The 506768-nt window shown below is 44.6% G+C and overlaps 2 protein-coding genes across 5 annotated transcripts; one reads left to right on the top strand and one right to left on the bottom strand.

Annotated features, from left to right (window-relative positions):
- Positions 1-30936: 30936 nt before the first annotated feature.
- EIF5B (eukaryotic translation initiation factor 5B) lies at positions 30937-403466 on the bottom strand. Of its 2 annotated transcripts, none has more exons than XM_033950652.1 (24): positions 403273-403466; positions 337437-337562; positions 337267-337345; positions 292098-292773; positions 290688-290902; positions 289206-289356; positions 258997-259089; positions 255507-255596; positions 235200-235268; positions 225421-225695; positions 201654-201761; positions 188268-188378; positions 171885-171952; positions 155756-155897; positions 140172-140303; positions 108164-108346; positions 107883-108044; positions 101499-101630; positions 89418-89549; positions 89242-89318; positions 88985-89149; positions 61943-62081; positions 40566-40727; positions 30937-31680 (listed from the first exon to the last, which is right to left on the bottom strand). In XM_033950652.1, exons 1-24 carry the CDS (start codon positions 403305-403307, stop codon positions 31573-31575), a joined length of 3630 nt encoding a protein of 1209 aa, XP_033806543.1. In that variant the 5' UTR covers positions 403308-403466; the 3' UTR covers positions 30937-31572. The 2 variants fall into 2 exon arrangements, with proteins under 2 accessions (XP_033806543.1, XP_033806544.1); XM_033950653.1 differs by lacking the exon at positions 403273-403466 and adding an exon at positions 403218-403243.
- A 62-nt stretch (positions 403467-403528) lies between these two features.
- On the top strand, positions 403529-470667 carry TXNDC9 (thioredoxin domain containing 9). Of its 3 annotated transcripts, none has more exons than XM_033950656.1 (5): positions 403529-403661; positions 407517-407724; positions 456486-456604; positions 460842-461096; positions 470483-470667. In XM_033950656.1, the coding sequence occupies exons 2-5, from the start codon at positions 407536-407538 to the stop codon at positions 470604-470606; spliced, it is 687 nt and encodes a 228-aa protein (XP_033806547.1). In that variant the 5' UTR covers positions 403529-403661; positions 407517-407535; the 3' UTR covers positions 470607-470667. The 3 variants fall into 3 exon arrangements, with proteins under 3 accessions (XP_033806547.1, XP_033806546.1, XP_033806548.1); XM_033950655.1 differs by having other exon boundaries at positions 403530-403675; XM_033950657.1 differs by lacking the exon at positions 403529-403661 and adding an exon at positions 407113-407271.
- Positions 470668-506768: the final 36101 nt, after the last annotated feature.

The raw sequence follows: 506768 nt of genomic DNA, 5'->3' as shown, positions 1-506768 counted from the left end.
GTACTTCTCAAAAAGTGTTAAATGCATAGAAAGTAATGGAGTGGAAGAGTAGCCTAATGGTTAGTGCAGTGGCCTGAGAACCCAGGGGAACTAGGCTCAGTTCCTACTGCAGTTTCTTGCAGTTCTGGGCAGATCACTTAACCTTCTATTGTCCAAAGTACAAAATAAGTACCTGTACATATGTTTAAAAAAAACCCCAACAAACTAGTTGTACAAGCAAGGAGCGCACCAGACACACCAAGCAATGTGCAAACCAGACTGTTTTATTGAAGAACTAGTGTTTAAGCCCGTTAGATTAACGGGTGCTAGAATAGATGTGCAATTTTAATATTTTATTAAATTTACTGAAAACTTAGCGTGAGAGCTTTAAAATGCTCTCCCTTCCCCAAGCAACAATGCATACAAACATGTAGAGCAAAGTTTCAACTATCTAAAAACTCCATCAACTGAACATAACAGACATACTTCCCAGACAACATAATAAACCCTAGTCTTTAAGGCCGTTACATTAACGGGTGCTAGAATAGATGTGTGTGTCTGTCTTTCTCTCTCTCCCCTTGGCCGCTGTCTGTCTGTCTATGTTTATTTGGTTTTCTCTCCTTGGACAATGGTTGTCTCTCCTTGGACGCTGCCTGAATGTCTTCCTTTCTGTCTGTCTCACTGGCCCCCTGTGTGTCATTCTTTGTGTCTGTGTCATTCCCCCCCCCCCCCCCCAGAGCAAAGCTTTCTGCCCCCAGCATACCCCTTCCCCCAAAGCAGCCCCCTTTTCCTCTCCCTGACTGTCTCTCCATGGCCCCCTTCTGTCTTCCCCCCCCTCCGAGCAAAGCTGTCTGCCCCCCAGCAAACCTCTTCAACAAAAGCATCCCCCTGTACCTGCAGCACCAGCACGAAACCCTTCAGCCAATCATGAGTGCTCAGAGCGCGAGAGGGAGCGGGGCCTGCAGCTTCTTCGGCGTCGGTGAGGAAGGAGAGGTTGGGCCAACTCTCCGCAGGGGCTTTGTGGACAGTCTTCTGCGGCTCGAAGCCCTCCTCCCAGCAGCCACTTCCAGCATCATTCCGTACTGCCTTCCTCCCGCCGCCCAGGGTAGATGTCTGTATGTCTGTTTTTTTTTATTTGTCTCTCTCCTTGGACACTGTCTATCTGTCATTCTTTATGTCTGTGTCTCTTCCTGGCCCCCTGTCTGTCCGTCTTTCTGTCTGTCTCCCTGGCCCCCCTGCTTGCCAAAGTAGCCCTCTTTCCCTCTCCCCTGTTCTGCAATGCCTACCTGCTCCATGGCCCCCTTCTGTTCCTCCCCCACCTGATTGCTGTCTGCCCCCAGCACACCCCTCCCCCCAAAGCAGACCCCTTTTTTTCTCCCCCTATTCTGCAATGCCTATCTGCTCCATGCTGTCTGCACTCAGAACAACCCTCCCACCAAAACAGCCCCCTTTCCTGCCTGCTCCATGGCCCTTCTTTTTCCTCTTCCCCTCCCTCCATCCATGGTTCCTGCCACCGCTGCCACTCCTATTTAAAGCGGCCTGCTGAGGTTCGCGGCCACCTGTAGCGAACCTCGCAGGCCGCTGTCCACCTCAATACCATGTTCCCTCTGACGCGATCGCGTCAGAGGGAACGTGCTACCATGTGGAGAGCGGCCTGCGAGGTTCGCTACAGCCGGCCACGAAACTCAGCAGGCCGCTTTGAACATGAGCGGTAGCGGTTGTTGCAGGAGGGGGGGGGGGGGGGGGTGGAGTCGGCGACGTGCAGGCTGCTGTGAATAGGAGCGGCAGCAGCGGCAGGACCATGAGCCGGGAATGAGCTGTTCAGCTTCCCCTATCTGGGGAAACCGCCGTGCCGAAAATGGCAGTGCCGTGTCGAGGAGAGCAGGGAATGAGTTTTCCCCTATCTGGGGAAACTGCCGTGTCGAGGAAAGCAGGTAGTGAGTTTTTCCCTATTTGGGGAAACCGCCGTGTCGAAAATGGCATTGCAGGAGAGTAGGGAGTGCCGCCTTGTAAAATTTGTCAGCTGCGCGTGGGACCGTAGTAAGCGCGGGACATGCTGCACTCTTGGCGGCCACGGACCTACGGATCATGGAAGCACGTCGATAAGAGTGCGCATGCGCCGCCTACGGTTTTATTATATTAGATAGTTAATTGAAATGTGCCCGACGAGGCCATGTTTCACCTAGAATTGGGCTAACAACTATAAATAAAAAAAACATATCTCTAAAACATTCTTGTACAATAACCTCTGGAAGCTTCACCATAGAGTTATTTATCTCTTTCAGCCTTGAGCTGCAGGGACTCAAAATCAAATTCTAGCCCCTCCCTCTGGTATCATATCCCTGGATTCACCTCTGGAATTCCAGTCCAGTTCTTTCAGCTTTGCTGCAGGGTCTTGTCTCTTCTGCATGTGATTAATCTTCAATTTGTTTTTGATGGGGATCTTGCCCTAGTGCTGTGGATTCACCCTGCGGGGACATCCTTCGGCAGGAGATCACAGACTTTTATGCCATTTATTGTTTGCAAGCTTTATTACACATGCCAAGTGACCATCTTGGTCTCAGGTCCTTGAGAAATGGGTGGAGAGCCTTGATGCAGCATTTATGAGGAAATCACTTGATTACTAATCAATTGTCTATATGTTCACCATTTTGGCCAGGTCTCGATAAGAATTGCTGCTGCTAGGTCAGACCAGAGGTCCATCATGCCCAACAGTCCGCTCACGCGGTGGCCCCTAGGTCAAAGACCAGTGCCCTAACTAAGACTAGTCTTACCTGCGCACGTTCCGGTTTAGCAGGAACTTGTCTAACTTTGTCTTGAATCCCTGGAGGGTGTTTTCCCATATAAAAGCCTCAGGAAGAGCATTCCAGCTGTCCACCCGCTCTGGGTGAAGAACTTCCTTATGTTTGTACGGAATCTATCCCCTTTTAACTTTAGAGAGTGTCCTCGCATTCTCTCTACCTTGGATAGCGTGAACAACCTGTCTTTATCTACTAAGTCTATTCCCTTCATTATCTTGAATGTTTCGATCATGTCCCCTCTCAGTCTCCTCTTTTCAAGGGAGAAGAGGCCCAGTTTCTCTAATCTCTCACTGTACAACAGCTCCTCCAGCCCCTTAACCATTTTAGTCACTCTTCTCTGGACCCTTTTCAGTAGTACCATGTTCTTCTTCATATACGGGGACCAGTGCTGGACGCAGTATTCCAGGTGAGGGCGTACCATGGCCTGGTACAGTGGCATGATAACCTTCTCCGATCTGTTTGTGATCCCCTTCTTAATCATTCCTAGCATTCTATTCACCCTTTTCGCCGCCGCCACACATTCTCTTTCCTGGGAGGTCTCTCCAAGTACTGCACTGGACATCCTGTAGGTGTGTATAAGATTTTTCTTACTGACATGCATCACCTTACACTTATCCACGTTATACCTCATTTGCCATGTTGCAGCCCATTTCTCGAGTGTTTATGTCATGTTGCAGGTCTGCGCAATCCTCCTACGTCTTCACTACTCTGAATAACTTTGTATCATCTGCAAATTTAATCATCTCACTCATTGTACCAATTTCCACGTCATTCATAAATATGTTGAAAAGCATGGGTCCAAGCACCGAACCCTGTGGCACTCCACTCGTCATGTTTTTCCAGTCCGAGTATTGTCCATTCACCCTCACTCTCTGTTTCCTACCCGCCAGCCAGCCAGTTTGTAATCCACATAAGTATTTCACCCTCGATTCCATGGCTCGCAATTTTTGGAAGTAGTCATTCATGCGGAATCTTGTCGAACACCTTCTGAAAATCCAAATATACAATGTTGACCGGGTCACCCTTGTCTATCTGCCTGTTTACTCCCTCGAAGAAGTGCAGCAAGTTCGTCAAGCAAGATCTTCCCTTGCTGAAGCCATGCTGGCTGGTCCTCATCAGATCGTGTCTTCCGGAATCCTTCCTTAGTTGAAGCAGTGCAACTATAGCCCCTTTCAGTTCCTTGATTACCCTCGGATGGATGCCATCTGGTCCTGGGGATTTATCATTTTTAAGCCTATCAATCTCCATCAACCCAGTCAGTTTTCCATTTTCGTTTCCTGCGTATAGCCTGTCAGCTTTCGGTATGTTGTGTATATCCTCTTCAGTAAATACAGCCGCAAAAAATGTGTTCAGTTTGTTGGTGATGGCTTTGTCTTCCTTTAGCACTCCCTTTATTCCATGGACATCCAACGGCCCCATCGCTTCCTTCGCGGGTCGTTTCCCCTTGATATATCGAAAGAACAGCTTTTAGTTTGTCACCTCCTTGGCTATTTTTTCCTCATAGTCTCTTTTGGCCCCTTTTACCACCTTATGGCACCTGCTTTAATGCTATTTGTGCTTTTTCCAGTTTTTGTCTGTTTTTTACCTTTTCCATTCCTTAAACAAAGTCTTCTTGTCTCTGATCGCTTCCTTCACCACTACAGTGAGCCATGCCGGTTCCTTGTTCTTTTTCTTCTTGGATCCCTTGTCGATACGCGGTATATATAAATTATGCGCCTCGGTGACTGTGTCCTTAAAAAGGGGACCATGCTTGCTCTAGGGTTTTTCCCCACCATGAGTCTCATCCCTTTGTAATTCCCTTTTCGAAGTTTTGGATCGATGTTTTGCTCCCGTGTCCAGGTTGAAGCGGATCATACTGTGATCACTGCTTCCCAGCATCCCTTCTACTTCTACTCCTTGCGCCAGTCCTCATAGTCTATTTAGAATTAAGTCCAGAATCGCATTTCCTCTCATATTTTCCTTGACAAGTTGTTCCAAGAAGCAATCGCCTACAGCATCCAGGAGGTGCCTACCGCAGCTGGAGGTGCCTAGGTTCCTGTTTATCACCGGATAATTGAAGTCACCTACGATAACTGCGTTGACTCCCTTGCAGTTGTGTTTAATCTCTCCATCAGTTTCTTCAGACTGCCCTGAGGGTCGGTAGTAGATACCGATCTTCGTTTCTGTTCCATTCGTTCCTGGAATTTTGAACCATAGACTCTACCTTATTTTTCATTTCCAGCGTGTTCTCTCTGGTAGACTCAATTCCCTCTTTCATGTATAGGGCAATACCCCTACCTTTTTGACCCACTCTGTCTCTGCGGTATAGCTTGTATCCCGGTAGCACAGTGTCCCAGATGTTTTGATTGTTCCACCATGTTTCCGTGATGACAATGATGTCGAAGTTATCTTTTTGTGCCATAACTTCCAATTCCCCCATCTTATTCCTTAGGCTGCTTGCGTTCGTGTATATACACTTGAGTTTGCGGCCTGTTACTTTCTTGCATTTCCTTCCCTCTTGTGTCCTTGTCGGTCCATCAGGATTTCTGTCTTGCCTATGATCCCGTGAGTCTTCCCCGCTGTTTTCCTGCACGGTATCCCCTGGGATTACCGGTTCCCGAACCATTGACTCTCGGTCGGCTTTCCCCTTCTTCCTAGTTTAAAAACTTCTCAATTTCTCTCTTGATGTTGCTTGCAAGTAGCCTCGTTCCGTCTCCGCTGAGGTAGAGTCCATCCTTCCTGAATAGCTTTCTCTTTCCCCAGAAGTCGTCCAGTTGCGCACGAATTGGAATCTTTCTTCCTCATACCAGCGCCTCATCCATGCGTTGACTGCTTGCAGCTCCATCTGCCTCTTCTCATCAGCCCTGGGTACTGGCAGGATCTCCAAGAATGCTAACCTCGGCATTCTGGTCTTCAGTTTCCCTCCTAGCATCTGGAACTGGTCCTTCAGTCCTTCCCTGCTGTAGTTCCTGTTGCTCACGTTGTTTGTTCCCACATAGATTACCACTGCCGTATCTTCCTCTTCCACGCTGTCGATGATCCTGTCGATGTGGCTCACTATGTCTTCTATCTTGGCTCCAGGTAGGCAGGTCACTAGCCGATCCTGTCTTCTTCCCACTATATGGCTGTCGACTTGTCTGATGATGGAGTCCCCCACGACAATCGCTGTCTTCTCATGCCTCTACAGCTGCAGGTCAGTGTCCCTGGTATATGTCCATCTCTCCAGTTGTAGGTCTGTGTGCTCCGTGTACTTCCATCTTCCCTCAACCTAGTGGTGGCTTGCACCGGACTTGTCTTCCTGTGGACTCCCTTCGCTGTTTCCTGTTGTCGTTGCTGTGTCACCCATTTTTTCCTTGTGGTTGTCCTCAGGGTGGTCCTCACTCACTGTGGGTGTGTCTCGGCAGTTCCACTGTTGCTGAAAATTTTCCATGGCCTCTCTGTATGCCTCCTCGATGAACTTCTCTAACTCCCGGACTTCTTCCTCAATGGTTTCCTCTGTCTTAAAGTTTTCTGCCTCTCTTTTCTCCTCCACTGCTGGAAGTGCCTCTAGTTCCAGTATTCTGCCTTCCAGGAGTCTAACTTCAGTGTTCTCCCCAGAAATTTTTTCCAGCCGGCTGGCATGAAAAAGTAGCTAGGTGGGGCGGGATGGGGAAATTTGGTGGTGGAGAAAATTAACCCCCTCTTTTACTAAGGTGCGCTAGCGTTTTTAGCACGCGCAAACCCCGCACTACTCAGGAAAACTAACTCCAGTTCAATGCTGGCATTAGCGTCTAGTGCGTACGGCAATTCTGCACGCGCTAAGCGCATGCTAAAACCGCTATCGCAGCTTAGTAAAAAGAGCCCTAAATGTGTACTATTTTTATTAGTTAATTATTATTATTTTCCAATGCTCAAAATGACTTCCTTTTTTAAGGTTGGACCCTTGTGCCAGAATATTTTTACTAAATTTAAGAAGTATCCATTTCTAGAAGGGAATAATTAAATATTTGCCCTCTTTCAAATGGTATAGAGGTTTAAAAAAGGGAAATGCGTTAATGAAGTCATTAGGTTCAATCTAGGCATTTATTTCTGCATGAATTTAAACAACTAAAAAAAAAAAAAGATAAATATAGCTCATCCAGTCATACAAGAAATGGCTTTACAGCACCTCTAATAATGTTTTGATCACTAGGTTCCTTCTTGAGGTCTCACTGAAGATATGAAATAGATGCGATCCCTACTTCCAGACCTCTTCCACATAATTTATGGAGAGGTGTTACTTAGCCTTGAAGGAGACCTGTGTGATTGATCTTTATCTGCTACTGTACACTTTCCCCTCCGTATTCGCAGGGGTTAGGGGCAGAGCCGGCCTGCGAATATTAAAAAAATCGTGAATAATATTCGGACCGGTTCTGCCCCCCCCTTAAGCCTTACCTGGTGGTCTAGTGGGTTTTCAGGCAGGAGTGATCTTACCACGCTCCTGCACCGTCCAGATCGCTCACAGGAAATGGCTGTCTTGAGCTCCTGTAGTCTCTCAAGCCATTTCCTGTGAGCAATCTGCACGGAGCAGGAGCGTGGGAAGATTGTTCCTGCCCCAAAAACCCGCTAGACCACCAGGTAAGGATTAAGGGGGCGCTTACAGGGCTTAAAATAGCCTGAAAATGAAAATGCATTTTTTGGTTTACAACCGCAAATAAGCAAATCCGTAGATATGGAATTCGCGAATACAAAGGGGGAAGTGTAGTGCAAAGTGAGAGCTAGGGCAAAACAGTTTAAGTAAAGAAGCAGGTAATAATTAGCAATGTATTAAATATATTTTATTTTTATTTGCTTATAATGTCATTTGAAAGCTGCTTGATGTTAATACAACTTTAATTTAATTCTTTATAGTGTGTGTGTGGGGGGGGGACAACACCTACATCAATAGTAAAGTTAGAATAGGGTCATTAAATCCAGTGATGTACCTGGTATATATGACAGCCAGTGCTGATCATTTTTTAACAACCCCCTCCTCTATATAAAAAAGATATTTTTAGTAATAATCCATGAGTCACACAACAAAGGTGCACCTAGGAAAAGGCAGCATCTTAAACACTGCTGTGACCACTAGAACTGGTATACATGTAATGTAAAACTAAATAAGCCAGATCCTGCACAGTCAATTGATCCTGTACAGTCTCTGCTAACAGAAAGCCATGTCCTTTTCATACACACAGACATATATCCTCGCCCAATATGGAATAATCGCAATCCAAAAATAGAATTATGTAGAAAAAAGTTAAACTGAACCAAGAAACCAGACTCTGCATACAAAGCAACACCACAGAAACAGTGACACATCCTCTAATACTGTACAAAATATAAAGACAGTAGATGTAAATTTGAAAAAAAAACTGCTACATAACAATCACCACTTTACAAATTAACAAACAGAAATAAAACAAATAATGAGAAATAAGAAAATACAATTTTTTGGACTAATCAATTTTTCAATTGGCTTTCAGAGGCCAAATCTTTCTTCAAGACAGAACAGCAGGGGTGCCCACACTTTTTTAGCTTGCAAGCTACTTTTTAAATGACCAAGTCAAAATGATCTACCAACAATAAAATTTTTAAAAACACAAAGCACATTGTATGCAGAGAAAATGTTAATTATCATTTGTATTTGGGGTTTTTTTCAGAGGTCAAGGCAGATGACTTTAAAATATGCAATGTCACCTCAGTAATAACTATACAAAAATAGACAAATATACCCCTCTCCCCTTTTACTAAACCGCGATAGCGGTTTTTAGCGCAGAGAGCTGCGCTGAATGCCCTCACACTGCTCTCGACACTCAGGCTCCCTGTCCTAAAAACCACTATCGCGGTTTAGTAAAAGTGGGCCATAGTGTAAAATATAGACGGCAGATATAAATTCTCAAAAAGGACAAATTTGATAACTAAATTGAAAATAATAATTTTTCCTACCTTTTTGTCTGGTAATTTCATGAGTCTCTGGTTGCACTTCCTTCTTCTGACTGTAAATCCAATATTTCTTTCTTTCTGCCCCTCCCCTTTTCTTTCTGTCTTTCTTTCTCTCTCCCCCCTGCCTGTCTTTCTTTCTCCCTGCCCCCTCTTTATTTCTACCTTTCTTTCTCTCTCTCTCCCCCTGCCCTCCCCCAAGCCATCGTGCCGATTTCTCCACTTCCCCATTCTTTCCCTACCCCACAAGCCACCACGATGATTTTTCCATGCTGCTTCCCCGAGCCAGGCCAGGCACGTACAAGCACCGGACTCACAAAACTTCACTTCCGACGTCAAGTCTGATGTCGGAGAGGAAGTTCCAGGCCAGCCAGGCAGCGATTGGCTGGCCCAGAACTTACTCTCCGACATCAGAATTGATGTCGGAGGTGAAGTCTTGTGAGTCCGGCGCTTGTACGCACTCTGGCCTGGCTCAGGAAGGCAGGAAGAAAAAGATTGCAAAGGCAATGCAATCGACTCACATTGCCTTTGCGATCGACCATTTGGGCACCCCTGCAGTACAGTATACTGCTGTTATGGTATCCTGTCCTGAGCTGAGGAAAGGGGTTTAATCCCCCCAAAATTGCCTTATTTCCATTTCCTATTTATAAACTTTAATCAATACAGTTACAATACTACTTGATTCTACGTAAAGCAACAAACAAATTTTTTTCTACCTTTTGTCGTTTCTGCTTTAATCATCTTCTCTTTGCTCTCTTCTTTGTATTCAGCGTTTGTCCTTGCTACCTTCCATGCAACATCTGTCCTTTCTCTTTGCCCCTTCCACCCAGCTTCTGCTCTCTCTCTCTCTACCCCTTCCATCTACTGTCCACCCTCTCTCTGCCCTTTCCATCCAGTGTTCGCCCTCTCTCTGTTCCATATGGCATCTTTCCTCTTTCTATGTCCCTTCAATAAACTGTATATCCTGTGCTCTTTCTCTCCTTTGTACATGATTCATTTCAGCTTCACCCCCTCCTCTATGCTCTGGAATTTCTCTCTTCTCCTTTCCTTCCTTCCTTACCACTTCACCCCATGGTATGGCATCTCTATCTCCTTCCCTTCTCTCCCCCATGCCCTGGCATCTCCCTCCTTTTTCTCCCTCTCCCTCCTTCTCTGGCACCGCCTCTCCTTACTTTCCCTCTGGTCTGGCATTTTGTCTCCTTTAGTTTCCCTTCCTTAACCCAATGCCCTGGCATTTCTCTCCTCTCCTCCTCCTCCCACTCCATTATCTGGCATCTCTTCTCCTTACTTTCTCTCCTTCCTTCCACCTGGTCTGGCATCTGCCTTCTTCCCCCCTCCCCCCATATGCCCCGGCATCTCTTCCCCCCCTTCATGGTCTGGTAGCTCCTTTCCTTTCCCTCCCTCCCATGGTCTTGGCATCTCTTTCCTCTCCTCTCCCTTCCCTGGTCTTCCTTCTTCCCTCTCTCTCCCCAATTGGGTGCTGCTGCAGCAGCAGTTCTCTTCCCCTCCCCCCTCAATTGGGTGCAGCAGCACTTCTCTTCCCGTTCCCCCAAAATGGATGCAGCAGCAACATTTCTCTTCCCCCTACCTCCATCCCAAAAATGGGTGCAGCAGCAGAACATTTCTCTTTCCTCCTCCCCTGCCCCATTCGGTGGTGCAGCAGCATTTCTCTTTCTATCCCTCCCAGCTCACACACCTAGCAGAGTCGCTAGGCAAGTTGTAAGCTTCCCTCTATCTCTGACCTATCTTCCATAGGTCAGCAATGGAGGGAAGCTTACAACTTGCTGCTCTTTTTTCAGGCCTTCCTCGTTGCCAGGTCCTGCCTTCGCGGAAACACAAAGTAGGCAGGACCCGGCAGCGAGGAAGACCTGAAGCAAGTTGTAAGCTTCCATCCGTTGTTGACCTGTCTCCTGCCTTAGCCCATAGTGAACTCATGGTTCGGTGCTCTAAGGTGTGCGTGCCGGCTTCCCTTCTCTTCTCCCCCCGGACGTAACTTCCGGTTTTGGAGGGAAGAGAAGGGAAGCCGGCATGCACACCTTAGAGCCCTGAAGCATGAGTTTGCGTCTCCAAGCTGGTGAGAGGTGTTTTTTTTTTTTGGGGGGGGGGGTTATGTTGAGTGGCGGTTGCAGCAGCAGCGAGATTCACGTTAGATGACAGCTGGGCGGTCATCTAAATTAGCTAGGCGCAGCGCCCGGCTAAAAGGCCCTGGGCAGAACACTAAACTTGTTTCTTCAGGTGCTCCAGTTCCCCACATCGAGTGCATATATAAGACTGCCTCCCAGAGGGGAGGTAGTCATACATATGGCAAACGGTGCAGAAAACTGGGTAGCTCAACATCCTGCTTCTGCCTGCTGCTTCCATTGCTGTCCGCTTGCTGGTCTGTCTGAAATGGCTTCTCCCTGCTTGCTTGTGTGGCTGCTGTGGTCTCCCCCTGTTCTGCTTGCTTGTGTGGCTGCTATGGTCTCCTGTTCTGCTTGCTTGTGTGCCTGCTATGGTTACCGTTTGCTTTGCAGAGACTCGTCCCTTCTTAAGGCCCTCTCACTAAGGCTAGCGCCTTTAACGCGCGCCGAACAGCTGAGTGCCGTTGGTACCTCCCCTTTTAAGGGGGAGCTCCAGATTAGAGCGTTGACATCAGAGGGGTGGGCGTAGCTACCTCTCACCGCTGCCCCTCTCGCCTGCCTTCTCCTGCCCTTCCCCTTCTTGATCAGATTCCTTCTTTTTCACTGGTTTTCTTCTCTCTCCTCCAGCCTCCCGACTTCTCTTGGCTCCCTGCTTCTCTGGGCTGCTGCCCTTTCACAGATTAAGGGAATCTTTAGGTTGGCGGTGGAGGGATACTTTTGCTTATTGCCAAGTTAAACACTATTTGAGATCCCTGCTGGTAAAGCAACTTCAACAACACATGGACTGCAAACCTAGAGCAGTCCATATTTTAACACACCTGTATCAGCTCTTCATAAGGCTTTTTATCAACTAGAGAGACAAAGATTTGGAGTCTGTAAAAGTGGGATGGGAAAGAGACTTTAGTCTAAATTTGAGTCAATGGGACAATAAGTGGAATCCCTCAGTTGGGTTAAAACTGTGGAGTAATATAAAGAACTAAAAAGGGACCTGAACAAACTGAGTGAGTGGGCAGACAAGTGGCAGATGAGCTTCAATGTGGAGAAATGTAAAGTCTTGCACATAGGGCAAGGAAACCCGATGTATAACTACATGATGGGGGGATGGTACTGGGAGAAGGCAAACTGGAAAAGGACTTGGGGGTTTTAGTGGATAAAACAATGAAGCCGGCGGCACAATGTGCAGCAGCCACAAAGGAAGTGAATAGAATGTTGGGCATTATCAAAAAAGGTATCACTACCAGAATGAAGGAAGTTATCCTGCCACTGTATCGGGCGATGGTGCCCCTGCATCTGGAGTACTGCATCCAGTACTGGTCGCTGTACCTTAAGAAGGATATGGTGATACTCAAAAGGGTCCAGAGAAGAGCAACAAGGATGATAAAAGCATGGAAAATCTTTCATATGCTGAAAGGCTGGAGAAGCTGGGGCTCTTTTCCCTGGAAAAGCGGAGACTTAGAGGGGACATGATAGAAACTTACAAGATCATGAAGGGTATGGAGAAGGTAGAGAGGGACAGATTCTTCAGACTAGCAGGGGCAACAAGAACAAGAGGGCATTCGCAAAAATTGAAAGGAGACAAATTCAAAACAAATGCTAGGAAGTTCTTCTTCACCTGGAATGCGCTACCAGAAGAGGTGGTAGGGCAGAATACAATTTTGGGCTTTAAAATGGGATTAGATGACTTCCTGAAGGAAAAGGGGATTGAAGGGTATAGTCAGAGGGTTACCATACAGGATATTAAATGATTAGGGAATAGAATGTTTGAGGTATAAGATCACTTAAAGGTCATGGACCTGGGGGGGGCCGCTGCGTGAGCAGACTGCTGGGCACGATGGACCCATGGTCTGACTTGGCAGAGGCAATGCTTATGTTCTTATGAGTGTTATTTTCAGATACTCCACCGAGCATATCTTACTCAGATGCAGCTACACATAATGGGAGGCATCGATTCTCCACTATGCTTTAAATGTCATAGGGAGCTCAAAGCTATTTATTCTTTTTGGTGGTGTATACAAAAATTCTGGTCTGACAAAATACCCTACCTGAATGTCTTGTTTGGGGTGGGGGGTAACAGGAACAGCGACACAGTTGGTGCCAGAGGCGTTAAAGAGGGTAGCTTAGATCCTAATGTACCATAAGGTGTTTCCTAGCACACCTTAAGGATAAGAGTATTCTGTAGTGTTGAACTTCTTCAGCTATCTCATTATATTGCCACTGGAGAAACCAAATCCATATGGGAAGCATGGGCAGTAGAAGGCTATCCAAAAAAGTGAGAAAGTTTATTTATGTATTTGGGAAGTCTATTTGAATTCCTTACACCCACAAGGCTATAATTTAATTGTAAGCACCTTGTAGCCAGGATATGGGGCTTACTTTTGACCTTTTTTTTTCCATGTCCCATATGAAAGAGAATGTGAGGTGGGCAGGTACAGGCCATTCTTAAAGGTAGCATAAGAGTCTAGTGCCCCTGAGAAGTTGTAGATGCCAAGGTATAAGGCTTTGGTTCCAATTTTAAATGGGACCAATGGGGTTTAGGTATTCAAATTATACAATTTCTTCAAAGGAACAATAGCTGGCAGAAAGTTCAGAAATGCAGCCTTCAGGCAGCAGACATTCCAGGCAGGTGCATCTACAATGATGGGCAGGAGGATTAGCATATTATCTCTATCTACTGGGAACGAAATTAACAAGGTAAAAACCTAATCTTTCCAGTGCAATAGGGATGGTATGCTGAACCAAGGGATGTAAGCAGTCCCCAATATCCCAAATAAGCCTACCCACAAAACAGAGGCTCCAAATGAGGAGTCCTTCTGTGCCACCACACCCACCCTATAAAATTTGATGAAAGTGAAGAGATGACCAAGTCACCGCTCTATAAATCTCATCTGGCAAGATTGTTCTGGATTCAGCCCAAGAGGCGGCAACCCCTCTAGTCAAATGTGCTTGAAGAGACATATGAGGACAAAATAGCTGACCTAATCTATCTTAAAATAGTAGCCTTGGAAACCGACCTCCCATTCTTCGCTGGATTCATCAAAACAAAAAGATGGTCCGAGAGATGAAAATCATTTGTAACTTCCAGGAATCACAAGATAGCCCTCTGGACATCCAGCAACTTCAAGAATTTGTCCTTTTTTCTAGAACCAGAAGCTGGAAAGCCAGAAGCCTAACTTATTGGTTAATATGAAATGCCAAAACCACCTTTGGCAAGAAAGAAAGGACAGTGTACAAGGAGACCCTCGCATCCATGATATGGAGGTAAGGATCCCTGCAGGACAAGGCCTGCAACTTCAAGACATGTCTAGCAGAAGTAATGGATACCAGAAAGACCGTCTTGACAGTCAGGTCCATGAGTGTGGCCTCTTATAAGGGCTCAAATAGGCCACCCTTCAGCATGGTATTAAGGTTCCCGGAAGTACAATGCTGGTGAACCGGAGGCCTAAGCCTTAGGGCACCCTTGAAGAATCTGATATATGGGTGCAAAGAGAGAGAAAACCTGGCACCCTTAGCTCTGAAACATGAAACTTCAGCCACTTGAACCTTCAGAGAAGAAACCAGCTCCATGTCCAAGCCTTCTTGAAAAAAGGATTGCACTAACGATACTGAAGCCAAGGCAGAGTCCTGCTTTTCCTTGTGACACAAACATTGGAATCCCATGCCTTGGTGTATTGCCATGAATGTGGCAGACTTCTTGGCCCTCAGAAGCATAGACACCACCATATACGAAAAGCCCTTCCGGCTCAAAGCTGAGCGCTAAAAAGCCATGCTGTAAGACCAAAGCACTCCAGATCTTGCAGCATGATCAAGCCCTGAGAGGTTCCTTGAACAGCTAAAGCCTCAGAGGATCACCCCAAAGATGTACTAGATCTGTGTACCATGGATGCTGGGGCCGGTCTGGGGCTACCAGGACATGTCCAGGGAGCCTGGCTACTCTTCTCAGGACTCTGCCTACCATGGGCCAGGAAGGGAATATGTACAGGAACTCGACTGCTGGCCAAGGCTGTATCAGGGCGTCAATCTTTGCGCTTTCAGGCTTGTATCTGCAGCTGAAGAAGCAGACTGCTTTCTTATTCTTCGCCATCACCAAGAGGTCAAACGCAGGTCTACCTAGTGATTGACAATAGTCTGAAATGCCTGAGGAGAGACCGACCACTCTCCCGGGTCCAGCATTTGCCTCCTGAGGAAGTCCGCCTGTACATTTTGCACTCCGGTGATGTGGGCCGCTGAAGCGGCCAGAAGATGAGTTTACGCTCAACAGAAGAGAGCTTTCACCTCCTTCTGGAGCCCAACACTCCTGGTGTTTCCTTGTCTGTTGACATAAGCCACCACTGTGGCACTATCCAACAACACTCTGCCTTGTTTGCTAACCAGGGCTTAAACTGCTTCAGTGCTAGTTGGATGACTCAGCTCCAGCCTATTGATGGACCAGCCTGTTGAGATGGGAGACCACCACCCCTTGTTATGCGCTCCCTAGCCGAAGAAACTGGCATCCATTAACAACATGGTCCAAGAGTTGATCCAAAGAGGCATCCCTCAGGTTGACTGTGGACATAGCCACCAGGCCATGCTGCAGCAGGCAGCTGTCATCCAGGGCAACAGAGCATACAGAGAGTCCAGCCGAGGGGACTAGCAAGACAGAAAGGAGGGCTGTAGGGGACGCTTATGAGCTCTCACCCAAAACACCACTTCTGTCATGGCAGCCATCGAATCCAGAACCTCTTGTGCAAGAAGAGCCAAAATTTGGCCCCAAAGCTTATGGTTGTGTGCCTCTGGAAGAAACACTTGGCCTTTATCCATGTCAAATTGGACACCCAACTGTTGTTCAGTTGTCCTCGGAATTTCGTTATCTTGGCGTTGTTTTGGATTCACATCTAACATTTAGGCAGCATGGGTCAAGTTTAATCAAAAGGGTGTACTACAAAATGCACTTAGTAAGCTGTACCATTATATGTCGCACGGGGATTTCAAAAGTATACCCCAGGCTCTAATGTTGTCTGAGTTTGATTACTGTAATATGGTACTGTTAGGTGTTCCGAAGGTGGTGCTGTTGAAAGCTTTACAGATAGCACAAAACTCCGTTATCAGCTCCAGAAAAAGAACATGTAACAGATTATTATATCAAGCTTTATTGGCTGAAAAATGAGTTCAGAATTAAGTATAAACTATTTCTACTGGTTTACCTGAATATATCTGATGGACAGTGTTGTTGGAACTTCGGTTGTTGGAAAAATAATGGAAGTGTTGCTGAAAGAAAAGATAGTGTATTTCCATGAATCGAATGGGTTACAGGATCCCAGGCAACATGGCTTTACAAAAGGTAAATCGTGCCAAACGAACCTGATTGAATTTTTTGATTGGGTGACCAGAGAGCTGGATCGAGGACATATGCTAGATGTAATTTACTTAGATTTCAGCAAAGCCTTTGATACAGTTCCTCATAGGAGGCTCTTGAACAAACTTGAAGGGCTGAAGTTAGGACCCAAAGTGGTGAATTGGGTTAGAAACTGGCTGTTGGAGAGGCGCCAGAGGGTGGTGGTTAATGGAAGTCGCTCAGAGGAAGGAAAGGTGAGTAGTGGAGTCCCTCAGGGTTTCGGTGCTGGGGCCGATCCTGTTCAATTTGTTTGTGAGTGACACTGCTGAAGGGTTAGAAGGAAAAGTGTGCCTTTTTGCAGATGATACCAAGATTTGTAACAGAGTAAACACCAAAGAGGGAGTGGAAAATATGAAAAAGGATCTGCAAAAGTTAGAGGAATGGTCTAATGTCTGGCAACTAAACTTCAATGCAAAGAAATGCAGAGTAATGCATTTGGGGATTAACAATCAGAAGGAACCGTATATGCTGGGAGGTGAGAGGCTGATATGCACGGACGGGGAGACGGACCTTGGGGTGATAGTGTCCGAAAATCTAAAGGCGAAAAAATAGTGTGACAAGGTGGTGGCTGCTGCTAGAAGGATGCTGTGCTGTATAAAGAGAGGCATAGCCAGTAGAAGGAAGAAGGTGTTGATGCCCCTGTACAGGTTGTTGAGGCCCCCACTTGGAGTATTGTGTTCAGTTTTGGAGACCGTATCTGGCAAAGGACGTAAGAAGACTTGAAGCGGTCCAGAGGAGGGTGACGAAAATGATAGGTGGTTTGTGCCAGAAGATGTATGAGGAGAGACTGGAAGCCCTGAATATGTATACCATAGAGGAAAGGAGGAACAGGAGAGATATGATTCAGACATTCAAATACTTGTATTAATGTAGAACAAAATCTTTTCCAGAGAAAGAAAAATGGTAAAACCAGAGGACATAATTTGAGGTTCAGGGGTGGTAGATTCAAGAGCAATGTTAGGAAATTCTACTTTACGGAGAGGGTGGTGGATGCCTGGAATGCGCTCCCGAGAGAGGTGGTGGAGAGGAAAACGGTGACGGAGTTCAAAGAAGCATGGGATGAACACAGAGGATCTAGAATCAGGAAATAATAGTGAATATTGAACTAAGGTCAGTACTGGGCAGACTTGCACGGTATGTGTCTGTATATGGCCTTTTGGTTGAGGATGGGCTGAGGAGGGCTTCAATGGCTGGAGTGAGATTTGACAGACTTCAGAAGTTGGAACCCAAGCATAGTACCGAGTAGAGCTTTGGATTCTTGCCCAGAAATAGCTAAGAAGAAAAAATTTAAATTTAAAAAATTTTAATTGAATCAGGTTGGGCAGACTGGATGGACCATACAAGTCTTTATCGGCCGTCATCTACTATGTTACTATGGGATGAGGATTCAGAGAATAGGCACAAATGTGAGTCTCGAAAGGACCCATGGGTTTGCCCTTTTTCAGCCTGAGGCCTGCTGTCTGAAAGTGATTTTGGATGGTGATCCTGGATGCTAGCCATGAGATCATCCAACCCCTGGCCAAACAGCACATTGCCCCTGAAAGGAAGCCTGCTGAGAGTGGCTTTGGATGTGGAGTTCCCAGCCCAGTGCCAAAATTGGGCAGGTGGACACAAACTAAGAGACCTTGCCCACTACCCTAAGCAGGTCATACAGAGCATCAACCATAGTCCACTCCCACCAGCAACAGCTGGGATGGTGGTTCTAAAGTCAATCTTCCTGGGTTATGCAATTTAAAGTGGCATTCTCAGGCAACAAAGTCATGGCCTCAAACTGCCTTTAGATCAACTGCCTTTAGATTCCTGTTGATCCTTGAGCACGCCTCCTTCGCTGGGTAAGGACATGCGCTTTGTCACCTGAGCCACCCAAGAGTCCACTCTAGGCATAGGAAACATCTGCTGGAACTCCTGGTCCATAGGATATAACTTGGACTTTGCTTTTGCCACCTAACGGGAACCGTCAGTGTTCTCCCAGTACTCAGAAATTAGGACTTTCATATCTGCATGCCACGGAAAGGCTGAGAGCATATCTCGCTGAGCAGAGAACATTGGATAGTAGGTGGAGGAGGATCAATTTTGAGCTCCTTCAGAGACTAGTAAGAAGGTAAATCAGGGAAGCAGACTTAACACTCTGCGAACAAAGAGGTCCTTGCTCTGGTCCGCAGCAACACTTAGTCCCTGATCCACTTCACATAGCACATTGTCCTTGCTGGAGGCTTCACTTTGAGAAAGAGGAAAAGCATCCAGATCATCATCCTCAGTGACCCCTTCTGACCAAGTCCAGGATTTCACACAAAACTCGGGCACTCAAAAATATAAGCAATCTATCAAAAACTGTATCTTAATTAGCTATATCATGCCACAATAAAAGTCTTTGTAAACCAAACATGGGGAGTCTCATATTACCACCAGTCTGATACAGTGCTGCGTGGAATCACTCTTCACTGGCTCACCCACCTTGTACTTATTAGATTTCTGTCTTTGTTTTTTCTTTTAACTTTATCATTTTTTTATGTCTCTTATAAATCTATATTCCTCACTGGTAATCTAATCTTCTGTCAATAATTTAATAAGAGTAAAATCTCTTACTTCACATTATTTCATTTCCATTCATTCATTCATTTATGTATTCTTCATTGTTATTCCTTATTTTTCTCTATTTCATTGGCAATCCATAATCATATCCAAATAGCTACTTAGCTTAGTTTAGTTCATGTTGCTGATACACTACACCCCACCAACGCGTTTTGGGTCTTCTTCAGGACGGGGAAAGTGCCAGTGCTATGAATTAAAAAGAGCAATACATATAATTAGCTCAAAAACATTACTATTACAACTAAAGCAATCATATTCATCTCTTACCAGCTACATTACTTCCATGCTTTTCTATCTTAGAAACACCCAGCCAACAGTCTAAAGATGGCCGCGGCGTTACTCAGCTGCCTGATAAAGTCCCCATGATGTCATCCAAAGGTTACCCAATCGCGGCATCACACCTTTAAACTTAAACAGCGCTGTTTAACAACAAACTAGCCCCCTATTGAAGTACACAAACCGGCTAAGTCAAACCACATTATTCAGCTACGGTAAGCCAGTCACTTGTCTCGTTCAGCCCCTCCGGTTGCATGTTTTGCAATTCATACATCCACCTTAATTCCTTTCAAATAAGAACATAAGAATTGCCGCTGCTGGGTCAGACCAGTGGCCCTTCGTGCCCAGCAGTCCGCTCCCGTGGCGGCCCCTAGGTCAGAGACCTCTGCCCTAACTGAGACCAGCACTATCTGTGTTCGCTCCGGTTCAGCAGGAACTTGTCTAACTTTGTCTTGAATCCCTGGAGGGTGTTTTCCCCTATAACAGCCTCCGGAAGAGCATTCCAGTTTTTCACCACTCTCTGGGTGAAGAACTTAGAAACATAGAAAAAAAGCGGCAGAAAAGGGCTATAGCCCACCAAGTCTGCCCATTCCAAGTATCCCTCCCCCCTGAGTTTACTCCCTTAAAGATCCCACGTGAGTATCCCATTTTCTCTTAAAATCCGTCACGCTGCTGGCCTTTATCACCTGGAGTGGGAGTCTGTTCCAATGATCCACCACTCTCTCGGTGAAGAAGTACTTCCTGGAGTCGCCATGAAACTTCCCTCCCCTGACTTTCAGCGGATGCCCTCTGGTGGTTGAGGGTCCCATGAGCCAGAAGATATCATCTTCTGACTCGATGTGTCCCGTGATGTACTTATACGTTTCAATCATATCTCACCGTTCTCTTCTTTCCTCAAGTGAGTACAGCCGCAATTTCTTTAGTCTTTCTTCATACGTGAGATCCTTGAGCCCCAAGACCATCCTGGTGGCCGTTCGCTGTACCGACTCGATCCTCAGCACGTCCTTTCGGTAGTGTGGTCTCCAAAACTGAACACAGTACTCTAAGTGAGGCCTCACCATGGCTCTGTACAACGGCATCATGACTTCAGGTCTCCTGCTGACGAAACTTCTGCGGATACATCCCATCATTTGTCTTGCCCTGGAGGTAGCCTTCTCCACTTGATTGGCAACCTTCATGTCCTCGCTAATGATCACTCCTAGATCGCGTTCCGCCATGGTCCTAACCAAGGTCTCACCATTTAGTAAATAAGTTCTACGCGGGTTTCTCTTACCCAGGTGCATTATCTTGCATTTTTAGCATTGAAGCCTAGCTGCCAAGTAGTCGACCATTGTTCCTTATGTTTGTACGGATTCTATCTCCTTTTAACTTTAGAGAATGTCCTCTCGTTCTCCCTACCTCGGAGAGGGTGAACAACCTGCCTTTATCTACTAAGTCTATTCCCTTCAGTATCTTGAATGTTTCTACCATGTCCCCTCTCAGTCTCTTCTTTTCAAGGGAGAAGAGGCCCAGTTTCTCTAATCTCACGCTGTACCACAACTCCTCTAGCCCCTTAACCATTTTAGTCACTCTTCTCTGGATCCTTTCAAACAGTACCGTGTCCTTCTTCATGTATGGCGATCAGTGCTGGACGCAGTATTCCAGGTGAGGGCGTACCATGGCCCAGTACAGCGGCATGATAACCTTCTCTGATCTGTTCGTGATCCCCTTCTTAATCATTCCTAGCATTCTGTTTGCCCTTTTTGCCGCCGCTGCTGCACATTGCGCAGAAGGCTTCATCTCTTTCCTGGGGGATCTCTCCAAGTACCGCCCCGGACATCCTGTGTATAAGATTTTTGTTACCAACATGCAGCACTTTACACTTATCCACGTTGAACCTCATTTGCCATGTCGCGGCCAATTTCTTGAGTGTGTTTATATCACGTTGCAGATCTTCTCAATCTTCCCGCGTCTTCACTACTCTGAATAACTTCATATCATCCGCAAATTGCTCGTCGTACCAATTTCCAGATCATTTATAAATATGAGACTCGACTCATGCACATTTATATTATGTAGGTATTTAAATGTCTCTATCATATATCTCCCCTCTCCCACCTTTACTCCAAAGTATACACCATTTTAGCAGCCTTCCTCTGAACCGACTCCATCCTTTTTATATATTTTTGAAGGTGCGGCCTCCAGAATATTCTAAATGAGGTTTCACCAGAGTCTTATACAGAGGCATCAATACCTCCTTTTTTCTACTGGCCATACATCTGCCTATGCAACCTAGAATCCATCTAGCTTTCGCCGTCTCCTTTTCAACCTGTTTGGCCACCTTAAGATCATCATGTTTCATGTTTATTAAAATTTGATGCAAACGTTTATAACATTAATTTCAATGAAATACATATATTAAAAGTCAGGGGTAACAAAAAACACAATTATACGCACATACAATCACACCCAAGTCCCACTCAAATGTCGGTAACATAGTAGATGTCGGTAGATAAAGACCCGAATGGTCCTTCTAGTCTGCACAACCTGATTCACCCCCAAACTGTACCGTTTCCTCGGGTTTATGCATGATATTGGAGCCTGAGGACTTCATCCCTGGTAGTTAGAATCAAAAATGAGACTTTTTAAGGAAGTTTGAGAACTTAGAATTCAAATCAGGAAAAATCAAAGATAGCTACCACCAGGATTTCACGCTGAAAAAACAGCTGCAACTCCAATGGAGGACAGCCAAATCCAGCAATTTTAGGAATTTTGGGGTGAGGGAACAAGGCTACATTGCATTAAATAAAACGTTCATACCTTCCTGAACTGCCCTGTGAGCTGTGATAGCCCTAATCACAGACCAGACACTGGAAAGAATTGCTGTAGCCTGCCTCAGCTCCTCTAAGGGTAGCTGGAAGCCGGAGAGGACCTATGTCACCACGAAAGCTGCTTCTGAATCTTCAGCTGCCAGTTGGGCCATTGCCAGTCTGGGCCTACCCCCAGGACCAGGATCCAAACCCGCAAGGAGGGGGGAGGAAAACGCAGCAGATGCCATGTATACTCTGAAGAAATGCAATTGGTGTCCACACAGCCTGTGCTAGCATTCCTGATCAAGTCAAGGAGTGAGCAAACAGTAGGGGAAAACCTTGAGCTCCACAGTTCATGCAGGCTGGCTGAGCAGGTTCCAGCAGCAGGGCCAGATTAAGGGGTAGGCCCAGTAGGCACATCTGGGGGGCCCACCAGCATTAGGGAAAGGCAAACAGGGCAGCTGTCTGGGCATCGCTTCCCCTTCCCCAAAGCTCTCTCTTAGAAGGGCCCTCACTAGTTGCATGCGCGCGGCTGCTGTAAAGCTTCTCCTCTGATGTGATCTTGCAGAAACCGGATGTTGCGTTAGAGGAATAGTTTCAGGGGAGCCTTGTGCATGCAACTTGTGACAACAGCTTCCCAGTCAGGACCCGTCTGAGAGAACTTCGCTTTTAGAAAGTGTCTGCGAAGGTGAGGGGAAGGGAAGGAGATGGCCCAATAACAGGAAGAAGTTGAGTGGTGCTTTAGGAGGACAGACGCTGAATGGAAGTGGGGGGAGGTTAGAGAGGGGGATAGACACTAAATGGAAGTGGGGGGAGGTTAGAGAGGGGGATAGACACTGAATGGAAGTGGGGGGGGGAGGTGAATGAGGGGAGACAGATGCTGAAAGTGGAAGAATTGAGAGAGGGGGACAGACACTGAATGTAAATGGAAGGAGGTGAGAGAGGGAGACAGACACTGAATGGAAGTGGAGGGGGTGACTGAGGACAGACGCTGAATGGAAGTGGAGGGGTGAGAGGAGGACAGACGTTGAATGGAAGTGTGGGGATGAGAGAGGGGCACAGACGCTGAATGGAAGTGTGGGGGGACAGATATTGAATGAAAGGGGGATAAGAGGGGAACAGGCGCTGGAAGGAAGTGGGGAGGAGAAAGAAAAAAGGCACATGCTGGATTGGGGGAAGAGGATAGAGTTAGATACTGGAAGGGGTGAGGAAGAGAGGTGGCAAGCTGTAGGTAGACACAATGAAAGAGGGAAATTGAGGACTGAATAGTAAGAAAGAATTTAGACAGAGGCAGAAAATAAATTGAAAGAAGAAAAGGAGGAAGGGAGAGGAGAGAGAGAGATGCTAAAATCTGCTGGGAGGGAGGGAGAGATTGAAAGGAAGAAGACAGATGCTACACCATTGGGGAAGTGGAGAGAAGTAGATGGATACCAGACCAATGAGGGGGGAGGGAGAGATGGAAAGGAGCCACAGAAAGAAAGAAGATGCATGTGGAAGAGGCAGAGAGAGCAGACAGTGAATGGAAGGAAGAGAATGATGAGATGAGGAAAGCAGAAATCAGACAAAGGTTGAAAAAAAATTGTATTTGTTTTATTTATTTCTTTTTGCTTTAAAGATAAAGTATTATTGTAGCTGTGTTGATAATTGTTTATTAATAGAAAATGGAAATAAGGTGATCCTTTTTATTGGACTAAATTTAATACTTCAGATAACCTTCCCCCAAATTACCCACCTTAACACCTTCCAATTAAACAAATACCATAAATAAATTGTAACCTACCCTCTCTAACTGCATTCCATATGTATTTTTCATACAGTTCTTCACTGTCAGTTTAATTTCCATCCTATAAGTTCACATAGAATTCTTTTTTCAACCATCTTTATTTTCTCTTCTTTATTAATTTCCAGGTACTTTAGTTAGATTGTGAGCCTTCGGGACAGTAAGGGAATTTTTTAAGTACCTTCTTACTTCTCATTTATAATCTTAATGTATATTTTCTTCAAACCGCTTAGAACCTAACGGATGTAGCGGTATATAAGAAATAAATTACATTACATTACTTTTTCTTTTCTTTTTTTTTTACTAATTCAGAGACCAAAACTTTATTCCTCAGGTCAGAACAGGGATACTGTAACAGCAGTATAGTTTACTGACATGAAGAAAGAGGTTTTAACCTCTGAAAGCTAATTGAGAAATGTATTAGTCCAATAAAATGGCGGGCACAAAATTTTCTTCCCGTCATGCCTCCTACCCAAATGCAAAATATAAATTTATGGGCTTCCCAAAGCCCTGCCAGCTGAATATATCTTCCTCTAGGAAGGGGGATTTGATCAGAGATGGAAGACCCTTGGTTCAGCATACCATCCCTAATGCACTGGAAAGAGAGAATAAGACCCAAATCAGAATCCTGAAGTATACTGATTGATAGTGGGATAGTGATGGGAAATGGATCCACCAAAGAATACAATAAAAGTTTGATGGAAGAGATAAGAAAATTTAAAAAGCTAAGGCTTAACAGAGTTCTAAAATCCAAGTGAGGACAGTGTATCAAAAAGTGGAAAGTAATCACTAATGTCAAGAGGACAGGTGAAGGTTGGGGGACTGGCCCTTGGGTGCTACAACAGCTCACTGGAGATTTTGGTAAGGGCACATTCAGCACAGTTACTTACCGTAACAGGTGTTATCCAGGGACAGCAGGCAGATATTCTTGACTGATGGGTGACGGCACCGACGGAGCCCCGGTACGGACAATTTTAGAGTGATTGCACTCTAAGAACTTGGAAAGTTCTAGTAGGCCGCACCGCGCACGCGCGAGTGCCTTCCCGCCCGATAGAGGCGCGCGGTCCCCAGTTAGGATAAGCCAGCTAAGAAGCCAACCCGGGGAGGTGGGTGGGACGCAAGAATATCTGCCTGCTGTCCCTGGATAACACCTGTTACGGTAAGCAACTGTGCTTTATCCCAGGACAAGCAAGCAGCATATTCTTGACTGATGGGTGACCTCCAAGCTAACAAAAAGAGGGATGGAGGGGTTGGCCATTAGGAAAACAAATTTTGCAAAACAGATTGGCCGAAGTGTCCATCCCGTCTGGAGAATGCATCCAGACAATAGTGAGATGTAAAAGTATGAACTGAGGACCAAGTAGCAGCTTTGCAGATTTCCTCAATAGGAGTGGAACGGAGGAAAGCCACAGATGCTGTCATAGCTCGAACTCTATGGGCCGTGACAGAACCTTCCAGTGTCAGTCTGGACTGAGCATAACAGAATGAAATGCACGCTGCAAGCCAATTTGACAACGTACGTTTAGAAACGGGACGTCCCAATTTATTCGGATCAAAGGACAGAAAGAGTTGGGGAGATGATCTGTGGGGCTTAGTACACTCTAAATAGTAAGCTAAAGCCCGCTTACAGTCCAAAGTATGCAGAGCCTGTTCTCCAGAATGAGAGTGAGGTTTCGGAAAGAAGACAGGCAGAACAATGGATTGGTTGAGATGGAATTCAGAGACAACCTTAGGGAGAAACTTTGGATGTGTACGCAGAACCACCTTGATGAAAAACTGTAAAAGGTGGATCGGCAACTAGTGCATGCAACTCACTGACCCTCCTGGCAGAGGTGAGGGCAATAAGACCACTTTCCAAGTGAGAAACTTGAAAGGAGTTGTAGCCAAAAGTTCAAATGGAGGCTTCATTAAGGCGGAAAGAACCACATTGAGATCCCAGACTATAGGGGGAGCTTTAAGAGGTGGTTTCACATTGAAAAGACCCCGCATGAATCTAGAAACCAAAGGATGAGCTGAAAGGAGTTTTCCATGAACTGGCTCATGAAAAGCAGCAATAGCACTGAGGTGGACTCTGATGGAAGTAGACTTGAGACCAGAGTCAGACAAAGAAAGAAGGTAATCCAACAAGGTCTCCACTGCAAGGGACGTAGGATCATGATGATGAAGAAGACACCAGGAAGAAAATCTTGTCCACTTCTGATGGTAACATTGCAGAGTGGCCGGTTTCCTGGAGGCATCCAAAATAGAACGAACGGGCTGAGATAAAAGAGTATCATTCGAAGTCAGCCCGAGAGATACCAAGCTGTCAGGTGCAGAGACTGGAGGTTGGGATGTAGAAGGGTCTGCTGATGTTGTGTAAGCAGAGAAAGAAACAGTGGAAGAAGCATAGGCTCCCTGGAACTGAGTTGAAGTAGAAAGGAGAACCAATGTTGCCTGGGCCATCGTGGAGCGATGAGAATCATGGTGGCCTGTTCCCTCTTGAGCTTGAACAAGGTTCGTAACATGAGAGGTAGCGGAGGGAAAGCATACAGGAACAGATTGGACCAATCGAGGAGAAATGCATCCGCTGCCAGACGGTGAGGAGAGTAGAGTCTGGAGCAGAAGAGGGGCAGCTGGTGATTGTGAGGAGCTGCAAAGAGGTCTATCTGAGTGCCCCACTGAGCGAAGATGGACTGTAGAGTTAAAGGATCGAGAGTCCACTCGTGAGGCTGGAGAATTCTGCTGAGTTTGTCCGCTAAGGAATTCTGTTCTCCCTGAATGTAGATAGCTTTCAGGAATAATTGGTGATCTGTGGCCCAAGCCCAAATCTTCTGGGCTTCCTGGCACAAGAGGCGAGAGCCTGTCCCACCCTGCTTGTTGATGTAGTACATCGCAACTTGATTGTCTGTGCACAGTAGTAGGACTTGAGGAAAGAGAAGATGTTGGAAGGCCTTGAGGGCATAAAACATCGCTCTGAGTTCCAGGAAATTGATGTGATGCTTCATTTCCTGGGCTGTCCAAAGTCCTTGAATTTGGAACTCGTTCAAATGAGTCCCCCAGGCATAAGGGGAGGCGTCGGTGGTGATGACAAGTTGATGAGGAGGTAGATGGAACAGATTTGAGGACATCAACCACCATTGTAGAGACTGACGAAGAGATGATGTCACAAATATGTGTCGTGAGCAAGGATCCGTCGCTTGGGACCACTGGGTAGCTAGGGTCCATTGAGGAGTGCGCAGGTGAAGACGTGCGAAGGGTGTGACATGAACTGTCGAGGCCATGTGACCCAAAAGTATCATTTGCTTGGCAGGGATGGAACGATGTTGAAGCACCTGCTGACATAGAGATTGAAGAGTTTGAAGACGGTTGGACGGCAGGAATGCTCTCATGAGGACTGTGTCCAGCACCGCTCCAATGAATTGAAGTCGTTGAGTGGGGATGAGATGAGATTTGGGTAGATTGATCTCCAACCCTAGAAGTTGTAGAACAGGATGGTTTGGTTGGTGGCCAGGAGCACTGTCTGAGAAGAAGTGGCCTTGATTAACCAGTCGTCCAGGTAAGGAAAGACCTGAAGGTGGTGAGAGCGTAGAAAGGCAGCCACCACAATCAGACATTTGGTGAACACTCTTGGAGAGGAGGCAAGACCGAAGGGCAGCACCTTGTATTGGTAATGACAATGATTGATCATGAAGCGGAGGTACTGTCTGGAGGCCAGATTGACCGGTATGTGAGTATATGCCTCTTTGAGATCGAGGGAGCATAGCCAGTCGCCTTGATTGAGAAGAGGGTAAAGAGTGGCCAGAGAAAGCATCCTGAATTTCTCTTTGACCAAGCATTTGTTGAGATCGCAAAGATCTAGGATGAGATCTCCTGTTTTTTTGGGAACCAGAAAATAACGGGAGTAGAATCCCTGCCCCTTTTGATCTAGAGGAACCTCCTCTATGGCGTTCAGAAGGAGGAGGGATTGAACCTCTTGAAGAAGGAGGGAAGACTGAGGAGTGTTTGAAGCAGACTCTCTTAGCAGACTTTGGGTAGGAAGAGTCTGAAAGTTGAGAGAGTAGCCGTGGCGGATGATGTTGAGGACCCACTGATCCGAGGTGATGATTTCCCAATGGCTGATGTAAAAAGCAAGATGTCCTCCTATGGGTCGTGGAAGATGGGCAGATGGTAGAACACTGGCTATGCCCTGGAGAACCAAGTCAAAAGGGTTGGGTAGACTTTTGTGGTGGAGGAGGCATGACCTGTTGTTGCTGTGCTGGCCTAGGAGTTTGCCGTTGTGGCGCTGACGTCTAGGCTGTTGAGGAGCCGGTGGTAAAGGACGAGCCACATAGCGGTGTTGGTAGGCCGATTGCTGCCTAAAAGGCCTGGTAGGTGGGGTCTTCTTTTTAGTTTTAAGGAGAGTATCCCACCGAGTCTCATGAGCAGAGAGTTTTTGTGTAGTGGAGTCCATGGATTCTCCAAAGAGCTCATCGCCTAAGCAAGGCGCATTGGCAAGTCGATCTTGATGGTTGACATCAAGTTCTGAGACTCTGAGCCATGCCAGACGACGCATGGCAACCGACATGGCTGTGGCTCAAGAGGTCAGTTCAAATGTGTCGTATATCGACCGGACCATGAACTTGTGAAGCTGTAGGAGAGATGAAGAAGTTTGGCGAAACGCAGATCTCTTGCGGTCAGGGAGGTACTTTTCAAAAGCAGTCAGATTTTGAATGAGATGCTTTAGATAAAATGAAAAATGAAAAGCATAATTCCCTGACCTGTTAGCCAACATCGCATTCTGATACAACCTCTTGCCAAATTTATCCATGGCCTTACCTTCTCTGCCAGGAGGGACTGAGGCGTACACACTAGCTCCCGTGGATTTTTTAAATGTGGATTCCACCAAGAGAGACTCATGTGGAAGTTGTGGTTTGTCAAAACCAGGAATGGGGATGACTTTATATAAGGAGTCCAGTTTACGAGGGGCTCCTGGGATGGTTAAAGGCGTCTCCAGATTCTTGTAAAAGTCTCTCTCAAGATATCATGGAGAGGCAATTTTAGAAATTCCCTTGGAGGCTGGTCAAAATCCAGTGCATCAAGGAATGCTTTGGATTTTTTGCACTCAGCCTCCAAGGGAATAGAGAGAGATTCACACATCTTTCAGAAATGAGGTGAAAGAGGTTGCATCTGGTTTAGAGGATGGATCTAAAGCAGAAGGATCCTCGTCACCAGATGAACATTCCCCCTCAGAGAGAAGAGGCTCTTTGGAGTCACCCCACAGATCAGGATCCCTAACTTGGAAGCTGCGGTCCCGGGACTCCGGTGTGGAGGGTTCCAGGTGTCGGGTTTTGTGTGTCGACTTACCCGACCTCTGAGAAACGGTACCGGGAGATGTTAAGGGCTGTATAGATGCCGAAGTTTGCACAGCCTGATGGAGAGATCTCGGTTCCGGTGCCAGGATCGGCATGGAGACCGAGGAAGCAGAATGTACCGGTACCGACAAAGTGGACGCGGACAATAGAGGCTGCTCCACTGTCGGTACCGGTGGCTCAGACCGGACCGGGACTGGAAGGCTCGGTGTCAATAAGGCAGGAAGGAGCTGTTTTAACTGCTCCTTAAGTTGTACCTGCAGGACGGCAGCAATCCGCTCGTCCAGCGAAGGCACCGGTACCGCTTTTTTCTTTTGCGGTACCTGCGGTGCCGCTCTACGCCCCGAGGATGAGGAACCTGAGGTCGAGGTGCTCACCTCAATCGGGGCGGAGCGCTTCCGCGGGCGCCTCGAGGTCGGCAGGACTGGGCTCGCTGCTACTGAGACCGGAGGATGCTCCAGCGGGGAAGGCTTCTTAGCCGGCTTACCTGAGGGGTGCGATGCCGGCGCGGTGTCGACGAGGTGGGTGCCGACTGAGACGGAGCCGATGTCGGTGCCTCAGACCGGACCGGGACTGGAAGGCTCGGTGTCAATAAGGCAGGAAGGAGCTGTTGTAACTGCTCCTTAAGATGTACCTGCAGGACAGCAGCAATCCGCTCGTCCAGCGAAGGCACCGGTACCGCTTTTTTCTTCTGCGGTGCCACTCTACGCCCCGAGGATGAGGAACCTGAGGTCGAGGGGCTCACCTCAATCGGGGCGGAGCGCTTCCGCGGGCGCCTCGAGGTCGGCAGGACTGGGCTCGCTGCTACTGAGACCGGAGGATGCTCCAGCGGGGAAGGCTTCTTAGCCGGCTTACCTGAGGGGTGCGACGCCGGCGCGGTATCGACAAGGTGGGTGCCGACAGAGCCGGTGCCGTAGAATCAGACATATCGGCACCAAATAGTAACCGTTGTTGGATTTGACGGTTTTTTCAAAGTTCTCTTTTTTAAAGTGGCACAGCGGGTGCAGGTGGACGCCCGATGGTCTGGACCCAGACACTGTAAGCACCAGTTGTGCGGGTCGGTGAGAGAAATGGGCCGTGCACACCGCTGGCATTTCTTAAACCCGAGTTGGGGGGGCATGAACGTGAAGACGGCTTCTGCCAAATCGAAGGCCGAGGCCTCGATGGTGGCAACAGGCCCCGCCGGGGCGAACCCGAAACAAACAAAAAAAAAATGTTTTGTTTTTTTTTTAAAAAAAAGGAAAAGAAAATGAAGGAAATATTATTCCCTCAGAGGTTTACGCGAGCGGGAAGGCGATACCAGAAAAACCTTTCAACAGCCGTTGAAAGAGACGCGTCTTCTTAGCTCCGCGGAAACTAAGAAACTGGGGACCGCGCGCCTCTGTCGGGCGGGAAGGCACTCACGCGTGCGCGGTGCAGCCTACTAGAACTTTCCAAGTTCTTAGAGTGCAATCACTCTAAAATTGTCCGTACCGGGGCTCCGTCGGTGCCGTCACCCATCAGTCAACAATATGCTGCCTGCTTGTCCTGGGATAATGTAGGATACAAAGGGTAAAAAAAACAAACTGAAATGTATCAAGAACAGGTGAACAGTGTTTGAAAGAAGTAGGAAGTGTTGCAGTGAAAGGTAATAGACTGAGATGGAAGGGATGACAGCAAGAGAAATGGCAAAGGGGATCAGAGGAACAATGAGGTTAGAGGAGAGGAGATGTGCAGTTTCTTTCCCCGATTTTGGAAAAGGAAGAAAGGATGGGAAGGAGTCTAAGAAACCTTGTAGGAATGAAATACTTTGTTTATATCTCTTCATCAGGGTGTGTAGTCAACTTAGAACTGTTCAGACTTTTTAAAAATTTATAAAGTAAATCCCAACAAAAATAAATAGCTAGCTATACCGCATATATAAAGTCATAAGGAAGTAGCTTATGGCAGCAAACGTTGAAGCACACTGATTTGGGAGAAACAAAAGACAAGGTAAAAGGACATATTGTTCATTTCCTTTATTTCTGGCTCTGTGTAATGATTACAGTTTAACCTGACTTTATGAACTGTACAAGCAATTAAAGGCAGCCAAATACATTTTACATCATTGTTTCACACAAAGGAAATACTGAAATATCCTAGTCACCTAATTTTCTATATAAAAAAAAATCCTATAGGCAAAAAGCGGAATGCTGGAAAAAGTCACCAAGATAAGGTATGCATAAATAAAGTATTTCTTACATCAAAAAAGTTCAAGAATTACTATCTGCAGAAGCTTTAAAGTTCATTAAATACTGCAGTACTGATCTTATCAGTATAAAATTCAAAGAGCTTTCATTAAGTAATAAAATTCTGGGCCAAAATGTTTAAAACAGCAGCCAGCAAAAGGGAAAGGGAACAGGATAAGGGAAGAAGGAGAAGTGAACAGGCACATTGGAACAGTGGGGACATGTAAAATTGACCACTGTCAAACCAGTGTAAATTACTTGGTTTCTCATGGAAAACATTTTAACCACATCTTTTCTTCTCAACCACAGGTTCATTAGTCTCTCCTATCTCTTTTCCCTCATGTTTCCTTCTTATTAAATAAGAATATTGTCTATGCTTCAGCCTGTGACCATTGATGAAAAAATTCCATGTTAGATAATTTCAAACACTTTCTTCAGTTCAACAATTAGCTGCCAGTCTGTCTTCTGCATTTCATCTCTGAACCAGTCCTTCAATGCATCAATTGACTGACGAGTGATCTATAAATGAAAGAATAAGCACTGTGTTAGGATGCATAACTATAAAGATGGCTATAAATCAGCAGTTCTTAACCTTGTTTTCTTCCCACATGCCATTAACTCATCAATGAAACTCTTGCACACCCCTTCCTAAACCACACATACACTAGTGACTAGAGTGACATAGTAGCTGTTGCTGTGGGAATTCCCACGGTAACAGGGAAATGTTGCCAATTCTGCCTGGTGTTACTGCAACAAAGGTTGACCATTCAATGGTAGCGCCACAGGAATGGGAACTGCTGCCACAGTAATACTGTGGCAAATGGGGACCAAGGGCACCCTCACCAAACCTACCTTTTAATGTCCCCAGTGGTCTAGTAGCTTCTTCAGGAGCAGGAAAGAGCCCAACTCTTTCCTGCCCCTGCCACTACTAGAGTCAACTGCCACTGCCAGTCCAAATATTCTCAAAATGGCTGCTGAGATTTCATGGGGCAGCCTCACAAGACTTTGCTCCCTTCAGCTCTTACTAGAACAGAATATTCTTTAATGTCTTATTCAAGATCAACCTCCCTTCCCCCAAAGCATGGTTGATCGAACCACTTCAAAGCATGATTGAACCGTTTATTATCTCTGAGGGGATGACCACCTAAATCCATCAACCTATTCAAAAAGTAACCTATCCTTGAGTAAGGATCATGGAGGTGAATTAAAGTAAAATACTTCCTTTTTCTGCTCCTCATCCTCCAAAGTCTATTAAATTCAAGTCAAACATAAATCTTTTGCATATTTGCTTTTGCTTAGATCCCTCTTGCTCCCTCCCTCTAGGATTATCTAGTCTCATCTCTGACACTGAATTCCCTCCTATAATTGCATGTACCCCATACCTTCATTAAGTTTATTTATTTATTTTTATAGCCCATCCTCCTGAGGAGCCCAGATACATACACAAAGTTTTCAGGAACAGAGATACATACATTACAGAGTCAATAACATGCTACAGGATCAAAACACAAAGCTATAGAATCAATAACTTACAACTTATAGAGAGTGACTAAGAACACATGCTTTGCAGAATCTAAGAAAATAAATCATAGAGTCACAAATGAGTATTAACATAACTGCAGTGAATGGTAGAAGAACTGGATAGCAGGCACAGGTGTTCAGAGGTAAGGTACATTGAAGCAAGGTCTGACAAAGTTTGAGGCCAGAATTGATCCGGTCCATGAAAAGAAGCGTCTTTACTGCTTTCCGGAATGTCAGTAGGTTATCAATTGCCCTAATGGCAGGAGGGAGTTGGTATGCTATAGGAATATGATCGTTTTCGGGCTGTTTCCCAGTGGAAGCTGTTTGCTGGAGGGTTGGAAAGTCTGAGTTCCTGTTGCAAACGGAGGGACCACTGAGAATGGTATTTTGGGAGTTTTTTTCACTACATAGTCAGGTGTCATGTCATGGAAGCATTTAAACACTAATACTAGTTGTTTGAAGATTTTGCGTTGTTGTATTGGGAGCCAGTGGACCTGGATCAGTGCTGGGGAGTTATGGTTGAAAGAGCCAAGATTTTTTAGGAGTTGCACTGCAGCATTTTGGACTCTTTGTAAGACTTTGGCCGATAGATCGGTGTAAAGACCATTGCAACAGTCCAGGTGGGATAGAACAAAAGGCAGGTTTGTAGGGTCTCTAGTTTTGAGGACTGCACCTTGCCCAGAGGGGTGTAGAGTTGTATATCATCAGCGAAGGAGGGCTGGTCTGATGTAGATGTTGAATAGAAGTGGGGATAATAGCAAACCTTGGGGTACTCTGTATTTTGCGGTTTAGAGAATACCAAGTTCGTTAGGACGCATAGTTGTCTTTGGTTCAAGAAGGATGAGAACCAGGGAAGTGCTATATTCTTGATCCCAATCTCAAATAATCTGGATAGTAGGATCTCATGGCCAAGCATTTCAAAGGCTGCACTCAAGTCCAGTTGCATAAGAAGTACATCCTGACCTTTGTCCATGTAGCTCTAGCAGTCATCTATTAAATCTAGGAGTACTGTTTCGGTGCTGTGATAGATCCTAAATCCAGATTGGTGAGTGGAGAGACCATTCTGGTTCTTGATGAATGTAACCTCAATATTATATAATCCACTCAAATGGAGGGGGTCTAAAATCAATATTCCTCTAACTGTTGATATAATTAATTTAATTAGTCCAGGAAAAGGCCTGAGTTTAGGAGCACTATGCTATGTCGTATCATCGACTCACACTATCAGCGTAGTTAAAGTCCACATTGATACTTCACAATTCATTCATTGGCCAAAAACCTGTTTTTATGTATTTTTTATATTCTTTTTTTAAATGTCTTTAAATATCTTTTTGTAATTTATAGCTTATTGTCAATTAATAAAAATATTCATATCCTCTGCAGCAAATGCTTGATAATGGACCACCCCAAAGGTTTGAAAAGTGCCAACAGAAGATTACTTATCTTTAGTGCTTTTGTATTCTATTTTCTCTCTTATTTTCTATCTGTGCCGTATCAAACTACCAGAACCAGGACTGGAACCATCCAAACTACCGGAACCCGGACCAGAGCCGATGTGGCCAGCGTTCGCGGACCGTTAGTTTGTCGACTGCTTCGGGGCCAACTGCAAGGCACAGTGGTTTAGCCAAACATTATTCTGTCAGTAGTTTTCAAGCAGCGGACAAACTAACGGTCCGCGAAACACTGGCCGCATCAGCTCTGATCCTGGTTCCGGTAGTTTGATACGGCACAGATAGAAAATAAGAGAGAAAACAGAATACAAAAGCACTACAGATAAGTAATCTTCTGTTGCACTTTTCAAACCTTTGTGGTGGTCCATTATCAAGCATTTGCTGCAGAGGATATGAATATTTTTATTAATTGACTATGCGCTATAAATTATAAAAAGATATTTAAAGACATTTTAAAAAAAGAAGATTTAAAAAAAGAATATTAAAAATACATAAAAACAGGTTTTTGGCCAATGATTGACTTATAGAGTGTGGACTTTAACTATGCTGATAGTGTGAGTCGATGATACGACATAACGTAGTGCTCCTAAACTCTGAGGCCTTTTCCTGAACTAATTAAATTAATTATATCAACAGTTAGAGGAATATTGATTCTAGACCCCTCCCATTTGAGTGGATTATATAATATTGAGGTTATATTGGTTATTTGCACCACTCAGTTAGTTATACTTTAAGATTTTGCGCTATCTTGATGAATGGAGTTATTTGGCAGAGCACTGTTTTTTCAAGGAGCTTTGGCATATAGTCTTAATGTCCCGTATCCCTTTTGTAGCACATAAAGACTTGCTCTCAATTCCTTTGAGCCCTTTACCAATCTTAACATCTTAATATACCTCCCCTCCTGACTCTTTAGCACCTCTCCACCTTCAAATCAAAGGATTTGCTAAAATTTCTACCACAACTAAGCCTCTTTGCTCAGAAGCTAGAAAAACCTTAAGTATTTTACATTTAAAAAATATTCACCTTTAACTGCCTGCACCTTAATGTTGTTAAGTTGTTTAGTCTTAGTGGACATGCCAATTTTCTAGGGTCTCTGACAGCTGGACACTAATTAACATAATAACATAGTAAATCCAGCCTCAAAATGATTGCTGCAATTCAGGATGGCTTTCCAAAATGAAAAAGGGTGTTTTAACATACCAAAATGTTTCTATCACTCTATTGGCAGGCATGTTGTACTTTTTATCTTTTGATAAAGACAACCCTTAACTAAGAAGTCCTAGTTGTGTAATGCATTGATTCATCTGGCCTTCAGAGAAGTTGCTTAACATACTTCAAATATTCTCAAATTGGGAAATCACCAATTTGAGATTATTATACTTTCTTTTTCAATAACATATGATCTGGAATGGTCAATTTGCCCTTCCCCATCCTCCATAATTACAAAGCCCCTCGCTGCACTTGCTTATCAGGAATAATGGCAACGATAAATAAACCACAGACACTTTATTGGTGGTAATAATCAGGCCATAGCTTTGTTTATTGGGACAACCAAAAGCAATGAACAATTGCTTCACCACCTAAGGTACAAACATTGAAATTTGACAAAAACTCAAAATTGTATTCCCCTGACCCTGCCATATCAGCAAGAGCCTAGGGGGGTGGCATGGACTTCCATGCCACTATTCCTTGCCACATGCTTCAAGGCATATTCACTCACTTGAGCTCATTTCCCCTTAACTGCTCATCCGCTGATGAGCCGGGTTGGGGGGAAGGTATGGACCTCCATGCCCCCCTTTCAGGGTTACTGACCCGCAGTATCTCCACTCAACTGAGCTGACTGCCCAAATACCCGCTCATCTTCCAATGAGCCAAAACCTTGTAGCTCGGGTTACTGCTGCTGCAACAACCCTAAACCCCCATATCACCTGAGCGAACCCTATATCCAAGGGGAGAGTGAGAGGGAAAGTTGCCTCCGAGAGACAGGGAAGCGCACTGTTCCTCGGAGGCATGAAACCTATAACCCCCACCCATCAAGCCCTACTTCCCCTCTTGCAGCCAATCCATTCCCAGCCACTTGGGAGCAGAATCCTTCCTTATCTATCTCCGACAGACCCAACTACCACCCCCCCCCCCCCCGTACTTAAGAACAAAAGAATTGCCACTGCTGAGTCAGACCAGTGGTCCAGCAGTCCGCTCACGCTACGGCCCTCTGGTCCAAGACCAGCACCCTAACTGAGACTAGCCCCACCAGCGCACGTTCCTGTTCAGCAGAAACTTGTCTAACTTTGTCTTGAATCCTTGGAGGGTGTTTTCCCCTATAACAGCCTCTGGAAGAGGCATTGTTATAGTCGCCCAGCGAGACTAGCTCTTGGGCTCTTTCTTAGGCTTACTACGTAGTAGAGAATGACATGAGGAAAAAATTTGGCCCCGTCACCGCCCGATCCCCGCAGCATCCATACAAGCCTCAGTACTGCAATATTTAACTTATTCCTTCCTTGAAATATGATTTTACCTAACACAGGCATAGCCCAGAGACAGAAACATAAGCTGATAACTACAAGGTGCCAGTTTTCTTTATTTTAATAATTACGCTTAGAGCACGTTCTGTCTTTCAGGACTGCAAACAGGTAAAGTAGAGAATGACACGGGGAAAAAATCTGTCCCCACCACCGCCACGTCCCCGGCCCGCCATCTTCTGCACCGCCCCGTCACCGCCGTTCCCTTCACCGCCCCATCACCGTCACTACCATCCCATTCACCGCCCCGTCACCGTCCCCGCTGCATCCATATAAGCCTTAGTACTGTAATATTTAGCTTATTCCTTTCTTATAAATCAAAGTTTCTGCTACTGAATTAGAGAAAGAGATGTTCAGCTGGCAGGGCTTTGTTTATAAATTTTTATCAACACAACTAATATACTACTTTATCCTAAAGCAAAAAATAAATAAATATAATTTTTTTTCTACCTTTGTTGTCTGGTTTCTGCTTTCCACATCTTCTCATTTAATTCCTTCCATCCACTGTGTGTCTTCTCTCTGCGTCTTCCATTTGCTGTTACTGTGCCTCTCCCTTCACCCCCCCCCCAATTGGTCTAGCACCCATCTTCTTCCCTCCGCTCCCCCATAGTCTGGCATCTGTCTTCTTCCCATTCTGTCTTCCACATTTCCCTTCGGGGTCTGTTCCTCTCCACCCTCCTTCAATGTCTGTCCTATTCATTTCCACCACCACCCTTCCCTCCCTCCTTTACCATCTGTTCCTTTCTACCACCCTTCAGCTCCTCTCGCGTGGCCTATCTATCTACCTTCCTCCCTCTTATTTTCATGGCACGTTACAATGTAATTTGTGCAAGCCACTGGAGCCTGCGAGCTCGGTCCCTGTCCCATCCCCACAAACCATCTCGCTTCTGTGCTCCTATTTTCCCCATTTCTAATATCTCCCTTATGTATCTGCCATTGCCCCCCCCCTGTGTCCATATACCATCCCCATGGCATGTCCCCTTTAAGTCTCTGTCCCTATGCCCCATGCACATAATTTCCCCTCTTTCTGTTACCTTCCTGTGTCCAGATTTCCCCTATCTTCCTCTTCCATACCAGTGTGTCTCTTCTTTTCAACCCCATCTAGCTTTTTTCCCTCTTTCTCCCCCCCCCCCGGCTTCTAGCATCTGGCTCACCTGCCTGTCCTTCCCTTTCTTTCCTGTTGTGGGTTTTTCTTTCCGTTTTCATCCCCTTGGCCCAGAATCCTTTTCCCTTTCACTCCCTCCTTCCAGTTTGAGCCGAGAACACGGGCGATCGCACGGTCCTTGCAGCCCCCACCCGCCTGCCCAATCGATCGTAGTGATTAGCCAGCTCTCTCCCTTCTCCTCACCTTAGTTTGCAGGCTTTCTTTTTCGGCGACCTGCACGCTTTCCCAAAGAGCCCCCACCCGCCTGCCCAATCGATCGTAGTGATTAGCCAGCTCTCTCCCTTCTCGTCACCTTAGTTTGCAGGCTTTCTTTTTCGGCGACCTGCACCCTTTCCCAAAGAGCCGTGCATGCGCAGCTGCTCAGTGTTCAATCTTCTGCTCTGCTGCAACTTCCTGTTTCCGGTTGTGTCAGAGCAGAAGATCGAAACTGAGCAGCAGCGGGTGCGCGGCTCTTTGATAGCGTGCGGGTCGCCGAAAAAGAAAACCTACAAACTAAGGTGAGGAGAAGGGAGAGAGCTGGCTAATCACTAGGATTGATTGGGCAGGCGGGTGTGGGCTGCGGGGACCGCGCGATCCTTCATGCCTCACTGCTGGGACAAGACCATTCACCGCTCCACGGGGCGGTGAATGGCCTTGTCCCCGTCCCCGCAGCGACTGCTAGTTTTCGTTCCCCGTTTTGGCAGGTTACCCGCGGCTAAATGTGGTGGCTGCTGGTAAACCGCCACCGTGTCATTCTCTAAGGTAAAGCTTTTAGGGTATCCGTAATGAATATACAGGAGAAAGAACTGCATACTCGACCGGGTTCTTTGCTCCAGAGTCCAGTTGAGCTGATCGAAAGGAAGCCACACACAGCTGAGCCTGAAGCTTTGTGGAGTCTTTCCGGCTCAGCTGATCATGGATTTCCTTGCGATCAGCTCAACTGGACTCCGGAGCAAAGAAAGAAAGACACCCCACCCCCGTGTCATTCTCTACATCTGATCCCATCCTTACAAGCCTCGAATAGTTTTATACTGAACTTATTTTCTTAAAGTATAAAAAGATACAATACTGGACTGCTAGACAAGACTAAACTTTGATATATTGCCGGATCTGTGGTCCACTGACTTACGCTGCACTGTTAAAGCTCTTCACCTATTTAAAGCATTGAAGAAGTCATTGAAACTTACCTTCGACATCACTTATTGGGAACTTCAACAAAAATTCTTACTGTGACTTTATGTATCTCCTACTCGAAAATTTAGGATGCAGATTAGTCCCACACACTGTTGTCTGAAATGCACATCAACATACGCTTCTTTGGTACACCAGTTTTGACATTGTCCGTTGGTGTCTGTCGTTTGGAGATCCTTGGGTAGCTATGTCTCTCTCATCTGGAGCCAGAGTTGGATTCCTACTCCACAGATGCTATTTGGTTGCTATCGGCTATCATTTGTGGATCGAGCGATTTTGATGAGCAAGAAGACTATACTTTTGGCCTGGATGACCTCGGATGGGCCTTCATTAGCCCAATGGCGATCTCTATTGATTACACAAGCATCGTTGGAACGTCTTAGACAGCAGGACCTGGAATCTGCAAAAGGGCACAGATTTTGTGCTATTTGGGAACCGTTTTGGTCTGATCTTACACCTCATGCTCGCAGTAGAATTTTGAACTCCTGAGTCGCTGGTTTTGGAGCTATCTTTTTGTATAACAGGATTGATGATGTTTATTGGGGGGTAGGGGTGGGGATTTTATTTGTTTGCTGTTTGCTTTGCATTGTACTGTTGATATGGCAGTGATTTTGTTTTTGAAAAATTTAATAAAAATCAGTTAAACATAAAAAGAAACAATATTCTGTACAATTGTCATTTTATAAATCAAAGTTCTGGTTGCTGAACTAGAGAAAGAGATGTTCAGCTGAAAGGGCTTTGTTTATAAATTTTTATTAACACAACTAATATACTACTTTATCCTAAAACAAAATAAATAAATAGAAGTTTTTTTTCCTACCTTTGTTGTCTGGTTTCTGCTTTCCTCATCTTCTCCTCATTCAATTCCTTCCATCCACTGTCTGCCTTCTCTCTGCCTCTTCCATTTTCTCTGTTACTGGGTCTCTCCCTTCCATCTCTCCTTCCACCTCCCCTCCCCAATTTGTCTGGCACCCATCTGTCAGCATAGTTATCGCTATCATTCAGCATTTTTAGTTGGCATTACTTATGTCAGCGAAGGCCTATGGGAAATTATATCAATCTGACTCTGGCATGTGAATGCAGATAGACCCTGAGGGCAGGAAGACTGTTTTAAGTAGCCCTGATTGAATCATGACTAGCTAAAAGGTGTTAATGTCTGATTAAGAGGGTGCTTAGGACAATGGGTCCAGGTGCACAGATCAAGAAGATAGGCTGCTTGAATGGTTGCGTCAGAGGAGAAGCTTCTGTCCACAGACGCACGTGACTTCAGGCAGGCCCAGGAAGCTTGAACAAATTACACTGTAAAGTAAAACGCACCACGAAGGTAAGGGGGAAGGAGGTAGATGCGGCTGGTAGGTAGGAAGGAGGGAAGGAGGAGACCGCACACGTTCCCTCCCTTCACTACGGAGAAAATGCCATTCATCACTCCACGGGACTGAGGCGTGCTACTCCATTGTGACTAGTGATTCCTCTATGTTCAGAGAAGGCTTACTACAGATAAACAACTTTCCCTTATTTACAAGTGTGTTTTTTAAATGCATTTTTTAAAATAAGAAACAAATTTTTAAAAAATCTTACCTTACTGACAAGAAAATCTGTAGATTCAAAGTGTCTTCCATACATTTTAGGAGATTCACCAGGGATAGGTTCTATTTTAATACAAACTTCCTGGCCTTTTTTTGCCACATCTACCTGTTTGTGGTTTATTTCAATACTTGTAACTATTCCAATATCAACAAACTGTAAGAAAAAGAAAAAATAAAATTATTTTGAGGTATTCTTTGGGATGCTTCCTGCTTACCTTGCATCCCAGTTCTCTCTTAACGGTTCTAACAAGAGTACCCGCAGAACAAACCTATTTAATTACCCCTCCCTGAAATCTTGCCAATACAAAAAGTTTCTAGATAGAATGTTATCTTTCCAGGCAGCTAAACTGAACACATGGCTTGGAAAACCCATACTTGAGGCCACTACATATGCTGATTTTAGAAAATCCCTGAAGACTCGATTATTTGACAAATTCTAAACTCCCAATCCACCTCATCCACTCTAGCGGTCCTCATCATAATCTCGCCACCGTCCCAACTCAAGTTCTCTGACGATCTTATTTTCTTTTAACCGTAATTGAATTCTAGATCGAATTCTAGATTGAATGCCAGATAATGTTCTTTCAGATCGAATGTTCTTCACCTGTATCCTAAGCACTGACTGTATATTCCTGCACCTTGTATCTCAAGCACTGACCACAAGACTCTCTCCTTGCATCTCATGTAATGACTAAATGTATCCTTATTGTAAACTGCTTTGAACTTCATAGTATAGCAGTATATAAGAAATAAATTATTATTATTACTACTCAGCCAAGATCGTTATTCATGGAATATTTCTACTCTTTGGATTTTTGCCAGGTACTAGTGACCAAATGGTACCGTGAGGACAGGCTACTGGGTTAGATAGACCACTGGTCTGACCCAGTAAGACTATTCTTATATTCTTAAGATTCTATTCAGTTTTTCCAACATCTGCTCAAAGGATTTATGTTCTGTGGCTAGTAAATGTAAATTATATGTTTACATGATGATTTAGTATGCACATTATTGGAAGATTAGGTTTATATCTTCGATAATCTTTCTGTTAGTCCCTGTAGGATTCCATACACTAGATGTTCAATTCCAACCCACAATCTGGGAGTTGCAGAAATCCACAAACATTTCTGAACACATGCTCCACCCCCTTAGCCTGAGAACTAGTAAACATAACCTGTTAAGTCCCAAAGCCAAACAACATACCTGAACAAATCCATGACAAGGGGGTACAGGGGAGGATCCCCAGCAACATAAGTAATTGAACTGGTTTGCTCTGCATAATTTTAACAAGTGAGAAACAGCCATAAAGGTAACTCAGAAAAACATTGAGAACAATGTAGAACTAACCTGCTGTGTGCAACAAGCGCCCAAGAAAAAGCCTTTGGTAATGCGCATGCTCACAGAAACTCTCCACAGGATTTGGCAACTGGCTGGAAAATCTTCAAGCCTGCAAGAAGAGTAACCGAGGCAGAAAGAAGAAGGCTACTCCAAATAACTGAGTGTGTACAGAGAGGGCGGATAGTATGGAATCCTACAGGGACTAGCAGAAAGAATATTATCGAAGGTATAAACCTAATTTTCCATTTTGTTACGTCCCTTCCAGATTCCTTACGCTAGGTGAAGTACCAAAGCAACGATAGTTAGGGAGGGACAGAAGAGCCTGCCCTCAAAACCGAGGTCCCGAAAGCAGCATCAGAACGTGCCGCCACATCCACTCAGTAAAACTGGGTAAAAGTATGAAGAGAGGACCAAGTAGCCACCCTGCAAATTTCATCAGGATGAATTGTGCAAGATTCTGCCCATGAAGTAGCCACACTTCTCATCGAGTGTGCTTTAAGCTAAATCGGAGGCTGCTTGCCGAGGGTGATGTAAGTCGTGGAAATGATCATTCAAATCCATTGAGCGATCAAGGACTTGGATGCTGGCCTACTACGGAGAGGTGCAGCAGTTAGTACAAAATGGTGATCAGACAACCTCCTCTCCAAATAGTGGAGCAAGACTCTCCACACATCCAATTTGCGTAAGATCTGATGGCAACTGAACCTCTTGTATGACATGAAAGACATGAAAGAGCCTGAAGCTCCGAAATACACCATGCTGAAACAATGGCGACCAGAAAGACAGTCTTGATCATTAGATCCAGAAGATAAGCAACCTTCAGCGGTTCAAAAGGGGCCTCGCCAAGACCCTGCAAAATGATGTTAAGATTCCACAAAGGGAAAGGAAGACACAAGGGAGGACGCAGACGAAGCACCTCCCCCTCATAAACCTGGTCACATCTGGATGAGCAGTAGATGAACTAGCGCTTCTGCGCGCTCGAAAACACAAAAGGCCAGCAACCTGAACTTTCAGGGAGGCAACTGCCAATCTTTCTCTAAACCCTCCTGAAGGAAAGCCAGGACAGCCCAAATGGGAGCCTTCTCAGGCTCCATCTGATCCCTAGCACACCACTGTTGGAAAGCCTTCAAGGCTTTGACTTAAGAAGCCATTACAGAGGGTTTCTTCGAGCGCAAAAGAGTCAATATAACTACAGTGGTACCTTGGTTTACGAGCATAATCCATTCCAGGAGCATGTTCGTAATCCAAAGTGCTCATATATATAAAGCAACTTTCCCCATAGCAAGTAATGGAAACTCAGACAATTCGTTCCATATCCCCAAAACAGGCCTATGTTGGAAATAAAAGCTCACCCTCCCCTGCAAACTTTCAGTATCTAATGCAGTATTCCCCACCCCAATACTCGGATTTCTGCATCTAATCTAATTTCTGCATCAGCCGCTAGCCCCCAAACAGCTTTCCCTCCTTCATCTGTGCATTATTGCTCAAGAAGCCTTCCTCTACCTCCAGTCCGCCTCTTTCTTTCCTATCTCTAAGCACAAACCAGCCCCTCGCTGCCAACCTACCTCCCTGGCTCTGATGCCAAGCTGTCCCACAACTCTGGAAAGAATGTCAGCTGCACACGTACCCCCGGCAGCTGCCTGAGCTCGTGTGGTGGGCGGATGGTTTCTCCCTCCACATTTAAGCACTTTTATCATCAGGCTATCATCACTGTGCTGCCAACATTCAACCTGGCGCACAAAATTACCAGGGCAACGTCAGGAGAAGCGCTCCAATCTGGCAGCGGGAGAAGTTGTATTGGGCAGGGGAAGCTCCCGTGCTTCTCTCCAACGTCCAGCTAATGCGTTGTGCGGAGAAGCCAGCCCGACGCACCAAGCCATGTCCGTGACGTGGACCAATGGGAGAGAGCCCGGAAGAGGTGATTGTAAACAGTCGCAGTGTGATGGGAGGGGAGCTCGGAATCGCAGCTGGCATGCTGCAGCTAAAGGACTCGGACAGCAGCCCCGTGGCCCTGCTGCCAACTGAGACCGATAGCATGGAGGTGCCCTTTACTCCCCCAGCTCCACCCTATGGCCCTTAAACATTCGCGACCGGACCCTGCAGGAGTACTTCCTGTTCCGGGTGCGTACTGCTCTCTACCACCAGCCTCCTGCTTCTCTCATCCGGTGCCGGTGGACTGCAAGGGAAGAGAAACCGGTTTTTGGAGTGGGCTCACTCGCTAATCGAGTCAATGCTTGTTTTGTGAGTTAAAGTTTGCTTGAGTGTTTTGCTCATCTTACAAAACACTCGCAAACCGCGTTACTCGCAAACCGAGGTTTGACTTAGAGAGTTGCGCAGGGACAGAAATCCCACCCGTTCCCAGCGAGGAATCCCTTCCGTCCCCGCCCGTCCCTATAAACTTCAGAAATAGTTATTTCATTTAATTATGCTACTGAATAAAAGGCTCTGGTAGAAACCCATTTACAAATAAGCAAAAAGACTTTATTCATTTGGAAATATTAATTGGGAAGAATACATATTTTGTAAACGGGTTTCTACCAGAGCCTCTAATGTTTATAAATTTTTATCAACACAACTAATATACTACTTTATCCTGAAGCAAAAAAAAAAAAAGAAATAGAATTTTTTTCCTACCTTTGTTGCCTGGTTTCTGCTTTCCTCATGTTCTCATTCAATTCCTTCCATCCACTATCTCTCTTCTCTCTGCGTCTTCCATTTGCTCTGTTACTGTGCCTCTCCCTTTCTCCCCCCTTCCAAATTGGTCTGGCACCCATCTTCTTCCCTCCGCTCCCCCCATAGTCTGGTATCTCTGTCTTGTTCCCTGCCAGCATCTTCTCCCCACTCTTTCTTCCCTATTTCCTTTCAGCGTCCTTCTCCCCCCCATTTTCCCCATGTCCTGTCAGCATCCTTCTCCCCCCTCTGTCTTCCACATGTGCTTTCAGTGTCCTTCTCCCCCCTCTGTCTTCCCCATGTCCTTTCAGCGTCCTTCTCCCCCCATCTTCCCCATGTCCTTTCAGCGTCCTTCTCCCCCTCTGTCTTCCCCATGTCCTTTCAGCATCCTTCTCCTCCTGTCTTCCCCATGTCTTTTCAGCGTCCTTCTCCCCCCCCCGTCTTTCCCATGTGCTTTCAGCGTCCTTCTCCCCCCTCCCCTCCCGTCTTCCTCAGTGCTTTCAGCGTCCTTCTCCCCCCTCAGTTTTACCCATTTCCCTTAAGCGTCTTTTCCTCTCCACTCCACCTTTCCTCCCTTTCTCTCTCCCTGCCCCTTACCTTTGTGGCGCTTCCCCGCCCGCCCGACAACAGAACAGGCCCGGTCCGACAAACCTCCCTGCCCTGTAGCTGCGAATCTAAATTACCTTCTTACAGCAGCTGGAGTATTGAAGCTGCTGTAAGAAGGTAATTTAGATTCGCGGCTACAGGGCAGGGAGGTTTGTTGGACCGGGTCTGTTGTCGGTCGGTCGGGGGAAGCGCCACAAAGGTAAGGGGACCTGGCCGGCCGTGCACCCGGGGGGGACCGCCCTCCCCGCCCCCTTGATATGCCACTGCCTTTCCCTACTTGCCCTACCGCAGCACACAGCCAACCGGAAGTCTTCCCGATGTCAGCGCTGACGTCGGAGGAAGGGAGGGCTTTGCTTAAGCCCTCCCTCCGACGTCAGCACTGACATCGTGGAAGACTTCCGATCGGCTGTGTGCTGCGGCAGGGCAGGTAGGGAGAAGACGAGCCTCGTGAGTACAACCAACCCCACAGGATCCGTGACCCGAAGGGGGAACCTGCGGGATCCCCTTGGGTCCCGCGGGATTCTCATCGTCCCCGTTCCTGTGCAGCTCTCTAGTTTGACTGTACCTCCAAATAACCATGCTTCAACACGGCTGAGTGATCAAGAGCCCTGCCGTAAGACCAAATTGCCATGGGATCTCCTTAGGCATCAGGCCCTGACTGAGAAGATATCAATGAATCACACAAAATGTTTACAGATAGTAAGGTACAAACCACTTATTCACGAGGAAGAGACCTTAAAGAAATATTAAGTCCTGATCTACAACAACCCAGATATAAACAACCATCCAACATCATTGGACACTTTAAATGTGCAGTAACCTCACAAACCACTTTAAATGTGCAGTAACCTCACAAACAAGCGTGTTTGTCAATCCTGTGGACAATAGAAGTTACACATTAAAACAATTTCAGCAACTGTAACAGCAATTTTGCAGTGTACATGTATATTGTCATGTGTCCATGCCAGAAGGTTTACGTCAGAAAATCGATTAGACCCTTTGACATTGAATGAGCACCGTTCTATTAAGAGAAACAAAATGGAAGCACCTCTGGTGACACATTGTATCAACATGAAACATAGTTTTGGAGAGCTATAATGTTTCATGATCAATTGAGTAGACAGCCACAGAAGAGGTAGCAACCTTGGAAACTGCTGCTTCAAAGGGAACCTCCCTCAAAGTTCCTATAGGAAATAATGGAGGTGCACTCACAGTTCAGCAGTGCCTTGCCTGTCAGTGATTTTAAAAGCAGCTGAGTGCACTTATCTATTGAGACCCCAGCTTTTTGCTATTTCTCTGGACTCTGATCTCTATCAAAGGAGTCTTTTTCACTTGCCCTGTTTACCCTCCTGGTGCTGACATGTTGGGTGGGGGGTCTATGCATGGCTCATAGCTGTTTGGCTCGCCCGCTGCACAGGACTTGGAGGTGTATATTGCGGTTTTGGGGCCGTTCATCTTCTAGCTCAGTTCTACTGCCCATAGTGGGTAACGCGGCCTTTTGTCCAGGTCAGGATAATATTGTTTTTAAATGATGGGCGCAAAAGGGGCTATGTAATCTGGGGCATTTCCTTCAGGTGGATGGGAGTCCTTCTCCTTTTCCGGCTCTCCAGACATCCTGGTCACTGAGTGTTCTGGATCATTTTGCGTACTGGCAGCTCTCTCATTACGTTGCTACTCTGCCCAGGGAGTCCCTACAGCATGCTTTTTTGGTCACATTGCAGGATTTCTTTTTTGATGATAATTGGGATTGGCTCTCGGTGTCTCAATACCATCACCGGCTGGTGGCTCTGCAGCTTATGGCTCTGTGGATTTGAGACTTGGGCTACTGCCCTCGGGTACCATCCTTGTCTCCTCTGGTGAAGCAAATCCCTCGGGTGGTGCAGAGTGCTGAGCTTCAGGAATGTCAATTTCGGGTCCTTCATCGGGGATATATTTCTCAGAAGCAGGCTTTTCATTTTGGGTGTGCCTCTACCTCTACATGTTTGAAATGTCACCATTTTGATAATTCTCTAGTACATGGTCTTTGGTCTTGTACAGTTATTGTTATCTTTTGGTTGGAGGTCCATTTTTACTTACAGACCCTGGTGGGCTATGCCCTTCCTTCTTAGGTTGAGGGGATCCTCTTTTTAGTTAAAGGGTTTTCTGGGTGGGCTCTCTGCTGGTGATTCTTTACTTATCCGCAAAGGCTATATAAGTAGGTAAGAAATGTATTCTAAATCATTGGCTTTAGGACTCTCCACTCACCATTTGGTATTGGCGCAACAAATTCCATCTTTTAATGGTCTGAGAATCCTTGTCAGCTCGGTTTTCTCAGCATCTTAGTAAGCTTTTCTTGTCCGTTTGGGCATCTTATTTGGTTACTTTACCCCCTCTGATTAAAAGTCAAGTATTGAACCGGCTGCGGAAGCCAGTAGTACCCGTGCTGCCAGTGGGTTAAAGGTGGGACGGGGGTGGGAGGGGGGAGATTTTATGGTAGGATGGGGCTTGGCTGAGTCCGGATATAAGAACCCAACCCGGATTCCGACTGTCACTGCCTTTTCTGATGGTTTGCTGTTTTGTGCACTGTATTCTGAAAATGAGGTATCAGCTGCTTTCTTGGTTTGTACTTTGTCATTCAATAAACTGCTTCAGAAACAAAAGCAGCTGAGTGGAAAGGACTTTCTGCCTCTGAAACAGCACCACATGCTCAGAGTTGAAGATCTTCAGACTGCCAGTTGGCCAGACACCGACTATGACCTCTGCCCCCATGGGAAAGGCAGCCTGTGCCTTGAAACCTGGGTAGGTTTGAACTTGGGAGAAAGGAAAGGAGGGAAAGAGATGCTGAGGTGGGGGAGGGAATGGGTTTTTGGACACAGAAGGCATGAACTTGGGAGAGAGGAAGGGAGGGAAAGAGATGCTGAGGTGGGGGATGGAATTTGGTTTTGGACACAGAAAGCATGAACTTGGGAGAGAGGAAAGGAGGGAAAGAGATGCTGAGGTGGGGGAGGGAATGGGTTTTTGCACACAGAAGGCATGGACTTGGGAGAGAGGAAGGGAGGGAAAGAGATGCTGAGGTGGGGGAGGGAATGGGTTTTTGCACACAGAAGGCATGAACTTGGGAGAGAGGAAGGGAGGGAAAGAGATGCTGAGGTGGGGGATGGAATGAGTTTTTGGACACAAAGCATGAACTTGGGAGAGAGGAAAGGAGGGAAAGAGATGCTGAGGTGGGGGAAGGAATGGGTTTTTGCACACAGAAGGCATGGACTTGGGAGAGAGGAAGGGAGGGAAAGAGATGCTGAGGTGGGGGAGGGAATGGGTTTTTGAACACAGAAGGCATGGACTTGGGAGAGAGGAAAGGAGGGAAAGAGATGCTGAGGTGGGGGAGGGAATGGGTTTTTGCACACAGAAGGCATGGACTTGAGAGAGAGGAAGGGAGGGAAAGAGATGCTGAGGTGGGGGAGGGAATGGGTTTTTGGACACAGAAGGCATGGACTTGGGAGAGAGGAAAGGAGGGAAAGAGATGCTGAGGTGGGGGAGGGAATGGGTTTTTGCACACAGAAGGCATGGACTTGGGAGAGAGGAAGGGAGGGAAAGAGATGCTGAGGTGGGGGAGGGAATGGGTTTTTGGACACAGAAGGCATGGACTTGGGAGAGAGGAAGGGAGGGAAATAGATGCTGAGGTGGGGAAGGGAATGGGTTTTTGGATACAAGGCATGAACTTGGGAGGGAAAGAGATGCTGAGGTGGGGGAGGGAATGGGTTTTTGGACACAGAAGGCAAGGACTTGGGAGAGAGGAAGGGAGGGAAAGAGATGGTTGTGTACACGGGGAATAGAAGAAAGGAGAATTTTTGGTCATAGGGAGGGAGTGAGGTACAGACAGTGGCATACCAAGGTGGGGGTGGGGGCGGTCTGCCCCGGTTTTACGCCCCAAGGGGGTGCTAAGCTGGCCACCCTCCAGTGTTCTCCCTAGGCTAGCAAACTGCGTCTCTTTAGCCACTTGAGTGCCACCGCCGCCATTGGGAACAGGCCGGTGCCAAGTTCTCCCTGCTTTTCCCTGTGGGGCCGACCAACTCTCACCACCCGCGTCAATTCTGATGTCGGAGAGGACGTTCTGGGCCAGCCAATCACTGCCTGGCTGGCCCAGAACGTCCTCTCCGATGTTAGAATTGACGTCGACTGGCGAGAGTTGGTCGGCCCCGTGGGGAAGAGAAGCAGGGCGAACTCGGCGCCGGCCTGTTCCCGATAGCGGCAGTGGCAGCCTATTCCCCAGTGGCGGTGGCAGCATTTTCCCAATGGTGGTTGCATAGGGGAGGGCAAGGAGAAAGAAAGAAAGGGGGGGACAGGGAGCCAAAAAAAAAAAAAGAAAGAGGGCTGGGTGAAACAAAGAAAAATGGGGCACGGAGAGAGAGAGAAAGACAGACATACAGAATGAAAGGGGGTATGGAGAGAGAGAAAAAGAAAGAAGGGGGCAGGGTGAAACAAAGAAAAAGTTTGGGGAGGGAATGAGGTCTGGAGGAGAGAAAGCATACAGGAGGCTGAAAAAAGGGAAGAAATATTGGATGCACAGTCAGAAGAATAAAGTGCTACCAGAGACTGATGAAATTACCAAAGGTAGGAAAATGATTTTATTTTCAATTTAGTGATGAAAATGTGTCCGTTTTGAGAATTTATATATGCTGCACTATGGCCCCTTTTACTAAACCGCAATAGCGTTTTTTAGCGCAGGGAGCCTATGAGCTTCAAGATCAGCGTGGGGCATTCAGCGCAGGTCCCTGGACTAAAAACTGCTATCGCGGTTTAGTAAAAAGGGAGGGGGAATATTTGTCTATTTTTGTATAGTTGTTACTGAGTTGTATAGTTGTATAGTTGTTATTTTTGTATAGTTGTTATTGCATAAAGTCATCTGCCTTGACCTCTTTGAAAACCCACGGAATATAAATGATAATTAACATTTTCTCTGCGTACAGCGTGCTTTGTGTTTTTAAAATTTTATTGTTGGCAGATCATTTTGACTTGGCCACAAAGGTAAGGGGGAGGGAGGGGAACTGCTGAAAGAGTCTACCTTGACGTGGTTGCAGACTTACAAATCTTTTGGTCAAAGAGTGCGGCGACAGAGAAAAGTATGTGTGTATTCGGCCCATGAATGAAATCATTAAAACATTATAAATTGCCAATAAATTGAAATGAAAACCAAAGGATTGTGAATCAAATTGATTCTCTGACAATACAAAGATTCCAACCTTTAAAAATGATGTTACATAATTCAGGCAACTTTATAAAGAGTTTTTAGATACTAAAATCTTGTTATTAAGGTTTAATTGACGTGCTGGCACTTTGAGGAAATTCTTTGGTTTTGTGCGGCAGTTTGGGCACTCGGGCTCAAAAAGGTTAGCCATCACTGACCTAGCATATGGAATCTAGAAGGGACATAATAGAATAGCAATCTGAGATACGCAGATGATACTACCCTGCTGGCAGAGTGAAAAGGACCTCAAGAAGTTGATCCTGATGCTGAAAGAAGAAAGTGAGAAGATAGGACTTTACCTGAACATCAAGACCACCAAAATCATGACTACCACCACCAAGAAAGTCCACATAAAGATCAACAATGAAGAAATAGAAGTGGCTGACACAGCAGTGGTTCCACAGCAGAGATCAAGCGTCGATTAGCACTGGGGTGTGCAGCCATGGTAAGCATAGACCAAATATAGAAGTGCAAGGACCATCAAACAAAAGACTGATCACAAAAGCAGACAGAAGAAAAAACAGCCACCTTTGAACTGTGCTGCTGAAGAAGACTTCTACAAATCCTACAGACAGCTATGATAAGCAACAAAGATGTCCTTGATCATATAAATCCAGAGTTGTCCCTGGAAGGCAAGATTACCAGACCGAAACTGACCTATTTTGGACATATGATGAGGGTGAATTCAGTAGAAAAGGAGATGCTACTTGGAATGGTCAGTGGTAAAAGAAAGCAAGGAGACCAAAGGCCTGTTAGTTGGATACCATCAAGAATGACACAGAAATGAACATCAAGCAACTGAAAGAAGCCGTGGAAAACAGGGAAGCATGGCAAGGACTGGCCTACAGAGTATCCAAGAGTCAGACATGATTGAATGGATCGTAATACAGTATAATCTCGTTATAACGGACTAATTTATAATGGAACCTTACCTACAGTGGACTAGGTCTGCTGGTCCCGGCCGTGCGCCATTATAAACATACAGAAAATCATCGCATATAGCGGACTCGCATATAATGGACTTTCAGATATAACGGTCAGCCAATTTGATCCCCAGAGCCGCTTTTAGCTGTAGTTTTATTCGGCTATAACGGACATGCAGGCTCCGCCTACAAGGCACGTGGCATGCCGGTGATATAGTATCAAAATGCAGCCCAGAAAAAAAATGTCAAGAGTATTTTTCTTTCTAGTACAGTGCTCTGGTTTGCAATCATTTCGTGCCATATCAATGTTTTGTTGATTTTGGTATTGATGTTGCTGATATGCTTGTGCAGTGACTGTTGTTCATCGATTTACGTTGTTTAAAGTTGCCCTAAATAAAGTTTTTAAAAAATGAAACTCTGGATATAACGGACTCTGGATATAACGGACCGTTTTTCCAGGTCCCTTGAAGTCTGTTATAACGAGATTATACTGTAGTAGTATTTGTTTATTGCATTGAACATAGTTTTGTTTTTTTAATTGGAAGCAGATAAACTTTCTTAGATAAAATAGATTCTAGTTTAGTAGGAACATCAGTCTTGAACCAATAGGTTTATGCACCTTCACCTGCATGGTGTTTGTATAGACTCATTTGCATTTTTACACTATCCCTCCCTTCTCCCTGGGCTGTCCTGTACTCTTCAGTTATTCTCTCTACACACAAGGTGGTATGAGCCTCTGTTCTGCTTGTGTTTATTTCTTTCTTTTCGAGGTTTTATCATCCGATTGAGAGACTTTTTAGTGTTGAAGAGACTCCCGGTCTTGGAACATTCCTGGCTGAAGAACACAAACTTTCAGGTCCTAAGTCTGTAGTCAAGGGGATGCCTGCATTGCAGGGCACCCACTTGACCACCTTGCACTAATAGTTCAGGAGCTTGGAGACCAGTCCCCTTGGGAACAAGGCTCGCCCCTGGGCTTGAGTGCAGGCCGAACAGCTCCATGGTGGTTCTCCAGGATCAGGGCTGACTGCATTTTCTTCCCCTAGCATGTGCAAGGGGCTGAGGTCTCAATCTTGCTAGAGAAACTGAGGGGCAGTCCAAAAACTAAGCAGTCCAGTTTCCAGGCTTGCCTGAGGCAGAGGTCAGCCTAGGTGACATAGTAACATAGTAGATGACGGCAGATAAAGACCCGAATGGTCCATCCAGTCTGCCCAACCTGATTCAATTAAAATTTTTTTTTTTTTTTTTTTTTAATTTTTTCTTCTTAGCTATTTCTGGGCAAGAATCCAAAGCTTTACCCGGTACTGTGCTTGGGTTCCAACTGCCGAAATCTCTGTTAAGACTTACTCCAGCCCATCTACACCCTCCCAGCCATTGAAGCCCTCCCCTGCCCATCCTCCACCAAACGGCCATACACAGACACAGACCGTGCAAGTCTGCCAGTAACTGGTCTAGTTCAATATTTAATATTATTTTCTGATTCTAAATCTTCTGTGTTCATCCCACGCTTCTTTGAACTCAGTCACAGTTTTACTCTCCACCACCTCTCTCAGGAGCGCATTCCAGGCATCCACTACCCTCTCCGTAAAGTAGAATTTCCTAACATTGCCCCTGAATCTACCACCCCTCAACCTCAAATTATGTCCAAGTTTCCAAGTTTAATATATATTTGATTGATCGCTTTATCAATTTCAAAGCGATTAACATAAGTTTAAAATTACAATATATAAAATTTACAAAAAACAAACAAGCACGACAGAACAATTTCATTACAGGACAAATCGGAAACATGTCCTCTGGTTTTACCATTTTCCTTTCTCTGGAAAAGATTTTGTTCTACGTTAATACCCTTCAAGTATTTGAACGTCTGAATCATATCTCCCCTGTCTCTCCTTTCCTCTAGGGTATACATATTCAGGGCTTCCAGTCTCTCCTCATACGTCTTCTGGCACAAGCCTCCTATCATTTTCGTCGCCCTCCTCTGGACCGCCTCAAGTCTTCTTACGTCTTTCGCCAGATACAGTCTCCAAAACTGAACACAATACTCCAAGTGGGGCCTCACCAATGACCTGTACATGGGCATCAACACCTTCTTCCTTCTACTGACTAAGCCTCTCTTTATACAGCCCAGCATCCTTCTGGCAGCAGCCACTGCCTTGTCACACTGTTTTTTCGCCTTTAGATCTTCGGACACTATAACCCCAAGCACTATAACATCCAGCACAAGCACTGCACCGTGAGTCAGCCCACAGAACAAAATTGTTTGGGTTTTTTTTAGGAGGGTTCTGGGGCATAAGCCAGGGATACCCACCCCTAAAATCCTAAAATTGCTGGTTTTTGACCCTCAGTATAATTCCCCCATGCTGTTTTTAGTGCCAAAATTGCTGCTGCCGCACCCATCTTAGACTTCCCAATTTTTCAATAAAAGCCTCTATCTGCCTCAAAATAGCTCGATTTTGCTCAAAAGATTAGATGGACTCCTCAGGCCATGATACTCTGGATTCATTCCAGATTTATGGTGGCTAGCTGGTCAGGGACCATCCACGTTCCATGTGAAACATATCATATTGGGGGGGGGGGGGGGCAGGAGCCATGGGTATAACCTCCCCTAGTCTCGCTGATGGTTTGGGTTCCTAGTCAGTCTGAGTTCCAGGTCAGAAATCATGGTCAGAGCTGGAAAATGCCGACTGTGTGATCCTAGTGAAGAAAAGTCGTACCATTACTGGGAAAACCCAGGAGAAGACACAGGAGCTCCACAGGGGCTCTCAGGGTGTTTATTTAGGTCAGAAGTTTGCTCAGGAATTTATCAGCATGATGTACGAAGTGTACTTGAATTCTGTGTTAACGTTAGCCCCTCTGGGGTCTTGGCAGCTGCAGCACTGGAGTTTTCTACCACTAAAGTGTGCCTGTGCCCTGCAGCAAAGCCATGCTCAAGTAATGGGGGTCCAGTCTGGCGATTCGGCCTCACGCTTGGGAGACAGCGACCCTGGATCTGGGAGAGGATCTGACAGCTATTAGAGGTAATCACCGAGTCTCTCTCAGAATTAAAGATTCAACAGCCCCATAAAATGCTGTAGATTAAATAAGATTCTGCCTTTAAAGCAACTCTGAGCAAATTGCCTCTCAAGGGTCAATTGCTCTTTGATAAAGCGCTGGACGATCTGATGGCTAGTGTGCAGGATCGCAAACCCTAGTCTCTACCAGAAAGCAGACCAAAGGTCCCTAGGAAGTCTGCTTGAGATAATTTTCATGGCTCTAGGTACTTTCATCAGTATTCAGCAGATTCTTTGGCCCAGATATCCTTCCAGAGCCCAAGGCAGAGATTTAGGGGAGCTAAATGTCCCCAGTATGCCAGAATCTGAATCACAGGGGCCCCCGAAAAGCAGTTATGATGCCAAGATGGTAGCTGTAACCCCCAAAATAGGAGGGAGGTTAACAGCTTATTGGAAAGACTGGACTCCATCCTTTTTATATCTTTTTGAAGGTGCGGCCTCCAGAACTATACACAATATTCTAAATGAAGTCTCACCAGAGTCTTATACAGAGACATCGATACCTCCTTTTTCCTACTGGCCATACCTCTCCCTATGCAACCTAGCATCCTGATTTTGAACCATTTATGTCTGGTGAGTCTCATCTTATAACACAGTCATAATTAAACAACCTGGTCAGGGACTTAGGTTTCTCAAAAGCAGAATTATTGGGTTCAAGACTGCAGGGATGGTGTTTGCTCTCGCCAGGTACGAAATGTTATGTCTTTTGAAGCCACCAAGACAATTTAACAAATTTCTTTGCACAGTTTGAAAACCTCTGTATCTGCAAAGGGTTGTTCCCAGCTTTGGGTTGGACGCATGACCCACAGGAGTGGCATCTTTATTGATTCATCACTGTTAAGCCTCAAGGCTGTTTTGTTACACAATAGCAATGTCTATCCGTTGATACCTATTGGCTATGCTGCACACATGAAAGAAACACATGAAAACATGGAAATGCTGTTAAAGCATATCCAGTACACAAAGTACAACGAACATTTGCAGTGATCTCAAAGTAGTAGCTCTGCTACTTAGAATGCAGCTTGGATATACTAAAAGTACTGTTTTATTTATGAATGGGTCAGCCATGCTAAGGAGTTGCATTATATTCAAAACAACTGGCTACTCCATAAGAATTTGGTTCCAGGACAGAAAAATGTGGAACATGAATCACTTGTTGACCCAACAAAGATATTTTTGCCTCCTCTTCACATAAAGCTTGGACTGATGAAAAATTTCATAAAAATTGATGCCAAGATTAAAGAAGGCATTTTTGTCAGTCCACAGATCAGACACGTTATCAATGACGAGAGATTTGAGATCTGTTAGTCAGGCTAGAGAAAATCACTTGGAAAGCATTCAAGGAAGTCGCTGAGAATTTTCTTGGCAATTACAGAGCAGCAAACTATTTTCAACTGACAAATTTCTTAGAGCATACAAAACCATGAAGTGCAACCTGTTACTGAAGATGCACTTCATACATTCACACTTGGGACTTCTTCCCTGTAAATCTTGGTGCAGTCAGCGACAAACATGGTGAGTGTCTTCACCAGGATATTGCCATTATGGAAAAAAGATATCAGAGCAACTGGAATCCATCAATGCTGGCTGACTACTGTTGGGCGCTGCAATGAGATGCACCAGACACTGAGTACAAACGAAAATCAGCAAGAAAACACTTTTAGCCACAGCAAAGTATCACAGCATATCAGAAACTTTGTGCATTAAAATATGTTATAGTTAATTAAAGATATCATTGTGTTTCTCAAAATTCCTACTTGATACAGTCAGTGGGAAATTATATTTGTGTTTATTTTGAAGGGGTCTATCATAATCATCAGTTTGTTTTAAGGAAGCAAAACGTTTGGAAAAATTTGTTGTCCAGTGTAACATTGTACTTTAGTACTGTATTTGAACGCTTATTGTTGAAGATCCATGCAATGCCATTTTTCCTATGTTTCATGACCAGACTAGCAGATTCTATGCACATGTGATTGAAAATGACCCTATCCTGTCCATTTGAGTTCACTGATCCCTATCAAATCAATTTTGTTTTTTTCTATTTGATTTTTAACAATTTCCAATTTTCCTTGGTTCATGCTTCGTACGTTTCAAATATCTTTATAGCTTCTCATCTCCTTTTTCTGTCCAGTAAAATCAGCGTCAGGACATCCTGGCAGTTTTGATCCATCAGTTTCATAAACACTGGGCATACTCTGGGTGATTATCAGTTCTTCCCTAGAAGCATGGTGAATACCTTCCGACCAAGAGTACATCTTTCAACACTATACATTAATTCTTCATGTATCATCATCATCATCAAGCTTTCTTGGCAAAATACAGACATAGATTGCTGGGCCTTTCTTCTGCACAGTATTATAAATTTGATGTTGTCACATCAAACGCAATTCTCCACCACCAACACTGCCTATCTGCTGCTGCCCAGATGGGTGGTACATCATTAGTCTGGCATCTCCATTGATATCTGTCCGCTTCTTAGATGCATGAAAGCCTCCGTGGCATGACAAGCCCATGTCATGGTACATGGTCTTGTCGTTCCACTTGCATTTTACTTTGCTAAAAAAGTCTTCAACCCAATATTCAAAAGCACTTCTCTGGTATGTGTAAAGCATCCATGTCTGAAAAACTCCCTACCCCCCCACTTGTCCTGTTTATCTATTTGTTTAGATTGTAAGCTCTACTGAGTAGGGACTGTCTTCTTGAATATTTTAATGTACAGCATTGCATATGTCTAGCAGCGCTATAGAAATAAATAGTAGTTATTTATTTATATTTATTTAGGCTTGTATACCTCCCTTTACTCAAATGTTCATAGCACTTTATGCTTAAGTTTATTGGTTCTTAGTATACTGCCTTTCAGGAACAAAACACTACAAAGTAATAAAATATATACAAATTAGAATAAAACAAAAAATATCTTAGGGCTCCTTTTATGAAGGTGAGTTAGGGCCTTAACGCGGGGAATAGAGTGTGCAAAAATGCCACCCGCGCTAGCTGCTACCGCCTCCTCTTGAGCAGGCGGTAGTTTTTCAGCTAGCGCACATTATAGCGCACGCTAATCCGGTGCATGCGCTAAAAACGCTAGCGCGCCTTCGTAAAAGGAGCCCTTAATGTCAACTATTGACAAAGCATAGTCAGAAATCAATCATCATTAGGACTGAAATGAATGGACTAACAAAGGAAATATCTACCTTCAATGTCATCTCCACAGACCAAATGCCCACTAATTGAAGATGGCTTCAAAAATTCTTTAAATCCTTCTTAAAATTTCTTGCAAAATGTTTTGGCTCTTGAGAGAAGGGAACTTATTCTAAAGTGATGCAGTGAAGTAAAACTAAAACTGAATGCCTGGTTGTTCAGGGCATATCATGGAATATCAAAGGGATTAGTAGAAAGCAAACATTTTGGGATTGAAGACTACATATAATATAGGGAATGAGAAGTACTGTGGTATGTCACAATAATAGGCATTGTACACAGAATATAATGTTAAATTTTACTCTGTAAGAAAAAGGAAGCCAGACCTAGTCAATCAACAGAGGTGTGACCTGATTATATTTCTTTGTAAGACAAGTTTTAACAGCTGGATTTTGAAAGTTTTGTTGATCTGTGGCTAATCCATAAGGAATAGTTTTCCTAGATAGGAGCAAGACAATGTGAAAAGTGGGGTTACAAATAACAAAGATAAAGGCTTTGGAGAAGCATCTTTCATTTTTGGAAAGATTTGTGTATTGTGCAGTGTTTCCCAACACATGGTACATATATAACGTGACCATTTATTTTTTTTCATCAAAACGGGACATCTATTAATATTCAGACCCGTCCCCAATCCCGCCCTAGCCCCACCCCCAATCCCACACTAGCCCCGCCCCAATTTCTTCCATTCATTTTTCATGTACACACAATATCTTATTAATTCATAATGGTAAACATAAAATAAAAAAAACACAAAGCACACTGTACGCAGAGAAAATGTTAATTATTTACGAGTCGGATTTTTTTCAAAGATGTCAAGGCAAATGACTTTAAAATATGCAATGTCACCTCAATAACTATAGAAAAATAGACAAAAAATAGTGCAAAATATAGACAGCAGATATAAATTCTCAAAACGGACACATTTTGATCACTAAATTGAAAATAAAATCATTTTTCCTACCTTTATTGTCTGGTGATTTCATGAGTCTCTGGTTGCACTTCCTTCTGACTGTGCATCCAATCTTTCTTTCTTTCGCATCCAACATTTCTTTCACAATCCAGCCCCATCCCCTTTGGGTCCAGGTCTCTCTCTCTTTTCCCTCTTACCCTCCCCAGATCCAGTGTCAGTTCTCATTTGTACCTTTGTTCCAGGTCTCCCTCTCTCTCCCTCCTCTGTTATGATCTTAAATCTCCCTGTTCTTCCCCAAGGTCTCTCCCCCTCTGTCTGAACTTCCCATAGTCCTGCATCTGCTTCCTGTCTTTCCCCTGTGGTCCAGGCCTTTCTCTCTCTAGTCTTTCTAATCTGCTTACAACCCCCCCTCCCCTTCCCCCCTGCTCAGGCATCTCTCTCTCTGCTCCCTTCCTCCTGTTCTTCCTTCTCAATTTATTTTCTGCCTCTGTCTAAATTCTTTCTTACTATTCAGTCCTCAATTTCCCTCTTTCATTGTGTCTACCTATAGCTTGCCACCTCTTTCCCTCACCCCTTCCAGTATCTAACTCTATCCTCTTCCTTCAATCCAGCATGTCCCTTTTTTCTTTCTCCTCCCCACTTCCTTCCAGTATCTGCTCCCCCTCTCCCCCACTTCCATTCAGTCTGCCCCCCTCAACCCCACACTTCCATTCAGTGTTTGTCCCGCCTCTCCCCACACTTCCATTCAGCATCTGTCCCTCCTCTCCCCCACACTTCCATTCAGCGTCTGTCCCTCCTCTCCCCTACACTTCCATTCAGCGTCTGTCCCTCCTTTCTTCCACACTTCCATTCAGTGTCTGTCCCCCTCTCTCTACCCCTTCCATCTACTGTTCACCCTCTGTCTTGCCCCTTCCATTCTCTGCCCTCTCTCGAGAGCGGCAGAACTTAGAGTGATGCAGGCAAGTGGAAAAGTCCTGCGGCGTCTCTCTTTGCTTTTACCGTCCAGTTTAGCATTACCGGCGCAGCTGAAGGCAGGGCTGATGGCAGCTAAGTGAGCTGCCTGGATCACGGGGCCCCCTTGCCATCCCCTAATGCTGGCCCTGAGAATAGGGAGGGTGATTCTGGACCTGGCGGGCCCCCCTTGACCATTTCAGCGCTGTAGGGAGGAAAGGAGGGAGGCAGGCTTTAGCGCAGGAGGGGAAGCGATCGCCGGTCCCTTGTTCCTGCACACAGCTTCGGGACGCTGTCCCTGAAAACGGGACATTTTGGCGTCCCAAAGCGTTGGGTCGGGACAACAAGACGGTCGGTCCCATAATGGGACTGTCCCGTTGAAAACAGGACGTATGGTCAACTTATACATATACCCAAAGGAGTATGTTTGACACCCACAGGGGGAATTGCAGCAACTGACAAGAAAGAAAATTGATCCTTCTTACTCTCTCTCCCTCTTGTGTGTCCCCTTCAACAATGGTGACTGAATTTGGAGCAGGCATAGAAGCTACATGGGGCACATGCAGAATTCTCTGTAGTGTTATTCTTAGGGAGTATGCAACAGGAAGAGAACTGATCTCTCTTGCTCCCTCCCCCTTTTGCACAATCTTTCAGTGGTGGCATTTGAATTTAGAGCAGGCACAGAAACTCCATGGAAAACAAAGAAATACTGCAGGAGCGATATCCTGAATGACCAGTCTGTATTAAGATCAATAAGCATTGTGTAGATGTGGTTCCAACTATAAGATGAGCTGATCCCGATCCGGTCAGTACATCACTTCTGCAGTATTTCTTTGTTTTCCTGTTTGTCGAAGTCTACTGCAGTTAGAAACATAGAAACATAGAAAATGACGGCAGAAATGGGCCCGGCCCAACAAGTCTGCCCACTCTACTAACCCACCCCCTAATTTCTTCCTTGAAGCGATCCCACATGCCTATCCCATTTTCTCTTAAAATCCAGCATGCTGCTGGCCTCAATTACCTGAATTGGAAGGCTATTCTAATTGTCGACCACCCTTTCGGTGAAGCAATACTTCCTGGTGTCAGTATGAAATCTCCCACCCCTGAGTTTCGGGCCGGCAGCACGCTAAACAGGCTTCACGAGACTACAATAGGAACTCATGTTGTAGTCTCGTGAGACCATAGGAACTCACAGCACGGTTCTGCACAGGGCAGGAGTGTAGGAAGATCGCTCCACAGAAACTCCATGGAGCACATATAGAGGAGCTCTATTGGCATAATGTGCAGCATGTCTTTGCAACTTCTGTGCAATGCTCTAATTCTGACCCTCCACTGCCGGAAAGCCACACCTTTTTTTTCTTGCCTCTTCTGAACCTGAGGACTGGGATCTTAACAAGTATTTATTGGTGTTAATTGGATTTCATTAGTATGTAAATTTTGGCATAGAATCCACACCTAAATTTTACATGCGAGTTCAAAAAGGGGCACAGAAATTGTTCCTTAGAGTTCCAAGTGTAGTTAGAGTAAACCGCTTCGAACGGTATATAAGAAATAAATTATTATTATTATCATAAGGTAGGATCTGCACTTAATTTTGCCATGAGGATTTGCACCATGTGGCTACACCTAAAGTTTGAGCACTGTTTATAGAGTAGTGCTCAATTTGATCATGTCTCTCCTCTTCTTAAAAAAGCACATTGGCTTCCAGTTGCACACCGAATCTTATTTAAAATATGTCTGCTTACATTCAAATCATTACTATTTAAAACCCCTGCATTTATTTTTAGAGTTTTAATTCCCTATCGTACTTCAAGACTGTTAAGATCACAGGATCAACACTTATTGGCAATGCCCTCTCTGAAAGTTATCAATACAAGGCGTCACACCATTTTTTCAATAACAGCTCCCCAATCTTGGAATGACCTCCCACTATTTCTTAGAGAGGAAAAGAACTTAGATAAATTTAAATCCAAACTCAAGAGTTTCCTTTTTAACGATGCTTTTAATGAATAAATTTCAAAGACTTGCTTACTTTCCACTTTTACTTTGTATATTAATACAAATTTTATCTGTTGCCCTTCCTATTGTTCTTTCCTTAAATGTTATTACATTAATATTGATTGTAACCCTTTAATGATTTTTCCCTCGCTTTGAAATTATATGTATAAGTTAAACTATGTATAGCAAAGTTTGTATTTATTAGTTTTAATTCATTTTGAATATTGTTTGTTAGATTTGTCACCCCTATTTAATTACTTATGAAATTGTACATCGCCTAGAAAATGTGATAGGCGATTAATCAAATTTTTATAATAAACCTGGAATAAACTTGGAAACTTGGAGGGGAGCAGTGCCGATTTTTTTATGTACCATATATAGAATCTAGTCCAATATGTACTGTACAGTATATGTTGAGAAAAATATCCAAAGCAAGATTATATCAAGAATAGGATTTTTTTTTAAAGATTTCACACTTAAAAATATACCATATTTACTTACATTTTTGCTAGGTACACAAATTGGAGTTCCTTGCTTCACCTGGCCTGCTTCTACAATTACTCCAACAACAATCGGGTCCCGAGAATTAAATACAAACTGAGGGAGTATTCTCATCTTACAAGGAAATACTGCTATATGCCTACAAAAAAGGGGAGGGGGGATGAAAATACATTTTTAAAATGAAGTGTTTTACTTTTATTTCAATTTTCAATATTTTTTTCTTAAATTTACATATTCTATAAAGGAACAGAAAATATTGTTCCATATCTAAAAATAATAGAAAAAGTAAAATATAAGAAAGCAAGTGAATTTTTATATAGCTCACAAAGTACAAAACAGGAATAAACTGACTGGAGTTGTGCTAATAAGGAATGTAACTGTACCACATCCAAATACAAATGTCAAAATTCAGATATTTCTTGCATCACTTGATTTAAGAACTTCTCCAACTGAGTGGGCTCAAAGAAAAAAAAAAAACAGAGATTCCCAAAATAACAATCAAACATTTACAAACAATAGATAAGTGTCCCCCAATTCAAATGGCCAAGCTTGCAATTGGAATAAGGCCTTGAGCCTTAATTGGGTTATTGACACATCTGAAAACTGAATCTTCTGCCAACAAAAAGAAATATCCTTCAATTTTAAGTAAGATTTAGAAATCATTTTACTCTTTCAGAAAAAAAATGGAGTGTGGTCCTCTAAAATACAGTATCTTTTGAAGATTCAAGAAAAGCAGAATAAACCTTATGACTTCTCTAACAAATGAAGGCCTCCCTGTTTCATAAGAACATTTCCAGAAGACAATATAATTTAGAGATGCCAATTTCCTTCAAATTGGGAAATTTTAGTACCTCAGAAAAATATTTTCTCAGTAAAATCTCTAAAGGATTATCTAGTCTCAATATAGGAAAATTCAAAAGTCTCATGTTTAGACCTAGCTGCATTCTCCAAAGCTTCCATTCTACAGTGTGCAACTAAACCAGTGGTCTCAAACTCAAACCCTTTGCAGGGCCACATTTGGGGTTTGTAGGTACTTGGAGGGCCTCAGAAAAATAGTTAATATCTTATTAAATAAATAGTTAATGTCTTATTAAAGAAATTTAGCATGAGGTAAAACTCTTTGTTGTTTATAAATCTTTCCTTTTGGCTAAGGGCTCCTTTTATCAAGGTGCGGTAGGGGTTTAACGCACAGAATACTGTGCATTAAACCGCCTGCCGTGTTAGCCGCAAACGAGGCTCCATTGACGAGGCGTTAGTTTTTTTGGCTTGCCGCGGGGGTTAGCGCGTGATGAAATGTCCGACGCGCTAACCCCCGTAGCGCGCCTTGATAAAAGGAGCCCTCAGTCTTAATAATATTATAATTTATAGCTAAAGAGAAATATGATCAAGAAACTGTTTTTTGTTTTTTTTACTTTTGTGATTATGATAAACATACCCAGGGCCTCAAAATAGTACCTGGTGGGCTGCATGTAGCTCCCGGGCCGCAAGTTTGAGAAAACTGAACTAAACTGTCCTTCATAGTAGAAAATCCAGTGGAGATTTAACTCGTCACTGCTTTCAGAAGATGGATTTAAGGAGCATGTGGAAAAAGCTATCACTGAATTTTTTCTTTTTAATATTCCTGAAGATACCAGTTGGGGTGTCACAGGGGACTCCTTTAAAGCGTACATTAGAGGAGTGATTATGTTGTTCAGCTCGATGGTTAAAAAAAACACTACAGCAGAACTTCGAAAGCTTGAATCTATGATCAAAATAAAAGAATTAGTGCACCACTATGATATCAACAACCCTCTTCTTATAGGGGGAGTTGCAGAGATGCAGATTTCAATACAACAGATGATGTACAAGATGCAGGCGTTGTTTAATAATAGAAAAATGCATTAACATATACAATTTTATAGCCAACCAAGGGACCCGACACGGTCCGTGTTCCGGATAAATGCCTTCCTCAGGGGTCCATGGTGGTTAAGGTATAAAACAAACCGCATAAAAGATATCAAATGGACGCCAATTTTGAACGAATACGATCAAGCAAATCCTGCGCAAGGCGTGTTATCCGGAACACGGACCGTGTCGGGTCCCTTGGTTGGCTATAAGGTTGTGCATATGTTACTGCATTTTTCTATTATTAAACAACGCCTGCATCTTGTACATCATCTGCAGTTTGTTGTTTTCTGCCTGCTGTTTGTTTCACTGCAGACCGCGTTGGATTTTTCTTGTTTTGTGGATTTCCATACAACTCCTTACTGAGGAAAACTGCTGCTCATTCTGTATTTCTACAAGCTGCCCACTATTATGCGGACAATAACAAGTTGGGTTATCTATTAGCCTCATACTTAAAGCATAAAAGTGAACGTAAATCCATATCCTGCCTGACCCGGGTGGATGGCACAGATACTTCCACTACAACTGAGATATTACAGGAATTTAAAAACTTTTATGAAGTCTTGTACACAACTGAATCGCATCATAACGATGATCCACATGTATTTCTTGAACAAGTCTCTTTGCCCCTTTTGCCTGATACGGATCATCATAAATTGACATCCCCTATGTCGGCTGCTGAAATCATTGACACCATCAACGAGATGGCAACAAATAAAGCACCAGGACCAGATGGGCTTTACTGTCGAATTTTACCAAGCTTTTAAGACGACATTGGCCCCAAATTTGCTACAGTTTTTTGAACACTTAGCATCGCAGGGGAAAGCAGATGGGATTTTTACTGAGGCGACTATAATTGTGATTCCCAAACAGGGCAAAGATCCTAAACTTGTTAGTAATTATAGACCACTCCTGATGATAAACGTTGATGCTAAAATTTATGCTAAACTACTAGCTTCCTGAATACAGAAAGTTTTATCTTTGCTGATTACTGAGGACCAAACGGGTTTTATGTATGGTCGCCACTCCTCCAACAACACGCGTACCCTATCCAATATTATATCTGTATGTCAGTCGAAGTCCCACAAACCAGTCGAAGTCCCACAATTTCTCCAGTCTCACAGTTCTATCATCAGACTCCAAATTTATACACTGCAATTTTAGAAAAGGTATATAGCTAACAGCATTCCTCTAAAAACAAATCTTCAGTTCTAAAAAAATATTAAAAACGTTCAACATGTAAATTTATCCTGAGAGCCCTACTATTGGTTTTGACAAATTAGTATCCAAAGGAAAAGATGAGACCACAGTTAAAGGATATACAGTCCAAACCAGTGGATGAAACAGCTTGTGCAACAGGTGATCTATCAAGCTATTTGCAGATCCCCATTAGACTCCACCCTGATAGGACTGTCATTGGGATCATGGGTTTAGATGCATGAATCTACCTCCAGGACAGAGGAAGGGGCGTAGCTCAAAGGACAGATCTACTACTCCCCACACAACTAATAATTTAGGTATTGGTCCAATGGACAGGCATATAAGAAAGAAGGTTTGGGAATTATGTAATTTGGCTTTCTGCTTCCCCATATTAGAAAAGCCTAGCAACTTACAGTATTTTGTACAGAGAGAAATTAATACCACCTCCACATTTTTTTCTTGGGTTCTACATAAGAACATAAGCAATGCCTCTGCTGGGTCAGACCTGAGGTCCATCGTGCCCAGCAGTCCGCTCATGCAGCGGCCCAACAGGTCCAGGACCTGTGCAGTAATCCTCTATCTATACCCCTCTATCCCCTTTTCCAGCAGGAAATTGTCCAATCCTTTCTTGAACCCCAGTACCGTACTCTGCCCTATTACGCTCTCTGGAAGCGCATTCCAGGTGTCCACCACACGTTGGGTAAAGAAGAACTTCCTAACATTCGTTTTGAATCTGTCCCCTTTCAACTTTTCTGAATGCCCTCTTGTTCTTTTATTATTCGAAAGTTTGAAGAATCTGTCCCTCTCTACTCTCTCTATGCCCTTCATGATCTTATAAGTCTCAATCATATCCCCTCTAAGTCTCCTCTTCTCCAGGGAAAATAGACCCAGTTTCTCCAATCTCTCAGCGTATGAAAGGTTTTCCATCCCCTTTATCAGATGCGTCGTTCTCCTCTGAACCCTCTCGAGTAACGCCATGTCCTTCTTAAGGTACGGCGACCAATATTGGACGCAGTACTCCAGATGCAGACGCACCATCGCCCGATACAACGGCAGGATAACTTCTTTCGTTCTGGTTGCGATACCCTTCTTGATTATGCCTAGCATTCTGTTTGCCTTCTTAGCGGCCGCTGCGCACTGTGCCGTCGGCTTCATTGTCAAGTCCACCATTACTCCCAAGTCCCTTTCTTGGGTACTCTCATTTAATAATATTCCTCCCATCGTATAGTTGTACCTCGGGTTTCTGTTTCCCACATGTAATACTTTACATTTCTCAACGTTGAACTTCATCTGCTATCTCGTCGCCCATTCCCCTAGTTTGTTCAAGTCCCTTTGCAATTCTTCGAAGTCCTCTTTAGTCCAAGCTCCACTAAATAGTTTGGTGTCGTCTGCAAATTTTATTATTTCGCACTTCGCCCCTGTTTCTAGATCATTTATGAATATATTAAATAGCAGCAGCCCGAGCACCGAGCCCTGCGGGACCCCACTCGTGACCCTCCTCCAGTCCGAGTAGTGGCCCTTCACTCCTACCCGTCAACCAGTTTCTGATCCATCTATGTACATCTCCTTCCACCCCATGGTTCTTCAGTTTCCGGAGTAGGCGTTTATGGGGCACCTTGTCAAAGGCTTTTTGGAAATCTAGATATATGATGTCTATGGGGTCTCCTTTGTCCATCCATTTGTCAATTCCTTCGAAGAAGTGCAATAAGTTTGTTAGGCACGATCTCCCCTTGCAGAAACCATGTTGGCTGGTTATCAGAAGTTCGTTTCTTTCAAAATGTTCATCGATGTTTTCTTTTATCAGTGCTTCCGCCATTTTCCCCGGAACTGAGGTCAGACTCACCGGTCTGCAGTTTCCCGGGTCACCTCTTGATCCCTTTTTAAAGATGGGCGTAACATTGGCTATCTTCCAGTCCTCCGGGATCATGCCTGTTTTCAGGGATAGATTGCAAATTTACTGCAGTAGTTCTGCTATCGCCTCCTTTAATTTCTTCAGAACCCTTGGATGGATTCTGTCCGGACCCGGGGATTTGTCAATTTTTAGGTTTTCTATCTGCCTGCGTACATCTTCCAAGGCTCACTTCCATGGATGTTAATTTTTCTGCTTGATTTCCATTGAAGAATTGCTCAGGTTCCGGTATGTTGGATGTGTCCTCGTTTATGAATACAGATGAAAAGAACATGTTAAATCTTTCTGCCACTTCTTTCTCCTCCTTCACCACTCCCTTCCTGTCTCCGTCGTCCAGCGGTCCCACCTCCTCCCTAGCCGGTTGCTTCCCTTTAACATATCTAAAGAACGGTTTGAAATTTTGTGCTTCCCTGGCTAGCCTCTCTTCATACTCTCTTTTGGCTTTTCAAACCACTCGGTGACATTCTTTTTGATACTTCCTGTGCTCTTTCCAGTTTCCCTCAGTTTTGTCCTTTTTCCATTTCCTGAATGAATTTTTCTTATTACCAATCGCTTCCATCACTATTTTAGTTATCAACGTCAGGTCTTTTGTTCGACTCTTTTTGCACCCCTTTCTGAATCTGGGGATATACAGATTTTGCGCCTCGCTCACCGTGTTCTTGAGAAAAGACCAGGCATGTTCTACCATTTGCCATTTTTTGGAAGTGTTCTTAAGTTTCTTCCTTACCATTTCCCTCATTGCTTCGTAGTTTCCTTTCCTGAAGTTGAAAGTTGTCGCTATGGTTCTCTTTCCTTTCGGTATTCCTACCTCAACCTTGAACTTGATCATGTTATGATCGCTGTTTCCCAACAGTCCCACTACCTCTACTTCCTTTGCAGGTCCCCTTAACCCATTTAGGATTAGATTCAGAGTGGCATTTCCTCTCGTTGGTTCTCTAACAAGCTGCTCCATGAAACAATCTTATATAGCCTCCAGAAATTCTATCTCCCTAGCGCATTTTGAGCTTCCAAGACTCCAATCTATCCCGGGGTAGTTGAACTCTCCCATAATAACCGTGTTACCGCTTTTGCATTCTCGCTTCATCTCAGCTTCCATTTCTTCATCAATATCTACTGTTTGTCCGGGTGGACGATAGTATAGGCCCATCTTTATTTCAGGCCCTTTCCATCCCAGTATTTTAACCCATAGCGATTCCAGCTTGTTGGTCATCTCTGCTGTGTCCATTTTTGTCTATTGTATGCTTTCTTTTATGTATAGGGCTATTCCACCTCCTTTCTGTCCTGACCTGTCCTGGCGACAGAGCTTGTACCCTGGCAGTGCTGTATCCCATTTGTTTTCTTCATTTCACCACATTTCAGAGACTCCAATGATGTCTATGTCCTCTGCATTGGCCATGGCTTCTAATTCCCCCATTTTGTTTCTTAGGCTTCTTGTATTAGTATATATGTGCTCTTTTGAGTACACTCCTTTGGGCATGTCCCAGTGGCCATACACAATAGCCACTTCAAATTTTATACAAGGCAACCATCTGCATTGGAAGTCAGTCAGATGGTCTTCGAAAGCTTTATTTAGTAAATAAATAATGTTACCAGCCAGTGGTAAAAGGCGTGACCAAAAGAAAGGACTATTAAACTAAAGATTGTAGAGAAAAAGCCTCAACACTGGAAATTTTGGCAGCAATCAAAACTGATTATAAGTTAGTCAATCTTTATTTCTCATCAGCATAAAAAACTCCACAAGTTAATGAAAGTTACTCTCAAATCGGGCAACAGCCCACCACTGTGCACAGGGCAAAAAAGGGGAAGTACTTCTACTTAGCTGTACGATGTGGAATTATGCTTGCATCATTGACTTCTTTTCGTATAGCTTTGATATTCCATGCACGTCGGTCCGCTGTAATCCTACAAGAGACTTGTATCGCCATGACTGGCTGCCTTAGGGATGTCAACAGAAGCTCTCCATACAGCCATGCACTAAAGGCATAAGATGAAACCCACATATATAGCAGGAAACAGGAACCAACTTCCGGTGATCAGAGAAATCACACGATGCGGAAGTCTGAAGGGAACCAATCAAAATTAACAAATACTTTCAAAAAACTTTCAAAAAGACACACAAAAAATCATCCAAAATACGCATACCATTCAATCCGCTGATTAGGACCATAAGGTCATAAGGTGTTTAAAAAGAAAATCCTGCATTGTTCATGCTAATATAGGGTGCAAGCATAATTCCACATCGTACAGCTAAGTAGAAGTACTTCCCCTTTTTTGCCCTGTGCATAGTGGTGGACTGTTGCTCGATTTGAGAGTAACTTTAATTAACTTGTGGAGCTTTTTATGCCGATGAGAAATAAAGGTTGGCCAGCTTATAATCAGTTTTGATTGCTGTCAAAATTTCTAGTGTTGAGGCTTTTTCTTCACAATCTTTAGTTTAATAGTTCTCTATTTTGGTCAACCTTTTACCACTGGCTGGTAACATTATTTATACTTATTTAATTGTAATCTCTTACCATATATTATTATTGAAGCTCTATTTAGTGCATTCAGATCTCTCTCCTTATAGCTTCCTCATAGTGGCTTAATATTTTATTCAAACAGGACATCCCTCACTAAAGTCAACAGTCAGAAGGTTTTGGAAAGCTGTAACTGTATACTAGCCAGATATCAATGCATTTTCCTTCTCAATTTCAACCAAAGTCAGGCCATAAGACCAAAGCAGGAGGGATCCTCCATTTGGATGGGGCCCTGACAGAGAATTTTTTGACTCAGGAGGTGAAATGGTTGTTGACCAGAAGTCGAATCAAATCTGAATACTATGGCCTACTGGGTCAATCAGAATGACCAACCCTTGATAATGAAGGTCAATGTGAAGAACCCTTTCAATTAGAGATCACGGCAGGAACACAAAGAAAGGCCTTCTGAATCTTCTTCTGAAGAAATTGGACACCTTGGTATTGTGATGTGTTGCCGTCAAATCTGTCATAGGAGTTCCCCACCTCTGAAACACCAGTTAGAAAGTGTCAAGCAACAACTCCCATTCTGTTGGGTTCAGAGAGTTCCTGCTGAAAAAGTCTACTTGAACATAGAGTTCCCACTTTGTCGGCAGCTGAAAGCTACTACAAATGCTTCTTTGCCCACTGAAAGAAAAGATGTACTTCCGTTGCTAGAGGAAGACTAAGTGCCGCCCTGCCTGCTGAAGTAAGCCACTGCCATGTTGTCTGAGAGAACCCAAACAGGTTTGTCCTTCAGAATATCTTGTGTTAAAAGAAAGTCAGAAACTTTATCAGCAGCAGATCCAGAAATCAGCCCACCATGCTAAATATTTTTTTCCAAGAGCTTTTTTACCCTAAAAGTGATTTGCAATATATAGTTTGTAGAATGTACTCATACAACCGAGACTGTCATGAATCACATACAAGCCTATAAGGTAGAGCCTGTTCAGGATTATAATCACAGCACAATCAAACTTTTTCTTAAATTAGTATCTCCATGTTTTGCTCAAGCTGCTTTAGGAAACCCATTAGGACTTAATACAGTAACAACAATGGGTACAAGAGTGATCCAAGATGGTGTTGAGGACAGACGTGGGATGTGGAGCTGTCCCTTAACGTCGGCCTGTCTGCCCATTTCCCCTTACCAGAAAATTTTTGATCAGGAGGCGTTCCTTTGGCGAGTGGTTATAAATTCTGTGTTGAGATAGAGAAAAAGAAGGGAGCTGCCTGGTCAATTCCTCCGGTGCCTAAAAGCTCCAAAAATCTAATCCAGACGACAATAGATGGGAAGACCCCATGTTAAGTGAAGGGAGCACTTCTGTCTACGGAATTCATTGGCGAGCCTTAGTTCAGATTGGATTTCCCTTAGCCCAATCCAAGGGCAAGCTTCTCTCCAACCTGGAAGAGAGAACCCTTTGGAGAGTAAGGCAGTGCAGTATGCCCAAGGAGACCGGCAACTGGTAAGCTCTAGAGGAGCAGAGGGTGAAGAGTTGGAAAGAGAAGATCCCATTGGAGCCCTGACCAGCCCTTACCATTGAACCAAGAGAGGTTTCATCTTCCAATGGTAGAAGTAAACAGTTTAGAGAGTTGATTAAGCCTACTCCTACTGTGGTCAATATGGATGAACTGTGGAGAGCTATTGAAGTCATGGACTCCAACTCAGAAAGGCAGTGTCTATGGTAAGAACTGATTGCACTTCTATCAGCTCCCAGGAGCCCCATGGAGAAATGTCACAAAAACTAAGTGAGAGTTTAAAAGACAAACAACAAATTAATCAAATTAAAATCTTAGAAGTGGATATTGTTAAAGAAAGAGCTTATATCCAGAAAAAGTTGGAATATAGGGAGAATAAACAGAGAATTTTAAACTTGCATAAATATCCAATAATATCAGCAGTTGAAATGGTCCAGAGATACTCTTTGGGGAGGAAACAAGAGAGTTCTACTCCCACTGGAACAGTGGAATAGAAGGTGGTGAAATGAATTTACTAATTTTCTGGAGAATTCATTGGAAGTAAAAGGAGATTATGTACTTACCCAGGCTCCGTGATAGGCTCACATTGCCTTCGCGATCTAACAGGCCGATCAGCCTTCCTCTCCCCGATATCAATTCTGCCATCGGAGAGGAAGTTCCAGGCCAGCCAATCGCTGCCTGGCTGGACCAGAACTTCCTCTCCGATGGCAGAATTGACATCTGGGGAGAAGAATGCTGGTCAGCCCTACGCTTCTAATCTGCAGGGAAAGGTTGAGGCAGCGGTGGCTTGGAGGCCTGTTCCTGTTGGCAGCGGCAGTGGCTTGGGGAAGGGCAAGGAGAAAGAAAGGGGGCAGGCAGAGAGACAGAAGGAAAGAAGGGAAACAAAATGAAAGAAACGGGGGGACAGAGAGACAGAAAGAAAGGGGAGGGGGCAGGGAGAGAGGAAGAAAAAGTTGGGGGAGGGAATGAGGTCTGGACGAGAGGAAGCATACAGGAGGCTGAAAGAAGGGAAGAAATATTGGATGCACAGTCAGAAGAAGAAAGTGCAACCAGAGACTCATCAAAGATAGGAAAAATGATTTTATTTTCAATTTAGTGATCAAAATGTGTCCGTTTTGAGAATTTATATCTGCTGTCTATATTTTGCACTATGGCTCCCTTTTATTAAACCGCAATAGCGGTTTTTAGCGCAGGGAGCCTATGAGCGTCGAGAGCAGCACGGGGCATTCAGTGCAGCTCCCTGCGCTAAAAACTGCTATCGCGGTTTAGTAAAAAGGGAGGTCTATTTTTGTATGGTACTGAGGTGACATTGCATAGAGTCATCTGCCTTGACCTCTTTGAAAAAACCCCGGAATATAAATGATAATTAACATTTTCTCTACGTAGTGTGCTTTGTGTTTTGTTTTGTTTTTAATTTTATCATTGGTAGATCATTTTGACTTGGTCATTTTAAAAGTAGCTTGTAAGCCCAAAAAGTGCGGGCACCCCTGTTCTAGACCATAGGGTTATTTCCCTATACCTGCAGGGGCTGCAGAATAGATCCACTCAAGTTTTCCACTCCACCTCTAGTGTATTTCACAGGCTAGCTCAGCTCCTCCCATCAGTCAGTACCCAAGCATATAAAGGCACTAGCATCTGTGAAGTAGAGGCACCTGTAACGACAGGCTAAACTATTGTCTTGCTCAAAAACAACTAAACAGTACCGTTAACAGCCAACATAAGCTTCAAAGGAGCTCAGGAACTACTCCATAACATGTGAACCAAATTTACAAACTCTTCCTAGCCCCAAAGGGCTGACCGGTCTCCCTGAAACAGAATGGAGAAGCATAAGGAGACTCAAATGTGGCACCGAACTCTGAAATCTGAAAGCAGGCACAGCAAGGACAGGGAGGGTCTAGAATGTCTCACTGCATCTTCTTGACTGGCTCCTGCAAATTCTGATGAGAGTCAGTCAAGAAGCCACTCAGCACCGAGCAGCAGCGGCTGACCGACCGGGTTAGCAGCGGGGCAGAAGTGCGGAAAGCTCGCTCCTGCCTGTTGTACCTCTGGACCACCAGGGATCGGCAGAGGAGGTACGAGGACAGGGAAGGGAGGGAGGACAGGGTGCAGAGTCTGACAGGAGAGGGAGGGAGGGGGGCTGTGTGCAGAACATGACAGGGGAGGGAAGGAAGGGGGCTGGGTGCAGAGCCTGACAGGGAAGGGGGCTGGGTGCAGAGCCTGGCAGGGGAGGGAGGGAAGGGAGCAGGGTGCAGTGCCTGGCAGGGAGGGGTTTTAGGTGCAGAGCCTGACAGGGAGGGGGCTGGGTGCAAAGCCAGGCAGGGCACTTGAATATTAAGCTGCCCGATTTATATTCGAGTCAACCATTTTTCCTACTTTTGGGGGGTAAAATGGGAGTCTCGACATATTTGGATTGACTTAGATTCAAGTATATACTGTAGCTCTACGGATCCACCTGGAGTTTGTGACCTTGGAAGCGGGAGTACCTCGCTTCAAGAAATGAATCAGTACAAACAAATGATCAGAAAGGCAAAACTTGTTAGTGACCTCCAGATAATGCAGAAGCACCCTGCGTAAATCCAACTTCTTTAGGAGCTGATCCTGATGTTTGGAACCTGTTAGCTGAAAAACAGGCATGCACATTTCCTGATCGACATGGAAAGCTAAAACCACTTTTGACAAAAAAGGAAGGAACTGTCCGTATCGAAACCCCAGTCTCTGAAATTCTGAGAAAGGGGTCTTGACAAGACAACACCTGCAGTTCAGAAACCCTAAGGGCTGAAGTGATGGCAACCTTGAAAAACAGCCTTGAGCGTTAAATCTAGGAGAGAAGCATCCCGAAGAGGCTCAAAAGGAGTTCCAGCAAGGCTCAACAGCACTTCATTAAGGTCCCAAGCCAGAAACGGATTCTTACGTGGCGGCTGGACCCAAAGAGCCCCTTTGAACAAACGAGCAACATCTGGATGCAAAGTTAACGAGAACTCACTGTTCTGAAATCGAAAACTGGACAGACCAGCCACTTGGACTCGTAGAGAAGCCACCGAGAGGCTCTTATCTAGAAAAAGTCAAAGACCCACAACACAGGAGTTGAATAAGGTCCACCTGATCCTGTGCACACCACTGTTGAAAGGTTTTCCACACCTTAGTGGAAGCAGACACCATGGAGGACTTCTTAGATCTGAGAAGTGTATCAATCACAACTCCGAATAGCCCTTATGTTCTAAGGCTGCGCGCTCAAGAGTCAAGCTATAAGAGCAAAGCGACCTGGATCGTCCATGGCAAACGGGCCCTGAGAAGGTCCGGGTAGACACTCAGGTGTAGACAGCGCCCTATCCGCAGCCGCATCAGGTCCGTGTACCATGGTCTTCGAGGCTAATATGCAGCCACTAACACTACATGGCCCGGATGATTTGAAATCCTAGAGGCCACGGCTGTACAAGCGCATCAAGCTCCTTGCTTCCAGGCTCTGATCTGTGGCTGAAGAAGCGTGATGCTTTCTTATTCCATGACGTGGCATTTCGATGTTGCGCCCAGCGAGAGAGCAAGGCCTGTTGAAGAGGATGCATGTGCACCCTTGCCCAAGGGACTACTTCCAGTGTGGTCACCATGGAGCTCAGAACCTGCAGGTAGTCCCACGCCGAAGGCGCCGCCTTTTCAATGGCTCTAAAATCTGTGCACACAGCTTCTGTCTGAATGTCTCGAGTAGATAAACACGGTCCACTACCATATTGAACAGAACTCCCAAGTACTCCAGAGACTGCGTGGGCATGAAATGATATTCTTGAAGTTGACAATCCAGCCCAGGTCTTCCAGCACCCTGAGTACTATTTCCACGTGGCGCGCCCCTCTTCCAGCGAGGGCGCTCTGATCAACTAATCTTCCAGATACGGGTGAACTTGCAACCCCATCTTCCTCAGGTGAGCCGCCACGACCACCATCACCTTGGTGAATGTCTGGGGTGCCGTCACCAGACCAAATAGCAGAGCAGAAAACTGATAATGCTGATCCAGCACATGAAATCTCAGGAAACTGCGGTGTCCTGGAAAAATGGGAATGTGTAAATATGCCTCCGTAAGTTCAAGGGAGGCCAGAAACTCCCCCAGAAACACTGCTGCAATGACCGACCTCATGCTCTCCATCCAGAACCGAGGAATCTTAAGAGCTGCATTCATGTGTTGCAGATCCAGAATAGGTCTTCAATCGTCTGATCTTTTCTTTGGTACGATAAAAGTAAACAGAGTATCTGCCTGATCCCGAAAGGTCGCCTGGCACCAGCTCTATTGCTCGAATAGCCAACAAGCGCTGAACCATAGCCCGGACTCTGCTCACTTTGGCTGGTCTCCTGGCCGGAGAAGACACAAACCAGTCTGTTAGTGGCCAGGTAAATTCTAGCTGGTAGCCGGATCAAAGAATTTAAAAGACCCACTGGCTTGCCGTAATGCACATCCAGGCCAGCAGAAGCTCTGAGAGCCGACCCCTTATCTGCAGAGGGGCCTTTGGCTCCCTAGCATCATTGTGACTTTCGGGGAGGTTGGGTATGATGGGTGGAGGCAGGCTGAGAGCGCCTGTAGCCTGCAAAGCGACCCCTGGTACCTTGAAAGGACCTTTGCGATGAGGAAGAAGAATATGTCCTTTAGTCCCGTAAAGTACATCGGATCCTCGATAAGGAGGACACGCAGAACCCTTAGGTCTCGCTCTACTGTCAGGCAGAGTCTTTGGACGCCGATCCATTACCGAATCCATGAGGTCATCCAGCCCTTTACCAAACAGTAACTGCCCTTTGAAAGGCAGCCAGGCCAGCATCACTTTGGAGGTGGTATCCCTAGCCCACTGCCGAACCCAAAGCATTCGACGGGGCAAAATTGAATATGCTGAAACTTTAGCCAGCACTTTCAAAAGGTCATATAAACCATCTGCCATATACTCCATTCCAGCCATCAGAAGCTGAGGAGGCATTTCCACCACATCAGTCTCCAGTGTACGCAGCTGAGCTAGGCAGGTGCACGCCACAAAGGACATCACCATAGCAGTTTTTAACTCCTAAGTTAACCGTTTCAAAAACTTTCCGGAGAACCACATCCACCTGGCGATCCAAGTGCACCGGGTCATCTGAGCGACCAGAGAATCCACCTTTGGTTGCCCCAACAGCTGCTGACATTCCTGTGCTAGAGGGTACAAGCGTGACATAGCTCTAGCATTCCTTAAAGTGGCTTCCGGAGAGTCAAACTGCTCCGTAATTTTGAAACTCATATCCGGATGCCATGGAAAGGTCACTGACTGCGAGCGCATGCTGCAAAGCCAGGGAGAAGAAGATGAAGAAGTAGAAGGAGTAGGCTTGGCATTTAAGTTTAATTTCCGCAAGGACTCAGCAATCAGATCAGGTAGCACCGCAAATTTAAACAAGCGCACCACAGTCTTATCTCCCAGATCCGGACCCCTAAGGGATCCACGAATCAAGCATCCATAACCGGATCCTTCAACCCAGGCACCGCAGCACCGTCAAATAAATGATCAGCGAGGTCCATATCCGTCGCTGGAGCCCACTGCACTGGCTATGAAGAAGAGCCAGACAGAATGGGCACAGATGCAGAAATCTCCGAGACGATATTGACTGCCTATGACAGTGCAGGGAGGGCAGAACATCCAGCAGCCGAACCCCTGGATTGAAACTCAGACCACAAAAATCTCATGAACTGTGAGAACATATCCGGACCCTGGGGCATAAAATCACCCTTAGATGACTTAGACTTGCATTTCTTAGGCTGCGGAGGGTCTGTCTTGCGGCAGGTGGCCACTGCCTCAGAAATGAGCCCCGAAAGCAAAGCTGGCTGCCCCAAAGGCTAGTCGAGCATGTTAGCACCTGCTTCGTCGAAGGAGGGGTTGATCCAGAAGTTACTGCCGCCCCTCCCTACCACCACCAACTGTGCTGCACGGCACATAGTGCAAGGACACTCTAAATGCAGCAAATTTGCACACATTTGGCATGAATCCACATCAGGAGGCCCTGAGGACTCAATTCCAGCAGTTTTTACAACAAAAATTCAAAGTTTGAAAGAGCATGGAGAAGTTGAAAAAAGAAAAAAAAATGCTAAAAAATCCAAGATGACCGCCTGACCCGAATTCGCACTAAAAACGTAACTTCTCAAACTCCAAAAATAGTATATTTCAGGTGGGAGAGCAGAGAGGATCAAGAGAAACCCCAGAAAACCCCTCGAAATTGAAGTTAGAAAATTGTTGTTGGAGCCTATCAGTTCCTCTTACGCACAAACGCCGGATACAGAAGCTGCCCCAATTAAGAGCCAGATTCAGAAGAGCAATGTTACTTACCGTAACAGTTGTTATCCAGGGACAGCAGGCAGCTATTCTCACTAGTGGGTGACGTCATCCAACGGAGTCCCGATGTGGACATCTCACAAGCATACTTGCTTGTAGAAACTTTTAGAAGTTTCGAGCTTCCAAAACATCCCGCACAGCTGGTGAAAACTGAAGGGGAGTTACGCTGAGATGAACCAAGCTGTCAGGTGTAGCGACTGTAGGTTGGGATGAAGCAGAGATCCCAGATGCTGCGTATGCAGAGATGGAAACACTGGCAGAAGGAAGGGCTCCCTGCTGCTGAGTTGCAGAAGGAGGGAGTACCAAGGTTGTCTGGGCCACCGAGGAGCAATCAGGATCAAGGTGGCCCGGTCAGACTTGAGCTTGACCAGACTTTTGAATGAGAGGAAACGGAGGAAACGCATACAGAAAGAGATTCCCCCAGTTCAGAAGAAAAGCATCTGCCTCGAGACGATGAGGAGTGTAGATCCTGGAGCAGAACTGAGGCAGTTTGAAGTTGTGGGGAGCTGCAAAGAGGTTTATCTGAAGATTTGATGAAGGGGCGTGGAATGGAGAGTCCACTCGTGAGGCTGTAGGAGACGACTCAAGTTGTCCGCCAAGGCATTGTCCGCCCCCTGAATGTAGACAGCTTTGAGGAAGGCGTTGTGGCGAATCGCCCAATCTCAAACTTTCAGAGCTTCCTGGCAGAGGGAGGCCAATCCCGTGCCTCCCTGCTTGTTGACATAATACATGACGACCTGATTGTCCATACGAATGAGGACCACCATGTCGTGAAGTAGATGCTGAAAAGCAGTGAGAGTATTGAAAATCGCCCTGAGTTCCAGGAGATTGATATGGCACAGACGATCCGCACTCGTCCAATAGCCCTGGGTGCGGAGACCGTCCAGATGAGCCCCCCAAGCATAGGTCGAGGAGTCGGTCGTGAGGACCTTCTGATGGGTAGGCATGTGAAACAGCACACCTCTGGAAAGATTGGAAGAGAGCATCCACCAGCGAAGCGATTGCAGAAGAGCAGGAGTGACCTGAATTTGACGAGTCAGAGGGTCAGAGATCTGTGACCATTGAGAAGCCAGGGTCCACTGAGGAATCCGCAGGTGAAGTCTGGCAAAAGGCGTCACGTGAACTGTAGAGGCCATGTGGCCTAGGAGCACCATCATGTGTCTCGCCGAGATGGACGGACGAGAAGAGACCGAGTGACAAAGATGAAGAAGAGCCGCCAGGCGCTGAGGTGGAAGGAATGCTCTGAGTTGAATAGTATCCAGAACAGCTCCGATGAAAGGGAGAGACTGTGAAGGTTGAAGATGAGATTTGGGAAAGTTGATCTCGAATCCCAGACTCTGCAGAAACCAAATTGTCCTCTGAGTGGCCCGGGCGGCCCCCTGAGACGTGGAATCCTTGATGAGCCAGTCGTCGAGGTAGGGAAACACCTGCAGGCCATGGTTCCTGAGTGCTGCGGCCACCACAACCAGGCATTTGGTGAAGACTCTGGGAGACGAAGCGAGGCCGAAAGGGAGCATACTGTACTGAAGATGAAGGTGTCCCACCCGAAATCTGAGGTATTGATGGGAGGCCGGATGGATTGGAATGTGAGTGTAGGCCTCCTTGAGATCCAGGGAGCATAACCAGTCATTCTGCTCGAGAAGGGGATAGAGTGAAGCCAGGGTCAACATGCGAAACTTCTCTCTGACCAGGAACTTGTTGAGCACCCTGAGGTCCAAACTAGGACGCAGGTCGCCCGTCTTCTTCGGAACAAGGAAGTACCGGGAGTAAAAATCCCTGTTCTGTTGGTCCACAGGGCTTGATGGCTAGAAGCTGGAGCAAAGCCTGAGCTTCCTGAAGAAGAAGGGCGGTCTGGGTTAAGTTGGAAGGATACTCTCTTGGAGGATGTTCCGGAGGAACATGATGGAACTGAAGATAATATCCCTCTCTTACGATGGAAAGGACCAGAGGTCAGTGGTAATAGTCATCCATCGATGGTAAAAATGATGGAGATGACCTCCGATGGGAAAAAGCGGGGAGGGCAGAACGATGGAAGTTATGCTCCCTAGGAGACAGTCAAAAAGGCTGGGGAGCCTTAGGGACAGCAGAAGGCTGAGGTTTTTGCTGGGGCTTCTGCTGATGCTGCCTTTTCACCGGCGGCCGAATGGCGGGGGCTTGCTTCGGTGGGTAGCGCCTCTGATAAATCATAGGTGGACGAGACGGACGAGAGATAGCAGGCTTGGGCTTCTGGCGGAGAATAGATTGAAAAGATTTTTCATGTTTGGACAGCTTCTCCATCGCCGCTTCAATGGACTCGTCAAAAAGGTCTGCTCCTGCACAGGGAACGTTCGCCAGCCTGTCCTGGAGATTTGGGTCCATATCAATGGTGTGAAGCCACGCCAAGCATCTCATGGCCACCGAACAAGCAGCCGCTCTGGCCGAGAGTTCAAAAGCGTCGTAAGATGATTGTATCATCTGCAGGCGGAGTTGGGACAATGACGCTAGTACCTCCGAGTACTCGAAGCGAGTCTGAGAGTCCATATAGGGCAAAAACTTTTGAAGAATGGATAGAAAAAACTCAAAATAGGTCGCAAAATGAAAGCTGTAATTCAGGACTCGAGAAGCCATCATCGAGTTCTGGTAGATGCGCCTGCCAAATCTGTCCATGGTTTTGCTCTCCCGGGAGGGATGAAACCGCTTCAGAGAGGATTCAACCAAGAGGGACTGGTGAGAGAGCTGTGCCCCGTCGAAGCCCTTATGGTGCGGTATCTAGCATCCAACTTCCCTGGGACCGCAGGGATGGAATATGGGGTTTCGAAGCATCTCATGAAAGTCTGGTCCAGAAGCTTATGTAGAAGCAGATGGAGAGACTCGGCAGGAGGTTGAGGAAGATGCATCGTCTCCAGATACTCCTTAGAGAACTTGGAACCTGAATCCAGGGTGATATCCAGATCCACCGCCATCTGCCTCAGGAAGGACAAGAGTGACAACTGGTCCGCCAAGGCTGGGCCTCAAGACGGGCTCGAAGATGAGGCGGCCTTGTCCGCCGAGGCCCGGCACGGAGAGAACGAACCCCCGCAGTCCTCGAATTCCGGCATAGGAGGAGGAGGTGAGTACTCCAGGGAAAACCCCCGGAAAGGTTGCTTCCGACGAGGCGAGGCGTGTCTCGATGAGTGCCTCGATCGACGACCGGAGCTGTGTCGAGAAGCAGGCCTCGAGCGACGAGGCGAGCGAAGCCCAGACGAGGCAGCCACCGAGTAGATGGGACTGGAGGCTGTGGATCGAAGCAGCAGAGGCTGAGATGAGGCCCCCCGAGGCGCTCCCCAAGGCTCGAGGCTCGGCATCGCGGAGGAAGTTTCCGGGCCAGGCAAGCCATGCATAGAGGGTATCGGTTCCAAAGATGGCATGGGCAAAGACTCTGCTCCTTGCGAGACATGCCCCGAAGCCAGACCAGACACTCGCCGAGACTCTGCTCCCAGCAGCGAGAGTGTGCGCCGAGGAGGCACCGGAGGCGGCTCGACCTCGCGGGAGGCTTCCGCTTGCCCAGGCTGGATCTGGGAGAGAAGCGTCAGCCCAATTTTGGTAAAGAGCTCAACAAATCACCTCTCCATCATGGCGTGGAACGACACCGGCAAAGAGGGATCCGCATCAGCAATGGGACCTCCCGCACGGACATCGGTAACTCGGCCGCCAGGGGGCTTGGACTTAGAGACCTTGGGCACCTTAAGCACCACTGGAGGGATGGGAGGCTGCGTACCTGACCTGAGGAGACATCGGAAGGCACCGCAGCAGGCATCGGAGTCGAAGCCGGCACGAACGAGGCAGGCTTGAGCAGACTCGAGGCCGAAGATGTTGAATCGGAAGTCGAAGGCATGGCGCTCTGTGAAAAGGGTAGCACCGGGGACGCCTCCATGCTAAACAGCGACTCCCACAAAATACAGCAACGCTTAAAAGCACGTGCTGTAAGTGTGGAGCAAGGCCGGCACGATTTCGGAAGATGTTGAGGCCCGAGACACTGAAGACGGCGTCGATGAGGATCCGTCAACGAAATCGCGCGCTGGCACTTGACACACGTTTTAAAACCGGTAACAGGCCGGGACATAGGCCGAAAAAGCTCCGCCGCAAGGTCGAAGCCGCAGGGCCACGGCCACACGGCCTGCCCGGTCGAACGATCGAAAGAAATTTTATTTTATTTTTTTTCAAACAATAAAACGCAACGTGAGCCAACGATAATGAGCCCAAAAAACTCAAAACCGCGGGCACAGAAGGCACAATGAAGGAACTTCGCGCAAAGAGTTTCGAAGGCAAACTTCTCAGCTCCGCGGAAGAGATAGAACTGAGGAGACATGCCCGGTGCATCGGGCGGGAAGGCACTCGCGCATGCGCAACTCAAAACTTCTAAAAGTTTCTACAAGCAAGTATGCTTGTGAGATGTCCGCATCGGGGCTCCGTTGGATGACGTCACCCACTAGTGAGAATACCTGCCTGCTTGTCCTGGGATAATCACTGTTACACTGCTGGAAATGCTGTCTCCAAGCAGGTTTTCGGGCTGCCAGTCAGACTCCACTTTCTGACCATGCCTCCACCCGTGTGGGCCACCGACTGCACACCAGGACGAGCAGAGGCGCAAAAACGCAGCCTGCACGCTGCAGAACACCGCTGAGCCCCCTAAGTATGCTAAACAGTCTGTGCTCCACCCCACCCCCCTGCTTAACCAAGTCAGGAACAGCCCTGAGCTCCAAAAAAACACTAGCAGACTGGCTAACAGGTTCCCCGAAGGGATCAGGGATCGGCCTGTCAGCTACTGACCGAAGTCTGTGAATTCTTAAGCAGGCAGCTCTTCAAATTTGATGGAAAAATGAAATAACCGCGAAAGGGGACGAAACTATATCAAATTAAAAATAATAAATGTGAGAGAACAGAACCAAAACACCATGCAGTCACATGCAGAAGAGAAAGACTGATGGGAGGAGCTGAGCTAGCCTGTGAAGTGCACTAGTGGCAGAGTGGAAAACTTGGAATGGATCTCTTCTGCAGCCCATGCGGATATAGGGAAATAGCCTTATGGTCTAGAATATCTCACCTATTGCACTGAAATAACTGAAAGATCTACTCTCTTAGTGACATTTGCCTTGGAGTTTGATAAGAGATTTAATACTTCAAACCTACTTTATCATATGAATGATAAATTTTTCAGTTCGACAATTCAAGTGTTCCCTGATTTATCTCAAGTGACACAAAAGAGAAGAAAAGATTTCCCGATATATAAACCAAGGGATATATAGACTAGAGAATGACACGGGGGAAAAATTTGTCCCCGTCACCGCCCCGTCAATCCTCTGCACCGCCCCGTCACCGCCACCGCCATCCCTTTCACCGCCCCGTCACCGCCACTGCCATCCCATTCACCGCCCCGTCATCGTCACATGCATAAAAGCCTCAAACAGGTATGATTTTATATACTTATCTTTATTAACGTATAAAGGAAACATTCTTTACAACTTAGTTAACTATACAAAAACAAAACACAACCTGTACTTTTAATTGTCCTTATTTTTTAACCCGTAGATGAACAACAAATCATCCACAATCTCTGGATTCAGTCTAGTTCTCCTTTCTTCCACAGTCCTTCCTGCAATAGAGAATGCCCTCTCTGAAGATGTGCTGGTAGCTGGAATGCATAGTATCCCTCGTGCAACTTTTGCTAATTTTGGCCAGCATTCTTGTTTATTTCTCCAAAATCTTAAAACATCAGCATCACTACTGTATATAATATTAATTCATTATGGTAACCACAAAATTAAAAGAAACACAAAGCACACTGTATGCAGAGAAAATATTAATTAATATTTGTTTCAAAGAGGTCAAGACAGATGACTAAAATATGCAATGTCACTTCAGAAACAACTATAGAAAAATAGACAAATATAATGCAAAATATAGATAACTGATATAAATTCTCAAAACTGACACATTTTGATCACTAAACTGAAAATAGTCATTTTTCATACAATTTTTCTATCACTAATCTTCCCCCACCCCATATATATTCCGCAGGTTTTCAAAGAGATCAAGGCAGATGATTTTATGCAATGTCACATCAGGAACAACTATATAAAAATAGACAAATATACCCCCCCTCCCCTTTTACTAAATCGCAATAGCGGTTTTTAGCGCAGGGAGATGCGCTGAATGCCCTGCACTGCTTTCAATGCTCATAGGCTCCCTGTGCTAAAAACCGCTATTGCGATTTAGTAAAAGGGGGCCATAGTGCAAAATATAGACAGCAGATATAAATTCTCAAAACAGACACATTTTGATCACTAAACTGAAAATAAAATAATTTCTCCCACAAGTGGACATGCTCTATGGCTGCTTTAACTGTAAGGCGCCTGAATCTAAGGCTATATGCTACCATTCTGTAATGGAACCTGGGAGCCCATTCACTGCTATAGAATAGGCGTTCCCTGTTCAGTCTCAGGGTGCCTACGAGGAAGAACCCACTTGGAAAATTGCCCCTTATTTTTTAAGGATTATAAAAATAGAAGCAATAATATGAAAAACAAAACCCAGCCTTAAAACAGGCTGAATTAATTTGTGAACCATTATTTAAAGGATACTCAGAAAAAATATTGTTTTCCCTTAACTTAAATGAAATAAACATATTCCTATCCATCATTTGACTATAGCTAAGGGCAAAAGAACCTCATAGAGCTGCAGTGAAATAGAAAAGTGATTTTATTTTACTGTAATCTCTGCATTAAGTAGATTTGCACACCCCAAGCTCCTTAAATCTTGATGCACTTCTAGCTTTTCCTGTATCAGACTTTGCAAGATTAATAAATGGAGCATTCTTCTGCCTGCCAGTTAAAGGATGAAAAAAAAAAAAGCCTATAAAGTTCAAATCACAGCTTGACTAAACTCGAACTTTTTTGATTTCATTCTTCCTGGCTGACCACAATAAACACCAAGGTTGGGGAAGTGGTAAAACGCGGACCTGACGGACCTCGCGGATCTAAACCTGTACCGCCTTAAAAATCTGAGGTCCGTGTTGGTCCATGTCCGTGGCGAGAGCAAGTAGAATCAGGTCCGACGTCCGTGCGTTTTTTTTCCCCTCAAATGGTATACCACTACACTTGCTGCTTTTACTTGCTTCGGGCCTTCTTCGTTGCCGGGACCTGCCTTACTTTCTGTTTCCGCGAAGGCAGGACCCTGCAGCGAGGAAGGCCCGAAGCAAGTAAAAGCAGCAAGTTGTAAGCTTCCCTCCGGGGCTCTATTGTGTGCGTTCTGGCTTCCCTTCTCTTCCCTCCGAAACCAGAAGTAGCGTCCCGGGGGGGGAGGGGGGGAAGAGAAGGGAAGCCGGCACGCACACGATAGAGCCCCGGCCCGGAGGGAAGCTTACAACTTGCTGCTTTTACTTGCTTCGGGTCTTCCTCGCTGCCGGGTCCTGCCTTCGCGGAAACAGAAAGTAGGCAGGATCCGGCAACGAGGAAGGCCCAAAGCAAGTAAAAGCATGCTGGCAAAAAAAGGCAGGCATCAAACAAAATTTTTGGCGGCGAGTTAGCCCGGGAAGGAGCATCGGCGGCAGCAGCAGGATTAGCTGGGTGGTCATCTAAATCAGCCGGGGAGAACACTTACTTGTACCTGACGAAGTGAAACGAGTGAATCCAAGCGAGGCAGCGACTGCAAACAAAATTCAAATCCTGGGCTCGGCTCCGAAATCCAATCGCTACTGCTGCACTACAACCCATTAAATATCAGGTGTGGCAGTAGCGATTGGTCCTCTTCTTTGAGCAAAAAGAACTGACCAATAATAGCCTGTATATTAGGGGGCGGAGTCAATGCGGCAACGTGCAAGTCGGGTTGAGGAGACAGACCACGCGGAGACAAATATGGCCGCCGGAAAAAATCTGACACCCGGTCCCGAACCAAAGACTCACGGTGAAGACAAGATAAATAGCGGTACATAGAAGGGGGTACATTTGCCTGCGGGGACAAATCTTTTCACTGTTTTTGCGGGCGGTGAAAACTTTTGTCCCCGTGTCTGCTGCGATTTGGCTATGGAGTCTCCATAGCCCGCAGCCAAACCGCAGCCACGCCGCGGCTCCCTGTGGGGATCGCTCCCCGTGTCATTCTCTAATATAGACCAAGCCGTGGGAGCATCTTTTGTTTTGAAATTTCCTGCGAAATGTTGTATTTCATTAGAGGGGAAAAATTATCTTTTTTTAAACTGAAACAACTATTTAGAATCTATTGTGGCTAAAGAGGGAGGGGGGAGTGACTAGTGGTCAAATAACATCGCCCAATTAAAGCTGATTTGCAGGTGTAATGTTTTGGAAATTCTTCTAGAGATGAGCGAGAGCAGCACTTAAAAGGCTCTGCAGCCAATGGAGAGAAAAAGAAAATGAAACCACGATGAAACCCAAACAGGGATTAAAATTTTAAGAGAGCACTCATCATTAATCTTTCAGTACAGAGTACTGATTTACTTCTCTAGAATAGGTTATATTGGCGGCAGCAGCAGAGGCAAAGTCTTCCAATGTCCAGTTAGCCACAGATGAAGCCAAAGCTTCTCTAAGTGCCTCTGTCTCCTCCCCATTCCCACCCTTCTTTTTTCTTTTTAAATCTGTGAGGAAGGAGGGAGGAGAAAGTGGATAGATAGAGGTAGGGGGAAGGTTCTACTGAACCAGTAAACCCAGAACAGGAACCACAGCAGAGATGGGACCAGGAGCATGTGACAAGATTGTCCACTCCCTGATAAAGTTTTACTGGTTTTGCAATCATTCCTGTTCCCCGACCCAATTCACTAAACTGTTGTCCTAAGAATCTCCTATCCGATCCGATCTATCCATGCAAAATAGCCAAGCGATTGATTCACTAACAACTGCTTGGCTATTTTGCATCAGGCAAAACAATGGCCAATCAGGGACTTCCTTAGGCTACTCCGTAAGGAAGTCCATGATCGGCTCAGACATCTCAGGCCCCTCCCAAGGGAGAAGCCCGAGGTGCCCGAGTCAATCAGGGCCTTAGGCCCCTCCCCGTGCATCACATGATGCACCAGGTCCTAAGGCCCGCAGTTCGTCGTCATTGGAGTCCAGAGGAGCAGGAGGGACTGAGCACCCCTCCTGCTCCCAACCTAAAGTACAGGGAGGTGGCAGGGGACGTCGGTGGCTGCTGTCCAGTGGCAGGAGGGAGTGGGGGGAAGAAGAAGGACCAATGTTTGGAGGGGACAATGGCAGGAGGGAGTGGGAATCCCTTCTGCCATTCGTTTGTGGCAGCAGCAGTAGCGGGTATCGGTGGGTGGTAGGCATTTTTTTTTTATCCAGGGAGGGATGGGAGAGGGAGCTTAAAAAAAAAAAAAAAAAAAATCGGGCAGATATTTTGCGTGTGTAATTAAAAAAAAAAAATGGCAGAAGCCCTGACAGCTGAGTCGGGGAATTTGCATGCAAATCATTTGCATGCAAAAAAGATAGTGAATCAAGCACTGTTTCAAAATCGGCCAGAGAATCGGCCAACAGCGATTGAATATCTTTAGTGAATCTGGGCCTATATGTTAAAATTTAGCAAAAAGAGTTGACCTGGTCTACTGCTTCAAAAGATGTCATTGTTCTGGAACCATATGGATTAGGATTGTGCCCACACAAAAAAGAGATTATTGAATACTACTTTATGTAATAGCATTGAAAAAGGTCATCCCCATGCTATCATGAGGAATATATGCAAAGATGTTGGTTGCCTCTTTTTGCTGTTTTCGTTATCTTTAATCATGAAACATATTTTAGGAACAATATTTTAAAAATAGTGCTTTTTAATTAATATGTAGTGGCTCTCACCAATAATAGCTTCTAATTAGGACACCACTACAGTATTAAGGGGGCCCTGTATTTAAAGTTTACCTACAGGCACCACACAAAGGAAAACACTTTCAAATCCTACAGGGGATGGATATATTGGTCCAGAGCATGCTATCTGGCATTTTAAAAAAAATTTATTTATAGATTTCAAATTATTTATCAAGCATACAAACTTGTACAGAAAGGAACTGAACTTAGATCATATTCAAAAAGAAAAGACAAATGGCTACAAGTCAACAAATATAAAGCAATTAACATTAAGGTTCAATTTTACTCAAGTCCACTTTTTGATCCAAGATTTACTATCGGCGAGAAGTAAAGATAATATCCTAGAAAACAAGAACTTGAAACTGAAAGCAAAATGTAATACATAATTCTTCTAATGAGCTTAAGATTTTTCTTTGCCCAGTCGGGTGAGTGACAAGAAAGAAGTTAATTGAAATGGTTCAAAGAAAACATACTTATTCGTTTGGTAATGCACAATGCACTTACAGGTATGACGCAAATAAAAGGTATCCCCCCAAGCTAAGACTCCTGATTTAAGTAGAAGAAATTCACGCCTACGCTTCTGCGTCTCGCGTGATAAATCTGGATACATCTGTATCTTATAACCCAGGAATTGTTTCTGTTTATTTTTAAAGAGTAATCTCAAAATCCACAACTTATCTGGTTGGAGAGCTACAGTTATTATCAAAGTCGCTGGAGTAGCAATTTCTTTATCTGACATCTCCAAAAGAGCTGAGACATCCATAGCTTCTAGGTTTGTTTGTCCTTGGTTTTGGGGTTAATCTCTTGAAGGTAGGTAATAAACCTGAGAAAGTGGCAGTAAAAGTTCCTCAGATATGACCAAAACCTCTTGAAAATATATTTTAATCATTTCTCTTGGGGGCCACCATTGTGACCCTAGGAAAGTTTATCAACCTTAAATTATTACTCCGTGACTTATTCTCTAAAATTTCAATTTTTCTTTTAAGATTTGTTATCTTTAATTAAAGTCTCTTGTATCTGTTTAGAGGAAATTAGGTCTTGTTTAATTTTCTGAATATTGGATTTGGAGTCACTCAATTCTACCTTAACCTCTTCCAATTCCTTTGTATGCTCAATTAATTTCCCTTCTATATAGTGAAAATGGGGATTTATGGCTTTCCCAAAATTAGCCACATGATCCCACAGAGCATCAAGAGCCACCTCTGAGGGTTTGATAGGAAAAGTTTGCACCTGACCAGTGAAAAAGTGCTTACCACTTGCAGATTCCTCTTGTTTTTCCTCCATCTGGGTAATCCCCGCACCCACTGGTGGAACTGCCTCCGGTTTCCTGGAGGGGCTCTCTCGTTGAAGTACCCCCCTTCTAAGCTCTCCAACGATATCTGACTTGCCTCGGGTGGTGGAAACAGCCCTTCCTTCGGGGTTTCCTCATCTCTCAGGGAGCTTGTTATCCGGGGCTGCGGGGGCGGTGCTCGGATGTCAGGGCTGAGAGTTGTGTCCGGCCCAGGGAGGACTGCTGCAGACCCACCCATAAGCAACATCTCCTGTGGGCTGCTCATCGACGTTCCAGGTACATTTTGCATATGCCTCAGGATTTCTTCAATAGTGCCAACAGGGACTCCTCCAATTCGCCACGAGGCAGCAGCGGCGCTCCACCCGTGTCGCTTTAGCATTGCAGGTAGGAGAGATAAAAATTCCTCACTACCCGTAGAAATTCTTCAATTAATCGGACAAACTCCTAAGGAGTCTGTTCAACCAAACAAGCTCGTGGCCATCTTGGATCTGGCATTTTTTTAATACTTGGAGATAAGTAAGGATTACAACCAGGTTTCCCTGCAACAAGGTCCAATTGAGTCAAAATTTTAGGTTAAATCAATCTTATACAAACAATTTAGCCATATAGCATTTGCATATCGGAAAGCACCCCACTTACTTGAACTCCTCTTGCTTCTGTTTCTTATAATCTTGCCTGTACTTAGTAAAGGCATCAAACAAATGGTAAATTATTTCGGCACTGAAAATTCGAACTCCTAAACCATCAGCCATTTCCTGGGACTCTCTTTCGATCCTTACATCAAATGCCAAAATGACTGAATATCTGCAAGAAAAAAAAAATATATGAAAGAGTAAAACATGGAATGAGCTTATTTTGATTAATGTGGCAAATTTTAAAAATACACTACGGCTTACTGAGGATCATGTTCCAACATAACTGATGCCTTCATAACATCTCTTTTATGAACAGGACCTATGTTAATTCCAGCATACTGTGAAAAAAGCAAAAAGATTAATACAAACTTTCTGGTTGTAAAAAAAATACTGGCATAAAAAAGCAGACTAGCAGGAAAATGAGATCAGACACATACTGGCACTTCTGATGATTTCAGGAATTCTAGTAATGCTTCCAATGAGCCCAAAGTAGATGCCTGTACATAAACTCCTTTTTCTTCTAGTTTGATAGCATTCAGTGTTTGCTTCAGCTCATGAATTAGCTCATCCTTTAGAAAAGGAGGAAAGTAAATATTATTTAAAATGGTCAGATCTACATATAAATATTCATTTTTCAAAGCTACTTGGTTAAAATGGTAGTCAAAGCCCTCCCAATTTCACGGTGGTGTTCTGCCTTCTTTGTAAAATCAAGCCCTGGTTCTAGTTTAAATTTATTTTAATTATATGTATACTTCTATTTAATTTATTGGGATTTATTTCATACCTTTTCTATAGTAGCTCAAGTAAGTTACATTCAGGTATAGATGGTACGAGGGGTATTTAATAATTTATCTACCTCAGTAGGAAAGAAGAGTTTTCAAAAAAATTTTTTGTATTTTTCAATAGTTCCCTGATAGCTCCATACACTTCATTCACTTTCCTTTAATGACTTTTAAACCCTTTGGATAGAATGCTTCTGTTTGACTTTCAAACCAGGATGTCACAGTTTCCTTGAAAACTGCTGTCCATGGAGAGATTTCTTGAAAACCTGGAACAGGAAATAATCCGAGGGAGTCAGGTCAGGACTGTAGGGTGGATTCTTGGATAGCATTCTTGGATGGCACCTAGTGATTGTTGTGAAGCAGCATGCCTGCAGCATTTTCCTTGATTGACTCCCGCAAAGCAATCGTGTTGGTGTAAATCTCCCTGGTTATGGTTGCCTTGTGTGGCATGAATTCCAGAAGCAAAATCCTTCATCATCCAGAATACAGTTGCCATGACTTTGCCTACAGATTTTTCCATCTTGAACTTTTTTGGGCTAGGGATGACTTGTGCTTCCACTGCATTGACTCCATTTTGGACTCAAGATCTCTATAATAGGATCCAAGCCTTATTTACAGTCATCAATGAAGAAAATTCACTTGGTCTCCATGGAGCATCTAAGTTCTCCTGACAGCACTGGAACCTTGTGGCATCAGTATTCTTGGAACCCATCTTGCACTAATCTAATCTAATCCTTAGGTTTGTATACCGCATCATCTCCACGTTCGTAGAGCTGGACGCGGTTTACAGTAGGAGAAATAGGAAGGAACTACAACAGAGGGTTAGAGGTAGAAGTGGGAAGAAAATTTACAGAACATAAGAACATAAGAAGTTGCCTCTGCTGAGTCAGACCAGAGGTCCATCGCGCCCAGCAGTCCGCACCCGCGGCGGCCCATCAGGCCCATGACCTGTACGGTGATCATCTGAACCCTTAAATCCCCTTGGTCTCTATCTAAACTCTCTCTATATCCCATCTCTACCTCTATCTGTATCCCTCAATACCCCTATCTTTCAGGAATTTATCTAATCCTTCTTTAAAACCCTGGAGTGTACTCTGTCCTATCACAGCCTCTGGCAGTGTGTTCCATGTGTCCACCACCCTCTGAGTGAAAAAGAACTTCCTAGCATTGGTTCTAAACCTGTCCCCTTTTAGCTTCTCCGAGTGCCCCCTTGTACTTGTGGGCCCCATTAGTCTGAAGAATCTATTTCTGTCTACCTTCTCGATACCTCTCATGATCTTGAAAGTCACTATCATGTCTCCTCTGAGTCTCCGCTTTTCCAGGGAGAAGAGCCCCAGCCTTTCTAACCTGTCTGCATATGAAAGGTTTTCCATGCCTTTTATCATTTTCGTCGCTCTTCTCTGGACCCTCTCAAGCATCGCCATGTCCTTCTTGAGGTACGGCGACCAATACTGGACACAGTACTCCAGGTGCGGGCGCACCATCACTCGATACAGTGGCATGATGACTTCCTTTGTCCTGGTTGTGATACCCTTCTTAATAATACCCAACATTCTATTTGCTTTCTTTGAGGCCGCTGCACATTGTGCCGTTGATTTCATTGTTGTATCCACTAGCACACCCAAGTCCTTCTCAAGGTTGCTTTCCCCTAGCACTGATCCCCCCATTTTGTAACTGAACATCGGGTTCTTTTTTCCTATATGCATGACCTTGCATTTCTCTGTATTAAATCTCATTTGCCATTTGTTTGCCCACTCTTCCAGTTTGTTTAGGTCCCTTTGTAGGTCTTCGCATTCCTCCGCGGTCCTAACCCTGCTGCAGAGTTTGGAGTCATCTGCAAATTTTATGACCTCACACTTCGTCCCCGTTTCCAGGTCGTTTATAAACACATTGAACAGCAGCGGTCCGAGCACAGACCCCTGTGGAACACCGCTCGTGACACTCCGCCAGCCTGAGTATTGTCCCTTCACCCCAACCCTTTGTTTTCTGCCTGCCAACCAGTGTTTAATCCATCTGTATATATCCCCTTCCACCCCGTGGTTTTGCAGTTTCCTAAGTAGTCGCTCATGGGGCACCTTGTCAAAGGCTTTCTGGAAGTCGAGGTAAATGATGTCTATGGGTTCCCCTTTGTCCAACTCTCTGTTTATACCTTCAAAGAAGTGCAGTAAGTTTGTTTGGCACGACCTTCCCCTGCAAAAGCCATGTTGGCTCTCTTTCAGTTGTCCGTTTGTTTCCATGTGCTCACAGATGCTGTCCTTTATCAGTGCTTCCATCATCTTGCCTGGAACTGAAGTCAAGCTCACCGGCCTGTAGTTTCCGGGGTCACCCCTTGATCCCTTTTTAAAAATAGGTGTGACGTTAGCTATTTTCCAGTCCTCTGGGATCTGCCCCGTTTTCAAGGATAGGTCAAAAATTTGTCGGAGTGTTTCCGCTATTTCGTTTCTTAGCTCTTTTAGAACCCTTGGGTGGATTCCATCCGGGCCCGGCGATTTGTCGCTTTTCAGTCTATCTATCTGCTGGAGGACATCCTCATGGCTTATCTCTATTTGCGCCAGTTTTTCTTCTTCTCGATCTCCACTTATGGTCTCTTCGGGTTCTGGTATATAGGATGTGTCCTCGCTTGTGAAGACCGACGAGAAGAATTTGTTCAACCTGTCAGCTACCTCTTTTTCCTCCTTTACCACTCCCTTTCTGTCTCCATCATCCAACGGTCCTACTTCCTCCCTCGCCGGTTGCCTCCCTTTAACGTATCTGAAGAACGTTTTGAAGTTTTTTGCTTCCCCAGCCAGCCTCTCTTCGTATTCTCTTTTTGCTTTCCTAATCACTCGGTGACAGTTTTTCTGGTATGTTTTATGTTCCTTCCTGTTTTCCTCGGTTTGGTCCTTTTTCCATTTTCGGAGAGATTTCTTCTTGTCACCTATCGCCTTCTTCACTTCATTTGTTATCCATACCGGGTCCTTTGTTCGATTTTTTTTGCATCCTTTCCTAAACCTGGGGATGTACAGGTTTTGTGCTTCTTGCACCGTGTCTTTGAATAGGGACCAAGCTTTCTCTACGGTCTCCATTCATATTGAGCCTTTTTTTTTTTGTTTCTTTCTCACTATTGCTCTCATAGCATCGTAGTTCCCTTTCTTGAAATTTAACGCCGTTGCTGTGGTTCTCATCCTTTGGATGTTCCTACCTCTAATTTGTACCGGATCATGTCGTGGTCGCTGTTTCCCAGTGGTCCTCCTACCACCACTTCCTTTGCAGGTCCCCCTAGCCCATTTAGGATTAGGTCAAGAGTGGCATCCCCTCGCGTTGATTCCTTGACAAGCTGTTCCATGAAGCAGTCTCTCACAGCCTCCAGGAATTCTGTTTCCCTAGCGCAGTTTGAGTTTCCAAGGCTCCAGTCTATCCCGGGATAGTTGAAATCTCCCATCACTATCACCCTTCCGCTTTTGCATTCCCGCCTCAACTCTGCTTCCAGCTCTTTGTCGTTCACTTCCGTTTGTCCAGGAGGGCGATAGTACAGTCCCAATTTTATGTCAGCTCCATTTCCTCTTGGTAATTTAACCCATAATGATTCCAGTCCTTCCGCCCTTGCTGCCGTATCCATTCTGGTCGACTGAATGGTGTCCTTTATGTACAGTGCTATTCCTCCACCCTTCTTGTAAGTCCTGTCTCTCCTGTAGAGTTTGTACCCTGGCAGTACTACGTCCCATTTGTTGTCCTCAGTCCACCATGTTTCAGTGATTCCAATAATGTCTAGGTCCTCGTTTTTGGCCATGACTTCCAGTTCTCCCATTTTGGTCCTTAGGCTCCTTGCGTTTGCGTATAAGCAGTTTAAGTTCTGATTTTTTTTCTTCCCTGCTGTTCTTCCTTGTGAATTGGGATGGCAAGATATAAGAGTTTCCTTGATTCCTAAGTTGGAGGGAGACTTACATTTTTTGAGAAAAGCCAGGTTTTCAGATGTTTGCGGAAAACTTGGAGAGAGCTCAAGTTCCGAAGAGGGGAGGTAAGGTTGTTCCAGAGCTCAGTGATTTTGAAGTGGAGGGAGGTCCCTAGCTTTCCTGTGTGGGAAATGCCTTTTAGCGAGGGGAAGGATAGTTTTAATTTCTGGGAGGATCTGGTGGTATTAGGGTTTGAGGAATTCCAAGAAAGAGGGATAAAGGGAGGGAGGATACCATATAGGATTTTGAAAGTTAAACAGGCGCATTTATAGTGGACCCTGGCGATTATCGGAAGCCAGTGGAGCTTGGCCAGGAGTGGGGAGACATGGTCAAATTTACTTTTAGCGAAGATGAGCTTGGCCGCGGCATTCTGAATCCGTTGGAGTCTGTGGAGGTTTTTCTTAGTTAGGCTTAAGTAGATAGAGTTGCAATAGTCCAATCTGGAGAGGATGATGGATTGGACAAGGAGGGTAAAATGTTTTTGATGGAAGCAGGATCTAACTTTCCTCAGCATGTGAAGGCTGAAAAAGCATTTTTTTACCAAGGATTGGAGGTGGTCATTGAAGGACAATGTGGAATCAATGATGATGCCCAAGACCTTGCTCGAGAACTCAAGCTGCAGAGAGGAGCCAGAGGGTAGTGGGATGGAGGTGGATAGGTGATCTAGTTTTGGACATGCCCAAATTTTCATGAATTATTTTCCAAACTGTACCTGCTGGTCTTTGACCCAGCAGCAGTAATTCTTATGTTCTTAGTTCCCCATTCAGAAAAAATGGGATGGAGAGCTGCAGCATTGAGCGTCCACTCGTGAGATTGAAGAATTCTGCTGAGTTTGTCTGCTAAGAAATTCTGATCTCCTTAAATGTAAACAGCTTTGAAAAAGATGTTGCAAGCAATTGCCCACATCCAGATCTTCCGTGTCTCCTGACAGAGGAGAGAATCTGTGCCTTCTTGCATGGTGAGATAGTGCATGGCTACTTGACTGTCTGTTTGAAGCAGAAGTACATGGCTGATCATCAAATGCTGGAAAGCTTTGAGAGCATAATAAATTGCACTGGGTTCCAGAAGACTGATGCAAAATTATTGCTTTTTGGATGACCAATGGACCCTGTTTGAAGGCCATCCAGAAGAGCCTCCCAAGCATAAGTTGACGTATCCGTGGTCAGAACTTTCTGATAAAGAGGCATGTGGAAAAGAAGATCTCTAGACAGGTCGGACAAGTTCATCCACCACTGAAGCGACTATCGAAGAGAGATGACAAAAATATGCTGTGAGAGAGGATTGATTGCTTGAGACTAGAGAAGCTAGAGCCCATGAAGCATCCTGAGATGGTCTCGCAAAAGGAGTCACGTGGACTGTGGAGGCCATATGGCCCAGAAGAACCATCATTCGCCTGGCCAATGATAACTGGAGCTGGGCCCTTTGATGACAAACTGTGTCTTGAGGTTCTTGAGGAAGAAACACCCTGTAGAGGACCCTAATATGCTTTGCTGAAAGCGATTAAAACTCAACACCCAGAGGACCAAGTTTGATAAGGGTATCCTGAGACTGCTGAGGGAGACACGCCCTGTGTCGAGCAGAGATCCTATAAATTGAAGGTTTGGAGAGGATTGAAGCTGTGATTTTGGGAACATTAATCTCAAACCCCAAATACTGAAGAAACAAAATGGTGTGATATGATGCTAAGAACACACCCTATGAGCAAGGATCCTTGAAGAATCAAGATTCCAGAGGAGAAACTTGAAGGCCCTGAGACCTCAAGGTCATACTATTAGCACCAGGCCCCTGGTGAAAAACCTCTGGAGAGGGCGCCCAGCTGAAAGCTCGAACCTTGTATTGATAGTGGTGGATGCCACTTGAAATGTGAGGAACTTCAACTAGGCCCTTAATACCCTGAAAAGGGAAGACAAGACAAGCAATATAAAAGGGTAATGATGATGGTCCAGTGCAAATAAGAGGAATGTTCTATATTGTGACCAGTCAGACCCGGGGCCTGCCATGGTCCCAGTTAAGCCAGGGAAAAATGTAAGAATAAAAACACGGAAGGGAAATTCCCAGATCTCCCAGGGTTATGTTTCGGGAGATAATGCCATTGACCACCAGAGGGAGCTGGATTCATCTGAGGAGGAAGTAGGTGAGCTTTATTCGAGTCACCACCGGGGGAGCTCAAGAGGCCCCTGGACTTCTGCTGACTCTCTCAGATCAGGCCACACCCCTAGGGTATGTAAGCCAGCAGTGGCATTCAAACCAGCAGGCCGGTTAGGGAGGAAGTTCAGGCCTTGCCTCCCTAAAGATCCACCTGGGCCAAACAGGAGCAACAACCCTATGCCTATGGAGCTGACAGAGGCTGGACAAGATGAAGACTTGCCACTTTTGAATGGAGAGCCTATGGAATGTCAAGAAGCTTGTGCAGGTTGTGAAGCTAATTATCCTGAGCCTATGCAGGTGGACTGGGCTTCAAGCTACAAACAGTGAGTTTGGATTTTTTGGGAACTGTTTGTTTGCTGTGTGTTTTTTTTTTATGTTGGTTTTGGGAAAGCTAGGAGTATGTGTGTGGAGAGGTTTTGTTTTCACTCTGGGTGGGATTTTGAAAGCCATTTCGGTGGCTGTATTTTGACAAAACCTGTACACTCTCCTTTCCTGGCAGTCATAAATGTTGCCAGAGGCTTTCCTCATTTTCATTAAGGACTGAGAATTGGGGAAACTATTATCCTGAACTGCAATTTTGACTTTGCTGAAGTACCTGCTTTGGAGCAGGCAGTGCTAGCTCTGTGGAGAGCTGTGGTCTCAAGAGCCATTGGGACTTTATCAAGAGTAAAAGAAAGTTTTGGACTTTATTTTGGACTGTTTTATTTTCTTGCTTTTTTTTGACAGTATTTCTTTAATGCTGTGTGCAATCCTGACTAATGTTGCAAAAGTCTAATGAATTACTTACCTGCATGAAGGATTGAGTAAAAAGAACTATTTCTATAATCCACTACAATTGTTGGGACTTTATTTTATTTGGCTTTAATTTTGATTATTGCTGGGAATCCAGTCCTGCAGGGTGACTCCATGCCGGGTCACACGCTGGTGCACTGTTTATGTTAGCCACTAGGATTGCTATAGAGCCCAGCCCTGGGCTATAGTGGTGGTGACAATATGCAGGGTGCAACAGAAATCAAAGAGAAAATCTCTGGCCGATTGAGCAAGCATATGCTGCAATCAACAAGTATGGAGTAAAAAAAGGGGAAAAAAAATCCTAAAAAGGATGTAGTGGCCTAATCCTTCTCCCCTATAGCCACTCCCAAACTTCCGGCATGAAGAGAACAGGAGCGTAGGGGAAAAGAACTTGAGGACAACGGATGCCCACTGGAAGGTACTGGCTAACATTGATGGTACAGTGGAAGGCATATTTGAAGAAAAAACACCCGGGTTGATCCTGCACTGCAGTAAAACCCAAGGAAGGATTCTGAAGTAGCGGGAAAACTAACTTACAGACTCTACACCCCTGTTAGTTACCGCCATAGAATGCCAAAATGGTAAGAAGGAAACAGGAAAAAAGAGCCACCTTACAGGCTTGATACCCTATGGTGGAATCCTAAGGTCATCAACGAAAGGAAACATGAACATCCAGAAGGTAACATGCCAATCAACCCAAGGGCACAGACATAGAAGAAGCTCTGGACATCAACTGTAAAACACCAAAAGCAGACAAAACTATTGTCAGATGTGTGCTGAAAATTTGTAGTTGAAGAAGATATAGAAGAATCTAACTTACAGACTCTACCCCCAATTAAATGTGAATAAAACTGAACTTATGATAGTAGAGAGGAAAGATGAAGTCGATGGGAGAGAGAATGCTCATATTTTGGGAGAAGAGATAAAGGTGAAAAAGCACATTACAGTCTTGGGTGTTTGCTTAGACTCAGCTTTGACTATGGGGAAGCAAATTATGTGTATTATTCAGAAAGGCTATGCTCAACTTAGCATGTTGTACAGGCAAAAACCATTTCTGAATAAATATGATTTTCGAACTGTGGCTCAGTCTTTACTTTTGACAAGACTGGACTACTGTAATTCCTTGTTCTTGGGTCTTTCAAAAACAAAATTGAAGGTTTTGCAGGTGTATATGAACTCTGTACCTAGGGTCCATCAGTGGGGTGATAAGGACAGCCCATATAACCCCAATATTGAAGAATCTGCACTGGCTACCGATTGAGCAAAGAATCCAATTTAAAGTGTTATCACTGGTACATCAAGTAGTATATCATACTGCATACCACTTTGTTTTCATTCTCTTTGGGAGATTTATAAACCTCTGAGGGAACTGCGCTCTGAGGGGAAAATGAAATTGGTAGAACTGACAGCTGATAATTTAAGATATGTGGCAACTCAACTTCAAATGTTTTCCACTCATGGAATATCATATTGGAACAAGCTTATTGGGCAACTAAGATTATGTGCAGACAATTCCAGCTTTAAGAAATTGTTGAAAACCAAGTTGTTTGTAGACGCATACTTTTGAGATGTCTTTCCTAACATTGGGTATTTTTGAAACTTTTTAATATGTTACTGAAGTTCTTAGGTTTTGTTTTCATATGTGCTGTATTAATTTGAAGAATGATTTGTATTGTTTATGTTTTTGACCTATGTGTGTTTATTTGGAAATCGCTGCGACTCTAGGGGGTATAGTAAGTTTTTAAATAAATGTTAGATTCCCCATCGTAGATCTTGAGAAGCAGAAGTAGTGAGACGTCTGCTATGCAAGGTAGTTTGTTAAAAGAGGTAGAGGAATCTACACCCATGTTAGATTCCCCACCACAGTTCAGTCCATTCCAATAGGAAATTTGGCAAAAGGCAGTCCAAATGGTGATAGTGCTGCTGCAATGACACTGTTCACCAATAGCAGAAACTAACAGAGGGTGAATCCGTCCATGGCATGGCCCTCTGCTCTGTCAGCATTGAAGCATAGACCTTAGGTGAAGAATATAAGGGCTGATTGATAAGAAGGGTCTCCCACTGGAAGAAACAGCAGGAACCAACTGTTTTTTGTAGAGGGTTTCTCTTAAGATGCCATGCAAAGGCAGTTTAAGAAGCTCCTTAAGAGGATGACCATAGCCCAAAGTTTCTAAAAAGTCTGTATTTAGAATCTGCCTCCAACTTCACTGAAAGAATTTTCCCCAGCGGGTGAATGAAAACTTCTCTGTAGGAGAGGATGCCCTTCTTGGGAGACTTGGAAGCAGGAGAATCCTCCTCAGTAACAAAGAGAAGGTTCTGGATTGGAATCGTCTTGTAGGTCAAAATCCACTAAAAGTGAAGGAGAGCGATTCTTTGACCGGTACCGGTCTGGTGTTGAAGGTTCTTTGGAATGTTTACATTTTCGAAAAACTTTCGATGTGGAACCATGATGTAGATGATCCTACTAGACTGTCTTGAAGATGAAGACAAGGAGGTAGAGCAATGACTAGATGAGTAATGCTTCGATGCAGGTCTGGATGGATGTGATGACTGGTGTTGAGAATCCTATCAGTGCATCGACGGTACTAGAAGACCTTGCAGTGTCAGTCTCTGACTGGGCTGGTACTAGAGGAGTTGATGTCGGGTTAAAAAGATTAATAAACAATTTTAATAAACAATAAATGAGTAAAAAAAAGATTAAACTTATCCCCATACTCCTCATGGAATAGAGCATCGAGTTTCTGTTGGAAAGTTAGTATCGGTACCTTTGGCTTGCTCACCGGTACCACTGGTGCTGCAATACATTCCAGAGAGGATGACTCAGAAGTTATATCACCCCTTGATGGTGGAACTAGTCCCTTAAGGGGTTTTCGCTTAGCCGGTATGAATGGACTCGATGCCTTAGTGGCCTGTGACCCTGTCTGGGAAGCTGTTGGCTTTTTAGCTGGCTTACCAGATGGAGCAATAACTTGAGATACCGGAGTCGATGATAGTACATTGGGAGGCATCAGTGACTTGGTCATCGGTGCCTTCAATGTTGACAGTATCGATGATGTCTCTCCCTCCATGCTGACACCGAACAACTTTTCCTGTTGAAGGATATGGCCTTTTATGGTGTGCTTTTGAACAGTGGAACACCACACACAGTTCTGTATCTGGTGCTCCGGACCCAGGCACTGAAGGCACCAGCTGTGAGGGTCCATAACGGAAATAGTGCGAGAACACCGGCCACACTTTTTATAAAACTGGTCAGCGGGCATGACATGGAAGGGAAGACCGCCTAAGCTAAATTTAATTTGATGCCTGAGGTGATATGCAGGGCCCCACCGGTAAACCCGCTGGATGGCTGAAGAAAAAAAGAAAACTCTTCTTTAAAAAAAAAACAAAAAATTTAATAAACAAAATCAAAGAAGAAAAGAAAGAAATGATCGCAAGAGCGGGAAGGAAAGGAAAAATTTCAATGAATGTTGAAAAATGCGACTTCTTAGCTCTGTGGAAAACTAAGAACTGAGGAGCCACAAGCCTATGTCAGGCGGGAAGGCACTTGCACATGCGGGCTATCGCGAATGTTCTAAGTTTCTTAAAGTGTCCATGCAGGGGCTCTGTGGATGTCATCACCCACATGTGCTGCCTGCTTGTCCTGGGATAAATTGCAGTAATGTGTTCATGGTGCAATACTGTCTGGTAAAAAAATTATGTCACAAACAATCCTCTTACTTTTAGAACTGCAATAATGTGTTCATGATTCTCTTTTGGCTTTTTCCCTTCTTTTGTGAGAAATGTTATCACTGAACCGTGCTCCAAATCTAGCAGTTTCTTATTTGATTCGCATGAAGACACTTCTGACATCCTGTCTCTTAGAATGTTAGACTCACACTGAACTGCAACTGTGCATGAGTAACCTTGAGATACGTCTCAACATGCATAGACTTGTTTCAACACGCTTGATGCTTTCTTTCATACTCAAGCAGATAAATAATTGAACTCCCCTCATATTTCCCTGCCTCTTGAGGGCCTTTAATACAAGTATGTATCTGAGGCAATGCAGTATTAAGTGACTTGTCCAAGGTCATAAGAAGCATCAGTGGGATTTGAACTATGGCTTTCCTGGTCCTCAGCCTACTTTTCTAAAAACTAGTTTACTCCTTCAACCTACTTTCAAAATGTCAGGTGCAGTGGCATCTGATGAAATTACCACTTGATTTACTTCTTTCACATATAGGGAAAGGGAATGGATTTACGTATACTGCCTTTTCTGTGGTTACAATCAAAGCAGTTTACATTATATACAAGTACTTATTTTGTACCTGGGGCTATGGAGGGTTATGTGACTTGGCCAGAGTCACAAGGAGCTGCAGTGGGATTCAAACCCTGTTTCCCAGCTTACTACATTAAATATTAGGTTACTCCTCCATTAAATATATGCTGCTACAGACTAGATCAGGGGTAGGCAATTCTGATCCTTGAGGGCCACAGGCAGGTCAGGTATTCAGGATATCCACAATAAATATGTATGAGATAGATTTGCATCTCAAGGAGGCAGTGCATGCAAATCCATCTTATATATATTTATTGTGGATATCCTGAAAACCTGATCTGCCCGTGCCTCTGAAGGACCAGAATTACCTACCCCTGGACTAGACAAACCCCAATTAAAAACAAAACAAACGAGGAAACTATTGGGTAACAACAGACCTAGAATTTTAAACCAGTAGACTATTTCACTAAATATTTTTGGTCCCAAATAATATGTCTTAGATATTTCAGTAAAAGTTTCTCTTTATACTAGCATTCTACTGCAATATCAATTGTAAACAATGAAATACTGTCTGGTAAAAAATTATATCAAATACAATCCTCTTACTTTTAGAACTGGTATTTCATCCTCTCTGTGAGCCACTAACAGTGGTAACCCTGCCAGTGTTTTTTCCAAGTCTTTCCCAAGAATCTTTACACCCTGGGCTGCCAAAACTTCTTTGTGTTTCTCATATTGATTCTGAAAGAGGGTGATATTAAACATGTTTCAGAGATAATGCAAAATTTACTTGGCAATATATAGCTTTCCTTCAGATATTGTCAAACAGTCATTCTTGTCTACTAGTGTCCTTAGTTTGTCATATTACTGTTGAAGAAATATAGATCAACGTTCACAATATTTTGCATATATTGTCTCATGAAGAGCTAGTAAAAGGCTATGAAGGTAAGCACACAAGCATCCCTGAGGAGTGTGTTCTCATCTGCTTTTACTTCCTGACAGTTGATTCAATTGCCATTGAATGGGGAGGCAGCTCAAATCTGAACATGCATGATATTAAAATTAGATCTAACCTCAATAATCTTCTTTCTAGTAGAAGAGCATACGAGTCTTGAACCAGAGGGTTATTCTCCTTTATTTGTGAGTTTGTAGAAGACGTCATCTACCTTATTCTCTTGGCTCCACCTCCTGCATCGCTGGGCTGTGCCTCAACTCCTCAGTTTGTATCAAAACAGTTGACAATTCCTATAAGAGGAGAGATGAGGTAGGAAACGAAGTATTCTCTGACCAGTCAATTCTATTCTGATCTGCAACAAATCAATGCCAATACAATTATAACTGAAAACAAGGTGGAAATGAATAAGTCACTTACCTGACACCAGAAACCAGCACTAACACTTATGTAGATCTCAAGACTCTCGCTCTTCTCATTGGAAGAGAGATATCAAGAAGTACTCTTCGGATCTGTCTGACAACAAACACCAACATCTGGAAATACATACATGTCTAAGAGAGCAAGCAGGCTAACTGATATCTGACAGGGTGGGCCTTCAAGACTCATATGCCTTTCTACTAGAAAGAAGATTACCAAGGTAAAGAACCTAATCTTCTCTTATAGTACAAAAGGCACATGAGTTTTGAACCAGAGGGATATACCAAAGCAGTCCCCTGAATCTAGGGTGGGACAGATGAGCCTGCTGTGAGCACCACAGACTCAAAATGGCATCCTTTCATTTATATTTATCTAAGATTACATGAAGTACGGGGCAGAATTTATTTAGACGCTGTTCTAAGTGCTTGTTCACTCATGAATACCTGCCCAGGGACGTTGGTCATTCGGAGGGAAATCTAAGCCCGTACTGAAACCTTTTAGTTAATTCTTTTTTTTTTTTTAATTTGGAACATCCTTCCGGATTTTTTTCAAAGTGCCATGTGCCTCCAATGGTGATTTATCCAGGATAATTCTTACCAACTATTCTCCATATTTCATATTGTTTGTTGGTAAATTCTTTTTTTGAGGCCTATCCTTTCGTTCTGCCATATCCACTCTGAAAAATTTTCTGAAAGTATGAAGGGTGAACCATGTAGCCGCCCTACAAATTTCCTTGGGCAACATTGCCCGGGACTCTGTCCCTGAAGAAGCCACACTCCTCATAAAGTGTGCTCTCCCGATATAAGCGGAAGCAATAGCTATGCAAATCCATCTGAAAATAGAATATTTAGAGGCTGAATTACCTGAGTGACTAGAGCTTGTTAGCACAAGATGATCTGAGAAATAAAATTCATTTGTCACCTCAAGATAACGTAGAAAAATTATCCTAACATTCAGCAACACCAAAATATGGGGGGGGTTTTAACCCATGGGATGAAAAGCAGGCTTCCTGATCTATTTGGAAGGCAGAGACCATTATTGGCAGAAAGGAAAAGGCTGTGCAGAGGGTGACCCCTGCCTCTGCAAACCTGAGGAAAGGCTCTCTGCATGACAGAGCTTGTAGCTCTGAAACCCTTCTTGCTAAAATGATTGCTACTAGAAAATCATCTTAACGAAAAGATCCATCAGAGGCTCCTCTCGTAAAGGCTCTTATGGAGCCTTACTAAGGGCTGTCACAGAGGCTAATGCAGTCGCAATGCTCCTTTCCAAAATCTGTTGACATCTGGATGAGAGATCAAAGAAAACTTTTCTGTTCGAGCCCTAAAATACAAGAGTCCAGCCACTTGTACTTTGCAGGAGCCAGTGGCCAACCCTTCGAGACCATCCTGGAGAAATGCTAGCGTCACAGACATCAGAGCCTTCATTGGCTCCACATTCTTTTTAGTACACCAGTGCTGAAACATTTTCCAAGCCTTAGCATAGGCTGCAACAGCTGCTGATTTCTTAGATCTGAGGAGGGTAGCTATAACCCCATCCAAGAAGCCCTTTTGCGCTAAGGCTGTTGCATGCTCAAGAGCCATGCCATTATTTATTTATTTATTCAATTTTCTATACCGTTCTCCCAGGGGAGCTCAGAACAGTTTACATACATTTATTCAGGTACTCAAGCAGTTTTCCCTGTCTGCCCCGGCAGGCTCACAATCTATCTAATGTACCTGGGGCAATGGGGAGATTAAGTGACTTGCCCAGGGTCACAAGGAGCAGCATGGGTTTGAACCCACAACCTCAGGATGCTGAGGCTGTAGCTTTAACCACTGCGCCACACTCTCCCAAAGCATTCCAGATCCTCCAGGGAAACTGGACTCTGTGAGAGCAGAGTTGGATGCAGTGGCAGTTTGAGAAATTTGTCCCTCTATAGACAAATCAGATCTATGTACCATGGTCAACAGCCAATCTGGGGCAACCAGGATTACTAACCCTGGATGATTTGCTATTCTTCAAATGACCTGGCTCACCATGAGCCACATGGGCAAAATGTACAACAGCCTGTTCTCTGGCCGTTATTGTACTAGAGCAGGGATCTCAAAGTCCCTCCTTGAGGGCCACAATCCAGTCGGGTTTTCAGGATTTCCCCAATGAATATGCATTGAAAGCAATGCATGCACATAGATCTCGTGCATATTTATTGGGGAAATCCTGAAAACCCGACTGGATTGCGGCCCTCAAGGAGGGACTTTGAGACCCCTGTACTAGAGCATCCAAGCTGGGCTTGAATCTTCAGCTGAAGAATTAAGAGACTTTTGTAGTTGTTCATGTCCAATGCCATCACACTGAATGTCAGATGCCCCCCCCATCAACGCACAATACTGTCAAAGGCTCTCTGAGCTAGGGACCACTCCCTCTGGTCTAGGGTCTGCCAGCTGAGATAGCCGTCCTGCCCATGGTTAACTCCATATATACATGCATTGCTGATACAGTTTGCAGGTGGGCTACTGCCCAGCAAAACAATAACTGTGCCTCCAGTTTCAGATCTGTAATTGAAATTCAGCTAGCACGTCAGGCTTCTGAGATACACGTTACAGATTTTTTAAGACAGTTTGCCATATCGGCATAATATTTTGAGTATGAACTGTGTACCACCAAACTTGTGTTAAGGAGTTTACTCTGAAAACAAACACAAAAACAATAAGGAGACATGTTACAGCATGTATTTACACCTCTCTTAACTCACACAAAAATGATGTCAGCATGTTCAGAAATGTTTGAAACACTTGCTTTTACGCTTCTACTGTACATTTGTCTCTGTTTGCAAGAACCAACAATAGTCTTCCATCATACTGGGAATGAACTTTCCCTGGTATCTGCTTTCCATCACCTTGATATCTTGATGAAATCTTTTCCCATGCTCATCGTTGACATTACCAAGATTGGGTGTGAAGAAGCCGAGGTGAGAATGTAAGAAGTGTATTTTAAGTGACATTCTGGCACCCATTAGCTGATATGCTGTCAGCATGTTCTCCACAAGCTCAGCATAATTCTCTGATATGTGATTACCAAGAAAATTCTGAACAACTCGCACAAATGCTGTTAATCCAGAATAAAAGACAGTGCAGCACACATGGGGTGCCCATGCTTTATCCTGGTCACCAACTTTACAGCCAAAATAATGCTTGTATGCACTTTGAAGTCTGTTGGACAGATTATTTCTCTGATCTTGTGCAGTAAATTGTCCACAGACATAACAGGAATCATCAGGATGGTTAACACAACCTCATCTGTTCATAATAATTATAATATCTTAGACAAAAACAAAATATAAAAATTCACAGATAGAAAAAGCAGAACAATCACTTTTTAGTATAAACTTTCAAATTATTGTTATATGTGATTGATGAGCTGTCCTAAAATGCAATATTGTGTTACAGAAACAGTAAAATACCTATGCTTCAAGGTAGCGTTATTGACAAAAATAATATAAACACAAACTGACGCATAACTTAAAAACAGGATGTGATAGACAAACTGTTTGCAGATTTAGAGTCAGCATGGGCCCTTGTTAAGGTACAGGTGACAGAACTCCAGTAGCAAAATGCTTGTTAACCAATGTAATCTGGGTTCTGTTAAGATACACAGGAGTACATACTACCCTCCTTGGGCGGACTTTGTGCGATTCTTTGGGCATTGCTGGTGTCCATCTTGGGACCTCTTCTGTACCTAAGATTAAGAAAAGATGTGTTTCAGGTACTGGAGGTTTCCCTTTCTCTTTCCTCTTCGCAGGGTCCAATAGCCCCTGCTTCTTACCCTTAGCAGATTGGCTCTTAGTTACTCATGGGCTCCTTGCACATCTTGCTGGACTTAAGCTCGGGTCCCATGGACCCTCAGGGCTTGCATATGACTCCCTATCCAGACTTTCATATCTTGTAGCCCTTTGGAAGTTAAAGTCTTCTAGGTTTTCCAAAGTAACTTGACAAAACCGGATGAGGTGACATGTTTGTCTGCAGCAGTAGCAGACAATTGGCCTCCATCTTCCCTCTTTTTCACAGTTTTCCTGGAAACATCATTTTCTCTCTTGCTGTTGGCAGGGTTCCACTCGATTCCACTCTTGAAATTTAGTTGAGGTATTATAATGATTTCTTCTTCTGTTTGATTTGGGGAATTTCTGACCATATCTTGGCCGTTCTGACTCTGTCCCCATCTAACTCTGTAATTTGATCTCTTTCTCATACCAGTATTCTTCCATTCTCAAAAGTGGAAAGACTATCCCTCAGAAAGATTAAATGTTACCTAGGGAAAATTTTAGTTAACCACAATGCAATTCATAAGCAGGTCAAAACATCACAAAGTAAACACACCATATTTTTGGCAAATTGGCCCATTGGTCCTATCTCACAATAATGAAATTTTTCAAAATTTTTGAACTCAAAAAGCCCCCAAATCTAGACTTAATTGGTTATTAATTGTTGTTCTATTTTCTAGGTTTCAGAGCAGAGCAGAATGTTTATTGTTAGGGAAGTTCCCCATTGTTCTCCTTCTCTCTTCTTATGCTTCAGTGGAATTAAATTGCTTTGGTCCCAACTGAGGTTGCTCTGCTCCAATGCAGAAGGGAAGGAGTTTCAAATTCTTAAAGTGGAAATCGGAATCAACAGCTCAAGTATGGACTCCTGTGTATCTTAACAGAATCCAGATTATCGAGGTAAGAACCTAATCTGTTGCTCATGATAGACAAGCAAAGAATTTGCAGGATCTGGAGGCTATATGCCAAGAAGAATGGGAAGCTTTACCATAAGCGAAAACAAAAGGCCTCATTCACAACTATCAGGAAAGGCTGTAAGTTGTCACTGATGCAAAAGGAGAAAATGGCAATGCACAATATTAAGAACTAAAGGCATGCAAACATTTGAACAGGACCTTTTTATTATTTCCTTTATTTCTATGGTTTAATGATTGTGCTATTCTGTGATGCATAATGGTTAAATTTGAAAGACATAAAAAATTTAAAAATGTGTTTTGTTTTGTCTAATTACTCATATTTTCCACAAATGGAACACGTCCTACAAATTCTGTCAGGGATATGTAAACTATGATCACAACTGTATTTATTTTCTACACTGTGGGAGCTTATATTAAACAATGTGACTTCTCTCGCATGATTACATACAAAAACTTGGTAGTCTAAAAGTAAGGAGCCTTAAGACTTATGAGTCATTATGTTCACCTATGCAATAGTGATATTCACTCATTATTCCTTAGATTGACCTGGCTCCACCTGTCTAGGAATTTAACATGTTCCTGCTACAGTTCATGCTTTGATTGCAAATTATTATTGAATACTTAAGTGCTTCTCTTGTATTGTTTGTTTACTTCTGTGATGAGATGGAGGTGTGGATAAGAGTCCACCATAGAGAAAATTCAATAGTACAAGTCTACTTGTTGTCTTAAGTTTGTTATATCCAGTTGTGATACATAATGGTATTTGATCACTGTGTTAATGCTTCTTTGAGAAGTTCCTAATAAGGATGATAAAACACTGTACATAGTGATTTCATAATTTAAAGATGTCTTTAGCTTCTAAGAAATAAACTGTTATATATCCTTCTCTAAATGTCAGATATAACCCATACCTTTACTCGTAATTCTTTCATAGGTGGAGGTAGAAGCAGACCTCTGATTTGGGTAACTATGGGTCCTTCCACACCTGGGACAATAATTGTATCTCCTTCCTTCAGACGACCATTGATCAAAATGACATCAATAGTGGTACCCATCCCTGGAAGTGCTTTAACCTGAAGAACAAAAAAAAAATTTTTTTTAAATCAGAAACATACTCATTTCCCCTCTTGAGTGTCTTCACCTACCCAATTTTGTATTAAAAAATAAAAATCAGTATGTAAATGAAAATTACCTCCATAACCTGAGCTCTCAACTCTTCAGAATGTGCTAGTCGTTTATTCAACATGGTCTGAGTTAACTCGACAAGAAGGGCTATCAGATTTCCCATTCCATCTCCACTGTGAGCGGAGGTGGGCACCAAAGAAACAAAAGTACGTGCATCTTTATTCTCATGAAATAAAGCAGCATTCAGGCCCTAAAACAAGAAATAAATATTTGTACAGCATGCATAACAACATCTTTTCTCACATCAAGCAGCATATGGGGTAAAGGCCTGGAACAACTGCTCGTGCCTACTACTTGGAGGGAATTCAGGAAACACCTAAAAACACATCTGTTCCTGAAGTACTTAGGTAACTGACCTATACAATCTTTGTCCTCAACAAATGATCTTTAGAACTGTTATTCACTAACTCTGAACTTTGTTTATTCCACTCAATCTGTAATACTTTTTAATCATTGTAAACCACATAGAACTTCACGGTCCTGCGGTATATAAACTGTTATTATTATTATTATTATCCCTAGACTAAAAGAAAAGGATACATATGTGAGAAGTTTGGGGGATAGAGTAGGAAGGGATCTCAATGCTTCCCCAAATACTTCAGGCCAACACTGAAAAACGGAGACTTAAACAACTCACAGCTCATCTGAATTTTAAATATCCCCCCCAAGCTGTCTATGCTTTGTCCTTTTAAGGTTCCACTAGCCCCTCCTCCTCCTGCCACACAGTCTACACAGGGGTGCGCACACTTTTTGTGCTTGCAAGCTACTTTTAAAACAGGGATCTCAAAGTCCCTCCTTGAGGGCCGCAATCCAGTGGGGTTTTCAGGATTTCCCCAATAATATGCATTGAAAGCAGTGCATGCACATAGATCTCATGCATATTTATTGGGGAAATCTTGAAAACCCCACTGGATTGCGGCCCTCAAGGAGGGACTTTGAGACCCCTGTTTTAAAATGACCAAGTCAAAATGATCTACCAACAATAAAATTTTTTTAAAAACACAAAGCACACTGAAAGGCAGAGAAAATGTTAATTATCATTCATTTTCCGGGTTTTTTTCAAAGAGTTCAAGGGAGATGACTCTATGCAATGTCACCTCAGTAACAACCATACAAAAATAGACAAATATACCCCCTCTCTTTTTACTACACCACAATAGCAGTTTTTAGCGCAGGGAGCTGCATTTGACGCTCATAGGCTCCCTGCACTAAAAACCGCTATTGCGGTTTAGTAAAAGGGAGCCATAGTGCAAAATATAGACAGCAGATATAAATTCTCAAAATGGACACATTTTGATCACTAAATTGAAAATAAAATCATTTTTCCTACCTTTGTTGTTTGGTGATTTCAGGAGTCTCTGGTTGCAATTTCTTCTGACTGTGCATCCAATATTTCTTTCAGCCTCCTGTATGCTTCCTCTCCTCCAGACCTCATTCTCTCCCCCAACTTTTTCTTTCTGTCTCCCTGCCTCCCTTTCTTTCTTTCTCTCTCCATGCCCCTTTTCTTTCTGTTTCCCTTCTTTCTTTGTCTCCCTACCTGCCTCCTTTCTTTCTCCCTGCCCTCCCCCAAGCCACTAGGTTTGCACCGGCGGTGAACAGGCCCCCAAGCTACCGCCACCCCAAAATATCCCTACAGAAGCGTTGCGCTGACCAGCATTCCGCTCCCTGATATCAATTCTGACATCAGAGAGGAAATTCCGGGCCAGCAAGGCACTGATTGGCTGGCCCAGAACTTTCTCTCCAATATCAGAATTGATGTCTGAGAGAGGAATACTGGTCTGTCCCACGCTTCTGCAGGGAGAGCTTGGGGCGGCGGTAGGGGACGTCGGGGAGAGGAAGGTTGATCAGCCCGGTAGATCGGGACGGCAACACGAGTCTATCATGGAGCCCGGGATGGGCTCTGCGATCGACTCGCATTGCCTTCTCGATCTACTTGTCGATCACGATCAACATATTGGGCACCCCTGGTGTAGTCTCTACCTTTCAAAACTCCCTTCCTGCCAGGGAAGCAACAGCAACTTTAGAAACAGCTGAAAGGAGCGATAAAAATGGCTACGGACCATTATGTGAAGAAAATCAATAAAAACAAGAGAAAAAGGTAGCCGATATGGTTTTCCAAACTAGTGGCGGAGAAAATAAAGGCGAAAGAGTTGGTGTTCGTGAAATATAAAAAAACCCAAGAAGAGGAGTACAGAAAGGACTACAGGGTGAAACTGAAAGAAGCCAAGAGAGGGATACGTCTGGCGAAAGCACAGGCGGAAGAACAAATGGCTAAAAATGTAAACAAGGGAGACAAAAATTTTTTCAGATATATTAGTGAAAGGAGGAAGATGAAAAATGGAATTGCTAAACTAAAAGATGCTGGGAACAGATATGTGGAGAGTGATGAGGAAAAAGCAAATGTGCTAAACAAATACTTCTGTGTTCACAGAAGAAAATCCTGGAGAAGGACCGAGATTGTCTGGCAAAGTTACATGAGAAAATGGAGTAGATTCTGCGCCGTTCAAGGAGGAGAGTGTTTATGAGCAACTTGAAAAACTGAAGGTGGACAAAGCGATGGGACCAAACGGGATCCATCCCAGGTTACTAAGGGAGCTCAGAGAGGTTCTGGTGAGTCCTATTAAAGACTTGTTCAACAAATCTCTGGAGACGGGAGTGATTCCTGGGGATTGGAGGAGAGCGGATGTGGTCCCTATTCATAAAAATGGTCACAGGGATGAAGCAGGAAACCACAGGCCAGTGAGCCTCACTTCAATTATTGGAAAAATAATGGAAGTGTGCTGAAAGAAAGGATACTGTACTTCCTTGAATCTAATGGGTTACAGGATCCGAGGCAACATGGCTTTACTAAAGGTAAATCGTGCCAAACGAACCTGATTGAATTTTTTGATTGGGTGACCAGAGAGCTGGATCGAGGACATATGCTAGATGTAATTTACTTAGATTTCAGCAAAGCCTCTGATATAGTTCCTCATAGGAGGCTCTTGAACAAACTTGAAGGGCTGAAGTTAGGACCCAAAGTGGTGAACTGGTTTAGAAACTGGTTTAGACGCCAGATGGTGGTGGTTAATGGAAGTCGCTCGGAGGAAGGAAAGGTGAGTAGTGGAGTCCCTCAGGGTTCGGTGCTGGGGCCAATCCTGTTCAATATGTTTGTGAGTGACATTGCTGAAGGATTAGAAGGAAAAGTGTGCCTTTTTGCAGATGATACCAAGATTTGTAACGGAGTAGACACCAAAGAGGGAGTGGAAAATATGAAAAAAGATCTGCAAAAGTTAGAGGAATGGTCTAATGCCTGGCAACTAAAATTCAATGCAAAGAAATGCAGAGTAATGCATTTGGGGATTAATAATCAGAAGGAACCGTATATGCTAGGAGGAGAGAAGCTGATATGCACGGACGGGGAGAGGGATCTTGAGGTGATAGTGTCCGAAGATCTAAAGGCGAAAAAACAGTGTGACAAGGCAGTGGCTGCTGCCAGAAGGATGCTGGGCTGTATAAAGAGAGGCGTAGCCAGTAGAAGGAAGAAGGTGTTGATGCCCATGTACAGGTCATTGGAGTATTGTGTTCAGTTTTGGAGACCGTATCTTGCGAAGGACGTAAGAAGACTTGAAATGGTCCAGAGGAGGGCGACAAAAATGATAGGAGGCTTGCGCCAGAAGACGTATGAGGAGAGACTGGAAGCCCTGAATATGTATACCCTAGAGCAGGGGTGTCCAATGTCGGTCCTCGAGGGCCGCAGTCCAGTCGGATTTTCAGGATTTCCCCAATGAATATACATGAGGTCTATTTGCATGCACTGCTTTCATTGTATGCTAATAGATCTCATGCACATTCATTGGGGAAATCCTGAAAACCCGACTGGACTGCGGCCCTCGAGGACCGACATTGGACACCCCTACCCTAGAGGAAAGGAGAGACAGGGGAGATGTGATTCAGACATTCAAATATTTGAAGGGTATTAACGTAGAACATAATCTTTTCCAGAGAAAGGAAAATGGTAAAATCAGAGTACATAATTTGAGGTTAAGGGGTGGTAGATTCAAAGGCAATGTTAGGAAATTCTACTTTACGGAGAGGGTGATGGATGCCTGGAATGCGCTCCCGAGAGAGGTGGTGGAGAGTAAAACTGTGACTGAGTTCAAAGAAGCGTGGGATGAACACAGAGGATCTAGAATCAGAAAATAATATTAAAAACTTGAACTAAGGCCAGTACTGGGCAGACTTGCATGGTCTGTGTCTATATATAGCCATTTGGTGGAGGATGGGTTGGGGAGGGCTTCAATGGCTGGGAGGGTGTAGATGGGCTGGAGTAGGTTTTAACGGAGATTTCGGCAGTAGGAACCCAAGCACAGTACCGGGTAGAGCTTTGGATTCTTGCCCAGAAATAGCTAAGAAGAAAAAATTTAAAAATTTAAATTAAATCAGGTTGGGCAGACTGGATGGACCATTCGGGTCTTTATCTGCCGTCATCTACTATGTTATGTTACTATGTTAACAAGCACTGCAGAGGCTTTACAATTATGTGCTGCTAAAGGCTCTGCCAGATCACACTCTTTCTGACGTGCACTTCCTGTAGCTGTATGGAGGAGGGATGTAAGAGTCTTCAGCAATGCAGAAGCATAGCTTGTTACTGCTTTTAAAACCAAAGCAGGCAATTTGGCTATCCTTCTTAAAATATTGTTAGAACTATGATTTATTAACTTTTTACAATTATTTACATCCTTAAATACTATTTAAAAGAAAGGGAAAAGGGGAACGGAATTTCAATACCGCCATTTTTGTGGTTACACATTCAAAGCGGGTTACATATATATTGAAATTGAAAAAGGTTAAACATTTAAACAAATCTGAAAGGTGGGGTTGGTTGTTGTCAAGTTGTAAAAGTTGATTGTCTTTGTAAAAGCACATGTATCTGTTTGCTGTTGAATTTTGAACCTTTAATAAAAAAAGATTTAAACATAAACAAATCTGAAAATAGCTTTAACAAAACCTTGCTCCTCTAACAAAAATGTACAAACATATATGCATGCTGGTAAGAGTGGCCCAGTTTGCTACAATATGTGAGTGGACATGGGAGCTATGCAGCAATCAAGAGGAAATGCTGAAGTTAGCTGAGGAAGCTGTGCTAGGACTCAGTTCCTCAGCTACAGACTAACAAGGATTAGGTACTTACCTCAATAATCTTCTTTCTGGAAAAGGGACATATGATTCCTGACAGTAGGTGCTATTCCTTTACTCGCAAGTTGATCGCAGAAGGATTGCATTTACATTCTTCAGCTTTGTCTCCTTCTCCAGTGTTGTTGCACCCCCTTCAGTTTGTACTAAAGCAGTCAAACAGCACTAAAACAGAGAAATAAGGAGGGGGAACAGGGGAGACACCCTGCTAAAACATTTTTGTTCTGCTCGGTAAAAGATAATTAACAAGGTTAAACAACACAAATTAAACATCAAAATTTGCACCTTCTTCTATGAGCACACTACCTGGACCCTTGTCCAAGTTCTCGTAACCTCACGCTTAGATTACTGCAATCTACTCCTAACTGGTATCCCGCCATGTCACCTCTCCCACTTGCAATCTGTGCAAAACTCTGTTGTACGACTTAACTTCTACCAACCTCGCTACGCTCATTTCACCCCTCTCCTTAAGTCACTTCACTGGCTCCCTATCTGCCATCGCATACAGTTCAAGATCTTATTGCTGACCTACAAGTGTGTTCATTCTGCTGCCCCTCAATATCTCTCCTCGCTTCTCTCTCCTTATACACCTCCCAGAGAACTCCATTCCTCAGTTAAGTCATTCTTAGCGTTACCCTTCTCCTCCACTGCCAATTCTAGACTTTGTCCCTTTCATCTAGCTGCCCCCTATGCCTGGAATAAATTACCCGAGTTTGTCCGTCAAGCCCCTTCCCTTGTTTAAAAGCAGACTGAAAACCCACCTTTTTGATATAGCTTTCAATCCTTAACCCTAGTCCACTGCCCTCCAACCCAGCCAGCTGATTAACCATTCCCCTTAACTGTATCCATGACATCCTGTTTGTCTATCTTGCCTGTTTAGATTGTAAGCTCTTTCGAGCAGGGACTGTTTTCTTATTCTTTGTGACTCTATGCAGCGCTGCTTGTGTCTAGTAGTGCTATAGAAATAATTAATAGTAGTAATAGTAGTAGTAAACATAGATGGAACAGCAACCATCCGTCAAACTGCAACCAGCATTAAACTTATGGAGTTCATAGTCTCACTTACTGCTTTATGCTTTTCTCTTGTTCTTTCTTTCTTTTTTTTTTTTTTTTTTTGCATATATCTTACTGACAGGAGAAAATCTCCAGGCCTGGAAATACGAGTTTGTCTGAAAAGTAGGCAAGTGAACTCCAGACTGATAGGGCAAGGTGTCAGAACTTCATGTCCATTTTCCAGAAAGATTATTGAGTTAAGTACCTAATCTTCCCTTCTGATGCAAAGGACATATGAATCCTGACAGGTGATGTACTAAAGCAGAAGCAGTCTCCTGATTCTAGTGAGGATCAGATGAGCCTGCCCTTAACCCCGAGGACCCAAAAGCAGTATCCTTTCTCGCTGCTAAATCCACCCTATAAAACTTGTGAAAGTAAATCAGAACTCAGACTTCTTGACGATGCCAGCATCTATGGTGTGGCACTATCTCCAGATACTAGGTTCCATGACAGCAACCATAGACGTGGTCCCTTGGGCAAGGGCATATATGTGTCCTCTCCAGCATGCTCTGTAAATATATCCTCTCCAACTGCTCTACAAATCTCTTCAGGAGGAGTTACCTTGGTCTCTGCTCATGAAGATGCCAAACTTCTAGTGGAGTGTGCTCTCAAGGCAAATAGTGCCTGTTTTCCACAGACAATGTACGCTGATGAGATAGCCATCTGGATCCATATAGAGATGGTCGCCTTAAGATGCTGGCTTGCCTAGCCTCACAGCATTGGTTAAGACAAAAAGATGATCTGAAAGATGAAACTCATTGGTTGCTTCCAGGTATCAAAGAAGATTTCTCTGTACATCTAGCAAGTTCAACACTTTGTCCCTCTCCTCTTGAAACCCATGGTTTAGAAGGCAGGTAGCCTGAATTCTTGATTGACATGGAAGATGACACCACTTTCTGAAAAATGAAGGGACCGTATACAGAGAGAATCTCTCCACTTCTGTAAACCTGAGGAACACTTCCCTGCATGAAAGTGTCTGTATCTCTGAGACTTTCCTTGCTGAGGCTATGGCTACCAGAAACACTGTCTTCACTGTTAAATTCAGAAGGGATGACACCTGCAAAGTCTCAAAAACTACCTTCCTTATCAAAGGTCTCAACCTTAGCACTCCCTTCAAAAATCTGACTATATCCTGCTGTGAGGCCAAGGAATCCTTTTCCACTCGGACTCAAACACGAGAGACCTGCAATTTGCACTTTCAGGGATCCTACTACCAGCCCCTTTTCTAGACCGGTATGTAGAAGAGATAAAACCAATCTCAATGGAGCTCTCCAAAGATCTGCCTGACTATTCATGCACCAGGTGTTAACATAAGCTGTGACTGTTGCTGGTTTCTTTGCTCTAAGGAGGGTAGTAATAATCACCTCTGACTAGCCTTTCCACACTAGGGCTGTGCGCACAAAAGCCATACCGTAAGACCAAAGTGTTCTGGATTCTCTAATGGAACCGGACCCTGAGACAAAGAGATCCATGTGCACCGGTAGCCTGAGACCTTTGTCTCTTTGCAGACACACCAAGTCCCCATACCATGGCCAACATAGCCAATCCAGAGCCACTAAGATCATTCATCCAGGATGGTTCACTATCCTATGGATGACTTGGCCTATCATGTATCATGGAAGAAACACATACAGCAGACCTTGTGTTGCTCCCCCGGGTCTAAGGTCCTCCTGCTGAGATAGTCAGCTTGCACATGGTCTACCCCATGTGCACTGCTATCGCTTGCAAATGAATCTCTGCCCAACTGAATAGCAGCTTAGCCTCCAGGTTCAGTTGAATCACTCTGGTGCCTCCCTGTCAATTGACATAAGCCACCTCCATGACACTGTCTGAGAGCGCCCTGACCACTTTGCCTTCCCCCAGAGTTTGCAAGGTGAGCCAAATAGCCCGAGTCTCCAGACGGTTTATGATCCACTTCTTCTGTGAGAGAGTCCATCAGCTTTGGACTACATGCCAGTGACAATGTCCTCCCCAACTGTAGAGACTGAAATCGGTTGTCAAGATCACCCAAGAGGAGATGCAGAGTGGTACGCCAACTGCCAGAGACTCTGATCTTAGCCACCAACGTAAGCTCCGCCGAGCCTCTACCATCCATTCCAGTGGTTCCTGGAGCGAATCTGTCTGTGGGGACCAGCAAAACAGAGCATGCTGTAGAGGAAGCATAAGAGTCCCCTGTCTATCTTTCTTTCTCTCTCCCTGCCCCCCCCCAAAGCCACCGCCGCCGATTTCTCCCTGCTTCTCCGACGCCAAGCCAGATGCATACAAGTGCCGGGCCCACAAGCCTTCCTTCCCTCCCTCCTTCCCGAAGTCAATTCTGACATCGGACAGGAAGTTCTGGGCCAGCGTCAGGGGAAAGGCTGTGGACCCGGCGCTTGTACACGCCTGGCCTGGCGTCGGAGAAGCAAGGAGAAGAGAATGCAAAGGCAACGTGACTATCATGGAGCCCAGGATGGGCTCCGCAATCGACTTGTGTTGCCTTTGCGATCGATCTTTTGGGCACCCCTGTTCTACTCTGTATAAACAGTATAAACTGAACAGTCTTAGAGAAGAACTCTAGCAACAGTTAAACTGTACAGGAACTGGCTGACACTTACTGCATGGCATAACGATGCTCGGTGCCAGGTACTGTACAACTCACAAGGCATCCTCCGGGGACAACATAGCAGCTCCCTTCAAGGTTTTGGCAGAGTATGTAGAAAGGAGCTAGTTGTTGCCACATCCTCAAAGAAATGCACCACTCCTCAAAGAAAGGTTTTCAGCCAAGCAAGATACATTAAGTTTTCTTTACCCAACGGGTAATGGACACCTGGAACGCGCTTCCAGAGGAAGTGATAGGACAGAGTACGGTATTGGAATTCAAGAAGGGATTGGACAATTTTCTGAAGGAAAAGGGGATAGAAGGGTATAGATAGAGCGCTAGTATACAGGTCCTGGACCTGATGGGCCGCCGCGTGAGCGGACTGCTGGGCATGAAGAGCCTCAGGTCTGACCCAGCAGAGGCACAGCTTATGTTCTTTATCCCGGAACATCTGAGAGCAGGCTCTTCTGGCCTGTTGTACTTTAGCTAAATAGTCCTGGAAACCCAATACTGTCCAGTTTTTATATTGTAACGAGTTCAGAAATCACAGGTTTGTTAGCTTGTGTGCATAGTTGAAGACTTTAAAGATCACAATACGAGGCATCACACAGTTGGCCCAACCTATGAGCTCTCTCTATATGGAATGGATCTGATAGAGAAGTCATCTGAAGAGTGTCAACAAGTCAATGTCCAAAAAGGCATGCAAGCTCTGGGCTAAGATGGACTCCGAGAGGCCCACTAACCTTAAATTGTTCCAGCTGAACCAGTTTTTTAGGTCCTCGACCTTGGCCTCCAGCTCGAGCAGACGGGTTGCAGCATTTTGAGAATCCATTGTCAGTACATGCACGGAGTCCTCCACCGAGCTGACGCAGTGCTGCATGTCCTGTAAGTCTTTAGTAATGGCTGTGAACTGTTGGTCCATGGTGTCCAATTTGTCCAGTATCAGCTGAAGTTGCTTGCCCACCATATATTCAAGGGCCACTTGCACTTCCATGGTGACTTTGGCTATCCATACTTAGCTGGGTGAGTTTGGGGAAGGGGAAGCTGGTGCGGTGTTGTCTACCATCTTAGTTTCGTATTGCTTCCCCTTCTCCCAGTCCTTATAAGTCAGTTTTGTAGCCATCTGACAGCGTTGACTTGAGCCTGAATAAGCTGCTCACTTCCTGGAGACTTAACTAGCTGTGGCCGAAGCGTTTTAATTAGAGTAGGTTCTCACTGCGGGGTCCTCTAGAGCTGCTGCTACACACGTATTGTTTATTTTGTAATTGCTAATGAATGTATTTTAAATTGTTCATAGCTTTGAAATCTGACTAAGCAATCAATCAAGAGATATATTAAACTTGAAACTTAAACTTGAAACTCTATAGCTCCACCGGAAGTCTAACTCTCTATCTTAATATTTTACATCTTTACTGGCATTCTCCTGTATCTCACCTGTATGATACAATGCTAATAAAATCTATATTGTACAAAGAAAAGCAACACCAAGGCCAACAAATAAATTGCACAATAATTTGCTTAGATGCATCTCCATGTGTAAACATCAGCACTAACATGTGGGTCATTCCATGTTAAGTGGACCAATACTGAAAACCGTCCACACTCGACCACCTTGAAATCCAACAAAATTTTACAGGGGTGTTGTCTAGGGCCTCAAATGAAACTCTGCAAAAAAAATTTTGGATCTATCTCAATTTGGTCAGGAGCTAGGGGTGGTTGAACAAAAGCAATCGATCCACTCCCATGCCTCGTGTGACCTAAAACGCCAACTTTGCTTAAGCACTACGGCAGAAGGAAGCTACCTAGGAGTCTGAAATTTTTCAGTTTGATTCAACACCTTGGGGCAAGTTTCTGTGCTAATTTTTAAATCTTTTGCAAAAAAAATTCACAAACAAAAATTTTTGGCAAGGTTTTGCTCCATACTACTGCTGGTAGGTAAGTCAGCTGAGGGTACAACTTTACCATCAGACATGTACCATGAGGTACTTCCAAGATTTGCAAAATGAGCTTTTACAGTCAAGTGAAGCTGAAGATATGACCATCCCAAAAAATGGCTTTATGCATTTATGCAAATTTTCACTGTTTTTCAGATTCAAATATAACTAATGTGTAGTTTTGTTTTGTTTCTGTATATCATTTGAAAGAGCATGTTTTTTGCTACAGAAGCTATCTTGTTTCATCTTGGACCCGATCTTTCTTTGATGAGAATTGATGGTTTAAAAATAAGCATTACTTGCTTGCATAAACATGTTATGTTGAAGGGTCATTGGCACTTCATTGTGAAGGTGCAGTGGAACTATATTGATCTGAAAACCAAGCTTTGCCAGCCACAAGTACTCGTCTCGTACTATGCTCAGCGTTTGACAAACTTACTGTGCACTTTTTCAAGATGAGTCAAAACATGCATTGGCTTGCATAAACTACTTACTGCCTGCAAGCCCAAACACATAATCATATGATTCACAAGAATGTACGCATAGCTGTAGTAGTATATCTGATACATGCAGATTTTCTGAACATATTCTGACTTGCAACTATCACAGCACAGTGGCTTTATGAACAAGTCTGGCTTTAAGGTTCATCATTACCTTATAAAACCATACGACTTCATTATCTGACAAAGCTTGCCTATGGCATGTTGCATTCCGTCTATTCTTTCTGTGCAGCATCTGGTTCTTTCCCTAGTTAACAAGGCTATGCCGTGTGGATTTTGGAAACTTACTCTGCACTTGCTGACATGTACAACTTGCTTTACTCTATTTTCATTGTGTTCTCACACTGATATTTTTCACCTTACTTTTATTCTGTGTTTTTAGGTAACTTATCTTATGGAGACTAATAATAAGCTAGAGCCCTGCAGTATTGGAGTCTATGATAGTTCTGAATGCCAGAAACCATCTACCTTCTATTCTGGAGAAAGCTGTTTGAAGCTTATTTCTGATTTCTCTTTGCCTGACCAAGAATTAATTAAAAGACGCTCTGGACCTTCTACTTTGTCCATGGAATCTAAGATCTATATTCATCATGAAGCCTTGATTCTGATAAAGTTTGAATTTCTACAGAAAAACTACTCTAATCTGTTTAGAAAACAGAATCACAGCAATATCAAAGGTCTACGCTCAATTGATATTCCTGCAGCTGATCATTTAAAAGCTATCACAAAGCATGAGTTTAAACCAGGCCAAAAGCTTTGCCCAAGATGCAGGCAAGACTTACGTGTCAAACTGCAAGATCTAAGTAGCCCTAAATATGATTCTGACAGTGATGACACAACTAATGCATCTGAAAAACTCAATGCCAGCTTTTCACCACTAGGAATCTCTCCTCTAAAGATTCAACGGATTAGCAAGAAAAATTCCTTAACTTATGCTAAACGCAAACTCTCTGAAGTCCATAATGCAATTGCAGACCAAATTGCAGTTATTGGTGACTTAACTCCAGCTTATATAAAAGCAGAACCAGAAAGTGGTCAATGTAAAAGGTGTTCTGAATATGACCTTCTATTGACTGAACTGAAGCAGAAGTTGGAACTATCTAGTAATAGGGTGAAAATACAAATTCTCATTCTTGCTCCACACAGCTGGACTATTGAGAAAATTGCTTTGGAATTTGGCGTTTCAACAAGAATAGTTAAAAAGGCCAGGAAGCTGAAACAGCAGGGTGGCATTCTTGCTGTTCCAGCAACAAAGAGAGGAAAAGTGCTTGCTCAGCAGATTACACAGAAAGTCCAAGCTGATGGAATGCCCTTCCAAAGGAACTAAAACTAGAAAAAGATACTGGAAAGTTCAATAAAGCAACAGAGGAGACAGTTGGCTAGCCCCCCCTCCCCAAATCAGGAAATCAATAGGAAGAACATAATAGGATATAAATAGACCAAGGGCTGAAGCCCAGAAAACTAGACTGAGGAAGACAATACTTCAAAGATAAAATAAAACACAATACAGATACATGTATATAGACTATATTTAGTTGACTAGGCCAAACTCCTTAGGAGGTGTGTAAATATTGTATTACTTAGCTGCAATAGTAAACCTAATATTAGATGTGAAGATAGGTTGGATGATTGATTTGGTATCAACATATACATATAAGTAGGACATTCGATGTGCCAGTAACATAAGTAGGATGATTGATTGATTATGCCATAATTATGCTGGTATCAGTAACTCTGTATTGTAACACCACTACAGAAGCCCCTGTAACTCTGTATAGAGCCCATGTATTGTAACACCTCGTAGCTCTTTGTAACTCTGTATTATAACACCTTCATAGAATCTCAAGTATTGTTAACACCTTTTACAGAAGTTCATGCAAACCACTCAGATTTGAAATCCCAGTCATTAGTAGCAGTAAGCAAACAAACGACCTGGCCAGCAATAATAGACTTGCAGCACAGAAAGTTTTTCGAGAGCTTGGGGAGGGTATAAAACCTTTTGTTAAGACTGTAGCCTTTTCAGAAGTACTGCCTACTTATGGAAAGGGAGAGGAAAGAGTACAAAATATTGAGAACTTCAATAGGTAGCTCAAAGCCTAGTGTCATCAAGAAGGCTTTAGGTACATAGGAGGATGGGGAAATACAAGGAAAAATAAGAGACTGTATTGTAATAATGGCCTGCACTTTACCATGGCAGGAAAAAGAATCGTAGCTGAGAAACTAGAAGGTGGGGGTGGTGTATGTATGGAGGTTACCTTCTGGTGGCCACCCCCAGCAAAAGGCAAGATTTGATGATAATAAAGATAGCAATGAAAACAACAATATTAGCAATTCACTTCCTAGTGATGCAATAGAAAATGAACTGAAATGGAAAACTATACAAAAAATGAAAAAGTTGAGGAATAGTAGCTGGAAAGCAATGACCACAAAAGCCCACAGTCTAAGCAACAAAAATCAGGATCTGCAAGTCCTGATATTAGAGACAGACTTGGATATTGTTGCTATCACTGAGACATGGTTCAGTGATTCCCATGGATGGGATGCCAACTTAGCGAGCTCTAATCTCTTCAGGAAGGACAGAGATGGTAGAAAAGGTGGAAGAGTAGCTCTCTATGTAAAGATGGATATCCAAGTGACAAATGCAGGGTGCCTGGGGAAAGGAAGAAGAAATATGGATTGTTTGGAAAAGAGAAGATGAAACTTCTATCCACTTGGGTGTTGTCTACAGACCTCCGACTCAATTGCAGCAAATTGACAAAGATCTGATTACGGATATACAAAAGTTGGGAAAGAAAGGAGAGGTGCTGTTGTTGGGTGATTTCAAGCTGCTGGATGGAGACTGGAAACTTCCATCTGCGGAATCAGACAGAAGTAGGGAGATCGTGGATGCCTTTCAAAGGGCTTTGCTCAAATGGTAATGGAACCCATGAGGAAAAAGCGATACTGGGTCTGGTGCTAACAAATGGTGAAAGTGTCTCTAATGTCTGAGTGGGGTACCACCTGGGAAGTAGTGATCATCATACGTTTGGTTCGATGTAGTGGCCAAAGTGGAGGGTGGCCACACAAAACTCAAAGTCCTGGATTTCAAAAATATGGACTTAATTAGCATGGGAGAGTACCTGAAGAAAAAGCTGAATGGATGGAAAGACATAAGAAAAGTAGAAAACAGTGGTCCAAGTTGAAAGGTGCTACTGACCTTTATGTGAAGAAAATAAATAAAAATAAGAGAAAAAGGAAACCGATATGGTTCTCCAAACTAGTGGTGAAAAAAATAAAGGCAAAATAATTGGCGTTCATGAAATATAAAAAGAAGAGGAGTACAGAAAGGAATATCGGATGAAACTGAAAAAAGTCAAGAGAGAGATACGTCTGGCAAAAGCACAAGTAGAAGGTGAAAGACAAAAATGGAATTATGAGACTGAAAGAAGGTATGAACCGCTATGTGGAGAGTGATTAGGGCAAAGCAAATGTGCTAAACAAATATTTTTGTTTGGTTTTCACAGAAGAAAAACATGGAGAAGGACCGCGATTTGATAGCAAAGTTACACCTGAGAATGGAGTCGATACTGCACCGTTCATGGAAGAAAGTGTTTACGAGCAACATGAAAAACTGAAGGTGGTCAAAGCTATGGGACCGGACAGGCTCCATCCCAGGATATTGAGGGAGCTCAGAGAGATTCTGGCGGGTCCTCTTAAAGATTTGTTCAATAAATCTTTAGAGATGAGAGAGGTACCGCGGGAATGGAGAAGAGCGGATGTGGTCCCTCTTCACAAAGTGGTTGCAGAGATGAAGCAGGAAATTACAGGCTGGTAAGCCTCACTTTGGTTATTGGAAAAAATAATGGAAATATTGCTAAAGGAAAGGATAGTGGAATTCTTAGAATCTAATGGATTACAAGATCTGAGGCAACATGGATTTACTAAAGGTAAATCGTGCCAAACAAATCTGATTGAATTCTTTGATTGGGTGACCAGAGAATTGGATCAAGGATGTGCGCTAGATGTAATTTGATTTCAGCAAAGCCTTTGACATGGTTACGCATAGGAGGCTCTTAAATAAACTCCAAGGGCTGAAGATAGGGCCCAAAGTGGTGAACTGGATTAGAAGCTGGTTGACAGAGGGCGATAGTTAATGGAATTCGCTTGGAGCGGACAGGAGCACAGGTACTATTCTCTTCTATTCTTCCTGTTAGGGGTAAGGGAAGGGATAGAGACAAACGTATCCTGAAGACAAACGAATGGCTGCAACGATGGTGCCGGTAATTGAACTTCGGATTCCTGAATCATGGAGAGGCACTACAGGGACTCCAGGGACCAGACGGACTTCACCTGACCAGCAGAGGTAAGAACGTCTTCGGACACCGATTAGCCCGCCTGCTTCGAAGGGCTTTAAACTAGGTAAGTTGGGGGAGGGTACCCACTTATATACCAGTGCAGTAAGTAACAATCCTGATGTGGTGATCCCAAACTCCGCTTCTAAGTCCAAGGTAAGTACCCTCACTGCAGAAGGTTCGTTAGGAAACACTTTGTCTCAGATAGGGGACTCTCTACAGGGGTTTAACAAGCACAAAGAGTGGAGAGCTATGTATGTTAACGCACATAGTTTAGGGAACAAAATTCTAGAACTGGAAACAGAAATAGTGAATGCCGACCTAGACGTGGTGGCAATATCCGAAACATGGTTCACAGACTCTCATGGGTGGGATATAAATATACCAGGGTACAACCTACTTCGTCAAGATAGGAAGGGTAAGTTAGGAGGAGGGGTGGCACTTTACATCAAAGAGAACATCAAAACAGCCAGGATCACAGATGTCAAGTACACCGGGGAATCCATCTGGGTAAACCTGGCCAGAGGTGGAGAAAAATGCCTGTACCTTGGTGTGGTATACAGACCTCCAAGACAAACGGAGGACAAGAACACAGAATTAATTGAAGACATTGAGAATATCACTCTACGGGGGGACGCTGTTCTGCTAGGGGACTTCAACATGCCTGATGTTGACTGGAACACACTCTCAGCGACATCTTGTGGTAGCGGGAGGATATTAACGGCCATGAAGGGAGTACGGCTCAAACAAATGGTACTAGAGCCCACTAGGGCCAAGACCATCCTAGACCTCGTACTCACAAATGGGGAGAGTGTCTCGGAGGTCTCGGTGGGAGAAACGCTAGCCACAAGTGACCATAACATGATATGGTTCAACCATAGGAAAGGCTTTCCTAAATCACAAATAAAACGAGGGTACTCAATTTCCGGAGCACTGACTTCGCACGCATGGGAGATTTCGTCCATCAGACGCTGCAGGATCAAGAAGCAACTGTTAATGTGGAGGCAATGTGGTCAACCATGAAATTGACCCTACACGAGGCGACTAACTACTACATAAAATCGGTAAATAAACAACAAAGGAACAAAAAACCCCAATGGTTCACTGATGAGGTTTCGCACCTCGTCAAGGAAAAAAAAAGAGCATTTCTTTCATACAAACATACGGGGAAAGGAGAAGCTAACATTGAATACAGGACTAGGTCAGCAGCAGTCAAAACAGCAGTCAGAGAGGCCAAACTTGCAGTGGAAGAAACTCTAGCAAAGAACATTAAGAAAGGGGACAAATCCTTCTTCAGGTATATTAGTGACAGGAAAAAAAGCACAAACGGGATAGTACGCCTTAGAACACCGGACGGGAACTACGTGGAAACTGATTCCGATAAAGCCAAACTAATGAACAAATACTTCTGCTCGGTCTTTACCTACGAGGCACCAGGGCACGGACCACATCTGGAAGCAATGTCAAGCACGGAAGACCCATTTCAGAATTTTGAGTTCACATCAGCTGACGTCTACAGCGAACTGTCAAGGCTCAAGGTGTGCAAAGCCATGGGTCCAGACGAATTGCACCCGAGAGTGCTCAGAGAGCTGTGCAATGTCCTGGCGGAACCACTAGCCATGCTCTTCAATCTTTCCCTAAATACGGGGAGAGTCCCCCTGGACTGGAAAAAAGCTAACGTCGTTCCTCTGCACAAAAAGGGTTGCAGAGCAGAGGCTGCGAACTACAGACCAGTGAGTCTCACTTCGATAGTGTGTAAAATCATGGAAACACTAATTAAACGTAAATTAGACACGATCTTGGATGAAGGGAATCTAAGGGATCCTAATCAGCATGGATTCACTGAGGGTAGGTCATGCCAATCCAATCTCATCAGCTTCTTTGATTGGGTAACAGGGAAGCTAGTCTCGGGAGAGTCTCTGGACATAGTATACTTGGATTTCAGCAAGGCTTTTGACAGCGTCCCACAACGCAGGCTTCTAAACAAGATGAAATTGATGGGGTTGGGCGAAACAATAACTGCATGGGTCAATGATTGGCTTAGTGATAGACATCAGAGGGTGGTGGTCAACGGCACCCTCTCTGAAACATCGAAAGTAACCAGCGGAGTGCCGCAGGGCTCAGTCCTAGGTCCACTCCTTTTTAACATATTCATAAGGGACTTGACACGAGGGCTGCAGGGTAAGGTAACATTATTCGCCGATGACGCCAAACTATGCAACATAGTAAGTGAAGGCTGTTTGCAGGATAATATGACACAGGACCTTCTTGTGTTGGAAAACTGGTCCTCAACATGGCAGCTGGGATTCAATGCTAAGAAATGTAAGGTCATGCACCTCGGTAGCGGAAATCCATGCAGAACTTACACCTTAAATGGAGAAACATTGGCTAAGACCTCAGCAGAACGAGATTTGGGAGTAATCATCAGTGCAGACATGAAGGCTGCCAAACAAGTAGAAAAGGCCTCATCCAAGGCAAGACAAATGATGGGATGTATCAATAGAAGTTTCGTCAGCCGGAAACCAGAAGTCATAATGCCACTGTACAGGACCATGGTGAGACCTCATCTGGAGTACTGTGTGCAATTCTGGAGGCCACATTACCGTAAAGATGTGCTTAGAGTCGAGTCGGTTCAGCGGATGGCCACTAGGATGATCTCGGGGCTCAAGGGTCTCTCGTACGAAGAGAGACTGAACAGATTGCAGCTCTACACTCTAGAAGAACGCAGGGAGAGGGGGGACATGATTGAGACATTTAAATACATCACAGGACGTGTCGAGGTGGAAGATGACATCCTTTTTCTCAAAGGACCCTCGGCCACAAGAGGGCATCCACTTAAACTTAGAGGGGGGAAATTTAGTAGTGACACCAGGAAGTATTTCTTCACGGAAAGAGTGGTGGATCACTGGAACAAGCTTCCGGTGCAGGTGGTCGAGGCCACCAGCGTGCTTGACTTCAAGAATAAATGGGACATCTACGTGGGATCCCTACGAAGTCGAGTTAAGGAACTGGGTCATTAGCATTCAGACTTATTGGGGTGGGTCAGTAGAGTGGGCAGACTTGATGGGCTATAGCCCTTTTCTGCCGTCATCTTTCTATGTTTCTAATATGTTTGTGAGCGACATTGCTGAAGCATTAGAAGGTAAGGTTAGTTTTTTGCAGATGATATCAAGATTTGTAACACAGTAGACACCCTGGAGGGTGTGGAAAAAATGAAAAAGGATCTTCAAAAGTTAGAAGAATGGTCTAATGTCTGGCACCTAAAATTCAATGCGAAGAACTTCAGAGTGATGCATTTGGGGGGTAGAAATCCAAGAGAATCATATGTGCTGGGAAGTGAGAGGTTGATAAGCACTGATAGAGAGAGGGACCTTGGGGTGATTGTGTCTGGGGATCTAAAGGCATCTAAACAGTGTGATAAGGCGGTGGCTGTAGCCAGAAGAATGCTAGGTTGTATAGAAAGAGGAATAACCAGCAGAAGAAGAGAGGTATTGATGCCCCTGTATAGGTTGTTGGTGAGGCCACACTTGGGAGTATTGTGTTAAGTTTTGGATGCCATATATGGTGAAGGATATAAAAAGACTTCAAGTGGTCCAGAGAAAGGCAACGAAAATGGTAAGGGGTTTGAACCAAAAGAAGTATGAGAAGAAACTGGAAAACCTAAATATGTATACTCTGGAGGAGAGGAGGGACAGGGGAGATATGTTACAGACATTTAAATACTTGAAAAGTATTAATATAGAACCAAATATTTTCCAGAGAAGAGAAAATGGTAAAACTAGAGGGCATAATTTGAGGGTGCAGGAAGGAAGACTAAGGAGCAATGTTAGAAAATACTTTTTCACGGAGAAGGTGGTAGATACATGAAAATGAAATACCAGTGGATATGTTTTGGAACTCCTTTCAGGATCTAGAATGGAATAACTTCATAAAACTTTATAACAAATATACTAAATCACACTGCATTCTAGATCCCTGTCCCCCCAATATTATGAAAACAGCCCCATTAGACTTTAAACTAACACTGTGGAGTTATATGACCAATAAGTTCAAAAGCGGAAAATTCCTAACGAACAACGGTCACATTATAATCACCCCAATTCCAAAAAATCGTAAACAATCCCTAACATCAGCAACCAACTATAGACCGGTAGCATCCATTCCATTCTTCGTAAAAATAATGGAAGGTTTAGTACATACCCAATTGATGGACTACCTTGATCAGTTCTCTCTACTACATGAAACTCAGTCTGGCTTCAGACCTCTGTTTAGCACTGAGACGGTGATTGCAGCGACCCTAGAATACTTACGCAACTTATTCAGCAAGGGCCATAATGCCTTAATCATGCAATTTGATATGAGCTCGGCCTTCGACTTGGTGGATCACAAAAAATCGCTACAATGCTTAGACGCAATCGGCATCGGAGGTGAGGTACTTGACTGGTTCCGAGGATTCCTTACGACCTGCACCTATCAAGTACGCTTCAACTGCAACCTCTCTAAAACATGGAGAAACCCATCAGGCGTTCCACAGGGATCCCCACTATCCCCACTACTCTTCAATGTCTATATATCATCACTAGGCATGCGGCTGGCCCAGCGGGGTGTAAAAGTATTCAGTTATGCGGATGACTTTACAATCATTATCCCGTTTAATACGTCTCCCTCGGAAACCACCCCCACAGCAACAGAAGCGCTAAACCTGATGGAACAATGGACCACAGAATTCAAACTGAAGCTCAATTCAGATAAAACTAAATTCTTTATAGCCTCGCCACACCCACATATCACGACAAAATCAATACGCATTAACAATCTTAACTACCCTATTCAACCAAAAATAAAGATTCTGGGGGTAATACTGGACCAAGGTCTAACTATGAAAGACCATGTGGACTCCCTAGTCAGAAAAGGGTTTTTTACTCTCTGGAAACTTAGGTCCATTAGAGCATACTTCGACGCTTCAGCATTCAGAACTCTGGTACAATCCCTTATACTAAGTCACCTTGATTATTGCAACATTACCCATCTGGCAATCTCCCGGAAGCAAATGCAGAGACTACAACTGATACAAAATGCGGCAGTCAGGTTGATCTTCGGGTTGAAGAAAACCGATCACATAACCCCTTCCTACCGACTCCTGCACTGGCTGCCTATGGAGGCACGTACGAAGTTCAAGCTGGGATGTCTCTGCTTCAAGGTATTATCTGGTCTAGCCCCTAAATATATAACAGACCTCTTCTCATTCCCAACCAACAGACATGAGAGAAGAACACACCTGAAATTCGTTTCCCCACCGGCTAGAGGATGCAAATATAAGAGACACCATCAACAACTTCTATCGTATCAAGCAGCCTTATGGGGCAAAGACTTAGAAAAACTAATTACACACACAAACAACTATGGTGAATTTAGGAAACACCTAAAAACATACCTGTTTTTGAAATACCTAGGTAACGAATCAGGACAATAGCCCCCTTCATAATCCCACCCCAAATCTGATCCTGTAAACTGTTATCCTCTAATCTCTAACTATGAATGTGCCAATCAATTTATGGAATTTTTCGAATTCATTGTAAACCGCATGGAACTTCACGGTCCTGCAGAATATAAACTGTTGTTATTATTACTATTGTTGTTACTTTCAGATGTTCACTGTTATACTCTATAACTCGCTGTCTGTACAGTTTCTCTTCATTGTAAACCGCCTAGAAGTCGCAAGATTGTTGGCGGTATATAAAAATAAAGTTATTATTATTATTATAGATGCCTGGAATGCCCTCCCAAGGGAAGTGGTGGAGAGGAAAACGATGATGGAATAAAAAAAAGCGTGGGATAAACATATAGGATCTCTACTTAGAAAACGAAGTATGTAAATTAAAGAACTAAGGCTGATACTGGACAGACTTGCACAGTCTGTGTCCCATGTGGTGGTTTGGTGTAGAAAGGACTGGGGAAGGCATCAATGGAAACTCTACTAACTTGAAACATGAGGACGTTACTGGCCAGATATATGGCAGATATCCTGCAAACAGGATGGTTGGATAGGCTGGAGAGAGTTTGAACGGCTTGAGTACCTGAATAAATTAATATAAACTGTTCTGAACTCCCTTGGGAGAATGGTATAGAAAATTGAATGAATAAATAAATAAATAAATAAATAAACTTCAGCATTTAAAACTAGAACAATACCAGAGGGACTTTACAGTCTATTTTCCAGACATATCAAAGAAGAGACAAGTTGATTTAATCATTAGTTTTTAATGTATATAACTAATGGGCAGACTGGATGGACCGTTCAAGCCTTTATCTGCCATCATTTACTATGTTACTATGGGAAAGAGAGCGAAAGATGTTATGAAATCCTGAAGATGTTGTACAGGAATATATTTAATAATAATTTAATAATAATAATAATTTATTTCTTATATACTGCCAAAGCCGTAGAAGTTTGAGGCGGTTTACAATAAAGAAGGGCTGGACAATCGGCGAATGGGTACAGTCAGAGAAAGGGTACAATCAGCAAATACAATCGGTGAATTGGAAACAATCTGAAAAATAGATACAATTAATAGATGTAAGTAGGGGAGCAGGTACAATATAAGGGGTTAAGAGGAAGGGAGGGAGGAGAAAAGAGATCTAGGGGGCAAGGGTAGGGTAGGGGTCTTGGGCTACAAATCGGTTAAATAGATTTGTTTTTAATAATTTTCTGCAGTTTAGGTAGGATGAGGAACACGAGAAAATATTGCACAGCCAGTCATTTAGATGACCTGCTTGGAAGGCTAGAGTTCTATTCAGATGTCTTAAGAACATAAGAAGTTGCCTCCGCTGAGGCAGACCAGAGGTCCTTCTCACCCAGCGGTCTGCTCCCGCGGCGGCCCATCAGGGCCATTGCCTGAGCAGTGGTCCCTGACTATTTCTATAAAACCTACCTCTACTCCTATCCCTATAACCTACCTCTACTCCTATCTATATCCCTCAATCCCTTTGTCCTCTAGGAACCTGTCCAAACCTTCTTTGAAGCCCTGCAACGTGCTCCTGCTTACCACAGCTTCCGGAAGCGCATTCCATGTAACCACCACCCTCTGGGTGAAAAAGAACTTCCTAGCGTTTGTTCTAAACCTATCCCCTTTCAATTTCTCCGAGTGCCCCCTTGTACTTGTGGTTCCCCATAATTTGAAAAATCTGTCCCTGTCTACTTTTTCTATGCCCTTCAGGATCTTGAAGGTTTCTATCATGTCTCCTCTAAGTCTCCGCTTCTCCAGGGAGAACAGCCCTAGCTGTTTCAATCTGTCAGTATATGAGAGATTTTCCATACCCTTTATCAGCTTAGTTGCTCTTCTCTGGACTCCCTCAAGCACTGCCATGTCCTTCTTGAGGAGCGGCGACCAGCACTGGACACAGTACTCCAGATGCGGGCGCACCATACAGTGGCAAGATGACCTCCTTCGTCCTGGTCGGGATACCCTTTTTAATGATACTCAACATTTTGTTTGCTTTCCTTGAGGTTGTGGCGCACTGTGCCGACGCCTTCAATGTTGTGTCTACCATAACTCCCAGGTCTCTTTCAAGGTTACTAACCCCTAGTAATGATCCCCCCATTTTGTAAGTGAACATTGGGTTCTTTTTCCCTACATGCATGACCTTGCATTTCCCTATGTTGAAGCTCATTTGCCACTTTTTGGCCCACTCCTCCAGTATCGTTAGGTCCTTTTGGAGATCTTTCGCAGTCTTCCGTGGTTTTAACCCTGCTGTATAGTTTGGTGTCATCCGCAAATTTAATGACCTCACAATTTGTTCCCGCCTCCAGGTCATTAATGAATATATTGAACAGGAGCTGTACCAGCACCGAGCCCTGCGGAACTCCGCTCGTGACCCATTGCCAGTCTGAGTAATGACCCTTTACTCCAACCCTCTGTTTCCTGTCTGCCAGCCAGTTTTTGATCCATCTGTGGACCTCCCCTTGCACCCCATGGTTCCATAGCTTCTTAAGCAGTCTTTCGTGTGGTACCTTGTCGAAGGCTTTTTGGAAGTCAAGGTAAATGATGTCTATGGATTCCCCTTTATCCACCTGGCTGTTTACCCCCTCAAAGAAGTACAATAAGTTTGTGAGGCATGACCTTCCCTTGCAGAAGCCATGCTGACTCGGCTTTACCTGTCCATTTTTTTCGATGTATTCCCAGATGTTGTCCTTAATCAGTGCTTCCATCATCTTTTCCGGGACCGAGGTCTAGCTCACCGGCCTGTAGTTTCCTGGGTCACCCCTTGAACCCTTCTTGAAGATGGGCGTGACATTTGCTATTTTCCAGTCCTCCGGGATCTTTCCAGTTTTTAAGGATAGGTTGTATATTTGTCGAAGTGGCTCTGCTATTTCGTTCCTTAGTTCCTTGAGTACCCTTGGGTGAATGCCGTCTGGACCTGGCGATTTATCGCTCTTTAGCCTGTCTATCTGCCTGAGGACATTCTCTTGGCTCACCTCTAGTTGGACCAGCTTATCTTCTTGATCTCCATATACGATCTCTTCGGGCTCCGGAATGTTGGTTGTGTCTTCCCTCGTGAAGACTGATGTGAAGAACTCATTTAACTTGTCAGCTATCTCTTTTTCCTCTTTTACCACTCCCTTTCTGCCTCCATCATCCAAGGGTCCCACTTCCTCCCTTGCTGGTTGCTTCCCCTTAACGTACCTGAAGAATGATTTGAAGTTTGTTGCTTCCCCCGCCAGTCTCTCTTCGTATTCTCTTTTTGCTTTCCTAACCACTCGGTGACACTCCCTTTGGTGTTCTTTGTGCTCCATTTGGTTGTCCTTTGTTTGGTCCTTTTTCCATTTTTTGAACGATGCTTTCTTGTCACTTATCGCCTTTTTCACTGCATTTGTTATCCACACTGGGGTTTTTGTTCTATTTTTTTTGCACCCTTTCCTGAACTTGGGGATGCACAGGTTCTGTGCTTCGTGCACAGTGCCCTTGAGTAGGGTCCAGGCTTTTTCTACGGACTCCATCTTCCTTGTGTTGCCGTTGAGTTTCTTTCCCACTATTTTCCTCATGGCATCGTAATTCCCTTTTTTGTAGTTGAGTGTCTTTTGTAACGGCAGGCTTTTAGAGTTGGATGGCTGAAGAGATGAGCTTTGCGAGTGGGTCTGGATGGATGATCCATGGTAAAGTGGGGGACCATGTATAGGGGGGCCAAACCATGGATGGATTTGTAGCAGAGGCAGGCAAACTTGAACAGCACTCTTGCTTCCAGGGGTAGCCAGTGGAGTTTTTGGTAGTAGGGAGTAATGTGTTCCCATTTTTTCAGTCCAAAGATCAGTCGAATTGCTGAATTTTGGATGATACGTAGTCTTTGAATAGTTTTTTTGAAGGAACCCAGGTAGATAATGTTGCAGTAGTCGAGTAAGCTCAGGATGGAGGATTGGATCAGTAAGCGGAATGAGGGAGCATCGAAGTATTTTCTGATGGTTCTTAATTTCCATAGGGAAGAGAAGCATTTTCTGACTAGTAGGTCAGTGTGAGTTTCAAAGGTGAGGTTGCAGTCTAGAGTCACTCCTAGAATTTTTATGGAGTCTGTGATGGGAAAGATTTGACCGTTTAGGGAGATTGAAGAGTCTTTGATTTTGTCGTTTGAACTGGCCAGGAAGAATTTGGTTTTATCTGAGTTGAGTTTCAATTTGAAGTCGGACATCCATAATTCGATTTGCTTGAGGATGGATGCCAGATGGCTTTTCGTCTCTGGAGTTACGCTGGTTAGGGGAAAGATTATGGAAATGTCGTCAGCGTAAATGTAAAATTTAATTTTCAGGTCTTGCAAAAGGTTCCCTAGTGCAGCCAGGTAGATGTTGAAGAGAATGGGTGAGAGGAGATAGCCCTGCAGGACCCCACATGCATTTACCCAGCTGGAGGAATGTGTGTTGTCGCTGTAAACTTGGTATGACCTTTTTGTAAGGAACCCCTGGAACCATTTTAGAACATTGCCTGAGAGACCAATTTACACTAAGCAGTCTAAGAGGATGGAATGGTCGACTAAGTCGAAGGCACTACTTAAGTCAAACAGGAGGACTAGCGCACTTGTGCCCTGGCTGAACAGGGAGTGGAGGGAATCTAGTAGGGAGGCAATAATGGTTTCAGTGCTGTGACCGGGTCGGAATCCTGACTGGTTGTCATTTAGAATGTTGAATTTGTCTAGATAGTTTACTAGGTCTTGATTGACAAGACCTTCCATTAGTTTTGTGAAGAAGGGGATGTTCGCTATGGGTCTGCAATTTGATGTCAGGTTAATAGGTTCCTTGGGGTTTTTTACAATCGGGGTAATTAGGATTTGTCTTAGGTCCTCAGGGAAAGTTCCCGATAGTAAAAGGAAAGAGAGCCAGGTGTGTAACTTGGCTTTGAAGGTGACCGGAGCAACTTTCATTACGTTGGGTGGGCACTCGTCTAGTTTGCAGTGGGAGTTGGCATATTTTGAGTAGAGTGTAGAGAATTGTTGCCAGGTTGGGATTGTGAAGTTTTCCAGAGAAGGTCGGCTCTAGGTTCGTCAGAAGGCTGAGCAACTGGGTAGTTCAGATGGTTGGCAGTGGCACCCGAAAGGGAGGATCTCAAATTGGAGATTTTGCTGTTGAAGAACTCAGCTAGGGCTTTGGCTAGAGGAGGGGATTCAGAGGTGGGACGGGTTAGGGTTTGAATGTCAAAGAGGTTGTTGACTATTTTGAAAAGATTTTTGATATTGGGGTAAGGGGAGCCGATTTTTAGAGCGTAGAAGTTGGTGCGTTTGGATGTTATAAGATTTTTATAGTCTTTTAATTTTGTTCTCCAATTTGTTCTGTCTTTACTGTCACCGGATTTCAGCCATAGTCTTTCGAGTTTCTGAAGTTCTCGTTTCATTGATCCTAGTTCCGCGTCGAACCAACCGTCAGTGGTTTTGTCTCTCATTTTCCTATTTTTAATAGGAGCCATGGTGTTTAGTATATATGTGCTTGTGCTGGACCAAGAATCGGCTGTGAATGAGTCAGGATCTGGGTTGGAGGAGAGGTCATAGTGTGACCAGAATTCAGTTGGGTTGATAAAGCCTCTGGTGGATATCGTTTCCTTGGTTCTTTTTTTCCAGTTTGGGGTAAGATGTGTGGCGCTTTGCTTGCCAGTTAAGTTGAAGGTTGCATAGTCGATGGTCTGACCATAGGGTGTCTGTCCAAGTGGGTAGTTCCCAGAGAATCTTAGGGTACAGTAAGTCTTTGGAGGAGAAGGTTGCTAGATCAAGTTAGTGACCTTTATGGTGTGTTCTTTCAAGGGATGGCACGGAGAAGTCTAGAGAGGTGGTGAGGGAGAGTAACTCTTTCGTGTCATTCCTATCGACCTTGTCTAGGTGGATGTTTAGATCGCCGACCAGTAGGTTGTAGGGACCCTTAATAGAGTTAGTGAGGAGGAATTCTAAGAAGCTGTCTTTGGTGGTGGGCCATTTCTTGGGAGGAATGTAAAATAGGGTAATGATTAAGCTATCTTCTAGCTGTTCCGATTGAAGTTTACAGGAAAGAATTTCGAGGTCCGTTGAGGATTTCAAGGTTAGAATGGTGGGTTCGAAAGCATCTCTTATTATGATCGCTAGGCCTCCCCCTCTTCCCCAGGTTCTGGGTAGGGAGGTAATTTTACCCCAGGTGGAAGGCAGTCACGAATTATGATGTCGTTGTTGGAGATCAGCCATGTTTTGGAAAAGAGGACAAAGTCAGAGCTTTGTTCCTGATAGAACGGAGGTTTAAGTAGAAATCCAGGGCCTTTTAGTAGTGAGAGGTGTCCTCTGGGGCAGAGTGGGTGATTTTCCTTAATGATCGGTGAATATTTATGTGAGATTTCTTTGGTTTGCAAGAGGGAGGAACAACTGGGATTTGGAAGGGGCCCCATTCAGAGCAGTCAAGAATGAGGCGTTGGGCTGGCCTCTGGAGTTCTGGGTTGGTAAGACGAGGCCTTATGAGGATAGGGATCGGGGAGGAGAGTAGAGCTTTGGTTAACCAATTATTGTAAAGAGCCCAGAAAAACATGAGAAATAAGGTCAGGTAGTTTTGTAAGGGGGCCATCATGCAAAGAAAGATGGTGCAGGTATTAGGAAATCTTGGTCAGGGATAGATGGAGTAGTAGTCATGCAAGGTACTTATCAGAGTTGGCCAGAGGTACTGGCAGGCTGGAAGAATCTCTGGGTTGGTGTTATCGCTGCAGGTGGTCGGCACTGGGAGGTGATGCGTTGTTGACCCTGGTGCGGGATGTTGGAGTCCTCGTGAGGGTTCTCGCGGAAATTGTGGTTGCTCTTGGATGGAAGTTGGATCGGTAGTAGTCGCTTCACGAAGGCGCGCACTAAGGCGCATGCGTTTTTGTCGTGCACCTTCGTTGGCGTGCCAAACGGCTGCGTGCCATTGGGTCTTGGCTTTTTGTAGCAGCAGGCTCCCCTGCTGGTTTCGGGGGAGGAGCGGAGCGGTGCTCTCACGCTCCTAAGTCGAGTCCCGAAGAAAAGAAATGAAATGCCCGCAGGTTTCGGTGCGGGGCTCGGGTGATGGGTCTTGGCTTTTTGTAGCAGCAGGCTCCCCTGCTGGTTTCGGGGGAGGGGGGAGCGGTGCTCTCACGCTCCTAAGTCAAGCCCCGAAGAAAAGAAATGCCCGCAGGTTTCGGCAAAAGTAGGCAATTTTCATACCAGATGCTTAAGATAACAGGACATATAGAACTTGTAATTAAGGACACTGTTCACCAACATAGAATTTTGGTAAAGGCGATGTCCAAATTTATCCATAATCCAGCCTTCTCTAACTGGTGGCGCTGACGCATTGGCTCTCGAAGCAAAAGATTTTTTCTACATTGATTCCACAAGTAATGACTGATGCTGAAGCTGTGGTTTATCAAACCCCAGAGAAGAACTGATTCTGTAAATGGAATCAAGTTTTCTTGGAGCTACTGTGACAGTCAGAGGCATTTCCCAATTCTTGGAGAGTATCCTTGAGAATGCCATGCAGCGGTAATTTGAGGGGGTACGTGGAGCGGTAAATGGCCTTGTCCCCGCAGTAAAGTATCTGCCGCACGCTGCCTCCCTTCCCACCCCTCTAGGTCAGCAGACTTCCTCACGATCACGTGATCCAGCAGCCCACTCCCTTTTCCCTCCTGATCACCACGGTCCAGGCATTTCTTCCCCTCATCGGGCCATCTCCCTCCCTTCCCTTCACCTTTGCGTGCGCTTTTCAGAATCGAGGCCCGGAATGTCCTCTCGAACGTCAGAATTGACGTCGAGAAGAAGGCTTCTGGGCGGCAATTAGCAGCAGCGGCGGTGGGTCTGAATCGGCGCTGGAAGAAGGTAAGGAGAGAGGCTTTTTTTTTTTTTTTTTTACACGGCAGGGAGGGAAGGAGGTAGGCAAACAGGCTTTGGGGGAGAAGATGGGACAAAGGCTGGAAGGCAGTAAGGGGGGACATAGGAAGGAGGCACTGAGGGCACTAAGGACATGGGAAGGAGGCACTGAGGGTACTAAGGACATAAGAAGGAGGCACTGGGGACACTAAGGACATAGGAAGGAGGCACTGGGGACACTAAGGACATAGGAAGGAGGCACTGGGGACACTAAGGACATAGGAAGGAGGCACTGGGGGCACTAAGGACACAGGAAGGGGCACTAAGGACATGGGAAGGAGGCACTGGGGGCACTAAGGACATAGGAAGGAGGCACTGGGGACACTAAGGACATAGGAAGGGGCACTGGGGCACTAAGGACATAGGAAGGAGGCACTGGGGACACTAAGGACATAGGAAGGGGCACTAAGGACATGGGAAGGAGGCACTGGGGGCACTAAGGACATAGGAAGGAGGCAGGACACGGGAAGGAGGCACTGGGGGCACTAACGACATTGGAGGGGCACTAAGGATTAGAGAATGACACAGTGGCAGTTACCCGCGGCTAGCTGCGTTTAGCCGCGGGTAACCCGCCGAATCGGGGAAAGAAAAATAGCAGTCGCTGCGGGGACGGGGACAAGGCCATTCACCGCCCCGTGGAGCGGTGAATGGTCTTGTCTCCGTAGTGAGGCATCAAGGATCGCGCGGTCCCCGCAGCCCCCACCCACCTGCCCAATCGATCCTAGTGTTTAGCCAGCTCTCTCCCTTCTCCTCACCTTAGTTTGTAGGCTTTCTTTTTCGGCGACCCGCATGCTATCAAAGAGCCGCGCACCCGCGGCTAATCAGTGTTCAATCTTCTGCTCTGACGCAACAGGAAACAGGAAGTTGCAGCAGAGCAGAAGATTGAACACAGAGCAGCCGCGCGTGCAGGTCGCCGAAAAAGAAAGCCTGCAAACTAAGGTGAGGAGATTGGAGAGAGCTGGCTAAACACTAGCATCGATTGGGAAGGCGGGTGGGGCTGCGGGGACCGCGCGATTGCGCATGTTCCCGGCTCAAACTGGAAGGAGGGAGTGAAAGGGAAAAAGATTCTGGGCCAAGGGGATGAAAACGGAAAGAAAAACCCACAGCAGGAAAGAAAGGGAAGGACAGGCAGGTGAGCCAGATGCTAGAAGCGGGGGGGGGGGGGGGAATAAAGAGGGAAAAAAGCTAGATGGGGTTGAAAAGAAGAGACACACTGGTATGGAAGAGGAAGATAGGGGAAATCTGGACACAGGAAGGTAACAGAAAAAGGGGAAATTATGTGCATGGGGCATAGGGACAGAGACATAAAGGGGACATGCCATGGGGATGGTATATGGACACAGGGGGGGGGGGCAATGGCAGATATATAGGGGAGATATTAGAAATGGGGAAAATAGGAGCACAGAAGCGAGATGGTTTGTGGGGATGGGACAGGGACCGAGCTCGCAGGCTCCAGTGGCTTGCACAAATTACATTGTAACGTGCCACGAAAATAAGAGGGAGGAAGGTAGATAGATAGGCCACGCGAGAGGAGCTGAAGAGTGGTAGAAAGGAACAGATGGTAAAGGAGGGAGGGAAGGGTGGTAGTGGAAAGGAATAGAACAGACATTGAAGGAGGGTGGAGAGGAACAGACCCTGAAGGGAAATATGGAAGACAGAGTGGGAAGAAGACAGATGCCAGACTATGAGGGAGCGGAAGGAAGAAGATGGGTGCTAGACCAATTGGGGGGGGGGGTGAAGGGAGAGGCACAGTAACAGCAAATGGAAGACGCAGAGAGAAGACACACAGTGGATGGAAGGAATTGAATGAGAAGATGTGGAAAGCAGAAACCAGACAACAAAGGTAGAAAAAAAAAATTCTATTTATTTATTTATTTTTTGCTTTAGGATAAAGTAGTATATTAGTTGTGTTGATAAAAATTTATAAACAAAGCCCTGCCAGCTGAACATCTCTTTCTCTAGTTCAGCAGCAGGAACTTTGATTTATAAGAAAGGAATAAGCTAAATATTACAGTACTAAGGCTTATATGGATGCAGCGGGGACGGTGACGGGGCGGTGAATGGGATGGCAGTGGCGGTGACAGGGCGTTGAAAGGGATGGCGGGGACGGTGACAGAGCGGTGAAGGGAACGGCGGTGACGGGGAAGTGCAGAGGATGGTGGGCCGGGGACGGGGCGGTGACGGGGACAGATTTTTTCCCCGTGTCATTCTCTACTAAGGATATAGGAAGGAGGCACTGGGGGCACTAAGGACACGGGAAGAGGCACTAAGGACATAGGAAGGAAGGAGGGAGGGAATAGAAAGGGACAATTGTTGGGCCTGAGTGTAGAAAGAAAGGATGCACAGTCAGAAGGAAACGCAACCAGACTTATGAAATCACCAGACAGCAAAGGTAGGAAAAATTATTTTATTTTCAATTTAGTGATCAAAATGTGTCAGTTGAGAATTTATACCTACTGTCTATATTTTGCACTATATTTGTCTATTTTTCTATAGTTACTGAGGTGACATTGCATATTTTAAAGTCTTCTGCCCTGACATCTTTGAAAAATAAATGATAATTAACATTTTCTCTGCGAATAGTGTGCTTTGTGGGTTTTTAAAATTATGGTTACCATTATGAATTAATAAGATATTATTTGTACATGAAAAATGAATGGAAGAAATTGGGACTGGATTGGGGGCGGGATTGGGGCGGGACTGACAATTAATAGATGTCCCGTTTTTATGAAAAACAAAAAATGGTCACGTTATCTAATGAGAATGCTATACATGAGTCTGAGAGCTCATGGCCACATGAAGGTATATCTAGTAAAAAACTATAATCAAGAACTTCGGAGCACTCAATATTTTGTACAGTTTCTACTGCGGCTGCTACTACTACTACAGTACTACTAAGTATTTCTATATTGTCCTTAAGTCTGTGAAGGGACAATTTTTAAAAATATACCATTATCTCTTGGAATTTGATACTTTCACCAATAGTTGGATTTTTTAGTCAGGATGCCAGTAATGTCTTCATTTCTGTCACACTTCCACTCCCAATATTAGAAGAATCATCGATAAAATTACCTACCTGCTGTGCAAATTCTACTATAATTGCTTTTGTGCGCTCTTCAAATTCATCCTTTGTGTTCTTCTTTTGCTTCTTCAAGGTAGCAACAATATCTGTATCTGGACTCTTCTTCCAATCATATAACCGATCAATCTTTAAAAAAAAAAAAATACCCAAAACACACAAATACTTTTTCAGTACAGAGGAAGATCCTATTCACAGCACACAATACACATACTCTTGCTCATCTTCAGGGTGCAGTATCTTATGCTAATACAAGGAAGCAATAAATCAACTGGTCTGCTCAATTTATTTTCCTGATGCACCTTAAACTCCTAAATGACCACTATTTATCTCTGTTTCTCTCCATATAAATGGATCGTGTTTATCATAGGTTTTCTAAAATGCCCAATACTGCTTTTGCTTCCACAACTCGCACCCATTTATTTAAGAAAAGGCCTTGTTAAAGATCTATTGATAAGCAATGCATTCTATTAGTTCACATAATCTATACGAGGGGGTGCTGAAAAATTCACAGCCCAACCAAATTCCTAAATCAACAGATTAGGGTTCTTACCTCAGTAATCTGGGTTCTGTTAGGTTACACAGGAGTCCATACTTGAGTTGTTGATTCCCCCTTCCCTTGAAGTACAAAAGGTTATCTCTAAAAACTTGAGGACTCCTCCCCTTCTGTGGTGGAGCACAGCACCCCCACCCCTCTTCAGTTGGTACAAAAGCAACAGAATGCCAATGAAACATAAGAAAAGAGGCACGGGAAACTTCCCTTGGCAAGAAACACATTCTGTTCTGCTTTGAATCTCAGAAAATAGAACAATGATTAATAAACATTCAACAATTAAACAGAAAACAATAAACACTCTCATGAGTAACTCAGAACCAACTTGCTAAGGGTATGAACAAGCAGGAACTATGGAACCCCCCCCCCCCAGGAGGAGAGAGAAAGAGAAAGTCCTCCAATACCTGAAACACATCTGTTCTTTATCTTAGGTAAAATAGCAGAGGTTTCAAGACTAACACTGGCAATGTCAGAGGCAGAAATCAGGTGAATCAAAACAAGTCCACACAGGAGGGCAGTAAGGACTCCTGTATTTGTTTGGCACAAAGGAGTCCAAACATGCTATGAAAGTCTGGCATAGGCAAAGATAACCAAATCAACCACACATCAGCCTCAGCACCCAGATAGCCCTCTTCTCCAGGGCAAGTGGTCCATCAATCGTCTGTAACTGAGAGCCATTGGATTAGCCTTATGAGAGTTGCTGTTTTTCCTGACAGGGAAAGCAGACAGGGTGTTTTCAGACAGTGCTACTGTGGTGGCTTATGTAAACAGACCTTCAGCTTGGCGTCTCGAATGCTGTTCAAGTGGTCCATGTGGCAGGAATAGAGAAAGTCCAAGCCGATTTTCTCAACCGGCAGACCTTGGTCTCCGAAGAGTGGTCTCTGTCTCAAAGACATTTTTCCTTAGGCTCCTCCTCCTTGTATCTGGGATACAGAGGAAGGAGCCTAAGGAAGTCCTTGATTGACTCAGATACCTCCGGCCCCTCCCCTTCCTAAGGGGCCTGAGGCATCTGAATCAATCAAGGCCTTAGGCCACTCCCCGTGCATCAAATGATGCACCAGAGAGGGGAAGGCCTGGCATTGTAGACTTAGAGAAGGAGGGACTGAGCACCCCTCCTGCTCCCAACTTAAAAGGTATGAGGGGGGCATGAGGGGGAGGCCTCCGGTAGCAAGAGGGAGTGGGCATCCCTCCTGCCTTTTTTTCAGAGGGGGGAGGGTAGGGGTGATTGGAAGGGGGCAATTGACTTGGGATGTCCTTTGTGACAGGAGGGAAGTGGGCATTTCTCCTGTCATTTTTGGGGGGTTTGAGGGGGGACGGTGCCTTGGGGGTGCCTGGTGCAGGAGAGGGTCTTTTTTCTTTTTTTAAATGGGACAGATTGTGCATGTGCAATACACACACAACATCTGTGCCATGCAAACTTGATAGTGCATTGATCGCTGCTGGAGAATCGGTCAGAGAATCGGCCAAATGTGATCAAGTCAGTATCTTTAGTGAATCTAGCTCTAAGTCTGCTGGCACCGATAACCATCAAATCTCTGTCTGGACCCCCTGAAAGGGCATCTGAGAGGAGTAGTCAGAGGAAAATTGGCGAGCTCTGCTGAAGACATGAAAATAGCTTCTATTGCCTCTGGCAAGTTGATGGCTCCTACTATCTAGAAGGAATTTGGGGTGGCGATCCACCAAACTGTCCATGAAGTTATCTAGTCCTTTAGCAAACATGATCTACCCTTTAAAGGGTAATCTGCTGAGGGTGGCCTTGGAAGCTGAGTTGCCCACTCACTATCTAATCTAGAGCATCTGGCGGGCCAAAATGGAATAAGCTGAAACACTACCCAGGATTCTAATAATGTCCTAAAGAGCACTGGTTGATGTAGTATATCTAGAATTTCAGAAAGCTTTTCATAAAGTTACTCATGAGAGGCTCCTGCGAAAATTAGTAATAGGATAGGTGGCAAAATTCAGTTGTGGATTAATAATTAGTTATCAAATAGAAAAGAGAGAAGGTAGGGTTAAATGGTCTTTTTTTCTCAATGGAGGAGAGTAAAACAGTGGAGTGCTGAAGGAATCTGTACAGGGAATGGTGCTATTTAACTTATTTATAAATGATCTGGAAATTGGGACGACAAGTGAAGTAATTAGATTTGCAGATAACACTAAACTGTTCAAAGTTGTTATGTTTAAATGTATTTTATTAAATTTTCCATATAGTGCTAGAACAAACCGTCAGTTGTTAAAACGCAGGCAGACCTTAGGAAATTAGAAAAATTGCAGGCAGACCTTAGGAAATTGGAAGATTAGATGTCCAAATGGCAGATGAAATTTAATGTGGACAAATGCAGAGTGATGCACATTGGGAAGAATAACCCAAATCACAGTTACCGGATACTAGGGTCCAACTTGGGGGTTAGTGCCCAAGAAAAGGATCTGGGTGTCATTGTAGACAATAAGATGAACCTTTCCACACAACGTGCATTGGTGGCTAAAAAAACAAACAAGATGCTAAGAATTATTTTTAAAAAGGGATGGTTAACAAGACTAAAAATATTATAATGCCTTTGTATCATTCCGTGGTGCAACCTCACCTAGAGTATTGCGTTCAATTCTGGTCTATCTCAAGAATGATATAGCGGCACTAGAAAAGGTTCAAAGAAGAGCAACCAAGATGATAAAGGGGATGGAACTCCTCTCCTATAAGGAAAGTCTAAAAAAGTTAGGGATCTTCAGCTTAGAAAAGAGACAGCTGACGAGAGATATGATAGAAGTCTACAAAATACAGAGTGGAGTAGAATGGGATCAATTTTTTATTCTGTCAAAAATTACAAAGACTAGGGGACACTTGAAGTTACAGGGAAATACTTTTAAAACCAATAGGAGGAAATATTTTTTCACTCTGAAAATAGTTAAGCTCTAGAATGCATTGCCAGAGGATGTAGTAAGAGCAGATAGTGTAGCTGGTTTTAAGGAAGGTTTGGACAATTTCCTGGAGGAAAAGTCCATAGTCTGTTATTGAGAAAGACATGAGGAAAGCCACTACTTGCCCTAGATCAGTAGCATGGAATGTTGCTACTCTTTGGGGTTTTGTCACTAACCTGGATTGGCCACCGTGAGGATAGGCTACTGGGCTTGATAGACCATTGGTCTGACCCAGTAAGGCTATTTTTATTTTCTTATGAGACAGCCTGGCAGGTGAAGGCTGGTGCAAGAATGAGAGAGACAGGAAGCCTGGGGCGGGGAAGGCTGGCGAGGGGGAGACAGGTGGTACAGAAGTACAGCACAGTTACTTACCGTAACAGGTGTTATCCAGGGACAGCAGGCAGATATTCTTAACTGATGGGTGACGGCACCAACGGAGCTCTGGTACAGACAATTTTAGAGTGATTGCACTCTAAGAACTTAGAAAGTTCTAGTTAGGCCACACCGCACATGTGCGAGTGCCTTCCCGCCCGACGGAGGCGCGCGGTCCCCAGTTAAGATAAGCCAGCTAAGAAGCCAACCCGGGGAGGAGGGTGGGACGTAAGAATATCTGCCTGCTGTCCCTGGATACCACCTGTTACGGTAAGTAACTGTGCTTTATCCCAGGACAAGCAGGCAGCATATTCTTAACTGATGGGTGACCTCCAAGCTAACAAAAAGAGGGATGGAGGGAAGGTTGGTCATTAGGAAAATAAATTTTGCAAAACAAATTGGCTGAAGTGACCATCCCGTCTGGAGAATGCATCCAAACAATAATGAGACGTGAAAGTATGAACTGAGGACCAAGTAGCAGCCTTGCAGATTTCCTCAATAGGACTTGATCTGAGGAAAGCCACAGATGCTGCCATAGCTCTTACTCTATGGGCCGTGACAGAACCTTCCAGTGTCAGTCCGGTCTGAGCATAACAGAACGAGATGCAAGCAGCAAGCCAATTGGATAGCGTACGTTTAGAAACAGGACGACCCAATTTATTGGGATCAAAAGATAGAAAAAGTTGAGGAGAGGAGCGGTGAGGTTTAATGCGCTCCAAATAGTAAGCCAAAGCACGCTTACAGTCCAAAGTATGCAAAGCCTGTTCCTCAGGATGAGAATAAGGTTTCGGGAAGAATACAAGTAAGACAATGGACTGGTTAAGGTGAAAGTCAGTGACAACCTTAGGATGTGTACATAGAACCACTTTGTCATGGTGAAAGACAGTAAAAGGTGGGGGCAACTAGTGCATGCAACTCACTGACCCTCCTGGCAGAGGTGAGAGCAAAAAGGAAGATGACTTTCCAAGTGAGAAATTTGAGATGAGCTTTGGCCAATGGTTCAAAAGGAGGCTTCATTAAGGCGGAAAGAACCACATTAAGATCCCAGACAGACAGGGGGCTTGAGAGGTGGTTTCACATAGAAAAGCCTCCGCATGAATCGGGAAACCAAAGGATGAGCTGTGAGAGGTTTTCCGTGAACCGGCTCATGAAAAGCAGTAATGGCACTGAGGTGTACTCTGATAGAAGTAGATTTGAGACCAGAGTTAGACAAAGAAAGAAGATAATCCAATACAAGCTCTACTGCTAGTGAAGTAGGATCATGATGATGCCGAAAGCACCAGGAAGAAAACCTGGTCCACTTCTGTCAGTAACATTGAAGAGTGGCCGGCTTCCTGGAAGCAGCAAGAATAGAACGGACAGGCTGAGAAAGAAGAGAGTGAGATGAGCTCAGCCCGAGAGATACCAAGCTGTCAGGTGCAGAGACTGTAGGTTGGGATGTAGAAGGGACTGCTGATGCTGAGTAAGCAGAGAAGGAAAAACTGGAAGAAGTATGGGCTCCCTGGAACTGACTTGAAGAAGAAGGGAGAACCAATGTTGCCTGGGCCACCGTGGAGCAATGAGAATCAGGGTGGCTTTTTCCCTCTTGAGCTTGAATAAAGTTCGTAACATGAGAGGCAGAGGGGGAAAGGCATAAAGAAATAGATTGGTCCAATCCAGGAGAAATGCATCTGCCGCCAGACGATGAGGGGAGTAGAGTCTGGAGCAAAATCGGAGCAGTTGATGATTATGAGGAGCCGCAAATAGGTCCATCTGAGGAGTGCCCCATTGAGCGAAAATGGTCTGAAGAGTCAAGGGATCGAGAATCCATTCGTGAGGTTGGAGAATTCTGCTGAGCTTGTCTGCTAAGGAATTCTGCTCTCCCTGAATGTAGACAGCTCTCAGGAATAACTGGCGAGCTGTCGCCCAAGACCAAATCTTTTGAGCCTCCTGACATAAGAGGTGAGATCCCGTGCCACCCTGTTTGTTGATGTAGTACATTGCAACTTGATTGTCTGTGCAAAGCAGTAGTACTTGAGGAGGAGATGCTGAAAAGCCTTGAGGGCATAAAACATTGCTCTGAGTTCCAGGAAATTGATATGGTGTTTCTTTTCCTGGGCAGTCCAAAGACCCTGAGTTTGAAGATCGTTCAAATGAGCTCCCCAGGCATATGGGGATGCGTCTGTGGTGATGACCAGATGATGAGGAGGCAGATGGAACAGAAGACCTCTGGAGAGATTGGACGATTTCAATCACCATTGCAGAGACTGTCGAAGAGACGATGTCACAGATATGTGTCGCGAAGGAGGATCCATCACCTGGGACCACTGGGTAGCTAGGGTCCATTGAGGTGTACGCAGGTGAAGACGAGCGAAGGGGGGTGACATGAACTGTCGAGGCCGTGTGACCCACGAGAATCATCATTTGCTTCGCAGAGATAGAGAGCTGTGGGAGCACCTGCTGACAGAGATGAAGAAGGGTCTGAAGGCGGTTGGGTGGAAGAAACGCCTTCATGAGAACAGTGTCCAGGATCACTCCGATGAATTGGAGTCGTTGAGTGGGGATGAGATGAGACTTGGGCAGGTTGATTTTGAACCCCAGAATTTGGAGAAATAGGATGATCTAGTTGGTAGCCAGAGTCACTGCCTGAGCCGAATGAGCCTTGATTAACCAGTCGACCAGGTAAGGGAAGACCTGGAGAAGGTGAGACCGTAGAAAAGCGGCCACCACAATGAGACATTTTGTGAATACCCTGGGAGAGGAAGCGAGACCGAAGGGTAACACTTTGTACTGGTAATGGCAGTGATTGATCATTAACCGGAGGTACGGTCTGGATGTGAGAGTGATCGGTATGCGAGTGTAGCTTCTTTTAGATCGAGGGAGCAAAGCCAGTCGTCCTGAGAGAGAAGAGGATACAGTGTGGCGAGAGAGAGCATTTTGAACTTCTCTTTGACCAAACATTTGTTGAGATCCCTGAGATCTAAGATGGGTCTGAGGTCTCCGGTTTTTTGGGGGACAAGAAAATAACGGGAGTAAAATCCCTGCCCCTTCTGATCTAGAGGAACTTCTTCTATAGCGTTGAGAAGAAGAAGGGATTGAACCTCCCGAAGAAGTAGAGATGACTGAGAGGTGTTCAAAGCAGACTCTTTTGGAGGACTGTAGGGGGGGGGGGGGAGTTTGAAAATTGAGAGAATAGCCATGGCGAATGATGTTCAGAACCCACTGATCTGAAGTGATGAGTTCCCAACGGCTGAGGAAAAAGGAGAGACGTCCTCCGATAGGTTGGGGCAGAAGAGAGGACTGAGGAAGACTGGCGATGTCCTGAAGAAGAAAGTCAAAAGGGTTGAGTGGGCTTAGATGGTGCAGGTGGTTTCACTGATTGCTGCTGCTGAGCCCGAGGTTGTTGGCGTTGCTGTTGACGTTGACGCCGAGGTTGCTGCTGAGAAGGAGGAAGAGGACGAGCAGAGTAGCGACATTGGTAGGATGACTGCTGGCGAAAAGGACGAGGAGATGGAGGCTTCTTTTTATTTTTCAGCAATGTATCCCACCTAGTCTCATGCGCAGACAGCTTTTGAGTAGTAGAATCCATAGATTCACCATACAACTCGTCACCTAAGCAGGGGGCATTGGCAAGGCGATCCTGGTGGTTGACATCGAGTTCTGAGACTCGAACCCAAGCCAGACGTCTCATAGCAACAGCCATTGCTGTAGCCCTGGATGTAAGTTCGAAGGTGCCATAGATGGAACGCACCATGAACTTGCGAAGCTGCAATAAACTAGACGTGTATTGATGGAATAAGGGAAGCTTCCAATCAGGGAGATATTTTTCAAAAGAAGAAAGCTGTTGGATAAGATGCTTCAGGTAAAATGAAAAATGAAAGGAATAATTACCTGAGAGGTTGGCTAGCATCGCATTTTGGTAGAGCCGCTTGCCAAACTTATCCATAGCTTTGCCCTCTCTGCCAGGAGGGACAGAAGCATAGACACTAGAGCCCGCAGTCTTTTTCAAAGTGGATTCCACAAGCAAGGATTCATGCGGGAGTTGAGGCTTGTCAAAGCCTGGAATGGGAATAACTCTGTATAAAGTGTCTAATTTTCGAGGAGCATCGGGGATGGTTAAGGGTGTCTCCAAGTTTTTTTTAGAAAGTCTCACGTAAAATATCATGGAGGGGTAATTTTAGAAATTCCTTGGGCGGTTGATCAAAGTCCAAAGCCTCAAGAAAAGCTTTAGACTTCTTAGATTCAGCCTCCAAAGGAATAGAAAGAGACTCACACATTTCCTTTAAAAAAGATGTAAAGGAGGATGGATCAGGCTTGGCAGAAGGGTCCCGTACAGAAGGGTCTTCCTCAGGTGTAAGATAGCCTCTCATCAGACAATAGAGGCTCTTCTGAGTCATCCCAAAGATCAGGATCGGTGTTGTGCGGCGTCGAAGTGGGTGCCGGCTTAGAAGGCACCGACGTCGGTGTGGAGGCCGAGGGCTCAGTCATCGCAGCACCGAACAGAAGTTTCTGCTGAATTTGTCGATTTTTTAAGGGGCGCTTTTTAAGAGTAGCACAACGGGTGCAGGTGGAAGCCCTATGATCCGGATCCAGGCACTGGAGACACCAATTGTGCGGGTCGGTCAAAGAGATGGGGCGCGCACACCATTGGCACTTCTTAAATCCTGGCTGAGGGGGCATGAAGGTGAAAACGGCCTCCGCTAAATCGAAGGCTGAAGCTTCGATGATGGCAACAGGCCCCGCCGGGGCGAGCCGTAAAAGGGAAAAAAAGAACGAATTTTTTTTTTTTTAAAGAAATAAGAAGAAAGAAACAAAGGAAGAAAGCTTCCAAGACAAAAACCGTGCGAGCGGGAAAGGCAAGCGAAAAGTCTTTCAATGGCCATTGAAAGAAAAACGCGTCTTCTTAGCTCCACGGAAACTAAGAAACTGGGGACCACGTGCCTCCGTCGGGCGGGAAGGCACTACGCGCATGCACGGTGCGGCCTAACTAGAACTTTTCTAAGTTCTCTTAGAGTGCAATCACTCTAAATTGTCCGTACCGAGGCTCTGTCGGTGCCGTCACCCATCAGTTAAGAATATGCTGCCTGCTTGTCCTGGGATAACTTGAAGAACTGATTTATTACATTTTATTTGCCCACAGGCAAACAAATAGGAAAAAAATCTTAGTCAATCTCTAAAGGAGCTGCTTCTATTCCACCCCCCCCCCACCCCACCCATTCCAACAAAAAAGCACTGGGAACATTGTAGGAAGTGTGAGAAAGGAGACGCGAGAAGGATCTTAGGTGCTGACTCTTAGGTTTTTGGACTAGATCCTAGATTTAATTAAAATTTGTCAAGGCCTGGTATATATACATTAAACAGTAAAGCTAAGAGTACTGATTCTTGAAGGACACAACTAGGTAGGGAAACCACACTAACACACTGTAACAATTATGCCCTTTTCTATCCCTTAGTGCTTCTCCCCCATTTTCACTACTGGAAGAGTAGGTTTGATAAATCTTCTTTCTGTTAGTCCATGTAGGAGTCCATAAGCTAGGTGTTCATATCCCACCCACAATTCCGGGAGCTGCAGAAATCCACAAACTTTTCTGAGCTCATGCTCCACCCCCACTTAGCCCGAGAGCTAGCAAATATATCCAGTTACATGCCAAAGACAAGCAACAGACAAATCTATGACCATGATAAGGGGGTACGGGGAGAATCCCCTGCAACATATGTAATTCCTGAACTGGTTTTGCTCTGCAAAATATTAAGCGATAAACAGACACAAAGACAACTCAGAAACATTGAGGAACAATGTAGAACTAACCTGCTGTGTGCAATGAGCACCCCAAAAAAGGTAATGCAAACTCACAGAAAACTCCCCACAGGATCTGTCAACTGGCTGGAAAGCGCAGAAGCCTGTAAGGAGAATCATCAAGGCAAAAAGAAGCAGGCTATTCCAAACAACTGAGTGTACACAGAGAGGGCGAGTTGTATGGAATCCTACAGGGCCTAACAGAAAGAAGATTATTGAAGGTATAAACCTAATCTTCCATTCTGTCATGTCCCTTCTGGATTCCATACACTAGATGACGTACCAAACCAATGGTAACATCTAGGGAGGATACAGAAGAGCCTGCTCTCAACACCGAGGTCACAAAAAAAGGCATCAAACAAGCAGCCACATCCACTCGGAAAAAAAACCAGGTAAAAGTATGAAGAGATGACCACGTAGCTGCCCTGCAAAGTTCATCAGGATGAATCGCTTAAGACTCCGCCCACAATGCTGCCACACTTCCAGTCAAGTGGTTATTAAGCAAAATTGGTGACTGCTTGTCGCGGGCAATGGAAGTCATGGAAATGACCAGTCGAATCCATCGTGTGATTGAAGCCTTGGCTGGCCAACCACAGCAAGGCGCAGCAATCAGGACAAATAGGTGATCAGACAGCCGGAAAATATTAGTCTTCTCTAAACAGTGGAGCAAGACTCCCCTGACAGCCAACTTGCACAGATCCGATCCTTTTGCTCTGAGCCTGTGAAAAGAAAGCAGACAAACGAACTTCCTGTTTAACATGGAAGGCAGAAACCACTTTCGATAGAAAGGAAGGAAGGTACAGTATGGAGAACACTCCTACATCCGAAAAACAGATAAAGGACGCTCTGTACGAAAGAGCCTGAAGCCACCCAAAAAACGCTGTGGCAACAAAAAGGACAGTCTTGACCGTCAGATCCAGAAGAGAATATCTCTCAATGACTCCAAACGGGCCTCTTCAAAGCCCTGCAGAATGATGTTAAGATTCCACAAGGGAACAGAAACGCAAGGGAAGTCCACAAACAAAGTGCTTTTCCCAGAAACCTGAACACAGCAGGATGAGCAGTAAGCGAACTAGTGCCTCAGCACGCTCTAAAACATGAAAGGCCTGCAACTGAACTGAAGGAAGGCCACTGCTAAACCTGTTTCTAGACCCGTCTGAAAAAAACCCCAGGATCATCAAAAAGGAACCCTCTCAGACTCCACGTGATTCTTAGCACCACCATTGTTGAAAGCCTTCCAGGCTTTGGCATAAGACGCTATAGTAGAGGGTTTCGACGAGCACAAAAAAATCTAGATAACTACATCTGATAAACCACGCTTCCTCCAAGCTAAATGCTCAAGAAACATTCTGTAAGACCAAAGCACCGTTGGATCTCCATGGGCACTGGCCCCTGACTGAGAAGATATTGATTAAGAGGGGCTCAGAGTCTGAAGCTACTAGAATCACCAGGCCGGGATGCACTGCTATCCGGCAGAGGACCCAACCAACCAGAGATCATGGAGGGATCATCATACAGGAGGAGCTTGTGAGCCAGCCAGCCAGGGCCAAACCAAGACATTCGGTCCTAGCTTCCTCACTGTTCGTCGATTCAAAAGCACCCTGGCCTTCGAATTCTCTGCCGAAGCCAACAAGTCCATCTGGGGCTGACCCCAGCTCTCTACGATCCTGCGAGAGGGATCATGCTCCTGGGTCCAAAAATTTTTGGTCGAGGAAGTCTGTCTGAACATTGTCAACTCCGGCCACATGGGCCACCAAGAAAGACAGAAGGAACGCAAACAATCTTTCTGGCCGAAGAGAGCACTAGAGATCCCTCATGATGTAAGTACGCCACCTCTGTGGTGTCGTCGGAGAAATTTGCACCGCTGGTCCTTTCAGAAAGAGCTGGAGAGTAATTGCCCGACGCTCCAGACAATTAGTCAATCAACGTTTCAGACCAGGAGTCCACTGCCCCTGAATGAAGCGGGCCCCACAGTAAGCCTGCAACCCAATAGACTTGTATCCATCCTAAGAGTCATCCACCTGGAAATCCAAAGAAGCCAGACAGCCTCCCCCTAAAGCCACCAGCTCAAGCTGCTGCTAGCTGGCACCGACCAGAGAAGCGGCATCTGAAGAGGAAAACTCTGTGGATATCAACAAGATAGGAGGGACCAATGTAAAGAGTGCATGGGTACTCTGGCCCAGGGGATTGCCTCCAAGGAGGCTGCCCGAGACCCCAGAACCTGAAGATAAAACCAGGCCGAGGGAGCCGGACGGTTCAGAAGAATTCTGATCTATTGTCAAAGGTTCTGTTGACATGCCTTGAAAAGAAATATATGACGAAGAGAAGCCCCAGAAACTCCAGGGACTGGGAGCACACCAAGCGTCTCTTCCTGAACTTGCCAATGTCTGCAGCAGAGACGCTACCGTCTACACTGCACTTTTGTACACCTGAGAAATGAAAGGCAGAGAATCCAAATGGGGCTCTTTCAGAACATCATCTAGAATGATCTCGCAGAGACTATAAGAACTGAAGCCAACCATGCCCTATTCCGGAAGAAACTGAACCTTCAACAACTAATTATTCTAAGATTGTCATACTCACCTGTCCTTTTACTTAATACATCTAGGATCCTTGTTCCCTATCCCCCTTCCTCTCCATCCTCCCCCCTTACCCTTGCTTCCCTTTCCTTCCTCAAGTCACCTAGAGCCTGCTTAGGTGTGCGCGACACACAAATATTAGATTAGATTAATAAAGAGGTTTAAAAATCTACGATGAAGGGTCAACACCTGAAACCAGACAAAGGCAAATCCGGACGCTCAGGGCGGCCGAGACCAGCCTCAGCAAAGGCAGCAGTCAGATCCAAAATAAAGACAGTGGCAGGAGAAAGAAAAATTAGAATACCTGCACGGCAACTAGCAATCAATGTCTGATACAGCCAGATGAGAGGACTCCTGAACAGGAAGCTTTGCCACAGGCATAACAGACCGAAAAAGCCCTGATGCGTTCGTCAGATGTGTCAAATAAGTGGGTGAGGAATACGCCTTTCAGAGGAGCCAAATAAAATCCAGTGAAAAGAACCACTCCACAACCATGGCACTGAGGTACGTGCACTACGCCAAGAGTGTCCCCAGACTCAGAATGCAGGCCTTCCCCTTCTCTGTGTATCATGGTATGCACCGGGGAGGGGGGTCTAAGGCCCTGATTTGCCCAGGCACCTAAGGCCCCTCTTACATGGGAGTGGCCTTAGGTATTTGGCCAATTTGAGTCTTAAGCTACTCACAGTTCATCCCAGAATGTATTGGGAAGGAGACTTAAGATTCCGGTTGGCCCAGGTGTCTAAGGCCCCTTCTATGAAGAGGTGGGCCTTTCGGCTGGAGGGAACAGACATCCCTCTGGCCGCCTTACCACATAAAGGTATGGGGGGGAGTGCTGGGGTGGGAGGTTGGGGTCTGGGGGAGTTCAGGGATATTCACGTTTGGAGGGGTCATGGGTTTGGGGGTCCTGCTGGCAGGAGGGAGTAAGCATCCCTCCTGCCTATCATGGTTGGGGGGAGGTTGTTTCGGGGGGGGGGTTCCGGCAGGGTATGCCTCCTGCTGCTGACAGTCTGGGGTGGGGTTCGTGGGTGGCGGTAGGAGAGATTGGGCATCCCTCCTGCCACGGAGTCTTGGGGGTTTCGGGGTGCTGGCAGGAGGGAGTGGGAATCTCTGTTGCCACAGACATTCTCAGGGGAGGACTGCCACTGCTGCTCAGCTGATTGGTGATTCTCAGCCGACACTTAGGTGGCTGCTGAGTCCGGCATCCAATACAGAATCTGCCCCTTATACCATTGGTCAATTCCACCTTCTTTGGACCTCTTTGATCTTGTTGGTACATCTGTTGGTGTTGTAGAGATTTTTTACTCCTGTTTCTCTGCTTTACTTAGAAGTAGAGGACTAGCCTAGTGGTTATAGCTGCAGCCTCAGCACCCCGAAGTTGTAGGTTCAAGCCCAGTGCTGCTCCTTTTGACACTGGCTAAGTCACTTAACAATCCACTACCCCAGGTACATTAGTCAGATTGTTAACCCATCGGAACAGATAGGAAGAAATACTTGAGTACCTGAATGTAAACCACTGAGGCTGTGATATAAATATTAATAAATAAGTAACCTAGCTCATTTCCCATGAATTCAATAAACATTCACTTTAAAAAAAAAAAAAACACCATCACCACCCCAACAACAAAGTAGTAAATCTAATTGTTTGCCTTGCCAGCCTTTTCACTTACTAGGTAATGGCCCACCACTATCATTTAATTTTGCTAAAATATTTTGATACCCACCAGACAGAACTTAAGACCTTGGCTTTCTTTCACATTACAGATTTGTCACCTCCTCATCACCCATCCATATCTCTCTGTCTCTTAACCACCCAATATCCTCTGTTTCTCATCTCTCCCTCTTCCTATGAAACTGTCACTGGAATGTTTTCATGTTTTACATATACTGATATTCATCAACATTTGCTTATTTCTGATTTGAAGAACATAAGAATTGTAATACTGGGACAGACCAAAGGTCCATCAAGCCCAGTATCCTGTTTCGAGCAGTGGCCAACCCAGGTCACAATTATCTTGCAAGATTCTAAGTAGTAAAACAGATCTTATGCTGCTTATGCTAGCAGTAAGCTGTGGATTTCCCCAAGCCTTCTCAATAATGGTCTATGGATTTCTCTTTTAGGAAATTATCCAAGCCATTTCACCACATTCTCCAGCAACAAATTCTAGAGTTTAAGTACACATTGTATGAAGAAATATTTTCTCTGGTTTATTTTAAATCTACTACTTAGTAGCTTCATTGCATGCCCCCTAGTCCTAGTATTTTTGGAAAGAGTAAACAAACAATTCACATCTACCCTTTCTATTCCACTCAGTATTTTATAGACCTCTTATCATATCATCCCTGAGCCATCTCTTCTTTAAGCTGAAGAGTCCTAGCCACTTTAGCCTTTCATCATAGGGAAGTCGTCCCATCCCTTTCATCATTTCTGTCGCCCTTCTATATACCTTTTCTAATTTTGCTATATCTTTTTTGAGATACAGTGACCAGAATTTCACACAGTATTCGAGGTGCGGACATACTATAGAGCAAGGCTGCCCAAGTCCGGTCCTCGAGATCTACTGACAGGCCAGGTTTTCAGGATATCCACAATGAATATGCATGAGAGAGATTTGCCTGCACTGCCTTCTTGGTATACAAATATCTCTCTCATGCATATTCATTGTGGATATCTTGAAAACCTGGCCTGCCAGTAGATCTTGAGGACCGGACTTGGGCAGCCCTGCTATGGAGTGATACAAGGGCATTATAACCTTTTCATTTTTGTTCTCCATTCCTTTCCTGATAATTTCTAACATTCTATTTGCTTTCTTAGCTGCCGCACATTGAGCTAAGAGTTTCAACATATCCTCAACTATGACACCTAGATCCTGGGCAGGGACTGCTAATGCGGAACTCTGCATCAAGTAGCTATAGTTCTCATTCCCACATGCATCACTTTGCATGTGGGAAATGCATTAAGTTAGTCCAATAAAAAGATACACCTTATGTTTTTTAATGTTTTTGTTTTATTTTTATATTAAAAAAAAAAAAGTGGACTAACATTGTTACCACACCATTTTGCTACAGCTTTACAAAGCAAAAAGGAGGGTATTGTCCAATGTTACATTTAATGAACTTCACCTACCTTGCAGGCATAAATTTGTAAGAAATATTACCTATGAAGCAATAGTAGTAGACATAACATATATACTTATTTCAAAATACATTAATAAAAAATTAAATATATAAATGAATTTCAAGTCTGAAGAAAATCCATGAGTAAGTCCTAAAAAAGAGTGACATTAAATTGATAACGAAGATTTAACTTGAAAAATAGAAAATGGTTTGGTAGGTATATAAATCTTGGCAATGAACTACGGTATATATAGCCGCTACAAAGTTAACATACCTTATTCAGAGCTACTATAAAAGGGCACTTTTTAGTCTTTAGCAGATTTATAGATTCAATTGTCTGTGGTTCCAAACCATGCATGATGTCAACCACAAGAATGGCAATGTCACAGAGAGAGCTTCCACGATTTCTCAAATTACTAAGGAATAGAGAAAAGGGAGGTAAAAATAATCAAGATGTAAAAAAGTAGTCAAAATCATGCATATTCATCAATTTTAGCACTTTCTGTTTTAACAAAATGCTAGAATTTAGAGATATTGGTATCATGCTTTTAGATAAAACCCATATTACATGAGGGCAACTGACAAGGTTCTGTTTAATTTCAATTTGGCAAATTTGAAGACCCTAGTCTACTTTAATCTAATCTAAACTACCGTATTTTTTTGCTCCATAAGACACACCCACCTGTAGAGGAAAAACAAAGAAAAAAAAAATTCTGAACCAAATGGTGTGCACTGTACCCTGTCCCCACCCCCCCTCTGGTGGTCTAGTAGTAGGCTGGGACAGGGTACAGGGCACATCTAGTGGTGGGCACGTCTAATGGTAGGCACATCTAGTGGCAGGCAGCCAGCCAGCTCCCAGCCAGCCAACCCATCCCCAAGCCAGCCAGCCAGCCAGCCAGCCAGTCCCAAGCCTGCCAGCCCCAAGCCAGCCATCCCCCAGTCAACCAGGCCAGCCAGCCCCAAGCCAGCCACAAGGCAACCAGCCAACCCACCCCAAGCCAGTCAGCCAGCCCCAAGGCAACCAGCCAACCCACCCCAAGCCAGCCAGCCATCCCAAGCCAGCTACCCAGCCCAAAGACAAAGGCAGGCAGGCAGCCCCCCCCCCCGCCCCCCGGAACCTGTTTTTTGCATCCCGGTGGTCCAGCGCATTTTCTGCACTCCTGCCTCTGTTCCCTTGCTCTCTTCCAGCAACATCAGTGGTGCACAAGGGGGGGTGCAAGCTTTTTGCGTGCCTGCTTGGTCCCTTCCTGCACTCCAAATGGCTGCCTGTCAGTTCTTGTCCCACGAGAACTGACAGGCAGCCATTCAAAGTGCAGGAAGGGACCAGGCAGGCATGCAAAAAGCATGTGCCTATGCTGCCGGAAGAGAGCAGGGAAAAAGAGACAGGAGCTCGGAAAGCGCACTGGACCGCCGGGATGCCAAAAAGTGGTACAGGGTGATTTTTGGGTTTGTTTGTTGTTGTTTTTTTATATTCGCTCCTTAAGACGCACCCTTATTTCCACTCCCTTTTTGGGGTGGAAAAAGTGCGTCTTATAGAGCAAAAAATACGGTAAGTTGTTATTTCTGATCTGCTTAATCCTTATACAAGTCCAAAGTATCTTACAAATACTAGAATTGCACTAATACATAAAGTCTCTAACATAAAATTAGTTTAAAATTATAACCTTTAAACACCATTAGTTTTCCAAGTTTACAAATTTATCAAATAAAGTTTTCAGACCCTTCCAGAACATATAAGGTTGGTGTATTAAGACAGATGGGTAAAGCATTCTTTTTTTTAATTTATTTAAATTTCAATTGCTTCACAAGAATCCTCTTGTTCAAGAAAAACAGAAAGAAAACGTATAAAAGAAATTATATCACTAACGTTAATTAAAAATATTAATTAACAAACAAAATATATTCAATCTTTCTCAGACCACAACTTGGAGGAGGAGAATTCCATAGAGTAGAGAGACTCAAAAGGTAAAACAAAACAATAATCTGGAAATATAACACCATATTATAACTACTGTTCTATAGTTTCTGATATTCCCCCTTTCGCCAGTCTTCAGATCCAAAAAGGATAAAGCATTCTAAATTTGAACATATTTTTGAGAAAAGGAATTTACTAGATGCCTTTTAAATCTTTAACAAAAGGTTACTGCACCACCGAGCAGACAAAACTTACAAGTATTTTTCACACAAGGTAAAAAATACTAAGAAATCTTTTCTCATCACCACCATAAAGTCCTAATTTCAGTTTGTAAAACTAATGACCCAACTCCCCCTAACTAGGAAACTGAATTCATCTGGCAGGTTGTAATATTATTGTTCAGCTATAAAGCACAGTTACTTATCGTAACAGGTGTTATCCAGGGCTAGCAGGCAGGTAATCTCACATGTGGGTGACGTCATCCACGGAGCCCGGATGCAGACAGCCTCGCAAGCAGACTTGCTTGTAGAAAACTTCAGAAGTTTTGAGTCTGCCGCACCGGGCATGTGCGAGTCCCTTCCCGCCCAGCACATGGCGCGTCTCCTCAGTTCAGATAGCTAGCAGAGAAGCCAACCAGGGGAGGTGGGTGGGTTGTGAGAATAGCTGCCTGCTGTCCCTGGATAACACCTGTTACGGTACGTAAATGTGCTTTATCCCAGGACAAGCAGGCAGCCTAGTCTCACAAGTGGGTGACCTCTAAGCTAACTAGAATGGGATGGTGGGAGTGTTGGCAACTTAGGAGAATAAATTTTGTAATACTCTCTGGCCAAAATAGCCATCCCGTCTGGAGAAAACATCCAGACAACAATGAGAAGTGAAAGTATGAACCGAAGGCCAGGTGGCAGCTTTGCAAATTTTTTCAATAGGAGTGGATCTGAGGAAAGCTACTGAAGCCACCATGGCTCTGACTTTGTGGGCTGTGACTCGACTCTGTAGATGCAGTCAAGCCTGGGCATAGCAGAAAGAGATACAAGCAGCCATCCAGTTGGAGATGGCACGCTTAGAAATTGGATGTCCCAACTTGTTTGGATCAAAGGAGACAAAAAGTTGAGGAGCAGATCTGTGTGGTTTGCTGCGTTCTAAGTAGAAGGCCAAAGCACGCTTATAGTCCAGAGTATGAGGAGCTGATTCTCCAGGATGAGAATGAAGCCTTGGAAAATACACTGGAAGTACAAAGGATTGATTGAGATGAGATTCTGAAACCACTTTAGGTAAGAATTTAGGATGAGTACAGAGGACTACCTTGTCATGATTGAAAACTGTGAAAGGTGGATCAGCAATTAAAGCTTGCAGCTCACTGACTCTTCGAGCAGATGTGAGAGCAATGAGAAACACCACTTTCCAAGTGAGATATTTCAGATGAGCCGTAGACATTGGCTCAAAAGGAGGCTTCATCAGTTGAGAAAGAACAACATTGAGATCCCAAACCACTGGAGGCGGTTTGAGAGGAGGTTTGACATTGAAAAGTCCATTCATAAATTTGGAAACAACTGGATGAACAGAAAGGGGTTTCCCTTCGACAGGCTTATGGAAAGCCGCAATTGCACTGAGATGGACTCGAATGGATGTAGACTTCAGGCCAGAGGTATATAAGTGCAAAAGATAATCCAAGACGGAAGACAAGGCTCCTTGTTATGAGAGATGCACCACGTAGAAAATCTAGTCAATTTTTGATGGTGGCATGGTCTAATGGCAGGCTTTCTGGAAGTCTCTAAAATGTCTCGAACAAGTTGAGAAAACTGAAGAGGAGTTATTTTGAGAGGTACCAAGCTGTCAGGTGTAGAGACTGCAGATTGGGATGAAGTAGAGATCCTTGACTCTGTGTAAGCAGAGACAGAAAAACTGGTAAAAGATATGGCTCCCTGCTGCTGAGTTGAAGTAGAAGAAAGTACCAAGGTTGTCTGGGCCATCGAGGTGCTATCAGAATCATGGTGGCATGATCATTCTTGAGCTTGACAAGAGTCTTGAGAATGAAGATTTCCCACCCGAAATCTGAGGAATGGACGGGAGGCCGGATGGATGGGAATATGTGTGTAGGCCTCCTTGAGATCCAGAGAGCATAACCAGTCGTTCTGCTCGAGGAGGGGATACAGGGATGCTAGGGTCAACATGCGAAACTTTTCTCTGACCAGAAATTTGTTGAGCATCCTGAGATCCAAAATAGGACGCAGATCGCCCGTCTTCTTTGGAACAAGGAATACCGGGAGTAAAAACCCTTGTTCTGTTGAGCCAAAGGAACTGGCTCGATAGCTCGGAGCTGAAGCAAAGCTTGAGCTTCCTGAAGAAGGGCGGTCTGGGTCGAGTTGGAAGGATACTCTCTTGGAGGATGTTCCGGAGGAACTTGATGGAACTGAAGAGAGTATCCCTCCCTGACAATGGAAAGGACCCAGAGGTCAGTGGTAATAGTTGTCCATCGGTGGTAAAAATGATGGAGACGACCTCCGATAGGCGGAAAAAGGCAGAACAACTGAGGTTATGCTTTGGATCAGACAGTCAAAAAGGCTGAGGAGCCTTGGGTACAGCAGATGTCTGAGGCTTCTGCTGCTTCTGAGGATGTTGCCTCTTGACAGGCTGACGGATGGCAGGAGCCTGTTTTGGTGGAAAACGCCGCTGGTAAATCAGAGGAGGGCATGAAGGGTGAGGAGCAGCTGACTTCGGCTTTGGACGAAGAATGGATTGAAAAGACTTCTCGTGGTCCGAAAGCTTCTTGGTGGCTGCCTCAATGGACTCAAAGAGGTCATTGCCAACACAGGGGACATTAGCCAGCTGGTCCTGCAGGTTAGGGTCCATGTCGATGGTACGGAGCCATGCCAGACGCTGCATGGCCACCGAGCAAGCAGTAGCTCGAGCAGACAGCTCAAAAGCATCACAGGAGGACTGAAGAAGCTGCAGCCGAAGTTGAGACAAGGATGCAAGAACTTGGTACTCAAACTGCGCACAAGAATCCAAATAAGGCATGAACTTCTGAAGGATGGGGAGAAAAAACTCAAAATAGGTGATGAAATGAAAATTATAATTGAGGACTCTGGAGGTCATCATAAAGTTTTGGAAGATGCGACGACCAAATCTGTCCATCGTCTTGCCCTCCCTGCCCGGAGGAACAGTGGCATAGACCTGAGAAGGGTGAGATCTTTTTAAAGACGATTCAACCAGAAGGGATTGGTGAGATAACTGAGCAATGTCAAACCCCTTGTGATGAACAGTTCTGTATCTGAAATCCAATTTGCCTGGAACCGCCGGAATGGAATAAGGAGTTTCCAGACAGCGGATAAAGGTTTGATCCAAAAGCTTGTGAAGAGGAAGGTTGAGGGAGATGCATGGTCTCGGGATACTCCTTGGAAAATTTAGATCCAGTGTCAAGTTGAATATCCAAATCAGCAGCCATCTGACGTAGGAAAGATGAAAAAGACAGCTGATCTGCTAAAGCTTGGCCTTGAGAGGGACTCGAGGATGTCAAGGCAGCATGCTCCACTGAAGAAGGAGACCTGGATGGAGAAAAAGAACCCACCGGGTCTTTGAGGTCCGGAAGCGGAAGGGTCGAAGCAGATGGTGGGGAATATTGAAGAAAAGGCAGCTTCCGATGAGGTGAGGCATGTCTGGAGGAATGCTTCGAAGAATGCCTTGATCAATGATGCAAGCTGTGCCTCGAAGCAGGCCTTGATAACCAAGGCGAGCGGGTCCCCGCCGAAGCCCCCAGAGAATGGATAGGGCTGGAGGTTGTGGAATGAAGCAGAGTAGGCTGAGTGGAAGAACCTCGAGGCACTCACAAAGACTCTGCTCCTTGCATCGAGTGTACGGGTTCCAATGGAGGCATGGGCAAAGACTCTGCTCCTTGCGATACATGACGAGATGCCAGACCAGACACTCGCAGAGACTCTGCTCCCTGTAGAGAGTGTGCGTACGACTGAGGCACAGGAGGCGGCTCGACCTCGCGGGAGACCTCCGCATGCCCAGGCTGGATTTGTGAAAGAAGCTTCAGCCCCATGATAGTAAAGAGCTGGATGAATTGCTTCTCTAACAAGGTCTGGAACGAAGCCAGCAAGGATGGATCCGCATCTCCAATGGGACTACCTGCACGGGCTTTGATCTCCCTCAAGGCAGTGTGAGAGTGCTTGGACTTAGAAGCCTTGGGCACTTTAAGCACCACCGGGGGAATGGGCTGCTGTGCTACCTGACCTGAAGAGACAGAGGAAGGCACTGCAGCAGGCGTCGAAGACATAACCGGTACAAACGAAGCAGGTTTGATGAAGCTTGGAGCAGAAGATGTGGAAGCCTGGGGAGCCTCGGGCGATGTCGAGGACGAAGCACCCTTCGAGGACGAAAGATCCATTGAGGACTCCATGCTGAAAAGCTGCTCCAACAGGATACAACGACGCTTGAAAGCCCGGGACTTAAGTGTTGAGCAAAGCCGGCACGATTTCGGTAGATGTTGAGGCCCGAGACACCAAAAACAGCATCGATGAGGGTCCGTCAAGGAAATCACGCGCTGGCACTTGGAACACTTTTTAAAACCGGTTGCAGGCCGGTACATAGGCTGAAAAAGCTCCACCGCAAGATCGAAGCCGCGGGGCTGTGGCCACGTGGCCTGCCCGGTCGAACGGACGGAAGAATTTTTTTTTTTTTTAAACACGATGAAAATCAGCGATTCTGAGAAAAAGAACCCAAAACCGCGGACTAAAGAAGGCACAAGTGAAAACCACTTCACGCAGAGAGTTGAAGACGGACTTCTCGGCTCCGTGGAAACGTAAGAACTGAGGAGACGCGCCCTGTGCTGGGCGGGAAGGCACTCATGCATGTGCGGTGCGGGCGACTCAAAACTTCGAGTTTCTTCAAGCAAGTCTGCTTGTGAGGCGTCCGTATCGGGGCTCCGTTGGATCACGTCACCCATTAGTGAGAATACCTGCCTGCTTGTCCTGGGATAAATCAAAATTCTGCTTAAGAATGGTCTCCAACCTATGCTCCTCAGAGTCCCGTAAGTCCTCTACTGGCACTGTATGCTGCTTAGCAATAGCTAAGACCACCGCGTCCACCACTGGCAACTTCAAGGTAGCCATATCCCCTTCCAGGATGGGATACAAATGAGCCATGGAGCACGCAAACTGAAACGGCGCCTCCGGCGTATTCCACTACACAAGGACAATATCCCGAATATCCTGATGCATAGGAAAAGAGGACACAGAGTGGATTCCCTTAAAAAGAGGGTCCCCCACACACGGGTTCTCAGGTGGTGCCTCCTCAAAACGTAACACTGAATCAGATCTGGGAGCTCATCCCTCTGAAAAATGCACACTACGGACGCCTCCTCACTGGTAGCCGGAAAAACTGAGGCCCCTCCACCAGCGGCCATTCCCTCGAGAAGATACTGGAGGTCTCCCTAAAGGTCCAGGTCCTCATCTAGATCTATACAGTTCTCAGACCACAAGTCTTCATCCCTGGTCACCCGTAGGCGCTTGGCCGAGAGAGAAGGGGGCGCTAAAGGAGCAAGTGGGCAGAGCCACAGGGAGTGCAGACTTTTGTGGGTAGGGGGGCGGGGAGAGACAGGGAAGCTGCTCTGGACCCCACAGCTCTAGAGGGCCTCGTGGTCCAGACAGCGCATTCAGCTGCCATCAGCTAAGTCATCTACTGTCCCATCTCCTTACAACTACTTTTTATTCTTTCTTTTATTTTGTCTTTTTTAATTTTTTATTACTGATCTCTAGTTTTTGCTTTTATCTTTGATCTTAGTTTCTTTTTTTCTGACTTTCTTTTCCTTTATTAAATATTTATTTTTCAAAATATTCACTGTTTTTGTGGTTGACCGTTGGTTCCATCTCGGCAGTTGGAAGGCCCTTTACTTGTGGTTCATTGGACTTTGTGGTGCCGGCTGGGAAGGATCGATCTGAAACCTTGTTTTTGGTTGGAGTTGTGATGGACACGACCTGGATCCTTTACTCCAGTTTACCGGAGGCTGCGTGCTGCAGTTTGCCCCTGTTTGGGTGCAGGGGGAGAGATGACAGATCTCAGGCAAGCGGCCGGAGGCAGCATTTAAGCCAGACTCCTAAGGCGAAAGTTATGCAGATGCGGTGCTGCGGTCGATGGCCTACAGAAGGGGGTGCTGAGAGGAGCCTCTCACGAAGCCCACTATCCGGATGTGCTTGGCTGATCTTGCTAAATCGGGTAACTCACCGGCCTCGGCGCCCCGTGGTCGTTGCAGTCCTCATCGCCGCATCCGCCTATTTCCTGCGCTCATGGCATCGGCAACAGAGACCTGTTCGGCGCTTGCTCATCCTGAGTCTGAGGACTACTGCACTAATATCACAACATCTATCGACCCAGCTTTTTCTTCAGAGTTTCACACCGGGGCCGCACAGTCCGAGTGCTTTGGGGATCACAACAGCAGCAATGCAGAAGTTCCCTGTTTGCCATAGATCTTGCAGCACCAAAATTGGTACCGGGTGGTTTTTGTGCAGAAGAGGAACACTGACAGTCAACGCATGCCTCGTCTATGGCAGTCATCTTGGAGCAGTCGTTCGGGGTAGCAACTGGAGTAAGGGCAGTGAGTCGTAAAGATTTTATAAAGAAAACCATCACAGAGAAGGAGACTTGAAATTGAAGCTGAATCTTTAGACTGAAGTCAATGTTTCTTATTTTTTATTTTTTCTAGTTTATTTAATTATTTTTAATCTTATTCATTGTTTTTGCCAGTTGTTTTTTTGTCTTGTTCTACTTCTACTATTTAAATCTCTCCAAAATTCCTTGTTCAACAGTTCCTCCATATGCATCTATATCTTTCTCTTCTCTCTTCTGCATTCCAAAATACTTAATTCAATACAATCTTGTTAGAAAGTTTAATTTAATTTAATCTGTACTTTGTACTTCTCTATTACTCTTTAGGTACTTTAGTTAGATTGTGAGCCTTCGGGACAGTGAGGGAATTTTTCTAAGTACCTTCCTTACTTATAATTTAATGTATATTTTCTGTAACCGCTTAGAACCTAACGGATGTAGCGGTATATAAGAAATAAATTACATTACATTACATTACATCAGCCCTGCCTTCGGCTCTAGTCCCACTAAACTGGATGACAATAACTAAGACAGAAGCCACACCCCTGTGGCCCCGTGAAGTATTTTGTGTGGCCCTGGTCGAGGGCGATGCAGTGTTTTTCTCTGCTCCCCCAGGTGTTTACCGTCTTACCGGCTCCCTCCTCTGTCTTGCTGCAGCATTTGCGTGGGCCCAGAAACATTTTTTTTGACCATTGCGGCCCAAGGAAGCCAAAAGGTTGGCCACCCCTGCCATAGGGCCTTCCATCTTGCCCACATCACTATAGGCTCTGCCAGTCTTGATTCTGCCCTCTTTGAAGTAACTTCCTGTTTTGGAGGGGCGGGATTGAGGCCAGCAGGAAATAGCAATGCAAGCAACAGGGAAGTTCTAGTGGCTTCTTTGTTATTGATGCCCAGTTTAGCAGGACCAGGGCCGAAGGCAGGACTGATGGCAACCAGGAAGAGTGGATCAGGGCCTGCTAGCCAAAGGGATATGGATCAGGGTCAGCCAGCCAAACAGTTTTAGAGAGGACAGTTATTATAACTAGGTGAGAGTGGGAAGAATAGGGACACAAAGACAGAGGCTGAACCTTGCAGGGAGCAGAGTAACATGGAAAATGCTGGATACACAAGAGTGGAGTATGAAGACAGAGGGGATATGCTGGAAATGGTGAAGGGGGAGTAGGCAGACAAGGGGAAGAAGCTGAATGGAGGGGGATATGAGATGCTGAATAAGGGATAGAAAGAAAGGGAATATGCCTGCTTGGAGGTGGAAGGATCATGAATGGAGTAGAGTGATAGAAGGGAGATACTGGTTTAAGATAGGGAAAGAGGGAGGAAGTACTGGAATGGGATGGGGGAAGATGGTGGGCTGTCTGGTTTAGCAAAGGGGAGAAAGGAGATGCTAGATCAGATAAGGAAGAAAAAAGGAACATGGGAGGATGCTGGACATGGAGTTTGTAAGGTGAAGGAAAAATCGGACATGGAGTGAATAGGAAGACAGATGGGAGATGCTGGACATGGGGTGAAGACAGTAAGACGACAAAGGGGGTTCTGGACACTGGAGAAATAGGCAGATGGGGGACACGCTGACACAGAAGGAGGGAGAGAGGAATACAGAAGGATGCTGCATATGATAGAGGAGTAAGGTGATGGGAAGAGATCTTGGGATTGTGGTGGACAGAGAGTTGAAGTGTTGGAGGAGAGAGGAGAAGCTATGTTGGATGGAGGGGACAAGAGAGGAGAAACTAGTCAGAAGAGTGAAAAGAGAGAGAAAGAAATGCAGGATACGGTACTACTCGAAAGGGTCCAGAGAAGGGCGACTAAAATGGTTAAGGGCCTGGAGGAGTTGCCGTACAGCAAGAGATTAGAGAAACTGGGCCTCTTCTCCCTTGAAAAGAGGAGACTGCGAGGGGACATGATTGAAACATTCAAAATACTGAAGGGAATAGACTTAGTAGATAAAGACAGACTGTTCACCCTCTCCAAGGTAGGGAGAACGAGAGGACACTCTCTAAAGTTGAAAGGGGATAGATTCCGTACAAACGTAAGGAAATTCTTCTTCACCCAGAGAGTGGTAGAAAATTGGAACGCTCTTCCGGAGTCTGTTACAGGGGAAAATATCCTCCTGGGTTTCAAGACAAAGTTGGACAAGTTCATGCTAAACTGGTGAGACTGGAGTCATTTGGAGCACTGGTCTTGACCTTGGGGCCGCCACATGAGCGGACTGCTGGGCAGGATGGACCATTGGTCTGACCCAGCAGCGGCAAATCTTATGTTCTTAGGAGGGGGGAGGGGAAACAGGAAAAAACTAGAGAATAATAGCTTGAGAGAGATGGAAAACTATAAAGAGAAGCAGACAGAGATGCAGGAAAATAAATGGAGAAAAACCGATAAGAAAACTGTAACGGCAGAGATTTATGTGTAGGAGGGGAAATGAAGAAGACAGGAAAGGAGAGAGAAGTGGCAGATAGACTGAAGACCTGGAAAGAAAATTTTAAAAAAGACAGAAGAAAGCAGAAACTGGAAACTGGGAATAAACATGAATAAAATGGCCAGACAACAAAGGTAGAAAAAAAACATATTTGTATTTCATTTCATGAACAGAAAATTCAGTTTTACAGTAAATTTACACTGCTTTCTTTTTGTTTTACTAAGTGTGAAGCACTGTTTCTATTTCTCTTTCTCTAGTGTTGCACTGAAAGCTGTTAGGTGTAGAGACTGCAGGTTGGGATGAAGCAGAGACCTTTGACTCTGTGTAAGCAGAGAGGGAAATACTGGTAGAAGCAGAGGCTCCCTAGTGCTGAGTTGAAGTAGAAGGGAGTACCAAGGTTGCCTGGGCCACTGAGGAGCTATCAGAATCATGGTGGCATGCTCCTGTTTGAGTTTGACAAGAATCTTGAGAATCAGAGGGAATGGAGGGAACGCATAGAGAAATATTGTCCATTCCAGAAAGAAAGCATCTGCCTCGAGGTAGTGAGGAGAGTATATCCTGGAGCAAAACTGAGGCAGTTTGTTGTTGTGGGGAGATGCAAAGAGATCTATCTAAGGAGTTCCCCACTGAGAAAAAATGTGATGGAGAGGTGAGGAATTGAGTGTCCATTCGTGAGGCTGCAGAAGATGACTCAATTTGTCCACCAGTTTTTCTCTCCTTGAATGTAGACAGCTTTCAGGAAGGTGTTGTGAAGGATTGCCCAATTCCAAACCTTCAGAGCTTCCTGGCAAAGAGGGAGAGATCCAGTTCCTCCCTGTTTGTTGACATAATACATGACGACTTAGTTGTCTGTTCGAATAAGGACTACCCAGTCGTGAAGAAGATGCTGACAAGCTTTGAGAGCATTGATGATCACTCCGAGTTCCAACAGATTGATGCGACACTGATGATTCATACTGGACCAAAGGCCTTGAGTACGGAGACCATCGAGATGAGCCCTCAAGCGTAGGTCGAGGCATCTGTCGTGAGGACCTTCTGATGAGGGGGTGTTTGAAACGGTAAACCCCTGAAGAGATTGGAAGAGAGCATCCACCAGCGGAGAGACTGTCTCAACGGAGTCACTTTGATGTGTTGAGAGAGTGGGTTGCAAGCCTGCGCCCACTGGGATGCCAGAGTCCACTGAGGAAATCTGAGGTGAAGTCTGGCAAAAGGTATCACGTGAACAGTAGATGCCATATGACCTAGTAGAACCATCAATGTGTCTTGCTGAAATTGTCGGCAGTGAAGACATTTTGTGACAGAGACGAAGGAGAGCATCCTGACGTTGCTGAGGAAGGAATGCTCTGAGTTGGATAGTGTCCAGGACAGCTCCAATGAACTGCAACGTTTGAGAGGGTTGTAGCTGGGACTTGGAGAAGTTGACCTCGAACCCCAAATTTTGAAGGACCCAAATAGTCTGTTGGTTCCCTACAATAACCCCCTGAGATGATGAAGCTTTGATAAGCCAGTCATCCAGACACCGGAACATCTGTAGACCATGGCTCCGCAGAACTGCTGCTACTGCCACCAGGCACTTGGTGAATACTCTTGAGGAGGAAGCCAGGCCGAAGGGTAGCACTCTGTATTGGAAATGCAGATTTCCCACCTGAAATCTGAGGAACTGACAAGAGGCTGGATGAATGGGAATGTGAGTGTAAGCCTCTTTGAGATCTAGAGTACATAACCAATCGTTCTGATCTAGAAGGGGATATAAGGATGCCAGAGACAACATGCAGAATTTTTCTTTCACTAAAAATTTTTTGAGTGCTCTGAGATCCAAGATGGGGCGAGATCGCCCGTCTTCTTCGGAACCAAGAAGTATCGGGAGTAAAACTCCCTGCTCTACTGTTCCAAGGGAACTTCCTCGATTGCATGGAGACGAAGCAGCGCTTGAGCTTCCTGAAGAAGCAGGGTGATCTGGGATGGATTGAAAGGATATTCTCTTGGAGGAAGATCTGGTGGAATCTGGAGGAAATGAAGAGAGTATCCTTCCTTGAGAATAGACAGCACCCAGAGGTCTGATGTAATCATCTCCCAGCAATGGTAGAAATGATGGAGATGACCTCCAATGGGAAGGGGAGAGGACAGAGGCAGAACGATGAAGGTTATGCTCTGTACTAGATGATCAAAAAGGTTGAGAGGCCTTGGGAGCAGCAGGAGTCTGAGGTTTCTGCTGCCTCTGTTGTTGATGCTGTGGTTGTTTCTTAGGAAGTGCTCTGGTATAAGGGGCTGCCCTCTGTGGGAAACGCCGCTGGTAAGATGGTAGAGGCCTGAAGCCCTTAGAGGTGGAAGGCAAAGGTTTAGGTTTAGGACGGATGATGGAAGCAAATGACTTCTCATGTTCAGATAACTTCTTAGTGGCCTCCTTGATGGAGTCAAACAAGTCATTGCCTTGACAAGGAATGTTGGTGAGGCAATCCTGAAGATTAGGGGCGGGAAACTGCGTGGTGACACCAGGAAATTCTTTTTCACCGAAAGGGTGGTTGATCGCTGGAATGGTCTTCCACTTCAGGTGATTGAGGCCAGCAGCGTGCCTGATTTTAAGGCCAAATGGGATCGACACTTGGGATCTATTCGCAAAGTAAAGGTGGGGAGGGTCATTAGGGTGGGCAGACTGGAAGGGCCGTGGCCCTTATCTGCTGTCAATTTCTATGTTTCTATGTTTATGTCAACAGTGCAAAGCCAGGCAAGCCAGCGCATGGCCACTGAGAAGGCAGTGACCCTCGAAGAAAGGTCAAATGCATCATAGGAAGATTGAAGGAGATGCATGCGGAATTGATTCTGAGTGGTAACAGTATTCTGAAAACCTGCAAGACTGTGTTGAGGAACATATTTGAAATATGCAGGCAGTATGTCAACCAAATGCTTGAAATAAGAAATGAAGATAAAATTGTAATTCAAATCTACTTGCCATCAGAGAATTCTGATACAAACGGCAACCAAACTTGTCCATGGTCCTGCTCTCTCTTCCAGTGGGGACAGTGGCATAAACCTTGGAAAAGTTGTTCCTTTTCAGAGAGGACTCCACGAGAAGGGATTGATGGGATAACAGATTTCTCGAAGCCCTTGCAGTGGACCATTCTGTAAAAGGCTTCTAGCTTGCTTGGTAAAGCAGGAATGGAATAAGGTGTTTCAAGGTTCCTCTTGAAAGTTTGAGAAAGAAGTCTATTAATGGGCATTTTAAAAGACTCCGCAGAAGGTCAAGGCATACCCATTTCTTCTAAATATTCAGTAGTGTATTTGGAATCAGCGTCCAAATTAATATTGAGTTCCTTACTCATTTGATGTAGGAAAGAAGAAAAGGATATCTGTTCCAAGGTAGGCTGACCTCAAGGGGAAGGTGACCTCGAAGCGCCTCGAAGAGCAGAGAATGAGGGTGAAGCTTCCCTGGAGTACTCACACCTGAGACCTGAATATGCAGGTATAGATGACTCACTGGGAGAAGAATCCCTCGCATGAGAAGCAGATGGAGGTAGTGTCCTCAACCTCAGAGTAGAAAACCTTGAATAGCCTCTAGGTGTAGAGAGCCGAGGCATGTCTCAAGAAGAGGATCTGTGCCTCGATGGATGCCTCGAATGATGTGGAGATCTGTGCCTTGAACCAGGCAGGTCTCGCTGAGAAGAAAGTCGAGGAGTCTTTGCCCTATGCCTCAGGAAGGGCAATGCCTTATGCGAGGAACGAGGGCTGGAGATCGAGATCCCACAGAGATTGAGCTCCTGATGTCGAGGCATCTCGAGGCACCAACAAGGACCCACTTCTTGAATAGCATGCTTATGCTCCAGACGAGATGCTCGCAAAGAATTGACTCCTTGCATATAAATGTGGAATCCTCTCGAAGCTCTCCCAAGGACTCGACTCCTTGTATAGAGTGAGGAGATTCAGCTCGAGGCCCAGCCAAGGACTCGACTCCAGGTGTTACTGCTGAGTGCTTAGGCTAGACTGCAGGAAGCAGAGTCGAGGCAGGAGTATGTTTGGCAAGGATATTGCCCAACTGACAATCCAAAATGGTCTGGATCAGAGCCTCCAAACGTGACTCCAAGACAGCAACAGTCTCCGAGGAAGAAGAGGAAGAACGACTCTTCGACTTGGAGACATGCTTCTTAGGCAGCTTGATAACCACTGCTGGCACCTGACCTGAGGAAGGCAACGAGGCAAGCGTCTCGTCAGGAGACTTAGCATATTTACTCGAGGACGAGGTCCCGTCGAACGAGGCAGGCTTGATCAAAAAAGAGGCTGAGGTGGAGGCAGAAGGCGGAACACCCGTAAGCTTGACTGGATGCGAGGTCGAGTTCGAGACCGGGCCAAGGGGATCCATACCGCCAAAGAGTTTCTCCACCTGAACTCGATGACGCTTGCGGGCTCAAGATTGAAGGGTAGCACAGTGAGTACACGAGTCTAGATGATGGTCAGGTCCCAAACACTGAATACAGTACTCCCCCGCGAATTCGCAGTCCCGGTCATTCGCGGTATTTTCCGACCGCGAAGGGGAGGCAGGAGAGGGCAACTGGAGAGGCAGGAGAGGGCAGCCGGAGAGCCGGCAAGTGAAGGAAATCACTCGTATGCTCCGACTGCCTCTTCCTGTACTAAAGTCAGGCCTTATCAATCAGGAGCTGTCTGATCTCCTTGCTATGCCAGCCTGTAATCTAAGTCCGTGGTCCTATAAGTAGCAGTGAAAATTGCTAGACATCCTAACATCCTCTGCAGAATAGAAGTGATTGGGGTCATGACTGCAGACCCAAAAGGTAAGCTGCATGGATTGCTAGAATATCAGTAATGTGAAAAGCAGTTCATGGATAATGCTGTCAGGCACAAACATTGTAGTAGTAACCACAGTTCAGTGTTGTGTGCATCTAATGACTTGGTCTATATGCCATGCATGCAGAGTCATGTTTCAGGCTTCATGCTGAAAACTGCAGTGCTTTAACAATGCAATCCTCTGTGAAGAGGTGTTGCGCCAAGGGTCAGTGAAGCTGACTATCTTCTAAGGCTGACTTGTTTGCATTAGAGCATGCCTGCTACTAAATGGAAGTCTGCTGTCCATGTCATCGTAGATGCTGTTTGTGCTGCTGTCAACAGCTGTGTTACTAGAGCAGGTAATTAGGATCAATAGGAATTTCCTGCATTTCTTAATGTGTGTGGCCTAGATGCTCTACAGTTGTGATTGCTCATGGCATTTATAAGTCATGACATGAGCTTACAAGCAGATGGAGGAAGTGTCCTCGACATGAACTTACAAGGACACCAATTATGCTGATTGAGTCTCAATACTTGGGAGTACCCCTAACTTCCCAATGAACAAATCACCAGAAGACCTCTTATTCCTGGTCATAAAGCATATATGCACAAATATATCCATGAAAATTATAGCACTATATTACATTACAGAACACTGTTCATATCTAATTTCTAAGGTTTACAAGAAAAATTACTTACCTGAATGACTCGTGGCCAGGAGTATCAATAATCAGCATTCCAGGAATCTTTGTATTTTCTTTGCTGATCTAAAACAAATATAAAAAATTAAGATTAGTCTTCCATAATAGCTGTATAAGAGTCCATTAGTCATTCTGACCTTCATTTTATGTAAAAAAAAATATAACCAGTAAGGAAAAACGATGTGAAAAGCATTTAAAAAACTTACTTTACAATAATTTCTAAAGCATCATATAATATAACATGTTTCTCAATTTAGTCATATTTTAAGTGTACATCCCTATAGCAAAAAAAGAATTCCCATTTTTTATGGTGTTTTGATGCTAATTAAGTGACACATAGCAACAGCAGGAACTCTCAATAAAATGTGCTAAGTGTTCAAGCAAATATAAAGCACAGTTACTTACCGTAACAGGTGTTATCCAGGGACAGCAGGCAGATATTCTCACATATGGGTGACGTCATCCACGGACAGCTGCTAAAGTGCTCTTGCACTTTAAGAACTTTAGAAAGTTTGCGACTGACTGCACCGCGCATGCGCCATCCTGCCTGACGTAGGCACATGCGTTCCTCAGTTCAGATAGCCAGCTAAGAAGCCAATCAGCGGAGGTGGGTGGGTTGTGAGACTATCTGCCTGCTGTTCCTGGATAACATCTGTAACAGTAAGTAACTGTGCTTTATCCCAGGACAAGCAGGCAGCATATTCTCACATGTGGGTGACCTCTAAGGTAACCAAAAAAGGGATGGTGGGAGAGTTGGCCATTAAGAAAATAAATTTTGTAATACTGCTTGGCAGAAATGGCCATCCCATCTGGAATAGGATTTCAGACAATAATGAGAAGTGAAGGTATGAACCGTGGACCAAGTAGCAGCTTTGCATATTTCATCCATAGGAGTAGAACATAGAAAAGCTACTGAAGCTGCCATAGCTCGAACCTTATGGCCTGTGACTCGACCTCCAGTTGCAGCCCATCCTGAGCATAACAAAACGAGTTGCAAGCAGCCAACCAGTTGGAAATTGTCCTCTTGGAAATCAGATGCCCCAACTTGTTTGGATTAAAGGAGACAAAAAGCTGTGGAGAAGATCTATGCGATTTAGTCCTTTGCAAATAGTAGGCCAATGCTCATTTGCAGTCAAGGATATGAAGAGCTGTTTCTCCAGGATCAAAATGAGGCTTGGGAAAAAAATACTGGATGAACAATTGATTGATTGAAATTAAATTCCTTAACAACTTTGGGTAAAAACTTTGGATGGGTGTGCAATATCACTTTATCATGATGGAATATTGTAAATGGTGGATCCGCTACCAAGGCCTGAAGCTCACTGACTCTGCGAGCAAAGGTGAGAGAAATGAGGAAAACTACTTTCCAAGTGAGGTACTTAAGATGAGCCATAGACATTGATTGACATGGAGGCTTTATCAGTTGTGCAAGTACAACATTAAGATCCCAGACTACTGGAGATGGTTTGAGATTGAATAGTCCTTTCATAAATTTGGAAACCACAGGGTGAGCAGAGAGAGGTTTTCCATCTAATGGATGATGAAAAGCGGCAATTGCACTGAGATGGATTCTAATATTTTACATAAGAACATAAGAATTGCCGCTGTTGGGTCAGACCAGTGGTCCATCGTGCCCAGCAGTCCACTCACGCGGCGGTCCTTGGTCAAAAAACAGTGCCCTGAGAATAGCCCTACCTGCGTACGTTCTAGTTCAGCAGGAACTTGTCTAACTTTGTCTTGAATCCCTGGAGGGTGTTTTCCCCTACGACAGACTCCAGAAGAGCGTTCCAGTTTTCTACCACTCTCTGAGTGAAGAACTTCCTTACATTCATACAGAATCTATCCCCTTTCAATTTTAGAGAGTGCCCTCTCATTCTCCCTACCTTGGAGAGGGTGAACAACCTGTCCTTATCTACTAAGTATATTTTAGAGGTGGATTTGAGGCCAGACTGGGATAAATGGAAAAGATAATCCAAAATCAAAGACAAGGAGGTAGATTGTGGCTTCTAATGATGAAGATTGCACCAAGTAGAAAACCAAGTCCAATTTTGAATATAACATTGTCTTGTGCTGGTTTTCTGGAAGCATTCAAAATGTTCCTGACAGGTTGAGAAAAGTAAAAATCAGATGAAGTCACCCCGAAAGATACCAAACTGTCAGGTTGACCGCAGGTGGGATGAAGAAGAGAACCTTGACTCTGTGTAAGAAGAGATGGAAATATTGGCAGAAGAAATGGCTCCCTGATGTTGAGTTGAAGTAGAAGGGCAACCAAGGAGCTATCAGAATCATAGTGGCAGATTGCTGATTGAGTTTGACAAGCATCCTGTGAATAAGTGGAAATGGAGAGAATGCATAGAGGAACTTGTTTGTCCAGTCCAGGAGAAAAGCATCTGCCTCCAGACGATGAGGAGAGTACAATCTGGAACAGAACTAGGGCAGCTTGTTGTGGGGAAACGCAAAAAAGTCCCCACTGAGAAAAAATCTGATGGAGAGCTGCTGAGTTCAACGTCCATTCGTGAGGCTGAAGGATGCAGCTTAGTTTGTCCACCAGTGTATTTTTCTCCCCTTGAATGTAAACAGCTTTTAGAAAAATGTTGTGAAGAATTGCTCAATTCCAAATTTTTTGAGCTTCTTGGCAAAGGAGAAGAGATCCTGTTCCTCCCTGCTTGTTCACGTAGTACATAGCCACTTGATTGTATGAATGAGAATGACCTGATTCAATTTTTGTAATACAATAACACCTTGAGATAAAGGATCTTTGATAAACCAATCGTCCAGATAGGGGAAGAAGGCCATGAGATCGCAAAGCTGCTGCCACCATCACTCTGGGGGATGAAGCGAGACTGAAAGGTAGAACCTTGTATTGGTAATAATGATCTCCCAATCAAAATCTGAGACACTTGCGAGAGGCTGGGTGAATGGGAATGTGAGTGTAAGCCTCCTTGAGATCCAGAGAGCATAACCAATCGTTGTGTTCCAGCAGAGAATACAACGATGCTTGAGATAGCATCCAAAACTTTTCCTTGACAAAAAATTTGTTGAGAGCTCTGAGATTCAATATCGGATGAAGACCTCCCGTCTTCTTCGGGATGAGGAAATATCGAGAATAAAACCCCATGTTCTGTTGGTCTCAAGGAACCTTCTCGATGGCATTGAGAATGAGCAGAGATTCAGCTTCCTGGAGAAGAAGAGAGGACTGAAGATTGTTAGAAGGAAATTCTCTTGGAGGGTGAACTGGAGGAATGTCAAGAAAACAACCTTCTCGAATGATATTGAGAACCCAGAGATCGGAGGTGATTAGCTGCCAACGATGATGGTAATGTTGAAGACGACCTCCAATGTGAAGAGGAAGAGGCTGAGTCACATGGATTGCAGATATGCTCTCTAATAAATGGTCAAAAAAGGCTAATTTGACTTAGGAGTAGCAGAGGTCTGAGGCTTTTGAGGACACTGTGGACGCTGTTTCTTCTGCTGCGGCCTGGAAAGAGTAGACATTGGTACATAATGTCTCTGATATAAAGATGGTTTAAAAGATTTGGAGACAAAGGATTTAGGTTTAGGTCTCAGTAGTGAATTGAAAGACTTTCATGCTCTGAAAGATTTTTAGTTGCATTTTCAAAAGTGTCTCCAAAAAGTTCATCTCCAAGGTAGGGAATATTTGCTAAGTGATCCTGGAAGTTAGCATTCATATCCGCTATCTTTAGCAATGCAAGCCTCCTCATGTCCACAGACATTGCAGAAACTCAAGAAGATAGCTGAAAAGCATCGTATGATGATTGCACCATATGCTGTCTGATTAAGAGTATTGAACATGTGCTGGAACTCTGACTTCCTATGAGAGGGAAGATACTTGTAATAGTTTGGCATTTGTTTTACCCAGTATTCGAGATAACAGGTAAAATAAAAAATTGTAATTGATGACTATTAGCCAGCAATGGAATACTAGTAGAGACATCTCCCAAATCTGTCCATCGTCTGACCAAAGCGTCAGGTGCTCAGGCTACTTTAAACTGCTACCAGGATATCCAAGGGCATAGTTAGAGCAGAGATGCAAAAGTAATGCTTTCGCAGGGAGACGACTCCTTTCAATGGCTTGATGAGACTGTAGGGATTTTAGTAACTATGGCCTGCGCTTGAAAGAGTAGGAAATTTCACTACTGGCAGATTTTGATTCAAAGCAAAACTTTGAACCACAGAATCATTAATAAGATTCTCATTTTCATAGTGTTCAGTTTGCAAGAAAGGGTTGTTACAGTTTCCTTTGCTGAAGTCCTTCCTGCAGCATAGAGATGCATATACAGTATCAATGTTGGCTGCTTCTAAGAGCTAGTGTAGAAAAGCCAGGCTGTGACGTTTAATTCCATTGTGAATATTGTCACAATCCTATCCCTAAAACGCAGCTTTTGCCAGGGCAGGTCTTAGTGAAACCTGGCCCTTGGATACAGAGGGCAAACCACGGGGATAGGATTGTGACCAAGCCTAAGGAAAAACCTAGTCTTCCCGTAGATACTGAGGTGATTGATTTCCAGGGAGGAGAGGAGGAGCTTCAGAATAGCACACAACAGCCACTGAGGAACCTCTCTCCCTCTGGTGGGTATCAGCTGCAGGGAATGATTAGGCTCCCAAAGTCAGCTAGGAAAAGTAAGCAGAAAACTCCTCCCCCTCAAAGGGCAGGGCAGTTTCCCTTGAGTACTTTTGAGGCTGCTTTGAGAGGGAGAAGGGCAGTCTGTCCTGAACCAGCTCAGGGAAGGATCTCCCCTCCTGAAGGCACCCCAGAGGCTGGGGACTGGGAAATGCAGGAGCCTGACACAGACCCTTTGGACAACCAGCTACCCGGGGTAGAACCTATGGAGTTCAGTGAAAGTTCCAGTCTGCCTGAAGAAGTCCTTATGGAAATCAGCTAAGTGGCAGGGCTGGAGAATGTGAGGCTTATTTCCCTACTGGGGCTGGGGTTTGTACTGCTTTGGAGGACAGGGGGTTTGTTAAGGGAAAACCCTTTGAAGGACTTGTGCTGACAGTGCCTGCACTGCTTGAATTAAGCAGAGAAAAAAAAAAAACGTTTTTTTTTTCTTGTTGCAAGTTTGATTGGTCAGCTGGGATTTATGCTGACTGGATGTGTCAGGGTATGGGTGAGAACCTGAGGGAAGTAAAGTGGGGGAAGAATTCACTAAACAACCGGTTGGGTTAGTGGGGGCCATTAGTGGCATGTCTGTTATTCAGATTATTTAATTGGTGAATTCACTTGCTCCCCTCCCCCCTTTCCAACTCTTGTGGAGCTGGCTAGGGAAGAAGCCAGAACAGCAGAAGGCTTGTGCACCTGAACTGATTCAGCAGTGCTGTGGAATTGAACTTTGTGTGTCAGTGAGAAGAACTGTTCATGCTCTTTTGTTTTTCCTTTGAGAATGGATTTTTGATTACTTACCTGACTAAAGGTCTGAGTTGGTCCCTTTTACTTTTGGTGACCGCTTTTTCTGGAGTTCCTGATTTAAAGTGTTTGCTTTATGACTGTGTATTGTGGAACAAACTATTGAACAAAGCTTATCACTCTTTCCACCGAATAAAGTGGATTACCCAAGACTAATGAATAATTGACTTCTTTTTTGTCTTTTTGGCTTTACTGTTAAGTCAGAGCATAGTTTCCAGCAGGACCTTCCTCCGTTAGGAAGGCACGTCGGAGCAGCGTAACTGTGAGCGCGGGCCGGACCTCCTTGATCCACAGGTACCGGCTCCGCTACAATATTTGAATATCCACACCCATTTTCTGACCTCATGACATCTTCCCTGGATTGACAGCTCTACTATCCAATCAAAACAGATCATTCCTATCCAATTTTAAGTGTTGAAAATCAGCACCAGGACTAAGAGTTCCTAATAGAACATTAACAATGCCTTTTTTTTTTAATTAACTGTCTCCAACTGAACTTATATATCCTTAACTTGTATAATCATATGAACTGTAAAATCACAGAAAAATAAAGGTTATTACCCTCTCACTTGTAAGTTACTCCTCACCAGACCAGCAACATGACCAAATAATGTTCAGTCACATACATTTATGACATCTCTCCTGTACATTGATCAATGTATTCCTGTAATTTCCCTGGTTCCTCATAATTAACAGTCTTATTAAGGTGAATGACTCATCACTGCTGGATAAAAGAGCCTATACTTTGCTTCTTTCTGCCAGAATTTTGGGCGGAGCATTAAAAACTGCTTTCTTACACTCGCCGTTACAGGTGCAAAATCAGGTAGGAAAAGAATCCTTGAATCCTGCCACTTAATATTTTGTTTTTCTTTTGTCATCTTCAGTATTTCCATTACCTGTGAAAAACGTAGCAACTTAAAAATTACCGGTCTGGGACCTTTAAAGCTGTTATTCCTCCTTACTGGGATTCTGTGAGCTCTTTCGAATTCTAACGGCTGTGGAAATTTTAATGAGAAGGTTTTCAGTTTATAAGATCTGAACTAGAGAATGACACGGTGAAAAAATTGGTCCCCGTCACCGCCCCGTCCCCGTCTCACCATCCCCGTCACCGCCCCGTCCCCGTCTCACCATCCTCTTCACCGCCCCGTCACCGCCACTGCCACCCCATTCACCGCCCCGTCACCGCCACTGCAATCCCATTCACTTTTCTTTATTTACGTATAAAGGAAACATTCTTTAAAACTTTAAAACTTAGTTAAATATTAGTTAATAACTATACAAAAACAAAACACGCAGAGAAAAAATTAATTAATATAAATTCTCAAAACTGACACATTTTGATCACTAAATTTAAAATAGTTATTTTTCATACAGTTTTTCAATCACTAATCTTCCACCACCCCTGGGGCTAGCAATGCAAAAAACAAACACGACATGTACTTTAAATGCTTACAAAGTCCCACCTCTTTACTAGAGATCTTACTGAGCTCCTTCAAACCCCCAAGCTCCCATCCCATACACCTCATTTGGGCCAAAAGGGTTTCCGAAAGTACTTTAGCCCAAAGAATGTAGGGCCTCCCTTTAGGTACAATTATTCCAAGGAACCCCAATGGCCAAAATTAGAACCCATGAAGGGACACAGAGCTTGGTCTAGGCACCTAGAGCCACTCCCGCTATAGGAGGGGCCTTAGGTGCTTGGGCCAATCAGGCCCTAGGATCCTGTGGGTTAGGCAGGGGAGGGGAGGGGCGGGCCCGCCTCATTTGGACGGAGGCAGGCCTGCTGGCCAGACGAGCGAGGAGCTGTCCGGTCCAACTTGGAAAGTAAGACTAAGGGGGTTCCGGGGTGGGAGGGTTCGTTGGGGGGGGGGTCCAGCAGGAGGGGTTGGGTACCCTCCTGCCGGCGATCTTAGGGGAGGCCATTGGGAGGACCGGCAGGAGGGGTTGGGTATCCTTCTGCTGCGATTGTCGGGAGGGCCGTTGGGGGGGGTCTACAGGAGGGGTTGGGTGCCCTCCTGCCGTGATCGCTGCCTAACCCACAGGATCCTAGGGCCTGATTGGCCCAAGCACCTAAGGCCCCTCCTATAGCAGGAGTGGCTTTAGGTGCCTAGACCAATCAGGCCCTAGGATCCTGTGGGTTGGGCAGGGTAGGGGCGGGCCCCCCTCATTTGGACGGAGGCAGGCCTGCTGGCCAGACGAGCGAGGAGCTGTCCGGTCCAACTTGGAAAGTAAGACTAAGGGGGTTCCGGGGTGGGAGGGTTCGTTGGCGGGGGGTCCAGCAGGAGGGGTTGGGTACCCTCCTGCCGGCGATCTTAGGGGAGGCCATTGGGAGGACCGGCAGGAGGGGTTGGGTACCCTTCTGCTGCGATTGTCGGGAGGGGTTGATCTGACAAATGAGGAGCACGGTGAAACACAGGTAAATAGCGGTTCCTAGAAGGGGGTACATTGGCCCGCGGGGACAAACCTGTTCACCGTTTCCGCGGTCGGTGAATGGCCTTGTCCCCGTCACCGCAGCGACTGCTAGTTTTCTTCCCCGTTTTCGGCGGTGACCCGCGGCTTAAATGCGGTGGCCGCGGGTAAACCGTCACCGTGTCATTCTCTGATCTGAACCTTCTGCATTCTCCGGGATCCCAATCACTCGTACATTATTTCTTCGTTTTCTGTTGCTCAAATCTTCCAGATCCTTCTTCAAGCGTAAGACAGCCTTGTGGTCAGACTGAGACTGGAACAATTTGATCTCACAAGCCTCTATCCGATGCTCACAGCTTTCAAACTTGTCATTTGAAATTTGTACTTGCTTGGTTAAGTTTCCCATTTCTTCTTGCAGTGATGCCAGCTTAGCTGAATTATCATGAAGTAACACTTGTACACTATTCAAGCTCTCCATCATTTGTTCTAATAACTCTCTGGAGTCTTTGGGTAAAGGCACTTGTGAAGGAGGAATGAGATCAGCCTTCAAACGTTTACTTGATCCTTTAGCAGTAAAAGCTTCCTCCAATCTTGTTTGTTTTCCTGAAGCCATTATAAAAAAAAATATCTTCCTTCAGAGAGGAAAAGCTGTATTTCCACATTGATAAATGAAACTGTTCATTTACAAAAGTTGGATAATTCAAAATATAATAGATGCTGGCACTGTCAACTTGAAATAGGGACATTGGACCATCTGCTATTTTATTGTCCATTGATACTTAATTTTTGGAAGTCAATTTGGGCCAAGATTAACATGGTATTAAGTGTCTCTATTCCATTGTCTTATGACGTGGTTTTATTTGGGACATTGCTGAAACCTAAGTCTCCTAGCTGCTACTATCTCCTTTTAAGCAGGCGGTAATTTTTCAGCTAGCGCACGCTACAGCGTGCGCTCATCTGGTGCGTGCACTAAAAATGCTAGCGCACCTTTGTAAAAGGAGCCCTAAGTGTCCAATTGATACACATAAAAATAGACGACTTATGACAGGGGTGGCCATGCAGTTAATAACTAGAAATTGGAAGAATTTGGATAGGTTGAACTTTTCTTTTTGGTGGGAAACACTTTGTCTGTATTATAGATATGAAAGAATGATAGTGGAAATAATAAAAGGTTCAAAGAGATTTGGAGTCCATTGGAGAAATTTGTCAAAAAGCAGAATGATTGAATCCTCAATTCCTAGATTTTCTTAGATTTCTACACACATTCAGGTAGGGGGGAAGGAAAAGGGGAGAGGGAATAGAGTAATTTGTTTCATTGTTTGTAAGAAAACAAGTGCTGTTATTCGATATATCTGAATGTATATTTGTTTGCATTTTTTAATAAGTTTTGAAAATCAATACAGAAGTTTTAAAAAATAAAAAAATTGAACAGATTGAAAATTTTAGACAAAGGTTAAATCTAAGAATCTAGAATTTTCTGAAAATGACACTGATGACTCCGATAGATTTATTTAAAAAATACCTAGTAGAAAGTTTGAACTTTTCAGCAGTGAATTTTCCACCTTTAAAGTTTTCTACTTACCATATTCCTCTAAAAAGAAAATATCAGATTCTTCTCAGGAAGTTGGGAACCAAGTTCAGTCCCAAGGAAATCGTGATGTAATTCAAGATTTGTCAGCTATTTTGGAAGAGTCCTTTACAGAAATATCTGAAAGATCTACACTTTTGGTTTGTGTTTGAAAATAATTTGAATTTGGTCTTGAAACAATTTTTTCATAAATCGCAGTCCCCATTCTATGGACAAAAAATCTGGATATATCCAGATGTTATAAAAACTACGCAAGATAAAAGGAAGTTGTTTCTAGTCATGAGGGAGGAGACCAGATCCCTGGGAGCTACCTTTTTGCTGGTATACCCCTGCAAATGTGTGGTGAAGTATCTTGAGTTAAAATATATATTCTTTGAACCCCCAACAGCTGAAGCCCTTCAAAGATATGAAAAAGATCATGAGGGGAATAGAGTCAACTAAGGAATGATTAGACATTGGCTCAATTGTTCTCTATCATTAGCCTTTCTTTTAAAGTTTTTCCTTTTGTCTTCTCCTTTTGAGATAATAATTATATGACCCCTTTGATAAAATAGTAGTCTAAGGAGGATTATACATATTTTCTAATTCCTTTCTTATTGATGAAAGTGTGAAAATTTTTCTGTGAATTTTTGTTTCTTCCACATTGCTGTATCAAGAGTTAATCTTGTAAATTTATATTTAAAATGATAAATAAATAATTAAAAAAAAGAATTTTAAATGGAACTTTGTCCAGATGGATTGATGAGGAGTTTAGTGAATTTATTATTTGCTCCACTATTGTGGCAGTGACTGAAAGTGGTCCCATTTATTACTGCATTTCAGGCTATGTTCATGATCAATGTTGAGTCTCGATTCCATTGGGTTGAAGTCTGATGCAGTTTTAGGGAGTACACGGAACAGATTAATCACCTTGTTATTGAAGTAGGTAGCGAAACCTGCAGCGGTCAAGGATTCATACTATAATTTATGGCTTGGGACCTTGATCATATTGTAGACAATTTTGAATAGGTGGTGTGAGTTGGTACCTACTTCTTCAAGTTTTGTATAGATACATTTGCTTTTACAGTTCAAGATTTCGCCATAATACAATTTGCTAAGTAGTCTGCATTTTTTATGTAAGTTATCCATTAGGTTTTTCTTCCATTTGTGTCCAGAGGCTTATGGGGGTGGATCAATTGGGGAGTGGCCTTAGGTGCCCGAGCCAATCAGTGCTTTAGGCCCCTCCCAGTACATCCCAGGATGCACAGGGAAGGAAAAGGCCCATCATTCTGAAAAGGTGGGTCTGCCGGTCTTCAATTTTAAGGTACAAGGAAGGGGAGAGGTTGGAGGGATGGCCCAAAGACAAGCAGGTTTTCAATTTTAAGGTGGGGGAGCTATTGGCATGGGGAGACTCCCAGCATGGGGGAAACCTGACCCCCCTCCCCAAGCAGGAGGGAGTGGGCATCCCTCCTGCTGATTATTTTTTATTTTCTTTTTTACAGTAAGGTGGTCGGGAAAGCAGGTCCTGGTACAGAGTCCCTTGACACTTTTTATTTTTATGAGCATAGATGTTGTACTTGTGTAACACGTGCACAACAGTTGTGCCCATTTAAAAATAAAAAAGCAGCCCCTAGTGTCTTTACCTACTGGTTCAGCTGCTCGGGGCAGGGGAATCCATGATCAGCTGAGCTGGCAGCTGCCCCTGGCTGCTGACCCGGCAGGCAGGAAGATCAGGGGCTGCTTTTGTTTTTGACAAGGCAGGCAGGTGAAGCTGTGCTAGCGATTGGTCTTCTGAGCAAGTGTCAGGCACACTACACTCCCCCTTTTTTTTACTGGCAATTCTCTGTACAAATAGCATGCATATAATTTGCATGCTATTGTGCTAAGCATCACTAGTAAAAGAAAAATCACTCCCACCATGGTATTTTTTATCTTGGTGTCAGAACTTTTCGCATCTGGTCCTTAATGTTTTAAGTGGGATCTGAGTTTAAAGGAAAATATAAAGGTATCAGATAACTGGCACTGGAATTTCTGAACTTAATCTGTAGTTTTGAGGATAACTATACCTCCATTCTTATTGGCTGGTTTTATAATAGTATCTGTACTTCCTTCAAACTTCTCAAAGCTCAATTTTCTTCTTTGGTTAAATTATAGAATATTCTTTTGTTTTTCTTATTCTCTAACTTTTTAACATCTCTGATGACACACTGGTGAAAAGCTGAAATAAGAGGGTCATGGGGCCAGGAAAGATCCATTTTTATTTCCTTTTAACTAATGACCTATCACAATTTACAGTATTTTGTCCTTGAAAAATACTGTGCCTTTTTAATTTTCATTCAAACCAGAAAACATCAATTCTGCTTTATAATGGATCAAACCTGGTCACAGGGGCAAATTTAAGTACTTTTCCTAACACTCTTGTCTGTATATCTGTTAAAGTAAAATTGGATAAATTTATAATTGAGACGTCGAAAGGCTGTATTGTCGACGTTGATTGTAATTCTTTCTCCAAATATCCTCTGCCCCACCCTTTCCCTCTGAACTCCATCCTGGGATGACGACCAAATTCTCTGCAATGAAATCTCTTCTTAATATTCTGATTCCATATTTTGTTTTATATTTAAGTATTTTTATTGATTTCAAGTAAACTTGTACAGAAAGCAAATTTAACCACAGCATATTACAATCATATAAATCCATGCTTAACAATGTTAAGCAGATTACAAAAGAAACTATTATGGTAAAATTAGCTCAAGTCCTCTTTGGATCCAAGAATTAATTGTGAGAAAACATTAAGAAAACAATCAAAGAAGTAATGCTATTCCTATAAATCGGGAAGGAAGTTACTATTTTCTTTAGAGCTTAACCTTGAGTTTTTTCTTTGTCCAGACGGGATATCACCAGAAAATTAGTCAAATGTTGAAGTTCAAAGAATACATATTTAATTGAATGATAACGGACAATGCACTTACAGGGATGTCTCAAATAAAATGTAGTCCCTAATGAGATGACCCCTGGTTTCAAAAGAAGGAAATCACGTCTACGTTTTTGCATTTCCCTTGTAACATCAGGGAATATTTGAATTTTACAACCAAGAAATTCCTTTTGTTTATTCTTTAGAAATAGTCTCAATAACCAAGATTTATCAACAGAGAGAGCCAAAGTAGCTACTAATGTTGCAGGTGTTACCACTTCCTTATCTGACTTCTCCAAAATCTCAGTAATATTCAATACCTGTCCTTCAGTAGGCTCAGGTTGCTGTTGATGTGGAGTTTTACTGGGGAGATAATAAACTTGAGCAAATGGTGGCAGATTACCTTCCGGTATTTCCAAAATTTCTAATAAATATCTCTTAAGCATATCTCTAGGAGTTACCATGGTTATCCTTGGAAAGTTTATCAATCTCACATTGTTACTACATGCCTGATTCTCTAAGGACTCCACTTTTCTTCTAAGGTTCAAATTGTCTTTAATTATAGTTTCCTGGAGTTGTTTTATTGAAACCATATCCTGCTGAGTCTTTTGAAGTAAATTATTAGAAGAAGTCATATCCAACATTAATTTTCCCAGTTCTTCTGAATGGTGGATAAGTTTATTTTCAATCTGTTGGAAATTGGGACTAATTACCCTTGCAAAATTTGCTACCAGTTCCCATAGGGCTTCTAAGGTCACCTCAGCAGGTCTATCCCAAAAAGTAGCTTGTATTGTAGTACAGAGTCTCTCACCTTCCTTTGGATGTTCTGGTTTCTGTTCCCTCTGGTTCAATCCTCCTCCAGGTGTTATGGGCCCCACAGCGTCTTCTTTGGAGATTACCTGAACCGGGATCTCCATTTCCAAGCTTCCCAAAGTTAGATTGTCTGCCTCTAGGGAAAGTAATACCCCTTCCTCCGGGGTTTCCTGACCCCTGGGTGAGCTGGCCAACTGTGGTGGAGGAGGCGGTGCTCTGACATCCGGGCTAAGAGTGGTGTCTAGCCCAGGAGGAGTCCCGTCGGTCTCACCAACACCGGGGACCCTCAGCGGGCTTATAGAAACCGGATCCCCTGGAGCAGCTCCCTGCATCCTCCAAAGATGTTCTTGAATGTTGCCGAGGGACGGCATCTCGGAGCGCCACGAGGCGCCAGCAGCGCTCCTGCCTCTCCTCTTCAGCACTACAGGTACGTCCAGGCCGGAAACAAGTTTTCAGCCGAAAATCGTTCAAAAAGAAGCGCTTCAATCGGGGGCTTGTTCCCAACCTCCTAGGCTACGGCCATCTTGGATCCTCGCAAAAATGCTTTCCTATTTTGTTTAAAAAATCATCATATATATGGTTATCACCCAGGGCCATTATGGAATCATGTTGTCTGTGAATGTCTCCTGGAACTAAAGTAGATTCATCCCTGGAGTAGATCAAGGGGAAATGTCTGTGATAAAATGTCTGTTTACTATTATTCTGTACCTTTGGCACCACTCAAGGATAAATGTTTCCTTTCTTATAATCATTCTCTTTGTGTCTAAATTTTTCATAATTATTTTCTATGTCCATCCTGAAATCATCGAACTTAGGGCTCCTTTTATCAAGCAGCAGTAGAGCCTTTTACTGTGGGCTGGTGAGGTAAAGGATCCAACACTCATTCAATTCCTATGAATGACGGAGCATTTACCTCACTGGCCTGCGGTAAAAAGCTCTACCGCTGCTTGATAAAAGGAGCCCTTAGAGTTTAAAGATGTCATATGTACTTCAAATTTAGGATTAACATTTTGAGATGTTCAGTTTTCTCTATTATGACTCTTGATTCCCTCTAATTTTTCTTTGGAGGTCTCTATTAGAAGAATCATTAATCAATCATAACATAACATCATGCTTATAAACTGCAAACACTTACTTAACATTGCACACCACTTGTCCCAAAAAACTTTTTTGTCCTTACATAATTGGTGTTCTTAAATTCTAAGACCCTGAGGAATTTGTTGTACTCTTCAATAGTGTATCAAAGTAGAATAATGAAGTTCATATCTGATAAAATTTTCTCTTCCCAATTAAATCTTGCCATTTGTCTACTAGAGTTTCTTTGTCCGACTCTTTGAAAGATATGGGTTTCTGAAAAAGTTGAAGATGATCCCAGGAAAACTAAGAATATTATCCAATTTCTGGAAGACCATCCCTTAAGCATGCAGAGATATATGAAGAAGAGGGCCAAAGTACATCAACATGAAGTATACAGCACATAACACCAAGGATCATCCAGACTAGGGACAATCAAATACCTTTTATTGCTGGACACAACATGGAGCATGTTTTGGCAAAAAACGTCTCAGGGGTCAATACAAAAAAAATACATAGAAATTAGGGATGCAGATATAATGTGCTAAATCTTTAACGCAAATTAATAAAATTAATCATGATTAATATGATTATCTTCTCTGGGGGGTGCTAAGACCCCTTCTTCAAGCTGCCATCTATAATATTCGGGTTGCTGGCAGCATCAGTCAACTGAATATGCTGGCTTCAGCGGCCCCAGACATTTCCCTCTGCAGGACATGAAGCTGAAGCCGAGGGAAAGCTTCTGGAGCTGCCGAAGGCTGCATGTTCAGCTGACTGATGCTGCAGGCAGCCTGAAGGAGAAAAGAGACAGAGAGGTATACCATCCCCCGGGGGGAGAAATAATGCACCCAATTGGGGAAAGGGCAGATTATAAATGGAAAGGAAGGGCAGAGAGAGGACAGATGCTAGATGGAGGAAGAGAGCTGGTACATTGAGGAGGGCAAGGAGAGAGAAATATTCTGGACACGGTGCAAGGGGAGAGAGAGAATATGCATGAGGGGGGAAGGAGAGGAAAGAAGAACTGGACTCAGGGCAAGAAGGGAGCAAGGTACTCCATCGAGGGGAGGACGTGCAAGGAAGGAGAGAGGTAATGCTTGGGGGTCATTGAGGAAGAAAGAAGCACTAGACTAGAGGGGGAGGTGCTGCATAAGGGAAAGAAAGGATAGAGATGCTGCATTGGGGGTAAGGAGGGAAAGAGAAGCTGAACTTGGGGAGGGAAGAGAGAGATCCACTGAGGGGACTAAGGACAAGAAGAGGGAACCGGATTTAAAGAGGTAGGGAGAACAATACTAGGTATGAGGGGTGAGTGGGGAGAAGTAAAGATGAAACATACTGGCCTGAAGGGAAGAGAAAGGAGAGACCAGGATAGAGCTGAGAGGGTGAGTACAGAGAAAGGAAACAGGAACTAGGTAGTAGATCAAGTTTCAGATAAACAAGTAGTTTATGCTTAATTTCAGGAATTTTTTTGTTTGTTGCATTTTATTTAAAAATAACTTACATATTAATCATGATTAATTGCTAAAACACAACATAATTAATCACAATTAAAAATTTTTACTCTTCCTGCAGCCCTAATATAAATTAACTAATTTTACACATAAACAAACATTACATGATGTGCCTACCTTCGTGTGATGTACTGTGGCCCTATTCTACATTTATATTTGTGATTTTGTAAACAATTTTAAATGACATTTTAGTCAGGAAAATGATTTATAAATGTGACTAAATAAACAAATAAAATAAATTGCTGTCATGGTATGTATAAAACAAAACTAATTTGGAGAGACTGCACCAGCATGAACTACCAACCAGAAACCATAATATTTTTATTATATACATAGAAACATAAAGTATGATGGCAGAAAAGGGCCGTCGGCCCAACACGTCTGCCCACTCCCTCTAAGCAATTCCCCTAAGTGAACCCACATGTTTTCCCCATCATTTCTTGAAGTCGGGCACATTGCTGGCCTCAACTACCTGACGTGGAAGGCCATTCCAACGATCAACCACCCTTTCGGTGAAGGGCCTACTAATTATTAAATTTAGGCATACTTTACTAATCATTCCATTATCGCCATTTTAAGCAAAAGATGAGACATTAGAAATAATGTGTGAAAACAAGACAAACCAATGGACTCAATTAAATACAAATTTAGAATCAGTCAAAAGTCTTACTTACACTCTTCACCATCTTAGTCTGCTCATTAATGGCCTCCAAAGGTACATTAGTGGCCCCGATTTGCTGAGTGATACCACCAGCTTCACTATCTTGTACATGAGTGTGTCTCAGCTATGGAAAAGGAAAATACAAAAAATGCCCAGATTCAGAATGTAGAGGAGGCCCAAGGGGTTTAAAACCAAACACTTAAATGTTTAAAAAACTAAGTAAATGAACTGTGAATTTATGACATGACAGTTTGAGAACCGACTACACACTAAGACTGAAAAAGCACAGTTACTTACCTGTAACAGGTGTTATCCAGGGACAGCAGGCAGATAGTCTCACAAGTGGATGACGTCATCCATGGAAGCTGGCATGGACCATCTAAAGTAAACTGTCACTTTAAGAGATTAAAAGACTGCCCATACATTCAAAAATAAGAATTGCCATACTGGGACAGACCAAAGGTCTGATTTCATCCTGATTCCAAAATTGGCCAACCCAGAACCCAAATACCTAGCTAGATCCCAAGTAGTAAAACAATTGATTTTATGCTGCATATCCTAGGAATAAGCAGTGGATTTCCCCAGGCCATCTCAATAATGACCTATAGACTTCTTTTTTTAGGAAATTTCCAAACCTTTTATAAACCCTGCTAAGCTAACTGATTTCACCACATTCTTCGGCAACACATTTCACAATTTAATTAAATGTTGCAAGTGTGGGTGCCTTTCTGCCCACTGCCAGCTTGCAGGACCATCAGTTCAGTAACAAAGCTAAGAGGCCAAGAAGGGGAGGTGGGCGGGTTGTGAGAAAAGCTGCCTGATGTCCCTGGATAACATTTGTTACAGGTAACCATGCTTTATCCCAGAACAAGCAGGCAGCATATTTGCACAAGTGAGGACTCTACAGCTAACAAAGAGGGCTGGAGGGCAATTGGCTTCTAGTTGGAGATTAAATTTTGGAGAACTTTGTAGCCAAACTGACTATCCTGTCTGGACAGATTTTCCAAGCAGTAATGGGTCGTGAATGTATGAACTGATGACTACCGGTAGGTGTCTGCTTTACAGATGTCTTCAGTAGGAGTGAAGCTTAGATGGGCTATGGAAGTTGCCATTGCTCAGACCCTATGTGCAGTAACAGGACCCTTTTGTGTCAGACCAGTCCGAGTATAGCAGAACGAGATACAGTCCCCAATCCATGTGGAGATTGTTTTCTTGATTACAGGGGGTTCCCATCTTGTTTGGATCAAATGACAGGAACAGCTGAGAACGAAAGATTAGGTTTCTTACCTCTGCTAATCTTTCTTGTAAATATCCTCTGAAGTCTACACATTAGGGATAATTTCTTCCAGCCTTAAACTGTAGGGAACTTAAAACCAAATTCTAGTCCCTCCTCCAATGGTCATCTCCTGTTACCCCCTGAAATTTCAGGTAGTACACAAGCCAGGTAGATCTATATCAAAAAACAGAAAACAAAAGAAAAGACAGAGGGGATGCAGGAACTTCCCGCAACATAACAATTCTGCTCAAGATAAACAATTCTAATACCAATTAGAGGCCTATGGCCAAACTTTGCATAAACATCAAATTTGAAAAAGAAACAAATTGCAAACAGCATAAATTTGGATAACGGAGACACAGCCTAAGGGTTAAGGGAACAATCACCCGGGAACCCCTAAAACCTTAGATAAAGGAATGAGAATGGAATTCTTAGTGAGGCTGGTCAAAAACAGAAATCCAACTTACCAGTTACTGGTCAGGCAACCTCAGAATAGGACAGACAAATCTGGGAAGGTGTATAGACTCCAAAGGATATTTCCAAGAAAGAAGATTAGCAGAGGTAAGAAACCTAACCTTTTGTTCTTGTACAATTCCTCTGGAGTCTACACATTAGGGACATATCAAAGCAATCCCAGCACATCAGGGGGAGCCCAATGAGCCCACCACCAGGACTGAAACCCCAAAAACTGCATCTTGCTTTGCCACCACATCAAGTCGGAAGAACTTTATAAAGCTATGTAGAGAGGCCCAAGTGGTCACCCTGCAAATCTCCTCAGGAGAAACAGCTGTGCATTCTGCCCAAGAGGAAGCCATTCCTCTGGTAGAGTGAGCCTACACCCCAAGGGGAGGCTTCTTCCCCACTGACACATAGGCAAGCAGGCAAACACCGCAAGGATCCATCCTTAGAAGCAGGCCTGCCCCGCCGGGCAGGACCCACCAGCAAAAACAGATGGACTGAAAGATGGAAGTCAGTCGTGGCCTCCAGGTATCTCAGAAGGAGACGCTGCATTTCCAGAAACTGCAAAACACGGTCTTTCGACTTGGGGCTCGACGGAACAAAAGTGGGCAGCCTATCTTCCTGATTGACATGGAACACGGAGACCACTTTCGGAAGAAAAGAAGGTACTGTCCTGAAAAGGACCGCAGAATCCGTGATGTGGAGAAAAGGATCTGTGCACGAAACAGCTTGGAGCTCCAAAACTCTATATGCAGAAGTGACCACTACAAGGAAAACAGTCTTGATGGTGAGATCCTTCAGAGAGATCTGATCCAGGGGCTCGTAGGACGGACAAGCCAGCTAGTGGAGAACCAGGTTCAAATTCCACAGTGGACTAGGCAACCACAAAGGAGGCCGCAGCCTCTCCAACCTCCACAAGAAGTGGGAAATGTCCGGGTGAGATGCCAGTGAACCTGAGAGTAGTGAGACCCAAGCAATAGTCCCGCAATCTGTACATGGAGTGAAGAAACTGCAAGTCCTTTCCTGATGCCAGCTTCCAGGAAGTTCAGGACCTGTGATACTGAAGGGGCCGAAGGATCCACCTGAATCCTCTCACACCAAGCCTGAAAGTACTTCCATGCTTTTGCATAGGCTGACGAAGTGGATTTCTGCTTACTCTGTAGGAGCGTAGTAATGACCGCAGACAAATAGCCCCTAGCCGTCAATGTTGCGCGCTCAAAAGCCAAGCCGTAAGACCAAAGCGGTCCGGATCTGGGAGCACTATGGGCCCCTGCGTGAGCAGCCGTGGATGGCAAGGAAGTCGCAGACTCCTCACTAAGCTCAACCGCACCAGGTCTGCATACCATGGCCTTCTAGGCCAGTTCGAGGCCACAAGAATCACCTGGCCCAAGTGAGAGGCCACTCGGTGCAGAACACGCTCTATCATGGGCCACGGGGGAAAGACATAGAGGAGCTTTCCCTGGGGCCAAGGCTGTACCAGGGAGTCCAACATTTCGCCGTCGACCTCTTGGCAGCGGCTGAAGAATTTGACTGCCTTACGGTTCCTGTCTGATGCCATCAGATCGAAGGATGGACGGCCCCACCACCAGACTATGGACTCGAACACTATCCTGGATAGAGACCATTCCCCCGGATCCAGAATCTGCTGACTTAGAAAGTCTGCCTGAACGTTGTCGACGCCCACCATGTGGGCCCAGGAAAAGAGCATCTGAGCTTCCAGGCTCAGTAGAGGGCTCTTTGTGCCTCCCTGGTGGTTGACATAGGCTACCACAGTTGCATTTTCTGAGAACACTCGAACAGCTTGCCGATGGAGACACTTCTGAAATCGCAACAAGACCAGCTGGATCGCTCGCAACTCGAGGCAATTGATCGACCATCTGCTCTCCAAAGCAGACCACCAGCCTGGCGCTGGGATATATCTGCAAACTGCACCCCAAGTCCCAGACGGACAGATTCGCATTCGTGGTCAGAGTCACCCAGTCCAAGACTTCCAGAGAAAGCCTTCTGTCCAGAGTCAGTGGATTCAACCACTACAGCATGCTGCTGAAGGCTGCCGCCGTCCAAGGAGGCGGCATACCCAGCGAATCCTGCTGGGGATTCCACCGAGACAAGAGAGACTGCTGAAGAGGCTGGAGCCGCGCTCTGGCCCACAGAATCACATCTATGGTCACCACCATGAGACCCAGGACCTGCAGACCTGCCAGGCCAACGGAGCCGGAACTGCCAATGTTTGGTCCACAAAGAGAGAAAAATCTGTTACCGTGTGGTTTTTTTCAAATGCAGGGCATGCAGCATCTGTGAGATTACTATATCATTGAAAGTTTTCAGTAACCCGATAGATGGGAAGCAATATGCTATTAAGCATTTTTTGACTTGTATATCGGATCATTTATGTGATATCATGCCCATGCAACAAATGGTACATGGACATGTCAACCCGTCCTTTTAGAACTAGGAAGGAACATAAATCTAGTCTCAAACGTGGAAAACAAAATGCACCCCTAGTCGACCATTGCATACAGTTAAAACATAAATTTTCAGATCTTAGGTGTTTCTGCATAGACAAAGAAGTTTCAAATAGTCGAGGGGGAGTCCGACAAAAAAAGTTACATCAGCGTGAATCACGTTGGATTTTCAGACTGGGTACTCTGAAGCCAGGAGGGTTGAATGCGTCAGTGGATTGATGTTCATTTTTCTAGTATAGAATGATGAATGATTATAAACAGTTTAATAATTATAATGATCAATGCGCATGTGTCTGAATAATGATGACATCACTAGGATTTACTTTAATAGCACATGCATTGCATCCAACAATTGCCGCGCCACTTTTTGCTTATGAATGGAAGCAAAGCTGTTCAGTGAATAACCTCTTATATAGTAGGTCAGTTGCCTCTTATATGTTTAAATGTAGACCCCTGAAGAAGCCAATAAATTGGCGAAACGGGTCCCGTTGGGCCATGAACAAGACTACAAATGTTTATGACAGAAGAACCAGCTGACAGACTTTAAGATAAGTGCTGGTCTCTGTCATCGATAATGCCAATGCTATCAAGCATTTTTTGAAAATTATATATAAGAATTATATTTTAAAATTATTTAAAAAATAGAATGCATTAAGCTCAATGAAAGACACCATTTACCTACTAAAAGCTGATTTAAACCTCTGTGAGCAATCAGCGCAACCGTCTGAGAACTTTTTTGCGTGGTGAATCATATACATATTGGAGACAATTGTGTTTACAAGTCCTATATTTTGTTGGTTGCGAGGCGGGGAGGAATTTTTCTATTGTTTGTGTATTAGTCTTCTTTATGTTGATCACCTAGCCAAGACACTCCAGCAATTGCACCACCCGATGAACTGCCCTGCAACCCTCCGCTAGCAAGGGGGCTCTGATCAGCCAGTCATCCAGGTATGGATGGACTAGGGCACCCTGCGAGCGCAGGTGAGCAGCCACTACCACCATGATCTTGGTGAAAGTTCTGGGTGCCGAGGCAAGGCCAAAGGGCAGAGCTGCAAACTGGAAGTGCTGCCCCAGCACATGGAAATGCAGGAGCCTCCTGTGTTCCTGAAAAATTGATATGTGGAGATACGCCTCCGTGAAATCCAAGGAAGCCAAGAACTCTCCGGGCGCCACTGCCGCTATAACTGAACGCACCATTTTCATCCAGAAACGCTGAACTCACAGGTATGCATTCACTGCCTTTAGATCCAGAATAGGTCTCCAATCTGTGGAGCCTTTCTTTGGCGCGATGAAGTATATCAAGCATCTCCCTGAGCCCAAATCATCCTCTGGAACTGGCTCTATTGCTGCCGGATCTAGCAGCCTGTGAACAGTGGCCTGCATGCACCGGGATCTCTCTGGATATTTCGTGTGCGAAGCCAGGAAGAAGTCCGACGGAGGTCGGTAAAATCCCAGTCTGAAACCCTCTCTGAGAACTTCGAGGACCCACCGGTCTGAAGCTATCCTCTGCCACTCTAGTAGGTAGGCTGAAAGCCGCCCCTGTGAGGGAGAGGCGCCAGAGGCCTGGCATCAGAACTGCTTCTTAGAGGGAGCAGGAGGACATTTGTTGGGACTACTGACAGCCTGGACCTCCAAAGCGAGGTTTGGATGAGGCTCCGAAATGTTGGCCCACCACCGAGGGTCCGGCGTACTGGTGAGGGCACCGGTAGGGATGAAAATTCGGCCGTCCCGAACCCCGGCTCGGTGAGGTTTAGACCCAGGCAGTACCTTTGGCTTATGGTCCTGAACACTGGCCAGGAGGTCATCTAGACCCTGGCCAAACAAGAGCAAACCTTTAAAAGGCAATCTGTTCAGCATGGCTTTGGAAGAAGAATCACCAGACCACTGACGAATCCAGAGCATTCGCCGGGCTGACATTGAATAAACTCTAAGCTTAGCAAAGACCTTCATGTCATCGAGGGCATCTGACAAATAATTCACCCCGGAGACCAGGAAATCTAGGTCTCGAAGAATTACATCCTCGGGATCATGGCATAGTTTGGAGTGACAAGCATGGGAGACAAAAGAGGTGGCCACTGTAGCTCTCAATCCCACTGTCACAGAATCGAAAAGGCGCTTGAGGACAAAATCTACTCGCCTGTCTTGAACATCTTTGAAGACTACCCTTCCATCAGAGGGCAAGGATGTACGCTTAGTAATCTGCACTACAGCCAAAACCACTTTCTGTGGAGCCAGGCGTTTGGTGAACTCCAGGACATAGGATTCAAACTTGCCATGGCCCTAGCTCATTTAAGGGGACCCTCCGGGGACTCCCAGACCTCTGAGAGAATCCTAGCCAAGTCCGGTTTGTCCAGAAAGGAAGCGGACAGGGGACGTTGATCACTCATGACGGAACATTCTGCCTGTTCCTGATGGTCTGAATTCAGGTTCAGCTCCCCAAGGGACTCAAAAATAATATCAGTCAGTTGGCTATTCTTTAAATAGCTGGCGCATTGCTGGATAATCTCCAAGAACTTGGGACCCACTGTCATGATGATCACTAAGACCCACAAGATTAGCCAATCAGATAATGTCGCCAAGGAAACCTGTGACAGCAAAGGGACAGAGATTGAAGCAGGAGCTATAGCGGAAACCGCCCACCTGCTCTCTGGTGTCCCTGAAATAGAACCAAGATATGCTGGAATCCAGAGGAGGGACAGACTCCATCTACTGCAGTGGATTCTGAGTGGAAGAAACAGGCATAGCCTTTTTAACCAGAAAAGCCTGATACATCATGTTCACAAATTCTGGGGGAAAGAAATCACCAGTGGCAAGGATCCCTCTGTCTTAGAGTGCTTAGATGGTTTATGATACTTTTCCCCGGAGCAGCGCTTGCATTTTGCCGAAGCGCTCTCCACACCCTTTTTAGGTGCACCGGACTCTCCATTCGCTTCTCTGAGTGAAGTGGAGGTAAGCAGGGCCTCTCCAGAGGAGGGGAGCGTGGAATCTGTGCACGCTTTACCCCCTAGGGGGCCGCTGCACACATTACATTACATTAGGGATTTCTATTCCGCCATTACCTTGCAGTTCAAGGCAGATTACAAAAGAATTATCAAGGAAGTATTACAACAAGAACTTACCATAATACACAGCTGTGAATCCGGCAGCAATCCACAACAATTATGGCAAGAATCCATGCCATTCTGTCTTGAGGAGGCAATCTGTGAAGTTTGGATCAAAAACGAAGCTCCTAAGGTTAAAAAAAAAAAAAATCCAAGATGGCCACCATGGGTGCTGATTTTGCCCTAAAAAGGCCTGGGAAAATCAGCAATTTTGCGATTTTACAGGTGGGGGGAGGGCTAAGACATGCAGGGAAACCACTCAAAAAACACTTTTGAAGACCCCTCCACAAAATCACCAAACCAGAATGCACAGAGATACTTACAGTGGCATGTGCTGCAATAAAAATCAATGGCAAGCAAGCTAAACACTGAGCATACAAGGAGATCAATATCTCAGGAGCTGAGAAAACTGGATTTCAGGTCTTCTGACCGTATCACCTTCCCTGTCACCTCAGACAGTGACTACCATAACCTCTCAGGGCAATTAGACAAGACATGCAGTCCGGTCCTGATTGCGCCTTCACGGAACCGCGCAGCCTGCACTCTATCCCTTAGTGGACGAACCCAGGGTGAGATGGCTCCCGATCCCCGAGACCCGATCTGACCTGCAGGCTGTCCAGGGGGTTTACTGCAGTGGCAGGGAACCCCCCGAATGCAGACCATTTTAAATTTTAAAAAGTCTGCGATCTCCCGTCAAAGGATGTCCCTGCAGGGTGAATCCGCAGCACTAGAGCAATACCCGTGCCAAATATTAATTAACTAGAACTCAGAAAAAAAAAAAAAAACAAGCCCCTACAGAGAGGGGTAACAGGAGATGACCACTGGAGGAGGAGGTAAAATTTGGTTTTAAATTCACTACAGTTTAAAGCTGAAAGAGATTAACAACCCTAATGTGTAGACTCCAGAGGAATTGTACAAGAAGTTCTGTGAGGCTTGGTTCTATCCAAGTAGCAAGCTAGAACATGTCTACAGTCCAGTGTGTGAAGCTCTCTCACCAGGGTGTTTATGTGGTTTTGGAAAAAATACCGGAAGACTGATGGACTGGTTAAGATGAAAATCCAAAACAACTTTTGGAAGGAATTTTGGATAAGTTTAAAAGTTTCAAGTTTCAAGTTTTATTTCACATTTGATGAATCGCCTATTTCAAAATTCTAGGCGATGTACATAATATAATAAAGAAACTTTAACCTAATTACAATAAAATCAATTGTGACTCACATGAGAGATAGGGAAGGAGGGTAAAGTTACAATGGGGGAGAGGAAAAAAAACAAAAAAACCAGGGAAGAACGAAAGGTAGGGTAAAAATTTATTCAAAGCATTTCTTGCATATTTGTTTGAGCCAAATCAACAATTTAGAGGAATAAAAATTAGTTAAAGACGTCCATAAGTTAAGTTATAGATCAAAGGCGTCCTTAAATAAATGAGATTTTAAAAGCTTTTTGAATATTAAGATATCACTTGTCAAGATAAAATGTAGTTTAAAGTGGATCTGCCACTAGTGCCACTGACACAGCATGATGCTGGGAGAGCAATGAAGATGACCACTTTCCAAGTGAGATGTTTGAGAGATGAAGTGAACAGCGGTTCAAATGGAGGCTTCATTAAGGTCCCAAGCTGCTGAAAGAGGTTTCAGAGGCAACTTCGTATTGTAAAGATCTTTCATAAATCTAAGGGCTTGTTGTCTAGTAGTGTGTGGAAAACATGTATAGCACTAAGATGAACTCTCACTGAATTAGTCTTTAGTCCAGAATTAGAAAGATGGTGGAGATAATCCAGTATGGATGGAAGAGGATAGGTCATGGGATCCAGAGAATTAACACTATACCACAATGAAAAGCGAGTCCACTTGAAGTGATAGCTGAATCTGGTGCAGGCAGCAAAAAAGTATCTGATTGGGAAAGAGGTAAAGAACAGATTGGGATGCAGTAGAGAACCCTCATTTTGTGTCAGCAGTGTTGGAAAGATTTGCAGCGTGATTGGTTCCTGTTTGCTTATTTGCAGGAGAGAGAAAACAGGGTTGATATGGCCACCAGGGTGCTATGAGTATCATGGTGGCTGGTTCCTGGCGAAGCTTGAGTAGTATTTTCCTGATTGGAGGAATGGGAGGAAATGCATAGAAGAACCTGCCTTGCCAGTCAAGCAGAAAAACATTAGTTTCCAGGCGAGTGGGAGTGTGAAGCCTGGAGAAGAAAAGAGGGAGCCTGTGATTGTAGGGGGAAGCAAACAGGTCCACTTCTAGGGACTCAAGTCACAAAGATCTATTGCAAGACTGAGGTACTGAACAACCACTTGTGCAGTTGTAGAATTCTGCTCAATTTGTCAGCCAATACATTCTGTTTTCCTGCTAGATATACTACTTTCAGGAAAATGTGAGCAAAGCCCAGGACCAGATTTGGATGGCCTCTTGAGAGTGGTGGTGAGATCCTGTTCCACCCTACTTCTTCATATAGTACATGGCTACTTGGTTGTCTGTTCGAACCAGTACCACTCGATTGAGGAGATGGTCTTGGAACATGACAGGGCATTGAGAATTGCTTGGAGCTCCAGAAGACTGATGTGAAGACATGTCCCTATAGGACTCAAGAGCCCTGGGTATGGAGGCCATCTAAGTGAGCTCCCCAGCCTAGCATGGAAGCATGTCAAAATCTTCTGATGAGGTGGTACTTGAAACAGGAGCCCTCTGGAGTGATTGGTTAGAGACACCCATCACAGCTTTAGTATTGCAAGGTCATTGATAAATGCTAGGCCAGAAGACCAGTTGCTTGAAACCACTGGGAGGATAATGCCCACTGAGGATGCCTTACGTGAAGATGGGCAAATGAGATCACATATTTTGTGGAGCCATGTGGCCAAGGAGTCATAGCATGTGACGTACCATCAGTTGGTGACGAGAAGAGAATTTCTGGCAGAGCTGAAGTAGTGTGGTGAGTCTCTGCTGAGGGAGGAAAGCACGTGTCTGGTATGTGTCCAAAATAGCTTTTATAAACTCTAAAGTCTGGGTGGGATCTAGGTGGGATTTGAGATAACTAACTATAAATTCCAGGAGTTTGAGAAGTTGAATGGTTGCATTCAAAGCCTGCTGAGCCTGTTGGGGTGTGGAGGTTTTGATCAACCAGTTGTCCACGTAAAGAAAAATGTGGAAACTGTATGAACGAAGTATTGCTGCCACAACCATCAAGCATCTGGTGAACATTCTGGGTGCTGATGCCAGTCTAAATAGGAGCTCCTTGTACTAGAAGTGGTGTGTTCCCAAACAAAAGCAAAGATATTTTCTGTGGGCAGGGAAAATAGAAAAGTGTGTACGCGTCTTTCAGATCTAGAGAGCAGAGCCAGTCGTTCTTTTCTAAAAGTGACGGGTTCCCAGAAAGAGCAACTGAAACTTCACCTTCATCAGATACTTGCTGACCACTCAGAGGTCTAGAATCAGGTGAATTCCTCCGGTTTTCTTCGGGAGAAGGAGGTACCTTGAATAAGAACTCCCACCCCTCTTTTGCAGCATATCTTTTTCTGCTGCATTGAGCTGGAGGAGGGCTGAGAGTTCCTGGCGAAGGAGGGCTCTCTGACAGGAGTTGAAACAAGACTCTCTTGAAGGGTGGTTTGGTGGTTTCATAGACCCACTGATCTGATGTTATGAGGGTTCAGCTCTATTGGTACTGTATAAGCCTGCTTCCTTTCAGGACAGTCTGAGGTGAGGGCTGAGATACATCGGCTAAGCTGTCTAGGAGGGAGTCAAAACGATTGCTGCTCCTTAGGTTGAGAAAGTGCAGAAGTCTTCTGTTGCCTCATGTGTCTTTGGGTAGATATTCGCATAGATGCAGGAGGCCAATGGTATTTATTTCTGGAATACTATGAGGAATGCCTGTAAGAATTTGAAAATCGCTTAGATTGAGATAGTTGAGCTTTCGAGGAGGACAATATGGTCATACAGCCAGTATGTCTTTTGATCTTTTGAGTCACCTCCTCTATACAAACTACAAACAGGTCATCAATAGTACAGGGTATGTTAAAAATATGGCTTTGAACCTCCTCTATACAAACTACAAACAGGTCATCAACAGTACAGGGTATGTTAGAAATATGACTTTGACCTGTTGGGCTGCCGCGTGAGCGGACTGCTGGGCACGATGGACCTCAGGTCTGACCCAGCTGAGGCATTGCTTATGTTCTTATGGCATCCAGATCTGAGATTCTGAGCCAAGTCTCTACACATAGCGATGGACACCACTGAGGTGCTACATCGAAGGCATCATATATAGAGCGAGGAGAAGGGTCTGATGGGATGCCTTAAGATTCTTCAGCAGACAGTTCTGGATGGTCAGAAGAGCACTGAGACAGGTCAGAGTCATATTGCTCACTGCTGTGCCTCAGAGATGGTGGGATGATTTCCCATTTTGAAAATTACATTTTTGATAATTGTGGAATTTTTTTGCCTATGATACAGAATTTGAATGGCTAAAAAACTCATTGGGTTGGCATCTGCATATTAAACAAGGTTGAGGTTTTTCTCCACTTTAAGTAAATGTTTTTTCAGTGGGCATTCCCACCACTTGGCTAACAACATTTTTTCTATGTTTTGAATTTAAACATCTCTATCATATCTTGCCTTTCCTCCAAAGAATACATTTTGAGATCTTTAAGAATATCCCCATAAGCCTTATGACAAAGACCACGCACCATTTTAGTAGCCTTCCTCTGGACTGACTTCATCCTTTTTATATCTTTTTGAAGGTGCAGTCTCCAGAATTGTGCACAATATTCTAAATTAGGTCTCACCAGAGTCTTATACTGGGGCATCAATACCTCCTTTTTCATGTTTCATGTTTATTAAAATTCGATACAAATGCTTATAACATAATTTCAAAGCGAATTACAAATGCAATAAAATTAGGTGCCAAAAACATTTAGTTTTCCTACTGGTCATACATCTTCATTGTAAACCGCCTCAACTACTATGGCTTTGGCGGTATATAAGAAATAAATTATTATTATTATTCCTATGCACCCTAGCATCTCCTCGCTCTCAACTTTCTTTCAGAGTACATACACTTCCCCCTCCCCATTCGCGGTTTCGGCAATCGCGATTTCACATATTCGTGACTTTTTGGGGAGGGGGGAAAAAAGAAAAAAAAATCACAGTTTAGCCTTCCCCCCGGCGTCCCGGCTTTAACTGGTGGTCTAGCGGGCTTTCGGGGCAGGAGCGATCTTCCTACACTCCTGTCCCGTGTAGATCGCCAATAGGAAATGGCTGTGGGGAGTTCCCGTCGTAGTCTCGAGACTACGGGAACTCACGGCAGCTATTTCCTATTGGCGATCTGCACAGGGCAGGAGCGTAGGAAGATCGCTCCTGCCCCGAAAGCCCGCTAGACCACCAGGTAAGGCCGGGATGCCGAGAGGAAGGCAGGAGGGAGGCGGGGGTGGGTCAGAGCCGGACCAGAAGATATTTGCGGTATTTCACCATTCGCGGTCCGGCTCTGCCCCTATCCCCTGCGATTCCGGAGGGAGAAGTGTATACTGATATCTTAATTCTATCCTCATATGCTTTATGACAAAGACCACCATCCATTTTAGGGCTCCTTTTACAAAGGTGTGCTAGCGTTTCTAGCGCACGCACCGGTTTAAAAACTACCACCTGCTCAAGAGGAGGCGGTAGTGGTTATTGCGCGCGCTATTCCACGCATTAAGGCCCTAACGCACCTTTGTAAAAGGTGCCCTTAGTAGCTACCCTATGGACAGACTTCATTCTATTTATATCTTATTGAAGGTGAAGTCTCCAGAACTGGACACAGTATGTCACATGAGTTCTCAATGATATATACAGAACCATTATCACTTCCTTTTTTCCTGATGGCCACTCCTCTCCCAATATGCACAAGCATCCTTCTGGCTTTTGCCGCTGTCTTTTCTACTTGAAAATCAGATAGATTAACCCGTGCCTTCCATTCATTTATACCCCTTCTGTTTGCTAATTCCCTTTTTACCCCTTTTAACCTCTAAATTTCTCATGTCATTCCCAACTTCCATTTTGCCTTTTGTATTTACTGTATATCTTAACATGTCAGCCTAAAATGAAAACTCAAGTTGCAACCACAACTCTTACCTTGTCTAAGATTTTAGTCTTGCCAGTGTCTACATGTCCAAGTACACAGATAACAGGTGCCCTCAGGATCTCTGCATTAATATTTTTACTATTTTCAAGTCGCCTTTTCTGTAATAAAACACAAAAAACTTAAAATCAAATGTTTCAAAGTTATTATCTATTATTACAATAGTGCAAAATATTTGAAATATTCTCTTGTGTTTTCAGCCACCACCCAATGATAGTCAGACAATAGACAAGCTAGTGATAGCCTTATTTTTCTATACCACACTTCCATCATGTGGCATCTGATAGCAAAAGAGCTGGAGTCCTACAGTTTATAGAAGATAAGAAAACCTTGAACTGTCAAACTTATATACTCGAATATAAACCGGGATTTTGGGGCCAAAAAATTGGCCCAAAAATGGGGGTCCTGGTTTATATTCAAGACATCGCCCCCTCCCAGAATTTTTCAGGCTACCGCCAGGCTCTGCCCCTCTTCTCCCTGCTCTATCCTCACACCTCTTCCGATCCCTGGTGGAGGTGCAGTGGGCAGGAGCAAGCTTTCTGAACTCCTGCACCACTGCTAACCGGCTGCACAGATTTCTTCAGCTGAACGGCACGAGCAGGAGTGTGATTTTAAGAGAATTCGCAGGAGCCAGTAAGGAAACCGCTCAGTGCCAAGCAGCAGCACCAAATCACACTCCTGCTCGTGCTGTTCAGCAACCAAAGAAACTCAATCTGTGGCAGCTGATTAGCAGCGGGGCAAGAGTTCGGAAAGCTTGTTCCTGCCCACTCTACCTCCATCAGGGATTGGCAGAGGTATGAGGATAGGGCAGGGAGGGGGGACAGAGGGCAGAGCCTGGGAGGGAGGGTGCAGAGTCTAACAGGTGAAGGAAGGAAGGGTGCAAAGCCTGACAGGAAGTGAGGGAAGGAAGGGTGCTGGGTGCAGAGCCGGACAGGGGAGGGAGGGAAGGAAGGAAGGGTGCTGGGTGCAGGGCCTGATAGGGGAGGAAGGGTATAATAATAATAATAACTTTATTCTTTTATACCACCATAACCAAAAGTTCTAGGCGGTTTACACTAAAAAGAGCTGGACAATCAGCGAAATACAATAATACAGTAAAAAATACAAATATTTGTAAAACAGAATTTCAATAATAAACTCTCATCCGCTATAATAAAACCCTAAGCGCGCATGTGCATTTCAAACTTCGTGAACCCTGCGTCCGTGATCCATAGCTCCGTGCCAGTAGAACGAGCCTGTGGCATTTTGTGTGCGGCGGTTTTCTAGCTTCTACTGCGTATGCGGAGGCATGCAGTTTGAAATGGCAACCACCACGGCAGCAACTCCCCCTCCTGTCCTCACTCCACTCCCCCCTCCCACCCTAACTCTGTCTAAGAGGACCACGGACGCAAGGAGGCAGAGAACATGCCGGTGACTCCCCCCTCCCGCCCTAACTCCATCTAAGAGGACCATGGATGCAAGCAAGTGGAGAACACGCCGGCGACTCCCCCCTCCCGCCTCACTCTATCTAAGAGAACCACGGACACAAGGATAGAGAAGGTAAGGGAAAAGGGGTACTTCCGCAAATGTCCAGGCCTCAGCACAAGGCCGACCTGCAACAGAAGCAGCTGCAGTTTGGGAGCAGGTATTGATGGACAGGGGGAACAGGGAAGAGACGCTGCTGGACAGGGGGGAGGTAAAAGGAAGGGAGAAGGGCTGCTGCTGAATAGGGGAGCAGGGAAGGGGTGCTGCTGGACACGGGGGAGGTAAAAGGAAGGGAGAAGGGGTGCTGCTGGACACGGGGGAGGTAAAAGGAAGGGAGAAGGGCTGCTGCTGGACAGGGGAAGCAGGGAAGGGGTGCTGTTGGACACGGGGGAGGTAAAAGGAAGGGAGAAGGGCTGCTGCTGGACAGGGGGAGCAGGGAAGGGGTGCTGCTGGACAGGGGGAGGTAAAAGGAAGGGAGAAGGACTACTGCTGGACAGGGGGAGCAGGAAAGGGGTGCTGCTGGACATGGAGGAGGAAAAAGGAAGGGAGAAGGGCTATTGCTGGACAGGGGGAGCAGGGAAGGGGTGGTGGTGGACAGCCGAGAGAGAGAGACAGAAAGAAAGACAAGACAGACAGAAAGCACCCAAAGAGAGAGAGAGACAGAAAGAAAGACAGACACAGTGGTTAAAGCTAGAGCCTCAGCACTCTGAGGTTGTGGGTTCAAACCCACGCTGCTCCTTGTGACCCTGGGCAAGTCACTTAATCCCCCCGTTGCCCCAGGTACATTAGATAAATTGTGAACCCACTGGGAAAGACAGGGAAAATGCTTGAGTACCTGAATAAGCTCATGTAAACCATTCTGAGCTCCCCTGGGAGAACGGTATATAAAATTGAATAAATTATAAAAATTAAAATCTATTCTAGCACCTGTTAATGTAACAGGCTTAAAGACTAGTTAAGTAATAAACTTATCGAACAAAATGGTCTTAAATAATTTCCGAAAACTGCAATAGGATAACATAGCTTGCTGAATAAATTTACCTAACCAAGATTGTTGCCCACCTGCTTGAAATGCTAGGGTCCTATCTAAGAAGGTCTTATATCTACACCCATTAATTTTTGGATAAGCAAATAAGTAGAAGTTTCTAGTTTCTCTTGATGGTTTATGCAACACAAAATGAGGAAAAAGGTAAACTGGAGATAATCCCGATACCAGCTTAAAGCAGATAAAGGAAAATTTGAATAATATTCTTGCCTCCAAAGGCAGCCAATGAAGTAAACGATAATATGGTCGGTTGTTTTTAAACCAAAAATCAATCGAACAGCTGTATTCTGAATTATCCTTAATTTCCTTAGAATTTTTTTGGGTGCTCCTAAATAGATGACGTTACAATAGTCTAAAATAGATTAAACTAATGCCTGTACCAATAGTCTGAATGATAAAGGATCAAATATTTTTTTTACGGTTCTTCATTTCCACAATGTAAGAAAGCATTTTTGTGTACCACTAAGTTTGTGTGTTCTGCTAATGTTAAATGTCGGTCTAGTGTGACTCCCAGAATTTTGATAGATTTAATAATCGGGTAGTCATAACCATTAAGATGAAGCAATGAGTTTGTTATTTTGTTGTTGGGACTAGCCAAGTAAAGTTTGGTCTTTTCTGTATTGAGTTTCAGTTTGAAATTAATTCTCCACTGTTCTATCTGAGTCATAATAGAAGATATCTGGTTTAAAATGTCAATGGTAAAATTATTTAGAGGGATTAAAATAGAAATGTCATCTGCGTATATATTAAATTTTACATTTAAACTCTGTAATAAATATCCTAAAGGGGAAATGTAGATGTTAAATAAGGTAGGTGATAGCGGAGAACCTTGGGAAACACCAGATGGACATAAATGAGAATAGTTACCGTCACAAATCACTTGATAAGATCTTTTCTTCAAAAAACCTTGAAACCAGTTCCAGACCCTTCCTGAAAGTCCTATTGTGTCTAAACCAGTGTTTTTCAACCGCTGTTCCGCGGCACACTAGTGTGCCGCGAGATGTTGCCTGGTGTGCCGTACGGTCAGGGCCGCCATCAGGGCAGTACCACCAGTCCAGCATTCAGGGGCCCGGAGCTGACAGGGGGCCCGGGCTCACCCAGGGTCCTAGGCCACAGTCTAGGGAGAGGGGCGGTCCGCCCCACGTGGACAGGAGAGAGCTGGACGGGGGACCCGCGGAGTTCAATACATCACGAGCCGCGAGGCTCGTCTTCTGTTCCTGCCTGCCCTGCAGCTAACATATAGCCGATCGCAAGCGTTCCCCGATGTCAGCGCTGACGTCGGAGGGAGGGCTTAAGCAAAGCCTGCCCTCCGACGTCAGCACTGACGTCGGAGAATACTTCCGTTCGGCTATTTGTGCGCGGCAGGGCAGGCAGGAAGCAGAAGACAAGCCTCGCGGCTTGAGCTTCGTTTTGCTGAGAAAGTTGCAAAGATGGGCTGGGAGGCAAACACGGAACACAAAAGGGGGGAGGGAGTGCGTTTTGGACACAAGGCATGAACTTGGGAGAGAGGGAGGGAAAGAGATGCTGAGGTGGGGGAGGGAATGCGTTTTTGGACACAGAAGGCATGGACTTGGGAGAGAGGAAGGGAGGGAAAGAGATGCTGAGGTGGGGGAGGGAATGCATTTTTGGACACAGAAGGCATGGACTTGGGAGAGAGGAAGGGAGGGAAAGAGATGCTGAGGTGGGGGAGGGAATGCGTTTTTGGACACAGAAGGCATGGACTTGGGAGAGAGGAAGGGAGGGAAAGAGATGCTGAGGTGGGGGAGGGAATGAGTGTTTGGACACAAGGCATGGACTTTGGAGAGAGGAAGGGAGGGAAAGAGATGGTTGTGTACACGGGGAATAGAAGAAAGGAGAATTTTTGGTCATAGGGAGGGAGTGAGGTACAGATAGTGGCATACCAGGGTGGGGGGGGGGCGGTCTGCCCCACCCCGGGTTTACGTCCCAAGGGGGTGAACAGCTGGCCACCCTCCAGTGTTGTCCCTAGGCCGGCAAACTGCGGCTCTTTAGCCACTTGAGTGCCACCGCCGCCATCGGGAACAGGCCGGTGCCAAGTTCTCCCTGCTTTTCCCTGTGGGGCCGGCCAACTCTCGCCACTCGCGTCAATTCTGACGTCGGAGAGGACGTTCTGGGCCAGCCAATCGCTGCCTGGCTGGCCTAGAACATCCTCTCCGACGTTAGAATTGACGACGGGTGGCGAGAGTTGGTCGGCCCCGCGGGGAAGAGAAGCAGGGAGAACTTGGCGCCGGCCTGTTCCCGATGGCGGCGGTGGCACTCAAGTGAATTACTTTATATATAGTCAATATAGGCACAGAGTTAAATTTTTTAACATTTTCTAATGGTGGTGTGCCTCGTGATTTTTTTCATGAAACAAGTGTGCCTTTGCCCAAAAAAGGTTGAAAAACACTGGTCTAAACAACTCAACAATATTTCATGATCTACTAGATCAAAGACAGGAAGGAAGGGTGCTGGGTGCAGTACCTGACAAGGGAGGGAGGGAAGGAAGGAAGGGTGCAGAACCTGACAGGGGAGAGAGAGAAGGATGGGTGCTGAGTGCAGTACCTGGCAGGGGAGGGAGGGAAGGGTGCTGGGTGCAATACCTGGCAGGAAAGGAGCTGGGTGCAGTGCCTGTCAGGGGAGGGAGGGAAGGGTACTGGATGCAGAGCCTGACAGGGGAAGGAAGGAAGGGGGCTGGGTGCAGAGCCTGACAGGGCAGGGCACTTGAATATTAAGCAACCCGATTTATATTCGAGTCAACCATTTTTCCTCCTTTCGGGGGAGGAAGGGGGTCTTGACTTATATTTGGATCGACTTATATTCAAGTATATACGGTACTTGTAATGAATTCTCTCTGAAGATATCAGTTAACCAGTCACATGAACAAGTCAACTCTTTCTGGCACTGAGCAGAACAAACTGTTCCTCAAAATTGTGAAATGGCATATTCACTGTCATTTGAGCTGTGGATCATTTATGCATTTGTTATTTTAAATTTAATCTATCTGCTATGATGTTGCTCTTACATGCTAAGCATGTGGCTCTCAGAACCTCCCTGTGAAGGTAGCTTTCACATCTGGACTATTTCCCAACATAGAAAGCATGAGCCTGTTTGGCTAGAACACAACTGCTTAATTATCTGGACAATTTCACTGATCGTGTGATCTCTAAAATCCCTTAACTTCAGGAGATGTTTGCAGTTATATTCCTGAAGGGACCAGGGATCCCAAGTGTGAAAACTCTCTCTCTATCTTGGTTGGCTGTATCTTTGCAAGAACTATATGTTGAGAAAAGATTTCAAAGGGGTAATCTGAGAACCACCAAAAGAATCTGAGGACTACTAAAACATATTGGAAGATTAGGTTATTACCTCAGTAATCTTTAAGTTAGAAGACATAGGATTCTGTACAAAACCTGTTGTCCTCCTATAGTCACGAACTTTGCAGAAGGGTATCACTCAAATCTCTCAACTCCTCCCCTTTATCAGTGAAGAATAGCTCTCTATTCAATTAGTAACAAAGCAATTGAACTCCACTGAAAATAGAAAAAAAGGGAAGAAGAGGCACAGGAAACTTTCCCGAGACAACATGCATTTCTGTTCTGCTCTATAAATCATAACAAAAGAACGATGATTAACAATAATTAATATGAACTCGAACATAAGGGAATTCAGGAACCAACCTGCTATGAGCAACAAGCACTATCCTATGAGACTCCAAAGGATAAAAGAGAGAGCTGCTTGTATCTTTGTCTTCTCTTTTTAAAAAAAAAACTTATCCAAATGACAGGAAGAGAAGACCTGTGATGGACACTAGCAATATCCGAGGCAGAAAACAGGCAAATCAGAAGTCTGCACAGGGCAGGTCATACAGAATCCTATGTCTTCTAACAGAAAGATTACCGAGGTAAAACTTCCATTCTGAAACGAAGACATACAATTCTTTACGAAAGCTGACGTATCAAAGCAGTGTCAGATGTCTAAGGAGGGACAGATGAATCTGCCCACAGCACTGAGGACCCAAAAGTAGCATCCTCTTTAACCACCACATACACACTGTAGAACCCTGTAAAGGTATGGAGAGAAGACCAAGTAGCTGCACTACATATTTCATTAGGAGGAACAGCCCAGGACTCCGTCCAAGATGCAGCAACATTTCTAGTTCAATGTGTTCTAATAGAAGTAGGTGGCTCTTTTCTGCAGGCAATATATGAAGAAGAAATTAGCTTGTAAATACATCTGGCAATCAAAGCCTTAAGAAACTGGCCTTCCAAGTCTTGATTGGCTGGTCAGCATAAAAAGACAGTCAAAGAGATGGGAATCATTGATCCTCTCCAGATAGTGTAGGATTTTTTGCACATTTGGCCTCTACAAGATCCTGTCCTGTTTAGCTGAACATGAAAAGTGAAAAGCGGGCAAACAAATTTCCTGACTGACATGAAAGGCTGAGACCACCTTTGATAGGAAGAAAGGAACTGTTTGAAGAGAAAAGACAGACTCCATAATCCTGAGGAAAAGTTCCCTGCAGGAAAGATTCACCTCACTGATATTATGGCCACTAGAAAAACCATCTTGACTGTAAGGTCTAAAAAGAACGTGTCTTGCAGAGGCTCGTATAGAGACTGAGAGGCCCCTCTGAACAACATTAAGGTCCCATGACGGGAAAGGCCGACACAAAGGAGGACACAATCTGAGTGACCCCCAAGAAGCAAAAAACGTCTGGATAAAATGTTAATAACTGCTTACCTCCTCGAGCTCAAAAACACAAAAGGATGTGACCAATAAGCTTTTATCTAGTCCAGCTTGCAAAAATACCAGGATCACTGCAATTGGTGCCTGACAAAGCTCTAATTGCTCCTTTAAGCACCATAGCTGGAAAGCCTTCTAGGTTTTAGTTTAAGTCGCAAATGTCAAATTCTTTTGGCTATAAGGAGAGTTGCAATGACTACTTCTGAATAACCCTTATGAATTAGGGCTGTGTGCTTAAAAATCATGCTGTAAGACCAAATCGCTTTGGATTCTCCATGGGAACTAGGCCCTGAGGAGCCATGGATGAACCGGCAGCTTGAGATAGATGTCTCTTTGTAGTTGCACCACATCCGCATACCAAGGTTAGCGAGGGCACTGAAATTACCAGACCCTGGTGGCTCATGGCTCTGTGGATGAGCTGGCCTACCATGGGCCACAGTGGGAACACAGAGTAGACTCTCTGTGGGCCAAGGCTAGACCACAATATCCAGCCCTGCACATCCTGGTTCGGCTCTTTGATTGTAAAAGCAATCTGCTTTTGTGTTCTTGGCTGAGGCCATGAGATCCATGTTCGGTCTTCCCTAGCATCGTACAATCAAGTTGAACACTCTCTGGAACAGGGACCACTCCCCTGGATCCAGAGTCTGCCTGCTTAAAAAGTCAGCCTGGACATTCTTTACTCCTGCTACATGGGCTACTGAGAACACCTGTAAGTGAGCTTCCATCCACTTGAACAACATTTGTGCCTCCAGGCACAATGGGGCGCTTCTGGTACCTCCTTGTCTCTTCACATAAGTTACTGTGGTGGCATCGGAAAATACCCTGACCGCCTTTCCAGTCAGGAAAGTCTGTAATGCTTTCAGAGCTAAACAGATGGCTCTCGGCTCCAGATAATTTATGAACCACTTGCTTGGAGAGGGCGACCACAATAGTGGGCCCCCTAGCTGCTCAGGCTGGCATCGGTCACGAGTGTCACCCATGAGATGATTCTGAGGCGCATATCCTTCAATAAGGCATTCCCCTGGAGCTACCAACATAAGCTGTGTCATCCCTCCCATGACCAGGGTAGCTGCAGATGAAGAGAATGCCTTTGAGGGGACAACATGAAGAAAAGGGAATCCTGAAGTGGATGCAGATGTGCTCTCACCCAGGGAATATCCAGAGAGGCTGCCATTGAGCTCAGCACCTGAAGGTAATGCCAGGATCTCTGTGATCTGCTTCCTGAGCTTCTGTTTGTGTGGCTCAAGAAGGAAGATATGGCCTTTTGCCGTGTTGAAGCACACTCCCAGATATTCCAAGCAATGAGTCAGCTGTAGTTGACTCTTCCTGAAATTGACTATCCAACTGAGTCCCTGGAGGAGATCCACCACCTATTGCACTACTTGCTTGCCTTCCTGTCCTGAGGGGGCACTGATTAGTCAATCATCCAGGTATGGATACACCCATATGACCATCCTACGAAGGTAAGTAGTAGTAGTAAGTTGCTACCACCGCCATCACCTTGGTGAAGGTGCATAGAGCCGTGGCCAAACCAAAAGGCAGTGCCACAAACTGGAAGTGTCTCTGAGAACATGGAATCTCAGATATTTTCTGTGGTCCAGAAAAATAAGAATATGAAGATATGCCTCCATTAAATCCAAGGAGGCTAGGAATTCCCCTGGGGCCAACACCACAGTGATTGAGTCGATCATCTTCATACAGAAACATGGAACTCTTGGTGCCTCCTTTACGGATTTTAAGTCCAGGGATGGGCCTGCCATCTTCTATGCCTTTTTTGCACACTATGAAGTATATGAAGTATCTGCCGGAGCCCAATTCTTCTACGGGAACTGGTTCTATGGCATGGATGACTAAGAAACATTGTACCATTACTCGGACCCCGGCCTCCTTGATTTGGAGGAGAGTCGAGAAACAGATCTGGAGGAGGGCAAGAAAACTCGATCTTGTGCCCCTCCCAAATAATGTCCAGGACTCAGTGGTCTGATGAGATCTCTTCCCATTCCCTGCAGCAAGCCGACAGTCTCTCGCCAATGTGAGGAGGTGTGCTTTTTGGTAGCTGAGTTGCCACACGAGTACTTTTTCTTTCAATACTCATCTAACTTTTGTATGATAGAAAATGTTACCCAGGCAGAGGGAATAGTTTCATGTACAAGCTGTCTTCAGCTTGAATCCCTCAGGAAGGAAGTAAAAGAACTGAGAGAGGAGGTACATCGATGAAATGGTTCATGAGGCATCAAAGATTTCCAGTAGTGGGGAAGAAGAGGCTATGTTGAGGGAAGGCAGCTGGACTCAGATTATGGAAAACTGCAAGATTGGTACTGTGACTCTCCCCGCCCTTAAACTGAAGAACCAGTATGCTGTCCTGGAAGTGGAGGAGATGAGCATCCCAAGGAGAGGAAGGACCAAAACTTGAAATCCCTCAAATTACTGAATCCGTGACCACTAGGAGGCATAGTAGTAGTGGTAGTGGTAGTTGGCAATTCCCTTCTGAAGTCATGAGAGTATGCTGCCTGCCTGGTGCCAAAATCCAAGATGTTACGGAGAGCTTGCTGAGACTCATCAAACCTGATGACTACTATCCGATGTTGCTCATCCACATTAGCACTAACAATACTGCTAGGTACCCCTGCGAACGTGTCAAAAGTGACTTTGTGGCTTTGGGAGAGAAGGTGAAGCAGTCAGATATGCAGGTGGCATTCTTGTCCATCCTCCCTGTCGAGGGTAAAGGCTAGGGCAGAGAAGCTCGCATCCTGGAGATGAATGCGTGGCTACGTGGATGGTGTCGTCGAGAGAGTTTTGGCTTCCTGGACCATGGGATGATTTTCTAAGGGCTGCAGAGCAGGGATGATGAGAATCTATCAAAGAAGGGAAGAAGTGTCTTCACCAGTAGGGCTGGCTAATCTATTGAACAGAGGTTTAAACTAGAAGTGATGGGGCAGAATGATCAAAGCTCCCATGTGAGTTTAAGCCTTTAGGTATGTAAATCAATGAATACCTCTACACCAGGGGAAGGCAATGCGAGAGGGAGGAAGGAAGGAAGGAAGGAAGGAAGGGAGGGAGGAAGGAAGGAAGGAAGGAAGGGAGGGAGGGAGGGAGGGAGGGAGGGAGGAAGGAAGGAAGGGAGGGAGGGAGGGAGGGAGGAAGGAAGGAAGGAAGGAAGGAAGGAAGGAAGGAAGGAAGGAAGGATTCTCTTTTACTAAACCAGAATAGCGTTTTTTAGCGCAGGGAGCCTATGAGTGTCGAGAGCAGTGCAGGGCATTCAGCGCAGCTCCCTGCGCTAAAAACTGCTATCACAGTTTAGTAAAAAGGGATGGTGTATATTTGTCTGAGAGTGAAATGAGGGTGGACACTTGGTGACAAAGCTGTATGAGTGCATCCTGACGCTGTTGTGGAATGAATGCTCTGAGTTGAACCGTGTCTAAAAGAGCTCCAATGAACTGCAAAGTTTGAGAAGGCTGCAGTTGATTTGGAAAAGTTGATTTTGAATCCCAAACTTTTCAGGAACCAAATAGTCTGTTGTGTCGCTACAGTAACCCCCTGAGACATTGGATCTTTGATGAGCCAGTCGTCTAGATATGGGAAAACCTGAAGTCCGTGACTTTCTAAAGCTGCTGCCATCACTACCAGGCATATGGTGAAAACTCTGGGAGATGATGCTAGGCCAAAAGGTAGCATTATTGGATCTCAGAGCTCTCAACAAATTTCTCATCAAAGAAAAATTTCAGATGCTGTCTCTAGCATCTTTGTATCCCTTTCTGGATCACAATGATTGGTTATGCTTTCTGGATCTCAAGGAGGCTTACACTTACATCCCCGTTCACCCAGCCTCTCGCAAGTTCCTCAGATTTCGGGTGGGAAATCAACATTATCAATATAGAGTGCTACCTTTTGGCCTAGCATCATCTCCCAGAGCATACACCTTGGAAGGGTTAGCTTTCTTCAGAGAAGACTCCACCACTAAAGATTGGTGGGAAAGTTGAGGTTTTTCAAACCCTTTACACTGGACCATTTTGTAGTGAGACTCCATTTTGACGGGAACTGCTGGAACTGAATATGGAGTATCTAAAATTTCTCTTAAAAGTATGTTTAAGAATGCCATTCATAGGCAACTTGACTCCTTTGGAGGATGCTTTAATTCCAATTCCTCCAGGAATTCCTTAGTGTACTTGGAATCAGACTCCAGAGTAATTTGAAGTCTCTACTCATTTGGTGAAGGAACCAAGTAAAAGAAATTGATCCAGACTGTGAAGAATCCCTCTGTGAGGTAGAACAAGGGGAACCCTCCACTGGAGAACCTTCTGCCACTGAATAAAAAGGTGAAGCTGCTTGAGCATACAGATAGTGGATGTCTGAATCCTCATGCATGGATGAAGAGGAATAGCGCCCCCGAGAGCATTGAGGAATGGAAGGAGCATGTCATGAACGCTTCCTCTTAGCAGAAAGTACAAGGAAAGATGCTTAGACTTGGACATCTGCTTCCCTGATTTAGAAGATGGAGATTTAGAGAGACTGGATCCCATCTCAAATGCTGACACTTGGCTCGATGGCGAGGATCGATGTCAAGGCAGCATCGATGACTCAATAGCAGTCAGTGGCATGGAGATACACTCAGACTGAACTGGAGTTGGAGGTGTCAACATGGGGGCAAACTTAGCAAACATGTTATCAAACTCCCGTCGAAAGAGATCATCGAGCATCTCTTTCAGACCATGCACCGGTACCGAGGGTGTAGATGTTAGTATTTTAGGTGCTGCGGTGCACTCTGGGGAGGATGACATCGATAATGATGCAACTCTAGACTTGGAGGCAAGCCGCATGAGGGGTCTCTGAGCGGCTGGCATGAATTGACTCAATGTCTGAATGGCCAGATACTCAGCCTGTGAAGCTGGAAGCTTCTTGCCTAGCTTACCTGACTGACTTGGAGACATCGACTTGGACCTCACGACATCGGGTGATGTCAAAGTCTTCGATGTCGATGTCTTCCCCGAGGACGATGACTTGGTCATCGATATAGTCTTAGTCGATGTAGAGGCCGAAGCTGATGACTTGGCTGGAATAGAATCCATACTATCAAAGATTTTGCTTTGTTGGATACGCCGGTTCTTGATAGTGCATTTTTGTAGCATGGCACAGCACGAACATGACTCCACACAGTGGTCCGGGCCCAAACACTGGATGCACCACTTGTGTGGGTCTGTGATTGATATTGTGCGTTGGCACTTGCTACACTTTTTAAAACCTGTAATTGGGCGGGACATGGTGTGAAAAACCGCCTCATCCAAATCAAAGTTCGAGGGCTGAAGCGGCGGAACAGGCCCCCACCGTCGAAAACAGCTGAAGAGAAAAAACAGTTTTGGGGGGGTTTGTTTTTTTTACTATAACAAAAGAAAAGAAAAGAGAAACGAAGATAAAAAACTGAAAGGAACTATATCTCGCAGCTCGAAGGCACTTAGTCATTTGCGCAGAACCTTGAAGAAGGGACTTCTCAGCTCTGCGGAAAAACTAGAACTGAGGAGATGCGCGCCATACGTCAGGCAGGAAGGCACTCACGCATGCGCGGTGCAGCAGTCACAAACTTTTTAGAGTTCTTCAAGCAAGATTGCTTGTCAGACTGTCCGCATCAGGGCTCCTTGGATGACGTCACCCACAAGTGAGAATATGCTGCCTGCTTGTCCTGGAATAAAGTTCACTTTCCAAGTGAGATATTTAAGATGAGCCAAAGACATCGGTTTAAAAGGAGGCTTCATGAGTCTACTGAGAACCACATTAGAGAGCTGCACGAAAACGGGGACGCTGGGGATCCCGTGGGTTCCCCCTTCGGGTCGCAGGAATCCCATGGGGATGCTCCCTAGGGTCACGGGGATCCTGTGGGGATGCCCCTCGTGGTCTTGGGGATCCCACGGGGTTGGAGGCAGCTTGAGCCGAGAGGCTTGTCTTCTTTTCCTGCACTGCAGCACACACATAGCCAACCGGAAGTGTTCCCCGACATCAGAGGGGAGGCTTCACCGTGAAGCCTTCCCTCCAACGTTGGCTTTGAAGTCGGGGGAACACTTCCAGTCGGCTATGGTGTGCGTGCTACAGTGCAGGCAGACAGGCTTGCATTGCTTCTCAATGGGCTGCTGTAGAATTGAAACTTTAAATCAAACTCCAGGAGGCAAAAGCCCAGCTGAACCTGCAGTTCCTCTCTCTAACAATCGATGCCAACCTAGTTTCAGATCCCACATACATTACCTTCTTAGGGTAAGTGCCTACCTTTTCCCTGGATTATTCACAGTCCTTACAGTGCTACCGTGTTATTTCAAAACTGGGTCAAAAGAGAGGCTATTTCACTGAACTTTCACGGTCAGAGTCCTGACCTATCCAGTAAACTTATTTCAGTGCTTTTTTTTCTTGCCCATGTCTAGCTGAAAAGCTTGAAATTTTAAACCTTAATTGCACTGCCAGTGTATTTGGTAGTTTAAAGGTTCTATGTGTGCAGTTTTTACCTTATAAGTTTAGCTAACAAAACATTTTGGCTCATAGGAGAGAGAGTGACTTCCAATAAATGTGCACATTTTCTTTGGTACAGAAGCTCCTAATTTATTACTGCTGCCCCAACCCTTGCTGTTATCTGGAGGGACGCGAATGTGGGAGGCAAACACGGGACACAAAAGGGGGGAAGTTGTGTGTTTTTGGACACAGAAGGCACAAACTTGTGAGAGAGTATGGATGAAGGGAGAGAGATGCTGAGGTAGGGAAAGTAATAGAATGGGAGAATTGGGTCTGTCAGTGAGAGGGAAAGAGAGATGGTCATGTACATGGGGAATGGAAGAAAGGAGAATTTTTGGTCATAGGGAGGGAGTGAGGTACAGATGATAGGAAAGAGAAAGATTTGAGGGAGAAATGTTGTGGTGTAAAGGGAACAGTGGGACAGATTGAAAGTGATGCAAGAGGGAGGAATATTGGACATAGTGGTGAAGGGAATGGAAGGAGAGATGTGGCTTGGTGCTGGAGGGGTGATAGAAGGAGAAATGTTGGGCATGGGGTTGGTGGGCAGGGGTGAAAGATGCTGCACATGGTCCAGGGATGAGAGGGATAAATGCTGGACTCTGGTAGGAGGAAACAATGGACAACAACAGAAGAATTTACAGAAGATGGGAAAGCAGGAAAAAAAATACCCAACTGGGACCAACCTGATGGAAAAAATAAGTCTCCAAACAACAAAGGTAAAAGACGGAATTTATTGACTAAAATATGTTAGCTTTGGGTAATGTATATAGCAGATGTCTTTGTATTGTGTTCAAAAGAAAAGGAAATGCATTTCTAGTTTTATTTCTCCAGTGCTGAAGTACATGCTGACCCTGTGGCTGATAGGGATCCCCAAGCACCACCAGCAGAGGACCTCCTCTAGAAACGGTCAGAACTCCCCTCCACCAAGCGCAGCAGTCACTGGCAGCATCCATAAGCCACTGAGGTGCCAGAATCTGTGACTCAGGGACGCTACTGCTGCCTGTCAAGCTTGGCAAAAGGGATCCCTGGCCAAATGCAGAGGAAGTCCTCATCTGACAGCTTGGGGGTCCTCATCAGCTGAATATTTATATTGTATATTTACATTAGAGGCTTTGGTAGAAACCCGTTTACAAAATATACATTCTTCCCAATTAATATTTCTAAATTAATAAAGTGTCTGCTTATTTGTAAATGGGTCTCTACCAGAGCCTTTAATTCAGTAGCATAATTAAATGAAATAACTACTTCTGAAGTTTAAGGGGACGGGTGGGGACGGGTTTGATTCCTAGTGGGGATAGGTTTGACTCCTAATGGGGATGGTTTGATTCTACTGGGGACGGGCGGGGACGGGTTTGATTTCTGTCCCCGTGCAACTCTCTAAACCACTGAAGATGGTTTGATATTTTAAAAAGTCCTTTCATGAATCTGGATACGAGAGGATGAGCAGTCAGAGGTTTGCCATTGACTGGTCCATAAAAAGCATCACTAGCACTGAGATAAAACCACTTCAATTAGAGTTCAAGACCAGAGTTGGATAAATGTAGATAGATAATCCAATACTGAAGATATAGAGGAGGATGAAGTATTATGATGATGAAGAGTACACCATGCACTTGTGTTGGTAGAACTGCTGCATAGATTTTCTGGATGCTTCTAAAACAACAGGATCAGAAAGATCAGTGTCAGCCAATGTCATCCCGAAAAGTACCAAGCTGTTAGGTGCAAAGACTGAAGAATGGGTCTGCATGAAAAGAGATGGAAAGATCTGCAGGGGTATTGGTTCTTTGATATTGAGCTGAAATAATAGGGAGAACCACCAAGGAGCTATGAGGGTCATGGTGGTCGACTCTTGTTTGAGCTTGACAAGCATCTTTAGGATGAGAGGAATTGGTGGAAACATAGAGAGGAACTTGTGCGTCCAATTTTGGAGGAAAGCATCTGCTTCTAGATGCTGGGGAGAGTACTGCCTGGAGCAAAATTGAGGCAGCTTGTGATTGGGGGGGAATGCAAACAGGTCTATCTGAGGAGTCTCCCAGCAAGAAAATATCTGGTGCAAGACTATAGAGTTGAGCATCCACTTGTGCAGCCGGAGAAATCTGCTGAGTTTGTCGGAAAGAGAATTCTTCTCTCCTTGAATATACACCACTTTGAGGAACATGTTGTGAGCAATCCCCCAATGCCAAATCCTCTGGGCCTCCTGACAGAGAAGGAGAGAACCAGTTTCTCCTTGCTTGGTTATACAATATATTGCAACCTGATTGTCCGTGTGAATTAGGAGGACGTGATTTGCTACAATGTGTTGAAAAGTCTTGAGAGCATTGCGAAAGGCCCTAAGTTCCAACAGATTGATGTGGAATTGTTGCTCCAGATGAGCTCCCCAAGCATACTTGGATGAGTCTGTGGTCAGAACTTTCTGATGTGAAGGGGTTTGAAACAAAAGCCCTCTGGAGAGATTTGAAGAGATCATCCACCACTTCAGAGACTGACAAAGTGAAGATGTGACTGTAATCTGCTGTGAGAGAGGGTCAAGAACTTGAGACCATTGAAATGTTAGAGACCACTGAGGTGTCCTGAGATGAAGTCTCGCAAAGGGGGTAACATTGACCATAGACGCCATGTGGCCCAGTAGCACCATCATCTGCTTGGCTGAGACAGATGGGAGGTGAGAAATCTGTGTACATAGTTGCATCAAATTGTCTTGTCCTTGATGCGGGAGAAACACTCTGAGGTGAATAGTGTCGAGCAGAGCTCCTATGAATTGGAGAGTTTGAGAGGGTTGAAGTTGAGATTTGGGAAAATTGACTTTGAACCCATTGAGGAGTGGCAACCTTTATGAGCCAATGGTCAAATTAAGGAAAAACCTGAAGACCTTGAGCTTGCAGAGCCGCAGCCACTACCACCACTCTGGTGAACACTCTGGGCAAGGATACAAGGCCTAAGGGCAGAACCTTGTATTGAAAATGCTGTTGGGCCACTTGAAATCTGAGGAATTTCCTGTGGGTAGGATGAATGGGAAAGTGTTTATAAGCTTCCTTTAGATCCATTTTGATCTTGAAGGGGATATAAAGTTGCCAAGGACAACATGCAAAACTTTTCCTTTGCTATCAAGTTTTATCAAGTTTATTAACACAATTTGATAAATCGCCTATTATAATCACTAAGCGATGTACATTACAAAAAATATATCAAGTGCAAAGGGGTCGACATTTTAACATAAGAACATTTAACTTGAACAAACATACAGTGGGAAGGAAAAGATGAAAGTTACAATTTTTGATTGGGGTAGAATAAGGAAATAACAGTAGGTAAGGGAAGTAATAACCTCAGCAATATTAAATTTATTATACTTTAAACATTAAAAGCATCTCTAAATAAATAAGATTTTAAAAGTTTTTTAAATATTAAAATATCTTTTTCGTTACGAATATATTGGGGAAGGGCATTCCACCATAGGGGACCAGTCACCGAAAAGATGTCGGCCCTTCTAGTACCGATGATTTTTAGGGAAGGAACTGAAAGAAGATTCTGGTTGGAAGAGCGGAGTGAACGTTGTGTGTTATAAGGTATCAAAAGTCTGGAAATGAATTGTGGTTCGCCGCATGCTAAAGTTTTAAAGATAAGTATTATTATTTTAAATGTGATTCTATGGCTAATAGGTAACCAATGAGAGTCTATTAACAACGGGGAAACATGATCATATTTCTTTGCATTGTATATTAATTTTATTGAAGTATTTTGAATCAATTGTAATCTCCTTTTTTCTTTTAATGATATGTTGAGAAAGAGAGAATTGCAGTAATCAAGTTTCGATATTACTAATGAATGAATTAGTATTGTGATAGATTTAGGGGTCAGAAATTTGGATATTGATCTAATACGGCGTAATTTATAAAAGCAGTTTTTAACCGTGAGAGAAATATGATCGTGGTAAGTGAATTTCTCGTCAATTAGTACACCAAGAATCTTAACTGATGGAACTAGATTAAGTGTGATGTTATTAAGAATGAATGGGATTGATAAAGTTATATCGTTCCTCCAAGTAAATAATACGGCTTTCGTCTTCTTTATGTTAAGTGCCAATTTGTTAGTGTTAAGCCAAGAATGAATTATTTCTAATTTCTGATTAATGGATTTGATTTCATTATCACATTTAGGATCCAAAGGATGAATAAGTTGAACGTCATCAGCATATGCAAATGGGGTAAAGCCTATAGATTGGCAAAGGCTTAACAATGGAGAAAGAAATATATTAAACAGAAGAGGAGATAAGATGGATCCTTGAGGGATGCCAAATGTGGAAGAGTGAGATACAGATGTTTCATTTTTAAATTTAACAGAGGAAGTGCGATCAGCGAGATATGAAGTAAACCATTTTAGGACATTGTCTGTTATGCCTATGGATTCTAGTCTTTGTAACAGTAAGTCGTGATCTATGGTGTCGAACGCTGCTGAAATATCTAAAGAAAAAAGGATGACGGATTTGTGATGATCCAGATGGTATTGAATATTTGTAATTAAGCCTATTAGAGAATATTCTGTGTTATGGAATTTTCTGAACCCTGTTTGATTCGGATGGAGTGCATTGGTATTCTCTATGAAATCTGAGAGCTGATTAAATATAAGTTTCTCTGTAAGTTTTCCCAAAAAAGGCAAATTTGCTATTGGCCGATAATTTGTTGGATCATTTATACTGATATTGTGATCTTTGATATTAGGAATGATAGTTGCAGTTTTCCAAATAAGGGGAACAGTTGCTGTCATTAGACTCTTTTGAATTATTGATTGAATGAATTGTCCAAAATGAGAGATATGTTTTTTTAAATAATAAGGTGGGATGATCTTGGATCCAGAGTTTTTTAGGTTAATATGTTGAAGCAAAGATTCTATGTCTGTAATGGAAGGGATTTTAAAGTTTGAGCATCTTGCTATAGGAACAGATTTGATTTGGTCTATGTTAGATGTATTATTATTTGTAATTGTGATGAAGGAATTTCGAATGTTACTGATTTTTTGTGTGAAGGCGTTAGAGAGATCTTGTGCTGTTAATGTAGAATTAAGATTGGTAGTGTTTATATTATTTTTTGAATCTATTGTTTTTAAAATATTGAAAAGTGAAGAAGAATTTTTGGCTTTGTCAATTTTGTTAGAATAATATGTCTTTTTTGAACTTCTTCAGGCCTCTGAGGTCCAAAATTGGACGTAGACCTCCCGTCTTCTTCAGGATAAGAATATACCGAGAGTAAAATCCCTGGTTCCTTTGAGCAGGAGGAATGGTCTATATTGCATTTAGAAGAAGTAGAGATTCTATTTTCCGAAGTAGAAGAGACGTTTGCTGAGGGTTGAAAGAAGGATTCTCTTAGAGGATGGTCTAGAAGTATAGTGAGGAAAAGAGAGTATTCTTCTCGAATGACTTTTAAAACCCAGAGGTCAGAAGTAATCAACTGCCAACGTTGATGATATAATTGGAGCCAGCTCCCAATTGGCTGAGGAAGAGGCTGAGAGAAACAGCAGCTATGCTCTCCAAGAGGAGATGCTTGTTGAGACTTCTAAGGACGCTGTTGCTTTTGTTTCTTCTGCTGAGGCGGACGAGAGACTGCAGGTTTGGCAGAAAAATACCTCTGATATGACAAAGGTTTAGATGACTGAAGGAGGTGTAGACTTTTCATGGTCAGTGAGTTTTTGTGCGGTTACTTCAATGGTAGCCAATCTGTCTTGAAGATTGATGTCCATATCCGAGACTGAGCAATGCCACACATCTCATTGCCACTGTCATAGCTGAAGCTCAAGATGATAACTCAAAAGCATCATAAGCCAAACTTGCCAAATATTTTCGTGCTTGGGAAAGAGTGTGAAAGATATTGTGAAATTCCTGAAGGTGTTGCAGAGGAATATATTTATCAAAGGCAGGTAATTTCCGTACTAGGTGTTTTACATAGCAGGAAATATAGAAATTGTCATTTAGGACCCTATTTACCAACATGGAATTTTGATATAAGCAACATCCAAATTTGTTTATAGTTCATCCTTCACGGTCTGGTGGACTGGAGGCATAGACCTTAGAAGCAGAAGACTTTTTCAACGTTGATTCCACCACTAAGATTGCTGTTGGAGCTGTGATTTATCAAAACCCAGAGAAAAAATGATTCTATATAGAGAATTCAGCTTTCTGGGAACCACTGTAATAGTCAAGGGCATTTCCTAATTCTTATGAAAAGTTTCTTTGAGAATACCATGCAATGGTAGTTTGAGAAGTTCTTTGAGAGGCTCATCATAATCTAAAGCCGCAAGGTATTCAGCACTGTAGGCAGAATCAGCTTCCTAGTGAAAGAAAGTCTTTCAATAGGAGATCTTGTCTTTGGTAGAGATTTCTAAGGAGAAGGCTCTGAAGGAATATCGTAAGCCTCGGTAGCCGAATCAAAATCAGCATCAAAATCATTCTGTAAGCCAGAGTCATAAACTAGCTTTGGTGACATGGTGCGTCGAGAGGATCAAAGAGGAAGAAGAGGAGGTACAACATGAAGCTCTTTTTCATTTTGAAGTATGTGAAGAACGGTGCTTTCTGGTCTTCGAACATCAAGAGGAAGAGGAGGAATATCGATGTCTCGATGAGATGGATTGGTGCACCAACGGGGAAAGTGATCTCCATTGCTTTGATCAACATCAAGGCGTCGAGCATCGAGAAGAATGACATTGAGTGGAGGAATATCCATGCCGACGTTCCATTGGAAAGCTGACTTCGGTACCAGAGGGCCTGATAGCAGTATGCTCAGGTTGGGCCAGTGCATGAAGTTTAAATAAATCACCAGCACCCTTTTGAACAGCGAATCAAACTTGTCCCCTAAAGGAAAGCACCAATATCTGTGACTTATCTGCCAGTATGCTCAGGTTGGGATGGTACATGAAGTTTAAATAAATAACCAGCACCCTTTGGAATGGCGAATCAACCTTTTCCTGAAAGGAAAGCACCAATACCTGTGGCTTATCTGCCAATACCAATGGAATGGGCTATCACGAACTTTCTAAGTTTCTTAAAGGGGTGATAAAATTTTAAAGTGTCCATACCGGGGCTCCGTGGATGACGTCACCCACAAGTGAGAATATGCTGCCTGCTTGTCCTGGGATAAATATTCCAATGGATATAAAAAAGTTTCTTCAAAATTAACCATAAACAAGGTTGCTACAGAAGGTACCAAAGAGGCACCCATTGCCACTCTCTGTCTCTGCTCATAAAATCTACTTTGGAATAAGTCAATTCCATCAAACCATGAGTAGAGATACATGGAAGCTCCAATCTTGGAGATAACATCAATTCAACTATTTGAAAAGCAGCATCCTGTGGAATCAATATTCAAAGATACTAAAATAACTTCATGAAGAAGAAGAATATCTTAAGTTTTAACAAATGTGTAGTGCCTTGTAAAAACGATATCCTTCACTATAGAGTGCAAAAAAACATCTTCATAAGCCTCTGACACCACCAATTCCTTAATCCTTTGTTGTAAATATTGAAAAGCAGCTGCCACGTTTTTTGATAATGTCAGCAAGTGTGTGTCTTGTTGGGAGATTTTAATCACAGCTTTGAACTTAGCGTCATGTTGCTGAAGTCATGTAGTTATAAGATATGTTAAGAGCTCAATATTTGTAAGTGCTTTTCTTTGGATCGTTTCAATTTTTTGATAAATGAAATTCTGTGGATTTTTAAGAGTTTGTATTTTATTATTTTTTCATAAAATTATGCCCTGATGTAGACTGCAAAACATGCATGTTGGCAGTATGTTATTGAACAGCAGTTTGTTCCTGAAGAACAGCTCAAGATAAGTTTTCCTTTAAACTCAATTAATGTGATATATGCATGTGAAGTTTTTTGCAAGAAGATTACTACTATTGAATTGATGAGGAAACTAGCAGATGAAATTATTACTCAACAAAGTTTTCTCTGTTTTGAGTGCCGCTTCTGAAGGCTCTTTAAAAGAAAGTAATGCATTTTGGTTTAAAATTTTATATATGACTGACTGCAGGCGTTTGTGATACAAAAAAAATAAAGCCGGGCCAGAGAAGAGTTAGAAAAATGGTCTCGAACCTGCACCATAAGTCCTATGAAATAAAACACAAGAACCTAAATAGGTTAAAGATAATGAGTATATGAGAGAAATTTACAAGTTCACAGGTTAAAAAAAATAATATACAGGTCCTCGTCAACTTATGACCGCAATTGGTTCCGACTGACAGGTCGCAAGTCGATCTGGACGCAAGTCGGCCTATACTAACTACAGTATTTTTTACCCCTCCCCACGTACCTTTTCCCTGGTGGTCCAGTGGTGAGGGGTAAAAAAATAGTTAGTTATGGGCTGGGATGGGAGATGGGGGAAACGTGTCATAAAGTCAAACCATCATAAGTTGCATAGATCGTAAGTCGACAAGGACCTGTATAGCTATCATTTTTCAATTGAAGGTAGGTTCTAAAACAAGAGGTCTCGTACACTCAGTATATTAATATAGTATATTAATATAATGAAATATTTCTTCATATAAAAGTGCAGCAAATACATGGAAAAATTGTGCAGTTCTGATAGGGGAGACAGACACTTTTGCAATACTTCAATAAATAAGCACAAAATATTCTCAGTAAAGAGAAAGCTAAGTCAGATATTAAGAAGGTCCTATGATTTTGCAACATACTGTAAAAGAGCAGCTAGACTATTTAAACAAGGAGTCTATCTGCTGTTATAAGTGCTCACGTCATTACAATAGAAATTCTGACAGCGGCAGAATTTTATAGTGATCCTCTATTTTTTGCCATCTCAAAATAATTATATTTTTGGCCTCTCTTCTATGGAATATTGATTATATAAAAAACATAATTTATCCACAGTAAAGGAACAGGTTTTGTTTTTGTTGGAAAGGGGGAGGGGTTTGAAACTCTGAATACGTATTTAGAAGAAAACGTTCAGTTAGGAGTATTCTAGTATGACAGACACTCTATTCCTGAACACTCGGGTAGTCAACCTCTTTTCATGAGAATTCTTGTAGACAGCTTCATTTGCATTCTTTTTGCTCCTCCTTCCTTACCTCTAGGCTGTCTTCAAAGTAAACTCCTCAGTTGACTTCCTACAAGCGAGACAGTAAGAGCTTGTCTTTTCCACTCGAGATTGTTTTCATTTAAACTCAGTGGTGGGGGGAGGGTTGCTAAGTTTGCAAGGCTTTCAGTGCTCTAGAGGATCCTCTTTGTGAGATGGTTCTGGCTGCAGGAAGGCACAGATTCTGAGATTGAAGTTCTGCTTCCAAGGAGCAGACTGCTTTGCAGTACACCTACTTGAACAGCCTGCACTTTAGGGAGCTCAGGGACCATTCTAGTAGACATACACTCTATTCCTGAAGTCCGTCCTGTCAGCTGTGTATTTGCCTGCTTCCAGCCTCAATAAGACCTAACAATTCAGAAATCATGTTTCTTCAGTCCAGCCTTGACAAGAATAGAGGCAGTGGGTACCGGGTTGAAGTATTCAAGGGGCATATATACATATCTCTTCCACTTAATGCAGGTTATGCTCAAGTTGGTGACTTGGGTTTTTTGAGGGGAGGGGTTTTCACCTTGTTTTGTATTGCAAATGTTTAAATGTGATTATTTGTGATATTTTGATGATATGAGAACAGACATGTTTCTAAGGGAGAGTCTCTATACCCCTCCCTCTTCTGTTTCTTCTCCAGGGCTGTCTGCTTCATTACACACTGAGAAGTTTGAAGGACAGCTCAGAGGTAAGAGGAACAAAAAGAATGCAAACGAAACTCTCTGCAAGAGTTCATGCGATAAGAGATTGACTACATGAGTGTTCGGGAATAGAGTGAAAGTCTACTAGAAAGAATATTAATGAGGTAAGAACATAATCTTTCCTTGTGGCCATAAACCAAAGGTATTCATTGTTTTCATAAAAGCAACTATGATGACAAAAGGTTCATAATATCCACCAGACTGTATTTTGCTTTCCAAAAAGAATCACAAGCTGCTGCAAAGACAAAAGTACCTCAATTCTTCGTTTTGCTTTGTCATAGATACGTTCTTCCTTGGTACGGTCATCATCAGAATCTGATTCAGACTCTGAACTTAGTACTTTGCTGGGCTTTTCTATTCTCTTCTTATCACCATCTTCACTGCCTTCTGTCTCTGCTTCCTCTTCATCTTCTTCTTCACTCTCTCCCTCTTCATCTTCTTCATCTGCTTCTTCTTCCTCCTCCTCCTCCTCCTCTTCATCTTCCTCCTCATTGTTTTCATGGACTTTAATATGCACAGTTTTAATTTCTGTAAAGAAAAGCAGCAGCAGCTGCTAAGTTTATTTCAGAGCTAGACAAAAGTCACAAAAACATTCCTCAAAGAGAAACAGTCAATTAGAGGTGCTTAGCCCTGAGAATTCTATAATGCTATCTAATCTGAGAATCCTAAGTGATTTATTTTCTACTGTAGCTTGAAATTTAATGTGAGGACTGTCGGCCCAGCCTTAGATTGCTGTCAGCATTCTCTGTTGGTCTAATCAATGTCAACAAAGGCCTATGGGACATTATATCAATCTGACTCTGGAATGTTGATGCAGATAGACCTTAAAAGCTCCTGCACAAAATCCACATAAAGTATCCAGCCAGACCTGATTGATTGTTTATCAAGAAAGGTATGCTACTTGAAAGGAACAAAGAAGCAAAACAGACTAATTCCATCTACCATTCCTCTAACACACACCTTCCCTTTCAATTAAGTTTACCATTGTTTCAAACAGTTTCCAAAATTATGAACAGAAAGATACTGGGAAATACAATAGATTCTATTTTTAGAATAAGATTCCAATCTATAAAAGCCTCCTCACTTGATACCCCTCCCCCCCTTCTCTGGATGCTCTGAACCCTCTTGCCTGCTTTTTCCAGACCCTTCTTTCTATCTTCAGTTTTTCACACCATACACAAATTTTCTCTCTGTCTTTCTCTGAACCCTCTGGCTTCCTCTTCTTGCTGAATGCTTTATTTCCCTTTCTGCTTATTCACACCCATACACTCATTCATTCAGACCTAACATTGATGCAGGTATACTGTCCTTTTCCTCTCATTCTCTAAATCTACTCTATACTTGTTAAAGCCTATTTCAATAATAGAATATTTTCTGAATTTTAGTACCAAGCAAATTTTTGATGTATCTTTCTCATAAGCATTGCATTAAGCAACATTAAGTAACATTAAGCCTATTTCTGCACAATATACACTTTGTGCAAACACTCTTTGCTATCAGTGTCATTAATTTCACTTTCTGCTGAACCACTCTAACAGTACTGAACCGAGGACCTCTGGCGGATTGTAGGGCCGCAACCTTACATTTTGGGGGCTCTGTATTGGTTCCTCCCTGAGGCTTTCTAGCTAGGTAAGTAGAATTTAGTTTTCTTGTATGCACTGTGCACTCCTACTCCTCTACTTCCCCACACATGCTATTATTACCTTGGAGCAGGACAATTTTGTTTTCACCTGTTCTTTCCACAAAATGTTTCCTGTTCTCTGGATCCCCGGGTACATCACAGCCACCTTCCTAAGAACACTTTGCTGTACAGTCATTCACCACTGTCCTCCATCACCATTAAAGGGACAACCTATTCATCACCTCTGGTAACTAATGATTCTATGGACATTCCAGACTTTATTTCATACTAGTCTTTAAGCCCATTACATTAACGGGTGCTAGAATAGATGTGTGTCTGTCTGTCTTTCTTTCTCTCACTCTCCTTGGCCGCTGTCTGTCTGTCTTTCTTTCCGTCCCTCTCTCTCCTTGGCCGCTGTCTGTCTGTCTTTCTTTCTTTCTGTCTCTCTCTTTCCTCGGCTGTCCACCACCACCCATTGCCTGCTCCCTCTGTCCAGCAGTAGCCCTTCTCCCTTCATTGTACCTCCCTCTGTCCAGCAGCACCTCTTCCCTGCTCCCCCTGTCCAGCAGTAGCCCTTCTCCCTTCCTTTTACCTCCCCCATGTCCAGCAGCACCCCTTCACTGTTCCCCCTGTCCAGCAGTAGCCCTTCTCCCTTCCTTTTACCTCCCCCATGTCCAGCAGCACCCCTTCCCTGCTCCCGCTGTCCATTAGCAGCCCTTCTCCCTTCCTTTTACCTCTCCACTGTCCAGCAGCACTCCTTCCCTGCTCCCCCTGTCCAGCAGCAGCCCTTCTTCCTTCCTTTTACCTCTCCACTGTCCAGCAGCACTCCTTCCCTGCTCCCCCTGTCCAGAAGCAGCCCTTCTCCCTTCCTTTTACCTCCCCCCCTGTCCAGCAGCACCCCTTCCCTGCTCCCCCTGTCCAGCAGCAGCCCTTCTCCCTTCGTATTATCTCCTCCCCTGTCCAGTAGCACCTCTTCCCTGCTCCCTAATACCTGCCTCCAAACCGCCAATCTTACCATCCCTCTATCCCAGCTTCCTGGTCTCTTCTGGCCCACCGGCACAAACCGCTACCGCCACTGCTGCTCTTCATTCGCGTCTGCCCTCCTCTTCAAAGCAGCCTGCTGAGGATTGCCGGCCGGCTGTAGCGAATGTTGCAGGCCGCTCTCCACCTCGGTAGCACGTTCCCTCTGACGCGATCCCGCCCCTCCTCTGACGTACGGGATCGCGTCAGAGGAAACGTGCTACCGAGGTGAAGAGCGGCCTGTGAGGTTCGCTACAGCCAGCAGGCTGCTTTTGAACATGCTTTTGAAAATGGACAGATTCCACAAACTGCTGAAAATTTGCTATGAGATGCTCATGTCTTGGTTTGGGAACTTTTATTTGGGTATTCGCCTACTGCGGATCATGTCTTTAATGTTTTAATTCACCCTATCATCTTAATTATTGTACAAATTGTGCTATGCATTGTTATGATTTTCCTATGCTGCAAAATGGAACACATGTATATCTCTTTACAATGCATATCCCACAAGGTTCCCCCCTACCTTTTAAGTTCAAACAATTTTTATTGATGCAAACAACAACAAATACAACATTAAAACTTGTATAACAATGATGATGCATCAAATATAATAATATGATGAACATATTGATGTGGTCAATATTACATACAACACCAAGGTGCTTAGTATAATAATGAGGCATCGAGTAAAATACATCCCATATAAACCTAGAAAATACCTTCATCCCCCATCAAACCCACTCAATCTATGTATGACTACATGTTTTAAATCATTTAATACCCTCTACCTTCCCTCCCCAAACTCTCCCTTCCCTTCCCCATTCAAACCTCAATAGGACTACATGTTCCCTCCTTCATCCCCCATCAAACCTCAATAGGACTACATGTTTGAATCTATTTAATACCCTCTACCTTCCCTCCCCAAACCCTCCCTTCCCTTCCCCTTCCAATGGTACTCTCTACCCCTCCTCAATCTCAGTTAGGACACCCATCTTAAAACCGCACTACAACCTTTAGGAAATAAGGCTTGCAAATATGGATCCCATATTTGCATAAACAACATCTTTCGCTTCCTCATCCTTCCAGCATCTCTAGCTTCCCAGATGGCCAACTGATGCAACTGGTTTCGCCAATGCCAAAACTTTGGAGGGTCAGGGATCGTCCAATATTGAAGAATACATTTTTTGGCCAGTAGACTCATTTTCCTACACAGCACCCTATGCCCCTTACGCAAATGACGAAAAGCTTCTGGCAAATCCAAAATAAAATGGGATGGAGAGTAGCACAAAGATCTTCCAATTAACTCAGACATATAAGATATCATTCGCTTCCAAACATGCTGAATAATGGGACAAAACCAAAAAGCATGCCCCAAAGTGTGCTCCCCATCCCACATTTATGACATAATGGAGTAGGAAGACCTCCACCATAGAACAACTGTGTACGAGTATAATAGGCACGTAATGTTACCCTGTAATATGTTTCTCTTAACTATGAACATTGCCTCACCCCAGGTGTAGCCCTTAAAGAACGGGCAACATCCCAATGTCCCAAATTAAGCTGTAATTCTCTCTCCCATTTATCCCGAATATTCTGGTAGTCCTTTATCTGGTTGTAATTTTTGTAAGCTAGCATGAATGCTTGACACTGAAAGAGATAATCCCTCCTCTCGAGTAAACAACTCTCGCATTTTAACCCCCAAATGCAAACTCAATTGTGCTCTATCAAGGGATCTTTTAAGATAGTTATACATGATTTTCCAGTATCTATCTCTAACACTTGCTAATTTGACTAATTTGGTTCTAATTTGGCTATTCTGACAAGTTCTATTGCATTGCATACTAGGGTCAGACATAGTATTTGGTCTCTTCCCATACCCTCATATCCCAACTCATGGCATCTTGGTATCTTTAAGTCTAAATCTCCTGAGAAAGCTTCCTGCATCCCTTATGCACCGTTCAAGCTCTCCAAGATGGGTAAGATGTGGCATATTGGGTTTCCACCCCCCAGATAACTATACAGCCTAAGGCAGAAGTTTGAACTCATAATGGGAAATGTTTATCTCCATAGCCATGGAGACTATATAGGTTAAGGGGACCTACTGAATATGCAACACTGGAGGTAAAAGAGAGGAATCAAAGAAGGGCAAATTGACTGTTTACAAAACAGTTATAGAATGGCATGCTATATAGAATGGTACCCAAGCTTGCCTTCACTTAAAAAAAAATAAAAGGAAAAAAAGTATCCGAGATGTCAGCATTCTCTGTTGGCCTAACCCAGGGGTGTCAAACTCAATCACATAAGGGGCCGAAATCCAAAACACAGGCTAAGTTGCAGGCCAAATTTTTTATTAAGATACTTAGGCTTTGTAGAAGTATAGATCCTTCCTCACCCTGAGACACCATATCACACGCTATCCTCATGCATTAAATCATGTTCTGAAAATAACAACAAGCATGGTCAGGCACTTGAGTGGAGCGACCTATCTTTTACACTAGATCTGGGTCCTTCTGCCTGCAAATGGGTACTGAGGCAGCACGTTCAGGCACTTGGAGCGCCACTGGGACTGGGGCAGCGCATTCAGGCGCTTGGATGTGGCACAGTCATCACAGGCCACATAAACTGGCCAGGTGGGCCGGATTCGGCCCATGAGCCTTGTGCTTGACATGTGTGGTCTAACCAATGTCAGCAAAGGTCTATGGGACATGATATCAATCTGACTCTGGAATGCTGATGCAGATAGACCCTAAAAGCTCCTGCACAGAACCCACATGCATTAAGTATCCAGCCAGGCTTGATTGATTGTTTATCAAGAAAAGTATGCTACTTGAATGGGACAAAGAAGCTAGACAGATACTTGAATGGAACTAAGGGCTAGATTCACTAAGCAAACCAATCATGTACCGATCGGTTTGTGAGCCCTTTGTGACCCAATTTCCCTCCGACCCAATTCACTAACCTCTGTCCTGATCATCCTCTGATTCATGCATGCAAATGAGGGGGAATGGCATTCAAATGTAGGCAGGAAACTAAACTAAAACTAAGCTAAAACCTTAAGTTTATATACCGCATCCTCTCCATAATTATAGAGCTCGGCACAGTTTACAAGAGCTTAAATATAGGAAGTATAAAAGGATAAAGGGTTTGGGATTGAGTACAGGGAGGAAGAGAGCATTGCATTTTTGTGAAAAGCCAAGTTTTCAGGTGCTTACGGAATAATTGGAAGGGGCCAAGTAAGATTATTCCAAAGCCCTGTGATTCTAAAGAGGAGAGATTTTCCCAACTTTCCCACATAGAGAATACCTTGTAGAGAGGGGAAGGATAGTTTATGTTTTTGGGTGGGCCTGGTGGAGTCAGGACTCGAGGAGTTATAAGATAGTGGAATTAGGGGAGGGAGGATGTCGTGAAGGATCTTAAAAGCTAGGCAGGTACATTTGAAATGAACTCTGGAAATTACTGGGAGCCAGTGAAGTTTGGACAGAAGTGGGGAGACATGATCAAATTTGCGTTTTGCGAAGATCAACTTGGCCGCAGTGCTCTGGATTAGCTGAAGTCTTTGAAGACTTTTTTTAATTAGACTTAAATAGATGGCATTACAGTAGCCTAGTCTGGAGAGGATGATAGATTGGACAAGAATGGCAAAATGTTGTTGGCGGAACCAGGATCTTACTTTCCTCAACATGTGGATGCTAAAAAAGCATGATTTTACCAAGGAGTTGAGGTGGTCATTAAAGGAAATGGAAGAATTGATAATGATGCCTAGGACCTTGCTTGAGAACTCAAGCTGCAGTGTGGCGCCAGAGGACAGTGAGAAGAGGGTGGATAGCTGTTCTAATTTTGGGCCAAGCCAAAGTAGTTTCGTTTTGGATTCGTTCAGTTTCATTAGTACTAAGAGGGACCAGGAATGGAGTTTCATTATGTAAGCTGTTATGTTCTCGGAGAGGTTGGTTGGTGAGGTTCGGGTCTGTCTCGAGAAGGACAAGGATGTCATCAGCGTACGAATAGCTTGTTTCAAGGGGAGATAGTTGGAAGAGTTTCAGGGAAGACATATAGATGTTAAAGAGAATAGGGGATAGGGGTTATCCCTGCGGGACTCCGCAAGTTGGTTTCCAAGGAGCGGACGTGGTGCCATTTGTGTTGACAGTGTAGGAACGGGAGCGTAAGAAGTTCAAGAACCATTCTAAGTCGATGCCTATCTCGGAAAGTTGATAAATTATAATATCGTGGTGGACTACATCAAAAGCTGCAGAGAGATTGAATTGTAATAGGACAGCAAACTTATTACAAGAATGTAATTGCTGAACCTTTGAAATTAAGGAGACAAGTAGGGATTCGGTGCTGAAGTTGGGTCTGAAGCCATATTGGTAGGGTAAGAGAATGAAGAATCTCTCTAGGTAAGATGAGAGCTGGGTAGAAATGATGGCCTCTAGCATTTTAGCTAGGAGAGGGATATTTGCTATGGGATGGTAGTTAGATGGTAAGGAAGGGTCAAAATCAGCTTTATTCAGTAATGAGGACAAGGCAATATGTCCCATTTCTGCGGAGAATAGGCCCGATAGTAAAGCAGAGTTTATAAGTCTGGTGAGGGAGGAGATGGCCTGCGCAGGAATATTCTCGTATAGGTAGGAAGGGAATGGATCCATGGCACATTTGCAGGATTTCAGTTTGAGACAGAGTTTAGAGTTCTAGGGTTCGGATACGAGTTCAAAGGCAGTCCAGGATCTATCTGCTGGGATATGGTTAGAGTCGTTGGGGGCCAGATAATTGTAAGAGACTGTTGGAGGGAAGGAGCCCCTTATGGTAGTGATCTTTTTGTTGAAAAATTTTGCTAGGTCGTCTGCAGATGGAGAGGAGGGGGGAATGGTGGGATCGTTTTTTGAAGTTAAGGTGCGCCAGATGTTGAACAGTGTACTACTTTGGTTGTTGGATCTGGAAATTTTATCACCACAGAAATTCTTCCTTGCTTTTTTTAATACTGTGTTGTAGAACTTGATATTGTCTCTCCAGGATTGTCTGTCTGAAGGGGATTTAGATTTTTTGTCTGTCTGAAGGGGATTTAGATTTTTTCCATTTACGCTCCAGTGCTCGACATTTCTGCTTCAGTTCTCTGTGGTATAGAAGATACCAAGGGGCGATTCACTAAAATAAAAAAGCAACACCGAAAGGGCTGGCCGATCCAAAATAAGCGACTGCTGAGGACCAGTCACTGAGGTCTTTTCTGACTGCCCTGCCTTCTGCCGCCCTGCTCTCTGCCCTGATCTCCTGCCTGCCTCAATCTCCTGCTCTGACTCAGCCTCTCTCCATCCTGCCCCAATCTCCTGCTATCTCCTGCCTGCCCCGATCTTGTGCTCTCGCCCCAAATCTCTCCTGCCGCCCCGACTCACCACCCTGCTCTCGCCCCGAATCTCTCCTGCCACCCCAACTTTCCTGCCCTTCCTTGCAGTGCAAGCCCCGGACATGAATCGGATCGGATCCCTCACGGATCCAATCTGATCTGTGCCCTTAGTGAATCTACTAATTCCATCTACCATTCCTGTAAGTCACACCTATGAACAGAAAGATACTGGGAAATACAACAGACACTATCACTAATAATAAAACCCTAAGCGTGCATATGCACTCCTACCTCCATGATACATAGCTCCGTGGCCCTGCATGCGCAGTAGAAGGAGCCTATGGCGTTGTGTGCAGTGGTTTTCTGGCTCCTTCTACTGCGCATGCGGAGGCACGGAGTTTGAAGTGGTAAACACCACGGCGCCAACTCCGTACAGGAAGCCGCCGAGCAGAGGAAGCCGCAGCAGGCGAGCAGGGAGGAACCGCTGACTAGGGAAGCGTCAGCGCATTGGCAGCAGTCCTGACCGGCCAACCCCCATTCCTTATCCAAAGCAACAGTGGCAGCGCTGTAAACAGGCTGTTCTCGGCAAGTCCTTCAGGGCCTTTCCTCTGCAGCATCACTTTGGATGCGGTAGAAGAAAAGGCCCTGTCAGGGCTGGCCATGAACAGCCTGTTTACAGCGCTGCCACTGCTGCTTTGGGTAAGAAATGGGGGGTTGGCGAGTCAGGATTGCTGCCGCTGATACTGGGTTGGTGAGGAGAGAGACATAGGATAGCCACTTGAAAGTGCAACCATAGCTAGATTGAGGAAAGGGCAAGGGATCCCTTAAGCTGGCACAGCTAGAAGACAGCTTCAGTGAGGGTCTGGGCAGGGAGAGAGAGAAAAAGAAAGACAGACAGACATCTATTCTAGCACCTGATAATGTAACAGGTTTAAACATCAGGCAGTGATCCAGTACCAAGGGTGAGCGAACGGGGTTCGGAGGGGATGTGTTTGCCCACTGTGTAGTTGGGCAGGTGTGTGCGGGCAGCTGGCTACAGCTGGATTGAGGAAAGGGCAAGGGATCCCTCAGCTGGCACAGCTGGAAAGCGGCTTCAGTGAGAGTCTGGGCAGGGAGAGAGACAGAAAGGAAGAAAGACAGCAGGAGAGAAAGAAAATGAAAGAAAGAAAGATAGACGGGGCAGGGAGAGAGACAGAAAAAAAGACAGAAAGACATCTACTCTAGCACCCGTTAATGTAACGGGCTTAAACACTAGTTTTTAGAATAAGATTCCAACCTATAAAAGCCTCCTCTCTTGACCACCCCCACCCTCTCTCTAGAGTTCTGAACCTTCTTGTCTGTTTTTTTCAACCCTTTCTTCCTATCTTCACTAGCTTTTCACACCATACACAAATTTTCTCTCTCTCTCTTTTTCTCTGTTCCCTGTGGCTTCCTCTTCTTACTGAATTCTCTCTTTCCCTTTCTGCTTATTCACACCAATACACCCATTCATTCAGATCTAACATTCATGCAGGTAAACTGTCTTTTCCTCACATTTATACAGTACACACAGAAGCAGTCTCTAAATCTACTCTGTACTTGTTAAAGCCTATTTCTATCTCTATAATAGAATATTTTCTGTACTTTAGTACCAAACATATTTTTGATGTATCTTTCTTATAAGCATTGCATCTCTGTAATATTAAGCCTATTTCTGCTCAATATATATTCTTTATGCAACCACTCTTGGCTATCCGTGTCATTAATTTCACTTCCTGCTGAATCTCTCTGAGGGTACTGAACTCAGGACCTCTGGCAGATTGTAGGGCCGCAGCCTTACAAGGACTATCAAATCTAACAAAATGAAACAAAATAAGACAAGCTTTACATTATAAAAGGCAAACTCATTTTAATTATTTGGTTCTGGTCTCTGCTCTTTTCCCTTATTTCAGTTAAAGAGAAACAATGACAATTGGTGTACACCACAGGTATGTGCTTGAACATGGTGATATAAGTTATTGCTCTGATGTATATGCTTAGTGAACAATAAACCTTAACCTTCACAAACTACGCATACCTCTCTCTTCATCACTGATTATTGCTTCCCAGTCATCCACTCCAGGCTCTTCCTCCATTGGTTCAACAGCTGAAACAAAGTTCTTCAAGTTCATAAAATGTTTATATCACATTATACACAAATACATTTCTAGTAATGTGTAATTACAGATGTTTGGTTAGCATTCTAACAGAATGTGCAGTTATGTCACATGACCTTTTTCATTTGCCTGGCTGGAAAATGATATATTGTAGTAAACAGTTACTATGCTGTATATGACGAGTTTTGAAGAACATTTCATATATAAAAAGCACCTGATACACATTCATTCTGTGCTGGAAAATTTTTGGATGACTTTTTACTTCTGTAGTCAAGTTCTTTAGCAGAACTTCAAGTTTGTTGACTGGATAAATACTCTTGTACTGTTACAGGCTTGGGCAAGCATGCAGGAGGCAGGAAAAGAGAAGGAGAGAAAAGCAGAGCAGAGAACAGGAGAGGGGAAGAAGGAGCAACAGAAGGCAGGAGAGAGCAAAGGGCATCGGCGAGAAGTAGCTCCACCCACCCCCTAACATCATCAACCAGAGCTCCTCCTTAAAAGGGGAGGGGACAACGGCGCTCAGACGTTTGGCAGGCCTTGAGAAGGGACAAGCCACCACTAAAGGAGAGCAGGAGACCATAGCAGGCGCAGAGGACACAACCAGGCAGACACAGCAGGTGCAGAGGACACAGAACACACAGCAAGCGTAGAGGACACAGTAGGCATAGAGGACACACAGCCAGGCAGACACAGAGGACACAGCAGGCACAGAGGACACACAACCATGCAGACACAGAGGACACAGCAGGCGCAGAGGACATACAACCAGGCAGACACAGAGGACACAGCAGGCACAGAGGACAGCCAAAGCAGACACAGAAGACATCCAAAGCAGACCGGCAAGTGGGGAGCAATGGAAGCAGCAGACAGAAGCAGAATGTTGAGCTACCCAGTTTTCTGCACCATCTGCCATATGTATGTCTACCTCCCCTCTGGGAGGCGGTCTTACATATGCGCTCGATGCGGAGAACTGGAGAGCCTGAAGAAACAAGTCATACCCCTGGAGGGCAGAATACTGGAACTGGAAGCATTTCAAGCAGTGGAGGAGGAAGACAGAGATGCAGAGAACATCAAGACAGAGGACACCATCGATGAAGAAGTCCAAAAGCTGGAGAAGTTCATAGAGGAGGCATATAGGGAGGCTGTGGAAAACCACCAGCAACAGTGGAACTGCCGAGATCCACCTACAGAGAGTGTGGACCACCCGACGGACATCCACCAGGAAGAAATGGATGACACAGCAGCGAGATCTGGAAACAGCGGAGGGAACCCACAAGAAGACAAGTCCAGTGCAAGCCAATGCAAGGATGAGAGAAAATGGATGGGAACGAAGGACACGGACCTACGGCTGGAGAGATGGACATAGACCAGGGACACAGACCTGCGGCTAGAGAATCAAGAGAAGATAGAGAGGACAGCAATCATCGTGGGGGACTCCATCATCAGATACGTCAACAGCCACATAGCGGGAGGAAGACTGGATCATCTGGTGACCTGCCTACCGGGAGCCAAGGTAGAACACATAGTGAGCCGCATCGACAGGATCATCGATAGTGTGGAAGAAGAAGCGGCGGTGGTGATCCATGTGGGGACGAACAACAGGAACTACAACAGAGAAGGACTGAAGGACCAGTTCTGGATGCTAGGAAGAAAGCTGAAGACCAGAATGTAGAGGATAGCATTCTTGGAGATCCTGCTGGTACCCAGGGCCGATGAGAAAAGGCAGATGGAGCTGCAAGCAGTCAACACGTGGATGCGGCACTGGGATGAGGAAGAAGGATTCCACTTCGTGCGCAACTGGATGACGTTCTGGGGAAGAGCAAACTATTCAGGAAGGATGGACTCCACCTCAGCAGAGTCGGAACGAGGCTACTTGCAAGCAACATCAAGTGAGAAGTTGAGAAGTTTTTTTAAATTAGGAAGAAGGGGAAAGCCGACAGTCAACCGAGAGAGAGAGAGAGTCAATGGTTCAGGAACCGGTATACCCGGAGGATACCCTGCAGGAAGATAGAGGGGAAGACTCACCAGATCACAGGCAAGACAGATTGAAAAGGACATAAGAGGGAAGGAAATGCAAGAAAGGAACAGGCCGCAAACTCAAGTGTACGTACACGAATGCAAGGAGCCTATGGAATAAGATTGGTGAATTAGAAGCTATGGCACAAAAAGATAATATGGACATCATCGGCATCACGGAAACATGGTGGACTGAGGAAAACATCTGGGACACTGTGCTACTAGGATACAAACTATACTGTAGAGACAAAGTGGCTCAAAAAGGTGGGGGCATTGCCATATACGTCAAAGAGGGAATTGAATCTACTGGAGAGAACACGCCAAAATAGATGGATAAATTAGAGTCTCTTAAGGGGCAAAATTTCAGGAACAAATGGACTGGAAACGAAGATCGGCATCTACTTCCGACCTCCAGGGCAGTCCGAAGAAGCTGATGGAGAAATGACAGATGAGATTAAACACGAATGCAAGGGAGGCAACACAGTTATCATGGGTGACTTCTTAAATTATCCAGAGATAATCTAGGTACCTCCAGATAATCTAGGAATCTAGGCACCTCCAGTTGCGCTAGGGAGACCAAGTTCCTGGATGTTGTAGGCGATTGCTTCCTGGAACAACTTGTCAAGGAAAATACAAGAGGAAATGCAATTCTGGACTTAATTCTAAATGGACTGCGAGGACCGACACAAGGTGTAGAAGGGACGCTGGGAAACAGTGATCAGAACATGATCTGCTTCGACCTGGATGCAGGAACAAAACATCGGTCCAGAACAACGGCCACGGCACTGAACTTCCGAAAAGGGAATTACGAAGGGATGAGACTCATGGTGGGGAAGAAGATTAAGAAGAGGATAAGCACTGTAAAAACGCTAAAGCAAGCTTGGTCCCATTTTAAGGACACAGTCACCGAGGCGTAAACTCTCTATATACCGCATATCAACAAGGGATCCAAGAGGAAAAAGAACAAGGAACCGGCATGGCTCACTGTAGAGGTGAAGGAAGTGATCACAGACAAGAAAACTTTGTTTAAGTATTGCTCTGGGGGAGGCTGGGCTTCCAGGGTGACTTTCTTGGGATTCTTATTTTGCTGGGTTATCATTCCTCTCTCTGTACTAATGGGGACTCCCTTTAGATTGGGATCATGGAATGTGGATGGTATTACTTCCCCAATTAAGAGGGCAAAAATTTTGTCTACTCTGCAACGTACTAAAGCGGACGCAGCATGTCTTCAGGAGACCAGGTTTACAGACGAGGAACATTGTAAATTACAGAGCTCTTGGGTGGGTGAGGTATATTATGCGTGTTCCACGGGTCGTCATGGTGGAGTAGCAGTCCTATTACGCAAATCATCTCCCCTTGGGTTCAGGTACTGGAGTAGGCGGTGGATGGGAGATACATATTGTTGCATTTGTCACTGGGTGAGCATCACTATTTGTTATTTGTGGTATATGGCTGAACAGCACAGAATTTGCTTTTTTACAGCGCCTGATTGCTGTTCGTTTCCATTTCCCTACTGAGCCTCTTCTTATGGTAGGCGATTTTAATCTGATCGTTGATCCTGAGCAGGATAAATATTCGTTGCCGCTTACTCCGTTGGATCCTAGGGGCCATTTGCTTTCTGATTTTGTACTACCTTGGATCTGATAGACCCATGGAGGCTTTTACACCCCAAAATCAGGGATTATACTCACCTTTCACACGCACATGGTCTCGTTTAGACTATACAGTATATTCCTGTCTTCTCTGTTCTCAGTCGTGTCTTATGCCATGGTGGGCCCGATCAGTGTCTCTGATCATGCGCCCATCTGGGTGGACATTCATCTAGAAACTACTTACTCGTGTTCTAATCATTGACGTTTTCCAGCTTATTTGTATCATGATTCTGATTTTTGAAAATTTCTTCTCACCCAATGGGAAGACTTTGTTCTTCATAATGCTCAATATCAGGATGATCCTTCTTTATTCTGGGCTGCGGCCAAAACAGTTTTAAGGAATCACATCTTAGCATACACCTGTGCTAGGACTTGTAGGATTGCTATGGCGACTTAATTTAGAAAAAGCTTTCAGGCGAGTTAAGTGGGAACACACAGCTCATCCTTCCGTTAGTTCACGAGAAGACTATCTGGCTTCTCAGGCTGCGTTAAATTCTTTGTTGCATGAGCGCCTGCAGAAATGGGTCTCGCATCGTAAATATCAGTTTCAACGTTTTGGTCATAAACCTGGTCGATTGTTGGCCAGAGTACAGTCGACTCCACTTAAGTGCAAGCCCTCCGGACCGCGACGTGAGCTTTAACAGAGTGTGTGCTTAATCAGAGTACCATTTTTTAGTCATGAAAAATCACAATACGCTGTAGTCGAATGCAATAAAACTTTTATTCAGCAAAAAACACATAATTTAACACGGTTCAGTTTTAAAAAAAGCACTGTTCTGTTTAATGCAATACACTGTAAACCTTTTTTAAGCCAACATTCTACTGAAATAATCAGTCATTGTTTTCTGAACGCAGATTGCACGATTCAGGCTGTGTATCTGACTACTGATGCTGTAAAACTGGCCAGTCATGACATCCATTTATCTCCAGATAACAATGCAGCGTGTGTAGGGACTTCAGCGCATCTGAGAAGGAAACAATCTTTGCAGGTGTTTCATTAGTCGTGATGACCGCAGCAGTATCTCCATCCTCATCAGACTCTTGGTTGTCTGCAGTGTCCTTTATGACTGTACAAATTTCGGAATTAGTGCTGTTAGATGATGTGGGCACATCATTGTCAACGGCGACATACAGCTCAAACTCTTGTGGCGAGAGTCCAACTGGGAGTTCAATGGACGAAGTGTCAGCTTCAGTTGTCTCATCAGATGTGTGAACGAAGCTCGCCCATCAATAGCCATCTGAAATCGTTGATGATGATACTCGACTCCACGCCTCCCGTACCATGTGATGAGAGTCGAGCACCATCATTTTTCTCACAAGCTCAGCAGCTGGATTACATGCTTGCATCAATCACTGCCATCACATATCTTAAGACGAGTGACCTGTAATGACGTTTGAAGTTGGCAATTATCCCCTGGTCCATTGGTTGGATCAAAGAGGTTGTGTTTGGTGGCAGAAACACGGCTTTGATGTTAGTTAGTCTTACATCATTGCTGTGTGCTGCACAGAAATCACAAAGCATTACAATGTGCCTCCTAGGCCTTCTCATCAGATTGTCAAGCTTCTGCAACCATTCAAACCACAGTGTCGCCATCATCCATGCATTTTTGTTGCTTTCATATTCAACAGACAGGCATTTAATGTTTTTGAAGCATTGAGGATTTCGATTCTTCCCAATCACCAGTGGCTCGAGCTTTTCACTACCGTCCATATTGCAACTCAGCAGCAATGTCAATCATTCCTTTGGCATCTTGAAGTCAACAGTTTTGCTGCATTTGAAAGCCAATGTTCCATCCGGGAGGGCACGCCAGTACAGGCCCATCCCATCGGCGTTGAAAACATCGCATGGTTCTTATTCACCAATGACCGATGGCAACCTGTGTTCCCGCTAAGCTGCGCTGGGGTGCGCTGGCGCACAAAATATTACCTCGCAGCGCACAAGTTTCTCGTCACAGCGCACACAGTGTAGAGCACAGTTCTTCAACCGCCGGTCCGCAAACAAAATCTTGCCGGTCCGCGAAGGATTCGGTCCCCGCCGCAACGAAAGGCCGGCGTCAGCTGACTTGCAACTTCCTGTTGCAGTCGCTGTGCCGGGACTCCTGCCTTCGCCGGGACTCCTGCCTTCCACCGCGTTTGCCTCCTGCCTTGTCTCCGCACCTCCAGACCATCATCGAAGCGGGCCGGCTATCAAAGGCCCCGAGGCTGCCTCATGAAACCGCGCTAAACTATTGATTAGGGGCAGCTCTGTGCCGAAGTTAAAAGCATACAGAGCTGCCGCTGCTGGTCTGAACTCTTGGGCCGCTGAAGGAGGGCAAAAAGCAGCTGTCCTGGAGGTTTCCCTTCCTCTCGCCTTTACAGGTTCCTTTTTTCCACCTTTTTTTTTTCCTTCAAACGGCAACGGGCCCCAGCATCGACATCAATCAAGTAAGTTCCACTGTCAATCAAGCGGTTCTGCTCGGCCAAAGCTTCCCCTGTGACATGAGCCACCCTCAGGGGAAAGAAAGTGACCCACAAAGGTGAGGGGAAGGGGGGCAGATGATGGAAGTTGGGGGGGGGAGAGAGAGAGAGAAGGGGCAGATGATGGAATGGAGGAGATGAGAGAGAGAGAGAAGGGGACAGATGATGGAAGTGAGAAGAAGGGAGAGAGAGCAGAAGGCAGATGGATGTAAGTTGAGAAGGGAGAGCAGATGCTGAATGGAAGTGGGGAAAGAACACATACTGGATGGAAGGAGGAGATAAATAAAGGGGGAAGAAAATAGTAAGATAATGGAGGGGTGAGGGAAAGGGGTGACAAGCTGTGTGTAGACACAGTGAAAAGAGGGAAACGGGACTAAATAGTAAGAAAGAATTTAATTTAGATGGAGGCAGAAAATAGAGAAGGAAGACCAGAGAAGAAAAGGGAAGAGAGAGCAGAGAATGATCAGATCTGAGTGGAGGAAATGAGAAGAGATATGCTAAAAACCACAGGGGGGAGGGAAGGATAGAGATGCCAGACCATGAGGGGAACAGAAGGAAGATGATGGATGCTAGACCAAATTGGGGGGTGGGGGGGGGCAGGAGGAGAGATGGCAGGGAAAGACAGACAGTGAATGGAAGGGGCAGATGCTGGACTGAAGAGACAGAGAAGGTTATCATGCTGCTGTACCGGGCCATGGAGTACTGCGTCCAGCACTGGTACTTTAAGAAGGACACGGTACTACTCGAAAGGATCCAGAGAAGAGCAACTAAAATGGTTAAGGGGCTGGAGGAGTTGCCGTACAGCGAAAGATTAGAGAAACTGGGCCTCTTCTCCCTTGAGCAGAGGAGATTGAGAGGGGACATGATAGAAACATTCAAGGTACTGAAGGGAATAGACTTAGTAGCTAAGGCAGGGAGAACGAGAGGGCACTCTCTAAAGTTGAAAGGGGATAGATTCCATACAAACGTAAGGAAGTTCTGTGGTAGAAAGCAACATATTTATTTGGCTCATAACTTGCTGGCGCCCGATATTTTTAGCTCACAGTGAAAAAAGTTTGCTCACAACACCCGCCCGCTTAGAGGGAACACTGATGGCAACACTTCCATGACCCCATCTTTCTGCACCAAACTCATCCGCTTCTTGTTTTTTGCCATGCTTCTTCTTAAATTTTATGCCGTTATGAACTTTCCACCTCTCTAGCCATCCGTTTGTTGCTTTGAAGTCTTCTATGCCAATTCTTTGGATAGCTGTGCTGCTTTCTCCATCAGCAGAGGCCCACTGATTGGCAGTTGACAACTTCTAGCTTCAGAAAACCATCACAGCAACACCTGTTCAACGTCTCCAGCCTTCCCAATTATTTTCCATTTCCTGGTAGGATTGCTGTTGTTTTGCCAGTCTTTCAATATGGCTTGATTTTTTTGGTGAATCCGAGAAATCTGGCTAGGATGAACGCTGTAATGTTTTACAATAGAGACATGACTCTCCCATTGGTCAAATCTCTTTAAGACATTGACACGTTTAGCCAAAGACAATGACTTTTGACTACCATGTTGGACATGTTCAGCCAAAAACAAAGATTTTTCTAGACGCAATGCCATGGTGCAGCTCCAAAAGTTCGAACACCTGGCCAGGCCTAGACTGCTGATCTGAACACGTGGCTCATCCACGTGAGAACATGATTGCTTTTAACCCGAGTGAACGTAACATGAACAAATAGAGGTGGGACCTATAACATCAGTGCACATAAGTGGATTGTGTGCTTATCAGAATTGCAATTAGATGGAGTTTATGTTCATTGACTTTAATGTAAAAACAAACAAACCAGGACCATGGTGGTAGGCTGCGGATAACCTAAGCATGTGCTTAACCGACGTGCACTTAGGTGGAGTCGATTGTAGTTGATAATCATACTGGGTGGAAGCCCATCTTGGCTATTCGGGCTTCGAATGGTAGACTGGTTTCTCGGACTTCAGAAATAGCAGAGGCGCTTTATGATCACTTTGCTTCTCAGTATCGTCAAACAACATCTCCTTCAGCTTCCATGATTATTGAATATCTTATATCTTCTGGCATGCCTCTTCTTTTGGGGGCTGCTATTCAATGTTTAAAAAGGCCTCTACAGGCAGTCAAATTGCAAAAAATAAACAAAATCTGGTAAAGCACCTGGCCTTGATGGGTTCTCGGGTGAATTCTATCGCATTTTAGAGCCTCACCTTTGCAGCCCCCTGTTGGCATCCTATAACGAGGCCATCCAGCAAGAGGTTTCCTCGTTTCGCTAATGAAGCTTCTATTGCTTTACTGCTGAAACCGGGTAAGCCGGTTGATAGTCCTAGCTCTAATAGACCAATCTCTCTTATTATTAACTGTTGATTTAAAATTCATTTCCCGTATTTTGGCTGATCGTCTTCTTGCATATATCCTGGAGCTGATTCATTGTGACCAAATGGGATTTGTTCCTGGTAGACAATCAGTTCATAATGTTCGCAAGGTTCTGCTTGCCCTGGCTCATTCTCAGCATTTCAATATTCCTTTCTTTGTTTGTTAGCCTGGACGTGGCCAAAGCGTTTGACGATGTTAATTGGTCCTATTTCATACTTTGGATTATATTGGAATTTCTGATCTCTTTCACTCAGCCATTTGTTCCCTTTACTCTAATCCTACAGCTTCACTATTCACCTCTTTCCCCTCTGTTATTTATTCTCACTCTGGAATCTCTTCTCTGTACTTTTCGACACTTTGATGAGGTGAGTGGTCTAGTAGTGACTACACAAGAACTTAAAACTTTAGCATTTACGGATGATTTGTTGCTCATACTTACAAGACCTGAGACATCTCTGCAAGTAGTGTTGGATCTCATCTCTGAATATGGGTTTTACTCCGGTTTGAGGCTAAATTTAGATAAATCTATGGCTTTGCCTACGTTTTGTATCTTGCAACAACAGTGGGTAGGCCCTTTCCCATTACAATGGGTGGGCTCGCATTTTAAATATTTGGGGGTCCTTATTCCATATGACCTTTCTACATTATATGCTCTAAATGAGGGCCCTTTGTTGGCATCTCTAATAAATTACGCCTCTGGCAGGCATTGCCTCTGTCGCTTTGGGGGCGTGTTAACCTTCTTAATATTTTATTAATCCCAGGTTGGCTTTATGTTTTTCAGGTTTTGCCTCTATATTTGAGTCATGTTGATGAACTTAAATACATTAGATTAGTTCAAACATTTATGGAAGGGGAAACGTGCCCGTATTTCCTATCAGAGGGTGGTACGTCTGTGGTTAAGGGCGGCTTAGGTCTCCTGAATCTTTGTCATCTTAGTATCGGTTGTAGCATGAGGCATATAAATGATTATTTTAGGGGTTCTTCAGACTTCATGAATATGCAATTGGAGATCTCTTGTTTTCATAAAGAACATTTTAGTATATATTTTCATTCTATCCCCTCAGCCTCTCCTTCTGCTTTGGCAGTCAAGGTTCTCTGTGAACCTTTGCATCGTACATAGCGCTGGATTTGTAGATTTTGTGGAATTAGTGCTCGAGTGACTCCATTCTTACCTTTTGTTTTAATGGGCAATTTCTTCCTGGTATGGAGGGTTCCTGTTTTACCAGATGGGAAGCAAAGGGGTTGAAATTTTTATTTCATCTGGTGGAGGATGATGGTCAAATGAAATCTTTTGTTCAACTTTGTCAAGATTCTGACCTTTCCCCAGCTGATGGGTTTGCCTATCGGCAGATTCATCATTATATATCTTCTCTGGGGTGATCAAATTTGTCTCTTGACCATCAGAAACTTTTGACCTCAGTCTATACCTTGGGTTCTCAGATGAAAGTACCCCTCAAATTTCATCATAGACATTTGAAGGATGAAACCCCTATGTTTGACCATACTGTATTACAGGCTTCTTGGTCTCAAGCATTACAGCTGGGATTGCCAAATGATATTGTTTGAAAGCTGTCAAGAGTTTTATCTTCTTTGCATTAATATATGCATTTCTGGGAATTGCATTATAAATTTGTTTTTCGTCTTTATGTTTCCCCTCGTAGAGCTCACCTTGCAAAGCTTCGCCCTACATCAGCCTGTCCAAAGTGTGGTTTCTTGGATGCACGCCTGGGACATATGTTTTGGATATGTCATACTATTCAAACCTTTTGGGAGGGTATTTTTATATTTATTGGAACTATTTGGAGGGTGACTTTTTGGTTTGATATCGTTTCATCATCCAAAGCAGAAGGGTTCCAGTGCTTTTCTTAAGGGGTGCACTCTGATAGCGTTGATTTTGATCAAGTAGCTAGATGGGGATGCACCTGATATCTCCTTGTGGAGGACGCAATTGATCTACCTGCTGACCTGGGAACACCGTGGCATCTCTGATTTTTCATTCGCTAAAGGCATGCAATTTCAGGCAACCTGGGAGCCCTTCTGGAATACTATGACTGTTGGCGAAGAGTCATATTTTGAACTGTTGACTGGATTTCTGTTATTTGCTCTTGCTATGGGGTTATGGTATCCATCTTCTGTTTTAGTTTTGCTGGCCTGGGGCTCCGGAGTAGGTTGGGTGGGTGGGAGGGGGATATGGGGGTGTTCTGTGTTTGCTGTTATTTCTATACTGGAAAAGAAAATCTTGAGTCCTGTATGATTTCAGTGTCTGCAGAATTGGTTTGGTTTTTGACTCAATAAAAAGTTATTTAAACATATACTACCCAACAACCAAGACAAAAAAAAACATAACTCTTTGCAAGAAAACACTGAACAAACTAAAAGAAAGAAAATTAGCAGATAAGAACCAAATGTCTCCTTCTTTATCGTCCCTCCAGACCGGCACAGGAACGGATGGGACAAACCAAAGCAGTACCCATCATGGGTGGGATTCCCGAAGGGTCGCCACAAGAACATGCTCACTTAACACCATGTCCCAACGTGCCCGAAGTGGCAAACAAAGGAATGGTGAGAAGACCAAACCGCAGCTTTAGATATCCACTGGAGGCACAAGCGAATTCTTAGCTCAAGAGGCCACCTGACCTCAAGAAAATCCAAAACAGGCTTCTTTTGAAGAGGAGACACCGAAGTGATAGCCTCCTTGATCCAACACGCAATGGTAGCCTTGGAAGCACCGTCCCCCTTACAAGGACCCGCAAGAAAAACAAAAAGACAATCTGACTGACGAAACTCTGAGTCCACTGAACATAAGTGCGAAGGACCATACAGAGATTCAATTTGCACAATTGTCTCTGCTCCAAAGAGCACTCTCGACTACCCAAGACTGGGAGGACCATGGACTGGTTGACATGAAAAGGCAAAACCACCTTCAGAAGAAAGGAGGGAACCGGCTGCTGCACGACCCACTCCTTAGAAAACTCCAGGAATAGCAGCCTAGAAGAGAAGGCCTGCAGTTCGGAAACGCGTCTTGCAGAAGTAATGGCCACCAGGAACCCTCCTTAAGAATAAGTTCCTTCAACGAGCAGAAACAGAAAGGCTCAAAAGGCGGACGAACAAGCACAGAAAAAATAAGCTTGAGATCTCAGGTTGGTACAGACGGATGAACCAGAGGGTGGAGCAATTTCACCACCCACAAGAAACGAATCACATCCAGGGAAGAGGCCAAAAACCAACCATGAAACAGACCGCGAAAAGAAGAAAAAAGCTACAATCTGCACCCTAAGACTAAGAAAAGACCAGGCAAGGCCGTGCTCCAGGCCATCCTGCAGAAACTCCAAGATGAGAGGGAAAGAAGCACGAAGGGGAACCATGCCATACGCAGAACACCAATCCTCAAAGAGACGTCAAATACGCAAATAAGCCCGAGCAATAGAAAGTCTCCAAGAACCCAAGAGGGTAGAGATCACCTTCTCCGAATAACCTTTCTTACTTAGGCGCACCCTTTCAAGTGCCAAGCCGTAAGACAAAAGGTACCCAGATCCAACACTTGAATGGAACTCTTGAGTCAGAAGATCAGATGAGGGGCAGTGGGAGACGATCTGCCATGAGCATATGAACAGATCTGCATATCACAGGCGCCTGGACCAGTCCGGAGCCACGAAAATCACATGGCCTGTGTGCCAGGCAATCTGAAGAAGGACTCTGACCACCAGAGGTCAAGGCGGAAAGACATACGGCAAGCTGTTTGTCGGCCAAACCTGCACCAGAGCATCCAGCCCCTCGACTTGGAAATCCCTGTACTGACTGAAACACCTCGGAGATTTGGCATTGACACTTGTTGCCATGAGGTCCACGATCGGCCGGCCCCTTGACTGAACAATCAATTCAAACGCATTCCGATCGAGACACCACTCACCGGGATTGAGCAGATGACAACTGGGGCAGACCGCCTGAACAATGACTCTCCGGCTATGTGGGAAGCCAAGATGTCCAGAAGATGAGCCTCCACCCACTCCATGAGAAGAGAGGCCTCCTGTGCCACTAGATAATTCTTGGTTCCCCTCGCTGACTGATGTAAGCCACAGCTGTGGCATTGTCTTGAGAGAACTCGAACTAACTTGTCCTCCAGCAAGCACCAGAATTCCACCAATACTAGCCGAATGGCTCTGGTCTCCAGAACACTGATCGACCTGGACTCCTCCACCGGCAACTCAGCTGCCCTAAGCCGAGTGACCGAGATATTGTGCCCCCCAACTGAGGAGACTGGCGTCTGTGAGAAGCACTGCCTCTGGGGCTGATCGAGACTCACTCCCTGAACCAGACTGCAAGACTGTAGCCACCAGTGTAGACTGCGATGAACTAACCCCCGAAGCAGTACTGGAGAGTCCAGATCGTGAAACTGAGGCGATCATCTCCAAAGAAGTGCATATTGAAGAGGACGCATGTGAGTCCGAGCCCACCTGACCACTTCCAGGGAGACCGCCATCAACCCCCCAAGACTTGCAGAAAATCCTGGGAGTGAATCTGCGTCTGCAATTAGCACACCTGGGCCTTTGGAAAGAATATTCTCCCCAAGCAGGTGTTGCAGAGAACACCAAGATACTCCAAGCACTGAGACAGAGTCAAACAGTTTTTGGACAGGTTGACCACCCAAGCCCAGCAACTGAAGAAACTCCACAACTCGAGTCGTAACCTGGGAACTCTCCTGGAATGACTTGGCTTGAATCAACCAGTCATCCAGATAGGGGTGAACCAGAATGCCCTCCTTGCACAAAGCCGCTGCCACAACCACCATAATCTTGGTGAAAGTCTGCAACTCCATGGCTAGACCAAAAGGAAGCACACAAAACTGATAATGCTCTCCCAAAAAAGCAAAGTGAAGGAAACGCTGATAGGAGGCCCGAATCGGAACATACAGATAGACCTCTGTTAGACTGAGAGAAATAAGAAATTCCCCAGGCTGTACAGCAAGAATTACAGATTTCAGGATTTCCATATGAAAAGACAGAACCCAGATAGCTCTGTTGACACCTTTCAGATCCAAAATGGGCTGAAAAGACCCCTCTTTCTTGGGTACCACGAAGTAAATGGAGTACCTGTCGGTGCAAATATCCTAAGAAGGCACTGAGACCACTGCTTTGAAGTCCAGCAACCTGAGCAGCATCTACTGAAAAGCCCTCCTCTTCCAATTTGCCTGACAAGGTGAAAAGATTGGCTGCTAATCTTTTCATCTGGTAACCTCGACGTTCTTATCTGTTCATCTGATGTCCCCTAATCGTGAGCACTAAAAAATAGTTTTTAAAAAAATTTATTTCAGCAGAAGCTGGGATGCTGGTCTGTGTTAGGATTTGTGTCCATGGATTCTATTTTGTTTTGATACTGTTATCGCTCAGCTCAGGGGCACTGTTCTCTTTTGTGGTTTTCAGAAAATAAAGTACTGCTTCTAGAAAGTAATTCAAAATTGTTGCAATTCCATTTTGTTCTGTGTATTCTCATCGTTGGTACCGTGTGAATAAAGTCACGTGCATATCTTTCCCTGGTAACAAAGCTCTAATCTAATCTGTCACTGTTAACTGTTTACACTTCCCCCTCTGAATCCGCGGTTTCAGCATCCACAGATTCAGTTATTCGCGATTTTAAAACAAAACAAAACAAAAAAATTTAATTTTTCGGGCTATTTTAAGCCCTATAAGACCCCCCCTTAAGCCTTACCTGGTGGTCTAGTGGGTTTTCGGGGCAGGAGCAATCTTCCCACGCTCCTGCCCCGTGAAGATCATAGGAAATGGCTGCCTTGAGCTCCCATCATAGTCTTGAGAGACTACGGGAGCTCAAGGCAGCCATTTCCTGTTAGCGATCTGCACGGGGCAGGAGCGTGGGAAGATTGCTCCTGCCCCGAAAACCCACTAGACCATCAGGTAAGGCTTAAGGGGGGGCTTACAGGGCTTAAAATAGTCAGGGAGAAGCGGGGGTTATGGGCAGAACCAGCCCAAATATTATTTGCGGTTTTTTAATATTCGTGGGCCGGCTCTGCCCCTAACCCCTGTGGATACAGAGGGAGAAGTGTATATACATTTCTGTCAGCATGCATCTTAGTGAACATATTCTGAAAGTTTACGGGAACTGATTCCTGACCTCCATTTTCTCCTTAACCTATATTTTCCTCCTGAAACTTCATACCTTTGCGTTCAGACATATTTTTGAGAGTGGACTGATGCCAGTAAAATCTTAACTGAACACTCATGAAATATATGTCCTCAAAGCTATCTTTCTAAAGTCTCACTTCTGAATATAGGAGAGCATTCCTCCATACAATAAAGCCTTTCCCAGCTCTGTCCCCGTACCAACAAGTGAATTAGGGTAATTTGAAGTATAAATTTAAGCGTAGACGGAATTAAACCATCATTGTTTTTGTACATTAAGGAGTGACCTCCGACCACATTTCCCCTGGTGGGAATAGCCAACGAATCCAAGAAAGCACCAGCTTTTTGACTGCTGGATAGCAGCCAGCTGTGTACCGTAAGTATTTCTTTCATTATTTTACTCATTTAGTCAGGAATTCTTAGATAAGAAGGGCACGCAACTTTTTTTTTCAAGATACTATTTGTGAGTAACAGGTCTTTAGCCAGCTATCATGTTACCCTTGGACATTGTTAAATCTGCTAACAAACCAGGCTTGCATAAGCTTATACAGCACTTCCATGATAAGTGGGTTAAGAACACTTCTAAGAAACACATAAAGAAAATTTCTAATAATTGGAAATGGCCAAAGGAAGGCTCTCTTTACTGGAGCGACCTTGTCACCCTCTGCACTGTTATCATAAATGATAAAAAAGGTAAATCCCTATTAGAACTTTTAGGCATGTGGAAATTATGACACGAACTTTGTCAGGATCCTCCAGCCCGAGATGTCACTCCATGCCAGGACATTACCCCTGCAACAGATCATACTCCTGTCCTAGAACCCACTACTGACCTGAATCTCTTATGCATGGCTCCAGACAAGCCAAAGCCACCCTCTTATTTTCATGTTTTCTCCGCAGCAAACTAATCTTTCAACTGGTTTATATCCGTCCTTGCAACCTCCGGCAGGTGGATATGACTGTGCACCCTTTAAACCACCTACCCCAAAATACGACAGTTTAACCCGCTTTCTCCGTCCACTCTAAATTCCATACCTGCCTATAAAATCAATGGCATTGTAGACTTAGTGCCTGCAAATGGGCGTATTAGCCCTGAATCTTGCATTTCTGACAAATACTCTAAAGAGATTGACCCTTACGATAGTGATTGCCCAAATCGCCACTTCAGTAATCCTGAGCTATCCGTCCCTTTACCTATCAAACTCCAGTTACGCTTCATGATGAAGTGCACTTTAAACAGTAGCCCAAACAAGAAACCAGGCAAGAGACAGATATGAATGAAAAGGACCATGTTCATCAGAACACTGTAGAAATCACATCCCAACAGAGCCAGATAGAAAACACAATAAAATGACACAAACCCAGGTACATGACGGAAACTATGTAGGAGAACTGATACAGGATAATTTGGAAAGGGGATACTCACGTTATGATTATCAAATTAAATCACAAAAGCATTTAGACTAAGCACAGCCTTTAATTACTTTGGACACGTCTGAGGTTAAACATAGTAGTTCTGAGAGACTGAATTTGGAAGACTGAATTAGGCATCCTCTAGAGTTTGAACCCACCGATTTAAAAACATCTGTCCCACATGTCCCTATTCATGTGCTGGCATTTGATGGAGCTAACACTTTACAGAAAATACACCCTCATGATATTGTCCCTCCTAACTTTTTGCATGAGGCCCGCAAGCAGCGTTCATGGGACTTGGATCGCCTTGGGCAACTTGCTCAAGTTCCCGTCGACCTTTCTCCACCGTTCCCCACTTTATCCAGAGCTCCTTCATATGCTACACCTGAGCAGGAGGCTGCAGAAGCCTTGCACTCTCTCAGACATGATGGATGGGCTTCGGTTTTCTAAACCTGCTGTATTTACTCCGCTCTGGAAATTAAATGCTTGCCCTAACCCTAAAGATTGTGCGCTTGGACGCGAATGTGCTGGCAGAGGAGAGGAGAGAAAACAATCTGGCAAATGACAAGAAAATTCTAGAGCATAGCCGTCCCAAATCACCATTAGGACCCACTGATCTGTTGTGATCTTGGTCCACCCCCGGTAAAACTCCCGCAACCGGGCTCTGACTGGCACCGGGGGAAGGACCGGCAACAAGTCATTGGTATGGGCGGGCCAAAGAGGAGCCCCCGAAGGAGTCTCTTCCCCCTCTGCGGGCTCCCCAAAAGGACTGCATGCACTGAAAGAAGCGACCTCTGGAAGGAAAAGGGGACAACCCTCTGTCAGGATGGTACTTACCCCACAAAGCACTTTAGAGTCACTCAAGGCCTGAACCAGCTTATCCAACTCCTCCCCAAAGAGAAAGGAGCCCCGGAAGGGAAATTTACTGAGCTTAGACTTAGATGTTGCATCTGACGACCATACCCGAAGCTGCAGGGTACAGCAGGTTGCCACTCTGAGGGCTATGGACTCTGCTGAGGTCCGCAACAGATCATGCATGGCATCAGAGAGATAAGAAGCGCCGAGCTCAATCTTAGCCACCTCCTGATCCACTAAAAACCAGTCAGCCGACTCACAGTCCAGGACCCGCTCAGACCACTGGAAACAAGCCCGGGCTACAAGACTGCCACAAATTGCCACCTGGACAGCCAAGGAAGCCATATCAAAACTCTGTTTAAGGAGAGATCTTACAGTCCCGAGGGTCTTTCAGGGCCGAACTGCCCTCAACTGGTACTGCATGTCTTCGAGTGATTGCAGAGATCACCACATCGACCACAGGAGGCTTAAAAGTATCTCTATCCCCATCAGGAATGGGGTAGAGCCAAGCCACGGACTGCACGTCCACCACATCCCAAATATCCTGATGCATAGGGAAAGAGCAGGATGTTGACCAGATCCCTCACAGCAGAGGGTCCACAATCCGAGGGGGGTCCTTAGCTTCCTCTTTGAATTGCCAAACCAAAGACACCTGAATAAGCTCTTGCAGCTCTCCAAGTGAAAAATGCGCACAACCGATGCATCCTTGCCAAAAATCAACCATTCAAATCATCATAACCCCCAGAAGATCCTGGAGGTTCACCCCAAGATCCAAGCCCTCATCCAGTGAATCCAGATCAGCCGGAAAAAGATCCTCGTCCCAAGCCACCTGCGGCCACTTGGACGTTGACTGAGGGGGCTAAACAGAAGTAGCTGGAGCAGGAGACTGAACGGGGGTGGCCGTGGAAGCTGAAGACCCTCGGGACAAAAGCAGGACCCCCAGCCGCCTGTAAATAAGCCTTATATATGGCCAACACAAAATCAGGGCAATCCCCCCCCCCAGCAGCAATACAGAATTCACAGCAGAAGCAGAAGACACATGTAAGACCTGCTTCTGTCATTCTAAGACAAAAGGAAGGTCACCTGAGAACACGGGCAAAATGGCCATGCTTCCCGCCAAAACAGAGAGAAGGCCTGCCGACAAACTATCTCCAGAAAGAAGAAGCGGTAATGAGGTCCAACTAGACCCTGCCGCACTAGGACCACCTGCAGCCACTGCTGCAGCAGCAAGGGAATCCCCAGCCTCCCCGGCAGTCAGCAACGCCAAATCTCCCTGATCGCTGGGAGGTGATGAAGCCTCTCTTGCTTATTTATTGTGGATATCCTGAAAAACCAACTGGTTGGGTGTGCCATGAGGGTTATGTGATGAACCACTGGCACAGGGTATAACACAAAAAGAACTTAGACGTTTGCAGATAATACAAAATACAGCAATCAAACTTATATCAAAGGCAAAGAAATATGATCACATGACTCCACTATTGGTTAATGCACACTGGCTTCCTATCTCGCATAGAATTACATATAAAATTCTTCTTTTAACCTTTAAAGCTCAAGCAACCAATCTTCCTGAATTTATAAATAGACTTCTTATATCATACACTCCAACAAGATCTCTCAAACACTCAGCATCTGTTATTAGAGAATGACAGGGGGACAAATTTTTCCCCGTGAGTTCTTTTCCTGTCCCTGCCCCATTCTTGCAAGCTCTGGCCTCATCTCCACAAGCCTCAAACACTTAAAATCATAAATATTCAAGGCTTGTGTGGTTAAGGCGGAGCTTGCAGGAATGTGGCAGGGACAGTGACAAAACTCAAGGGGACGGGACGAGAAATTGAGTTCCTGCAGTGACGGGGAAAAATTTGTCTCCGTGTCATTCCCTCTTTACGACATATTAACACAATGTGTTCATCAATCTTTGCAGTAACTGTACCCCTACTTTGAAATTCCGCACCAATCCATTTAAGGGAAGAAACGTCTCTAGACCATTTTAAATAAAAATTAAAGGCTTTCCTTTTCAAGGACACTTTTGATTTATAAACCATCCTAATTAAGGATGCTTTGAAATTAATTTTCACAATCTTTTTTTTCAGGCCAGATTACCCTTCACCCTATATGTCTTCTGTCCTATTTCTGATGTAGTTCCTGCCCCATTCCTCCTGTTCCAATATGTCAATTTGACTATGTTTGGTTTCCCTATGTTTGTTAGACATATTTTATGTATTACCCATTTTAAAATGTACTCTGCTTAGAAGTCTGAATAAGCGGATTAACAAATTTTAAATTATTAGGGGTTTTTTTTTTTATATACTGCCTATCAAGGTTATCCAAGCGGTTTTACAATCAGGTACTCAAGCATTTTCCCTATCTGTCCTGGTGGGCTCACAATCTATCTAATGTACCTGGGGCTTTGGAGGATTAAGTGACTTGCCCAGGGTCACAGGGAGCAGCGCGGGGTTTGAACCCACAACCCCAGGGTGCTGAGGCTGTAGCTCCAACCACTGCGCCACACACTCCTAAATAAACTTGGAACTAATATTCAAATGCATTCTCAAAAAGCTACCCTTTTGAGGCTGCTTTAGTTGATACAAAATGATTGACTTTACCCAATGTAAAGCTAGGTAGTGGAAAAATTGATTGTCAACCCTTTAGTATATTTTCAGTGGGGTTTATTGATTAATTGATAATGTATATACTTTATTTCTATGTTGAATTAAAGTAGCCAATTGGGTGCAAATAAACATAAGTAACAGATCCAATACCCTTTACTGCAATTAAATGTTCAAGAGTATGGGGAGAAGCTGCTTTTCACCAAACAGATATGGCCACTCAGTTTCACTTTATTAAAAATATTTTCTTCCCTTGGCATAGACACATCATCTGAAACAGTGTAGTGCATTCTAATTCCAGTTTTTGACAGAATTTACTTGGGACACTGGAGCCAAGAAAATGGACAGCAGTTTCACAGTCTCCATCATATTTTCATCATATTCCAAATTATTCATTAGGAGCCACTTTAAAAGCATCCAGAAATACTTACAGTGAAGAACAAGGGGAAAGAAAGCCAACAGGCATTTCCTCAGATGCTTATTAAAAAAATTGTTTTTCAGGACAGAATTACTATCATCCACTTGTTTTTCATTTTCAATCCTTCTGAAAGGAAATAAGGCTTACAAGCTAAGAATGCATGCATCTTGGAAAGCAGGCTGTGCTAGTTCTAGCTCTAACTTTATGAAATTTTAATCATTAAGAGACACTGTTTTTAACCACAACTGAAAAAGCTGAAATCAAATTAGACCAATGACTCAAGAATACAGTACTAACTTGTCTGTTCCACTAAAATAGGTATCTCTTCCTTTTCCACAGCAGGTGATTCAGGAAGGTCTTCTGTTGGAGTGTTCACTTCCATGGATTCTAAGGTTAAAGAACAAAATGGTATTACATCTCCTGTCAAAGTATAGTTAAAAGAAAACCACGTACTTTGCAGGCATGAACTGACAATAAAGATGAATCTTCATTGTGAATATCCTGAAAACAAGACTGGCTAAGGGATACTTCAGAACCAGCTTGAAGAACACTGCCCTAAGTGAACAAAAGCTGACTAAAGGTAAACATCTTTCTGAAAATTATTATTTACAGTGGATTTTTTTTTACATTCAAAATAAATAAAAAAAATAGTGAATATGGCAGATGTAAAAAATTGGTGTACCCCTATCAGTCAATATTTAAACATTCCTGCAGCAGAAAGAGCTACTACTAGTAATCATTTCTATGGTGCAACTAGACATACACAGCACTCTACACATTATATGCAGATAATTTCTCTGTCCCTAGTAGGCTCACAATCTATTTTTGTACCTGAGCAAATGGAAGGTTAAGTGGTTTGCCCAGGGTCACAATGAACTGCAGTGGGAATTGAACACAGCGCCTTAAGAGCTAGCTATAGAAAATAATTTGGAAGCTCTTAAGAATCTTTCTAGTCTTGTTTTGTAAAAAAATTTCCCCATTCTTTACAGAATTCTTTGATCTCTTTGCACGCACTGCATATTTGAGATCTCCCAAGAGATTTTTAATACTATTTATGTTTAAATGATTTTTATTATTCCAGCAGTAAGAAGCAAATACAAACAGTAGTACCAGTCAGGAAATAACATTTTCAACAATATAATCAGTTCCCCTCCCATCCCCCCTCCCCTCCCCCCTCCCCTCCCCAAGAATCCATGGCCAGTCCAACAGCTGAGAGTGGGAATAAAATCTTAAAGATTCAAAAGTCTACTGCGAGCACGCGGTGTGAGGTCCTGCCAGAAGTGCTCCCACACCTGACAAAATTTGCGACCCGGGCCAAGAGTCAAGTCTCCCACCATGCGTCTCTCCAGTGTTGCGTGCACTATCATTAGGGATCTCCATTGTGCATATGACGGGGGATCACGGGAGAGCCAGTTGGTGAGGATGGCTTTTTTTCCCATCAAAAGGGCTCTGGAGATAAATGCTGACACATTCCCCTGGGTTTGGGCGAGGCTATATTATAAAATCCAAATAACGCCCTCGGTTGCGGAAGCCATCGCCTTCCCCAAAGCGATGTGGTATATAGGCCAAGATGTCTCCAAAACTGTTGGAATGCGGGGCAGGCCCAAAACATGTGACTCAAAGATGCGTGAGCCTAATTGCATTTCAGGCAAGAATGCGACGCAGTAATCCCCATCCGGGCTGCACGTTCCGGTGGAATGTAAAGTCTAAGAACAATTTTCAATTGCATTTCCCAGTGAGTAATATTGGGTGACACCTTCTGAATGTTCTTCAGGACTCGTTGTAACTGTTGAGCAGTCAACTGGCAATGCAAGTCCTCAGCCCACGCTGTCGCTAATATATCCAGATTCGTACTTGGTTGGCAATCCCGGATCCCTACAATATGAAATCGTAGAAGAATCCTCTGTTGGGCTGAAAGGCTGAAGAGTTCCGAAAGCGCCTCCCTGCAGACTTCAGTAAGGGCAGCCACTGGGAGGGACTGAACATAGTGACGGATCTGGTAATAGGCGAAGAGATCATTAGCCTGTAGGTCAAAAGTTCGTTGCAGCTCAGCAAATGTGGCCAGGCTCCCTTCCTCTGAAAACAGGTGAAAAAGATATTGTAGACCTTGTGCTTGCCACCTAAGAAAGGTGGCATTTTGCATGCCCGGCTGGAAAGCTCCATTGCCCTGTATAGGCAAATATAAAGACACCCTAGAAGACAATTTGGCTGTTTTACAGACCCATCTCCATGTCCTACTGGCCGGCGTAAAAATGGGGTAGTGAGACACCAAAGGATGCATCCTCGGATCCGCCACATGTAGAAAATAGCTCATATGGAACGGAGCCAGCAAAGATAACTCCAGTGGTGTTTTTAATACTATTTAAAGGCAGTTTCAAAACCTTAATTTTGTATAGATGTAAATGAACAGTTCAATTTTCTTTTCATCATCCCAAAGCATTAATTCAAAAATTTAGGTTTCTCAAGGCTTGCACTTTAAAAAAAAAAAAAATATATATATATATATATATTGACAGGATGGAGTTGGTCCAGAGGCAGTTACTAAAATGGTCAGTGGGCATTAAAGAGTATGAGAACAAAATCTCTTTCCTCCTAAACCCTAAACCTCCTAAAAAAAAAAAAAAAGAAAAAGAAAATTTAATTTAATACACAGTGGAACCTTGGTTTACGAGCATAATTTGTTCCAGAAGTATGCTCGTAAACCAAATTGCTCGTATATCAAAGCGAGTTTCCTCATAGGAATGAATGGAAACTCGCTTGATTTGTGTGTGTCCCCCCCGCGCCCTGAGGCCACCGGCCCTGATCCATGCCCCCTCACCCCCCCCCCAAGAAACGCCATCACCCCCCCCCCCCGTGATCCGGCATGCCCCCCCCCTGCGATCCAGCATCCCCGCTGAGCACCCAAACAGCATCCCTTACCCCGATTTGACACCGGCACCAGCACCAACACACAGGATATGCCGGTGCCAGTGCCCGAAGATCCTCTTGGCTGGGCTGGGCCTTGAACATCTGTGCATGCTCAAGGCCTTCTGGTCTCGCTCTCTCCGAGATTCTCAGAGAGAGCGAGACCAGAAGGCCTTGAGCATGGGCAGATGCTCAAGGCCCAGCCCAGCACAGTCAAGAGGGAGGATCTTCGGGCACTGGCACCAGCATGTCTTGTGCATTGGTGCTGGTGCCAAATTGGGGTAAGGGATGCTGTTTGGGTGCTCAGCGGGGGATGCCGGATCGCGGGGGGGGGAGGTACTCGCAAATCGAGTCAACACTCGGTTTGCGAGGCACGATTTGCGGGAATGTTTTGCTCATCTTGCAAAACACTCACAAACCGGTGCACTTGCAAAACGAGGTTTGACTATACTTCCAAAGATTTTATCTGGTACCCTAATATTCCCTTTTTTCTCTCTCCCCAACAGCTCTTAACACTCATAAAGGTTCTATTATTTACTGCATATTTCAAAAATGTCTTAAAAGGTGCTGGAAAGATCAAAGAAAAAATGAGAATAGAGATATTTGGGAAACTCACAAAAATCTTAGGATGACGATTTAAAAAACAGTTTATACAAGATACGTTTCCAATAAAACGTGCATAACACTTGACACTTCTTTTCAATCATTCTCACAATGTGTTGTACTACTTCTCTGACACAGCTGTTCAGAGTAGAAAATTGTAAAATAAATAAATAAATAAGTGCTGCAAAGATTCATTACTCATCTGATTTTATAAACAAATTGAAAAAAATGGTTTGTGATGCAGATACACTCTAAAAATTGCAAAGGAGGGTGCTCTTACCTTTGTTTTCTTGAGGTAATTGCTTCTTCTTCTTTTTGTCTTCATAAATTGGTCTCTTCTTTGGCACAGAATCTTTGGATGGTACTTCAACCCCTACAAAAAATAAACATCTTAACACACTCAAAGGAAATAAAGCAGTGACTCAAACATTTTTTTAGTTCTGGCACACTAACTCCCTCTTCTATTAAACTGCACTAGCAGTTTTTAGCACAGTGAGCCACGCTGAATAGCCCACGCTGCTCCCGATGCTTATAGAGATCCTATAAGCGTCGTGAGCAGCACGGGCCATTCAGCGTGGCTCACTGCGCTACAAACTGCTAGCGCAGTTTAATAGAAGAAGAGGTAAATGGAGCAAATGTTTTTCACAGCACATTATAATTGAAATTATAAAATTGCAAAACCAACAAAAAATTAAATTTGAGAGTTATTTAAAGTTCTTTAAGCTATGTATGGGTAATTGTAACAACAGTGAAACTAAAGTAGATAGAATAGAATTGCTAATCAATGTGATGGATGAGCTTGTTTTTTAATGCAAATTAACTCAAAACACGCCTCGATAGTTGACAAGTAAACACACATGTCATCATCTGCAGTCTCTTTTTCAATTTAATTTCTGTCAGAGCTGGTTCACAGGTCCACAAATCTCGACAACTCTTGCCACAGGCCCAGGAAGTGCAGATGGGCTCAGAAACTACCCTGAGCACAGCAGATGGGCAAGAAGCTGCCCAGAGCAAGAAGCTGCCCTGAGCTGCCTGAGCACAGCCAGGGTAAAGTGGGCAGCAGCCTGCCCAAACTCCCAGTGCACATTTGTTTCTGGCAACTAGAGGAATTGTTTTATCTGGCAGGCTATAAGGCAGCACAAGAAAATTACAGAAGTCCACTCCATGCACCCCTTCCCCCACACCCAGAGTGGACCGCCGTACACTTAGATTTGCTAACAGAGGTCTGAGTGACAATGCAGGCGCGTCTGTGTGTGTGTGTGTGTTTCTCTCTTTCTCTCTCTCTGTGTACCAAGTTAGTTACTTCTTTATTAAAAGCTTGGTTGAAGAGCCTGATTCCTGAAGTACAGATAGTCTTGTGTTAAGCGAAGCCTTTCAGGGAGTGCATTCCAGAGTGTGGGGGATACTCCAAAGAAGGCTTGCTGGCAGGTATGATCATCTTGTGATGTATTTGGACAGGGTGTGGTTAGGGATATTCTATGGGAGGACCTCAGTGTGTAGAGGGAGATCCTGTTCTTCGAATACCCTCTGAATTTCCTTTGAGGGCCTTGAAGATCACACGAGTTTTAAATTTTGCCCTGGTAGCCAGTTAAGTTTTTGCAAAACTAGTGTGATATGGTCACGTCACTTACAACTTTCGATTAGTCTTGCTGCAGCATCCTAAATCAATTGCAGATAGTGCAGACCCTTTGTACTCAGACCAGTGTAGAGTTCTTTACAGTAATCCAGTTTTGATGTTATCATGGCATGCACAACTGAGACAAAACTTACTTTCTCAATGTAAGGAGAGAGGCAGCATAGTTGTTGCAAATGATTATCCTGTTCTACATGCCATGCTTCTATATATCTAACTGGTACACAGAATCAGAGAATATTTAAACATGGCTGACATTTGTGATACTGGTTTGTTTAAAGAAACGTCAAGGTGTGATGTTCAGGACCAGATTAGATAAACACTGTCCCTGATATAATACTATATTTATAAATGCAGTTCTCTATTATGCACATCATGACAAATATTACGATTAGTAATGCTTAAAAGTACCTCAATCATAACATCAAGGTGAATTTAGAAAAATGCAACTTTTTTTTTTTTTTTACATATATTGAATGTCACGGATGTAGTCAAGCAACAGGCTTCACCCACCCAGTTTGGGCTCAGGCCCACCCACCCAGTAGTTCCTACATGTTCTGGAAGATTAGGTTTATACCTTCGATAATCTTCTTTCTGTAAGTCCCTTTAGGATTCCATATGCTAGGTGTTCAATCCCAATCCACAATCCGGAAGTTGCAGAAATCCACAAACTTTTCTGAGCACATATTCCACCCCCTTAAGTGGATATGTTTGCTACCTCTCAGCAAAAAACAAAAGGAATTGACCCCTCTCAGGCTAAGTCCCAAAGCCAAGCAATATATCTGGACAAATCCATGACAAGGGGGTATAGGAGAGGATCCCCAGCAACGTAAGTAATTCTTGAACTGGTTTGCTCTGCAAAATATTAACAAGCGATAAACAGGCACAAAGTCAACTCAGAAACATTGAGGAACAATGTAGAACTAACCTGCTGTGTGCAATGAACACCCCAAGAAAGGCCTTCGGTAATGCATACTCCCCACAGGATCTGTCAACTTGTTGGAACATAAGATTTGCCGCTGCTGGGTCAGACCAGTGGTCCATCATGCCTAGCAGTCCGCTCATGCGACAGCCCTTAGGTCAAAGACCAGATCCCTATTTGAGTCTAGCCTTACCTGCATATGTTCTGTTCCAGCAGGAACTTATCCAACCTTTTCTTGAATCCCTGAAGGGTGCTTTCCCCTATAACAGCCTCTGGAAAAGCGTTCTAGATTTCTACCCCTCTCTGGGTGAAGAAGAACTTCCTTACATTTGTACGGAATCTATTCCCTTTTAACTTTAGCGAGTGCTCTCTTGCTCTCTTCACCTTGGAGTGCTCTCTTTCTCTATTAAGTCAATTCCCTTCAATATCTTGAATGTTTCAATCATGTCCCCTCTCAGTCTCCTCTTTTCAAGGGAGAAGAGGCCCAGTTTCTCTAGCCTCTCATTGTACGGCAACTCCTCCAGCCCCGTAACCATTTTTGTCGCTCTTCTCTGGACCCTTTTATTAAGGTACGCTAAACCGATTTAGTACACACTAAATGCGCACCTTAATAAAAGGACCCCTAAGTGACTAAGGCTTAGTCTTAGCAGAAATATAGGTTTACAACATCTCCAACCTCACACTGGCTCTGTGGTGTAAACAAAATAAATATTGTAATCACAAAACAGAAAATAAAATTATTTTTTCTACCTTTTGTTGGTCCCAGGCTCTGGTTATCTTCTGATAACTTGCTTGTCAAGGTCTCCTGTCCATTTCTCGTTTTCTTCTTTCTCCGTGCTAACCATCCATCTTCCATCTCTGTCCTCCCCTTCCGTTTCCCTTCCGTCCCTCGGAGGTCTGGCATCTCTCCTTTTTTTCGTGTCCATATTTGCAGCTGCAATGGACCCCACCATCCCCAGATCCACCATCTGTCCGTTTCTCAACTACCCTTTCATCCAGCATCTCTCCCTCCTTTCCCACCACCCCAGGGTCCACCATCTCTCCGTTTCTCTTCCCAATTACCTTCCTATCCAGTATCTCTATCCCCCTCTACACCATCCCTTGTGTCCAACTTCTCTCTCTTTCTATTCCTTCCTTCCCTCCCTTCCTCCCTCCATCCCATTGCCCACCATCTCTCTCCCTCTGTTTTATTTCTTCCCCATTCCACCCCACTCTCCCTCCAAGAAAACATATTCCCTTTTTTTTTAGCCTCTCTTTCTATCCCTCCCTTCCTTTGTTCAGCATTTGCTCTCTTGCCCCTCTCCATTGAGCATCTTCCACTTTCCTCCCTGTTTTCCCTTCCCACATGTCCAGTATCCCTCTGTGTCCTTACTCCCTCTCCATGCTTATGATCTCCCTTTGTCATTCTTCACCCACCCCTGATCTAGCATTTTCTTGGTCACTCTGTTCCCTTCAGTATCCAGTATCCCTATTTGCCTGTATCCTCCTCAGTCCGGCACATGCACATCTGGACCCCTCCTTCTGTCCCTCCGGGTACTTCTACACCAGGGCCCGCCCCCATCCCGAAGGCCTGCATGTTTTCCCCCCTTCTTCCTGGTCTCACCTTCATATTTGGAATGCCGTTCCTACCATCCCTCCATCCCGGCTTCCTGGTCTCCTCTGGCCAGCCAGCAGCGGTTGCTGCTCTTCACTCACATCTGCCTTCGTCTGATCTCCTCTTCAAAGCAGCCTGCTGAGGATCACTGGCCTGCTTTAGCGAACCTTGCAGGCCAATCGACCTCGGTAGCACGTTCCCTCTGAAGTATGGGATCGCATCAGAGGGAACTTGCTACCGAGGTCGACAACGGCCTGCGAGGTTCGCTACAGCCGGCCAGCGATTCTCAGCAGGCTGCTTTGAAGAGGATATCAGACGAAGGCAGACGCGAGTGAAGAGCAGCAGCAGCTGTAGCTGTTCAAGCTGGCGGGCCAGATTGATATAAAGTTGAAAATGTCTGGCGGACCAATTTTTAACTCACGGTGGGCCAGAGTTTAACATGTCTGCTCTAGCGTATTTACAGTGCTTAACCTCTTCCTAATTTTCTTCCTCACCATGACTCTCATCCCTTTGCTGTTCCCTTTTCGGTAGTTCACTGCTGTGGCAGTTGTTCTGGATCAATATTTTGTTCCTGTGTCTAGGTTGAAGTGGATCATGTTGTGATCACTGTTACCTTCTACTTCTATACCTTGTGCCAGTCCTCGTAGTCCATTTAGAATTAAGTCCAGAATTGCATTTCCTCTCGTATTTTCCTGGACAAGTTGTTCCAGGAAGCAATCGCCTACAGCATCCAGGAACTTGGTCTCCCTATTGCAGCTGGAGTTGCCTAGGTTCCAATCTATCCTCGGATAATTGAAGAAGTCGCCCATGATAACTGTGCTGCCTCCCTTGCATTCGTGTTTAATCTCATCTGTCATTTCTCCATCAGTTTCTTCGGACTGTCTTGGAGGTCGGAAGTAGATGCCGATCTTCGTATCCGTTCCATTTGTTCCTGGTATTTTAGCTCAGAGACTCTACCTTATTGTTCGTTACCAGTGTGTTCTCTCTGGTAGACTCAATTCCCTCTTTTAAGTATAGGGCAATACCCCCACCTTTTTGTCCTACTCTGTCTCTGCGGTATAGCTTGTATCCCGGTAGTACAGTGTGCCAGACGTTGTCCTCATTCCACCAAGTTTCCGTAAGAATCATCAAGGCAGAAAGAAGCAGGATATTCCAAACAACTGAGTGTACACAGAGAGGGCAGTTCTTATGGAATCTTACAGGGACTAACAGAAAGATTATCAAAGGTATAAACCTAATCTTCCATTCTGTTATGTCCCTTCTGGATTCCAGACCAACACACACAAGCCTATATGAGAAAAAAATATACAATACAACCACACTCTCAAAACGTTTTGCAGCACAGCAATCACACATACCATGTAAATGCTACGGAGTAATTCACAAACAATCTCCCAAAGCACTGAATGGAAACAAAGCAGGGATTGGCTGGCAACTGGTAAACAGGCTTGATATTGTGAAAATTATCACGAGGTAGGAAAAAGCCTCATATCCCCTCCTCCAACCCAACAATATGTTAAAATTGTAGATAAATAGGAGGCTTTATAGGGGTAAATGTAATCACTAGCATAAAAAACCTCCTCATAATATTTCACTAAACAAAGCCTTGTGCAATGCAATGAAATCCCTGGGTTGTTTACAATGCTTTGAGAGACTAGAAAGTAATTTAGCAACTAGTGCTTAAATATTCTCATCAGGACATTGCTGATTGTGTCGAGAAAAAATATATCCCACTACATCTACGATGGCCAGCGTTTCGCTTCAAAAAAGCTGCATCAGGACGTACAGGTGATCAATCCTATAAAATAAACAGGATTGAATTAACCACATTACTTATCTTTAGTGGAGAAGGTAAAATTATGGTCTTACCTGTTAATTTTCTTTCCTTTAGAAGCAGCAGATGAATCCAGAGACTAGTGGGTATAGCTCACATCGACCAGCAGGTGGAGATAGAGAACTGATTAACAGTTGGCCTTAAAGCCTGGTGTTCCTCCTGTTGATTCAGTTATGCACGTTGCCCAAGCATCCCGAAAGGAGAATGAGCATTCACAAAACTTCATTCCAGTAGAACATGTGCCACTCAGAAACGAATAATACAATTACCAACCATAACCCAACGGAACAAAGAAACCAACAACCTACACACCGCCAGTGCACTTGGGGAGGGGCTCTGGATTCATCTGCTGCTTCTAAAGGAAAGAAAATTAACAGGTAAGACCATAATTTTACCTTCCATAGCAAAGCAGCAGATGAATCCAGAGACTAGTGGGATGTAGCAAAGCAAACTCAAACCGGGTGGGACACCAATGCTGCCTCCGCCAGCACTGCCGCACCAAAACTAGCCTCCGAACGGGCTGCTACGTCTAAACGGTAATGCTTGGAAAAGGTATTTCCCGACGACCATGTGGCCGCCCGGCAAATTTCTTCTAAAGACATCCCCCCGGACTCCGCCCAAGACGTAGCCAATGCCCGAGTGGAATGAGCATGAAGGTGCTCCGGTACTTTCTTGCCTGACAACACATAAGCCGAAGCAATAGTTTCTTTGATCCAATGCGCAATGGACGCTTTAGACGCCGCCATCCCCTTGTTCTTACCCGCGAACAACACGAAGAGATGGTCTGACCGACGAAAATCATTCGTCACCTCCAAATAATGGAAAAGGATACGTCGCACATCTAGTAGACGCAAAGACAAAAATCGTTTACCCCAATCCTCCTTCCGGAAGGATGGGAGGAATAAACTCTGGTTCACATGAAATGAAGAAATAACCTTAGGCAGGAAGGACGGCACCGTACATACCGATACCCCAGTTTCCGAAAAACGTAAAAATGGTTCTCTGCAAGAAAGCGCCTGAAGTTCAGAAACTCGCCTCGCCGAAGCCATCGCCATCAAAAATACTGTTTTCAGCGTGACATCTTTCAAAGTGGCTGCTGACAGGGGCTCAAAAGGTGCCCCCTGCAATCTCCCAAGGACGAGTTTAAGATTCCATGAGGGACAAATTCGCTTTACCGGCGGGCGGATATGGTGAACCCCCTTGAGGAAACGGACCACGTCCGGCTGCGAAGCTAGCGTCGCGTGAGCCACCCGGCCCCTGTAACAGGCAATGGCCGCCACCTGAACCTTTAAAGAGTTATAGGCTAACCCTTTTTCTACGTCCTTCTGCAGAAAGGCAAGAATAGCCGGCAGAGATGCATGGAAGGGCGCAATTCCCTGTTGTCCGCACCATGCATCAAAAATCTTCCAGACTCTCGCATAGGAGGCCGAAGTCGAAATTTTCTTAGCTTTAAGAAGTGTGGCAATCACCTGTTTGGAATAGCCTTTCTTCTTTAGCCTTGACCGCTCAATAGCCAGGCCGTAAGACCAAAGCGGGCCGGATCTTCCATCAAGATTGGACCCTGAGTTAGTAAGTCCGGAGTTACTTGGAACGTTACCCGATCGCCTACTGAAAGCTGAATCAGATCTGCGTACCACGGCCGACGCGGCCAATCCGGAGCCACCAGGATCACTGTGCTGTGAAAGAGAGAGATGCGTTGTAACACCCGACCTATCATAGGCCAAGGCGGGAACACATACAGAAGGGAATTTGGAGGCCAAGGGAGAGCTAACGCGTCTACCCCCTCCGAGCCCTTCTCCTTGCGTCTGCTGAAGAACCGCGGCAACTTCGCATTGCGGGATGAGGCCATGAGATCCATCTCTGGCAACCCCCAACGATGGACTAGCAGGCCGAACGCTTGAGCCGACAACTCCCACTCGCCCGGATCTAGAAGATTTCTGCTGAGGAAGTCCGCTTGCACGTTTTCGTGACCTGCAATGTGTGCCGCCGACAGAAGCGGAACATGCCCCTCTGCCCACCGAAACAATCTCCTTGCTTCTTCGGCCAACTGCGGACTCCGGGTGCCCCCCTGACGATTGACATAAGCGACCGCCGTGACACTGTCCGAAAAGATCCTGGTCGGCTTGTCGTGAACCAGGGACTGAAAAGCCTGCAGCGCTAGCCTGATCGCTTTTAATTCCAGCAAGTTGATGGGCCACTGGGCCTCCTCTAAGGACCACACCCCCTGCACTGAAGCTTGCAGGCACTGGGCCCCCCAGCCCAGCAGACTGGCATCCGTCGTAACCACCACCCAGTCCGGCGTGGCCAACGGCATGCCCCTCCACAGATGCCACTTGTGGAGCCACCACTGCATGCTGCGAGCTGCTCGAAGACTCCATTGGAGACGCACATTGTAGTTCAGAGAAGCTGGGGACCAGCGAGAGAGAAGAAACTGTTGTAAGGGCCTCATGTGGCACCGAGCCCAGGGGACCACCTCCAGAGTCGCCACCATGGAGCCCAGAACCTGTACATAATCCCAAACCCGAGGTCTGGCCGACCCGAGAAGTAGGCGAATCTGAGCCTGCAATTTCTCTCCCCGGTCTCGGGGTAGAAACACTTTCCCCAGAGCCGTGTCGAACCGCACCCCCAGATGCACCAAAGACTGCGTCGGGGACAGAAAACTCTTGGGAAAGTTGACGATCCACCCCAACGACTGAAGGAGAGAGATTACTCTCTGAGTTACCGACAAACTCTCCTGTCTGGACGAGGCGCGGATCAACCAATCGTCTAAGTAAGGGTGTACCCGAATCCCTTCCTTGCGTAGAAAGGCTGCTACCACCACCATGACTTTGGAAAAGGTGCGGGGAACCGTTGCCAGGCCAAAGGGCATTGCCCAAAACTGATAATGCTGGCCAAGAATCGCAAACCGCAGATACCGCTGATGCGGAGGCCAGATCGGGATATGGAGGTACGCCTCCTTGAGATCTAGGGACGTGAGGAACTCTCCCGGTCATACAGCCGCAATAACCGAGCGTACCGTCTCCATCCGGAAATGGCGAACACTGAGAAATCTGTTGACCACTTTGAGATCCAGCACCGGTCTGAATGACCCCCCCCTTCTTTGGTACAATGAAGTAAAGAGAATATAACCCGCGGCCTACCTCTTCCGGGGGCACCGGTATCACCGCCCCCAGATCGAGCAGCACCTGAAGAGTCATGCGGACCGCGTTTCCCTTGGCCGCCCCATTGCACGGGGACACCAAGAAAGAATCTACGACGGGAGAGGCGAACTCCAACTTGTACCCTTCTTGAACAATGTCCAACACCCACTGATCTGACGTGATAGTGGCCCACTCCGCCCGGAACGCCGAAAGCCGGCCCCCTAAGGGAAAGGCGGAGGGAACCAAGCCCCCGTCATTGTGGAGTGCGATTTGCTGGGGTACGCATTGGCTGACCTGAAGAGGGTTTCGTCGTACGAAAGGAACTCCTCTGCTGAAACCTAGGTCTCAAAGCAGAGAAAGAACCAGATGCAGATCTGAAAAATGGTTTGCCAGACCTGGATCTCCTAACATCCCTGAAGCGCGGTCTAGACGATGAGGACCTCACCGGGGGCCTAGCCCTATCCTCCGGTAAACGCTGTGTTTTGGTATCCCCAAAATCCTTCACCAATTTATCTAAATCTGCTCCAAACAATAAACCCCCTTTAAAAGGGAGTCTCACCAGCCGAAGCTTGGATGCAGCATCTGCCACCCAATGACGGAGCCATAAGGATCTGCGTGATACCACCGAAAGAGACATCTGTTTCGCAGACGCCCGAATAATGTCATATAAGGAGTCTGCCAAATAAGCCAAGCCTGACTCCAAATCAGCCAGCTCCGAAGGGACAGAACCCCCAGCCTCCATTAAATTATCGGTCATCCCTTGCGCCCACTGCAGACATGCTCGCGCCGCATAAGAGCTGCAAATAGCGGCCTGTAAGGTAACCGCAGCCACTTCAAAGGACATTTTTAGGGAAGATTCAATCTTCCTATCCTGCGCATCCTTTAGTGTAACCCCCCCTTCCACCGGCAAGGTAGTCTTTTTAGTAACCGCTGCCACCAAGGCGTCCACCCTAGGTAACCTAAACTTCTCAAGTTCGGTCGGGTCAACCGGATACAAGAGCCGCATGGCTTTTGCCACTCTTAAACTGGCCTCCGGTGTATCCCATTGCGCCAAGATCAGCTCCTGCATGGCTTCATTCACCGGAAAGGACTTAGGTGGCCTACGTGTACCTGCCATCAGGGGGTTACCCGACACCTTAGCATCATCCTGAGAAATATTCAAACCCTGCAATGCCTTAGAAATCAAGGACGCAAGTTCTTCTCTATGAAACAGACGGAGAGCGGAAGGGTCATCAACTTCCCTACCCGGGGGATCTTCTGCTTCCCAATCCAAGACCTCACCTTCCTCCAAAGATTCAGGCAGAGAGAAAGGGGATAACGGAGGATTACCCTCTGCATCCGCGGTCGCTAATCTGTGTTTCTTCGCCACTTGCGACCGCCCAGGTGACAACATAGGACCCGTAGTCGGTCCGGTATTATCACAATTCAAACCAGTAGAGGTGGAAGGCCCAGGTAGGGACGGACAGGTCACCGGCACTGCCTGGGCAGGCTGCGAGCCCTGCAGCAGAAATGCTCGGTGCAACAGCATGATAAATTCAGGAGAGAAGGAACTCAATCCAAGTGACGCTGACCCGCCCTGATCTAAGCCTGGGCGTGAAGCCGCGACGTCCCCTAGCGGACCCGGCTCCCCTAACGCCGCTGCCCCCCCCCCCTCTGCCGTGGAAGAGCCTTGCAGCACCCCCGAGTCGCCCTCGAGAACTGGGGACTTAGACCGTGCCTCTCTGACACGGGAGATGGCTAAATCACAAGCCTGCAGGAAAGCGTCTTCTGCCGGTGTATCCGAACACCCGGCAGAACAGAAGCCCGACAGTGCTCTGCGCTTCCCACAGCGCGAGCACCACTGACTAGCTTCCGCTGCCATCTCTCAAATCGGCGACCACAAAAAACTTTTTTTTTTTTTTTTGCACACACGCGGCGACTCGCCGCCGACCGCCGACTCCGCCCCCCAACTACCGCGGTCTACGAAAACGAACAACCGACTACTGAACCATGAAGCAGAAAGCCAAAAAACTTACTCACCAACCGGTCCCCCGCTCAAACAGAAGCCAGGTTACAGCTGGTAATTGTCCTGAAAGCCGACTCGAAAACGGCCCGGCTCAGCACAAACAGGAAGTCGTTTTTTTTTTGTTTTTTTTTTATACTGGAATGAAGAAACCAAGAAACAAACTCCTGCAGTGGCCAAAGAACCCGCTCAAACAAACGGAGGGGAGGGTGGAGAAGGGACCTGGGAGGGCCCAGGTGTAGCTCCTAAAGCCGGCACCGCTCAGCCAGGCACCCCTGTCCTGCTGAAGAGAACTAGTCCCAACAGAGGAAGCCACAGGAACACCACATACACCGGCACCAGCCAGAATCCAGGAGCTAGAGAGTAAGCTCCATTCCTGCTGGGAGATAGAGCAAAACTGAATCAACAGGAGGAACACCAGGCTTTAAGGCCAACTGTTAATCAGTTCTCTATCTCCACCTGCTGGTCGATGTGAGCTATACCCACTAGTCTCTGGATTCATCTGCTGCTTTGCTATGGAATCATCTATCTTCTTTTTCCAACAGAAGCAAGCCCCAACATACTCTTAGTAAAGCTCCGAGTCAAAAAACATGGCGGCTTCTCAAACACCCTGCCTTTTAAATTCTAGAAGAATGGTTCTGATTGGATATATCTCTGTATAGTAACTAAGTATACCTATAACAATTTATACTAAATTATGCCATTCCATTCTAGAATTTAATCCCCCCGGTCCTTCTGTCTCCAGAGTGGAAATCCAAAAAAGCTCTCTGCAAAAGTAACCGCTGTCTGTTGCAATGATTGGACAGAACATGATCTATTACGCAACATTTTAGATCTTGAAAGGTATGATTAAATTCAACACAGTGTGCCACAATTGGAGCTTGTATCTTGGCCGTGTTCAAACAGCTCTTATGTTCTGTGATCCTAACTTTAAGGGACCGTATTGTCTGACCAACATAAATCGTTGGACAAGGACATATTATCAGGTACACTACATAATCTGTTAGTCAAGTGGTATTGTGTTGAATGAAAAATGTTTTACCTGTAATTGGATGCACAAAGTTTTCAGATAGTTCTGTTGTAATAGCACATATTTGACATTATGGCATTTGGAATGACTAAAGACTAAAGACTGACGGTGTTGTCTACGAATAAAGCAATCAGAAGGGCTAAGCAGCTCCTTAAAATTCTTTTGTCTCGAGTAAGCCATTCGTAGATGACAATTGGAAAAAGCCAGGTCATTTCTTAAGATGTCTCAGTGATGACGTACAGACCGGACAACTCGGTTTATTGCAGGAAAAAATTTGAGTACACAGGTGACCACTTGTGGATCTGAAGTATGTTTTCTGGGTATAAATAATAAATTTCGATCAGCATATTTAGCACGTTTATATGTTTTCCTCAGGACTGACTGAGGATATCCTCGAGCCTGCAAGCGCTGAAAAAGGCACTTGTTCTGCTTCCTAAATTCCGTAGAAGTGGAACATATTTGTTTAAAATGTAAAAATTGAGAAATAGGTAAACTTTGTTTGAGTGACATTGGATGATTACTTGAATAGTCTAAGAATGTGTTCCTGTCAGTATTTTTACGAAAAACGTGGTCATCAATTCCTGATCCTGTTTATTAATAAAGATATCTAAAAAAGATATCTTATGTGAATGGACATTCATATCAAATTGTATTTTATGATATCGTGCATTAAGCCAATTATAAAATTCAATAAGATCATCGTAAGTGCCCGTCCATGCCATAAAAATGTTGTCAATAAAAATGCAGCCATAATTTTATATATGGTGAAAAAGGATTTGAAATAATCCATTGATTTTCAAAATGTTGCATGAACAAATTAGCTATTGAGGGGGCCATTGTGGTCCCCATTGCAACACCTGAAACTTGCTGGAAGAACTTTTCCCCATTTCGGAAATAGTTATTTTGCATTGCCAAGGCTAACAGTTGTATAATAAACATTGTAAGTACCTTCCTGTCTTTAGCTGTAGTATCTAGAAAGCTGATGAAGATACAAATAGCTTCAGATTGTGTTAACACCGTGTATGGAAAAATTATGTTCTTACCTGTTAATTTTCTTTCATTTAGATGCAGCAGATGAATCCAGAGACCAATGGGATAGCACACATCTAACAGCAGGCGGAGATAGAGAAACTGATTAACAGGTGGTCCTATTGGCTGGGACTCCTCCTGCATCTCCAGTATAGCTCCTTGCCCAAGCATTTGTAACCATCAACAGGTATAGCACGTAAAAAACTTCCTTCCCATAATAAAATTAATAAGGTAATAATACACAATACCACCGACAATAACAACAAACCGTGAAAGATGCAAAAGAAAAACCGACAGTCAAAATCCAGAAAGGGTGGGGCTCTGGATTCATCTTCTGCGTCAAAGGAAAGAAAATTAACAGGTAAGAACATAATTTTTCCTTCCTTAGCAACAGCAACAGATGAATCCAGACACCAATGGGATGTAGCAAAGCAATCCTCAATCTGGGTAGGATGCAAACGCCGCCTCCGCAACAACGAAGCACTAAACGCATCCTCTGCAGGCGCCCCCTCATCCAGCCAGCAATCCTGAGATAAAGCACTCTCGGAAGACCAAGAAACCGCAGGACAAAACACTTCCAAGGAAAAAACCTCTGAACTGAGTCCAAGTAGCCGCCATTGCGGCTGAAGGGACACGAAGTTCATCCACCAACCGCTTACCTGCCATCAAGGAAGCGGAAAGAAGGTTCCCCCCCCCAGTGAGTAAGGGAGGCTGGGGACGATACCCTACGTATGTCGCATCCCCCGAAGAATACAAAGAGGTGAACCAAATGACCCAAAAGATGTGAGAAGCCTACAGAGTGCGGAGAATGCTACGCATATTCAAAAAACTGCAGCGAAGAACAAAACTCGCCACCCCAGTCATCCTCCCAGCAAAAAGGAAGGAAAAGCGAGAACAGCATCAAAGAAAGGATGACATCACCTTAGAAAGAAATTGAGGTACCTCCCGAACCGACACCTCAGAATGTGCAGATCAGAAATAAAAATCCCCGCCTTAGAAGGCCAGCAACTCAGAAAACCGTTGAGCGGAAGCCATGACCACAAGGAACACCATGTTGAACGGCACAGCCTTTTAGAGTCTCAAAAGACAAGGTCGAAACGAATCCGGCATGCAACTGCAAAGAAGTACCCTAAGACCGGACTCCGGACAGGGTTGCTGAAGAGGTGCACGAAGATCCAGTACTCCGTGGAGGAACAGAACTACATGAAGCTGAAAAGTAAGCGAAGAGCGAGATACCCAGCCCATGGAAAACTCAAAGATTGTCACTTGAATATGACGGGAAATGAACGCCAAGCCCCTGGCAATACGCTTGCGCCAAAAAAGAAAGAATATAAAACATAGAACCCAGGAAGGGTGCACACGTGGAGAAGAAGCCATGAAAGGAAAAGCCCTCAAAAGGAAGCAGAAGCCACAGGAGAATACATCAGGATCGCCTGGAGAAGAGAAGAAAAAAACTTGCTTCGCATAATCCATACAAGGCAGCTTTGACTGTGCAAAAGCCAGGTCGTAACATCAAAGTAGGATGAATATCTATGTGGTCGAACCCTAGTAGAGTAAATCTGGAGATACTAGGAATATCAACAAGTCGGCCGTCAAAAGACTCAACAGATCCGCATAGCAAGGATGGCTCAGCCAAGCCAGAGCCACTCCAATTACAGAGCCCTGAAAGCAAGCTTGAGATGGCAAATCCATCCAATTATTAGTCAGGGGAAAATACCAGAAAAGAGAAACCAGAGACGAGAAAGAAGCAACGCTGCTACCCTCTCTGACCGCCAGTCCCCGCGTCTGTCGAGGAAGCTAGGAAGCCTTGCATTCCGAGATGAGGCCAGGAGGTCCAGGTCCAGGAGATCGCCCCTGTATATAAAGAGTTGGAACGCCCGAGCAAATCGTCCAGGATGGAGAAGATGTTACTACCACCACTATGTATGTTTGCGAAAGCGCCGAAAGGCGCACCCAGTGCTGCATCGGTCAACCAACTCGAGACGGTCCAAGCTTAGATATGGAGGTGAGAAAGTCTATCGAAACCCACTTCCCATCCTGTAAAAACAGGCCTGACAGAAGAGCAAGAGGAGATTCCACCCAGCGAAGTAGAACATGATGGTACTCGCCAACCGATTATATCACATACTATCCCGGGGGTAGAGCAATACCACCGTAACAATCCCATCCTAAAAGACCTGTCACGTCATTCCGGAACGACGGTCTGAAACCCCTGAAACGGAAGCCGGAACGCGCTGTAGTCCAGAAGAAAGAACAAATACCGACTCCTTGTGCTGAGGATTGAAGGCACTGAGCCCCCCAACCCGACAGCCTATGACATGTGACAACTGCGAGCCAGTCCGGCAAAGACCGAGACATGCCTCTGACAGAGCAACCTCGCTGAGTCACCAAAGTATAGGGAGCGATGCATGAGGATCCGACTAGATACTACTAGATACCACAAGTGGAGCCTCGAGATACAGGGAACAACTGGAACAAAAAACAACTGCTTTAGCGTTCTCATGGGAAAGCCAGCCGAAGAGCCCAGTTGAGTCACCAGCCTAGATGTCAGAAGCTGCACAGAATCCCATACTCTCGTTCCTGGTAACCGAAGAAGGCAAAACTGAGACCGCAACCTGTGGCCCGGGCTCTAGGAAGAAACACAGTCCCCTCCTATGGGAGCAACATCCCCTGATATCCCAAAAGTTAGCATAGGAGAAGAGGGCCCAATAGAAATCCGAAGAAGCACATCCAAAGAATTGACGAAAAGAAGTTCAAATAACAGAAATCACCCTTTTGTGACCGACCAGTTGATCCGGCCGTGCCAAGGGTGGCACAGCAAATACCCCAGTGATGGGATGGACATATGGTAAAGGTAAGTAGACATGTAGGAGACCGAGGCTGACAAACACACTCCCTGATGCTCCGCGGCAACGATCGATCTCAAAAGTTTTATTTTATTTTATTTTATATTTTGAAATATTAAAAATAGTTTAACTTTGAGAAACTAATTGACCCAGAGGAGATTCAGCCCTTGACCGACCGATCCCCCCGTTATGGACACCATGAAGAAAACTGAATAACTTCCTTTGCACCCATGTTCCGAAGGAACTGGAACTACTGCCTCTGGGTTCCAGGAAGCCCTGAAGGGAACCTTGCACCCACATCACCGTTGGCAGCTCAATATACTGCAAGCTCAAAATACAGCGAGTCTGATAAAGAATCGGGAAAGGGAGAAGAGGAATCAAAGTTGAACAGACATTCTCTCGTCCACCTCCCTCCGCCAGAAAACCTAATGAGGTATCAGACTCCTTGCGAACTACACATGGTAGGCTGGGGAACTGGCTGGAAGAGAGTTGAAAATCCTGGAGGAAAGAAGTAACTGTCCTGAGAAAACTCCAGTATAGCGGTACAAGAAAGAAGAGGAGCAGAAGCAAACGGCTAACCCGGACCCTATCGAATGGAATTCCGAAAATAGGGTCGTGACGGCTAGGAGTGGACACAACACCACAAAAGCTTCTCTCCAACACCAACGGCTCCAACAATAAAGACATCCTAAGGGAAAGCAGAAACTGAGTCTAGTGCCCCTTAGCAAAGTCCATATACCTGGCAGGCAGAAAGAGAAAACATCCTGTCCAAAAAGAAACTGCCGAGATGATGCAAACTGACAAACAGCCCTGTCTCCCCCCTCAGAGAGCCGCCCAGTACATGGCTACAAGGGAACGAACCCGCGCATAACAAGGCGAAGAGGGAAAAATAGGGGATCTGATTAACATACGTCAGGAGAAGACGATAGCCGCACAAGGCTGTTGAGTATCCCGAAAAACACTGCGTTGTTCCAGACGCAAACAAAACCTAGTCCTGCCCACTTAAAAAGTCAAGGTGCCACCAGGAGAGTGCAGCCCCAACAGGAAACCGAGCACTCAAGTACAAGGAAAGTGGGGTTTTTTTGGGGTTTTTTCAATTCTTTATCCATTTTATTATCTTACACTAAGTGTACAATATCACTTAAACACTTCAGCAAAATAATATACATACATATTACAAGGACATATTTCAATAGCGCCACCTGATACCAGCAGCGCGGCCCCAAGGCGCAAAGAAGACGAAACAGACAAAGTCAAAATTCTCACCATACCAGGACCCCAGGAGGTAGGAGGAGAGATCCGAACCAAGACCCGGGTATCCCTCCCCCGCCGCTGACTGTCCCAGCGGCAAAGTCCCTCCTGCTGACCCAGTGCTGGAACAACCTGCAACAGAGGAGCCAATCGCATAATGGTCTCCCTCTCCAGCGCCCTCAGGCAAGGCAGGATGGCTCCCATACCCCAAAGAATCACCTCGGGAGTGAGTCCAACTGCCGCGTGAACAGCAACTGCAGCTGCAACCCACTGACGCAGCCAGGACCGGAACCGGGGAGGCGCAGGGATAAGGCCGCAGCTGAAACAGGCGCTAAGAATGCCGTGGCGCTGCCGCCAGTGTCGGAGCACAAGCGCGATCCACCCACTCGCTGAAAGGCACTGGCTCCACAACCGCGTCCATCTTGGCGGCTTGAACACAGCCGCAGCACCTGATGTGCACAGGACAGCCCCAGTGAACAGGCCGCAAAAGCCAGGACTCTCCCGCCCACACACTAGAACAAGTACGCGGCTCCTGCGCGCGGGAAAGCACCGTTTTGAACAACCGTGCCCAAGATACCAAGCAGGAGGCCTTTACTGAAACATCCACACATTTCAAATTATAAACTCCCCATACTGTACAGTTTTCACTGTCCAACAAGGCTTAGATGATGAGGAATAAGTTAGCTATTTGGAAAGGCACGCGACCGCACAGCTGCAGGTACTCCAGAACAAGCATAAGACCAACAACAAAACCCATAGGTCTAAGACAACCGCAAAATAATGTAACCCGCAGATGCAATGCAAAAAAAGGAATACTCAAAATCTGGCTTACAGGGCTGGCAGACGCCGGTAGACACTGGTTGAGCACCCCTGAGAAGGCATAATCACAAATAGCAAATGGTCTCCTTTTTTTTTTTTTTTAAAGGGAAAGAAGAAAAAATTAGAGACCCAGTTAACCCCTCTATCACTGGAGGGAGGGTGAGGCAGGGACCTGGGGGGGCCCAGGTGTAACCCCTAAAGCCGGCACCGTTCAGCCGGACACTTCTGTCTCACTGAAGAGAAAATCTCAACAGGAGAAATAGAATTGGCAGCTCACTGAAGAGAAAGTCTCAACAGGAGAAAATAATGTTCCGGCCACAGCCAGAATCCAGGAGCTAGATGAATAGCAACCATAACCTGCTGGGAGATAGAGAATACTGGAGATGCAGGAGGAGTCCCAGCCAATAGGACCACCTGTTAATCAGTTTCTCTATCTCCGCCTGCTGGTAGATGTGGGCTATCCCATTGGTCTCTGGATTCATCTGCTGCTGTTGCTAAGGAAAAAGATTTAACGTCAAAAGTTACTAAATATGTGATAACATGTAAGTCTGCTAATTCCTTCAATCTTAATTGAAAATGGGCATAATCTCTTAAATAGGGAAAGCCCTTTAAAACTAATGGTCGAAGAAAATAATCCACAAAGCATGACAAGGGTTCAAGGATAGAACCATTACTGGAAACAGTAGGACATCCGGGTGGATGATAAAGCGATTTGTGTATCTTCGGCAGAATGTAGAACATGGGGACTCTAGGATTATCTTCATTCAAGAATTTATATTCCTGCTTAGTGATAGAACCATTTAATAGAGCCAGAGATGTTATATCTCTAATGGTGTCCTTCAAAGCTGAAGTAGGATCCGAGGATAACTCTATGTAATCTGTAGCAATGGTCAATTGGCGCTAAATTTCACTGTTGTAATCTGACATGTTCATTACTACAACGGCGGCGCCTTTATCAGTGCGACAAATTCTAATCCAAGGATTGGATCGTAAACTTGCCAAGGCTATGTGTTCTTCCCTCGAAAGATTAAAGCGCTGTACATCCTGTAAGACCATGTCTTTAAAAGTTACTAAATGAGAACTTGGGGGGACCAGTGGAAGCCAGCATGAAGGTTTCCGAAATGTAGAGGATTTCTGGATTCCATACACCAGGTAACGTACCAAAGCAAAGGTAATATCTAAGGAGGCACAGAAGAGCCTGCCTCAAAACCAAGGTCCCAAAAGCAGCATCAGAACTAATTGCCACATCCACTCGGTAAAAACCAGGTAAAAGTAAGAAGAGAAGACAAAGTAGTTGCCCTGCAAAGTTCATCAGGATGAATCACATGAGACTCTGCCTACGACGCAGCCACACTACCAGTCGAGTGGGTGTTAAGCAAAATCAGTGGCTGCTTCCAATGGGTGATGGAAGTTGCAGAAATGGCCATCCACCAAGCTTTTGAAGTCGTGGACGCTGGCCAACTACAGAAAGGCGAAGCAGTCAGGATAAATAGGTGATCAGACAGCTAGAAAACATAAGTCCTCTCCAAACAATGGAGCAAGACTCCCCTGACAGCCAACTTCTGCAAGTTCCAATCCTTTCGCTCTGAACCTGCAGAAGGAAAAGCAGACAAACGAACTTCTTATTTGACATGGAAGCCAGAAACTACTTTCGGTAGAAAGGAAAGAAGAGTATGGAGAAAAATCTCACATCTGTAAAACGAAATAGCCTGAAGCCCCAAAAAATGCTATGCCGAGATAACAGTGACCAAAAAGAGAGTCTTGACTGTCAGATCCAGAAGAGAAGCATCCTTCAGTGGCTCAAATGGGCCTCTCCAAGACCCTACAGAACGATGTTAAGATTCCACAAAGGGAAAAGAAAACGCAAGGGAGGTCGCAAATGTAGTGCTCCTCCCAGAAACCTGGACATAGCAGGATGAGGAGTAAGCGAACTAGCATCTCTGCATGATCCAAAACATGAAAGGCACAGGGAGGCCACTGCTAAACCTGTTTCTAGATCCGCCTGAAGAAAAACCAGGACCACCGAAAAGGGAGCCCTCTCAGGCTCCACGTGATTCTTAGCACAGCACTGCTGAATCTAGATAACTACATCCAAAAAACTGCACTTCGGGGGAGGAAGTGACGTCATCGCCGCGAATGGGAGCTTAAACTGAAAGCTCCGTTCGGGCCCGGCGATCTAACTGATTAAAGTTGTGAAAACGGCGCATTTTTCCACTCCCCGAGTGGTGGTGAGGTGTGTGAAGGATCGGGGAACCCCATGGCAATGCGCAAAAAATTACCCGGTGACAAACCCGGCCAGCACACGATGGAGCAGGCGCTGGGCCGGGTAGCACGTGGCGGTACGGGCCCGGAGACCAGCAGCGGGGAAGCGGCGCGATTGAGTGGTGCTATCGCTGCGGTCGCTGACATGCTGGTTGAGCCCGTGCAGGTGGATGCCCCGCCGGAACCGCTTACTAAAGCGGACATGCAGCGTTGGATTACTGAGGTGAAATCTGAAATTTCGGCTGTGGCTGTGCAGGTCCGGGAAGCGGTGCAAGAGCTGCGAACTGATTTGGTGGAGGTGGGCACCAGGGTGGAGATTGTGGAGATGCGGCTGGATAGCTGCGAGGAGAATGTGACCGGGGTGCAAAGATCCTTGGAAACTGCCTCTGCTGATTATCAAATCCTCCTGGACAAAGTTGAGGACCTGGAGAACCGCACCCGGCGTAATAATTTGAGGGTGCGGGGCCTACCGGACTTACCAGAGTTTAAAGATGTGCGTGCTACTACTATTAAGCTGATCAGGTGGCTTTTACAAGATGATACCCTGGAGCCGGGACTTGAGCAGGCACATCGGGCTCTGGGACCTCAGACATCCGATCAACCTAAAGATATTGTACTCTGCCTCCTGAGCTTTACCCTTAAAGAACAGATCTTCCGCAGAGCCCAGGAGATGGGCACAGTTACGTGGGAAGGTCATCGGTTGGAGTTCTATCAAGACCTGGCTGCGGGCACGCTCCAGAAACGTCGGGCGTTCAGAAATGTGACCAAAGCATTGCAGCATAGTAATTTGCGCTACCGCTGGACTTACCCTTTTGGGGTGGTGATTACCATCAATGGAGTTCATACAAAAGTCACTACAATGCGGGAGGCTCGTGGTCTGTTGCAGCAAGCGGGTATTGAGATCCCGGAGGAGGCTGTTCCTGCTGGGGGAGCGGTGTTGAACGGAGTGGCGCCTCCCGCCCCCTCCCGATGGCAGCGAGTGGAGAGAGGATCCCGGAGCGGGAGGGGCGGCCGAGGAGGTGGACACCCTCTTCCAGTTACCGCTTCTACATCCAGTGCCCCCCCCTGAGGGCTGACTGACTGTGCTTGTATTGTTCCAGTTTTTTCAATACTTCCCTATCTGCAGGGGGGAGTGTATGGACCCCTCCTTGGAGCTGGGTACCTGGGTTTGAGTTTTGGAAAGGAACTGTGAGGGGGTTGCCCATGGACTGGTTCTGGGGGAGGGTGGGAAGGGGGAAGTTGGAGAGATGTATTGGTGTTCTGTGGGGGAATGTTGTACTGTGGGGGGGGGAGTGAGAAGTGTGGTGCGGGGTGGTTTGGGGGTTGGCGGATTGAATTCTGGGGATTGTTGTGGGAACTGTATTTGACAGTTAGTGTTGTGTTGTGGGGTTTGTGTAAGGGGCCATGGGGATGGATCACTTCCTTGTATGCTGGTGGGAGATCTGTGGACTCTCACTTTGGGGGAGGGGGGATGGGGGAGTGGGCTGGGGGGGTAGCGGGAGATGTGGGGACAAGTTGGCAGGGGTTGGGGTTGCATTGCCATTCTTCTCATTGGATTATGGAGGGATTCCGGTTGGTCTCTTATAATATCAGGGGTCTAAATTCCCCCAATAAGAGACGAGCTTTCTATAGGGAGCTGCTTCGCTTGCGGGCTGATGTATGTTTCGTCCAGGAGACACATCTACTCCAGTCCCATGAATCTCTAGTTAGGGATTCTAGGTTTCCTTAGGCCTTTTGGGCTTCCAGGGTAGGCACTTCTAAGAGGGGTGGGGTGGGTATTCTTGTTCGTAAGGAGATTCGTTGTGAAGTGCAGAGGGTGGTGCGGGATCCTCAGGGTAGATATATAATGTTGGAGGCTTTGATTGAGGGGGTCTTGTACTCCCTGGTTAATGTTTATGCTCCCAATGAGGGTCAGGGGGTCTTCTTTCAAGAGTTAGTGCCTAGAATTCTCAGGTTTAAGGGGGGTGCCCTGGTTTTAGGTGGGGATTTTAATCTTACAGTAACCCCTTATTTGGATAACTCAGGGAGGGCGGATCAGTATGGGAGGCGGGATCGTAAACTGTTGAGGGAGGCCTTAGCTACTCTGAATGTGGTGGATTGTTGGCGGTGGCTCCATCCATCGGTTAGAGATTATACTTATTTTTCGGGTATCCATTCCTCTTATTCTAGAATTGATTATATTTTTGTGGAGCGGGGACTGCTTCGGAGGGTGGAATCAGCGGGGATTGAGTCCCTAACATGGTCGGATCATGCCCCAGTTTGGTTGCGGTTCCTGGGAGAGGGTGGTGGCTCGGGACGCAAATTCTGGCGTTTTAATGATAGTCTCCTGGATGATCCGGAGGTAGGAGCGCAGATTGAGGGGTGGATACAGGATTATTTAGATGTGAATGTAGAATGTGGCGCTTCGTTGGAAGCGGTTTGGGAGGGGTTAAAGGCTACCCTTAGGGGCAGAGTGATAGCCCTGGCCTCGGCCCGGCAACGTAAACGACGGGAAGAGGCGGCGGCTTTGCTGAGCGTAGCCCTTGGGATGTTGCATTACGGGAACGCTTGTTTCAAGCACGCCGGGATCTTCAGGCTTTAGACCTGGAGCGTTTACACCACAATTTACAGCTTCTCAAACAGCGTTATTTTGAATTTTCTAATAAAGCTAGTCGACTGGTTGCCCATCGTCTGAAAGTGAGGCAGACGCGCAATCAGATTCTCTCACTACGTGCAGCCTCTGGTGAGTTGTTGCGGAAAGAGGATGCTATTCGGGCACGTTTTGTGGAGTATTACTCCCATCTCTATGCACCGGAAACTTCTGGGTCCTTACCAGACCTAGACGCTTATTTGGCTTCAGCGGAGTTGCCCCGGATTGCGCCTGATGATGTGGCACGGTTGGACCGTCCTCTCACGTTGGTTGAGGCTCGTGGAGCGCTGCATTCTATGCCCCTTGGTAAGTCGCCAGGGTTGGATGGTTTTACTGTTCGATATTATAAACGCTTTCAGGATCTTTTGCTGCCTCCTTTGTTGCGTTTTCTTAACTCCTTGCAAGAGAATAGTGCCCTCCCCTACCTTATGAGATTAGCGGGTGTGACGGTGTTGGCCAAGGAGGGGAAGGATCCCCTGCAGTGTGCTTCTTATAGGCCGATCTCGTTGTTGGGGGTTGACACTAAGCTATTTACGCGGATCTTGGCTGACAGATTGATGAGTTGGATTCCTCGGCTGATCCATCCGGATCAGTCGGGTTTTATAACGGGTAGACAGGTGGGCGACAATACTCGTTGGGTTTACAATTTGTTTGAAAGGGCAAGGGGGGGAGTGAGGGAAACGGTGTTTCTGTCGGTCGACGCTGAGAAGGCGTTCGATAGAGTCTCCTGGCCTTTCTTGTTCAGGGTTTTGGAATCTGTAGGTTTGGGTCCGCGCATGCGGGATTGGATCCAGATCCTTTATACTTGCCCTATTGGATGTATAAAGGTAAATGGGGGCTACTCGGAGATTTTTTCGCTCGCAAGGGGAACGCGTCAGGGGTGTCCTCTTTCACCTCTTCTCTTCGCCTTGACGATAGAACCCCTGGCGCAGAGGGTGCGGCTGAATCGGGATATCAAGGGGGTTACGGTGCCGGGTGGGGATTATAAGTTAGCTTTGTTTGCGGATGATCTCTTGTTTACGGTGGAGGACCCTGAGGGTTCCCTGCATGCTATCTTACGGGAGTTGGATGCTTATGGTAAGGTGTCGGGATTTCGTGTCAATGTTGGAAAATCTGAGCTCCTTAACATTAACTTGTCTGATGATCGAGTGATTTACCTCCGAGACCGGTTTTCGTTCCGGTGGGTTCAGCATTCTCTCCGTTACCTCGGGGTTTATTTCGGACCTCCGGGAGTGGATCTCTATGATCTTAATTTCCCCCCCGCTCTTTCGACGCATTCGTCAGGATTTGCTTAGTTGGAAAGATCAGTATTTCTCTTGGTTTGGTAGGGTGGCAGTTGTGAAAATGATGATTTTGCCTCGTCTTTTGTTTTTATTTCAAGTACTGCCGCTCTGGGTGGGTAGGAACACGTTGGAGGGAGTTCAACAGCATATCTCTCACTTTATTTGGGCTGGAAGGAGACCTCGGGTGAGTAGGACGGTCTTATGTATGGGTAGGGGTGACGGCGGGTTGGGGGTTCCCAATGTGGTAAAATACTATCAGGCTGCTCAGCTGCGCGCCCTTTTAGAGTGGCAGACGCAGACGCCGAAACTGTGGGTGGAGATAGAGCAAAGTTTAAGTGGTGGGGTGCCTTTGTTACATCGGCCTTGGTTACCTGGCAGGGTGCGGCTGGGTGGTGGCTTGTCCTCAGTGGGAACTTCTTTGAGGGTTTGGAATCAGACCCGGGGTAGTTTATTGCTGGGTAGGCGCCATTCCTGGTATACCCCGTTAAGATATAATCCAGATTTTCTACCGGGAAGGGGTGGTGGAGTATTTGCTGATTGGGAAACTAGGGGCTTAGTGTGTGTGGGTCAATTGTGGGATCCGGTTTTGGGCCGTATTCGACCCTTTACAGAGCTCCGGGGCAGGTTTGGCTTTGGGGTCAGAGATTTGTTTCCTTACCTGCAAGTGGTTCATTATATCAGGGCCTCGGGTCTTTTGAGGGATCTGAGGGGGGGTAAGACTCCCTTTGAGCTGTTGTTAGGACCGGTGCTCAGGAAGGGAGCTCTCTCTGCTATATATAGATGCCTCAATTGTCGGGGGACCCCACATTCCTACATGAGGGCATGGGAGGGTGATTGGGGCTCTGATATATCCTGGGACACCTGGGGGGATATCTGGTCAGAGATTTCTTCGGCGGGTATAGCGGCCTTGTTGATCGAAAATGGATACAAGGTTCTCTTTCGTTGGTATTATACCCCTCAGGTGGAGGCTCGTTGGCAGGGAGGTGCAAGTGCTCTTTGTTGGAGGGGCTGTGGGGAGGTGGGTACCTATTTCCATATGTGGTGGCAGTGTGGGCGGGTGTCTGGGTTCTGGATTGGGATTTTTTCTCGGGTGTCTCGGATCCAGGATATCCCCATTCCGGTGGATTGGCGACATGCCTTGTTGTTCTGGCATCAATTGGATTTAGCTTGGGGTGATTCTATGTTTTGTAAGTTGGCCTTCACTGCTGCTAGATTAGCTATTGCTTCCCTTTGGAACCAGGTGCTCCCTCCCACGTGGGCCATGGTGGAGCATCGCTTGCTTACTTGGCAACTTCTTTACCACTTAACAGCCCTACGCCATGGTAAACTCCATGACTATGCTCATATTTGGCGCAGATTTCGGGCTTCTGTGGGGATCAGTGGCAGGGGTGGATTGGGGCACTGAGTTGACCATGGGGCTGGACTGGGATGGCGGAGACTAGGGGGAACCTTTATTTATATCCCTATTCCATTTTTTGGTTTTTTTTTTCTGGTTTTGGATGCTTCTCGACCTAATTGGGTGTTGTGGGAATTGTGTTTTGTCCCTGGGGGGTGGGTGGGGGGGGAATTTGACTGCGTTTTGGTGGGTTTTGTAGTTTGTTCTTGTTAGATTGGGGGGATTACATTTGTATTTGTTCTTGACTACACTTTGGGTGTTATTTGGAGTGTGGTTGCTTGCATTTTATTTTCTTGCTGCTGTATTCTATATGTTTATGTTATGTTTGAGGTGTATCTCAATAAAAGCTGTTATTTAAAAAAAAAAACTGCACTTCCTCCAAGCTGAGCGCTCAAGAGCCATGCTGTAAGACCAAAGAGCCATGGGATCTCCATGGGCACCAGCCCCTGATTAAAGATATTGATGAAGAGGGATTTGGAGTCTCTCACCTCACGGAACATGGATGAGATCTGCATACCATGGGCGCAAGGCCAGTCTGAAGCTACTAGAATCACTAGGCCGGGATACGTTGCTATCCAGTGGAGGACCCGACCAACCACAAATCATGGCGGGAACATACAGGAGCTCATGAGCCCGCCAGGGCCAAAGCAAAGCATCTGGCCCTTGCTTCCTCATTGTTCATCGACCGGAAAAGCGCCCAGCCTTCGAGTTCTCTGCCGAATCCAACAAGTCCCTCTGGGGCTGACCCCCCAGCTCTGTACGATCAGATGGAACATCTCCTGTGAGAGGGACCATGTTTTGGGTCCAGGAACTTTCGGCTGAGGTAGTCTGCCTGAATATTGTTGACTCCAGTCATATGGGCTGCCAAGAAAGATAGAAGATGTGCTTCCACCCAGTGGAATGCAGATCATAGTTCTGGCCCCAGAGAGAGAGCACTAGAGCTCCCTCGTGATGTACGTACACCACCACTGTGGTGTTAGAGAAACTTGCACCGTTGGTCCTTTCAGAAGGGCTAGAGAGTGAGTAGCACCAGCCTAATTGTCCAAAGCTCCAGACAATTGGCCAACCAACATTTCAGACCAGGAGTCCACTGCCCCTGAATTGAGCGGGCCCCGCAGTGAGCCCACAACTCAGCAGGCTGGCATCCGTCCTAAGAGTCAAACACTCAGAAATCCGAAGAAGCCAGCCCTAGCAGATAGCCTCCCGCTGAAGTCACCAGCTCAAATTGCTGCTAGCTGGCATCAGAAGGGGAAAACTCTGCAGAGACCACCGAGATAGAAGGGACTCCTCTAAAAGGCGCATGGGCACTCTGGCCCAGGGGATCACCTACAAAGAAGCTGCCTGAGACCGCAGAATCTACAGATAAAGGCAGGCCAAGGAAGCCGGACAGTCCAGGAGAATTCTGATCTGTTGTTAAGGGTTCTGTCTACTTGCCTTGAGAAAAAATACATGTCTCTGTCTGGAGACGAGGAGAAGCCCCAGAAACTCCAGGGAGATAATATGCTCTATGAGAGATTCACTTTTGCTCTAGTACTGGCAGAGATCTGCTGACTGTGACATCATTGGATAAAGTCCAGCAACAGTACAGGATAAAATATCCTACCAACGAATTATCAGAACTATTAACAGAACTACAATCAAGCTCAGGACAGAGTGGGGCCTGCTCTCAGAAATTTTTGACCTTAGTATTAGGAATGCAGTGTCAGGGAAATAGAAAGGTCAGTTTTGACACTAGGTGACGTCATGCTTCAATATGGCTCCATGATAAGTGTATAGACCATATAGCCAATAGAATTGATGCATGTGACAAACCAATGGAAAGTGAGTATGTAATCTGTAACTAGGTGGTACCCTAGGCTACTGAACTAAAGTATATAAGTGGCATGCCAACTAGCATAACAGAGAAAGGATGGATCCATGAACAGAAGCTAGACACTTTGTATGTATGGTATCCTTTTAGCCCAATTTGCTGTACTTTGTTGTTTCATGTAAGCTGCCTTTTGTTTCTTGCTAATAAACCGATATTATATACAGCAATTGGCTTGTTGCGAGGTCAGTTTATGAAAAGATCTGCAGCCTGTCTTTTCATTAGGAGCGACTTAGGGTGGCGCTCAGCAACACCTGTGTAGAGGTCATAAAGATCTATACCATCAAGAAGTTGGCCCTTGAAAATATGTCCGCTTAAGGTGATCATTGAGGCAGTGTCCCCAGTCCAAAGATAGATCCAAAGAGTCCGGCACGCAGACACTGCACCAGAGAATATACTAAAAACTTGAATAAGATCATAAAGGGTGCACGGCACCTAATCCACACCATCACCAGCAGACAGGCATGCACCTCCACAGAGAACGCATTGCGCAGGCCAGAATGACAGGCAAGTGCCACAAAGGCAGTGGCCACCGCCACTTGGCTACCTGAAGATGCCGCTAAAAAAGAATGTTGTGTAACATAATATCCACCCTGCGATCCTGCAAGTCCTTAAACCTCACTCTCCCATCACAAGAGAGGGCTATGCGCTGGATAACCTGCAACACGGCTGAATCTACCTCAGGCTGTTCAAACATGCCGAAAATCAGGATCCAGGTGATAAAGCATAAACATAGCTTTAGAAGCTCGGAAAGAGCTTTCCGGGATATCATCATCCTTAAAGCATAAACATAGCTTTAGAAGCTCGGAAAGAGCTTTCCAGGATATCATCATCCTTAAAGAGACAGACAGAAATCTGCTTAAAAATCTGCAAAGAAGGGTCAGCACCAAAATACGAACACTCAGGGAGGTCGAGGAGACTAGCCTCAGCAAAGGCAGTAGCCAAATCCTAGCAGGAGGTAGAAGAATCATAGTATCTGCATGGCAACTACTGCAAAATTGAGGTCTGGGCTCCCAAACAGGAAGCTTCACCACAGGCGCAACAGACCAAAAAAGCCCCGATGCACCCGCTGGCTGCATCACACAAGCGGGAAGGAATACACCTTTCAGAGGAGCAGAATAAAATCCAGTGAAAAGGCCCACTCTGCATCCATGGCAGGGCTCTGTTGAGATGCATGCACCGCGCCGAAAGAGTCCCCATACTCGGAATACAGGTATTTTGCGCCAGACTCCAGGACATCCAGGACAGCCTCTGGGAGAGATTTTCTTTGGAAGGCACGAACCTAGGCCAGCTCCCCAGCCCAAGATTACTTGGAGGAGGCGAAGTCTGACGCTTCCCCCCCCCAGTGCGCTATGGCATGCAATACACAATCACTGATCCAGCGCCAATCCGGCGCAATGTCCACAATCAGCAGATTAGAGGCTGGGGGGTCCATCCCAATAGATTTTGTGTCAAATCGAGGAGTTTTTGAGACAGAAATCAAAGTTAGAAAAAAAGATTGATTTTAAAATCCAAGATAGCCACTGTCATAAATTCACAGCAAAAATAAACATAAAACGAAACTAAAAAAGATTTGGGGTCTGGAGAGGTGGGGGACCTGAATGACTTTAAAATAACTTTAAAGATGTTTTACAAGCAACCTCTGACGTTCCCATAGGAGATAATGGAGGTTTATTCACAGTTATGCAGTGCCAGATTGTCAGTAGCTTTAAACAGCATTAGAGTGGAGGAAAAGGATTTTCTGCCTCAGCAACAGCTCCAAATGGATCCAGACTTGAAATCTTCAGACTGCCAACTGGCCAGACACCAACTATGACTCCACCCCAAGAGATCCTCATCCACGTGATCGGGGGTGGGAAAGGCAGCCTGCACTTTGAAACCCAGGTGACAAGGTCTCCGGCAAGCAGATTCCAAGGGGATGGGACCCTGAGTCTAGAAATGGTGGCACACAGCAGGCTCCACAGATCCACCAGAATTTTTATGTGAAGCAGCAGTCCAGCACCCCAGAACTGCATCCTTTCTTCCAAGAGGGGACCACCTGGAGGGGTCTCAATGCACTGAAGCCACCGAAAAAATGAACTTTAAGCAAAAAAAATAAGTAAAAGCAGCAGAGCAACTGCAAAGACTTCTGCACTGATTGCTTGCAGAAATTGTAACTGGATATGTTTGCTAGCTCTCAGGCTAAGGGGTGGAGCATGTGCTCATAAAAGTTTGTGGATTTCTGCAACTACCAGATGGCGGGTTGGGATTTAACACCTAGCATATGGAATCTGGAAGGGTCATAACAGAACAGCAGTTGGCCTTGAAGCCTTCCCTCTGATGCGTCTACATCAGTACTGACAGCGAGCAGGAACTATTGCTAGTGACCTGAAGAGAAATGGAAATGCTGCACAGGCTTGGGAGGGGAGGTGGAAAAGAAGAGAAAAAATGCTGCATGAGCTTGAGCAAGGCTGATGTGGACAGCCCCGTAATAAGTCTCCCGCAATTATGATAAAGTAGATGCAGATAGGAGGAACAAGAGCATACCCATGCTACTTAGCTAAAGCTGACTTGTACCATTATTTTATAAACACCCATACCCACCTATGCATCTTTATAAAATAGACTTCTATATTTTGTCTTCCTAACCTGTTAACCAAGGCAGCCTGTTATAAAATCACCCCTTAATGTGGGCATACATTTTGCCTTTTGACAATGCTGCCTCCATCCCACCTTGATGCCTCTCAGACTGCACACAGCTGTTCCCATAGACCTTAGCACGAATGCTCATTGATCACTGGCATCCAAATCCAAGTTTCAATTAATGTGATGAAAGAGTTGAGTATACACCAGCGACTTTTTTTGTTTAGCCTGTGGTACCTGGATAGCATAACAAACATGACTGAAGGGGAAGCTAAAAATTCAATAGTTAAGGCATTCAACAATCCTATTTTAAATCACGAAGCTTCTTACCCTGAGCTTGAAGAAGTTTAAGTGTAGCTTCCGCTCTAGCTCTAGCTTCCCTCTGAGTTTTAGTTAAAAGCTTTCCTTCTTTTTTTAAACGTTCTTTCCTTTCCTTTTCCTTTTGCTTCTTTCTTTCTTTTTTTTCTTGTTCTAGTCGTTCCTACAAAAAACACAAACTCAAACTAGAGCAATTTTAATCAAGTAGTAATATTATACACTCCAGTTTACATATTGAGTAGCTTATGGAAGACAATTTTCAAAGCCATTTCATCAAGAAATATAATAATTGATTTGCATAAAAAGAGTTACTGGGAAATCTCCCTTGTGTGTGCAGAGTGCATCCTTTTAACCACACTGAGTGGAGGTGCTTCAGGGATAGTGCTAGATCTTAAAGATTGCATTGATGGAACCCATCCTAAGAACACTATGGGCTAGATTCACTAAGCCCACCAATCATGCTTGCGATTGTGTGCTGACCCGATTTTCCTCCGACTCGATTCACTAACCTCTGTGCCGATCATCCTCTGATCCGTGCATGCAAATGAGGGGAAACAGCATGCAAAGTAGGAAGGACGTGATTCACTAAACTAAAGAAGGCACACCGACTGGGCTGGCTGATCCAAAAACAAGTGACTGGTAAGGACCAGTTGCTTGAGCAAAAACCCTGCTCTCTGCCCTGACTCTTCTGCTTGCCCTGCCCCACTCTCTCTGTCCCGACTCTTTTATGCTGGACGTCCCACTCTCTGCTCAATGCTGGCCGCACTGCTCTCTGCCCCAATTCTGCTGCTTGCCGTCCCACTCTCTCTGGTCCGACTCTCTGCCGACTTCAATAAAGCATCTCCTGCTCTCTGCCCCCCCCCTCCCCACTCTCTCTGCCCCGACTCTTTTTTGCTGGCCCGCTCTCTGCCCTAACTCTCCTGCTTGCCACCCCGCTCACTGCCCCAACTCTCCTGCTTGCCGCCCTTCCCTGCAGCGTGAGCCCATGGTTTTAACCCGCTTTAAACCCTTGGGTTAAAACCACAGGCTCGCAAGTAAAAAAATAAGGGATCAGTCAACCTGCCTCGGATCGCTCACGGATTGGGTAGAATCGGTGGGCTTAGTGAATCTAGCCCTATATTCACCAGAAAAAGTAGGTTCAAGCATCTTGAGGTCATTTTTTCTTAAGATCTTAGAAATACTGCTATATTATATAAGCCTATTTTAGCTTTTAAAAAAAAAATCTCACACAATCTCAGTTCCTACCCTCTGATCTTGCATCAGGTTTCTTTTCTGCCTTGTCTCAGCTCCCGGTTGCTACCTGCTTCCCACTTCCCACTGAGCCCACATAACCCAAATTATGGTATCTTGTCAGAGAGTGTGGGCCTTTAAATATGAGTGGCAGGGGTTTTCTTTTTAAACATTGTAGTCCAATCACAATTCATGCTGTTTAAAACACTATTACTCTCTAAACACAATTTCTCTTAAATTAAGTCAGAAAGAATTATAGTTTACCTCCTCTAAGCGTTTAGCTTCTAATTCTTCAAGTCGTTTCAAACGCTCCGCTTCTTCTCGCTTCTGACGTTCCTCCTCCTCTTTAAGTTTAGCCAAGGCTTCTTGCATAGCTTTTACAGTGGCTTTACTGGGACCTTTTTTCTTCTCTTTTTCTTCTTTCTCACCCTTCTTTTTTTTCTTATCTTTCTTCTTCTTATCACCTTCATTTTCATCACCTTCAAAAAATGAACACATATAGAATTCTTATATAAATCTGTACTATTCAAAATATCTTCTCTATACATAACTAGATCTTTAAATACACAACATACAAACACTGCATACAAGCACCTACTTTTAAACAATAAGGGCATGATTCTATATATGGTGCTCATCTCCTAGGTGCCAGTCAATGCAGTTGTCAATCAACCACTAAGTGTCATTTATAGAATTGCACCTAGCTCAACTTAGGCACTGCTAGGCATCCTAATGTTAGGCACTGGTATATTAGATCATGGTTAAGTTGCTTAAGTCAAACCACACTATTCTCCACCTCTAACCACATCTACTTTTCAGATAGCAATTCAATCGTTGTTGGCCAATTTCTGGCTGATTTTGAAACAGCGACTGATTCACTATTTTTTTGCATGCTGCCCTCCCTCCCCACCCGTGCAAATAGGCAGGAGATATGCCAACTCCTTCCAGCCGTCAGAACCCTCCCCACCGCCATCGACCCGTGCCCACACCCCTCCCCGTACCTTTAAAAGTTGGGAGCAGGAGGGGTACTCAGTCCCTCCTGCTTCGTAAGCCTCCAGTTCGGTAGGTTTAGTGAATCTAGGCCTTAGTCATCATTAGGTACCACTCTGAGTTCCACGCGGAACTCTTAATTCATTTATGAGCTTTTAATGGCATAGTCAATTACCACAACAACTAAGCTGGTTAATCAATTTTCAGTTCTGCACTGAAACTCAGCTAGGCATCCCTAATCTAGGTGCCTAATCTAGGCGCCATATATAGAATCAGAACTTAAATGTGTAGGTGTTCCCAGTGACCTGGTTTGCAATGTGTGCACAGACTTTAAAATACATATTTACATGTACAGAGTATATGTACATATTTGTACTCACTTCAAAGCAGATGTAAATTTTATGCTACTGGGGAAAGTTCTGAGTCTATTTTATAAAAGAACATAGGAGATCTAAGTTCTTCATAAAAGCATGTATAAAAGTAGGCATGTTTTGTAAGTTTTATAGGAAACCTATTACAAAATTTTCAACACACCTCTAAGAAACAAAGTCTGTGTGCCCCATCTGCTGCTGAATAATAGGCTAAAACATACTAGCAGATAGATGGGTCATACAAAGATCAGGCTCACTAATATATCAGTGAAAGTTAGCTTGTATCTTTCCTTCTAATTTTCAAGTTACAAACCTTCCACTGCTTCAGGAGCTTCCCCTTTTTCAAGGTTGGCAGGAGCTGAAGTAGACTCACTGGTAGCCACTGGTTCCTTTTTTGGAGCTGCCACATCTATAGTTGACTTTAAAGGTTCTTTTTTACCACCTTCTGCTTCTTCTTTGTCCTTCTGCTTTCTCAGTTTGGCCTTTTCCTCCTCCCGTTTTTTTCTCTCACGTTCCTTTTTCTCTGCTTTCTTCTGAGCCATTGTTTTTATTTTGAAGGTAGATTCCTCTTCCTCATCCCCACTGTCAGGTTTGGCAGTCAGTCTGCCTTTCTGATTTTTCTTTTGTCCCATTTTAGTCTGAGAAATCTCATCAGATTCTTCACTGCTGTCTCCTGAGAAATCTGCCTTGTCCTTTTCTTTACTTTTCTTATCGTAATCTTCATCTTCCTCAGAAAGGTCCAACTTAACTGGTTTTTGATTCTTCCCTTTACCTTTCTTAATAAACTTATCAAAATCATTATTGTTGTCAAACAAATCATTCTCTTTAGGTTTTTGTGATTTTTCAGGTTTTGCATCTTTGTCCTCCGTTTCTTCACTGTCATTATCATCATCATCATCATCCTCCTTATGGCTGCTTTTTTTCCACTTCTGTCCTTTCTTTTTTTTGTCTTGTTTGGACAAGCTAGAAACAACTTCGTTCTCGTCTTTCTGTCAAATAACACAGAATACATTTTTTTTAAGGAAGGTTCATGTGACTGAAAGAAATTATACTTAAAATTTAGCCACATTAAAGGGATGCATTTACAACTGTTATCATAAAGCATGCTCATAAAGCATGACCTAGCAAAGCTAATACTTTATGGCACTTCCTCATGAGTATCAACACTAAAGCACATCTATAGTTTTCTTTTAAAATAAATGCAGCAGTTATTTATAAATATTTATATCCAGCTTTTCAAAATAAACTATGCCCCAAGCAGGGTACAACATACCAATGGACATAAAAATTCACAACTTAAATATAGAATGTAAAACAAAAAAAAAATCATACAACCTTCTACAGTAAATAGCATATAGAATATCAGCTCATACAATAAGAACCATGAAAAAAGTGAATAAATTCCCTCAAAAACTGCATAGCACTCAACTTTAGGAAAGCAATAAAAACATACCTTTTCACCTAACCCCTGCCCTTGACTGATGGACTACAAAGAAATGTAAATTAGTACCAGAACCCATTATGTGTCACCTAAGGAAAGCAAATCCAAACTATAAACTGTCTATTTGTCAATTAGGTTAAAACTTGTACTGTATAATAACCAGGGTAAATTATAACCAGTAAACTGTATATTAGTGTTAGACCATAAATACGTGTCTACTTAGAAAAAACTTGTATAGGAAACATGTACTTAAATTATGGCTAATCTAGTGTAAATTGTAACCTGTTAACTATATACTATGTATGTTAAACCTGTAACCCATTCTGGGCTCTTTGGGGACAACAGGATAGAAATCGACAAAAAATAAATAAATAAATATAATTAAGCCAGCTAAGAAGTTAAAAAAAGTCCAAAAAGGTCTTAAAGGGGCGTGGCTTGGACACGCAACAAATGGTCGGGTGACAGACGGGCTCTGTGTCAAACAAGCTCTTATTTCAAAATAAAAAGCTCCAATACCGATATTTTGCTGAAAAAAGCTGTGGTTTGTAAGAAAATGGCATCGGGTAAACAAAATAAAAACGATGCAGGAGCCGGAGGATCGGGTACAAGCAGTAATAAACGATCAAAGCCGGAACCAGGGACACCTTCAAAAGTACCGTTGCCTTCAGAAGGAGATCAAGATATGATGGCAGAAATAAAACAGATCAAAGATATCGTACTGGAAATCAAAAAACAACTTCAAAAGGCAATTGATAATGTTGCCACGCTTACAAAAAGAGTTGATCTAATTGATAACAAAATAACACACTTGGAAGAAAAATCGGAAGAGGTACATACTGAAGTTATACAAAACAAAAAAGCCTGGAAAGAGATGGAAATAATAAAGAGAGATCTGGAAGATTGTTTGAATAGAGAAAAAAGAAATAATTTAAGGATCATTGGGATGCCGGAAGGAGTGGAAAAAAATGATCCCATTACTTTCTTAGAACAATTCCTTCCAAAAATACTGCCTTTAAAATCCAAGGTGCCTCTTGAAATAGAAAGAGCACACAGAATACCGGGACAAAAAACAACTACACAAAAAGGACCAAGAACTTTTATTTTTAAATTATTAAGATATCAACATGTTGTTGAAATTTGTCAGCTGGCTAAAGAAAACAAAAATCTAAGATGTCAGGATGCACGTATACATATTGTTCCAGACTTTGCCAGAGAAACTGCCCTAAAAAGAAAACAACTACTTGATTTAAGACCCCAACTACGAGCACTAGGGGCTAGATATGGACTTCTCTACCCAGCGGTGATGAAAGTAACTCTAGGAAATAAAACACAGAACTTCACTGATTCTAAAAAATTAGCAGAATATCTTGAACAATGTGAACAACCAATGACTTCTTAAAGAAAAACTGGGATTATTCAAAATACTTCGATAGGAATAATTTGATATCAAATACTTTTCACTTTGACTTATTTCATTTTAAGATACTTTTTAATACAAAGGAATTCTGAAAATATATAAAAATGAATACACCATTTAGAACGCTGGAATTTTCAACTTACTTTAAAAAACAACGATGATTACATTCACGAGCGTGGAACGGAACTGGAGTACATGCATACACATCAATGGCTGAATGACGTAAAGGAAAGACGAAACATTGACTTACCTAGAAGATTCTTATATATGCAAGACTAGAAGATAAACTGAGACAATCTTTTAAAATATATCCTCAGTGCCTTTGTTTCTATGTTCTCCAGAGAAAATAAAAGAAAGGGAAAGAAAATAAAGGAAAGGTAAATGCGCTGGAAATACAGTGGGCGCTGAGTCAACGATAAAAATCTGCACGAAAACAGGAAGTCTTTCTCCTCAATAAATGATTGCACCGGAAATAAAGAAGATTGGCTGCTTCCACGTTTTACGTCGACGGAGAGTGAGAAGGAAACTCGAGAAGAAAGCTAAAAATAAGGCGTTCAGGTTACCAGAAGAACACGGAAGTAAAGACTCTTATATATAAGAACATAAATAGAATAAAATAAACGATTCTAAAGTGAAAACTAATAGTTTATGTTTAAAGAAATATATTTATTGAATGATTATAGAAAGTATATTTGACCCATTTTATTGCAAATATCAGTTTTTAACAGGAAAAAAGAGAAAGGTAAATTGATATATCTATCGAAGATTCTGTATGATTGATTTAGAAATACAAGTAAGTATTTTAGTGAGAATGAGTTATAAAAATTTTTATTTATATTTTGTTTTTAAATATTCTCTTATTTTCTAATTTTAGAATTTTTAGAGAAATGCTTTTTATGAATGGAATTAAAAATGCATGTGAAGATTGATTTAAGTTAATTAAAAGATTCTAATATCTATAGAATATATAAAAAAGGATTGCTTTAAAAATATAAGTAAATATGATTGTGAAAATGAATAAAAAAGAAAGCAAATATATAGAAATTTTAAATTCTGTTAGCAATATATTATGATATATTAAGATATTAATATGGAGTAATAATTACAAAATTTATAATTTTTTAGCTTGTGATGGAGTAATGTCAGACCTGATCTATTTTGCGTTTCCAAGTGTTCGTATATGTATGGGGTGGGGAGGGAGGGAATGGGAGGGTATTGAACTTTAAGGGTTTAGGTAAAGTAGGCAATTTTTGGAATTATCTTATATATGGGAAAATGGAGATCATAAAGAATATTGAAGATGAAATTGTTATATTACAAATTATAATAGTACATGATGAATCTTAAAATAATATCTCTAAATGTTAATGGTCTCAATCACCCGATTAAAAGAAAAAAAGCATTATTATTTTTAAAAAGACAAAACGCTGACATATGCTGCATACAAGAGACCCATCTGTCAAATAATGAATCTATAAAGCTAAAAGGTGATTGGGTCAAACAATGTTATTTTTCTTCGGCAATAGGGAAAAAAGCTGGTGTTGCTATATTAATAAATAAAAAATGTTCTGCTTCATTTAAATTTAAGGCAGCTGATCCTCTTGGAAGGTGGGTATATGTGGAAATGGATGTGGGAAATACCACCATGACACTCTTCAATATATATGCCCCTAATTCGAATCAGAATGAATTTTTTTAAACTCTGCAACAATTAATTCTTCCACTTGCTACTTCAAATTTAGTAGTAGCAGGGGATTTCAATGCTGTTATGGATCCAATGATAGATAAATGTCCGAGAAGATTTATAAAATCATTAGGCCTTGATAATTTGGTACAATCTTGTTATTTAAAAGATATTTGGCGTATTCTTCATTTTGATGGTCGGGAATTTTCGTTTTGCTCACAGGTTCATAATTCTTTTTCTAGAATAGATTACATTTTTGTTTCTAATCAATTAGTACATCAAGTCACACAGGCTGTCATTGATCCAATTATACTATCTGATCATGCTGGAGTGTGGATTGAAATTAAAATAATAGATCAGAATGGAAATAGACCTATATGGAGATTAAATAATACATTGCTTACAGATACTGATTTTTGTGAAAATCTTTTGGAAAAAATAAAAGATTATTTTCAAATTAATGATACAGAAGAAATTTCAGTAGAGACTTTGTGGGATGCTTTTAAAGCATATATTAGAGGACAAATTATTTCTTATTCAGCTTTGCAAATAAAAAAAGAAAAAAAACAATTTACAGAATTGGAAAAAGTGGTGAAGTCTCTAGAATCAAAATTAATTGAAAAATTGGATTATTTGACACAACAAGAACTTTTAAAAGCTAAAGGTAAATATAATGAAATTTCTTCAGAAATTATTAGAAAAGATTTATTTGTACAGCAAGCTTTGTATTATGGAAATTCGAATAAGGCAGGAAGAATGCTAGCAAATTATCTTAAAGCGAAAAAAAGAAAAACAAAAATAATTGCTATTCAAAATGAGAATGGTGAAATTTTATCTCAAATTGATCCCATTATAAAACAATTTTTTAAATTTTATAAAGATTTGTATTCTTCTGAGCCTTATTCGAAAAAGGAAAAGGATGGTTTAGATTTTTTAAAGTTAATAGAAGGACCAAAAATTCCTGAACATATAAAATGAAGTTTAGAAGAACCAATATCCTTAAAAGAATTAGATACAGCTTTGAAATCCCTTAGGGTTGGATCCGCTCCAGGTGGAGATGGTTATACAGTGGAGTTTTATAAATCATTTCAAAACATTATAATGCCCTATTTATTAAAGCTATATCAGACACAACTAAATAAAGGTTGTATTACAGGTACTATGGCTGAATCAATAACTATAGTTTTACCTAAGCCAAATAAAGATCCCACTTTGGTTTCAAATTATAGACCAATTTCTTTAATAAATGTGGATGGAAAAATTTTAACTAAGGCATTAGCATTAAGACTGGCTAAAGCTCTCCCTTTCATTATAGATATGCATCAGACAGGTTTCGTTGCTCAAAGACATTCATCTCATAATACTAGACTGGCACATCACATGTTATATTTGACAAAATCCATTAATGACCCAGCATTCTCTATTTCATTAGATGCTGAAAAAGCTTTTGATAGAGTGGAATGGATCTTCATGTTTCAGGCAATGGAATGGTTTGGTATAGGATCCGGATTTATACAAATAATAAAAGCATTGTATAGCTCCCCTGCTGCTAGATTATATATCAATAATAATTTTTCAGAAAGATTTATTCTACAGAGGGGGGTTAGACAAGGATGCCCACTATCTCCTTTGCTTTTTGATATCGTTTTAGAATCCTTGTTATTAGCTATAGAACAGGTAAGGGAGATACAGGGTATTCCGCATTCAGATAGAGAATATAAATTATCAGCATATGCGGATGATATTTTACTTTATTTGAGAAATCCGGAAACAACCATTCCAAATTTGCTTGAATTGATTGAAAAATTTGGAAAATTTTCAGGTTATAAAATAAACTGGAATAAATCAGAAGTGCTTCCACTCAATGTACATTGTACAAAAAGTTTATTTGACTCATTTTCTTTTATTTGGAAAGAAGAAGGATTAAAATACTTAGGAATTTGGATTACAAAAACTGTGGATGAGACTATGAAAATTAATGAAAAAAATTTATTACAAAAAGTGTCAGAAATGTGTGAACAATGGAATCCTTTATACATATCTTGGTGGAGGAGAGTGCAAACTGTAAAAATGATGATATTACCAGTAGTTTGTTACCAAATGGGTATGATACCAATTTTTTTTCAGGGGTCTTTTTACAAAAAATTGGATAAGATGTTAACAAAATTTATTTGGCTTGGAAAAAACCCCAGAATTGCTCTAGTATCTTTACAAAGACCAATTGCGGAGGGAGAGGTAAATTTTCCAAATTTTTATAGGTACCATCAAGCCTATATTATGCGTCAGGGTATGTATTGGATCCTCCCAGAGCCCATTGAACATATACCAGATTGGTTCTGGTTAGAATGGAGATTAATGTTTCCTTTACGTCTGAGTCATGTTATCAGTATTCAAATGCCAAGGTTATATAAGGATCACAAAATATTTGTTGATACTTGGAAAACTATAAGATATATAAGTAATCTAACTCCTATTCCAATAACTAAATCAACGACTCAAACAATATGGCTCAATCCAAAGATCAAAGTTGGCGGTTTTAAAATTATCTGGAAACATTGGATGATTGCTGGAATTTGTATTTTAGAGGATGTAATAAAGGTAAACTGCTTGAGTTTTCACAATTGCAAAATAAATTCGGTTTGAATAAATCACAATATTTCAGATGGATGCAATTGAAGCAGGCCATTCAGACAGGGTTCTCTGAATGGAAAAACCTTAATAACTATCATAGTATGGAATTCTTATGTTTTCAGATAGATTCCATGTGTCACCAGGCCGCAATGTGGTATAAATTAATATCAGGATTTGTACATAAAAAGAAAAAAAATGGTCTTAGAGATATTTGGGGCATTGAGATTAAGCATCAGATTAATGCATCCCAATGGCCACGACTTTGGTCTTGGAGGTTAAGATGTACATTATCAGCTTCTATGAGACAAACTTGTTTTTTTATTTTACATAGAGCTTTATGGACCCCCACACGTTTACATAGAATAGATAGCTCTAAGTCTAATAGATGCTGGCATTGTCATCTTGAAGCAGGGACATTAGATCATCTTTTATTCTATTGTCCATTCATATTAATATTTTGGAAATCAATTTGGCCTCAAATTAATAGGATGTTAGAAAATCCGGTAGCCTTGACATATGATACGATTTTGTTTGGTACTGCAATGAGAGCTCGAAGTCAAATTTCATCAAATAACAATAAACTTTTATTTATATTGACTGGAGTAGCAGTACAGCAAATTACACATAATTGGAAAAATTATGACAGATTGAACTATAATTTTTGGTGGAACTCAGTTTGCCATATATATAAGATGGAGCGTACATTTGCAACACAAAAAGGATATATGGATAAGTTCAAGAAGATTTGGGGACCATTAACAGATTTTTGCAATGACTGATTTTAATTTTTTCCCATAATAAGATAATGGTTAAAGAAGGGAGGGAGGGAAGGGGTAAGGAATTTATTCTCTTTATTATACATTATAAAAAATATATCATAATGAGTGATAGTCTTATGAGAAATTAACGTGATAAAGGGAGGGAAAAGGGTTCATAATTAAATAATAATTGATAAAATCATTACAATATATATGTTATATAAATTCATAAGAAAAATAATATAAAATATGGTTTATATAAAGTACATTATAGAGATATCAAGTGTATTGTTAAGATAATTGTATGGAAAATTTATAACACTTGTTGATATATGAAAAAATCAATAAAAAACTTAAAACAAAAAAAACAAAAAGGTCTTAAAATTCATAAATGTTGTTTATCATTTTAATTTGATATACCACCAAATCTAAGATCAAGTCACAATATACATAATAAAAACAGACAGCATGGATCTACAGTAAAACCCTGGTTTGTGAGCATAATTAGTTCCTGAAGCATGCTTGTAATCCAAAGCACTTGTATATCAAAGCGAATTTCCCCATAAGAAATAATGGAAACTCAGACGATTCATTCCACAACCCAAAAACTTTAATACAAAATACTGTAAGTACTTGTAATGCAAGACCTTGCTCATTTAGAACAGTCACTACACTCCTGCAGCGTCAGAGAGAGAAGAACCATTGGCTCGGTTGTGATGATGTGATGTGTGTATACTGTATGTACTCGTATTGCCAGACTTTGCTTATTTAAAACAGTCATTACCAATGTTCCCTCTAAGGATTGATGAGGTGGGTGCAAAAAAAAAATATGCATGAGTGACAAGTTACATACTCCACAAATTTATGAGCAGGTGCGGAGGACGAGTGCCCGTGAGATTGTGGGAGGGTTAAATACTCAAAACTTAGAAGAATAACAATTTACTTAAAGTTTTTGCTTTGCCAGCTTTCAGGTATCTTTACATACAGTGGCGTACCTAGCTTATGTAACACCCGGGGCCCATCATTTTTTGGCACCCCCCCCATCTGTACAAAAAACATGATTTTTAGTAACAAGCCACACGTCACATATGAGTACCTAGGAAAAGTAAGCATCTTACATATTGCAGTGAACAGTACATCAATACACCCATTGTAAAACTAAACAAGCCAGACCAGCATAGATCAATCCTACACCGTCAATCCTAACAGAAAACCATGTCTTTCGAACACACAGAATACAGAAAACACCTTCGCCTAGTATGGAATATGTCATCACAAACTAACCCCTCCCCCTTTTACAAAACTGTAGTGTGGATTTTAGCCACGGTGGTAACAGCTCTGACGCTCATAGAATTCTGAGCATCAAAGCTGCTACCACCACGGCTGGCGCTAAAAAACGCTCCACAGTTTTGTAAAAGGGGGGATAAAATAGAAATACACAGCTTCAACGCTCTAGCTCAGGGGTGCCCAAACTTTTTGGGCTTGCGAGCTACTTTAAAATGACTAAGTCAAAATGATCTACCAACAATAAAATTAAAAAACACAAAGCACACTATACACTGAGAAAATGTTAATTATCATTCCTATTCTGGGTTTGTTTCAAAGAGGTCAAGGCAGATGACTCTATGCATTGTCACCTCAGTAACAACTATACAAAAATAAACAATTATACCCCCCTTCCTTTTTATTAAACCACAATAGCAGTTTTTAGCGCAGGGAACTGCGCTAAATGCCCAGCGCTGCCCTCGACGCTCATAGGCTCCCTGCGCTAAAAAAACACTATTGCGGTTTAGTAAAAGGGGGCCATAGTGCAAAATATAGACAGCATATATAAATTCAGACACATTTTGATCACTAAATTTAAAATAAAATCATTTTTCCTACCTTGTCTGGTGATTTCATGAGTCTCTGGTTGCACTTTCATCTTCTGACTGTGCATCCAATCTTTCTTCCCTTCTTTCAGCCTGTATGCTTCCTCTCCTCCAGACCTCATTCCCTCCCCTAACTTTTTCTTCCTCTCTCCCTGCCCTTTCTTTCTTTTTTCTCTCTTGATGCCCCCTTTCTTTTGTTCTGTTTCCCTTCTGTCTCCCTGCCTGCCCCCTTTCTTTCTTTCTTTCTCCCTACCCTCCACAAAGCCACTGCTGCCACCATCGGGGGAAACAGGCCCCAAAGCCACCGCCGCGGCTGCACCAAGCTCTCTCTGCTTCCTACCGTCGGGCCGACCAGCATTCCCCCGACGTCAATTCTGCCATCGGAGAGGAAGTTCCGCCCAGCCAGGCAGCAATTGGCTGGCCCGAACTTCCTCTCCGACGGCAGCCTTAGGGGGGGTGCACAGCCGGACAGATCCGGACCTGTCCGGCTGTGCACCCCCCCAAGGCTGCACCCAAGGCGGACCGCCCCCCCCTTGGTACGCCACTGAAGACGTGGCAGCAGCTCCTCTCACGATCCCCACCTGCGTCGGAAGTGCATCGGGGATCTTACTATGCAGTCCTCAGTTTCCCACTGCAGTAGTTTAGTGAGCGACCCGAGAAAAATTATGAGTGACGCCAATGAAAATAGTGAGCGATCGCTCATACGCTCAGCTTAGAGGGAACATTGGCCATTACTCTCTTTCAGTGTCAGAGAAAGAACAACTATCAGCTCAGTTGTGATGTGTGTATACTGTATGTACTCGTATTGCCAGACTTTGCTTGTTTAGAACAGTCATCACACTCTTGCAGTGTCAGAGAGAGAAGAACCATCGGCTCAGTTGTGATGTGTGTATACTGTAAGTACTTGTGTTGCAAGATATTGCTTGTATATCAAGTTAAAATTAATTTAATGTTTTGCTTGTCTTGCAAAACACTTGCAAACCAAGTTACTTGCAATCCAAGGTTTTACTGTATATAAAAATAATGAAGCTATACCAGAGGAGGACGTGACCTGGTACTTCTCAGTCTAATACTGGACAAAGAACAGCTAAGGATGCTTCATTAACTAAATAAAACACGTATTGCAGGACAAAGGGGATCAATAGACTATTAAATTTAAGCGGGCTTATGTCATACAGAACATCAAATACTACACAGTATTTTCAACTTAAGCAATAGCAATGCAAGACAGTCAAAATAAGAAATTATTTACTTCAAATTAATAGCTAAGATGTGAGCTAGGACATTCTAGATCAGTTGACATTTTTAAATGTAATGTAGTCCAATTTCCAAGTTTATTAAAATTTGTTATTCCGCTTATCAAATTTCTAAGCGGTTTTACAGTTAAAATTTTTTAAAAAGGGGGACATACAAACATTTGTCATTATATAAAAACAGTATATGTATTTACATGGACACTACGGACTGACAAGAATTACAGGAGGTAGGCGGGGGAAATACAATTTTAAATACATAGGATAGAAAGACATAAAAGGGTAATACAAATAGGTAGGGGAATTAACATCTGTGATAGAGGATGGAAACACATTGTCATATGTTATAGATCAAATACATCTTTAAAGAGGAAAGTCTTTAGATTTGATTCAAATCAATTGATGTTGGATTCTTCCCGAAGGTGAGTAGGCATTGAGTTCCATAACTGAGGGGCTGTAGTGGAGAATATTGATGAACGTATGATGTCATGTATTATCTGCTATGGTGATGGTATAACTACAAGATCTTGATTTTGGAATCGGAGTACTCTATTAGGTGTGTAAGAAATTATTAATCTGTTTATGAATTCTGGTTTATTGGAAGTTTTAGACTTGAATGTTAGTAAAGCACAGTTACTTACCGTAACAGGTGTTATCCAGGGACAGCAGGCAGATATTCTCACTAATAGGTGACGCCACCAATGGAGCCCCGGTACGGACACTTGAAAAGTGAATCACAACTTTAAGTTTAGAAAGTTGGCGATTAGCCCGCACCGCGCATGCACGAGTGCCTTCCTGCCCAAAGTAGGCACGTGGTCCCTCAGTTAAGAAGCCAACCCGGGGAGGTGGGTGGGATGTGAGAATATCTGCCTGCTGTTCCCGGATAACACCTGTTACTGTAAGTAACTGTGCTTTATCCCAGGACAAGCAGACAGCATATTCTCACTAATGGGTGAACTCCAAGCTAACTAGAAAGGGATGGAGGAAGAGTTGGCCTTTAGGAAAACAAATTTTGTAAAACTGACTGGCTGAAGTGCCCATCCCGTCTGGAAAAAATTTCCAGACAGTAATGTGAAGTGAAGGTATGAACTGAAAACCAGGTAGCAGCTTTGCAGATTTCCTCAATAGAGGAAAGCTACAGAAGCTGCCATAGCACAGACTTTGTGAGCAGTAACACGACTCTCCAGAGGCAGTCCGGTCTGAGTACAGCAAAATGAGATACAAGCAGCCAACCAGTTGGATAGTGTCCGTTTGGTGACAGGAATACCCAACTTGTTAGGATCAAATGAGATGAAGAGTTGGGGAGAAGTTCTATGAGGCTTTGTCCGATTGATGCAGTAGGCCAAAGCACGTTTACAGTCCAAAGTGTGTAGTGGCTTTTCTCCTGGATGAGAATAAGGCTTAGGGAAAAAAACTGGAAGAACAATGGACTGATAGAGATGAAAGTTCGTAACTACTTTCGGTAGAAACTTAGGATGCGTGTGGAGAACCACTTTGTCATGGTGAAATACTGTGAAAGGTGGATCTACGACCAACGCTTGTAGCTCACTGACGCTCCTGGCAGAAGTGAGGGAGATGAGGAAAACTACTTTCCAGATGAGACCCCTGGTGAGACCCCTCACGAGCGATGTTCCGCAGGGGTCAGTGCTCGGACCGCTGCTGTTCAATGTATTTATAAATGACCTAGAAACAGGGACGAAGTGTGAAGTTATAAAATTTGCGGGTGACACTAAACTCTGTAGCAGGATTAGAGCGCGGAAGAATGTGAAGACCTACAAAGAGACCTAAACAAACTGGAGGAGTGGGCAAATAAATGGCAAATGAACTTTAATACAGAGAAATGCAAGGTCATGCATATAGGGAAAAAGAACCCGATGTTCAGCTACAAAATGGGAGGATTAGTACTAGGGGAAAGTAACCTTGAAAAAGACTTGGGTGTGCTGGTGGATACAACAATGAAATCAACGGCACAATGCGCAGCAGCCTCAAAGAAAGCAAACAGAATATTGGGTATTATTAAGAAGGGTATTACAACCAGGACAAAGGAAGTCATCATGCCGCTGTATCGTGCGATGGTGCGCCCGCATCTGGAGTACTGTGTCCAATATTGGTCATACATGGCGATACCGGGGAGAAGGGAGCAAACATTGAATACAAGACAAAGTCTGCAGCGGTCAAAACAGCAGTCAGGGAGGCCAAACTTCGAATGGAAGAAACTCTAGCGAAGAACATTAAGAAAGGGGACAAATCCTTCTTCAGGTACATTAGTGACAGGAAGAAGAACACAAATGGGATAGTACGCCTTAGAACGCCAGACGGGAATTATGTGGAAACAGATTCCGATAAAGCCAAACTGCTGAATGATTACTTCTGCTCTGTCTTTACCTGCGAGGCACCAGGGCACGGACCAAGGCTGGAAACAAAGCAAAGCATGGAAGATCCATTTCAGAATTTTGAGTTCACAACTGCTGATGTGTACAGAGAACTGTCAAGACTCAAGGTGAACAAAGCCATGGGACCGGAAAATTTGCACCCACGAGTGCTCAGAGAGCTATGCGATGTTCTAGCAAAACCGTTGGCCATGCACTTCAATCTCTCCCTAAGTACGGGGACAGTCCCCCTGGACTGGAAAACAGCTAACGTCGTTCCTCTGCACAAAAAGGGATGCAGAGCAGAGACTGCGAATTACCGACCAGTGAGTCTCACATCAATAGTGTGTAAACTCATGGAAACTCTACTTAAAGGTAAATTAGACACGATAATGGATGAAGGGAATCTAAGGGATCCCTGTCAACATGGATTCACCAGAGGCAGGTCCTGCCAATCCAATCTTATAAGCTTCTTTGATTGGGTGACAGGAAAGCTGGATTCGGGAGAGTCTTTGGGCATAGTGTACTTGGATTTCAGCAAAGCGTTTGACAGTGTCCCACACCGTAGACTATTAAACAAGATGAAATCGATGGGTTTAGGCAAGAAGCTAACTGCATGGGTCAGTGATTGGCTGAGTGGAAGACTTCAGAGGGTGGTGGTCAACGGCACCCTCTCTGAGACATTGGAGGTGACTAGCGGAGTACCGCAGGGCTCAGTCCTGGGACCATCCCTTTCATAAGTCCTGGAACCATATTCATAAGGGACTTGACCCGAGGGCTTCAGGGTAAAGTAACACTGTTCACCGACGATGCCAAACTGTGTAATATAGTAAGTGAAAGCAATCTCAAGGATAGTATGACGCAGGATCTGATCACGTTGGAAAACTGGTCCTCGACATGGCAGCTGGGCTTCAACGCTAAGAAATGTAAGGTCATGCATCTCGGCTGCGGAAATCCATGCAAAACTTACACCTTAAATGGAGAAACACTAACTAGGACTTCAGAAGAACGGGACTTGGGAGTAATCATCAGTGCAGACATGAAGGCTGCCAAACAAGTGGAGCAGGCCTCATCCAAGGCAAGGCAAATGTTGGGATGTATCAATAGAGGCTTCATCAGCCGCAAACCTGAAGTCATAATGCCACTTTACAGAACCATGGTGAGACCTCACCTGGAATACTGTGTGCAATTTTGGAGACCACACTACCAAAAGGATGTGCTTCGAGCTGAATCGGTCCAGCGAAAGGCCACTAGAATGGTCTCCGGACTCATGAGTCTCTCATACGAAGAAAGACTGGGCAAACTACAGCTATACTCTCTTGAGGAGCGTAGAGAAAGGGGAGACATGATTGAGACATTTAAGACAGATTATTCAGCCTATTGGGAACCACAAGAACAAGGGGGCACTCGGAGAAATTGAAAGGGGAAAGGTTTAGAACCAATGCTAGGAAATTATTTTTCACTCAGAGGGTGGTGGACACCTGGAATGCGCTTCCGGTGGTTGTGATAGGACAGAGTACACTACTTGGTTTCAAAGAAGGATTGGATAAATTTGTGAAGGATACGGGGACTGAGGTATACAGATAGAGGTAGAAATAGGTTATGAAAGGGTATAGATAGAAGGATAAAGGGGACTAAAGGGTTTTAGACAAGGGTCACCTTACAGATCATGGACCTGATGGGCCGCCGCGGGAGCGGACTGCTGGGCGCGATGGGCCTCTGGTTTGACCCAGCGGAGGCAATTTCTTATGTTCTTATGTTGTTCATCAACCTAGAAAGAACTACAATAAGGTCCCAGACGACAGGAGGAGGCTTGAGAGGTGGTTTAACATTGAAAAGCCCTTTCATGAATCTGGAGACTAATGGATGAGCAGAGAGAGGCTTTCCCTCGACTGGCATATGAAAAACTGTAATAGCGCTGAGATGAACTCTGACAGATGTAGATTTAAGACCAGAATCAGAGAGATAAAGGAGATAATCCAGCACCAACTGAAATGACAAGGAAGCTGGATCATGATGATGACGGAGACACCAGGAAGAAAACCAAGTCCATTTTTGTTGATAACACTGTTGAGTGGCCGGTTTCCTGGAAGCATCAATAATAGTGCGGACAGGTTTAGAGAGATGCAATGATGTCAGCCTGAGAGATACCAAGCTGTCAAGTGTAACGATTGCAGGTTGGGATGAAGAAGAGCTTCTTGATTCTGTGTAAGCAGAGTAGGAAATATTGGAAGAAGTATGAGTTCCCTGGTGCTGAGTTGAAGTAGAAGGGAGAACCAATGTTGTCTGGACCACCGAGGAGCTATGAGTATCATTTTGGATGACTCGTGCTTGAGTTTGAAAAGAGTTTTCAGGATGAGAGGAGTGGGAGGGAACGTATAGAGGAACAATTGCATCCAATCCAGAAGAAATGCATCTGCTTCCATGCAGTGAGGAGAGTAAAGCCTGGAGCAGAAGCTGGGAAGTTTGTGGTTATGGGGAGCTGCAAATAAATTCACCTGAGGAGTGCCCCTTTGTGCAAAGATGGACTGAACAGTTCTCGAGCTGAGTGTCCATTCGTGAGACTGGAGAATTCTGCTGAGGTTGTCTGCTAAGGAATTCTGTTCGCCTTGTATGTAAACTGCTTGCAGAAAAAGATTGTGGGTGGTCACCCAAAGCCAATTCTTTTGAGCCTCTTGACAAAGGGGAAGAGAGCCTGTGCCTCCTTGCCTGTTGATATAGTACATCACTACTTTATTGTCCTTGCGAAGGAGAACTTGGTCGGTTGGAAAGCTTTTAGCACTTAATACATCGCTCTGAGCTCCAGCAAATTGATGTGAAATTTGCGTTCTTTGGAAGTCCAATAACCTTGCATTTAAAGCTGCTCATGTGCGCTCCCCAGGCGTAGGGAGAAGCATCCGTCATGAGTACCTGGCGATGTGGAGGAAGATGGAAAAGAAGACCTCTGGATAAATTGGAAGAGGTCATCCACCAGTGGAGCGACTGCAGAAGCGATGAGGTTACAGAGATATGCTGTGAGAGCGGATCTGTCGCCTGACACCACTGAGAAGCTAGGGCCCATTGAGGAGTGCGAAGATGCAATCTGGCTAGTGGGGTGATATGAACCGTGGAGGCCATGTGGCCCAGGAGAACCATCATGCATCTCGCAGATATCATTTGTAACTGAAACATCTGTTAACAGAGATGAAGCAAGGCAGCTAGGCAATCTGGATGAAGAAACGCCCTCATGAGAATAGTATCTAGAATAGCTCCGATGAACTGAAGACGTTGAGTCGGTTGAAGGTTGGACTTTGGGAAATTGATTTCAAAGCCCAAGGTTTGAAGGAAAGAAATGGTGTCAGTCGTCGCCAGGGTCACCTCCTGAGACGATGAAGCTTTCATCAACCAATAGTCCAGATAAGGAAACACCTGAAGACCTTGGGATCGGAGGGCTGCTGCCACCACAATTAAGCACTTCATGAAGACTCTGGGAGAAGATGCCAGGTCAAAAGGAAGAACTTTGTATTGGTAGTGACAACAACTGATTTGAAAGCGAAGGTATCTTCTGGAAGCCAGATGAATTGATATATGCGTGTAGGCTTCCTTGAAGTCCAGAGAGCACAGCCATTCGTTCTGAGACAACAGGGGATAACAGAGGGTGAGAGAGAGCATTTGAAACTTCTCTTTGACAAGATATTTGTTGAGAGCTCAGAGATCCAGGATGGGTCTCAAACCTCCTGTCTTTATGGATACCAAGAAATATCGGGAGTAAAAGCCTTGATCGTGTTGAGGGGGAGGAATTTCCTCGATGGCATTGAGGAGGAGGAGAGATTGAACCTCCTGGAGAAATAGAGAGGACTGCGTCAGATTTAAAACAGACTCGTTTGGAGGATGAAGGATGGAGGAAGGGTGTGAAAATGAAGGATATACCCTTGATGAATGATGTAAAGATCTGATGTAAAGAGCTCTCAGCGATTGATGTAAATCTGAAGACGTCCCCCTATGGGTTGAGGCAGAGAAAGTAGCAGAGGAACTCTGGCTATGCTCTGAAGAAACACGTCAAAAAGGCTGTGTAGGTTTCTGAGGAGCAATCGGTTGTTTAGGTTGTTGACGTGGCTGTTATTGTTGTCGATGAGGCTGGGTAGGTGCCTGATGAGTAGGTTTGGCAGCATATCTGCGTTGGTAAGAGGAAGCAGGCTTAAAAGGCTGTGCAGGTGGAGGCTTCTTTTTGAGCTTAACCAACAGGGAAAAGACCTGCAAAAGAGGCAGTGGGTTCGCTGGACGACCAGGGAAGACAAGGGTGCATCAAAGAAGACAAACAAATTGCAGACAGACTAAATTCCTTCTTTGCGTCTGTCTTTACGAAGGAGGACATTACATCAATACCTGAAACAGTGAAAGTGTTCAAGGGAGAAATAGAGGACAGCCTCACCACATTAGAAGTGGATCTGGACCAGATATACTACCAGATCGACAAACTTAAAAGTGACAAATCCCCTGGACCGGATGGAATTCACCCGAGAGTATTAAAGGAACTGAAGGTAGAAATCGGAAAACTACTGCAAAACCTTGCTAACCTGTCAATTAGAACTGGACAGATACCGGACGACTGGAAGATAGCGAACGTCACCCCAATTTTCAAAAAAGGATCAAGAGGAGAACCGGGCAACTACAGACCGGTGAGTCTTACATCTGTCCCTGGAAAGAAGGTTGAGGCACTGATTAAATATAGCATAGTACGGCACTTGCATAGACACGACCTGATGAGAGCCAGCCAACATGGCTTCAGGAAAGGGAAGTCATAGCTTGACGAATTTACTACAATTCTTTGAAACAGTAAACAAACAAATTGATAACGGGGAACCAGTGGACATAATAGACTAGACAACTGATCCTCTCTTCTCTCTCCCCTCTATAGCGATTAGCTTGTTCTATTGATCACTCTCTCCTCAAAAATGGATTTCCTGTCCTATTAACCCTCTTTCTTCCTCCCCTCTTAAAGTCAATCAATTTGTACCTTTGTTTAATCTTTGTAAACCGCATAGAACTTCACGGTATTGCAGTATATAAGCTGTTATTTTTATTATTATTATTATTATTATTAATATACTTGGACTTCCAGAAAGCATTCAACAAAGTTCCACATGAAAGACTTCTCAAGAAATTACAAAGCCACGGAATAGAGGGAGACATACTAAGGTGGATAGGCAAAAGGCTGGAAAACAGAATGCAGAGGGTGGACATAAATGGGAAGCTCTCAGACTGGGAGAAAGTGACTAGCGGTGTGCCCCAGTGCTCGGTTCTTGGGCCCATCTTATTTAATATTTTCATCAACGACCTAGAAGAAGGAACGTCCAGTGAAATCATCAAGTTTGCAGACGACACGAAGCTATATCGGGCAATCAGATCACAAAAGGACAGCGAGGAACTACAGAGAGATTTGAGCTAGTTATAGAGATGGGCAGAGAAATGGCAGATGAAGTTTAATGTGGAAAAATGCAAGGTAATGCATTTGGGCAGAAAGAACAAGGAGTACGAATATAGCATGTCAGGTGCAACTCTGGGTAAGAGCGAACAAGAAAAAGACCTGGCGGTACTGATAGATAGGACCCTGAAACCGTCAGCACAATGTGCAGCGGCGGCAAAGAAAGCAAATAGAATATTGGGCATGATAAAGAAGGGAATCATGAGTAGATCGAAGAGGGTCATAATGTCGCTTTATAGAGCATTGGTCAGACCACACTTGGAATACTTTGTCCAACACTGGTCTCCCTACCTAAAGAAGGATATAAAACTGCTGGAGAGGGTGCAGAGACGAGCAACGAAGCTGGTAAAAGGTATGGAGAACTTGAACTACAAAGAACGACTTAGAAAACTGGGACTGTTCTCCCTTGAGAAGAGGAGTCAGCGAAAGGATCTGATTGAGATTTTTAAAATAATAAAAGGAATCGACAAGATAGAGCAGGATAAAAAGTTATTTACGATGTCAAATGTGACTAGGACAAGAGGTCATGGACTGAAGCTAAGGGGATCAAGCCCAGGATAAATGCCAGGAAGTTCTGCTTCACACAGCGAGTGGTGGACACCTGGAATGCTCTCCCGGTGGAGGTTGCTGCGGAACCCACCGTTCTAGGATTTAAGAGCAAGTTAAATGCACACCTCCTCGAAAGATGCGTAGAAGGATACGGGTGACTAAGTTTACGCCAGGTCACACCTGGCTGACCCCCGCATGAGAGGATCACCGGATTTGATGGATCTAGGGTCTGATCCGGAGATGGCAGTTCTTATGTTCTTATGTAACACATCCCATCTGGTCTCATGAGCGGACAGCTTTTGGATGGCAGTGGCAGTAGAGATTCCAAAGAGCTCATCAACCAGGCACGGAGCATTAGCCAGACGGTCTTGGTGATTAACATCAAGGTCTGAAACACACAACCATGCCAAACATCTCATCACCACCAACATAGCGGCTGCTCTAGATGAGAGTTCAAAAGTATCAAAAAGAGATCTCACCGTGTATTTTCGAAGTTGGAGAGAGGTAGAGACCAGAGATTGAAATTTCTTGGCTTTACGTAAAGGCATACATTGCTGAAGCAATGAAATTTGCTTAAGAAGATACTTCATATAACAGGAAAAGAAAAAAGTATAATTGGATGCTCTGTTTGACAACATTGAGTTTTGGTACAAACGTCTACCAAATTTGTCCATTGCCCTACCCTCTCTACCAGGAGGAACGGACGCATATACACTTGCCCCCCCCCCCCCCCAAGGATTTCTTCAAAGTGGACTCAACCACAAGAAACTCATGGGGCAATTGACGTTTATCAAAACCAGGTAAGGGTATCACCTTATAAAGAGATTCCAAATGTTTAGGAGCCACTGGCACAGAGAGAGGAGTCTCTAGATTTTTATATAAAGTTTCCTTCAGATTGGCATGAAGTGGAAGATCATAGTCAAGTGTGTCCAAGTACTTTCAGATCACGTGCCATCTGTCACAAACATCTGGAAAAAGAAAGTTTCTCTGAAGGAGAAGAAGCTCTGGTAGGTGAACGTCTAGGTGACCCAGAAGCAGAATAGACCACTTCGGTAGTAAATGGCATTTTAGGTTCAATATCCCCCAATAAATCTGAATCTCTGAAAGGATGAGGTTAGTGTTGATGGTTCGGTGTCAAAGTCTCCAAATGTTTGGATTTACTGGAGACTTTGCCTGACCGTACCAGAGTAGCCTCTCAAGATGTGGCCGAGGAGGAACGGTGCCGAAGTGGAATGCTCAAGTCCTGGGTCAAGAATGTCCGCACTGGTGGAGTAGCATTCAGAGGAGTGGTCGGTGCCGTGAACAACTCAGACCGGACCGGCTCCTGGAGGGTCGTTACCATGCTTGGTGAAAAGTGAGCCGGCACCAAGAGGTTAAAATGCTCTCCTAATTCCTCCCGAAGCAGATTGTCAATTTTCTGCTTAAGGGAAAGTGCCAGTACCGTTTGCTTCTTTTTGGCCAGTATGGATGGATGATCAACATGGTCCGGGGATGATGAGGCCAAAGAGGAGGCACTCATCGATATCGGTGCCATATATTTACAGGACTTACGCGAGGTTGGAAGGACTTGGCTCACTGCAGCTTCGACCTGCATACCGGAAGGGGTAATGAAAGGCTTCTTAGCTGGCTTACCCAGAGTGAGTAGTAGCACCGGAATCAAAATTGGTGGATCCATCCTCGGTGTCGTTTTGGTTGGTGCGGTCTTGGTCAGCAGATGGTGTCGGAGATGAACTGGGCTCCATGTCCATTGCGACGCTGAACAGTTGTTTTTGTTGAAGCAACCGATTTTTTACAGTGCACTTCTGAAGGGACGAGCAGCGGGAGCAGGAGGCGGCATGGTGCTCGGGTCCCAGACACTGCAAGCACCAGTGGTGAGTCAGTGTCCAAAATGGCCCGAGCACAGCGACCGCACTTTTTGAAACCCGTCAGCGGGTGGGACATGGATGGGAAGACAGCAGTTGACAATCGAACTCTATGGCGAAAAGAGTCCATAAAGCCCCAATGGGCCAAAGTCCACGACGGCAAAGTAAAAAGAGTCTTTCTTTTTTTTTTTTTAATACAGAAAATAAAAGACAAAAGAAACAAACGAATGAACTGTGACAAAAATGTCACAATCCTTGAGAGCGGGAAGGCAAGCAATAGACAAAATTCCACAAAATGTTGAAAAACGTGTCTTTCTAGCTCCGCGGAAGCTAGAAAACTGCGTGCCTATGTTGGATGGGAAGGCACTCGCGCATACACGATGCGGGCTAATCGCAAACTTTCTAAGCCAACCAGGGAAGGTGGGTGGATTGTGAGAATATCTGTCTGCTATTCCTGGATAACACCTGTTACGGTAACTGTGCTTTATCCCAGGACAAGCAGGCAGCATATGTTCACACGTGGGTGACCTCCAAGCTAACCAAAAAAGGGATGGTGGGAGAAATGGCCATTAAGAAAATAAATTTTGTAACACTGCTTGACCAAAGTGCCTATACCATCTGGAATATGATTCCAGACAATAATGAGAAGTGAAGATATGAACCGAGGACCAAGTAGCAGCTTTGCATATTTCATCTATAGAAGCAGAATATAGAAAAGCTACCGAAACAGCCATAGCTCTAACCTTGTGGGCTGTGACTCGACCCTCCAGTTGCAGCCCAGCCTGAGCATAACAAAACCAGATGCAAGCAGCCAACCAGTTGGAAATTGTCATCTTGGAAATCGGATGCCCCAACTTGTAAGGATCAAAAGAGACAAAAAGTTGTGGAGAAGATCTATGCTATTTAGACCTTTGCAAATAGTCCAATGCTTGTTTGCAGTCAAGGATATGAAGAGCTGTTTTTCCAGGATGAGAATGAGGCTTGGGAAAAAATACTGGAAGAACAATTGATTGATTGAAATTAAATTTTGTAACAACTTTGGGTAAAAACTTTGGGTGGGTGTGGAGTACTACTTTATCATGATGGAATACTGTAAATGGTGGATCCGCTACTAAGGCTTGAAGTTCACTCATTCTGCGAGCAGACGTGAGAGAAATTAGGAAAACTATGCTCCAAGTGAAGTATTTAAGATGAGCCGAAGACATTGGTTCAAATGGAGGCTTCATCAGTTTAGAAAGTACAACATTTAGATCCCAAACTACTGGAGGTGGTTTGACATTGAAGAGTCCTTTCATAAATTTGGAAACCACAGGATGAGCAGTGAGAAGTTTTCCATCACATGGTTGATGAAAAGCAGCAATTGTACTGAGATGGACTCTAATGGAAGTGGATTTGAGGCCAGACTGAGATAAATGGAAAAGATAATCCAGAATCAAAGATAAGGAGGTAGATTGTGGCTCCTGATGATGAAGATTGCACCAAACAGAAAACCAAGTCCATTTTTGAGTATTCATGTAAACTGTTCTGAGCTCACCTGGGAGAAGGGTATAGAAAATTGAATGAATAAATAAATATAACATTGTCTTGTGGCTGGTTTTCTGAAGGCATTCAAAATGTCCCCGACAGATTGAGAAAACTGAAAGTCAGGTGAAGTTAGCCCGAGAGAAACCAAGCTGTCAGGTGTAAAGACCGCAGGTTGAGATGAAGAAAAGAACCTTGACTCTGTGTAAGAAGAGATGGAAAATTGGCAGGAGTGGCTCCCTGATGCTGAATTGAAGTAGAAGGGAGAACCAAGTTTGTCTGGGCCACTGAGGAGCTATCAGAATCATGGTGGCAGAGTTCTGTTTGAGTTTGACAAGGGTCTTGAGAATAAGTGAAAATGGAGGTAATGCATAGAGGAACTTGTTTGTCCAGTCCAGGAGAAAAGCATCTGCCTCCAGGAGATGAGTACAGTCTGTAACAGAACTGAGGCAACTTGTTGTTGTGGGGAGATGCAAAAAGGTCTACCTGAGGGGTTCCCCACTGAGAAAAAATTGGATGGAGAGCTGCTGAGTTCAGCATCCATTCATGAGGTTGAAGAATGCGCCTTAGTTTGTCCAACAGTGAATTTTTCTCCTCTTGAATGTAAACAGCCTTCAAGTATCAAGTTTATTTAAAATTTCTTATACCGCCTAATCAGACTTCTAGGCTGTGTACAATAAAAGTGCCATAAAATCAAGCTAAAAATTAGTAATGCTAAACAATACCAGGATATATTAGTTCAACAAAGACACGACATACAGACTTACTTCAAACAAATGGGAAAATGGGCAAGAACTACAATCTTTGGAGAAAAGAGCACAGAGGAGGGAAAAAACGATAGGTGGGGTTAAAAAATAGGCAAGCATTATTCAGTCTTTAAAAGGACAATTTTTGTCCAAATGCATCCTGGAACAAGAAAGTTTTTAACTTGGACTTAAATTGGCTTAGTGCGGACTCTTCGCGTAAGAAATTGGGTAGTGAGTTCCAAAGGGAGGGTGCAGTGACAGCGAAATTATTAGATCTCATTGTGTTGATTAACTTTAAAGATGGTTTGCTAAGAAGATTCTGAGACATGGAACCGAGTGATTTAGATGGACTATAAGGAATTAGAAGTGTGTCAATGAACTCTGGCTGGTTACTGAAACGGATTTTAAAGGATAAAGTAGGATTTTATACCTCATTCTGTGTTCAACAGGTAACCAGTGTACTTTGAATAAAACAGGTGAAACGTGATGTTGTGAAAAATTGCCCAATTCCAAATCTTTTGAACTTCTTGACAGAGGAGGAGATCCTGTTCCTCCCTGCTTGTTCACATAATACATCACTACTTGATTGTCTGTACAAATGAGAATAGCCTGATTTTGAAGAAGATACTGAAAATCCTTCAGAGCACTGATAATCACTCTGAGTTCCAACAGATTTATGTGATGGCAACGATCTGTGGCGGACCAAAGACCCTGAGTATGGAGACCATCTAGATGAGCTCCCCAAGCAAAGGTTGACAAATCTGTTGTGACCACAAATGCTCGCAGTAGAGAATGACACGGGGAAAAAATCTGTCCCCGTCACCGCCCCGTCCCCGGCCCACCATCCTCTGCCCTGCCCTGTCACCGCCGTTCCCTTCACCGCCCCGTCACCGTCACCGCCATCTCTTTCACCGCCCCGTCACCGGCACTGCCATCCCATTCACCACCCCGTCACCGTCCCCGCTACATTACATTACATTACATTACATTAGTGATTTCTATTCCGCCATTACCTTGCGGTTCAAGGCGGATTACATTCCAACTAAAAAACAGGAATTACATACAAATTAAAAGGAATAGAATAAGCGATGACATAGAATTTTTAAGGTAATAAACATTGGATAAAGAGTTACCAAAGGGAAGTGGAGGTCTTTGGGAGGTAAGAATATGGTGAAATTATGGGTTTTAGATAGCATTTGATAGGTAAAAGTGTTGTTAAGAGTAAGGGGTTTTAAGAGTGGGTGTGGTTAGGACTGTTTCAGGGCTTTCTTGAAGAGTATAGTTTTTATTTGTTTTCTGAAAATCTTGTAGTCTGGGGTGGTTAACAGTAGGTTGGAGATTTGGTTATCCATTCTTGCAGCTTGAGTGGCTAGGAGGCCGTCGTATTGTTTTGACCGTTTTACTTCCTTGATCGGGGGAGGTGTGAAAGGGGAGTGCGTTTTTCTATGTCTGGTTGAGGTTGCTTGGATGAGGCGATTGTTTAGGTAGGCTGGGCTGTTTCCATTTAGGGTTTTGAATATCATGCAGTAGAATTTAAATAATATTCTTTCTTGGATTGGTAGCCAGTGTGAGTTGATGTAGGCTTCTGTGATATGATCATGTTTCCTCAGTGAGTAGATGAGTCTCAGAGCAGTATTTTGGATTGTTTGTAGTTGCTTGGTCATCGTGGCAGGGCAGGGGAGGTAGAGGATGTTGCAGTAGTCTAGCAATCCTAGGATTAGGGATTGCACTATGAGCTGGAATTGTGATCTTTCAAAGAATTTCCGGACTTGTCTCAGGTTTCTCATTATTGCAAAGGATTTCTGTATGGTTTTATTTATTTGCAGTTGCATAGTGCAGCATCTGTCTATTGTCACTCCTAGTAGTTTTATGGTGGTTTGGATTGGATAGTTGATTGAGTTAAGTTCTAAATTGGTTATAGTTGGGACTTTGTCATTTTCGAGGAGGATGAATTTAGTTTTGTCTGGGTTGAGTTTTAGTTTGTGTTCTTTCATCCAGGTTGTAACTGTTTCTATTGTTTGGTGTATTATGTTTGTCATGGTGGTCTTTGGCTGATCATATGGTATGAGGATGGTGATGTCATCCGCATAACTATAGGTGGTGATGCCTAGGTTCTCCAGGTATGCCCCGAGAGAGGCAGTGTATAGGTTGAAGAGAGTAGGGGATAGTGGGGATCCCTGTGGTACGCCGCAAGGGTTTGACCAAGGATCTGATTTTTCTTTGTTTGATTTTACTCTGTAGGTTCTGGATTTTAGGAAGCCTTCAAACCAAGAATATACTGTATCTGAGATACCTATTGCATCCAAGATTTGGAGAAGGATGTTATGATCAACTAGGTCGAATGCTGCAGTTAGGTCCAGTTGTATGAGAAGCATTTTTTTTCCTGTGCTGAGGTGTTGTCTGGCTGTGTCCATAAGGGAGCCCAGGAGTGTCTCTGTGCTGAAGTTAGTTCTGAATCCTGATTGCATGGGGTGGAGTAGGTTATGGTCATCTAGATAGTTTGTGAGGAGTTTGGCTACTAGGCCTTCTGTAATTTTGACATATAGTGGTATAGAGGCAATGGGTCTGAAGTTGGATGGTTGGTCTGTTGGTCCTTTTGGGTCTTTTTGAATTGGGGTGATGATAATTTCGCTGAAGTCAGTAGGGAAAAAGCCATCTGTGAGTGTTGTTTGTATCCATTGCAGAAGTAGAGTACGGAATTTTATACTGGAGGTGGTAAGGAGATATGCTGGGCAGTTGTTGAGGTCACAGGAGGCGTGGCTGTATTTTTTGTAGAGTTTATTGAATTCGGACCATTGTATGTTGGGGAATTGAGACCATGTTCTGTCCGCTGTAGTAGATTCTTTATCCGTGGGTTGGGTTGTGATTTCGTTTAGGTGGGATGGGGTAGAGTTGAGGGTGGCTCTGGCGTTAGTGATTTTGTTTTTGAAATAGTCTGCTAGAAGGGTGGCTGAGGGGGTTGGGTTGTTGTTAGTGGTCGTGTAGGGTTTGGTGTCCGTTAGGTCTTTTAATATTTTGAATAGTTTTTTGGTATCTTGGGTTTCTGTGCCTATAAGGTTTGTGTAGTGAGTTTTTCTCTTGTCTTTTAGTAGGATTTTATATTGTTTGTTAGTTTTTTTCCAGGCGGTTTTCGTTTGATCTAGGTTTGATTTTCTCCATTTTCTTTCTAATCTTCTGCATTGTCTTTTAAGTTGGAGCAGATCATTGTCAAACCATTGGTCTGATCTTCTACTGGTTCTAGTTTTGGTTTGTAGTGGGGCTAGTTCGTCCTGGGTGTTGGTGGCTAGAGAATTCCAGTGAGAGATGAAGTCTTTTGGGTCGCAGTCCTGGAGTGTTTCATCTATTTTTTTCCAGAATACAGTTGGCTCGATATGTTTGCGTGAGGTGTATGTTATTTTTTGGGATTTAGGTGTGGTTTTGTTCTTGGTCCAGTTAATGCTGAAATTGTAGGTGTAGTGGTCTGACCAGAGGGATGGGGACCAGGTTCCATTGGGTGTTTGAATTACTGGGGTGGTTGATTGGTGGGTCATGAAGGCTGCAATGTCTAGTTGATGTCCTTTTTCATGAGTGGTTTGTGGGTCTAGGATTTGGAAGGATAAGGCATTGAGAAATGCTAGACAGTTTTTTGCTGGTGTGGATTTTGGGTCTTCTAGGTGGAGGTTTAGGTCTCCTAGGATAAGGTTATATTCTGCTGTTAAGGAGTTTTGGTAGATGAAGTTTTCAAATTCAGGTCTCGTTGTGGTCCAGTTTCCATATAAGCCTTAGTACTGTAATATTTAGCTTATTCCTTTCTTATAAATCAAGGTTCCTGCTGCTGAACCAGAGAAAGAGATGTTCAGCTGGCAGGGCTTTGTTTATAAATTTTTATCAACACAACTAATATACTACTTTATCCTAAAGCAAAAAATAAATAAATAAATAGAATTTTTTTTTCTACCTTTGTTGTCTGGTTTCTGCTTTCCACATCTTCTCATTCAATTCCTTCCATCCACTGTGTGTCTTCTCTCTGCATCTTCCATTTGCTGTTACTGTGCCTCTCCCTTCACCCCCCCCAATTGGTCTAGCACCCATCTTCTTCCCTCCGCTCCCCCATAGTCTGGCATCTGTCTTCTTCCCACTCTGTCTTCCATATTTCCCTTCAGGGTCTGTTCCTCTCCACCCTCCTTCAATGTCTGTCCTATTCCTTTCCACCACCACCCTTCCCACCCTCTTTTCCCATCTGTTCCTTTATACCACCCTTCAGCTCCTTTCGCGTGGCCTATCTATCTACCTTCCTCCCTCTTATTTTCATGGCACGTTACAATGTAATTTGTGCAAGCCACTGGAGCCTGCGAGCTCGGTCCCTGTCCCATCCCCACAAACCATCTCGCTTCTGTGCTCCTATTTTCCCCATTTCTAATATCTCCTCTATGTATCTGCCATTGCCCCCCCCCTGTGTCCATATACCATCCCCATGGCATGTCCCCTTTATGTCTCTGTCCCTATGCCCCATGCACATAATTTCCCCTCTTTCTGTTACCTTCCTGTGTCCAGATTTCCTCTATCTTCCTCTTCCATACCAGTGTGTCTCTTCTTTTCAACCCCATCTAGCTTTTTTTCCTCTTTCTTCCCCCCCACCCCTGCTTCTAGCATCTGGCTCACCTGCCTGTCCTTCCCTTTCTTTCCTGCTGTGGGTTTTTCTTTCCGTCTTCATCCCCTTGGCCCAGAATCCTTTTCCCTTTCACTCCCTCCTTCCAGTTTGAGCCGGGAACACGGGCGATCGCACGGTCCCCACAGCCCCCACCCGCCTGCCCAATCGATCCTAGTGTTTAGCCAGCTCTCTCCCTTCTCCTCACCTTAGTTTGCAATTTTTTTTTTCGGCGACCTGCACGCTTTCCCAAAGAGTCGCGCACACGCGGCTGCTCAGTGTTCAATCTTCTGCTCTGCTGCAACTTTCTGTTTCCGGTTGCGTCAGAGCAAAAGATCGAAACTGAGCAACAGCGGGTGCGCGGCTCTTTGATAGCGTGCGGGTCGCCGAAAAAGAAAACCTACAAACTAAGGTGAGGAGAAGGGAGAGAGCTGGCTAATCACTAGGATCGATTGGGCAGGCGGGTGTGGGCTTCGGGGACCGTGCGATCCTTCATGCCTCACTGCGGGGACAAGACCATTCACCGCTCCACGGGGCGGTGAATGGTCTTGTCCTCGTCCCCGCAGCGACTGCTAGTTTTCTTTCCCCGTTTCGGCGGGTTACCCGTGACTAAACACGGTGGCCGCAGGTAAACCGCCACCGTGTCATTCTCTAGCTCGCAGTCTAAGCAACAAAGTTAATGACCTGCAAGCCCTGATGTTAAGAGGCAGATCTGGATATTGTTGCTATCACAGAGACGTGGTTCAGTGAATCCCATGGATAGGATGTAAACATACCGGTATATAATCTTTTCAGGAAGGACAGAGATGGTTAAAAAGGCGGAGGAGTAGCTCTCTATGTAAAGATCAATATCCAAGCAACCGAAATGCAAGGGACCTGGGGAAAGGAAGAAGCGATATGGATCACTCTGAAAAGAAAAGATGGAACTTTTATCTACATGGGTGTAGTCTACAGACCTCCAACTCAATCGCAACAAATTGCTAAGGATCTGATTGTGGATATCCAAAAGTTTGGAAGGAATGAGGAGGTGCTGCTATTGGGAACATAAGATCATAAGAATTGCCGCTGCTGGGTCAGACCAGTGGTCCATCATGCCCAGCAGTCCGCTCACGCGGCGGCCCTCTGGTCAAAGACCAGCAACCTAACCAAGACTAGCCCTACCAGCGCACGTTCTTGTTCAGCAGGAACTTGTCTAACTTTGTCTTGAATCCCTGAAGGGTGTTTTCCCCTATAACAGCCTCCGGAAGAGCGTTCCAGCTTTCTACCACTCTCTGGGTGAAGAAGAACTTCCTTACGTTTGTACATATCCCCTTTCAACTTTAGAGAGTGCCCTCTTGTTCTCCCTACCTTGGAGAGGATGAACAACCTGTCCTTATCTACTAAGTATATCCCCTTCAGTACCTTGAATGTTTCGATCCTGTCCCCTCTCAATCTCCACTGTTGGTGGGAGAAGAGGCCCAGTTTCTCTAATCTTTCGCTGTACGGTAGCTCCTCAAACCTCTTAACCATCTTAGTCGCTCTTCTCTGGACCCTTTCGAGTAGTACTGTGTCCTTCTTCATGTACGGCAACCAGTGCTGGACGCAGTATTCCAGGTGAGGGCGTACCATGGCCCGGTACAGCAGCATGATAACCTTCTCTGATCTGTTCGTGATCCCCTTCTTTATCATTCCTAGTATTCTATTTGCCCTTTTTGCCGCCGCACATTGCGTGGACGGCTTCATCGACTTGTCGATCAGAACTCCCAAGTCCCTTTCCTGGGACATCCTGTATTCGTGCATGAGATTTTGTTACCGACATGCATCACTTTACACTTATCCACGTTGAACCTCATCTGGCATGTTGATGCCCATTCCTCGAGCCTGGTTATGTCATGTTGTAGATCTTTGCAATTCCCCTGTGTCTTCACTACTCTGAATAACTTCGTGTCGTCCGCAAATTTAATCAACTCGCTCGTCGTATCTATGTCCAGATCGTTTATAAAGATGTTAAAGAGCACGGGTCCAAGCACCGAGCCCTGCGGCATCCCACTGGTGACTCTCTTCCAGTCTGAGTATTGTTCATTTACCCCACTCTCTGTTTCCTATGCTCCAGCCAGTTTTTAATCCATGTGAGTATTTCATCCTCGATTCCATGGCTCGCAAATTTCCGAAGTAGTCGTTTATGTGGAACCTTATCGAATGCCTTCTGAAAATCCAGATATACAAAGTCGACTAGATCGCCCTTGTCTATCTGTCTGTTTACTCCCTCAAAGAAGTGCAGCAAGTTAGTCAAACACGATCTGCCTTTGCTAAAACCGTGCTGACTGGTCCTCATCAGCCCGTGTACATCAAGGTGATCAATGATGCTGACCTTTATCAGTAACTCTACCATCTTTCCTGGTACCGAGGTCAGACTCACAGGTCTGTAGTTTCCCGGATCTCCCCTCGAACCTTTCTTGAAGATCGACGTAACATTTGCAATCCTTCCAGTCTTCCACAATCTTTCCCAATTGATCGACAGATTGGCTATTAGTTGAAGCAGTTCAGCTATGGTCCCTTTCAGTTCCTTGATGACCCTCGGATGGATGCCATCCGGTCTCGGGGATTTATCGCTCTTAAACCTATCAATATGCCTACATACCTCCTCTAGACTGATCGTCAATCCTGTCAGCTTTCCGTCTTCGTTTCCAGCATATGCTGTGTACATCTTCTTCGGTAAATACAGATGCAAAAAAATGTGTTCAGTTTGTCGGCAATTGCTTTGTCCTCTTTTAGCGCTCCCTTTATTCCATGGTCATCCAATGGTCCCACCGCTTCCTTCGCGGGTCGTTTCCCCTTAATATATCAAAAGAAAGGCTTGAAGTTCTTCGCCTCCTTAGCTATTTTTTCCTCGTAGTTACTTTTAGCCCTTTTTACCGCCTTATGGCACCTGCGTTGATGTTGTTTGTGCTTGTTTCAGTTTTTGTCCGTTTTTGACCTTTTCCATTCCTTAAATGAAGTTTTCTGGTCTCTGATCGCTTCCTTCATTTCTACAGTGATCCACGACGGTTCTTTGTTCTTTTTCCTCTTGGATCCCTTGTTGATACGCGGTATATATAGATTTTGCGGTATATATAGATTTTTCGCCTCGGTGACTATGTCCTTAAAAAGGGACCAAGCATGCTCTAGCGTTTTTACAGTGCTTATCCTCTTCAAAATCTTCTTCCCCACCATGAGTCTCATCCCTTCGTAATTCCCTTTTCGGAAGTTCAGTGCCGTGGCTGTCATTCTGGACCGATGTTTCGCCCCTGCATCCAGATCGAAGCAGATCATATTGTGATCACTGCTTCCCAGGGAGATTTCAACCTGCTGGATGCGGACTGGAATGTTCCGTCTGTGGAATCAGAAAGAAGTAGGGAGATTGTGGATGCCTTTCAAGAAGCTCTGCTCAGACAAATGGCAATGGAACCCACGAGGGAAAAAGTGATATTGGATCTGGTCCTCACAAATGGAGAGAGTATCTCTAATGTTCGAGTGGGTGCTCACCTGGGAAGTAGCGATCATCAAACGGTTTCGTTTGATATAATGGTTAAAGTGGAGAGCGGCCGCACGATACTTAAAGTCCTAGATTTCAAACGTATGGACTTTAATGAAATGGGAGAGTACCTGAAGAAAAAGCTGTTAGGATGAGAGGACATAAGAGAAGTGGAAAGACAGTGGTCTAAGCTGAAAGGAGCGATAAAAATGGCTATGGCCTTTATGTGAAAAAAATATAAAAAAACAAGAGAAAAAGGAAACCGATATGGTTCTGCAAACTAGTGGTGGAGAAAATAAAGGCAAAAAAGTTGTCATTCCTGAAATATAAAAACCCCCAAGAAGAAGAGTACAGAAAGCACAGTTACTTACCGTAACAGGTGTTATCCAGGGACAGCAGGCAGATATTCTTGACTGATGGGTGACGGCACCGACGGAGCCCCGGTACGGACAATTTTAGAGTGATTGCACTCTAAGAACTTTAGAAAGTTCTAGCTAGGCCGCACCGCGCGTGCGCGAGTGCCTTCCCGCCCGACAGAGGCGCGCGGTCCCCAGTTAGGATAAGCCAGCTAAGAAGCCAACCCGGGGAGGTGGGAGGGACGCAAGAATATCTGCCTGCTGTCCCTGGATAACACCTGTTACGGTAAGTAACTGTGCTTTATCCCAGGACAAGCAGGCAGCATATTCTTGACTGATGGGTGACCTCCAAGCTAACAAAAAGAGGGATGGAGGGAAGGTTGGCCATTAGGAAAACAAATTTTGTAAAACAGATTGGCCGAAGTGTCCATCCCGTCTGGAGAATGCATCCAGACAATAGTGAGATGTAAAAGTATGAACTGAGGACCAAGTAGCAGCCTTGCAGATTTCCTCAATAGGAGTGGAACGGAGGAAAGCTACAGACGCTGCCATAGCTCTAATCTTGTGGCCCGTGACAGAACCTTCCAGTGTCAGGCCCGACTGAGCATAACAGAATGAAACTCAAGCAGCAAGCCAATTGGACAGAGTGCGTTTAGATACAGGATGACCCAACTTGTTAGGATCAAAGGACAAAAACAGTTGAGGAGATGATCTGTGAGGTTTGGTGCGATCAAGATAGTAAGCCAGAGCACGTTTACAATCCAAGGTATGCAAAGCCTGTTCACCTGGATTAGAATGAGGCTTTGGGAAAAAAACAGGTAGAACGATGGATTGGTTAAGATGAAATTCAGACACAACCTTAGGAAGGAACTTTGGATGTGTACGGAGGACGACCTTATCATGGTGAAAAACAGTGAAAGGTGGATCCGCCACCAGTGCATGGAGCTCACTGACCCTCCTGGCAGAAGTGAGAGCTATCAGAAAAACCACTTTCCAAGTTAGAAATTTAAAATGCGTTGTGGCCAAGGGCTCGAAAGGAGGCTTCATTAATGCAGAAAGAACCACATTAAGATCCCATACAACAGGAGGGGCCTTAAGAGGTGGCTTCACATTGAAAAGGCCCTTCATGAACCTTGAAACTAAGGGATGAGCTGAGAGGGGTTTTCCATGAATCGGCTCATGAAAAGCTGCAATGGCACTAAGGTGAACTCTTATCGAAGAGGATTTAAGACCAGAGTCAGATAAGGACAAAAGATAGTCCAACACCAGTCCCACTGCTGTAGACATGGGATTAAGGTGATGTAAGAGGCACCAGGAAGAAAACCGAGACCACTTTTGTTGGTAACATTGAAGAGTAGACGGTTTCCTGGAGGCATCAATAATAGAACGGACAGGCTGAGAAAGGAGAGCGTGAGCCGAAGTCAGCCCGAGAGATACCAAGCTGTCAGGTGCAGAGACTGTAAGCTGGGATGAAGTAGCGTTTGCTGATGCTGTGTAAGTAGTGAAGGAAACAGTGGAAGAGGTATGGGTTCCCTGGAACTGAGTTGAAGCAGAAGGGGGAACCAATGCTGTCTGGGCCACCGTGGAGCGATGAGAATCATGGTGGCTTGTTCCCTCTTGAGCTTGAATAGTGTGCGCAGCATGAGCGAAAGAGGAGGGAATGCATAAAGGAAGAGATTGGTCCAATCCAGGAGAAATGCATCGGGTTCCAGACGGTGAGGAGAGTAAAGTCTGGAGCAAAACAGGGGCAGTTGATGGTTGTGGGGAGCTGCAAAAAGATCCACTTGAGGTGTGCCCCATTGAGAGAAAATGGACTGGAGAGTCGAAGGGTCGAGAGTCCATTCGTGAGGTTGAAGAATTCTGCTGAGATTGTCTGCTAAGCAATTCTGTTCCCCTTGGATGTAGACTGCCTTCAGGAATAGGTGACGAGCAGTCGCCCAGGTCCAAATCCTTTGAGCTTCCTGACACAAGAGACGGGATCCCGTCCCTCCCTGTTTGTTGATGTAGTACATTGCAACTTGGTTGTCTGTGCAAATGAGAAGTACTTGAGGAAAAAGAAGATGTTGAAAAGCTTTGAGGGCGTAAAACATCGCTCTGATTTCCAGGAAATTGATGTGGTGTTTCTTTTCCTGGGTGGTCCAAAACCCCTGAGTTTGGAACTCGTTCAAGTGAGCTCCCCATGCATAGGGGGAGGAATCCGTGGTGATGACCAGTTGATGAGGAGGTAGATGGAACAGCAGACCTCTGGATAGATTTGAGGATGTCAACCACCAAAGAAGCGACTGTCGAAGAGACGAGGTCACAGATATGAGTTGTGAAAAAGGATCCGTCGCTTGGGACCACTGGGTCGCTAAGGTCCATTGAGGAGTACGCAGGTGGAGACGTGCGAAGGGTGTGACATGTACTGTGGAGGCCATGTGTCCCAAGAGCACCATCATGTGATTTGCAGAGATGGAAGTTTGCTGGAACACCTGCTGACAGAGATGAAGGATGGTGTGAAGGCGGTTTGGAGGAAGAAACGCCCTCATCCGAATAGTATCCAGAATGGCTCCAATGAATTGAAGTCGCTGAGTTGGAATGAGGTGCGACTTGGGTAGATTGATTTCGAACCCCAACAGTCGAAGGAAGTGAATGGTCTGATTGGTGGCTATGTGAACGGCCTGAAGAGAAGGATCCTTGATGAGCCAGTCGTCCAAATAAGGGAAGACTTGAAAGTTGTGGGAGCGGAGATAAGCTGCGACCACAATCAGACATTTGGTGAATACCCTGGGAGAGGAGGCTAGGCCGAAGGGTAACACCTTGTATTGGTAATGATGTTGGTTGACAAGGAAGCGAAGATATTGTCTGGACATCAGATGAATTGGAATGTGAGTATACGCCTCCTTGAGATCGAGGGAACATAGCCAGTCTTCCTGAGAGAGAAGAGGGTATAGGGTGGCAAGAGATAACATCTTGAACTTCTCCTTGACCAGACATTTGTTGAGATCCCCGAGATCTAATATTGGTCTGAGATCTCCGGTCTTTTTGGGTACGAGAAAGTACCGGGAATAAAATCCCAGGCCTTGCTGGTCTAGAGGAACTGGTTCGATGGCATTGAGAAGAAGGAGGGATTGAACCTCCTGAGCGAGGAGGGATTGAGCCTTGTTGGAAGCAGACTCTTTTGGCAGACTTAATGGTGGAGGAGTCTGAAAGTTTAGGGAGTAGCCGTGGCCGATGATAGCAAGTACCCACTGGTCGGAGGTGATTGCTTCCCAGCGAGAAAGAAAAACCTGTAGTCGACCTCCTATGGGCTGAGGTAGAGGACATGAGGGAGGAAGACTGGCAATGCCCTGGAGAAGAGAGTCAAAAGGGCTGTGTCGGCTTAGGTTGAGGAGCAGGCTTTACAGTAGGCTGTTGTTGCTGACGGGCCTGTTGCTGCTGTTGACGCTGTCTGCGAGGTTGAGGGGGATGAGGCTGAGCCGGTCGAGCAGAAAACCTCCTTTGATATGAAGATTGTTGCCTGAATGGACGAGGAGGAGGTTTCTTCTTGTTTTTCAACAAGGTGTCCCACCTAGTTTCATGGGCGGAGAGCTTTTGCGTGGTGGTATCCATGGACTCCCCAAACAGCTCATCCCCTAGGCAAGGCGCATTGGCAAGCCGGTCCTGGTGGTTTACATCCAGGTCTGAGACCCGTAGCCATGCCAACCTTCTCATTGCCACAGACATAGCAGTAGCCCGTGATGTCAGTTCAAAAGTATCATAAATTGAACGGACCATAAACTTCCTGAGTTGCAAAAGACTAGAGGTACATTGCTGAAAAGCAGGAAGTTTACGGTCCGGAATATACTTTTGAAAAGAGGTCACCTGTTGAATGAGATGCTTCAGGTAAAAAGAGAAGTGGAATGCGTAATTACCTGAACGGTTGGCCAGCATCGCATTTTGGTAAAGGCGTTTCCCAAATTTATCCATGGCCTTTCCTTCTCTGCCAGGAGGGACAGAGGCATATACACTGGCTCCTGCAGATTTTTTTAGGGTTGACTCTACCAACAGAGATTCATGGGGAAGTTGGTGCTTGTCAAATCCTGGAATTGGAATCACTTTATACAGAGATTCCAGTTTTCTTGGGGCTCCTGGAATCGTCAAAGGAGTTTCCAGATTCTTATAAAAAGTTTCCCTCAAGATGTCATGGAGGGGCAACTTTAAAAACTCTTTAGGAGGTTGGTCAAAATCCAAAGCATCCAAAAATGCCTTGGATTTTTTAGAGTCAGACTCCAATGGAATAGAAAGGGTGTCTGACATCTCCTTTAAAAATTTGGTGAAGGAGGAGTGCTCTGGCTTAGCAGCAGGATCCTGCACCGATGGTTCATCCTCATCAGATGTGTAATCTTCCTCGGTACCGAGGGGATCATCTGAGTCGTCCCACAAGTCAGGGTCCCGTACCGATTGGAAACGGCCCTGGGAAAGTGGAGTAGATGTTTCAGTATGCTTAGTCTTGCGTACCGATTTACCTGAACGGGTGGAGACGGTACCTGGGGAATGTAGTACGGTACGGGGTTCAGAGAACGGTACCGGGTCAGAAACCGTAGGAGTAGTACGCCGCTTCGGTTCCGCTGACAGAACAGGCATGGATAAAGATTTGTGCGGTGCCGAAACAGTCGATGTCAATAAAAGAGGCTGATCGACAGACGGCATCGAAGGCTCAGTCGGTACCGATACTGGAAGGTTCGGAGTCAACAGAGCCGGGAGCAAGTGTTGGAGTTGCTCCTTAAGCTGGACCTGGAGGATAGAGGCAATGCGCTCATCCAACGTTGGTCCCGATGGCACCGGTACTGGTTTTTTCTTGCTCGGTACCTTCGGTGCCGCTCGACGCTCGGGTGAAGTCGATGACGATGACGAGGCAGTGACTTCAATGGGAGCGGAGCGCTTACGGGGCCGGCGCTCAGTCTGCAGGACTTGGCTCACTGCATGCTCGACTGGCGGGCCTAGAACAGTAGGGGAAGGCTTCTTAGCCGGCTTACGTACAGGAGTCGACACCGGCGATGTATCTTGCGGTGCCGAGGCAGTCGGAGTCGATTTGGAGGAAGTCGTCGACGTCGATACCGGTGCAACTTCCATAGCGGTACCGAAAAGGATCCGCTGCTGAATTTGACGATTTTTTAAAGTTCTTTTTTGTAAAGAACTACAGCGGGTGCAGGTTTCAGCCCTATGGTCCGGACCCAGACACTGGAGGCACCACTTGTGCGGGTCGGAGAGGGAGATAGGGCGTGCACACCACTGACACTTTTTGAAACCCGGTGACGGGGGCATGAAGGGAAAAACTGCTGTAGCAAAATCGAAGCCCGAGGCTTCGATGGTGCCAACAGGCCCCGCCGGGGCAGATCGATAAAAAATGAAAAATAAAATGATTTTTTTTTTTTTTTTTTTACACAAACGGTAAATAAAAAAGAAATAAATAAATTATGAAGAGAAAAATACGCGCGAGCGGGAAGGCAAGTGATAAGAGAAAAAACTTCCAACAGCCGTTGGAAACACGCGTCTTCTTAGCTCCGCGGAATTAAGAAAACTGGGGACCGCGCACCTCTGTCGGGCGGGAAGGCACTCGCGCACGCGCGGTGCGGCCTAGCTAGAACTTTCTAAAGTTCTTAGAGTGCAATCACTCTAAAATTGTCCGTACCGGGGCTCCGTCGGTGCCGTCACCCATCAGTCAAGAATATGCTGCCTGCTTGTCCTGGGATAAAGGACTATCGGGTGAAACTGAAGGACACCAAGAGGGAGATAAGCCTGGCGGAACAACAAATGGCTAAAAATGTAAAAAAGGGAGACAAAAATTTTTTCAGATATATCAGTGAAAGGAGGAAGATGAAAAATGGAATTGCTAAACTAAAAGATGCTAGGAACAGATATGTGGAAGTGCTAAACAAATACTTCTGCTCTGTGCTCACGGAAGAAAATCCTGGAGAAGCCTGAGATTGTCTGGCAAAGTTACACGGGAAAATGGAGTAGATTCTGCGCTATTCACAGAGGGAAGTGTTTATGAACAACTTGAAAAACTGATGATGGAAAAAGCGATGGGAATGGACGGGATCCATCCCAGGATATTGAGGGAGCTCAGAGAGGTTCTGGCGGGTCCTATTAAAGACTTGTTCAACAAATCTCTGGAGACGAGAGTGGTTCCTGGGGATTGGAGGAGAGTGGATGTGGTCCCTATTCACAAAAGCGGGAAACTACAGGCCAGTAAACCTCACTTTTTTTGTTGGAAAAATTATGGAAGTGTTGCTGAAAGAAAGGATAGTGAACTTCCTAGAATCTAATGGGTTATAGGATCTGAGGCAACATGGCTTTACTAAAGGTAAATCTTGTCAAACAAACCTGATTGAATTTTTTGATTGGGTGACCAGAGAGCTGGATCGAGGACATATGCTAGATGTAATTTACTTAGATTTCAGCAAAGCCTTTGACACCGTTCCTCATAGGAGGCTCTTGAACAAACTTGAAGGGCTGAACTTAGGAACCAAAGTGGAGAACTGGATTAGAAACTGGTTGACGGATAGATGCCAGAGGGTGGTGGTTAATGGAAGTCGGTCGGAGGAAGGAAAGGTGAGTAGTGGAGTCCCTCAGGGTCTGATGCTGGGGACAATCCTGTTCAATATGTTTGTGAGTGACATTGCTGAAGGGTTAGAAGAAAAGGTTTGCCTTTTTGCAGATGATACCAAGATTTGTAACAGAGTAGTCACCGAGGAGGGAGTGGAAAATATGAAAAAGGATCTGCAAAAGTTAGAGGAATGGTTTAATGCCTGGCAACTAAAATTCAATGTAAAGAAAAGCAGAGTAATGCATTTGGAGATTAATAATCAGAAGGAACCGTATATGCTGGGAGGTGAGACGCTGATATGCACGGACAGGGAGACGGACCTTAGGGTGATAGTGTCCAAAGATCTAAAGGTGAAAAAACAGTCTAACAAGGCGGTGGATGCTGCCAGAAGGATCCTGGGCTATATAAAGAGAGGCGTAACAAGGTGAAGAACGAAGGTGTTGATGCCCCTGTACAAGTCGTTGGTGAGACCCCACTTGGAGTATTGTATTCAGTTTTGGAGACCGTATCTGGCGAAGGACACAAAAAAGCTTGAAGCGGTCCAGAGGAGGGCAACGAAAATGATAGGTTTGCGACAAAAGACGTATGAGGAGAGACTGGAAGCCCTGAATATGTATACCTTAGAGGAAAGGAGGGACAGGGGAGATATGATTCAGACGTTCAAATACTTGAAAGATATTAACGTAGAACAAAATATTTTCCAGAGAAAGAAAATGGTAAAACCAGAGGACATAATTTGAGGCTGAGGGGTGGTAGACTCAAGACCAATGTAAGGAAATTCTTTACGGAGAGGTTGGTGGATGCCTGGAATGCGCTCTCGAGAGAAGTGGTGGAGATGAAAACGGTGACGGAGTTCAAAAAAGCGTGGGATGAACACAGAGGATCTAGAATCAGAAAATAATCTATATATATATATATAAAATCGGAGGTATGTGTGTATGTATGTGTGTATGTGCCGCGATCACGCAAAAACGGCTTGACCAATTTGAACGAAACTTGGTATGCAGATCCCTCACTACCTGGGGTGATATGTTCTGGGGGACTCGCGGCCCACCTGCACACGTGGGCGGAGCTACAAACAGAAAATCACATTTCACCCATTCATGTCAATGGAAAAAATGTAAAAAGATGCCATTCTCACATTAATTCAAAAACAGCTTGACCGATTTGAACGAAACTTGGTATGCAGATCCCTCACTACCTGGGGTGATATGTTCTGGGGGGTCTTGCGGCCCACCTGCACACGTGGGCGGAGCTACAAACAGAAAATCAGATTTCACCCATTCAAGTCAATGGAAAAAATGTAATAAGCTGTGGGACCGATTTGAACGAAACTTGGTATGCAGATCCCTCACTACCTGGGGTGATATGTTCTGGGGGTCTCGCGGCCCACCTGCACACGTGGGCGGAGCTACAAACAGAAAATCAGATTTCACCCATTCAAGTCAATGGAAAAAATGTAAAAAGCTGTGGGACCGATTTGAACGAAACTTGGTATGCAGATCCCTCACTACCTGGGGTGATATGTTCTGGGGGTCTCGCGGCCCACCTGCACACGTGGGCGGAGCTACAAACAGAAAATCAGATTTCACCCATTCAAGTCAATGGAAAAAATGTAAAAAGTTGTGGGACCGATTTGAACGAAACTTGGTATGCAGATCCCTCACTACCTGGGGTGATATGTTCTGGGGGTCTCGCGGCCCACCTGCACACGTGGGCGGAGCTACAAACAGAAAATCAGATTTCACCCATTCAAGTCAATGGAAAAAAATGTAAGAAGCTGTGGGACCGATTTGAACGAAACTTGGTATGCAGATCCCTCACTACCTGGGGTGATATGTTCTGGGGGTCTCGCGGCCCACCTGCACACGTGGGAAGGGTGGGTTCACCCAAGAATGTATATGTTCTTGCTCTTGGAGGTGAAACTAAAAATGTTGTTTATAATCAAGTTTTGTGTTAGTTGTATTGTATTCATTTTGTCAAATATTTCACATTATAATTTGATTATTGTACTTTTTATAAAGCTGTAAAAAAATATTTTCATTCACCACTATAAAGTATCTTTATTTGAATCCATTTACAGTGTTATTGCTATAATTAAATATCCGTGCAACGCCGGGGCATCAGCTAGTAGTAAATATTGAAGAACTAAGGCCAGTACTGCGCAGACTTGCACGGTCTGTATCTGTATATGGCCGTTTGGTGGAGGATGGGCTGGGGAGGGCTTCAATGGCTGGGAGGGGGTAGATGGACTGGAGTGAGCTTTGACGGAGACTTCAGTAGTTGGAACCTAAGAACAGTATTGGGCAGAGCTTTGGATTCTTGCCCAGAAATAGATAAGAAGAAGAAAATAAACCAACAAATTTTTAGATTGAATCAGGTTGGGCAGACTAGATGGACCATTCGGGTCTTTATCTGCTGTCATCTATGTTACTAGTTGAAATCGGCTATAAAATGGCCACACGTTTACATATCTCACCTAGCAGGGCCTAGAAAGTCACTTCATACGGACTCTCTTTGTTCGAAGTGTAGGAATCAATCTGCTACTCTTGGTCATGTGTTTTACTCCTGTACTGCTATACAGTGTTTTTGGAAGAGGATTTTGCACCATAGCAGTGTTTTATGGCAAGTCAAATGTCTCTTAACTCCCTTGGTACTTTTTTCAAAATGTGCAGTGGTAGCACCAGTTCCAAACTAAACTAAACTAAACTAAACCTTAAGTTTGTATACCATATCATCTCCACAGAAGTAGAGCTCGACACGGTTTACAGGAGTTGGTATAGAAAGGAACTACAATGAAAAGTAGAAGGACTTAGAGAGAGAAGTTTAGAGGGACTTCGTATATCGATGCGGGAGGGGTCATTGCATTTTAGAGAAAAGCCAAGTTTTCAAATATTTTTTGGACGAGTTGGAAGGAGGTCAGGCTTCGAAGCGGGGTAGTTCCTCAGGATATGCGTGCATTTCTGAAGATCACACTTCTATTGGGGGTTAAAGCCATTCTGTTATGTTGGCCACATTCTGACTCTCCCTCGCTGGCTCAATGGCGAGCCCTACTGATCCAAAATCTACAATTGGAATGCCAGGGGACTCCTGATTTGCAATTTTCCCAAGGTCATCGCCCACAATCCACATGGGAGCCATTTTGGAATTCTTTGACTCTAGTTGCTCGCAGTAAATTGTTAAATTTGAGTTCTTTCTTATCCAGTGTGCACTCCTTCTCCAGATTCTTTCAGACTTTTGTATGGGTGGGGGGTGGGAGGAATAATAATTGAAAAATGTATTGTTCCATGGCCTTGTTGTACCTTAATTATGGCAGTGTTTGGGGGGATTTTTTTCTCTTGTATGCTGTTCATTGTATTGCTCTGTCAATTTTTCAATAAATATGTTCATATTTAAAAAAAAACAAACTGCTAGCCTTTTTCTTTTTAACTCAGACTCAACTTGAAGAGACACTGGTGTTGGAGTTACAGATTGTCAAATCCCGGGTATGACCGGACTCTGAATAATGAATCCAATTTCTTTGAGGCAACGGGAACCAAGAAACTAAGATGGGTGTTTCCCAATTTTTGAACATAGTATCTTTCATGAAGGTGTGGAAAGGGAGCTTAAAACAATCCTTTGGAATCTGATCACAGTCCAATGCATCAAAGTGCTCTGCCCTGGGTTCAGACTCTGCTTCTAACTTGATTGGAAGGTCTTGACCCAGTTATCATCTAAATTTGGTAAATAACATATAACAACACTTAATTTTTATCCTGCAAAACCTTCCAGTTCTATGATGATAACAAAATAAGAAAAACTGCATTAACACAGTGAGCTACAAAATCATAATCAATATAACAAAACATATCAACCAGCCATCATTACTCCCCAATAAATTTTTGAAGTAAATAAGTCTTCAGTAACTTTCTAAAATGAAAATACAAAACAGAGGTAAGTATTAATGGGCAAAACTCAGATGCTGGAGATGGGTCTGAAGAGATCCCTTATGATTCCTCAGTTGAGAGCTCTGGTCATGCAGAGGAAGAACGATTGGAAAGGTCAGAGTCATATCCTTCAGTGCCCTATCTGGGAGATGGTGAACATTGAGACAGGTGGCATTGAGATGGATGTTGAGACACCACTTGTAAAGATGGTGAGCATGTGTGTGTAGATGCTTAGAATGCATCAATGTTGTTGACACCTGAGATGATGCTGATACATGTCTAGATGGAGAACCATTCTTATGCTTCTTAGCCTTTTTACTGGGTGCTCCTGATGGATGCAGTGGCGAAGATGTTGAGGTTGAGCGAGGGGTTGACATTGGTGCTAGCTTCAATGCAGATGGATCAGCGTCACAGGTGGTGGACAACCTCAGTGCTACTGAAGTCGATTCAAAAAGCTTTTTGTATTGGAGCTGTCTAGCCTTCAGTGATTTTTTTCTGAAGTTTGGAGCTTTAGTGACAAGAGTCTAGACAATGAGCAAGGCTAAGGGTCTGAAGACACAGATTATGTGGGTCAGTGACTGAAATGGTCCTGCTGCACTGAGTGTACCACTAAAAACCACTGGAAGGCTTTGACATGGAGGAAGAAACCAATGACACAAGATCAAAAACTTAGTGGTCCGGGGAGGTCAAGTAAATTTATACCCAAAAAAGGCTCAACACACCCAGTCTGAAACCAGGCTTGGAAGGGGCAGAAGGCCCCCAAAATTGAAAAATGGCAAAAATGAACATTTTTACCAAAGGGTAAAAGAAAAGCAAAATAATAAAGACAAGATGACCCAGGAAGGCACAAAAAACAAGTTTGACATGCTTTTGAATTGACTCCAAAAGAACACAGCTTCTTAGCTCCACAGAAAACTGAGAACATCATGATGGTCCCGAAAGCCAATGTCAAGCAGGAAGGCACTGGCACATGCAAAGTATGGGCAGCCTCGAGCCCTTCAAAATAGAGAATGACACAGGGAAAAAATCTGTCCCCGTCACTGCACCGTCCCTGGCCCACCGTCCCCTTCACCACCCCGTCACCGCCATCCCATTCACCGCCCCTTCACCATCATCCCATTCACCGCCCCTTCACCATCATCCCATTCACTGCCCCGTCACCATCCCCGCAGCATCCATACAAGCCTCAGTACTGCAATATTTAGCTTATTCCTTCCTTATAAATCAAAGTTCTGGCTGCTGAACTAGAGAGAGAGAGATGTTCAGCTGGCAGGGCTTTGTTTATAAATTTTTATCAACACAACTAATATACTACTTTATCCTGAAGAAAAAAAAAAAAAAGGAAATAGAATTTTTTTTTCTACCTTTGTTGTCTGGTTTCTGCTTTTCTCATCTTCTCATTCAATTCCTTCCATCCACTGTCTCTCTTCTCTCTGCGTCTTCCATTTGCTCTGTTACTGTGCTTCTCCCTTTCTCCCCCCTTCCAAATTGGTCTGGTATCCTTCTTCCCTCCGCTCCCCCCCATAGTCTGGCATCTCTGTCTTCTTCCCTGCCAGCATCTTCTCCCCACTCTCTCTTCCCCATTTCCCTGCAGCATCTTCTCCCCACTCTCTGTTCCCCATTTCCTTGCAGCATCTTCTCCCCACTCTCTGTTCCCCATTTCCCTTCAGCACCTTCTCCCCACTCTCTGTTCCCCATTTCCATTCATCATTTTTCCCCACTCTGTCTTCCCCATATGCTTTCAGCGTCCTTCTCCCTCTGTCTTCCCCATGTCCTTTCAGCGTCCTTCTCCCCCTCTGTCTTCTCCATGTGCTTTCAGCGTCCTTCTCCCTCTGTCTTCTCCATATTCTTTCAGTGTCCTTGTCTTCCCCATGTCCTTTCAGCGTCCTTCTCCCCCTCCCCCCCACTGTCATCCTCATGTGCTTTCAGCGTCTTTCTCCTCCCTCTGTCTTCCCCATGTGCTTTCAGCATCCTTCTCCCCACTCTGTTTTACCCATTTCCCTTCAGCGTCTTTTCCTCTCCACCCCACATTTCCTCCTCCCTGCCCCTTACCTTCGTGGTGCTTTCATCCCCCACCCCGGACAACAGGCCCGCTGCAACAAACCTCCCTGCCCTTTACCTGTGGCCGGCGATGTCTAAACTGCCTTCTTACAGCAGCCAGAGCGTTGTAGTTGCATATCGCTGCCGTAAAGGTCGTGTCTGATGCAACTTCTGGTTGCGTCAGAGATGACCTTTACAGCAGCCACACGCAGCTTCAATGCTCTGGCTGCTGTAAGAAGGCAGTTTAGACTCATGGCCACGAAGGTAAGGGGCAGGGAGGGAGAAAGGGAGCTGTTTCAACTCGGCAGCAGCAGTAAGGAGGGAGGGAGCGTGATAGGTGACCGTGCACATTCCCTCCCTTAACTGCGGGGACAAGGCCATTCACCACTCCACGGGGCTGTGAATGGCCTTGTCCCCGTAGCCACGGTGAACACAGGTTTTTCCTCACCGTTTTGGCGGGTTACCCATGGCTAGCCACGGGTAACAGCCACTGTGTCATTCTCTACTTCAAAAGATATAAAGTGACGGTATACTGTTTATACTAGGGGTAGGGAACTCCGGTCCTCGAAAGCCATATTCCAGTCGGGTTTTCAGGATTTCCCCAATGAATATGCATTGAAAGCAGTGCATGCAAATAGATCTCATGCATATTCATTGGGGAAACCCGACTGTAATACAGCTCTCGAGGACCGGAGTTCCCTACCCCTGGTTTATACAGTCTGAATTGGCTCTGTGGATGATGTCACCTACATGTGAGAATATGCTGCACACTTGTCCTGGGATATTTTTTTTCCTTTATTCTTCCATTCATACACCATTTTCCCCACAATTACTAAAATGTAATATGTTCAAAGTAAATTAATATCTGCGTGTTAATAGTCAAACCCTCTACCTGATTTTTACCTTTACTACAGGTTCCTGGTTCTGTCCTCCATGTGATTCTAGAGACAATTCTTCTAGCTCCTTCAGGATATCGTCTTCACTGCAATAAAAAAAATTGTCCCCGTTAAAGCACCATTGAACAAAATAGGAAAACAATTTTTAATAAAATAAAGCATAAAAAATGAATTTACTCAAAGTCCTGCTTCTTCTTGTCTTTCTTTTTCTTGCCTTTAGATTTTTGAGATTCCTGCTCCTTGGCAGCACCAGCACCCTCTATTTCTGCTGCAAGCGCATCCAGGTCAGCATCATCCTTGGCACTAAAATTAGAAAACCGTAAAGCCACATTATTCCTAAGCTTCTATATAAAATATAAATTGATAACAGTCTTGCCAACTTTATCTTATTACTTGTGTGTGGGCACAGCCATAAAAATATCAATTATATCAAAAATGAAAACGTACTGTTAATAAGTATTGTTGGGACCACCATTCAGATAAACATAACTGAGACATGTAAATTAGAAAAGACAAAGTGGAGGAAAAACAGACCTCAACACTATGGTTCTTGGACCCACAAAGCACCCGTTGGAACCTGTATCATCATGGGTCTGTAAAAAAAACTCCATAAAACAAAAACAGTAATCATTCACTCCAAATCTTTAATTTTTTTTTCTTCAGTATGTATTATATTTCATTTATGGTCCACAACAATAAACTTGAAAAGCCAATGGCAACAAAAATGAAAAAAGTGTTAATGTGAAATCAGTTCTTAAAGCACCGTTTTAGAGAAATCAAACAAAGTCGCTTGTCTCACAAAGCTCCAAAAAAACTGAAACAGGCTCCAAATGACCAATCATCTAGAAGGTCATTTGAAGCCTGTACCAGCTTTTTGGAGCTTTGTGAGATAAGTGACTTTATGTTTGATTTTCCTGGAACAGTGCTTTAAGAACTGATTTCACATTACCACTTTGTGTGTGGCACCCACAAACAGCTTGCAGGTGGACTTCTGCCCAGTGAAACAATAACTGGACCTCCGGTTTCAATGGAGCACTCTTGGTGTCTCCCTTTCTGTTGACGCAGGTCACCACTGTGGCATTGTCTGAGAAAACCCTGGCCATTTTGGTTTCCAAATGAGCAAACCAGTATTCCCCATCACCACAGAAACCATACCCAATAGCCATGCAACAACACTACAGGTGGGTTTATTTTCCACAGGTTCTCAAACTTATTTGTGGGTTTCTTTTCCACAAGAGCCCAAGCCTGTTTGTGGGGAGTTTTCCACAGGATCTCAAGATTTAATTTGGTCAGATAAACAAATTAAGGTTTCCCAAATAGCTGAAGAAATGGGTATCTTAGCAGGTATAGTTTGGAAAATAATTCATGAAAAGTTTGGCATGTCCAAGGTTAGTGCAAGATGGGTTCTAAGAATGCCGACGCCATGTCAGAAGGCCATGAGGCTCCAGTGCTGTCAGGAGAACTTTGAGTTGCTCCGTGAAGACCAAGTGAATTTTTCTCATTCTTTGGTGACTGGGAGATGAGACTTGGGTCTATTGCAGATATCCTGAGTCCAAAATGGAGTCAATGCAGTGGAGGCACAAGTCATCCCCTACCCTAAAAAGGTTAAAGGGCAAAGTCATAACAACTGTCTTCTGGAATGATGGACTTGTGCTTCTGGAGTTCATGCCACACAAGATGACCATAACCGGGGAGAGTAATGCCAACACAATGAAAGCTTTGCAGGAGTCAATCAAAAAGAAAAGATGAGGAAAAATCACAGCAGGCATGTTGCTTCTTCATGACAATGTGCCGGTGCATGTCACGACAATCACAAGCTTCCATCCAAGAATGTAGGTTTCAGCAGCTGAACCATGCACCCTACAATCCTGACCTGGCTCCCTCAGATTATTTCCTGTTCTGAGTTTTGAAGAAATCTCACTGTGGACAGTGATTTTCAAGTGATGAAGACGTCAAGGAAGCTGTGACATCCTGGTTTGAAGATCAAACAGAATTATTCTTTTCAAAGGGGTTAAATCATTGCAAGAAATGTGGATTAAGTGTATGGAGCTTTCAGGGGACTCTATTGAAAAGTAAAACTTTTTTGAAACCTCCTTTCCTACTGAAATAAATTATTGAACGCCCCTCATGCATGAACCAAAAGGCATATGTGTTGTTATTGAGTTCTAGAAAATCTGAGTGGTGTAGAATGGGTAAGAGTGAATCTATTTTTTTAACCTTTTAAAAAGAACAAAACCAGGGGACACTTGATGGGAATACTTTTAAAATAAATAGGAGGAAATATTTTTTTTTCTCATAGAATAGTAAAAGCTCTGGAACTTGATGCTTGAGGATGTGATTATAGCGGTTAGCGTAGCTAGGTTAAAGATGTTTGGCAAAGTTTCAGGAGAAATATTCCATAGTCTGCTATTGAGACATATAGCTAGAGTTATAGTTAGTTATATTCTCGATTCCCAAATATGAAAGGAATTCACCTTACTTTGTTCAATTACATTGGTTACCAGTTTCTGCTATGATAACTTATAAGCTCTGTGTATTGGTTTTAATATTTTATATGGCCTAGCTCCTTATTTGCTGGATTTAGTTTCCTTAATGATTGTTAGACAGGGTCATATACAATGAAATCAATTCTTTTCTTGCGCTTCTTCTTTTTATGTTCAAATATTTTTTATTGATGACAAAATAAACAGTACAAAAAGGAAAACCAAGGCAATGTGGGTGTGTTCTTTTTAACATTTTTATAAACGATATTGCTAAAGGACTGTTGGGTAAGATTTGCCTCTTTGCGGATGATACCAAAATCTGCAATAGAGTAGACACCCCGAATGGGGTGAATAACATGAAAGACCTACGGCCTCTTTTACAAAGCTGTACTAACGGCCCGAAGCCCATAGAGATTTCAAGGGCTTCAGGGCTGTTGCCGCGAGGCAGCCGCTAGCGCAGCTTTGTAAAAGAGGCCGCTGGTGAAGCTTGAAGAATAGTCTGAAATTTGACAGCTAAAATTTAATGCTAAAAAATGCAAGGTTATGCATTTGGGCTGCAAAAACCAGAGGGAATGGTACAGTTTAGGGGGTGAGGAACTTATGTGCATGACAGAAGAGCGGGACTTGAATGTGATAGTATGTGATGATCCTAAGGTGGCCAAACAGGTTGAAAAGGTGACGGCAAAAGCTAGGAGGATGATAGGGTGCATAGGGAGAGGTATGGCCAGTAAGAAAAAAAGAGGTATTGATGCCCCTGTATTAAGACTTTGGTGAGACCTCATCTAGAATACTGTGTACAATTCTGGAGGCCGCACCTTCAAAAAGATATAAAAAGGATGGAGTCGGTCAAGAGGAAGGCTACTAAAATGGTGCGTGGTCTTTGTCATAAGGCGTATGGGGTAGACTTAAAGATCTCAATCTGTAAACTTTGGAGGAAAGGGAGAGGGGAGATATGATAGAGAAGTACAATACCTACGTGATGTAAATGTGCATGAGTCAAATCTTTCATTTGAAAAGGAAGCTCTGGAATGAGAGGGTATAGGATGAAGTTAAGAGGTGATAGGCCCAGGAGTAATCTAAGAAAATAGATGAATGGAACAATCTCCTGGAACAGGTGGTGGAAACAGAAACTGTGTCTGAATTCAAGAGGATCTGGGATAAACACATGGGATCTCTCGGTGAGAGAAAGTGATAATGGTTACTGCAGACAGGCAGACTGGATAGGCCATCATGTTATTATGTTTCAAAACACTTGCTACTTTTTCTTTCTTTCTTACTCAGGTAAATTATTGAACACCCTTTGTATCTATTCTACTGCAACAATGCCCTCATCTCCTAGTCTAAGAGTACTCTTCTCTTACAATCCGCTATTAAATGCTTCACTTATAACTTAATATGGACATCCATAAAGAATTTACAAAATTACCAGTGGTCTTTTGCTTCTGCTGCACCTCCCCCTCTATTTCTATCATTACCATACATTACCCTCTATAGCCACTATTATTGTCCTCCTTTCTTTCCTTCATCAGTCCCATACTATTCAGGCTTATATCACATCATGTTTCTCTACTTGTCCCTTCAGTGAACATATAAGCTTAAAACATCTCCTGCTATTTCCCTTGCAAATAATCTAAGGGCCTGTTATCTTCCACTTCCATGCCACCAATGTAGTGCTTGCTAAAATAACAACTGCTGAACTAATTCCTCATCCTTCACTTTTTGGAATTCCCCTCTCCCCACCCTAACAAACACAAGTTAGATCCAAGGTAACATAGCTTTACAAAAGGTAAATCGTGCAAAACGAACCTGATTGAATTTTTTAATTGGGTGACCGGAGAGATGGATCGAGGACATTTACTAGATGTAATTTACTTAGAATTCAACAAAGCCTTTGATACGGTTCATCATAGGAGGCTCTTGAACAAACTTGATGGGCTGAAGTTAGGACTAGAGAGTTGCGCGGAGACAGAAACCCCACCCGTCCCCGCCAAAGTCCCACCCGTCTGAAGGGACACGTATCATGAACCTTGGTAATTTTCCTTAGGCATATGTTGTTTAAAGCTGTAAAGCCAGGCTCTGTTTGTCTTTCCTTCTTTGAAGAGAGTACAAGGACAAGCCATATTTACAAACAGCTATAGATAAGAAAAAAGCTCTGCTGACCATAGCACCCTCTGTGGACTCCAATCTCCAGATAGAAAAAATGCTGATGTCTTTAAAGTTTCATGTGACCTGTGTCCATATATGGTTTGTGTTTACGTCACATGCTGACACATGCTGACAACACTGATTCATGTAGAATAATATAAAAGATGTGAAACTCATAATAAAATTTGGACATGTTTGGAGATCATTTCTTGCCTCTACAATATGTCCCCAGGTGCACCTGTCTTCCAAATGACAGAGAAAGTATGGGGCAGGAATTGGGACCTAATCCTTTTCACCGTCCCCGTGAGGAATCCCACCCGTCCCCACCTGTCCCTGCGAGGAATCCCTCCGTCCCCACCCATCCCCGTGAGGAATCCCCTCCGTCCCCACCCGTCCCTATAAACGTCAGGGAGAGGAAGGCTGGTCGGCCCAGCGCTTCTGCATCGGGAAGCAGGGAGAACTTGGGTCGGTGGTGGCTTGGGGGCCTGTTCCCCGATGGCAGCGGTAGTGACTTGGGGGAGGACAGGGAGAAAGAAAGACAGGGGTGACAGGGAGACAGAAAGAAAGAAGGGGGTCAGGGAGAAAGAAAGAAAGGGGAGGGGGGCAGGGAGAGAGGAAGAAAAAGTTGGGGGAGGGAATGAGGTCTGGAGGAGAGGAAGCATACAGTAGGCTGAAAGAAGGGAAGAAATAATAATAATAGTTAATTTTTATATACCGCCAAACCATCAGTTCATGGCCGTTCACAATAATAATGCACTAGGCACTGGAAGTACTATATTATACAGCAATGTTAAAAAATGGAAATAACACAAATCTAAGTAATACAACATTAGGTAAGAAACTTACAGCATCCTAAAACTTGTAAAAAATGGAATTCGGTTGATAGTACAAATTCATCAAATAATCAATAAAAACCTTAACTGAATTAATAAAATTTAAAAATTAAAATCAATTTTGTGTTTCATGTTTTTTGAATAAATAAGTTTTAAGATTTTTCCGAAATTGATAATAGGAAAGGGATGGGGAGATAAGAACATTCAAACATGAATTCCTTACTGCAGCCTGAAATGCCAAAGTCCTATCTAAAAAATTTTTATAACGGCATGTTTTTAGTGACGGAAGACAGAACCAACCTGGGCTTTGAATGTTTTTTTTTTTAATGAGAATGGAGATAAGATGGTGCTAAACCAAATAAAATCTTAAAACAGATACAGCTGAATTTAAATAACAATCTGGCCTCAAATGGCAACCAATGAAGCTTTTGATAATATAAGCTAATATGATCATGTTATTTAAGATTAAAAATCAAATGAACCGCTGTGTTTTATATTATTTTAAATCGACTAATTGTTTTTTTATAGGAACCCAAGTAAATGATATTACAATAATCTAATACTGAGAGAATAGACGATTGTACCAAAATTTTAAAAGACATAAAGTCGAAATATTTCCTAATGGTACGCAACATCCAAAGGATAATAAAGCATTTCTTGATCAATAAATAAGTATGAGCTTTGAATGATAGTGAACAATCTAATGTGACCCCCCTAATATTTTTAAAGTAGAAACTAAGGGGTGGTTATGACCATTTAAATGAAGCATTGTTTCAGTAAGTTTTTCATTAGGGCTTGTAAGGAAAAACTTTGTTTTTCCCAGGTTGAGTTTCAGTTTAAATGTAGACATCCAATTTTCCACTTATGTATGAATAAATGCAATTGAATTCATCACTTCTGGTGTAAACGCAGTTAAAGGGACAAGTATGGTTATGTCATCTGTGTAAATATAAAATTTTACTTGTAAGCTATATAGTAAGTAGCCCAATGATGCTAGATAAACATTAAATAGAGTTGGAGAGAGTGGTGAACCCTGAGGGACACCAGAAGAATTTACCCACTTAGTGGAATATTTTCCAGCACTAACTACCTGGTATGACCTATTTTTCAGGAAGCCTTGGAACCAGTTGGATGCACAGTCAGAAGAAGGAAGTGCAACCAGAGACTCATAAAATCACCAGACAACAAAGGTAGGAAAAATGATTTTATTTTCAATTTAGTGATCAAAATGTGTCAGTTTTGAGAATTGATGTCTGCTATCTATATTTTGCACTATGGCCCCCTTTTACTAAACCGCAATAGCGGTTTTTAGCACAGGGAGCCTATGAGCGTCAAGAGCAGCGTGGAGCATTCAGCACAGCTCTCTGCGCTAAAAACTGCTATCGCAGTTTAGTAAAAAGGGAGGGGGGTATATTTGTCTATTTTTGTACAGTTGTTACTGAGGTAACATTGAATAGAGTCATCTGCCTTCACCTCTTTGAACCCCCCCCCCCCAAAGAATATAAATGATAATTAACATTTTCTCTGCATACAGTGTGCTTTGTGGGGGGGGGGGGTTATTTTATTGTTGGTACATCATTTTGACTTGGTCATTTTAAAGTAGCTCGCAAGCCCAAAAAGTGTGGGCACCCCTGCCTTAAGCTGTCACTAATGATACAAACACTCATGCATTGAATTTCACTATTAAGGTGGAAATAGACAACAAAAGGTTGCAAAGTGGATTGGCTATTTTCCCAATGGAAACCCTAAACAGCATCTTGAACAACAAAAGAATAATTTTCAGCAAAATCCATTAGAATAACAAGTTCATCAGGATTTAAATTTTCTTTGACTGTTTCCAAGTAATGTGCTTTTGAAATGTAATGATGTATTGAAAGGGTTCATAGTCAGTGGTGCGCAAGACACCAGCGCGCCAACAATCCAGCACAAGAAAGAAGCGCGCCACCAAAAGCCTTATTTTTAAAGAGCTCCAATGGGGTGTGGGGAGGAACCCCCCCACTTTAATGCATAGTGTTCGCGCTGTCGTTGGAGGGACAACCCCTCACATTGTGGAGAAAACAGAACTTTTTCCGATTTTTTTCAGGAAAAGTTCCGTTTTCTCTATAATGTGGGAGGTTGCACCCCTCACGCCCCCCCCAACGGCAGCACGAACTCTATGCATTAAAGTGGGGGGTTCCCCCCACGCCCCCCGTCAGAGCTCTTTATAAATAATGTTTTTCAGCGGCTTTCAGCAGCGCGCTTCTTTCTTGCGTTGAATTGTCAGCGCGCTGGTGTCTGGCGCACGATTATCCTGTCACCATTGAAAGATCTGTAAGCTTTTCAGCATGCACAGCTATAAAATCTTCAACAGCCATTTGTTTCACATCTAGAGTTGCACGATCTGTTTGGATCCAGTGTTTGAATTCAATTATTTCTTCAGGATCTATAACCTTGTATTCATCAAGTGCACCTTTACCAGGACACTCAACACACCTGTGGAACATTCAATTTTTTTAATCCAAATTGCAAACTGTTTTTCCTATTAAATCCTTATAGTTATCTTTGACTATGCTGCTTGCAAGCATCAGCTTAACATTCTGATATGCACAGCATACACAATCTGAGTGCATTCCAGATGAATCAACAGTGAAACATCATTTTGGTCTTAATTCACAGAATTTTGAGAAACTCAACTCTGGGCCATTTTTATTCCAATATTCAACAAACATCTCTTTCAGATTGCTTAGCAGCAATCTCTTCTTTTGAACTTTTTCCCCCCATCAACTCGGATTGAAATATAGTCCTTTTTTCCAGGACACAGCCTACTGTACTCATCATCTTCATAAAAGTTGGACACCTTTTTTGTCACATCATCTGAAAGTGATTTGCCTTTCTTTTTGCTTGGCATTGCTAGTATGCCACTTTCTATTTTAAGCTGTCTTGCTTGTCTAACCATTCTTGTTGAAATGCCAAATTCAGAAGACGTTTTTTCAATAGACCAGCTTTTTGGAGCTAGTGTAAGGATTTGTAATTTTTCTGCACGACTTTAAGTTAAGTTTAGTTTTTCTTTTAAGCAAAGTAAAAGTTCATCAGGTTCAAAACCACCCACAGAGGCAATATGATGACTCAGTGAGGTTTGTGCTTGAGCAATTTTACATTTCATATAACTTCTGGAGTCGAGTTTACTCACTTTCTTCAGCTTTAAAAGAGACTCCCCAAGTGCCACCAAGCTAGTATTAACTTTTTCAATTTTTGATTCTCCATCAGATGATGGATCAGATAATGAAGCTTGAGCAGTCATTCTGGTGTTTATCTCTTTTGATCACAACTTTTAACCAGGTGTGAAGTGATTTTTTTGTCAGAGTCTTTAATTGCTCTGCAACACTGTCACTGATTAAGCTTCAGACTTTTTCTAACCTGATGATTAGGTTTTAAGAATTGACTGCAACATGATCTTTGTAAAAAATCAAATTGCATTATAATCACTGCCTCATGATGGAGACAAATACTTGAACCTTCATCGAAACTTTGAGATGTTCATTGAGTCAATAATTTATGATGACTTGTGTGAAGGTCTTTTATGAGTTTTAAGGCCCTCTCTGCCCTGTAGGCTGTTAAATGACATTGTGATTCATTGATTTTGCCAATGGTGCAAGCATTGATTGTATCAATAGTTTTTGACCTTTTCCATTCCTTAAATTAAGTTTTCTTGTCTCCGATTGCTTCCTGCACCTCTACAGTGAGCCACGCCGGTTCTTTGTTCTTTTTCCTCTTGGATCCCTTGTTGATATGCGGTATATATAGATTTTGCGCCTCGGTGACTGTGTCCTTAAAAAGGGACCAAGCTTGCTCTAGCGTTTTTACAGTGCTTATCCTCTTCTTAATCTTCTTCCCTACCATGAGTCTCATCCCTTCGTAATTCCCTTTTCAGAAGTTCAGTGCCATGGCTGTCGTTTTGGACCGATGTTTCTCCCCTGCGTCCAGATCAAAGCGGATCATATTGTGATCGCTGCTTCCCAGCGTCCCTTCTACTTCTACATCTTGTGCTGGTCCTCGCAGGCCATTTAGAATTAAGTCCAGAATTGCATTTCCTCTAGTATTTTCCTTGACAAGTTGTTCCAGGAAGCAATCGCCTACAGCATCCAAGAACTTGGTCTCTCTAATGCAGCCAGAGGTGCCTAGGTTCCAGTCTATTCCCGGATAGTTGAAGTCACCCATGATAACTGTGTTGCCTCCCTTGAAGTTGCGTTTAATCTCGTCAGTCATTTCTCCATCAATTTCTTTGGACTGCCCTAGGGGTCGGTAGTAGATGCCGATCTTCATTTCCAGGCCATTTGTTCCTGGAATTTTGACCCATAGAGACTCTAACTTATCCGTCAGTTGTGGCGTGTTCTCTCCAGCAGATTCAATTTCCTCTTTGACGTATATGGCAACTCCAGTGTTCTCCCCAGGGCCTTATAGCCGGGCGCATCGCCCAGCTAATTTAGATGAGCGCCCGGCGAATCTTTCAGCTGCCGCTGATGCTCCTTACTGGGCTGACTCTGCCAAAAATTTTGTTTGACTGCCTTTTTTTTTTTTTTTTTTGCCAGCATGCTTTTACTTGCTTCGGGCCTTCCTGTTGCCGGGTCCTGCCTAATTTCTGTTTCCGTGAAGGCAGGACCCAGCAGTGAGGAAGGCCCAAAGCAAGTAAAAGCAGTAAGTTGTAAGCTTCCCTCCGGGGCTCTGTGTGCGTGCCGGCTTCGCTTCTCTTCCCTCCCCCCACGGGACGCAACTTCCGGTTTTGGAGAGAAGGAAAGCCGGCACGCACACAGAGCCACGTAGGGAAGCTTACAACTTACTGCTTTTACTTGCTTCGGGCCTTCCACGCTGCCGGGTTCTGCCTTCACGGAAACAGAAAGTAGGCAGGACCCGACAAAGAGGAAGGCCTGAAGCAATAAAAGCAGCAAGTTGTAAGCTTCCCTCCATCGCTGATCTATGAAAGATAGGTCAGCGATGGAGGGAAGCTTACAACTCGCCTAGCGACTACCGGGTTTGTGAGCTGGGAGGGATGGGAAGAGAAATGCTGTCGCACCGAATAGGGGAGGGGAGGGGGAAGAAAAATATTCTGCTGCTGCACCCATTTTTGGGGGAAGGGAAGAGAAATGTTGCTGCTGCACCCAATTTTTTTTGGGGGGGAGGGGGAAGAGAAAAGCTGGTGCACCCAATTGGGGGGGGAAGAGAAAAGCTGCTGCTGCACCCAATTGGGGAGGGGAAGAGAAGTGCTGCTGCTGCACTCAATTGGGGAGGGGAAGAAAAGTACAGCAGCAGCACCCAATTGGGGAGGGGGAGGGGAAGAGAAGTGCTGTAGCAGCACCAAATTGGGGAGGGGGAGGGGGAGGGGGTGAGAAATGCTGCTGCAGCAGCACCCAATTGTGGAGAGAGAGGGGAGAAGGAAGACTAGGGAAGGGAGAGGAGAGGCAAGAGATGCCAAGACCATGGGAGGGAGGGAAAGGAAAGGAGCTACCAGACCATGGAGGGGGGAAGATGTCAGCGCATATGGGGGAGGAGGGAGATGATAGGGCATGGGGGAGAGAAGGGAAGGAGATAGAGATGCCAGACCATGGGGTGGAGTGGGAAGGAAGGAAGGAAAGGAGAAGAGAGAGATGCCAGAGTATAGGGGAGGGGTGAAGCTGAAATGAATCATGTACAAAGGAGAGAAAGGGCACAGGATATACAGTTTATTGAAGGGACATAGAAAGAGGGAAGATGCCATATAGAACAGAGAAAGGGTGGACAGAGAATGCAAGGGGCAGAGAGAGGGTGGACAGTAGATGGAAGGGGTAGAGAGAGAGAGAGGGCAGAGGCTGGGTGGAAGGGGCAAAGAGAGGACAGATGTTGCATAGAAGGGAGCGAGGATAAATGCTGAAGAGAAGATAATTAAAGCAGAAACGACAAAAGGTAGAAATTTTTTTTTTTTACGTTGCTTTACGTAGAATCAAGTAGTATTGTAACTGTATTAATTAAAGTTTATAAATAGGAAATTGAAATAAGGCAGTTTTTTGGGGACTAAACCCCTTTCCTCAGGTCAGGACAGGATACCATAACAGCAGGGGTGCCCAAATGGTCGATCATGATCAACCAGTAGATCACAAAGGCAATGTGAGTCAATTGCGTTGCCTTTGCAATCTTTTTCTTCCTGCCTCCCCGGCTGGCCTGGAACTTCCTCTCCAACGTTAGAATTGACATCAGAGGTAAAGTCTTGTGAGTCTGGCGCTTGTACGTGCCTGGCCTAGCTCAGGGAAGCAGCAGGGAGAAATCGGCGTGGTGGCTTAGGGGGTAGGGAAAGAATGGGGGAAGTGGAGAAATCGGCGTGATGGCTTGGGGAGGACGGGGAGAGAGAAAGAAAGACAGGCAGGGGGAGAGAGAGAGAAAGAAAGGCAGAAATAAAGAGGGGGCAGGGAGAGAGAGAAACAGGCAGTCAGGGGGGAGAGAGAAAGAAAGAGAGATAGAAAGAAAAAGGAAGTGGCAGAAAGAAAGAAATACTGGATTTACAGTCAGAAGAAGGAAGTGCAACCAAAGACTCATGAAATCACCAGACAAAAAGGTAGGAAAAATTATTTTATTTTCAATTTAGTGATCAAAATGTGTCCATTTTGAGAATTTATATCTGCTGTCTATATTTTGCACTATGGCCCACTTTTACTAAACCGCAATAGCGGTTTTTAGCGCAGGGAGCCCTTGAGCATCGAGAGCAGTGCAGGGCATTCAGCACATCTCCCTGCGCTAAAAACCGCTATTGTGGTTTAGTAAAAAGGGAGGGGGTATATTTATTTATTTTTGTACAGTTGTTCCTGAGGTGACATTGCATAAAGTCATCTGCCTTGACCTCTTTGAAAATTCGCGGAATATAAATGATAATTAACATTTTCTCTGCGTACAGTATGCTTTGTGTTTTTTAAAATTATATTGTTGGTAGATCATTTTGACTTGGTTATTTTAAAAGTAGCTCGCAAGCCCAAAAAGTGTGGGCACTCCTGCTGTAGAGCCATTCTTGTATGACTGGATGAGCTATATTTATCTTTTTTTTTAGTTTTTTAAATTCATGCAGAAATAAATGGCTAAATTGAACCTAATGACTTCATTAACGCCTTTCCCTTTTTTAAAGCTCTATACCAGGGGTCTCAGAGTCCCTCCTTGAGGGCCGCAATCCAGTCGGGTTTTCAGGATTTCCCCAATGAATATGCATTAGATCTATGTGCATGCACTGCTTTCAATGCATATTCATTGGGGAAATCCTGAAACCCCAACTGGATTGCGGCCCTCAAGGAGGGACTTTGAGATCCCTGCTCTATACCATTTGAAAGAGGGCAAATATCTAATTATTCCCTTCTAGCATTGGATGCTTCTTAAATTAAGTAAAAATATTCTGGCACAAGTGTCAAATCTTAAAAAAGGAAGTCATATTGAGCATTGGAAAATAATAATAATCCTATATAATAAAACGCTAGCCACGCATGCGCACTCAGACCTGCGTGATCTGTAATCCCTGATCCGTGATCTGTAGGTCCGTGGCCAGAGTGCGTATGCGGCGGCTAGACAAACAGACTCGAGCGCTGTGGCCGACTCAGGATGGGAGGATGCGCCGCAGCAAAGTGCTGCACAGGTACTGGAGGGGGAGAGACATATCGCTTCTGCACATACCGGCACAAACCTCCCTCCAGCGTTGTTAGCCGCAGCACGTTAAACAGGCTGCTTCGCGACTTTTCTCCTGCAGTTGAGTCCCTCTGCCGCATCACTAATGATGTCATCAATGATGCGACAGAGATACTCAACAGCAGAAGAAAGCCGCGAAGCAGCCTGTTTAGCGTGCTGCGGCTGCCAACGCTGGAGGGAGGTTTGATATTAAAGTCATCTTGCTGGGAGGGTCGCAGAGTCAGCGGGGGTTGGGCTGGGAGGGGAGAGAAGCGTCTGCCTCGGGTGCTTCAGGCAGCAGCAGCGTTTACAATTCGCTGCTGTTGCTGGCTTCAGGCCTTCCTCTCTGGCCGGTCCTGCCTACTTCCTGTTTTCATGAAGACAGGACCGGCCAGAGAGAAAGACCTGAAGCCAGCAACAGCAATGAATTGTGAATGCTGTTGCTGACCAATGAAGTAGTTAAATGAGGAAAGGGAGCAGAGGGGGAGAGAATGGCTTGGAGGGAAGGAGGAAGGTATGCCAGACCAAGGCAAAAGGAAGGAGGAGATGGAGAGAGACCATATGGGACAGAGAGAGAGAGAGGGCGGACACTGGATGGAAAGAGAAGAGAGGGCAGTGAATGGAAGGGGCAACATAGAGGGTGAAGAGTATTCTAGCACCCGTTAATGTAACGGGCTTAATGACTAGTTAACTAATAAAAATAGTACACATTTAGGGCTACTTTTACTAAGTTGCGAAAATGGTTTTAGCGTGTGCTTAGAGCGTACAGAATTACCACATGCGCTAGACGCTAATGCCAGCATTGAGCTGGCGTTAGTTTTCCCATGTAGTGCGGGAGTTTGCGCGTGCTAAAAATGTTAGCGCACCTTAGTAAAAGAGGGGGTTAATTTTCCCCACCACCAAATTTCCCCATCGCGCGCAACCCGGCTACTTTTTCATGCCACCCGGCTGGAAAAAATTTCTGGGGAGAACACTGAACTCCCCCACCTTTTTGAGCCACTCTGTCTCTGTTTGTATCGCGGTAGCACAGTGTCCCAGATGTTTTCCTCAGTCCACCATGTTTCCGTGATGCCTATGATGTCAATGTTATCTTTTTGTGCTATGGCTTCTAATTCACCCATCTTATTTGTAAGGCTCCTTGCGTTTGTGTACATACACTTGAGTTTGCAGCTTTTTCCTTTCTTGCATTTCCTTTCCTCTTGTGTCCTTTTCGATCTCTCTTGCCTGTAATCCGGTGAGTCTTTCCCTCTATCTTTTTGAACAGTATCATCTGGGTATACCGGTTCCTGAACCATCGACTCTCTCTCTCTCTGTCGACTGTCGGCTTTCCCCTTCTTCCTAGTTTATAAACTTGTCCACTTCTCTCTTGATGTTGCTTGCAAGTAGCTTTGTTCTGTCTCTGCTGAGGTGGAGTCCATCCTTCCTTCCCCCAGAACGTTGTCCAGTTGCGCACGAAGTGGAATCCTTCTTCCTCACACCAGCGCCGCGTCTACGCATTGACTGCTTGCAGCTCCATCTGCCTCTTCTCATCTGCCCTGGGTACCGGCAGGATCTCCAAGAATGCTATCCTCTGTGTTCTGGTCATCAGCTTCCTTCCTAGCATCCGGAACTGGTCCTTCAGTATTTCCCTGTTGAAGTTCCTATTGCTCACGTTGTTCGTCACCACATGGATCACCACCACCGTATCTTCTTCTTCCACACTGTTGAGGATCCTGTCGATGCGGCTCACTATGTCTTCTACCTTGGCTCCCAGTAGGCAGGTCACCAGCCGATCAAGTCTTCCTCCCGCTATGTGGCTGTCAACTTGTCTGATGATGGAGTCGCCCACGACAATTGCTGTCCTCTCTATCTTCTCCTGATTCTCCAGCCTCAGGTCCGTGTCCCTGGTGTATGTCCATCTCTCCTGCCGCAGGTCCGTATCCTTCGTTCTCACTACTGTATCACCCATTTCTTCCTGGTGGTTGTCTGTCGGGTGGTCCACACTCTCTGTAGGTGTCTTTCGGCAATTCCACTGTTGCTGGTGATTTTCCATGGCCTCCCTGTATGCCTCCTCTATGAACTTCTCTAGCTCTCGGACTTCTTCCTCGATGGTGTCTTCTGTCTTGTTCTCTGCTTCCTCTGTCTGGACATTCTCTGCATCTCTGTCTCTCTCCTCCCCTGCTTGAAGTGCCTCCAGTTCCAATATTCTGCCCTCCAGGAGTTTGACTTGTCTCTTCAGGCTTTCCAGTTCTCCGCATCGGGCGCATACGTAAGACCGCCTCCCAGAGGGGAGGTAGTCATACATATGGCAAACGATGCAGAAAACTGGGTAGCTCAACATCTTGCTTTCGTCTGCTGCTTTCATTGCTGTCTGCTTGCCGGTCTGCTGCGGATGCCTTCTGGGTCTGCTGTGGTTGCGCCTGCTCTTTTATCTGCTTTTTTCCCCCTTTTGTTCTCTCTGCCTCTGCCTCTCTCTGTAGCTGCTTTTCTTCTGCTCAGAGTCAGGTCAACTCTGCTCCATTGGCCCTTCCCCTTTTAAGGCGGAGCTTCAGTGGTGGACGTCAGGAGGTGGGTGGAGCTAACTCTCACCGATTCCCCTCTTGGTCTCCTGCATCTGCTTCTCTCTCCTGCTGTTTTATCTGCTTTTTTTCCCCCTTTGGCTTCCCTCTCCCTCTCTCTGTAGCTGCTTTTCTCCTGCTCTCTCCTGCTCAGCAATATCGTTTATAAAAATGTTAAAAAGAACAGGCCCAAAAATAGAACCTTGAGACATTGATCATTACCCTCTGTCGCCTTCCACTCAACCAGTTCTTGACCCAGCCCGTCACTTTGGGACCCATCCCGAAGGCACTCAGTTTATTTATTAGACGTCTGTGTGGAACATTGTCAAAGGCTTTGCTAAAATCTAAATACACAACATCTAGTGCACATCCTCTATCAACAATTCTCTGGTCAAAGAAATTGATTAGATTTGTCTGACAAGACCTACCTCTAGTGAATTCATATTACCTCCGGTCATGTAATCCACAGGATTTCAGAAATTTGACCATTCTCTGTTTTAAAAGTGTTTCCATTAATTTGCTTATCATAGAAGTCAGACTTACCGGCCTGTAATTCTGTACTTTTTCCTTACTTCTACTTTTGTGGAGAGTGACCACATCTGCCCTTCTCCAGTCCTCCAGTACCACTCCCGACTCTAGAGACTCATTGAAAGGTCAGTCAGCAGAACATCCAAAACTTCCCTAAGTTCTTTTTCAGCCCCTTCGCTTTGTCTACCTTTATTTTAGCTAGCTCCTCACGAACACAAATGACAAAATTAGCTAATTGAGTTTTTGGCCAACTTTTGCATTGTGGCATTAGAAAAGACTTTTGAAACTCTAAAAGCTTATTAAGTACAAACAGTTATACATGTAGATTAAATTTCAGGTTGATGTTAACAATATTCTGTGTACAGGAGGTCCTTGAAGTTGCCCATTTGTTATGTACGACACGCACAAAATTTTTAGGGCCTCTACTTAGGCACCTCTTACTACATGAATTTCATGTTTTCGAGGTTGAAACTTTGCAGGGCTTAAATGCTCTGGCTTGAAAACCTATGTACAAAGTTTCATTGAAATTGGGGATGGTAAGAAGGGGATCATTCTGAAAATCTGTACAGTTGGTATGGAATGACCCATAAGCAGTTGAAAACTGAGTGGATGTCACTTTTTAGGATAAAAACTAAGTAAGAATGTCAAAGACTAGAAGCAAAGCTGAAGTATGGCACTGTCTGACCTGCTAGGAAAGGGTACTGATGGCCTGTCCAATTCATATCTTCCAACCAATGGGGATCTGTCCTTCGATTGACTGACAAAAAAGGTAAAATTATGTCCTTACCTGATAATTTTCTTTAGTCCTTTAGATGAATCCAGAGACTAGTGGGATTACATCCATCAACCAGCACTGGAGGGCACTGAATTGCACTGAAGGGCACTGAACTGACCTTGGATATATCTTGGATGCACATCTTCCTGGCCAATCAGTATAGGTCAGCGATGGCGAACCTATGGCACGCGTGTCAACTGTGGCATGCGAAGGCCTTGCAGCTGGCACGCGGGAAGGTCCGCAATTAAGATATGCGGCACGGCAGGAGGCGAGTGTGCCTGTGTCTGCTTTGCAGCTCACCTGGCAACAAGGCCGGACTGGCCATTGGGAGGACCGGGCATTGTTCCGGTGGGCCGCGGCCCATCCTCCTGTGCTGGCTGCAGTCCTGTGAGTGGATGTTTAGCCTGCCTGTCTTCCCCTTAGTATCCTATGAGCCAGGCAGTATGTGAGGGGGAAGTGGGGGGAGGAAGAGAAGCTTCACACTGAGTCTGTCACAGGAACTCAGAGAGCCTGTAGTGTGACTCCACATGTGACATCTGTAATCAGGAACAGTTCCTAGTGCTCCCATGCTAGAGAGGTGAGGATATGGATCTTCTCTCCCACCCCTCCATGTCCCATCTTCTCTCTCTCCCCCTCCCCCATGTCACATCTTCTTGTGTGTTGGCTGTTGCACTCCTTACTTATTAGTGGCTGGCCGTGCCTCTCAAGTGTGCTTCTGCATTTTAGCCCTGCCCCTGGACTTCAATGGGCGGGGCCTGCGTGAAGTCATGTGATTGGGCTGCTCAACCTAAAATGCCCGGGCCTATTTTTTGTCCCAGTCCGGCCCTGCCTGGCAATGTGTTCCTCGCGGCTGCCTGAACCGCCGCGGGGCTGTGAGAAGCAAAGTCTCACTCCCCACCTCCGCCTCTGAACCCGCCCAGGTACTCACCTACAGCACCGAGCGTTCTTCTGTCACGCCCTCCCACCCTGGCAGGAGACTTAAGGAGAACAGGAGACGCAATCTGCATTCTACATCATTTATTATTAGATAAACTTCTACTTTGCCCTACCTGTGCTGCCTAAGTTTAATTGGACCAATAAATTATCTGGCTATTTGTCTAGGTGTCCAGGTTAGGGTTGCACAAGTCCGGTTTTCACCCGGACAGTATATTTTTTGACCAAAATGGATGTCTACAATTAGTAAAATTCCCCAATCACATATTTTTTTATGGGGACGGATTTGTATACAGCACTTCATTAGATTTTTTTTATTATACAAATTTTATCTTTTTGTAGACTTGAAGTCTTGAACAAAGAAAATGAGTACAGCAAAAAAAGCAAAAACAGATAGTGGAAGACCATTCCAAGAGGCCTTGACAGAGACATATGGAGTGATTGAACGCAGTGGGAAAGCATTGTGCATTATGTGTAATGAAAGTGTTGTGTCTCGCACATCAAGTGTCAAACGTCACTTTGAGACCAACCATAACAGTGTTGCTAAACTTGGTTTAGCTCAAAGAAAAGAGTTCCTTGTAGGAAAATTAAAGAAATATCACTCCCAGTCTCTTAGTTTTAGCAACTATCTTTCAAAAACTAATCATCTTACAGTTGCCAGCTTTCAAATTTCACTGTGCATGGCAAAACATGGTAAGCCCCTCTCTGATGGAGATTTTATCAAAAAGGCAATTTTGGCTGGGAGTAATTCACTCTTCCATGATTTCCAAAACAAGGATAAAATTGTGCAGCGCATCTCTGAGATGCCGCTAAGCAGAAATACTGCAAAAGATAGGGTTCTGCGAATGGCTGCTGATGTTAGTCAACAGCTTACTTGCGACTTACAAAAAGCACCCTTCTACTCCATGTGCTTGGATGAAAATACAGATATTACTAACCATGCAAGACTAGCGCTCATTTTGCGTTATGCTACTGGTGACATCATGAGAGAAGAGCTGGTAAAACTGCTGTCTTTACCTGGAAGAACACAAGGGATAGATATCCACAATGCTGTGATGGAGGCTTTTTCATCCCTAGACATAAGTCCAGAAAAAGTGGTTTCAGTTACTAGCGATGGAGCACCTAGCATGGTGGGGACAACATCAGGATTCATTCATTTCTTTGCTAAGGAAGCAAAACATCCATCAATTTCACTGCATAATACATCAAGAGGCTCTCTGCGCCAAAGAAAGCAGCAAAAAACTTGACGATGTCCTCAAAGATGTAACAAAAATGGTGAACTTCATCATGGCGCATGCTCTTAATTTTCGACAATTTCAAGCCCTTCTTGATGAGGTTCAGGCACAATATAACACTTTACTGATGTACAATAATGTCCGGTGGCTGAGCAGAGGACGAGTGTTAGAGAGATTTGTGGCCTGCTTGGAAGAAGTTAGGCTATTTATGAACGAAAAGGGGGAAGACTATCCTCAACTCACCAACATGGCCTGGCTTACCAACCTCATGTTCTTTACAGATTTTACTAACCACTTTAATGTACTAAACAAAAAATTACAAGGCATGGGGAAAACAGCAGAAAGCATGTTTAGTGACATCAAAGCTTTTGAGAGAAAATTGCATGTTTTTGAAAAAGACCTTGAGAGTGGATAGCTAAAATATTTTCCCAACCTAAAAATACATTTGGATAATTCTACAACATTTGTGGACAGTCATAAAAAACACCAGAAAATCCACAAAGCATATTCCACCATTGTAGCCGAAGCAAAGGAGAATTTTAGTAAAAGATTTTCTCAGTTCTGTAAGATGGAGACAACCCTTTCATTTATAACTTCCCCAGAAAAGTCCACATTTGAAGATCTTGAACTTTCCTGCTTACAGTGGTTGGATATTCAAAATTTGGAAATGGAGCTACTGGAATTTCAAGAAAGCTCTATCTGGAAAAGTAAATTCAATGACCTGCGTGTGGCTCTTGAACGTATTGAGTGTGAAAGGGTGACAAATGAAATCACTGCTAGCAGTTCTGAAAATGAAATCCTAAAAGCGTGGAATTCTCTGCCAGACAATTTTAAGTCCATGAAAGCACTTGGGATTGCTCTTCTTACTTTGTTTGGGTCATCCTATGCTTGTGAGCAGCTGTTTTCGGCTTTGGATCATATAAAATCTGATGCTAGAAACAGATTAACGGATGACATGAGTGCTACATGTGTTGCTCTGAAATCAACGCACTATGAGCCAAGGATTGACAAGTTATCAGCATGCATGCAACAACAAAAATCACATTAATTTTTTTCAGAGCATGCCCAATGCATATGTTTACATGAAGCAGTGTTTTCAGTTTGCAGTTAAGACACTTTCTAAGTTATTTAAATATTATTTAAAGATGTTATTTAAAAAAGGGACTTTACATGGCCCTGTTGTATTCCAATCTGGAATTTCCAATAAAAACGGTTGGTTTAATTGAAAGCTCTTTTGTTTTCTTTACATCATATTATTAGAAATGTAATGATTTAACTATTTTCAAATTTGATTGTAAATTTTACAAAAAAACATGTATAGACTCTTTGGGAATACACACCGAGTCTTGACACAGTTAACAGTTTTAAGAAGTTTATCTTTTTTTTTACTCAGGATACATTTGACATGTTATGTGAATAATACATTTAAAATATATTGTGTAACTGAATCAAATTCTTCCTAAATTCATTAAATTGAATGAAATCATTAAAACATTATAAATTGCCAATAAATTGAAATGAAAACCAAAGGATTGTGAATCAAATTGATTCTCTGACAATACAAAGATTCCAACCTTTAAAAATGATGTTACATAGTTCAGGCAACTTTATAAAGAATTTTTAGATACTAAAATCTTGTTATTAAGGTTTAATTGACGTGCTGGCACTTTGAGGAAATTCTTTGGTTTTGTGCGGCAGTTTGGGCACTCGGGCTCAAAAAGGTTAGCCATCACTGGTATAGGTCTTCTCAAAGCAGTTGAAATAAATCATATAAAGGAAATCACATCAACCGCATTAAACATAGAGACACAGGACACCTATGGAACTTCTTCCGTCACATGTGCAACTCGAATCATTCAGTGTTCTCCCCAGGGCCTTTCAGCCGGGTGCTACGCCCGGCTAATTTAGATGACCGCCTGGCTGTCATCTATGCAAATCCTGCTGCTGCCGCCGCTGCTCAACATAAAAAAACAAAACAAAAAAAAAAAACCCACCTCTCACCGGCTTGAAGACTCGAACTCGGTGATTTGTATTTATTTCATAGGCAGCTGCCTTAGCCCGTAGCAAATTCATGCTTTCGGGGCTCTAAGGTGTGCGTACCGGCTTCCCTTCTCTTTCCTCCGAAACCGGAAGTTAAGTCCGGGGGAGGGGGGAAGAGAAGGGAAGCCGTCACACATATCTTAGAGCCCCGAAAGCATGAGTTCGCTACGGGCTAAGGCAGCTGCCTGTGAAATAAATACAAATCACTGCCGATAAGCACAGGACGGCACATCAGAAGCCGATCTGAAGGGCAGTCCTCAGGTTGCCTCCAGTTTTGCTCCGGAGGGTTACTGAGCTATTTTGCTGTTTTTTTTAACCAGGCTCTGTCCTCTGATTGGGTATGTTTCCCTGCCTCCAGAAAGCAGAATAATCCTGCTGCGTTAAGTGTAAATAACACCTCCCACAAAGCTGCTGATAATGCCTCTGCTCAGATCGTGCCGCTGCAGTGAGTCTGGGACGACTCTGGGAGGAAAAAAAGGTGTCAAGTTCCCTTCAGTTCCGGCAAGCAGGATGATCAAAATCACGTGGGGTGTTTCTGCCTCGGGAAAGTTTAGTTTTTGGACTCTTGGATTGTTATTCGGTTTGTAACGTCATTTTTTTTCTTGAGAGGGAGCAGAATCCGAGTTGTGCCTCTGCCACTTGAATTTCCTGGTGAAGGAAGGGGGTCAGTTGCTCAGATCTTTCCTAAATCACAGCAAATGCCCATTGACCCACAAAAGAGGCAGGACAGCAAGTCATTATTAATCAGTTGTATGCATCTATGGGAGCAAAGAGAGTTTTCTCACTGGGTTCCAGTGCTGTTTGCTATTTGAACAGCAGTACTTAACGTGTGCAGCTCAGAAGAGAGGTGTTTTTTTGTGGGTTTAGAAAAAAAAATCCTATCCCTTACAATACAGGGAAAAAATCTTGGCAAATCATCAGATGAGAGCTGCTACTTGAAGCTCCTACGATATGATTTTGAAGTGCAGGGATTTTCATGCTGTACATTGTACACATATGTTGGTATGAGTTAATGATCGTATCTGGGTAAACAGCTTAAAAAATTGCTCTGGGATTAGGTAAAATAAGGATTGCCCGGATCCCACAGACCTCGCACATCTCTGTGGCATGGGGTCTGCAGGGCATTTTAATACCCGCAGACCTCACAGTTCCCGCTCACCCCTTGAGTTAAGCAAATTTTTAAGGATGTGAGGTAGAGATCCGCGAGGTTCATTGGGCTGCAAGATCCTCGTTTTACCCAGTCCGCTAGGTTTGTGTGTTGTCACTATGCATGTTTTTTGTGGTGTTTTGGGGGACGAGTGACTAATTATACTTTTCTTGGGTCTCTTTTTGCTATTAAACAAAGTTGTTCCTTAAGGATCTTTTTCCTGTACATGTTCTTGCCTTAGATGGAAACACCAGGGATGGACTGTCATAGGAAAGAAAGGTCAGAGAGGGTGGACAGTGGATGGAAAGGGTAGAGAGCGAGAGAGCAGAGGCTGGGTGGAAGGGATATAGAGAGATGACAGATGTTGCATGGAAGGGAGTGAGGACAAACGTTGAATAGAAAGAAGAGAGTGAAGAGAAGATGATTAAAGCAGAAATGACAAAAGGTAGAAAAAAAAATTTGTTGCTCTACGTAGAATCAAGTAGTATTGTAATTATTGATTAAAGTTTATACATAGGAAATGGAAATAAGGCAGTTTTTTGAGACTAAACCCCTTTCCTCAGGTCAGAACAGGATACCATAACAGCTTTATACTGTACTGTCTTGAAAAAGATTTGGTCTCTGAAAGCTAATTGAAAAATGGATTAGTCCAATAAAATAGTATTTTCTTATTTCTCATTATTTGTTTTATTTCTATTTGTTAATTTGTAAAGTGGTGATTGTTATATGTCAGTTTTTTTCAAATTTACATCTACTGTCTTTATATTTTGCACAGTAATAGGGGACGTGTCACTGTTTCTATGGTGTTGCATTGTATGCAGAGTCTGGTTTCTTGGCAGTTCAGTTTAACTTTTGTCTACATATTTCTATTTTTAGTTTGTGATTATTCCATATTGGGCGAGGGTGTATCTGTGTTCTGTGTGTATAAAAAGGACATGGCTTTCTGTAAGCAATGACTGTACAGGATCAATTGACTGTGCAGGATCTGGCTTTAGTTTTACAATGTGTGTGTTGGTGTTCTAGTACTCACTGCAGTGTTTAAGATGCTGCCTTTTCCTAGGTGCACCCTTGTTGTGTGACTCATGGATTATTACTAAAAATATATTTTTTATATAGAGAAGGGTTTAAAAAAAATGATCAGCACTGGCTGTCATATATACTAGGTACGCCACAGGATTTAATGACCCTATTCTTACTTTACTGTTGACTTGGGCGTTGTCCCCCCTCTACCACCACACACATTAAAGTTGTATTAACAAGCAGCTTTCAAATGACATTATAAGCAAATAAAAATAAAATATTTTTAATACATTGCTAATTATTATCTGCATCTTTACCTAAACTGTTTTGCCCTAGCTCTCACTTTGATCTTAATCTGCTACTTTATTATTTTGCTGTAGTGCAATCACACAGGTCTCCTTCAAGGCTCAGTAACACCTCTCCATAAATTATGTGGAAGAGGTCTGGAAGTGGGGATTGCATCTATTTCATATCCTCAGTGAGACCTCAGGAAGGAACCTAGTGATCAAAACATTATTAGAGGTGCTGTAGAGCTGTTTCTTGTATGACTGGATGAGCTATACTATTTATCTTTTTTTTTCTTAGTTGTTTAAATTCATGCAGAAATAAATGGCTAGATTGAACCCAATGACTTCATTAACGCATTTCCCTTTTTTTTAAATCTCTATACCATTTGAAAGAGGGCGCATATCTAATTATTCACTTCTAGAATTGGATACTTCTTAAATTTAGTAAAAATATTCTGGCACAAGTGTCAAACCTTAAAAAAGGAAGTCATATTGAGCATTGGAAAACAATAATAATTAACTAATAAAAATAGTACACATTTAGGGCTCATTTTACAAAGGTACGCTAGCGTTTTTAGCGCATGCACCAGATTAGCGTGCGCTACCTGAAAAACTACCACCTGCTCAAGAGGAGGCAGTAGCGGCTAGCACACGGGGCATTTTAGCGCACGCTATTCCGCGTGTTAAGGCCCTAATGCACCTTTGTAAAAGGAGCCCTTAATTTTCTCCACTATCAAATTTTCCCACCCCACCCGGCTACTTTTCATGCCACCCAGCTGGAAAAAATTTCTGGGGAGAACACTGTCATTGATACATCAAAATCGAGACTACAACTTCAGTCTAAAGGTAAGCCCAAACTGCTCCTGAGAGCGACAAACCCCACACCAGGGTGGGGCTCTGGATTCATTTGCTGCGACTAAAGGAAAGAAAATTATCAGGTAGGGATATAATTTTACCTTCCTTGTCATCAACAGCAGATGAATCCAGAGACTAGTGGGATGTACAAAAGCACTCCAAACGGAGGGAGGGAAATAAACAAGTGAACTGAAAACCTGCCCTGCAGCACATGCCTAAGGAGATATGACACCCAGAGTACGTATCCTATGAACATACAGAAGGTAACCCCTCTAGCTCCTTGCCTAAAAGCACCATGCTGCGGAAAACCCCAGCTACAATGTCCCTCCACGAATAGTATGAGTGCAAAGCAGCCTGCTAATGCGATCACCAGGCTTCAAATAACCTCCTATGGAATGCAACCAACATGTCTGGCAACAGATCTTGGCTGATGGCAAACCCCATGAGCCTCGTCATAAACCAGACCTACTTCCCTCGGAAGGTTCTAGGGCAGCCAGCCTGGACTCGTGACAAATGAAGATTCCCCCATCTGACTGAAGCCCTTTCAAGTACCAAGTCCCTAGGACGCCACACTGTTGACCCCAGTCAAGAATAATGCCAGTGGAGCCGCAGTGTTCCCTCTAAGCTGAGCAGGAGTCCTCCACCCACAGTCTCACCAATAGAGGGTGCTGTTTTACTGTCACATTTTTCAATTGTGAGGGACAGGCAAGTTCTGCAGGACTCCAGGGAACATACCTGTCCTAAGCGACTGAAAATATTCCACCCCCTAGTGGTAGCAATGCAGCTGGAGGACACCTGCTCAGCTTAGAGGGAACAGTGGACTGGAGAGGCAACGCAACGCATCCCCTTGTAACCAGACACTGCTCTGTACCCGGGCCACGAAGCGACAAGTGCCTGTCCCAGTGTCCCAAGGAGAAACAATAACAGCCTCAGACACTGAGGTAGCTTATACAACTGCCAGTCCATTCCTCCATATGAATGAACCCAGGAGTGGGAAGAATAACTTAGAGCAATAGCGCAAACTATCAACTAGTCCACAATCAGCCTAGCCATAGCTGAACTACCGTCCGACTGGGACCAAACAAGGTACACCAGGCCGCAAGTGAAATGGCTCCCCAGCCAAGGCCAACCCACCTCCTGTGTGTCAGCAACTAGGGTCGGCTGGTTAGCGGTGGCAAAGGCAGCACTGCCGGAAGCAGCGTCCCAAGAGTAGAAAAACTGACAGCAGCAGCTGCAACTGCAGTGTCCCCCGATCTGCGGTGGGAGGGAAGGGCCTCGAGCAACCACCCGCTGTTACCCAACCTGGCTGCAAACCCGTGGGCGTTTGCTACTACAGCTGAAGCAGCTTCCGCTTCCCTATGCGGTAAAGGAGTAAAAAAATGTTCCCCATACCGATGCCTCCCTGAAGAGAACAGCGACCCCTGTAACTCCACGCCCATAGCCTAAGTGAGCTTATGGAACTGAAGTATCTAAGTTCTTTAGGGGGAGAGGGGAAAAGGGACCTGGAAGCCCAGGTGATGCCCCCCCTCCAAGGAAGGCACCGTATAGCTCACATCCCGTACCTCAACTGAGGCCTGAGCCACAGGAATCTGCCTTCCACTGCGGCCTGAGCCACAGGAATCTTCCTCAATCGAAGCCTGAGCCACAGAAGAATATCTCACCTGAGGCCTGTGCCCCAGGAATATTTCTTGACCTGAGGCCTGAGCCTCAGGAATCTTCCTTACCCTGAGGCCTAAGCCCCAGGAATCTTCCTTCCCCCGAGGCCTGAGCCCTCAGGAATCCTCCTGCCACTGAGGCCTGAGGCCCCAGGAATCCTCCTGCCACTGAGGCCTGAGCCACTGGAATATCACTCAACTGAGGATCACGTCACAGGAGCATTTCCCATCTGAGGCCTAAACACCAGGAAATTTTCTTCACTGAAGTCTGAGCCACATTAAACTGACTCATCTGCAGGCTAAGCCACTGGAAGATCTCACCTCCGAGGCCTAAGCCGCTGGAAGATCTCACCTCCGAGGTCTAAGGCACAGGAATGTTCTTCGTCTGCAGCCTCAGCCACAGGCAGACATCATCTCTGAGGCCTAGGCCACCAGAAGAACTCACCTCTGAGGCCTAAGCCACAGGAATAATTCTCAACTGAGGCTTCAACTGGAGCCACAGGAATCTTCCTCTACTGAGGCTGAAGCCAAAGGAACACGTCTCATCTGAAGCCTCAGCCGCAGGAATATTTATCTTGCTGAGGCCTAAGCCACAGGAATATCTTACCACTGAGGCCTAAGCCACTGGAATATCCTACCTCTGAGGCCCCAAGCCACCAGATCTCACCACTGAGGCCTAATGCTACAGGACGACCTCACCTCTGAGGTCTAAAACCACAGGAAGGGCCCTCAACTGAGGCCCAAAAGCCCCAGGAACATGTGCAGGAACATTTCTCAACTGAGGCCCAAAAGCCCCAGGAACATTTTATTTATTTATTTATTCATTCATTTTTCTATACCGTTCTCCCAAGGGAATTCAGAATGGTTTACATTAATTTATTCAAGTACTCAAGCATTTCTCCCCATCTGTCCCGGTGGGCTCACAATCTATTTAATGTACCTGGGGCAATGGGGGATTAAGTGACTTGCCCAGGGTCACAAGGAGCAGCGTGGGTTTGAATCCACAACTTCAGGGTGCTGAGGCTGTAGCTTTAACCACTGCGCCACACTCTCCCTGCTCCACTGAGGCCTAAAGCCCCAGGAACATGCACAGCAACAATTCTCAACTGAGGCCTAAAGCCCCAGGAACATGCACAGGAACATTTCACAACTGAGGCCTAAAGCCCCAGGAACATGTACAGCAACATTTCTCAACTGAGGCCTAAGCCAAAGGAACATTTCTCTCTACTGAGGTCTAAACCACAGAAACATACCTCTTTACTGAGGCCTAAACCAAGTACTCACGTGCTCCTGCACTACCAGAAGGGAAAGAGAGAAGTGTTAGTGCTGCAGCACACAGGAAACTGTGCCAGCACCTGTGGTTAGGCTTTTCTTCTTATGGGAAAGGACCCTCCGACCACATCAGCTTCTTCTTCTCTCCACTGGCTGGGAGGGTGGGCCCAGGTGTTGCCCCTAAAGTTGGCTCAGTATGGCCAATACCCCTAGGCACTACTGAAGCCGCAGCAACAGGAGCAAATAGCCTTCCGTCCTCAGGAGCCGAAACAATGAACCAGAACGATAGCAGCCATTTTTCAGATCTAGGAAACTGGTGCTAGTAGCTGCAGCCAAGCCTGGCTGAAATCCACTGCAGAATCCAGGAGCTGTAAGAAACCTATCCTCAACCTGCTGGAGATAGAGTATACTGATTGGCCAAGAGGATGTGCATCCAAGATATAGACGAGGTCAATTCAGTGCTCTCTATCTCCCCCTGCTGGTTGATGGAAGTAATCCCACTAGTCTCTGGATTCATCTGCTGTGATGACAAGGAAGGTTGTTTTTGAAAGAGGCAGCTCATCTGGTTATGCTCAAGGTCTTGGAAATTGTTGCAAAGTCCTCCATGCCTTAGCATAGGCAGAAACTGCAGTTGATTTTTTAGACCTGAAAAGGATGGCAATGACCATGTCTAAATATCCTTTGCACTCTAACACCTTGCATTCAATAGCCATGCCATAAGAGCAAAGCTGACCCTGTGAAAGCGGGTCTAGATGCACCTGCAACCGAAGGCCATGGCCTGTTTGAAGACACATCAGATCTGTGTACCAAGGCCTGCGAGGCCAGTTTGGAGCCACCAGAATGACTCTTTCCTGATGAGCTGCGATCCGTTGAACAATTTGACCTATCATGTGCCAGGGAGGAAAGACGTACAACAGGATGTCCTGAGGCCACAGCAGGATAGCGCTAGACCTTCACTGCTAGGTTTGAATCTTCGGCTAAAGAATCGGACTGACTTCTTATTTTTCACAGTCACCATGAAGTCAAATTGAGGATGACCCCAGCACTGGACTGAAACGCTGGCTGTGACACCATCCACTTGCCCGGATCCAAGGTCTATTTGCTGAGGAAGACGGCCTGAACATAGTCCATGCCTGCAACATGTGCTGCTCTCGGCACCTGAAGATGTTGCTCCACCCAATGAAAGAGCATGCGGGCTTCCAGACACAGAGATGCACTCTTGGTGCCTCTCTGCTGATTGACTTATGCCACCACAGTTGCATTGTTTAAAAAGACTGACTGCTTGAACATGGAGAGTTTTCTGTAATTTCTTCAGAGCCAACCGGATGGTACGCAGCTCCAGCCTGTTGATTGACCACTTTTTCTGAGAGGGCATCCAACATCCCTAAAGTGGTCATTAGTTACAATGAGCTCCCCAGCCCAGGAGACTGGTATCTGTCATTACAACTAACCAACCAGGAATCGATCCACAGAGGCACACCCTTGGAAAGAGACTGAGGACGAAGCCACCCATCCATGTTGGTATGAAACTCCAAATTCCATAGCAGAGTCTTCTGTAAGGTTAACGTCTGAGGAGATCAGTGGGAAAGCAACACCATCTGGAGAGGACATATGTGGGCTCTCGCCCAAGGCACTATATCTGTTGTAGCTGCCATGGACCGCAGGACTTAAAGACATCCCATGTCGATGAAGCAAACTTGTCAATGAACCACAAATTTGAGAGCACAGCTTTAGTCTGCTTTAGTAGCGAACAAGACACCCCCCCTCCCCCCCCCCCCCCCCCCGGATACTCAAGCGGTACAATCAAATTTTAAATAAACCTGAAACCTGATTGAGACAGCGTCAAATTGCTTTTTTGGTAATTCACAATTCAGCCTATATCCTCCAGGACTCGGATCACCTAATCCACTGTGCACTGACCCTCGGGCAATGATAGGGCTCTGATCCAGTTGTCCAGGTAGGGATGCACCTGCAGCCCCATCTTGTGCAGGTGAGCTACCACCACAACCATCACTTTGGTGAAGGTGAGAGAAGCTGTCGCCAGCCTGAAGGGCAGAGCTAAAAACTGATAACGATTTTCCAGAACATGAAATCTGAAAAACTTCCTGTGCTCTGGAAAAATAGGATATGCAAGTAGGCCTCTGTCAGAGCCAGAGAGGCTAGGAACTCTTCCAGGGTCACCACTGCTATGACAGAGTAACTTTCTCCATGCAAAAGCGCAGAACTTTGAGCGCTGCATTGACGTAAGTGATGGGTTTCCAATTGTCAGAGCCTTTCTTTGGCATGATAAAGTATATGGAGTATCTGCCTGAGTCCGAGCATTCAAATGTCAAAAGCTCTACAGCCTAAATATCCTGCAACCTTTTCACAGTGGCTTGAACCTTTTCCGCCTTTTCTGGATGACCAACAGGAGAGTCCGCAAACCAATCCATCAAGAGGCCAGGAAAATTCCAGCTTGTAGCCGGACTGAATGATGTCCATAACTCAGTGGTCAAACAAAATCAGACTCCAGGCATGCAGAAACTCTGAGATTCTGCCTCTGATATGCAGAGGGGCCTCCATCAGTCTGATGTCATTGTGACTTCTTGGCAGATGGAGTAGCTTGGGAAATGGTTGTGCCTAGGACTTGAAAACCTCTGCCTGTAGCCCTGGGAGAATCTTTGCAACATGACACTGGAATACTGATGAGATCGCCTGGAGCCACAAAAATTAGAGTGCCCTGAGCCTCTAGAGCAGTGTCTCGCAAACTTTGCGAAAGTGCAGCACACTAAACGTGGTGGCCGTGGCTCAAGGGCATCTGGATGCGCACGGACATCAATGCAGTGATGTCACGTACATGCACGTAGGCCCTCTAGATGGGACCCTGAGCTGCCGGGGGGGGGGGAGGTGCTAGAAGGGACTAGGCGCAGAGAGAAGGAGAGGCGCTGACGCCAGTTGACTGCCTAGGATGTGCCTCTTGTCTTGAGAGGCACATCCTGTAGACAGTCAGCCAGCGCCGCTCCTCCTCCCCGGCGTCTCACAGCACACCAAGAATATCAGGCGGCACACAGTTTACGATATATTGCTCTAGAGGTTCTGGGTCCACTATCATGCAGGAACTTGGGATGACGGTCCACCTTAGAATTCATGAGATAATCCAGGCCCTTGCCAAATAACAGTTGCCCCTTAGAAAGGAGCCTAGTAAGAATAGCTTTAGATGTAGAGTCACCTGCCCATTGTCTGATCCAGAGTATTTTGCATGCAGAAATAGAATAAGCCAATGCCTTACCCAAGACATGAATAACGTCATACAGGGCATCAGCTACATAATCCATACCAGATAAAAGAAGATGAGGAGGAGGTTCATCACCCTCGCTCTCCAAATGCGCAGTCTGAACAGACAAGCACGTGTGACAAATGATGATGCGGAGGCAGCTTTGACTCCCAGAGCCACTGCCTCAAAAAATCTCATGAGAACTACATCCACTCAGCGGTCAGCACCACTCCACCTTCGCTGGGAAAGGAGGTGCACTCAGTGACCTATGCAAGCAGGGAATCCATTTTAGGCTGACTAAAAACTGCCGACACTCTTGTGCCATAGGATACAACCAGGATATGCCTCTCACTACCTTGAGGAGTTCCACTGCTCCGAGATCAAGAGGTTAATATTAGGATGCCAAGGAAACAATGAAGACTGTGCTCTCACTCCACACAAAGGAGGAAGCAGGAGCTAGCTGAGTGGCTAAATCCAACTCATGCAGAGATTCTGAAATAAGATCCAGCAAGTATGTATACTTAAACACAAAACCGTGGGAGCAACCCCTGGTTCAAGTGCCAAAGCATGATCTACCACATAAGAAATATCCCCTAAAAATAAGTGATCAGCAAACTGATCATCATCATCCGTATCGCCAGGACAGAGATCTCCCACGTCCTGGACAGTGACACACTGCGTAGAAGACATGTCTTGTGAGACATTGCTGCATGGGGACAAAACTGAGGCACAGGGAGATTGCGTAGAAGAAGCCTAACTCTTATGAAAGGCTTTCTGCAAAAATTTCTGAAAGTCAGAGAAGGCATCCTAACACAGGAGCACTGAGTCACCCTGAGATGACTCTACATTGAGTTTCTTGGGCTGTGGGGCACCGCGTCCTTACATGCGGAATGGTCACTATTTCCAGGCACGACGAGCGAGGTGATTTGCAGACAATACAAAGTTATTCAGAGTAGTGAAGATGCAGGAGGATTGCAATGACCTGCAACAGGACATAAACACACTCGAGAAATGGGCCGCGACATGGCAAATGAAGTTTAACGTAGATAAGTGTAAAGTGATGCATGTCGGTAACAAAAATCTTGTACACGAATACAGGATGTCTGGTGCAGTGCTCGGAGAGACCCCCCAGAAAAAGAGACTTGGGAGTTCTGGTCGACAAGTCGATGAAGCTGTCCACGCAAAGTGTGGCAGCGACAAAAAGGGCAAACAGAATGCTTGGAATGATTAAGGAAAAATTATGTTCTTACCTGTTAATTTTCTTTCCCTTAGACGCAGCAGATGAATCCAGAGACCAATGGGATAGCCCACATCTACCAGCAGGTGGAGATAGAGAAACTGATTAACAGGTGGTTCTATTGGCTGGCACTCCTCCTGTTTCATCAGTATAGCTCCTTGCCCAAGCACACGTAACCAGCAATAGGCATAGCATGTAAAAAACTTCTTTCCCAGAACAAATCGCAAAAGGTAATGATACAGAATACAACTATCAACCACAACAAACCGCGAAAGTTGCACAAGAAAAAACCGACAGACAATACCAGAAAGGGTGGGGCTCTGGATTCATCTGCTGCGTCTAAGGGAAAGAAAATTAACAGGTAAGAACATAATTTTTCCTTCCCTAGCAACAGCAGCAATCCAGAGACCAATGGGATGTAGCAAAGCAATCCTCAATCTGGGTGGGAAGCAAACGCCGCCTCCGCAACAACCAAAGCACTAAACACATCTACCGCATGTGTCCCCACATCCAACCAGAAATGCTGAGAAACAACACTCTCGGAAGACCAAGCAGCCGCGAGACAAAACTCCTCCAAGGAAAAAACCTCTGGACCGAGTCCAAGAAGTAGCCATCGCACTGGTGGAATTGTCATGAAGTTCGTTCGCCAATTGCTTTCCTGCCATCAAGTAAGCAGAATGTCCTCCTGGACCCATCGAGTGATGGCGGTTTTGGACGCCGCCAGAAATTCGAGGCGTCCCATGAATAATACAAAAACAGGTGATCTAAACAACCAAAAGGCATTAGAAACCTTGCTCTCAAAGAAAGCTATGCACTATCAAAAAATGCAATGAATAAAAGCACGACTCTCTATTTCTCCTCCCAGGAAGAAGGAAAGAAAAGTGAGCTAGTCATAAAAGAAAGGATGACACCCCCTAGAAAGAATTGTGGTACCGACTGAACTGATACCCCAGATAATGGAAATCAGAAATAAGAATCCCCGCTGAACAAGGCCTGCAACTCGGAAAACTGCAGAGCTGAAACCAAAGCCACAAAAAACCCCGTGGTCAACGGCACAAGGAGGAAATGACGCCTACGGGAAACTGCGAAGAGGTACCGGAAGATTGCACTCCAGACAGGGCTTTTAAGAGGTGTACAAATATACCATGCTCCATTTAGGAACGGAACTACTTGAAGCTGAGAAGTAATCGAAGAGCAATATACCTAGCCCCGGTAACCAGCTAAGAATAGCACTTGAAGTTGAAGGGAATGGAACGCTATGCCCTTGGCAATACCCCGGTGCCAAAAAGTAACTATGTAAGGGTGCAAAGTTGAGAAGTATCCAAAAGGAAGCAGAATCCACAGGTGAAGACGTCTGTAGCACCAGGATAAGAGAAGAAACAACCCGCAGTGCATAACCCTTACACGTCAGTCAGGACTTCTCAAAAGCAAGGTCGTAATACCAAAGTAGTACGAATATCCATGTCGATCGGACCCTAGGTGAGCAAATCCGGAGATACCAGGAAACGTCATAGTCCAGCTGTCGAAAGAGTCATCCGATCCGCATAGCAAGGATGGCGTAGCCAAGCCAGAATTCTACAAATACAGTGCCCGGAAAGCAAGCTGGAGATGGCAAATCCAAGCCATCATCAGCCAGGGGAAAACACTGAAAAAGAGAAACCAGAGGTGAGAAAGAAGCCACGCTGTTTCCCCCCTCTAACTCCCACTCCCTGTGCTAGGAAGTATTGAATCGTGAGACGAGACCAAGAGGTCTAGTACCAGGAGATCTTACGTCCATAAAAAGAGCTGGAATGCCTGAGACAAAATTCCCAATATCCAGGACGTAGAAGATTTCACTATCACTAACGTGCACACTAGCTAGAGCGTACACAGTGCTGAACACTGTAACATACAAGAAATGGGTCATGGTCAGATTGCATGGAGAGAAAGTCTATCCAAACTCTTTTCTTGACCCCTAAAATGATCTGCCAACAGAAGAGGAAGATGAGGGTCTACCCATCGAAGTAGAATAACAACTGTACCCGGCAATGGAGTACAGCACCTACTGCCCAAGCTGTAGAGAAATACCCCCATCAAAATACCGACTGAAAGGCCCTCAGTGGCATTCCGGAAGAAGGGTCTGAAGCTCCAGAAAGGTAGCCTGACCACGCTCAAGAGTAGAAGAATGAACAAGTACGGAGTCGACCCTGAAGACCAGACTCTTGGAGCTGAGGATGGAAGGCACCGAGTCCCCCCAACCCAACAGCCCGGGATGTATGGTGGCCATGAGCTAGTCCAGCAAAGACCAAGGCATGCCTTTTAAAAGAGAAATCTCACTGAGCCACCAAAACATACAGAGCGATGCATGAGGAGCCTATGAACTAATCGGAGCCCTGAGAAACCGTGCACCACCAGAACAAGGGCGACTGCTGTAGCGTTATAATGGGAAAGCAAGCCGAAGTTCCCAGCGTGGTCAACAAGAGAATTCCATACTCTGAGTCATGGTGACCAAAGAAGCCTGCAAACCTGAGACTGTGACCCATTGCCCAAGTTTCTAGGAAGAACACATGTCTCTCCCATAGGAACAAAAAAACATCTCCTCGACATACCTATAAATAGTACAGGAGAAAAAAGCGCTGTGCAAATTTCAAAGATTCATGTCCAAAGAACTGAGGAAAGAAATCACCCTGTTCGTGTCAGTCAAATGATCCGACTGAAAGACGTCCAAATCCAGCATTCAGTCAAGAAGAAATTAGGTGAATCACCTGGTAGCGCCAAAATAGTACCTCTGGCCACATTTTCTAAAATTTTCTTGAACATTGGATAGGAGAAATGGCACGTGCCAAAATCGAAAGTGCTGCCCAAAGAGAGACAAGCAACTAACTGCCAAGGTATTGAATCCATGATTGCCACCCCTCCATATTATATCATTAAATTGATGCCGTCTATCCCGCCAATACTACTCAGTCTAGGTGGATTACAACAAGAGGGTGCCTCGGCACTGCCATGGAGAATACATGGGTAAAAGAGGTATGTGGCGGGATCAGGGAGGGTCAATCAGGAATTGCTAGATCAATTTAACAAATGACTGGAAGAGAAACCGTAAAAGCATTCATCCGGGGCACCGCTGCAAAGACAGGTTGTCCAGAGTGAGGCGCTATCAATCCAATGGAGATATATCGGACACAATATATACCAGCAAGGCCACTAGACCGTCCCATTTAGGGGCCAGATTGGAAAAGAGAGACCGCACGCCGCTTGGATACAGAAAGAATCAGAGCGGAGTATCCTTTACCATGAAATAGGGGAATGCCGGAAAGGCCTGTGCAACAGCGGAGGAACATGAAAAGCACAGGAAAGGAAGAAAGGTATTCCCCCTACCATAAGCGGATAAGTTCCGCCAGGGCACCTAGCACTGCCGCCCCAAAACTGAGTTCAGTGCCCCTCAGCGAAGGACATGTACCTGGCAGGCAGAAAGAGAAAACACCCTGTCCAAAATACACTGCAGGGATGATGCAAACTGACAAACAGCCCTGTCTCCCCTCTCAGAGAGCCGGTCATCACATAACAATGCGACGAGGGGAAAAAAAGAAATAGGGGAGCTGATTAAAATACGCCAGGAAAAGACGATAGTCGCACAAGGCTGTTGAGTATCCCGAAAAACACAGGACCCTGCGTTGATCCAGATACAAACAAAACCTAGTCCTGCCCGCTTGAAAAGTGAAGGTGCCACCAGGTAACCCCACATTACTAAGAGTGCGTAGCCCCAACAGGAAACTCAGCACGCCAGTACAAGGCGGTTTATTTTTATTTTATTCTTTTTTTTTGTTTGTTTTGTAAATTCTATATCCCTTGTATTATCATCAGTAAGTGTACAAAATCACTTAAACTCTCCAGCAATATAATAGACATACATATGACAAGGAAATATTGTAATCGCACCACCTGATACCAGCAGCGCGACCCCAAGGCGCAAATAAGAGGCAACAGCCAACAGGCAGAACTCTTACCATACCGGGACCCCGGGATGCAGGAGGAGAGATCCGAACCAAGACCCAGGTATCCCTCCCCCGCCGCTGACCGTCCCAGCGGCAAAGCACCTCCTGCTGACCCAGCGCCGTGACAAGCTGTAACCAAGGGCCAATTGCCGAATGGACTCCCTCTCCAGCGCCCTCAGGCAAGGCAGGATGGCTCCCAGACCCCAAAGCAGCACTTCGGGAGAGAGTCCCACCGCCGCGTAAACAGCAACTGTACCTGCAACCCCCGACACAGTCAGGACCAGAACCGGGAGACTGGGGAGGCACAGAGATAAGGCCGCAGCTGAAAACAGGCGCCAATAACGCAGTGGCTCCGCCGCCAGCGTCGGAGCAGAAGCGCGAGCCACCCACTCGCTGAAAGGCACTGACTCCACAAGCGCGACTCACTCGGCGGCTTGAACACCGCCGCGGCACCCACTGCGCACAGGACAGCCCCAGCGAACAGGCCGCAAAAGTCAGGTCTCTCCCACCCACGCACACACAGAAACAAGCTCGCGGCTCCCGCATGCGGGAAAACACCGATTTGAACAACAGTGCCCAAGACACCAAACAGAAGGCATGAACTGAAAAAGCACACATAGCAAATGAAAAACTCCCCATACTGCACATTGTTCACTGCCCTAACAAGGCTTAGAAGATGAGGAAAGCTAGTTGGAAGGCACGCGACCGCACAGCTGCAGGTACTCCAGAACAAGCACAAAACCAACACAAATCCGTGGGTCCAAGACAACCGCAAAACAATATAACCCGCAGGGCAACGCAACAAAGGGATACTCACAACCAGCTTACAAGACTGACAGACACCGGCAGACACCGGTTGAGCACCCCTGAGAATGCATAACTGCAAATAGCAAATGGTCTCTTTCATTTTTTTTTTTTTTCTCCAAGGGAAAGAAGAAAAATTAGAGACCCAGTTAACCCCTCTATCACTGGAGGGAGGGTGAGGCAGGGACAAGGGGGGGCCCAAGTGTAACCTCTAAAGCCGGCACCGTCCAGCCGGACACCCCTGTCTCACTGAAGAGGGAAACCTCAAAAGGAGAAATATAATTGCTGCCTCACTGAAGAGCAAACCTCAACAGGAGAAATATAAATGCTGCCTCACTGAAGAGCAAACCTCAACAGGAGAAATATAATTGCTGCCTCACTGAAGAGCAAACCTCAACAAGAGAAAATATTTATCCAGTCACAGCCAGAATTCAGGAGCTAGTGGAACAGCGACTTTCCCCTGCTGGGAGATAGAGCATACTGATGAAACAAGAGGAGTGCCAGCCAATAGAACCACCTGTTAATCAGTTTCTCTATCTCCGCCTGCTGGTAGATGTGGGCTATCCCATTGGTCTCTGGATTCATCTGCTGCTGTTGCTAGGGAAGAACAGATCGAAGGTTATCATGCCACAGTATCGGGCCATGGTGCGACCCCACCTGGAATACTGCGTCCAGCACTGGTCGCTGTACTTGAAGAAGGACACGGTACTACTCGAAAGGATCCATAGCAGAGCAACTAAAATGGTTAAGGGTATGGAGGAGTTGTCGTACAGTGAGATATTAGAGAAACTGTGCCTCTTCTCCCTTGAAAAGAGGAGACAGAGGGGACATGATTAAAACATTCAAGATAATGAAGGGAATAGACATAGTAGATAAAGACAGGATGTTCACCCTCTCCAAGGTAGGGAGAACGAGAAGGCACTCCCTAAAGTTAAAAGGGGATAGATTCCATACAAACGTAAGGAAGTTCTTTTTCACCCAGTGTGGTAGAAAACTGGAACACTCTTCCGGAGGCTGTCATAGGGGAAAACACCCTCCAGGGATTCAAGACAAAGTTAGACAAGTTCCTGCTAGACCAGAACATACGCAGGTAAGGCTTTACTCAGTTAGGGCCCTGGTCCTTTACCTAAGGGCCGCCACAAGAACAGACTGCTGGGCACGATGGACCACTGGTCTGACCCAGCAGCGGCAATTCTTATGTTCTTAAGATGGCCACCCCAATGAGCTAGCTGCCCTTTTTGTCACCTTAGCATGCAGGGGAAAGGTTAAACTGGATGCTCCTGCCTCTAAGGTCCATGGCACGTGGTGCAAGGACACGCCTGAGGCACACATTTTGCACAATCCTTGCATGTATTTGGGGTAGCTGAACCCAAGGACTCCATCCCAACCAATTTTGAGGCAAAAATTTAAGTTTTGTAAGTGCAGGGAACTTTTGAAAAAAAGACTGCTAAAAATCCAAGATGGCCACTGTCAAGAAATTTGCACCTAAAATCTCTATTTAAACAAACCAACCAAAGTGCAAAAAGCGGCGATTTTGAGATTTTTGAGGAGGAAAGACCCATGGACACATGCAGGAACCGTCAAAAACCTATATTTTAGACACCCCCCCCCCCCCCCCCCCCCCCCGATTCACCTCAGAGGCTGTAACAGCCTTACTTACTGTGACCTGTACTGGCAATATGCTGCAGCCTGCCTCAGCTCTCTTACAGTTGCTGCAAATTAGAAGAATCACTGCCTCAACCTGCAAATGCTTTTCCAATGCTGCTCTTCGAGTTGCCAGTCAGACACAATGCCTAACCGAACCTCCACCCCATGCTGGCCAATGGGCATGTGAACAAAGAAGGTGGGAAGTGAAAAAACAGCTGGCCTCCTATGGATGCCAAACAACCTGCTCTCGAACACCTGCAAAGCAGTAGGTGAGGATGAAAAACGGGGACAGCCCCAAGCTCCAAAAATATTTGCGCCACCAGGGTGGCCTGTCAGCTGCAGACTGGAGTCTGCTTCTTCTCCACACAGACAGAGCTGAAATCAAGGTGAAAGCTTCAAACACTGAAAGCATCAAAGGTAAAAAAAAAAAAAAAACCCCAAAAAAAACACCCCACCAAATAAGAGAGAGAGCAGAACAGAAACACTCTTTCTGGTTCACGTGCAAAAGGGAAAAACTGCAGGTGGAGGTAGAGCTCCTAGAAAAGTAGGAGGGACAGAGAAAAAAATCTGGAGTGGATTCATTCTGCATATGAATCACAGCAATTGGGAGATAACCTGCTTGTCTAGAATGACACACCTTTTGCACTGGAAAATCTATTCTAACCAAATGGATGGATATGGAGCTTCTCACTCTCCAACAATGGACTTTTTATTATGTTTCAGATGGCCATATGGGAATGTCTGCGAAGTTCCTATCAGAAGAGTGGTATGCTGAGTGACTATGGCAACCTTTGGAAACATTTTCACACACTTACGTCAGAGCATCACAGACAGGGAGACGGGACGACAACAGAGTTAGATGGGAGGGGAGGAAGTGAGAAATATACAAAAAAAATTATATTGGGGACATGGATATGATGTTTTGTTTCAGTATTTGCATAGTAATATAGTAAATGACAGCAGATAAAGACCTGAATGGTACATCCAGTCTGCCAATAAGTTATACTCATTAAAAAATACATGATTAGATTAACTTGTCTTCTTTGATACGTCTGGGCCATAGATTGTAAAGTCTGGTATTGTCCTAGGTTCCAAATGCTGAAGTTGCCGCCCAAGCTCACTTTAACCTATCCAACCATCCCGTTGTTTGCAGGACATAGAAACATGGAAACATGATAGCAGATAAAAGCCAAATGGCCCATCTAGTCTGCCCATCCGCAGTAACCATTATCTCTCCGAGAGACCCTTTAGAAATCAGACAGTCTCTGTCTCCACCACCTCTTCTGGGAGACTGTTCCATGCATCTACCACCCTTTCTGTAAAAAAAATATTTCCTCAGATTACTCTGTAGCCTATCACCTCTTAACTTCATCATATGCCCTCTCATTGCAGTTTCCTTTCAATGAAAGAGACTAGACTCATGCGCATTTACATTACGTAGGTATTTAAACATCTCTATTATATCTCCCCTCTCCTCAAGGGCACTCACGCCTCTCTAGAATATATGCTTGTCTCTGTCAATGATGAACTCCGCACTCACCCATTGGGCATCTTATTACTATACCGCCCACCCACCCCTTGGAACAACTCCTCCAATCTCGTCTTTGAGGCTATAACAAACGCCTTTCTTAAATTTCAAAGACTACTGATTGTTGGTGATATTAATCTCCACCTTGATGACACCAACAGCAAGGACACGATCAAATTTAACAACTTCCTTACCTCTCTAGGTTTTCCCTCACCTACCTCTTCTCCAACCCACGAAAAAGGACATACACTAGACTTCACCACTTTCCTCGACCTTACTGCCTTAAAAACTTCAACCGATGACACCCGTTGGGAACAAGTCCCTTGGTCTGACCACTTCTTAGGGGCTACTTGCCTCCCCATTTTCATGTCACACCTTGAATCCCCATCCCATTCCTCCCATTCAATAACCTTCCGCAAGAAAATTTCGAGTAATCTTTTCTGGTCCAAATTTCTCAACCAACTCTCCTCCAATCCTAAGCCTACAGACTCTGAATCCTGCTGGTACAATTGGATCTCCCTCTCCGAATCCATCTATCACTCCCTCGCTCCAATATCCACAAAAACCATCTCCTACCCCCGAAAGGCCCCTTGGTATCTACCGCTCCATAGAGAGCTGAAACACAAATGTCGCACTTTGGAGCGCAAATGGAAAAAATCTAAATCCCCCTCAGATAGACAAACCTGGAGGGTCATATTAAACTTTATAATTCATTACTAAAAAAAGCCAGGAAGAATTTCTTCGGAGATAAAATCTCCAGATCCAACAACCAGATCAGTGCGTTGTTTAACATTTGGCGCTCCTTAACTACAAAAATGGACCCATCCTTGCTCCCCTCGTCTCTATCTGCAGATGCCCTTGCAAAATTCTTCAATGAAAAGGTTACCACCCCTTCCCACCTACAGTCTCCTACAACTCCCTAATCTCTACTGACTTCAACCCTTCCCTACCTGTCTTCAATCCCATCCCTGGACCGTTTTTGAGCTTGTTTCCGAATTGCAAGTCTCCAAACTCTGCCTCAAACTAAAAACTTGCAAATGTACCTTGGATCCTTTCCCCTCCTACCTATTCGAGAATATCTCTACACAGGCCATCGCTTCCCTCACCAAACTTATAAACGATGCTCTAACATCGGGCCTTTTCTCCTCTGAAATGGGACATATTGCACTAACCCCTCTACTGAAAAAGACCGACCTTGACCCCTCTATTCCCTCCAATTACCGTCCAATAGCAAATATCCCTCTCCTAACCAAGATGTTAGAATCCATCATATCCACTCAACTCTCATCCTACCTAGAAAGATTCTCTATTCTCCTACCCCACCAATTCGGCTTCAGACCCAACTTCAGCACCGAATCCCTATTAGCCTCACTAATCTCTAAGGTACAACAACTTCATTCTCGCAACAAATTCGCTGTACTTCTACAATTCGACCTCTCCGCAGCTTTCGACGTCGTCCATCATGATATCCTAATCTTCCAACTCTCTGAAATAGGCATAAGTTCCACAGTCCTAGACTGGTTCTCGAAATTCCTACGCTTACGCTCCTACACCGTTAACATAAACGATACCTCATCCCCTCCCTGGAAGCCGATTTGTGGAGTCCCGCAAGGCTCACCCTTCTCTCCTATCCTTTTCAATATTTACATGTCCTCTTTGAAACTCCTTCATCTATCCCCCCTGGAAACTCTCTACACCTATGCTGATGATATCCTCATCCTCCTTGAGACCGACTCGAACCTCACTAACCTCGCTGAGAACATATCCGCATGTATAATGAACCTTCAATCCTGGGCACATTCTGTACAAATGAAATTGAACGAGTCCAAAACAAAACTACTTTGGCTCGGCCCAATATTAGGTCATTTACCCACCTCCATCCCATTATCTTCCGGCTCCACTCTTCAGCTTGAGTTTTCAAGCAAAGTTCTTGGCATCATCATAGACACCTCTCTCTCCTTCAATGACCATCTCAACTTCTTGGTAAAAAAATGCTTCTTTAGTCTTCATATGCTGAGGAAAGTGAGATCGTACTTTCATCATTCTCACTTCGTCGTCCTTGTTCAATCCACTATCCTCTCTAGACTGGATTATTGCAACTCCATCTATTTAAGCCTAACTAAAAAAAAAACTCCATAGACTTCAGCTAATCCAGATCGCCGCGGTCAAGCTTATTTTCGCTTAAGGCAAGTTCGACCACGTCTCCCCACTCCTGTCCAAACTTCACTGGCTCCCAGTTCACTCCAGAGTCCTCTTTAAATGAGCCTGTTTAGCTTTCAAGATCCTACATGGCATCCTTCCTCCCGTTATCCTACTCTTCTGGAACTCCTCTAACTCTAATTCCACTAGATCCTCCCAAAAACTGAAACTATCATTCCCCTCTGCAAAAGGTATATCCCGCGTAGGAAAACTAGGAACATCCCTCCCCTTTAGAACCACAGAACTCTGGAACAACCTCACATCCCCGCTCAGAATTTCAAGCTCCCTCCAATCCTTCCGCAAACACCTGAAAACTTGGCTCTTTTCAAAAATCTAATATCTCTCGCTCTTTGGTACCCTGTCCCTCTTTATCTTCCTAGCTCCTTTCCTATAACTTTTCATTGTAGCTCCTTTTCAACCTAACCCTGTAAACCGTGCCGAGCTCTACGCTTGTGGAGATGGTGCGGTATACAAACCTAAGGTTTAGTTTAGTTTAGATTGAGATCTTTAAGTCTGTCCCCATACACCTTATAATGAAGACCACATACTATTTTAGTAGCCTTCCTCTGGACTGTTTGGCCAATAACATCCTCATGTTCCATATTAGCAGAGTTCACATTGATGCCCACCCCAGCCCATCCTATACGAAATCACCATATATGGAACACAGACTGTGCAGGTCTGTCCAATACTGACCTTAGTTCTTTACTTTACATCCTTTATTTTCTAATTAGAGATCCTCTATTTTTATCCCACGCTTTTTGAAATCCATCCCCATTTTCCTCTCCACCACTTCTCTTGGGAGGGCATTTGCGCCAAAAACAGCATAAACAAACTAAAATTAAAAATAGCGATTTTGGGTCTGGGGAGGTGGGGGACCTGAACCTTACCCTCAGAAAACTGTGAAAAACGACTTTAAAATCGTTTTATAAGCCACCCCCGAAGTTCCCATAGGAAATAATGGAGGTTTACTCACAGTTATGCAGTGCCAGACTGTCAGCAGCTTTAAACAGCATTAGAATGAAGGAAAATGATTTTCTGCCTCAGAAACAGCTCCAAATGGACCAGACTTGAAATCTTCTGACTGCCAGCCAGACACACACCGACTACAACCTCCGCCCCCATAGATCCTCGCCCACGCAGTAGGGAGCAGAAAAGACAGCCTGTGCCTTGAAACCCATGATAAGGTCACCGGCAAGCAGACTCCGAAAGGAAGAGACCCCAAGTCTAGAAATGGTGGCACACAGCATACTTGTTAAATAGATCCACCAGAGTTTCTCTGTCAAGCAGCAGTCCAGCACCGCAGGACAGCATCCTTTCCTCCGATAAGGACCACCTGGAAAGGGTCTCAAGGCACTGAAGCCACCGAGAAAACAAACTTTAAGCGGGAAAAAAAAGAAAAAGAAACAGAGCAACTGCAAAGACTTCTGCACGGATTGCTTGCAGAAATTGTAACTGGATATATTTGCTAGCTCTCAGGCTAAGGAGGGTGGAGTATGTGCTCAGACAAGTTTGTTGATTTCTGCAACTCATGGATTGTGGGTTGGGATTGAACACCTAGCTTCTGGAATCCAGAAGGGATGTAACAGAAGGAGGCCTTTTTTTCATTCATTATCATTCTATTTAATCTGCATGATAATTTAACTTAGCACACAAAACTGCATACACAGGTTATATATAGTTCTGTATGTAACCAACAAAAGATAAATTAGGTATTAAGTGACAATAATTGAAGTTAATTAGTGCTAATTACCATTAAGTTGCAGTTACAGATGTAAGTCTTAATTCTATACCATATAACAACTAAGGATGTGAATATGGGAGGGGCATGGGCAGGTCAAGGGCATGCCCACTAGTGCTGTCCGATTCAAGAAAAAAAATTTAGATTTGATTCAGCTTATTGAATCGATTTTTCGATTCGATTTTCCTGCCCAATTGAGTGTTTTATAAAACATCCTGGTGGGTTTATAGCCTCTTCATCCCCTTTGCCTTCTCCTAACCACACTGGCGCTGTGGTGTAAACAAATAAACAAAGAAAAAAGACTTTTCTCTCTCTGTTAAATCCTAGCTCACATTTGCGGTCTAACAAAAGCTCTGGCAGGATACACTTTTCAAATCTGACATATTGTAATCACAAAACAGAAAATAAAATTATTTTTTCTACCTTTTGTTGTCTGGTCAATATTCAAATCTTGGTCCCACGCTCTGGTTGTCTTCTGATAACTTGCTTGCCAGGGTCTCCTTCTTTCTCCATGCTTTCTCTTCTATCTCTGTCCTCCCCTTCCATTTCCCTTCCCTCCCCAGGAGGTCTAGTATCTTTCCTTTATTTCATCTCCATCCACGGATCCATCTTTTCTCAACTACCTTTTCATCCAGCATCTCTCCCTCCTACCCCACCACCCCAGGGTCCACCATCTCTCCCTTTCTTTCCCAACTACCCTCCTAACCAGTATCTCTATCCCCTCCTCCACACCATCCTTTGTGTCCAACTCTCTCTCTTTCTGTTCCTTCCCTCCCTAAATCCCATTATCCACCATCTCTCTCCCACTCTTCTGTTTTTAGACCTATTATTTCTTCCCTCAAAGTACAGCATATGCACGTATCTTTGAACCCCCCCTTCCCTCCCTCCGTGTACTTCTACACCAGGACTCCCTCCCCTGAAGGCCTGCCCCCCCCTGAAGGCCTGTCTCCCCCCGAAGGCCTCACTCCACCTCTGAAGGCCTGTACCACCCCCCACGAAGACCTGCACCCCCCCGAAGGCCTACACCCCACTCCTGAAGGCCTGTCTCACCCCCCCCCCGAAGGCCTGTGTGTTCCCCTCTCGTACCCGTGCCTCCTTTACCTGATTGCAGCCTGCAAAAAGGATCATGGGTACTTTAGCAATCCTTGCAAGTTGCCATAGGCCTCAGGAGCTGTCGTCCTTCTGCCGCGGTCCCGCCCCTCTTCTGACATCAGAGGCAGGATCACGGCAAAGGGACGATAGTTCCAGAGGCCTATGGCAACCTGCAAGGATCGCTACAGTACCTGCGATCCTTTCTGCAGGCTGCTCTCTGCCGCAATCAGGTAAAGGGAGGCGCGGGAGACAAGGGGGGAAGCCAGACACTGCAGCACTTCCCGACTGAACCTTCCCCCCTCGCCCTCTAAAGCAGGAGCGGCAGCACCGGCCAGCAAGAGGCAGCGCTGCCGATCCTGCTTTAGGGGCGAGGGGGAAGAGAAAGACAGTGAATCGGGAGGCCGGTTCTTTTTGGTTTTGAATCGATTCAAATCGATTCACCCAAAATGAATTGGTGAATCGATTTGACTTGTGAATCGGGCAGCACTAATGCCCACCACTTAGGCTACAGAATGCTGTCAGTTATGCATATAACCGCCAGCATTTCGGTTCAAGCATTTACACCAGGTTTTGGCATGGTGTTAGTGGTCAAGGTTAAGTATGTGCACAGACTCACACACAACTGCTGTTATAGATTTCTCACTTATCACACATATTTTAGGTACCTAACTTTCCGTGACCTGTATAGAATTACTGCCTACAGTGTAAATTAGTGTACATTGTTTGTGCATGGCTGTGGTAGCTTATTGTGCTGGCTTATCTAGTGCACACTATTTTATTCATTAACTGCTTAGTATGGAAAGGGTAGGAAAGAATTGCACCTCACAGAACAAAGCAACTTAACACAGCAGATAAGGTGATGTTAACTGATCTACATTAATAGGAGACACTGGGGGCATATACGTCAACTGCAATGCAGTTAGGCCTTGATTCTATAAAAGGCACCTACAGTTAGACACCAAGATCATGGTGCCTAGCTGATCTAGACACCCAACTTAATTTTTTTAAATTGGCGCTGATAATTGAAAGCATCATTAAAAGCTAATTTAAAAAAACTATGTAAAAAAATTAATTTGCTGGTAGATGCCTATCACTTAGCTATATGCGTCTACGCAGAGGCACCTATCATCAAGTAGGTATGGTTTGGTACAGATTTGGGGTGTGAATTCAGTTAGGTGGGGGAGAATGTGGCATAGTGGTTTGACCTACAGCCTCATCATACTGAGATTGTGGGTTCAAAAACCCCCTGTTGCTCCTTGTGATCCTGGCAAGTCACTTAATCTTCTACTGCCCCAGGACAGATAGGGAAAATGCTTGAAGTACTTGTATGTAAACCGCTTTGAGTGTAGTTGTAAAACTACAAAAAGGCGGTATACAATCCCAATCCCATATTAAATCCTGGCTTAATCTAGCAGCACCTAAGGTATTCACACCTACTGGTGCTTAAGTCGATTTAGACACCACTAGGCATGATTCTGCAAATGACACCCAACTTTGATTGGCAAGTATGATGTCCAATCCAACAAAATACAGTTTTATTATACAAATTTAAAACCCAACGAGGATCTTAGTTTCAGCACACAAATGTGCCTTCTTCAGTGGACACTAGAAAAATAAAAAATATTTATAAAAACAACATTTAAAATATTTCATCAATAAAATACAGAACAAAATTATTATATATAAACTTCCAAAAACATTTGATAGGCACCAAACAATTGGCCATGAAGTTCTAAAATGATCTTAATAAAATCATATAATAATATGAATATGTGAGACACTAATATAGCTTAAATTAAATGCCAACCAAATTTCATATAGGTTCTGCCTAGCCACAAAGAATACATTTAACACAGAATATGTATGAATCAATCTACACTTAGACATACATCATTTATGTTTAAAAGCATACCTGAACATAATCAGAGTATGAAAGTGTCAATCAAATTTACTGTAGAACCGGCCTAACCACAAGAAAGGTTTGACATAAAATATGAATCAATCTGCACTTGGACACATTCTGTAAAGAACTAGTTATAAGAAACTTGAATATATCATCAAGTAGACAATGAGTATCATTTTCAAAGAACTTAGACACACAAAGTACCTTAAAGGTTTCTATGGTACGTTGTGTGTTTAAGTGCTTTGAAAATGAGTTTCACTATGTACAAATTCTATAACATTTCTATGCATACCAAATGTTCAAAATCACTATTTCTTCGGAACACACTGCTGTGCTGTGGCACACAGTTTGAGAGTCACTGACCTAAGTGAATCAGAGCAAAAGTAACTATGAAATGTTTGAAGAACTAACCGAACATATTATAAAGAATGTAAAAGCCTAATTGCATCTACAGTCAACAGAGTGAATCAAGCTATGTAAGATGTGTCTTATTAGGTAAATGCAAATGACATCAACTTGAAGACTGAGAATGTGTAAGCGATCTAACTTGAATTCATAATAAAAAAAAAAGTGTGGTGTGAATGGGATAGAGGAGACTGTTTTGGTGCGTTTCTCTTATAATAATTGTATCACTGATTTTTGGTACCTTTGTGCATGGGTACTGTTACTGAAGTTTATGCTCTGCTGTACTTTTGTTCTTTGTTGCTTTAATAAAAGAAACTTTCAAGTTAAAAAAAAAGTAGTTATCGTGCAAATAGGAATAATAGTAATTATGCGCATATGTGAGATTTTAGAGGATGTGTTTTAGATAATTCTCGCAGTATTTCTAATTGTGAATGAGATGTATTTATTGTAGACTCATGCGCATGGGAAGTGTGTGGCGCAGTGGTTAAAGCTACAGCCTCAGCACCCTGAGGTTGTGGGTTGAAACCTACGCTGCCCCGTGTGACCATGGTAAAGTCACTTAATCCCCCCAATGCCCCAGGTACTTTAGATAGATTGTGAGCCCACCGGGACAGACAGGGAAAAATGTTTGAGTACCTGAATAAATTCATGTAAACCATTCTGAGCTACACTGGGAGAAGAGTATAGAAAATTAAATAAATAAATATGTAGTTGACATGCTTTCTTTGATAGAATGCTGACGCTGTGCAAGTGGGTCCTTTACAAGTTTATGCCTATATGGTAAAAGTTTGTTTTTCACAAAGTGCCTTTATAAGTTTGTGCCTTTGTTTTTCACTGGCCTCCCTCTTTAAATATGCACCTGGTCACATTTATCTTTCCTTTTCAGTGGTTACTTCACAGTACGGTAATGTTTTAATCATATTGCAATATCGAAAGGGGTTGCCACACCTCACTAGAATACATGCTTGCTTCCGTCAATGATGAACTTCACCCTCACCCACTGGGCATCCTGCTCCTATACCGCCCACCTACCCCTTGGAACAACTCCTCCGAACTCGTCCTTGAGACTATAACAAATGCCTTCCTCAAGTTCCAAAGATTATTGATCATCGGAGACATCAATCTCCACCTAGACGACATCACCAGCAAGGATACGATTGAACTTATTAGCTTCCTCACCTCCCTTGGCCTCACCCCCCCTGCACCATCCCCAACCCACGAAAAGGGGCACACAGTAGACCTCATTAGCTTCCTCGACCTTACCGCTCACAAGACGTCAATTGACGACACTCGCTGGGAACATGTCCCCTGGTCTGACCACTTCCTAGGGGCTTTCTGTCTCCCCATCTTTATGTCGCACCTTGGGGCTCCACCCCGTACTTCCAACCCCATTACCTTCCACAAAAACATCACAAGCGACCTGTTCTGGTCTAAATTTCTCAATCTATTCTCCTCTACCCCTAAGCCTGCAGATTCAGGTACTAATTGGCATAACTGGGTCGCTCTCTCCAAATCCACCTATCTTTCCCTCGCCCCCACTTTCCACTAAATCCATCTCCTATCCCCGCAAGGCTCCTTGGTTCCTCCCATATCACAGAGAGCTAAAACAGAAATGTTGAGCTCTGGAGCGCATATGGAAAAAATCAAAATGTCCTATAGACAGACAGTCCTGGAGAGTCAATATCAAGCTGTACAATACAGCACTAAAAAAAGCAAGAAAGAACTTTTATGGTGACAAAATCTCCAGGTCCAACAATCAAAGCAGTACTCTATTCAACATCTGGCGCTCCCTAACCTCCAAAAGAGACCCCACCTTGCTCCCCTCCTCTCCCTCAGCCGATGTTCTAGCAAAATTCTTCAATGATAAGGTTTCTTCCTTGAGATGCTCCTTCCCTCCTTCAGTCTCTTACAACTCCCTAGTGCCCACCAATTCCACTCCCACCCTAATGGTCTCCAACCCTATCCCAGCTGACAGATCCTGGACCACCTTTGAGCGTGTATCTGAATCCCTGGTCCTCAATCTCTGCCTCAAACTGAAATCCTGTAATTGCTCCCTGGACCCATTCCCCTCCTACCTATACGAGAACATTCCCGCTCAGGCTATTTCTTCTATCACCATTCTCATAAACTCTGCCCTTCAGTCGGGCCATTTCTCCCCAGAAATGGGTCATATCGCCTTGACCCCACTACTGAAAAAATCTGACCTTGACCCTTCCATACCATCCAGCTATCGCCCAATTGCAAATATCCCTCTCCTAACCAAGATGCTAGAGTCCATCATTTCTTCCCAACTCTCATCATACTTAGAGAGATTCTCTATTCTTTTACCCTATCAATATGGCTTTCGTCCTAACTTCAGCACCGAATCCCTACTGTCTTCCCTGATTTCAAGGGTTCAACAACTTCACTCTCGAAACAAGTTCGCCGTCCTCCTACAATTTGACCTTTCCGCTGCTTTCGACGTTGTTCACCATGATATTCTTGTTTACCAACTCTCTGAGATAGGTATCAACTCCACAGTCCTAGGTTGGTTCTCTAAATTCCTCCGCTCTCGTTCTTACATTGTTAACGTGAATGGCACCTCATCCTCCCCCTGGAAACCGAATTGTGGAGTCCCGCAAGGCTCTCCACTATCCCCTATCCTTTTCAACATCTCCTCCCTAAAACTCCTCCACCTATCCCCCCTTGAAACAATTTACACTTATACAGACGACATCCTCGTCCTCCTCGAGACCGATTCAAACCTCACCGACCTGTCTAAGAACAAATCCTCTTCTATAATGAACCTACAATCCTGGGCCCACACTGTGCAAATGAAATTGAATGAGTCCAAAACAAGACTTCTTTGGCTCGGTCCAAAACTAGATCACCTACCCACCTCCATCCCACTACCCTCTGGCTCCTCTCTGCAGCTTGAGTTCTCGAGCAAGGTCTTGGGCATCATCATTGATTCCACATTGTCCTTCAATGACCACCTCCAATCCTTGGTAAAAAAATGCTTTTTCAGCCTTCACATGCTGAGGAAAGTTAGATCCTGCTTCCATCAAAAACATTTTACCCTCCTTGTCCAATCCATCATCCTCTCCAGATTGGACTATTGCAACTCTATCTACTTAAGCCTAACTAAGAAAAACCTCCACAGACTCCAACGGATTCAGAATGCCACTGCCAAGCTCATCTTCGCTAAAAGTAAATTTGACCATGTCTCCCCACTCCTGGCCAAGTTCCACTGGCTTCCAATAATCGCCAGGGTCCACTATAAATGCGCCTGTTTAACTTTCAAAATTCTATTTGGTATCCTCCCTCCCTTTATCCCTCTTTCTTGGAATTCTTCAAACCCTAATACCACCAGATCCTCCCACAAATTAAAACTATCCTTCCCCTCGCTAAAAGGCATTTCCCACACAGGAAAGCTAGGGACCTCCCTCCACTTCAAAATCACTGAGCTCTGGAACAACCTTACCTTCCCTCTTCGGAACTTGAGCTCTCTCCAAGTTTTCCGCAAACATCTGAAAACCTGGCTTTTCTCAAAAAATGTAAATCTCCCTCCAACTTAGGAATCAAGGAAACTCTTATATCTTGGCATCCCAAGTCCTCTAAATTTTCTTCACACTTCTACCTCTAACCCTCTGTTGTAGTTCCTTCCTATTTCTCCTACTGTAAACCGCGTCGAGCTCTACGAACGTGGAGATGATGCGGTATACAAACCTAAGGATTAGATTAGATTAGATTAGATTAGGTAAGGCCAACAGATTTTTCTTTGTAGTGGCACATATTCACTTGGGAATCTGGCCAGATTATTCACATATATACATTCTGATAATTACTATTATTCGTATCTACACGATGGGCACAATTTTATTATGAATTCAAGTTAGATCACTCACACATTCACAGTCTTATCTTGACATCATTTGCATTTACATAATGAGACGCATCTTGCACAGCTTGATTCACTCTATTGACTGCGGATAAAATTCAGCTTTCACATTCTTCATAATATGTTTGGTTAGTTCTTCAGAGAAATTTTATCAGTAATTTTTATATTTATGTTTTCACGTTGCTTTTATCTTAAAGATGTATTTTCAAAAATATTTTTTATCATCCACATTTGTGCTTTTAAAGTATTGTGATCCCACTGTCTGGGTATATAATTTTAAGTTTTATCAGTCTTTCTTGAGGTCATCAAACAACTTGTGAACATCCTCAACTGACTTCATTCTCACTATCTTTGCTTGTCCAATCTGGTTCTGCACTCAAACATTTACACTAGTTTTTGCATTCTTACCATGATTTTAATTATTCCTAATTTACCTTTTTCCACACTTCCACTTTCACCATTTAATTACCTTTTCACCACTTGCACATCCACTCAAGTTAATGTGGATAAGTTTATATTCTACAAGTGCTTAATAAACATTTACATCAAAGAACATTTTTTCCACAGCACTTTGTCTTCTTGGAACTCTCCATTTTTTCTGTGGAATAGCTAGGATTTTGTTGTTTGCCATTTCCAGTTAGTTCTTCAAACATTTCATAGTTACTATCACTGATTCACTTAGACAAATTCTATCAATGTATAGAGAGCTTGTAAAATAGTGCCTTTGAACATATAGTATGTATAGAAATGTCGAGGGGGGGGGGGAGTGTGTGCTGCGAATGAAGGGCCTTCCCCCTCCCAATACATCTTGGGATGCTATGGGAGAGACCTAAGGGCCAGGTTACCATTGAGCCAATGAGGAACTTAGACTCCTCCCACTGCATCCCAAGATGCAGTGGGAGGGGGAAGGTCTGTCATTCGCAGCATGCAGCCCTGTAGGGAGTGGGCTTCCCTCCAGCCAATCTGTCATCGGCAGGTTTCTTCATTAGCAGTGCTGTAGACCGAATGGAGATTAGGAGTGATAAGAACAACAGCGGTTTGGAAGATCAGTGTTTTTTCACGCAGCACCAGCATGTGAAGATAAGTGTTTGTGCTTTCCTATTTTCCCTGTGCACAGTGGTGGGTGTATAACCCAAGTTGAAAGTTGCATTTGTTTACTGTGGAGTTTTTTTGCCTGTGATATATAATTAGAATGGCTAGAAATCCATTTGGATTGCTGTCTGACTTTGAATACAGTTGAGGCTTTTTCTCCACTAATTACTAAATGTGCGTTTCAGTGGGCAGCCACTTAGCTAATAACATTTTTTTTTTGCATATCTCCCCTCTCCTGCCTTTCCTCCAAAGTACCGTATACAGATTGAGATCTTTAAGTCTGTCCCCATTTGCTTTATGATGAAGACCACATAGCATTTTAGTAGCCTTGTTCTGGACCGACTCCATCCTTTTTATATCTTTTTGAAGGTGCAACCTCCAGAATTGTACACAGTATTCTAAATGAGGCCTCGCCAAAGTCTTATATGGGGGCATCAATACCTCCTTTTTCCTACTGGCCATACCTCTCCCTATGTAACCTAGCATCCTTCTAGCTTTCACAGTCACCTTTTAGCTGCCAAATTTCAGACCATTCTTCAAGCTTCCCCAGGTCTTTCCTCATGTTATTCACATCATCCGGCATGTCTATTCTATTGCAGATTTTGGCATCACCCGCAAAGAAGCAAATCTTACCTGACAACCCTTCAGCAATTTTGTTTATAAAAATGTTAAAAAGAACAGGCCCAAGAACAGAACCTTGAGGCACACCACTGGTAACATCCCTTTCCTCAGAGCGATCTCCATTGATCTATACCCTCTGTCGCCTTCCACTCAATCAGTTCTTGATCCAGTCCATCACTTTGGGGCTCATCCCAAGAGCACTCAGTTTATTTATTAGACGTCTATGTGGAACACTGTTAAAGGCTTTGCTAAATTCTAAATACACCACATCTAGAATCACATCCTCTATCCAATTCTCAGTCACCCTGTCAAAGAAATTGATCAGATTTGTCTGATAAGACCTACCTCTAGTGAATCCATGTTGCCTCCAGTCCTGTAATCCACAGGATTCCAGAAACTTGACCATTCTCTGTTTTAAAAGTATTTCCATTAATTTGCTTACCACAAAAGTTAGATTTACTGGCCTTTAATTCCTTACTTCTTCCTTACTTCCACTTTTTTGGAGAGGGACCACATCCGCCCTTCTCTAGTCCTCCGGTACCACTCCCGACTCTAGAGACTCATTGAAAAGTTCAGTCAGCAGAGCTACCAGAACTTCCCTAAGTTCCTTCAGCACCCTAAGACACAGTTCTTCAACCGCCGGTCCGCGGACCGGTGTCAGTCCGCAAAAAAATGTTGCCGGTCCACGAAGGATTCGGGTCCCCAGCCACAGCAAAAAGTGCCGGCATCAGCTGACGTGCAACTTCCTGTTGCCGTTGCTATGCCGACACTCCTGCCTTCCACCTCCTACTCCTGTCGCGTATGTCTCCGCACCCCCAGACAAGCAGGGGCAGCTTTGTGTGCTTTTAACTTCGGCACACAGCTGCCCTTAAGCAGTATTTTAGCCGCGGTTTCATGAGGCAGCCTCGGGGCCTTTGATAGGCTGGCCCACATCGCATCATCGAAGTGGGCCGGCCTACCAAAGGCCCCGAGGCTGCCTCATGAAACCGCGGCTAAAATACTGCTTAGGGACAGCTGTGTGCCGAAGTTAAAAGCACACAGAGCTGCTGCTAGCCTACATAGAGGGAACATTTTCTGGAGAGGGAAGGAGAGAAGGGAGAAGGGGTACTCCTGGACAAGGTAGGGGAAGAGGCTACTGCTGACAGGGGAGAACGGAAAAGGAAGGGATGAGAATTACTGTTGGATAATAGGAGGAGGAAAGGGAGAAGGGGTACTCCTGGACAAGGGAGGGGAAGGGCTACTGCTGACAGGGGAGAAGGGGAAAGGATGAGAATTACTTTTGGATAAGGAGAGGAAGAAAGGGAGAAGGGGTACTCCTGGACAAGGGAGGGGAAGGGCTACTGCTGACAGGGGAGAAGGGGAAGGGATAAGAATTACTGTTGGATAAGGGGAGGAAGAAAGGGAGAAGATACTGCTGGACAGGGGAGGAGGAACATTGGAAGGAAACAGCTGGCAGCGAGATTAGAGGAGGGGAAGGAGTCAGGATGGAATGGAGAGATCAGATGAGGGAAAGGGGAGAGACAGAGGAATGACAAAGTAGAAAGAGATTGATGCTGGGAAGGGGGATCAGATGAAAAATAAGGAAAGAAGAACAAAGATGCTAGATCTGGTGTAGGAGAGAGGGGCATAGAAAGAACGCAGATACCATATGGAAGGGGGAGGGGTAGAGGGCAGACAGTGGATGGAAGAGGCAGATGCTGGATTGAAGAGACAGAGGGCAGACGCTGGATGGAAGAGAGTGAAAAGAAGATGAAAGCAGAAACCAGAGACGACAAAAGGTAGAAAAAAATAATTTTATTTCTATCTTGTGATTAGAATATATCAGATTTAAAATATGTATCCTGCTAGAGCTGATGTTAGACATAACTGGGGAGTGCAAAGCCCAGGCAGTACGTCTTTAGCTTCCAGCTGGCTTAGGGCTCTCTCTGACCAGGAGGCAGTTGCCCTAGTTCCACTCCCCTAACACCATTCCTGCCATGTGTGACTGCGGTATTCTGTTAGCATGATATTTGTGTAGCATTCTGTAATAATATGGCTTATTCAGTTTTCTTGATAGTAGAGGGGATATATGTGAAGGGGAGGGGAGACGGGGGTTTTGTTGATCCTTGCCCTGTATTATTTATATTTATAAAATGACAATTGTACAGAATATTGTTTCTTTTTATACTTTAATAAAATATGTTCAATATAAAATCATAACTATTTGAGGCTTGTGCAGATGGGATCAAATGGTTAATGGGACCGAGCTCGTGGGGATGGGGCGGCAATGGGGTTTTTAAAAATTTCAGTCTTATTAGTTTGCCGATCCACGAAATAATTATTTTATTTCCGCCGGTCCATAGGTGTAAAAAGGTTGAAGAACACTGCCCTAAGATGTACACCAGGGGTGCCCACACTTTTTGGGTTTGCGAGCTACTTTTAAAATGACCAAGTCAAAATGATCTACCAACAATAAATTTTTTTTTTTTTTTTTAACCACAAAGCACACTGAAAGGCAGAGAAAATGTTAATTATTCATATTCCGGGGGGTTTTCAAAGAGGTCAAGACAGATGACTGCAAGGTACAGGCGGAATAGAAGTCTCAAATGTAATGTAATGTAATGACTCTATGCAATGTCACCCTCAGTAACAACCATACAAAAATAGACAAATATACCCCCTCCCTTTTTACTAAACCACAATAGCAGTTTTTAGCACAGGGAGCTGAGCTGAATGCACCGCACTGCTCTCGACGCTCATAGGCTCCCTGCGCTAAAACCTGCTATTGCAGTTTAGTAAAAGGGAGCCATAGTGCAAAATATAGACAGCAGATATAAATTCTCAAAATGGACACATTTTGATCACTAAATTGAAAATAAAATCATTTTTCCTACCTTTGTTGTCTGGTGATTTCATGAGTCTCTGGTTGCACTTTCTTCTTCTGACTGTGCATCCAATATTTCTTCCCTTCTTTTAGCCTCTTCCTTTATGTTTCCTTTCCTTCAGATCTCATTCTCTCCCCCAACTTTTTCTTTCTTTCTCCCTGCCCCCTTCTTTTTTTCAGTCTCCCTTTTTCTTTCTTTCTCTCTCAATGCCCCCTTTATTTGTCTCCCTGTTCCCTCTTTCTTTCTTTGTCTCCCTGTCCCCCCCTTCTTTCTGTCTCCCTGACTGCCCCCTTTTTTTCTTTCTTTCTCCCTGCCCTCCCCCAAGCCACTAGGTTTGCCGCGCCACCATCGGGAACAGGCCCCCAAGCCACTGCCGCCCCAAGTTCTCCCTGCAGAAGCGTCACGCTGACCAGCATTCTGTTCCCCAACGTCAGAATTGACGTTTGGGAGCAAAATGCTGGTCAGCGCGATGCTTCTGCAGGGAGAACTTAGGGCGGCGGGGAAAGGAAGGCTGATCGGCCCGGTAGATCGGGACAGCAACACGAGTCTATCACGGAGCCTGGAATGGGCTCCATGATAGACTTGCATTGCCTTCCCGATCTAACGGTCGATCGCGATCGACGTACTGGGCACCCCTGATGTACACCATTTGGCCCCTTCGCTTTGTCTATCTTTATTTTAGCAAGCTCTTTACAACACAACCCTCTGAAGGTGAGCAAAGCTATGGGACCAGACAAACTACACCCCAGGGTGCTCAGGGAGTTGAGTGACGTCGTGGCGGAACCGTTATCCGCGCTCTTCAATCTTTCACTAGGTACAAGAAGAGTCCCGTTGAACCGGAAAACGGCTAACGTCATTCCACTCCACAAAAAGGGATGTAAGACAGAGGCTGCGAACTACAGACCGGTGAGTCTCACATCGATAGTGAGCAAACTAATGGAAACTATAATCAAACGCCATTTGGACACGATCCTGAACGAGGAGTATCTACAAGATCTCCATCAACACGGATTTACAAAGGGAAGGTCCTGCCAATCCAATCTGATCAGCTTCTTTGACTGGGTAACAAGAAAGCTGGATATGGGGGAATCCCTAGACATAGTGTACTTGGACTTCAGCAAAGCATTTGATAGTGTCCCACACCACGGGTTATTGAACAAGATGAGTTTGATGGGATTAGGCGACACATTAACTGCATGGGTTAAGAACTGGCTTAGTGGTAGACTTCAAAGGGTGGTGGTAAACGGCACCCCCTCCGAAACGACGGAAGTGATCAGCGGAGTGCCACAGGGCTCGGTCTTGGGCCCGATCCTATTCAACATCTTCGTAAGAGACTTGGCTAAGGGGCTTCGATGTAAAATTACATTATTCTCCGATGACGCCAAACTATGCAACATAGTAGGCAAGAGCACAACAGACAAAAGCACAGTGCCTGACAAAGGCTCAATACCCGACAGTATGATACATGACCTACTCCTACTGGAGCATTGGTCCAGGACTTGGCAACTAAGTTTCAATGCCAAAAAGTGCAAGGTCATGCACCTTGGCAGCAAAAATCCATGCACATCTTACACCCTAAATGGTGAGATCCTAGCAAGGACTGTAGCAGAACGAGACTTGGGGGTGATCATTAGTGAAGACATGAAGACTGCCAATCAAATGGAGAAAGCTTCATCCAAAGCTAGACAAATCATAGGTTGTATCCGTAGGAGCTTTGTCAACCGTAAGCCCGAGGTCATAATGCCATTGTACAGATCCATGGTGAGACCCCACCTGGAATACTATGTACAATTCTGGAGGCCACATTACCACAAAGATGTGCTGAGAGTTGAGTCGGTTCAGAAAATGGCCACCCGGATGGTCTCAGGACTCAAGGATCTCCCGTATAAGGAACGACTGGAGAAGTTGCAGCTATACTCACTCGAGGAACACAGAGAGAGGGGAGACATGATTGAGACGTTCAAATATGTCACGGGCCGTATAGAGGTGGAGGAAGATATCTTTTTTCTTAAAGGTCCCACGGCAACAAGAGGGCATCCGTTGAAACTCAGGGGTGGGAAATTTCATGGTGACACCAGAAAATATTTCTTCACCAAAAGAGTGGTTGATCGCTGGAATAGTCTTCCAGTAGAGGTAATTGAGGCTAGCAGCATGCCAGATTTTAAGAAAAAATGGGATTGGCACGTGGGATCTCTTCACAGAGGGAGTTGGGGGTGGGTCATCGGTGTGGGCAGACTAGATGGGCCATGGCCCCTTTCTGCCGTCAGTTTCTATGTTTCTATTATTCCTCCATTACTATTCACATTTGTCTTCTGCGGTCCCGCTCCCAGAGCTTCAGCCCTGAACATAGAACAGAAATATTTTTTAAGCAATTTGGCTTCTACATATTGGCTTCTACATATTCTATATATTGACTTCTACATATTGCTCCCCTTCACCTTGTTACAACCCGGGGTCTCTGATGAGTGCAGCAGACCACTTGGGCTGCGACAAAATACTGGCCCAGCGTGTCCCCTTTAGCTTGGGGTACCCTTCAGGCCTGGCAACAGCTATGCTGTAGTTAAACCCTAGTATTTTGGGTAAGGATTTCCTTTTCCAGCAAACAGAAGGAAACTTCCACCAAAGGTTCAAGTTCTTTAAAAGATTTATTATTCTTAGCCACTGGCCAGACTTCGTGTTTGGGTTCAAAGCACTCGGTTTCTCATAGAACAATTCAACTGTTTTAAAAGTAACAAAAGCAAATAATTTCAGCAGTAAACAACAATACAGCTTTTCCTCTAGCAACTGGCCAACAGCCACTTCAGCTGTTGTAATTAGGTAAACTTCCAAAAATCTTAACTTCTTGGTCAGCCCGTTGCCAGGTAAAGACACGGGTTACAAAGAGGTACAGTATAGCAATACTTTCAGGCAGATTCTTAAGGTAGCTAGTAGCAATGCTTAATTTTATCAAGGTATCTTGCCCCTGGTAGCAAAGGCTTAATGTTTGAAGGTATCTTGCCCCCTTTATATAGGCTGAGCAGGTTCTTTGCTTCAGACAGCTTTTGACCCAAAGAGTTCTTAAATAACTGTCTGGTTCTACGTGAAGCAAAAGAATTAAATATAAGCTTTACCTTTTTTACAGTTCACAAACTAGCAGACATAAAAGAGACAGTTCTTCAACACAGGTTGGTTCAGCCTTCAGCACGGCTTCCAGGCACAGCTGCTGCACTGCATTGCTGCTAATTAGCTGCCTCTGTTCAAACGTACCTCAATGCCAAAACCTCAGCAAAACATAAATAGAAAAAAATCAAATGTTTTCTCTGAGCTAGTTTTGAAAAGACAAAAACCCAATAGCTCAGAAATGTTTTAGTTCATAAGCAGGAAAACTTCTGCCACCATAAGCCACTTTCTTCTAGGCAAAACATTCCAAACAAAAACACAGTTCAAAGTTATGTCCTCCTCAGAGAGTTAATGGCACAATCCACACACTCACTTTTACAGCAGTTGATTCTCGTCAGTTCTACACTAGGTTCTGATACACTCTCTACTGTTTCAAAATCCTTAAGTTCCACATTATACACTTGACCCCTCCTCCAGCCTCTCACAGTCTGGCTGGGAAAACAAACATCCTCTTCTGCTGGGCACTTCCCAGCTCCTCCTCCCTCTCCACCTGACCACCCTCTCTGGCTTCCCTTTTAGGGAGCTCAAAACCACATCCTCTCTACCTGGCTGAGGGGAGGGGAGAGGTGAATCAGTTCTCTAGAGCAGTGTTCTTCAACCTTTTTACACCTATGGACCGGCGGAAATAAAGTAATTATTTCGTGGACCAGCAAACTACTAAGACTGAAATTTTTTAAAAAACCATCGCCGCCCTGTCCCCGCGAGCTCGGTCCCACAAACCATCTGATCCCATCTGCACAAGCCTCAAATAGTTATGATTTTATATTGAACATATTTTATTAAAGTATAAAAAGAAACAATATTCTATACAATTGCCATTTTATAAATACAAATAATACAGGGCAAAGATCAACAAAATCCCCCATCTACCCTCCCCTTCACATATATCCCCTCTACTATCAAGAAAACTGAATAAGCCAAATTATTATAGAATGCTACACAAATATCATGTAACAGAATACCACAGTCACACATGGCAGGAATGGTGTTAGGGGAGTGCAACTAGGGCAACTGCCCCCTGGTCAGAGAGAGCCCTAAGCCAGCTAGAAGCTAAAGAAGCACTGCCTGGGCTCCCCAGTTATGTCTAACATCAGCTGTAGCAAGATACATATTTCAAATCTGATATATTCTAATCACAAGATAGAAATAAAAAAAAAATTTTCCTACCTTTTGTCGTCTCTGGTTTCTGCTTTCATTGTCTTTTCACTCTCTTCCATCCAGCGTCTGCCCTCTGTCTCGTCAGTCCAGCATCTGCCCCTTCCATCCACTGTCTGTCTTTCCCTGCCATCTCTCCTCCTGCCCCCCCCCCCCAAATTTGGTTTGGCATCCATCATCTTCCTTCTGTTCCACTCATGGTCTGGCATCTCTCTTCTTCCCTCCTCCCTGATGTTTTTAGCATCTCTCTCTTCTCATTTCCTCCACTCAGATTTGATATTGTTCTCTCCTCTCTCTTCCCTTTCTTCTCTAGTCTTCCTTCTCTATTTTCTGCCTCCATTTAAATTAAATTATTTCTTACTATTTAGTCCTGTTTCCCTCTTTTCACTGTGTCTATCCACAGCTTGTCATTCCTTTCCCTCACCCCTCCATTATCTTACTAACTCTATCTTCTTTGCCATCCAGCATATGCCCTTTATTTATCTCCTCCTTCCATCCAGTATGTGTTTTCTCCATTTCCATTCAGCATCTGCTCTCCCCTCTCAACTGACATCCATCTGCCTTCTGCTCTCTCTCCCTTCTCCTCACTTTCAACATCTGCCCCCTTCTCTCTCTCCCCCCCCTTCCCCTCACCTTTGCAGGTTACTTTCTTTCCCCTGAGGATGGCTCATGTCAGAGGGGAAGCTTTGGTCAAGCAGAACCGTTTGCAAGGAACAGTGGAACTTACTTGACATGGATGCCGGGGCCCGTCGCTGTTTGAAGAAAAAAAAAAAAAGTGGAAAAAAGGGACCTGCAAAGGAGAGAGGAAGCTGCTCTTTGCCCTCCTTCAGAGGCCCAAGAGTCTTTAGGTTAGCGGCAGCTCTGTGTGCTTTTAACTTCAGCACAGAGCTGTCCCTAAGCAGTAGTTTAGCCGCGGTTTCATGAGGTAGCCTCGGGGCCTTTTGTAGGCTAGTCCGCTTCGATGAGGCTGCCTCATGAAACTGCGGCTAAACTATTGCTTAGGGGCAGCTCTTTGCCGAAGTTAAAAGCTGCCGCTGCTGGTCTGGAGGTGCAGAGACAAAGGCAGGAGGCATATGCGGCAGGAGTCCTGGCACAGCGACAGAAACAGGAAGTTGCAAGTCAGCTGACACCGGCACTTTTCGTTGCGGCGGGGACCCGAATCCTTCATGGACCGGCAAGATTTTTTTGCGGACTGTCATCGGTCCGCAGACTGGCGGTTGAAGAACAGTGCTATAGAGAATTGCTACATCTGCCAGGAGTCAGATTTCCCTGCTCCTTTTTTAAAGGAGCAACAAGCATTTCAGGAACAAGTCTCCTGCCAGGATTTCAAGATTGCAAGCTTTCCTGCCGAACTTTCCCTGTCTCATCCTGGCTATTCCAGAGATAGTCATCACCTGCAAGTTCCAGGGCACTGACCTGGTCAGCTCTTCTAAACTTTACTCATTTCATAAGAACAAAACCCTTGCTGGCAATGGGTTTGTTACAACCTTTGAGTCTCACAATGTTACTTTTGCACTTCTTCCTATCACTAATATATCTAAAAATGTTTTGTCTCCCCATTTTACTGTGTCAGCTATTTTTTTCTTCCATTTGCATCTTTGCTTTCCTGACTACACGACCAGCCTCTCTCATTTTATTATGATCATTTTAGAACTTCATGGCCAATTTGGTTTCTATCAAATGTTTCTGGAAGTTTATATATAACAGAGAGTGATTGAGCAAAATTTTATACTTGTCATCCTCTTGTATATTTATTTTAGTGCAATAATTTTATTTTTTCAATTTTGTTCAGTATTTTATTGATAAATGTTATATTTCAAATGTTGTTGTTTTAATATATTTTTATTTTTCTAGTGTCCCCTGAAGAAGGCACATTTGTGAGCCAAAACTAGTATCCTCGTTGGGTTTTATGTTTGTATAATAAAATTGTATTTTGTTGGATTGGATATCATACCTGCCTTTATTTGTTTCTACATTAAGGCACATTTTTTTCTCCTTTTTTGTGGTGACTAACTGATTGATATGTGGTAGGAGCTAATTTCCTTGGCATCATTTTACAGAACCTGTCTCTTAATGTACATTTCCCCAACAGTTTCTGCATGTTGATAGGGAAACTAAGCATGACTGCTTAGTTTTAGCCACATTATCATAAATATCTGTTTAAAATGTAGGCTACAAATGAGACATTTTGGATGTATAAGGAGTAGCAGATGCAATGCTTTCAAAGATTTTATTCCTGTGAAATAAGTTGTGGGTGCATGAAACAGAGCACAGTTTCTTTTATCAATGGTAGAAATTTATGACAAAAAATACAAACATCTTAAGAAAATGTATTGAAAGAGTTCAGTAAAAATTCATTAGAACAGCTTATATATATATATGAGGGGGTGCTGAAAAATTCTCAGCCCAACCATGAACGGAGTGACATGGAGCCATAAAACTTACAAGTTATTCCACATAGTCACCCCTAAGCTCAACACACTTGGCACATCATGTCTGAAGTTTCTGTAATTCATCCAAAAATACTCTGAGACTAGTCACTGAAATACTGCTTCACTGCTGCAATAATCTCCAAATCACTCAAAAATTGTTGCCCTTTCAAAATCTTTTTAAGGTTTGGAAACAGAAAAATAGTCAGATGGAGCAAGATCTGGTGAGTAGGGTGGATGGTCTATGCGCTGAAACCCTAACTGCGTCAAAACATCCAACATTTTGCCAGCCTTCTGAGCAGGTGCATTATCTTGCAAAAAGAGAACTCTTTTTTGTAGCTTCCCTCTCCTTTTTTTTTCAATGCCACCTTTACTCGGCATACCAAGTTACAGTAGTATTCTGTATTAACTGTTTGGCCCTTCGGAAGGTAGTCATTACAACACCTTCCTGATTCCAAAACACTGTGGTCATGACCTTTCTTGCTGACTTTTGGGTCGTGAATTTCCTTGGCAAACCTTGCATAGACTGTTTTATTGTCTCAGGATCATAGTGATGTAGCCATTTCATTCACAGTTTAACTATTTGTTCCAAATCATTGACACCAGCTCACTGAAAATGTTGCAAAATCAATTTGGAAGTATCCACTGAACATCATTTCTCATAGCATTCAAACATTTGGGCAAACACTTGGCTGACAGCTTCTGCTCATAATTATACACCCAACATAATCCCTGGATAGATTATACACCCAACATATTCCCTGAATATCTGTAATGTCTCAGCAATTGTTTTAGCCAATATTCGCTGATCTACCAAAATCAGATCATGGACATGGTCAACAATTTCAGGAGTTGACACTGTTTGAGATCTCCCAGACCTTGCTGCATCTTCGGTCTCAAAATCTGCATGCTGAAAATTTGCACACAACTTCTTCACTGTGGAGTAAGATGGGCATTTGTCACTCAATGTTTGCATTTATACATTCATGGAGTTCCTTTGAAGTTTTCTTCTGTAGAATAGGAATTTCATGACAACTTGGAGTTCCACACTTTTCATTGACATGGTTCAATCAATGATCTGAAACAATGTTAAAACATAGCATTATGATTCTGCAAATTGGTACTTTGCAAAATAAAATAAAACACTCTTTTCAGCTAAAGTGGCAAAATAATTCTCAGAATTTAGGAAATTGGTTGGTCTGAGAACTTTTCAGCACCCCCTCATAGTGGAGGTGGGCATACAGGGCTAATGTAATCAAAGGAGAGGTACATATTAAGATGTCAATTATAAACTAAACTGTATACCTGGTTTGGTCTTCACACAACCAAAAATCATTATGTATATTGGTTACTTGTTTTTTTAGGAAGACTGCTACACTATTCACCAGCAGTAATAGCAGAACTTTGTCTCTTGGGAAATTTTGAAAAATCTAGAAAACATAAGAAGTTTACAAAAAATTATGAATACAGAAAGCATTCATGCTATTCAAAAAAGCTATATTAACTAATGGGCTAACAGAGAGGATTTCTCTTTACTTAGTGGAGTAATTTGTTTCATAGTAAGATAAGGGAATCATTATCTACAAAAACAATCTATACCTAGTAAGTCTATTTTGGAAAAAATAAATAAATAAAACATACCTCTGGGATCTTTACAAGTCATTGCCTAGTAGGGGCATTGAAAATTTGTGGTCTGCGTGTAGCTTTCTTATTGATGTCTAAGAATACAGTTGGTGTTATTCTGTAATGGGGTGGAGGTAGAATGATAGTAAGGATTTGGTTTAGGGTAAAAACTGCACTTGTTTCATTGGTAGATATATAATAGAACTAATTATGTACTATATCATGTGTTTAAAGAGCGTTAATTATTTACACTAGAACACACTTCAAAGTTTGACATATTTTGCCTTCTTCAGAAAATTGATATATGATTCTTATGTATCTGCTTGCTGCATTAGCTCCTCCATGAACAGCTTGCTGAGCACAGCAGAAAGTTATTCTACAAAAGGAAGCTCACCCTATCTAGTTACAAAAGACACCAAAACCATTCTAAGGAAAAGCAGTCACACCTAAGTTTGAGCTGGCCAACTGCCATGTCACTTCATCCAAGGTGTACTTCAGGTTGAAGAGTGCCATTAAAAAAAAAGAGTCAACCAACCAAGCCTAGCAGACTATTTTAGGCCATATATGACCATTTTTTCATATAACTTTGATAAAACATTTTAATATTATGACCCCTTGTAAATATTGCAGATCAAAATATTGATGAATTTCACTTGATATACAAATTACTGTAACAGCTTTCAAGTAGCCTGTGAAATGCATCTGTCTGTCACAGCTTTGGCCAATCCAACTTTTATTCCCTTGTTTACATACATTTACATCACAGCTCACATTCCACTCATACCATATAATTCAAAGCAGATCACAGTAAGATAACTAGAACATTACTCAGGAATTACAGCCAGTAAGAATTAACTGAACAGAAAATATATCTATGAAGCAAAATGATATTTCCTTATGAATTACAGCCTATAAATAAATTAACTAGACAAAACAGATTTAGTTTTACTTCCCAGGGACACTGGCTGTCATGGATAGCTCAACATATTTAAACATCAATAGACAGCTAGCTTTATTAAATGTGCAGAATAATTGATACAACATAGAAACATGATGGCAGATAAAGGCCAAATGGCCCATCTAGTCTGCCCATCCGCAGTAACCATTATCTCTCTCTTTCTCCAAGAGATTCCACAACAGTTTGTAAGAACCTTTATACAAAAATGTCCACCACTACTCCTCAACCGCTCCACTTAAGAATACAAAGCAAGATGTTCACTTGTAAAGAAAGTGATAAGCAAATATCCCAAGGAAGTCTTGATGAAAAGAAATACTGTACAAGGTACTGTAAAGCACACACAGACCTATTTTTTTTTACTTTCAACTGCTACATAAAAGAAAAAGATAATGTGGAAATTGAAGTAGCACTGCTAACATACATCTACATAAAATGCAGCCTTCCAAAATAAACATGTAATACCACACCTGGATTATTCTCACTGCTCATATTTAACTAACACGTTCAGACATTATCAGCAAAATGGTTGGTCAGAATAAAGGTAATAGCTAGGTTAAAAGATTCAGTCGTCCCTGTCACAACTCGAGTCCTTAATCATAGGTAGGCCCGAGTGCCCCCTGGCTAAGTGGACAACAATCAAAACGTCTCATAGTGGTCCACACCTAATAGAGCTGATCGCCTTTCTCACAACCTAGAACCACTACATCAAGCTTCCCCCTCCCCTCCCCTTTACGCGGTATGCTCTGGATGGGCACACCTGCTGCCCATCCACGTGCCCTTGGCTTTTCGTTCACCCTCCTCAAACCTAAATACAGCACACAAATCAGAGGAACACACCGGCGACAGGCACCACACGGAGCAGCTGCCCTCGAAGTTACAATCCAAACAGCCCCATGGCATATACCAAGGCCGCACAGGGAAACCCAGGGCCCAGAGCAGGTCAAAGGGAGTCTAATAGCACTGACCATGCCATGCATTATCACACTGAATGGATACCTTGGGCTCATTCCTCCAGCGATGCCTCCCCTCCGCCCCGTGAACCGGCCATTACCTGTCCTCGCTCTTGTTCTTCTGTTTCTTCCCCATGGCGACAACGTTCCTTCCTCCCTAGATAGCTCCTCCGTCGATCTCGCCACGCTCGCGCCCAGAAACTCACGTGTTACAGGTATCCCTAGCTCGCGGCACTTGAAAACAGAGGGTCAAAGACCACCCGCTCCCCAAACAGAACATATGGTGAGACATTCACGCGCGGCGCAAGCGCATAACCCCAAAACGCGCCCTGACGCTGCGTCACCCAACGTGATGAGCTAGAGAAGGCCCGTGATTCTGCTCTAGCTGAGGCAACTTCCTGTTTCCGGCAAGGCGGGATGCATTGGAGGAAGAGAGGTTAAGTCAGAGGGGACGAATTACCGAAGAAGGAAAGCTGCTGCGCGATTGGTGGTGGGTAACCTCAGGTATGAGTTTGAGGAGGAGGAGGAGGGTGGCTTCATGAAGAGGGGCTGGATGGCGGACTGGGAAGGGGAAGCGAAACAGTTAGAGATGGCAGACCATGGGGAGGGGAGACCGGTTCTATGTCCTCCGAATGCATATGAAAAGGGGTACTCGGCGTGCATTGAGACACGGGTTAGCGTGTTCGTTTTTTGAAAGCTCACGATCGGAGGTTACACCCGGAGGCAGCATTATGTGAAACGCTGGCCACCGTTGGTGTTCCGACCGAGCTTATGAATAAAAGAAACAAAAGATAAGTTTAAAGTCACCATTGGTGATTCTTTTTGAGTCATTACAATTTTAAGAATTTGACTTAATCGTTGATCTCACTACCTATTTAGCTAGTTATTTATTAAATCATAGCACAACTTAGAGCCAGGGTGGTCTCCACAGTTCAGAGTGTGGGGACAGAAATCCCACCCGTTCCCGTGAGGAATCCCTCCATCCCCGCCTGTCCCCGTGAGGAATCCAGTCCCCGCCTGTCCCTATAAACTTCAGAAATAGTTAATTAAAGGCTCTGGTAGAGACCCATTTACAAATAAGCAAAGACAATTTATTAATTTGGAAATATTAATTGGGAAGAATACATACTTTGTAAATGGGTTTCTACCAGAGCCTCTAATGTAAATATAAAATAGAAATACTCAGCAGATGAGAGGACTCCCCCCCCCCCCCCCCCCAAGCTTTCAGCTGAGGACATCCTCTGCAGTTGGCCGGCGGTCCCTTTTGCCAAGCTTGGCAGACAGCAGTAGCTGGCACCTCAGTGGCTTATGGATGCTGCGCTTGGTGGAGGGGAGTTCTGGTCGTCTCCAGAGGAGGTCCTCTGCTGGCGGTGCTTGGGGATCCCCACCAGCCACAGCAAGGGTCAGCAAGTACTTCAACACTGTAGAAATAAAACCAGAAATGCATTTCCTTTTCTTTTGAACACAATACAAAGACATCTGCTATATACATTTCCCAAAGTAAACATAGTTTAGTCAATAAATTCTGTTTTTTACCTTTGTTGTTAGATTGAACTGAAAAGCTAAAAACCAAAAGGTAATAATAAATATTAAAAATCATTTTAAAAACGGCTAGAATAGGAGCAACTAGGCTAAAAATAAAAATAGGAGCAGAGACTGCTCGATCTCCTATGGAGATTTGTACGAATCCAGGCTAAGAAATGGAACGGGCCGTCTAAAGAAAGATAACGCCCCCCCCCCCTCCAATGCCGAAAAGCAAAAATTCTGAGAAAGTGCAATAAACTTGAAAGGACAAAGCCTACAGGAAAGCTCCCCAAAAAGCATTTAAATAATCACTTGCCAGATGTGGGGTCTGAATACACAATGCAAAACATCCCTGCTTCTCCCAACTAACTGAGCTGCACTTCTTCGCAGGGCAGCGGTCCCTGCCTTTTCTGCCCCCCTCCTGTCTCCTGAGTGCCGCACTTCTTCGCAGGGCAGCGGGCCCTGCCTTTTCTGTCCCCCTCCGAGGCTCCCACAAGACTCTACCTCTCCCAAGTGTTGCACTTCTTCACAGAGCAGCAGGCCCTGCTCGCTCCACATGGCTGACCCAAAGCCTTGCCTCCGACATCAGCTCTGACGTCGGGGGAAGACTTCCGGGTCAGCTACGTGTGGTGTGCTGGGAGCAGAAGGGCAGGAAAAGAAGATGAGCCACTTGGCTCGCGCTGCTTCCCAACCCCGCGGGATCCCCGAGACCAGGAGGGCATTCCCCATGGCATCCCCACGACCAGAAGGGGCGTCCCTACGGGATCTCCGTGACCCGAAGAGGGATCCCGTGGGTCCCGCGGGATTCCCGTGCAGCTCTCTACTTCACAGGAAGTTTTGATGCCAATGAGGCTTTGCACCTGAACACCTTAGCCAGTGCTGTGGCGGTGGGAGGGTTTTGTCTGAGGCTTTTCCTCTCCGTGGGGGCTTTTTAGCTCATGTTGTAGGATGTTTGTACCTTCCACTCAATCATTATAAATGTTATTGTTGATAATTTGGATTTTTTTTCACGCATTCTGAGTTTTGATACTCCTTACATTATGGGCCAGCAAACGGAGCATCCCCTCCTGAGGAAGCTGTTGTGACACTCGGGAGGGGGGGCAGCTCTATGCACAATGTTGGGGAGTGATACTATTATGCAATAATTCAATACAACATAAAGTGCAACCTGAGGAATCTTCAATATTATCCATCACGGCTGAGGGGAGATATGATTGACATCCACAAAATCCTGAGTGGAATAGAATGGGTACAAGTGGATCAATTTTTCACTCCATCAAAAATTACAAAGACTAGGGGGACACTCGATGAAGTTACAGGGAAATACTTTTAAAACCAATAGGAAATACTTTTTCAGTCAGAGAATAGCTAAGCTCTGGAACATGTTGCCAGAGGATGTGTTAAGAGTGGTTAATGTAGCTGATTTTAAAAAGGTTTGGACAAGTTCCTGAAGGAAAAGTCCGTAGTCTACTGTTAAGACAGACATGGGAGAAGCCACTGCTTGCCCTGGATCAGTAGCATGGAATGTTGCTACTGTTTGGGTTTTGGTCAGGTACTAGTGACCTGGATGGCCAAAAAGAAGCAGACCAGCAGATAATAGCAAAACACTATTTAAAATAGGCACCTGATGTGGGCACATTTTGCCTCAACAGGCTGTGTCAACAGGCTGTTAATATGAATATATACAAATTAAAACCAAATAATGAGCATTGTATTGATAAATAATACAAATAAACCAGCATCTATGTCCCCTCCCCCTACCCTACCACTTCTTGCTTGCATCTCTTCCTCCCTTTCCACCTTCCTTTCTGATCTTGGTCACTTTCTTACACACACACACCCTTTATGTGTCCAGCATCTATCTCCTCTCCCCTCCACCTTGTGGGTACAACATCCATGTCGCTTCATTTCCCCTCACCACCACTACTTTTGGTCCATCATCCATGTCCCCTTCTCTCCCCTCTCCCTTCTTCGAGTCTGCCCTCTCTCAGTCTGACTGCCCCCCTGACATCTTCCTCCCATCCTGCCTCTGACCCAATAACCTCCCTTCTTCCCTGCATGAGACTGGCCTCTGATAAACCAACCCGCCTTACCAGCGGGCCCTTCCAAAGCAGCAGTGACAGTCAGCCCACAGAGGCTTTGCAGTAAACAGGCTGCTTGTTATTTGTTTGACATTTACATTGTGATGTTGTTGCCCCATGTTTAAAAAAAACAAACACTGACCCCTGGCAAGTAAGCTTCCTTAACTAGTGAGATGGAAGTGATTGGGTCTTCAGCTGAATTAATAGCTGATTAAGAAGCATCGGAGGGTTCAGGCAAAATAGAGAAGGTGTCAACAGGGATGGAGGAGAGCAGGAGGAAAGAGAACTGAAGGGAAAGATAGTTGAGGGGAGACCAGAGAAGGAGAAAGAGGACTTCACCTGGGTAATATGGGAAGAAAGGATGAAGATTATGCATACCTGAGAAGTGTGAGGAAGGTTGCATGGAGAGTGGTGGAATATGTACTCACTAGGTACTTTCAACTCAACATTTATTATCCCTCAAAAAGAAAATTATTAGATTAGCGGGACTATATGGTAAGTGCATTTTGACCTTGGTGATAAATTTAGGAATTTTGAATCACCATTGTTGCTCATGTTTGTGTTCCATGACAGAATCTCTCCAGATTTCTAGGTTTTGTAATGAGCCATTTAAGAAAGGTTTATGGCCAGGAGTTTTCAACCTTTTCCTGAAAGTAGGTTATGAATAGGAATATAGCTGTTGAAATGTATCTATCATAATGTGATAATATTCAAGGGTTTCTGTTGCCTTCTTTTTTCAGGTCTAACTAAATTTAAAAAATGGCTTCTGATCCATCAGTGGAGCTATTTGCAAAAGTAATAGAGAATCAGACGCTGCAGACCGCCAAAATTATGGAAGAGCAGCTTGATAGAGAGCTTGAGAAATTGGACAAGATAGATGAAGATGAATTAGAACGTCTCAAAGAAAGAAGGTTGGAAGCTCTCAAGAAAGCACAGCAACAGAAACAAGTAATTTTCTTGCCAAGTTTTGTGTGCATAATTTGAGTAAGCAAAGTTAACTAGTAATTGTATTGTAAATACTTTTTAGCAAATCTAGGAAAAGGTACCGTAATTGTTCTGAGTTAGAAACGAGCACAGGAACAGCTCTATTCTTTATCACCTCTCCAGACTGGAAAAGCTATGCTTCCCTATCCTACCTCAGTCTGCTCTCAGTCTCCAGCAGGTGTGATAAGCTATTGCAGTCTTCCCTCTTTAGTGTTAGGGCTGTTGGAATTTGTGTAGTGGCCTTCTTGTCCCCATCTGGTGCCAGACTGAGCTTGGGGGAACCCTGTTTGGAGGTCCATCCGACCTCGGGAGTGTCACACTCGACAGGTCACAAGTTGAGTCCCTCCCCCCTTCCTCTAATTCCCCAAAATTTTGTAGAGGTGCCTCAGCTGTTGTAAGCCTTGCCACTGATACCAGCAATATAAATTTGCTGTAAGATTCAGGGATAATAATTACAGTCCTGAGGTCAGAAATAGGCTATGATATCAAATCATTCAACTGACCCACATTGGTAACAAAATTAATGGAGAGTGATCAAAATAAAGTTTATAAAAATACTCAGATGTGGAACTCTGTAAGGAAGGCTTGAATACCTCCCTTGGGTGAAGAGTTCACCTTCCAGTCATTGTTGTTTTATAAAAACTTTGATCACTAACTCCACAGAATATTGCTTGATTCAGTCTCAAAAAACTTTCATAATAAAGATTTTTAACGTATTTGAGAGTCACTGTGTGTTGTACTATGTGCTGAAATAACACTTAGCTTAAGCAGGACTTGGGGGTCCCAACCAGCAAGGCATATAACTTAGTGAGCCAATGGAATCTGTTCTGTAAAACAAAAAATCCTGAGGTAGTGCCAGTCTGAAGGGATCCTTCCCTTGTCTATTACTGCTTTTTTCTTGTTAACTGGCACTTTTTCTACAGCTAGGTCACATATTGCACAATGAACACTTTTAAAGGGAAAAATTCTCGTGCTTCAGATGTGAGGTAACTTTGACTGGCTTGTGCTTGTGGTGTGCAGGCCGCTGCGAAGGGGAATCCTCGTCGGCTTCGGGTGCTGACGAGCAAGGTTCCCCTTCAAGTACCTTGCGCACTGACAGCGGGGAAGCCCGGGCTTCCCTCGCAGCCCATGCAGGAATTTTCTCAGCTGCCGACGGGCAAGGGAAATAAGGTTTCCTTTACCGTTGAAGCTGTTGGGGATTCCTTTACCACTGCTGCTAGTTTGCCTGCTTTAGCGGCTGGGAAGATTTAGGCTTCTCAGCCGCTACAGGCCTTGGAGGGGTCTTTTTCGGTGGGATCTACTCCATTTTTGGCAGGAAGCTCCTCCATCTTGTCTGCAGCCTCAAGTGACCTTCCCCCTATATTGGAGAGACAGGGACAGGTTTCTGCTTGGTCCTGGCTTTGGCAGCGAGTCTCATTTGGCCGTCGGGAGGGAGGGGGGGGTTTCCCCAGATTTTGTTTTTGCCTTGTGCAAGGCTTATTTACAAACAGCCTAGGGTCCTGCTTCCATCTCGGGGGGGGGGGGGGCAGTCCTTCTGCATCCACTCCAGTTTGGCCCCCTCAGCTCTGGTCTCATCCCCATCTCCTCTTCCTCTCGTCCAAGCAGCCGTGGGTCTCTTGGGGTGAAGATTTATTGTATGAGAAGCAGTTTTTGTTGGATGAGGACCTGGACCCTTTGGGAGACTACCAAGATCCTCACAAGCTGCCGTTATTGGCGGCTTTGCGATTCTGTCTGGTGGTGAGGATGCGTCCATGGTACAAATTTTTCAGTAGGAAGAGCTCCAGGAGCTGATTCTTCAGGTCTCCTCGGTGTTGCACTTCGAGGAAGATGCGAAGGAGCCCCCTTGTGTTGTGGACTCTCTGCTTCAAGGGATCCGCTCTGCTTCGTGCTCTTTTCCTATGCATCAGGATATTCGGGATATTGTCCTTGTGCAGTAGAAAGCGCCGGAGGCACCCTTTCATTTTACACGCTCTATGGCTCGCCTGTATCCCATCCCAGAGGAGGATAGGGATACTTTGAAGTTGCTGGTGGTGGCTGAGGTGGTCTCTGTCATTGCGAAGCGGCATACAGTGCCCATCGCAAGCCTTACGGGACTGAGGAGCATAGGTTAGAGGCCCTTCTTAAGCTGAATTTTGATGTCTCTGCCTTAGGGGTCCAAGTGGTGATTTGTGGTGGTCTGGTGGCTTGGGCCTGTTGTCGGTGGGCTGAGCATGTTCTTGACCGTGAGTCAGATGACTGGTCCTTGGTGGAACAGGTAGTAGCCAAAATTTGAGATGGCTGCCTCTTATCTCTCTGATACCCAGTATGACTTGTTGTGGCCATCAGCCAAGTACACGGCTCTCGGGGTGGCCACGCGTTGTACCTTGTGGCTTCGGGCTTGGTCGGCAGATGCGGCATCTAAGGCCATTTTGACAAAATTTTCCCTTTCAGGGGTCTTTTTTGTTTGGCGAGGATTTGGACAAGTTGTTTCAGACCCAGTCTTCCTGAAGTCCGGGCCCACCCGCCTGTGTGGGGTAGCGTTGCTCGGGGGCGTTTGCGTGATTTTTCTCAGGTATTGCCCTGGGCATGGGGCTGCTTCCTTTCCGGCCTCGGGAGTTTCTTGGGCCCGTTTCTTTCAGCACATGTAGTCCTGTTGGTGGGGGCGGGGGCGGCGTGATTCCTCCGCCGGCTCCTCCACCGCCCAGCCCGCCCAATGACCCCTTGCCATTGCCTCCTTGGTTCGGGTGGGTGCTCGGTTGCAAGTGTTTTTTATCAGAGGGTCAGAGGTGATTTGGGACAGTTATGCTCTGGAGTTTTCCCGCTCGTTACCAGATCACTTTCACTTTTCGCCAGACACTTCAAAGATTGCTAGATCTCAGAGCAGTAGTGCCCGTGCCTCCGCAGGAGTGTGGCACCGGCCAGTATTCGATTTACTTCATGATGCCCAAGAAAGAGGGGACTTTTAACCCATCTTGGATCTGAAGGGGGTCAACAGGGCTCTATGAGTTCTGTCTTTTCACATGGAGACCCTAAGATCTGTCATTCTGGTGGTTCAGCCGGGGGAATTTTTGACCTCTCTCAATCTGATGGAGGCTTACTTGCATGTTACAATTCATGCCTCCCATCAGTGGTTCCTTCGCTTTGTGCTCTTGGGACAGCACTATCAATTTTGTGCACTTCCCTTTGGTCTGGCCACAGCTCCTTGGATGTTCACCAAGATTATGGTGGTCGTGGCAGCGGCCTTGCGCAAGGAGGGCAATCTGGTTCACCTCTATCTGGATGACTGGTTGATCCGAGCAAAGTCATTTCAGGAGAGCACCCGGTTTACAGCTTGGGTTGTGGAGTTCCTACAGTCACTGGGATGGATTAGTCAACCTGTCCAGGAGCTGGTTGACTATCTCAGCATCTGGAGTACCTTGGTGTTCTTTTCGACACCAGCTTGGGGAAGGTCTTCCTGCCGGTGGCTCGAGTATTCAAGTTAGTCGCAAATTCGCCTTCTGCTGGGCTCAGGGTTTTCTCCAGGTCCTGGGGTCGATGGCGGCTTCACTAGACATGGTTCGGTGGGCCTGGGCTCACATGCACCCACATCAGTATGCTCTGCTTCAGCGGTAGTCGCTTCAGGTGCATGATCTGGACTCTCCTGTTCCTTTTCAGGGGTTAGTTCATTGCAATCTCTGTTGGTGGCTTCAGTCTTCCAATCTGGTGCAGGGTGAGAGTCTGGATCAGCCCCAGTGGACAGTTCTTACGGACGCCAGACTCCTCAGTTGGGTAGCTCAGTGTCTTGGTTGCTCAGCTCAGGGCAGCTGTTTTCCAGAGGAGGCACTTGGTTCATCAATTTTCTGGAGACCAGAACCATCCGGCTGACGTTGCTAGCATTTCAGACCTTGTTGACGGACAAGTCTGTTCAGGTTCTCTCAGACAATGCCACGGTGGTAGCGTATGTCAATCATCAGGGGCGAACCAAGAGTCGGCTCTGCTCATGGCCTAGGCAGAGTTGCATCTTCTGGACATCTCTGCTTCCCACGCAGAGGAGTGGAGAATGTTCAGGCGGACTTCCTCAGTTGTTACATGCTAGATCCCGGAGAGTGGTGTCTCGGTCCAGCCTTTGAGTTGGTTGTGCAGACTTGGGGTCAGCCGGTCATGGACCTGATGGCCACAAGTGTCAATGCCAAAGTGCCCAGGTTCTTCAGTCGGCACAGGGATGTTCAGGCCGAGGGATGGATGCTCTGGTATAGCCTTGGCCGACAGCAGGCCTCCTGTACGTGTTTCCTCCGTGGCCAATGGTAGGCAGAGTTCTTCGTCGCATTACTTGGCATCCTGGCCATGTGATCCTGGTGGCCCAAGCGCTTGTGGTACTTGGATCTGGTTCCTCATCTTGTAGCAGATCCTCTTACACTGCCCTTCTTTTCCAACCTTCTGACTTAGGGTCCCATTCCCATGTTCAAACCAGGTCCCTTTTGTTTTACGGCTTGGTTCTTGAAAGAGAATACCTAGGTAAGAAAGGTTATTCAGATAGTTATCTCCACTCTTGTGGTCCCAGATACTTTCCATTTCTAGGGCTTATGTGTGTGTGGTGTATATTTGAAGACTGGTGTGCAGCGCGTGGGGTGGTTTCCTTTCGGGTCTCTTTGCTTAACATCTTGGAGTACTTGCAGAATGGCCCGAATAGGGGCCTGGCCTCGTCTTCCCTCCGGGTTCAGCTGTCAGCTTTGTTGGCATTTCGCAGTTTGTTGCAGGGTAGGCACTTTACATCTATTCCGGACATGGTTCACTTTTATAGGGCGGCCAAATTGCTAAGGTCTCCGGTGCAGCCTTCGGTTCTGGCTTGGGATCTCAATCTGGTACTGTCCGTGCTTGTGCGCCTGCCTTTTGAGCTCCTGGATTCCTGCTCGGTGAAGGGCATTACCTTTTAAAGTGGTCTTTTGGTGGCCATCTCTTCTGTGAGATGCGTTTCTGAGCTGCAGGCTTTCTCTTTTAGGCCTCCCTTCCTGGAGTTCTCTAGGAAGCGGGTTGTGCTGCGCCATGTTCCTTCCTTTCTGCCGAAGGTCTCGCCTTTTCATGTCAATCAGTCCGTGGTTCTCCCTGTCTTGGGTAGTCGGGAGGGCTCTTCTGAGCAGAGGCAGTTGTGCAAGTTGAATGTCTGTCGGGTCCATTGCTCTTATGTTCAGCGGACCCAGGAGTTCCGAAAGTCGGATCATCTTTTTGTTCTCTTATCAGGTCCTCGTAAAAGGGATGGTGCTTCCAAGGCTACCATTGCACGCTGGATCAAGGATACTATTACTTCTGGATACCTTCTTCAGAAGAAGCCTGTTCCAGAATTTCTCAAGGCTCATTCCACTCGGGGTCAGGCAACTTCTTGGGCGGAGTCTTCTCTGGTGCCTCCGGTGGGTATCTGTAAAGCTGCAGTTTGGTCTTCTTTGCATTCCTTTGTGTGACACTACCGTGTGGATGTTTAGGCACGTCGGGATGTGGTGTTTGGTGAGTGTGTTTTGGTGGCAGCCCTCCAGGGGTCCCACCCATGATGGGTACTACTATGGTACATCCCATCAGTGAAGCTGTACCAGTCTGGGGAGGTGTTAAAGAAGGAGAAATTAGGCTCTTACCTGCTAATTTTCTTTCTTTTAGACTCTCCAGACCGGTACAGTACCCTACCCTATCTGTTGTTCTTGCGGGTTTTCGCATGAAGAGTGGGCATTTTTCTGCAGGTTCTAATATTTTTTAGGGCCAGGGAGATCAAAAGAACAGCGACTTTGGCGTAGCTGTCGAGCTGTGGGGACCTTTACTGAAGGGGCTTTATCTATGCATCTTCCAACATTATTGCTCTATGTTCATTGTTACATAGTAACATAGTAGATGACGGCAGATAAAGACCTGAATGGTCCATCCAGTCTGCCCAACCTGATTCAATCTAAAGATTCGTTGGATTGGGGTTTTTTTCTTCTTCTTCTTCTTACCTATTTCTGGGCAAGAATCCAAAGCTCTGCCCGGTACTGTTCTTAGGTTCCAACTATTGAAGTCTCCATCAAAGCTCACTCCAGTCCATCTACACCCTCCCAGCCATTGAAACCCTCCCAGCCCATCCTCCACCAAACAGCTATATACAGACACTGACCGTGCCAGTCTGCCCAGAACTGGCCTTAGTTCTTCAACATTTACTATTATTTTCTGATTCTAGATCCTTTGTGTTCATCCCACACTGTTTTGAACTCTGTCACCGTTTTCATCTCCACTACCTCTCTAGGGAGCGCATTCCAGGCATCAACCACCCTCTCCATATAAAAGAATTTCCTTACATTGCTTTTGAGTCTACTACCCTTCAACCTCAAATTATGTCCTCTGGTTTTACCATTTTCCTTTCTCTGGAAAAGATTATGTTCTACGTTAATACCTTTCAAGTATTTCAACGTTTGAATCTTATCTCCCCTGTCCCTCCTTTCCTCTAAGGTATATATATTCAGGGCTTCCAGTCTCTCCTTGTATGTCTTTTGTCACAAACCTATCATTTTTGTCGCCCTCCTCTGGATCGCTTCAAGCCTTTTTGTTCCTTCGCCAGATAGGGTCTCCAAAACTGAACACAATACTCCAAGTGGGGCCTCACCAACAACCTGAACAGGGGCATCAACACCTTCGTTCTTCTACTGATTACGCCTCTATTTATACACCCCAGCATCCTTTTGGCAGCAGCCACCGCCTTGTCGCACTGTTTTTTTTCCCTTTAGATCTTCAGACACTATCACCCCCCAAGGTTCCTCTCCCCTTCCGTGCATATCAGCCTCTCTCCTCCCAGCATATATGGCTCCTTCCAATTGTTAATCCCCAAATGCATTATTGAATTCTAGTTGCGAGATATTTCTTTTATTTTAGTTAAAAAAAATAAATACATTTTTTCTTCTTCCGTTTGTTTTCCGGGACAGGCCCGCTCGGCCCACAGCCCGAGGGCTTCGATTTTGCGGCGGCTATTTTTCCTTCTATGTCCCGGCCTGTCATGGGCTTCAAGAGGTCAGCGCACGATCTCTCTTATGGACCCTCACGGATGCTGCCTCAAGTGCCTTGGTCCGAAACATCATCCTAGGTCGTGCCTGCCTTGCTAAACACTTCAGCCTCGTGCTTTCAAGCGTCGTTTTATTTTGGTGGACAAGCTCTTCGAGATGGAGTCTTCTACTGATCCCTCGACTTCGAAGGCGTCTTCGGCCTCGACTCCCATCGAGGCTCCTTCTACGCCTACTGCTTCCACCTCGAGCCTCGTCCAAGTCACCAGGTTCCTTTGATGCCGAAGCTTCATCTTCGACTCATGCTGCCTCGACGTCCTCGAGTCCTTCTCGAGGCAAAGCATTGGCAGACCAGCTATCTTTCTTGTCTTTCCTTTGTTGGATGGCTGTGGACTTGAATCTTCAATTAGATGCTGGCTCAAAATACTCTAAGGAGTATCTAGAAGTCATGCATCTTCCTCAACCTCCGGCAGAGTCTCTTAAGCTTTCACTTCATAAGCTTTTGAATCAGACTTTTGGTCGATGCATGGAGACACCTTTTTCCATACCAGCTATTCCAGGAAAATTGGACTCTAGGTATAAAACTGTGCATCGCAAAGGATTTGACAACACTCAGTTATCTCATCAATCCCTCCTTGTTGAGTCCTCCTTAAAGAGGTCCCATTCTTCCAAGGTTTATGCCACCGTTCCTCCTGAAAGGGAAGGGAAGACTATGGACAAATTCAGACGTCGCATCTATCAAAATGCTATGATGTACTCTAAAGTCCTCAATTATAATTTTCAATTCATCACTTATTTTGAATTTCTGATTTCTTTATTGCCAAAGTTCTTGCATTTTTTGGAGACTCAAATTCACTTACTGCTTCTTTCTCTCAACTCCGGTTGCATCTCCTCCAGTCATCTTATGATGCATTAGAGTTGTCTACTTGAGCAGCTGCTTGCTCTGTGGCTATGTGTTGTCTTGCCTGGCTTCGTACCATCGATATGGACCCTAATCTTCAAGACTACTTAGCTAACATTCCTTGTGAGGGCAATGACCTCTTTGATGAATCTATTGAGGTAGCCACCAAGAAATTGTCTGACCATGAGAAATCTTTTGCTTCAATTGTTAGACCTAAGCCAAAGCCAGCTCCTGCCAAGCCTGCACGCCCTGCTCTTAACTATCAACGGCATTATGCTCTAAAGCTGGCTCCATACACTCACCCTCCTCTTAAGAAACAGCAACCTCAGAAACAGCATAGACCCCAACCTTCTGCTGCACCTAAGGCTTCTCAGCCTTTTTGACTGTTTAAAACAGAGAATAACCTCCACCGTTCTGACTGTCTCATTTTCCCTCCTATAGGAGGACGTCTCCATCATTTTTACGACTGATGGACGTTAATTACCTCCGACCTCTGGGTGCTTAACATACTAAGAAAAGGATACTCTTCATTTCACTCAGGTTCCACCAGATCTTCCTCCAAGAGAGTATCCTTCCAATCCATCCCAAACCGCCCTTCTTCTTCAGGAAGCTCAAGCTCTGCTTCATCTCCATGCCATCGAACCAGTTCCCTTGGAGCAGCAAAATAGGGGTTTTTACTCCCGTTACTTCCTTGTTCCGAAGAAGACGGGCGATCTGCGACCCATTTTGGATCTCAGGGCTCTCAACAAATTTCTAGTCTAAGAAAAGTTTCGAATGTTGTCCCTGGCATCCCTTTATCCCCTTCTCGAGCAGAACGACTGGTTATGCTCTCTGGATCTCAAGGAGGCCTACACTCATATTCCCATTCATCCGGCCTCCCGTCAGTACATCAGATTTTGGGTGGGGAATCTGCATTATCAATACAGAGTACTACCATTTGGCCTGGCCTCGTCTCCCAGAGTGTTCACCAAGAGCCTGGTAGTGGTAGCAGCAGCTCTAAGGAATCATGGTCTTCAGGTGTTTCCCTACCTTGATGACTGGCTCATCAAGGATTCCACATCTCAAGGGGTTATTGTAGCGACCCAACAGACTACCTGGCTCCTCCAAAGTTTGGGATTCGAGATCAATTTTCCCAAATCTCAGCTTCAACCCTCACAGACTCTACATTTCATTGGAGCTGTTCTGGACACTGTCCAACTCAGAGCATTCCTTCCACAACAACGTCTGGAAGCTCTACTTCAACTCTGTCATACAGTGTCTTCCCCATCTTCCATCTCAACGAGACACATGATGGCACTCCTAGGTCACATGGCCTCCACAGTACACGTGACTCCTTTTGCCAGACTTCACCTCAGAATTCCTCAGTGGACCCTGGCATCTCAATGGACGCAGATTTGCGATCCTCTTTCTCGACACATCAAAGTCATTCCTTCTTTGAAGCAGTCTCTCCGTTGGTGGATGCTCTCTTCCAATCTTTCCAGAGGCTTGCTTTTTCAAACGCCCCCTCATCAGAAGGTCCTCACGACAGACTGTTCGACCTACGCTTGGGGCTCTCATCTCGATGGTCTCCGTACTCAAGGCCTCTGGACCAGTACGGATCGTCAGTGTCGTATCAATCAGTTGGAAGAGCGATCCTCAAAGCTCTCCATGCTTTTCAACATCTACTTCACGACACAGTAGTCCTCATTCGGACGGACAACCAAGTCGTCATGTATTATGTCAACAAACAAGGAGGGACAGGGTCTGCCTCCCTTTGTCAAGAAGCTCTGGAGGTTTGGGACTGGGCAATCTGCCACAACACCTTCCTCAAAGCTGTCTACATTCAAGAGGCAAAGAATTGCTTGGCGGACAACTTGAGTCGTCTACTGCAACCTCACGAATGGACTCTCCATTCCTCACCTCTTCATCACATTTTTTCACAGTGGGGAACGCCACAGATAGACCTCTTTGCAGCTCCCCACAACTACAAACTGCCTCCGTTCTGCTCCAGGATATACTCTCCTCACCGCCTCGAGGCAGATGCTTTTCTTCTGGAATAGACAAATCTTTTCCTCTACGCATTTCCTCCATTCCCTCTCATTCTCAAGACTCTGGTCAAATTGAAGAATGATCATGCCACCATGATTCTAATATCTCCTCAGTGGCCGAGACAACCCTAGTACTCACTTCTACTTCAACTCAGCAGCAGGGAGCCATACATTCTACCAGTTTTTCATTCTCTGCTTACACAGAGTCAAGGATCTTTGCTTCATCCCAACCTGCAGTCTCTACACCTGACAGCTTCATATCTCTCAACATAACCCCTCTTCAGTTTTCTCAATCTGTAAGAGATGTTTTAGAAACTTCTAGGAAGCCTACCACTAGGCTAGACTAGTGAATTAATATATTAATAGATTTGGGCTCGAGAAATTTGGAGATAGAGCATATCATGCGTAGTTTATAAAAGCATATTTTAACTGTATTACTAATATGGTCGTGAAATGAAAGTTTATCATCAACGATGACACCTAAGATTTTTAGAGAAGACACTAACTCTAAGGAGATATTGTTAAGAACAAAAGGAGTGCTCAGGAGGAGATCCTTTTTCCAAGAGAAAAGCATTGATTTAGTTTTTTGAATGTTTACGGCTAGTTTGTTAGAAATGAGCCAATTTTTTATTATCTGAAGTTTCTTATTGATTGCATTTATTTCTTCAATGTTTTCTGGATTTAACGGGTATAGAAGTTGTATATAGTCCGCGTAAGTGTATGTGGTGAAGCCTATTGATTGACAGATGCTCAGTAATGGAGAAAGGAAAATATTGAACAATAAAGGGGAGAGAATGGAACCCTGGTTGGCTTCTCTGCTAGCTATCTGAACTGAGGAGACGCGCCCTGTGGTGGGCGGGAAGGCAGTCGCGCGGTGCGGGCGACTCAAAACTTCGAGTTTCTTCAAGCAAGTCTGCTTGTGAGGCATCCGCATCCGGGCTCCATCGATGACGTCACCCATATGTGAGAATAGCTGCCTGCTGTCTCTGGATAACACCTGTTATCCCAGGACAAGCAGGCAGCATATTCTCACACATGGGTGACGTCACCGATGGAGCCCCGCAGCGGATAACCTCGAAAGCAAACTTGCTTGAAGATCTCGAGCTTTCGAGTGCTGCACCGCGCATGCGCGCGTGCTTTCCCGCCCGAACTAGGGGGCGCATTTCCTATGAGGATCCTCAGTTCAACGTTTTCCGCGGATCTGAGAAGACTCGTTCATCTCGCTCCGCAGCGTTGTGCCTTCTCTCACCGCGGTTGGATATTTATTTGTTTGGTCGCTGTGCGTTTCTTTTTCTTTCTTTTTCTTCAAAAAAAAAGAATTTTTTCTGGTTTCTTTTTCTTTCGTGTCGCCGGGCGCGGAGACTCGGGGCTTAGGCCCAGTCTCTTTTCTCCGGAGCGGACTTTATTTTTTCTATGTCCTGGCCCTTGACCGGGTTCAAACATTGCTACCAGTGCGGCAGGACGATTTCTATCACCGACCCTCATAGTCGGTGTATGGTCTGTTTGGGTGCCACTCACAACTCCGAGGATTGTGTTCGCTGTCTTACCCTTCAGCCTCGCGCCTTTCGCCTCCGCTGTGATCGGTTTTTACAACTTTTCCCCATGGAGCCTGATAAAGCCTTGGCCTCGACTGCTTCAACACCTTCGGGACCTAAGACCTCGACATCGGGGGTGACTATGGGCGGTAAGACCTCGCCCTCGACGCCTGCCCCAGCCTCGGCCTCGAAGACCTCAGGGTCCTCGGCCTCGAAGGCCTCCTCGATCCCGTCCTCAAAGCCTGCGACTGGGAATAAGTCTCCTGCTTCCTTTTCAGGTACCATACCCAAGAAGCCTCCAGAGTCTCTGTCCATGCTACCCGGGGCTCCGGGTGTGACTCTGTCCTCGAGGCCTTCTGCTAAGCGTGCCTTCAAGTCTCGGGAATACTCTAAATCGAGGTCGCCCTCCTTGGAGCGCACAGGAGCACCTATGAGACAGAATCCTTTGGTCTCGGTGCCAATGTTTGAAGATATGCTCAAGTCCATCTTGACTACCCAAATTTCCTCAATTGTGGCTCAATTGGTCCCGTCCTCAACTTTGCCTTTGGTGGGCCAGCCTGAGCAGCAGCCTGAGACCCTGGTGCAACATCCATGGGGCAGGTCTCGCAAGAGAGTTTCTTCGTCTGGCTCCTCACCGGATCTTCCTTCCAGATCCTCTTTGCCTCGTCCGAAGCATCGGTCGAGGCCATCAACACACTTCGCTTCGAGGAGCTCGACACATTGGGAGTCTTCTTCGAGGCAGATGCCTCGTTCTGAGGTCAGAGTCGCCTTGTCCCCTCTATCTTCGAGGCATTCGAGGTCAAGGACTCCTCCCTCGAGACCTTTGCTTCGGGGTTCCTCTCCTCCGGCTTCGAGGCATTCCACTCCTCAAACTCCGAGGACGTCTCCGTCGAGGAGTCTGAAGAGGAAGCATTCATTCACTCCGTCGCAGACTGGGAGTGGTGCTTCTTCCGTGATAATGTGCTTGGAGCCGGAGCCGGTGTCTCAGTACTCCCGTGAGGCTTCCCCATCTTATTCGGCGGCTCCTCGGTCCCGGTCTGCCTCTCCTGAAGGAGCTTCATCTTCGAAGTTGTCCTCGTTTGCCAAGTTTGTCTTTGACATGGGGCAGCCTCTTCATTTGGACTTGCACTTGGATTCCAAATATACCCCAGAATACTTGGCAGACATGGAGCTTTCACATCCTCCCAAGGAGACATTGAGGTTGCCCATGACTCCGGTACTGAAGCAGACCTTCATACGCAATATGGAAACTCCTTACTCTGTCACGGCTATTCCATCAAAGCTGGAGTCTCGATATCGCACGGTCCCCTATAAGGGCTTCGAGAAGTCTCAACTCTCCCACCAATCTTTGGTGGTTGAGTCCTCCCTCAAGAAAGCTCATCCATCTAAGGTTTCTGCAACTGTTCCTCCTGATCGCGAAGGTCGCACCATGGACAAATTTGGCCGTAGGTTATATCAAAATTCAATGATGGCTAACAGGATATTAAACTACAACTATGTTTTTACATCCTACTTCAACCATTTTTTGGAGATGTTGCCATCCTTCTATCCAGACCTGTCCAAACACCGACTGTCTGAATTTAAACAGATTCTTCAAACCCTTTCCCAGTTGAGGCTTTTTATGTTGCAGGCGTCTTATGATGCCTTTGAGCTTTCTTCGAGGGTGTCGGCTTTTGCGGTGGCCATGCGTCGCCTTGCCTGGCTCCGCATAATCGACATGGACCCTAACCCGCAGGACCGTCTCGCCAACTTGCCTTGTCAGGGTAATGAGTTGTTCGATGACTCGATTGAAGCTGCCACCAAGAGACTCTCGGAGCATGAGCGCTCGTTTGCTTCCCTGCTCCGGTCAAAGCCTAAACCGTCTACTGCTCGGGCTTATAAACCACCGGCTCGTCGTTATCCTATGAAGACAACTCCTGCCTTTTCTAGGCCTCCCCCCTCGACGTCCTCCACAGCATTAACGTCCTCAGAAGCCTCGGACGCCTGCTGCCACCAAATCGGCTCCGTCTTTTTGACGTTCCGGTCTTGAGCCTTCCATCCTCCCTCCCAAATTCTCCTCTGCCCATTGGAGGTCACCTTTCCCTGTTCTCTTCCCATTGGGAAAGTATCACATCGGACCTCTGGGTGCTGACAACTATCCGCGAGGGATACTCTCTGCACCTGATTCAGGTGCCCCCAGATCACCCACCAAGAGAGTCTCATTCCAGTTCCTCGCAACTCCCCCTTCTTTTTCAGGAGGCTCAGACACTTCTTTGCCTGCGAGCGATGAAGGAGATTCCTCCTTCCCAACACAATCTCGGGTTTTACTCCAGATACTTCCTGGTGCCCAAGAAGACGGGATTTGCGACCCATTCTGGATCTTCGAGCCCTCAACAAATTTCTAGTCCTCAACAAATTTCTAGTCAAAGAAGTTTCGCATGCTCTTGTTGCCGATCTTGTACTCCCTCATGGATCAGGGGGATTGGATGTGCTCACTGGATCTCAAAGAGGCTTACACTCATATCCCTGTTCATCCAAACTTTCGCAAATATCTCAGATTCAAGGTGGGGAATCTCCATCTTCAGGTTCTTCCCTTCGGCCTGGCAGCCTCCCCCAGAGTGTTCACCAAGTGTCTAGTTGTGGTGGCGGCGGCTCTGCGCTCTAGAGGTCTTCAGGTGTTTACCTACCTCGACGATTGGCTTATCAAGGCCCCTTCTATTCCAGAGGTTATTTCAGCGACCCATCAGACTATTACATTTCTTCAAAGTCTGGGGTTCTATGTCAACTTTCCCAAATCTCAATTGGTTCCAGCCCAGTCTCTTCAATTTATTGGCATGACTCTGGATTCTGTCAGCATGAGGGCTTTCCTTCCACTGAATCGTCAAGAGACCCTCTTTCGACTCTGCCGGCAGGTGTCTTCTCTTCCCACCCTCTCTGCCCGTCAGATGATGGTTCTGCTCGGTCACATGGCTTCTACGGTTCATGTGACCCCCCCTTGCCAGACTTCACCTTCGCATTCCTCAGTGGACCCTGGCGTCTCAATGGCAACAAGCTCTGGACCCGCCTTCTCGTCGAATAACGGTGACTCCTTTATTGAAGAATTCTCTCCGCTGGTGGATGCTCTCTTATCCCAGGACAAGCAGGCAGCATATTCTCACACATGGATGACGTCACCGACGGAGCCCCGCAGCGGACAACCTCGAAAGAAAACTTGCTTGAAGATCTCGAGCTTTCGAATGCTGCACCGTGCATGTGCGCATGCCTTCCCGCCCGAACTAGGGGGCGCATCTCCTGTGAGGATCCTCAGTTATTCATTTTCCGTGGAGCTGAGAAGACTTGTTCTCCTGGCTCTGCAGCATTTGCCTTCTCTTCACTGCAGCTGAATTTCTTTTGGTCGCTGTGCTCTGGGTTCATTCCCTTTTCTTTTTTTCTTCTTCGTTTTTAAAAAAAAAAAATAAATAAATAAATAAATTTTTTATTTTGTTTCTTTTTGTTTTCGTCCGGTCTGAGGGCTTAGGCCTAGGTCCTCTACTCTTTTCTGGTATGGACTTTATTTTTTCTATGTCCCAGCCTGTGGCCGGGTTTAAACGTTGCTACCAGTGCGGCAGGACGATTTCTATCACCGACCCTCATAGTCGGTGTATGGTCTGTTTGGGTGACAGTCATCGTCCAGAGGATTGTGTTCGCTATCTGACCCTTCAGCCTCGTGCGAAAGGTTTATTCAACTCTTCAACATGGAGCCTGAAAAAGCCTCGGCCCCGACTGTCTCGATGCCTTCGGGACTAAAGGCCTCGTCATCCGGGACATCCTCGGGCGCGAAGCTCTCGCCCTCTGCTTCGGCCTCGGCCTCGAAGACCTCAGGTTCCTCGGCCTCGAAGGCCTCCTTGATCTCGTCCTCGAAGCCTGCATCTGGGGGTAAGTCTCCTGCTTCCTTTCCAGGTACCATGTCCAAGAAGCCACCAGAGTCTCTCTCCACGCTAACCGGGGCTCCGAGTGCCACTCTATCCTCGAGATCTTCTGCGAAACGTGCCTCCAAGTCTCGGGAATACTCTAAATCGAGGTCACCCTCCTTGGAGCACACGGGAGCACCTGTACCACAGAATCCTTTGGTCTCGGTGCCGATGTTTGAAGATATGCTCAAGTCCATCTTGACTACACAAATTTCTTCCATTGTGGCTCAGTTGGTCCCTTCTTCGACCTTGCCTCGGGTGGACCAGCCTGAGCAGCAGCCTAAGACCCTGATACAGCATCCACATGGCAGGTCTCGCAAAAGAGTTTCTTCCTCTGATTCCTCGCCGGATCTTACCTCTAGATCCTCTTTGCCTCATCCTAAGCATCGGGCGAGGCCGTCGAAACACCTCACTTCAAAGAGCTCGAGGCATTCGGAGGTTTCTTCGAGGCACCTCCCTCGCTCTGAGACGAAGGTCGCCTCTTCTTTGTCTTCGAGGCATTCGAGGTCGAGGAACCCTCCCTCGAGGTCTTTGCTTCGGGATCCTTCTCCTCCAGCTTCTTCATTTAGACTTGCACTCAGATTCCAAATATACCCCGGAATACTTGGCAGACATGGAGCTTCCACATCCTCCTAAGGAGACCTTGAGGCTACCCATGACACCGGTGTTTAAGCAGACCTTCATCCGCAATATGGAAACACCTTACTCGGTCACGGCTATTCTATCAAAGCTGGAGTCACGATATCGCACTGTCCCCTGTAAGGGTTTTGAAAAGTCATAACTCTCCCACCAATCTTTGGTGGTGGAATCCTCCCTCAAGAAGGCTCATCTATCTAAGGTTTCTGCAACTGTCCCTCCGGGTCGTGAAGGACTTACTATGGACAAATTTGGTCATAGATTATATCAGAATTCTATGATGGCGAACAGGATATTAAATTACAACTATGTCTTTACATCCTACTTTAACCATTTTTTGAAGTTGTTGCCATCCTTTTATCCAGACTTGTCCAAGCACCGTCTGTCTGAATTTAAACAGATCCTTCAAACTCTTTCCCAGTTGAGACTTTTTATGTTGCAGGCATCTTATAATGCTTTTGAGCTTTCTTCGAGGGTGTCCGCTTTTGCGGTTGCCATGCGTCGCCTTGCATGGCTCCGCATAGTCGACATGGACCCTAATTTGCAGGATCGACTTGACAACTTACCTTGCCAGGGGAATGAGTTGTTCGACAACTCGATTGAAGCTGCCACTAAGAGACTATCGGAGCATGAACGCTCTTTTGCTTCCCTGCTCAGGTCAAAGCCCAAACCATCTTCTGCTCGGGCGTATAAACCGCCAGCTCGTCGTTATCCGATGAAGACGACTCCTGCCTTTTCTAGGCCTCCTCCTCGACGTCCTCAACAACATCAACGTCCTCAGAAACCTCCGACGCCTGCTACCACGAAACCAGCTCCATCTTTTTGACGTTCCGGTCTTGAGCATTCCATCCTCCCTGCAAAATTCTCCTCTGCCCATTGGAGGTCGCCTTTCCCTGTTTTCATCATGTTGGGAAAGTATCACATCGGACCTCTGTGTGCTGACAATTATCCGCGAGGGATACTCTCTGCGCCTGATTCAGGTACCCCCAGATCACCCGCCAAGAGAGTGTCATTCCAGTTCCTCGCAACTCCCCCTTCTTCTTCAAGAGGCTCGAGCGCTTCTTCGCCTTCGAGAGGTGTAGGAGATTCCTCCTTCCCAACACAATCTCAGGTTCTATTCCAGGTATTTCCTGGTGCCCAAGAAGACGGGGGATTTGCGACCCATTCTGGATCTTCGAGCCCTCAACAAATTTCTAGTCAAAGAGAAGTTTTGCATGCTCTCGCTACCAACCTTGTATTCCCTCATGAATCAGGGGGATTGGATGTGCTCACTGGATCTGAAAGAGGCTTATACTCATATCCCTGTTCATCCAAACTTTCGCAAATATCTCAGGTTCACGGTGGGGAACCTCCATCTTCAATACAGGGTTCTTCCCTTTGGCCTTGCAGCCTACCCCAGAGTATTCACCAAGTATCTAGTCATGGTGGCTGCAGCCCTGCACTCTCGAGGGCTTCAGGTGTTTCCTTACCTCGACGATTGGCTTATCAAAGCTCCTTCTCTTTAAGGGGTTACGGCAGCGACCCATCAGACTATTTCTTTTCTTCAAAGTCTGGGATTCCATGTCAACTTTCCCAAATCTCAGTTAGTTCCAGCCCAGTCCCTTCAGTTTATTGACGTGACTCTGGACTCTGTCAGCATGAGAGCGTTCCTACCATTAAATCGTCAAGAAACCCTCTGCCGGCGAGTGTCTTCCCTTTCGACCCTCTCTGCCTGTCAGATGATGGTTCTGCTCGGTCACATGGCGTCTACGGTTCATGTGACCCCCCTTGCGAAACTTCACCTTCGCATTCCTCAGTGGACCCTGGCATCTCAATGGCAACAAGCACTGGACCCACCTTCTTGCCATATAACGGTGACTCCTTTGTTAAAGAAGTCTCTCTGCTGGTGGATGCTCTCTTCCAATCTTTTCAGAGGTTTGCAGTTCCACAGTCTTCCTCATCAGAAAGTGCTCACGACAGATTCGTCCACCTACGCGTGGGGAGCCCACGTAGATGGTCTCCGTACGCAAGGGTTGTGGACACCGGCAGATCGTCAGTGTTATATCAATCTGTTGGAACTCGGAGCGATTTTCCTTGCTCTCAAAGCTTTTCTTCATCTTCTTCACGACCAGACAATCAAGTGGCCATGTATTATGTCAACAAACAGGGAGGGACGGGATCTCACTCCCTTTGTCAGGAAGCTCTCAGGTTGTGGCCATGGGCGATTTCTCACAACATCTTTCTCAGAGCTGTCTACATACAGGGTCAACAGAACTGTCTGGCAGACAAATTGAGTCGTTTGCTGCAGCCTCACGAATGGGCACTCAAATCCCCCACGCTTCGTCAGGTATTTGTTCGCTGGGGTACCCCTCATATAGACCTGTTTGTGTTGCCCAGCAACTTCAAATTCCCTCTGTTTTGCTCCCGCATTTTCTCGCCTCGTCGCCTCGAGGCGGATGCCTTTCTTCTGGACTGGAGGAATCAGTTTCTCTATGCCTTCCCTCCATTTCCTCTGATTCTCAAGACTCTTGTCAAGCTGAAGTCGAAGCATGCCACTTTGATTCTGATAGCTCCTCGGTGGCCCAGACAACCGTGGTACTCCCTTCTACTTCAACTCAGTATCAGGGAGCCTCTACTTCTACCTGTTTTTCCTTCTCTACTCACTCAGAGTCAAGGGTCCTTGCTTCATCCCAATCTGCAGTCTCTACACTTGACAGCTTGGTACCTTTCTGCGTAACAGACTCTTCTCAATTCTTTCGGTCTGTTCAAGATGTTTTTCTTGCTTCCAAGAAGCCGTCCACTTGTCAATGTTATGGCCAGAAGTGGACTAGGTTTTCTTCTTGGAGTTCCACTCATCAGCTTCTTCCAAGATCTTCCTCCTTAGCATCAGTGTTGGACTATTTGCTTCACTTGTCCCAATCGGGCCTTCAATCTGCATCTATTCGAGTTCATCTCGGTGCTATTGCTGCTTTTCATCAGCTTCTGGATGGGAAACCTCTCTCTGCGCATCCCTTGGTTTCCAGATTTATGAAGGGGCTTTTTAATCTTCATCCACCTCTTAAACCGCCTCCTGTGGTTTGGGATCTTAATGTGGTTTTGGCTCAACTGATGAAACCTCCTTTTGAACCTCTTGACAAGGCTCATCTCAAGTATCTCACTTGGAAAGCTGTGTTCTTGATTGCCCTCACTTCTGCTCGACGAGTTAGTGAGCTGCAAGCTTTGGTTTCGGACCCACCTTTCATGATTTTTCACCATGATAAGGTAGTCCTTTATACACATCCTAAATTCTTGCTTAAAGTTGTTTCTGAATTTCACATCAACCAATCTATTGTTCTGCCAGTCTTTTTTCCAAAGCCGCATTCTCATCCTGGAGAGGCGGCCCTTCATACTTTGGATTGCAAACGTGCCTTGGCTTTCTACCTCCAACGCACTCAACCTCACAGAACATCTCCTCAACTCTTCATCTCTTTTGATCCGAATAGGTTGGGTCGCCCTATCTCGAAGCGTACCATCTCCAACTGGATGGCTGCTTGCATCTCTTTCTGCTATGCTCAGGCTGGTCTTCCTCTATAAGGTCGAGTGACGGGCCACAAAGTTCGAGCTATGGCGGCGTCTTTAGCTTTCCTCAGATCAACTCCTATTGAGGAAATCTGCAAGGCTGCCACTTGGTCCTCGGTTCATCCAGGAGGGATGGCCATTTTGGCCAATCTGTTTTGCAAAATCTTTTTTCTTAACTGCCAACTTCCCTACATTCATTTTTCCTTAGCTTGGAGGTCACCCATGTGTGAGAATATGCTGCCTGCTTGTCCTGGGATAAAGCACAGTTACTTACCATAACAGTTGTTATCCAGGGACAGCAGGCAGATATTCTCACAACCCTCCCACCTCCCCTGGTTGGCTTCTCGGCTAGGTATCTGAACTAAGGATCCACACAGGAGATGCGCACCCTAGTTCCGGTGGGAAGGCACGCGCAGTGCAGCACTCGAAAGCTCGAGATCTTCAAGCAAGTTTGCTTTCGAGGCTGTCCGTTGCGGGGCTCCGTCGGTGACATCACCCATATGTGAGAATATCTGCCTGCTGTCCCTGGATAACAACTGTTACAGTAAATAACTGTGCTTTCTAACCCTTCAGCAATGTCACTCACAAACATATTGAACAGGATTGGCCCTGAGGGACTCCACTACTCACCTTTCCTTCCTCCAAGGGACTTCCATTAATCACCACCCTCTAGCGTCTTTCCGTCAACCAGTTTCTAATCCAGGTCTCCACTTTAGTTTCTAACTTCAGCCCTTCAAATTTGTTCAAGAGCCTCCTATGAGGAACCGTGTCAAAGGCTTTGCTGAAATCTAAGTAAATTACATCTAGCATATGTCCTTGATCCAGCTCTCTGGTCACCCAATCAAAAAATTTAATCAGGTTCGTTTGACAAGATTTACTTTTAGTAAAACCATGTTCCTCGGATCCTGTAACTCATTAAATTCTAAGAAATTCACTATCCTTTTCTTTCAGCAAAACTTCCATTATTTTTCCAATGACTGAAGTGAGGCTTACCGTTGCTTCTGTTTGGAGCATTGTTACTGTTATACTTAGCCAAGCAGAACTAAAACATTGCTATTTGGAAGACTGCGGTAGGCTAGGGAAGCATAGCTATTTCTACTATAGCCAAAAGATTTGCCTGTCTCCACCTGCTGGTCATGATGAGCTATTACCCTTCAGTGAAGTTGTACCAGTCTGGAGAGTCTAAAAGAAAGAAAATTAGCAGGTAAGAACCTAATTTCTCCTTCTAGGTAGCTGTAACACTTTTCTTTGGTAAACTGTCTTATTTGTTATTATGTCAGTAGGTAATTCTGTTTTCTTTGGTAAACTGTCTTATTTGTTATTATGTCAGTAGGTAATTCTGTTTTCTTTGTCATCGGCAGCAGATAAATCCAGAGACAAGTGGGTTATGACCATCTACCAGCAGGTGGAAATAAGAGAACACAAAAGCTAAGCTCTGTCATATACAGGATGGTAAGCTTCCTAGTGAGGCAGTATTCTCTACCTCACTGCTGGTGGATAGATGGTCTCTCACAACCTCCTTGTCTTGGCTGTTTTGCTTCTGTTCTGAGTTTCTCAGTTCAATGAATCTGGAGGTGGTGCCTACTTTAAGGCATCTACACTTGGTGATGCCAGGTCCCTCCCCCACACCCCAACCTCCCTCCATGCCACTGCCCCATTCTCCCTCCTCACAAAAAAAGTGCACCTTAAGGCATCTTCTAAATGCTTGTTGCCCAGTTTGAAGAGAACTGGATCATTTCTTAGCCACTACAAACCTCTTCAGGTCTGTCATCCTTTTTTAAGTTTTCTTTTTTTAAGTTTCTTTTCCTTTCTATCTTTGCTGGGACTATAAAGTGCTGCTCTCTCACTGGGATGTGAAGAGGAGCAGCAGAGTACAGTTCAAGATGTTCTTCAGGATCAGAGCCTTCAGATTTGGCGTTGGTGGTGACGGGCCCATTGGGTTCCCACACAGCAGTCTTGTAGCTCAGCCACTAGCAGCCATGTTTCAAGCTCTGCAGGTGAGAGGTCTCCCTGCTGATGTATCAGCTCACTAATTTCAATGCCTGTGCCTCTTTCTTAGGGTTACTAGACGTCAGGGAAAACCTGGACATATCCTCTTTTTAGAGGACTGTCCGAGCTCCTGGATGGGCTTTTCAAAACCCGGCATTTGTCGGGGTTTTGGAAAGTCCTGACAAGTTCCGGTCACATATGGAGGGCCTATGAGCATGCATGGATGACGTTACCTACATCCGCACATGCTCTAAGCCATCCAGACGTGAACGGAGCTCGTTGCAAAAGAGAGGAGGCTTGCCGGGGGGCGTTACCGGGCAGGGATGGAGGTGGAATGGGGTGGGATTGTGTCCAGGGTTTTCCTTTGTAAAATATGGTAACCTTACTCTTTCTCCTATGAGCTTGGACACTTCGGGCTCTCGGAGTTTATCTTGGGCATTTTTTTTAAGGTCCCCTCTTCCAAGGAGGTGCTTTGCCTCAAAATCATAGTCCATGTTTTTGCTACTCCTTTCCAGAGCTTTCTGTAGGGTCATTATGTGATTCCTCTTGGCATTTCTGTCTGCTGGTATTCCTGCATCTAATTATGCTGCCTGACTGTAACTCAGGACCTTTATAATAATATGAAACAACCTAAAAGAGGGGTGGTTTAATTGAAAAATTGGGGAGAATGGTGGTGGTTAGTCACAATGAGTTTTAAAAACAGATTTGCTTTCTCTGTTCTATGGTGAAAAATAAGAGCGTTTTCTGAGTTAGCTTTTTCTGTTACTGCAGTAGAATTGTATCAATTTGAACTGGATATATTTTTGAGGTCAGTTAACTTGCTCATCTGGTTAGCTGTAATGATGAATAGGCTGGATCGTATTGCTGATCATATGTATGTCAGTTCTCATATCAACTTCATGTTTGTAGTCTTATTTTTCAGTGTAAGATCTATATGTCTGTGCTGCAACTTACTGTTTCTTGGCATAGGACCTTGATCGCAGGAGCCAGCTCTTTGGATGCTCTAGTGCCTCCATTATTGAGCAAATGTCTTCACTTTGTCCACATATGGGTAAATATGATGATTTAAGCACCCTCAATCATTATGAAATATTGGCTCCTTTCACGGCAACCGTGCACAGCTCCCATTTATAGCATTGAACACAACCCCTTGTCTGGTTGTTGGGTATAGCCCTATCTCTCAGGTGTACATTCTTCACTAGCTGCCGAGTAAGACACCATTCTTGGATGTTGTGTGCGTATCCTTAGAGGAGGACGTGCGTGTCTTCTTCCCTGAGGTCTACCTAGGCTTTGAACACTGCTCATCCTTTGCATCATGGAGTACACTCCCTTATCTCCTCTGTCTGCTCTGGCAGCCCAGGTTAGGTTTGTTCGATACCGAACTTTGGCAAACTATAGTAGTTTAGTTCTTATGCACTGAGTGAAACAGGTCTCGCTCTTTGGAGGCCTGGTGCACAGTTTTCTGGTCATTCCTTTGGTGGGGCAGATAGTGCTGTCTGGGGTAGAGCTCCTTCGGTTGGGCAGTCCTTCTGTTTCTTGGAGACGGCAGTTGTATTTTGTCCCATCCTTCAATTCATTGTAGGATGGTGGACCACTTGGCTTGGTATCTTGTTCTTTTTATGTTCTGTTCACTGTCCTGCCCTACTGAGGACTGCTTTGCTACATCCCACTTGTCTCTGGATTCATTTGCTTATGATGACGAGGAAGGAAAAATTGTCATACTGATTATTTTCTTTCTGTTTTGTCACAGCAGATAATCCAGAGTACCACCCTTTTTTGTTTCTTTAGGCTCTCCTTTTGCTCTGTAAGATTGGTCCAGCGGGATGACTTGATTGGACTGGATGTCGGCTAGCGGAGCTGTGAAGAGAGAGTTCTTAGCTGACTTGCTCTTCATGTTGGTCCTGTTAGCTTACCAGGAAGCTTACAATCTTATATATAATAGAGCTCAGCTTTCCTGTTCTCTATTTCTGCCTACTGGTGGATGATCATAACTAGAGATTGACACAGTGCCTGTTTCCTACAGCAAGCACAGGAAAATTGCAGGAACAGGTAAAAAGTTTGCTCTGTTTACCATAGGTGCAAGAACAAAGCTTTTTACTGCTCAGCTCCCCACCATCCCCACCCTCCTTGGGGCTCCCACCATCCCTACCCCACCTTGGGGGCTGGCTTCAAACATCCTTCCCCTCCCCTCACATTGCTGGTTCGGTGGCTCCAGCCCCCTCCCCTCGTTTGCGGATCTGGCAGGTAGCTGATTCCCTACACTTGCCTGCTCAACGGTGCTCGCAGCCTTCCTGTTGCTGGGCACAACTTCCTCTTTTGCAAAGACAGGTAGTTGTATCATAAGGAGGAGCCCGGCAACGGAAAGGCTGAAAGAACCATTGAGCAGGCTTGTGTAGAGATCGGCTCGCTCTTCTAAGGTATGTGCCAGCAGAAGGGAGGGAGGCAGGCCTGACCTGCAAGGAAGAGGGATCTGAACCCAGAGGGGTCTGGACCAATGTTCTCTCTAAGGATTGATGAGGTGTGTGCAAAAAAAAATATGCATGAGCGACAAGTTACATACTCCACAAATTTATGAGCAGGCACGGAAGACGCATTTTTAAACAAATGTAGTTTATCCTTGTGCTCCTTATGTATTTTTAATAATCTATGGATATGTTTGTATGTTTATTGTTCAAATGGTTTTATTTATTTCCCCAAATTTATTTTTGTTATACGCATTGAAAATATTTGATATTGCGTTTAAATCAAAATCTCAATAAACTTGAAACGAGTGCCCATGAAATTGTGGGAGGGTTAAATACTCAAAACTTAGATTTCTGGTATCTTTACATACAGTGGCGTACCTAGCATATGTAACACCCGGGGCCCATCATTTTTTGGCACCCCCCCTCCCATCTGTAAGAAAAACATGATTTTTAGTAACAAGCCACACGTCACACATGAGTACCTAGGAAAAGGCAGCATCTTACATATTGCAGTGAGCAGTACATCAATATACCCATTGTAAAACTAAACAAGCCAGACCAGCACAGATCAATCCTACAACGTCAATCCTAAAAACTATGTCTTTCGAACACACAGAACACAGAAAACACCTTCGCCTAGTATGGAACATGTCATCACAAACTAACCCCTCCCCCTTTTACAAAACTGTAGTGTGGATTTTAGCCACGGTGGTAACAGCTCTGACGCTCATAGAATTCTGAGCATCAGCGCTGCTACCACCACGGCTGGCGCTAAAAAACGCTCCACAGTTTTGTAAAAGGGGGGATAAAATAGAAATACACAGCTTCAACGCTCTAACTCCAATGTTTTGGGCTTGCGAGCTACTTTAAAATGACCAAATCAAAATGAGATACCAACAATAAAATTAAAAAACACAAAGCACACTATATGCTGAGAAAATGTTAATTATCATTCCTATTCTGGGTTTGTTTCAAAGAGGTCAAGGCAGATGACTCTATCCATTGTCACCTCAGTAACAACCATACAAAAATAGACAAATATACCCCCCTTCCTTTTTATTAAACCACAATAGCAGTTTTTAGAGCAGGGAACTGCGCTAAATGCCCAGCGCTGCTCTCGACGCTCATAGGCTCCCTGCGCTAAAAAACACTATTGCGGTTTAGTAAAAGGGGGCCATAGTGCAAAATATAGACAGCATATATAAATTCAGACATATTTTGATCACTAAATTTAAAATAAAATCATTTTTCCTACCTTGTCTGGTGATTTCATGAGTCTCTGGTTGCACTTTCATCTTCTGACTGTGCATCCAATCTTTCTTCCCTTCTTTCAGCCTGTATGCTTCCTCTCCTCCAGACCTCATTCCCTCTCCTAACTTTTTCTTCCTCTCTCCCTGCCCTTTCTTTCTTTTTTCTCTCTTGATGCCCCCTTTCTTTTTTTCTGTTTCCTTTCTGTCTCCCTGCCTGCCCCCTTTCTTTCTCCCTACGCTCCACAAAGCTACTTCTGCCACCATCGGGTGAAATAGGCCCCAAAGCCACTGCAGCAACCATCGGGGGAAACAGGCCCCAAAGCCACCACCGCGGCTGCCCCAAGCTCTCTCTGCTTCTCACCGGGCCGACCAGCAATCCCCCGACGTCAATTCTGCCGTCGGAGAGGAAGTTCCGCCCAGCCAGGCAGCGATTGGCTGGCCCGAACTTCCTCTCCGACTGCAGCCTTAGGGCAGGTGCACAACCGGGGCGGACCGCCCCCCCCCCCCCTTGGTACGACACTGAAGACATGGCAGCGGCTCCTCTCACGAATCCCCACCTGCGTCGGAAGTCCGATGCAGTCGGGGATCTTGAGAGGAGCCGCCGCTGCATCTTTCAACTTTAAAATACAGGCCGCCGCCGCTTCCTCTCACCTCCGCCCGCCCTTAAGTGAGCGACAGGAGAAAGCGTATGAGCGACGCCACTGAAAATAGTGAGTGATCGCTCATGCGCTCACCTTAGAGGGAACACTGGTTCACTCTGGACCCAGAGCTGTGGGTCCCAAGGAAGAGAAAGGCAAAGCAGATGCTGGAGGAAAGGGCACAGGAGGGAGAGGTACTTGAGCTATGGAGGGGAACTGAAGGGAAAGAGAGCTACAGGACCTGCTGGAGGAAAGGGGGCTTGATGCTGCACTTGTGGAAGGGGGGCTGCTGGAGGGAAGGTAGATAGGTTCTGGAAAGGGGCTGAAAGGACGAGAAGGGAAAAAGAGATTCCATACTAAGGAGATGAAGGAAGAGGGATTGAAATACTGTGAACACACAGCAGAGAGAGGGAGAAACAGAGGGGAAAATAATGGGCATGGAGCGTAGAATAGGAACAGGGACACACAGGGAGATGCTGCATGGGAATGGTACATGGACAGAGAGGGGCAATGCTAGTCATGGGAGGGGGTAAATGGACACAGAGAGAAAGTGCTTAATGTGGGAGAGAATAGAGAGATGTGTAGTGATTATAAATACTAGGAGATGCTAGATCCTAGATTGGTTCTCGAAATTCCTACGCTCCCGCTCCTACACCGTTAACGTAAACGGTACCTCATCCTCCCCCCTGGAAGCCGATATGTGGAGTCCCGTAAGGCTCACCCCTCTCTCCTATCCTTTTCAACATCTATATGTCCTCTCTGAAACTCCTCCATCTATCCCCCCTAGAAACTCTCTACACCAATGCCGACGACATCCTTATCCTCCTCGAGACTGACTCGAACTTCACTAACCTCGCTAAAAACATATCCGCATGTATAATGAACCTCCAATCCTGGGCCCAATCTGTACAAATGAAACTAAATGAGTCCAAAACAAAATTACTTTGGCTCGGCCCAATATTAGATAATTTACCCACCTCCATCCCACTGTCTTCGGAGCCCCACTCTTCAGTTTGAGTTTTCAAGCAAAGTCCTGGGCATCATCATAGATTCTTCTCTTTCCTTCAATGACCACCTCAACTCTTTGGTAAAAAAATGCTTCTTTAGCCTTCATATGCTGAGGAAAGTGAGATCCTGCTTTCATCAATCTCACTTCGCCATCCTCGTTCAATCCACCATCCTCTCTAGACTGGATTATTGCAACTCCATCTTTATAAGCCTAACTAAGAAAAACCTACACAGACTTCAGTTAATCCAGAATGCCGCGGCTAAGCTTATTTTTGCAAAAGGCAAATTCGACCATGTCTCTCCACTCCTGTCCAAGCTTCACTGGCTTCCAGTACCCTCTAGGGTCCTCTTTAAATGTGCCTGCTTAGCCTTCAAGATCCTTCACTGCATCCTCCCTCCCGTTATTCCACTCTTTTGGAATTCCTCAAACCCTAATTCCACCAGATCCTCCCAAAAATTGAAATTATCTTTCCCTTCTACAAAAGGTATATCCTGCGCAGGAAAACTAGGAACATCCTCCCCTTTAGAACCACAGAACTCTAGAATAACCTCACATCTCCGCTCAGAAATTCTAGCTCCCTCCAACTTTTCCGCAAACACCTGAAAACTTGGCTTTTCTCAAAAATCTAATACCTCCCGCTCTCTGGTACCCTGGCCCCTCTCTATCCTTTTAGCTGCTTTCCTTTAACCCTTCATTGGAGTTCCTTTCTATCCTAACTCTGTAAACCGTACCGAGCTCTACGCTTGCAGAGATGGCGCAGTATACAAACCTAAGGTTTAGTTTAGTTTAGATGCTGGACAGGGAAGTATAGGAGACACAGAGAAGGGAAAGATAGGTACACAAAGATAGAAGATGGGTGGTGAGCACAGAAGAAATGTCAAATGAGCAGGAGACCATGGTGAGTGAGTTAAGAAACCAGAGCCTGGGACCAAGATGACTTGAAAACCAGACAACAAAAGGTAGGAAAAAAATATTTTCTATTTTGTGATTAGAATATATGAGAACTGAAATGTTTATCCTGCCAGTACTGGTGTTAGACATGAGTAGGGCCCAGGGCAGAAATTTGGGAGGGAACCCCAAAGGCCACTACTAGCCCATGCCATCTTCAGCTTCCAGCATGCTTAGGACTTTCTCTAGCCAGAGGGCAGTTGCTCTAATTGCACTCCTTGGCCTAATACCATCCCTGTCATGTGTGATCTTTATATTTTGCACAGTATAGGAGGAAATGGATCATTCTTTTTCTTTGGTGTTGTATTACATAGAATGTTGGCTGCTTCGGATTTTGATTTATGCTTATTATTTGTGTTCTGTGTGTGTGAGCAAGATATTCTATTAGGATGAATTTGCTATGTAGTATTCAGTTTACCTAATAGTGAAGGGGATATTGTGAGGGGAGACGGGTTTTGTTGATCCTTTTTCCATATTTGTGATTTATAAAATTACAGTTGTACAGAATGTTGTTTCTTTGTATACTTTAATAAAATGATTTCAATATTAAATCATAACTATTAAAGGCTTGCGGGGATGGGGACAAATTTTTTTCCCACGTCATTTTCTAGTCATAACCCCACTCATCTCTGGATTCATCTGCTGTGACTAAATGAAAGAAAATTTCAGGTAAGATATAATTTTTCCTTGTTAACCATATACACAAGCAGATTTTGGCATCGGAATGTTTCCAGACAATTGGGGCCCTTTTTACGAAGCTGCAGTAGTGATGCTGTCATGGTAAAGGCACTGAAGCCCTTAGGAATTGAATGGGTCTTGGTGCATTTACTGTGGCAGTATCACTGCCCTGGCTTTGTAAAAAGGGCCCTTAGATGGCAGTTTTTATAGTGTGGGGAGAATACAGGACTTTGTAATCTGTGAGATTACAAACTACTTTAAAGTGTAATTCCCTATGGAGTGGTTCGCTGAAAAATAGCTGGAAAGCGATGACCACAAATGCTCGCAGTCTAAGCAACAAAGTTCATGATCTGCAAGCCCTGATATTAGAGGCAGATCTAGATATTGTTGCTATCACAGAGACATGGTTCAGTGAATCACATGGATGGGATGCAAACATACCGGGATATAATCTTTTTAAGAAGGACAGAGATGGTCATAAAGGTGGAGGAGTAGCTCTCTATGTAAAGATCAATATCCAAGCGACCGAAATGCAAGGGACCTGGGGAGAGGAAGAAGCGATATGGATTGCTCTGAAAAGAGAAGATGGAACTTCTATCTACGTGGGTGTAGTCTACAGACCTCCGACTCAATCGCAGCAAATTGATAAGGATCTGATTGTGGATATCCAAAAGTTTGGAAGGAAAGAGGAGGTTCTGCTGTTGGGAGATTTCAACCTGCGGGATGCGGACTGGAATGTTCCGTCTGCGGAATCGGAAAGAAGTAGGGAGATTGTGGATGCCTTTCAAGAGGCTCTGCTCAAATGGTGACGGAACCCACAAGGGAAAAAGCGATATTGGATCTGGTCCTCACAAATGGAGAGAGTATCTCTAATGTTCGAGTGGGTGCTCACCTGGGTAGTAGCGATCATCAAACGGTTTGGTTTGATATAACGGCTAAAGTGGAGAGCGGCCGCACAATACTTAAAGTCCTAGATTTCAAACGTACGGACTTTAATGCAATGGGAAAGTACCTGAAGAAAGAGCTGTTAGGATGGGAGGACATAAGAGAAGTGGAAAGACAGTGGTCTAAGCTGAAAGGAGCGATAAAAATGGCTACGGACCTTTATGTGAAGAAAATCAATAAAAACAAGAGAAAAAGGAAGCCGATATGGTTCTCCAACCTAGTGGCTGAGAAAATAAAGGCGAAAGAGTTGGCGTTCATGAAATATAAAAAAACCCAAGAAGAGGAGAGCAGAAAGGACTACAGGGTGAAACTGAAAGAAGCCAAGAGAGAGATACGTTTGGCGAAGGCACAGGCGGAAGAACAAATGGCTAAAAATGTAAAAAAGGGAGATAAAAATTTTTTCAGATATATTAGTGAAAGGAGGAAGATAAAAAATGGAATTGCTAGGCTAAAAGATGCTGGGAACAAATATGTGGAGAGTGATGAGGAGAAAGCAAATGTGCTAAACAAATACTTCTGTTCTGTGTTCACAGAAGAAAATCCTGGAGAAGGACCGAGATTGTCTGGCAAAGTTACACGAGAAAATGGAATAGATTCTGCGCCGTTCACGGAGGAGGGTGTTTATGAGCAACTTGAAAAACTGAAGGTGGACAAAGCGATGGGACCAGACGGGATCCATCCTAGGATACTAAGGGAGCTCAGAGAGGTTCTGGCGAGTCCTATTAAAGACTTGTTCAACAAATCTCTGGAGACGGGAGTGATTCCTGGGGATTGGAGGAGAGCGGATGTGGTCCCTATTCATAAAAGTGGTCACAGGGATGAAGCAGGAAACTACAGGCCGGTGAGCCTCACTTCAGTTGTTGGAAAAAATAATGGAAGTGTTGCTGAAAGAAAGGATAGTGTATTTCCTTGAATCTAATGGGTTACAGGATCCGAGGCAACATGGCTTTACAAAAGGTAAATCGTGCCAAACGAACCTGATTGAATTTTTTGATTGGGTGACCAGAGAGCTGGATCGAGGACATATGCTAGATGTAATTTACTTGGATTTCAGCAAAGCCTTTGATACAGTTCCTCATAGGAGGCTGTTGAACAAACTTGAAGGGCTGAAGTTAGGACCCAAAGTGGTGAACTGGGTCAGAAACTGGCTGTCGGACAGACGCCAGAGGGTGGTGGTTAATGGAAGTCGCTCGAAGGAAGGAAAGGTGACTAGTGGAGTCCCTCAGGGTTCGGTGCTGGGGCCAATCCTGTTCAATATGTATGTAAGTGACATTGCTGAAGGGTTAGAAGGAAAAGTGTGCCTTTTTGCAGTTGATACCAAGATTTGTAACAGAGTAGACACCGAAGAGGGAGTGGAGAATATGAAAAAGGATCTGCAAAAGTTAGAGGAATGGTCTAATGAATGGCAACTAAAATTCAATGCAAAGAAATGCAGAGTAATGCATTTGGGGATTAATAATAGGAAGGAACCGTATATGCTGGGAGGAGAGAAGCTGATATGCACGGACGGGGAGAGGGACCTTGGGGTGATAGTGTCCGAAGATCTAAAGGCGAAAAAACAGTGTGACAAGGCAGTGGCTGCTGCCAGAAGGATTCTGGGCTGTATAAAGAGAGGCGTAGTCAGTAGAAGGAAGAAGGTGTTGATGCCCCTGTACAGGTCATTGGTGAGGCCCCACTTGGAGTATTGTGTTCAGTTTTGGAGACTGTATCTGGCGAAAGACGTAAGAAGACTTGAGGCGGTCCAGAGGAGGGCGACGAAAATGATAGGAGGCTTGCGCCAGAAGACGTATGAGGAGAGACAGGGGAGATATGATTCAGACGTTCAAATACTTAAAGGGTATTAATGTAGAACAAAATCTTTTCCAGAGAAAGGAAAATGGTAAAACCAGAGGACATAATTTGAGGTTGAGGGGTGGTAGATTCAGGGGCAATGTTAGGAAATTCTACTTTACGGAGAGGGTGGTGGATGCCTGGAATGCTCTCCCGAGAGAGGTGGTGGAGAGTAAAACTGTGACTGAGTTCAAAGAAGCGTGGGATGAACACAGAAGATTTAGAATCAGAAAATAATATTAAATATTGAACTAGGCCAGTTACTGGGCAGACTTGTACGGTCTGTGTCTGTGTATGGCCATTTGGTGGAGGATGGGCAGGGGAGGGCTTCAATGGCTGGGAGGGTGTAGATGGGCTGGAGTAAGTCTTAACAGAGATTTCGGCAGTTGGAACCCAAGCATAGTACCGGGTAAAGCTTTGGATTCTCGCCCAGAAATAGCTAAGAAGAAAAAATTAAAAAAAAAAATTTAAATTGAATCAGGTTGGGCAGACTGGATGGACCAATCGGGTCTTTATCTGCCGTCATCTACTATGTTACTATGTTACTATCTGGTTCCCCACATACTTGCAGGTGTAAATTTTATTGGGGATGAGCTCCCTGGATAAAAAAAAAAACAAAACCCAGTATGCACTTCTGCTGAATTGCTGCTTCTCTGACCTGGCCTCACCCCTTCACCTTACAGAAATTGGAAGACCATTTTTAAAAAGAAATTTTGAATGGGTAAACAACTGTAAATCGCCCTGTTTATACCCTGGGAGGATAAGGTCTGATGCTGCATAAGCATTTTCATTCAGATTTTCACAGCTTAAAAAGCACAGGCCCAAAGTGGTTAATGTGCCTTCTGATAGTGTTTCTTTTCTGGAAATGCAAGGCTCCCATTCAAACATCCAACCTTTTTAGATTTCATAATATATAAAATATTATTTATAGTTCTTGTACAATCCCTCTCTATTCCTGAACGTGGGTTATGCATCCCATATCACAAGACTGCTTGTAGGAAGCCTTATTTACATAATCTTTTAGACCCTCCCCTCTTACCTCAGGACTGCCTTCAGGTATCCAGTTGGATAGTAGCAGCTAGTCTTTTTTGCTCGTGTTTACTTTTCTTTAAAGTCTGTATTTTTACGTGTTTCGCTCCTTCATGCTGCAAAGGTTCCCAGCAGGGACGGCTCTGGCTGTGGGAGATAGTAGACTTTGAGGACAAAGTCTGTTTCCAAGGGGTTGGCTGCCTGGCAGTGCACCTTCAGGACAGCATGCACTCAGATCAGGGCTCAGGGTCTGTTGCCTTGAGAGCTAGCTCATCCCAGGTACTTCCACTAGTGGGTTTGAGTACAGACTGCATGGCTCCGTGGAGGTGAAGCCACTGTGTTCCTCCACCAAGTCACATGTGTATTGTGTTCCATAGATGGTAGAGGACCCTGGCCGTGGAACTTGGGCCAGCAGGACAGTCAGAAAACCAGCAGTTCAGTTGCAAGGCTTGTTGAAGCAGAGGATCTCCCTGTAAGCCATTTCAGTTTCCTTTACTGCAACTCCCAGCACAGCATTGCACAGTGAGTATAGGGCTGACAGCCTGTTTCAGCGAGTTTGGGGAGTCTTGAAAAGTGAGTTTTAGGTAGTTGGCCCTAGTTCCTCCCCTCACCCATAAAAAACTAAAATTGCTGTGTTTTAGGGGTTCCTTCGGCGGTCAACTTGGATTTCCCCAATTTTTATTTTTTGCCTCTAGAAGCTTCGATTTTGCAAGAAGACTACTCAGGGCAGGATACTTTGGATTTATGCCCTTTTTGTGGTGGATGGCTTGCTGGCAAGCGGTCATATTCCACGTGCTCTACGGCTGGATTTTGTTGGCCCTGGTTCCCTCGACCCCTTTAGGAGGTCCTGCTGCTCATTCTAGCTGGAGCCAGTCCTGAAAGTCAAAATTGGCCCCTGGGGACAGTGTGCTTGTGGCCTCAGTGGAATGTAGCTGTGATTCAGTGGCAAAAGCAAAAAAACTCCTCCACAGGATCCAAAAGGAGTTCTCAGGAGGTGGTTTCTGACCCAGATGGGGGTTTTCCCCTGAAATTTATTGACATGCTCTTCCATGCTTAACTGCCCCACCCCCCCCCCCAAAAAAAAAAAAAAAAAATGCCATCTGCGCCCTCTGTGGCATCTTTGCTGGCTCCGGGTGTTCCCCATTCCCAGGACATGAGCCTTAAATCCCAGTTTCTCCAACTTGTCCAGGGATGATTCGCTGACTCAGAACATGGTTGACCAAGATTACCTGACAGTGCTTTTATTCACGCAGGCTGGCAATGTCTCTGCAGGGGATGTTGGCGATGCTCTCAGATCTCCATGATCCGGATCTAGGAGAGATTCTGGACCTGGGTGAGGACCCCAAGGTGTGGAGATTCTTCAGGCCCTCAGCTTTGGTCAATCTACTTTCCAAATTCCTTCAGGAGTTGACATTGGAGGTTGGGCAGTCAGCAGTAGCGGAATGCTCTGGGTAGTATGAAGCCGCAGTCTTCATTCTTTCCTATCATCCAGACATAAGAAAGATGCTGGCGGATAACTAGGAGGCACTGGAGACTCCTCTGAGATTTGCTAAAGCCAAGTCCAGGCTCTACCTGATGGCAGACATGTTTAATCTGCGTCCCCGAAAGTTGATTCCCTGGTGGCACAGATCACCAAGTGCACTTCTTTCCCTAATGACAAAGGGGTTGTTCTGGTGGACACTCGGGACCATAGGATTAATTTCATCCTCAAACAGCTCTTTGTCTCTGCGGCCTCCAGGCTGAAAGTGGCAGCGGACGCTTCCTTTTTGGCCAGAGCTTGGCATTCTTAGCTGCACCATGATCCTTCCACTATAGTGATCCTAGATCTGCCATCTTTGGGTTCAAGCATGGATTATGTGGCAGACACCTTGTATTTCTTCAGAGTGGTGAGCAAGCTTTCGGCAAGTAGGATGGGGATCCGGCAGTGGTCTGGTGACTTATCCTCTAAGGTGATCCTGAGTAAATTCTTTCAGAGGGCAATTGCTGTTTGATCCAGGTATAGTCAACCTCATGACTGGTATTCAGGACTATAGATTCAAGCCCTTGCCCAGCAGCAGACTCTAGTCCTCTCGAGACCTGAGGCATTCTAGCTTTCGTTCCTCCAGATGTTTCCCATTAGTACTATGGAGATTCCTTAGACCAGAGATCCTATTAGTCAGTCAAACAGTGGTTTGGTGGGTCCTGGCATCCGCATTTTACGGGGAGCCGCCCCGCATCTTCCCCTAAAAACTTGAATCTTATTGGCCTCTGTCAGAGCGCTTTCTAGACTTTCCGGCAGGGAAGCCAGACAAGGCGGCACACAAAGAGGCCTCAGTGCAGAGGTTGCTGAACATTGCGACCATAGAACTTGTCCTGAAGACCAACTTGGGCTCCAGTAGATATTCGATATACTTCATCATGCCAAAGAGAGGCTCCAAAGACTGGAATACCATTCCTGGACCTCGGGGAGGTCAATGCATCCCTCAAAGTTGTGCACTTCTGGATGCATCATGTGCAGTCGGTGTTCCCTCAATGACTTTGGGGAAAATTCTTAGCTTCCCTGGATATGACAGAGGCGTATCTCCATATCCCCATTTTTCTAGACCACAAGAGATACCTGAGGTTCCATGTCCTGCAGTGGCACTTCCAGTTTGCGGCCTTGTTTTCAGGTCGGTGAAGGTGAGGGTCCTGGGCACCAAGGTGTGCTAGTGGTCATGCCAACCCACCTGCAAAATCTGGGGATTTAAGTCTATCTGTATCTGGCCAATGGGCTCATCAGAGTTCAATTGAGGTCCGAGGAATGTCCGGTGGATCACCGGGTCGTTCAGCTGCTTCAGTTCCTGGACTGGGTGCTCTACCTTAGAAAGAGTCACCTTATGAGGATACAGGAACTGGAATTCCTGGAGTACACCTCGAGCTTCACCAACTGATACATGCTTTCCTGGAAACTTTAGTCCTGTTGGTCTGGCAGTACCTGCAAGTCCTGGGGTCCATGATTGTGACCATAGATGTACGGTAATTCCTTGAGCGATGGCCCATCTGTGCCCATTTCAGAATGTGCTTATTTCCTGTTGGAGTCCGCAGAGGGATCTGTTGCATGTCTAGCTCCCTTGGACAGCTTGGGCTTGGAACAGTCTGGCCTGGTGGTTGGATCCTCCATATCTTTCTTCCCCTCCAGATCTCCACATGGGTAATTCTGACAATGGATACCAGCCTTTACTCAGACAGCCCTAGCAATTTTGCTGGCTTTTCTATACTTGGAGCGCCTTCTCTGGAATCAGATGGTGCATGATTTCTCGGAAAATGCCATGGCAGTGGCATCTGTCATTTTCCAGGGAGGCACCAGGAGCACATCTCTGCACAAGGAAGCTCAGCTTCTCTTTTGGTGGGGCGGAAAACCACCTCATGGTGATTTCAGCAGCTCTCTTGGCAGGAGTGGACGACATCCAGGTGGATTTTTTTCAGCTGTCATATTCTGGATCCTGGAACATAGTCCCTGAACCACAGAACATTCATCTGCTTAGTGGAACAGTGGGTTCATCCAACATTCGACCTTATGGTGTCAGCAGTCATGAAGGTGGAGTGGCTCTTCAGCCACCGTCACAAGCCAGGAAGTGAAGGCTTAGACACGCTGGTTCAGCCCTGACTGCTGGAGGGTCATCTTTATCTTCCCTCCATGGTCCATGATAGGCCATCTACAGAGGCGGCTCGAAGCACACAGCGGTTGGGTGATTCATGTGGCACCTGACTGCTCAAGGTGCCCATGGTATGCCGACCTGGGTTGTCTGCAGCTGGATCAGGGTCTCAGACTTCCCTGCCATCCCCGTCTGCTTATGCAGAGCCCGAGTGCACTCTAGGATCTGGACTGCTTTGGTCTTATGGCCTAACTATTGGATGTGCGGCCTTAGTCCACAGAGTCTATTCTTCAGGCATGATAACTAATCTCTTAAACAGTGACAAGATGTCAACTATGTTCTCAATCCAGAAGCATGAGCGTCTGACTTTTGCCTTCGGTACCTCTGATTCTAGCATGCCTTCAGGTTGGACAGGAAAAGGACCTAGTCGTCAGCTCTCTGTGAGTACGAATCACTGGTCGCTCTTGTTTGGGCCCTTAGTCTCTTTGAGAGAGTGAGACTAGAAGGCCTTGAGCATGCGCAGATGCTCAAGGCCCAGCAAAAGGAAGACGGCATATCTTTGGGCACCGGCATGTCCTGTGCGTTGGTTCTGGTGCCATATGGGGGTAAGCCAACATGTTTGGGTGGGTGGGTGCATGGGGGATGCCAAATCGCGGCAGGGGGAGATGCCGGATCGCAGGGGGGGGATGTGGAGCAGCGCTAGTAGCCTCGGGGGAGGGGGGAAGGTAGAGCAGCACCGTTGGCCTTGGGGGGTGGGGGAGGGTCGTAACGTATCAAGCGGGTTTCCCTTAGTTCCTATGGGGAACTCGCTTTGATATACGAGTACTTTGGTTTACGAGCATGCTTCTGGAATGAATTATGCTCGAAAACCAAGGTTCCACTGTAGTTAATTTCCAAAATGTTTAGTAAACAAAAAAGTATTTAGAACTTTCTGGAATAAAGCAAAAGAACCTAAATTTCTTAATGTAAGCGGTAAAGCATTCCAGAATTCGGTTAATTTAAAAACAAAAGAATGACTAAATCTCTTAAAGGTTCTGTTTTTTACCACTGAGAGGGAAATAAATGTAAGTTTAATTTTTGAGAACTTCTGGCAAGATGAGATCTATGAACATTCCAGTCTAAAGGAATCAAAGTGGCAAAAATGCCAAATAGGATCTTAAATGCAATACAAATACACTTAAATTGAATTCTGAGATACACTGAAAGCCAATGTAATCCCTTGAGCAGAGGGGTTACATGATCAAATTTACTCTTACCGAAAATAAGTTTAGCTGCAGTGTTCTGTATTAATTGAAGTTTCTGCAGACTGGCCCTTTGAAAGACCCAAATACACTGAATTGCAGTAATCCAACCTTGACAAAATGATTGACTGAACCAATACAGAAAAGTGTTGTTGGTGAAAAAGTGTTCACACTCTTCTCAAAGCACGGAGGCTGAAAAAACACTTTTTAATAAGCGAGTTTAGTTTGTCCTTAAATGTAAGAGAAGAATTGTTAATAATACCCAGAATTAACGAAGACAACTCAATTTTCGAAGATTCTCCTGAGTCTGATCACAGCAGAAGGGAGAGAATCTAACTTTGGGCCAAGCCATAAAAGTTTAGTCTTGGCAGCATTTAATTTCATCTGGACCATCGTCGCCTAGGACTGAAGTTTGATAATACAATGGTTAATATTGGGTATCAAATTATCAAGATGTGGATCAACCTCAAGTAATATGAAGATATCATCAGCGTATGTTAGTAAAGTTTCTCGGGTATTCAAATCATAATGTTTCAATGAACTCATGTAGATGTTAAATAAGATTGGAGACAATAGAGAGCCCTGGGGGACACCACAAAGGGCTCTCCTGCCTTTCCTCCAAAGTATACAGATAGAGATCTTTAAGTCTGTCCCCATAGGCAAATATTGCTAGGTCTAGGGGGAACATATATAACGCAAATTATGCTAAAGGTGTTCAAGTAGCTCAAGCAGGTATATCCCCACTGATATGTAACAAAAATACAACATGGAGGGCTATGTATGTCAACGCACACAGTTTGGGAAACAAGTTCCTGGAGTTGGAAACAGAAATAAGGAATGCCGACCTGGTTGTGGTGGCAATATCTGAGACCTGGCTCACAGACTCCCACGGGTGGGACATGGTCATACCAGGTTACAACTTGCTTCGCCGGGACAGAGAAGGCAGATTGGGAGGAGGGGTAGCATTATATACTAAAGATGACATTAAGGTCACAAGAATCTCAGATGTCCAATACAATGGGGAATCCCTTTGGGTTAATTTGGCCAGAGGGAAGGACAAATGCTTGTATCTTGGCGTAATTTACAGACCCCCAAGACAACAGGTTGACCTGGATATGGAAATAATCGGGGATATAGAAAATATCACCTTGCGTGGGGACACAGTATTGTTAGGTGACTTCAACATGCCTGATGTGGACTGGGATACACTAACCTCTGATTCTGGCAGCAACAGGAGGCTACTAAACTCTATGAAGGGAGCTGGTCTGAAGCAACTGGTGTTGGACCCAACAAGGGATCAGGCAATGCTGGACCTATTACTTACCAATGGAGAAAGTGTCACAGAGGTCTCAGTGGGCGACACATTGGCCTCCAGTGACCACAACATGGTATGGTTCAATCCTAGGAAAGGTTTTACTAAATCTACCTCGCTGACCAAGGTTCCTTAAATTCAAGGAAGCAAACTTTCAGGACATGGGTTCCTTTGTTCACCAGGCGCTACAAAGCCAAGCAAAAACCGATAGCGTGGAAGAAATGTGGTCAACCTTGAAAGCCACCATACAGGAAGCGACAAACCACTATGTTAAATTAGTAAGTAAACGGTGAAGAAACAACCAGCCGCAATGGTTCACTGCAGAGATCTCAGACCTCATCAAGGAGAAGAAAAAAGCATTCATCTCTTACAAACAATCGGGGAAACAGGACTCTAGAGCAGACTACCTGGCCAAGTCAAAAGCAGTCAAAACAGCAGTCAGGGAGGCTAAATTCTGCATGGAGGAGTCTCTGGCAAAGAACAACCAGAAGAGAGATAAATCCTTCTTCAGGTATATCAGTGACAGAAGTAAAAACTCAAGCGGGATTGTACGTCTTAGGAAACCGGACGGAGACTATGTGGAAAAGGATTCCGAAAAAGCCCAACTATTAAATGAATACTTCAGCTCAGTCTTCACCCGTGAAGTGCCGGGACTTGGCCCTCAGCTACAGACAAGGGCAGACTCAGTTGACCCATTTAGTAATTTCGAGTTTACGCCTAGCAGTGTCTATGGTGAGCTGTTAAAACTCAAGATTAACAAGGCAATGGGACCTGACAACCTACACCCCAGGGTGCTTAGGGAGTTGAGTGATGTCTTGGCGGAGTCACTGTCAGCGCTCTTCAACCTCTCCCTTAGTACAGGCAGCGTCCCGTTGGACTGGAGGACGGCTAACGTCATTCCACTCCTCAAGAAAGGCTCAAAGATGGAGACAGCAAACTACAGACCAGTGAGTCTAACATCGATAGTGAGCAAACTAATGGAAACTCTAATCAAACACCAATTGGATAAGATCCTGGATGAGGAAAATCTACGGGACTCCCGTCAACATGGATTTACTAAGGGGAGATCATGCCAATCCAACCTGATCAACTTCTTTGACTGGGTGACGGGGAAGCTGGATGTTGGGGAGTCCCTGGACATCGTGTACCTGGACTTTAGCAAAGCATTCGATAGCGTACCACACCGCAGGTTGCCGAGCAAGATGAGTTCTATAGGATTAGGTGACACATTGACGAAATGGGTTGGGAACTGGCTTGATGGTAGGCTTCAAAGGGTAGTGGTGTACGGCACCCCTTCCGAAATGATGGAGGTAATCAGTGGAGTGCCACAGGGCTCGACCCTATTCATCATCTTTATAAGAGACTTGGCAGAAGGGCTTCGAGATAAAATAACATTCGCCGATGACGTCAAACTAAGTAATGTAGTGGGCAAATGCACAACGGACAAAGATTCAATGCCCGACAACATGATGCACGACCTACTCCTACTGGAGCGCTGGTCTAGGACCTGGCAACTTAGCTTCAATGCCAAAAAATGCAAAGTCATGCACCTAGGCAACCATAATCCACACAAGACTTATACCCTTAATGGTGAGATCCTAACAAGAACGGTAGCAGAACGAGACTTGGGGGTGATCGTCAGTGAGGACATGAAGGCTGCCAGTCAGGTACAGCAGGCCTCATCCAAGGCAAGACAGATCCTAGGTTGCATACGCAGGGGTTTCGTAAGCCGGAAGTCATTATGCCATTGTATAGATCCATGGTGAGGCCCCACCTGGAATACTGTGTGCAATTCTGGAGGCCACATTATCGCAAAGATGTGCTGAGACGAGTCGGTTCAGAGAATGGCCACCCGGATGGTCTCGGGACTCAAAGATCTCCCGTACGAAGAACGGTTAGACAAACTGCAGCTATACTTGCTCGAGGAGCGCAGAGAGAGGTGGGACATGATCGAGACGTTCAAGTATCTCACGGGCCGCATCGAAGCAGAGGAAGATATCTTCTTTTTCAAGGGACCCACGGCAACAAGAGGGCATCCGTGGAAAATCAGAGGCGGGAAACTACGAGGTGACACCAGGAAATTATTTTTCACTGAAAGGGTGGTTGATCATTGGAATAGTCTTCCACTGCAGGTGATTGAGGCCAGCAGCGTGCCTGATTTTAAGGCCAAATGGGATCGACACGTGGGATCTATTCACTAGGCAAAGGAAGGGGAGGGTCATTAGGGTGGGCAGACTAGATGGGCCGTGGCCCTTATCTGCCGTCTATTTCTATGTTTCTATGTTAGGATGAAGACCACATACCATTTTAGTAGACTACCTCTGGACAAACTTTTTTATATATTTTTGAAGGTGCGGCCTCCAGAATTGTACACAGTATTCTAAATGAGGCCTCGCCAAAGTCTTATATGGGGGCATCAATACCTCCTTTTTCCTACTAGCCATACCTCTCCCTATGCAACCTAGCATCCTTCTAGCTTTCGCTGTCACCTTTTCTACCTGTTTGGCCACCTTAAGATCATCACATACAATCACACCCAAATCCCGCTCTTCTGTCATGCACATAAGCCCTTCATGCCCTAATCTGTACCATTCCCTTGGGTTTTTGCAGCCCAAATGCATGACCTTGCATTTCTTAGCATTAAATTTTAGCTGCCAAATTTCAGACCATTCTTCAAGCTTTGCCAGGTGTTTCTTCATGTTATTCACACTAGAGAATGACACGGGGAAAAAATCTGTCCCCGTCACCGCCCCGTCCCCGGCCCACCATCCTCTGCACCGCCCCGTCACCGCCATTCCATTCACCGCCCCGTCACCGTCACTGCCATCCCTTTCACCGCCCCGTCACCGCCACTGCCATCCCATTCACCGCCCCGTCACCGTCCCCGCAGCATCCATATAAGCCTTAGTACTCTAATATTTAGCGTATTCCATTCTTATAAATCAAAGTTCCTGCTGCTGAACTAGAGAAAGAGATGTTCAGCTGGCAGGGCTTTGTTTATAAATTTTTATTAACACAACTAATATACCACCATAATATTTGCGACAGAGGACAAGTATGCAATAAATGCATTTTGCTGTTTCAATGCCAGTGCTCAGCAGAACAACAGACAGCAATATGGACATTCACCTTATGTAGTACTTTTTTAATATATAAAAATAGGCAAAATTAGTTGCTGTTTTATCATTATATTTTCTTGCCATTATAGTATTCTTCATTGATCATTTTTCTTTTTAAATTCAAAACAAATTCAATCTATCTTGTGTCCCAGCATGAATTCATGTTTCACTCAATTGGCTGTTTCAAGGGAATTAACCCTCCAACTTCCAGTTGCAAAAATACCCAATGTTGTTCCTTCTATGAGCAATATTTAAATTATGAGGAACAACATTGGGTATTTTTGCTGAATTGTGTGACACCATTTGGGCTGAACATGAAGATTGAAAATGCCTGGTTAGCCCTGGACAGATGATTTGAACAGCCAGGAGCCTGTCCTGGCCATTTAAATCATTTTGAATATCTAGTCCAATGATAACAGAATTAGGGTGATTATAGAAACATAGAACTTTGTTGATCACTAAAAACAATGGAGACTAAGGGTCTATCAAGCTCAGCATCCTGTCTTTGACACTGGCCAGTCTTGGTCTTTGGAACTGCCCATTGTGTCAGAAGCAATAGGGATTAAGTGACTTGCCCAGGGTCACAAGGAGTGTAGTGTAGCTCTAACCACTGGATTTAGAAGTTGGCTTCTTTTGGGATCTTTAATTCATCATCGCTAGGACTTGAATCTGAGTCCGTGGCACCTAACATAGAATGGAATTAGTATGGCAAAGTAATGAAGAATGGTCCAGCAGCCCCCACCCTCCCTCCACCTCACCTTATATTCATTCCGAGTTTGCCGGCTTCCTTTTTCCCTAGCCGCACGCGTTCAAAAAGCCGTGCATTTAGCCAGCTCCCTCCCTCCACCTCACCTTAAATTTCGAGTTTTCCAGCTTCCTTTTTTCCGAGCCGCACGTGTTCAAAAATCCGTGCACGCGCGGCTGCGTGAGTCAATCAAACTTCTCCTCTCCTGCAACTTCCTGTTTCCAGTTGCGTCAGAGGAGAAGATTGATTGACTCGCGCAGCCGCACGGATTTTTGAACACGTGCGGCTCGGAAAAAAGGAAGCCGGAAAACTCGAAATTTAAGGTGAGGTGGAGGGAGGGAGCTGGCTAAATGCTACGGGCGGGCGGGCGGTGGCTGCGGGGACCGCGCGATCCTTGATACCTCACTGCGGAGACAAGACCATTCACCGCCCCGCGGGCGGTGAATGGCCTTGTCCCCGTCGCCGCAGCGACTGCTAGTTTTCTTCCCCGTTTTCGGCGGGTGGCCGCAGGTAAACCGCCACCGTGTCATTCTCTAGCGTGTCTACTCTGTTGCAGATTTTCATATCATCCGCAAAGAGGCAAATCTTATTCTTCAGCAATATCGTTTATAAAAATGTTAAAAAAGAACAGACCCAAGAACAGAACCTTGAGGCACACCACTGGCAACATCCCTTTCCTCAGAGCAATCTCCATTGATCACTACCCTCTGACGTCTTCCACTCAACCAGTTCTTGACCCACGCTCTATTCCTGGAACCAACCCTAGGAGTTGCTGATGCGCCTATTGTCTGCCTTGTACATATTGGTTGTACATATTGGTAAGCTGGATTTATGATTTCTTGACCAGCCTTTCTATGAGTACTATCCAACTAGCTTATGCATTTTGCCTTGGGAGTCCCTAGCGGTGGTGCCCCCTCTGTTAGTACAGGCTGTGTTTTCTTGTAGCACTGTTTGTTTCAGGTTTATACTGTTTAATAACTTGTTTTGATTGTTTTAATTGCTTAAGATTGTTATGGTGTTTCTTATTATGAGCAGCAGATTAGACTAATTTGTCAGGGAGTTTCCCTGTACCCCTCCCTTTTGTCTGTGTTTTCTACAGGTGTGGCTGTTTGCTTTTATACGAACTGGATGCTTGAGGGCAGTCGTGAGGTAAGAGGGGAGGGTCTAAAAGATTATGTAAATGAGGTTTCCTACAAGCAGTCTTGTGATATGGGTGCATAACCCACTTGTCCAGGAATAGAGTGTAGATTTCCAAGAAAGAAGGTTAGCAAAGGTAAGAATCTAATCTTTTGTTGGAACACTCAACATGCAATGGCGTAGCTAGGCAGGTTGGTGCTCAGGGCAACAGTGCCCGCCATCACCGTGCCATGCGCCTACCCCATATACCTCTTGAAATGTTCATCAGCATGAGCAGCATCTTCCACTTGTTGCTTGCACCGGCCTCTGCTCCCTTCTGACATTGAGTCCTGGTCCCACAACCTGGAAGTGATGTCAGAAGGTGGCTGAGACCAGCGCAAGAAGTAGGTGGGACATTCTGCTTGCACTGGCAAACAAGGTGCACAGAAGTGGGAGAAGAGGTGCTGGCACCCTGCGAAGATAGCACCTGGGGCAGTCCACCCCCTTACTACAACACTGCTCACATGTACCAAAAAATTGAGTGTACATTTTTATATTCTGTACTTGTTAAGAGAAACTAACTTTCCATCAATTAGTTTATCATATGAAATGCTTAAAACATGTACTATAGTACACCAGAAAAAACGAAAATGTGAATATTTTAGAACTAGAAGCAGAGTTGTCAGCTTGTATAAATATTGTTTACAGATACACATTTTATTGCAATAAAGAAATTCAAATGTATCCAGGGAAGGAAGATGGTGAAAGAATATATGGGATGCTTATTATTGATACTTTATATCCCCTACTAGTGTTTAAGCCCGTTAGATTAACGGGTGCTAGATGTCTCCTGCTTTTGAACCTGGGCAGAGGCAGAGCCGGGGCGGGAGGGAGTGACGGTGGGAGAGCAATTTCAAAGCTTCAGCAGCGGCGGCTCCTTGACCAATCCGCGCTTACAACGTCCCCACACTTGTGGTCTGGCTGGCTCCCCCACCAAAGCCCTTCGCAGCGGCAGCCCCTCCCGCATCTGTCCCCGCGTCCCAAGCCTCTCCGAAGGCCGGCTCCCACGAAAATGGTACCCCTCTGTCCAAAGCCGCGGCGGAAGCCTCCCTCAAGACACATTTCAAATCTGACATATTGTAATCACAAAACAGAAAATAAAATTATTTTTCTTACCTTTTGTTGTCTGGTCATTATTCATATCATGTAGGGGTCCCAGGCTATGGTTGGCTTTTGATAACTCGCTTGCCAGGGCCCCTTCTTTCTTCTTCCCTCCCTCCATCCCGGCAGCTGAAGACAGGCACCTCCCCCCAGTGGTCTGAGACAGGAGGGAGCAGTTAGGACAGGGTCTGAGGGCAAAGAGGGGCTCAACAGCACACAACCACCTTTCCTTCCCTTCCCTCCCTCCATCAGGTGCAGTGAATCCACCAATGTTAAAAGGAGCCGCGTCGAAATCGAAGGCCTGCCACTGCTGTAGCACGTTCCCCTCTGCCTTGGTCCCGCCCCTTCTCTGACATATGGGGAATGTGTTACGGTGGCGGCAGGGCTCCAATTTCAAAGCAGCTCCTTTTAACATAGGCGGAGGTGAACTGTACCTGATGGAGGAAGGAAGGAACGGTGGGCCAAATTTCGGCAACGGCAGGAATTGTTTTGCGGGCCAAGCACCGTGAAACTTTGTTTCTTTAGGCAGCCCCGGTTGTTTACTTGGATTCAATGTGAGCCGGGTGAGGAAGGCCGCCGCAGCCTCGCGGCTAGGTAGGGGGACAACAATGGCGCTTATGCTCAAGCCCCCGCCGCAGCTCCTCTCTCGATCCTGGTGCGGTTCGAGAGGGGAGTCGTGGCGGCGGCTTGAACATAAGCGCGATTGTTGTCCCCCTACCTAGCTGCGAGGCTGCGGCGGGGTTTCCATGGCAACCCGATCGCGGATCTCAGTGTAGGGCCGGGTCTGGCGGCGCCATGTAGTGCGGAAGCGGGAGGCGGGACCTCAGCACAGCGCCGCCGGCCCCCAGGAGCTCGAGGCCGGCTGCGGACATGTCTGGCGTGGCATGGTGCAGGAGGAACAGTGATCGGTGGAGAGCAGGTGATGACAGTGATAGGTGGCGCGAGGTGGAGAGTAGGTGATGACGTAAAACGTGCGCATGCGCACTCGTGTTTTCGGGACGGATCAGGGAACACGTTTTTTTTTAGTGCGCATGCGCGGCCTAGCATTTTATTATATTAGATTAGTAAACTAAAGCAGTGTTCTTCAACCGCTGGTCCGCAGACCGGTGTCAGTCCGCTGAAAATTCCTGCCGGTCTGTGCAGGGCCAGTGAGAGCCTCCAACACTAGCTTCCTCCCCGCCGCGCAGCTCTTAGTACTTGCCTGCAGCAGCGATTCACTTAGGCAGCATTGGGGCTTTTGCTGAGTCGCAGTCTGCCTCTGATGATGTAACTTCCTCTGTCCTCAGAGGCGGTGCGACCCATCAAAGGGCCCAAGGCTGCCTAAGTGAATCGCTGCTGCAGGCAAGTACTGAGAGCTGCTAGGGGAGCGGAGGGAAGGAAAGGAAGCCACTGTTGGAGGCTGAGAAGCTGCTGGATAAAGGGAGAGCAGCTACTGGACCTGGAGGGAGAAGAAGATAATGCTGCTGGGAGGGAAGGGAAGAGAGTCCCTGTTGGATAGGGGGAGAAGGGAAACTGCTATTGGCAGGGGAGGAGGAAAAAAGGAAGGAAATAGCTAGCAGGGAGATTAGAGGAAGGGAAGGGGTCAAGGTGGAATGGAAAGATCAAATGAGGGAAAGGGGACAGACAGGAATGAGAAAGTAGAAAGAGATTGATTCTGGGAAGGGGGTCAGCAGAGAAATAAGGAGAGGGGGACAAAGATGCTAGATTTGGTGTAGGAGAGATAAAAATGAAGAGAGCAGTGAAGCTGGAATGAATCATGTATAAAGGAGAGAGGGGCGCAGGCTGGATGGAAAAGGGAGAGGGGTATAGAAAGAAGGCAGATACCATATGGAAGGGAGAGAGGGCAGACAGTGGATGGAAAGGGCAGATGCTGGTTTGAAGAGACAGAGAGGGCAGACGCTAGAAGGAAGAGAGTTTAAAAAGAAGATGAAATCAGAAACCAGAGACGACAAAAGGTAGAAAAAAATAATTTTATTTCTGTTTTGTGATTGGAATATATCAGATTTGAAATATGCATCCTGCTAGAGCTGGTGTTAGACATAACTGGGGACTGCAAAGCCCAGGCAGTGTTTCTTTAGCTTCCAACTGGCTTAAGGTTCTCTCTGATCAGGGGGCAGTTGCCCTAGTTTCACTCCCCTAACACTATTCTTGTCATGTGTGACTGCGGTATTCTATTAGCATGATATTTCTGTGTAGTATTCTGTAATAATTTAGCTTATTCAGTTTTCTTGATAGTAGAGGGGATATATGTAAAGGGGAGGGGAGACGGGGGTTTTGTTGATCCTTGCTCTGTATTATTTGTATTTATAAAATGACAATTGTACAAAATATTGTTTCTTTTTATACTTTAATAAAGTACGTTCAATATAAAATCATAACTGAGGCTTTTGCGGATGGGATCAGATGGTTTGCAGGGACCGAGCTCATGGGGACGAGGCGGAAATGTTTATTTTTATTTCAGTCTTAGTAGTTTGCCGGTCCACAAAATAATTGTTTTATTTCCACTGGTCCATAGGTGTAAAAAGGTTGAAGGATACTGATTTAAAGGAAATAGGTTTCACTGTTGGTGATTTTAAAATGGGGAAGTTTTATATTTTGGGGAATAACTCAAGTATTGGTTTTATGTTTGAGATGTTTTATGACTGATATTTAATGTGAATGTATTTGATATTTGCATTTTAATGTGTATTTTGTAAATCATTTTGAGTAGTATGTAGAAAAGTAATCCAGAAATGAAGAAAAAGAATCCATCATTTATATTCATTGTTTCTTTTTTTTTTTTTTATAATTTGTTTATTGAAAAGATTTTCAAAATACAATACAAAAGCTCAGAGGTACAGCAAATATAAATCCAAAAATTCACAAAAAGACACACTCTCCCCAACCCCCCAGCCCCAAATTCAAAGAAAAAATTGAATGATAAAGTTGTACCGTAACTCTTCAGTACAATGCATAAAATCACATACATCAAAATCAACCCCCCCCCCATCCCACCCCAAGAATCAAAAACATAACTGATCTAAAAGATATACATAAGGGTTACAAAGAATAAAAACAAAAATATAGCTAATCATAGGTCATGAGGGACTTTCACACCACCGAATATAGGGATTCCAAACCTTAAAAAAGGGAGTAAGACAAGTCTTTGTCAATGCCGTCAATTTAGACATACGGAAAATAAAATCTATTTTTCGTAATAAATGAGTCCGCCCTGGAGGAAAAGACTGCTTCCAATAAGCTGCCAATAAAAGTCGAGCAGCAGTAAAAATAAAACAGGCCAATTTATGGGCATTAGCAGTCAATGGAACCAAGGGGAGATGTAAAAGAGCACAACCCATAGTTCGAGTAAGCGTAGTGCTTAAAATATCAGATAATATCTCAAAAACCATATCCCAATATGGTATCACCCTCGGACAGTCCCACCAAATGTGAAGAAAGGTACCCAACTGACCACAACGTCTCCAACATAAGTTAGATACTTGAGGATACATAAGATGAAGACGCTGGGGTGTGAGGTACCATTGATAAAGCATCTTATATCCATTTTCCACCAAAGAACTAGCAATTGATACTCGGAGCAGGCGACTGAACACCCGCTCCCAGTTAACAATCGGCGGCACTGGGCGCAAGAGTCCCTCCCAAAGAGATAGATATTTAATCGGGGGAGCCTGTTGTTGAATAAGGGCTTTATAGAATCTAGTAATACACCCCTTACCACTATTACCCATAATCGCCCACTCCAGGGTGGTTTCTTCTAGACAAAGATCACTAAGAGCCCTGCGACCAATAAAATCCAGCACCTGACGATAGCGGAAATGATCAGTCAACGGTAAATCATAAGCTTCCCTTAATTCTGTAAATGATATCAATCGGCCGTCTTTCACAAAGTCCCCCAAATCCATAAGACCCTGTTGGGCCCAAACACGGAAGCGACGATCAAACTTTCCAGGTGTAAAACCCCACGCCACCCACAACGGAGTGCTACGAAAATACAATCAAGAAGAGAAAAACCGAATACGCGTCCGGACCCACATCACAAACGTATGGTGCAAAAAAGGGTTAGCCCCTTTAAATAATTGTTATATTCATTGTTTCTTCATCAGGAATGGCTTTCCAAAGGACATGGTGAATATAGAGAAATTCCAAGTGAGAGAGATTTCTTCCAAGAAGTAAAAGAGAGTAAAAATGTGGTCTGTCATTTCTACAGGGATACCACTTTCAGGTAAATTGCTGTTAATCACACTGCTTATATAAGATCATATGGTGATGATTAGTCCCAAGGCTGCACTGCAAGAGTGGCAAGTATCTCTTCAGGCCAGTTCTTCAAGCAATGCGAGAACAGATTGTGAGAATTGAGAATGAAAGAAAACAATAGATGACTGTTGAACTATGAAACTGCGTAGAAAATTGAGAAAGATTGAACGTGAATGGCGGAAGGGGAGGGCAGAGGAACTCAAAGAAGAATACATGCTGTACCTAAATGAGTATAGGGTCATGACTCATGCTGTAAGGCAGGGTTTTTATCATCAAAGGGAGTGTTGGTTTTTTTTTTCAACTAGTGAAATGGCTTAGTTATAATGAAGCTTCAGAGAACCCAGTGTGTCTGTTCACTGATGATGAGCTTAACCTCTTTCTTTTTTTTTTTTTGTATCAAAAGTTACATGTATTATTCAAAGTATTTCATTAGCAGTTGGGGCTGGAATGTAGATCTGGATGTGAATGGGTCATGGGACTCATTTGAGAAGGTGATGAGTCAACAGTTAGTGAGATTGTGTGCCTGTAGAACAACAGCTGCAACAGGGGACATTTGTCCGCTGGGAGTTTTACAAAGCCTTAGTGGTAAGATCATCCCGAGAATTACAGTACTGATGAATCTAATTCCAAAAGAGGGGGAGATACCTGATGCGTTAAAAATTGAATTAAACCAATTATCAAGGATAGGCAGCTAGGTGTTGGGGAAATCAGTAACTTTCGTCCTGTGGCATTGTTGCATGTGTTGGCAAAGGTACTTGAGAAGCTGGTTTATTTACAGCTTGAAAGGCACCTGTGGGAATACAATGTCCTTGTTGACCAGCAGTACGCATTCTGTAGTCGTCATAGCACCGAGACTTTGTTGGTTTCGATGCTGGATGAGTTACAGAGTGGGTTGGATGGTAGACTTCACTCTATTAACGGCAATAGATCAAGTACGCAGCCTAGGAGTAACCTTAGACGGACACCTATCCCTATCCACCCACATATCCCAAGTAATCTCTACCTCCTTCTACTACCTCCGCCAACTGAGAAGGATCAAACCCTACATCTCCACACCTGACCTAGCCCAACTCCTCTACGTATATGTCCTCTCCAGAATGGATTACTGCAACTCCCTATTTAATGGAATAACCAAAAAAGATCTCAAGTGCCTCCAACAGGTCCAAAATGCAGCTATCCGCCTCCTACACAGCCTCAACTACCATGATCCCATCTCCCCAGCACTCTGCGCTGAACACTGGCTCCCAATTAGCCAACGCTGTGCATTCAAGGCCCTGGCAGTAGCACACAAAAGAATTTATGCCACCACTCCCTCCTACATAAAATTCAAGCTACCAATCTACATCCCCACCCGCACCCTCCACTCAGAAACGGAGATACACCTATGCATTCCCCCCGGAAGGTCCCTCTTCTCAGAAACAGCCCGCAAATGCTTCTACAGCCACTTCATTCCCCAACTCTGGAACCAACTCCCCCCTAAACTCAGACTACAGAACTCACTAATGACATTCCAGAAAATGGTAAAGACCCTCCTCTTCAACTAAAGGTCACCCTCAGTCTACACCCAACCCCTTAAACCCCACCCTTCTTTCTCCGTTCTAATCTGCCTAATTTTCTGTATAGTCCACTCTCAGCCTATACTCAAATAACTTGTATCTAAACTAAACTACTTATATTTAAACTACTGTTCTTAATTTGCTGTATAGTCCCTATATTTAAACTGCTGCACAGTCTTGTATGTCCAAGTATTTAAATCTACTGTATAATCTTGTATGTCCAATTCACTCCATTGTGTATGTTTACTTGTAAACCGTTCTGAGCTACTGGAAGGACGGGATAAAAATCTAAATAAAAAGAATATTTAGCCATTTTCCTGGATGTTTCGGCTGCCTTCAACACGCTGGACCATCAAATTTTGTTAGGTAGATTGCAAAGCTGTAGTGTGGGAGGGATGGTTCTAAAATGGTTCTCATAATTTTTGTACCATTGGCAGCAGGAAGTATTGGTAAACAGGAGGTTTCCCATTGCAGTGAAGTGCTGGCAGGGATCTGCACTCTCGGCCATTTTGTTTAACCTTTATCTTCTGCCACGTTATAAAAACTGTTGCAACGTTTTGGGGTCTCCTATAGACATACAGCTCTTTTTCCCCATTGAGGGGCAATTTAGGGTGGCAGAGGAGCGATTGAAGCTGATAAAGCAGATTTTAAAAAGGCAGGAGAAATAATGAATTCCCAGTTGTGCTGTATCCTAAACTTAATTTCTAAAACCTACAGAATCCAGAATTATCTAAAGGAGAACTGAATGGCTTTGGGAGTTCTTTGTTTAATGTTCTAAACCAGAGGTATTCAATCTTGGTTCTTGCCAGAATAGGTTTTCAGGATTTCCACAGTGAATATGCATGAGATCTATTTGCATTCAGTGGAGACAGTGCATGCAAACAGATATTGTATATAATCATTGGGGAAATCTTGAAAACCAGTGAATCAAATACAAACAAGGGTGTACAAAATAAACAGTCAAAACCAAACACACTCTCAACCCTTGCACCAAAAATATTAGTTTTTAACAATGAAGAATGGCCTCGGAGACCTTAAATTCAGGAAGTTGATTGCTAGAGATATTTGCAGGTCAGTGTCTCTATCATCGGCCCAAACTTCAATGGATAAATACTTTAAATAGTTTTTATATATTTTTATATCTTTTTTTTAAATGTTTTACTGGATTTTCAACAACTTATAAATAAATAACTAAATAAATAAATATGAGATAATGCAGGTCAGTGTCTCGATCATCGGCCCAAACTTCAATGGATAAATATTTTAAATAGTTTTTATATATTTTTTTTAATATCTTTTTTTAAACAATTTTACTGGATTTTCAACAACTTATAAATAAATAAATATGAGATAGTGCTCAAATTTTCAAAAAACACTTATCTTTGTAAGTATCATTTCATACAAATAGCACTGCACTGTGAAACCCGATGGGGCCTCCGGTTCACCCTAGTAGGCTTCGTCAGGGCATAGATTGTAGCAGTACCTAAAGATTGAAGAAACAATCATTTTCATTTATGATAGAATAGTTTTAGTATAGCTATCTTTAAAATTTAGTGCTTATCAAAGAAAACAGCAATTTACAGAGCACGGCTTCCTCTGTGGCTCAAATGATTTCATTCAAAATGGCGCCGACAGCTGAGAACGCCAGGATTTTATAGAGCTAATCACAGTGAGTTACGTCGTACTTTAAAAAAAAAAACGTACCTCATAAATCATCAAAATGAATTCAAATTAATAGATGGTAAATTTAAACTGATAACAGTATCGTAGCATTCATATCAGAAAAAGTTTTGTATCAATAGTAAGCAGACCAGTCGATCCTGTCATTAAGTCCGTGGGGAGCTAATGTTTGTAAAGTGAAGATCCAATAGCATTCTCTGCGTTTTAGAGCTGAACCTCTATCCCCTCCCTTTTCATTCTTCTTTATCACATCAATAATGAACCCTTTAAGATTATTGAATGTGTGGGAGGCCTCAATGCATTGTTGTACAAGTGGTTCTTTTGTAATTGCTCTTTTGATACTGGATTTGTGCTCTGTGAGGCATATCTTGAAAGGTCTAGTCGTCATGCCGAGGTAAATTAGAACTTAAAAGCGGCATTCTCATCAAATATTGCAAATGTGAACAAATACCAAGAGGCTTAAGAGTTAACAAAGAGCCTCGAATTTCTATCGAAATGGAATATGATATTGAATAAATGCTCATTTGATGTAATATTACTGATCATAGAAAAAAGTAGACAAATGATGATAGTCAAAAAATAGATTTAGAGAAGATTACAACTTCTCTAAAAGAAGCCAACACAGTAGAAGCCTTTGAAAATCAGATGACAAATATGCCTGAATTTAAGGTCTCTGAGGCCATTCTTCATTGTTAAAAACTAATATTTTTGGTGCAAGGGTTGAGGGTATGTTTGATTTTGACTGGAAATCTTGAAAACCCAACTGGACTAAGGCCCTCAAAGACAGAATGTTGGACACCCCTGTTATAAACTACCTATTGTCTTTTGATGGATTGAGAGAGGTTGTGACTCACTAAGGATACCCACATTCCATTGTAACTTTATGCTTAGCTAACACAAAAATCTAACTGTTGAAGGAATATTTTGGCTATGTGCTAATGTTTTTGCTTTTTATTTTTCCCCCACCAGATGTAAAATATTAGATAAGCACTTGGCAGCATTGGCAAAAAAACATATTGAAACCAAGTTCCTTAAATTAAATGCTGAGAAGGCACCATTTCTGTGTGAGAGGCTACGCATCAAAGTAATTCCTACTCTTGCATTAGTAAAAGATGGAAAGACTAAAGATTATGTGGTCGGTTTTAGTGATCTTGGTGGCACAGATGACTTCACTACAGAGACCTTGGAATGGAGACTAGGTTATGCAGATATTATTAATTACAGGTAATCTTAAGAAAACATGTATATTAATCTCTTTAAGACAAAATGTTGATGTCAGGAGCTGGGGACAGTAGTGTATTAAAACATGTTAATAGAATGTAATTAGTATTGATTATGAAGAATCACATTTGAAAATGGGAAAGCAGATTGCTTTAAATCAGAGCTTCCAAAGCTGGGGGTTGGGACACCAAATGGGGGTCACAAAACCTGCGCTTAGGTTCATGATCTAGGTGAGCCCTCCTTAAGGTGCTTCATAATTCTTCACCTCCAGTGGGGGTCACACAATTTTATATGACTGCAGTCATGGGGTCGCAGCCACAAAAAAGATTGATGCTTTAAATCAGGGGTTCCCAATACATCGATCGCGATCGACCGGTAGATCAGGAAGGCAACGTGAGTCGATTGCGGAGCCCATCCCGTAATAGACTCGTGTTGCCGTCCTGATCTACCGGCCGATCAGCCTTCCTTTCTGGGACGTCAAAGCCGCCGCTGCCGGGCATCCAGTTTAGTCTATTTTTTGTCATTTCGGGGGGGAGGGGGGGGTGGCGGCGGCAGCAGCCTGAAAAAGAAATCACCCTGGCTGGGGTCGGTGTCATGCTCCGGAGCTTCTACAGCCTTCCTATCTGGCCCTCTCCCTTCTACTTGCATCCGGCCACACCCCCTGCTCCGCGGCTCTCTTCGGCAACTCAGCAGCAAGCTTCTGACGTCGGGGCCTACCCTCTGCAAGTCCTGCTTGTTTCATCTTCCTTTTTCTACAAAAGCGGGACTTGCAGAGGGAAGGCCTCGATGTCGGCAGCCTGTCTTGATCACCGTTGCTGACGAGTTGCTGAAGAGGGCCGCAGGGCAGGGTGTGTGGCTGGATGCAGGTGGAAGGGAGAGGGCCAGATGCAGGACTCGTGGGTGAGGGAGGAGAACAAGAGAGAGAGAGGGAAGGGAAACAAAAGGAAATATTTCATACCGGGCTGGGCCGGAGTAGAGGGAGGGTGGAAAAATTCTGGCTACAAGAAAAGGGCGGAAAGCTGAAAATGGAGATAGTGACACAAAGAAGAGAAAGGGTAAGCAGGACCTACTGAATAAAGATAGAGATACAGAGGGGAAATAGAGACATAGAAGTAATGCTGAAAAAGGGGGGGGAGATAAAGACATTGAAAGGGCAAATGGTGAACATGGGGTAAAGACAAGGACAGAGACAAATGAAGATTCTGAAAAAGTGGTGAGATAGGGATATAGGTGAAATGGACACAAAGAAGGGTGATGCTGGAAAATAGGTGGAATGGTAATTCTGACAGACACATAAGGGAAATGCTGGATCAAGGAGAGATGGGGCTCAGGCTGGATGGAATGGGGAGAAATGCCTGGTTGGCCCAGAACTTCCTCTCCTACGTCAGAATTGACGTTGGGAAGCGGAATGCTGGTCAGCACAACGCTTCTGCAGGGAGAGCTTGGGGCGGCGGTGGCTTGGGGGCTGTTCCCGGATGGCGGCAGCGGCAAAACTGAGTGGCTTGGGGGAGGGGAGGGAGAAAGAAAGAAAGGGGGCAGGCAGGGAGACAGAAAGAAGGGGAACAGGGAGACAGAAAGAAGGGGAACAGGGAGACAGAAAGAAGGGGAACAGGGAGACAGAAAGAAAAGGAGGCAAGGAAACAGAAAGAAAAAAGTTGGGGGAGAGAATGAGGTCTGGAGGAGAGGAAACATACAGGAGGCTGAAAGAAGGGAAGAAAGATTGGATGCACAGTCAGAAGAAGAAAGTGCAACCAGAGACTCATAAAATCACCAAACAACAAAGGTAGGAAAAATGATTTTATTTTCAATTTAGTGATCAAAATGTGTCCGTTTTGAGAATTTATATCTGCGGTCTATATTTTACACTATGGCTCCCTTTTACTAAACCACAATAGCGTTTTTTAGCACAGGGAGCCTTTGAGCATTGAGAGCAGCGTGGGGCATTCAGCGCAACTCCCTGTGCTAAAAACTGCTAGTGTGGTTCAGTAAAAAGGGAGTGAGTATATTTATCTATTTTTGTATGGTTGTTACTGAGGTGACATTGCATAGAGTCATCTGCCGTGACCTCTTTGAAAAAAACCCAGAATATGAATGATAATTAATATTTTCTCTGCCTTTGTGTGCTTTGTGGGTTTTTTTTTTAATTTTATTATTGGTAGATCATTTTGACTTGGTCATTTTAAAAGTAGCTCGCAAGCCCAAAAAGTGTGGGCACCCCTGCTTTAAATATTTACTCTACATGTTCTTCAATTAAATAAATATAAAAGTGGCAATATTTTGATAGATATACCCCTGGATTCTATAAAGGTCAATATAATTTGGGCACAGATCTCAGATTGGCGCTCAAAATAATTAATGGACTCCAATGATTTAATTGGCACTAATTATGATTGATCTGGCTGCACACTATTCTGTAGTGCGTAGCCAGAATTTAGTGCCAAGATCCAATTTAGGCACAATGGGTGCCTAAATTGGATCTTGGCAACTCAAAAAGGAGTCATGGCCAAAGGAGGAGCATGGATGGGTTAGCAGTGTTCATAAAAGATGTGCACATTGTTAAGAGTAACAGGGATCTGCGCCCAATTTGCACACTAGGATTTACACCAGTTTCAGCTGGCATAAGTTCTCATGATTAAAGTTAAGCGCTGTATTCAGTTCTTCATGCTATTCTATAAAATGCTCATCCTGAAGCATCCTGCTTGAGCGCAGGCTGTGGACTGCACAACTGTCCCCTCCCTCGTCATCCTTTTTAGGTTCTGTAGGGATTGAAATCTTGAATGTGGTCAATCCAACTGGCAGCCCAAAGATTTCCTGGTTTGGAGTCGTTATTGGATGTTTCTGAGGCAGAAAGTCCTTTCCATCTCTTCCAGTTGCAGAGAAAGCAGATAGGCAAGCACTTTCACAGAACTGTAAATAAAGCCCCATTACTTTCTATGGAGCCTGAATTTTGCAAAGACGCAAAGCGCAGATGCGTGGAGTCCATGGAACCCATGAAAGCCCAGTTGAAGGTTCTGCAGGGTTCATTTATCTCCCCAAACAGAATTTGTAAATCTCATGTAGAGATCATTTTTAACAAGACCAGTACAGGCGCTGCAGCCTTTAAGCACACCACCATTAGTCCGGGGAGCATCTTCACTCCGGCTCCAGTGACCATTCGAAGCTAGACTGGCAGATCACTCCATGCCATTTTTATTTCAGGGCTCGGAGTCAGTCCTGGAAGACTCTGGTTCCCTGTTTGGGTTTAGTAGTCAAGATGTCTCTCTGGCACTGGACCATGAGGTCAACTCTCTGATCTGCTGGCTCTTCAAGTCAGCCTCTGTCCATCATTTTATAGCAGATGCTGTTAAGGTTTTGCCCTCCACTTCCCAGTGCACAGTGAGCAGCTCTAATGCTCAGACCTCCTTTTTTCCAGTGCATTAGGACATTACTGCCCTAATTATGGAACAGTGGGGAAACCCTGGAAGGGTCCTTAAGGATTGCTAAAACCATGTCCAGACTCTATCCCTTGGCACCTAAGTTCCAGCAGCTTTTTAATCAGCCGAAGGTGGACTCTGTGGTGGCTCTGGTCACCAAACGCACAGCTCTCCTGAGTGAAAGATGCACAAGATGTAAGGTGCCCAGGAATATGGAAGAAAAGTTTTTTTGAGGGGATCAATATCATCAATCTTTAGAGAATAATGGTCCAGTAAAAACCACCATTTAGAAATCCACTCAATCAATTGCTTGATTTCGACCCTCAGAAATGCCACCATCCACTCCAATAAACTTCATAGTGGTTGGATTTACACATTACCTCCTCACCGGGTCATTGTTGTATGTAAATGTTTTAAATATATTAAATTGTGATGTGCTTACGACTTATTTGTAACACATAAATTGATTATATAAAGCTAATACTTAGCTAGTGGTTCATTCAAGGGATTACTCTCGCCAACATGTTTCACTCTGAAACGGGTTTCATCAGGGCTCAAATCCCTACAAATAATGAATGATAAAAAAATCAATCAATTTAGAAAAAATATAACTTATATTAAGAATTCCACAACAATAAACCCCTAATAGGGATCTTACCTCTATGTGCAATTTGTTTCTCACTCCTAATCTTTTAAAATGGCCGCGGCGTGCTCAGCCTCTCCTAAAATATCTCCCGTGTATCGGGTCCGCCTCTAGGCGGAGTCACCATCTAAGATGACGTCAGCTCCAGAGTATACCAACGATGCTAAACCCGCAGGGGGGACCAACACTCTGAAATCGGTACAAATGTTACATATCTATGCACACCCCTGAACTAGGGATAAGGGAAATGTAAGGTTCACACATTCAAACAAGACTTCATATCAGAGATGACCATTCTAGTTCTAAGTTTAACCCCCTAGGAGTAACAGTGTTCAAACGGTAAATCCACCTTTGTTCGCTAAAATTTAGTTTAGCCACTAAGTCGCCCTCCATTCCCTGAACTGTCAGCCTTTCAATCACCCTCCATTTGATATGTTCAATAGTATGTTTTTTAGAGATCCAATGTTGGACCAAAGGAGCTGTCAAAAGTTGAGTGGTTATTCTAGACTTGTGTTCATTCTGGGCCGGCAGCATGCAATCAGTGCACCCGCCTGGCTTTTCCTTTCCGCTACTTCTGGCGGCAGCGAGCGATCAGCAGCGGGTGGGGGGATTTGGGTATTTGCTTCATAGGACGCACCCATTTTTGGGAGGAAAAGTGCGTCGTCTTAGAGTGAAAAATGCAGTAGTTATTCCAAAAAGTTGGCACCAGCTTGCTGAAAAATGCTTGAGTACCTGAATAAATGCATGTAAACCGTTCTGAGCTCCCCTGGGAGAACGGTATAAAAAATTGAATGAATGAAAAAAAAAAAAAAAAAATGAAAATCAACTTAGAAGTGTCCGCTCGATATCGTTTTTCATCAGCATTCAAACATTTGGACACTCATTTGTTTGAGAGCTCCTGCATACCCAGGTGCTTGTGAGTTACACACCAAACATGTTCTCTGGAAATCTCTAGTGTCTTAGCTGATATTTGCTGATCTGCCAAAATCAGGTCATGGACACGGTCAAAAATTTCAGACACCGTTTGAGGCCTCCCAGATCTTGCTACATCTTCAGTCCCAATCTCCTTGCTGAAAGTTTGCACATCACTTCTTCACTGTGGAGTATGATTGGCATTGTCACTCAATGTTTGTATCATGTATTCATGGATTTACTTTGGAGTTTTCTTCTGCAGGATTAGAAACTTCATGACAACTTGGAGTTCCATACTTTCTGTTAACATGGTTCAATGATCTATTCTAAAACAATGTCAAAACATAGCATTACAATTCTGCAAATTGGCACTTTGCCAAATAAAATAACACTTTTTTCAGCTACAATGGCAAAATAACGCTCAGAGTTTAGGAAGTTGGTTGGACTGAGAACTTTTTAGCACCCCCTCATAAGTGATTTGGGTCTTTCTACATCAAGTGGACCAATTTTGAAAATCATCCATGCTTGACCTCTCAAAAATTGATCAAAATTTTGTATTCACTAGTGTCTCAAATTAAATCATGCAGAATTATTTGGCTGGATCTCTATTGGTTCAAGACTTACGGGCAACGGAATGGAGGTCAGCTTCAGAATGTCATGCTCCACATAACACAAAACAGCATTTCTGTTACACAAATCGTACGAGACCTGACAGGTCACTTTTCTCAATGGAGGAGAGTAAACAGTGGAGTGCCGCAGGGGTCTGTACTAGGACTGGCGCTATTTAACATATTTATAAATGATCTGGAAATTGGAACGACGAGTGAGGTGATTAAATTTGCAGATGACACTAAACTGTTCAAAGTTGTTAAAACGCATGCAGATTGTGAAAAATTGCAGATGGACCCTAGCAAATTGGAAGACTGGGCATCCAAATGGCAGATGAAATTTAATGTGGACAAATGCAAAGTGATGCACATTGATAAATAATAACCTGAATCACAGTTATTGGATGCTATGATCCACCTTGGGGATTAGCGCCCAAGAAAAGGATCTGAGTGTCATTGTAGACAATATGATGAAACCTTTCACCCAATGTGCGGCAGAGGTGGCCAAAAAAGCAAACAGGATGGTTAACAAGACTAAGAATGTTATAATGCCCCTGTATCGCTCCATGGTGCGACCTCATGTGGAGTATTGGCTTTCAGTTCTGGTCTCCTTATCTCAAGAAAGATGTAATGGAGCTAGAAAAGGTTCAAAGAAGAGCGACCAAAATGATAAAGTAGATGGAACTCCTCTCGTATGAGGAAAGACTAAAACGGTTAGTGCTCTTCAGAGACAGCTGAGGGAAGATATGATTGAAGTCTACAAAATCCTGAGTAGAGTAGAATGGGTACAAGTGGATCGATTTTTCACTCCATCAAAAGTTACAAAGACTAGGGGACACTCGATGAAGTTACAGGGAAATACTTTTAAAAACCAATAGGAGAAAATTTTTTTTTTCACTCAGAGAATAGTTAGGCTCTGGAATGCATTGCCAGAGGTTGTGGTAAGATTGGATAGCGTAGCTGGTTTTAAGAAAGGTTTGGACAAGTTTCTGGAGGAAAAGTCCAGTCTGTTATTGAGAAAGACATGGGGGGAAGCCACTGCTTCCCTGGATCGGTAGCATGGAATATTGCTACTCCTTGTGTTTTAGCCAGGTACTAGTGACCTGGATTGGTCACTGTGAAAATGGGCTACTTGGCTTGTTGGACCATTGGTCTGACCCAGTAAGGCTATTCTTTTGTTCTTATCCCATACTTAGAGTTGACTGCAGGAGGATGAAATTTTATATTTTTCAGCTGCGCCATCTTCTCCAGTGCTGTGGAGCCCACTTCAGTTTTTCCCTTCTGCAAGTGAGTTGAGAAGGGTGTTTCTGATTTGCTTTGCTCTTTTTTTTTTTTATCAGGCCTTTTTTGCCACAACCACATTTTAGTGGTAGCTATCTTGGAATTTCCAAGTTTTGATAAAAAGCCTCCATATATACCTCAAACGTCCCCCCCCCTTTGATTTGACTAGAAAACACTAGGGATGGATTCCTCTAGTGGAGATACTCCTGATTCTTGCCCGATTTGCAACTGCCGGATGGCCAAATAGCAGCCATGCACCACGTACCACAGGGCATGTGAGGGAGAGCCTGGAGCTCCAGGCTTAGTCCCATCTGGCACCAATAAGGCAGGGGGATTGCAAAAGACCTCTTTTGGAAAAGACAAGCCACCTGGAGCCCTGGGAAGGAGTGAGGATGAAGTGCAGGTGCATGGATATTGCAGAGCCCAGGAAAAGGCAGAGCAATTCCCAAATGAGCTTCTCGGTGGTCCTTAGAAAGTATATACCCCAGTCTTTGTAAACTTGTTATGGAAAACTTATTTAAACTGTTGGGGGTATCCTTTCTCAGCTTAGGGGACATTGGGGACTGTGCAAGGGGATGTAGCTCCTCCCAGTATGCTTTTGTCAGCAAAAGTGGCTGAACAAGAACCAGAGAACCAGTTAGATGCTGACTGGGGAGACTGTGGAGGTCAGATTCCATGCTACTAATGTCTCATAGTGATACGTCTATCCTGGGGATTCAGAGCCATAGACTGAAACTGGATCTCTGGAGCTGGTAATTTCCCTTGAGCAAGGGGAAGACCTGACCGTGTGCTGCCTCCTTTAAAGCATCGGTGTTACTAGAGCTTATTCCAGGGAACTGAATCTGGAGCTGCCTCACGCAGCAGTGCAGTCCTTAGTTATGAGTGCTTCCCAAACACAGGCATCATATTTTCCATCAAATCCAGATCTTATTGCTTTATGGAGCACTGGGAGGCCCCAGAGGGCTCCTTAAAGGGAGCTAAGACAATGGTATGTGTATCCCATGGCTCCTGAGTTTCAGCAGTTATTTTTCCAGCCTAAAATGGACTTGCTCAAGTCACCAAGTGTACTTCTCTCCTTTGTGAGGTGGGAGGGTGTTGTATTGAAGGATGCTCAGGACCATAGTGGATGTTATCCTCATGTGTCATTTTTAAGCCCTGGCTTTGGGGCTTAAGGTGACCTCTTTCATGGCATGAGCCTGACACACCAGAGTCCATTGGCCATCAGTTTGAAGCCCTGGCTTTGGGGCTTAAGGTGGCCTCTTTCATGGCATGAGCCTGACACACCAGAGTCCATCGGCCATCCGGCACAGGCAATGAAGTGTGCCCCCAGCTGGTTATGGCGGGGTTTGACTACGTAGTGGGCGCTCTGTATGACATCATTCAAGTCCTGAGCAAGGTCTTGCCTTATTCCATCTGCCTGCAGAATGCTCCCGATTAGTCAGTGGGCGGGAGATTTTGGCTTCTAAGGCCACCTTAAGCAGACTTCCCTTTTAAGGGACAGATGCTATTCGGAAAGGGCCTGGACAACTTCATGATTAGTGTTATCGATTGTTGGCCAAAAATGCTTCCAGACAGTAGACTTCAGAATTCCAGAGAATCCATTCGGAATAATTTTCATTTTCATGGCTCTATATTCCATCAGTACTCCAGAAGACCCTCTACCCAGAGGGCGTGGCAGGGGTCCCATCACCCTAACCAAGAGGGGGGCCAAACAGCCAGAAAAGCTTTTATAAAATCTATTCCCAAAACCATCCAGCCCCAGGGCCTTAGAAATAGGTAGATCCTTTATTGCCCAGAGCACCTCCTACCTTGTCAGATTTTAATTAGCCTGCTTTAATTAGCTCTACGCTTGTGGAGATGGTGCGGTATACAAACCTAAGGTTTAGTTTAGTTTAGTTTTACTGCCTCAGATATGCCAGGAAGCCTTGTTTTCTTTTTTCTTTTCTTTATCCAGTAAGGACAAGGATATGAGGATGCCGCTACTATTTTAGTGCATCCAGGGGGTATCCTTCAGAACCCTACGTCTGTTGGTGTAGATTGCACTCAGGTAGGTGGCTAATTCATTCCACCTTGTTATATGTTTCATTGGTTCACGTTTTGTGTGTTGTGACATGAGCAGAACAGTCTTGTTTCTCAGGGAGTATTCCTGTACCCCTCCCTTATGCTTCCTATCTAGGGCTGACCATCTGCTTTGGTATGAACTGAGGAATTGCAGTACAGCCCAGAGTGATGGGAGGCAGAGCAAAAAAATGCAAATGAGGCTCTCTACATAGAATCTCACAGGAAGGGATTGACTACCCAAAGGTTGATGTACCTATTTACTAGAAAGAAGATTATCAGGGTAAGTGCCTAATCTTTCCATAGGTTGGACACAGCACTTGCCACTGAGTTGGCCCTATTATTTTGACTTCTAAGAATGCATAGGATTAACTGATTTATTTGGGAGGGGGGTGGTTACTTGTAGGTTTTTTTTAATACAAAGCGAATGCCAAATTATATTTTGCTATCTTTTTTTTTTTTTTTTTTCCTTAGTGAAAATTTGATGGAGCCTCCTTTTCAAAGCCAAAAGAAATTTGGGATCAATTTCACAAAGATGGAGAAGAAATCTATTTGGGGAAAGAAGTATGACTCTGACTCAGATGATAATGATGATTAAAAAGTTCTCCTAACTGTTTTTTCTCCCAAATAATAAATGCTGTTGTTTGTGCTTCAGTGCACTTCTTGGACAGTGTATTTTATAAACTTCCCAATCTGATCTTTGTTTTCACTATATACATATCAGAGTACTTTTATAAAGCATTTTCTTCATGCAAACATGTTTTACATGGGGGAAAAGATCTCATAAAATTACACAAACAAAATGCACGTGTAAGTATACATGCTAACAAGATTGCAAATTGGCATTCCCAGGGGTGTAGTCTGGTAGAGCTGTAGAAGTGATGTTTTTGAAGTATTTTATAAAATTCACAAAAGAACATACTGTACGTTCATTTGCACCTTTAGAGACAGGTGTAAATTTTTGTGTGTGCTATTGGAGATGATTCTGGGCGTCTGTTTTATTTAAAAAAAAAAAAATAGAGGCACTTATGCTGTCTTTATAAATTATTGTTAAAGTAAGCTTTACATAAGTAAAGATTAGCTCAGAAACACGGAGGGAATCACCGACCACCTCACCACCCAATCATTGCTGAATCCTCCATACTTTTAAGATATTATGTATTTCAAAAAATCATGCAGTAGAAATTCTAAATCTCGTAAATCATATCAATATGGTGACAAAAATAGATAAAACACTTAGCTAAAGCTTGATTCCTTGGTTTCGACGTGAACACATTTCGTGCTCCTGCATCAGTTACAAGGCATATCAAACGCTGGTTACCTTTATGAAAAAAGTTTTCCTCTTAAAAGACACTGCAACAAGCTGCTTAACGGCGGAACAGATGCTGACTTCATGCTGATTTAAAAGGACACCATGTGCAGCTTGTTGTATGCCTTGTAACTGATGCCGGAGCACAAAATGTGTTCATATCCAAACCAAGGAACCAAACTTTAGCTAAGTTTTTAAATCTATTTTTGTCACCATATTGATATGAGTTACGAGATGTAGAATTTCTACTGCATGATTTTTTGAAATTCATAATATCTTAAAAGTATGGAGGATTCAGCAATGATTGGGTGGTGAGGTGGTCAAGAGGTCCCTCCGTGTTATTCCTCCATGTCTCTGAGCTAATCTTCACATATGTAAAGCTTACTTTTCAACAGATTAGGGTAGTGTTCTTTATAGACAAACTAATCCCGTTTCACTCCTTTATTGTGATACCATTGGTATTGTTCCCTGTGATTTTTTTTTGACTTGTTCTCTATAAATTAGGCATAAAATAGGTACATTTTGGTCACTTTCTTTGGCCTGTTATGAAATTACCCCTACAATGTTCCAATTTATATACAGTTTTTATACCACACCTGAGCCACAGATGTCACTATAAAACTCGTATTTGAGAATCATGTTTATAAGCTAAAGAATTAGATAATTATGCAGAAAATTTCAGAAATGAATTTCTTTGTTTAGTATCAATTAAGAGACTCGTTTCAATTAGTAGTGTATTTTTAACTTGCATTCAACTTGTTGAACTAGAGAATAATGGAAACTTTGAAAATATTTAAAAGAACTATTATATTTTGATAGTTGTCTTCTCCACTAATAGTGCCATAAGTTTGCACAAAACTGGTCCAATAATCTTGCACTGCAGAATTGTTTAAAAGTTGTATACCTTTACATAAGAAGGTGAGGCCTTTGTACCAATAAGGTGATTGATTTTGATCTCTCTACCAGTCCATGTTGGAAAAATGTTGCCGATGGACATTCTACTTTTAAATACTTGTTTAAGATAATGGTACACTAGATGGAACTCTCAGTAGCAACTGCTTCTTTGGAAAATTGAATTCTGTTTTCCAAAGCTTTTTCCTGAGCCAAGAACTTTTTTTTTTTTTTTTTTTTTGTAAACGGAGCTTTTCGAGGCTTGACATAACAAATTTTTCTGTGCACAACAAACAGTTATATGTGTTAGTGAGTGCAATTACTTTTTAGCAATATTCATTTCTTAACTTAAAATGTAAGTCATTGACTTATTTATTTGTTAATGAGTTTTTTGAATACATTTAAATAAAAGAACAAATTTTTCCCCTAGTATCTATTTTTAAGAAATCTTTGTGGTTCTTGAACAGTAAATTGTATTCATTTTTACAATGGCAGCTGCAATTGTCACATAATTAGCAAGATAACATATAGCTAAACAATTTTAAATTGTACATCGCTTAGACGTACTATAAGCAATATAATCAAATTTTAAATAAACCTGATAGTTAAACAATATGCAGATATGATCAATTAAATTAAATCGGTTAGGGGCTCTTTTACTAAGCTGCACTAATAAATGGATTTAACATGTCCTAACATGGGACTTTCCTGCACACTGAGCTGCTTCTACTGTGGCTGTAAACCTGGTCTTTTTCCTTTATTTCTTTTCTGGCCATGCATTAATGTTAGCATTTGCACACAGCTATTGACAAAAATTAATGCAGAAGCACTAAGAGCTCCCATGTGGACAACATTATTCAGTTAGCATACACTAGCGTGCTGATATTAGCTGAATTTCATAACCATTCTCTGCCCTTGTCATGCCTTATCCAAAATAAAATAAATATGGTGCTTAATGCAGGTTAGTAAAAGGGCCCTTTTGTGCTCAAGTATGAAGTTCTTCACATAAAAAATGCACAGAATGCCTGGAAATGATCAAACAATAAAATGTAGGTATTATGCAGTTTTTAGCACAGAATGATCATATGCAAAGTCACTTTGCTAAAAGACATGTCACAGTAGTAAAATTTTGCGCAAAGCATACTTTATCAAAAGTTTATGCAAACAGAAAAAAGAAGGCAGATAGACCTATGGCCTATCCAGTCTGCCCACCTATGCCATCTACTTTACCTTTCATTCCCTTAGAGATCTTATATATTTGTCCCAAGCTTTCTGAATTCAGATAAAGCCTTTATCTTCACCACCTCCACAGGAATGCCATTCCACAAATTCACCACCCTTTCCATGAAGTATTTCTTCAGGTTATTGTTCACTCAAGGCTGGCTCCAGAGGTTGTATCCTAGACCAGTTTTTGTGTCCCCCCCCCCTGCCATGCCCCCACTTCCCATAAGCCCTGTCCCCACTTCCCATAAGCCCTGTCCCCTGCCTTAGGGTCAAAATACAGTTCAATAATTTAAACATGTGTTTTTCAATCCTGTCCCAAGGACATACCTTGGCATTCTGGTTTTCAGGATATCCATTGTGAATGTACATGAGAGGTTTGCATAATGCATGCAAACCTCTCATGTATTCATTGTGGATATTATGTAATACAGATTTTTCTATTCCACCTATACCTAATTAGTACCTTTACCTAATTAATACCTAATTGGAACTGGACCATATTGTCCAGGAATTACAAAATTGAAGCATAAGATTTATACAAGATTAAATTCAGTTAAGAATCATTTATGAAACTGGTTGAGTAGAAAGCGACAGAGGGTAGAGATCAAGAGAGATGGCTCTGAGGAAAGGGGTGTTACCAGTGGTGTGCCTCAAGGTTCTGTTCTTGGGCCTGTTCTATTTAACATTTTTATAAATGATATTTCTGAAGGGTTGTCGGGTAAGATTTGCTTCTTTGCGGATGATACCAAAATCTGCAATAGAGAGACACACTGGATGGTGTGAATAACATGAAGAAAGATCTGGCGAAGCTTGAAGAATGGTCTGAAATTTTGGCAGCTAAAATGTAATGCTAAGAAATGCAAGGTCATGCATTTGGACTACAAAAATCTGAGGGAACAGTACAGTTTAGGAGGTGAAGAACTTATGTGCATGATGGAAGAGCGGAATTTGAATGTGATTGTATGTGGCCAAACAGATTGAAAAGGTGAAGGAAAAAGCTAGAAGGATACTAGGTTGCATAGGGAGAGGTATGGCTAGTAGGAAAAAGGAGGTATTGATGCCTCTGTATAAGACTCTGATGAGACCTCATTTAAAATATTGTATTCAATTCTGGAGGCTGCAACTTCAAAAAATATATATATATATATATATATAAAAAGGATGGAGTTGATCCAGAGGAAGGCTACTGAAATGGTGTGCTGTCTTCGTCATGAGGCATATGGGGACAGACTTAAAGATCTCAATCTATATACGTTGGAGAAAAGCCGGGAGAGGGAAAATATGATAGAGACGTTTAAATACCTATGTAATATAAATGTGCATGAGTCGAGTCTCTTTCATTTGAAAGGAAACTCTGCAATGAGAGGGCATAGGATGAAATTAAGATGTGATAAGCTCCAGAGTAATCTGAGGAAATATTTTTTTACAGAAAGGGTGGTAAATGCGTGGAACGGTCTCCCAGAAGATGTGGTGGAAACAGAGACTGTCTGAATTCAAGATTGCCTGGGATAGGCACGTGGAATTTCTCAGAGAGAGAAAGAGATAAGGGTTACTGTGGATAGGCAAACTAGATGGGCCATTTGGCCTTTATCTGCCGTCATGTTTCTATGATGAAAACAAAAAAAGATTTCAGCAGTTTCCTAAATCGGAACTAATGCCCACAAACACAAATTCCTAAAGGAAGCTGATTCTAGAAACTAACAAATCTGATATTGAATTGACAAAGAGAATTGTTTGATAAATTTCAGGAAATTTTAGTTGATGATAAAAGATTTCTCATTTGATATTTAGAAAGGGGATTATGCAATAAAAAGTAACTACATTAGTTCAGTATTTTGTAGCATTGTCTGTCAAGATCCTTAAAATTGTGATTCCTAACTTGAATTTTAATCTAGCTGCTAAAGGTAAGCCAAATAACCAATCCTAAACTACAGTAGTTTATTCTGGACCAAATCAAAGGCGCAACAAGACAGAGTCTGGAAGGATCTCTAGTAACTCAGGCAATACTAATGGTTGACCAGTTATCTCATGAGGCTTCTCCTAGTCCATTGAGGAGAGTTGCAGAGTACCATGAGGTCAATGGGCAGGCACTGGACCCAATCTTTTCCCCACTCAGACATGAGGATACGTAGCTGCTGTTTTATTAATCCATTCACACTCTCCACTTGGCCAGAGCTTTGCAGGTGGTATGAAGCATGCAACTGCAGCTTAACCCCAAATTGTTGCTTCAACTCCTCCCAAAGGGATGACACAAAAGTGGGACCCTGATCTGAGGCAATTACCAAAGGGATTTTGCAAGTCAAAAAGAAATTATACATCATCTTCTTAATAGTTGTGAGGGCTGTACAGTTGGTAATGGGGCAGAAAACCTGCAAACAAGCAAATATGTGAACCCCCTTTGGCAATAGGTAACTCTGTGTAATCAGCCTGTATGTACAGCAAAGACCCCCATGGTTTAGGAAGCTGTGCTCCATTTGGCTTGCAAAGTTGACCCTTTTTCTCACACCTAGCACTGGTATTAGGGTTACCAGATTTTTACTTTAGTAAAATCTGGTCCTGTAGACCTGCCCCCAGGGCTGCCCAGTTTCACCCACCCCTCCCTGCCCTGTTATGCCCCAGTCTCACACACACCCCTTTCGCTGCCTGCTCTAGTCAAGCAGGAGGAAATCTGCGCATGCACAGATTTCCTCCTGCCCAATGTGACTTGGAGGAAGCTTTTCAAAACCCAGACAAAGGGCCAGGTTTTGAAAAGCCATCCAGATGCCTGCACATGTCCTCAAAAAGGAGGACATCTGATACCACAGCTGCTGCATGCTTTGGAAACTAGATCAGTGGTCTCAAAGTCAAACCCTTTGCAGGGCCACATTTTGGATTTGTAGGTACTTGAAGGGCCGCAGAAAAATTAGGCCCAAATTCTGTAACTGGCGCCTAATGTTAGACACCTATTTTGGTGGCGCCCATCTAGATAGAAACATAGAAGATGACGGCAGAAAAGGGCTACAGCCCATCAAGTCTGCCCACTCTGCTTACCCACCCCCTGTCTATGCCCTAATGACCCAATTTCCTTATCTTGACCCTCGTAGGGATCCCACATGGGTATCCCATTTATTCTTAAAGTCTGGCACGCTGTCTGCCTCGATCACCTGCACTGGAAGCTTGTTCCAATGATCAACCACTCTCTCTGTGAAGAAATACTTTCTGGTGTCGCCATGAAATTTTCCACCCCTGAGTTTGAGCAGGTGCCCTCTTGTGGCCGAGGGTCCCTTGAGAAAGAAAATATCATCTTCCACTTCGACACGTCCCGTGAAGTACTTAAATGTTTTGATCATGTCTCCCCTCTTCCTACGTTCCTCAAGAGTGTAGAGCTGCAATTTGTTCAGTCTCTCTTCGTACGAGAGACCCTTGAGCCCCGAGATCATCCTGGTGGCCGTCCGTTGAACCGATTCAATTCTGCGCACATCTTTACTGTAATGTGGCCTCCAGAATTGCACACAGTACTCCAGATGAGGTCTCACCATGGCCCTGTACAACGGCATTATGACTTCAGGCTTTCGGCTGACGAAACTTCTATTGATACAACCCAATATCTGCCTTGCCTTAGATGAAGCCTTCTCCACTTGATTGGCAGTTTTCATGTCTGCACTGATGATTACTCCTAAATCTCGTTCTGCTGAAGTCCTAGTTAAAGTTTCTCCGTTCAAGAAGTACGTCCTGCATGGATTTCCGCTTCCGAGGTGCATGACCTTACATTTCTTAGCATTGAAGCCTAGCTGCCAGGTTGAGGACCAACTTTCCAATGTAAGCAGGTCCTGCGCCATATAATTCTGTAAACTGCATTCACTTACTATATTACATAGTTTGGCGTCATCGGCAAATAGTGTTATTTTACCTTGAAGCCCTTGAGTCAGATCCCCTATGAATATGTTGAAAAGGAGTGGACCCAGGACCGAGCCCTGCGGCACTCCACTGGTCACCTCCGATGTTTTAGAGAGGGTACCATTAACCACTATCCTCTGAAGTCTGCCACTCAGCCAATCATTGACCCATGCAGTTAGTGTCTCTCCTAACCCCATCGATTCCATCTTGCTTAGCAGCCTGCGGTGTGGGACACTGTCAAAAGCTTTCCTGAAGTCCAGGTACACGACGTCCAAAGACTCTCCCAAGTCCAACTTTCTTGTTACCCAGTCAAAGAAGCTGATGAGATTGGATTGGCAGGACCTACCCTTGGTGAATCCATGCTGACTGGGATCCCGAAGATTCCCTTCATTCAAGATCGTGTCCAATTTAGATAGGTGCCTATCTAAATTGATTAACAAGCTCAATTAAGCTTTTCAATCAGCAATAATTGAAATTTAGGCACCCATCAAGAAAGAGCTATTCTGTAACAAGGCGCCTCTAAAAATTTAGGTGGCCTTCAAAAAAATTGGCGCTATGCACATTGGGCGTGGCTACACATTAGGCGCCTTGTTGTAGAATTGCTGCTCTTAAGCGTGCTTAAGTGCTTAGCTAGGTGCCTAACTTTTAGTTGTGCCTAGAGCTGGCCTATTTCTTGGGCGCCTCCAAAATAGGTTCCACTTAGCGTGATTCATAAAAACAGCACCCAATTTTACTCTTTTGGGCGCTTATAGAATTTGCCCTTTAATGTCTTAATAAAGAAATAACAATTTTGCATGAAGTAAAACTCTTTATCCCAGGACAAGCAGGCAGCATATTCTTTACGCATGGGTGACGTCACCGACGGAGCCCCCGGTACGGACCTTTTTAACTAGAAGTTTCTAGTTGGCCGCACCGCGCGTGCCTTCCCGCCCGACGGAGGAGTGCGTGGTCCCCAGTTTCTTCGTTTCCGCGGAGCGAAGAAGACGCGTGTTTTTTCAACGGCCGTTGAAACTAACCTTTTTTGCCTTCCCGCTCGCGAATTTTCTTGTTTTACTTTCTTACCTTCGGGTTACCTTTTATTTTCCTTTAAAAAAAAAAAAAAAAATTTTTGACTTTCTTTTTTCGAACTAGCCCCGGCGGGGCCTGTTGCCACTATACAGGCCTCCGGGTTTGATTTTGCGGAGGCCGTATTCCCATTCATGCCCCCGCAGCCAGGGTTTAAGAAGTGCCAGCGGTGTGCACGCCCGATTTCCCTCACTGACCCACACAATTAGTGCTTGCAGTGTTTGGGTCCTGAGCATCGGGCGGACTCCTGCACCCGCTGTGCCACTCTTAAAAAGCGAACACTTAAAAATCGCCAGATTCAGCAGAACATCCTATTCGGCACCGGGTCTGCGATGGAATCCTCTGCGTCGACGGCGGTACCGCCAAAATCGACACCCACCACTTCGACGACGCCCGATCCAACATCGGTGCTGTCGGCGCCAGGTAAGCCGGCTAAGAAGCCTTCCTCTTCCCTAGAGCGCCCGCCAGCCACAGTGGCGGCACCGACCATACCGGCTTCACGCCGGCCCCGGAAACACTCCGCCCCGATCTCGGTGAGTGCCTCGTCATCGGCCTCCTCATCGCCGGGGCGTGGAGCGGCATCTATGGAACCGAAACAGAAAAAAGCGGTTCTGGTGCCACCCCTGGATGACCGCATCGCGGCCATCCTCCAAACCCAACTACAGGAACAGCTGCAGCATCAACTCCAGCACCTGTTACCCACTATCCTGGCACCGCTCCTTTCGGTACCAGACCGGCCTGAGCCCCGCTCCGAACAACCGGTATCCACCCCATCGGTGCCACTTAATACCTCCATGCCGATTCTCTCGGCTGAACAACTCCGTGCCCATCCTGTAGTTCACTCACATACCACTACAGATCCGCCTTGAGACCGGGCGGGACACCATTCTGACCGGGACCGACACCGATCTTCCTCTCCCGGTACCGTTTCGGTGCGCTCGGGCAAGTCTCTATCTAAGACCCACCCCGTCTTCCACCCCGGTTTCTCGGCACATGCACCCGGAGGTCCGGGACCCGGACTTGTGGGAAGAATCTCCCCCCGGTACCGAGGAGGATATCTCCTCATCAGACGAACCCTCAGCACCCGATACCACTTCCAAACCTGAGCAATCCTCGTTCTCCAAGTTCCTCAGGGAGATGTCAGCAGCTTTGTCTCTCCCCCTGGAGTCAGACTCCAAAAAATCCCAAGCCTTTCTGGAGGCCTTGGATTTTGAACAACCACCTAAGGAGTTCCTCAAGTTACTCGTGCATGACATACTCCGGGAAACCTTTTATAAAAACTGGGAGAACCCTCTTACGGTCCCTGGGGCCCCCCGCAAGTTAGATAACCTTTACCGAGTTATCCCGATCCCGGGGTTTGATAAACCTCAATTGCCCCATGAGTCTCTCCTTGTTGAGTCCACCTTGAAGAAATCTCAGGGCTCCAGTGTTTATGCCTCCACCCCTCCTGGCAGAGAGGGCAAAACTATGGACAAGTTTGGCAAGAGGCTCTATCAGAATGCCATGCTGGCCAACAGGGCGAACAATTACACGTTCCACTTTTCTTTTTACATGAAACACCTGGTCCAACAGCTGTCCGCCCTTCAAAAATATCTTCCAGAAAGGAAGATTCCGCTTTTCCAGCAACAAATTTCCAGTCTCCTTCAACTGAGGAAATTTATGGTCCGCTCTGTCTACGATTCCTTTGAGCTGACCTCTCGTGCCTCTGCCATTGCGGTCGCCATGCGCCGCCTGGCTTGGCTGAGAGTATCGGATTTGGACATCAACCACCAAGACCGTCTAGCCAACGCTCCCTGTCTTGGGGATGAACTTTTTGGGGAGTCCCTGGATTCCACCACCCAGAAACTCTCGGCCCATGAGACCAGATGGGACACCCTGGTTAAACCCAAGAAAAAGGCTCCACCTGCTCGACCTTACAGGCCACAGTCCTCATATCAACGCAGGTTCTCAGCCAGACCGCTCAATCCGCCTTCGCAGCAACCTAGGCGACCCCGCCAACAACAACACCACACCCAGGCTCGTTCTCAATCCAACCAACCTGCCAAGACTCTTCCACCTGCCAAACCCTCTCAGCCCTTTTGACTCTTCTCTCCAGGGCATAGCCAGTCTCCCGCCTTCATTGCCTCTTCCTCAACCCATCGGAGGCCGTCTCCACATCTTCCTCAGCCGTTGGGCGGTCATCACATCGGACCAGTGGGTCCTCAACATCATCCGCCATGGCTACTCCCTCAACTTCCAGACTCTTCCACCAGACAATCCTCCCGTAGAGTCTGCTTCTCACTCCTCCCAAACCCCCCTCCTCCTGAGGGAGGTCCAATCCCTCCTTCTTCTCAATGCCATCGAAGAGGTGCCTCCGGACCAAAGGGGTCAAGGATTCTACTCCTGCTACTTCCTGGTTCCCAAAAAGACGGGAGACCTCCGTCCCATTCTCGATCTCAGGGACCTCAACAAGTGTCTAGTCAGGGAGAAATTCAGAATGCTCTCCCTTGCCACACTTTACCCCCTTCTCTCTCAGCACGACTGGCTATGTTCCCTGGACCTCAAAGAAGCCTACACTCACATACCAATCAATCCGACTTCACGTCGCTACCTACGATTTCAGGTACAGCACCGTCACTATCAGTACAAAGTGCTACCTTTTGGCCTCGCTTCATCGCCCAGGGTGTTCACCAAGTGCCTTATTGTGGTAGCGGCCTTCCTCAGGTCTCACAACCTCCAGGTGTTCCCCTACTTGGACGATTGGTTGGTGAAAGCACCTACGTCTCCACTTGTGCTACAAGCCACTCATCACACCATCTCTCTCCTCCATCTCCTGGGGTTCGAGATCAACTACCCCAAGTCGCATCTACTTCCCACACAGCGACTTCAGTTCATTGGAGCAGTTCTCGACACCACACTAATGAGGGCGTTTCTCCCCTCCGACCGTCAATGGACTCTGCTCCACCTCTGCCGTCAGGTGCTCCTTCATCACTCCATTCCTGCCCAAAAGATGATGGTCCTCCTGGGCCACATGGCCTCGACGGTCCATGTGCTTCCTCTGGCGCGACTTCACCTCAGGACACCTCAATGGACTCTTGCCACCCAATGGTCACAGACCACGGATCTTCTTTCTCATCCCATCTCTGTGACATCGTCTCTTCAGCAATCTCTTCAATGGTGGTTGAACTCCTCAAATCTTTCCAGGGGTCTACTTTTTCATCTACCCCCTCATTCCATGACCATAACCACGGATGCCTCCCCCTATGCGTGGGGAGCTCATCTGGGAGATCTACGCACCCAGGGACTCTGGACCCCGCTGGAGCGTCAACATCACATCAATTTCCTAGAGCTCAGAGCCATGTTCTATGCTCTCAAGGCCTTCCAGCACCTTCTCTGCCCTCAGGTTCTTCTCCTGTGCACAGACAATCAAGTCGCCATGTACTACATAAACAAACAAGGCGGCACCGGATCTCGCCTCCTTTGTCAGGAGGCTCTCCGCATCTGGACTTGGGCCACGGCCCGCAATCTCTTCCTCAAGGCTGTCTATATCCAGGGCGAACAGAACTCCCTGGCCGACAATCTCAGCCGCATTCTTCAACCTCACGAGTGGACTCTGGACCCTTCCACACTCCACTCCATCTTTGCTCGCTGGGGCACTCCGCAGGTGGACCTCTTTGCAGCGCCTCACAACCATCAGCTGCCCCAGTTCTGTTCCAGACTCTTCTCTCCTCATCGTCTGACCCCAGATGCATTCCTGCTCGACTGGACGGATCGGTTCCTCTATGCCTTTCCTCCACTACCTCTGATGTTGCGGACGTTAGCCAAACTCCGCAGGGACAGGGCCACCATGATTCTCATCGCTCCTCGGTGGCCTCGTCAACACTGGTTCTCCCTCCTTCTTCAGCTCAGCTCCAGGGAGCCCATTCCTCTTCCTGTGTTTCCTACTCTACTTACACAGCAACGTCAGTCTCTACTGCATCCCAATCTGTCTTCGCTCCACCTGACAGCTTGGTTTCTCTCGGGCTGACCTCTCCAGAGAATCTGTCTCAGCCTGTCCGTCTCATTTTGGACGCCTCCAGGAAACCGACCACCCTCCAATGTTACCATTAGAAGTGGACCAGGTTCTCCTCTTGGTGTCTACGGCGTCATCACGATCCCACCTCTTTAGCGGTGGAAACCGTACTGGATTATTTGCTCTCTCTGTCCAATGCTGGCCTCAAATCTACCTCAATCAGAGTCCACCTCAGTGCCATCACTGCGTTTCATGAGCCTATCCTCGGAAAACCTCTCACGGCTCATCCTCTGGTTTCCCGGTTCATGAGAGGCCTCTTCAATGTCAAACCACCTCTGAAGCCTCCTCCTGTCGTCTGGGACCTGAATGTGGTTTTATCAGCCCTCATGAAACCTCCTTTTGAGCCTCTTGCCACAACTTCGCTCAAACTTCTAACATGGAAGGTGCTTTTCCTCATTGCCATCACCTCTGCCAGGAGGGTTAGTGAGCTGCATGCACTGGTCGCCGATCCACCGTTCACTGTTTTTCACCATGACAAGGTGGTTCTGCGTACCCATCCTAAATTCCTTCCCAAGGTGGTCTCAGCTTTTCACCTCAACCAGTCCATTGTGTTGCCTGTCTTTTTCCCTAAACCCCACTCTCATCCTGGGGAACAGGCGTTACACACGCTGGATTGTAAGCGTGCCCTTGCATACTACCTTGAACGTACCAGGGCTCACCGCTCGTCTCCTCAGCTTTTTCTGACCTTCGATCCTAACCGTCTAGGTCGTCCTGTCTCTAAACGGACGCTTTCCAACTGGCTTGCCGCCTGTATTGCGTTCTGTTATGCTCGGGCCGGTCTCTCACTGGAAGGTGCTGTCACGGCCCACAGAGTTAGAGCTATGGCTGCTTCTGTTGCTTTCCTCCGTTCCACACCCATTGAGGAAATCTGCAAGGCTGCCACTTGGTCCTCAGTTCACACATTCACTACTCACTACTGCCTGGATGCATTCTCCAGACGGGATGGGCACTTCGGCCAATCTGTACTACAGAATTTATTTTCCTAATGGCCAACCTTCCCTCCTCCCTCTCTGTTAGCTTGGAGGTCACCCATGCGTAAAGAATATGCTGCCTGCTTGTCCTGGGATAAAGCACAGTCCTGGGATAAAGCACAGTTACAGTTGCTGTCCCTGGATAACAGGTGTTATCCAGGGACAGCAGGCAGATATTCTTACGTCCCACCCTCCTCCCCGGGTTGGCTTCTTAGCTGGCTTATCTTAACTGGGGACCACACACTCCTCCGTCGGGCGGGAAGGCACTCGCGCACGCGCGGTGCGGCCAACTAGAAACTTCTAGTTAAAAAGGTCCGTACCGGGGGCTCCGTCGGTGACGTCACCCATGCGTAAAGAATATCTGCCTGCTGTCCCTGGATAACACCTGTTACGGTATGTAACTGTGCTTTATAGTTTATAAATCTTTCTTTTTGGATAAGTCTTAATAATAATATTGTAATTTATAGCTAAAGAGACATATGATCAAGAAACTGTTTTATTTTGCTTTTGTGATTATGATAAACATACCGAGGGCCTCAAGATAGGACCTGGCGGGCCGCAAGTTTGAGGCCACTGCTGTAGATGGTACCAAATCAGAGAAAAAGTTCTTACCATAGAAGCAACGTTTGGATGTGTACTTGAATGTAAATAGACAGCAAGAGGATAAAGCAACTTATCAGGACCAATAACCCACTCATCCTTTTTCCTCTGCTATAGGGGTTACTCCCCATCTAGCCCACTCTGCTCTGGTGAGGATCAGCCAGAGTAAATTGTTCTTTTAGTTGCCCCAACACACCCAGCTCCAGGGTGCAGCTTAGGATACAAAGGCAACAAATAAACTGGAGTTAGTTCGCCAAGAGCTACTGCTTTAGTAGTTGGATCTTCAAACTAGTTTCCTCTACTGGTGGGATCCAGTCTACTAGTGTGAGCAGCACACTTCAACACAGCACCTTGGGCCGGTCGCCTAATAGCCTCCAATAGTTGAACATATTCAGCATGTTTACTAGGCTTATTAGAAGAAGTCAGAAATCCTCTTTGTGCCCAAATCTGTCCAAAGTCCCAAACAATCCCCAAAGCACAAGCACTGTCAGTATAAATGTTTACATCTTTAAATTGTCCCAGTTCACAAGCTCTGATCGTAAAACAGCTCAGCCATCTGTGCACTGAAAAAGGGCAAAGCCCCTTTCTGTAAGACACTATCTTGAGTACATACAGCATAATCTACTATAACATGCCCTTGCTGGTTTCTTAAGACAGACCTCTCAGTGTACAATGCTAAATCAGCATCAGAAGTGTGAGAGACAAATCAGGCCGTGACTTAGGCCCAGATTCACTGTTAGCCGATTCTCTGGCTGATTTTTAAACAGCGATTGATTCGCCATCAAGTTTGCATGCAAATTATTTGCATATCATTTGCATGCAAACTCCCTGATTCAATCACTCAGTGAGCGATTGAGTCGTGCAGAGCTCTGACAGTGTCTCATTCAGGTGTAAATCTGATGGTAACCATGTGAATACCCTACTCCCACTGTTTATACAGCACCCCAATTCTTAACACAGACTCTCTTAAGTATTTGATAAACTAGGAGGTTGAAATATATCAAGGCAAGGCCTCAGAACATAAACCTCTTACAACGTATATGTTATTTCAGGTTCCTATCCTGGATGGTTAATGCCATATACAATCAAACTTCGGTTTACGAGTGCTGCGATTTGCAAGTGTTTTGCAAGATGAGCAAAGAATTCTCGCAAATCGTGACTCGTAAACCGAGCATTGACTCGATTTGCGATTCCCCCCCCCCCCCGAATTGGCATCGCCCCCGCCCACAAAGGGCCCCCCCCCCCCGCGAACCAGCATCCCCCACCCGCCCAAACTGAATGCTTACCCCCAATGTGGCACCAGCACGCAGCACCAATCCACAGGAGGTGCCGGTGCCCAAAGATCGTGCCTCTTCCCTGACTGGACCTTGAGCATCTGCGCATGCTCAAGGCCTTCTGGCTCTCACCTCTCTCTGAGACAGCAGGAAATATTGAATAACAACTATTTTCACTGCCTATTTTCAACAACACCCTGCCTAGAATCTAAAAGTTAAGTCCTTGTTTTAAAACCATAAGTTTAAGAACTAAAAGTGTTTTTGATTAACAACAGGGCAGGAGGGGAGCATGAGCCAGTGAGGTTAATTCCCTTTCTAGTGTGCTTGTGAAATATACAACACACGGGGATCTGAGGCTCAGCCCCTTAGATAGTAACCAAAAAGGTATTAAGTTTATGAGCTATTCATAGTGGATTTACACCTCTGGATAACTTGGACTAAGAAAATTGAAATGACATTTGAGAAGGGTATTTTTTGAAATGAATATATGTTCTTTCTCATCCTGTATATAATTTTGGTGAGGTTCCTAACTATCCCTCTCCAACAGCAGTAACTTCTATGCCCCTTTCAGTTTGGCTCCTCCCATCCTTCCTGCACCAACTATGCTATCACTAAACCCTTACAGGCACACTTCTAAACAAGAGTTCTCAGGTTGGCTCTCTTCCAAACTGGCCCACCTCCCTCTTCTCTCTGGCCCACCTCATGGCTTTTCTGTGTGTTTGCGGTGCTGCAGTTTTCATGCTGTTCTCTCTCCCCTGCTGGTGGCCGGCACAGAAAGGCTCCTCTTCGCTGCTTTCCCCCCACTCTGGCCACAGCATTGTGGGGGGTTTTCTTTTGCCACAGCACTTTCCCATGCCACGGCTCATCTTCCTGTCCTGTACCCCCCCCCCCACCTCCCCCAATTGTGACCCAGAGTGCAGCTGTGATTCACGGCTTGGATCCTTTTTTGGCTATTATGTGGTATATAAAGTTTATTTTAAATAAAGACTTCCAGGTTCACAGGGAACATCAGCTGTCCTCTTCTGTTTGCTAAAGGCTCTTCCTCCGCTGGTAGCATGTTTCCTCCCCCCACCCCCTTCCCACCAATGTTGGCAGTTCTCTCTCGGCTGCTGGCTCTCCCTTCAACGCTGGCAACCTGCACATTGGGCCTCCCTAGTGTCGGCAACTCTCTCTCCCAGGGGCAAGGAGAAGGTAACTCTACCCTATTTACAGTAGTTTTTGTAGTGGCAAGCTTTTTTTTTTTTTTTTTTACATCAACTTTCCTGTTAGTGCCTGAGCCAATTAATGCTCAGGCATTGACAAGAAAAGTAGGGCAGAATAGTAAACAGTTAATTAATACCACCATTTTAATGCAGTATTAAAATGCATAATCATTATTATCCCAGGACAAGCAGGCAGCATATTCTCACATATGGGTGACATCATCCATGGAGCCCTGGTACGGACAGCTGTAAAAGGGTTCATAGTCAAATGCGTGCAAGACAATAGTGTGCAGGACTGTATAGCACAAGGTAAATGGGCGCAGGTCTATATTGTGTTTGTAGTATTGTGGTCTGTTGCCCCTAGTGCCTTCTTCCTATGCCCACAGTGTCTATTCCTGTGATCCAAGTTAACCTGATTCATCCCTTCTCTCTCCCCTCCTGGTCTTTATCTTTTGCTGTGGGGTTTTCACCTGTTTTTTTTTCTGCTAATACAACCAGGCCACCTACTAGAGGTGTGTAACATTTAGTAAGTTCTGTTATTTACATTATTCTAAGTTTAATAATAATAATTTATTCTTATATACCGCCATACCAAAAAAAAGTTCTAGGCGGCTCACAACAAACTGGGCAAGTACATAAAATGCAGATGAAATACAACAGATTGGAAGAAGAGAAACTTAACAATAATGAGTGGAATGCATTTACAATATAATGCGGATAAAATATATAAAAAAAATAAAGAGAAAGCTGATAAAATACCAGCTTAATAGGCAAAATAAATGCATATAATATGAATAAAACTTCAGCTGAATCTAAACTAATTAAGAGTTTAAAAAAGAATGCAGTTAAAAAACTAACCTAACCGAGAAAGTTAATGCATGTAATACAGATAAAAATACATCAAATAGAAATAAAAAGACTTGATTAAAAAAATAGCAGTGCGTTAAGATACCAACCTATCAAAAAGTTGTGTCTTTAACAATTTTCTAAAATCGAAATAGGAAGAGACCTCTAGAATGATTTTTTTCCAGCCATGAATTCAGTTTAGCAGCTTGAAATGAGAGGGTTCTCTCGAGGAACTTCTTATAGCAACAGGATTTTATGGAAGGATAACTAAACAAGTATACTCTGCGTATGATCTTGTTAGCGTGACTCGAAAAAGAAAAAAAGGCACTCGACTTATTTGAATATTAGAAAAAGAGGCAATAGTATATCACAGACCCAGTATATATAGTATATAAACTATATATTTTCACACCTCATTCACTCCAGTGTTTTTAGCAAGGCCACCTTCCCACTCAGTATTCACTCATAGTGGGCGGTTTTATACCTCAAATCGTCATTGGATCATTTATACTTTGTAATTATGTCATCCTTAAATGATTGATGAGTTAAATTAAATTATAAATGAATAGGTAATATTAAGTAGTGAGGGATCGTCCTGACGTCAGACGTTCATGTGGTCTAGGTTTGGATCACGTTGGCGCCTGGGATGGGACTGGTCTTTATAAACAGGAAGTCGGAAGTGCTTCCTCCATTTCTGGAGAGTGAATTGGTCTTTTCAGAATGGAGTGTGAGTTATGAGGTAAAGAAATAAGAAATTTTAAAATAAAATAGGGATAAGTGTTTGACTGATTTTAAATGGGAAAAATAAGAGTAACATATTCCGTTTTATTATTGCAGGGAGTGATAGCCTTGAGAAAACCGCTGGTAACACATGGGTGAAACATGTTGGTTATCTCCCCCTTTCTGTGAACTGAGACCAGAAGTTAAACTAAACAAAGCTAAGTGAACCACTTTTGGTTAATATTATAAGTTAAAATTATTTAAGATAAGAATAAAATGAAAATGGAAATTTAACAAAAATAAAAATTACAAAGTATAAATGATCCAATGACGATTTGAGGCATAAAACCACCCACTATGAGTGAATACTGAGTGGGAAGGTGGCCTTGCTGAGGATAGAATTGCTTCTAAAAACACTGGAGTGAATGAGGTATGAAGATATATAGTTTATAGACTATATATACTAGGGTCAAGGAAAAATGAGGCACAAGGTAACCTGGTGACAATCCAGAAACTGATTTATAACAGATACAAGAAAATTTAACCAAAATTCTAGACTCTATCAGTAACCAATGGAGTTTCAAATAATGAGTAATATGCTACCATTTTTTTAAACCAAAAATGAGGCGAACAGCAGTATTCGGAATCACTCTCAGTTTTTTAAGACTTTTCTTGTAAGAACCTAAATATATAATGTTACAGTAATCAAAAATGCTTAAAATAGAAGCCTGTACCAATAAACAAAATGAAGTTTCATCAAAATTCTTAATGATGCAAAGCTTCCAAAGTTCAGAAAAGCATTTCTTAAACAATAAATCAGTATGATGTTCCAATGTAAGATGTTTATCCAAGGTCACACCCAATATTTTTAGATATTGTTCTATATTATAGTCCAAGCTATTCACCTGTATTGATGTTTCTTCGATCTTATCATTGGGAGAAGCTAAAAAGAATTAAATAGACTGAATTATAACTTCTGGTGGAATTCTTTGAGTCATATATATAAAATAGCTACACAGCAGGGGTATTTAAAGAAATTTCAAGATGTTTGGGAGCCTTTAACAAATTATTGTAATGTGTAACAAATTATTATATTGAGTAAACATTTTCCCTTTAATTGTATATATTCATGGACGGGGAGGGGTGATTTTTAATCTTTATATAATAATAAGGAATATCTAGAAGGATTTTATTATAGGCTTTTATGTGATGTTAATATTCTTCAATAATCCATCATAAAACTTATCTCCCCCTTCCCCCATTCCATAACAATTTTTAAGTGTTGTATTTAAGTTAAAATGGTATGATTTGTTGTCACACTTATAAGATTTAAAAATGAATAAAGATTTACAAAAAAAGAATTTAGTTTTTTCTTCATTTAGGGCTCATTTTACTAAGCTGCGTTAGCAGATTTAGCGCACGTGACTTTTCATCATGCGCTAACCCCCGCGCTGGCTGAAAAACTACCGTCTGCTCAAGAGGAGGCGGTATTGGCTAACGTGGCCAGTGGCTTAGCTTGCGCTATTATGCGTATTAAACCGCTAGCGCGGCTTTGTAAAAGGAGCCCTTAATTTCAGTTTAAAAGTAGTCATCCAGATTTTAATCTGGCTTAAAATAGTTGCTAAAAAATTTAAGAACTCGGGTGATAGACAAGTTAGCAGGATGACAATTGTAATGTCATCCGCATAAATGTAGAACTTGAGCTTTAAACTTTGCAGCAAATTTCCCAAGGAAACTAATTACAGGCCAATTGCCAACATCCCCTATCTAGCGAAATTAACTGAAAAAATTGTGTTTAATCAAATATCAGAATATATAGAAAAAACTAATGTTTTACATCCAAATCAGACCGGATTCAGACAAAATCATTCTACAGAGCATTCCCTAATCGGTATGACATCTATATTATATTATTTAGATCAGTGTTCTTCAACCTTTTTACACCCGTGGACCGGCAGAAAAAAAAGAATTATTTTGTGGACCGGCAAACTACTAGGACTAAGATTTAAAACCCCCGTTTCCGCCCCATCTCCGCGAGCTCGGTCCCCACAAATCATCTGATCCCATCCACACAAGCCTCAGTTATGATTTTATATTGAATGTATTTTATTAAAGTATAAAAAGAAACAATATTCTGTACAATTGTCATTTTATAAATACAAATAATTCAGAGCAAGGATCAACAAAACCCCTGTCTCCCCTTTTCTTCACACATATCCCCTCTACTATCAAGAAAACTGAACAAGCCAAATTATTACAGAATGCTACACAGAAATATCATGCTAACAGAATACTGCAGTCACACATGACAGGAATAGTTTTAGGGGAGTGCAACTAGGGCAACTGCCCCCTGGTCAGAGAGCGCCCTAAGCCAGCTGGAAGCTAAAGAAGCACTTCCTGGATTTTGCAGTTCCCAGTTATGTCTAACACCAGCTCTAGCAGGATATATATTTCAAATCTGATATATTCTAATCACAAAATAGAAATAAAATTATTTTTTTCTACCTTTTGTCGTCTCTGGTTTCTGCTTTCAATCTTTTTTTCACTCTTTTCCTTCCAGCGTCTGCCCTCTCTGTCTCTTCAATCCAGCATCTGCCCCTTCCATCCACTGTCTGTCCTCTCCCCCTTCCATATGGTATCTGTCTTCTTTCTATGCCCCTCGCCCCTTTCCATCCAGCTTGTACCCCTCTCTTCTTTTTACATGATTCATTCATTGCTCTCTTCATTTTTATCTCTCCTACACCAGATCTATCATCGTTGTCCCTCTCTGCTTATTTTTCTGCTGACCCCTTCCTATCATCAATCTCTCTACTTTCTCATGTCTGTGTCTCCCCTTCCCCTCCTCTAATCTCTCTGCCAGCTGTTTCCTTCCTTTTTTCATTCTCCCTTCCCTCCTCCTCCTGTCCAGCAGTAACTCTCTTCCCTTCCTCCCCTCCCAGCAGCATCTCTCCTTCTCCTTCCCTCCAGGTCCAGTAGCAGCTGACCCTTTTTTTCCCTTGCCCAGCAGCTTCCCAGATTCCTTTCCCTCCTCCCCTCCCAGAAGCATCTCTCCTTCTCCCTCTCCAGTAGCAGCTGTCCCTTTTTTTTCCTTGCCCAGCAGCTTCCCAGATTCCTTTCCCTCCTCCCCTCCCAGAAGCATCTCTCCTTCTCCTTCTCCCTCTCCAGTAGCAGCCCTTTTTTTCCCTTGCCCAGCATCTTCTGATAGTAGCTTTCTCCCCTCCCAGCAGCTCTTCTTACTTCCCAGCGCAGCGATACTTCCCAGCGCAGCCTCAGGTCCTTTGTTGGGTCACGCCGCCTCTGAGGAAAGAGGAAGTTGCAACATCAGAGGCAGCCGCGACTCAGCAAAAGCCCCGAGGCTGCCTTCATGAATCGCTGCGCTGGGAAGTAAAGGAGAGCTGCAGAGTGGGGAGAAAGCCACTGTCGGAGGCTCCCCAAGATCTCTCCGGCCCAGCACAGACTAGAGAGTTGCACGGGGACAGAAATCCCACCCGTCCCCGCCAAAGTCCCACCCGTCCCCACCCATCCCCATGAGGAATCCCACCCGTCCCCACCCATCCCCATGAGGAATCCCTCCGTCCCCACGAGGAATCCCCTCCGTCCCCGCCCGTCCCCGTGAGGAATCCCCTCCGTCCCCGTCCGTCCCTATAAACTTCAGAAATAGTTATTTCATTTAATTATGCTACTGAATTAAAGGCTCTGGTAGAAACCCATTTACAAATAAGCAAAAAGACTTTATTAATTTGGAAATATTAATTGGGAAGAATACATACTTTGTAAACGGGTTTCTACCAGAGCCTCTAATGTTTATAAATTTTTATCTATTAGTATATAGGCTTATAGATGGAAAATATTACAGAAGAATGCATACTGTTGCAACCTAAGGGATGGGATACACTATAGCCCTCCCCACAATATCTTCTATATTACAACTGTTTATTAACAAAAGTCTTCAGGCTCTCAGAGGTGCCACCAGATGCTCAATTATGTCTCATAGCAACTGGCTTTATGCCCCCTATCGTCATCGGGTCTCTTTAGTTTTTTTAAAGTTTTTTTTGTGCAGTGCTATATTTTCGTGTTAATTCAATAAATAGTTGATAAAAGTTAGAACTTATCTTGGGTGGTTCAGCCAAGAGGGATAGAGTACTGCCAACATGTTTCACCCTATTCGGGTTTCCTCAGGGCACAATCCCTACAATAAAACATAACTTAAGTGCTCAATGCTTACTAAGAGATGGCAGTTCTTATGTTCTTATGTTCTTATGTCAGTCTATTGGATTTTCGGTATTCGCCTACACGGATGACATACAGCTATTACATCCGATTGATCCCAATAATTCACAAGAAATAGCAGCAATAAATGGAAAGCTGGATCAAATTCACCATTGGCTGGATACTAATAGACTAGCCTTAAATATTAATAAAACTAACGTCATGCTCTTTCCATGGAAGGACTATTGTAGATTTCTTTTTCTCATTTCTATTAAAGGCATTCCATTGCAGATGACTCAAAATATTAGGATTCTTGGAATAATATTTGACAACAAACTATCTTACCACGATCATATAAGCCAAGTGGTTAAATCTACTTTTTACAGACCGCCAAATTCGATCCGTGGCCAAATTTTTATGCGCAAAGTCTTTGAACATCTTAATTCATTCTCTAGTAATCGCTAAAATCGATTATTGTAATGCCTTATTTAAAGGGTTGCCATAAAAGGAAATCAGACGTCTTCAAATTATTCAGAACGCCTCTATTAAAATTATTTACAAAGCCAAAAAATTTGATCATGTCTCTCCATTACTTAAAAAGGCACATTGGCTCCCTGTTGCACATCGTATTTTATTTAAACTATGCTTGCTTACTTTTAAATCTCTATAATTTAAAACCCCTGCTTTTATTTTTACAGTTTTAATTCCTTATTCTACCTCTAGATTTCTGAGATCACAAGACCAACACTTATTGGCCATTCCCTCATTAAAAGTTATTAACACGAGGCGTCACACTATTTTTTCAATAACCGCTCCTCAGTCCTGGAATGACCTCCCATTGTATATAAGAGAGGAAAAGAATTTAGACAAATTCAAGACCAAACCTAAGAGTTTCTCTTTAAAGATGCTTTTAGTGAATAAACATAATGCTTTTGTCTCTCTTCATCTAATATTTCATCACAAATTATATTTGATCCCCCTCCTAATGTTTTTACCTTTAATATATTGAATTTAACACTGATTGTAATCCCTTAATAATTTTCCCTTCTGTTTTGATGTCGTATGTATAAATTATTTAATTTAAATGATTTAAACTTTGTATAGGAATGTTTGTATTTGTCATTTTAATTTGCTTAGATTTATGTTTGTGTGATTTGTTACCTATATTTGGTTATTTTAACAATTTGTACATCGCCTAGAACTTGGAATAGGCGATTAATCAAATTATATAATAAACTTGGAAACTTGGAAGATAAATGTTAAACAAAGTGGGGGACAGAGGTGAACCCTGCAGCACCCCACAAGAATTTTCCCAACGATAGGACAAAGTATCATCCTTGAACACTTGGTACGATCTTTTACCCAGGAATCCACGGAACCAATTTAAGACATTTCCGCAACTCCACCTATAATAATTTATTTGTGTTTTTCTTTTCCCTGCAGGATATCTTTGTTCTATGACTTCACAAAATGTGTTGAAGCTAATGGCTCATTACATTTGTATGATAATCGCTACATGACAGAATACATTTTTCAAAGTGTTTATGATGTTCATTTTCTCATTGTATTTCTGAGGTTAAAATAAATGACCATGGCAATTCAAAGTAAGGAGTCAGTAGTTGTATAAAAATTTATTTATTTCTGGTTAACTGTGTCATTAAACAAAGTATAATGGTATACAGGGAAATACACTACCAGTGAACATATAGAATGGACAAAACAGGTCCCCAGGACAAAGATAAATCCCATGTAAGTATTAAAATGAACACAATTAAACATGAAGTAAACAGTGAATCATAACATATACGTGGTGAGCGTGTTGTCGGGGCAACGGCTGACTTAGGAGAGGAGAGGTGAAGCCACGCGCATGCTCATTCAGGATGGTGGCCGGCTTAGATGGGAGCCAGGAGGCGCTGACCGACAGCAAAGGCATCGGCCAAAGCAGGAGAGCAGCCGCACAGGGACCCCGAGGGAAGGAAGGCACCACTTTGGAATCACTCCAGCACCCGCAGGCAGGTATTCACCCCTGGGCCACCATTGCAAACTTTGGTTGTGGAACGAATCTTCTGAGTTTACATTAAGGCCTATGGGGAACTTTGCTTTGATAAACGAGTGTTTTTGATTACGAGCATGATCCTGGAACGGATTATGCCCGTAAACCAAGGTACCACTGTACTTGTATGTATTCGGGCTAACATACCACTGGGTTTGCTACCAAAGCGATATAGTTAATATTGATAATACACAGCAGATTTTTTGGCTCTCTAGTGAAGTAGTTCATTCAATTCTGCTTGTGTAGCTAGAAGATTAAACCGCAATCCTCCTTAGGCCAACTACCATAAGCCCTCCACAGCTGCCCCAATCTCTGTTCTAACCACAAATTCGCACAGTCTCGTAGTTTCCGCTTGTTACTAAGATATGCTATTATATGGCCCCTTAACACAGCTTTCGCAGCCTCCCAATAAAGAACTGGTTCAGTCCAATGTTCCACATTGTTGTTGATAATCAGCCCACTTTTGATGTAAGTACTCTAGGAAGGCATAATCCCCATATAACTCCAAAGGAAATTGCCAAGGAGCTTTATCCGTCACATGGGAATCTTGAATCATAATCCACATTGGGGAATGATCAGAGATAATTGTTGGACCTACAATAGCCTCTAAAGTTTGCCCAAATGTCTTATGATCCAGGAGTATGTAATCTAACCGAGCTTGAGTCAAGTGTGCCCGAGATAAATGAATATAATCATGAACTGTTGGATGTAATACCCTCCACACATCCACCACTTCTAGGGCTTCAGACAAAGATACCCCTTTAATTCCATCCCTCAGAGTGGATCGAGGATGATTAGATTTATCAAGAGCAGGATCAGCAACACAATTGAAATCACCTCCTAAGACTAGCTGTGCAGAACTTAACTGGCCCTGCAACTTAGTAATGAGAAACTGAAAAAACTCTTATCATAAACATTGGGGGCATACAGATTACAGATAAGAAAAGAATTTATATCCACTTGTATATGAGCTATGATGTATCTATCATGCGGATCAATAATCATATGTTTCTTCTGGACTTTCAAACATTTATGAAATAAAATAGCCACTCCAGCTTTCCTCCCTACTACCGAAGCCTCAATAATAAGATTTAAAAAAAACATAAGAATTGCCGCTGTCCACCATGTACACAGTTTTTTATGTTCTTCCCCAGACAAATGTGTCTCTTGAAGTAAGGCTACATCAGCCTGTTGTTTTTTCATAAAATGAAGCAACTTCCCATGCTTTATCGAAGAGGTAATCCCCCACACACATTCCATATCATGATCTTAATCATGAGACCTAATAATCAGTTACATCAAATTATGACAAGGAATTCCCTGAGGAAGCTCCCTCCCTTTTGGATGACCTGGGTTCCCACCAACTGCCAATCAGACCTCGCACACAGCCAATTACATCCAAGTGAAACACATAGTTGACCCAATTCTCCCTTCCCCATCCACCCCTTCCCTTAACTACCCCTATTAACCCCCCCTTCTCCCTTCGGTTCCCCATTCCCCATCCTATATTAAGTCCAGTACCTTATGAACTTCCTACCTTACACCCACTCTCACTCCCTCAAATCAATGTAACATATGGTTCCCCTTATATACAAATTATTAAAATAACCACAAAGTACATTTTAAACCAACATGGCAATGTTTTAGTATCATGCTTGCCTCAGAGCACCATATGTGTGCACACTCAACAAAACAATATCTTACCCAAAACTCCTTTACATAATAATAATAATTACTGTGCTTGGAAAAGCCTTTTATAACTTGTTAAAGAAATTATACAACTTCTACCTCAGCATCCTATGTAAAATCTGGTGTTTTTAAGTTGCTATATGTATACCTGCAGGTTTCAAGTATTTCTATGGGGGTGACATTTGCATCTTCAGTTGCCTGTCTTTTAATCAACAAATTTGAGAAAGATTGTATTTTTTGTTCCCCATTTTTTGACAGGATCTGGATCCTCCCTGAGCTCATGGAAACTCTTCCTGATTGGTTGTGGTTGGAATGGCAGCTCCTCTCTCCACTTAGGTTATGTCACGTTTTGAGTATCAAGTTTCCAAGGTTATATAAGGACAATAGAATTTTGTTGGACACATGGAAGACATTAAAGTGTGTCAATAATTTAACACCCTTTCTGGTACATAAATCCACTTGTCAGTCCCTTTGGCTGAACTCCAAGATTCAAATTGGCGGATTTAAGGTCATTTGGAAGCATTGGATGAAGGCAGGCATACGTACTTTGGATGATGTAATGTCAGATGGTAAACTGCTTGACTTTTCACGACTGCAGCATACATTTGGTCTTGCTAAATCCCAAAATTATAGATGGATGCAGTTGAAGCAGGCCATTCAGGAGAGGTTCCCTTAGTGGAAAAATAAAAAAAAATTAATATAGCTTGCCAGTCTTATGTTTTCAGGTGGACTTCCTGGGACACCAGGCCATTCAGTGGTATAAATTAATATCTGGATTTTTGAATAAGAAACCAAAGACTAGTCTTCGTGACATTTAGAGCATTGAGATAAAGCATCAGACTACTGCATCGCAATGGCCACGAATTTGGAATTAGAGGATGAGATGTACGGCATCTGCATCTATGAGACAAACTTGGTTTTTATTATTACACTAGTCTTTAAGCCCGTTACATTAACTGGTGCTAGAACATATGTGTGTGTGTCTGTCTTTCTTTCTTTCTCTCTCTCTCTCCTTAGCCGCTTACTTTCTTTCTGCCTTTCTTTTTCCTTGGCTGTCCATCACCACCCCTTGCCTGCTCCCCCTGCCCATTTCCCTTCCTTTTACCTCCACTGTGTCCACCACCACCCCTTCACTGCTCTCCTTATGCAGCAGCAGCCCTTCTCCCTTTGTTTTACCTCCCCCCTGTCCAGCAACACCTCTTTCCTTTTCCGCCTGTCCAACATTAGTCCTCCGTTCCTTTTTCTTCACCCCCCCCTGTCCATCAGCATATCTTTCCTTCTCCCCCTGTCCAGCAGTAGGCATCCCTTCCTTTTTTTATCCCCCCTCCTCCTTCTTATCCCTATGATACTCTTACCTTGCTCTGCCCCTGATCAGAGGTTCCCGACAGCCGCCCAGTTGCACCCATTGGAAAATTTCCCACTGCCTGACGCGGCTCCCGCTGTCCTTTCTGTCTGTCTCTGTCCCTGGCCCCCTTTGCCTGTCTGTCTTTCTGTGTATCTCCCTGCCCCTGTGTCTTTCTTCTTTTCTTTCTGTCTCCCTTCCTCCCTCTGTCTGTCTGTCCAAAGCAGCATTCCATCCCCCTCCATTTCCCTCCCCCCACACCAGTTCCCTGTGCACCTGCCCCTGTGCCTTTCTTATTTTCTTTGTGTTTCCCTTCCTCTGTCTGTCTGTGCAAAGCAGTATTCTCTCCCCCTCCATTTCCCTCCCCCCCACCAGTTCCCTGTGCAGCAGCATTAGTGTTTCCTCTTCCCCCCCCCTTTCCCTTCCCACAGTCTGGACTACAAAGGTGGTGATTCCAGCAGCGCTTGAATCAGTCTCCACACGCTGCTTCGGGTCCTTCTACTGCCCTGATTTACTCTGGCACGTCCCTGATGACATCATCAGAGATGCGGCAGAGCAAATCAGGGCAGTAGAAGGGCCCGAAGCAGCGTGTGGAGACTGATGCACACACTGCTGGAATCGCCATTCGGGTCCACGGGAAGAGAAAGGGGTGGGCGGAAAAGGAGGAATGGAGATCGGCGGCGGCAGGAGGAACGGAGATCGTCTTCTGGCTGCGGTCCGGCTTGTGGAGGCGATCGGTTGGTGACGTATTAGCGCGCATGCGCACTCCTTCGGCCACAGACCTACATGCACGGAACACGCAAATAGGAGTGCGCATGCACGGCTAGCTCTTTATTATATTAGATAGAGCATTTTGAACCCCAGTTTACAGAAATTGGATAGTTCAAAGTCTAATAGATGCTGGCATTGTCATCTTGAAGCTGGGACTTTGAATGTCAGGTGCAACTCTGGGTAAGAGCGAACAAGAAAAGGACCTGGGTGTAATGATAGATAGGATCCTGAAACCATCGGCGCAATGCAAGGCAGTGGCAAAGAAAGCAAATAGAATGTTAGGCATGATAAAGAAAGGAATTACGAGTAGATTGGGGAAAGTTATAATGCTGCTTTATAGAGCAATGGTCAGACCACACTTGGAATACTGTGTCCAACATTGGTCTCCCAACCTAAAGAAGCATATAAAACTGCTGGAGAGGATGCAGAGATGAGCAACGAAGCTAATAAAAGGTATGGAGAACTTGGAATACGAGGAACGACTTAAGAGACAGGGATTTTTCTCCCTTGAGAAAAGGAGACTGTGAGGGGATATGATCGAGACTTTCAAAATACTGAAAGGAATCAACAAAATAGAGCAGGAAAAAAAAATTATTTACAATGTCCGATATGACACGGACAAGAGGACATGGACTGAAACTAAGGGGGGACAAGTCTAGGACAAATATCAGGAAGTTCTGCTTCACGCAACGAGTGGTGGACACCTGGAATGCTCTCCCAGAGGAGGTTATTGTGGAATCCACCGTTCTAGGATTTAAAAGCAAACTAGATGCACATCTCCTTACGAGAGGCATAGAGGGATATGGGTGACTAAAATTACTCCAGGTGTACACCTGGCTGGGCCTCCGTGTGTGCAGATCGTCGGACTTGATGGACCGAAGGTCTGATCCGGAGATGGCAGTTCTTATGTTCATTTACTTTACTATTGTCCCTTAATACTTAAATTTTGGAGATCTATTTGGGATCAAGTGAACAATATATTAGAAAATCCAGTGGCATTGACTTACGATACCATCCTATTTGGTACGTTAATGAGGGCTAAAAGCCAAATATCTGCTCGAAATAACAAACTTCTCTTTATAATGACAGGAGTTGCCATACAACTTATTTTGAGGAATTGGAAGAACTGTGATAGACTAAATTACACTTTCTGGTGGGAATCTCTCTGTTATACTTTTAAAATGGAATGTTCAATGATCGTACAACAGGGACGGTATAAGAAATTTATGGATGTATGGGAACCATTGACTAAGTTCTGTAAGGAATGATAACTGATTTTATTTTATTGACCCTTAAGCATACACATCCAAGGTGGGTGGGAGGGGGGAGGGTTTTGCACTGGAATTTCATTCGGGGAATATATGGAGGGTTTCCTGTAGGTATGTACTTTTTCTGATTATGGTAGTTTGGAAATTTAATAAAGATTTACAAAAAAAAAAAAAAAGGATCTGTTCATGGCATCAGTTTATTGATGATGTTTTTTTATATTATTGTTGAGAAAGTACCAGTTCCCTACCTTGAGCATGGCTGTTGTGAGGGACTTAGTCCTTCCCCAACTTCAAATGGTAGAAAGTCTGCTCTGTAGTCCTTTAGGTAAAGCCTGTCTAGAGTTCAACTGAACCTTTGAGGATAACTCGAGCAAGTCTGCCCTGCCCCTACAGAGGTTTATAGTTTTCTTCACACGCCACTTAAAAACAAAGAAATGAGGACAGAGCTGATGCATCTAAGTATAAATCATGGCTAAATGATTGGATTTCCATGTGGAAATTGTGATTAAGGCTTCTAAAATAGCAGCTTCAGTATTTAGGTTTAAATCTGCCTCTTTGTATAGATTGCTTTCAGCAAATTTCCAAGGTTATTTGAGACTTAGGGCTCCTTTTACGAAGGCGCATTAGAGGTTTAACGCGCATAATAGCGTGCACTAAACCACCGGTTGTGCTAGCTGCTACCGCCTCCTCTTGAGCAACGGTAGTTTTTCAGCTAGTACGGAGGTTAGCGCATGATTAAAAGTCTCGCGCGCTAAAGGAGCCCTTAGATTGTTTTGAATAAAGCTGTCCTATTTGCTGTAAAGTTGTCAGCATAATGTGGCCGGTAATTCTGGCCCATACAGTGAAGTAGTAGGTTCAACTCCCCTCTTCCTCCCCATATAAGCACTGTTCTTATTGCTTCCCTTACAAAAGCAGCCCAAAATAAAATATTTGTCACCCCACAACAAATAATATATGAGGATAGCTTTCTACCACTATAATGTATTTCTGGAAAAAGGGACTATTTTAGTGATGTCATAAAAGGCAGAACAGTGACTACTGGTGGAAGAATACATCTAGTGGTCTAGGGCTGAAATCTCTCAATCTTTTTAAAAGTTGTCACAAAGAAGTTATATTGTAGCAATATCTCCTCTTATCTTTGAACACAGTAGAACTAACAGCGAAACCTGATTAAGTAGAAACAAGCCTATATCTTAAAAGCAAGACACAAGAAGAGAGTAAGTACAGTAATATTATTTTTTTTAATACTCGAAGTGTTAGTTGAAATGAAGAACAAAGCATGAGAATTTATGCAGACCATAGGAGCCAATTTTTTAAAATAATTAGGGTGCTAAACCCAATGGAAATTACCCCTCCCTAGACAGAGGCAAAGAGTTTGCTCAATATTAGGGGTGCTCAAGCATCCACAGCTTCAGAGCTAGCTCCTATTATGCAGACTACATTGAATAGCAGAAATAAACCTGGGATTTCTATTTCTTTCTTTTTTTTTCCAAATAATATTTATTGAGGGTGGCAAGGAAGGAGAATGCACACACAAAAAGCAATACAAACCACCTTCCCACACGGGAGGAAAAACCAAGCCACACAAATAAGCAAGAGAAACAGAAACAGTGCATGTGTATTACACCCCCTCCTCACACCAATTTTTAACATACATATGCAATCATACATGCTAGCCCTGCACAAAACAAACCCCACACTGTCCAAGGGCATAGCCAACTGTCACCGCACACATAAAGCCACGCAACCCCCCACCCAACCAACCAGCTCACCCACACTCACTCACATCCCCCCCACCTCCCAAATTGTAGATGTGAAATTGCAGCATCAAGAATTGCAGCAGCTAGAGGTGGGCGTCCAAGCCCTCCCCTTCACTCCAAAGGCTATCAGTCTAAGAAATGGAACCACAGAGCTACGTAAGCTTTCTTATCAGGGTGTTGTGATGCTTGGTAGGTTCGTATCTCAAAACTAGCCAATTCCCTCATACGCGACACCCAGTGGCTTAGGGGCGGGGAGTCCTCAGAAACCCAATGGGTCAGCAATATCTTTTTTACCAGAATAGAGTTGTACAAGAACCTCCTCTGTGGCACAGAAAGGCCCTGGGCAATTAAGGGTTCCTGGAATCCCAGAAGGACACCATACTCCCAATCCACCTCCCGCCCCAGAGAATTGTCTAAAATCTGTAACGCACCTTTCCAAATGTGTAGGGTGTGACATTCCAAAAAAGAATACCAGTAGCACATTTGCATTTAAGACAGGCATCCTGTGCCCACAATCCCATCTGCGCTCCCCGGTGTCTGGTAATGTAATATCTATGCAAGAGTTTGAATTGAGTCTCCTGTAAGTTGGCGGACTTCATGTATTCATAAAGGTGGGAGAACAGTTCTAAAAATTGAGCTTCGGAGATGGTAAGGTGTAAGTCAGCCTGCCAGCGCTCACAAAGCTTAGTAAGCGGAGAAGGGATAGCACGCAATTTGAGATGTTTATACCAGTAAGAGAGGGAATTGAGGGCCACCGGATTTCTCAGAAACACCTCATCCAGTCTCCCGCAGTCCCCTGCCTGCGCATGCAGTTTACTCACCGAATGCCAGTAGTGCCGGAGTTGAAAATAAGACCACTGATGGTGGGACGAGAGTCCCCATTTATCCTGGACTTAAGAAAAAGAGGGAAAGGTGCCCGGAGAGAGCTGTAACACGTGCATCAGCATCGTACACCCTTTTATTGCCCATTCCCTAAACAGTGATCTAGCCCAGCCGGGAATGAAATTTGAGTTCCCCTCCAAAAGCAGAAAGGGAGAGACTGCAGCTCCCAAACCCTGTCTACGTCTCCACCACTTCCAAGCTTTCCGGAAGGGGGCCACAAAGTGTAATTTATCCTTATACACCGCTGCCCTACCCTCCTTTGCATGGAGCAGATTGAAGAATTTAAAAGGCGAACTCCAGCCCTCAATCAAGCCAGGTGGGAAAAATTGCTCCCGACCAGTGAATCCCTCATGTATCCAGCACATTTACACTGCAATATTATAGAGGCGTATATTCGGAACATTCAGGCCCCCCTTAGAGTGATCCAAGGTTAACGTAGTCATACTGAGACGGGGTGCTTTTGCTCGCCAAATAAATCGACTGATGAGTGTTTTAAAGTGGGATTCTTCCTGATGCCGCAACCAAATGGGAATAGTTTGTAATGGGTATAACAGTTTCGGAAACATGATCATTTGTACTAAGGAGACTCTGTCTAGCAAGGAGAGCAGTAGCTCCCGCCATGTAGAGCATAACTTATCTATTTTTTTTATATTTAGGACAATGTTAGTGTTGTATATGACCTGGGATTAGTACTGAGATAAATTCCCAAATATTTCGTGGTTGGAGGAATGGGCAAGGAGGCATGCCAGGATTCCATGGGGCCACCTGCCAAAAGCAGCAACTTAGACTTACTGCAATTAACTTCCAAACCTGATATCTTCCCAAAATCCCGTACTATGTCCAAAGCCCGCTGAAGATACACCTGTGCTTGATCAAGGTAGAGAAGAATATCATCAGCAAAGAGGCTGATCTTGCACTCCGTCCTCCCCACCACTATGCCCCGCACCTCCTGCACCTGTCAGATTTTTAAAGCTAAAGGCTCCATAGCAAGTAAAAACAATAGAGGGGAGAGAGGGCAGCCCTGTCGAGTACCCCTCTCCAACCTGAAACTCTCCATTAAAGAGCCGTTCACCAATAGGTGAGCTCGGGGACCATTATACAAAACTTGCACCCACCCTAAGAACATACCCTCCAACCCATATTGTCCAAGAACCCAAAAAATATACTCCCAGGTGATGCTATCGAAGGCTTTCTTCATATCTAGCCCAGCTATAGCGGAAGTACCTCCCCGGCCCCCTTGCATATACAGGGCCCCTAGAACCTTCAACAAATTCATAGAGGCGTAGCGCCCTGGCACGAAACCCACTTGGTCTGGATGGATAATGTCGGGAAGCAAACGATTTAATTTCCATGCCAGCGTAGCCGCCATAAGCTTGACATCCTGATTCAGGAGTGATATGGGCCTATAAGATCCCATGAGTTCCTGTTCTTTACCCGGTTTCAGAAGGAGCACCACATGGGCCTTGTTCTCCCTGTAGGCGCAAGATGAGACACAAGAGCATTGCACATGTCCAGGGCCGCCATCAGGGCAGTACTACCAGTCCTGCATTCAGGGGCCCGGAGCTGACAGGGGGCCCGGGCTCCCCCAGGATCCTAGGTAGTGTTCCCTCTAAGGTGAGCACATGAGCGATCGCTCACTATTTTCAGTGGCGTCGCTCATACGCTTTCCTCTGTCGCTCACTCGAGGGTGGGAGGAGGTGAGAGAAAGCGGCGGCGGTGGCGGCCTATATTTTAAAGTTAAAAGATGCAGCGATGGCTCCTCTCAAGATCCCCGACTGCATCGGGGATTCGTGAGAGGAGCCGCTGCAACGTCTTCAGTGTCCTACCAAGGGGGGGGGGGGGCGGTCCGCCCCAGCTGTGCATCCGCCCTAAGGCTGCAGTCGGAGAGGAAGTTTGGGCCAGCCAATCGCTGCCTGGCTGGGCAGAACTTCCTCTCCGACGGCAGAATTGACGTCGGGGGAATGCTGGTCGGCCCGGTGGGAAGCAGAGAGAGCTTGGGGCAGCCGCGGTGGTGGTTTTGGGGCCTGTTACCCCCGAAGGTTGCGGCGGTGGCTTTGGGGCCTGTTTCCCCGATGGTGGCAGCAGTGGCTTTGTGGAGGGTAGGGAGAAAGAAAGGGGGCAGGCAGGGAGACAGAAGGGAAACAGAAAAAAAGAAAGGGGGCATCAAGAGGAAAAAAAAGAAAGAAAGGGTAAGGAGAGAGGAAGAAAAAGTTAGGGGAGGGAATGAGGTCTGGAGGAGAGGAAGCATATAGGCTGAAAGAAGGGAAGAAAGATTGGATGCACAGTCAGAAGATGAAAGTGCAACCAGAGACTCATGAAATCACCAGACAAGGTAGGAAAAATGATTTTATTTTAAATTTAGTGATCAAAATATGTCTGAATTTATATATGCTGTCTATATTTTGCACTATGGCCTCCTTTTACTAATTCGCAATAGTGTTTTTTAGTGTAGGGAGCCTATGAGCGTCGAGAGCAGCGCTGGGCATTTAGTGCAGTTCCCTGCGCTAAAAACTGCTATTGTGGTTTAATAAAAATGATGGGGGGTATATTTGTCTATTTATGTATGGTTGTTACTGAGGTGACAATGCATAGAGTCATCTGCCTTGACCTCTTTGAAAAAAACCCAGAATAGGAATGATAATTAACATTTTCTCAGCGTATAGTGTGCTTTGTGTTTTTTAATTTTATTGTTGGTAGATCATTTTGACTTGGTCATTTTAAAGTAGCTCGCAAGCCCAAAACGTTGGAGCTAGAGCGTTGAAGCTGTGTATTTCTATTTTATCCCCCCTTTTACAAAACTGTGGAGCATTTTTTAGCGCCAGCCGTGCTGGTAGCAGCTCTGATGCTCAGAATTCTATGAGCGTCAGGGCTGTTACCACTGTGGCTAAAATCCACACTACAGTTTTGTAAAAGGGTGAGGGGTTATTTGTGATGACATATTCCATACTAGGCAAAGGTGTTTTCTGTGTTCTGTGTGTTCGAAAGATATGGTTTTCTGTTAGGATTGACGGTGTAGGATTGATCTGTGCTGGTCTGGCTTGTTTAATTTTACAATGGGTGTATTGATGTACTGCTCACTGCAATATGTAAGATGCTGCCTTTTCCTAGGTACTCATTTGTGACGTGTGGTTTGTTACTAAAAATCATGTTTTTCTTACAGATGGGGGGGGGGGTGCCAAAAAATGATGGTCCCTGGGTGTTACATATGCTAGGTATGCCACTGTATGTAAAGATACCAGAAAGCTGCCGTAGCAAAAACTTAAAGTAAATTGTTATTCTTCTAAGCTTTGAGTATTTAACCCTCCCACAATCTCACGGGCACTCGTTTCAAGTTTCATGTTTATTGAGATTTTGATTTAAACGCAATATCAAATATTTTCAATGCGTATAACAAAAATAAATTTGGGGAAATAAATAAAACCATTTGAACAATAAACATACAAACATATCCATAGATGATTAAAATTACATAAGGAGTACAAGGATAAACTACATTTGTTTAAAAATGCGTCCTCCGCGCCTGCTCATAAATTTGTGGAGTATGCAACTTGTCACTCATGCATATTTTTTTTTGCACACACCTCATCAATCCTTAGAGGGAACATTGGTCCTAGGCCACCATAGCACAAATTCCTGTATTATGCTTCTGCTGTTCACAACAATAAACAATAAACACTGCTGTCATACTTTTTTTTGTCCCCTGCCGATTTCCTGATAGCACCCCCCTGGACAAAAGTGGGGGGGAAGGGGTGCGTGGTAGGTCCCAATAGGATTGCTCAGTAAGGGGCCCAGAAATTTCTAATGGCGGCCTTGCACATGTCACTAAGGGGTTTAGAGAGCAGATCAGGGATTAGCTTGCAGTACTGTGGCCCATATCCGTCTGGACCCGGTGCTTTCGTGACTCATAAGTCCTTAATACTGCTGATATTCTGTGAGCCAGAGCAAAGAAATATTACTGAAAAAGGAATGAATATCTGCCTCCTGCAGTTCTCGTTTCGCATATAAGGTTTGATAATACTGCACAAACTGGTCCTGAATCTGGTCCGTGCTAGTATAACGGACACCATCCCCATCCCGCAACTTCATTATAAGCTGAGTTTTTTTGGGGGGGACGCACCAGATTGGCCAAAACTTTACCCGCCTTCCCCCCCCCAGCGAAAGAGGCGATACCTTTGGAAGTAAAGGGACTGCTTCACTCTAATTGTGAGGAGTTGATCTATAGCTTTTCTAGTGTCCCGAAAGCGAATTCTATCCCTCTCTGTCATGTTCTGTAAAGATTGTTTCCTGAGGGTCTGTAACTGAGCGGTCAGATCGAGCAACCGTCGGTCATTCTCCCTTCGCTGCCTAATCACATAGGAAATGATATGACCCTGTAAGACCACTTTTGAAGCATACCAATAAGTCACTGGATCCACCTCAGGGTATGCATTATCCCCGGTATACTCCAGCCACCGGGCTTGCAGGAAAACAAGAAAGTCAGGATCATTATACAAGTATGAAGGAAGGCACCATGAGCAGGCTTTCGGGGTGGTCGTAAGGGCTAAGGACACACCCACCATCGCATGATCCAAGACTGTGGGCTCATGAATTAGCACCTCCCGCACACAATGGAGTAACGTCTTGGCAACTAAAAAGTAGTCCAGCCTGGAATGCACTTTATGGATATGGGAAAAGAAGGTATACTCTTTGTCATGAGGATGTAAGAGTCTCCATACATCCAACAACTCCAATGTGTGGGTCAAAAAATGTACCCCCTT

This window comes from Geotrypetes seraphini, chromosome 6 (genome assembly GCF_902459505.1).
Source record: "Geotrypetes seraphini chromosome 6, aGeoSer1.1, whole genome shotgun sequence".
Classification (NCBI taxonomy): Eukaryota; Metazoa; Chordata; class Amphibia; order Gymnophiona; family Dermophiidae; genus Geotrypetes; species Geotrypetes seraphini.
The sequence above is the reverse complement of the archived record's forward strand: the minus strand, read 5'-3'. Positions and strand labels throughout refer to the sequence as shown.

What these genes read in the sequence shown, in the direction of transcription:
- TXNDC9 (XM_033950656.1), top strand. Translation starts at nt 407,536, where the DNA reads ATGGCTTCTGATCCATCAGTGGAGCTATTTGCAAAAGTAATAGAGAAT. An exon ending in TACAGGGATACCACTTTCAG is followed by an intron (nt 456,605 to 460,841) that starts GTAAATTGCTGT and finishes TTCCCCCACCAG; the next exon opens with ATGTAAAATATTAGATAAGC. An exon ending in GCAGATATTATTAATTACAG is followed by an intron (nt 461,097 to 470,482) that starts GTAATCTTAAGA and finishes TTTTTTCCTTAG; the next exon opens with TGAAAATTTGATGGAGCCTC.
- EIF5B (XM_033950652.1), bottom strand. Translation starts at nt 403,307, where the DNA reads ATGGGGAAGAAACAGAAGAACAAGAGCGAGGACAG. An exon ending in TGAAAGAATTACGAGTAAAG is followed by an intron (nt 101,631 to 107,882) that starts GTATGGGTTATA and finishes ACCCTCTTTCAG; the next exon opens with AATCAATATGAGAAACACAA. An exon ending in ATGTTGGAACATGATCCTCA is followed by an intron (nt 89,150 to 89,241) that starts GTAAGCCGTAGT and finishes TTTTTCTTGCAG; the next exon opens with ATATTCAGTCATTTTGGCAT.